At 38.9% G+C, this 576,716-nt stretch overlaps 3 protein-coding genes across 11 annotated transcripts; all 3 read left to right on the top strand.

The window, feature by feature from the left end:
* Positions 1 to 94,605: 94,605 nt before the first annotated feature.
* On the top strand, positions 94,606 to 95,706 carry LOC110934585 (cytochrome b5). Of its 2 annotated transcripts, none has more exons than XM_022177529.2 (4): positions 94,606 to 94,694; positions 94,794 to 94,897; positions 95,198 to 95,264; positions 95,339 to 95,706. In XM_022177529.2, the coding sequence occupies exons 2-4, from the start codon at positions 94,811 to 94,813 to the stop codon at positions 95,575 to 95,577; spliced, it is 393 nt and encodes a 130-aa protein (XP_022033221.1). In that variant the 5' UTR covers positions 94,606 to 94,694; positions 94,794 to 94,810; the 3' UTR covers positions 95,578 to 95,706. The 2 variants fall into 2 exon arrangements, with proteins under 2 accessions (XP_022033221.1, XP_022033222.1); XM_022177530.2 differs by having other exon boundaries at positions 94,669 to 94,694; positions 94,800 to 94,897.
* A 277,734-nt stretch (positions 95,707 to 373,440) lies between these two features.
* Positions 373,441 to 376,127, top strand: LOC110936258 (cytochrome b5). Of its 2 annotated transcripts, none has more exons than XM_022178600.2 (4): positions 373,441 to 373,561; positions 373,672 to 373,790; positions 375,484 to 375,550; positions 375,631 to 376,127. In XM_022178600.2, the coding sequence occupies exons 2-4, from the start codon at positions 373,704 to 373,706 to the stop codon at positions 375,885 to 375,887; spliced, it is 411 nt and encodes a 136-aa protein (XP_022034292.1). In that variant the 5' UTR covers positions 373,441 to 373,561; positions 373,672 to 373,703; the 3' UTR covers positions 375,888 to 376,127. The 2 variants fall into 2 exon arrangements, with proteins under 2 accessions (XP_022034292.1, XP_022034291.1); XM_022178599.2 differs by having other exon boundaries at positions 373,473 to 373,561; positions 373,690 to 373,790.
* Positions 376,128 to 388,158: 12,031 nt separating this feature from the next.
* Positions 388,159 to 391,316, top strand: LOC110936260 (cytochrome b5). 7 transcript variants are annotated; one of them, XM_022178601.2, is made up of 4 exons: positions 388,159 to 388,230; positions 388,304 to 388,404; positions 390,710 to 390,776; positions 390,851 to 391,316. In XM_022178601.2, the coding sequence occupies exons 2-4, from the start codon at positions 388,318 to 388,320 to the stop codon at positions 391,171 to 391,173; spliced, it is 477 nt and encodes a 158-aa protein (XP_022034293.1). In that variant the 5' UTR covers positions 388,159 to 388,230; positions 388,304 to 388,317; the 3' UTR covers positions 391,174 to 391,316. The 7 variants fall into 7 exon arrangements, with proteins under 7 accessions (XP_022034293.1, XP_022034297.1, XP_022034298.1 ...); XM_022178605.2 differs by having other exon boundaries at positions 388,174 to 388,230; positions 388,307 to 388,404; XM_022178606.2 differs by having other exon boundaries at positions 388,176 to 388,230; positions 388,310 to 388,404.
* The last annotated feature ends 185,400 nt before the right edge of the window (positions 391,317 to 576,716 follow it).

Below are 576,716 nucleotides of genomic sequence, written 5' to 3'. Positions count from 1 at the left end.
CTTGTGAAGATCGACGCCCGTTGCGCCATCGTGCCTAACACTTTCTGTCAGGACATACCCGCGCCTCGTAGAGATGCTCCAGGCCGCACCGCTTGCTACATTCACCTCTACAACGCTCGATAATCTGATTTGATGGTCCCTATTAACGCACTATGCTAACTATAAACCCTTACCATTCCTCGCATTATGAAAGCCACACACAGGATAAGTTTCTTCTGTAACATCAACTGCAGTTGAGGATATGAGTCGCGGAACGTTGAAGCTTGAGCTGACACCACAAAGGGGAGCTTCAAATGCAAAACGTTACATAACCAAAAACATGAGTTAAGTGTCTACATCACAAGACAACATATTGTCTGAAAATTTTAAGTAAAACACCACGTCCTCCACCAGCATGCCTCGATCCGCCACGTACATCAGGATCTCTTTTATGCCCTTGACCTCTGATACTTCACCGTCCCCAGGATTTTTGATGCTCGTTCCTTTTACCATTGAGCGGCAAATCAGTTGACTACTTCGAGGAATATACGAGCTCGCAGAGAAATTCAAACATGTTGACAGTATACTTTTCTTTCCTCCCCCACCTTAGTCACCAGAAATGTCGGTGTCTGGATAACGCAGATTGCGTTACGATTGGGTAGAGACCCCAAGATTGTGGAGATTTGTGAGGACCACGTCTGACTACGTAATTTAGATATGCGGATATACTTGTTGGGCAAGGGTAGGGAGACCCGGTGACCCTGATAATGTGATACATTTTGTAAGACAATGAAGTTGTAGCCGGAAAACGATGGGAACCAATTGTCATTAAGCATGCACCAAAACATTGTGGCCAATAACCAACGAAAGCACAGTCGCCATGTCATTGCTAAATGCGATCAGTAACGCTTATGTGCGTACTAAAATTTTTATACTACATGTTTACTTGCTATACTCTCATTAAACGAAACCCTCAAATTACGTACGAATGTTATGATTTTGATGCAATGTGCTTACCCGTTTAATGAAAACCTAATCATAAGACGTGATACCAATATAACAGGAATGTGCTATGACTGAGAAACACGTGTTTGTTTGTTATACTTTCGGTAAACATGATTCCAATACTTGCTTGATGAATTGCGTGAGGTGTAATATGATGACTTAAATATGTGCGATACATGTGTTCCAAACGACTATTTACGTTCCCTGAATAGAAGAGACCTAACTAACATGAACTTCTTCCTAGAAGATGTCGCATCAAGAGATCACCCGACTGACCGAGGCAGAATGGTTAGCGCACGCCTCTCAAGTTAGAGCTCGGCACGAGGTTCTTCGCTACAAACATGGCAAAGGTGCCTCAGGGAGAAACCTACCTAACGGTAATGTTTAAGTCATCTAAGACACATTACGAGACGTTTGGAAAGTCCCCAAAGTGCCTTGCTAATACCTTTTGTGATGATGAATTCTTGAATACAGGCTGTACCTACCAGCATTTTCTAGAATGCAAACCCCTGAATTTCGGTGGCACGGAGGTGCCATAGCTTTTGTAAAATGGGCTGAGAATGTGGATGTCGTTGTGCGAATGAGTGGTCGCACGCCAGAGCAGCAAGTCCCATACGTTTCTGGATTGCTACAAGATGGAGCTCTGTTATGGTGGGACCGTAAGGTTCGAGAAGGGGGCGAGGCTGTAGCATATGCGTTGTCATGGAGCGAGCTGAAATAAATAATGCGGAAGGTGTATTGTTCACAGATTGATATCCAAAGGCTGGAATTAGAATTCTGGGAACTACAGAAGGAAGGTCCAGATGTGGTGAAGCATGTACGAAGGCTTTACGATTTGTCGCGAGTCGTTCCGTACCTAGTGGAACCCGAGTTGAAGAGAATGGAGCAATCCATTTGGGAACTGACACCTCAAGCCTTGAGCTTGATGATGGTATCAACACCACCATCACTAATGATTGCCCATGTGATAGGACTGGAGCTCACTAAGGAAGCACTTAGATTGGTGAAACTTTCAATCCCGGACGAGAAGAAGGAAACATTAGTGGAGACGTCTGAGAAGAACAAAAGGAAGCTCAGTAAATTCCAAGGAGGTGATCAGGCAAATAACAAGAACAAGGCCAAAAAGGAAAGGGGGTACAGGGGAAAACTACCTAAGTGCGAAGAATGCCCGCGCCATCATATCGGGGCATGCAAAAATGGAAAGTGTGATAACTGTGGCAGGGTGGGACACTACAAGGAGGAGTGTTACCGCCGGAAGAAACGTGGAAATCAAGGTCAAGATGGTAGCAGAAAACACGAAGTAAACAAAGACCACAGTAACTATCAGGACGGAAATGGAGATATGGGGCATCTTGGGAAGGATTGCCCAAGGGAGGTTAACCAAGACCATGAAGGAGCATCCAACACCGAGCTAGTGAAGCATGCCAGGATCCAGATATGGTCGTTGGTACATTCTTTATCAACCCAAAATTTTGCATCCACGTTATTTGATAACAGTGCCGACCATAGCCCCGCATCTCACGAATTTAGGAATCTACTTAGTTTAGTAAAGAGTAAGTTAGACGACCCACTCTTAATGAGGCTGGTTAATAAACGACCTCGACGTAGTAACTAGGATGAACCTGCGCTCGAGCAACCAAGCGGAGAATCGTTATCCGCATCCCGGAGTCAAACGACGAAGCAATCATGACTCATGAGGCAAGATATGCCTCTACAAACTACAAATTGCTTGAAGGCATGAAGGATGTTGTATAGAGAATATGTTGTTTCTTGGCCCATGTCGGGGACAGGAGGAGCCGAAGAACTAAGCATGAAGATCTTCTTATTACATGAAATGCCCTAAGGTCTTCCCCGAGGATTTGCCAGAATATTTTCTCCCACGGCTAATCCCGTTCACATTAGATAAATTCTCGGCGTCGCACCTGCAGTCAATACCCCTCAATGACTTAAAACTTCGGGAATGCAAGGATTGACAGTGAAGTTTCAGAAGTTGATGGAGAAGGAAGATAACATACCAAAAAAAAAAAAAAAGAAAAAAATCCCTGTTGGGTAACCCCATATCTGCTCGCCAAAAAGAGGGATGATGATTTTCAAGTAAACGTCAGCTACCAGGAGCCGAACGAGCTATCCCACTAGAGTCAGTGACTCTTGCTAAAAATTTGCGGAACTCTTACACAACTGGCTATGATGACCCAACTACTACTACACGACTGATCGACGATCGAACATCGTTAGCGGAGAAATTCAGGGAATATACCAGGATGAAATTGTGGGACAATGATTGTGATTAGGCATAAACAAAATGTTGCTTCCTACACAATGTATAAACCAGATCCACACGAGATGCGGAATCCAGAGAAACTAGAAGCCTTACATCTAGGAACCATATCTGTCAACTCAATCAAACATCATTAACTTGACCAACTTGTCATTACAGTTAACGAACCCGAAAGTACTTAAATTTTCTTCCGTTGAAGTCTTCACTTTCACTTCTAACAAGTAGAAATTTGCATTTCTACTCCCCTCAAGTAGTTGCATCACGTTGTTTTCCTTCGCTGAGAGCGAACACACGTTTGCTTCGTATATTTGGTCACTTCTTCGTTTTGGTAAGAACGCATCGCTTCATTACTTGAAAACCTATATATAACCCATGCACCATTTGCTACGCATGCGGTTTCATTTCGAATAAACGCTTCAGGAATGTTCAGATATTACGTTGTCAAATCTAATTACCGGTTTGTGATTCGAATGACCTACAGTTTTTTTGTCATTGTTGACTCTTTTGTTATCAAGTCAACACACTTTTTGAAGCTACCTTCTTTCAAGTTACATGTTTGCTATCATGTCAAGATTTCCTTGTTGATATGTACGTTTATTGGTTGGTTACGTTGAAACTAGGTTCAACTGCTTGAACTTATCCAGTTCACATGTTTGATTTGAGACGCCATATGATGTATTGAGAGCATCATATTCTAATACTTTGGCACAGATTCTTTTGTCTCGAGTCGTAGTAGACTTATTTGGTCTATGACTCCACTAAAACGTTGATAGATTTCGATGCCTTACAGTGATACTTTCACAGAATTGAAGCTTGCGCTTATCTGACTACTCACTTCGTACACGGATTTAATTGATTATTTGACAACTTGCCCTAAATCCTTTTCCTTTATCACAATTAAATCACTCTCAACACACTTGCGTGCTGAGTCAAAGGTACATAAATTCATTTCATATCATGGTGTACCTCCTAACGATTCTTTCGTTATCAATCAAACGCCTTGCAGTATTTAGTTTCATCTTCCGGCTTGTTTCGGTACACCTTCATCTGGTCTCAAACTCGGTGAATTTGTTCAGTCACCGCTATTATGGAATCATGTCGTTGTAATACCTTGTGACGTCATTATAAACTTGCAGCTTGTGCTAATCATGGTCAACCGTTTTACACCAAACTGCATATCTTCTCGTTTGACCTGCCATTTAAACATTTCCGATGCAACTACAAATCAAAGCAAGGATACCCCAGATTCGTTTGTATTCATTCGGCGTATTCTCGCAGTTCAAAATGTTCAACGCACTGAACCTTGCCACTCGTCTACTTGGGAGTTGACAGATCTTTTTACCATTTCATTTGAGTTGAAAATTTTTGAATTTTTATAGCGGGCGATCTGTTTCGTGAAAACTCGCTTGGATACTGCGATCGATTGTTTGAGGATCTTATTAGTTGAAACTCCTCTCTTGTGGACCCCCTGCTAGCTGGAATACATTAGGCTATACGTAAAGTACGTTTTGTACTTCTAACATCAACTGCTATGAGCACACACCTTCTTAACCCTAGGGTACGGATTGTTAAATATTCTTGGACCCACCAAGTGTGAGTAAGGTTTGATTCGGTTTGATGACTATCTACCTCGATGTTATTTATATATATACATGTGTGACGTGACCATAAGGAGTTAAGGTAGTACAAATTTCGGGGATGAAATTTCTTTAACGGGGGGAGAATGTGACAACCCTCACCAAACCAGGTATCCGTATGAATTAATTAGTATTTAATTACTGCTCAATTACTGTGCTTGCTTACAATGGTAAATAAACTTCTACATGATTTCTGAAATATATATAACCATGTCTCATATTCTATTTGCTGTTACTCTATTATTTACATACAGAACTTTAGTGACAACCTTGATGCACAAAAGCACAGTAGCACAATGAACGGATAACCCATTTAACACGCTGATATAGCCAGCACCAGGCGGACACTGCCTCTAAGGCCTGCATGAGCCAGAGATAGTTTACTACACCCATAAAGAGTGTAGGGAAGTGAGGATTGTAGAACTGCGTCACTAGGTGATAATTACAGTGACCGGATGTGCCTAAAACGTACTTTAAGTACAAAATTCAACACTTTAAATAAAAATTCAGCATTAAGCTAACTAATAAAGTGCCAAAACATGAGAAAAATACTACTAGTCACTTTCCAAAGTGTCGGAAATTCTTCGTGTCATTAAAAATAATAATAACGACACTTTAAAGCTTTGTTAAGTACTTTAACGGATCACTATCCAACCGAACAACCGGACTATACCCGGAACATAAAAATTTTGCCATTAACATTGTTTTTCTTTTTCTGAGCCAGTTAGGGTCTCCGAATACCCTAACACCTGTCACAACTCACTACATGCTAGTAACCGGGATAACCTCCTAATTATCTAACTACATCTGAACTATATAGTTGAAATGGAACCGAATACCCCCCCCTCCAACGAAATCGTCCCCAAGGGGACACCCCTTGTCCTTTATTTGATTATAATAATCATCTATGTCTAATATCAAGTGAACATGAAATCCATTGGTTAAACTTGAAGGAATTGTCTATATGTATCAAGTAAAGTCCACCGTAACCTTCACCACATTTATCAAATTCACTCTACTCTCTCCTCTCTTGCTCACTTTCGGCCGAAACCCCAAGCATCACCACCACCATTTTTCAATTTCCATCTTCCCATTCCAAGCACATACAAGGGTTAAGGATTGCGAATAAGGAGCCTCGATGCACTCGGATTGCGAAGAACCTCGCTACATTGCTTTTATCCACTCGATTTCCGACTAGTTTCTTCCCTAGCCTCGAGCTAGTAGTAAGTGACTCTAAACGCCATCTTGATCTATTCTAAAGTGGTTAAAATGAACTTTGTCGGTTAAAAATCATGAACATACAAGACGACATGCAAAAGTTTCCAAAAATGATAAACATGTTGGATAAAAACAATAGAGTTGTGTAAAACTTGTAAGACTTGTTTTATGGTGATTATTTAGTGTTGATCTATGTTAGTAGTAGCTCGGATCGTCATCTAACCCGGATTAGTCATGTTCATGAAACATGACTTAGAATATGTTAAAGTGTGAAAGGGTTAAATGATGAACACTACTACATACTAAGCATGAACTTGTGTAAAATCAATTTTTCTTATGAAATGGTGTTCTAAACTAGTAGATCTACGGATCTACAAGTGCTATTTTCAAAGGACCAAGCGTCAAAAGAAATCATGTTTTCTAAAACCGGATCTTTACTAAATAAAGGTGATTTTTGTGAACACACGAGTGTGTAGACACTTGTGAAACAAGAAGTTTTGACAAAGAACTATTTTTGTAAATGTTGACAAGAAGTTGTGGAAATTTATTTTCTTTAAAAACGAGACTTTCAAGAAACCAGATAGATTTATACAAAGATCCACTAAAAGTAATGGGAAAATTTCCACACATTTTGGATAAACCACAAGTTCATGTATTTTTGCGATTTATATCTATTTTGACTAGTTTGATGGTTTGAATATTGTTTATTGTTGATTGAGAAATTGTTGATTTGAATTTTAAAAGAAAATGATACGCTTGAAAGCATGGCCACCTCCAGTTACAGGGGAAACTCTGGCGAAATTTTTCCAAAAACCTACACTTGGAAATATTTTCACTACAAGTGTTATAAATATATTTTTAACTTGTTTTCAAAAAATGTAAATTTCACCACGATTTTATTTACAACATTTCCAAGTGTCGGAGGTGGGATTTTCACAAAATAAAACTTGATAAATATATATTTAGCATATATATTTTCATAACAACACTTGTGAGATTTTTGGTGATTATTTTGTGAACTATACAAATATTATTTTTAGGGTAAAAATAATATTACCAAATATTAACGACTCCAAAATAATACGAACGCCTTCACCATAAATAATAAGTTACAACGGTATTATTAATACCACCCGAAACCTTACAACGTAACTTACGCGTTTTCAGAAAATACTAGTGAACGCGTATTTTGACAACGGTATTATTTTTGGGAAAATTATATGGAATAAAATATAATATTTTTGGGAAAAATATTTATATTTTGGAAGTAAAGTATTTTTGATAAATGAAATAAAATATATTTTATTAAGTGAGACTTAATAATATATTCCGAAGATACAGAAGCGCACATGTATTTAAGCCCCCATCCTTGGGAAGGAAAATATTTACCAAATATTTACAAAGTGTAAACACGAAATAGTTGTCTAACTATTTCCCCAAAAACTTAAACCTTAAACTAAGGCACGACCGTCCGTCTAATAAAGTTAGTACGTGTAGGTCGTCGCACAGCAGATTGATCAGGAGATTTTCTTGATAGAGACGCACCACTGTGAGTTCATGTCCCCCTTTTCTTTTAACTGTTTTCAGTTTTCTAAACTGCGGGGGTGAAATACATGTTACTATGATTACGAATACTTTTTACATGGTATGGATAGCGTAAGGAGGGTTATTATTTAGATCATGTGAGTGGGTAGGCGCAACTTGAGGCCATTAATCCTCATTGTAGGACCAAGGGACAGTAGCGGTAGATCTATCTGGGTGTAGCGAGCCCAGCCCCAGGCCCAGCGTAACGGACCTCGGGGTGACTTTGTACCCAACGCCAAATATGCTAGGTTTGAGTCTTCCTACTTGCACTTCACACATATCAATGGCCTTGCAAACCATTGGTGATCTCTTTTTCGTTATTTGCTACATACCAGGATTTTATACTTACAAAGGTTTTACTTACTCACTATACATGAACTTGCTCAACAATTTTTGTTGATTTTTCCAACTTACATGTATTTCAGGTAATTAAGGATCTGGCATGGTATGCTACGTTTTTCACGCTGCATAAGAGAAATAAGGTCATCCAAGTTTAGGGGTCAAGCTCTTGCCTGGACGAGCCACAGTTCTTAAACTACGTCTGCTTTATGTTTGTGGTTATAAATTCTGAACAATGTTTTTATGTTATTAGGTCGCAATCTCCGTTGCATGTGTCAGCACTTTAAAACAATGTTGTGGTACTTTTGTTTTAAAACTTAAATCAATGGATGATCTTGCATGGTTTTATTTTCATATAGCTTTGTTATGATTAAGTTATGGTATTAAGAAGTCACACCAAATTAACCACGCTTCCGCAAAGCCAGGGTGTGACATAGGGTTTCATGCTAGTGATGTTTATTGATGATATTATGTATTCGGAACATGTGCTTAGATGATATACAAGCAACTTTGATTCGGGTGTTGCATGATGATTTAGAACTGATTTCTTGTACTGGGTTGATAAATCTCGAACATATGGTTTGGTTGTGGTACATATGACTTAGGGTTGCATGATAGTCTTTAAACTCATTAATCATATGATCCGATTGTATGTCCATTATGATATTGATTTACTGTTCTTGAATTGTTGATGATTGCGGTAATATGAACGTGTTTGAATGTTGAATAATTGTGATTTGATCTGATTGTGAAACTGCCAAATCTGTTTGCAATTGTTACGGAAATCATGAGCTGCAAATAAGGAAATCTGTTACACATGCATAGTCACGACACGAGTTGCTAGTCGAGAACTCATAGTCTCGACTCGAGACCACAACACCGACACAAACAGCACAACTCGAGACGACGGTTGTGGGTCCGGTTGCGACTCGAGACTGTGTAGTCTCTACTAGTACATGACGACTCGAGACCTCTTTGGTTTCGACTCGAGACCTTGAGGCCAGTACAACTCGAAACCACACTGTCTCGACCCGAGATCTCTAGTCTCGACTCGAGACCACATACACGTGCACACTGTTGGACTTGCACACTGTTACGAGCCCAACCATTTGGGCCGCATACTTGGACTTTGTTTGTTTACGTGATTCTACTGTTGAACTGCCATGCCATGATCATGTAACTTGTTAATTATACGTGTATACTATGATCACTACTCGTGTACAATACGTGTAGAATATACGTGCACTACTTGAATATGAACCTGACTTGTATGGTAACCATGTTAGGACGTGGTTGACCACTTATAGCTTGACGGACTTTCTGTGTATCTGCCGAGCAAACCAAAGTGAGTTCACACTCTTACCAAGGCATGGGATTCCCAGGGTCGGGAATGGGTTGAAAGATTTCTTGTACTTAAGTTATTATCGGGATTACGTACTATGGGCCTCGGGAGAGGAAGGGATATTGATAGATACTACTAGACTAGTGATACGAATACTTCTCTTCGCACACACGCCGGGAATGGCTGCGATAATAGAACTAATCTTCACACACATGCCTGGAATGGCTGCGAACCATACACTAAACTTCGCACACATGCCGGGTGGGCTGCGATACAAATATACCTAGTCTAGAATACTTGGGAGACCCCCACTAATCTTCGCACACATGCCTAGAGGGCTGCGATACAAAAGCATACGATACATGGTTTACTAAACGAACACACACTTTACTATTTTATCGCGAACACTGAATAACCAACTGTGAACTCGCTCAACTAGTTGTTGACTCTCTGTTACATGCCTTGCAGGACCTTAGGTACTCATGGAGATTGCACAGGAGGCGCAGTCGTTGTGGGCACGGATTGTGGATGTTATGATAAACACTTTTATGACATATCAACTTAATACTTATGTTGGGTTTTTACATTAATGCTTCCGCTACACACTTGTTTATGTTTGGTATTGAAAACACCTTTCGTATTGAAGAATGACATTTACTAATTACATATACGTTCAATATGATTGGTGGCTTGATCCTGGTCATGTCACGCCTGTTGGGTTTTTCACATGTTTATCAAAGTAATTTTTATCCGAATAAAATTAAAACGCAGCGGAATAAGGATTTAAAACATGTTACTTTGCAAGATTTAAAACCATTTTTAAATGCAAAAACCCAAAATCGGATCCATATATGATATGCATGCTATCAAAATACAACCATAGGGTGTTTGAGAATTCAACCTTTCTTTGGAGCAAGGAGATGGAAGATGATGATGAATCTTGAATGGTAGCTTCCAAACGAGAAAGCCTCAAGCTAGTATACCCCCAAGCCTCCAACAAACACCTTGAGTTGCTAGGATTTCTACACTTGAAAACTCACTTGAAAATCCCTTTTGACAACCTACTCTTGGCCGAAATTTAGAGAGGAGTTTTGAGAGTTTTCTTGTTCTTGCACTTTTAAAACTTTATTTCTTATGAATATATAAAATGAGAGAAGGTTTTATTTATTAATGATGAGGGAAGTTCACCTCCCAATTCACCCAATCAAGAGGGAGCCTTCTTGGAAGATTGCATGTAATTTTATTGGTGAAAACCACCTTGGAACCACCCAAAGTGGACGGCCCACATGGGGTTTTCCCACCCAAAATTTTCAATTTTTTATTAAATCAAGTCTTGTATTTTAATTTTATAACTTTTATAAAATTAGACATCCCATGTTTACAAGACTTATGCAATCTTTTAAAATTGTTATTTAACCCATTAAATAACAAAAATAAAATATTCTCTCAAAAATAAATTATCCATATAATTTATTAGTTTGTCAAGTGCAATTATTTAGAAAATCAATTTCTAAATATTCCAAGTGTTAATATTTATTTGTTTGATCATATCATAAATAAATATTGTAGGTGTTTGTCTAGCTTGTTATTGGGTATGACCCGACTTGGATCATAACGTACTAGCCACATCAATTTACTATGTGTCTTGGGCATACAGAGTCCAACAATCTCCCACTTGCACAAGATATATAGAAGATTGATGCAAGCAGTAAATGACGCCTAACAACGGTCTACTACCCCTAATACGTATGACGAAGTGCCATTCAATAACATCATTCCCTTCAAGTCCCTTACTTGAACATGATTTAGGTGAATCTATCATTTATCCTTTCGTTACAGATGTCATGTCAAATCCAGAGACACAGTGTGATCATTCTCTGTTGATTTAACTTAAGCAGGCCTTAGACATCTTACTCTCAACGAATAAGAGGAACAAATCCCTTCTTGACTACATACGTCTCTCACAATCACCTTGTACCACACCTGAGCTTAGCCTTGTGTACTGTCTTATTACAGACAGCGAAGAACTAAGTCAAGGTACAATATTTAGTGAATATCAAGACCCAATATGTATCTCAGGTCAGAGGATACTATGATATTCGCCTTTGCTCAAATTTACTTATGATCAATCATAAATGATTCCATGCAGTAACATTTGAGAGCGGGTCAGTCCAATATTTGTATCCCACAAATATCTATGAACATTGGCAGCAACACTTTGCTCTATATTCATACCTAATGAATATCCACCAATCCAAGTTCATAATAGTCTTACATTCATATTTGTTCCCACAAGTATGATCGACTACGGACATTTAGAATAATTAATTTATTCACGGATTTAAACATGCTAAAATGGAACATAACTCAAAATACCATAAAGAGTTAAAATAACAATTGTTCCAATATCCAAATACAAAATAGATCAAATCCAGTCACTAGAATATCGAAGTCCTAAGGCACAAGTATGACCCTCATGTTTTGGCCGTTCAAGGAGCTTCGTGAGTGGATCCGCAATGTTTTGATCGGTGTGAACTTTGCGAATACATATCTTTCCCTTTTCAACTTCATCCCTTATGTAGTTGAATCTCCGCTCAATGTGCCTAGTCTTTTGATGTGCACGAGGTTCCTTGATTTGAGCAATTGCACCCTCGTTATCACAAAAGATCTCTAGGGGGTCTTGAATGGTAGGGACTACCCCTAGGTCGACAATGAACTTCTTTAACCACGCAGCTTCTTGTGCTGCCAATGAGGCGGCGATGTATTCTGATTCTGTAGTGGACAATGCTACAACATCCTGCTTCGAGCTCTTCCAAGAGACTGCAGCTCCATTCAAAATGAAGACATACCCAGATTGTGATCGTGAACCATCTCGATCAGTTTGGAAACTCGCATCCGTGTAACCTTTTACAACGAGTTCCTCTTCACCAGATCCATAAATTAGAAACATATCCTTAGTCCTTCTAAGGTATTTCAATATGCTCTTAACAGCCATCCAATGACTGTTACCTGGATTTTGCTGGTATCTGCTTGTCATGCTTAAAGCGCATGACACGTCCGGTCTAGTACATATCATTGCATACATTATGGATCCAATAGCAGATGCATATGGGATTCCTTTCATTCTTTCTTGCTCATCCTTTGAGCTTGGACATTGAGTTACATTCAATATTGTCCCCTTTTGAATAGGTACCAAACCTTTCTTAGAGTTCTCCATCTTGAACCTTTTCAAGACTTTGTCAATGTATGCACTTTGGTTTAAACCTATCAAGCGCCTTGATCTATCCCTATAGATCTTTATTCCCAAAATATAGGCAGCTTCTCCAAGATCTTTAATGGAAAAACATCTTCCAAGCCAGGCTTTTACACCTTCCATGGTTGGAATGTCATTTCCAAATAGTAGAATGTCATCGACATACAATACTAAGAAAGTGACGGTGCTCCCACTAGCTTTCTTATACACACAAGCTTCATCGCCGTTCTTGATGAACCCAAAATTCCTAATTTCTTCATCAAAACGGTGATTCCAACTTCTCGATGCTTGTTTCAATCCATAGATTGATTTCTTTAACTTGCACACTTTGTTAGGATGTTTTGGATCGACAAAACCTTCAGGCTGAACCATATAGACATCTTCATCAAGATATCCATTGAGGAAAGCCGTTTTGACATCCATTTGCCAAATCTCATAGTCATAATATGCAGCTATGGCAAATAATATCCTAATTGACTTTAGCATTGCCACTGGCGAGAAGGTCTCATCATAATCAACCCCTTGAGTTTGAGTGAAACCTTTTGCTACAAGTCTCGCTTTATAAGTATCCAAGTTACCATGCATATCTGTTTTCTTCTTGAAAACCCACTTACTTCCAACTACTTTGGAGTTAAGAGGTGGCACTACCAATTCCCAAACTTGGTTGTCATACATGGATTGCATCTCTACGTTCATGGCTTCAAGCCATTTGTCGCAATCAGATTTTGACATTGCATCATGGTATGTGGTTGGTTCATCTGAATCTACCACATAACATCCATCCATGAAAAATCCATATCTTTCAGGTGGATTACTAATTCTACCAGATCTGCGAACGTTTTGTGTATGTTGATCAACCATTTGATCATTTTCAACAACCTCTTGTTCAGTGCTAGTATCAACCAAACGTGTATCGGGTTATGGTTCTTGATCCTCATCAAGTTCCACTGTTCTACTAGTTCCTTCCATAAGGAACTTATCCTCCAAGAACTTACCCTTCCGAGCAACAAATACCTTTTGCTCTGTTGGATCGTAGAAATAATATCCTATATCATCTTTAGGATATCCTACGAAGATACACTTAATGGATCGTACTTCTAACTTGTTTGGGGTGTATTGCTTCACATAAGCATCACAACCCCATACCTTCAAATATGATAATGATGGAACTGTTCCATGCCATTTTTCAAAAGGTGTCTTATCCACTTTCTTGGTTGGGGCCATATTTAATATACGAGCCGCAGAGAGCAAAGCGTAACCCCAAAATGATAGAGGCAATGTGCTTCTAACCATCATAGATCGAACCATATCCAATAAAGTTCGATTCCTCCTCTCAGACACACCATTATGTTGTGGTGTTCCAGGTGGAGTAAGTTGTGAGATGATCCCACAACTCTGAAGATGATCTTGAAAAGCATCACTAAGGTATTCACCTCCTCTATCGGAACGAAGAACTTTGACTGTCTTGGTGAGTTGATTCTCTACTTCGTTTTGGAAGACTTTGAACGTTTCAAAAACTTCATCTTTGTGTGTTAGCAAGTACACATAACCATAACGACTAAAGTCGTCGGTAAAAGTTACGAAGTATCTTTCACCATTCCTAGTCATTGGCTTAAAAGGACCACATACATCTGAATGTATGATGCCTAATAAATCTTTTGCCCTTTGGTTTGTGCCACTAAAGGGTTTCTTGGTCATTTTTCCTTGTAAACAAGATTCGCATGTATCAAATGAACCAATTTCATTTGTTTCCAAAAGACCATCCTTTTGAAGTGTTTGCATGCGATTTCTGTTTATATGACCAAGACGACAATGCCAAAGATAGGTCTCACTCAAATCCATTTTGAGTTTCTTGGTGTTTGCTTGGTACATCGATTTATCAAATGATGTATTATCATGAACCAATTCATAAATACCATTTGAAGGCGTAGCTTTAAAGTAGAACATGTCATTCATCAAAGCATAAATTTCATTGTTCACAAACTTCAAATCAAATCCATATTGTTTTAAAAGGGAAACAGAAATGATGTTCCTAGTCAAACTAGGAGCATACAAAACATTTTTCAAACATATTTCCAAACCACTTGGAAGTTTTAAAACATAGTCTCCTTGGGCTTCAACTTGAACCTTCGCTCCATTGCCCATGAAGAGACTAGTGTCTCCCTTCTTGTAATGCTTATTTCTTTTGAACCCCTGCAACGAATTGCAAATATGAGTTCCACATCCGGTATCTAATACCCATGTGTTAGAAGAAATAACATTTAGATCAATATGTATCATAAAGATTGTACCTGAGGTTTGCCCTGCATCCCTCTTGTTTTTCAACTCTTTGAGATAGGTTGGACAATTCCTTTTCCAATGTCCTATCTCTCCACACTCAAAGCATGGATCGGTTGTGGCAACTTTTGCCTTCTTCTCTTTTGGTTTTGGTGGTTCTGCTTTTGCCTTTCTTTTTCCCTTCCCTTTGACGTGTCCCTTTCCCTTGGCAACATTTGCTTTGGTGTCGGGGTGATGCCCTTTCTTGCCTCCCTCATTGATCATTAGAACGTGTAAAGCCTTTTTACCCATTCCTGCTTCGGCCGTTTTGAGCATTGCATTAAGTTCACCAATGCTCTTGTCCCATCCGTTCATGTTATAGTTCATAACAAAGCTCTCAAATTTCTTTGTTAAAGAGTTGAGGATCAAATCCGTAGCCAACTCTTTAGAGACGGGACAATTGAGCCTCTCGAGGCGATCAATGTGGCTTTTCATTTTAAGGACGTAAGATGAGACCGATTGGGTTTCCTCCATCCGACATGCATGAAGCGCTCGAACCGTTTCGAAGCGTTCTACCCTTGCTTGTTGTAGGAACATTTCCTTCAATTGGGTAATCATGTCATATGCCCCATGATGTTCAAAGTCCTTTTGAATCTCGGGAATCATAGTTCCCAACATGAGGCAAGAGGCTTGCATGGAGTCCTCGGTATACTTAACCCAATCATTGTAGGCTTCTACATCTTCCTCGTCAGGTTGGTCGGGAATAGGATCGTCCAACACATAGGATATCTTCTCTTGCTTGAGAACAATTCTCAAGTTTCGAAACCAATCCATGAAGTTGTTATGGTTGAGACGATCCTTTTCAAGGATGGTTCTTAGTGATAGGTTACGGACGGTTTGGGTTATCGGGTTTGCATTGTTAGCGGCCATCTACAAAATTTAACAAAGTTCAATTTTAGTATTTTCGATATTATTAAAATTTTAATCATTAATACCCTTTTGATGTCTCATAGACAATTAATAATTAAAATCTAGAATCCAACGTTACATTTAAATATTGGTTAGGTGACCTTTATCCCATTATTTAAATTAACAAGGTAGTCAACGTTTGACGATTGCAACCCTTTGCAACTTCTAGCTATATGGGATCGGTTAAACATCTTTATGTTTAGTTGGCATGTTTAATCCCATCAACACCTTTGTTCCCCATGCTTCGGTGACCCTAAGTTCATGGTTTCCAAATCAAGTCGTCCAACTTATACACACATGTGAGTTTACACACATAAGTGGTTAGGTGACCTTTATCCCACAAACATGGTGAACCCACCTCAAATATACAAGTTTCCTCAAATGTGGTTAGGTGACCTTTATCCCACAAAGAGTTCCCAAGTAATTCGAGTGTTGTATAAAAGGATGGTGTTTGACTTGTTTTATAAAAGGGATTTTTATTTTTCAAAGTTCTAGTTTAGAAAAATTTTATGTACCATATATTTGCATGCATTCAAATCAATGGTACTTTAGTGAAAACCAATTTTCAAGGTTCTTTTAATAAAACTCATTTTATTATAAAATCATTAATTTTTAATAAAACCTTTTATTAATCGTTTTAATGATTTTGTAAGAACCAATTTTAAGCTTGTTCCGAATTATTTGTTGTTAAGCATGCATATCCAAATATCATCCAAACAACCATAAAAAATAACCATACAAGCACACAACACATATGATAATAGGTGCATAACCATAGCCAACTATTTTGACCACACTTGTTAGCCGAAACAAGTGTGTCAAAAGGTCCTTCCTAAAGGGTGAAGATAGACATAAGAGGGGTGTAGGTGAACTCCCACTTGATCCCGCATCCAAATGCTCCAAGTCTTCATCTTGTGTTGTGATTTCTTCACATTCTTTGAGCTTCCAAATGTCTTTTAAATTCAGCTCCAAACTCCTTTGGACTTCAAAAATGTGTTTTGGTTATCGGGCTAAAATCCCGTTAAGAACTATGAAGTCCTTTATGCCCGAAAATGGCAAAATCCAAAACCGCATTTTTGTGTGCATCTTCTTTTACATAAAAGTATCCTAATACATTTTTCTAGTAAAATAAAATGCATCTAATCTATTTACTTACATACCAAATGAAAATAAATAGATTACATATTTTTACAAATGGAAGACAAAAATAATAATTATTACAACCCATTGAATAATAAAATCACAAACACAAATATTATCACACAAGGTCATGGCTAGGTTATGAACACCAAAATATATATCCAAGTATATATAAAACTCAAGAGCAAAATGGTTTCCTTTCACAACCTATATTTTTCGGCCAAGAATGAAAACCGAAAAATGTGGGTTTTGTCCAAACAAAACAAATCATCCATATGACATAATTTTTTCAAGATTCCTTTAAGCATGTAGGAAGTAAATCTTGGAAAAACAAAAGGAAATCCATGGATAAAATTTCGGCTATTGGGTTTCTCCAAACCCAAAAACCCGAAAATTTTTAAATCTGATGAAGCAAGCACTCATATAAGCGGCTCTAGATGCCATTTGTTGGGTTTTTCACATGTTTATCAAAGTAATTTTTATCCGAATAAAATTAAAACGCAGCGGAATAAGGATTTAAAACATGTTACTTTGCAAGATTTAAAACCATTTTTAAATGCAAAAACCCAAAATCGGATCCATATATGATATGCATGCTATCAAAATACAACCATAGGGTGTTTGAGAATTCAACCTTTCTTTGGAGCAAGGAGATGGAAGATGATGATGAATCTTGAATGGTAGCTTTCAAACGAGAAAGCCTCAAGCTAGTATACCCCCAAGCCTCCAACAAACACCTTGAGTTGCTAGGATTTCTACACTTGAAAACTCACTTGAAAATCCCTTTTGACAACCTACTCTTGGCCGAAATTTAGAGAGGAGTTTTGAGAGTTTTCTTGTTCTTGCACTTTTAAAACTTTATTTCTTATGAATATATAAAATGAGAGAAGGTTTTATTTATTAATGATGAGAGAAGTTCACCTCCCAATTCACCCAATCAAGAGGGAGCCTTCTTGGAAGATTGCGTGTAATTTTATTGGTGAAAACCACCTTGGAACCACCCAAAGTGGACGGCCCACATGGGGTTTTCCCACCCAAAATTTTCAATTTTTTATTAAATCAAGTCTTGTATTTTAATTTTATAACTTTTATAAAATTAGACATCCCATGTTTACAAGACTTATGCAATCTTTTAAAATTGTTATTTAACCCATTAAATAACAAAAATAAAATATTCTCTCAAAAATAAATTATCCATATAATTTATTAGTTTGTCAAGTGCAATTATTTAGAAAACCAATTTCTAAATATTCTAAGTGTTAATATTTATTTGTTTGATCATATCATAAATAAATATTGTAGGTGTTTGTCTAGCTTGTTATTGGGTATGACCCGACTTGGATCATAACGTACTAGCCACATCAATTTACTATGTGTCTTGGGCATACAGAGTCCAACAACGCCTCCAAGCGGTGGTACTCCGCGTGTGGATTTTGGGGGTGTGACACCTTCAATCCATCAACCACTGTGAGTATACTCGATCCCTTTTTGCTTTACGCACTTTTGGGTGTTACATATGTTACTTATACGAAATCACGATCGAACAAACTACGCAATACTTTAAACGCTAACCGTTACCGCATGTTATACGTGACTTAATGAATGCTTGTTTGTTATGTTTACACATGGAATGTTGTCTACCTGCCTTAACGATGATAGTACTATAGTTTGGACTCAGCACCCGTTCACACGGGGGTTGTTAAGGACAATTATTTGCATGGATTACAGTGGTGATCATGTATTACCAACTGCCTTAGGCAGTCAACCCACAGTCATTGGTATCGATAGGTTCATGTCGATAACTAACATGCTTCGTTTTCCTCTGTGTACGTGCTGGTTATGCGTAAACTATTTCGAACTCTATATGCTATATCAAACTTGTATACTCGCCGTTACACTATGTGTATTGACTTTATTTTAACGTATGTGACAGATGTTTAGGATGCTTATCTGCTAGGAAAGCGAGGCTAGAATAAGGTCCTAGAGGCCAACAAATAGTTGTCTGTACAAATGAAATCTGAGTTGTCAGAACAGAATTATTTGCCTAGATTTTGGTCTGTAATAATTGTACTATCTTTTATGACGTGGTATGGGACATGTTGTTTTAAGTAATTGATAAATATAATTGTTATGGAAACTTCTGGACAATCTGTTTCGCTCAGTGCCACACCCCAATGTTTCCGCCATCGGTTGGGGTGTGTCAGATTGGTATCAGAGCCATAACTATAGGGAATTAGGCAAGACTCGACCTAGTCTGGGCCGATGTCTTAGAGACCTAGTCTATAGTTAGGACCCAATAGACTGACTCATGCATGTCCAGTAGGGATTATGTATGAGCTTACCTGTTATCTCTCGCTATTCTCGCCTACGCTACACTATCACTGCACTCGAAATTTCAATTTTTGGATAGGCGATTAAGTCGAGATTAGGTGTGAAAACCGCAAACTCTCGATCAAATTGCTTGTTTGATCTGTATTTATCTCTAAAACGCGAGAATTCGCGTTGAACCAGGAGTGAAATCCATACTTTAGCGCGAATTTTTGCCCCTATTTTATTAAAATAGGAATGAAGTTGTTAAGCCAGGGGTGAAACCCTAACTTTGACGACTTGTTCCGACTTTTATTTTGTTTTCCAAAACTCTCACCAAAGTCTCGACGGACTCCAACGACCTGAAGTCACTAAATGACCAAAGGAATGCATGCCAAACGCCCAAGAATCGAGGCAGAGACACGATCCTGAAAGTCAAAAGGTGTACGACAAGCCCTTGAGAATAGTCGAACCGCTTTGGTTAGTCAATGTCTAATAGCCGCAGACAATCCATTTCTCGATTTTTATGTGTTTCGATTCTGAGCCCGCAACTGCTGACTCTGATGACTCGTTGATTTTATGTGTTTGTGTGTATTTACCTGTTTATGTGTTCAAATTTTGAGACTTAATTCGATTTTTGCCTCCACTTCGATCGACACACACGACTCGCATTGCTTATCTATCTCAAAACGTTAACAAGTCGCTGCAACTATAAGGAACCACTGTACGAAGCTCGCTATACTATACTAACCGCTATGCTAAACGCGATCGCTATATTTGAACGCCCCCAAACTTTGAATAATAGGTTTCTGTATTCTGACTGCCTCTGTGATTACATGCGTACGTGCTTCTGTGCTAATATACCCTACGTGTCTATGTGCTTACGTGCTTATGTGCTTATACGCCTCTACGTGAATCTGTGATATCGTGCCTATGTGTTTATATGATTATGCGTGTTCCTGAGCTTTAGTAAGTGTTAGACGTGTGAGGTGAGATTCGCTTATCACGTGTCTGAGACCTATGACGATGTCTGTTGCAGACAATGTCAACCGGACCATCATCAGGACCTCGTCACCCACGACTCACTCGCCAAGAACAATGGGACAAACGCCTTGCTGCCATCCTCGCTAAACAAGTGGCCAAGGTCGTGCCCCAGATCGTGAGTGAAATTTACGAGAATGTTAGCAAATCATCTGAGGAGTCTAGAACTGACGCTCCCAAAGTTTCTCCCAAGACTGCTTTCAGCTTCAAGCAATTCAAGGCATGCGGTCCAAAGGAATTCACCGGAGAAGATTGCCCAACGGCTATGTTTCAATGGTTCGATTCCATCGAAGTCACTCAGCGCCAAAGCGGCTGTCCTGAAAATCTCCATACCCTAAACGCTACCGGTGTCTTCCAGTCCTGCGCACTAGACTGGTGGACTGCCGAACGAAACAAACACGGGAATGATGCAGCTTATGAGCTGACCTGGAAAGAGTTAAAGGCCATCATGATGGACGAATTCTGCCCTCCCCATGAACGCCAAAAGCTGGAAGACGAGTTTTGGAACATAAAGCAGAAGGATGGAGACAACGCTGCCCTGACTGCTCGCTTTAAGCATCTCAGTATCATCTGCCCCGATCAAGTGAAGACGTCTGATATGGCAATCAAGAAGTACATCCGAGCTCTACCCGACTGTGTTGCTGATTTTGTTCATGCCGCAAAAACAGCAACGATCGAAGAAACTTATCTGCTTGCCACCGAGATCAACGACAAGCGGGTAAAAGCTGGTTTTTGGGATAAAGCTTCAAAGTCTCTGCATCAAGCTACCGCCGCATCAGCCTCCGAAACCGCCACTGCTCAACCGTCAAAGTCCTCACGCCGCAAGAAGAAGAACAACAACAGTATCTCCAACAACAAGAACTGTGCTGTCACTACCACTGCTGCTCCTCTGCAAGCCGTACCGGCTCAGCAACAGTCTCATCACCGTCCAGCACCAGTCACTTATGCACCGCCAGCAAAACGTGCATACACAGGCCCCCACCCGGCTTGCCCGACATGCTCATATCATCATCCGGTGGGTCTCGCCTGTCGTTTCTGTGCTCATTGCAACATGTACGATCACTTTACTGCCAACTGCCGTACTGGTCCCCGCAACACTGCAACTCCTGCCACTGCTCATCAAGCTCTGCTCCCAGGCCCGCAAGGCCATCAAGCGGCTCAGGTATCCTCGATCAACGCCAGAGTCTGCTTCGCATGTGGTGATCCTGACCACTTTGCGAACATGTGCCCGAACAGGGTTGTGAAACAGCAGCCCCAGCAATAGCAGCCTCATCAGCAGCAACAGCCTCAGTAGCAGCAACAAGCCGCACGCGCCAGAACATTCAACATCAATGCGCGCCAAGCCCAGGCTGACAACAACGTGGTCAATGGTACGTTCCTTGTGAATGGTATTTATGCATCGTGTTTGTTTGATACTGGAGCCGATAACTGCTTTGTATCGTTTGAATTCGAGAAGCTCCTTAGTCGTAAGTGCTCCCAACTCTCCTCGGCGTTCGATATTGAAGTCGCCACCGGAAGAACTGTCGCCGTTAATTCTGTTCTCCGTGATTATACTCTTGAGCTCAACAATCACATCTTCCCAATCAACCTTATTCCAATGCAACTCGGAAGTTTTGACGTCATAGTAGGCATGGACTTTCTTCGCGAAAACCATGCTGAAGTTGTGTGCTTCGATAAGATGATTCGATTCTCGCTCGCGAATGGTGATTTATTGTGTGTCTATGGTGAAACTGCTTCGAAGGGTCTCAAGCTCATGTCGTGTGTCCAAGCTAGCAAGTATCTCCGCAAGGAATACAGAGCTTTCTTGGCTAACATTATAGTAGCGGAGAAGGAAAAGAAAGGAAAGATAGAAGTGAAAGACGTTCCTATGGTTCGTGAGTTTCCTAATGTGTTTCCTGATGATCTCCCCGGTTTACCACCAAGTCGTGATATCGACTTCCGTATCGACCTCATTCCTGGAGCCAACCCTGTTGCCAAAGCCCCTTAACGACTCACACCGTCCGAAATGCATGAACTCTCGAATCAACTCCAGGAATTACTTGAGAAAGGCATCATTCGCCTGAGTACCTCTCCTTGGGGCACGCCAGTCCTCTTCGTTAAAAAGAAGGATGGGTCGTTCATCATGTGCATCGACTATCGGGAATTGAATAAGCTAACCATCAAGAACCGCTATCCTCTGCCTCACATTGACGATTTGTTTGATCAGCTACAAGGTGCTACGTGTTTCTCGAAGATCGATCTACGCTCAGGCTATCATCAACTACGTATTCAGGAGGAAGATATACACAAAACTGCTTTTCGCACTAGTTACGGCCACTATGAGTTCCTTGTTATGCCTTTTGGTTTAACCAACGCACCCGCGGTTTTCATGGATCTGATGAATCGCGTGTGTAAGCCATTTCTAGACCGTTTCTTCATCGACGATGTCTTGATCTATTCCAAATCAAAAGCCGAACACGTGCAACATCTACGTTTGGTTCTAGAACTACTCCAGGGGAATCAACTCTATGCTAAGTTCTCCAAGTGTGAATTTTGGCTAGAGGAGGTTCAGTTTCTCGGTCACATTGTCAATAGACATGGTATTCATGTCGACCCCGCGAAGATTGAAGCAGTCAAGAGTTGGATTACGCCAAAGAACCCGTCTGAGGTCCGTTCTTTTCTCGGACTAGTAGGCTATTATCGACGATTTATCGAAGGATTCTCAAAGATCGTTGTACTGCTTACCGCTCTTACGCATAAAGACAAGCCTTTTGTTTGGGGAACCGAACAAGTGTCTGCTTTCCAAACCCTCAAGCACATGCTTTGGAATGCTCTTATTCTCACATTGCCCGACGGAAACGACGACTTCATTGTCTATTGTGATGCTTCTAACCTTGGTCTGGGTTGTGTTCTTATGCAACGGGACAAGGTTATAGCTTACGCATCTCGTCAGCTCAAAATCCACGAGAAGAACTATACAACCCATGATCTCGAGCTAGGCGCGGTTGTTTTTACATTAAAGATTTGGCGACACTACCTATATGGTACCAAGTGTACGATCTTCACCGATCATAGGAGCCTACAACATATCATTGATCAGAAGGAACTTAATATGCGTCGACGTCGATGGGTAGAACTTCTCAACGATTACGACTGCGAGATTCGTTATCACCCAGGCAAAGCAAATGTCGTTGCCGACGCGCTCAGCAGTCGGAGTTATTTGTTTAATATCCGTAATACCCAAGCCCAACGATCTCGAAACCCTCATCCGTGAAGCCCAACATGCCTGTTTTAACGAACGCACATTAAAGAAGGAGAGAATCTATCAAGATGGAGCTCAACTGGTGAGTAAATCAAATGGGATTTTCCATTTTCTGGACCGAATTTGGATACCTAAGCGGACCGAATTGCGAAAGATCTTGATGGACGAAGCCCACAAATCCTGGTACACTATTCATCCCGGTGCCGATAAAATGTACCAGGACCTTCGCTACAAGTACTGGTGGCCGGGCATGAAAAGGGATATTGCTCTCTACGTTGGGAAGCGCCTGACTTGTGCAAGAGTCAAGGCTAAACATCAAAGGCCCTCTGGCTTACTCGAACAACCCCCAATCCCTATATGGAAGTAGGAGAGTTTAGCCATGGACTTCATAACTAAACTTCCGCACACGTCATCAGGTCAAGACAGCATTTGGGTTGTTGTTGATCGTTTGACCAAATCCGCCCACTTTTTGCCAATACGAGAAGACTACAAGGTAGAACGATTAGCCCGAATCTACACCGATGAGATCAATTGTAATCATGGGACGCCTCGCGACATCATCTCTGTCCGTGATGCTTGGTTTACCTCACGACTATGGGAAACGTTTCAAGCTGCTCTTGGTACTACGCTTAATCTGAGTGCCGCATTCCACCCTCAAACTGACGGTCAGACTGAGAGAACGATCTGTACTCTTGAAGACATGCTCTGTTCGTGTGTCATAGACTTCGGTGGTAATTGGGATAAATACCTGCCGTTAGTTGAATTCTCGTATAACAATAATTATCATTCCAGCATTCAGATGGCACCATTCGAGGCTTTATATGGAAGAAGATGTCGATCGCCTATTGTATGGCACGAGATCGGTCACTCATAATTAACCGGTCCTGAGCTATTGCAAGAAACGACTGACAAAGTCCTCCAGATTCGAGACAACTTGTTGAAAGCTCGAAGTCGATAGAAAAGTTACGCCGATAGACGACGCAAGCCCCTTGAATTTGACGTTGGCGACTACGTACTCCTAAAGTATCACCTTGGAAGGGTGTGGTCTCATTCGGCAAGAAAGGGAAACTAGCACCTCGATATGTTGGACCTTTTAAGATTCTGGAAAGGATCGGAAAAGTCGCCTACAGACTAGAACTACCGGAGGAGCTTAGTAATTTCCACCCGACTTTCCACGTGTCAAACCTTCGAAAGTGCCTGGCTGAGCATGATTTATGTAACACCCCGTGTTTTCGAATGCCAAAGTCAAAGTCAAAGTCCAAGTCAAGTTTGACTTCTTTGACTGTAAATAGTCTATTTTATGTTTTTATTGTTCGTATTATGTGGAGTAAGTGTTGTTTATCAAGGAATCGAAGTAATCGAATATTTAGTCGACGCGAAACGATTTACGACTGTGAATAGTAGGAAGTAACAATGCGATAAAGTTAATCAATCAATGATCAAGCTAATCGAATCATCAATCGAACTCGAGACTCGAATTATGTAGCTTTGGTGTTATTATACGTGTGTGTGTGCCTTATGTGTTACCTGTGCATGTTTACTTTATGTTATATGTGGTGACTAATCGAATCAATCAAATCGAAACTCGAAACTCAATCAAACTCAATCGAAATCGAAATCGAATATGGAATGTAGATGCTTGAATGTAGATATAGAGGTTAAGATTAAAAGTAATTTGAATAAGAAACTCTATCGTACTCGTATCGTCTTCAATCGAAATCGAAATATCAAAAAAATCGTCGCCCCGAACACTCAAAACAGGCTGCGGATCGATCAGGCTCTTAGCCGATCGAACAGCCCAGCCGATCGGACAGACTGTCCGATCGAGCAGGCTGTCTGATCGGGATGCCTGGCCGATCGGCCAGCCCTTTCCTCTTTGGGAAGCCTATAAATAGGCCTGTCATTGTCATTCTTTCCACTTTTGGAAACCCTCTGACCGACCAGCTCGTGCTCCCCTTCTTTTCTCAGATTTCTTCCGATTTCGGTAAGTTTTCATCCTAAATCTTGTACTTTCTTGATCAATACATGCCCATACACCTTTCTATCTTCCAAATCTTGATTTCTAGCCGTGAAATCATCAAGATCTAAGCATTCTAGGATGATGTCATCATGGTGTTCTTCAAGAACATCATGTTTTGGCCTCAATCCACCAAGAATCACTTGGATCTAGCCGATTTCCACATAAACAAACTAAGATCCATCACAAATCTAAACATCTACATGATGTGAAGGATTGAAAGAATGAATTTCAACTTTCTTTCAACTCTTTTACACTCAATGCTTTCAAACCGGTAGAAACGGAGCTTGAGCCAACTCACTAATCATTCTCATGGTTATGTGGTTCAAGATTCGGATTCTATCTACGAGGTTCGGCGATTTTGGGTTAAACGTTAAACTACCGTTCCGAACCGTTCGCCGGCCGGACTTGGGTGATTCCTGTCCGAGCAGGGGAAACAAGTAAAAACGAAAGTTCATGGTTCATCTCGTTGTCAACATACCTCGATATAACGTCAAACAATTAGAACAGCCAAGTGTTAGATGAACAGGCCGACCAGGTCAGGATGCTGACCGATCGGACAGGATGTTCGAACGAACAGCCCAACCGATCAGACATGTCAGCCGATCAACCAGTCCAGCCGATCGGCTAGCACATGGCCCCACACTTTGACAATTTCAGGAAGTATAGTATTGAACGAGGTGATGTTCGATCGAACGAGCTGTTTGATAACATTACTCATCGGATCATGAGATACTATGCTTCAACCCTTAATCGATTTTTAACTCGTTCGACGTATTGGAGTGCCACCCGACCGAACATGCTGTCCGATCAGGTGACATTCCACTGAGGACCCATTTCTGAAGTTCCTAACCAATCGGTTAAGACGGCCGATCGAACAGACCGTTCGATCGATCGACCTGAAAGGTAAGGACAGTTCAGTGTTCTCAAATACTACAACGAAAACTTCAAAAGGCCAAGCCATCATACACAAACGCATCCTACTCAAAGGTAGAAACAATCCACTAGAACAATCCAGCCAATCGAGCCTACCGGCCGATCGAACAGACTGTCTGACGAACTGTCTAACCGAACGAACAACCCATTCGATCGAACCTACTGTTCGATCGATCAGGCTGTTCGACCCATCATCACTTGTTTCCATCTTACGCATTGCTCATCGTTATGCTATCCAACTATTCAGGCTAACCCTGCTCTCAAGCGCTCCCTTCAATCCATCAATCAATCGCTGTGAGTATACCCGAACCCTTTTTGCTTTAACACTTTTGGGTGTTACATACGTAACTTATCTAAAACACAATCGAACACACTACTCAATTACTTTATACGCTAACCGATATGCATGTATTACGTGACTAAATGAATGCTTGTTGATTGTGTTTACACGTGGAATGCTATCTACGTGCCTTAACGATGTAGTACTATAGTTTGGACTCAGCACCCGTTCACACGGGGGTTGTTAAGGACAATTACTTGCATGGATAACGGTGGTAATCATGTATTGCGAACTGTCTCGGACAGTCAACCCGCAGTCATTGGTATCGATAGATCCATGTCGATAATTAACATGCTTCGTTTTCCTCTGTGTACGTGCTGGTTATGCGTAAACAATTTCGAACTCTATATGCTATTATCAAACTTGTATGCTCACCTTTACATTTCATGTATTGACTTTATTTTAACGTATGTGACAGGCAATTAGGATGCTTATCTGCTAGGAAGGCGAGCTAGAAATAAGCGTCTAGAGCATAGTTGTCTGTAGATCTTGCAGATCGAGTCTCTAGAAGCATTTGAACAATATTAATATTTTTATTTAAATCTGAGTTGTCGGAACAGTATATTTGACTAGATGCTTATCTGTAATAACTTGTTTTATTATTTGGGATACGGTATGGGACGTATCACTTAAACTAAGTAGTAATGATAGTTGTTGTGGAAACTTCTGGACAATATGTTTCGCTCAGTGCCATGCCCCGATGATTCCGCCATCGGTTGGGGTGTGACAGATTGGTATCAGAGCCATAACTATAGGGAATTAGGCTAGACACGACCTAGTCCGGGTCGCTGTCTTAGAGACCTAGACTATATTTAGGAACCAACAGACCAAGCGTATGTGCTATATCCTGTTACTCTTCGCTATCACTGCACTCCAAATTTCAAATAGAATCAAGCGCTTTAGTCAGGATTAGTTGTGAAAACCGCAAACTCTCGACTTAATTGCTTGATCAATGCTGACTTTATCAATTCGTCAATGGTTTTCTTCATTAAATTTTCAGAACTATCGAGGAGAATTATACCAAATCAGGAGTGAAATCCATATTTTGATGAATAATCTCCTCAAATTTTACTAAAACAAGGAAGAAGTTGCTAAGCTAGGGGTGAAACCCTAACCTTGACAACTTGTTACGGATTCTTATTTGACGGACCCCAACGACCTGAACTCACGAGTATGACCTAAGGAATGCGTGTTGAATGCCCAAGAATCGAGGCAGAAGCACGAACCTGAAAGTCAAAAATGTGACGACAAGTCTATTGTGAATAGTCGAATCGCTTTGGGTAGTCGACGTCTAATAGCCGTAGACAATCTATCTCTCGATTTTATGTGTTTCGATCTTGAGCCCGCAATTGCCTACTCTGATCATTCGTCGATTTTTATATGTTTTATGTGTATATATCTGTTTATGTGTTTAAATTTTTGGAGAATTATTCGATTTTTGCCACCGCTTCGATCGATACACACGACTCGCATTGCTATTCTACCTCAATACGCTAACAAGTCGCTGCAATTCTAGATGATATCATTCTACGAAATACGATTATACTATGCCAATCGACATGTTATACGATTATACTATACTACTCGACACACTATACGACTATACGATGCTACTCGATATACTATACGCGATCACTATGCACGAACGACACGCGAGCTTTGAATAGTAGGTTTCTGTATTCTGACAGCCTCTGTGACTGAATGCGTATGTGCTTCTATGTTTCTATGTTTCTATGTTTATGTGTTTCTGTGCTCTACGTGCTTATGTGCTTCTGTGATTACGTGAATCGGTGATTATGTGCTTATGTGTTTAGGTGATATGTGTTTCGACGTGTTCCTAAGCTTTAGTGAATAGTAACCGTGTGAGGTGAGATTCGATTTGTTGTGTTTGAGAGCTACGACGATGTCTGTTGCAGACTATGTCGTCATCTGGACACCGAACCCCACTTACCCGTCAAGAGAAGATTGACAAGCGTCTCGCTGCTATCATCGCCAAACAAGTGGCAAAAGCTGTGAGCGAGGTGTATGAAAACGTCAGCAAATCGTCTAAGGAGTCGCGAACTGATGCTCCTAAAGATGCCAACAAGACCGTTTTCAGTTTCAAACTGTTAAGGTATGCGGACCAAAAGAGTTTACCGGAGAAGATGGCCCTACCGCCATGTTTCAATGGTTTGATTCGGTTGAAGTCACTCTGCGCCAAAGCGGCTGTCCTGAAAATCTCCGTACCCTAAATGCAACCGGCGTTTTCCAGTCTCGAGCTCTAGACTGGTGGATGGCCGAACGAAACAAACGCGGGAATGATGCAGCTTATGAGCTGACTTGGGAAGAGCTGAAGGCCATCATGATGGACGAATTCTGCCCTCCCCATGAACGCCAGAAGTTGGAGGACGAGTTTTGGAACATCAAGCAGAAGGATGGAGACAACGCTGCTTTAACTGCTCGCTTCAAGCAGCTTAGCATTATCTGTCCCGATCAAGTCAAGACACCAGACATGGCCATCAAGAAGTACATTCGAGCTCTACCTGATTGTGTAGCCGAATTTGTTCACGCCGCCAAGACATCATCAATTGAGGAGACCTACTTGCTTGCCGCCAAGATCAATGACAAGCGGGTAAAGTCTGGTTTCTGGGATAAGCCATCCAAGTCTCTGCATCAAGCTACTACTGCACCAACTACCGACTCCACTGCTCAACCCTCCAAGTCATCACGCCGAAAGAAGAAGCACAACAACAGTAGCTCCAGCAAGAACTGTGCTATCACAACAACTGTTGCTCCACTACAAGCCGTACCGGCTCAGCAACAGTCTTATCACCGACCAGCTCCAGTGACCAATGCACCGCCAGCAAAGCGTGCTTACACAGGTCCCCACCCGCTCTGCCCGATATGCTCATATCATCATCCGGTGGGAATCGCCTGTCGTTTTTGCGCTCACTGCAATCTCTACGGTCATTTCACTCCGAACTGTCGCTATAGTCCCCGTCAAGCCCCAGTTCAAGCCGCCGCTCATCAAGCTCTACTCCCAGCTCCTCAAGGCCAACCTGCAGCTCGAGCACTCGCAGTCAATGCTCGAGTCTGCTTTGCATGTGGTGATCCTAACCATTTTGCAAACATGTGTCCGAACAGGGTAGTGAAACAAGAGCCCCAACAGCAGCAGCAGCCTCAGCAGCAGCAACAAGCAGCCCGTGCCAGAACCTTCAACATCAACGCCCATCAAGCCCAGACTGACAACAACGTGGTTAATGGTACGTTCCTTGTGAATGGTGTAACGCTCCGCTTTTTCGTAACCTTCCTTAATTAGAAAATGTGTCTGGTATTTCTATTTTTGGAAGCTTGTTCCTTTCGTATTTCGTATTTCTTTTCAAACCGTCGTAAAACCGAGACTTCGATCGTAATGAAATTCTATTTTTATACATGCCTATATGTGTTGCAATACTCAGGGTATGCGTTACCAATCTCGAATGCATACGCGCGACCGATACTCAACATACTGGTACTCATAACTTATACATGCTTGTTAACTATTAAATACGTGGTTAATAATAATAATAATAATAATAATAATAATAATAAAATATAATATAATATAATATAATATAATATAATATAATATAATATAATATAATATAATATAATATAATATAATATAATATAATATAATATAATATAATATAATATAATATAATATAATATAATATAATATAATATAATATAACAATAATATAACTAAACATCAACTTCACGTTGATATTAGTATGTTGAAACATAATATTTGAAAAAAAAAATATAAAGAACATGGTAGCTACATGTTCCACCAGAAGCCTTTAAATGGTTGAATTTAATTTTTGGTTTACTTATTTAACCTCCATACATGTAATATGTAATACCTATAATGTTCCACTAATATGATATACACCATTATCTAACCTACATGTTATATTGGTAAAAAATAAATAAATAAGATAAGGCTGTTAAACAGCCATGTCCAATCGCAAGCCTGTTGGCTGATTTAACTTTTTTTTTAATGTTTAAATCACCTAGACTTTTGTTATTTCAATAGTTACTACTATAAGTTGACTTAATATAATATGTGTAATATGTAGAACACCTATTAATTGTCACACACAAAAAAATTTAAAGCATTTAAGGGTGTTAAACAGCCATTCCAGCCATATCTCGAGACAACCACCACATTTAGACTCCTTTTCTTTTTTTTTAATTGTTTACTTATATTAATTGCCAACTAACCCAACCCTAATCCATCTCCTATATAACCCAAGCCTCCTCCAAACATTTTCACTTTCTAAACACTCTCTAATCACTCCCAAACACTCTAAAAACGTAGCTGATTACCAGAACAAGACAGATTCATCGAGCTTTACGAAAATGGGCATAACTTCTTCATTTCTCATCCGTTTTAGCTCATTCTTTTTCCAGAACGCTTGGCTTGACCTTATCTTCGATTCCAAGGGTGTTTCTCAATGAATAAACCCCTGGAACTCCGGCAAATAGGCTTCAAAGTCCACTGTTCAAATTTACTTTCATTAATAATTATCAACACTTACTTAAACTTGAGTTTAACTCACTCAAACCTATGTCCTAATGCTTAAAACCTATCTTATGGTTGGTTAGGCTTAAAAACAAGGTGAGACATGTGAAATCAGAGGTGTAAACCTCACATACTTTCTGTTTTGTTTGGGTTTTAACCCACAAGTAATGAACCAGCCTAATGCTTGATGTTTGTGTGATTATAGGACTAGCTTGGGCTATCCTACTTGTAAATCCACACATTACTTGATGTTTGCCTTAGATTAGTTGTATTTATTCATTCTTTATTGTATGTTCATGACCCTCCTTGGTTGTTTTTACATCAAGTGTAGTGGTGAACACTTAGAGGTACCTAAAGGGAAGCTTGTTCTTCCTACCTCCTACATGATTTCCATGATATTTAGAGGTACCTAAATGAAGATTTTCTCTTCTACCTCATGCATGACTAATGGACTAAATATTACCTATAATACTTATACATATATATACTATTCGAACCCTTGATGATGGACTTGTGTTCATTTGTCAAGATATTAGAATAACATCATCTAAGACATAAGACTTGTTACGATTCTAATGAGTATATTACTCATGAAAACATTAACCCTTGAGGTTTCATAGTGTCAAGAACAAGTATTTGGTGTTGAAGATGATTACTTTCGAATACCTATATTCTTGTGTTTTAACTTCCTAAATCCCTACGCGAACATATTCAACTTTCTAACCTCATCAACTTCGTCACATTGGATAATCGGAAAGCATATGCAAATTTTGTGCGTATATTCGCAACCCCCTTTTTATGTTTACCACTTTTTGGGGTGTAACATGTTACATTATAAAAAACACACTTAAACTTATTCTTTATGCAATGCACAAAACAATCCTTATACATGAATACTATGTTGTGATACTTGATGCTTATGTGGACCATACTTATGTGATATGTTTTAGTCATTAGCTTTCACGAGCCTCCATTTGACATGTATAGCGCTATAGGAGTAACGCACCGCCCCCCTTAAACTTGGGTCATGTTGAATTAATTAAACTTTCTTGCGTAAACTGAGGTTGGCTAGAAATATTGCATGCCACGTTAGGTTGATATCGTATAGACTAAGTTGCCATGTGGATTCGTTTTAAACTTTTATACTTATACTTATACTTATGCTTAAACTTGTATACTCGCCTTTGCTTTTGCATTGAATTGTATTTTAAACATGTTACAGGTTGATGATTGATGACACTATGAAAATGGATAGCGAAGATGCCTAGATACTCATTTAGACGCCTTAAGTTTAAATCGTTGTATCAATTTTGTTATGTTATATTTGAACAATGATGTCATTTGAATTTCCTTGTATGTTTTGACAATTTATTTATGAAATGAAATCGGTTGAATTAAATATTGTCACTAATAGTGTTATGAAGTCTCTAGCAATCTCCACACTTCGTCTCATCCCGATGTTTCTGCCATTGGTTGGGGTGTGACAGATTGGTATCAGAGCCATAACTATAGGGAATTAGGAAAAGTAGGAATGCTTTAACATAGTCTATAGTTCTAGAGCCTTATTCTTATGTTTTGCTTGAACCACTTGCATGATACATTATTTACTCCTTATTTACTTGCTTTTGGCCTTTTAAACATATATGCCACTTTAGTGTTAATACTTGCTTTGTTTGTTAATACTTGTTGCATTATTTCATCCTTATGTGCTATCCTTGAAATGCCTTTTTGTATTATTTCTTGCAATACTTATTATGCTTATACTTGTTATTACTATTTTGAGCTTACGTCTTTTACTCATTTATACTAAGATCAAAACCACTCGTACTACACAAACGAGACGACTTCACCAAAATAGGCGTGAAACCCACAATTTGGTGAAAGACCCTCAATCCATCTACTTTTTCTTTTACATGAAATCCACCATCAAGTTAGGAGTGCAATCCTCACCTTGATGGAGAATTTCAAATTTTTAATTCTAGCGGACCCTCGTCAAGGTGTTGAATTCGAATTTTGACTCGACGAGTACCAACCACACTTAGGATACTAAATCGCCAAGTTAGGGGTGAAACCCGCACCTTGTCGACTAGTTCCACTACTTGATTTTCATAAATCTCGCCAAGTCTTGAAATTTCAATTGAAGTGGGGTCATGTAGTAACCGGAAGGGTAAATGTCGTTAACCGACTTGTCGGCGAGAGTATTTCACCTATTAGGCCAAAGCATGCTCCTCAAATTCGAAAGACTTTTCGACCACTTTGGTTAGTCAACGTTCCGTTTTGGAACCATCCCAAATTTTAATCGAACATGTGTTTTTTTACTATTTATTTTATACGATGCAATATTTCAAATTCGAATTTACTTTCGATATTTTCTTCTCGCACACACATACATTTATACATATGCATGATTTCATATAATTTAAATTCATTTTTCCTTGTAACGACAAGTGGAGAAATATCATCGAGATAGGAGTGACTTCCTTACCTTGACGATTAACCCCACTCCCTTTTTTTTCTTAAAATGGCCTCACCAACGAGTTAGAGCTGATTCCCTTACCTAGGTGATCGTTACCAAAACGTCTCTTCCAAATATCTTATTATGCAAACTCGATCATGTTTTATACCTAAGTCATTTATCATTTATCGAAATGCCTATCTATATTAAATTCAAAATACATTGTTTTATCAAACGTGTTTCTTATCCTACAACCTATTTTCACTTAACTCGTATACGCGAGATTATTAATCGCATCGTAAACGTTTCACTTCACAAATTTCCAAACCTTACGAAATGCTACCTATCAATTTAATCGGCCCAATGAATCTCTTGCCCATGAACTTCATATTCGATTTAATAACAAAAGCACGTTCACATTATACCATCATACTAGGGACTTCTACTCTTAATCAAAATCAAATCTACCTTTCTCAAACACTTATAAAATCTTACAGGTATTGTAAGATCATTTTACCAAAGATTTTTTTTTAAATCTTTTGTTTTTCTCTCTAAGGGTCAACGTTTCACAAGAACCCCCAAAATACAAAAAAAATCTTGTTTAATGAAACACATTTACTTTTTATCGAAAACCTTTTCCTACACTAATTTACCAACACATGGGCAAGAAGACTTCATGGGGACCGACCATAATCGGATTACGTAAACTCTATTAAAACAAAAGTAGCATTACTATTCATTACAAAATACATTATGCTTAACCAATGAGTACTTTATATACTCTTACATATGCAAACTATATTCTACCTTTCAAACCAAGCTCAATCTAACTTTGGCTCGATACGCTCAACGTTTCGTTTAAACAACTATACATACAATTCATCATACACGTTTTAGTCATTGCATCGCGACAATTTCATTTATATCATTCGCATTTACATTCTCAACCTTTTGAGCACTTTTACATGCTTAAATTTGTTATGTTTTCCATTAAATATGATATACGAAATCATTTAGTGTTCGTACTCACACTCACACTCATATTCATAACATTATGTTTTATGTTTATACTTATACTCATACGTTTTATGCTTATACTTATATTTTTATACGTTTCGTGCTTATACATATACTCATACTACTCGTACGTTTTATGTTGATACTCATACTTACGTGCATATTCATACGATTCATGCTTTACTTATGCTCATACTTTCATTCATAATTCATACATTCGTACCCGTACGTGGGCGTAATCCGAGGGATTCCCCTACGTGGGTCCCAAACATGCTTAAGCATGGACTTGCTTATATACTATATACTTATACGTACACATTCATGTTTTTAGATTATGTATACCCTGATTCATATTCAACTAGTACAAGCTATGCGGATCATGCGACGATCAAAATAATCGCGGGTGCACACGGGATTATAGTGATAGGCGTATGAGAACCATAGAGTGTACTACTGTGTATGGTAAGACACGGAACGTAACATGACACCGAATCCAAAACGGACATAATGTGGTCAAAACATGGTGGATACGCCGTTGGTACTTCCTATATATAAGTGTTTTCACCACGTTACCAAACTTTCGTAAAACGTGTCATGAGAAATTCAGTGTTTTACAGACCTATTTAGACCTGATACAACTTTAGACAACTCACAAACGCATTATATTCGATTATCCACGATGAGACTTCATTCTTAACACACTACGTACATCAATCCAACACTTATGCCATTCTTATGCTTGCATTCGTTAAGGGTCAATCGATCACTTCAATACTCCTATTATTCTCCATTATCCTTTCTTTCATACGAACCTCGTTCACAATCAAGCTTGTTTAAACATTTGAATCCTAACTTATCTTATTACCTTTAGAACCGTTTTTCTATTCTTTATTCTTGTGTAAACGTATTTAGTAGGTCATTAATACTTTATCTTACCAAACTTTCTCGTTCCACTCGAGAAGCAATTTTTATGAATATGTGGCCTTATACTACCTTTAAAACTTGCTATGCAACCTACCTCACTTTTATTGATTTCAAACCATAATATAAAGACCTCATTCGTAAATACAATACATTTGTAAAGCAACTCCTAATTTAGCTATTCAAAATCGTTTTACCTATGCACGTTTCATTCATGCTTATGCCTCTAAACCATTTTAGCCAAACAAATCATTTTACAAACCTATTATGACTATTCTCCCAAGATTTCGTACTTTTCAAAACGTTTTGAATTTTCCAAGTCTCAATTCTTAATAATCACCTTATTGCCAAAACTCTTTCAAGCCTTCCTCTTGAATAAATTTCGAGACGAAATTTCCTAACGAAGGGGAGACTGTAACTCTCCGCTTTTTCGTAACCTTCCTTAATTAGAAAATGTGTCTGGTATTTCTATTTTTGGAAGCTTGTTCCTTTCGTATTTCGTATTTCGTTTCAAACCGTCGTAAAACCGAGACTTCGATCGTAATGAAATTCTATTTTTATACATGCCTATATGTGTTGCAATACTCAGGTTATGCGTTACCAATCTCGAATGCATACGCGCGACCGATACTCGACATACTGGTACTCATAACTTATACATGCTTGTTAACTATTAAATAGGTGGTTAATTCTAATAATAATAATAATAATAATAATAATAATAATAATAATAATAATAATAATAATAATAATAATAATAATAATAATAATAATAATAATAATAATAATAATAATAATAATAATAATAATAATAATAATAATAATAATAATAATAATAATAATAATAATAATAATAATAATAATAATAATAATAATAATAATAATAATAATATAACTCAACATCAACTTCACATTGATATTAGTATGTTGAAACATAATATTTGGAAAAAAAATATAAAGAACATGGTAGCTACATGTTCCACCAGAAGCCTTTAAGTGGTTGAATTTAATTTGTGGTTTACTTATTTAACCTCCATACATGTAATATGTAATACCTATAATGTTCCACTAATATGATATACACCATTATCTAACCTACATGTTATATTGGTAAAAAAAAAACTAAATAAGATAAGGCTGTTAAACAGCCATGTCCAATCGCAAGCCTGTTGGCTGATTTAACTTTTTTATTTTTTAATGTTTAAATCACCTAGACTTTTGTTAATTCAATAGTTACTACTATAAGTTGACTTAATATAATATGTGTAATATGTAGAACACCTATTAATTGTCACACACAAAAAAATTTAAGGCATTTAAGGGCTTTTAAACAACCATTCCAGCCATATCTCGAGACAACCACCACATTTAGACTCCTTTTCTTGTTTTTTTAATTGTTTACTTATATTAATTGCCAACTAACCCAACCCTAATCCATCTCCTATATAACCCAAGCCTCCTCCAAACATTTTCACTTTCTAAACACTCTCTAATCACTCCCAAATACTCTAAAAACGTAGCTGATTACCAGAACAAGACAGATTCATCGAGCTTTACGAAAATGGGCATAACTTCTTCATTTCTCATCCGTTTTAGCTCATTCTTTTTCCAGAACGCTTGGCTTGACCTTATCTTCGATTCCAATATAAACCCCTGGAACTCCGGCAAATAGGCTTCAAAGTCCACTATTCAAATTTGTTTTCATTAATAATTATCAATACTTACTTAAACTTGAGTTTAACTCACTCAAACCTATGTCCTAATGCTTACAACCTATCTTATGGTTGGTTAGGCTTAAAAACAAGGTTGAGACATGTGAAATTAGAGGTGTAAACCTCACATACTTTCTGTTTTGTTTGGGTTTTAACCCACAAGTAATGAACAAGCCTAATGCTTGATGTTTGTGTGATTATAGGACTAGCTTGGGCTATCCTACTTGTAAATCCGCACATTACTTGATGTTTGCCTTAGATTAGTTGTATTTATTCATTCTTTATTGTATTTTCATGACCCTCCTTGGTTGTTTTTACATCAAGTGTAGTGGTGAACACTTAGAGGTACCTAAAGGGAAGCTTGTTCTTCCTACCTCCTACATGATTTCCATGATATTTAGAGGTACCTAAATGAAGATTTTCTCTTCTACCTCATGCATGACTAATGGACTAAATATTACCTATAATACTTATACATATATATACTATTCGAACCCTTGATGATGGACTTGTGTTCATTCGTCAAGATATTAGAATAACATCATCTAAGACATAAGACTTGTTACGATTCTAATGAGTATATTACTCATAAAAACATTAACCCTTGAGGTTTCATAGTGTCAAGAACAAGTATTTGGTGTTAAAGATGATTATTTTCGAATACCTATATTCTTGTGTTTTAACTTCCTAAATCCCTACGCGAACATATTCAACTTTCTAACCTCATCAACTTCGTCACATTGGATAATCGGAAAGCATATGCAAATTTTGAGAGTATATTCGCAACCCCCTTTTTATGTTTACCACTTTTTGGGGTGTAACATGTTACATTATTAAAAACACACTTAAACTTATTCTTCATGCAATGCACAAAACAATCCTTATACATGAATACTATGTTGTGATACTTGATGCTTACGTGGACCATACTTATGTGATATGTTTTAGTCATTAGCTTTCACGAGCGTCCATTTGACATGTATAGCGCTTTAGGAGTAACGCACCGCCCCCCTTAAACTTGGGTCATGTTGAATTAATTAAACTTTCTTGCGTAAACTGAGGTTGGCTAGAAATATTGCATGCCACGTTAGGTTGATCTCGTATAGATATACTTATGCTTAAACTTGTATACTCGCCTTTGCTTTTGCATTGAATTGTATTTTAAACATGTTACAGGTTGATGATTGATGACACTATGAAAATGGATAGCGAAGATGCCTAGATACTCATTTAGACGCCTTAAGTTTAAATCGTTGTATCAATTTTGTTATGTTATGTTTGAACAATGATGTCATTTGAATTTCCTTGTATGTTTTGACAATTTATTTATGAAATGAAATCGGTTGAATTAAATATTGTCACTAATAGTGTTATGAAGTCTCTAGCAATCTCCACACTTCATCTCATCCCGATGTTTCCGCCATTGGTTGGGGTGTGACAAATGGTATTTATGCATCATGTTTGTTTGATACTGGAGCCGATAACTGCTTTGTGTCGTTTGAATTCGAGAAGCTCCTTAGTCGTAAGCGCTCTTATCTCCCCTCGTCATTCGAAGTTGAAGTCGCTACTGGAAGAATTGTCGCCGTTAATTCTGTTCTCCGTGATTGTACTCTCGAGCTCAACAATCACATCTTCCCAATCGACCTTATTCCCATGCAACTCGGAAGTTTCGACATCATAGTAGGCATGGAATTTCTTCGCGAAAACCATGCTGAAGTTGTGTGTTTTGATAAGATGATTCGATTCTCGCTCGCGAATGGTGATCTTTTATGTGTGTACGGTGAAACAGCTTCGAAAGGTCTCAAGCTCATGTCATGCATCCAAGCTAGCAAGTACCTCCGCAAGGAATACAGAGCTTTCTTGGCCAACATTGTAGTAGCGGAGAAGGAAAAGAAAACGAAGGCAGAAGTCAAAGACGTTCCAGTGGTTCGTGAATTTCCTCAGGTGTTCCCTGATGATCTTCCCGGACTACCGCCAAGTCGTGATATCGACTTTCGTATCGACCTCATTCCTGGAGCTAATCCCGTAGCCAAAGCTCCTTTTCGACTCGCGCCATTCGAAATGCGGGAACTTTCGAACCAACTCAAGGAGTTACTTGAAAAAGGCTTTATTCGCCCGAGCACCTCTCCTTGGGGCGCACCAGTCCTTTTCGTTAAAAAGAAGGATGGGTCGTTCAGGATGTGCATCGACTATCGGGAATTGAATAAGTTAACCATCAAGAACCGTTACCCTTTGCCTCGAATCGATGACTTATTTGATCAGCTGCAAGGTGCTAAGTGTTTCTCGAAGATCGATCTACGTTCAGGCTATCATCAATTGCGCATTCAAGAGGAAGACATCCCCAAAACCGCTTTTCGAACTCGATACGGCCATTATGAATTCGTTGTTATGCCTTTTGGTTTAACCAACGCACCCGCGGTTTTCATGGATCTGATGAATCGTGTGTGTAAGCTATTTCTAGACCGTTTCGTCATCGTGTTCATCGACGATGTCTTTATCTATTCTAAGTCAAAAGCCGAACACGCGCAACATCTACGTTTGGTTCTCGAGCTACTCCAGGGGAATCAACTCTACGCCAAGTTCTCCAAGTGCGAATTCTGGCTGGAGGAGGTTCAGGTTCTGGGTCACATCGTTAATAGTCAAGGTATTCATGTCGATCCCCCGAAGATTGAAGCAGTTAAGAGTTGGATTACGCCTAAGAACCCGTCTGAAGTTCGCTCTTTTCTCGGACTAGCGGGCTATTATCGACGATTTATCGAAGGATTCTCTAAGATCGCTGTGCCGCTTACCGCCCTTACTCATAAAGACAAGTCTTTTGTTTGGGGAACTGAACAAGAGTCTGCTTTTCAAGTCCTCAAGCATATGCTCTGCAATGCTCCTGTCCTCACATTGCCCGACGGAAACAACGATTTCATTGTCTATTGTGATGCTTCTAACCTTGGTCTTGGCTGTGTCCTCATGCAACGGGACAAGGTTATAGCTTACGCATCTCTTCAGCTCAAAATCCACGAGAAGAACTATACAACCCATGATCTCGAGCTAGGCGCAGTTGTTTTTGCATTGAAGATTTGGCGACACTACCTGTATGGTACCAAGTGTACGATCTTCACCGATCACAGGAGTTTACAACACATCTTTAATCAGAAAGAACTTAACATGCGTCAACGCAGATGGGTAGAACTTCTTAGCGATTACGACTCTGAGATTCGTTATCACCCAGGTAAGGCAAATGTTGTTGCAGACGCGCTCAGCAGGCGGAGTTATTTGCTCAGTATTCGCAACACCCAAGCCCAGCATGATCTCGAAACCCTCATCCGCGAAGCCTAGCATGCTTGTTTTAACGAACGCACTCTGAAGAAAGAGAGGATCTACCACGATGGGACTCAGCTTGTAAGCAAAGCAGATGGGATTTTCTATTATCTGGACCGAATTTGGATCCCTAAGCGGACCGATTTGTGAAAGATCATAGTGAACGAAGCCCACAAATCCCGATATTCCATTCACCCCGGTGCCGATAAAATGTACTAGGACCTTCGTTACAAGTACTGGTGGTCGGGAATGAAAAGAGATATCGCTCTCTATGTTGGAAGTTGCCTGACTTGTGCAAGAGTCAAGGCGGAACATCAACGACCTTCTGGCTTACCCGAACAACCTCCAATCCCTATATGGAAGTGGGAGACTATAGCTATGGACTTCATAACCAAACTTCCGCCCACACCATCAGGTCATGACAACATTTGGGTTATAGTTGATCGTCTGACCAAATCAGCCCACTTTTTGCCAATACGGGAAGACTACAAGGTAGAACGACTAGCCCGAATCTACACCGACGAGATCATTTGTAATCATGGTACGCCTCGTGATATCATTTCAGACCGTGACGCTCGGTTTACCTCGCGTTTGTGGGAAACGTTTCAAGCAGCTCTTGGTACGACGCTTAACCTGAGTACCGCATTTCATCCTCAAACCGACGGACAAACTGAAAGAATGATCCGTACTCTTGAGGACATGCTCCGTGCGTGTGTCATAGACTTCGGTGGTAGTTGGAACAAATACCTACCATTAGTCGAATTCTCGTATAACAACAGCTATCATGCCAGCATACAAATGGCACCATTCGAGGCCTTATATGGAAGAAGATGTCGTTCGCTTATTGTGTGGCACGAGATCGGTCACTCGCAATTAACCGGTCCCGAGCTACTACAAGAAACGACTGACAAAATCCTCCAGATTCGAGACAACTTGTCGAAAGCCAGGGATAGACAGAAAAGTTACGCCGATAAAAGACACAAGCCCCTTGAATTTGACGTTGGTGACTACGTACTACTAAAGGTATCACCTTGGAAGGGTGTGGTCAGATTCGGCAAGAAAGGGAAACTAGCGCCTCGATATGTTGGACCTTTTAAGATTCTGGAAAGGATCGGCAAAGTCTCCTACAAACTCGAACTACCGGAGGAGCTTAGTAATGTCCACCCGACTTTCCACGTGTCAAACCTCCGAAAGTGCCTGGCTGAGCATGATTTATGTAACACCCCGTGTTTTCGAATGCCAAAGTCAAAGTCCAAGTCAAGTTTGACTTCTTTGACTGTAAATAGTCTATTTTATGTTTTTATTGTTCGTATTATGTGGAGTAAGTGTTGTTTATCAAGGAATCGAAGTAATCGAATATTTAGTCGACGCGAAACGATTTACGACTGTGAATAGTAGGAAGTAACAATGCGATAAAGTTAATAAATCAATGATCAAGCTAATCGAATCATCAATCGAACTTGAGACTCAAATTATGCACCTTTGGTGTTATTATACGTGTGTATGTGCCTTATGTGTTACCTGTGCGTGTTTACTTTATGTTATATGTGGTGACCAATCGAATCAATCAAATCGAAACTCGAAACTCAATCAAACTCAATCGAAATCGAATATGGAATGTAGATGCTTGTTTGTAGATATAGAGGTTAGGATTAAAAGTAATTTGAATAAGAAACTCTATCGTACTCGTATCGTCTTCAGTCGTACTCGAAATATCAAAAAAATCGTCGCCCCGAACACTCGAAACAGGCTGCGGATCGATCAGGCTCTTAGTCGATCAAACAACCCAGCCGATCGGACAGGCTGTCCGATCGAGCAGGCTGTCCGATCGGGATGCCTGGCCGATCGGCCAACCCTTTCCTCTTTGGGAAGCCTATAAATAGGCCTGTCATTGTCATTCTTTCCACTTTTGGAAACCCTCTGATCGACCAGCTCGTGCTCCCCTTCTTTTCTTAGATTTCTTCCGATTTCGGTAAGTTTTCATCCTAAATCTTGTACTTTCTTGATCAATACATGCCCCTACACCTTTCTATCTTTCAAATCTTGATTTCTAGCCGTGAAATCATCAAGATCTAAGCATTCTAGGATGATGTCATCATGGTGTTCTTCAAGAACATCATGTTTTGGCCTCAATCCACCAAGAATCACTTGGATGTAGCCAATTTCCACATAAACAAACTAAGATCCATCACAAATCTAAACATCTACATGATGTGAAGGATTGAAAGAATGAATTTCAACTTTCTTTCAACTCTTTTACACTCAATGCTTTCAAACCGGTAGAAACGGAGCTTGAGCAAACTCACTAATCATTCTCATGGTTGTGTGGTTCAAGATTCGGATTCTATCTACGAGGTTCGCCGATTTCGGGTTAAACGTTAAACTACCGTTCCGAACCGTTCGCCGGCCGGACTTGGGTGATTCATGTCCGAGCAGGGGAAACAAGTAAGAACGAAAGTTCCATGGTTCATCTCGTTGTCAACATACCTCGATATAACGTCAAACAATCAGAACATCCAAGTGTTAGACGAACAGGCCGACCAGGTCAGGATGCTGACCGATCGGACAGGATGTTCGAACGAACAGCCCAACCGATTCGACATGTCAGCCGATCAACCAGGCCAGCCGATCGGCTAGCACATGGCCCCACACTTTGACAATTTCAGGAAGTATAGTATTGAACGAGGTGATGTTCGATCGAACGAGCTGTTTGATAACATTACTCAACGGATCATGAGATACTATGCTTCAACCCTTAATCGATTTTTAACTCGTTCGACGTATTGGAGTGCCAGCCGATCGAACATGCTGTCCGATCAGGTGACATTCCACTGAGGACCCATTTCTGAAGTTCCTAACCGATCGGTTAAGCCGGCCGATCGAACAGACCGTTCGATCGATCGATCTGAAAGGTAAGGACACTTCAGTGTTCTCAAATACTACAACAAAAACTTCAAAAGGCCAAGCCATCATACACAAACGCATCCTACTCAAAAGAAAAAACAATCCACTCGAACAATCCAGCCGATCGAGCCTACCAGCCGATCGAACAGACTGTCCGACGAACTGTCTAACCGAACGAACAACCCGTTCGATCGAACCTACTGTTCGATCGATCAGGCTGTTCGACCCATCATCACTTGTTTCCATCTTACGCATTGCCTACCGACCGGTGTTTCGAAAGTCAAAGTCAAAGTCAAGATTGAAGTCAAAGGAAGAAAAGATTGCTAATTGCGATCTGTCTCTCCTTGCTCAATTCCTGTTTTGACTTCTTTGACCTATAGTTAGTCTATCTTATGTTTTACGTTAGTTGTATTATGTGGAGTAATTAATTATAATCTTAGTAATCGATGAATATTTATCACTACGAATCGTTTTACGACTGTGAACAATAGGAAGTAACAATGCGATAAAGTTATTTAAACGTTAATCGAACTAATCTAATCAACATCGCGCTCGCAACTCGAATTTCGCATTTTGGTGGTTGTTATAAGTGTGTGTGTGCTTTATGTGTTACTTGTGAATGTTTATTTATGTTATGTTTGATGATCAATCGAATCGCAATCGAACTCAATCGCAATCGAATCGCAATCGCAAAACGAATACGAAATAAGGATGATTGCATGTTGATATAGTATGATAATTAGTGGAGAAGAGATAGCACGAGATATGAGTAGTTGGGATTAAAAGTAATTTGACTAGGAAACTCCATCGCATCGCATCGCTCACAATCGAAATCGAAACAGCAAAACTCGTCGCACCGAACACTCGAACCAGGCGACCGATCGATCAGGCAACCAGCCGATTGACCAGCCGTCCGCCCGGACTGCCGTCCGATCGGACAGGCTGTCCGATCGAGCTGCCTGGCCGATCGGCCAGCCCTTTCCTCTTTTGGAACTCTATAAATACCCATGTCACTTTCATTCTTTCTACTTTTGGAAACTCTCTGACCGACCAACTCATGCTCTCCACCTTTTCTCAGATTTCTCTCGATTCCGGTAAGATCTCGACCTAAATCTTGTACTTTCTTAATCTACACGCACTCCTACACCTTTCTATCTTTTAAATCTTAACTTTTAACCGTGAAATCACCAAGATTCAAGGTGTTCTAGGATGACGTCATCATGTGTTCTTGAAGAACTTCATGTTTTGACCTCAATCCACCAAGAACAACTTAGATCTAACCGATTTCCACATAAACTAACAAAGATCTTTCATAGATCTAAACATATTCACAAAGAAAAGGGATTGAAAGACGGTTTTCTAACTTTCTTTCAATTCTTTTACACTCAATGCACTCAAAACCGATAGAATAAGAACTTGTGCCGACTTACTACTCGGTCTGTGGTCGTGTTGACTCAAGATCTGGATTCTATCCACGAGGTTTACCGATTCCAGGTTAAACGTGAACCCCGTCTCGAATAGTTCACTAATCGGATTTGGGTGATTCCTGTCCGATTAGGAGAACCAAGTATTGATGAAGTTCCTGTTGTTGGCTCGTTATCAAAAACGCCTCAATAAAAGGGCAAACAATCAAAACAACCAAGTGTGAGACGAACAGGACGACCAGGACGAGGTGCCGTCCGATCGGACTGTTGTCCGAACGGACAGTCACCCGAATGACCGGTCAGCCAAACGGCTAGCACCTTGGGTCCCACACTTAACCACTTTATCTGAAGTTTTAGTATTGAACGAATTGTTATCCGATTGGACTACCATCCAACCGGATTGCCCTTCGGATCATGAGATACTTGGACTTTAACACTTAAATCGATTTTTCAAACATGTTCAATGCAGTAAGGACGCCACCCGACCGGGCTGCTGTCCGATCGAGTGACATCCTGCTGAGAACTTGTTCTCGCTGAAGTGCCAGCCGAACGGGTTGCCGGCCGATCGAACGACCGTTCGATCGACCGACCTGAAAGGCAGAGGTACATCAATGTTTTCAAAATACTACAACAAAAACTTTAAAAGTCAAACCATCATACACAAACACATCCTTCCCAAAGGAAGAAACAATCCACTCGAACGGCCATCCGAGCGGACAGCCGTCCGAACAGACTATCAACCCCACGATCAGCTGTCCGATCGGACTACCATCCGATCGACCAGCTGTTCGAACCACCAACACTTGCTCTCGTTTTACGCATTACTTATCGTTATGCTATCGAACTATGCAGGCTAACCCTACTCTCAAACGCTCCCTTCAATCCATCAACCACTGTGAGTATACTCGATCCCTTTTTGCTTTACGCACTTTTGGGTGTTACATACGTTACTTATACGAAATCACGATCGAATACACTACGTAATACTTTAAACGCTAACCGTTACCGCATGTTATACGTGACTTAATGAATGCTTGTTTGTTATGTTTACACATGGAATGCTGTCTACCTGCCTTAACGACGATAGTCCTATAGTTTGGACTCAGCACCCGTTCACATGGGGGTTGTTAAGGACAATTATTTGCATGGATTACAGTGATGATCATGTATTACGAACTGCCTTGGGCAATCAACCCGCAGTCATTGGTATCGATAGGTTCATGTCGATAACTAACATGCTTTGTTTTCCTCTGTGTACGTGCTGGTTATACGTAAACTATTTCGAACTCTATATGCTATATCAAACTTGTATACTCGCCTTTACACTATGTGTATTGACTGTATTTTAACGGATGTGACGGGTGTTTAGGATGCTTATCTGCTAGGAAAGCGAGGCTAGAATAAGGTCCTAGAGGCCAACAAATAGTTGTCTGTACAAATGAAATCTGAGTTGTCGGAACATAACTATTTGCCTAGATTTTGGTCTGTAATAATTGTACTATCTTTTATGACATGGTATGGGACATGTTGTTTTAAGTAATTGATAAATATAATTGTTATGGAAACTTCTGGACAATCTGTTTCGCTCAGTGCCACGCACCGATGTTTCCGCCATCGGTTGGGGTGTGACACTAAGTGCTTACCACCCGTTTAGGTAGCTTACGCTACTTTAACGCGTCGTTCGAGTAAAACGCGTTTGGACCGCCTAACTAGTCCTATGACAAGTATTATATGCCTTCACATGTCTAATAATACTACCTAGTCAGTTTAGATGTAAAAATTTAGGTTACATATGCTTAAAATGAATTTATGCGCAAAAAGGGCATTTTGGTCATTTTCCTAAGGCATATAAACTACCTATCATACAACTAACTAAACGAAGTGACCATAAGGTATAACCTCGGAAGGTTATTCCCTATACAACTATGGTCACAAAATATGTTTGGTCGGATCCTAATGATCGACCAAACGGGTCGGGTTCGACAGTCTAAGCGGTTGGTTAGACCGCTTATCTTACGACCCTATATAAGCACAAAACTAAAAGTGACGAGTTAAACATGTTAAAACATGTTTAACTAAGTTAGAAAACAGGTTTGATATCAAAACAAAGGGTTTTGATACCCAAGAATAGTTTGGTTACAAAATACGCATAAATACGCATTTTGACCAAAACTATGACTCGTCACTATGCCGAAATAACGTGCTAATCAGTAGGTATAGTCACAAGGGACTATAACCATCGTGATTACGCTCACGTTGCAAAGTTCAAACGAACTTTGTGTTGACCAAAGACTGGTCAAAGCAGAAAGTCAAACACTGTTTGACTTTCATGCTTAAAAACGCATAAAAGCATGAAAGAAACTTACAAGAGGTCCAAGCTAGGAAGTTTTGATTCAAAACTACTCAGGTATGAAGTATACACTTCAACTTAGAGCAGAATGCATCAAATTGTGAGCTGAATGAATGAAACATGATGGGTATATATAGATTTCGGAGAACTGTTAGGATAGTTTCTCGTAATTCGTGCCTTGATTTTGACCCTCCATGTGTAGCCCATGGTTTATAATACAATGGGACAATCAAAAACCATCCATAGATGAAGAAACCATGTCCAAAAAGCCTGAAACCAGCTGCTGGAGCAAATTCAATGAATCTGATCTGCTACTCTGTCACGCCCCGCGTAGAAATACTCTCATCTTACGCGGCCCGCGAGGGCATGTTTGGCAGATTGGCAGAAATGGTCCCTGAATGTGTAAAACTTGATTTTTGATGCATTTTTGACATGTTTAAGCCCCGTTAACCCCATTTCAAGGCTCTACAACGAAGTTAAAGTATAGGGAACTTAAAATATGCTCAAAATATCTTGGATGTCGGTTCGTTTGGTCGTACGGTTGCGTTGTTCGGTTAATTACGACGAAACACGAACGGACGCGAAAAACGATCCAAATTACGCGACGAATGGAATTTTAGCATGCCAATCACTAAAATAAAATGTTTCAACGATTAAAAATTTTTTTGGATGTCCGGATATAATCTGAATGTAAGATTTGCGCGAAAATGCAAACTTATGCACTTTTTGACGCCTTTAGTCCCTGTTTGACCAAAAAGTTTATTTCTTGCACACCGAACCCCTCAAAGTCTATTTCTAAGCTATGTAAGGGATATTTATGGTGTGTTTAACTTATGATCAAGTTCCGAAATGTTCGTTACTATTCGATTCGGTATACTTTTGCAGTTTGACACAAATAGTCCCTGCAATTGAATAAACTTGATTTCGACACACCAAACCCTCCAAAACTTATTTCTAAGTTATGTAAAAGTTTTTTAAGGTATGTAAGCCTATATCACTATTTCGGAGTGTTTGTCGCCTTAAACTGATTACGTTTACGCATCACTTCGCGTATAACCTTCCAGAAAACGATTTAAAGCTCGAAATCGAACAAGAATTGATATCTGCAAATGATACTCATATTTATACAAATCCCAAATAGGAAACACAATATTTCATTGATTTGGTATTTTTTTATGGTCGAAGAGGCACAGATGTCACGTCATGTTTACGGTGATCGTTTAACGAAACCGGGCCTAACGGAGTTTGGTTATACTCCCATGATCCTCTACAAACTAACTAAAAGGGCCTTTTGTGCTTAAAATGAAGTTAAATCAAGTTACAAAGGACCAGGGACTAAAACTGCCAAAGCTGAAACAAGTTTAACTTGAAAACAAGGTTGTCGCGGCCCGCGTAGACTCCCCTTGAGTCCTACGCGGCCCGCGAGAGATGCCCAGTTCTGCAAAATGTTGACAGTTGCTGGTTGCAGCCTGTTCCACCGCCTTACACACCTGAATTTCGACCGTAGGAGCTTGTTGACGGTTTTAATTTACCACTAGGACACATGTAAACATCTGGGATCATTCCATAACACCTGTGATGATCTTAGATTGTGTTCTTCAATTATAAATAGGCATTGTATGGAACCATTTCATTTGCACAAACATTCAAATCTTCTTTATACTCTCATCTGGTGGTTCCTGATCAAAAAGGGAGCTTGTTCTTGTAGAAAAGATTGCTAGGACCCTTTTGCAAGTGTCTTAGCCCCCTCTTTAGTTCAGTTTTTATTTTAAAAACTGAAAAGTCAAAGTTATCGTAATCTAACTTTGACCTTCGGCTTAAAAACCGAGATGAATGTGGTTATGTGACCATAATTAGGTAGGTGATTAACCCTTAAAAGGGCACCTCCTAATTATTTCGTTTGCTTAGTTAATTGTCGGGTCAAACTATTTAGTTAAAAAGTCAAACTGGACAGAATTATAAAGAATAATTAAAACTAATAATACAGAGGTTATAAATTATATTTTAACACTCTAATAACTTAGTAAGTATTATTAAAAGCATGTTCAAACAGGTTCAACCCGACAATTCTGAGTTTAGGGTTGGTTCGCAACCGAAAGTCGCAAAAGCTTGACTTTTGCTTTGACTTCCAGTTCTGACCCGATTAAGCTTAATTCTTCTATGTTTTAAGCTTCCATTAGGACCACATATGTTGTAGTATAACCCTCTAGAGTTATATTGCCTGGTCATTTATATATTGGATTATATGCTTGTTTCCGTTAATATGCTTATAAATGCCCGTTATGCCCTTATGTCATATAAACGAGATTTTTGAAAATGTGAGAGGACAAAAAGGTTTATTACGGATATATAAGTATGTCTCGAAAATTTGACATCAGTTTCTGGTCTCAAAATAAAGTTATGCAAGATATCGTAAATTGAAACTCTTTATTAATTAAATTACGCTATCATGCATAAGGCATGTTTAAACACGGATTATGACCCAAAACTCATTACCTACTGTTAAGATATTATTTTTGGGGATTTTTAGGATTTTTGGTCAGATTATAAACTGACCATATCATTGAGTTCTTGTATAATTCGGTAAATGACGATAATACCCTTTTCATGCACAAAATGAGATTAGCATATGATTTGAATGCCAAACCTTTTCCTACTGATATTATACATTAAGTAAAATATTTTGAACACTTGAGACTGATCAAAATCTCATATTTCCATAAACATCTTAATTATCGTCAATTAGCGATTTTTACGCTAATTAGGTGCATAGTAAGGTTTAAAACCATATTTAATGTGACAACCCGAACTCTCGAAGTAAAAACCATTAGTTGCGTATCTGTATTTCAATTTATATAACGATCTTATTCGACGAATTTATTTTATACTGATCTAACTTGTAATGTACAAGCAAATATTCGAACAAAATCAATTTCAGGTTGAAACAACCCGAACCATTTGAACCGTGGCTTAACTCGCGTAACTCGAACTTTTGAGGCTGAACCATAACTTGATTATTACATGTTACATTAGTTGATTGATTACTTACATTTTTATACTTAGTTGATTTATTGATTATATTGTTATAATCAAATTAATATAAAAAAAAAGTTGCCAACCAAATACTCTTCTAAGTTATGACCGACCCAACCCCAAGCCCAAATCCCACCTTTAAGTTTAGCCAAGATGCCTTGTTTAGGTGTGGCCCATGTGCACTTCTCCAAACTGTCCCATCCTTATTCCATTTACTACATATACGTAAGATGCATGTTGTTATGCAATGCTATCAAACCAAACACCAAAAACCCTACCTACAACCTCTGCCTCTCTTTCAGTCAACGCAAGTAAGGGTTCCAAGAAGCCCTTCTTGACCCTTGATTCAAGTTTCAATTGGATCTTTCACCGCATCTTTCGGTAACCTTCTTAGCTATAGTCTTAATTCTTGGTTCTTTTAGTTAAACTCTGGTGTTTATATGTATGGTTGTCGGTTGTTTAGTCGAGCTTTGTGAATGTGTTGGTATACATCCATTAAAATCTCGATGATGCGGGTATGGTAGAGGAATGACAGGAGTCGTTTTGATGGGTTATATGCGTTTTCGGTTAGAAGTTCTTTGTCACGCTGCTGCGTTTTTTTGTTATCTCTCAGATTCTTGTTGAGTATTATGTTCTATGAAGATGTTAGTTGTATTGCGTTGCTAGGTACGATTGTTGTTGATGTTATACTTGACTAAGGGTTCGGTTAACCGTTAAGGATATGGGCATAGGATGGATCTTGATTGTTCGGTTGATCATTGATTAATTAAATTCTTGATGTTCAGCATGCTACGCCTCATATAAATAACCTAAAACCTGTTTTGATTAATGTTACAACTGATCGGGTTTGTTACTAAAGCGGTTACGGGGTTTGGGAAGCGAAATCAGAATCTGATCGATAGTTACAACCGAATTTAATCGGCTGTAACAGGATCATAACTTAACGAAAATTAGCGTTTTATAAGTCCATAACGTGCTATTTCAAAGTACGCTTCTAATGGCACTGGAATCATGATTTTTGGACGTTGTTTACTATTTTGAATAAATTATTTCGTTTCAGCAATTAAAGCTTCGTTTTTCTGTAGAAAACACAGCTCACTTTTCATGTCATAACTTGGTATGTGTTTACTGTTTAGACTTGAAATTTTTACTGTAGATGCTCCTAAGTGTCCGTCCAAACTCCAATTGTAATTTCGTCAATCGGACTTACGATGAATTTTAAATGAATTTTTCCGTGGACTGCAGTCAGAAAGTGACGAATCTGATTGCAGCCCGGTAAATGAATTTTATAAAATAATTGGTGATAAATTGGATCTCGATATCTTAGAAAAATAATATTTTGATCGTTTAAAACATTCTTTAAATTTTTGGGAATTTTATTGTACACGAACTATTTCGGATAACAAACCGAAAACTGCCGAAAATGCACTATATTGCTGAAATTTTTATTTAAGAGTATTTTAAGTCTTTCGTGACATTTGTGTTGTCGCTATGCTATGTCGTGATAAATGCATGCATGATATTTAGTATTGTATGATATAATGTGCTACGTGTTAGATACGTGTAGGATTCGTGTTTCCGCATGAGCACACTCACTAACCCTTAAACGATAATAATGTTAAGACGTGATTGACCAGTTCCACCTCACATATTTCTTTCCATAACTTAATATGTCGAGCTAATCTAAGGTGATTTCACACTTTCTACAAGGCATGGGATTCCCGATGGTTTGGGAATGGGTTAAAGTCTTATAATGAAACCTGAATATTCTCCTTGGGTAGGATATGTACCTCCATCCTCCATGGGAAGGATGACAACATTAAACCTGCGTATTCTCCTTGGGTAGAATGCGTACCTCCATCCTCCGTAGGAAGGATGACAACATATAGCTTACTAGACAAAACTCTATCATGAAGTCCCTCATTGTTATATCGACTTACTCGTCGGGCCATTGGCGAACGGGTCATTAGTTAAATAGCGCTATTAGGTCTGACAAGCCTCACATCGTGCCGCAGAGGACGGGAGTGGACTAATGTACTTGGGCACTTAGTCAATGATGATAGACATTGACGCAGGGCACAAAAACATGACTCCAGTCAGTAGTTGATATGGTAACAGGTCTAGTGGTTTACAACATGGGGTAGCCCCCCACGGTATATGGTTTGGGAAACAAGGAACTGGGTAACTTATGGTTTTCGAAATATCTTATGGTTTTTGGAACAACTTTAAAACAGACAACCAACTGTGAACTCGCTCAACATTTTTGTTGATTCGTTACTACATGCTTTGTAAGTCGTTAGGTACTTAGCTGGAGCTTGCATAGGGAAGGAGTTGATGTGTGTAAAATGCAACATATAAATTACATCAAATGAGGCATAAAACTAACCATTTTTTTAGTACTAATGTTGGAAAAGGTGTGCTTTTGTCTTCCTTTTGTATTTTCAGGATTAAATGAGTGCAAATGAACAAAAGAAGCAAAAATACAGCTAAAGCTAACATAAATACAAGAAAAAGAATAAACGTGGCATGCCCGACCCCTCGACAGCATCTTCCCAAGTAAAAACAAGAGATCAGAAGGCTGAACACGCCTCGTGCCCAGCGGACACGGGGGCGTGCTCAAGTGTCTGCAGAAAAGACAAAGTTGTAGAAGCTTCTATTTCCCAACACGAGGGCGTGCCCAGCTCAACACGGCCGTGGTCAACGCTTAGATTCGCAGAATCCAAGCAAATCTTGATAGTACAGATACGCTTCTGCACACGGGGCCGTGCCCAGCGGACACGGGGGCGTGGTCAACTAATGCAGACAAACTGCAATTAATGAAGAAAGAAAAAGTGGATGGACACGGGGCCGTGTCCGGGCTTCTGTGCAGGCTATAAATAGAGGTGCTTGGTTTACTTCAAAAGCATCCCTTGGCAAACCACCTCTCTCCCACTTCACCCACACTCCACCACCATCACAGCACCCTCATCCACCACCATCATCCATCATCCATCATAGAGTGTGTGTAGTAGTCTCGGGATCCAAGATTGAAAGTAAGAGTTCTTGACAATCAAAGGCCATGTTTGCCTAAGTCTCTTACATCACTTGGTGAAGACAAGCATTTAGTGTAATACTTTTGTTTTTTTTAATCTTTTCGCACTTTTTATTTGGTTTTGTATTAATGACTTTAATAACTAGTTTCTTATGTTGAAGGTGAAACTTCCTTATCATTTGTCCGTGGTGTCTTGGCGTTATTTTACTGTCTATATAAAATAAAAGATTTACACCATTCATATCTCTGCGGTCTATTTAGAGATATGTTGGCTACCTGGTCGGGGGTTAATAAAATTGTTTGGTAAGGTTCTTGTCTTGTTCAGTGTATAGATCCTGCAAGGACCTGGGTCAAGCTTACTAGGACCTTCTTCAATACCCACTGGTATTGGATGGCGGGGGTGCGAATGGCTTGATCCCCTCATATGTAACTACTATTAATACATTAACCCGGCTACTTGGGATTGTATCCCTACTGACTCAAATCACTTAGCCGAGGGTAACGTCACCTTCAAAAGAGGGGCTTACCACATTTCGCATTAATAACTTAATTCATTATCTTTCAATAATCCAACCCTTTAGGATTGTATCCTTGCTGACTCAAACTACTGGGTTGAGGGCAACGTCACCTTCAAAAGAGGGGCCTACTACTATAACTAAGATAATCTCTTAAAAAGTGCAAAAGTGCCGAAGATATCAAAGGTTACACTAAAGGCGAGTCGGATCCAAGTGATTCATCTTGTCTATCTGTTTTTACTTTATTTTTATTTTCAGCATTTTTAGCTTTTATTTTCATGTTTAAAACCTTTTTTCTAAAATTTTGATTTGATTAGACGTTGAGGATAAACCGGTATTAAAAGCTCTTGTGTCCTTGGACGACCTCGGTATCTTACCAACGCTATACTACGCTCACGATGGGTGCACTTATCCATATGTGTGTTTAGTGTTAGTAGAATATCGTGTTTTATAAATTTAAAGCTTGACTAAAGTGTTAAAAGGGCTAAAAATATACATAAAAACCTATCACACTCGACATGCATCAGAGTCGTTGTGGAGCATGGACCGCTGTGTGTTCATGATAAACTTATAAACTTTAAATTTATAATTTTGGGTTTTGAACTTAATGATTCCGCTGATAACTTAGACTTTGTTAAGTTGTTTTAACACCAATTTTATTGTATGGGTTGGATTTTATTTATTTATTTATATTGTTCAATATGATTGGTGGCTTGATCCTGGTCAGTCACGCTCCCTGCGGTGATACTCCGCTTGTGGATTTTGGGGGTGTGACAGATTGGTATCAGAGCCATTGGTTATAGTGAACATGGTTTTATAGAATGGGAAAAAGCTTTTTGATAAAAAGCAGGCTATAACCTGTTCAGTGCTGAACGATCCACAACGACGCTTCGCTCCACGTGCAAGACTCAACACTATAGGTGATATGGTTTATGTTTGTATTGCCTGCCTGTTAGCTTAAATAATGCATTGTTCATGGTATGCTTACTTAGTGTAGCAACTGTTGCTTGAAACCTTGTGTCTTTACTCTCTTCTGTCATCTCATACTTTCCACACCTCTACGTCACTGTTCTTACTTGTGCTTTTTTTCGATGTGAAGATCATGAGTGGACGTCTCAACTTGACCCAGGCCCAACTGACGGCTCTAATCAACGAACGAGTTGCTGAGGCTTTCGCAGTAGCTCAAGCAGGAGGTACGACCTACCATTTCGACCTATCCTAGGATGTTTAGATCCTACTTTTGTGATCCTACTCTCGTGCTTAACCTTATCCTATCTTTTTCGCGCGTCAAGTCAAAATGCTTAGCCTCGAGTGTGTACGTTCAAGACCTTCATGGATTGTCGCCCTAGTACTTTCAGTGGCACAGAAGGAGCTGTAGGTCTTCTCCACTGGTTCCAGAAGATCGAATCTGTTTTCAAGATGTGTGAATGCCCTGTAGCCAGTAGGGTGAAGTTTGCAACTGGAACGCTTGAAGGTGGTGTGCTCTCTTGGTGGAACGCACAAGTGCAGATGTTAGGGTTAGCAGCTGCGAATGCCACCCCATGGAACGACTTTAAAGAGTTGATCAAAGAAGAATATTGTCATCGTGATGACATTACTAAGTTGGAGGTGGAGTACTACGACCTTAAGATGGTAGGGTCAGAAATTGAAGCCTACACGAAGCGTTCGAACGAGTTAGCTGCTTGTGTCCCAACATGTCAAATCCTCCTTACAAGCGTATCGAGCTCTACATCAAGGGTTTAGTGCCAGAGATTCAAAGCATGGTGACTTCAGCTAATCTTCCTACGATCCAGCAGATTATACGACTGTCCCACCGCCTCAATGATCAGGCAGTCGAGCAAAATAAGTTGCCAAAGCGTATTAGCGCCACTACTTCTGATGCTCCTAGTGACAACAAATGCAAATGGGATGGAAGTTCTAGCAAGGGTTCAAGTTCTGTTCAGTCTCAGTCTCAGCAGCGAAGGGCTGATGACTACAAAAGCCCCAGTCAGCAGTCTACTAGTAATCAAGGTAAGGGTGGATACAGGGGAAACCACACTAAATGCAACCATTGTAACTTGCACCACAGTGGGCGGTGCAGCAAGGGTCGCTGTCATAGATGCAACAAACCTGGTCACGCAGCAAAGATTATAGGAGCCCACATCCTGCAAATCAGAATCGCCAGCAGCAACAGCAGCAAGCTCCTTAGAACCAGCAGCAGCAGCAGCAACAACAACAACAACAACGGGGTAACAACAGGGGATGTTTTCAATGTGGAGCTGAAGACCACTTCAAGAGGAACTGCCCCCAGCTGAATCAGAATCAAAACAACAATAACAACAATCAGGGCAATGGAAACAACAACAGGGACAACAATGATGTTAATGGTGCCAGGGGACGTGCATTTGTGATTGGTTAGGGTGAAGCAAGAAACGATCCCAATGTTGTGACGGATAAATTTCTACTGGATGATTTCTTTGTTTCTGTTTTATTCGATTCGGGATCCGATACTAGTTACGTGTCCTTAAGGGTTAGTCAGATGCTTAAGCATACCCCAATCCCTCTAGATTCTAAGCATGTTGTAGAATTAGCGAACGGTAAAAATCTTGAAGCCACACACATAGTTAAGGGTTGTAATCTCGCTTTAGTTGGTCAGACCTTCTCTATCGATGTTATTCCCATCGTTCTTGGTAGCTTTGACGTTGTCATTGGGATGGACTGGTTATCCCAACATCGAGCGGAAATACTCTGCAAGGAGAAGATAGTTCGCATCCCTCGTTATGGCGAAGAACCCCTCATTATTCGTGGTGTTAAGAGTGGTGCTGTTGTGGGCATCATCTCTTTCCTTAAGGCTCAGAAGTGTTTGCGAAAGGGCCACACTGCTATTCTAGCCCTCGTTACCCACACCTCAGCGAATGAGAAGAAGATCGAAGACATTCCTATCGTACGTGACTTTCCTGAGGTATTCCCTGAGGAATTACCTGGTCTTCCGCCCCATCGTCAGGTCGAGTTTCAAATCGAGCTAGCTCCTAGAGCAGCACCAATAGCTCGTGCACCTTACCGCTTAGCCCCATCTGAACTAGAAGAATTGTCCACGCAACTGCAGGAACTCTTGGACAAGGGTTTCATTCGTCCTAGCTCTTCGCCCTGGGGAGCTCTAGTTTTATTTGTTAAGAAGAAGGACGGTACTTTTCGAATCTGCATAGACTATCATGAACTCAACAAGGTGACTGTGAAGAATCGTTATCCCCTTCCTCGTATCGATGACCTGTTCGACCAGTTGCAAGGGTCGAGTTTCTATTCTAAGATAGATCTGAGATCAGGTTATCATCAGCTGAGAGTCTGAGACGAGGACATTTCCAAGACAGCATTCAGGACTCGTTACGGACACTACGAGTTTCTGGTTATGCCTTTCGGGTTGACAAATGCACTTGCAGTCTTCATGGACCTCATGAACCGAGTGTGCAAACCATACTTGGATAAGTTCGTCATTGTTTTCATTAATGACATCTTGATCTATTCTAAAAGTCAGGAGGAGCATGAGCACCATCTGCGACTTATTCTGGAACTTCTTCGATCAGAATAGCTCTACGCTAAGTTTTCGAAGTGTGACTTTTGGCTTCGTGAAGTCCACTTCCTAGGCCACGTAGTCAATAAAGATGGGATTCACGTCAATCCATTCAAGATTGACTCGATCAAGAACTGGCCTGCACCCCGTACTCCAACTGAAGTCCATCAATTCTTCGGTTTGGCGGGTTACTACCGAAGGTTTATCCAAGATTTTTTGAAGATTGCGCAGCCTCTCACTACCTTAACGTAGAAGGGTGTCACCAATCGATGGGGTGATGCTCAGGAATCCGCGTTTTAACTACTGAAGGAGAAACTTTGTAGCGCACCTATTCTTTCGTTACCTGAAGGCACAGAAGATTTCGTGGTTTATTGTGACGCGTCAATCCAAGGACTTGGTTGTGTGTTGATGCAACGTGAGAAAGTTATTGCTTACGCATCACGCCAGCTCAAGGTCCACGAAAAGAACTACACTACCCATGATTTGGAGCTGGGAGCAGTAGTGTTTGCACTCAAGATATGAAGACATTACCTGTACGGTACCAGATGCACCATTTACACCGATCACATGAGTCTCCAACACATCTTTGATCAGAAGGAGTTGAGCAAGCGACAGCGTCGGTGGGTCGAACTTCTGAATGATTATGAGTGCACGATCAAATATCATCCCGGCAAGGCCAACGTTGTGGCTGATGCCCTCAGTCGTAAGGAAACCAAGCCTAAGCGTGTACGCGCATTACAGCTTACTATTCACTCCAGTCTTCCCGCCCAAATTCGTGATGCTCAGGTCGAAGCATTGAAGGAAGAGAACCTCAAAGCAGAGTCCCTGCAGGACATGGAAAAGAAACTCGAACGTAAGGAAGACGGCACTTACTATTTCATGGAACATGTCTTGGTTCCATTCTTTGGAAACTTACGAGAACTTGTGATGGACGAAGCACACAAGTCTCGCTACTCGGTGCATCCTGGTTCTGACAAGATGTACCAGGACCTCAGAACTCTCTACTGGTGGCCTAGTATGAAGGCTAACATAGCGACCTATGTTAGTAAATGCTTGACATGCGCCAGAGTTAAGGTTGAATACCAGAAGCCATCTGGACTACTCCAACAACCTGAGATCCCAACATGGAAATGGGAGAAAATTTCCATGGATTTCGTCACTGGCTTGCCTAGATCTCAGCGGGGAAACGACACCATCTGGGTGATCATGGATCGACTAACTAAGTCTGCACACTTTCTGGCAATCAAGGAAACTGACAAGTTTTCTAGCTCGCAGACATCTATATGAAGGAAGTAGTCTCTAGGCACGGAGTGTCGACTTCTATTATCTCAGATCGAGACTCACGCTTTACATCTGAGTTGTGGCAGGCGATGCACAAATCTTTCGACTCACATATAGACATGAGCACAGCGTATCACCCTTAGACGGATGGACAGACTGAACGCACCATCCAGACACTAGAAGACATGCTTCGAGCATGTGTTATCGATTTTGGCAACGGCTGGGAAAGACACCTACCTTTAGTAGAGTTCTCATACAACAATAGTTACCACACCAACATCAAAGCTGCTCCATTAGAGGCTTTGTATGGATGAAAATGCCGATCACCTCTATGCTGGGCAGAAGTGGGTGATAGCTAAATCACTGGTCCAGACCTCGTTGTCGACACAACGGAAAAGATTGCCCAAATACGACAACGAATGGCGGCAGCTCGTGACCGTCAGAAAAGCTACGCTAATAAGCGCAGGAAACCGCTCGAGTTCCAGGTTGGGGATCGAGTGCTACTTAAAGTCTCACCTTGGAAAGGTGTGGTTCTCTTTGGCAAGCGGGGCAAGCTAAATCCGCGTTATGCCAGAACTTTCCAAATCACTGAGAAAATCGGCAAGGTGGCGTACAGACTGAACTTGCCCGAAGAACTCAGTGGTGTTCACAACGTCTTCCACGTGTCGAATCTGAAGAAGTGTTTATCAGATGAGACCCTCATTGTTCCTTTCAAGGAACTCACGATCGATGATTAGCTACGTTTTGTTGAGGAACCGGTGGAGATCATGGACCGGGAAATCAAAACACTTAAGCGTAGCAAGATAGCTATAGTTCGAGTTCGTTGGAACTCACTTCGTGGCCCAGAGTTTACCTGGGAACGAGAAGACCAAATGAAGCGCAAATATCCTCAGTTGTTTAAGAAAAATGAGTCCAGTACTGAAGCTACTACTGAATTTCGGGATGAAATTCCAAACCAACACGGGGATGATGTGACACCCCATGAAAACGCTCAACCGCATTAGCTTCTTCAGTGACTGTTTGCAAATTTCGGGGCGAAAATTCTTTCAACTTGGGGATGATGTGACAACCCGAATTCTCGAGGTAAAAACCATTAGTTCCATATCTATATTTCAATTTATATAACGATCTTATTCGACGAAATTATTTTATACTGATCTAACTTGTAATGTACAAGCAAATATTCGAACCAAATCCATTTCGGGTTGAACCAACCCGAACCATTTGAACCGTGGCTTAACTCGCGTAACTCGAACTTTTGAGGCTGAACCATAATTTGATTATTACACATTACATTAGTTGATTGATTAGTTACATTTTTATACTTAGTTGATTTATTGATTATATTGTTATAATCAAATTAATATAAAAAAAAGTTGCCAACCAAATACTCTTCTAACTTATGACCGACGCAACCCCAAGCCCAAGCCCAAATCCCACCTTTAAGTTTAGCCAAGATGCCTTGTTTAGGTGCGGCCCATGTGCACTTCTCCAAACCGTCCCACCCTTATGCTATGCTATCAAACCAAAAACCCTACCTACAACCTCTGCCTCTCTTTCAGTCGACGCAAGTAAGGGTTCCAAGAAGCCCTTCTTGACCCTTGATTCGAGTTTCAATTGGATCTTTCACCGCATCTTTCGGTAACCTTCTTAGCTACATTCTTAATTCTTGGTTCTTTTAGTTAAACTCTGGTGTTTATATGTATGGTTGTCGGTTGTTTAGTCGAGCTTTATGAATGTGTTGGTATACATCTATTAAAATCTCGATGATGCGGGTATGGTAGAGGAATGATAGGAGTCGTTTTGATGGGTTATATGTGTTTTCGGTTTGAAGTTCTTTGTCACGCGGCTGCGTTTTTTTGTTCTCTCTCAGATTCTTGTTGAGTGTTATGTTCTTTGAAGATGTTAGTTGTATTGGGCTGCTAGGTATGATTTTTGTTGATGTTATACTTGACTAAGGGTTCGGTTAATCGTTAAGGATATGGGCATAGGATGGATCTTGATAGTTCGGTTGATTATTGATTAATTAAATTCATGATGTTCAGCATGCTACACCTGATATAAATAACCTAAAACCTGCTGTGATTAATGTTACAACTGATCGGGTTCGTTACTGAAGCGGTTACGGGGTTTGGGAAGCGAAATCAGAATCTGATCGACAGTTACAGCCGACTTTAATCGGCTGTAAACGGGTCATAACTTTACGAAAATTAGCGTTTCTTGAGTCCATAACGTGCTATTTCAAAATACGCTTCTAATGGCACTAGAATCATGATTTTTGGACGTTGTTTACTATTTTAAATAAATTATTTCGTTTCAGCAATTAAAGCTGCGTTTTTCTGCAGAAAACGCAGCTCACTTTTCATGTCATAACTTGGTATGTGTTTACTGTTTAGACTTGAAATTTTTACTGTAGATGCTCTTAAGTGTCCGTGCAAACTCAACTAGAATTTCATCAATCGAACTTACGATGAATTTTAAATGAATTTTTCCGTGGACTGCAGTCAGAAAGTGACGAATCTGATTGCAGCCTGGTAAATGAATTTTATAAAATAATTGGTGATGAATTGGATCCCGAGATTTTGATACAATAATATTTGGATCGTTTAAAACATTCTTTAAATTTTTTGGGAATTTTGTTGTACATGAACTATTCCGGATAACAAACCGAAAAATGCCGAAAATGCACTATATTGCTGAAATTTTTGTTGAAGAGTATTTTAAGTCTTTCGTGACACTTGTGTTGTTGCTATGCTATGTCGTGATAAATGTATGCATGATATTTAGTATTGTATGATATAATGTGCTACGTGTTAGATACGTGTCGTGTTTCCGCGTGAGCACACCCACTAACCCTTAAACGGTAATCATGTTAGGACATGATTGACCAGTTCCACTTCACATATTTCTTTCCATAACTTATTATGCCGAGCTAATCTAAGGTGTGTTCACACTTTCTACAAGGCATGGGATTCCCGGTGGTTTGGGAATGGGTTAAGGTATTATAATGAAACTTGCATATTCTCCTTGGGTATGATATGTACCTCCATCCTCCATGGGAAGGATGACACCATTAAACCTGCGTATTCTCCTTGGGTAGAATGCATACCTCCATCCTCCATAGGAAGGATGACAACATATAGCTTACTAGACAAAACTCTATCATGAAGTCCCTCATTTTTATATCCACTTAATCGCCGGGCCATTGGCGAACGGGTCATTAGTTAAATAGTGCTATTAGGTCTGACAAGCCTCACACCATGTCGCAGAGGACGGGAGTGGACTAATGTACTTGAGCACTTAGTCAATGATGATAGACATTGACGCAGGGCACATAAACATGACTCCAGTCAGTAGTCGATATGGTAACGGGTCTAGTGGTTTACAACATGGGGTAGCCCCCCACGGTATATGGTTTGGGAAACAAGGAACTGGGTAACTTGTGGTTTTCGAAACATCTTATGGTTTTTGGAACAACTTTAAAACAGACAACCAACTGTGAACCCGCTCAACATTTTTGTTGATTCGTTACTACATGCTTTGCAGGTCGTTAGGTACTTAGCTAGAGCTTGCATAGGGAAGGAGTCGTTGTGGAACATGGACCGTTGTGTGTTCATGATAAACTTATGAACTTTAAATTTATAATTTTGGGTTTTGAACTTAATGCTTCCGCTGATAACTTAGACTTTGTTAAGTTGTTTTGACACCAATTATATTGTTTGGGTTGGATTTTATTTATTTATTTATATTGTTCAATATATGAATGGTGGCTTGATCCTGGTCAGTCACGCTCCCTGCGGTGATACTCCGCTTGTGGATTTTGGGGGTGTGACATTTAACACCTAAGACTTGTTACCTACTGAATTTTTTAATAAATTTTAATATTATTACAGTAGGTATAAGTCATGAACTCAGACTTTCAAAAATGTCCTTAAAAGCATATGTGAAATGACCAAAATACCCTTTCGGTGCATAGTTTGGTCATAAATGGTAAACCACGCATATGTATGATATCTTACTGATGTAACTTGATAAAATAAATATCTTCACTGAATTTTTTAGACCAGAACCTCAGTTTACTATTAAATCTCTTTTATAAATATTAAAATGACCAAAATGCCCCTACGGGACTTAAATTGGTTTTAAATATTTTTTGGGCATATATGTTAACACCCTACTAATGTATTAACATATTTTAAGCATAATAGCATTTGAGACCTGTATATAATTCATTTGGTTACCCGTTAGGCATTTATGCGTTCGGTTCGGTTTATGTAACTAGTTTACATAAATTAGCCGAAATAGGTTAAACCTTATCATTAAATCTTCAAAATCCAGAATGTGTTTAGTTTACCCATATTATACAAGTATCCAAACTTGTCAGGTCTAAATCACATTCCATTCCGGTCTCCGCTTAATCTAGCATTTAGAACCGTATAGTATCTTTCAAACTAACCGGTCTAAGTCTTTGACTTAAATAAAACCCATTAGTATCCTAATAGGTTATTAAACCTTCCATACAGATTGAGTAGCTTCGGTAGAAGATATTTTCATGAGGCTTTAGGAAATATACGGCTGAGTTACATCCTTACACATCTAGCTCAGGTAAATACTTTTAACTTATTTTCCGTTATACGGGCCTGGGATACGGTATTATAATAATACCGCTTGGTTGGGTATGAAATCATTTAATCGGATTGTGATTAATAAATTTACATAACACGTTTTAATCTGTCTTGTTTGATAACATAAACATTGGGGGTTAATACGACCTTGTCCTGGATATCCTTGGCTCATTTCATTTGTAAATGACCACGACTTATACATGGGGAGTAGGCATACACCTGACAAATGCAAAATGCTAAATAACCCACATGTTGGGGATAACTCCTTTGTGGGTTTTATAATGGTGAGTCGGTTAATCATGACCGGCTTCCAAACCGGCCCCATATGTATGACAAACATATAAAATTGTATACAAGATTATCTTAAATAATTGTTCCAGGTTATAAATGGTTTGTGCCTTATGCGCCTAAATCAATTTTCATAAACTCTTTTCAAATGAGTCGGTTAATTGTATTTACCAGTGTAAACTGACGTATTTTCCAAAGACTAAGTGACAGGTACCGCACGTAATTAGGCTGGAGCTACTTGGTGTCAAATAAGAGGATCTTGCAAATCCTTAGATGCCTGGAGTCTGTTATTTCAGTTTCTTGTATTTTGTTTTATGATCCGCCTGTGGATCTCTATTACAACCAAGTCTGTATATTCTTTTGTTTGGACACTTGGACACTATGGTTTGTAATAGTATTTAATTACCAAGCCTTCCGTTGTGCTATTATATTGTGTATATTGACTATGATGATATCAACTACGGCACGATACTCCCCACCAACCCACCGGTAATATGTGGAATTATGGGGGTATGACATTAATCTCTTCCAAATCTTCATTCTAATCTTGTGCAAAGTTGTAAGCTCTCATTTACCATTTTCTAAGCTTGTTATTAAGTATAGATTATGAAAGTACATGTTGATCATCTTGAAAATCAAGAAAAATCAAACTTAAAACCCTAATCACAACTTAACAACTTACTAATATGAAGTATTATGTGATTATTATGTGTATTAGTGTTAAATAATTTGTATGATCATGTTGATTTTGGTCAAAGTAGGTTGTTTAACTTATGGTTTTGATGATCATGTTGTATGTTTAGTGTAGTAATCTACATTAGTGATGATCTTGTTATATTAGGCCTAATAATGTGATTTAAACAACTAGAGGTTTAAATCAAGAAAGATCATCACCATTATTTCTTGAGCTTTATATATATATATATATATAGGGCGGGGTTCTAGAGTGAACACTAGTGTATTTGCGAACTGAGTGAACAAATCCTGGCCATTGATCTACACACGTGTATGGCCAGGATCTCATCATCAAATCGTAAAATACACTAGTGTATTTCAACATCAAATCCTGGCCATTGATCTACACACGTGTATGGCCAGGATTAGTTCACTCAGTTCACAAGCTACACTAGTGTTCACTCTTGAACCTAATCCTATATATAAGTTGTATAACTTGAAAGATTAAGGATTTTAATGGTCTAAACTTGATGTTTATGAACTAATAAGTGTGATTTTTTAGATAAAACAAATGGTTATAAAAAGCTCCCATAAAAAGTCTTAACTTATAACACATAAAAGTCTAGAAATTGTTTTTAGAAAGTTAATGTATGAAAGCTCATGATATAATGAAGTAAAGTTGTAGGAATTAGCTACTTGAAAAGTTGTATTTTGATGAGATTAGTAGGTTGATGATGATTGTAAATTGAAAATTGATTTAAACGCGTTTTGAAAACATGGGAAAACGCCATAGTTTAGGGGAAACTATGACGAAATTTTCTAAAAATCTAATCGCGATTAAATTAAGGTTAATGGGGTGATTAAGTGGGTTAAACACGATTAGAAATGTTAATCATCATTAAGGAAGTTTTAATGAAAATGGTTAAGCCTTAATCATCCAAGAGTTTTGTAAACCCACATGTATCTTATTACTAAATAATAGGTAAAAATAATGTGTATGTTAATATAATTTTTGGAAAAATTATATAGTTTGTATATTTTATTTTGTGTATAATGTTTGTATAATATGTGTATGTATTAGTGCTAGGAATACATACTAAAATATTAAGTACAATACACATGAAAAATATACACTTACACCATAACCGGAAACTTCACAAATATTCGCAAGTATGACAACGGTCGCGAACCTTCGCATACACTTAAAACATTCACTTATGAGGTAGCATAAAACAAGACGCGGACAACGGACGACGAACATCGGACGACACCTTTCATAACCATATATGTATCGACAAAATAACAATGTATGTTTCAGCGACGAAACGGACGTGTCGGCACCTCGAAAGGTTACTACGACGTTTAGACAACTTCGACACAAAATTTATATATTAACCGATTACGACGATAAGTCTAAAAATAAAATATTTTTAGACACTTAATTTATATATATTAACGACAACGAAAACCGGAAAGTTTAATATGGAAAAACAACACTAAGGATAATTATACAAGTTACTAGAATGTTTAATTAAGTAATCTATACTTGGTAAAGGTTACTAAAAATTCAAGAACATAAAATTTGGGCTAAAATATCAAATATTGGGCTTAAATAAAAGATGTTGGGCTAAACCCAATCTTCTAAATACATGGGCATGGCCCATTACAATAAACACTTATGAAAAAGCCCACTTATAATAAAGAACATGGGCTAGGCCCAAATGCAATAATAATACGTGCAGGCCCAATAACTAAAAGACATGGGCTAGGCCCAATGATCTAAATACATGGATTAAGCCCAAAACACGAAGATGTGGGCTAGGCCCAGTGAAAATACATGTATAAATATATAAATATATGTATTGTAAAAATACATTATAAATACGGTATACCTACACGTATAATATGTTGTACCTACACGTATAAATACGTTGTACCTACACGTATAGATACAGTATATGTATACGTATAAAAGACTCAAGTACATGATGACGTACTCACATACACTTGGAAAACCAACCCCAATTTTACAATCATACCAAAACTCATGTTGAATCATATAAGCCCAAATTGTTTTATTTGTAAATTGCAAGGCTTCTAAAGGCCCAACCTATCCTTGTTTTGCACAACCTAAATTAGAGTGCCTTCAAGCACCGAAGACCCATCTTTCTTCCCCATTTCTTCTTCCTCAACATCTGCAAACACAAAATGTTCCAAACAAGAAGTATCACGTGACGATTTATATATGCAAGTGTCTTCTTATCCATGGGTCGATTTTTGCAAATATCTTCCCAACTAGTCCTTATATTGTTTAAACGTGTTTAAAATTAAAAATATACATTGAAAAAGTGCCAATAGTTAGAGTGAAACCCGTGGGCTATTGTTTAGAATAGAATGTCTTTCACCACTGAACCCCTTCTTCATTCTTGTATATGGGTCATCCCATAGTTTATTTATGGGTTCATTCCAAACCATTTATATATAAACCTTTTTAATTTGGAAAGTCAGTGGGTTCCGATGAACCCATCCCAGGAAATGTAGGTTCACCTATGTTTTTAGAGGTGTTTGAATGAAGAATTCTAAAAATCTGACTATGAGTATATGCTCATTTTAGGGTGATAGTAGAGTCGTCCTTGAGGATTTAAGTGCCTCGGCGGAACCGAAAAAAGGACCCTTTAGCCTAATGATGTGTTGCAAAACACATCTATTTATCCATTGTATTTTGTATAGTATTTAGATAGTTTTTAAGTCATTTTTGGTCTTTATTAACTTGTACTTAGATGATGTTGTATTTTGTAGGTGAACGTGCGCAAAGGGAACTTAAACGAACAAGAATGAAGAAGAAACGAGCACATAGGGGAATCGAGAAGAAGACAACAACATTATGATGAAACAGGATGTTGGCGCGTCATGAGAGAAGAGGGCCTTTGCCTCGTGACGTGCCAAGATTGAAAATATCAGCAAAATTACTAAAATGTCCACCAAAGTCCAGCTAATCATCACATGTGCCACCGCATTAGTTTTGTCACTTTGTGAGTTGTTGGCGTGTCGCAAGCCATATACAGGGCTCTCTCACAACACGCCATGGAGCAGTTCGACAAGAATCATGATTTCTTCACCTATTTAAGCTTGTTATCAACCCTAGTCAGCCTTACTTTTCAAATTCCAAACTGCAGAGCTTCCATAGGACGAATTGAGGTGATTTTGCAAGAAGAAAGCTAAGAGTTGAAGCGGGTTAACTAATTGCAAGTATTTTCGGTTGAATTAACATTTATTGTTTTCAGTTTGTTAAGACTTGGATACTATGAACATGTTTACTGGATTTACTTGTTTTGAACTAGCTTTTACTAATGTGTTGAACACAGGTAACTAAATTTTTCATGTTGATGGAGAGTGTGAAACCCGAGTGTTAACGTGCTTATCTTGTGTGGTTTATTGCCGTTTACGTGATTATATACTTCGAATATGTTCACTACGAGCTTTCGTGAATTTACAGGTTTATCGCGTAATTTGGTGAATTTAAAGAGGTTAGAGATGATGCGGAATGTTTGTGGATGGAAATCAAGATGTATAACATCATTGGGAATGTGTTTGGGTCGAGTGATAGCTTGAATGTGAAAGAAACGCGAAACCATGAAGTCCAGGGCTGGTGTGTGAGTTAATATGTAGCTTATGGTATATGTAACGTAACATACGGCCAAGAATCAAAAGAAAGAAACAGAATATTAAAAACGTAACCTACGGTATTAAACCGTAGGCTACGACTAAATGAAAAGAGGAGCCGACATCATTAGGGGACTACGTGGAGGAGATTTATTAAAAAGTCAAGGGAATACATCACTTGGCGGCTGACTTCTTTTAAGGATGGTGATTCACAAAGGCAAAGATAATCATCATACATACATATCATCACGTGAGAAGGGTTTGAGGTGGACATACGTTATTGGCGGAATATTATTGATTCACAAATTGAAAGGCCAACAACAACAATATCATCTATCATCACCTGGGCTTGTTGACTTCTTGGGGCGGCACATGCAAGGTACAAATGGATTGGGTCGCTAACATAACACACGCACATGTGGGCTGACTTGAAGATGGACGCAGACTTTGACAACCCATGTGCACATGAGACGACTAAACAGTCTTTGCTTGGCGGTTGTTGACTTCTTGGGCGAAGACAATTGTTTTTGAGGTTTTCAAAGAAGCCATCAAATCATCATCATCATTAATTCATCACATCAACTATACATACATACATCATCGCAGACATATCTTGAAAAGGTGTACCACACATGTGAACTTGGCAGTAGTGGGGTAGGACACAAAAGCCAACATTATTTTGGCAGGAAGTCGACAATACACACATAATTGGGCCAACATATTGGGTGGACTTCTAAGACTCATGTGGGCTCGCAGACATGTGGGCTTGTGGATTCCTTTTTTACGACAAACATAAAAAGAAAATAAAAAACGTCATATCAGGAGACATCTCGACGGCAGTAGACGGTAAGAGGGGGTTTTTCAACCGGGTATCAAGCCACAGTCAACCGAGATGAGCGGCTAAATCTCTCGTGGACACTTCGGGTGAATGATTCTTGTGAGACACTTTTAATTCTAGTTTCTGTTTTTTTATTGAGATTTGGATTTGTAGTCGGGTGACAGCCGACTATTTGCGTGATTATATAATTTGTGTGACAGACAAATCCTGAGTGACAGTCAGAGTTATAATTATGTGTGGAATCCAATTATGCTTTTGTTGATTGAATGATTCCTATGTATGCTTGTTTTAATATTTATCTGATCAATTAATATTAAGATTTTGAACTGCATAGGTAATTGGTAGATGTGACAGATTTACTATTCAATCAATAGCATCCAATAAAATCAGAACTAGGTTATTAGTAATTACAGAATCTGAATCCCGGAGTGATCACATTTTCTCATCATTGTTTATTACAACTCAATCTTTTTCTTAATTTTTATTCGTTAATTTAGATAATTCTTATAATCAATCACACCGATTTTCCAATTCAGTAATAGTTAATCGATCCTTTTCATTACGACACTTTCCACAGTCCTCCCTTGGTTCGATACCCTGCTTATTCTATACTAATAGTTTAAATAGGTTTTTGCATGACCCTTACGACAGTCATCAAAATGGAGCCGTTGCCGGGGAGGCGTGCACAAAGTGTTTAGTGTTAACTTTTAGTTAAAAAAAATCCAAAAATAGTGTCAGTTTTGTTTTGTTCAGATTTATGTGTGGTGCTTGTGTTTTTTTTTTTTTTTTGTTTGTGCAGGATGACAGATCTTACAATATTTTGCAGCTCTCTTACATGCATTTTGTGCAGGGAACCACTTCACCCGTGTATCGGTTGCCACGAGGCCCGATTTAGACGGGAAAAAGCGAAATTGGAAGAACCACTGATGCCTTGCTATGATATTCCTTCCCCTCCACCATATTTCTATGATTCTGATACAACGGTGGAGGATGGTTATTACTCTGACGGATGGGATCAGGACGAGGATGCTTATTATGAACCAAGGACGGATGGACGATGTTTCTGTTGCGGTCGTGACCATATTTCTTATTATGATGATGTGTGCACGGTGCATTTGGAAAATCCAGAGTATTGGAATAAAAAAATGATGGATGCGTACATCTCAACACCGTATCAGGGATACCGACAGTATCATCCCGAGGAATATCCTGAGCCCGAGGGTGTTTATGCTTATCAGACCGAGGAGGAGAAAAAGCTTGCTATGTTGGAAGCGAGTTTGTCCAAACTCGAGCAGTATTTATCAGCACCCAACCTTTCCGATGAAGATCGAATCAGCTGTCTAGCTTCCAAGTGTCAAAAGTTAAAAATGAAGATAGAAATAGAAGAGCGTCTCTCACCATTACCTGATGACATTAGAGATTATTCTCACATGAAGGAGGAGGTTGTGGAGGATAATACCACACCAATGAATCCTTTATCTGATGAAGAGTCACTGGTGGATCAGATGGTGTGTGAGGATGAGGAGGCAGAGCAGTCTGATGAGATGAATGTGTGTACTGAATCTCTCCCCATATCAATCATTCAAATTAATAAGTGTGGGGAAGAAGGTTCGAGTAAGAAGATGAGAAGGGTGAAACAACAAGACATCAAGGTATATCTCGTGAAGTGGATTAGCGAAACTCGTAGGTGGAGTCTGAACATGCCAATTATATTGACGAATTTATGGAGATGGCATGTAAATTTCCGCGCATTCGTTGGAAATGTTTTGGGTAAGTGTGCATTGAGACCACCGTAGCGCATAGTAGGTACGGTCTGGCTGAAGACCTTTAAACTTAGCGCTCTCGGGAGGCAGCCCGAGGATGTAGAGTTTGTACTTTGTTTTGGTCTCGTTTTGGTGTGTTTGTGTTTTGACAGGTTTCTACGTTCCATCTTCACGGATGCAATGAATCAAGTGTGGGGATGTTTGGCACATCCCCGGTGAGATCTCAACAAATCCATGAGGGGCGTATGTTCCGGTTAGATCACAGCAGTTACACCGCTACAGACACTCACTTGTTTTCTGATTAGGTGCATGTGTTTATCTATCTTATGTTTATTTGTTTTCGTATATTTGGTGGTGTGAAATTTTTGTGTTGGGAGTGGTTTCTTTGTGTTGAGTCGTCTAGGTTGTTAGCCGTTCATGGTTTGCGGGTGGTATCTCTCGGGTTGTGACTATAAATTGCACCATACATTGGGGACAATGTATCCCAAGTGTGGGGATGCGGTAACTCAAGAAATGGTTGGTAAGATTGTTGATCTTAAATGCTTGAATTGGTTGAAATTGGAAAAAATTGAAAATTTTTGAAAATTTTTGTCTCGAGTATGCTTGAACTACATGAAAACCGACATTTTCAATCGCTAAAGGGTTCCTACTGATATTAAACTAACTTAGATCCCTAGTCATGGTTGTCCCTTTAAGTTTCATGAGAGTATTTCTGACAAGTTTAGAAAATAGTTGAGAAGAGATGCCTAACAAGGGGTAACATGCTTTAGGAATTACACATGCTACGTGTCGGTAACCCAATTTCCTTTTGTTCGGTAAGATATTTGAGCCTACTACATTGATAGTTGAAATTGCAATAAATGTTCATTTGCTGAGAGTAGGCCATATGTTGCTTTGTGTTAGAACTTGTGTGGTTTGATACGTGCCGAGACTGTGCTTTAGCGTTTACATATAGATGACAAAGGCATTAGGATCAGTTCATTGTTCTATATGTTGATTGTTTATCCACCCACCTTAGTTAACCATGTTGAGCCTTATACCCTTCGTTTGTTACACCTTGTTTGACCCATTTGACTACCAACCATGAATGACAAGTATGTGGTAGATGTTTATTAAAAAAAAAAGAAAAGAAAAAAAAGAGAGAAAAGAAAGAAAAAGAAAAAAAATCAGTGTTATGATCGTGTTAAACAAATGGGTCGAAAATAACCCAAAGTATTAGTAGTTATTGTGAATAAAGTTGTCATGGTTTGGTATGCTCATTTGTGTTCGCCATATAATATGTTGATTGTTTATCCACCCACCTTAGTTAACCATGTTGAGCCTTATACCCTTCGTTTGTTACACCTCGTTTGACCCGTTTGACTACCAACCATGAATGACAAGTATGTGGTAGATGTTTATTGAAAAAAAAAGAAAAGAAAAAAAAAAGAGAAAAGAAAGAAAAAGAAAAAAAAATCAGTGTTATGATCGTGTTAAACAAATGGGTCGAAAATAACCCAAAGTATTAGTAGTTATTGTGAATAAAGTTGTCATGGTTTGGTATGTTCATTTGTGTTCGCCATATAAATATAAAAATACAACCCAAAACCCGTAAGTCCTTTTGATATGTGTTACGTTATTTGATACAGTGAAGGTATGATTGCTATACAAGCTTATGATTGCAAAGTAGCATATTTGGTTTTGAGTGTAATATATACTAGCACATTACACGCTAGTCTTGATTAAACCGAGAGGAGTGATTATTGTGAGGGGCGTGTGGCATGTGTGTAGTAATATAAGCATGTTAGTTTTAGTTAGGCAAGTCTTAAATTGTTTTAAATGCGTATCACTTATTTGTCAGATTGTCAATCTCGATTGTGTCAGTCTATGGGACGGGTATGACTTGGGACCTTAAATTGTTAATTCGGTAAGGGATTCAATGGTGATTTGTTAATAAGGTGAGTATTGTTTGTGACGGTTGCTTGAGGACAATCAATGTTAAGTGTGGGGATGTGATGGAGAGTGTGAAACCCGAGCGTTAACGTGCTTATTTTGTGTGGTTTATTGCCGTTTACGTGATTATATACTTCTAATATGTTCACTACGAGCTTTCGTGAATTTACAGGTTTATCGCGTAATTTGGTGAATTTAAAGAGGTTAGAGATGGTGCGGAATGTTTGTGGATGGAAATCAAGATGTATTACATCATTGGGAATGTGTTTGGGTCGAGTGATAGCTTGAATGTGAAAGAAACGCGAAACCATGAAGTCCAGGGCTGGTGTGTGAGTTAATATGTAGCTTATGGTATATGTAACGTAACATACGGCCAAGAATCAAAAGAAACAAACAGAATATTAAAAACATAACCTACGGTATTAAACCGTAGGCTACGACTAAATGAAAAGAGGAGCCGACATCATTAGGGGACTACGTGGAGGAGATTTATTAAAAAGTCAAGGGAATACATCACTTGGCGGCTGACTTCTTTTAAGGATGGTGATTCACAAAGTCAAAGATAATCATCATACATACATATCATCACGTGAGAAGGGTTTGAGGTGGACATACGTTATTGGCGGCATATTATTGATTCAGAAATTGAAAGGCCAACAACAACAATATCATCTATCATCACCTGGGCTTGTTGACTTCTTGGGGCGGCACATGCAAGGTACAAATGGATTGGGCCGCTAACATAACACACGCACATGTGGGCTGACTTGAAGATGGACGCAGACTTTGACAACCCATGTGCACGTGAGACGACTAAACAGTCTTTGCTTGGCGGTTGTTGACTTCTTGGGCGAAGACAATTGTTTTTGAGGTTTTCAAAGAAGCCATCAAATCATCATCATCATTAATTCATCACATCATCTATACATACATACATCATCGCAGACATATCTTGAAAAGGTGTACCACACATGTGAACTTGGCAGTAGTGGGGTAGGACACAAAAGCCAACATTATTTTGGCAGGAAGTCGACAATACACACATAATTGGGCCAACATATTGGGTGGACTTCTAAGACTCATGTGGGCTCGCAGACATGTGGGCTTGTGGATTCCTTTTTTACGGCAAACATAAAAAGAAAATAAAAAACGTCATATCAGGAGACATCTCGACGGCAGTAGACGGCAAGAGGGGGTTTTTCAACCGGGTATCAAGCCACAGTCAACCGAGATGAGCGGCTAAATCTCTCGTGGACACTTCGGGTGAATGATTCTTGTGAGACACTTTTAATTCTAGTTTCTGTTTTTTTATTGAGATTTGGATTTGTAGTCGGGTGACAGCCGACTATTTGCGTGATTATATAATTTGTGTGACAGACAAATCCTGAGTGACAGTCAGAGTTATAATTATGTGTGGAATCCAATTATGCTTTTGTTAATTGAATGATTCCTATGTATGCTTGTTTTAATATTTATCTGATCAATTAATATTAAGATTTTGAACTGCATAGGTAATTGGTAGATGTGACAGATTTACTATTCAATCAATAGCATCCAATAAAATCAGAACTAGGTTATTAGTAATTACAGAATCTGAATCCCGGAGTGATCACCTTTTCTCATCATTGTTTATTACAACTCAATCTTTTTCTTAATTTTTATTCGTTAATTTAGATAATTCTTATAATCAATCACACCGATTTTCCAATTCAGTAATAGTTAATCGATCCTTTTCATTACGACACTTTCCACAGTCCTCCCTTGGTTCGATACCCTGCTTATTCTATACTAATAGTTTAAATAGGTTTTTGCATGACCCTTACGACAGTCATCACATATTATCTAATGTTTTATAATGATTGTTAGCTTATAAACTATTTTCAGCTTAGATAATCAATGATTTTGCTAATGTTTTGGTAAAAAGTGTTTTAATCAGGTTTTTAATGCATATGCGTATTTGATATTTGATGCTAATGCATGTTCACTTGATTCAAGTTAATTGATTGTGTATTAATTGATATAGGGTTTAGTGATTTTCATAGACATTGTGTTTTCGATACAATCTTGTGGTTACTAGATGTGGTAAACCATAAGAACAAGTAATTTAACTATTCGGTAATTTAGCATTCTACCATCTTAGATGTCGGGGTGTCTAGGTTTATAGATATTCGGGACCATAGTCTGCATGAGAGTGAGCCACCCCTACCATGTCTATATAGCTATCATGTTGTGCTAGAAACCTCTTAGAACTACTACCCTTGGCATCCCTTACACATCCTTGATGTACTGTTTTTGGTGTGACCAAGTGGATATCCAGTTTTAGGGTGCCTTAGCATTTGTTTAGCAAGACTGAGAGGTTATCTAAATCCGAGACCGGTGAGTTCACAGAGTTCCCCACATACCATATTGCGTCATGTTTGGAGAGTGATTTGACATCTAGTTTAGGTCTAGATAGTGTATTTTAAGATCACGGTAGCCAAATCCTAATTATCCAATCCCGTAAGGTGTAAGCAAGTTAACATGATTTTTGCCTAGGTACCGGCTTTCTCACCATTTGATTTCACTTATAATCGTTGTTTGATTACTTTTTTATGTGATTTGCATTCTTAGTTAGTTTTAGTAGTTAATAAAATCAATCATTCACTAAACATCATTAGACTAGGACTCGATAGAGGTTCTGTATCAAGAGTTGCTACATTGTGTCCATGGATCGATCCAGGTCTTACTGACTCGACAACATAACGACCGGTACACTTGACGATTGGGTGTAATTGAGTCGCTACATTGTGTCCTTGGATTAAACATTCTACACATCACCTAACGATTTATATAAACTATTCTTTTTTAAATGACGATTAACTTTATAGCAATAAACGTAACAAAAATATAGTATTAAAATAATAGAATTACATGCCGTAATAGCTAACCTATGGTTGTTTAGGAGGCATCGGATGATTTTCTCTTTTTATGTTTTTGAGCACCGGATGATTGTTTAGGGTGCACAATTTCTAAAAATCAATTCAAATTTGAAAGTCAAAACCATTACTCAGATATATATTATTGTCTAACAATTACTTAATTCTATGTTTAACAAATAACAAATACTCAATTCTAATTTCAAAGGCTGACAATCAACAAAACACCGAATTTAAGGCTCAACAATTAAAAAAAGTAAAACACATGCACCCAATTTAAAGCTCAACATTTAATAAAACATCAAATTTAAGGCAAAAATAACGATTATAAATAAGGAAAAATTTATGTGAATCAAGAAAGTGGAACAATAAAAAATTACCTTGATTGGGGTTTGGTGGTTGCCAACGTCAATTCCGGAATCAAACAACAACAACAACAACGTCGAGTTCCTTTTTTGTTTTTAGTTTTTTATTCTTTTTACTTTTTATAATTAGTTAGATTAGATATAGATAGATCAAAAGAGATTATTAGGCCCAATAAATTATAAGATATTAGATATGGATCAGATAAGATTATTTGTGTCCAATAAATTATTAGACTAAAATTTTATATAGAGGGTCCAATAAATTTCTCTATTTTACTTTTTAAAAAACTATATATATATATATATATATATATATATATATATATATATATATATATATATATATATATATATATATAAATTTAGGCACTCGGAATTTTCGGGCCTTGGCCGGGGTGCGGCTCGTTCACCCTATAGACAGACTCTGAGTGATACAGTTTATCAAGAGTATCACCTGATTAAAAATCTCTATTTAAAATTTTGGAAAACGAAAGTGGATTATATTGGCGCAAAGCGGGAGCCACAAAAAAAGAAAGAGTAACTCTTAAATAAAACTTGGTAAATTTCGAAACTACAAAAGTGAAATACAAATCCTGAAGTTAAGTACATATATAATTTGACATGTAAATTGCTCCAATTAAAAATTTACACATTTTAGGTTAAAAAAGGCAAGAGTGTCTTAGATCAAGCAGTTTGGGTTTGACAGCTAAGCCAAACCACTAGAGGCGTTTGCCACATGATTTGGCTCATCGAGACCGTTTAACCAGCTGGTTGTGGAGCCTATAACTCTAATCATAGCCTAAGTTACTTCTGTTTAAATTTTAGGTTTTTTTTGTTTTTTTTTGTTTTTTTTTTTTTTTTGCCCATGTTTCCTCTTATCTAGCTTGTCCAGATTAGAGTGTGCCAGCTCCTTGATCAACTCCTCATCAAATATAGAAATCGAAAACTGCCATTATTGTTGTTTTGGGAAGTAACCAATACAAAAACAGAAACCTAAGAAGAAATCATGGGTGGCTATTCCTAATTTACACACCCTTCAAGTTTTACTCCTAAACAAAGAAAATCCTTATCTTCACATCCAGCTAGGCAACAAGCCATCTAATAACGAGTTTAGATTAATTGTAGGGTGTGGGGGTCATGGTTGAACCATGATTTACCACCTAGGAACATGAATGGAAGGTTACATTACCCCCTTGATTGATCCATAATGGTTTACATAGATTAAGCCATGGCAACTATGGACCTCCTTTCTATTTTTCAACAAATCATTTCATTTTTCTTTAGACAAAGATAAATTAAAATAAATAAGTGGCTAGTGGTTTGGGTCATGACCACACCCTTAGGTAGTGTTTGGTATGCAGGAATGAGAGGTGGAATGGAATGGATGATTACGAGGGAATGAAGGAAAGGGTGTTTGGTTGGTCAATGGAATGGAATCACCCATTCCAAAATGCATTCCATTCCCTCAAAATCATTCCTTCCACCCCCCATGTTTTTTTTCCATTCCATCCCCTCTTGCATCATTCATCAACACCACAATCCACCACCTTCGCCACAACCCACCACCACCACCACCACCACCACCCACCACCGACGCCATCGCCGCCACCCGCCACCCCCTCACACCGACAGCCACCGCCGCCGCCGCCACCCATTCGCCACCGTTATCACCCACAGCTGCGACCAACCGCTAACGACACTCGCCGCCGCCACCCACCACCATCGTTGACGCCACCATCACCGCCACCACCAACCGCCGTTGCCGCCACCAACCGCCACCCCTGCTGCCACCCACCACCAACGACCACCTTGCCACCACCACCACTCGTCGTCGTCGCCGCACCGCCACTCTCCGCCACCACCACCACCCATCGCCGCCGCCGACACCCACCACCGCCACTTATAACCACCCACAATCACTCCCACCGACCACCACCACCACCACTACCACCACTCACCGCTGATTTTATTACTCCGTTTTTCTTGCCTACCGAACAATACACAATAATAACTCATTCCATTCACACATGGTAACCAAACAAGACATGAAATGGTAATGATCCATTGCATTTCGTCGTCCATTCCATTACCTCGTCCATTCCATTCCTTCGTCCATTCCATTACCTCATACCAAACAGACCCTTAGGGTAGTGGTTTTGGATAGTAGATTAGAGGTGGGTTACATGACAGTAACATGGAGGGTCATAGTGGTCATGAGTATCATAACCACACCTTATAGCCTAATAATTAACTAGATGCGTATAATAATTAACTAGATGCATATTTCATACAGATGTACACATGCGCATATCCATGTTTTAGTTTCTTTTCTTTAATATTGTAATTTGAAAGAGTCAATTGATTGAGTGTAGTGAGAGAAATAAACCAATCTTCTAATTACATCCTTCTATTTAATATAGATTTATTAATTTGTGAATTACAGTATTCGAAAAATTAGTTCTTTGGTGAAAGTAACCATATATAAATATAGATTCTCGATCATGTATGTGACAAATATTTCGAAAGAAGCCTAAACAACATGAAGAGGAAGATAAGTGGCATTGGTTTGAAGGGTGATATAGTTCTTTCTCACTTGATATTGTTTTAAAAAAATTACACCGGATTAACGAACATTTCATTCTCTTTAATTAGAACAGCCTATTGCTATAGTTTTCTTAAAAAAATTACAGAATTTTGAATACCCATTAGTCCATTACGTGATTTTGAATATTCATTACATAATTACACATTCAATATAAACCATTACGTGATTACACATTCAATATAAACCATTACGTGATTACACATTCAATATAAATCCATTACGTGATTACACATTCAATATTAAGAACTTGATTGTTTAAACTTCATTAAGTGGTTAAATCTCTAATATACTGCATTATGTGGTTATTATAGGTTGGTTTGGCTAGTGTTTTATATATAATTTATCCTTAATACGTGATTAGACCAGAAATATTAGGTATTCTATATGAAATATTATGTATTACATGTTTTGTATTTACATAATTACGTAATCACTCAGTGTTGTTTCACATAAAATACTATAATGAAATCACGTAATCATGAAATGGGTATTCAAAATTACGTAATCACAATAATACATAGTCAACTATTGTTACATAATTACGTAATCACTTAGTGTGGTTTCACATAGTATAATGAAATCACGTAATAGGTATTCAAAATCACGTAATCACGTAGTCATATGTGCTGGGTATTCAAAATCACGTAATGGGTATTTAAAATAATGTATTTTTTAGAAAACTATAGCAATAGGCTGCTCGAATTAAAGAGAACGAAACGCTATTTAATACGATGTACTTTTTTTTTTAAAAAGTTAACGTATGAAAAAGTTATAGCCGTTTAAAAATCAAGAGGGGAAGAAGTTCAAGTTAGAAAGGACCTGAATATCCTTTCTCTATTTATTTCTTCAATTGTTTGACCCTGAGATTTAAGAAAATGCTACCATTTAGTTTTGATCCAAGATCAATGACTGATCTTCTCGCCTATTCTTCGTACAAGAGGGCTCTTGTACACGAGCCTTTCTTTATAAATATATTATTAATAACTAACATTAATCTTGAATCATGGACTAAATAAAGGAAGCAATGAATTTAATTTGGGCGAGAAGATGAAGATTTGGTTGTTGGTACAACTAGGTATAAAATTTTTGATTTTTCGTCTAAAAATTTTAAATTATAAAGGATTCCCCTATATAATATATAAATTGGGCAAAATGACTCCCCCACTCTCACGAAACTTCTGATCAAACTCCGCCATTAGATAAACAACCGTGAATATGTGAAAACGAAGCCAGAAAGCTATAATTTACATACTTAAAAGGCATAAAAAGATTCAGATTAGTTTAATTGTCTTGAAGCTAAAGATTTATAACAAACTATATATAAAAATGGTAAGCCATAAAATAATTATACATATTAATACAAACTGGTGATGAATAGTAGTTCAATATTTTTTAATATTATAGTTTTTTAAGTTTTTATTATTTTATTACTTTAATTTATTTTTTTATTATTTCTTTATCTTATTATTTTAAGAAATCGGTGATGAACAATAGTTCAAGATTTTTTAATATTATAGTTTTTTAAGTTTTTATTATTTTATTACAAGGTTATAACCCCGTGTATTGTACGGGTTAAGTAAATAAAAAATCAAATAGTTAATAACAAAGATTTAACAATTAGAAAACGATATTTTTAAAACGCGTTTCTATATCCAAACAAAATTTTGTGTCATGTATCATCAAAGCGTTTCTGATATCCAAACAAAATTTTGTGTCATGTATTATAAAAACGTGTGATATTTGTCAAGTTTACAAATATGAAATCATTTGAACCATCGATTAAAAGACCACCTTTATCATCGACTTTCTCTTGAGTTTTAACAGTCATGTGAACATACATTTCATAACCTAAGTTTTATTTAAATAATAGTGGTCTTAAATTATTCGTTCTAAAAATGTTGAAATGTCCAGATTATGCTAGGAATTAGCCAAATAGATAAACTTATTGCTACAAAATAATATTTAAATTTAAATTAATCAGATAAGTATAAATTATCGCTAAATATTAAATTATTTAACTTTAAAATTTAATATTTTATGAAACTCTATCCGAAATTTCTTAAATGTTTGAAACATATATTAAATTTAATAATTTAAATTAAATAATAATTATCTACAATTAATGATGGTCTAGAATAATGACAAGTTCTTTTATGGAAAAATTGCATATATCCCCCTCTATGGCTTCCATATTGCATATTTACCCAACCCAAACAAACAATTGCATATATCCCCTTCCTTAAATATATTTCAAATAATACCAAACTTGCCCTTTCAAAAAAGAAAAACCTGTCAAATACACGGTGCAAGGAGACACGCAAACAATGGGAGACGATTGTTTGTAAGTCCCGTAACGCATGCGGATCGTAACAGAATCGTCGATCTAACCTAGAGTGCGGAATCCCCTAGATTAGATTTCACAGAAAAGTGTAGAAAACAGAAATTCCTTCAAACCCGATCTTTATTGATTATCTTCGTAACGATTACAATCAATCAAGATCCTAATTCGTCCAAGCCTTTCTCTTTCACGAATTCTCTCCAAGTGATTAAGGTGATTAGAAGATTAACCTAAACCCTAATGCTAAGCTTTGTTTATATAGGACAAAGCTTTGGATATGGGCTAGGACTTGGGCAAGGCCCATTTCGCAAACCCTCCCCCGTATGTGGGTTTGGTTTGGCCCAATCACTCTTAATTCACTATTACAAACTATTACAAAGCTAAACCCGCTAACTGTTTATCGTTTTACTAATTACAAGATATCCAAAGACCAAATCTAAGCTGTTGTCACAAAACATGCACCAACAAACTCCCCCTTGACAATAGCTCGCAAAGGTAACTTCAGTCTTCAGAATCTCCAAGTCTTTTGGTCTTCGGATAGCTTCAGCTTTAACAGCTTCTGTCAGCAACAGACTCCCCCTAAGCTGATGCATCCAATCACCAAATCTTCAAAACAGTAGCATTTGAGTAAACTCCAGTTCAGCATTTTAATAGCAATCTTCAACTCTTTAACTTTGTCTGCAATGTAGAAAGGAGGTTCTACCATGCATCCAAGCAAACTCTCATCTTCACAGCAACTCTTCAGCAACACACAGCTTCAATCTGTATACTATAAAACAAACATCTCGAGAAACCATAAGAATTTTTCAACAAAAGTTAAACAAATTATTATTATTCAAGAGAATGTTAAACTGTATCACAGATTAAGCACTCTCCATTCAGCACCAACACGCACAAATTCTAAACAAACACTTTATAACCTGCTTGATTTGAAAGTTTTGAACCCACTTTCTAACACTGTCTCCCCCTATCGGTAACAACTCCTCCAAGAAATAACAGTTTTCCGTACGTAAAGAATTTTAAACAGAAAAAGACACTATTTTTGTATTTTCTGAAAGCAAATAAATACGAAAAGCAATACACACTCTATTTTTGTGAGAATCACCGGTAAGAAGATCATATCAGCAAAATCAAACTGTTTCACACATTTAGATAATTCTTTTGGTAATTTTCGTGAAAAGCAGTTCAAGACGATTACCAGTATGTTTGCCCACTTAAACAAAATGCATGAACATTTCAAGAACCATTACCGTATGATACGTTAAGGTAATTTTAGAATACCGAAATACAAGCGTGTCCCACTTCAGGATGTACCCCCACGATCAAGGTATGCACAAAGATTCATCGTAGTAGGTGAGTATACTGAATTCATCCGTTTTGTTTTTCAACGATAGATAATTGGTGAACAGGTCAGTACTTCCGTACAGCAGAGAGACCAAAATATCTTATCGAGGGCTAAGACAGATACCATTTTTGGTACGAATTGTGCATTTTGCACTTATTGAAAGACTCTCTTTGAGAGCTTTTTCATTTTCAGGGTTTTGGCAATTTTAGCTCTTTTAAGATATCCTGGGTGTGTCTAGGTTAGCATGTATCTGGATGCAGCAGAAGGACACCCATGATATCCCCGGATGAAATAACAGTATAAAGACCCAAAACTTCAGATTTTGGCAATCTATCAACGCAAGAATTAAGGTCATTAAACCATACACCACTGATGTGTTCCCCACTCATACTCAGTGCATTTAAGTTTATATCACTTTGGTAAGTTGATTATTTCATGCTTTTTGCCTACTGGTACATCATATGATGAAGCTGCTATCACACTTAAGCAATTTTGGTTCAATTTCAGTGTGACAGTCTAACTTGCTGATGTACTATCATTTCTTCTTTTTCACACAGTGATAACTCATTTTTTATTTTCTATTTTTTATGTTTTTGATTTTTCAATGTTTTTGTATTTTTGATTTTTGAGAAAGCAGTAAACTATTTACAAAATTCTTATGAAAAACCAGTTATTCAGGATTCCTCATCCCGTTGAGTTCGACTAAGTGTTCAAAGCGAGCTCGATCAAAAGCTTTTGTGTAAAGATCTGCTAGGTTATCTTCTGTGTCGACTCGATGTAATTCAATTAGTCGTTTTTCAGCACAATCCCGTATAAAGTGATGACGTATATCAATATGTTTAGTTCTACTGTGCTTTACGGGATTGTTTGTGATTGATATAGTGGCATTATTATCTATCATAATAGGAGGACGAGTGAAATCTAAACCGTAATCGCGCATCTGCTGTTGAATCCAGAGAACCTGAGAGCAACAGCTACCCGCAGCAATATATTCAGCTTCACACGTAGAGGTAGACACACAGGATTGCTTCTTGCATTGCCAAGACACGATCCTGCCTCCTAAGAACTGACAACCACCTGTTGTAGACTTTCTGTTTGATTTGCATCCTCCAAAGTCTGAATCAGTGTAAGCAACGAACCTTAGATCACTATCAGCTGGATACCACAACCCAAGTTTAGGTTTCCCCTTCAAGTAACGAAGAATACGCTTCACTGCTTTCATATGTGACTCTTTCGGATTCGCCTGATATCTGGCACACAAGCATACGGCAAACATGATGTCAGGTCTTGAAGCAGTCAAGTACATTAGAGAACCAATCATCACCCTGTAATGAGTAGGATCAACATCTTTAGTGCTTTCATGATCTGGGCCGAGATTGTGGTTTTCACTAATGGGTGTGTTGGAAGTAGAGCAATCATTCATTTTGAACCGATCCAAAATGTCATACACATACTTCGTTTGATGAATAAACATCCCATCCTCCTTCTGTTCAACTTGTAATCCCAGAAAGTAAGACAGCTCACCCATAGCACTCATTTCAAACTTGCTCTTCATCACCTGTTCAAACTCCTTACACATGTTCTCATCAGATGACCCAAAGATGATGTCATCTACGTATACCTGTACCCGCCGAAAATCTTCCTTCTTTCTCTTAATGAACAGTGTACTGTCAATCTGACCTCTTTCAAAACCATTCTTGAGCAGATGTGTAGACAGTGTCTCGTACCACGCCCTGGGAGCTTGATGTAACCCATACAAAGCCTTATCAAGTTTGTATACTCGATCTGGATAGTCTGGATCAACGAACCCTTCTGGTTGTGAGACATACACCACTTCTTGGACTTTTCTGTAAAGAAATGCACTCTTCACGTCAAGTTGGTAAACTTTGAAGCCCTTGAATGAAGCGAAAGCCAGAAACAAACGAATTGCCTCCAACCTTGCCACTGGTGCAAACACTTCATTGTAATCAATCCCTTCTTGCTGATTAAACCCTTTAACAACTAACCGAGCCTTGTTGCGCGTGACAATACCTCTTTCATCTTTCTTGCACCTAAATACCCATTTAGTGCCAATCTCTCTTTCACCTTTAGGAAGGTCCACTAACTCCCAGACCTTCAACTTTGCAAACTGAGCCAATTCCTCTTGCATAGCTTCAACCCATGAATTGTCTTTAAGAGCCATATGAATGTTCTTCGGCTCCTCTTGGGAAATAAAGCAACTATACAAGCATTCATTCACTATCCCAGTCTTCTCAATCGAAACAAATAACCCAGAATTCGCTGCAATGCTTCTTCTTGTCTGAACACCTGCAGTAGGATCTCCAAGAATCATGTCGACTGGATGATCTCTATTTGCTCGTGTAGTAGCAACAGCATCGACTTCCAGATTGTCACCCAGGTTTGATCCAACCTCCCCCTGAATATTCTGATTTGCAAATGGATTAATGAAATCCTCCCCATGATTGGGTTTAGGTTCACTATCACTTGAATCAGGATCAGCAGCACCATGGGAAGTTTCCGGAGCATCTGACATATCAACATTCGATCTAGGCATGAACTCGCCTTCATCGTCTTCACCAATCACTGTTTAAATCAGCTGAGAATCATCTGCATCAGAAACCTCAGGAATATTAAATGATTTAAAAACACTTTCATAATCATATAATATAGCAGGACCACTCGTTGATTGTTGAGGCTTGTAGGAAGTAATTTCCACATTAAAAACAACCTCAATTTTACCAGTTTTTAGATTAAAAACCCTTTTATTCGGTGTGCCAGGCACGTAGCCTAGAAAGTAGCCTTCGTCTGCCACCTCACCAAATTTTTGTTTATCTTTGTTTCGCACAATAGTGCAGGGTAATCCAAATGCTTCAAAGCCTATTAAGTTTGGTTTTTCGTTAAACATCAACTCATGACAAGTTTTGTTAAAACGTTTAACGGTTAAAACTTTGTTTAGGACGTAGCTTTGAATCTGAAAGCATCGTCCTAGCGGCTTCAATCAACGTCCTGTTTTTCCTCTCAGCGACTCCATTTTGTTGAGGAGTATAAGGAGCTGAGTATTGATGTTCTATTCCCTTTCGAAGACAGTAGAGATCCAGAATCCGATTCTTGAACTCCGTGCCATTATCACTCCTTATCCTCTTGATCCTTGCATCATGAACGTTTTCCAATTTCGTAAAAAGATCAATAAGCATCTCTGTTGTCTCATCTTTTGTACCTAAAAAGAAAACCCATGAATAACGTGAGTAATCATCAGTGACAACAAGACAGTAATACTTTCCACCTATGCTCCTTACGTTCAATGGACCGGAAAGATCCATGTGAAGTAATTCATAAGGGGCATTAATGGAATTTTCTGTTTTAGACTTATGAGGTTTCTTGTGTTGTTTTCCCTTTTGACATGGAAGACATTTATCTTCCACTTGAAACCTCAGCAATGGAACTCCTTTCACTAGCTCATTTTTGATAATGTAATTCATCTTGCGGTAGTGAATGTGAGCCATGCGTCTGTGCTACAGCATAGATTCAGTTTCAGATGCTTTTGACAGTAAACACGCCACCGCAGCAGTTGGATCCTTGGCACCCATGTCCATGACATAAGTATCATTTTTCCTTGGTGCACGCATCACTATCCAATCGTCCGGAATGACCAAACCCGGTTTCAACACCAATGCCTCAGTATTTGTAAAATGGACCGAGTGACCCTTGTCGCAGACTTGCGACACGCTCATCAGATTGTGTTTAAGCTGCTCAACATAGTTCACTTTGTCCAATATGATCTTCCCATTCGTCACTTTTCCTCTTCCAGTAATCCTACCACCTTTAGCACCAGCAAAATTAACATGTCCACCATCATATTCTTCAAATTCAGAAAACAACCTCGCATCCCCCGTCATGTGCCTGGAGCAGCCACTATCAACATACCATAAGTTGATAATCCTCCTTAGCAGCTCCTGCACACACCAACCAAAAGATTAGTTAGAGTGGGGGACCCAAGCATTGATGGTCTTGGGTCGTCCAGATTCATCAACTACAGGAACATCCATCCAATGTCCATCACTCCTAACTGGAGTCTTGGATCTTGGACCTGTTGATGGGAATGGGGCAGGATTTCCATAAGGTCTCTGGTCCTGTGGGTTCCTATATGTGTTTGGACTATGTGACCTTTGAAATCTTGAGTTTTGATTCCAAGAAGCTTGATTGTTATAATTTCTAAAGCCATTGTTATAAAAAGTTCGACCACCATTATTATGGTATCGATTTTGATATTGACCTTGACTTCTGAAATTATTTGAATTTTGGTTGTTCATTCTTGGTGAACTACTTCTAGGTCTCTCATATCTGCCTGATGTAGATTCAGGCTGAAATCTTGGTTGATTTCTTTGAAAATGAGGAACTTGAGGAGTTCCTTTTTCAGCCTTATCTGCACCACTAGCAACACCCTATTGTTGCTTTGGAGCAGATTTCTTTAGAGAGTTGGACTCTCTTTCCTTTTTATCACCGTTCTTTTCTGGTGACTTCCCTCTTTGTTTCTCACTAACTTGTGCTTCAACCTTTTTATTGGGACAGCAGCTGGCTACATATCCCTTTGTGTGACATTTGAAGCATGATCTCTTTTTCGAAGACTTCTCACCTGAAGCCTTTGAACTAGATTCTGGTTTTGATGATGATGCCTTGGAAGGATTTTGTTCAGTTTGCTTAATTTCAGATTTTTCTATGTTTTTGTTTTTAGCAAACTCTACATTTGATTCCTTTTCGATAACAGCTGTTTCGGTTTTCATATCACTTCCTTGAACAAAATTAACCTTTTTAACAAAAGTTTGATTATTGTTTTTAGAAGATGTATTTTTCTTTTTCAAAACAGGTTTGCTGTTATTTTCCTTCTTAGCATCATTATCTTCAAACACATCATCTTGACTGGATGTGAAACTACCTGGTGATGTTGACAGAAAGTCTGTGAACTCATCTTCATCAGGTAAGAAAGAATAGTCATGACTAAGAGGAGGTGGGACTTCATTAAAGCCCTGGAATCCCACAGTCTTCTTGTCATTACTCTTCTTTAACCCGCCCATCATATGTTTCATAACAAAAGTAGAATCCCTGAATTGACCTAATTTCTTTTCAAGTTCAACAATTTTAAGGTGTGCATCTGACAACTCTTTGTTTTTATCAGAAATCTCTTTTGTTTTCTCAGCCATCATGTCATGAGCTAAGTCAATGACTTGAAGTTTTTCATTCAGTTTGCAGGTTAAAGCTTCAATTTCAGCTTCATAGCCTTTTATCTTTTTCAAATATGATGACTCATTTCTTTTAGCAAAGAAATTTGATTCTTTTACGTTAGACATTTCGCTCACAAGACTTTTGTTTTGAGTTGACAATTTGTCAACTTCACCCTGTAGTTCACGACACTTTAAACAAACAGAAGTAGTAGAGTTACTTACCTCTCCTGTCGATTTTTCTGAGTTGGCCATAAGAGCAGCAAGTTGAGCTCCCAGTCTTTTGATGATTTCATCTTTCTCGTCATCTTCCATTTCATGCTCAGACTTTGGCTTTTCTTTATCAGCATCAGTTGTCTGATCAGCCTTATCTTCCTCAGCTTCAGTCTTTTTCTCAACTTTAGCATCATCTACTGTAGCTTCACTCTCATCAACTGGCACGATCTCTACCATAAATGCTTGTGTAACATTTTCATCATTTTCCAAGTGAATGCTCCAGTCATATGAACCCTCTCTTGCAGTAGAGATCAACGCCCTTGAGTTAGAGTTGTTTGATGAATTTCTATTGTTTGAACTCTGGCTTGAAGTCTCATGCTTTTGTTTCTGACATTCCCTTGCAAAGTGACCATAACTCTGACAGTTAAAGCACCTGACTTTGGCCTTGTCAAAACCTACATTCTTCCCCACAAACTTCCTTCCAGTTCTGTTCATGAACCTCTTCACACGTCTCGAAATCATGGCCATCTGCCATAGTAAATCCATCTCTTCTAGATCATCAGGGTCAATCTGATCATAGTCTTCATCTAAGGTAGCAGGATCAGATATCTTCCCCTGAATGTAGTTCTCATAAGAGGCAACAAATGAAGCAAGTAGTGCAAGGTGTTCTTCAGCAGACTTCACACTCATAGGCATTGACTTTGCACTGCTTGTTTGCTTAGAAGCTGATGGTCTCTTAACTCCTGTTGATCCTCCTGGAGCAGCTACAAAGCACACATCACCATCTTCATTAACTGTAACCTGCTCATTATCACACGAAAGAAATGCAGTAGCAGAGTCGCTAGAAGCATCATGTGATGAAGAAGATGTAAGCCCATTGTAGATCCCTGGATCTTGAACCTGATCATATCCAGTGTCCTTCTTCTTCATACTGAGCTCATAAGCTCTTAGCTTTTCAACAACTTCTTCTAGTTCCTTTGTGTCATAATCTGCTTCTCCTTTGATCATTAGGGTGTAGATATCCCACTTAGCAGGAAGAGCATCAAGCAGCTTATCATTTTTCTCTATGTCAGTATAGCAATCTATATCATAATTATCCAGTTCTGACATCAGATGGTAGTATCGAGTGATGATGTCCTCAAGTGACTCATTCTTCATGTACTTAAACACTGCAAACTGCTTCTTTAGAAGATCAACTTTGTTCTTCTTGACATCAGGATTTCCTTTATATCTCTTCTCTAGAGCATCCCACATTTCCTTTGAAGTAGTGTACTTCTTAAAGGTATGTTTGATACTATCAGGTAGGGACATCTTGATGGCAGCCAAGGCTCTCTTTTCTGCCTCATACATCTTTTTATCATTCTCATGCATGTTCACATAGGCTGTGACACGAGGTCTGCCTTCAAAGTCATGTGTAGGGTTTGTGTACCAATCAGCAATACAGATCCACATGCGAGTGTCCTGATATTCAATGAAGGATTGAAATCTATCCTTCCATGTCAAGTAGTTTTCCACCTTCATCATCTTAGGTGGTTTGTTGGTTGTGCCAACCTCATGCTCCATCCTTAAGAGTTCGTTCAATTTAGTCATGCTCGACATTTTAACGTAAGCAGACTGGTAAAACCGTACAAATTGTGTCCGAAATCTGTTTTTATCAAATTATACCGTTAGACTCGTCTCGACAATACGATTCCAATGATATATAATGTCGAAGACCTTTTTCCGGATTTTCCAGAGTTTTTTTTTGGTCCTAAAAATCCAAGGATCCCAACGGTGCAAACGGTTTGTCCAAATGAGTTACGGATAGTTTTCTAAACGCGAAACAGTGAAATTTTTCTTACGCAAGCCAAGAAAAATTCCACCCCTTCCGAAATGATCAGAAAAGGTCCGAAATGGTCAGGAATGATGATGCTTATCCGGAATGGTCCGAAATGGAGATGATTTTCCGAAATGAACACCTTTCTGTCCGAAATGCACTAGTCAGATCCGTAATGTAACACTCTGATCCGAAATCAATCACTTTCTGATCCGAAATGAAACAGATCTGGTCCGAAATTCAACAGTTTTGTCCGAAATGGTTGAATTCTGGTCCGAAATGCAACCCTTCAGTCCGAAATGCAAGTTTTTGATCTGGAATGCAAGCCTTCAAATCCGAAATGGTCCGAAATTGATTGTTTCTGGTCCGAAATTGATGCTGATAATCTGAAATGACTGATTTTTGGTCCGAAATCCAAGTATTTTGATCAGTAATGATCCGAAATGCTTGAATCTTATCCGAAATCAGTAGCAGAACACGAACTCAGCCTCCGAAAACGTCCAAAAACACCGATTTTTCTGTAGAAACGATTCTGAACCAAGCCAATCAAGAGCCGAATGCTCTGATACCGAATGAATACCCGCCGCAACGTGCGGGAGATTTAACTAGTTATATATGGATCTAAAGTAAGAGTTTTTTTATTTATAGTCAATTTTTATAAACAAGTTTGATGAGTTGTGTTTTAGCGTTGTAAAGAAAGAGAAATGTGATAGATGTGAAAACGGCTGGAAAAGATGAGTTGTGTTTTAGCGTTGTAAAGAAAGAGAAACGTGATAGATGTGAAAACGGCTGGAAAAAAATAATAATACAAGTGTTACTAATATTTGTGATGTGTCAAATAGCCGATTTCCTAGCTTTTAATGCCCATTATAATTGACTAAAAACTATTATTATAAGGCCTTTAGTTAAACAAACATATTTTCAGAGATGGCCCGCTACCACCTCTATATGACTTATAATATTTTTATTCGTTTAAGCTTCTGTGCGATTTCCCAATTATCATTTATTTAATTTTTAAACTTACGAAGATAAATTTAATTATATTAGTAATAATGCAAAAATTCTTTGTATGTCTTAACTAAATTATTTTGTTTTACTCTATTAGACCATGCGTAATGGGAGTTAAAACCATCATTCACGCCACACAACGTCTGTGTACACCGTGTGATTGCAAAAAAAAAAAAAAATATATATATAAAAAAAAAATCCTTGCCTACGTGGTTTAAATCACGAGCCAATTTCACTAAAATCCATACTAATAGCACTTACCCACTCTCAATCTCTACTATTGGCTTTTTTCTAAATAATAATTAGGTAACAATTAACTAATGGAGCTTGAATTGTTACATCTTTTGTGGTTAAATATGGTCATACTGACGTAGCGTCCTCACAGTGAAAATGCCTAAAAAAGTCTTAAACCATTACTCATAGTCTTAAACGAGTGTATAAAAGGCTGAGTTATCGATTATTATCTAGCTAAGGGGATCACTAAGACTTGAAATTAGAAAGAATAAAAGATGGTATTTGAGAAAATTGATATTGGGTCTGCTATTATAAGGCAAGACAAATCATATATGAATTTGTTTTTCACTATAATATTTAACATACATTAACTTTTTTTTATTACTGTGTACAAACTTTTATATGACAAGTTAAATGACGACCCGACATATGGTTTTGATAAACATGTGTGGGTTACATGTAACATTTTTAAGGTTATTTACGTACAATGATAATTTCTTTATTAAAGTATATATAAGGGGTAAGAATCAAATAGGAAGTTTATTTTGACTAGAAAGGATAGAAAGCAATAGAATTATGACATGTGATAAAATTTAAAATAAAGAGCAAGGGTATTTCAGTCAATCACGTCATTTCTTCTTCCTTCTTCTCCCCAGTAACTTCAAAACCCACCATCTTCAACCATTTCTTCACTTTCTATCTTAATAATCACTACATTATAGTGCGATTTGCGTCACCAATCAATGATTCAAACACCTTATCAACGTGTTCTTCAGCTTTTTTGAAGAAACCCAGTTGAATTTCATATAAAATCTCGTTTTTTCCCTGTGATTTCACTCGATTCGTTCGATTCGATCGCTGATAAGTGTTTCTAACATTCAAATTTCGTCAATCGGTGAAGAAATCGGCTTTGATCTATGTAAGATTTTTTGAATTGCATTTTTACGATCTGTGTTTTTGAATTGAGTTATTGCATTTTACGATCTTGGCGGGGATCCGGGGGCAGCGCCCCTGGTAGCAGGGTCCAAGGGGCGGTAGCCCCTGGCTGTGTCCAAGGGGCAAGGCCCCTGGCTGGGGTTGAGCTGCCAGAAAATTCAATGAAAATTTTTATTTAAGCAATTTAATCAAGATTTTTTTTGATTAAATTGCTTTAATAAAAATGAATTAGAAATTTTAATTTTCCAAAAATTGCCTCATTTCGAAGACAGTAATTCGTAGACAGTTTTTGTTTTGCTACTCTCTGGTTCAGACAAATTCACAGACAGGTCAGCTTGTGTTCATTGCGTTTTAGAAATAAGAGAGTTTTATGTGTTTTCTAGCCATTGCGTTTTAGAAAAAAACACATTTTTGAAGTGTTTTTAGTTCATTGCGTTTTAGGTAAACACATTTTTATTTGTTTTCAGTTCATTGCGTTTTAGAAAATACACTTTCTTTTGTGTTTTTAGGCCACTGCATTTTAGAAATAAGACATTTTTATGTGTTTTTTGGCTATTGCGTTTTAGATAAACACATTTTTGAAGTGTTTTTAGTTATTGCGTTTTAGGCAAAACACATTTTTATGCTTTTTCAGTCCATTGCGTTTTAGAAAAATGACATTTTTAAGTGTTTTCTGGCCATTGCGTTTTAGAAATAAGACATTTGGCATTTCTTTGTGTTTTTGATGCATTGCGTTTTAGGTAAAACACATTTTTATGTGTTTTCAGTCAATTGCGTTTTAGAAAGTACACTTTCTTTTGTGTTTTTAGTCTATTGTGTTTTACAAATAAGACATTTCTTTGTGTTTTCTTGGTATTGCGTTTTACAAATAAGACATTTCTTTGTGTTTTTTGTGCATTACGTTTTAGAAAAATGTCATTTTTAGGTTTTTTTCCATTGCGTTTTACGCAACTGGGTTTTTTCCATTGCGTTTTACGCAACTGGGTTTTATAACAAAATTTTCGAAAATATAGCAATTTTTATAAAAAAATAATGTCGTATGAAAGAATTATTAATGTTTAAAAAATGAGGGGGAATTGGAGGAGAGATAAACTATTGACTTGGATTGACTAGAATGCCTCTAAACAAACTCACGCGCCTCTTTTCTTCCTTCAATTTTCCTTATTTAATCTTAGCCCTTGATTAAATAAATGGATGACCAAGATTACTTCTTAGCCTTCTTAGCCAAATAAACTTTCTATTATATCCTAACCCTTGAATATATTAAATAAAATTTAGAGAAAAATGCCCGGATAGTCCCTGTGGTTTCGCCTTTTTTCACCTATAGTCCCCAACTTTCTAAAACTACCTGAATAGTCCCCAAGTTTTCATTTTTTGTTCCCGGATAGTCCCTGGGTCTAACTTCAGTTACTTTTCTCTGTTAAAATGATGTGAAATGACAAAAATACCCTTTTCTTAAAAGGCCAAACCACAGGGACTATCCGGGCATTTTTCTCTTTTTATTTATAAAACCCCACCACCACACTTCATCTTCAACCTCCACCCACCATCACCCTCCTCCACCCTCCACCATCACCCTCTCTCTCTCCCTCTCCAATTCCGGCGAAAGTCCGGCGACTCACGGTGGAACCAGGGTTTTCCGGCCGTTTTTCATGGTGGAACCAGGGTGTACCCCCCTTAAACCGCACCTCCCGAGACCTTTTCCAGCGTCGGTTTTCCGATTCGAGCTGCGGGGATGACACTTTCAGCTCCGGCAGCCGCGTTTCAACAGGTTCACTCCGGTAACATCTGAACTCGTCATCTTCTTCATCTCGTTTTTCATTAGATCCTTTTGGATCCACCCCTTTTCTGGTTCCTTACGTGATTTACAGGTGGTGTCGATAGTGGTGGTCGATGGAGACGACGATGGTAGACGGTGGTGGCGTTCCGGCAACAGCAGCGCCGCTCGCGGCGGCTTTGGTTCATACGGGCTTCAAGTTTTGGTTTCATCTAGTTCAACTCAGGGTCTCGTCGGTCCAGGTTTGGAGTCTCGGCTCGTGTCTCGGTTTGATACTAGGTTCAGTTTCTACTCGGATCAGATTCAATGTTCGGTTCCAGTTCGAGTCTCGGTTCAGTTTCTGACAAGTGATTCCGGTGCAGGTTAGTCTTGGTTCAGGTTTTAGTTTTGAGTTTACTCGGTTCAGTCTCCGGTCAGTTTCATTTTAGTCATTTTTGTTCGATTCGTTGCAGTGGTGGTGACTCCGGCTCGACTGGTGATTCGGTTCAGTTTAGGTCTTGGTGCAACTCGGTTCGGTTCCGGCTCGGGTTGATGGTGGAGGGTGGAGGAGGGTGATGGTGGGTGGAGGTTGAAGATGAAGTGTGGTGGTGGGGTTTTATAAATAAAAATGAATAAGATGCCCAGATAGTCCCTGTGGTTTGGCCTTTTAAGAAAAGGGCATTTTTGTCATTTCACATCATTTTAACAGAGAAAAGTAACTGAAGTTAGACCCAGGGACTATCCGGGAACAAAAAATGAAAACTTGGGGACTATTTAGGTAGTTTTAGAAAGTTGGGGACTATAGGTGAAAAAAGACGAAACCACAGGGATTATCCGGGCATTTTTCTCTAAAATTTACAACATTTATAAAAAAAAAAATAATGACTCTAAGATTGATATATGTCAAGGTCAAAGTAGTGAGCTCAAATACAGGCTCACAAACTCTAACTCGTTTAAGCTTGACCCGAATCAAACATTTAGCAAGTAAATTTCAAGTAGTTTACGAGCGAATCGGCTTGTTTATACCATGCATTAAACCAACTATTTATCAATATATCAATAAATATGCTAATAATAAAGACAAAAATAACTACATAAATTTTGAAATTGTGAAATAATTTCAATGTTATTTGGGTTAGGGAGAGGTCCCCGTCTTCTCCAATATGTTTCGGTATAAATAGCCAAACTCCTTCATGACATTGTAATCTAACTTCCTTCGTCCCTCCATCATCGGTAAGTAGATTCATATCTGATAGTTCTACTATATCTTGTTTGATCAATATTTTTTTGATTTGTTATTACATAACATTTAATCTGGTTTTTTGTATGCAGAAGCAGATATATAATTAATGGCTTCAGAACAGAAAACTTACCGGTTTGACGAGGTATCAAAGCACAACGAATACGATGATATATGGTTGATCGTTTCCGGAAAGGTTAGTTGTTTCCCTATTTGAGGTTCAAACGCTGTTTAACGAGATACCAATATGTTTCTCTCTCCCACTATACCTTTAAAGCACTACGTATAAATGCTTATATGGTTTTTGCATTTCTCTATTTTAAATTTGTTTTGTAATGAACTCATCCCTAACTAACCAGATTCACAAGTGTGCTTAGGGAAACTGCTTATCTATGTAATAATAAAATAAGAAGTTTGAAACTGTTAGTTCCAAACTGCTTATTGTAAAAAACGAAGAGTGAATAAACATATGCATTAAGTACATAAAGTGTATCAGGTTTATGATGTAAGCATGTTTTTGCTCGAACACCCCGGAGGTGCTGAAGCTATGATAGCAGCAACTAGTACGTTTTGTCCATGACTCCAACTTGATCGACGATTCAAAATCACAATTTGGGCTAAACTTTTATTATTGCAGATAAAGATGCGACGAGTGATTTTGAGGAGGCTGGACATAAAGATGAAACTAGAGAAATGATGCAGAAATTTTGTATCGGTAAGATCGATGAATCAACTCTTCCATCAAGACGCCGACACAATGTATCTACAACTAATAAGATCTCTAGTTTAGACCCGACTCAAGAACTCATGGTCAAGATACTAAAGTTTCTTGTGCCATTCTTGGTACTGGGCTTGACTTTCACAGTCCTACAATAAAGAGAAATGCTAGATTTTATGTTGTTTACTTAATAAAAATGTGTGCTTGATTTAACGTACTTTTTATTTGTAATTTATGTGCATTGTAATTGAAGAGTTGAAGAAATGCTTGATTCCCTTCTTTCTTTCTTTCTTTTTATTTGATTTGTGTTTTCATTTTTGACACTTGACTATATACACGTAATTTGGTAAATTAGAATTTAGCTTTTAGCATTTAGCTAGAGGGGTTAGTTTTTTCTTTTTTCTTTTTTTTTTTTTTTGGATGGGGGGTTAGGTTTTTGATGGTGTAGTGGGTTTATTTTGTTGTATTCACATTGGTTCTTGCACTAAAGGTGTTTCTCGCTTAAACCCTACCCTATATACACATTATTAAACTAGGGATTGGGTAAAATGAGAATCACCTTGAGTTGTTAGAACTGTACCAACATAAGTCATTGATCAAAAATGTTTTAATGTATGAGATTAGAGAATAAAGTAGTGTAATCATTGTGCTTTAATTAATGGGTTTTTTGTTTTTAGTGGGATAAGGGCAAATTGGCCTTTTTACTATGGCCTGCAATGATTGGTATCATTATTGGTTGTTAATTTAATTAATGAGATTGTTTTTTTATAAAAAAATTTATAAACATGCAGTAAAGTCTCAGATAATTTTTTACGCCCCGGTTTTAAACCTTTTTTACGCCCCGATTTTAAAATTTTTTTACGTCCCGATTTTAATTTTTTTACACCCCGATTTTAAACTTTTTTACGCCCTGGTTTAAAACTTTTTTTACGCGCCGGTTTAAAACTTTCTTTACGCGCGGGAACTTTTTTTACGCCCCAATTTTGAAATTTTTTTATGCCCCAGTTTTAAACATTTTTTACGCCCCGGTTTGAAACTTTTTTTACGCACCGGTTTTAAACTTTTATTACGCCCCGGTTTTAACTTTTTTTACGCACCAGTTTTAAACTTTTTTTACGCCCCGGTTTTAAACTTTTTTACTCTCTGGTTTTAAACTTTTTTACGTCCAGGTTTTTAACTTTTTTACGCCTCGGTTTTAAACTTATCCTGAAAGACATCAGAATCAACAAACATCAGTATCAAACTCCAACCCGACCCGATTTCGGATTTACGAAATTTCAGAATCTTAACAAACAAACTCAACCAAAATCACAAACAAGAAATTTCAGAATCATGCTCAAACCAGCTCCTCGAACCTCAAAGAATCCAAGTGTCGAATACTTGTTCACACATATGCCGAGCAAATGAAGACTGCAAAAGGTAATTCGATTTTAGAACGTAATTTATTTGTGAGTCGGGCAAATAAAGAATTCACATTCGATAATCATATGAGCATATACAGTTTTTACGGGTGGCGTAAAAGGTTTGCAACAAAGTTTTTACGCACAGTGTCGCGTGTGAACTTTTTACGGATATAAACTTTTTACACCCCCGTTGTAAAAAAAGGTTTGCAACAAAGTTTTTACGGGTGGCGTAAAAGGTTTGAAACAAACTTTTACACACCCCGTGTAAATTTTTTACGCATGTGAAAATTTTTGACCCAGAAGTACGCGAGGCACCGCCTCAACCCCTGAGGCGTTTTGAAGCTTGCCTCGCGTCTCAAGCACAATTTTCTAAACAAAAGAACATAAATATGAAGAGAATACCATCCCAAGGTCCCAAGGAAGAAACTGTACACTGCTACATATCTAAATATAAGTTAAGACGACTAAGTAAAAAAATACATGGACACTATGTCATGAGAAAGGTATTTCAAGAAATCCAGAAAAGGATACACTTTCATGGGCAGCTCCTAATGTCTTATAAGCAACCAAAATCTGACAATGTCGAACCAATGAAGATTACCATATGTGTCACACCCCAACCGATGACGGAAATATCGGGGTGCGACACTGAGCGAAACAGATTGTCCAAGAGAAATTCCATAACAACTAAATTACCGGATAGTTAATATTATGTCCCATACCATAACCCATCAAGTAAAATCAATTATTACAGACATAGATATCTCTAGGCAAACCATGTTCCGACAACTCAAAATAAATAAATTGTTCGTTTGTTTCTAGACTCCCCTAAGCTCGATTCCATGAAAGCAAGCAAGAGCACAACATCCTAAGCATTCAAACACCTGTCACATACGTTAAAATAGAGGTCAATACACATAGTGTAAAGGTGAGCATACAAGTTTGATACTATAATAGAGTTCGAAATCGTTTACGCATAACCAACATGTAACATGTAGCAAAGTGAAGCTTGTAGGTTATCGACAATGAAATATGCACAGACGTGACTGCGAGTTGTAGAATGCGCAACACATATCCCCACTGGGACACGTGAAGTAAAGCCCTTAACAACCACTGTCCACGACAGGTGCTGAGTCCAAACTATAGTATTATCGTTGCTAAGGTGTCAGGCAATAATCACTGTGTAAACATAACATACAAGCATTCATCGAATAACACGTAACATGCAATAACGGTCAGCGTATAAATAGTGTTTGCGTTGTGTGTCTATTGTGATTTGAATAAGTAACGTATGTAACACCCAAAAGTGCGTAAAGCAAAAAGGGTTCGACTATGCTCACAGATAGCGTTTAACAAGTAAACAATCTCTTGGATTGAAGGGAGCGCTGAGAGATTAGCCTGAACAGTTAACGATAACATAAGCGATGGAATGGCGCGATAAACGGTGCGAAGAGTACCAAGTGTCGAAGGTAATCCAATCGGATGGCAATCCGGTCGGGTGGTCATTCGATCGGATGTCAATCCGTTGGGATGGTCATCCAATCGGATGGCCATTCGGTCGGATTGACATTCGTTTAGTAAGGATGTGTTTGTGTATGATGGCTTTGAAGTTTTCATTGTAGCATTTTGAAAACAGAGAAGTATCTCTACCTTTCGGGTCGTTCGATCGAACGGCAGTTTGATCGGATGGCGATCCGTCCGGCGAGACCTTTCTTTGGAGAACAAGCTCACAGCAGGATTGTCACTCGATAGAATGGTCTACCGATCGGATGGCAAATCTTCAGAACTAATGATCTTTGAAAATTGTAAAAAGTTTAAGTGTTGAAGTCTTGGTGCAATCCGATCGGATAGCGGTTCGATCGGATGGCAATCCGATCGGACGGCGATCCGTCCCATGTTCTGATCGTTTTACAACTTGAAAATTTGTTAAGTGTTGAAAGTTTTGCGGTTTAATCGATACGGTATGACAACGTTTTAAACAACGGAAACCTCCATCAGACCCAGGTTATCCGATCGAACGGGAATCACCCCAATCTGATCAGTTGACTGTTAGTGACGGTGTTCATGTTCAACCCAAAATCGGTTATCTTGTTGGTAGGATTAAGATCTCAAACCGACACATCACTAGAGAAGAGTAGAAGGTCTGAATGAGCTCCGATTCTATCGGTTTTGAGTGCACTGAGTGTAAAAGAGTTGAAAGAAAGTTGGAAAAGTATCTTTCAATCCTTTTAACTTTGAAAATGTTTAGATCTATGCGAAAACATTGTTTAATCAAGTGGAAATCCTTCAGATCTAAGTTGTTCTTGGTGGAATGAAGCTAAATCTTGAAGTTCATAAGAACTCCATGATGACATCATCCTAGAACACCTCAAATCCGCTGATTTCACGGTTAAAAGTTAAGATTCAAAAGAGAAAATGATGAAGAAATGCGTGTAGATCATAGAAGTACAAGATTTGAGTTGGAAACTTACAAGAATCGCGAGAAATCGAGAGAAATCGAGAGAAAGAAGGTCTGGAGCGTGCTGGTCGAATGAGAGAGAGCTATCACATCACTTGTGATGTGACAAGGGGTATTTATAGGTTGCCAAAAAGGGAAAGGGGGAGCAAGTGTCGGATGGCGTGCCCATCGGATGACACTTCGATCGGATGGCAATCCGATCGGATGTCCATTCGATCGAAAGGTCATTCGATCGAGTGGCTCTGACGAGTTGCGTTTCAACGTTTCGTTTCACGTTTTAGACGTTGTGATGCGTTTAAACGAGTATCGATTGAGCGATGCGATAGATTAATAATAACCACACAAATACTATATCTAACATACAATTACCCTAAATAACTTGCGTTTAGCGTTTGCGATTAGATTGCGATTACGATAGAGTTGCGATAGCATTTCGATTAATCACCATAAACATAAAGTAAACGTGCACAAGTAACATATAAATAGCACATACACGTAAAACAATATCCAGAACGCATAATTCTAGTTGCGAATGCGATTGCGATGCGATTAGCGATTAAACATATTAGCGATTAAACATGCGATTAAACCTCGATTATTCACAGATACTCCACATAATACAACTAAAGTCAATAAAAATAAAATAAAGATTCGATTACAAGTCAATGAAGTAAAGTCAATAGTTAAGCAAGGAGTGAGAGATCGCAATTAGCAATCTTTTCTTCCTTTGACTTTGACTTTGACTTGTGCTTTGACTTTCGTAACATGGGGTGTTACAGCCTCCCCCACTTAGGGAATTTCATCCCGAAATTAGGCCTTAGCTGTAACAAACAACTGCGGGGACTTCGCCTTCATGTCACTTTCGAGTTCCCAGGTGAACTTTGTGCCGTGTTTGCCTTCCCAGCGAACCTTCACAATGGGAATGCGTGAGCGCCTGAGCTTCTTGGTTTCTCAGTCCATGATCTTGACAGGCTTCTCCACGAAGTGTAATGTTTCGTCCACTTGTAGATCCTCGAGTGGCACTTATAAATCATGCTCAGCCAGACACTTTCTGAGGTTCGAAACGTGGAAAGTCGGGTGGACGTTGCTAAGTTCCTCCGGTAGTTCGAGTCTGTGGGCCACTTTGCCGATCCTTTCCAGAATCTTAAAGGGTCCAACATATCGAGGCACGAGCTTTACTTTATTGCCGAATCTGACCACACCCTTCCAAGTTGATACCTTTAGGAATACGTGATCGCCAACGTCAAATTTAAGGGGCTTGCGGCGTCTATCGGCGTAAGTTTTCTGACGACTCCGAGCTTTCAGCAGATTGTCTCGAATTTGGAGGATTTTCTCAGTTGTTTCTTGCAACAGATCAGGACCGGTTATTTGCGAGTCTCCGATCTCGTGCCATAAAATAGGCGATCGACATTTTCTTCCGTATCATGCCTCAAATGGTGTCATTTGGATGCTAGAATGATAACTGTTATTGTACGAGAATTCGACTAAAGGTAAGTGCGCGTCCCAATTACCACCGAAATCTATGACACACGAGCGAAACATGTCTTCAAGGGTACGAATCGTTCTTTCAGTCTGACCGTCGGTTTGGGGATGGAAAGCGGTACTTAGATTAAAAGTAGCACCGAGAGCAGATTGAAATGTTTCCCAAAGACGCGAGGTAAACCGACCATCGCGGTCAGAGATGATGTCGCGAGGCATAACATGTCGACAAATGAACTCGTCGGTGTAGATTCGGGCTAATTTTTCTGCCTTAAATTCTTCTCGTATCGGAAGAAAGTGAGCAGATTTAGTCAAACGGTCAACGACAACCCAGATGTTGTCGTGGCCTGATGGCGTACGCGGGAGTTTCATTATGAAGTCCATAGCTATACTGTCCCATTTCCACATAGGGATTTCGGGTTGGACGAGTAAGCCAGAGGGTCTTTGGTGGTCGGCCTTGACTTTCGAGCAAGTCAGGCACTTTGAAACATAGAGAGCGATATCTTTCTTCATGCCCAACCACCAGTACTTGTAGCAAAGGTCCTGGTACATTTTATCGGCACCGGGATGAATAGAATATCGAGATTTGTGGGCTTCATCTAGAAGAATTTTTCATAGATTGGTGCGCTTGGGGATCCAAATTCGGCCTAGATAATGGAATATCCCATTCGATTTATTCACTAGCTGGGCGCAATCGTTAAGAATCCTTTCCTTCTTCAAAGTGCGTTCGGTAAAACAAGCTTGCTGAGCGTCACAGATAAGAGTTTCAAGATGGTGTTGGGCTTGGATATTACGAACGCTATGCAAATAGCTTCGTCTGCTGAGAGCGTCGGCAACGACTTTTGCTTTGCCAGGATGATGACGAATCTCACAATCATAATCATTGAGAAGTTCTACCCATCGGCGTTGGCACATATTCAGTTCTTTTTGGCTGAGGATGTGTTGTAGGCTCTTATGGTCGGTGAAGACCGTACACTTTGTACCATACAGGTAGTGTCGCCAAATTTTCAACGCAAAAACAACTGCGCCTAACTCGAGGTCGGGGGTTGTATAGTACTTCTCGTGGATTTTGAGCTGACGAGACGCGTAAGCGATAACCTTGTCCCTTTGCATAAGAACACAACCAAGACCAAGGTTCGAGGCATCACAATAGACAACGAAGTCATCGTTTCCGTCGGGTAAAGCAAGAACGGGAGCATTGCAGAGCATATGCTTGAGAGTTTGAAAGGCTGTCTCTTGTTCAGTTCCCCAAACAAAAGTCTTGTCTTTGTGCATGAGAAAAGTCAGCGGAACAACGATTTTAGAGAATCCATCGATGAATCGGTGATAATAGCCCGCTAGTCCGAGAAAAGAACAGACTTCAGACGGGTTCTTAGGTGTAACCCAACTCTTAACAGCTTCGATCTTTGCGGGGTCGACGTGAATATCTTGACTATTGATAATGTGACCGAGGAATTGAACCTCCTCCAGCCAAAATTCACACTTGGAGAACTTGGCATAGAGTCGATTCCCCTGGAGTAGTTCGAGAACCAAACGTAGATGTTGCGCCTGTTCGGCTTTCGACTTGGAATAGATCAGGATATCATCGATGAACACGATGACGAAGCGGTTGAGAAAGGGTTTACACACGCAATTCATCAGATCCATGAAAACCGCAGGTGCGTTGGTCAACCCAAAGGGCATAACAACGAACTCATAGTGGCCGTATCAGGTGCGAAAAGCGGTTTTGGGTATGTCCTCCTCTTGAATGCGTAACTGGTGATAGCCTGAGCGTAAATCAATCTTCGAGAAACACGTAGCACCTTGTAACTGATCGAACAAATCATCGATTCGAAGCAGGGGATAGCGATTCTTGATAGTCAGCTTATTAAATTCCCTGTAGTTGATGCACATCCGGAACGACCCATCCTTCTTTTTGACAAAAAGAACTGGCGCGCCCCAAGGAGAGGTGCTAGGGCGAATAAAGCCTTTGTCAAGCAATTCCTGGAGTTGACTCGAGAGTTCGCGCATTTCAGACGGAGCAAGTCGATAAGGAACTGTAGCAACAGGATTTGCTCCAGGAATGAGATCGATACGGAAGTCGATATCATGAATCGGAGGTAAACCAGGTAAGTCATCAGGAAAGACAAGAGAAAAATCACGATCCACAGGCACCTTGTCTATCTCCTTAACTTCCTTTTTCTCCGCTACTACAATGTACGCCAAGAAAGCTTGGTATTCCTTGCGGAGATACTTGCTAGACTGGACACACGACATGAGTTGGAGTTTCTTCGACGCGACTTCACCGTAAACACACAATTGATCACTATTGGCGAGCGAGAAACGAATCATCTTATTAAAACAAACAACTTCAGCATGGTTTTCACGAAGAAAGTCCATGCCTACTATGACGTCAAAACTACTGAGCTGCATCGGAATAAGGTCAATAGGGAAAACATGATTGTTGAGTTCGTGGGTACAATCATGAAGAATAGAATTGACAGCAACGATTCTTCTGGTGGCAACTTCAACATCAAATGTCGAGGGGAGATGGGCGCGCTTACGATTAAAGAGCTTTTCGAATTCAAACGATACAAAACAATTATCGGCTCTAGTATCAAATAAACATGAAGCATATATACCATTCACAAGGAACGTACCATTAACCACATTGTTGTCTGCTTGAGTTTAGCGGGCGTTGATGTTGAAAGCACGTCCGCAGGCTGCTGCTGCTGCTGCTGCTGCTGCAGAGGCTGCTACTGGGGCTGCTGCTGTTGTGGCTCTTGCTTCACCACTCGATTGGGGCACATGTTTGAGAAGTGGTTGGGATCACCACACGCAAAGCAAGCTCTAGTGTGGATCGCGGGTGCAGGAGCCGCTTGTTGGCCTTGAGTAGCAGGAAGTAGAGCTTGTGGAGAAGTAGCTTAACCTTGAGCTGGAGCTGGAGCTTGATGTGGAGCAGTACGACAGTTGGCGGTGAAGTGGCCGTACATGTTACAGTGCACACAGTATCTGCAAGTAATCCCCACGGGATGGTGATAAGTACAGGTAGGGCAAGCCGGTTGACGCCCAGTATACGCACGCTTAGCCAGCGGTGCGTTAGTGACCGGGGCCGCTACTTGGCGGTGTTGGGGTTGCTGTTGAGCAGGTACTGCTTGGTGCGGAGCGGTAGTTACCGCACAGTTCTTGTTGCTGGATTTGCTGTTCTTTCTCATGCGGCGGGAGGAACTTGAGGATTGTGGTGCGGTGGCGGTTTCAGCGGTGGGAGCAGCGGTAACTTGGTGGAGATTCTTGGAGGCCTTATCAAAGTAACCAGCCTTAACCCGCTTGTCGTTGATCTCGGCAGCGAGCAGGAAGGTCTCTTCAATAGTTTTCATCTTCGCAGTTTGGACGAAATCAGCCACGCAATCCGGTAGAGCACGGATATACTTCTTGATGGTGATTTCGGGGGTAGTAACTTGACCTGGATAGATTATACTCAGCTGCTTGAAGTGAGCAGTTAAACCAGCGTTGTCGCCATCCTTTTGTTTGATGTGCCAGAACTCGTCCTCCAACTTTTGGCGCTCGTGGGGAGGGCAGAACTCTTGCATCATGATGTCCTTCAACTCATCCCATGTCAGCCCATAAGCTGCATCATTTCCGCGCTTGTTTCTTTCGACCGTCCACCAATCTAGAGCTCGGATTGGAAGACGCCGGTGGCGTTAAGAGTGCGAAGGTTTTCCAGACAGCCGTTCTGGCGTAGGGTAACTTCGATTGAATCAAACCATTGAAAAATGGCTGTAGGCCCATCTTCGCCGGTAAATGCTTTCGGTCTGCAGATTTTGAACTGCTTGAAGCTGAAAGTAGCTTTAGGAGAATCACTCCTGGACTCTTCCGAAGACTTGCTAGTGTTTTCGTTCAACTCGCTAACAATTTGCGGTATGACTTTCGCCATTTGCTTAGAGACAAGAGCAGCGATACGCTTGTCTTCATGATTGCGTCGAGCAGAGCGGGAGTGAAATGATCCAAATGACGACATTGTCTGCAACAGACATCGCGACAGGACTCAGACACTATTTTGATTAAGTTAAGCATAACCTAATGGATTTCTCCCAAGTCTACTTTATATAAAGCACAGGAACACATCAACACATTATCACATAGGCACGTAATCCACAGAAGCACTTAGGCACAGAAGCACGTAGTCCACGTAAGCACCGAAGCAAGCAGTCCACTATATTTTGCACGTATTCATCTACATATATCGTAGATTTTCACCTATCATTCAAAGTCCATGAGTTCGAGAATAGCGATTGCGATTAGCGAGTACACAACGAGTAGCATAGCGAGCAGTATAGCATAAACGAGCATCAAGCGATTTGTTAACGTGTTGAGATAGATGTGCAGTGCGAGTCGTGTGTGTTGATCGAAGCGAAAAGCGAATAAATCACCAAAAAACGAAACACATAAACAGGTAAAATCACATAAACACATAAAAATCCCCATTAAAGCGACAAATATCAGAGTCAGCAGCGGCGAGATCCAGAATCGAAAACACATGAAATCGAGAATAAATTGCCTTGGGTGTGTAGACATCGACTACCCAAAGCGGTTTAACTATTCACGAGGACTTCAGGTACACACTTTGGCTTTCGGGACTGTGCTCTCACCTCAATTTCGAGCGAATGGCACGCATCCTTCCAGTTACTGTGTGTCTTCAAGTCGTTGGAATCCGTCAAGACTTTGGTGAGAGTTTTTGTAAAACCAAAATAAAGCGGAATAAGTCATCAAGGTTCCGGTTTCACCCCTGACTTAACAACTTCTTTCCTGTTTTGATGAGATAGCAATGGAAATTTGCGTCGAAGTATGGATTTCACTCCCGATTCAATGCAAATTCTCTTGTTTATAGTAAAAATGCGGGTCAAACAAGCGATCTGATCGAGAGTTTGCGGTTTTCACATCTAGTCTCGATCAAGTCACTCGTTCATTTTCGAAAATAGTGTAGTGATAGTGTTCAGCGAGTGCGAGCGAGAATAGCAAGTAAGCTCGTACAAAACCCCTATAGGGTATGCACAAGTCGGTCTGTTGGTACTTAGACTATAGACTAAGGCGTTTCTAAGAGATCGACCCGGACTAGGTTGAGTCTAGCCTAATTCCCTATAGTTATGGCTCTAATACGAATCTTTAACACCCCAACCGATGACGGAAACATTGGGGTGCGGCACTGAGCGAAACAGATTGTCCAAGAGAAATTCCATAACAACTAAATTACCGGATAGTTAATATTATGTTCCATACCATAACCCATCAACTAAAATCAACTAAATTACCCGATAGTTAATTTTTACGCATGTGAAAATTTTTGACCCAGAAGTACGCGAGGCACCGCCTCAACCCCTGAGGCGTTTTGAAGCTTGCCTTGCGTCTCAAGCACACTTTTCTAAACAAAAGAACATAAATATGAAGAGAATACCTTTGCAAGGTCCCCAAGGAAGAAACTGCACACTGCTACATATCTAAATATAAGTTAAGACGACTAAGTAAAAAATACATGGAAACTATGTCATGAGAAAGATATTTCAAGAAATCTAGAAAATGATACACTTTCACGGGCAGTTCTTAATGTCTTATAAGCAACCAAAATCTGACAATGTCGAACCAATGAAGATTACCATATGTGTCACACCCCAACCGATGACGGAAACATCGGGGTGCGACGCTGAGCGAAACAGATTGTCCAAGAGAAATTCCATAACAACTAAATTACCGGATAGTTAATATTATGTCCCATGCCATAACCCATCAAGTAAAATCAATTATTACAGACATAGATATCTCTAGGCAAATCATGTTTCGACAACTCAAAATAAATAAATTGTTCGTTTGTTTCTAGTCTTTCCTAAGCTCGATTACATGAAAGCAAGCAAGAGCACAACATCCTTAGCATTCAAACACCTGTCACATACGTTAAAGTAGAGGTCAATACACATAGTGTAAAGGTGAGCATACAAGTTTGATACTATAATAGAGTTCGAAATTGTTTAAGCATAACCAGCATGTAACATGTAGCAAAGTGAAGCTGGTAGGTTATCGACAATGAAATATGTACAGACGTGACTGCGAGTTGTAGAATTCGCCACACATATCCCCACTGGGACACGTGAAGTAAAGCCCTTAATAACCCCTATCCACAACAGGTACTGAGTCCAAACTATAGTACTATCATTGCTAAGGTGTCAGGCAACAATCACTGTGTAAACATAACATACAAGTATTCATCGAATAACAAGTAAAATGCAATAACGGTCAGCGTATAAATAGTGTTTGCGTTGTGTGTCAATTGTGATTTGAATAAGTAACGTATGTAACACCCAAAAGTGCGTAAAGCAAAAAGGGTTCGAGTATACTTACAGATAGCATTTAACAAGTAAATGCTCTCTTGGATTGAAGGGAGTGCTGAGAGATTAGCCTGAACAGTTAACGATAGCATAAGCGATGGAACGGCGCGAAAAACGGTGCGAAGAGTACCAAGTGTCGAACGGTAATCCGATCGAATGGCAATCCGATCGGGTGGTCATTCGATTGGATGTCAATCCATTCGGATGGTCATCCGATCGGATGGCCATTCGGTCGGATTGATATTCGTTTGGTAAGGATGTGTTTGTGTATATTGGCTTTGAAGCTTTCGTTGTATCGTTTTGAAAACAGAGAAGTATCTCTACCTTTCAGGTCGTTCGATCGAACGGCAGTTCGATTGGATGGCGATCCGTCCGGCGAGACCTTTCTTTGGAGAACAAGCTCACAGCAGGATTGTCACTCGATCGGATGGCAATCCGTTAAAAACTAATGATCTTTGAAAATTGTAAAAAGTTTAAGTGTTGAAGTCTTGGTGCAATCCGATCGGATTGAGGTTCGATCGGTTGGCAATCCGATCGGACGGTGATCCGTCCCACGTTCTGATTGTTTTGCAACTTGAAAATTTGTTAAGTGTTGAAAGTCGTGTGGTTTAATCGTGACAGTATGACAACGTTTTAAACAACGAAAACCTCCATCAGACCCAGGTTATCCGATCGAACGGGAATCACCCCAATCCGATCAGTTGACTGTTAGTGATGGTGTTTATGTTCAACCCGAAATCGGTTATCTCGTTGGTACTCAAACCGATACATCACTAGAGAAGAGTAGAAGGCCTGAATGAGCTCCGATTCTATCGGTTTTGAGTGCACTGAGTGTAAAAGAGTTGAAAGAAAGTTGGAAAAGTATCTTTCAATCCTTTTAACTTTGAAAATGTTTAGATCTATGCGAAAACATTGTTTAATCATGTGGAAATCCTTCAGATCTAAGTTGTTCTTGGTGGAATGAAGCCAAATTTTGAAGTTCATAAGAACTCCATGATGACATCATCCTAGAACACCTCAAATCCGCTGATTTCACGGTTAAAAGTTAAGATTAAAAAGAGAAAATGATGAAGAAGTGCATTTAGATCATAGAAGTACAAGATTTGTTAGTGCATATGTCTGTTGACTTCATGTTATGTCTTGTATCAAGTCATGTAACTAGAATAGATAGACCAGGACACGTTGTACGAGAGAATCGGGAAACAGGCCTGAACCAGCCACCTCACACGAGGTGACCAAGTTCATGCGACCTGGCAGGTTCATGTGACCTGGCCAGTTCGTGCGACCTGGCAAGTTCATGGGGTCTGGTCAGAAAGCATGAAATGGTTCGTGGGGTCTGGCATTCCTATAAATAGGTGGTCTTGGATCTTCATTTGTAACTTTGTGATTCCAGAGACGAAGTGCTGCCGAAGTGTCGAACGATCTGTAAACACTATCAAATCAATACAATTGAAAGTTAAAGTGATTCTAAGTGTGAATCTAGCTGATATAACATCAATACGTCTGATTCCGCTTTTCGTATTGATTGAGAAATCTTCTGAACGACTCATTTGATCGAATCCCCGATCCTGCAAGTGGTACCAGAGCTTAGGAGGAAGAGTTCTTACCATTTCAGCTTGATTTCATCAAAAACAACTTCTTTCTACTCATTCTCTACACGTTTTTTTCAAAATTAACCATGACTTCGTGGTTAATATGACCTGATTTTGTGATATAACACGTAAAACCGAGTTTTAATCAATCCGTGAACAAATCAGAACCAAATTCAACCTAAAACTTGATAAAAATTGACAAAATGATGAACTATTGGACTTGAAATCATTTGAATATTGACTCAGATCGTTTGAAACATCTCCAAGTCGCTTGAAAATCTCACCAGATCGTTCGAAATTTAATCAGGTCATTTGACAAATTCCAAATCGTTTGATTTGTTCAAACGAGGTGACCAGGTCTTTTGAAAAGTCTGACCAAACCGTGTGAAACAATCATCAGATCGTGTAAACTTATCAGGTCGTTTGTCAACCGTTCTTTGTTTCATTAATAAACTACAACAGATGTCACGAGTTACACTTGATTTGATCTGATCAATATATATCTCGGTCCAATCAAATTACTTTGTTCTCTGAACAATCACGTGGCCCATGTGACTTTATCATATTAATCGGCCCAATTAATATCGAATTCAAAGATTGTTGTCGGCTACATAATGTCAGTTTGCATATGATTTTATATTGAAAGTCAAGATTCATTGTTGAAGTATGATCCAGGTCGTTTGAAGTGGCCAAGTCGTTTGGAAATTCAATCAGGTCGCTCGGTTTGAAATCAAGTCATCACGCACGGTTTGAACTCAGGACATGTCGCATGGTTTGAAATAGGACCAGGTCGCGTGAAATTTTGGTCGTACGGTGTGGTTTAAAGGTCTTCAGATCATTTGAAAGTTTTTCAGGCCGCTTGAAATTGAACCAGGTCGTTTGGTTCAAATCTCAGGTCGTACGGATTTGTACAATTTGAAGATTTCCAGGACGCGTGACTTTCCAGCTCGCTTGAACATTGTGTTTTTGTAAATCTTTTCACCAAAACATGGAAAACGAATTTTACAATGCATTTGCTACCCCGATCACTATGGCTTAGAACGTGAACTTAGAGAATGAAATGGGCACCATGCAAAAGCCACCTAAGCTCAAGAATATCGAGGAGTATAGTGGATGGGAGGAACGTTTCGAAAATTGGGTTCAAGCGAATCACTTAGAGGCGTGGGAATGTGTTTAAGAACGATATGTTAGACCGATTGATGAATACGGAGAGATTGTTGCTATTAAAGATTTAGATGAAAAAGAGAAAAAGAAATACAAAAGTGAAAAGATGATGATCAGTATATTGCAACAAGCCATTAAGGAAGATATCTTGATCTTATTGCAACACAATGGAAGTGCACACTCAATGTGGAAAGCACTAAAAACGAAGTTTGTTGGAAGTTTAGACATGATCAAGAACAAAAAATCGCTTTTGAAGAAGTAATTTGATCTATTTCATGGATTGAAAACTGTAAACACCAAAATGATTATAGAAAGATATTGCAATTTGGTGGTTAACATGAAGCGATTGGATATCAAGAAAGATAGAGAAGAATAGGTGGAAAAGTTGGCCGATGCGTTGCCACAAGATGTTTGGGGCACGCATCTTATGATTTTGAAGAATAATGGTGAATTTGCAAATCTATCGCTGAGCAAGTTTTTTGAAAAACTCGAAGTTCAAGAGATGGAACAACGAAAGATGGCGAAAATGAAGAATTCTAATGGTGAACAGGACATTGGTCTGTACTACAAAGGAAGTACGATTAATAAGACCAACATTGCACCAAAGATCGAAACTGCATTTAACGCAAACAGTTCTTCTGGAGGGTCATCTCAAGGATGAAACAACAATAATGGATTCTCTTCATATCCATCATTTGATCCACTTTCTGGCGATGAGTTTGTTTCTTTGGAAGCAAAGGAGCCACTTTCTGGCGATGAATCTGACTCGTCAAAGTCAGAGGAGCCACAAGTTGAGCTAAAAAGAGAAAAGTCAGTACCGCCAATGGATGATGTCAACTTTCCACCATTGCGGGCTGCAAATTTAAAATCAAAATTTAGAAAAGTAGAGATTTCGAATCAATTCTATTCTAAAAAGAAAGAATTTGATGTCGAAAAAGCGTTTAATTGCAAAGTGAAACATATCTTTGGTAAGATGGTTGATGGAAGGGCCAAAGGGGTAAAGGAATTTTATGAATCAAAGAGGAGAACTTACACACCGAGTGAATATAACTTGGATGCACCTAAGGCTGGTCAGGCTTGGGTGTCAGCATTCTTTGTTTGAAATCCTGACTTGCCGAAGCTCCCAATGTTGGTAATCGTGGAGCATGAATCGGCATCATTCTTGGAAAATGTTTTTGTGAAAAACTTACAAGTGATATTTTTTTACAAAGTGGTTGAAAGAACAAAGTGATGAATGAATCACCATGATGTGTGAAATCAACAAAACTAATTTTTCCGGAAAAACCATTTTGATTAAAACAAACTTAAGTGTTTTGAAATCATAATGGGAAAATAGTTTGTTGCCAGGGGGAGTTCTGATTGTTTAAGCCAAGAGAATGGAGAATTGAAGCAATTCACATCAGTTTGTCATTTTATTTGTACAGTTTCCTTTTACTTTCAAATTTTCCCAGAAAATCAAAAATTGAAACATATTTTTGATTTTAGGAGGAGTAAAAAATTAAAAATTTGAAAATTTGAAAAATCCAAAAACATGATAAAATAAAAAACACAAAAACATCGAAAAATCAAAAATGAGTTTTGTTGTGAAAAAGAGGAAATGATATTACATCAGTAGACAATCACAACATGCTAAAGAATTGGAAAGTTAAATATGTGATAAACGGTCTCACTGATGATATGTCAGTAGGTTTTTACACATTCAGTAGATTGACTTCGAGATATAAACCTAAATATTAATAGCTTTCTTATCTCGTGGGGAACATCTCTTGTCTATATGGGTAACCCCCGAAATCTTGTTTGAGAGATTGCCTGATTCTGAGATACTAGGTCTTTATGCTGTTTAATATCTGGGGTATTATACCTGATCTTCTGATATTGCGGAAGCAATGGACTAGACCTCGTATAATACTTTACGTGCTTTAAAAGCTTACCCTCTGCACAAAGATTGAAAAATATCGAAAGATATGAATCAATTGCAGTTGAAGAAAAGATTTCCTAAAGGAAACACACCTAAAGTCGAGCCTTCATCTCTTTGACTGAACGGAAGTTCATACCTGAGCTCTCAAGGTCTTGCACTAACCCAAAGAACATATATCAAATTGGTAAACTCACCTGTAAGACTGAATCTAGGGAATCTTGATACGGGAGTATATTCTGAGGTGGGACACGCGAATAAGTTAAGTGCTTAAAACACCAATTCTCGTATCTCAAAACAATTAAACTTTGTGTGAAAATTTAAATGGCTCAGTATACTGACAATCTAAGTGAATCATTTAGAAGTTAAAGTGTTTAAAGCTCAACGGTGCTAGTGATTTGTCAAAAACTGATATGATCCTCTTACACAAACTCACAAAAATATGTCTGTAAATATTTCTTTACTGCTTTTCATTATAAAGAAAAAAATTTAAAAAGATTTTCAGTGTGTTTTAGCATAAAATTTTGAAAAATAAAAAAAAAATTTATTTCATCTTATTTTCAACAACTGATGTTAAAAACTGATTTTCAAAATTCCGAGTGCTAAATATGATGAACAACAGTGGATTGGGAAAGTGTGTTTGAAATGAAAAATGAAGTTAAAAGTTTGAGATAATTTGAGAAATGTTGTAAGATATCTACAAGTGGTTTCTAAATCTGTTAAATTTTAACAATTGTGAAATTTACTTTTGGGTAGAGAATTGTGCAGGTTACCAGGTTCTTGATCCTGTTGCTACGGAGAACCAGGAGACGTTTCTGAACCTGTGAAAGTTGTAGAGTCAGATCCTCGTGTCTAAGCCTGAGCAGAGGTTAAGCTAAGACACAATATTAGAACGAGTGCTATGACAGATTGCGATCCCAGAACAACTTAAGGGGGAGTCTGTTAGCAAAGGGGAGTTTGAAGTTTAAAAGAGCCAGACTCAGATTATGGAACATTGCTCGAGAAAGAAGCTGCTGATGCTAATGAGCTTAAGGAATCAAGAGATCTAAGAAAGAAGAAGATAGAGACAAGAAGAAGATAGGGATTGAATGATGCTTACAGAGAAAGATACTTTGGAAAGAGCGAGAAGACCGATCACGACTGAAGACTCAATACACTGAAGACTCGTCATCATGCAAGGGGGAGTTTGTTAGTGTATATGTCTGTTGACTCGTCTTATGTCTTGTATCGAGTCATGTAACTAGAATAGATAGACCAGGACACGTTGTACGAGAGAATCGGGAAATAGGCCTGAACCAGCCACCTCACACGAGGTGACCAAGTTCATGCGACCTGGCAGGTTCATGCGACCTGGCCAGTTCGTGCGACCTGGCAAGTTCATGGGGTCTGGCCAGAAAGCATGAAATGGTTCGTGTAGTCTGGCATTCCTATAAATAGGTGGTCTTGGATCTTCATTTGTAACTTTGTGATTCCAGAGACGAAGTGCTGCCGAAGTGTCGAACGATCTGTAAACACTATCAAATCAATACAATCGACAGTTAAAGTGATTCTAAGTGTGAATCTAGCTGATATAACATCAATACGTATAATTCCGCCTTTCGTATTGATCGAGAACTCTTTTGAACGACTCCTTTGATCGAATCCCCGATCCTACAAGATTTGAGTTGGAAACTTACAAGAATCGTGAGAAATTGAGAGAAAGAAGGTCTGGAGCGTGCTGGTCGAATGAGAGAGAGCTGTCACATCACTTGTGATGTGACAGGGGGTATTTATAGGTTGCCAAAAAAGGAAAGGGGGAGCAAGTGTAGGATGGCAATCCGATCAGATGGCCATTCGATCGAACGGTCATTCGATCGAGTGGCTCCGACGAGTTCCGTTTTGACGTTTCGTTTTGCGTTTTGGACGTTGCGATGCATTTAAGCGAGTATCGATTGAGAGATGCGATAGATTAATAATAACCACACAAATACTATATCTAACATACAATCACCCTAAATACCCTAAATAACTTGAGTTTAGCGTTTGCGATTAGATTGCGATTGCGATATAGTTGCGATTGCGTTTCGATTAACCACCACAAACATAAAGTAAACATGCACAAGTAACACATAAATAGCACACACACGTAAAACAATATCCAGAACGCATAATTCGAGTCGCAATGCGATTGCGATTCGATTAGGGATTAAACAGATTAGCGATTAAACATGCGATTAAACCTCGATTATTCACAGATACTCCACATAATACAACTAAAGTCAATAAAAATAAAATAAAGAATCGATTACAAGTCAATGAAGTAAAGTCAATAGTTAAGCAAGGAGTGATAGATCGCAATTAGCAATCTTTTCTTTCTTTGACTTTGACTTTGACTTGTACTTTGACTTTCCTAACACGGGGTGTTACAATATGGACGTCAAAAACCTTCACTTCATTTTCAGAGGATACGTAAACGATATTCTCATTCCCTGCATCGAAACATGCAATTGAATGAGATCAAGTATGTGACAAACACCTAATGCACGAAACTAGGGCTGTTGACGAGCCGATCCAAACCGAGAGGACCTTTGCTCATGCTTGGCTTGTTTACAAACCGAACTGAGCGGAGTGGCTCATTTAAAACCGGGTCTCAAATCAAGCGAGCATTTTTTGAGCAGTAAATATTTTGAGCAAGCATCGAGCGAAGTTCAAGTGATTTGGACAACCATGTCGCCCGATTTAAATTTGCTAAGAAAGATAGTGACAATGTTAGGTCTCAAGTTTTCATGTCTTTAAATACAGGCACATTTCATGGCATAATATTTTCTTATGAATAACAATGTTGTGGCAGACGAGGGGATGATCATATGCACGAACAATGATGTCGAGAGCAGGAGACGACCGACTTAGGATAACAGCATGAAACATTGAGATGATGAGCAGACTGTCCTTTATCGGTTTAGGGTTTAACTTTTAGATTTGATATTAATTTTTTTATTGGCTTGATTGAGCTAGTACTTAAAGATATAGTCGTAAATTTGTATATAGTAGACCAAAATCTAATAGAGTGGATATATAAAACTATAAATTTAATTTATATTGAAGTATATATGTATGTGTGTGTGTGTGTGTGTATATATATATAAGGCTGGCAAATCGTGTCTTAGCAGGTTTAACAGGTATCTGATAACGCGAACAACAAAAGTTTTAAGCATGAATACGACTCGTTTAACTACTCTATATCTAATGTCTATAAGACAGATGTATATTTTATGTACCTAGAAGGAGAAATAATGGATCTTAACTTTCAATCCACAAAACTAACTCTTTGTCACATACTTCTTGATGAGAAAAAGGGTAATTTGGATGATATTCAATTATCATGTAGAATCAATCATAATAATTATCAGATTCTCAACAACAGCTCAGATTATGAGATTCATCATGCAAATTGAAACCATTTTCAACTTTGCAACCAATATTTCTTCCCAAAACAATTCCAACTAAATTCAAAAAACCAAACAACAATTAAGTGTTTATAAGTTGAGGGTTAAAGAACACATACAACTTAAGAAATTGGCTATGGCAAACAAGAGAATCCCAACCAAAAGATGAATAAAGATCAATATAGTACTTCAAATGTTTATCTTGACTCGACATCCATGCGAAAACAACCATAATTCCTTTGTTTGTTCGATCTTTTTCTTGTTTCTTCAAATTCCCCTAGTAGAATCCGCCCCCAAATCCCCACATTTTGTGTTTAAAACACTTTTTTACGCCCCCACCGCTGCAGCCGTCCTCTCACCACATCCAACCGCCGCTTCTTCTACGAGATTCAAGATCCGCCGCCACCACGCCGTCATTCAAGCCACCGTCCCCCTGCTGTCGCCCCAATGACCAAACCCCCTACCACCGTCACCCACCTCTGCCCCACACCACCACCATCACCGAACTCTACCAACCACCACCAACTAGGGTTCTGGTGGTGAGCAAGGAGAGAGACAAAGATCTGATTTCGTGATATGAGAGAGAGAGAAACAGATCTTTTGTGTGATAGAGAGAGAGAAACAGATCTGATTTCGTGTTTATAATTCCCCACCTACCGTCAACACCACCATCCACCACGATCGTCCGGTGGCCGGGCATTATCTCCGCCCCCACCTACCGTCAACACCACCATCCACCACGATAGCTTCGTGTAGAGCCCGATCGTTCATCCTTAACCTGACCCCCAACATAATTGAGCCAAGAACCACCCGTTATCTGTAACCATCTTCGATTGGATCTTGAAAAAAACATCCGGGGTTCTTGATTTTTGAATAAGAGAGAGAGAGAGAGATTGTGATATGAGAGAGAAAGAAGGAGATCTGGTTTTTATTTATGAATGAGAGAGAGAAGGCTGCTTATTGAAAAGGTATCAGGTCGGTAATTTATAAAATTACCCTTGAAATAACACATGTGTAGATATGAGGTGGCATCCTCTCATTCGTCCAAAATTGTTCCTGTTAAACTATGTTCATAACACTTATATATATAATCAAAAAATGTTCAGAATGACCAGCTTCTTCAAATGTACATATATGTACTATATCAAACCCTTTTCAAAACAAAATTAGATTTCTTCAATGTGTGTATAGTTAGGTCTAAATTTGAGAATGATGTTATCAATATTAAGCGACCTTAGTGAAGACATTTGACGACTTTGTTGATTTTGTGGATTGTCGACTTTAGCTATTATATTCATGTGTGTTAGCGACTTTAATGGTTTTCCTATAAGGGGCCACTTGACTTGGAGAACAAGGCTAGAAGGCTATAAATAGAAGACTAGATATCATTTGTAGGTGTGCACTACTAGAAAACTGTCAAGTTTGTGACAACCAAATTAGTAGCAAATTTGTCTGAAATTGGACTAACCCACAAACTTCCTCAAAAAAATTCATAGAAAATAAAATTGTCGGTAACCGGATTAGCTACAAAAATACGACAAAATCTGCTACAAAATTCTGACAAAATCTTTCCTCGCAAATTTTGCTACAAAATACTGAGAAAACGCTCTCCTCGCAAAATTCCGACAATTCTTCCACATTTTTTCCTTTTTTGTATATTATTTTATGATATTTTATTTTTAAAATTAATAAAATTATTAAGAAAATATTCATAATTTTGAATTTTTCTGACAAAATTCCTACAATTTTAAAACTTTCCTACGACAAAATTCCTACAAACTATAAAACTTTCCTGCCACAAGTTTCCTATAAATTTATAAATTTTCCCTAAACAATTTGCGACAAATTATCTACAAAATTCTAAACTTTCTAAACGATTTCCAACAAATTTCCTAAAAAGTTATTAAACTTTCTCTAAACAGTTTGCGACAAATTTCCTACAAATAAAAATATATTTTTAATGTACCTACAAATTTCCTACAACTTAGAAATTAAGGTTTGCGACAAAATTTCTAAAATTTTTTGCGACAGATTTACAACAAAATATAACAATCAAAGGATTTTAAAAAACCATTTTTTGTATAAAAAATGCAGCAAAATATAAAGCATTCCAAAAAAATTGCAGAAAGCAAAATTATAAGACATTCCAAAACAACTGCAACAAGCAAAATTCTAAAACATTCCAAAAGTTCAAAAACATTCCAAAACACACAAAAAATCCTAATTAAAAGCAAGTTTTTTTTTTTGATTCAAAACTAATCCAACATTCCAATCTTAACAAAACGAGAGCTTTGTTTACTTCTTTCTGATGTTTTTCACCGTTTCTTCCATATTTTTTCGCCATGCCTCTTGGTCGGCCCGCTCTTTTTCACGCTCTTGTTGAAATTGTTCGAAATGGGCTTCTATGTTTTGTCGGGCCTCTCTTTCTGTTTCTAATTCCTCTTGAACTTTTTGAAGCTAAAAATTATAAAATCGTAATCATCACATATCAACCCAGCAGGTCGATCAACACGACCCTACAAAAACCTAACTAACAACGTAAAAATCCCTTATCACAAATACAAACACACATACATATTAAAAATGAATAGCATATTAAAATGTTGTTATTTATTTGTACTTAATTATTTTAATAAATTATTAAAAAGTATTAATAAGTACGTAATTCCTTAGATTTCTTGCAATTTTACTTTTATTAAACATATTTATACATGAGTGGTCTTATGCTTATTCATACATGAGTAGTCTTTAATTAATTTTAACAAAAACTCATCTCGACTCGTGCTTATTTTGTAAAAACTCCTAACACAAACCAAATAAAACTTGAAAATGAACCCTTCTGACCCAAATCAAAATTGACGTGAACCTGTTCTAACCCGAATCAAATTAACCCTGTTTAAAAATAACTTATTCTCACTCGATCCATTTTGACCCGCACGGCTGAACCCATTCTGACCCGTGACCCAAACCCGCCCATATCAACAAACCTATTCAACCAGCAATGTACTCAATCGATCACAAACAAGCTACCTTCAATACCACCGTCATATGGAACCCATATCAGTAAACTCATTCTTCCCATTTAAAGACAAAACTATTACCTTCACTAATGGGACAATCTTAAAAATGTTTACGCTATCTAAATAACAAGAATATCAGATTCATATCAAAACCCTAGTTCCTTATGTTCAAAAACTAAACATGCAATTCATAGTAAGATTGTAAAATAGACATGTCGTGATGAACGAAAGGCACAAAACACACTTACGAATTGCGAAGTTCTAAATGGATTCGAGAGTTCCAGCGAATAGTGATACGATTGTGAGTCTAGGAACAAAGAACAGTGAAATTAATGATGTATTCATCGATCGAACGAACATAGGGGAACATGGGGTAGGGGTTTGGGTTGTTTTGTTTAAAAAATTTTTGTGTTGTGACAGCTTTAATCCCAGGAGTCCTGAGTATTTACAATTTAATTAAAACCTTTAAGGTCTATTAGAATAGTATTTAGGAAAGCTTACCATAATGCCCCATGCAATTTGTGAGTCTTATAAAAATATATTAATAATATAAATAAAACCTATAAAATAAACTCTTTATCCATATTATTTAGGTGCAATTTGGTTTAAGAGGTAAAATGTTTGTAGTCTGTAAACCACATCTGCAGACATCTGTAGAAGAAGACTGTTTGTTTTTTAACGTATGTAAACTTCTAAAATAAACAGGTGGTAGTGGTGGACGGTGGTGTTGGACGATGGTGGTGGGTGGTAGTGGTGGACGGTGGTCGTAAACGGTTGTGGCGAGTGGTGGACGGTGGCGGTGGTGATGGATGGTGGTGGTGGTGGACGATGATGGTGGGCGGTGGTGGTTGGTGGTGTGGTGGTGGGCGGTGGTGGTGGGTGGTGGTAGTGGTGGACGGTGGTGGAGGTGGGTGGTGGTAGTGGTGGACGGTGGTGGTGGTACTTAACCCTCTGTAGACCTTAGAAGATCTTAGAAGTGATTGGGTCAAGTCTACACCAAGAAGAGCTCGCTCAGACGTTTTTTAATGAAAAGTCTTTGGAGAAACAAACAATCTGCAAATGGTAATGTCTGCGCGTGGTTTGTGCGGCGCAAACAAAAGAGTCTACACAGATATATTTTAGAAAAACAAACACCATCTTAGAAATTTAGTAAAACTTTTTCTAATTTAAGAATCTTTTATATCACATAAGTTAATTAATTGTTTTAAATATTGAATCCTTTTAGAAAAGTCAAACGTATTTCAAAACATACATATATAATTTTTCCTTTTCTATTAAAAAAACACTAAACTACAAGTATTAGAAGTTTGGGTTATAATTAATTATCTAAGTGAATAATTAAATAAATAAATATATAAATTTTATTATTATATTTCGCGAAAATTTTCGTTTACAAATGATTCGGATCCGAGTTTCAAAAGGGTCGAATTTCGGAGCTCCGTTTTTTACGGATGTTATAAATAAAGGGCCCTTTAGGATAAACAAAACTTACATTTTGGCTTCATGAGGACTTATTTTGACACTCAATATGAGGAAATCATGATAGCTATCAAAGATGAAAGAGCTCAGCTTGCACATTCATATCATGTGTTGCTCCACCTGCTCCCTGGTTTCATCCCAAAGATGACGATGCCAAGATAAAAGGGAGAATGTTATGTATGCTGCTTAGAAAAGAGAAGAGTAAAAGCCTAACACCTCAGAATAGGAGGTTGCTACTGAGAAGGCTTAAGTAAAAGATATTTTGAAAAAATAGACAAGCCAAAGATGCAGCAGTGGCTTGAGAAAGGATTGAAAGGCAAAGAGAAGAATAGTTGGCAACAAGAACTAATTTACTTCCAAAGCCTACTAACATAAGATAGGAAATAACAGCTACAAGGCAAATGCCAGGAGAAGCTAAAATGGCAAGTAAAACGACTGCTCACAAAAAGTCTGATGCACTAGTAGCTGATGAGCAAACAACTACTAAGCTGCTAGAGCAGGAAAACACTAACACCTAATACCGCAACTATTTCCAACTAGGAAGGGCATACATTAGCTGTTTCCAAACCCATAGTTGTTAGTTATCAAAAAATGGTTTCTACAACAACTTCAAAGCCATCGTTGTTTCAACAACAACTTCAGAGTATGCTACACGCAACTTCCCAAAACTTTATAAAGAACCAAAAGGAAGAGTAAATTTGTGGTTCATAAAGATGAAGAAAATGAGAAGGCCCTTTCACCAATAAAGAAACATATCCTAAATGTAAGACCCAATTTATAATACTAGATTTAATAACATAGAACCTTGCATTTAACGCCAAAATGACGACTTAACAAAAACTTTCAATAGTTTAAACCATAACTAGACACAACAACATGTATTATCCTTACGAAACCGTAATAAAAAAAGATAACTACGATTGTTTACATAGTTTTTAAAACAAAAGATCATGTGCGGAAGCGTTTGTAAGTGTGTTCGGTTCAGATGCATGCGCTTGATCATCACCCTTCTGTTAGTTTACCTGAAAACCGAGCATTTTAATCCAATGTTAGTATTATGGTCCTTGACCAATAATATAAGAGGAAAGGTGTGTTAAAACCCCTTTAGAGAAATCACAAACTATGAAATTCAGCATTTGGAACTGGGGACCACCGTAATTTACGGTAGTCACCGTAAATTACGGTGGCACCTGGAAGTTTATTGCCTGCCGTAAAGCAGGAGATTCTTACCGTAGCCTTTTATTGGCCACCGTAAGTTACGGTGTCACCGTAACTTACGATGGACCCTGCACTTGTTGTCTTGCTTTGTGATCTTGGGCATCCTAGTTCCGTTTTGCAGGGAAATGACCTTGAACAGGTTTATCACCCACCCAAGGCTCTTTACCTATGTTTGGAACTATTACTCGTTATCATGACTCGCTTTCCATAAGGGATCGCTTACGTATTAATCTACATAATTAATTCCAAGACTTCATGTTTGTCATCTATACTACTAGTCATGTTTACCAAATCAAGATCATAACTCCTATACTAGGAGTTTAAACTTCGCAACTAACATAGCATGTCAAATTTACAACTTACGCAATGAGTATAACCATGCTTTAGGTAGTGAGGTCTAACTTTACATTATTCACAATCTTGTTTCGACCCGTTTGGGTGCTGAAATTAAGCACCTTACGAACGTTCAAATTCATGTTTATTACTTGTTTAAGGCAATAGTCAAATTCATGACATAATGGTAATTCTCGATCATCATGTTTTCTTTCTTTTTAAATAATGGCATAAAGCTAACAATATATATAATGTAAAGAAACGACAAATTTCATACCTTTAGAGCGCGCCTTTTCCTCGTGAATTCCCTCCGGCTTGTCCGCTAGATGAACCGGACTCTTTGACTCTTTATCCTTATGATGGGGTGATCACTAATTTGTGTTTAGAACTCGATTTGAAACAGATTTGGGGCTTCAATTTAAGGGATTTTGGTGTAAAGCTAGGGTTTGGAGAACCCCTGTCGCCCCTCTTCTCTTGATCGACCAGACACACCAATTTTTGGTGTGTTTGGTTGGTTTTTGTTACAATTAGTAAACCAGCTTTTCAATTTTAACAAGTTTAGTCCCCCAACTTTGTTTTGTTCTTGACTTTATGTGTTTTAACCATGTGTAGGTTATTTTCAAGACTTGTAATTTTATCTAGGTTAAAATTTCTACATGGTTATCTCTTGTTTAAGAAATTCTTAAATTTCTAATATAAAAGTTATATTTTCGGGGTGTTACACGTCCACCCCCCTTAAAAGGGTTTCGTCCCCGAAACCGAATTACGTACCAAATAAAGTAGGGTATAGCCGTTGCATTTCTTCTTCGGATTCCCATGTGGTATCAGCACCCTTCTTGTGTACTCATTTGACTCTCACTTGATTGATCTCTTTATTTCTTAGGGTTTTCACCTTGCGATCTAAAATCGCGATAGGTTTTACTGCATAGTTGAGGCTGTTATCCACCTCGATATCATCATAGTGGATATGAGTAGTTTCATCGGCCAAACATTTTCGGAGATGTGACACGTGGAATGTGCTATGAATTCCACTCAACTCTTCGGGTAACTCAAGTCGATAAGCTACTTTACCAACCCGTTCAGTGATTCTAAATGGCCCAATAAATCTTGGGCTTAGTTTCCCCCTTTTTCTGAACCTAATAATACCCTTCCATGGGGAAACTTTTAGCATAACCATATCGCCAACCTGAAATTCAATTGGCCTATTTCTTTTATCCGCATATGCCTTTTGCCGGTCTTGAGCCGCTTTCAAGTGTGCCCGAACTATGTCGATTTTCGCATTTGTAGTTCGGATTATATCAGCAGGTGCTAGCCCCCGCGGACCCACTTCTCCCCAACATATCGGAGTCCGACATTTTCTGCCATATAATAGCTCATACGGGGCCATTTTAATACTCGCGTGATAGCTATTGTTATATGCAAATTCGACCAAGGGTAAATGGACATCCCAACTACCTCCAAAGTCAATAATACAAGCATGCAGCATATCTCCCAACGTTTGTATTGTTCTTTCGCTCTGCCCATCCGTTTGTGGATGGTAAGCAGTGCTAAGGAACAATTTAGTTCCCATTTGTTCTTGGAATTCATGCCAGAATTTCGAAGTAAACCGTGTATCTCTGTCTGACACAATAGATATCGGTACCCCATGCCTTGCTATGATTTCATTGGTGTATACTTCCGACATTTTCTCAGACATATAAGTCTCACGAATCGGTATGAAGTGAGCACTTTTAGTTAACCTATCCACGAATACCCATATAGCATCAAAACCACGGCTTGTTTTAGGCAGTTTGGTCAATAGGTCCATCGTAATTTGCTCCCATTTCCAAACCGGGATTTCTAACGGTTGGAGTTTACCATATGGCTTTTGGTGTTCCGCCTTAACTTGTAGGCAAGTCAAACACTTTTCCACGTATTTCACGGTGTCCCGCTTCATTCCGGGCCACCAATAGTTTTGCTTTAAGTCATTATACATCTTGGTCGCTCCCGGATGAATGGAGTAGCGGGATTTATGAGCTTCATCAAGTAGAAGCTTCTTAACCTCACATGTGTTAGGGACCCAGATTCTATTAAAACGAGTCTTTAGGCCGTGACTGCCTATCTCTAGGTCTTTAACTTGGCCGATAATTCTTTCCTTTTTCCAGTTTTCCGCCTTTACAGCTTCATCCTGCGCTTCTCGAATCCGTTCTAGTAAGCTTGAAGTCACAACAGGTTGCATTGATCTTACCCGTATCGGGGTATAATCTGTCTTGCGACTCAGCGCATCGGCCACTACATTGGCCTTCCCAGGGTGGTAATGTATTTCACAATCAAAATCTTTGACTGTTTCCAACCACCGCCTTTGTCTCATGTTTAATTCCTTCTGGTCGAAGAAATATTTCAAGCTTTTATGGTCGGTAAAGATTGTAAATTTTACCCCGTACAAGTAATGCCTCCATATCTTTAAGGCAAACACCACCGCCGCTAATTCTAAGTCGTGAACCGGATATTTGTTTTCATGAATCTTCAGTTGCCTCGAGGCATAGGCAATGATCTTGCCTCGTTGCATTAACACACACCCGAGCCCCAATTGAGAAGCGTCCGAGTAAACCACCATATCGTCAGTCCCTTCCGGTAATGCTAGCACCGGAGCGTGGGTCAACTTTTCCTTGAGCGTTTGGAAAGCTTCCTCTTGCTTTACGCCCCACACGAACTTTTCCTCCTTACGAGTTAATTTGGTCAATGGCAAGGCAATTTTGGAGAAATCCTGTATGAATCTCCGATAATATCCCGCGAGCCCTAAAAAGCTTTAGATTTCCGAGGGATTTCTTGGAGGGCTCCATTTCGACACAACTTCTATCTTTGAAGGATCTACTAGTACTCCATCAGCACTAATGAGATGCCCAAGAAACTGTACCTCTCGTAACCAGAAAGCACACTTTGTGAATTTTGCATATAGCTTTTCTCGTCTGAGTGTGTCTAATACTTCCCGCAAATGACACACGTGCTCGGCTTCACTTTTCGAATATACCAAAATGTCGTCGATAAATACAATTACCGACTTATCTAGCATGGATTTGCAAACCCGGTTCATGAGGTCCATAAAAGCCGCGGGTGCATTGGTCAATCCGAAGGGCATTACAAGGAATTCATAATGCCCGTACCTCGTACGAAAAGCCGTCTTTGGTACGTCCTCCTCCTTGACTTTCAATTGGTGATAACCGGATCGGAGATCAATTTTGGAGAACTAACTTGCTCCTTGTAGTTGGTCAAACAAATCATCAATTCTTGGGAGCGGGTATCGATTCTTCGCCGTGAGTTTGTTTAACTCTCGGTAATCAATACACATGCGCATACTGCCATCCTTCTTTTTCACGAATAAGACTGGTGCGCCCCACGGAGACACACTCGGTCGAATAAATCCCTTGTCAAGAAATTCCTGAATTTGAGACATCAATTCTTGTAACTCCGACGGTGCAAGTCGGTATGGCGCCTTGGCCATGGGTTTCGTGTCACACCCTGGCTTTGCGGAAGCGTGGTTTATTTGTGTGACTTCTTAATACCATAGCTTAATCATAACAAAGCTATATGAATTTAAAAACCATGCAAGTCATCCATTAAGTTTTTGAAAACATCATACAATACCAGTGTTTTTAACATGCAACCATAACCTTGTTCAGTAACATTACAACTTATAACAAAACATAAACGTGATTTAGGGATTGTGTCTTGTCCAGGTAAGAGACACAACCCTAAACCCTGATGACTTCATGACCAGTGCAGCGGAAAACGTTCCATACCGTGCCAGATCCGTTTAATTTCCTGAAATACATGTGAGTTGAAAAATCAACAATAATGTTGAGCGAGTTCACGTGTAGGTGAGTATGTAAAACATTTGTGAGTATAAAAATAGTTGTGGTATGTAGCAGTGTAAGAGGACTTGTGATCATCAATGGTTTGCAAGGCCACTGACATATGTGAAGTGCAAATAGGGAGACTCAAACCTAGCAGATTTCGCCACGGCAAAGTATGTGGACAAAGTCACCCCACGGTCCGTTTCTAGTTTGGCCGGGGGCTGGGCTCGCTACACCCAGATAGATCTACCGCTCCTGTCCCTCGGTCCCTCCATGAGGACTAATGGCCCCATGTTGTTCCTATCCACCCACATGATCGTATAACACCTCCTTACGTTAAACATACCGTTGTAAAGTACTTGTAAATCATAGTAACATGTATTTCACCCCCGCAGTTAAGTAAACTGAAAACAGTTAGAGAAAAGGGGGACATGAACTCACAGTGAGTGCGTATCTCTACCAAGTAATCCGAATATCCGAAGCTGTGCAACGACCTACAGGTGCTAATTCTATTAGACGGATGGCCGTGCCTTAGCTTTATAACTTACATTTTTAGGAGACGGTTAGACAACCGTTTCGTGTACATACTTGGTATTTTACTTTCCTTCCCAAGGATGGGGGATTTAAATACATGTGTATTTATACTATCTCATTAAGTCCCACTTAATATATTTTTATTTCTCTTTCCAAAATATAATTATTTTTCTCAAAAATAATATATTTTCTTTTTACATATTACTTTCCAAAATAATACGTTGACAACATACGCGTTTGTGAATATCTCCGTAATAAGCGTAAGTTACGTTTTAATGATTAGATGGTAATAGTAATCACCGTTGTAACTTTTATGCTTGTCGTATAAGCGTTGGTATTATTTTGGGTTTGACAAGTTAGTAAATATCATTTTTACTCTAAAAATAATATTTATACATTTTCACAAAATAATCATAAACAGTGTTGTGACAAAATATATTTACCGAATATATATTTATCACGTTTAGTTTTGTGAAAATCCCACCTCCGATTATTTAATAAATAAAGTCATGGCGTAATATAGTTTGAAAACATGTCAAAAGTAGTCTAACACTTGTAAATAATTCTAAGTGTTAGATTTTAGGAAAATTTCGCCAGAGTTTCCCCTGTAACTGGAGGTGGCCACGCTTTCAAGCGTATCATTTTCTTTTACAAAAATCACTTCTATTATTTCAAACAATCAATTTTCAACATAATAAACAAGTTTCAACACTTCAAATTTGTAGACTAGTATGTATAATTGCATTGTTTCATGAACTTGTAGTTTTTCCAAAAACTACGGTGTAGATCTCGTTATAATTGATGGATCTATGTGTAAAGTGATTTAGTATTATAAAAACCCAGTTGTTATAACAGTTCTTTCTTTACAACTTCCCGACGACTTTTGTAAAAATGGTTATTTTGTCGGATCTTTCGTTTCACAAGTGTTTATACACTTGTAGACTATAAAAATCATATTTGTTAACATGTTAACCAACTTTTATAAAACATGATTTTCTCAACATCCGGTCCTACGAATATACCTCTTGTACATACGTAGATCGGCTCGTTTTAAATACTATTTTTCATGTTAAAACACTTTTACACAAGTTCATGTTTCCCGTGTGGTGGAGTTTCACCTTTTAACCCTCGGACTGCTAGAAACAAGCTTATGTTAAGATACGGGATCTTAACAAAGTCGGGTTAAACGATGATAAGAGCCACCACATCATAGATCGGGCCTTATTAACCAACATACTTGAATACTACGACATTTACACGCGTTATGTGCTTTTAACCAACGATATTCACATTTTAGTAGACTTTAATGATTCAAGAAGTGGGTTACCGACTTTCAACCGTCAAAATTTCTTTTAACCACTTTAGACACGATTAAAAATGAGTTTTAAATGATATACCTCTAGCTCGGGGCTAGGGAAGAATCTAGTCGAAAACGGCGTGGATAAAAGCAAATGCACGAGGTCCTTTAGCTTCCGTTTGCTCCAAGCCCCGTTGTATGTGATCCCCGACACTAGAGTATGCTTGGAATGGAGAGGCACGAACCGAAAAATGGATGGGTGGTGGTGAGTATGTTCGGCCGAGAGGGAGGAGCAAGGAGGGAGGGAGAGTTGTGATCTTGTGTGTGTTTGTGTGTGTGAGAGAGTGCTCCATTTATAGAGATTTCCAAGCGTTATCGACCATCGGATCTTGAGGCTTCTAGATAACCACGAAATGAATTAAATAATCAAAGGGATGTACCCTCTAGTTCCATCCCAATGGAACCGGCCCAAGGGGGGTGGGGTCGCCCGGTTGGGTCTCGATCGTTCAGTTATAGTTCAGTTAAGTTAAAGTCGGTTACTTTAAGGTCTAACCCCGTTAGTTGTTTAATGTGTTATATTGCGGGTGTTAGGGTAATCAGGGACCCTAACTGGCTCAGAAAAATACCAATAATAATCCTGGCAATATTTTTATGTTCCGGGTATTGTCCGGTTGTTCGGTCGGATAGGAATCCGTTAAAGTGCTTAAGATATCCTTTAAGCGTCGTAAGTAATATTTTTAGCGACACAATTTATTCAGCAAAGTGTTGGGAATAATTCTTTGTATTTTGGCACTTTATTAATTAGCTAGAAGCTAGTGTGTAAATAAAAGTGCTGGGTTCCGTGCTTAAGGTACGTTTTAGGCACATCCAATCTCTGTATCTTATTCCTAGAGACGCAATTATACAACCCTTGTATCTCTACACACACTATGGGTGTAGTAAAATAATTCTGGCTCATTCAGGCCTTTAGAGGCAGTGTCTGCCTGATGCTGGTTATATCAGCATGTTCACTGTGTATCCGTTTAGTGCTACTGTGAGCCAAAAGCTTCTTGGAAGGATTGCCATATCCTCGACACAAACCTTCCGTCTCTATCAGAGATGATCGAGAGGGGTACTCCATGTCGTGCTACGATCTCTCTCAAGTAAATTTCCGCAAGTTTACTAGTACTGTCTTTCTCCTTGATTGGCAGAAAGTGTGCGGACTTTGTTAGGCGGTCAACAATCACCCAAATCATATCATGACCTCTTGGCGTTCTTGGCAGTTTTGTAACAAAATCCATTGAGATTTGTTCCCATTTCCACTTGGGAATCTCAGGTTGTTGCAGAAGTCCCGAGGGCTTCTGGTATTCCGCCTTGACCTTAGCGCACGTTAAACATTTGCTCACGTAAATAGCAACGTCGCCTTTCATCCTAGGCCACCAATAGTAATTTTTGAGATCTTGGTACATCTTATCCGATCCCGGGTGGATAGAGTACCGTGACTTGTGCGCTTCATCAAAAATAACTTCCCTTAACTCACCAAATAGAGGAACCCAAATCCTTTTCCCAAAACATAACGTTCCTTCCTCGTTTGGCACCAATATCTTCTCCATCCCACGGAGATACTCTTTCTCAAGGTTCTCCTCCTTGAGAGCTTCTTTCTGCGCTGCACGAACGCGCGAGGAGAGATCGGTTTGGATTATCATTTCCATAGCCCTAACCCTTAGGGGCTTGATCCTTTCCTTACGACTTAAGGCATCAGCGACTACATTCGCCTTCCCTGGATGATACTTGATCTCGCAGTCGTAATCGTTCAATAATTCAACCCATCGTCTTTGCCTCATATTCAACTCCTTCTGGTTGAATATATGCTGTAGGCTTTTGTGATATGTGAAGATTGTGCACTTCGTACCATACAGGTAGTGTCTCCAAATCTTTAAGGCAAAAACCACTGCGCCTAGCTCCAAATCATGCGTGGTATAGTTCTTTTCGTGCACCTTCAGTTGGCGTGATGCGTAAGCGATGACCTTTTGACGTTGCATCAACACACAACCCAATCCTTGACGCGATGCGTCACAGTATACCACAAAATCGTCGGTACCTTCCGGTAGAGCTAAGATCGGCGCGTTACAAAGCTTATCCTTTAATATCTGAAATGCTTCATCCTGTTTGATTCCCCAATCAAACGTCTTGTCCTTCTGTGTGAGGAGCGTCAAAGGTTGAGCGATTTTCGAGAAGTCCTCGATGAACCTTCGATAGTAGCCGGCCAAACCCAAGAATTGTCGAATCTCGGTTGGCGTTGTAGGCGTTTCCCAATTCTTGATTACCTCGATCTTGGTGGGATCAACATGAATTCCATCCCCATTAACCACATGTCCAAGAAACTGGACTTCGCGTAGCCAAAACTCGCACTTAGAGAACTTGGCGTACAACTGTTCCTTCTTTAGCAGCTCCAGAATGGCTCTAAGATGCTGCTCGTGTTCAGCCTTTGACTTAGAATAAATTAGGATGTCATCGATGAATACGATCACGAATTTATCCAGGTATGGCTTACAAACTCGGTTCATCAAATCCATGAACACTGCAGGTGCGTTTGTTAAACCAAACGGCATAACTAGAAATTCGTAGTGTCCATATCGAGTTCTGAAGGCTGTCTTCGGAATACTCTCCTCTTGTATCCGTAGCTGATGGTATCCGGATCGAAGATCGATCTTTGAATAGAAGCTTGAACCTTGAAGCTGGTCGAACAGATCATCGATTCTTGGCAGGGGATACCTATTCTTGATTGTCAGTTTGTTCAACTCTCTGTAGTCAATGCACATCCGAAAACTACCATCCTTCTTCTTGACAAACAAAACTGGAGCTCCCCAAGGCGAGAAGCTTGGTCGGATAAAACCCTTGTCTAACAACTCTTGCAGTTGTGTCGACAATTCCTGCATCTCAGACGGAGCAAGTCTGTATGGTGCCTTAGCCACAGGCGCGGCGCCTGGAACTAAGTCAATGTGAAACTCCACTTGCCTCTGAGGTGGCAAGCCAGGCAAGTCTTCTGGAAAGACTTCTGGGTACTTCCTCACGACAGGGATGTCTTCGATCTTCGGCTCAGCAGCCTTCTTATCCACAATGTGTGCTAGAAAAGCAACACATCCTTTCTTCAGACACTTCCTTGCTTTCAGGCAGCTAATCATCTTTAACGGCGTCTCACGCTTTTCTCCATGAACAACAATGGTCTCACCATCGTCGGTCGGAATACGAATAACCTTCTCGTGACATACTATCTCTGCCTTGTTCCCGGATAACCAATCCATTCCTACCACCACGTCGAAGCTTCCCAACTGGACGGGTAGTAGATCTAGAGTAAACTCGCGTTCTCCTAATTCAATCACACAGCCTCTGATCACATCATTGGCTTCTACAAATTTTCCATTAGCCAATTCGATTGCGTAGGGAATGTCTAACTTATTAGCGGCTAGCCCAAGTATATTCTTAAATTCTAGTGATATGAAGCTATAATCGGCACCAGTATCAAACAGAACAGATGCATAGCGTTGATTTACAGGGAACGTACCAGTGACAACGTTGGGATCCTGGCGTGCTTCCCGTGCACCGATCTGGAACACCCTTCCACGGGCTTGGTTCAATCCCGGGAAATCCTTCTTGAAGTGCCCAATGTCACCGCAATGAAAACATCCTAATCTTTTTCCACTTCCCGCACCGTCCCCAACTGGCGGGTTGTTTTGATTGGCAGTTCCGGCTTGATTTGCATTGTAGCCTCGGTTATTCCCTTGTGGGCGATTTCCCAAACCACCACGATTATCGTTTCTATTCATATATCCTCCCTGGCCTCCCCGGCCTGCACTAGCCCAACATGATTCCTTTGAGTGGCCCGGTTTTCCACAAGATTCACAAACTTTCACGTTACAATTGCCAGTATGGTGGCGTTGGCAGTTGTTGCATTTGGGCTGGGTGCCCTGGTACCCTTTCCCTTTCTTGGTACTACCAGCTGATCTTCCTTTCTTTACTGCCATACTGACGCCTTGTTTGAAGTTTGAAAACTTCCTTTTGTTACCTCCTGAGGACTCAACGTGAGTCTCTGTCTTCTTCTCCTTGACTTCATCAAACTTGTTTAAACGAATTGCCTCCTCAGTGAGAGCCACGCTCAAATCAATGGCTTCCGTAATAGTTGCCGGTTTGGAGGAGGTCACCATGCTAATGATTTGGGGAGCTAATCCCCAAATGAAGCGCTCGATTCGCTTGTATTCAGGCGTGACCATATAAGGAACCACTTGAGATAGGTCATGAAACCTCTGGACGTATTCTGCAATCTTTGGTCCATCCATCTTTAGGTGCCAAAATTCAGTCTCCAACCTTTGAATTTCTGCGCGGGAACAGTACTTCTTGCGCATAAGCTCTTTCAATTCGGCCCAAGTCAGGGCGTAGGCGGCAGCTTCGCCTAGTGTTTGCACTTGTAAGTTCCACCAAGATAGGGCTCCGTCTAGAAACAGCCCTGAGATGTAAGTGACCTGCTGGTCGAGCGCACATTTGCTCATGCGGATGGTGGAATCAGTCTTCTCTGCCCAGCGAACGAAAGCAACAGCACCACCTGTGCCGTCGAAGTTGATGGGCTTACAGTCCAAAAAGTGCTTGTAGGTGCACCCATGAGGAGGATTTTGGTTGCCGTTGATGTTCGAGCTACTTCCGCTTGGTCCTCCTTGCGAGGCAGCATACTGCGCAATAGCGGCAGCAATAACTTGCTGTAGTTCTTCAGGAGTAGTGGGCATCGGCTGCGGTTGACGTCTGGGTGCCATCTTCTACAGATGCGTACGTTGATTAGGTCATTTTAACATACGTATAAAGTAATAGTATATAACATCTCATGTTATCAATATATCACACACAACATCCCATGTCCCAACATCCCATGTCACAAATATCATATACACAACATCCCATGTCCCAACATCCCATGTTGCAAATATCATACATATAACATCCCATGTCCCAAATCATAAATAAGCAATCATGTGAATCAGATATGGTGAGAATACAGCGATTGTTATATATCGAGACCATAAAGTGTAGCAAGTGTGTCAGCACGTCACTGTATCATACAATCACAAATCAAATAGGGGCTACATCACCCCTGTCAAAAACAACATCACATCAGTGTCACATACAACCAGTACATCAACAAATATCAACAAAAATCTGTATCGTCAGATGGTCTCCAAAAGGCTGTGCAGTCACAATCGCGGTCGTCTCACCATCGCCTACCACTACGGTACCAATGAGCCCTATGCGGATAGGGGTGGAGGAGGGGGAAAGTGAGCGAAAAGTAAGCGGCGTAAGTGATACCAGTCCTCCTCCATCGCCTGCTGAGTACGGATCACGGACGCAACCTGCTGCTCCAAGGTCGAAAGTCGGGCAGCAATGTCAGGAGGAAATGATCGAAAAGGCTGAAAAGATGAAGATGTCTGACCAAGATATGGACCAAAAGACAACTGAGCTCTCTCGAGCTCCTGGAGTCGCTGTGAATGAGACTCGTGCTGGTGTACAAACGACATCAAAAGATCCTCAATAGTATGGCCCAAATGAAATGGGTGGTATGGATCTGTAGGTGGCATGGCAGATGGGGTCGACCAAAGTAATGGCGTGCTGGTAAGATCGATAGGTGCAACAGAAGATGGGATAGATGCTATCTGAGGCATGAATGGCATGGTCATCGGTACATGACCGAAAGGGTGGGCTGAAGAGCCCTCTCCAGGCCCCGCTGGAGGAATAAATGATGGGATCTGAAATGAGAAATCAGTATGATGTGTGCCAGTGTGATGTGGGGGAAACGGTGGAACATCCTCGTCCGCCGGTATCCACCCGTGCTGTGCCTCCTCATCTGGAGGATCCATGTGCTCAGCAAAAAGAGCGTGCTCGGGCTCGATGGGTAAAGGATCGATAGGAGCAATAACGGGGTCAACAGGTGCAATATCAGGATCGACAGGATCAATAACAGGATCAGCAGGTATGTCACCAACGGGTAAAGGAACAATGGGATCAGCAGCAACATGATCGCCCTCGATCACAGGAACGTCTACAGGGGGATCAGCATCAACAGGCTCAAGAGGAAAATCAGCATGAACAGGGTCATGCTCAGGTAAAGGGTCAAAAGCAGCTGCCTGCTCTGGGGCTATGGCAGGCTCAGGGTCGTCGAATGCCATGTCAAAGTCAAAATCTAGATCAATGGGACCGATAGGATCATCAGGGTCCTCCATATGCTCATCCATAGGAATATACTCGATATCATGGTCAGGATCAAATCCTGGAGGGAAAACAGGGTCAGAATCCTCGATATCATCATGCTCAAACGCGTAGCTCGGAATGGGGGCAGCTGAAGACGCCTGATCAGGGTCTGAGTCGTGAATAAACTGCTGCGCGCTCGCCCCGCGAGGTGGTACAGATGCCACAGACTCAAAAGAGTCTGGGACTGGTGAGTGAATGGGCGAGTCTCCAGCTGGAACGTCAGCTATCATCAAGAGACCGCCAGCAGGTAGAGGAGCTACGTCAGGATCCTCGTCCTCAAATGGCTCGTCCTCGTAAAGCTCGATGTCGCCGTCGGCATCGGCGTCTGGTAAAAGCTCATACGCAGGGTAAGAAGCAAGAGGAATCGGTGCCGGAATCGCAACAATAGGGAGGTACTCAGCAGGATCGCCATCAATAGGCTCATAGGCACCCTCGGGTAAAGCGAAGGGCAAGGAGTCATCAATGTGCTCATCGGCGCCGTCGGGTAACGCGAACGGCTGGAAGTCGTCATCGTCGATGCTAGTATAGTCTGAGGTGTGCACCTCATGCTCCGAAGACATAACATCGTCTGACACTAACGGTAGAGGTCCAGTGGTATCTGATCCACCTGTAGCTGGTGAATCCATGGGTCTGTAACATAACACAGAATAAGCACAAAATCAGTGAATCAAATAGTCACATAAGTTACCAGATAATAATCACATAATCCACCTAGTCCCACTAGCCTCCCAGCCTCCCAGACTGTCCTTCCTAGTCTCACTAGCCAACACTCCTAGTCCCACTAGCCTCCCAGCCTCCCAGACTGTCCTTCCTAGTCCCACTAGTCAACACTCCTAGTCCCACTAGCCAACACTCCTAGTCCCACTAGCCTCCCAGCCTCCCAGACTGTCCTTCCTAGTCCCACTAGTCAACACTCCTAGTCCCACTAGCCAACACTCCTAGTCCCACTAGTCCGAACCTCAGCCTCCCAGACTGAGCCTAGAATAATGAATAAGATGTGCTCAACATTTGTTTGTAAAAAGTTTGTGGATCTGGACTTAAGTGGTATGCAGAAAAATGTTTTCGTGAGAGCCCTAGTGATCATAGTCTAGACTCGAGAAGGAATCCTAGTTCGCTATGATCAGAGCTCTGATACCAAGCTGTCACACCCTGGCTTTGCGGAAGCGTGGTTTATTTGTGTGACTTCTTAATACCATAGCTTAATCATAACAAAGCTATATGAATTTAAAAACCATGCAAGTCATCCATTAAGTTTTTGAAAACATCATACAATACCAGTGTTTTTAACATGCAACCATAACCTTGTTCAGTAACATTACAACTTATAACAAAACATAAACGTGATTTAGGGATTGTGTCTTGTCCAGGTAAGAGACACAACCCTAAACCCTGATGACTTCATGACCAGTGCAGCGGAAAACGTTCCATACCGTGCCAGATCCGTTTAATTTCCTGAAATACATGTGAGTTGAAAAATCAACAATAATGTTGAGCGAGTTCACGTGTAGGTGAGTATGTAAAACATTTGTGAGTATAAAAATAGTTGTGGTATGTAGCAGTGTAAGAGGACTTGTGATCATCAATGGTTTGCAAGGCCACTGACATATGTGAAGTGCAAATAGGGAGACTCAAACCTAGCAGATTTCGCCACGGCAAAGTATGTGGACAAAGTCACCCCACGGTCCGTTTCTAGTTTGGCCGGGGGCTGGGCTCGCTACACCCAGATAGATCTACCGCTCCTGTCCCTCGGTCCCTCCATGAGGACTAATGGCCCCATGTTGTTCCTATCCACCCACATGATCGTATAACACCTCCTTACGTTAAACATACCGTTGTAAAGTACTTGTAAATCATAGTAACATGTATTTCACCCCCGCAGTTAAGTAAACTGAAAACAGTTAGAGAAAAGGGGGACATGAACTCACAGTGAGTGCGTATCTCTACCAAGTAATCCGAATATCCGAAGCTGTGCAACGACCTACAGGTGCTAATTCTATTAGACGGATGGCCGTGCCTTAGCTTTATAACTTACATTTTTAGGAGACGGTTAGACAACCGTTTCGTGTACATACTTGGTATTTTACTTTCCTTCCCAAGGATGGGGGATTTAAATACATGTGTATTTATACTATCTCATTAAGTCCCACTTAATATATTTTTATTTCTCTTTCCAAAATATAATTATTTTTCTCAAAAATAATATATTTTCTTTTTACATATTACTTTCCAAAATAATACGTTGACAACATACGCGTTTGTGAATATCTCCGTAATAAGCGTAAGTTACGTTTTAATGATTAGATGGTAATAGTAATCACCGTTGTAACTTTTATGCTTGTCGTATAAGCGTTGGTATTATTTTGGGTTTGACAAGTTAGTAAATATCATTTTTACTCTAAAAATAATATTTATACATTTTCACAAAATAATCATAAACAGTGTTGTGACAAAATATATTTACCGAATATATATTTATCACGTTTAGTTTTGTGAAAATCCCACCTCCGATTATTTAATAAATAAAGTCATGGCGTAATATAGTTTGAAAACATGTCAAAAGTAGTCTAACACTTGTAAATAATTCTAAGTGTTAGATTTTAGGAAAATTTCGCCAGAGTTTCCCCTGTAACTGGAGGTGGCCACGCTTTCAAGCGTATCATTTTCTTTTACAAAAATCACTTCTATTATTTCAAACAATCAATTTTCAACATAATAAACAAGTTTCAACACTTCAAATTTGTAGACTAGTATGTATAATTGCATTGTTTCATGAACTTGTAGTTTTTCCAAAAACTACGGTGTAGATCTCGTTATAATTGATGGATCTATGTGTAAAGTGATTTAGTATTATAAAAACCCAGTTGTTATAACAGTTCTTTCTTTACAACTTCCCGACGACTTTTGTAAAAATGGTTATTTTGTCGGATCTTTCGTTTCACAAGTGTTTATACACTTGTAGACTATAAAAATCATATTTGTTAACATGTTAACCAACTTTTATAAAACATGATTTTCTCAACATCCGGTCCTACGAATATACCACTTGTACATACGTAGATCGGCTAGTTTTAAATACTATTTTTCATGTTAAAACACTTTTAAACAAGTTCATGTTTCCCGTGTGGTGGAGTTTCACCTTTTAACCCTCGGACTGCTAGAAACAAGCTTATGTTAAGATACGGGATCTTAACAAAGTCGGGTTAAACGATGATAAGAGCCACCACATCATAGATCGGGCCTTATTAACCAACATACTTGAATACTACGACATTTACACGCGTTATGTGCTTTTAACCAACGATATTCACATTTTAGTAGACTTTAATGATTCAAGAAGTGGGTTACCGACTTTCAACCGTCAAAATTTCTTTTAACCACTTTAGACACGATTAAAAATGAGTTTTAAATGATATACCTCTAGCTCGGGGCTAGGGAAGCATCTAGTCGAAAACGGCGTGGATAAAAGCAAATGCACGAGGTCCTTTAGCTTCCGTTTGCTCCAAGCCCCGTTGTATGTGATCCCCGACACTAGAGTATGCTTGGAATGGAGAGGCACGAACCGAAAAATGGATGGGTGGTGGTGATTATGTTCGGCCGAGAGGGAGGAGCAAGGAGGGAGGGAGAGTTGTGATCTTGTGTGTGTTTGTGTGTGTGAGAGAGTGCTCCATTTATAGAGATTTCCAAGCGTTATCGACCATCGGATCTTGAGGCTTCTAGATAACCACGAAATGAATTAAATAATCAAAGGGATGTACCCTCTAGTTTCATCCCAATGGAACCGGCCCAAGGGGGTGGGGTCGCCCGGTTGGGTCTCGATCGTTCAGTTATAGTTCAGTTAAGTTAAAGTCGGTTACTTTAAGGTCTAACCCCGTTAGTTGTTTAATGTGTTATATTGCGGGTGTTAGGGTAATCAGGGACCCTAACTGGCTCAGAAAAATACCAATAATAATCCTGGCAATATTTTTATGTTCTGGGTATTGTCCGGTTGTTCGGTCGGATAGGAATCCGTTAAAGTGCTTAAGATATCCTTTAAGCGTCGTAAGTAATATTTTTAGCGACACAATTTATTCAGCAAAGTGTCGGGAATAATTCTTTGTATTTTGGCACTTTATTAATTAGCTAGAAGCTAGTGTGTAAATAAAAGTGCTGTGTTCCGTGCTTAAGGTACGTTTTAGGCACATCCAATCTCTGTATCTTATTCCTAGAGACGCAATTATACAACCCTTGTATCTCTACAAACACTATGGGTGTAGTAAAATAATTCTGGCTCATTCAGGCCTTTAGAGGCAGTATCTGCCTGATGCTGGTTATATCAGCATGTTCACTGTGTATCCGTTTAGTGCTACTGTGCTTCTTGTGCATCAAGTTTGTCAGTAGGGTTCAGCATGTAAATAGTGTAGTGACAGCAAGCAAGTATGACGCAAGTAAGTTCATGTATCAGTATTCAAGTAGCAGTTTATCAGAAATCTCAGTTAAGCACAGTAATTAGGCAACAGTTAATAGCTAATTAAGTCGTACGGATACCTGGTTTTGTGAGGGTTGTCACATTTCGCGCCCGGAATCAACTCGATTCCGAACTCTACCTCCCGTTCTGGTGGTATCCCCGGTAGTTCTTCCGGGAACACGTCTTCATAATCCCGCACGACCGGTACATCCCCAAATTTGGGGAGCTTTCTTTCCGTTTCGCTTGCGTATACCATAAAGGCCTTGCATCCATGTTTCATGAGTTTATGGGCTTCTAGCATCGTGCATATCGCCGGGTTACCTCCCTTTTCTCCATATATCATAACTTGTTTTCCGCTAGGAGACGTTAGTTTTATTTCCTTTCGGAAACAAACCACTTTCGCGTGGTAACGGGATAGCCAATCCATTCCCACTATCACTTGAAATTCTCCCATCGCCATCGGGATCAAGTCTATTGCGTATTCCTCGTCATCAATGTTCATTGTACAGTTTTCACATACATCACAAACAATAAAGCTTTTGTTATTACCTACCTCTACTTCTAAGGGCATAGGTAGTTTTGTTAGAACAAATGAAGGGTGCCGAATAAACCCATATGAAACAAAGGATTTATTCGCACCAGTATCAAATAACACACGTGTGGGAATCGAGTTTACAATAAATATACCTGAGACCACGTCAGGTTCGACCTTTGCTTCAGCAGCGGTCATTTGGAAAGATCTTGCTTTGGCTTTCGAGGCTTCACCTTTTGAGTCTTGCCCTTCTTTCTTCCCAACCAATTCCGGGCATTCCGATCTTTTGTGACCCGTTCGGTAACAGTTGTAACAAACGGTCACTTTCTCCGGGCATGATATGGCCATATGTCCCGTTTTTCGACATATGGGACAAGGCTTATCTTTGAAGCGACATTCGCCCTTATGATTCTTGCCACAGATTTTGCAACTTGGTGTACCGCCCTTTGTATCTGATTTCTTCGCTGTTTCATTCGTTCTTGCTTTCTTGGTAGGGCTTGGATTTACGTCTTGTGCCCTTCGTTCACCCCGTTCTATACTCTTTTTCAGCTCGATCTCCCTTTCCCGAGCGGCATTGACAATCTCGGTAAGGGTCTCGTACTTTGAAGGGGTTATGAATTCCCTATACTCTGTGCTTAGCATGTTATGGTAGTAATAAACCTTTTGCTCTTCATTTGTTATCAGATCGTCACAGAACTTCATCTTGTCCATAAACATCCCCGTGATCTTGTCTATGGATTCACCTTTGTGTCTGAGTTGCATGAACTCTTCCTTGATCTTGTTTATAACCGCTTTGGGACTATGGTGTTTAAGAAACGGCGTCTTAAACTCCTCCCATGTCATGGCCTTGGCCGCTTCGCTTCCAATCTCCTTCTTTTTATTATCCCACCAGTCTTTCGCTTGACCTCTTAATTGACCCGTACCATAAGCTACGTAGTCATTCTCATCGCAATGAGTTCTCTCGAATACTCCCTCGATATCGCCTATCCATCGTTGACACACGATTGGATCAACCTCCCCATTATATATAGGTGGTTTACAAGCTATGAATTCCTTGTACGAACAAGGCTTTCGTTCCCCAAATTTTTCCTTTGCTAGATTCGAATTATCTTCTAGCTTCTTGATTCTCTCTTCTACTACTGATAAAACCGTATTTTGGATTTTATCAATGAAGTTCGATAAACTGTTTTCGATCGCCTTCCCAACCTCCTCGGCAATCACTATTCTCATTTGTTCGGTGACTCTTGGCACCGCATCACTATCACCTCCGCCCGCCATCTTTGATACTGAAATGTTTACATACATTGTTAAACATTTCATTTGTAACACATGTTTTAATTGTTTTGATTTGATCAAGTTCGTGACTTGACTCAATCATTCTTGTTTCATGCCTTTCTTGTGTTTGAGTGTGTTTACACACTCTTGATTCTATCGTTCTTGTTTCATGCTTTTCTTGTGTTTGAGTGTGTTTACACACTCTTTTCCATGCATATTTGTTCGTGAATTATTTCTATACTTCTTTAAATTTTACTTAAGCAATTACTCTTACCAGATGTTGATCAAGCTTGAACCGAACACTTATTGGCAACCTTAAGCTCTGATTACCAACTTGTAAGACCCAATTTATAATACTAGATTTAATAACATAGAACCTTGCATTTAACGCCAAAATGACGACTTAACAAAAACTTTCAATAGTTTAAACCATAACTAGACACAACAACATGTATTTTCCTTACGAAACCGTAATAAAAAAAGATAACACGATTGTTTACATAGTTTTTAAAACAAAAGATCATGTGCGGAAGCGTTCGTAAGTGTGTTCGGTTCAGATGCATGCGCTTGATCATCACCCTTCTGTTAGTTTACCTGAAAACCGAGCATTTTAATCCAATGTTAGTATTATGGTCCTTGACCAATAATATAAGAGGAAAGGTGTGTTAAAACCCCTTTAGAGAAATCACAAACTATGAAATTCAGCATTTGGAACTGGGGACCACCGTAATTTACGGTAGTCACCGTAAATTACGGTGGCACCTGGAAGTTTATTGCCTGCCGTAAAGCAGGAGATTCTCACCGTAGCCTTTTATTGGCCACCGTAAGTTACGGTGTCACCGTAACTTACGGTGGACCCTCCACTTGTTTTCTTGCTTTGTGATCTTGGGCATCCTAGTTCCGTTTTGCAGGGAAATGACCTTGAACAGGTTTATCACCCACCCAAGGCTCTTTACCCATGTTTGGAACTATTACTCGTTATCATGACTCGCTTTCCATAAGGGATCGCTTACGTATTAATCTACATAATTAATTCCAAGACTTCATGTTTGTCATCTATACTACTAGTCATGTTTACCAAATCAAGATCATAACTCCTATACTAGGAGTTTAAACTTCGCAACTAACATAGCATGTCAAATTTACAACTTACGCAATGAGTATAACCATGCTTTAGGTAGTGAGGTCTAACTTTACATTATTCACAATCTTGTTTCGACCCGTTTGGGTGCTGAAATTAAGCACCTTACGAATGTTCAAATTCATGTTTATTACTTGTTTAAGGCAATAGTCAAATTCATGACATAATGGTAATTCTCGATCATCATGTTTTCTTTCTTTTTAAATAATGGCATAAAGCTAACAATATATATAATGTAATGAAACGACAAATTTCATACCTTTAGAGCGCGCCTTTTCCTCGTGAATTCCCTCCGGCTTGTCCGCTTGATGAACCGGACTCTTTGCCTCTTTATCCTTATGATGGGGTGATCACTAATTTGTGTTTAGAACTCGATTTGAAACAGATTTGGGGCTTCAATTTAAGGGATTTTGGTGTAAAGCTAGGGTTTGGAGAACCCCTGTCGCCCCTCTTCTCTTGATCGACCAGACACACCAATTTTTGGTGTGTTTGGTTGGTTTTTGTTACAATTAGTAAACCAGCTTTTCAATTTTAACAAGTTTAGTCCCCAACTTTGTTTTGTTCTTGACTTTATGTGTTTTAACCATGTGTAGGTTATTTTCAAGACTTGTTATTTTAACTAGGTTAAAATTTCTACATGGTTATCTCTTGTTTAAGAAATTCTTAAATTTCTAATATAAAAGTTATATTTTCGGGGTGTTACACTAAAAGGCCTACATCATCTCCAAAGCCATAAAAAATAAAAAGAGCATGAAATTATGAAGAGTTGATAAAACTAGAAGTAGTTGATGCACATGCAAGGGCATCAAATAAAATCTGACAAGGAAGCTACACAAATCTTGCTTAAGTGAAAACCTTTGAACAATTTTTTCTTGACAAATGTCAAAAACTTTGAAAAGATACTACAATAAGTGATCCATAATTGAGAAATAGTCTAAGGGTAGACTATCTTGATATGATATGGGCCACAACTAAGTATAAATACAATATTAAACAATTTCAAGGTTGGACCTTAGAAGCTCTTCAAACTTCGAAAGGATTGCCGCAATGAATGAATACCCCTCTGTAACACCTACACCTCCTAACTGGTAAACAAGTGGAAGAAGGGTGTTATGTACAGAAGAGGTGTGTAAACTGGCAAGGATGAGGGAACTCATTGAAGCTAATATTAGGTCTAGTAAAGCCATCAATAGATGGACTGGGTCACAGGTAGTTGAGAACTCTAAGAAGCTTGAGGAATTAAAGGTGAAATGTCGAAAAAATACCACCTCCAAAAAATTACTCAAAGTCTATTATTCCTACAAATTATGCTATAAAGGCTCCCACACAACCAATACTCAACATCAATTTATTAGTTGCAAGAGTCTATATAGACATCGTGAACAAGAAAAACTTAACCTCTGCACAAGAAACAACAAATGAGAAGTTGATTCCATTTAAAGTTGTTAGGGGCTTAATGTTTGATCAACCAGATAATATGCAATCTTCAAGGACCCCTTCACCTCATTCAAATGTAATGGTCATGCCCCTGATATAAGTAAAGTTTGAATAATTAGTTTTGGCACCATTAGTTTAAGAGAGACTGTTGAACCTTGAAAAGAACCGACCGACCAAAACTAAACAACTGGTTAAGATAAGAACTGTTGGATCAAACAATTGTTGAAAATAAAGAAAAGTCTTGATATGAAGAGTTGCTACTAAAAGAAAAATTGTTTGTCAAAGGTAACCATTGTTTTATAGGACAACTGTTTTAGTTAATTGTAATAGTCTTTTATATAAACAATTGTTTGTAAGATTACCTGTATTTTATAACAACCAGTAATCATTCAATTAATTTGATTGTTAGAGGTCTCTTTCCAGATGATGTCAAATGATGTTATTTGTCGTTACTCTCTATATATAAATAGATCATGACATAATCATGGTCTAGTGATCAGTTGGTGTTAGATTGGCAGTACAATTGTGAGATCATTAGTGGAGGGGGATGAGTATGTAAACACTTGATTTGATGAAATGAGAATATGTGATGACTAATTTTTAATTGTTTAGTGTATTTCATTGATTATTATTCCGTGGCATTAATTTTGATAAACATGAATAATTAGTGTTTCATTAGTCAAAACACACCCATTGATCCCAATAAACCCACTAAAACATCTCCAATAGAAATTTTATCATTATACAATAAAATTGTATATTACATCGAAACTTAGAATGTTATGAATACACACCCCCATGCATCCCACAAATTTAGGATTTCGTCCTCAAATTCACATTATTTCTAAATATGTATAGGCAATACTATAGCATCTCTTTGTTCGAAATCCGTCCAAGTATTTTTGGATCCCATATGGTGTTTCCATGGGACTTTAACTTGATCAATAGTTTTGTTTCGAAGTTACTTGATGTTTTGGTTAAGGTAGAGCTGGCAAACCAAGCCTAAATATGTTAAACGGGTATGACACGACATGACATGATATGATTAACACATGTACTAAACACTAACACGAAAATCGTTCCATTTGCTCAAACATGAACAGAAACTTGCATAAATAAATGTTACATGACATGATCTGTTTAACATGATTAACATAACTTAGTTAGGATCACGAAATGACATGACACGACCCAATCCAACACGCTGCAAAACGACACATTTAAAACAATTAGGCAAAAGAAACAAAACCCTAAAATATATGTGGTTTAGCAAATTCAAAAGCAATATATGGTTTGCTTACCGAAAGTATTGTTCTGCCTTAAATTCAAAAGTCAAATATACTATTCATTATATGTATATGATTTTTTTTGGGTCTATGTGGATTTTATGAATCACAGGTTATCCCATGCCAAATGAACATGAAGGTTCTATGTTAGTATATGATTCATTGATCATAGGTTGTCAATGTGAATGATGGAATATGCCAACTTGATTCAAAAACTGAGAACTATAAATGGACCATGATTTGTACAGCGTTTATGATTTTAAAATTTTTGCTTCAAAATATTGATACATATAAGAAAATTAGAACATATGTAGTTTATTGGAATTAGAAACAAAATCCTAAAACATATGAAGTAGAAGACTAGAACATATGTGGTTTAGTGGAATTAGAAACAAAACCCTAAAATATATGAAATAGAAGTCGACAATAACGATGGAAGAAGCAAATAAAAATCAACATTAAATACTTTAGTTTCGAATACAAAATGAAGCAAATTGAATTGGACGAGTTGCATTCGAAATCGACGAAGAACAATGGACAAAGAAAAAGAATGATGGTCAAATGGACGATTGCGGCGATGGACGGAGATGAAGATGAAGAAACCACGGTCGATGGTTGTGCTACGAAGTGCAATTGAGCGAATCTGATTATCAGAGAAGTGGCTGCTACGCTAGGGTTTTATTTTTAAATATGTATTTATGTAATACATTTAATGAAAAAGGTTATTGTTCTATAGGAAAGAAATGTACGAAGTGTAGGGGAGAAGTTTGGCCCTTGCTTTGCAAGATCAATCGTTGAGATTAAGTGGTCCCTAAATATAGAATTCCACATAACTAAAAACAAGGTAACAAGTGGGAAACGGGTAAAACAGGAAAATCCAATATTGTTGATTCATAAACCCACTTCCCCTTTGATTTTCAAACGGTTATAACTTTTTCATACGTTAATATTTTTTTAATAAAAAATATACCGTATTAACGAGCATTTCATTCTCGTTAGTTCGATTAGTCTATTGCTATATTTTTCTTGAAAAAAATTGAAGCATTCTGGATACCCATTACGTGATTACTAATTTTGAATACCCAGTAAGTGACTACGTAATTTTGAATACCCATTACATGATTACTTGATTTCATTATAGAATTTTATTTGAAACCCCACTAAGTGATTACGTAATTACGTAACAATAGTTGACTATGTATTATTACATGACTATATGAGTTTAAATACCCATTTCGTGATTACGTGATTTCATTATAGTATTTATATGAAACCCTACTGAGTTATTACGTAATTAAGTAAAAACAAAACATGTAATACATAATATTTCGTATGGAATATCTAATATTCAGGTACAATCACGTATTAAGGATAAATTATATACAAAACATGTCACACCCCGACCACGAAGAACATACAAAACGTGGCGGAAACGTCGGGGAGTGTTGTAACAGAATTAATTGTTTCAAATCCATGGCAATTGAAGTTTCGTTTTATTAATCAAACATGAAAGTTTACATTGTTTTAAACAAGAACCAAAGAGTACATAACATAAATTAACTAGTTCTTGTCTCGTTTTAAGTCACTAAGGCACATGTCCGCCTAAGTATGTCTTGATAAGTCCTATGCATCATCTCCTGAAAACACATGTGAAAATAGGTACGTCAGCATAAAAATGCCTGTGATATACATAGGTTTTGTGAAAACAGAATTCATGACTTATATTTGAGAAAATGTTTAGTCATGAACCTTGTAATTTGCTTTGTCTTGTAAATCATTTGAAAAACGATAAGATCAGATGATATGTTTAAATAAGAGAATAATGTATGGTTAAATGAATAACCATGTAAAATGAGTTTGTATAAGATAAGTTGTTTGTAAATCAATGTCTTGTGAAAAGTATGTTATTTGTATAAAATGTTATATGACTCAAATTGAAATGATTCAAAAAACGATATGATATGTAATACCATACAAACACTTATATATAAGAAGTACCAGCGGCGTATCCACCGTGCTTGTATCATATTGCATACGCCTCGTTACTTAAATCACTTGGTCAAACCAAACCATCAAGATGAAATGTTTAACAATCGTAGAAATGGTTATGTATAGTCAAATGTCTATTGTCAAATGTAAATTATGTCAACAGATACGACTGGTTCACACGGTTCAATAGTTACAAACGGTTCATATAATCAAAGGGTTAAGACAGTTCACATAGTCAAATGGTTACAGCGGTTCAAAATGTAGTATAATGTGTTCATATGCTGGATGAGCATATGCAACAAAAATGCAATGTAAAACAATGTACTAAGTATGCACACAATGGGCGTACATAACATAAATGTAATGTAAAGTGATGTACTAAGTATGCACACAATGGACATACATAGCATAAAATGTATTGAAATCATGTACTGTAAATGTACTAATAAACATAGCAAGTATATGATATGAAAACATGGAAACATGAAAGTAACAAGTAGGCACATGTGTTTCACCCCAAAATGTTTGAAAAACAGTAAAAGAGGGGTCTATGTACTCACCTGAGATTGCTTTGAAGTCCTTGTATAACAACCAAACAATGCTAGAGATCACGGATATCAAACGGCACCTAATATAGGTAACTATGTTAATATACCGGACCTAAATCGGAGGATTGGATAGGATGAGGGTTCGTAAACCAAACGAGTATGGAGACTCGTGTAATATGGTTTATCAAAGCCCACACACTAAAATGAAACCTAACCTAAGTGCTTACGACCCATTACGACCCGTTTAGGTAGCTTATGCTACTTTAGCGCGTCGTTCGCGTGAAACGCGTTTGGAATGCCTAACTAGTCCTATGATAAGTAAAATATGCCTTAACATGTCTAATATTATTTCCAAATCAGTTTAGATACCAAAAGTTATGTTACATATGCTTAAAATGAAATTTGGCGTAAAAAAGGCATTTTGGTAATTTACCTAAGGCATTTAAACTACCTATCATACAACTATCTAAACGCCGTGACCATAAGGTATAACCTTGGAAGGTTATTCCCTATATACTATGGTCACCTAATGTGTTTGGTCGGATCCTAACGATCGACCAAATGGGTCGGGTTCGAAAGTATAGGCGATTGTTTAGATCGCTTACCTTATGACCCTATATAAGCACTAAACTAAAAGTGACGAGCTAAGCAAGTTAGAACATGCTTAACTAAGTTTAGAAAGCAGGTTTGGTATCAAAACAAACGGTTTTGATACCTATGAGTAGTTTGGTTACAAAATACACAAGAATGGGCATTTTGGCCGAAACTACGACTCGTCACTGAGCCTAGATAACGTGGTAATCAGTAGGTATAGTCACTAGGGACTATAACCATCGTGATCACGCTCACGTTATGAAGTTCAAACGAACCTCGCATTGACCATAAACTGGTCAATGCAGAAAGTCAAACGGAGTTTGACTTTAGGACTCGAAAAGCGATAAAAGAACGAAAGAACACCTACGAAGGGTCCCCGAAAGCTAATCTTGATCCAGGAGCTCAGGTATGAAGCAATGGCCTCAACTTAGAGCTTTTAGATCAGATTTGTGGGTTTTAAACAAGAATGGGGGGGGGGTATTTATAGGATATGAAAGACCGTTAGGATCGTTTCTTGAATATCGTGCCTCAATCTCACCCGTACACCTGTCGCAATGTTGTGGTGGCTTATTTTGCCCCCACCATAGGGATTTGACAAGTGGCGTTGCCCTTTGGGTGATCGAAAGGGTGTTGCAAGTTGATTAAAAACATTGAATCTGGTCTAGGAGGCTGACGCAGGCCGTGTAAAGGATCATACTAGGCTTACGCGGGTCGCCTGGATGTTCTGATCTGCAACCAACTTTCACAAATGACAGTTTAGGTCCCTGTTGTGGTTTGGGGCCATTTCCGACATGTTTAAGGCCTGTTAAGCCATCTTTAAGGCCCTAAAATGATGCTTAAACATTGTGGACATGAAACATGCTCAAAAATATGCAGGATGTCGGTTCATTTGGTCGTACGATCGCGATGTTCGGTTAATTATGACGGAATGCGCATAAGCGCGAAAAACGATCCAAATGACGCGACGAATGGATTTTTCTCATGCCAAACACTAAGGCATAATATTATGATGCTTACATAAATTTTTGGATGTCCGGATGTATTCAGAACTTAAGTTATGCGCGAAAGTGCAAACTTATGCACTTTTTGACACTTTTAGTCCCTGAATGATCCAAAAGTTTATTTTAGCACACCGAACCCCTCAAAGCCTATTTCTAAGCTATGTAAAGGATATTTATGGTACATTTAACTTATGGTCACGTTCCGGAATGTTCGTTACAGTTCAAATTGGCATACTTTCGCAGTTTGTCAAGTTTAGTCCCTGTAAGCGATTTAACTTGATTTTTGCCATACCAAAGCCTTCAAAACTTATTTCTAAGTTATGTAAAGGTTATTTAAGGTATGTTAAGCCTATTTCACTATTCCGAAGTGTTTTTTGTATTAAACTGGTTATAATTACGCATCAGCGCGCGTATAACCTTCTAGAAAGCGATTTAGAGCTTGAAATCGAACAAGAGTTGATATGTGCAAAAGATACACATTTTTATACAGATCCCAAGTATGAAATACAATATTTCATTGGCTTGGTATTTGTTTGATGGTCTCAATGAGCCAGGTGTCATAGTCTCCCCTACTTTAGGAAATTTCGTCTCGAAATTTATTCGTAGGAGTCCATCTGTGACTTTGTGTCAAGTAACCACCAGATATACAAGGCATAATCCCGTCATTTCCTTAACGAGTATTCTTCAGAAACGGAAATGAAGGAATAAACAAACGGGGATTCATTTCCTCAACGGACAATCTTCAGAAACGTAAAATGAACTTACGGAGTCATTTTCAACGGGTGCTTCATCAGAAATGGAAATGAAAAGGATAATCAAACGGATATTCATTTCCTCAACGGACAATCTTCAGAAACGAAAATCAACAAACGGAGTTATTTTCAACGGGTGCTTCATCAGAAATGGAAAAGAAAAGGATAATCAAACGGATATTCATTTCCTCAACGGACAATCTTCAGAAACGAAAATCAACAAACGGAGTTATTCTCAACGGGTGCTTCATCAGAAATGGAAAAGAAAAGGATAATCAAACGGATATTCATTTCCTCAACGGACAATCTTCAGAAACGAAAAATCAACAAACGGAGTTATTTTCAACGGGTGCTTCATCATAAATGGAAATGAAAAGGATAACTTCTAGGCACATGACAAAGCTCGCTGTGGTTTCTGTGCACTAAATTCCATAATTATGTATGCATCCATAATTACGTAATTCCTTGCATAGTCCGCACAGTTTGTCTTGTAATGTTTAGGGGAGGAAAATCAAACCTGTGATGAGGGTGAGTAGACTACCATAGGGTCCTTTTAATTAGATCCACAGATGATCTCTTTAATTAGACCACCAAGGAGTCTTTCCAGCTATATCATCACATGATATTCCTAACCAGATTTTTGGATCAATCTGTTTAACTAGACCACTCAAGGGGTCTAATTATGGAGTAGTACTTTATAATCCAAGGGACTTAACTACAACGTAAAAGTCCATTAAGGATTTTATGTAGTACCTTCGGGTATTCTATTATAATCCCTTATTCGTAGATATGGAAGATTCTACGAGGATTTGGATAACAAAAACTTGGATTACACCAAAAACATAAAAAGGAACACATAAGCACATAATCACATAGTTGTTTAACTTGGTTGTTAATTTGTTATCGATTGAGAATGGATATGGAAACCAGTCGATGGGCTACAATGTCCTCTGGGATCTATCTGAAAAGATAGGAAGATCTCCCAAAAATTCGATTTTGTTTTCAAAGAAACGTAATATTCGAATTAAGGAACACTTCAATTTTAGGATTTACGGAAATACCCCTAGGTACCCTATTAAGGATTTACAGTGGTACTTTGGGTATTCGTCTCGTGTTGTAACTTGCGCCTTGTACTTCGTTTCCTTAGAATAAACGGGTACTTAGGAATTTCGTGGGAAACGCAAGAGATCATAAGATGGGAAAATTTTGGGGGTAGTTTGCTTTTCAAGGAATACGATTCCTCGCTTGTCGATATTGTAGGGGATATGTTCTTTATGCATACAACCACATAAATACATTGCAATGTAAATAAAAGATTTATTTATAAACAACGATAACAACTGTTTCTTGGACCTTGACAACAAAAGAAAATAATACATAAGACGTGATTATTTCTAAACGATGTTGTCTTCTAGTCAGTCAGATACTCATCCCTGTGCTGGATTTGCATTAGCAAACTTTGGGCAATTTCTTCGGGAATGACCCATCTCGCCACAGTTGAAACAAGAACCTAGTAGAAAACGACCTTGAGCAAGATTGTTGCCAGCTTGGTTTGGCGCAGCTGCAGCTGGGCAGACTCTTGCTGTATGGCCTATAAGTCCACAAGTCTGGCATTTGCGGCACATTACATTGGCATGATGATGGAGGCTACATTGGTTGCACAAGGGTGCAGTTCCATTGTGTGGTTTCCTAGCAGGGGGTTGAGCTGGTTGGTTGGGGACGGCTTGACCATTGTGAGCGACCACGGCGAAGTTCTGAGAAGTCTTTCGCTTCTCTGACTTCTTAGGGGATCCAGTCTGTTCATCCATGGTCTTTGATTCCTTGATTGGGTTCGATTCCTCGACCGGTTTCTTGTCACCTTTTCGGAAACGTGTACCTTTCCTGATCTTTGATTCAGTCAAGGTTGCAGATAGCTCAATGGCCTGTCTGACTGTAGTAGGGTTGCTACCAGTCACAATGTCTTGTATTGAGTCAGGGAGGCCATCAATGTACTTTTCGATTGCCTTATCCAAAGGCGTAACCATATTCGGGCATAACAAACTTAACTCCTCATAACGATCCGTGTAGGCTCGATGCTCACCGCTAACTTGCTTAAGATCGTCGAACTCCGTTTCCAAGGCCCTGATCTTGTGACGAGGATAGAATTCCTTCATCATCAGATCTCGAAGCTCTTGCCATGTTTGAGCCAGTGCCACATCGGCACCCCTATCTCTCATCACACCATTCCACCATGTCAAAGCTCGTTTCTCAAAGACGCTAGATGCGAATTCTACCTTTCGCTCATTTGGACATTGAACATGTCTGAAGGTGCTCTCTAAACTCTCGAACCATTGTAGAAGTGTAGTTGCTCCTTGAGACCCAGAAAACTTTGATGGCTTAGCCGAGTTGAACGTCTTGAAGTTGCAGGGGGCATTTTTGTTGTTGGCTTGGTTCCATTGAGCAAAGAGGTTTCGGAATTGAGCAGCCATTTGCTGCGCAATGATTTCTGCCAGTTCGGCAGTCGCTATCTGGTTTTCGCGTCGAGGAGGCATTCTAAAAGAGAAACAAGAAAGAAAACAAATGAAATGGCATTGGGTAAGAATAGGATGTTACAATTACCGACCATAATCATGGTTGATGGTCATTTGTTTGAACCACGAAGCAAACAAACAACACATAGGCTGAATCAAAGCAAATAGATCCTCATAGTGTATCGAGAAGACATGCTCGCCTATAAGTGGACACTCACCCCAAGAGTTCCCAGGTAAGAGTGACTGGTCCGATTATGTGGATTTGTACGAACACTCTAGCCTTAGACAGAAAACCCAGGGTACAGGCATTCACTCTTCCAGTTTGCACGTGTTCACACTATTTAGGACCCAAAATTTTGACGAGAGTTTTGAAAATTCAAAGGGGTTCAAAACCTTATAACAGAGGGTTCAAAACCTAGTAATCAATCATCCTAGAACAGGTGATTAGTTTTCAAAGTGGTTTTGAAATTTATGTTCTTGTTGTGGTCGTCGCCTAAGGATAGTTGACGAAATTGTTTTATGACTAAACGCAAGTAAACTCGCGTTAGGGTCCTAGGAAGGTTATAGACTAGGTCAAAGCATTACTAATAACCTAATTCCCTATAACCATGGGCTTTGATACCATCTTTTCTGTCACACCCCGACCACGAAGAACACACAAAACGTGGCGAAAACGTCGGGGAGTGTTGTAACAGAATTAATTGTTTCAAATCCATGGCAATTGAAGTTTCGTTTTATTAATCAAACATGTAAGTTTACATTGTTTTAAACAAGAACCAAAGAGTACATAACATAAATTAACTAGTTCTTGTCTCGTTTTAAGTCACTAAGGCACAGGTCCGCCTAAGTATGTCTTGATAAGTCCTATGCATCATCTCCTGAAAACACATGTGAAAATAGGTACGTCAGCATAAAAATGCCTGTGAGATACATAGGTTTTGTGAAAACAGAATTCATGACTTATGTTTGAGAAAATGTTTAGTCATGAACCTTGTAATTTGCTTTGTCTTGTAAATCATTTGAAAAACGATAAGATCAGATGATATGTTTAAATAAGAGAATAATGTATGGTTAAATGAATAACCATGTAAAATGAGTTTGTATAAGATAAGTTGTTTGTAAATCAATGTCTTGTGAAAAGTATGTTATTTGTATAAAATGTTATATGTCTCAAATTGAAATGATTCAAATAAAGCTACGATATGTAATACCATACAAACACTTATATATTGGAAGTACCAGCGGCGTATCCACCGTGCTTGTATCATATTGCATACGCCTCGTTACTTAAATCACTTGGTCAAACCAAACCATCAAGATGAAATGTTTAACAATCGTAGAAATGGTTATGTATAGTCAAATGTCTATTGTCAAATGTAAATCATGTCAACAGATACGACTGGTTCACACGGTTCCATAGTTACAAACAGTTCATATAATCAAAGGGTTAAGACGGTTCACATAGTCAAATGGTTACAACGGTTCAAAATGTAGTATAATGTGTTCATATGCTGGATGAGCATATGCAACAAAAATGCAATGTAAAACAATGTACTAAGTATGCACACAATGGGCGTACATAGCATAAGTGTAATGTAAAGTGATGTACTAAGTATGCACACAATGGGCATACATAGCATAAAATGTATTGAAATCATGTACTATAAATGTACTAACAAACATAGCAAGTATATGATATGAAAACATGGAAACATGAAAATAACAAGTAGGCACATGTGTTTCACCCCAAAATGTTTGAAAAACAGTAAAAGAGGGGTCTATGTACTCACCTGAGATTGCTTTGAAGTCCTTGTATAACAACCAAACAATGCTAGAGATCACGGATATCAAACGGCACCTAATATAGGTAACTATGTTAATATACCGGACCTAAATCGGAGGATTGGATAGGATGAGGGATCGTAAACCAAATGAGTATGGAGACTCGTGTAATATGGTTTATCAAAGCCCACATACTAAAATGAAACCTAACCTAAGTTCTTACGACCCATTACGACCCGTTTAGGTAGCTTATGCTACTTTAGCGCGTCGTTCGCGTGAAACGCGTTTGGAATGCCTAACTAGTCCTATGATAAGTAAAATATGCCTTAACATGTCTAATATTATTGCCAAATCAGTTTAGATACCAAAAGTTATGTTACATATGCTTAAAATGAAATTTGGCGTAAAAAAGGCATTTTGGTAATTTACCTAAGGCATTTAAACTACCTATCATACAACTATCTAAACGCCGTGACCATAAGGTATAACCTCGGAAGGTTATTCCCTATATACTATGGTCACCTAATGTGTTTGGTCAGATCCTAACGATCGACCAAATGGGTCGGGTTCGAAAGTATAGGCGATTGTTTAGATCGCTTACCTTACGACCCTATATAAGCACTAAACTAAAAGTGACGAGCTAAGCATGTTAGAACATGCTTAACTAAGTTTAGAAAACAGGTTTGGTATCTAAACAAACGGTTTTGATACCTATGAGTAGTTTGGTTACAAAATACACAAGAATGCGCATTTTGGCCGAAACTACGACTCGTCACTGAGCCTAGATAACGTGGTAATCAGTAGGTATAGTCACTAGGGACTATAACCATCGTGATCACGCTCACGTTATGAAGTTCAAACGAACCTCGCATTGACCATAAACTGGTCAATGCAGAAAGTCAAATGGAGTTTGACTTTAGGACTCGAAAAGCGATAAAAGAATGAAAGAACACTTACGAAGGGTCCCCGAAAGCTAATCTTGATCCAGGAGCTCAGGTATGAAGCAATGGCCTCAACTTAGAGCTTTTAGATCAGATTTGTGGGTTTTAAACAAGAATGGGGGGGGTATTTATAGGATATGCAAGACCGTTAGGATCATTTCTTGAATATCGTGCCTCGATCTCACCCGTACACTTGTCACAATGTTGTGGTGGCTTATTTTGCCCCCACCATAGGGATTTGACAAGTGGCGTTGCCCTTTGGGTGATCGAAAGGGTGTTGCAAGTTGATTAAAAACATTGAATCTGGTCTGGGAGGCTGACGCGGGCCGTGTAAAGGATCATACTAGGCTTACACGGGCCGCCTGGATGTTCTGATCTGCAACCAACTTTCAGAAATGACAGTTTAGGTCCCTGTTGTGGTTTGGGGCCATTTCTGACATGTTTAAGGCCTGTTAAGCCATCTTTAAGGCCCTAAAATGATGCTTAAACATTGTGGACATGAAACATGCTCAAAAATATGCCGGATGTCGGTTCATTTGGTCGTACGATCGCGATGTTCGGTTAATTACGACGGAATGCGCATAAGCGAGAAAAACGATCCAAGTGACGCGACGAATGGATTTTTCTCATGCCAAACACTAAGGCATAATATGATGATGCTTACATAAATTTTTGGATGTCCGTATGTATTCAGAACGTAAGTTATGCGCGAAAGTGCAAACTTATGCACTTTTTGACACTTTTAGTCCCTGAATGATCCAAAAGTTTATTTTAGCACACCGAACCCCTCAAAGCCTATTTCTAAGCTATGTAAAGGATATTTATGGTACGTTTAACTTATGGTCACGTTCCAGAATGTTTGTTACAGTTCAAATTGGCATACTTTCGCAGTTTGTCAAGTTTAGTCCCTGTAAGCGATTTAACTTGATTTTGCCATACCAAAGCCTTCAAAACTTATTTCTAAGTTATGTAAAGGTTATTTAAGGTATGTTAATCCTATTTCACTATTCCGGAGTGTTTGTTGTATTAAACTGGTTATATTTACGCATCAGCGCGCGTATAACCTTCTAGAAAGCGATTTAGAGCTTGAAATCGAACAAGAGTTGATATGTGCAAAAGATACACATTTTTATACAGATCCCAAGTATGAAATACAATATTTCATTGGCTTGGTATTTGTTTGATGGTCTCAGTGACCCAGGTGTCACAAAACATTTGTCAAACCAACCTATAATAACAACATAATGTCATATATTTGAGATTTAACCATGTAATAAAGTATAAACAATCAAGTTCTTATAATTGAACATGTAATCACATAATAAGCATAATTGTATTAACATTAGTCATAACAAATCATATTGAATGTGTAATCACGTTATGAATTTACATTGAATTCTTAATGATTTATGTTGAATGTCTAATCACGTAATAGGTATGCAAATATCACATAGTCATGTATTGGGTATTCAAAATCACGTAACGAGTACTGGGTATTTAAAATCACGTAATCACGTAATGGGTATTCAAAGTCCTGTAAATTATTTTTAAGAACACTATAGCAATAGGTTGATCGAATTAAAGAGAATAAAATACTCGTTAATACGGTGTACTTTTTTTTAGATATTAACGTATGAAAAAGTTATAGCAATTTGAAAATTAAGGAGGAAACTAGTTAAAAGGAGAAAAAACCATCATACCCTTCCCTCCTTAAATTGAGAAAAACAAATGTGTGGTCATGATTCTCTCCTACACTTCATATAAAATTCCTCAATCTCTTATCTACATTTAATTATTATAAAGGTTATAAGATTAGATAACTTAATGGGTTTAATAATGTCATAGACAAGTAAGGCGGGTTGAACTTTTTTTGACATGAATTTAATCATGTCACAAACATGCTGATTTGTTTATGACATGAATTATGTATAACCCATACTCAAATATATTTAACCTCTTGTCGTGTTTTGTAATGTCCATAGGTAAATATTTAACCTCTTGTCGTGTTTTGTAATGTCCATAGGTAACTGTCATCCCTAAAATAAAGTACTCTACATGATCCTAACGTTTCATTAACCGAAATATCGTTCAATATGGAAATAACATTTAGAAAGGATAATGTTTCACTTAGTTTATTAGACAACTCTAAATTGTATACCACATTTGAATCAATAAAATGTGGGTTCAGCTTGCCCTAGTTATGAAATCAATCACACCTTATATGATCTCCACCTTGAAACTAAGTAGTCCGTCTACTTTTGTTTGTCAATCTTGAGCTGGCTTTTAGATGATCACAAATTTAGTTGATCTTTACTACCGAGTTCACCTTGACCACTGTCACCTCAACAAGTCGGAGTTCAACCCTTATGACAATTTATAAAATTTATATCCATATATAAATTTTCATAGATAGTCATTGTAGGACATGAGTCACAATTATAATAAAAATTATATTTTTACATATAAAAAATAATAAAGATACTGTCTTTACATATTTGGGAAATTGTAGTAACCGTATCATGTGCAAATCCAAATGAATATAACTTATAATACATCATATGTAATCAAATTGATTCAAACTATAGTCTTCAACGAACTCTTGAATTACGTCTTCTTGTACAATCCATTGTGTCATCATCAACGAGGTCTTGAACCATATCTTCTTGTACAATAATTTTCTACAAAAAGAACAAACATATGTTGATAGTTGTGGCTGAGGCACGTGTTCAACACGCTTCCCTTAAAACAGATTTCGCGCCTCTGCTAAAGATGATACGTCTGTCTCGCAGGGTACAACAGCTGAAGCAGTCTGTACTGCTGGAAATGGTCACGCGCCCGAGGTTACATTGGATAAAATTGTAGTTTAGAACTTGTGGAAAATTATGATATGAAGGTGATGAAATCGTATAGAGAAAACATATCTCTCTAAGCACCCAACACAGGTCTTCAAGTATTTCTTCTTTCCAAGAACTCTCCATATATTCATGTATTTTTCTTGTATTCCTTCTCTTGTATTTTTCTAGCATTTTCTCTATCTCAAAATGAGGCACATAGCCTACTATTTTTACAAGAGTTGAGGATGAGTGAAAAATTTCACTTAATTAACCACTTAATTATAGACTTAATTTGAGACATAAAGACTCAAATTAAAAGACATAAAAACTCTATTCAACAGTTTAGTCTTTAATTCACCATATGAAGAGTGTAGTAATATAATTTCATTAAGTTATAATTCACTAAATATTCATTCACCAAATTATCAACAATCCCCCATATGAATGGAGATCGTTCAAAACACACAAAGTTTCCAGTGGAACCTTGATAGTTTAATATTGCCGGATAAGTAGGTATTCCCTTTGAACTTTCCGTTGTGAAGCATACTTAGCCTCCTAGCGTTTGTAGACATGATGTCCTTGAACAAACCCCCATTTGTGTAGACGACAATACACTTCACACAATAATCTTCTTAGCTGGGTCATCCCCTCATAGTCGTGTCCAATAATGGTCATGGAACACTTTCCTTGTTATGTGAGAGCTCTAGGAATTGTGCCCAATTCCATTCAAAGCGACCCCACTTCTCTCTAACATAGGTGATTCTCCTTAAATCCTTAAAAGCATCGTGGTTACCATGATTACGCAAAATCATTTACCACATAATATGCTTAGCCTCACAATTTGTCACTGAATTTCATAGGAATGAACTAGGACGTATTTAAACACTCTTTATCCTTTAGAGCGTATATATAACCACAGATACCAACTTATGCTTTCCTCCTTCCAAGAGTTGTTGGATCTAATTCAGATTCAGATTGAGTTTCTTCATAATCATCTTCACTTGAACTCCCCAGATCTTCAATCTCTGGTTCAACACTTGTAATCTTCTCAACATGAGCACTTGATCCTTGAACTTGTTGTGTTGCAGCTTCCTCATTCTTTTTCATATAACATTCAAATGATTGGTTTAGAAGATCAGCTCCTTGTTTAATGACCACAGATGGCTCCAAGACAGTTTCATCAATCAGTCTTTGCTGTGGCTCCCCAGAAGACCCTACAAAACAAACATTAACAAAGACTTTTAGAAACATTTAATAAACATAAATTCTAACTGTCTTAAGGCTCCCCCTTTCACTATACCCTTATCTCCATCCTTAGGAATGGTAACTGTAAGGGATGACTTAGGTGTTCTCTTTCTTTTTCCATCTCTAACACACCACCATCTAGTCTTCTTCTCAGCGAACTCGCTCCTCTTTTTTCATTATCTGAATCACTGTTTTCATGCCTCCACTTGTCATTCTCAGGAGCAACATAGTCTTTATCTTTGATTCTACATATCATTTGCTTTGTCTTTGCATCCTTTTCCTTGGTGATTCTTCCAATTGTAATAAAGTTTACACTGCTCTGCTCCATGACATCCTCATTGTCCTTCGGAAGATCCTTGATCTTATCATTGATTAACATCATTATGAATCTAGGGTACATGATGTATCTGTCTCCTTTAGCCTGACAGTTCTCCTTCATATATTCAAATATACTTGAGAAATGTTGTACTTTCTGTTCAATACTAGGCTGGCTATGATGTTCATGATGTAATCTGGTACTTCATCATATGCTCCCTTTCTATGTGACAATGAATGCACAATGCAATGCATCAAGTACCGATAAGCCTTAGAGAAATTCCTTTTAAGCATTTTACCATTTATATGTCCAGTGAATCCCATTCTACACCACAATCCTTTGACAAGACGTTCTGACATGATTGTTGGATCATCATCAGAATCCTGCAAATCAAGAACTCTCCTGACATCTTCAACACCAAACTCAAATACCACATCTATATCCTTTCCAGCTTGGTCCTTCTTTCTCAACACTGCATGTATCATTTTATCTGATTTATCAAATTCTGCTGTATCCCAAAATGTTCTAACATGTGACTCATAAACCATAGTTCTATTTGATATAGCTTTTGCAACTCTGCTTTCTCTCAGGAATTTTGCCATCTTGTCTACCACCGTACTCTTTGTGGTGTCAGCATCAATTGCGCAATGAACATTATGGCCTTTGTCTGTATCCTTTCCTCTTCCCTGCAAGTTTATACATTATCAATCATTGATACAGATATAGAGGCATAAGGATGAAACTTTTGAAAATTTTTCTAACACTGAAATTCTCTATGTGATAGTACTAGAGAATCGACTGGCCTGTTCGATCGAAGAGCATTGCTATTCGATCGACTAGAATGTGCAAAGAGACAGATGATGTTCGACCGACTAGCAGATGTTGTTCGATCGACTAGCAGATGCTGTTCGATCGACTAGCAAATGCTGTTCGATCGACTAGTAGATGCTATTCGATCGACTAGCAAATGCTGTTCGATCGACTAGTAGATGCTATTCGATCGGCTAGCAAATGTTGTTCGATCGGCTAGCAAATGCTGTTCGATTGACTAGCAAAAACTTTTCAATCGGTTATCAATATGCACAGAAATCTATGTAATGATGTGGATGCTGTTCGATCGACTAGAAATACTGGCCGAGGGCTAGCACTTTGTTCAAATATAAGATATACTTATATGCTGTTTGATCGACTAGCAATGTTGTTCGATCGACTAGCATACATCTGAACATTCTAACACAAAGATTTCACAGCATTTGCTTGGCACAATTTTCAAGGCATGAATACTGAACTACCCTATTCATCAACATAAGCAAAATATCATCATTGCTGTTCGATCGGCTAGTCTAGCCGATCGACTAGTCTAGCCGATCGGCTAGCATCTGACACAAAAACGGCTAAGAACACAAAGATGATTCAAAAAAAAATTTTATGCACAAAATCACAAATTAAGCACAGATCTAGATTCATAATGTTGTCGTGATCAAAACCCTATGTTCATCTTTGTCTAAAATCATTCTAAACAGTGTCTAATTTCACAAAGATGTCACCGACAGCCGAACATATGTAATCCTAGATCTACCAATTTAAAACAAGATTTTACACAAATTGAACCGGTAAACTTGTAGATCTCAACATTCCGAACAAAACCCTATGATCAAAATTCATCACAACCTCCTAAATCTTCCTAGATCTAAGATTAAAGTGCCGACAGTGACGAACATGAAGAACAGAGATGAAATTGATGAGATTTGAAAGTGAAATCTTACCTTTGCCATTAAGAATGATGAGCAAACCAACAATCCAATGTAATAATGCAAAGAGAATCAAGAAATGAGTGAAAATCAGTGAAAAATTTTGAGAGAGAAAGTTAGCCGATCGAACAAGTGAACCGTTTGACTGAACTCTGACCGGCTATTTATAGGCTCACTTGACTCAGCTAGGCTGTTCGATCGGCTAGCAATGTTGGCCAATCGGCTAGCATGTTCGAACCAAGTAACCTTTGACTTTTAAATAGTTTGACTTTTTGACTTTTTGACTTTATCAGTGTTTAAGAAATCCACTTAAGTATCTAGGTCCAAGTTAATGACCCTAGGTACTTAATTTGCCTACCAAGTTCAACTTAATGACCTTGGTTGATCCGAGACAAAAATAAGCTGATATTTTGAACAATCTTTTTCTGAAAATTTACAAGTTTCAAATTAATGAACTTGCATGAACTTTTCATTTTCTCTGTTTCTATCAAGATTAGCTCCCAACTCATTTTCCAGTTCAGAACAACTTCCTGCATCTGCATCAGACTGCGAATCTGAAGATCAACTCTTTGCTTTGGTTTGTCATAAAATAAAGCAGAACAGAAAAATCTTTTTGGATTTTCAAATGCACAATCTAAACTAGAAATGAATGATCAGAAACTAAAGCACAGAATGTAATGAAAGTAAACTATATACAAACATATTTTTTGAGCGTGCTAGGGAATCATATAAGCTACCGACACGTTACAAGTACCGTTAAGCTTAATTCATACTCAGAATTAAACAATTCACATAGATTGTCGATATACTAGTCCACTTTAAATTTTCACACAGATTTCAATTTAATTAGGATACGATTTAGATGTCTTATGAACTTAACTTATTCATGTGTCCCACCTCTTGAATATACTCCCGTATCCAGTTCCCAGTATTCAGTCTTACAGGTGAGTATACCACAGATAATATCTGTAAGGGGTTAAATGCGAGGGCTGTGAGAGCTCAGGTCGATACTTCCGTATACGCAAAGAGATGACGGCTTCGACTTTTCGGTGTGTCCCCTTTAGAGGATCTTTTGTTACAACAGCAATGACTATCAATTTTATTGTTTCATCAATTTGCTAAGGGCGATGCTATGTCTCAAACATTTTGCGGAAAGTATTATTCGGGGACTAGGTCAGAACTTCCATTCAGCAGAAGTCCCGGAATAATACCCCAGATATCACGGAGTATAAAGACCTAGTATTTCAGAATAAGGGACCTATCAAACGAGATTTCAGGGGTTACCTATATATCCAAGTAGTGTTCCCCACGAGATAAGTTCCGTTATGAAATTTTAGCTTTATATCCCGAACAAATCTACTAACTGTGTAAAAACCTATCGACACATCATCAATGAGAGTGTTTAATCCTTTTAAGACTTTACAAATCTTTAGCATACCGTAACAGTCTAGCTGATGTACTATCATTTTCCCTACAAGCTCTTTTTCATTTTTATACTGTTTTTGGATTTTGGAATTTTCTCATGTTTTTGGGTTTTTCAATTTTTTATTGTTTTTGGATTTTGTGAAAGTATATACAAATATACCTTATCTCCCCCTAAAGAAACAGGTAAAAATTCGACAAACCATTGCAGATTGTTTTTCAACATCATCTACAGTGGTATCCTCATCAACGCCAACGATTCCATCCGACACCGATAAAAGCATTATATCATTCAGTTTTAAAAGATATTTAAAACGTGTTTTATCAAATGCTTTGGTATGTAAATCAGATTTTTGCTCCTCAGTGTAGATTTTCTCAATTCGTATCAACTTTTTCTCAAAACAAACGCGAATAAAGTGATGACGAATTTCTATATGTTTAGTTTTAGCGTGATGAACTGGATTCTTTGTTATATTAATAGCGGCCTCATTATCAACAAAAAGAGGTGTGTTAAGAAACTGCAAACCGTAGTCGCGCATCTGTTGCTGTATCCACAGGAGTTGAGAGCAGCAACTGCTGGCAGACACGTACTCCGCTTCACATGTGGATAGCGCCACAGACGTTTGTTTCTTACACTGCCAGGTAACCAAGCGAGGTCTAAAGAACTGGCATCCTGCAGTTGTTGATTTTGCATTGACTTTGCAGCATCCGAAATCCGAGTCGGAATACCCTTCGAGCATAAAGTCGCCTTTTCTAGGATACCACAACCCCAACGATGGAGTTCCCTTCAGGTAGCGTAATATCCTCTTCACAATGATCATGTGCGAAGCTCTAGGGTTAGATTGAAATCTTGCTGCGAGGCACGTTGGATACATAATGTCGGGTCTTGAAGCAGTTAAGTACATCAATGAACCGATCATGGAACGATAGAGTGTTTCATCTGCCCTGTCTCTGGTGAGATCTGGGTGAATCCCATGATTTGTTGCTAAAGGGGTTGCAGCAGGAGTAGAACTTGACATTCCAAATTTCTCTAGAATATCATGAACGTACTTCGTTTGGTGAATGAAAATTCCATCAGGTAGTTGTTCAACTTGGAGCCCTAAGAAGAACTTCATTTCCCCCATCGATGACATTTCGAATTTTTGCTTCATAACTTGTTCAAAATCTTTGCACAAGTTCTCGTTCGTTGACCCAAAAATTATGTCATCCACATATATTTGAACTATCAAAAGATGTCTGTCGACCTCTTTCGTGAAGAGAGTGGCATCCACTGTTCCACGAGTGAACCTGTTGGCTAGAAGGTGTTGAGACAAAGTCTCGTACCAAGCTCTCGGGGCCTGGTGTTAGCCATACAGTGCTTTGTCCAGCAAGTAAACCTTGTTCTTATGGATTGGGTTGGTAAAGCCCGGTGGCTGTCCGACATAAACCTCCTCTTTGACCTTCCCATAAAGAAACGCCGATTTAACATCCAGTTGATATACTTTGAAGTTTTTCCAAGATGAAAATGCCAGGAAAATTCTGATTGCTTCTAGTGGTGCCACAGGAGCGTACACTTCAGTAAAATCAATTCCCTCCTGTTGACTAAAGCCCTGGACCACGAGTCGAGCTTTGTTTCGCACAACAACTCCACTGTCGTCTCTCTTACCCTTGAACACCCATTTGGTGTTGATTTTCCTGTGACCGTCAGGCAGATCCACCAGTTTCCAGACACCCAATTTTTCAAACTGGTTAAACTCTTCTTGCATCGCGTTGATCCATGAATCTTCAGTAAGCGCCTCTTTGTAAGTTCGAGGTTCGATCTGTGAAATAAAACAACTCAATGAAAATTCAGTTTGTAAAGGTGCTACTGTAGAATAAAAACTTGTAAGCCCTTGGTCAATTTGATGTCTGGTGCGAACGCCTGTTTGCAGCTCTCCAATGATCAGCTCTTCAGGATGATATGAAAGAGTTCTCGGCCTTACTTCACTCGGAACATCTACATTGCCTTCCAGATTAGTGACATTTTGATTTGCACCTTGTTCGCTGATAGGATTTGTTTGATCTAGAATCTGGATCTCCTCCCCCTCAGACTCTGAATCACCATGATCAAATGTGACCGATATCAGATGTTAAATCATCATTTGTTGCTGTCTGAATATCGGGAGTTTGTGGAGTATCATCATGTTCTCCAGCATTACTAGGACCTGCTTCATCGTCATTTGAGGTTTGCGATCACCTAGAATACTTAGCTGGAAATCTTTCCTCTGATGACTCATAATCTCTAAGAATATCCAACTCGTCAAAGAAATCTTCATCATCTTCAGGTTCTTCCATCACATCAAACGAGTCCCACAGAGTGTCGTAGTGATAACGCCATGAATCTCCAGGGTTCTGTGGCGGCATCGTATGACCTTGACATTCAACATTTGCAGCTTTAATAATTCGCTTTTCACTTGGAACGAAGACACGACGCATAGGACTTGCATAACCAACAAATATACCCTCAATGCACTTCGGACCAAACTTTCCAAAAGGTTCTATTACCGTACAGGGTGACCCGAACGGTTCAAGATACTTCAAATTAGGTTTGCGGTTATTAATCAACTCAGAGCATGTTTTGTTGAATTTATTGACAGTGAGAACTCTGTTGAGCGTATAACATGCGGCGGAAACAGCTTCTGCCCAAAAATTAATCGGAAGCTTAGAATCTGCGAGCATTGTTCTAGCCGTCTCGATTAGTGTCCGGTTTTTGCGTTCTGCGACTCCATTCTGATGCGGAGTGTACGGAGCACTAAACTCATGCAATATACCTTGTTCTTCACAAAATTCTTCCATCATGTTGTTCTTGAATTCAGTACCATTATCACTTCTAATTCTTCTGATACGCCTCTGGTACAGATTCTCAATCTTCTTGAACAACGCCATCAAACTATCAAACGGTTCATCCTTTGTCTTTAGGAAAGATACCCAAGAAAATCTGGAATAATCATCAGTAACGACCAAACAATAGTAATCTCCTGTAATGCTTTTGACATTCACAGGACCAAACAAATCCATGTGAAGTCTTTCTAGTGGTCTTGAGACTGAATTGACTTGCTTTTTGGGGTGTGACTTTTTCTTCTGCTTCCCTTTAATACAGCTAATGCACTCCCCTTCCAGATGAAAACCTTTGATGTGAACTCCTGTAACCAAATCATTGTGCACCAAGTGATTCATTTTTCTTAGATGTATATGCCCCGTCTTGCGGTGCCACAATCTCGATTCATTCTCAGTTGCTCTCGACACAAAACAATGAGCCTGACCCATGGTTGTTATTGCTACACTCATATCCAACACGTACAGATCGTTGACTCTTGGGGCCCTCATGATGATCCATTCCTCGGAGACAACAAATCCTGGCTTTAAGATCAAACACTCTTTGTCAGTGAAGTAAGTGGTATACATCCTGTCACAAATCTGCGAGATACTTAGCAGATTATTCTCCAGCTCAGCAATGTAATTAACTCTTTCAAACGTCACAATCCCATTGGATAGTGTTCCTTCACCAATAATCCTACCACCTTGATTACCCGCGAATCCAACATAACCTCCATTGATATTCTTCACATCGTACAGCAATGCTGTCTTTCCTGTCATGTGTCGAGAAGCTCCACTATCCATAATCCAACGTGAAACGGATCTCGGAAGCCCCTGCACATTTCAAAAATATTTAGTTAGATTTTGATGCTACCCAAGCCTCCTTTGACTCGGGTAACTTGACATTGATGCGAGTTGTTTTTGTGTAGAGTGGTGGAAAATTTTTGTCATTTATCTTCAAGCTCTCCTCAGACCCAATCTCAACCTCTTTGAATAAAGGAGCATCCTTTTTCGGAGGTTGACCAGATGATTGGACTTTCTTCACCACATACTTCTTTTCAGAAGTTGATTTTTGTTTCTGGAGTTTCTCAAACAAATCCAAAGGTACATACATCTTCTTGGTCAAAGATGATGATTTTTCAGTCTTAGAAACCTTTGGTTTTGAAGATCTTGCTTTCTACTCATCACCTTTTGGCTTCCAAGTTTGTTGAGATGAGGCAACTCTTTTGTAAAATCTGTTATTTTTAGTTACCACATTTTTAGTAGGTTCAGTTTTGAATTTAGCGTTTTCATTTTTCAAAACATTTTTCTCAACAAACATTGGTGCTTTCCCTTTCACATCATCTTTCTTTTTCAGACTCTCAACAACTTCAGTCTTAGGCTTCAAATTGGTACACTTTCGTGCAATATGTCCAACTTGATTGCATTTGAAGCATGTTTGGGTGTCAACAACCCTATTTGTGCCTTCAGACTGAGATTGTGAGACCTTCTTTTCCTCAAAGAATTCTTTGTTTGATTTTGAAAAGATTTTAGGTTCTTCTTCAGAAAGTGAACTCGAACTCGAACCTTTCACAAATACTTTCTTCTCAACAGATCGTTTGTTTTGACCATTCTTTCTTGGATAATTCTTACCCCCTGATAACCTTTCGACCATCTGTTTTGATTTTTGTTATGAAAATGCGAAGGTATAACAGGTTTTGTGTAGTAAGATTTATCCTTTTCAAAGATCATTTTCCTCTTTGTTTGTTTCAAGATTTTCACCTCAGACAGATCAATTTCTGTCAGTTTGAACACATTTGTCAATTTATCAACATTTACATTCTCCAGTGGAAACTCGAAATCCGAATACAACTTATCCGATCCCAACATCTTGTACATGACAAGATTAGGTTCGTTATTTAAGTTGTTTTTGGTTTTGAGTTTCGGAATGTAATTGTTCAAGAAACACTCATCATCTTCATTTGAATCAGACACCAAAACACTTTCTGCCATGCTTTTAACAATATCAGTCTGAACACTATCATCAGATGATGATGACGAAAATATGATATCAATTGACTCTGGAAGTTTTATTTCTTTTAAATCTTCTTCATCATTAACCAGCCCAGACTTTTTCTTTGAAAAATTGTTTAAAACTAGTGGTGGAACTTGATGATATCCCACCCCTGTTCCATCCGAAAATACATCTTCGCCTGCTTTGTTTTTCCCGATAGGTTTGGGAACAATGTGCTGCAAAACAAAGCTTGCGGAGTTGTAGCTGGTTAATTTCAATTGGATGCGTTCATTTTCAATTTTTGCTTCTTGAAATTGAAGCTTCAGTTTAGCAATTTCATCCAATTGTTTATTGATTAACTCTTCTTTCACCCTAAGCACACCCGACAGTTGAAGATTTTCTTTTGTTGTTTTACCATTTCGTTCATCAGAATCTTTAACCGTTCGTTTAAGCTTCTCAAAATTTTCAGTGATGTGACGATTTTCATGAATGAGTTTTTTATTTTCTTTCTTAGTTCTTTCTATGTCACTTTTATCACTTTCAATTTTTTCAGTTAACTCTTTTGCACGATCGTTTGGATCTTTCCACATTTTATCCCGGTTTAAGATCTGATTCTCAACCTCTCTGACTCTTTTTGTCAGATCTTCAACTTTTTTGTTGTTAAGGTAAGTAATAGTACTACAATCTTTGCAGTTTTTCATGCAATTCTTGCAGTCACTTTCACTTTTAACTTTCTTACCTGACACTTGATTCGTATCAATCTGACTGACCTGGCCTTTTGACTCAGTTCCAGAACTAGAATCTACCTCCAGTTCTTTTGCAACAAGAACTTTGTCAGCCATCTTCATCAGATTTTCACTTGTGAGCTCCTGTGATGTATCTATCACTTCATCATCAATCTTCTTTCTGCCATCTTCACTTTTTCTTCTTTCTCTTCCACTTTCTTTTCACCGCCTCCCCACCATTCTTTCTGTCTGGCTTCTTCTTCTTCAGCAAATTGCTGAATGAGTGCATCAACGCTGATGGAATCAGGATCAACTGCGATATTTCCTTATGGATCAAGGTAGCATTCTCTGTCTGCATCCCATCTTTTTGCCCTTTTTGCTTCTTTGAAAGTGTTGTAGATTCTGCTTATTCTTGTTTGGGCTTTCATTCTTCTGTTCACAAACTTTTCTTCTTCCGTTCTGTTGTCTTTAAATGGAACAATCTTTGTTGCTGCAAATGCATAACCAACTGCGTCTTCCTCAGGCAATAACTCACTCCAGTCATATCCTTCATCGTCATGAATGACTGCAAGAGCTCTAGACTTCTCTTTGTCTTCAATCTGCTTCAACTTGGGAGGTTCCGATTTTTTCTGATGATAGATTGCTTTCTTGTAGTAATCTTCTCGGAACGGATTAGCAGAGTCGTCAGCATAATCGTTTCTGCACTCGCGTTTAAAGTGACCTTAATGCTTACATTTGAAACATGTCACCTTTGTCTTGTCAAAACCTAACTTGGTGGTTGGTCCACTAATAGACTTTCTCCTGGTTATCTCCATGAATCGTTGAGCCCTTCTAACAGCACTGGCCATACACCACCTTATGTCTATCAATTCCATCTCCTCTGGATCGATTTGATCATAATCTTCTTTCGTAAGGTTGGTGTTGCCTATCTTCCCAGCCACAAGACTCTCATAAGATTCAAGTACTGAAGCTAAGAAGACCATTTGTTGCTTAGCTGAATCCTCACTGAAATTTTGACCATTTTCAAATCCACAGCGATATTGCATTGAAATACATTCTTTAGTGCTGATTGTTGTTGACTTGAAGTACTAGAAGATGATCCTTGGCTTGAAGCATTTGATGACATTCCTCCATGAAAACCACTGTGAGAACTTTCTTGATTCTTTGGTTGTGAACTTTCTGCTGTGAAGGCTGTTTTGAGAGATGCTGTCTTTAGAATCATGCTCTTTGGATAATACAATTCCACATTTTGCTGATAAAAAGAGTGATTAACTTTATTTGTTTTCTTTATTTCCAGCTCATGACTTTCTAGTCTCTCTATCAGCAAATCAACCGTTAGCTCTTCTGACTTGACTGTATTCTTGATCATCAATGCAAAGTATTGCCAGTCCATTTCATCTGGCAAAGAGTCAAACAACTTGTCAACTAGCTCTTCTTGGGAATATATGACTCCATGTCTTGCCAACTCCAGCTTTAGATGCCCAAATCGTTCAATCATTTTAGGAACAGACTCATTCTTTAGACATCCAAACAAATCAAATTCTTTTTTCAGTAATTTCTTTTTGTTTTTGATGATTTCTGCAGTACCAACACATTTAACTTTTAATTTCTCCCAAAGATCTTTTGCGTTTAAGTATTCAATCAATGAGATTATGTCTTCTCTCACTGACTGGTTTATCAATGCTATGCACTTCTGCTCAGCCACAAAATTTTCTATTTCTTCACTTTCTGACAAGTTCTCAAAGTCTACTCTTCCATTGTTGAAACCGTTCTTTAAGCTTTTCCAGCTTGGGTACGCGAAAGCTTTCAGCCATTCATCGAATCTTTTTGCCCATCTGTTATACTCTTCGATTGCCATTAGCTTTGGTGGTTTATTATATGTTCCATACCCACTTTCTACGCTTAAGGCATCGGACAAAGTCTTCTTTGCACTTGGAGAGTTTTCATTCGTTCGGTTTGATGTATCATCTTCAGAATTTCCAGTGGTGCATACATTTCACTAAAAGGATTCATGAATTCCTCCATTTTTAAAGTACCTGAAACAGTTAACAAACACTTAGAAAAATTTTTGTGATTTTCAAAAAATCTAACACAAATGCACTTGGATCGAATGGCTTGTTCGATCGATCATCACACCCTCAATCGGTTAGCTTGTTCGATCGGTTAGCTAGTTCAATCGAATGACAAACAGAAGAAAGTAATCAACAATCAATTACTGTCCGATCGATCGGCTTGTTCGATCGGCTAGCAATATGATGTCAGCAAAGATATCAAATATCAACAAGGCTGTTCGATCAATTTGCTTGTTCGATCGGCTAACACTAATGATATCAGCAACACTTTCTGAATGCAATCTAACTGAAATAGTCCGAACGGTTATACAACCAAGTTGATGACGTCAGCAAGTCTAAGAACAGCTAGGTCGTTCGAACGGCTGACATCAGCAAACAAGAACAGTTTTTCATAGTTTTTGATGAATTTGAACAAGTTTTAGTTTGAATTTTGTTATGAAAACTTGAAGGATTATACTTCTGATGATTGCGAATCGATCTATAGCAGATTTATCAAATTTTAACCGTAAAATCACTCTCAATTTTAAGTTTTTCCGATTTTATGCTGACAAAGTGAAAAATAAGACTAGATCTGAGTAGAAAGTAGAAGAATCTGTCAAATTTCCGGTGAAATTTGAATCGAATCGGCAGAAATGGCAAATCTCCGGTGAAATTTGTCTTCCAATCAACAAACACAGCTCGAATTCCGGTGAATTCGTCTCTAAATCAGCGAATACGGCTCGAATTCCGCCGAATTCGTCTCTAAATCAGCAAATACAGCTTCAAATTCCGGTGAATTCGTCTTCGTAGATCTCGATTCAGCTTCCTGACGCTCTGATACCACCTGTTGGTCCCTCAGATAGGATCCTCTTGTTCGGAAACTTAGTTGAATCGGATATGATTAATGCGCGGAATTCATTGAATCACACAACAGATATACGAGAACAAATTCAACTCTGAATTACTGTCTGATCTTCTATTGATTGAATATGAAAGTGTACAAGCTCCTTAGAGAGTTCAGACGGACATAAGTTTGCCAGAGAGTGAAAGTGTCAAAAGTTACAAATGAGCTGATCGAGCAGCTATATATAGGCACAGTCAGGATAGAGTGAGTGCTGGCCGATCGGCTGGGCTAGCCGATCGGCTGACCTGCTGTTCGATCGAACATGCTGTTCGATCGGTTGGCCTGTTCGATCGGCTAGGCTAGCCGATCGGTTAGCATGGTCAACAAAAGTCAGCACTTAACAAAAGTCGCGCCATATCCTGACTTGCTTTACAAACATACTTAAACTATTCACAAATATACAAAACATGACTACATGCTGACGGAAGCTACAGCCGCTATTGTACTAACAATAAGTTACATTGTTTTCATACAAATCAAGTAGATACAAGTAATTGTCTTTCAAGTTTTGAAGTCACTAAGGTCGGAGTCCGTCCTATGTGTAGCATGCGTCAACAATCATCACATAATAGAACCTGAAAGATATGTGAATATATAACGTCAGCATAAAAATGCATGTGAGTAACATAGGTTTTGTGATTTAGATTCATGGCTTTGGATATTATAAGAAAAAGATTATACGTTTTAAAAAATAGCCATGAATGCTTGATAAAATTTTGGTATAAAAAATACTTTGCTTTTTGATAAAAAGGATTTGTAGTATATACAAAATATACTTTGGTTTTGAAATAATAGAATAGGTAGTATATCAGAATATACTTTGGTCTTCGAAATAATAGGATGGGTAGTATATCAAAATATACTTTAGTTTTGGAATAATAGAATTAGTAGTTTATCAAAATATACTTTGGTTTTTCAGCAACAAAATCGGTAGTATATCAAACTATACTTTGGTAAACAATATCAAAATTGGTAGTATATCAAACTATACTTTGGTAGTATATCAAACTATACTTTGGTTTGTGATTTGGTTGTATATCAAACTATACTTTGGTTTTGGTCATCAATAAAAGATAAATTTTTATGGCTTAATTGGAAAAACTTTGTAACAACACATTGTGGTCGTTTGGTAATACCTTCAAACCTTAGTATATCAAACTATACTTTGGTGACATTATAGATTTATCACGAAGGCAAATCTATTTGGTGTAAACTTAGTTTCTGACATTCCCTAATCAAACTTCCAAACAAACCTAGGAAGCGGGAATGGGGTGTCAAGTCCTATAGCGCTATATCATACTACCAATCGGCTTGATCATTGTTAATGAATGTAATTTACGCATGAATACAAATATGCACCAACAAGGGTCTTACAAATTTTGAAAATCATTATTTAAGCCATAGGTAACGGTTTCAAATTGTTAAAGGATAAAGTATTATGTATGTAGAATTGTATAGTTCGAAATCATGAAAATAGTGAATAGGCACATATGAATCACCCCAAAATATTTGAAAACGTAAAAGAGGGGACTATGTACTCACATAATCACCTCATAACATTTAGAAAGCATAAAAAGAGGGGTCTATGTACTTACTTGGGATTGCATAAGCGTCCTTGAATCAATGGAAATAACAAAGCTCAAACGTGTCCTAATGTGTCGGATAACTTATGTTAGTGTGTCGATACTAAAATCGAAGGATTCGGATAGAATGAAGTTTTATAAACCAAATGAGTGTTGGAACTCATATGGTATGGTTTAACAAACTTAACATTCTGATTTGGAAAGGATCCTAAGTGCTTTTGACCCGTTATGACTCGTTGAAGTAGTCTACGCTACTTTCACGGGTCATTTGCGTAACTATGCGTTCGGATGGTTAAATATGTCCTATGATAAGTCTTATATGTCAATACATGTTTGATAATGTTGCAACATCAGTTTATATGTCAAAAAATTTATTACATATGCTTAAAATGGATTTATGCGCAAAAAGGGTATTTTGGTCATTTTTAGGAACATAGAAACGACTTATCATAACACTGATCGAATGATGTGACCATAAGGTATAACCTCAGTAGGTTATTCCCTATACAACTATAGTCACATACATGTGCTTGGTCAGATCCTAAGATCAACCAAATGGGTCAGATTCGAAAGTCAAAGCGGTGGTCAAGACCGCTCGGCTTACGACCCTAAATAACCACTAAACTAGAAGTGACGAGTTAGACATGTCAAAACATGTCCAACTAAGTTTATAAAACTGATTTGGTATCAAAACTTGGTGTTTTGATACCCGAAAACGGTTTCGTCGTAAAATGCACATAATGTGCATTTTTTTATCGAAACTTTGACTCGTCACTTCGACTAGTAAACGTGGTAATCAGAAGGTGCAATCGCAAGGGATTATAACCTTCGTGATTATGATTACGTTGCAAAGTTCGATTGAACTTTTCTTTGACCAATTAAGGTCAGAACCGAAAGTCAAATAGAAAGTCAAACTGTTTGACTTTTAGCTCAAAACAAGCTAAAATAAAGAACAAGACTAAGGAAGAACACTTACTTGTGTTCTAGGAAGTCTTGAACTCAGTAGGAAGCTTCCATAAGCTGGAAAGAAACTCCAATAGAGTGGGAGATGAAGAATGAAGTGAATGAGCAAAGAAATGGATGAATGGAGGTTGCTATTTAGAGTAATCTTGGTGCCATAGGATCGTTACACATGTCCAAGGAGGTGGCACACATCAAGGGTGATCAAAACAAGTGTCAATTGCAGGTACAAGCTTAGAGAATACGAAATCTTGAGCTCCAAGTATGTAAAAACCAGCTGCTGCAAATAGATCTGTTGCTGGGCACCCCTTTCGGACTGTATGGGGTGCCCTCTTACGGTCCGTAAGGCAGGGGGCAGAGGCAGAAGTTTTGAAAATTGGCAGATTTGGCCCCTGGAGTTGTTTCGTCGCATTTTATCACTTTTAACACCTTTTAACCCTATTTTTAGGCTCTATAAGGGTGTTAAGGCATATGTACTTGAATTATGCCCAAAAATGCCATGGATGCCGGTTTGTTCGGTTGTACGGTTGCGTTTTTCGCTTAATTATGACGAACGCTATAACGAACACGAAAACGACCGAAATTTCGCAACGATTGATATTTTTGCATTCTTATCAATAAAATACAAGATTTTAATGATTAAAAAATTTTTGGATGTGTGTACATGGTCCGTATTTAAAAATACGAGAATCAGCAGACTTTTGCAGTTTGTCGAAAATAGTCCTTGAGCTCGAATAAGCATGTTTTTGCCATATCGAACCCTTCAAAACTTATTTCTAAGTTATGTAAAGGGTATTTAGGGTATGTTTAGCTTATGTCCTTGTTCTGGAGTGTACGTCGCTTTAAACTGATTACGTTTGCGTAACAGTTTACGATTTTACTTTCAGAAAAGGTTTGAGAGTTTGAAATTGTACAAGGACTATAACGTGCAAATGTCACATGTAATTATACAATCCCGGAAATGATACACAAGATTTCACTAGATTCGAAATTGTACGATGATTGAAAGGCACAAATGTCACACATACTTGTTTAGCTTTAATCTCCAACGCTTTACCATTCACTCATAATGACTTAAACATAAGTCTTAAACACATTCATCACTAACAAGATGAATGTTCCTCATCTACAATGTCACACCCTCAAATTCCACATGCGGAGTATCACCGCGAGGCGTGTGACTGCCCAGGATCAAGCCACCAATCACATTGAACATTTATTGTAAGTGGCATAAAACCATCATCAATATGATTAGTGACATAACGATTAAGTTTAAAACATAATAACTTTGAATTAATGTTCAAAACATAGTAAGTTTAAAGTAGAGTTCAAATGTTAAGCGGAAGCATGAAATTCATAAATAGTTTAAAACATATGTTCTAAAGTAGGAATCCGATAACGGATTCTAGACGACCACAACAATGCTCCAAGCAAACTCTAGCGTAGCATCTACGGACCTGCAAGCATGCAGTAGTGTATCAACATAAAGCTGGCGAGTTCACGTTTTTTGAAAAGTTTTTTCTCGTTTTACCCAAAAGCATCACTTAATGAAGTTACCCTGTTTTTATCATGCCATGGGGAGCTACCCCATATATGTATGTATGAACCACTAAACTATGTAGTACCCAAACTTTGACGTAATTGTTATTTCGCCTTTTCGGTCAATGTCTACCGTTATTGACTAGAATTCCTAGATAATAGTTCGCTCCCGTCCTCCTCCAAAGGCATGGTGCGAGGTTGTCAAACCTAATAGCGTTATCAAATAATATCCCGTTTGTCTCGAACGACGATTAATCAGTATAAATGAATAAGGGACTTTCATGGTAGATTTTCGTTTAGTGTATGAAGTTCCCAACCACCGGGAATATATGAAGTTCCCAACCCACCGGGAATGCATGCTTTTAGTTTTAGTGTGAACTCACCTTAGGTTGCTCGGTAGCTAATATATTTATCCTAAGCTTGGTCAACCATGTCCTATTATGGTTACCAACGTTAGGACTGTATTCGAATAGTCACGTATACACATATTAACATGTAGCACTTAAATCCATGTTTCATAAAACACACATATGGGTCGCATAATTGAACAGTAATGGTAACAGTAACACATATAGCCCAAAACATAACACTTAAGTGTGCGGCCCAATAATTAAATCAGTCCACAAAACTGGGTGGCCCAATTAATTAGCAGCCCAATAACTAAATGGACCAGATCAATCGAAACCATGAGGTCTCGACTCGAGATCAAGAGATCCCGAGTCGCAACTAGAAGGATCTCGATTCAGAATCAGAGGGTCTCGAGTTGTATATCATTAGTCGAAACCTCATGGTTTCGAGTCAGGCTTTGAGTCAGAACCGAACAGGTCTCGACTCGCAAATATGGTGGTCTCGAGTCCCTTTGTATATGATGTCCTGTTTCGAGTGGTAATCCAAATGGTCTCGTGTCGCAACCACGAGGTTTCGACTCGCAACCATTGTCGGAACCCCTAAAACCTTATCTGATTTAGTATCAACCAATCAAAATCCAATAACATGTATTTTATTCCGTACAAGTCCTAATTCAGATTAAAACAAAACATTTTGAATATTTTTAGAACATTCAAATATTTCATCAGGTTTCATCATTCGTCAAACAGGAACATATATAACCATTTTATTATCCTAATCATTCTCTAAACTGTTACATCGTGCATCAATCATTCAGACACTAATTCAACCATCAATCCATACACAGATACACACATTTACTTCCTTCAAAATTAGATCTAGATTTCTATTCTTATCATGAACATTTATGCATTCACTATATACAAACACACCTTCATCATGTATACTATTTTATTGAAAACACTCTTGGCACATTCGGTGTAGTATCTAAGCACAACCATATTTTTTTTTCTCAAATCTTTTCACAGTGCATCACCTTGTGAACATTAGATCAAATCGAGTCAACAAGCATTAGAAACGAATTTGTAATCAACGTCATCATTATCAAAACCCCTAATCCCTACATCAATATTTATATTTTAGCATCAACAACATTTATCATCATATCAATCATGTTGCACAGAAACAGTCATTTTGTATTGTATAAATTACTAACCAACATGCATTTTAAGCTTGTATTAACATTTAACAATCAAGTATACTAACCGGATATTGTGTGACACAAGACTGTGTAAAGATGATGATGAAGCAGCTTATAAAACCACACTTTCCAGCTATCTTCGGTGATGTGGCTGTTGTCGGAAACCCGATAGGAGGAGAAAGGAGAGAACTTGGTATGATTTTAAGGTTTTTAGAGTGAAAAAGTAAGAGTGAGAGAAGTAATGTTTTTAGGGATTGGTGATTGATGTGTGTAAAATGTAACATATAAATTACATCAAATGAGGCATAAAACTAACCCTTTTTTAGTACTAATGTTGGAAAAAGTGTGCTTTTGTCTTCCTTTTGTATTTTCAGGATTAAATGAGCGCAAATGAACAAAAGAAGCAAAAATGCAGCTAAATCTAACACAAATACAAGAAAAGGAATAAACGTGGCATGCCCGACCCCTCGACAGCATCTTCCCAAGCAAAAATAAGATATCTGAAGGCTGAACATGCCCCGTGTCCAGCGGACATGGGGGCGTGCTCAAGTGTCTGCAGAAAAGACAAAGTTGTAGAAGCTTCTATTTCCCAACATGGGGGCGTGCCCAGCTCAACACGGCAGTGGTCAACGCTAAGATTCATAGAATCCAAGAAAATCTTGATAGTACAGATATGCTTCTGCACACGGAGCCGTGCCCAGCGGACACGGGGGCGTGGTCAACTACTACAGATAAACTGCAATTAATGAAGAAAGAGAAAGTGGATGGACATGGGGATGTGCCCAATGGACACGGGGTCGTGTCCGGGCTTCTGTGCAGGCTATAAATAGAGGTGCTTGGTTCACTTCGAAGGCATCCCTTGACAAACCACCTCTCTCCCACTTCACCCACACTCCACCACCATCACAACACCCACATCCACCACCATCATCCATCATCCATCATCCATCATAGAGTGTGTGTAGTAGTCTCGGGATCCAAGATTGATAGTAAGAGTTCCTGATAATCAAAGGCCATGTTTGCCTAAGTCTCTTACATCAATTGGTGAAGACAAGCATTTAGTGTAATACTTTTGTTTTTTAATCTTTTCGCACGTTTTATTTGGTTTTGTATTAATGGCTTTAATAACTAGTTTCTTATGTTAAAGGTGAAACTTCCTTATCATTTGTCCGTGGTGTGTTGGCGTTATTTTACGGTCTATATAAAATAAAATATTTACACCATTTATATCTCTACGGTCTATATAGAGATATGTTGGCTACCTGGTCGGGGGTTAAGGGAATGGTTTGGTAAGGTTCTTGCTTTGTTTAGTGTATAGATCCTGCAAGGACCTGGGTCAAGCTTACTAGGACCTCCTTCAATACCCACTGGTATTGGATGGCGGGGGTGCGAATGGATTGATCCCCTCATATGTAAACTACTATTAATATATTAACCTGGCTACTTGGGATTGTATCCCTGCTGACTCAAACCACTTAGCCGAGGATAACGTCACCTTCAAAAGAGGGGCCTACCACATTACGCATTAATAACTTAATTAATTATCTTTCAAAAATCCAACCCTTTAGGATTGTATCCTTGCTGACTCAAACTACTGGGTTGAGGGTAATGTCACCTTCAAAAGAGGGGCTTACTACTATAACTAAGATAATCTCTTAAAAAGTGCAAAAGTGCAGAAAACACTCACACTAAAGGCGAGTCGGATCCAAGTGATTCATCTTGTCTATCTATTTTATTTTTATTTTTATTTTTATTTTCAACATTTTAGTTTTTATTTTCATACATTAAAACCCTTTTCAAAACTTTTGATTTGATTAGACGTTGAGGATAAACCGACACTAAAAGCTTTTGTGTCCTTGGATGACCTCGGTATCTTACCAACGCTATACTACGCTCACGATGGGTGCACTTGCCCATATGTGTGTTTAGTGTTAGTAGAATATCGTGTTTTATAAATTTAAAACTTGACTAAAGTGTTTAAAAGGGCTAAAATATATATAAAAACATATCACACCTAACGCACATCAAGTTTTTGGCGCCGTTACCAGGGATACAAGGATTTTAAGAAAGTTAGGAATCAACGCCTAATGGTTTTTCTTATTTTTCTGTTTTTTTAGGATTTTTGTTAAATTTTTCAGCTTCTGCAGAGCTCAACACGGGCCGCACCCTTTGAGCACGCCCCGTGCCCAATCTTTGGTACTGGCAATCCTATTTTAAGTTAGACAGTAGCTGAACACGGGGCCGTGCCCAATCAACACACCCCGTGCCCAAGTATCAGATACTGAAAACAGAACCGTAAGATCCCGACGGTTGGTAATTTCTGACACAAACATGAGCGATACTGATTTTTTTTATTACTGCTCCTCTTATGGTACGTGGTGTCAAATATGTGGCGGAACTCATGAAGATTTAAAATGTTATTTTTTAAATTATACTCCCCACTATATAGACCCATCGTTTTCCTGTAGCCTTAAGAGGGGCGAGAGTAAAAATAATCCCTATCTCTCCCTAGAATGCTCTCAATCATCTATCCTAAATGAAATGATTCTTGAAGATTTTTTTCAAATGGAAGACCTAATTCGTAATTGGATAAAAGAGCTTGAGATGGACATAACTAATTCATCTCAAGACAACTCCCAAGAAGAATCATTGAGATTGAATTCTGATAAAAACAACATCGTCGCTCCCGAAATCACCTTTAACTCTTGTGAAGACTTGAGCGATAGTCGTCCTGTGTCGATTGTGCTGTGAAGGACTCCCCATCGACTTCCGTCGATGCATACATAGACCTGAGCGATTCGATATACACCTTCTTTAACGAGAGCCCGGAAAAGGGTTGGACTTGTCCACCTACATTTAGCATAGGAATCACCCTTCGAAAACCTCTTCTTTTCTCGTCTAAAACTAGGGCAACTTAGGTATCTCAGTCACTTCGGTGTTGTTCCGTCCAGTAAGGAACCACCCGATCCGGATAAATTCCTTAAAAATAGATAAAACATCATAAACAGCTTCTAGACACGGGGCCGTGTCCAGGTCAGCACACCCCCGTGTCCACCAAAAGATTCTTGTCTGACTTTCGGTCAGAATACGGACAAAAAGTGTCAGAATCTCGTCTGCACACGGGGCCGTGTCCAGCCGACACGGGGCCGTGTCCAGCGTGCTGTCGTTTTCTATAAATGCAGCAAGATTCACGCACATTTGGACCATTCCAAAGACAGAGATTTGGTGGGATCTTCACATATACCATACTAGGTATATTCTAAAGAAGGTTCTCAATAATCATCTTGTCTTTTCTACTTTTGCCCATTGCCTTCTTCTTCATTTTTTCCTCAACACCTCCAACAGAACTTGAAATCACCCTGATTTCAAGCTTTATTGTGATATTTGTTAGATTTTTCTTCAAGGAAACTTGTTAAAAATAAGTTTTACAACACTGTTTTAAGTTATTTCTACTTAAAAATCCTTCAAAAGTCAGAAAAATAATTTAAAGCTCCAAGATTCCTTGTTCCAAAAATCTACAGAGAGGTGAACACGGGGTCGTGCTCGGTGAGCACGGGGCCGTTTTCGAGGTACTGTTTCACTAAAATGAACTCTTATCGGTTTGTTCTCTTAGAATGTCGAGCAGAAACAGCGGAACGTCCTCGTCACACTCCAGAAACAACCGACAAAGGAGAAGGTCATCGGTAGAAGACTCCCTCGTCAACTATGTCTATGCCTTGAGAGAGGCCATAGACGAGATGACGGGGGTTGAGGAAGCTCTGGTCGACCGTATCAATCATTTATCAGTGGGTCTAGAAGGTGTCTTAGGGAGGTCAACCTTTTGCACCAAAGGTTAAATATCCTCGCTTCTCCTCTTTTTGTATCAATCGTTACACAAAGGGCATGGAATGTGGTACCAGAAGTTATCATACCAGCCGAGTGGTACGCCAGGCACACGTAACCCCCTCGAGATGTACTACATGGGGACCCAGTTGCCGTTGCTCCTCCACCACAAGATGTTGTGGAAAATGAGCCCGCCTTCTACCTCCCGAGAGAAATAGAGGAGCGGCTCAACGACATCTAGGGGACACCTCTCGGTTCCAAGTTCTACAACGCCTTTAAAATACCGGGAAGCTATTTCCGGGCTTTTGTTATTCCTACAATAAGGGTAGAACTCATTAGAATGATTTCATGTATCACTTGACCTAACTATCTTGGGAACTTTTTTTAGCTTTCTATTTGTCTTTATTTTTCTAGGAACTTATTGTAATTCTCTCTATTTAATGAACGATGGTTTTCAAAATTATTTGGTGTTTGGATGATGTTGTAATGGGTAAAACACACTCAGGATGGTGAAGGATACTAAGGGAAGCTTTAACCAACACCCCATGCACAAAAACAGAGCCTCCCGACATTTTTTTCTTCATTACAGCAAGTTCAGCACGGGCCGTGCCCAGCCAACACGCCCCATGCTCAATGATATGCAGAAAAACGCCCAGTTCAGGTAACTGGACACGGGCCATGTTCGTTGAACACCCCCTGTGCCCAACCTTCTGTTACTTTCTGTTACTGGCAATCTGAACACGGGGCCGTGCCCGGACACCACGGCCCGTGTCCAGATGCCCAGTAACATAAATTTTTGTTTTTAACACACCTTTTTACACATTCAATCAACCTAAAAACTTGTTTTTGGGACATATTGAGGACAATGTGTAATTTAAGTGTGGGGGGGGGGGATGCTAAAACCTTGAATTTTGCAAGACCTAATTACAAGCCTTATACAAAACTCTATTGGAACCGCTAAGCACCCCAAATTTTTTTAAAAACTTTTCATTTTTTTTACTTGTCTTGGTTTAAGTTGGGAATAACAAGTTCTAAAAAAGTTTTATTTTTATGAATTTACAACCGATAGCGTCGTGATAAAAAGAACCAACATAAGAAAATTATGAAACAGCATGACAAATCTAGTTAAAATTTGATTATATATACTTGATCACATTAAAAAACCCATCCCCACAAAAAGTGAGTTTTGAGCCTTTAATTGAGCATATAAATACACATCTTTAAACTAAATGCTCATTTTTCGTTTCTTGTGTGAATAGTCGCTTGGTTTCTTATGACTCTAGAACTTTCCACGACGATACATTCCAGGTCCTTACCAACTTAAACCCAAGTAAGTAAATGATGGAGGCATTAGGACTAACCCTTTTTCTTTCAACACCATTATTTTTCTTTTTTTTTACCACCTACCCAAAATCCCCCTAGTTAACCCCTTTGAGCCTAAACCTTTTCATTTCTAAACCCACAAAAAACCCTTTACCCACCAAAACCTTTTTTTTATTTTAAACCCTTTATTTAAATAAAAAGCTCGGTTTTCATGTGACATTCCTTATAAAAAAATGAAGTATAGCAATAAACAAACAAGTTCATCAAAAGAAACTTTGTTTGAAAAATGCTTCGTTTGAATAAAAAGTCACAAAAACAAAACGTTTTACGAAAACCGACGCTTTTTACGCCGTTCGCCCTTTTCTACTAACCACTAACCCAAAACCACCTACCTTTAATCCAAGCCTAACCCTTCCCCAAAGTCCTCTTGATATTTACAAAGGTTTATAGTTAAAAAGGAGGAGGATTGATTGCTTGGCAAGCATATGGTAGAAGTAAGTTCCATGCCGGTCTCGAGTGTTTCACAAAATACATATTCGGCCGAGTGTTGAGTGATCTCCCGTGAGGTATGTGAACTTGTAATAAATAGAATTTTAAAAAGGCATGTTATCCCCAAATAAGTAATTTCTCTTATGTAACGTTCTAAATAAATCATAACGAATAAGATTGTAAATAACATAAAAATAAAGCCTAATAAAGATCTTGTAATCCCGACACTCAAGACAAGCCCAAAACTTCTCTTCTACCCATTCCATTTGGGTGTGTAAGCCACATTATAAAGAGTTTTGCTTGAGGACAAGCAAAGATTCAAGTGTGGGGGTATTTGATGTTTGTAAAATGCAACATATAAATTACATCAAATGAGGCATAAAACTAACCCTTTTTAGTACTAATGTTGGAAAAAGTGTGCTTTTGTCATCCTTTTGTATTTTCAGGATTAAATGAGCGCAAATGAACAAAAGAAGCAAAAATGCAGCTAAAGCTAACACAGATACAAGAAAAGGAATAAACGTGGCATGCCCGACCCCTCGACAGCATCTTCCCAAGCAAAAACAAGATATTAGTAGGCTGAACAAGTCCCGTGTCCAGCAGACACGGGGGCGTGCTCAAGTGTCTGCAGAAAAGACAAAGTTGTAGAAGCTTCTATTTCCCAACACGGGGGCGTGCCTAGCTCAACACGGCCGTGGTCAACGTAAGATTCGCAGAATCCAAGCAAATCTTGATAGTACAGATACACTTCTGCACACGGGGTCGTGCCCAGCGGACACGGGGGCGTGGTCAATGTCACACCCTGACCGTGTTAAAACAACGAAACCGCGGCGGAAACGTCGGGGAGTGGAGCAACAGAATCATTGTTTCACAACCATGGATACAAAAAGTTTTGTTTTATTTATTCATTAGATAATTTACATTGTCTTAAAACCAAACAAACAAGTTACACATCGATTATTATTGTTATTATGTCACTAAGGCCTTGTCCAAATCCTATGTGAACATGCATCCTAGCAATCAACAACAAGCAACAACACCTTAAACATATGTAAAAACAAAGTCAGCAAAGAAATGCTGGCGAGCACATAGGTTTTATGAGAGTGTCGGATTCATGGCTCGTTTATATGTTGCAATACCTTATTGAAAACCTTGTTTTGAAAAGTGTATAGTATTGCAACATAATTAACCAACTCAAATCAAGTGGGTTATAGTTTACAAAATCTCGTAGCCATGATTCTTAACCCTAAAACATTTGTTTTAGTAAACCAATTTGTAAAACATCTCGTAAAAACTCATTAATAAAACTCGTATAGTTTATATCTTTTCGAAAACATCGTTAGGTGACATCGTTTCAAAATCGTTTATCCAAGTGAACTAAATAATGCCACAGAATGTAATATGATAAAAACACTTATATATAAGAGGTACCAGCGGCGTATCTACCATGCTTTTATCATATCACACCCGTCCCATTATCTAATCACAACCCAAAAACCAATCCTTTATCCAAATCATTTAACTCGTTAAAATCGTTTCAATCGTTTAATTGTTCCAAAATCGCTCTCGTTTTAATTTGTGAAACTACTTTTGGTCGTCTCGCTAATAACATCCAAATCTCCGCAACTCGATTCTTGCTTCTCGCATTAACAAACCACCAAAGGGTAAGTTAACAATCACAGATTCAGTCGTTACCCACATAACCCCCACACATAACCATGGGTGCAGTCTGATAACGGGATTTGTCGGACCCTGTGGTACCATAACCTAATACTGGTCGGCTTGATCAATGTTAATGAATTTCATTCGTTATGTAACTACGTCCAACAAGTTTGTTCACATTATCGAAATCGTTATTTGTTTAATATAAACCATTTTAATCGTTTTTGAAACCATTGTTAAAAATATCGAAATCGTTTAACACATATGAATCACCCCAAAACAATCGAAAACAGTAAAATAGGGGAACTATGTACTCACATTGAAGTGCAAAGTATCCTCAATCCAAAGAACTCAACAAACTCAAGCAAAACACGGAAATCAAGCAGCACCTAGAAATCGGATCACTAGAAAAATAATCGACACCTAAATCGGAAGATCAGGTAGAATGAGGTCTTTTAAACCAAATGAGTATTGGGACTCATGTGATATGGTTTAACAAAGTCTACATCCTAAATCGAAACCTAACCTAAGTGCTTGCGACCTGTTACGACCTATTAAGGTAGCTTACGCTACTTTAACGTGTCGTTCGCGCAAAAGCGCGTTCGAGACGTCTAACTAGTCCTATGACAAGTATTATATGCCTAGACATGTTTAAATATGTTGCATAATCAGTTAAGTGACAAAAGTTTAAGTTACATATGCTTAAAATCCAATTATGCATGAAAAAGGCATTTTGGTCATTTACCTAAGGCATATAAACTACCTATCATACAACTAATTAAACCTAAGTGACCATAAGGTATAACCTCGGAAGATTATTCCCTATACAACTATGGTCACTAAACATGCTTGGTCGGATCCTAATGATCGACCAAACGGGTCGAGTTCGAAAGTCTAAGTGGTGGTTTAGACCGCTTGACTTACGACTCTATACAAGCACTAGACTAAAAGTGACGAGCTAAACATGTTGAAACATGTTTAACTAAGTAAGAAAACAGGTTTTCATATAAAAAAAAGGTTTTGATATCCAAGAATAGTTTGGTTGCAAAATACGGATAAATAGGCATTTTGACCGAAGCTACGACTCGTCACTACACCTAATCAACGTGGTAATCAGTAGGTATAGTCACTAGTGACTATAACCATCGTGATTACGCTCACGTTGCGAAGTTCAAACGAACTTCGTGTTGACCAACTCGTGGTAAAAGCAGAAAGTCAAACACTGTTTGACTTTCATGCTTGAAAAACATAAACACGCATGAAAGAGACTTACAACAAAGGGTCCAAGCTAGGATCAAGATCAAGAAAACTCAGGTATGAAGCTTCAACAAGTGAAAACGCCAACTTAGAGCTAATATTGAATGAAATGAGCAAAGAACCCAAATGTAGACCCATGCTATTACTAGGAAGTAAGGACATTGGGATCATTACATGTGTTTAGAAGGATCAATCCTAGCCCTTCATTGATGCACATGGTATTACAATACAATGGGAGTCGAAAACCAGCTCTAGGTATTGAGAAATTTACAAAAAAGACCCTGTAAATCAAGCCGGATGCTGAAACTGAGTTGCTGATTTTGGTCCTCTGTCACGTGGCGCCTGGCGCGTGGCTCGGGGGAGGTCAGTTCTAAGTTTCAGTTTTTTGGCGAAACAGGTCCCTGCATGCTAAAAACTTGATTTTTGGCACGTTTAAGCCCCGTTAACCTCATTTCAAGGCTCTAAAATGAAGTTAAAGTATAGGGAACTTAAAATATGCTCAAAAACATTTCAGATGTCGGTTCGTTTGGTCGTACGGTTGCATTGTTCGGTTAATTACGACGGAAATCGTAACGGACGCAAAAACGATCCAAATTACGCGATGAATGGAATTTTATCAAGCCAATCACTAAAATAAAACATTTTAATGATTAAATAAATTTTTGGATGTCTGGATATGTTCAGAACGTAAGATATGCGCGAAAATGCAAACTTATGCGATTGTTGACGCTCTTAGTCCCTAAATGACCAATAAGTTTATTTTTGCATACCAAACCCTCAAAGCCTATTTCTAAGCTATGTAAAGGATATTTAAGGTATGTTTAACTTATGATCAAGTTCCAGAATGTTCATTACTATAAAAATCAGTATAGTTTTGCAGTTTGACGCAAATAGTCCCTACGATCGAACAAACTTGATTTCAACACACCAAACCATCCAAAACTTTTTTCTAAGTTATGTGGAGGTTATTTAAGGTATGTTAAGCCTATGTACTATTCCGGAGTGTTTGTCGCATTAAACTGATTACGTTTACGCATCAGTTTGCGTATAACTTTCTAGAAAGCGATTTAAAGCTTGAAATCGAACTCGAATCAAATCGAAAAATCATCAAACACAAATACACACACAATAACTTCAAAACACATATAATAACACCAAAACACATATAATAACACCAAAACACATTGTTTTATTGATAAATAACATTGTTTTACATTATACATCGATTACAGAACACAGTTGTCACAGTCTCCCCTACTTTAGGAAATTTCGTCCAGAAATTTTAACTAGCGGAAACTTGTGAAAACAAATGCGGATATTTCACCTTCATTTGGTCCTCACGTTCCCAAGTAAACTCTGGGCCACGTTTGGACTCCCAGCGAACCTTGACCAATCGAATCCGTTTGTTCTTCAACTGTTTGACTGCATGGTTCATTATCTCCACAGGTTTCTTGACAAAGTGCATCGTTTCATCAACTTGAATTTCATCGAGAGGAATGTGAAGATTAGCATCAGCTAAACACTTTTGCAAATTGTACACGTGAAAAGTCGGATGAATTTTTCAAGCTTTGGAGGTAGCTCTAGTCGATAGGCAACCTTTCCAATTCTTTCAACAATCTTAAATGGTCCAACATATCGAGGTGCAAGTGTTCCTTTCTTTCCAAATCTCACCACTCCCTTACAAGGTGACACCTTGAGTAGGACACGGTCTCCGACTTGAAATTCTAAGGGCTTGCGTCGCATATCCGCATAACTCTTTTGATGGATTCTAGCTGTCACAAGATTATCGCAAATTTTCTTGATATTGTCTGTTGTTTCCAGAATGTGCTCAGGTCTAGTAAGCTGAGCTTCACCGATCTCATTCCAACAAATAGGTGAACAACATTTTCGATCGTATAAAGCTTCGAATGGTGCCATATTAATGCTAGCACGAGAACTATTGTTGTAAGAGAACTCGATCAATGGAAGATGAGAATCCCAATTACCACCAAAGTCTATCACGCATGCTCTAAGCATATCCTCCAAAGCTTGAATCGTCCTCTCAGACTGTCCATCTATTTGGGGATGATATGCTGTGCTTAGATTTAGTTGGGTTCCTATAGCAGATTGCATGGTCTTCCAAAAATGAGATGAAAATCGAGTATCACGATCAGAAATGATATCCAAAGGAACACCATGTCGAGATAGAATCTCATCAACATAAATCTTTGCAAGTTTATCAGCAGATAGATCCTCGCGAATCGGAATAAAATGAGCTGACTTCGTTAATCGATCGATAACAACCCAAATAGCATCATGACCCTTAGATGTACGCGGTAACTTAGTGATGAGATCCATAGCAATGTTCTCCCACTTCCAAACCGGTATCTCTGGTTGTACAAGCAAACCAGATGGTCGTTGATGTTCAGCCTTGACTTTGAGACAAGTTAGGCATTTCGATACATACAAGGAAATATCCTTCTTCATACCAGGCCATACGAAGATCCGTGTACATTTTATCAGCAATAGGATGGATAGAATATCGAGACTTATGAGATTCATCCATCACTAAAGTGCGAAGATCATCTTGTTTCGGAATCCACAAATGATCCTTAAAATAGAGTAACCCATCGTCTTTTGTTTCGAGCTTAAGCTCAAGTTGAAGTGGTAATTCCTTATCTATCAAATTTTGTGAAACACAAAATTGCTGAGCTTGAGAGACACGAGTTTGAACATCAGATAGAGTTCAAACAGAATGAAGCTTGACTCGCTCCTTTCGACTAAGCGCATCGGCTACGACATTCGCCTTACCAGGATGGTAGCGAATCTCGCAATCGTAATCGTTCAAAATCTCAACCCATCGTCGTTGCCTCATGTTCAGCTCGTTCTGATTGAGAATATGCTAGAGACTTTTGTGGTCTGTGAAAACCACACACTTCGTGCCATATAGATAGTGTCTCCAGATTTTAAGTGCGAAAACCACATCACCTAACTCAAGATCATGAGGCGTGTAGTTCTTCTCGTGAACTTTCAACTGTCTAGACGCATAAGCTATGACATTACCTCGTTGCATAAGAACGCAACCAAGTCCTAGATTCAACGCGTCACAATAGACAACGAAATCATCATTTCCATCAGGCAAAGATAGAACAGAAGCATCACATAGCTTTCGTTTTAGCGTTTGGAATGCTTCTTCTTGCTTGGGTCCCCACTCAAAAGGCTTATTCTTTTTAGTCAAAGCAGTGAGTGGAACCGCGATCTTTGAGAAATTCGAAATAAAGCGACAAGAATAACCAGCAAGACCAAGAAAAGAACGAATTTCTGTTGGCGTCGTCGGTGTATTCCAATCCTTAATTGCAGCAATTTTGGATGGATCCACATGAATACCCTGCTCGTTGACTATATGACCCAAAAACTGAACTTCTTTAAGGCAAAATTCACACTTGGAGAATTTAGCAAAAAGTTGTTCCTTCTTTAGGAGTTCCAGTGTCAAACGAAGGTGTTGCTCGTGATCGGCTCGAGACGTCGAATAGATGAGAATATCGTCGATGAACACTATGATGAACTTGTCTAAATAAGGTTTACAGAACCTATTCATTAAGTCCATTTAGATGGCTGGGGCATTTGTCAAACCAAAAGGCATGATTGTAAACTCATAATGCCCATATCTCATACGGAAGGCAGTTTTCGGAATATCTTCTTCAAGAACACGAAGTTGATGATACCCAGAACGCAGATCGATCTTGGAAAAACAGGTAGCACCTTGCAACTGATCAAAGAGATCATCGATTCGAGGTAGGGGATATCGATTCTTGATGGTAAGCTTATTAAGCTCACGATAATCAATACACATTCGAAAAGACCCATCTTTCTTCTTCAAAAACAGGACTGGAGCGCCCCAAGGTGAATAACTCGGTCGGATGAATCCTTTATCAGATAACTCTTGAAGCTGCTTTGATAATTCTTGCATCTTAGACGGTGCAAGACGATAAGGTGCTTTCGCAATCGGGTTCGCATTGGGCACGAGATCAATATGAAACTCGACTTGACGAACTGGAGGCAAACCAGGTAGTTCATCAGGAAACACCTTTGGATAATCGCGGACAATTGGGATATCTTGAATACACTTGCTCTTGCCTTTCTCCTCGGTGACATGTGCCAAAAAAGCAACATATCCTTTTCGTAAATAACTTTGGGCTTTCGTACACGACATTAGCTTCAATCCACCAGATGGTTTCTCACCACGAACTGTCACACCTCGACCACGTAAAATATCAAATCGTGGTGGAAACGTCGGGGAGTGTTGTAACAGAATTATTGTTTCACAACCATGGCATACAAAGTTATATTTTATTCATCAAACCAAAGAGTTACATTGTCTTAAAACAAAACGAAACAAAGAGTACATAACATGTTTTAACTAGTCTAGCTTCATTTTATGTCACTAAGGTCCAAGTCCACCCTAGCGTGTCACGAACATCCTATGCATTAGCTCCTGAAACACATGTGAAAATAGGTTCGTCAGCATAAAAATGCCTGTGAGATACATAGGTTTTGTGAAAATAGGATTCATGACTTATAAGTTTTAGGAAAAAAAAAGTTGTTTAAAAAAAGTCAGTCATGAAGCTTGTAAATTGTTTTGTTTTATAAATCATTTGAAAAGCGGTAAAATCAGATGATATGTATAAGTAAAAGAATAATGTCTGGTTAAATGAATAACCAAGTAAAATAACTTGTATTAAATAAACTGTTTTGTAAAACAAAGCCTTGTGAAAAATATGTTATTTGTGTAAAAATGTATAAGTCCAAATTGAATGAATTAAATATGTAATACAATAGAAGCACTTATATATAGGAAGTACCAGCGGTGTATCCACCATGCTTGTATCACATTACACACGTCTCGTTACCTAAATCACTTACCCAAACAAACCACCAATGTAAAATGTCTATGTAAAATCAAATGTCAAAGTGTTTGTGTGAAAAAACCATGTTAAATTGTTTATATCAAAATGTAATCCATGAAATGTGTATATGTCAATATTAAAATGTCTATATCAAATGTCAATCAAGTAATGTGTAAACAAAATGTCATGTATGGCAAGTGAAATATGTATCAACTAAACCATAGGTAAAAATGCACAAAACAATATGTTGAAGTAAAACGTGGTTTAAATCAACGTTATGTTTTGTGGAAATGCATGCTATACTGATACAAACATCTATGCGGTATGTGAAAATGCATACATTCAAGCCTTGCGACTGTGGTGATAACCTTTAAACAAATTAAAGATTTATCTGAGTTATGTATATCGAATTCGGTCATTCCTTCCATCCAAACATACCTAGGATGTCAGGAACGGGAGTTGTCAATCCTATGGTACCAATACCTACTAACGAACGGCGTGATCAATGTTAATGAATGTATATTGTCCCATTTAAACAAACCAAATGTCATACCAAAATGTAAGCATGTGATGTGATGTGATGTGAATGTACAAAGTATGCAACAAATGAACATACATAGCATGTGATGTACAACAATTGTACTAAGTATGATGAACATACATAGCATGAAAAGGTAATGTAAAACAATACACTAGGTATGCACCATTGGACATACATGGCGTGAAATGTAATGAAAACAATGTACTAAGTATGCACATAATGGATATACATAGCAAAAACATAATGAAATCATGTACTAATAGTGTACTAATGAACATAGCAAGTATATGATATGAAAACATGGAAAGCATGAAAGTAACAAGTAGGCACATGTGTTTCACCCCAAAATCTTTGAAAAACAGTAAAAGAGGGGTACTATGTACTCACTTGAGATTGCTCAATAGACATTAGATATCCACCAAGTAAAGCTAGATGATCACGGATTCAAACGGCACCTAATATAGGTATCTACATTAATAAACGGACCTAACGGAGGATCGGGTAGTATGAGGGTTCGTAAACCAAATGAGTGCAAGAACTCATGTAATATTGTTTAACAAAGCCTACATACTAAAACGAAACCTATCCTAAGTGCTTTTGACCCGTTACGACCCGTTTAGGTAGCTTATGCCACTTTAACGCGTCGTTCGCGTAAAACGCGTTCGGAATGTCTAACTAGTCCTATGATAAGCAAGATATGCCTTAACATGTTTAATATTGTTGCCAAATCAGTTTATATGTCAAAAGTTATGTTACATAGGCTTAAAATGAATTTTAGCGCAAAAAGGGTATTTTGGTAATTTACCTAAGGCATAAGAACTACTTATCATACAACTACTTAAACGAAGTGACCATAAGGTATAACCTCGGAAGATTATTCCCTATACAACTATGGCCACCTAAAGTATTTGGTCGGATCCTAAAGATTGACCAAATGGGTTAGGTTTGAAAGTATAAGTGATGGTTTAAATCGCTTACCTTTACGACCCTAGACAAGCACAATTCTAAAAGCGACGAGCTAAACATGCTAGACCATGTTTAGTAAAGTTAGAAAACAGGTTTGGTATTAAAACAAACGGTTTTAATACCCTAGAGTAGTTTGGTTACAAAATACGCGAGAAAACGCATTTTGGCCGAAACTACGACTCGTCACTGAGCCTAGATAACGTGGTAATCAGTAGGTATAGTCACTTGGGACTATAACCATCATGATTACGCTCACGTTATGTAGTTCAAACGAACTTCGCATTGACCATAAACTGGTCAATGCAGAAAGTCAAACACAGTTTGACTTTAACACTAAAATGAACGAAAAACGTGAAAGAATACTTACAGAAGGTCCCCGCAAGATTTGACCTGATTCATTCTCAGGTAGGAAGCATATACTTCCACTTAGAGAGTGTAGATTCAGATTCAAATGTGAGGAAATGAGGTGCAACATGGAGAGGGTATTTATAGGTGTCGTAGAACCGTTAAGATCGTTCCTCATTATCCGAGATTCAATCCTAGCCGTACACATCGAGCCCATAGTTTTAGAAAACCAGGGGAGCCCCTAAACCAGCCCATAGAAACCCAAAAACCATGTGTAAGGGTGGGAACAGCTGGAAATAGCTGGAATGCATTTTTTGTTGTCTGGTGGTTGCCTACGGACTGTAAGCAGGTCCATACGGTCCGTAAGGACCCTGCAGACCAGCATAATTTCAGTTTTGGCAGTTTAGGTCCCTATGCGCGTATGGTCGTGTTTTGGCACTTCTAACACCCGTCAAACCCATTTTTAAGATCTACAAGGATATTAAAGTATAGGGAACATGAAACATGCTCAAAAATATGCCGGATGTCGGTTCGTTTGGCCGTACGATTGCGTTGTTCGGTTAATTACGACGGAAGTCGTAACGGATGCAAAAACGGTCCAAATTGCGCGACGAATGGATTTTTGACAAGCCAATCACTAAAACATAATATTTTTATGATTACATAAACTTTTGGATGTCCGGATGTATTTAGAACGTAAGTTATGCGCGAAAATGCAAACTTATGCACTTTTTGACGCTTTTAGTCCCTGAATGAGCATGTTCATTTTAGCACACCGAACCCCTCAAAGCCTATTTCTAAGCTATATAAAGGATATTTAGGGTGTGTTTAACTTACGGTCATGTTCCGGAATGTTCGTTACAGTTGAAATTGGCATACTTTCACAGTTTGTCAATTTTAGTCCCTGTAAGCGAATAAACTTGATTTTGCCATACCAAAGCCTTCAAAAGTTATTTTTACGTTATGTAAAGGTTATTTAAGGTATGTTAAGCATAAGTTGATGTTCCGGAGTATTTTTCGCGTTAAACTAAATACGTTTACGCACCAGTTTGCGTATAATCCCCCAGAAAGCGATATAGAGTTTGAAATTGAGTAAAAGTCAAAACATGAAAAACATCAAACATAAACAAACAAACATTGGGATCAAATAACTTTATTTCATTGATAACTGAACTGTTTACAATGATTACAAGCACAGATGTCACAGTCTCCCCTTCTTGTGGAAATTTTGTCCCGAAATTTGTTTAGAGGAAACTCGTGAGAATAGATGTGGATACTTCGCCTTCATTTGATCTTCACGTTCCCAAGTAAACTCAGGTCCACGTTTAGATTCCCAACGAACTTTAACCAAAGGAAGGCGCTTGCATTTAAGCCATTTGACTTCACGATTCATAATTTCCACAGGTTTCTCAACAAAATGTAGTGTTTTAACAACACGAATTTCATCAAGTGGTATGTGGAGGTTCTCATCAGCTAGACACTTCTTGAGATTGGATACGTGGAAGGTTGGATGAACATTACCAAGTTCAGGAGGTAATTGAAGTCTGTAGGCTACCTTACAGATTCTTTCGACGATCTTGAATGGTCCAACATATCTAAGTGCAAGTTTTCCTTTCTTTCCAAATTTGATCACACCTTTCCAAGGTGAGACCTTAAGTAATACACGATCACCGACCTGAATTTCCAAGGGCTTGCATCATTGGTCCACGTAACTCTTTTGACGGCTTCTAGCTGTCTGAAGGTTATCACGAACTTTCTTAACTTTGTCAGTTGTCTCTAGAATGAGGTCAGGTCCAGTAAGCCGAGCCTCACCTATCTCATTCTAGCAGACTGGTGAACGACATTTTCGACCATAGCGAGCCTCGAAAGGAGCCATGTTGATGCTGGAGTGATAACTGTTGTTGTAGGAGAATTCAATCAATGGGAGATGTGAATCCCAACTACCACCAAAGTCGATCACACATGCTCTAAGCATATCCTCCAAAGTTTGGAATGTTCTTTCAGTTTGGCCATCTGTTTGTGGATGATAAGCTGTGCTCAGATTAAGTTAGGTCCCTATAGTAGATTGCATGGTTCTCCAAAAATGAGAAGAGAAGCGAGCATCTCTGTCAGAAATAATGTTCAAGGGAACACCATGTCGAGATACGATTTCATCCACATAGATTTTAGCCAGCCTTTCAGCAAAAAAATCCTCACGGATTGGCAAGAAATGCGCTGACTTAGTAAGACGATCAACGACTACCCAGATGGCATCATGACCTTTCTTTATGCGCGGAAGTTTAGTAATGAGATCCATAGCGATGTTTTCCCATTTCCAAACTGGAATCTCTGGTTGCTCCAAAAGACCAGAAGGATGTTGGTGTTCAGCCTTAACCTTGAGACAAGTAAGGCATTTTGAAACGTACAAGGCAATGTCCTTCTTCATACCAGGCCACCAATACCGAGTACGAAGATCCTTATACATTTTGTCTGAGCCAGGATGAATAGAGTAACGAGACTTATGGGCCTCATCCATAAGCAAGGTGTGAAGATCATCTTGGCTTGGAACCCACAAACGGTCCATGAAATAATATGATCCATCATCTTTCAGCACAAGATCAGGCTTAATGTGATAGGGTAATTCCTTACTCATCAAGTCTTGTGAAAAACAAGCATGTTGAGCCTGAGAAATGCGTGCTTGAATATCGGATTGAGCTTGAATATCAGATTGAACACGAACACAATGTAGCTTAGTACGTTCCTTACGACTTAATGCGTCAGCCACAACATTCGCTTTACCAGGATGGTAGCGAATCTCGCAATCATAGTCGTTTAGGAGTTCGACCCAACGTCTTTGCTTCATGTTGAGTTCTTTCTGATTGAAGATATGCTGAAGACTTTTGTAGTCAGTGAAAACCACACATTTTGTGCCATACAAACAGTGTCTCCAGATTTTGAGAGCGAAAACAACTTCACCTAACTCAAGATCATGAGTGGTGTAGTTTCTCTCATGCACCTTTAACTGCCTTGATGCGTAGGCTATGACTTTGTTCCTTTGCATCAGAACACAGCCAAGACCCAATTTCGATGCATCACAATAAACGACAAAATCATCATTGCCCTCAGGCAAAGTCAGAATAGGTGCGTCACAAAGCTTTTGCTTCAAGGTCTGAAATGCTTCCTCTTGCTTAAAACCCCATTCAAAGGATTTATTCTTCCGAGTTAGAGCAGTTAGAGGAACTGCAATCTTCGAGAAGTTCTCAATGAAGCGGCGGTAATAACCCGCAAGACCAAGAAAAGAACGAACCTCAGTAGGAGTAGTAGGCGTATCCCAATCCTTAATCGCACTGATCTTGGAGGGATCTACATGAATACCTTGTTCGTTGACAATATGTCCCAAAAATTGAACTTCCTTAGGCCAGAATTCGCACTTGGAGAATTTGGCAAAAAGTTGCTCTTTCTTCAGGAGTTCCAGAGTAAGACGAAGATGTTGCTCGTGATCAGCTTGCGTCTTAGAATAAATCAAGATGTCATCAATAAAAACGATGATGAACTTATCTAAATAAGGCTTGCAGACCCTATTCATTAAGTCCATGAAAACAGCAGGAGCGTTGGTCAAACCAAATGGCATGACTGTGAACTCATAATGCCCATAACGAGTGTAGAATGCTGTCTTGGGAACATCCTCTTCATGCACATGAAGTTGATGATACACAGAACGAAGATCGATCTTCAAAAAGCAAGTAGCACCCTGTAACTGGTAAAAGAGATCATCAATGCGAGGTTGGGGATATCGATTCTTGATGGTAAGCTTGTTCAGCTCACGATAACCGATACACATTCTGAAGGATCCATCCTTTTTCTTGACAAAAAGAACGGGAGCACCCCAAGGTGAAAAGCTAGGACGGATAAAACCTTTGTCAGAAAGCTCTTGAAGCTGCTTAGACAGTTCTTGTATCTTAGACGGTGCAAGACGATGTGGAGCTCTGGCAATAGGATTTGCACCAGGTACGAGATCAATATGGAACTCGACTTGGCGTGCTGGAGGTAGACCAGGTAACTCTTCAGGAAACAGCTCCGGATAATTCCGAACAACTGGGATATCTTGAACAGATCTACCTTTGCCTTTATCTGCTGTAACATGTGCCAAGAAGGCCACATAGTTCTTTCGCAGATACTTCCGAGCTTGGAAACAAGAAATAAGCTTGAGGCTACTAGCAGGTTTCTTACCACGAACCTGTAGGATCTCACCTGACGAAAGCGGTACATGAACGGTCTTCTCAAAACAAACTACCTCTGCGCGATGCTTGGCTAACCAATCCATACCCACAATAATGTCGAAGCTTCCAAGTTGCATAGGTGTGAGGTCAATGGGAAAAAGATGGTTGTTAAGGTTTAACTGGCAGTTGCGAAGAACAGAATCAAGAACAACGGGTTCACCACTAGCAACTTCTACTGTCAAAGGCTTACCTAGTTTCGTTCTAGACACGCGAAGCAATAGCTCGAAAGATAAAGACACAAAACTTTTATCGGCCCCTGAATCAAAAAGAATATATGCGGGTTGATTATTAACAAAGAACGTACCGTTCACCACTTCATTGTCTGCTTCCGCCTCTTGTGCATTCATGTTAAAAGCTCGCCCACGAGCCTGAGCCTGAACTGGATTCACATTAACCAGCCTTGGACACTGGTTTCGATAATGGGTCAGGTCTACACAATTAAAGCACGAACCAGGAGGAATGTGGGGTCGTGCAGCTTGTGCTTGCTGTTGAATAGGCGGTTGAGCAGCCTGCTAAGCTGGGTTTCGTGCAGCTAGATTCTGAGCAAAACGACAGACCTCAGAAAGATGACCCGACTTCCCACAGTTGGTACAGAAACGACATTGAACTTGTGGCTGATGGTGGCTGTTGCATCTGTTGCACAAAGGTGCATTCCCTGCATACTGTTTCTTAGCTGGCGGTTGTGCAGGCTGATTGGGAGCTGCCTGGTTAGCTTGGGCAGTGAGAGCAAAATTTTGGGAAGCCTTACGCTTCCTAGAACCCTTTGCAGAACCCAAATCCTTACCCTGCTTGTTTTTACCTTTCTTGCTATCCTTCTTGTCAGACTCCTGCTTCTTACCCTTCTTGTCACCCTTCCTGTGTAACTTACCCTTTCGAATCTGCAACTCAGTCAACGTCGCAGATAGCTCGATTGCCTGACGGACTGTGGTAGGATTACTACCAGTAACGATGTCTTGCACGGAGTCAGGTAGACCATCGATGTACCTCTCGATAGCCTTTTTGAGTGGGGTAACCATTGTTGGGCATAATCAACTCAGCTCCTCATACCTGTCAGTATACGCCCTGTGCTCACCACTTTCTTGCTTTAAATCATCATATTCCCTCTCCAATACTCGCAGTTCATGACGAGGACAAAACTCCCTCATCATAAGAGTCCTCAGTTCAGCCCATGTTTGTGCACCACGGTCTCTCATAACCCCATTCCACCATGTCAAAGCCCTCTTCTGAAATACGCTAGAAGCAAACTCGACCTTCCAATTCCCAGGACATAGAACGTGGCAGAAAGTACTCTCAATGCTCTCGAACCATTGAAGGAGCCCAGTTGCCCCATCGGTACCATTGAACTTGAGTGGTTTAGCCGAATTGAAACTCTTGAAGTTACAAGGAGCATTCTGATTGTTGTTGGCTTGGTTCACCTGAGCGATAATGTTTGGGAGTGCGGCAGCCATGTGTTGTGCCAGAATATCTGCCATTTCGGCATTGGTTAACGGGTTTTCACGTCGAGGAGGCATGCTAAAAAGAGGAAAACATGAGAGGAAACGAGTGAGATGATTAGATGAAAAGAACGAGATGAAACAAAATCAACAAAAGCAAGGATGGTGGTCATTCGTCCGTATCACAAAGCAAACAAATGACACACAGTGACTAATCAAAGTAAATGGGTCCAAAAATAATGCTTAGCGAAGACATGCTCGCCTATACGTGAACACTCACCCCAAGAGTTCTCAGGAAAGAGTGACTGGTCCGATTATGTGGATTTGTACGAACACTCTAGCCTTAGACAGAAAACCCAGGGTACAGGCATTCACCCTTCCAGTTTGTACGTGTTCACTCTATTTAGAACCCAAACTTTGACGAGATTTTGAAAACTTGGAAGGCACAAGGCCCAAAAAAATCATTCAAAAACAAATGATAAATTTTCAAAATCAATTTGAAAAATCAAAAGGGTTCAAAACCATATAATAAATTATTTGAAAACAGAAGATTGTTTTTTTTTAAATCGTTTCAGAAAATTGGGTTCTTGTTTTGGTGATCACCTAAGGATAGGTGAAGTGCATGTTTTAAGATCTAAACACAAGACAACTTGTGTTGGGGTCCTAGAAAGGTTATAGTCTAGGTCAAAGCATTACTAATAACCTAATTCCCTATAACCATTGGCTCCGATACCAACTCTTCTGTCACACCCTGACCACGTAAAACATCAAATCGTGGCGGAAACGTCGGGGAGTGTTGTAACGGAATTATTGTTTCACAACCATGGCATACAAAGTTATATTTTATTCATCAAACCAAAGAGTTACATTGTCTTAAAACAAAATGAAACAAAGAATACATAACATGTTTTAACTAGTCTAGCTTCATTTTGTGTCACTAAGGTCCAAGTCCACCCTAGCCTGTCACGAACATCCTATGCATTAGCTCCTGAAACACATGTGAAAATAGGTACGTCAGCATAAAACTGCTTGTGAGATACATAGGTTTTGTGAAAATAGGATTCATGACTTATAAGTTTTAGGGAAAAAAAGTTGTTTAACAAAAGTCAGTCATGAACCTTGTAAACTGTTTTGTTTTGTAAATCATTTGAAAGGCGGTAAAATCAGATGATATGTATAAGTAAAAGAATAATATATGGTTAAATGAATAACCAAGTAAAATAAGTTGTATAAAATAAACTGTTTTGTAAAACAAAGTCTTGTGAAAAATATGTTATTTGTGTAAAAATGTATAAGTCCAAATTGAATGAATTAAATAACACTACGATATGTAATACAATACAAGCACTTATATATAGGAAGTACCAGCGGCGTATCCACCATACTTGTATCACATTACACACGTCTCGTTACTTAAATCACTTACCCAAACAAACCACCAATGTAAAATGTCTATGTGAAATCAAATCTCAAAGTGTTTGTGAGAAAAACCATGTTAAAATGTTTATATCAAAATGTAATCCATGAAATGTGTATATGTCAATATTAAAATGTCTATGTAAAATGTCAATCAAGTAATGTGTAAACAAAATGTCATGTATGGTAAGTGAAATATGTATCAACTAAACCATAGGTAAAAATGCACAAAACAATATGTTGAAGTAAAACGTGGTTTAAATCAACGTTATGTTTTGTGGAAATGCATGCTATACTGATACAAACATCTACGCGGTATGTGAAAATGCATATATTCAAGCCTTGCGACTGTGGTGATAACCTTTAAACAAATTAAAGATTTATCTGAGCTATGTATATCGAATTCGCTCATTCCTTCCATCCAAACATACCTAGGATATCAGGAACGGGAGTTGTCAATTCCTATGGTACCACTACCTACTAACGAACGGCGTGATCAATGTTAATGAATGCATATTGTCCCATTTAAACAAACCAAATGTCATACCAAAATGTAAGCATGTGATGTGATGTGAGTGTACTAAGTATGCAACAAATGAACATACATAGCATGTGATGTACAACAATTGTACTTAGTATGATGAACATACATAGCATGAAAAGGTAATGTAAAACAATGCACTAGGTATGCACCAATGGACATACATAGTGTGAAATGTAATGAAAACAATGTACTAAGTATGCATATAATGAACATACATAGCAAAAACATAATGAAATCATGTACTAATAGTGTACTAATGAACATAGCAAGTATATGATTTGAAAACATGGAAAGCATGAAAGTAACAAGTAGGCACGTGTGTTTCACCCCAAAATGTTTGAAAAACAGTAAAAGAGGGGTACCATGTACTCACTTGAGATTGCTCAATAGACTTTAGATATCCACCAAGTAAAGCTAGATGATAACGGATTCAAACGGCACCTAATATAGGTATCTACATTAATAAACGGACCTAACGGAGGACCGGGTAGTATGGGGTTCGTAAACCAAATGAGTGCGAGAACTCATGTAATATGGTTTAACAAAGCCTACATACTAAAACGAAACCTATCCTAAGTGCTTTTGACCCGTTACGACCCGTTTAGGTAGCTTATGCCACTTTAACGCGTCGTTCACGTAAAACGCGTTCGGAATGCCTAACAAGTCCTATGACAAGCAAGATATGCCTTAACATGTTTAGTATTGTTTCCAAATCAGTTTATATGTCAAAAGTTATGTTATATAGGCTTAAAATGAATTTTAGCGCAAAAAGGGTATTTTGGTAATTTACCTAAGGCATAAGAACTACTTATCATACAACTACTTAAACGACGTGACCATAAGGTATAACTTCGGAAGATTATTCCCTATACAACTATGGTCACCTAAAGTATTTGGTCGGATCCTAAAGATCGACCAAATGGGTCGGGTTCGAAAGTATAAGCGATGGTTTAGATCGATTACCTTTACGACCCTAGACAAGCACAATTCTAAAAGCGACGAGCTAAACATGCTAGAACATGTTTAGTAAAGTTAGAAAACAGGTTTGGTATTAAAACAAACGGTTTTAATACCCTAGAGTAGTTTGGTTACAAAATACGCGAGAAAACGCATTTTGGCCGTAACTACGACTCGTCACTGAGCCTAGATAACGTGATAATCAGTAGGTATAGTCACTAGGGACTATAACCATCATGATTACGCTCACGTTATGAAGTTCAAATGAACTTCGCGTTGACCATAAACTGATCAATGCAGAAAGTCAAACGCAGTTTGACTTTAACGCTAAAATGAACGAAAAACGCGAAAGAATACTTACAGAAGGTCCCCGCAAGATTTGACCCGATTCACTTTCAGGTAGGAAGCATATACTTCCACTTAGAGAGTGTAGAATCAGATTCAAATGTGAGGAAATGAGGTGCAACATGGAGGGGGTATTTATAGGTGTAGTAGAACCGTTAAGATCGTTCCTCGTTATCCGAGATTCAATCCTAGCCGTACATATCGAGCCCATAGTTTTAGAAAACCAGGGGAGCCCCTAAACCAACCCATAGAAACCCAAAAACCATGTGCAAGGGTGGGTAACAGCTGGAAATAGCTGGAATGCATTTTTTGCTGTCTGGGGGTTGTTTACGGACCATAAGCAGGTCAATACGGTCCGTAAGGACCCTGCAGACCAGCATAATTTCAGTTTTGACAGTTTAGGTCCCTATGCGCGTATGGTCGTGTTTTGGCACTTCTAACACCCGTCAAACCCATTTTTAAGCTCTACAAGGATATTAAAGTATAGGGAACATAAAACATGCTCAAAAATATGCTGGATGTCGGTTCGTTTGGCCATACGATTGCGTTGTTCGGTTAATTACGACGGAAGTCGTAACGGATGCAAAAACCGTCCAAATTGCGCGACGAATGGATTTTTGACAAGCCAATCACTTAACCATAATATTTTGATGATTACATAAATTTTTGGATGTCCGGATGTATTCAGAACGTAAGTTATGCGCAAAAATGCAAACTTATGCACTTTTTGACGCTTTTAGTCCCTGAATGAGCATAAAGTTTATTTTAGCACACCGAACCCCTCAAAGCCTATTTCTAAGCTATGTAAAGGATGTTTAGGGTGTATTTAACTTATGGTCATGTTCCGGAATGTTCGTTACAGTTTAAATTGGCATACTTTTGCAGTTTGTCAATTTTAGTCCCTGTAAGCGAATAAACTTGATTTTGCCATACCAAAGCCTTCAAAACTTATTTCTAAGTTATGTAAAGGTTATTTAAGGTATGTTAAGCATAAGTTGATGTTCTGGAGTATTTTTCGCGTTAAACTGAGTACGTTTACGCACCAGTTTGCGTATAATCCCCTAGAAAGCGATATAGAGTTTGAAATTGCGTAAAAGTCAAAACATGAAAAACATCAAACATAAACAAACAAACATTGGGATCAAATAACTTTATTTCATTGATAACTGAACTGTTTACAATGATTACAAGCACAGATGTCACACGAACCTCTAAAACTTCACCAGACGAAAGAGGAATACGAACAATCTTATCGAAACAAACCACCTCAGCATGGTGTTTGGTTAACCAATCCATCCCTACGATTATATCGTAACTCCCAAGTTGCATTGGTGTGAGGTCAATAGGAAAAAGTTGGTTATCAAGGTTCAACTGACAATTACGAATAAAAGAATCGAGTACAAGAGGTTTACTAGTAGCAACTTCGACAGATAAGGGTTTCCTCAGTTTAGTTCTAGGTATCGCAAGCAAAGGCTCAAATGATAATGAAACAAAACTTCTATCGGCACCAGAATCGAAAAGAATAGATGCAGGCCGATTGTTAACAAGGAACGTACCATTGACAACCTCGTTGTCAGCTCGAGCCTCATTTGCATTCAGATTGTACGCTCGTCCACGAGCGGGATTCACATTCGCGTTTGCATTCGCAATTGCATTCGCGTTCACCAACCTCGGACAGTTGTTGCCGAAGTGACCCATTTCACCGCAGTTGTAACACGAACCTGGTGGGAATCTAGCAGCATTCCCTTAAGCTTGAACCTAAGCAGCTTGATTCTGACCCAAACGACAGATATTGGCCAGATGCCCAAGTTTACCACACGTAGTGCACTGCTTACAGGCCTGTTGGGCAACATGATGACCATTGCACCGAGTGCAGTGAGGTGCGGTACCATGATACTGTTTCTTCGCAGGAGGTTGAGCTGGTGGGTTTCGAGCAGTAACAGCGAAATTCTGGGAAGCCTTGCGCATCCTTGACTTCTTAGAAGACTCACCCTTCTTCTTACTCATACCCTTTTCTTGTGTGGAATCAGCTGACTTCTTCTTATCACCCTTACGGGTTAATTTACCTTTTCTGACCTGAGACTCGATCAGAGTAGCAGCTAATTCAATCGCTTGACGTACAGTGGTAGGATTACTACTGGTGACAATATCTTGCACAGAATCGGGCGAACCATCGACATACCTTTCAATGGCCTTTTCCAACGGGGTAACCATAGTAGGACACAACAAACTGAGCTCCTCATAATGATCCGTGTACGCACGGTGTTCTCCCCCATCTTGTTTCAAATCATCTAATTCTCGTTCCAAAGCTCGAATCTCGTGATGGGGACAGAAGTCCTCATCATGAGAGCTCGAAGCTCTTCCCACGTTTGTGCCATCGCCACATCGGCACCCCTATCACGCATCACACCGTTCCGCCATGTAAGAGCACGCTTCTCGAACACATTGGATGCAAACTCAACCTTACTCTCATTCGGACACTGAACATGTCTGAATGTACTTTCGAGGCTCTCGAACCATTGCAGGAGCGCGGTTGCTCCTTGAGACCCAGAAAACTTTAACGGTTTAGCAGAATTGAAATTCTTGAAACTACACTGTTCATTATTGTTGTTATTGTTGTTGTATAACTGATGGATCTGGGTTACTACGTTCAGAAGCACTGCAACCATTTGTTGAGCGATAAGGGCTGCGACTTCTTCGTTGGTTAAAGGTTGTGCATCACGTCGAGGAGGCATTGTCTAAAAAGAACAAGGAGACATGAGAAATGAGTGAGGTCGGCAATTGGGAAAAACAAAAGAGGTATTGAAAACATCGACAAAACACAAGGAAGGCGGTCATTCGTTCGTTACCTCGAACAAACAAACGACACGCGGTGACTAATCAAAGTAAATGGGTCAATATAATGTATCGCGAAGACCTGCTTTAGCCTATAAGGGGACACTCACCCCAAGAGTTCCCAGGTAAGAGTGACTGGTCCGATTATGTGGATTTGTACGAACACTCTAGCCATAGACAGAAAACTCAGGATACAGGCATCCACCCTTCCAGATTGCACGTGTTCACATTATAAGACCCAAACTTTGACGAGATTTTGAAAACCCAAAGGGTTCAAAACCTTATAACAAATCATTTACAAAGAAATGATTAGTTTTCAAAGCGGATTCGAAATTTGTGTTCTCATTGTGGTTATCACCTAAGGATAGGTGACGGTTTTGTTTTAAAATCTAAACGCAAGAAGACTCGCGTTGGGGTCCTAGGAAATTGTAGTCTAGGTCAAAGCATTGCCAATAACCTAATTCCCTATAACCATTGGCTCTGATACCAACTCTTCTATCACACCCTGACCGCGTTAAAACAACGAAACCGCGGCGGAAACGTCGGGGAGTGGAGCAACAGAATCATTGTTTCACAACCATGGATACAAAAAGTTTCATTTTATTGATTCATTAGATAATTTGCATTGTCTTAAAACCAAACAAACAAGTTACACATCGATTATTATTGTGACACCCCAGGAAAACCAGTGAACGATGTAACTTACCTAGCTTCCTCAGTGAGTGCGTACCAAATTTCGGGACGAAATTTCTTTTAAGTTGGGGATAATGTGACAACTCGATTTTCTGACTTTCACTTTCGCATTAAATGCGCGTTGACTTTGACTGTTTAGTTGTTTGGATTGTGGACTTGTAATTGTACGCGTTGTGTTTTAATGAAACGTATTGTCGTTTTGCCTATATGTGATTACTTGCTGTGGTAGAAAATAATATTAGAATTATTATTTAAAACACTTAGTCTAGATCACGAAACATGACATACAGTTCGAAGGATCTCGAAACATATCCTTCGATTCGAAGGATCAACTTCCGGTTCGAAGGATCTCGAAACATATCCTTCGACCAAGGACTCTATCCTTCGACATCTTTCGGCCCAGTCTTTCTGATGGGCTTGGCCCATTCCTGTGATACGTTTAAATACGTGAATGCATGTAAGTCAACAGTTAGTTTCAAAAACCCTAGTTCTATTGTGTGTGTGTGTGACGGCAGCCTGGTGACTTCGTGACCCTCAAAGATCGATCGGAATTACTTCCTTGTTCATTGTGGTTAGTACAAATCATTATCCGATTATGTGTTTTAAAACATTTATTTGAATGTTGTTCTTGCGTGTCGTTTGTGATGATTATTGGTATTTGATAATTATTGACATCATAGTATTCGGCCATTGTATTCTTTTTGGTTCAATGACATCGTGTGCAATATTTCTTGATATTATGCTTGCAATATGTTGTTTGTATGTTAATCGGATATGGATGTTAAATCGGATTGTTCATATTGTAATCGGTTGGTATGTATGTCTTGGAAAATATTTATGTTAATCGGATTGTTACGCCATGGGTTCGAGTATTGATCTTGATTAGTTATGAACTTGTCGTGTTTTAAAGTTAACCTGATTGAATGTAAATAGGTTGTGTTCATGTATGGTTCGATTAGGGTTCTTGAGAAACAATTGAAATCTGCCTGTTTGATCGATGACGTACTGAAACTGTTAGGAATTGATAGTTGACCGAAAGATAGTGTGTTGACCGAAACATAATCTGTGTCGAAGGATAACTATGTCGAAACATAGTTGTTGAGACCGAAAGATACTTGTCCTTCGAACCATAGTAGTGTTGACCGAAGGATAACTTTGACCGAACCATAGTAGTGTTGACCGAAGGATAACTTTGACCGAACCATAGTAGTGTTGACCGAAGGATAGCATTGACCGAAAGATGACATTGGTTCGAAACATAGCATTCGGTCCGAATGACAACTGTGATAACTATGTCGAAACATAGCTGATGTGTCGAAAGATAACCATGAATCGTAAGATGATAACTGTGTATTGAAAGATGTGTCGAAACATAATTGTGATAATTGAGATAATTGTGATAATTGTTAGACCGAAGGATGAGCAATGCATCGAAGGATGGGTAATGTGAATCGAATGATAGTTGATGATTAAATGTGAAATGATACGTGTTGTGCCGATATGCAAACTGACTGTTATGTGAACATTAAATTGCATGCGTATCATTGTGAACATGAACTGATTTGTTATACGTGCATACAATAGGACGTGATTAATTACTTGTGAGTGCATAACCTAGCATACCGAGCAAACCAAGGTGAGTTCACACTCTTACCAAGGCATGGGATTCCCGGGGTGTTGGGAATGGGATTGAAAGGATAAGGTTGAATAGATACACTACTGACACTATGACTAGACTACCATATTACTATCCTCGGATGTGAAGGATACTTATACTGATCACTATCCTCGGTTGTGAAGGATACTTATACTGATCACTATCCTCGGTTGTGAAGGATACTTAAACTGATCACTATCCTCGGTTGTGAAGGATACTTATACTGATCACTATCCTCGGATGTGCAGGATACCTATACTGATCACTATCCTCGGTTGTGAAGGATACTTATAGATACGATAGTCTAGTGGTTATACAACATGGGAAGCCCCCACCAATAGAACGTACTAACGGCCCAGTAGAGCCACCTGTTACATACGAACTTACTATTACGCATTTACTTTCTGTGAACTCGCTCAACTAGTTTGTTGATCATTCTGTTACATGCCTTGCAGATCGTTAGGTACTTGGAGCTTGCACTGGAGAAGCGGGTCGTTGTGGGCAAGGATCGTGGTTTCTACGATGAAACTATTATGACATTTAAAACTATTAATTATTGTTGGTTTATTTACTATGCTTCCGCTACACTTTAAAACTATGGTTATGTTTTGAACACCTATCATAATGAATGGATGGTTTACATTTATTTTACTTAATACTAATTACATGTTCAATATGATTGGTGGCTTGATCCTGGTCAGTCACGCTCCCAAGCGGTGATACTCCACGTGTGGATTTTGGGGGTGTGACAGATTAATGTGACAACTCGAGTTTCTGACTTTCACTTTCGCATTAAATGCGCGTTGACTTTGACTGTTTAGTTGTTTGGATTGTGGACTTGTAATTGTACGCGTTGTGTTTTAATGAAACGTATTGTCGTTTTGCCTATATGTGATTACTTGCTGTGGTAGAAAATAATATTAGAATTATTATTTAAAACACTTAGTCTAGATCACGAAACATGACATACAGTTCGAAGGATCTCGAAACATATCCTTCGATTCGAAGGATCAACTTCCGGTTCGAAGGATCTCGAAACATATCCTTCGACCAAGGACTCTATCCTTCGACATCTTTCGGCCCAGTCTTTCTGATGGGCTTGGCCCATTCCTGTGATACGTTTAAATACGTGAATGCATGTAAGTCAACAGTTAGTTTCAAAAACCCTAGTTCTATTGTGTGTGTGTGACGGCAGCCTGGTGACTTCGTGACCCTCAAAGATCGATCGGAATTACTTCCTTGTTCATTGTGGTTAGTACAAATCATTATCCGATTATGTGTTTTAAAACATTTATTTGAATGTTGTTCTTGCGTGTCGTTTGTGATGATTATTGGTATTTGATAATTATTGACATCATAGTATTCGGCCATTGTATTCTTTTTGGTTCAATGACATCGTGTGCAATATTTCTTGATATTATGCTTGCAATATGTTGTTTGTATGTTAATCGGATATGGATGTTAAATCGGATTGTTCATATTGTAATCGGTTGGTATGTATGTCTTGGAAAATATTTATGTTAATCGGATTGTTACGCCATGGGTTCGAGTATTGATCTTGATTAGTTATGAACTTGTCGTGTTTTAAAGTTAACCTGATTGAATGTAAATAGGTTGTGTTCATGTATGGTTCGATTAGGGTTCTTGAGAAACAATTGAAATCTGCCTGTTTGATCGATGACGTACTGAAACTGTTAGGAATTGATAGTTGACCGAAAGATAGTGTGTTGACCGAAACATAATCTGTGTCGAAGGATAACTATGTCGAAACATAGTTGTTGAGACCGAAAGATACTTGTCCTTCGAACCATAGTAGTGTTGACCGAAGGATAACTTTGACCGAACCATAGTAGTGTTGACCGAAGGATAACTTTGACCGAACCATAGTAGTGTTGACCGAAGGATAGCATTGACCGAAAGATGACATTGGTTCGAAACATAGCATTCGGTCCGAATGATAACTGTGATAACTATGTCGAAACATAGCTGATGTGTCGAAAGATAACCATGAATCGTAAGATGATAACTGTGTATTGAAAGACGTGTCGAAACATAATTGTGATAATTGAGATAATTGTGATAATTGTTAGACCGAAGGATGAGCAATGCATCGAAGGATGGGTAATGTGAATTGAATGATAGTTGATGATTAAATGTGAAATGATACGTGTTGTGCCGATATGCAAACTGACTGTTATGTGAACATTAAATTGCATGCGTATCATTGTGAACATGAACTGATTTGTTATACGTGCATACAATAGGACGTGATTAATTACTTGTGAGTGCATAACCTAGCATACCGAGCAAACCAAGGTGAGTTCACACTCTTACCAAGGCATGGGATTCCCGGGGTGTTGGGAATGGGATTGAAAGGATAAGGTTGAATAGATACACTACTGACACTATGACTAGACTACCATATTACTATCCTCGGATGTGAAGGATACTTATACTGATCACTATCCTCGGTTGTGAAGGATACTTATACTGATCACTATCCTCGGTTGTGAAGGATACTTAAACTGATCACTATCCTCGGTTGTGAAGGATACTTATACTGATCACTATCCTCGGATGTGCAGGATACCTATACTGATCACTATCCTCGGTTGTGAAGGATACTTATAGATACGATAGTCTAGTGGTTATACAACATGGGAAGCCCCCACCAATAGAACGTACTAACGGCCCAGTAGAGCCACCTGTTACATACGAACTTACTATTACGCATTTACTTTCTGTGAACTCGCTCAACTAGTTTGTTGATCATTCTGTTACATGCCTTGCAGATCGTTAGGTACTTGGAGCTTGCACTGGAGAAGCGGGTCGTTGTGGGCAAGGATCGTGGTTTCTACGATGAAACTATTATGACATTTAAAACTATTAATTATTGTTGGTTTATTTACTATGCTTCCGCTACACTTTAAAACTATGGTTATGTTTTGAACACCTATCATAATGAATGGATGGTTTACATTTATTTTACTTAATACTAATTACATGTTCAATATGATTGGTGGCTTGATCCTGGTCAGTCACGCTCCCAAGCGGTGATACTCCGCGTGTGGATTTTGGGGGTGTGACAGATTGGTATCAGAGCCATTGGTTATAGAGAACTTGGTTTTAATATTGAAAAACGTTTTTATTAAAACCAGACTATAACCAGAACAGTGCTCTCAACGATCCACAACGACGCTTCGCTCCACGTGCAAGACTCAACTTCCTAGGTAATAAGGTTTATGTTTATTGCCTACATGCTAGAATTTGCATAGAACTTTGCTCGTAGTATGCTTACATTACCTTGCTCACAACTTGTCATTGCATGAGAATACTTATGTGCTTACACTCTTCTGTCATCGCACTATTCGCGAACCTTTCTCACTTATGTTGCCTTTGATGTGAAGATCAATGGCCGCACGAATTACCATGACTCAAGCCCAGCTAGAGGCTCTCGTTGCTGCGGCAGTTGCAGCCGCCCAAGCAGGTCAACCCGCTCAGCAACAACCTGGGTGCACCTTCAAGAATTTCATGGATTGTCGTCCTAGCTCGTTCAGTGGCACGGAGGGAGCAGTTGGACTCCTCCACTGGTTTGAAAAGCTCGAGTCGGTTTTCGAAATGTGTGAATGCCCTGAGGCTCGCAGGGTGAAGTTCGCCACTGGCACACTTGAAGGGATTGCGCTCACTTGGTGGAACGCACAAGTGCAGATCTTAGGGTTGGCAGCTGCTAACGCCACACCCTGGAATGATTTCAAAGAACTGATCAAGAGGGAATACTGCACTAGAGAAGACATTCACAAGTTGGAGGACGAGTTGTATAACTTGAAAATGGTTGGTTCGGAAATCGAAGCTTACACCAAGAGATCGAATGAGTTGGCTGTGTTATGTCCAACTATGGTGGACCCTCCATACAAGCGTATTGAGTTGTATCTCAAAGGTTTGGCACCAGAAATACAGAGCCACGTTACCTCGGCTAACCTCAACAACATCCAGGAAATCCAGCGTCTCGCTCATCGCATCACCGATCAGGCAGTGGAACAGAATAAACTGCCTAAGCGTATCAGTGCTACTGCTACCGCTACTGCTTCTACTACACTTGCTACTTCCAGTGAAAGTAAGAGAAAATGGGATGGGGATTCTAGCAAGGGATCAGCTTCAGTGCAGTCATATGCTCAACAGCGAAAGACAGACAGTTACCAGAGTCCAAGTCAGCACTCCTCAGGCAGCCACAGACAGGGAGGGTATCGAGGAAATCTCCCAAAGTGTAACACCTGCAACAAGCATCACAGTGGCCAGTGTAACAAGGTTCGTTGTCAAAGATGCCTCAAGATGGGTCATGAGGCCAAAGATTGTAGAAGCGCTCGACCTGCGAACCAGAATCAGCAGCAGCCACCAGCACAGCAGAATCAACAACAGGGTAACAAAGGGTGTTTTCAGTGCGGTGCAGAGGGTCACTTCAAAAGGCATTGCCCTCAGCTGAACAGAAACCAGAACAACAACAACCGTAACAACAATCAGGGTAATGGTAACAACAACAACGGGGGAAACAACAACAACAACGGCAATGAAGCTCGTGGTCGTGCTTTTGTGTTGGGTCGAGGAGACGCAGTGAATGATCCCAATGTGGTTATGGGTAAGTTTCTTCTCGACGATATTTATGTTACTGTCTTATTTGATTCGGGTGCTGATACAAGCTATATGTCATTGAAACTGAGTAAATTATTAAAACGTACACCAACACCCCTAGACACCAAACACGTCGTAGAACTAGCCAATGGTAAAAGTGTAGAAGCCGCACAGGTAGTCAAGGGTTGTAGTATTGTTCTAGCGGGTCAGACTTTCTCGATTGATCTCATACCCATAGTTTTGGGTAGTTTCGACGTCGTCATCGGTATGGATTGGTTATCCCAACATCACGTGGAGATCTTATGCAAAGAAAAAGTTATTCGTATTCCTCGCTCCAGTCAAGAACCTCTCGAAGTACAAGGTGACAAGAGTGGTGCTGTGGTTGGCATCATCTCTTTCTTAAAGGCGCAGAAATGTTTACGAAAGGGGCATACTGCCATTCTGGCACTTGTCACTGACGCATCAGCAAAGGAAAAGAAGCTGGAGGATATACCAGTTGTGCGTGATTTTCCTCAAGTGTTTCCTGAAGATTTACCTGGTTTACCTCCTCATCGTCAAGTCGAGTTTCAGATTGAGTTAGCTCCTGGAGCAGCACCAATAGCCCGCGCACCGTATCGTTTAGCTCCAACCGAACTGGAAGAACTGTCAAAGCAGCTACAAGAGCTCTTGGAAAAGGGCTTTATTCGTCCAAGCTCTTCGCCTTGGGGAGCTCCAGTGTTATTTGTGAAGAAGAAAGACGGTACGTTCAGGATGTGCATCGACTACCGCGAACTCAATAAGGTGACGGTGAAGAACCGTTATCCTCTTCCGCGCATAGATGACCTATTCGACCAGTTGCAAGGGTCGTGTTACTATTCCAAGATTGATCTAAGGTCAGGGTATCATCAGCTGAGAGTCCGGGATGAGGACGTCTCCAAAACCGCTTTCAGAACTCGCTACGGTCATTACGAGTTTCTTGTCATGCCATTCGGGCTTACGAACGCGCCTGCAGTCTTCATGGATCTTATGAACAGGGTGTGCAAACCTTATCTTGATAAGTTTGTTATCGTTTTCATCGACGACATTTTGATTTACTCCAAGAGTCAGGAGGAGCACGAGCAGCACTTACGTCTTATCTTGGAACTTCTTCGAAAAGAGCAATTGTACGCAAAGTTTTCAAAATGCGACTTCTGGCTTCGTGAAGTCCACTTCTTAGGCCATGTGGTGAACAAGGATGGGATTCATGTCGATCCATCCAAGGTTGATTCGATCAGAAACTGGCCAGCACCGCGTACACCGACTGAAATATGCCAATTCTTGGGTTTGGCGGGTTACTACAGGCGATTTATTAAAGACTTCTCCAAGATCGCGCAACCACTTACTATGCTAACACAGAAAGGTGTCGTTTACAGATGGGGTAATACGCAAGAGACCGCTTTTCAGTACTTAAAGGATAGGCTTTGCAGCGCACCTATTCTTTCATTGCCAGAGGGCACAGATGACTTCGTGGTATACTGTGATGCATCCATCCAGGGTCTTGGATGTGTGTTGATGCAACGTGATAAAGTGATAGCCTACGCTTCTCGGCAACTCAAGGTTCATGAACGAAACTACACGACGCACGATCTAGAGCTGGGAGCTGTTGTTTTCGCGCTTAAGATATGGCGACACTACCTGTACGGTACCAGGTGCACGATTTACACCGATCACAGGAGTCTCGAGCATATTCTTAAGCAAAAGGATTTGAATATGCGTCAACGAAGATGGGTTGAACTTCTAAACGACTATGAATGCGCCATCAAGTATCATCCAGGCAAGGCCAATGTTGTGGCTGATGCCCTCAGTCGGAAAGACACTCTACCTAAGCGCGTGCGAGCGCTACAGCTTACTATTCAGTCCAGTCTTCCTGCACAGATACGAGCTGCTCAGTTAGAAGCACTGAAACCCGAAAACGTCAAAGCTGAAGCCTTACGCGGCTCAAGGCAACGCATGGAACAAAAGGAAGACGGCGCCTACTATGTAACGGGGCGTATTTGGGTCCCACTTTATGGCGGTTTACGCGAACTTGTAATGGATGAAGCTCACAAGTCTCGCTATTCGGTACATCCAGGGTCGGATAAAATGTACCACGACATCAGCACTACTTATTGGTGGCCTAGTATGAAGGCTCACATCGCTTCGTACGTTGGAAAATGCTTAACCTGTGCGAGAGTCAAGGTTGAATATCAGAAACCATCAGGCCTACTTCAACAGCCCAAGATACCTCAATGGAAATGGGAAGAAATTTCCATGGATTTTGTTACAGGCCTACCTAGATCCCAGCGTGGGAATGACACTATTTGGGTGATCGTTGATCGACTCACCAAGTCTGCACACTTCCTGCCGATTAAGGAAACGGACAAGTTCTCCACTCTCGCAGACGTCTACTTGAAAGAAGTTGTTTCGAGGCACGGAGTGCCCACTTCCATTATTTCGGATCGCGATGCACGATTCACATCAGAGCTTTGGCAAGCGATGCACAAATCCTTCGGCTCACGATTAGACATGAGCACAGCATATCATCCTCAGACGGATGGGCAGTCTGAGCGAACTATCCAAACTCTAGAAGACATGCTTCGAGCGTGTGTCATTGATTTCGGCAACGGCTGGGAAAAGCACCTCCCTTTAGTGGAGTTTTCATACAATAACAGTTACCATACCAGCATTCAAGCCGCTCCATTTGAGGCATTGTACGGACGTAAATGCCGGTCACCTCTCTGTTGGGCAGAGGTGGGGGATAGTCAAATTACGGGTCCAGAGATTGTAGTGGACGCCACAGAAAAGATTGCGCAGATACGACAACGCATGGCGGCAGCACGCGACCGTCAGAAAGCCTACGCGGACAAGCGTAGAAAACCATTGGAATTTGAGGTCGGGGACCGGGTTTTATTGAAAGTTTCACCCTGGAAGGGTGTGGTTCGATTTGGTAAACGAGGCAAACTGAATCCGCGGTACGTCGGACCATTCGAAATCTTAGAAAAGATTGGCAAAGTAGCCTACAGATTAAACCTACCAGCTGAACTCGGTGCAGTTCACAATGTATTTCACGTGTCGAATCTGAAGAAGTGCCTATCAGATGAGACCCTTATAGTTCCTTTTAAGGAACTCACTATCGACGAGCGGTTGCAGTTCGTCGAGGAACCAGTTGAAATCACGGACCGGGATGTTAAGGTCCTCAAACACAAGAGAATCCCTCTTGTTCGAGTTCGTTGGAACTCCCAGCGTGGCCCAGAGTATACCTGGGAACGCGAAGATCAGATGAAAGAAAAGTATCCCCAGTTATTCGAAACCAATGCATCCACTTCTGAGGCTGAAGCTACTACTACTGAATTTCGGGACGAAATTCCAAATCAACGGGGGGATGATGTGACACCCCAGGAAAACCAGTGAACGATGTAACTTACCTAGCTTCCTCAGTGAGTGCGTACCAAATTTCGGGACGAAATTTCTTTTAAGTTGGGGATAATGTGACAACTCGAGTTTCTGACTTTCACTTTCGCATTAAATGCGCGTTGACTTTGACTGTTTAGTTGTTTGGATTGTGGACTTGTAATTGTACGCGTTGTGTTTTAATGAAACGTATTGTCGTTTTGCCTATATGTGATTACTTGCTGTGGTAGAAAATAATATTAGAATTATTATTTAAAACACTTAGTCTAGATCACGAAACATGACATACAGTTCGAAGGATCTCGAAACATATCCTTCGATTCGAAGGATCAACTTCCGGTTCGAAGGATCTCGAAACATATCCTTCGACCAAGGACTCTATCCTTCGACATCTTTCGGCCCAGTCTTTCTGATGGGCTTGGCCCATTCCTGTGATACGTTTAAATACGTGAATGCATGTAAGTCAACAGTTAGTTTCAAAAACCCTAGTTCTATTGTGTGTGTGTGACGGCAGCCTGGTGACTTCGTGACCCTCAAAGATCGATCGGAATTACTTCCTTGTTCATTGTGGTTAGTACAAATCATTATCCGATTATGTGTTTTAAAACATTTATTTGAATGTTGTTCTTGCGTGTCGTTTGTGATGATTATTGGTATTTGATAATTATTGACATCATAGTATTCGGCCATTGTATTCTTTTTGGTTCAATGACATCGTGTGCAATATTTCTTGATATTATGCTTGCAATATGTTGTTTGTATGTTAATCGGATATGGATGTTAAATCGGATTGTTCATATTGTAATCGGTTGGTATGTATGTCTTGGAAAATATTTATGTTAATCGGATTGTTACGCCATGGGTTCGAGTATTGATCTTGATTAGTTATGAACTTGTCGTGTTTTAAAGTTAACCTGATTGAATGTAAATAGGTTGTGTTCATGTATGGTTCGATTAGGGTTCTTGAGAAACAATTGAAATCTGCCTGTTTGATCGATGACGTACTGAAACTGTTAGGAATTGATAGTTGACCGAAAGATAGTGTGTTGACCGAAACATAATCTGTGTCGAAGGATAACTATGTCGAAACATAGTTGTTGAGACCGAAAGATACTTGTCCTTCGAACCATAGTAGTGTTGACCGAAGGATAACTTTGACCGAACCATAGTAGTGTTGACCGAAGGATAACTTTGACCGAACCATAGTAGTGTTGACCGAAGGATAGCATTGACCGAAAGATGACATTGGTTCGAAACATAGCATTCGGTCCGAATGATAACTGTGATAACTATGTCGAAACATAGCTGATGTGTCGAAAGATAACCATGAATCGTAAGATGATAACTGTGTATTGAAAGACGTGTCGAAACATAATTGTGATAATTGAGATAATTGTGATAATTGTTAGACCGAAGGATGAGCAATGCATCGAAGGATGGGTAATGTGAATCGAATGATAGTTGATGATTAAATGTGAAATGATACGTGTTGTGCCGATATGCAAACTGACTGTTATGTGAACATTAAATTGCATGCGTATCATTGTGAACATGAACTGATTTGTTATACGTGCATACAATAGGACGTGATTAATTACTTGTGAGTGCATAACCTAGCATACCGAGCAAACCAAGGTGAGTTCACACTCTTACCAAGGCATGGGATTCCCGGGGTGTTGGGAATGGGATTGAAAGGATAAGGTTGAATAGATACACTACTGACACTATGACTAGACTACCATATTACTATCCTCGGATGTGAAGGATACTTATACTGATCACTATCCTCGGTTGTGAAGGATACTTATACTGATCACTATCCTCGGTTGTGAAGGATACTTAAACTGATCACTATCCTCGGTTGTGAAGGATACTTATACTGATCACTATCCTCGGATGTGCAGGATACCTATACTGATCACTATCCTCGGTTGTGAAGGATACTTATAGATACGATAGTCTAGTGGTTATACAACATGGGAAGCCCCCACCAATAGAACGTACTAACGGCCCAGTAGAGCCACCTGTTACATACGAACTTACTATTACGCATTTACTTTCTGTGAACTCGCTCAACTAGTTTGTTGATCATTCTGTTACATGCCTTGCAGATCGTTAGGTACTTGGAGCTTGCACTGGAGAAGCGGGTCGTTGTGGGCAAGGATCGTGGTTTCTACGATGAAACTATTATGACATTTAAAACTATTAATTATTGTTGGTTTATTTACTATGCTTCCGCTACACTTTAAAACTATGGTTATGTTTTGAACACCTATCATAATGAATGGATGGTTTACATTTATTTTACTTAATACTAATTACATGTTCAATATGATTGGTGGCTTGATCCTGGTCAGTCACGCTCCCAAGCGGTGATACTCCGCGTGTGGATTTTGGGGGTGTGACAATTATTGTTATTATGTCATTAAGGCCTCGTCCAGATCCTATGTGAACATGCATCCTAGCAATCAACATCAAGCAACAACACCTGAAACATATGTAAAAACAAAGTCAGCAAAGAAATGCTGGCAAGCATATAGGTTTTATGAGAGTGTCGGATTTATGGCTCGTTTATATGTTGCAATACCTTATTAAAAACCTTGTTTTGAAAAGTGTATAGTATTGCAACATAATTAACCAACTCAAATCAAGTGGGTTATAGTTTACAAAATCTCGTAGCCATGATTCTTAACCCCAAAACATTTGTTTTAGTAAACCAATTTGTAAAACATCTCGTAAAAACTCGTTAATAAAACTCGTATGGTTTATATCTTTTCGAAAACATCGTTAGGAGACATCGTTTCAAAATCGTTTATCCAAGTGAACTAAATAATGCCACGGAATGTAATATGATAAAAACACTTATATATAATACCATGCTTTTATCATATCACACCCGTCCCATTATCTAATCACAACCCAAAAACCAATCGTTTATCCGAATCGTTTAACTCGTTAAAATCGTTTCAATCGTTTAATTGTTCCAAAATCGCTCTCGTTTTAATTTGTGAAACTACTTTTGGTCGTCTCGCTAATAACATCCAAACCTTCACAACTCGCTTCTCACTTATCGCATTAACAAACCACCAAAGGGTAAGTTAACAATCATAAATTCAGTCGTTACCCACATAACACCCACACATAACCATGGGTGTAGTCTGATAACGGGATTTGTCAGATCCTGTGGTACCATAAGCTAATACTGGTCGGCATGATCAATGTTAATGAATGTCATTCGTTACGTAACTATGTCCAACAAGTTTGTTCACATTATCGAAATTGTTATTTGTTTAATATAAACCATTTTAATCGTTTTTGAAACCATCGTTAAAAATATCGAAATCGTTTAACACGTATGAATCACCCCAAAACAATCGAAAACAGTAAAATAGGGGAACTATGTACTCACATTGAAGTACAAAGTATCCTCAATCCAAAGAACTCAACAAACTCAAGCAAAACACGGAAATCAAGCAGCACCTAGAAATCGGATCACTAGAAAAATAATCGACACCTAAATCGGAAGATCGGGTAGAATGAGGTCTTTTAAACCAAATGAGTATTGGGACTCATGTGATATGGTTTAACAAAGTCTACATCCTAAATCGAAACCTAACCTAAGTGCTTTCGACCCGTTACGACCCATTAAGGTAGCTTACGCTACTTTAACGTGTCGTTCGCGCAAAAGCGCGTTCGAGATGTCTAACTAGTCCTATGACAAGTATTATATGCCTAGACATGTTTAAATGTGTTGCATAATGTGACACCCCGTTGAAACGCTTTCACTTACGCTAGCTTGACAGTGGCTGCCTTAACTTTCGGGACGAAAGTTCCTAAAACTTGGGGATAATGTGACACTTCGGGTTTTCCCGGACAACCATTTCTGTAATTGATCAACTTGTATTTATATTTATATATTATTAAATGAAAATCGGTGATTTATCGTTACGTGTTCATTGTTGAGAAGGTGTACGTATATATGTATTTATAAATATATATATGTATAAGTGTGTATGTGAGACGAGCCGAGACCCGACTCGAGACCGCTTGGTCTCGAGTGAACAGCAAGTGTTGGGCCGGTTAGGGCCTTGCGACCGAGAACCCAACCCGGAAACCCTAAGCCCACTCGTGACATTATATAAACCGACCCTCCCCTCCCTTAACCATTTTTACAACACTCTCCCTCACTCACTCCTTCTTCCCCACTAAAACCCTAAAACCCTAGCACAACACCCTCATTTCCTCTCCTTTCCTTCTTCCTCGGATCAACCGGTAACAAGATCACTCTCGGATTCTAGCTCGAGAACATCATTTGGAGCTTGGTTCATTGATTCCTTGTACCCCTACTTCCAACCGGTTAGCATGAATATCTTCATAGTTGTTTTGCTTGTTTGTCTTGTTACTAAAATGCTTGATAGTGCTTGATTGTCGATGTTCGTTGCTATAAAATGCTTGTTTGATGATAAAGGTGGTTGCTTGAAATGATTTAGTGTCTTAATGAAAATGATCCGGTTATGTGTTAAATGGTTTTGTTATTTGGTTAGTGCTAGAAGCTTGTTTGGATGGTTTTGACCGAATGATATGAATGATTTGCTTAATCCTATGAGTTTTGATTAATGATGAAACATGCTAGACTAGGAACCGAAAATAATGATACCGATTATGCTCATTTATGTTAAAACAGATTGTGTTAAATATGTGTTCTTTGATCTTAGTTTTTCCTTACAAAGAACTTATGGTTTTGTTCTTAAAAGATGAATATTATGAATATTATGATGAACAATTTGAATGCCATGAAATATTTTGAATATGCTTGTTTAATCTGTTTTGATTGCAAGATAGACAAGAAAACATGTTTAGTGGGCATGGTACACAAATTACATGAAAATGCAATATCATTGGATAGTACACTGCACAGGTTCTAGAAGGTTTCAGGTGCACGCAACGACGGTTGCGAGTCGGAACCCTCGGTTGCGACTCGAGACCACAACGTGATTTGTCGAGACCTCCCGGTTGCGACTCGCAAAGCAGCTCATGATCAACCGCAACAACGGTTGCGAGTCGGAAATCCCTGGTTGCGACTCGGAACCAAAGCATGATGAGCCGAAACCGCGGTTGCGAGTCGGAATCCTTAGTTGCGACTCGTAACCATGCATTCTCGAGTCGAAACCATGAACCCTTGTCTCGACTGGGCTGTTTTTGGGCCAAAGAGTTTGTTGGATTATCTGTTAACTGGACTGCTTGTGTATCTGTTACTGTTTAGGCCCAATACCCCCAACTGTTTGATTGTATGCATGATTAAGTGTGCCTATATGTGTTCGCTATGTGTTGACTTGTACCCGACTTGACCCATATTTGGTAACCATGTTAGGACGTGGTGGCCAACATACTTGACCGGGTAAAATAATCTACCGAGCAACCCAAGGTGAGTTCACAACTTAAAAGCATGCGTCCCGGTGGTTTGGGACACGAGACTAAAACAACCCTATCCCCTTGTAAAGGGGATACCATTTACATTCCTTCCCTAGTTACTGGGAACAAACTTACTTTTCTCTCCCTTGTCATTGGGAAACCTTTTAGTTAATTACTGTTTATACGGAATGCAACCAAACGGCACTAAACGCAACTCTATCACTCAAGTCCCTACTACATAATACCGATTAGTCGCCGGGGCCAGGCGAACGGGTTATTAGTTGATAGCGCTATTTAGGTTTTACCAACCTCACACCGTGCCATGGTATGGGATCGGTCGTGAACTAATGTACTCAGACATCCGTCAATGACGATAGAACATTGACATCGGGGCATCCTGCGGAAACGCAAACGGTTACCTAGTGTTCGGTATTTGAAAAACAGTTTAGTCGCTAACTTTTGGGGTAGCTCCCCATGGCATGTATAAACGGATAAATTAACCGGTGAAACAAGTTTTTGGTAATTAAAACTGGACAACTAGTGAACTCACTCAGCATTATTGTTGACCCCTTACTGCATGCTTTGCAGGTAACCAGTGACTGAGGAGCGGCTGCTTGGGAATGTGTAGTGTTTGTCAAAACCCGTGTGTTGGGTTTAATTATCATGAACTATGAACTTTGTTAAACTATTATACTTCTGCTTCCGCTATTTAAGTTTTAAACTCTGAACTCGATAATTGCTAATCTCATGGTTAGTGAGTATTACTTTGATTATCAACTTAATTATTCAGTATAATTGGTGGCTGGATCCTGGTCAGTCACGCCCTCGAAGCGGGTGTTATCCGCAGGTGGAATTTGGGGGTGTGACAGATTGGTATCAGAGCCATTGGTTATAGTGAACTTGGTTTTAAAAAGGGGAAAATCTTTTTGAGAAAAACCAGACTATAACCCGTGACTCGTGACGACACTACACTCCAAGTGCAAGGCTCGACTTATCTGACCTCCTAGCTCGGACCTATATTTACTTGCTTATTGTCTTATGCTTTCTTCCTTACTATGCGTACTAGTTTGCCTGATTAGATAGATACGCCTCCCCTCTTTTATCTCATTCTCGCTATGTTACGACACCACACTCATACTATGTTTTCTGGTTATGAAGACAATGAGTGGACGCGGACGAGGAAACGTCAACATGACTCAGGCTCAGTTCACTAACCTGCTCAACACGGTGGCTGCAGCTTTCGCAGCTCACCCTATAGGTTAGCCTGCACCTGTGCAACCACGTGTCTGTACCTTCAAGACCTTCATGGATTGCAAGCCTCTTCCATTCAGTGGCACTGAGGGTGCCATAGGTCTTCTGCACTGGATCGAGAAGGTCGAAGCTGTCTTTGCTGTCTGCGAGTGTCCCCCTGCTAATTGGGTGAAATTTGCTACTGGTACTCTTGAGGGAAGCGCACTTTCGTGGTGGAAGGCGCAAATTCAAATGCTCGGTTTGGAGACTGCTAACGCTACTGCATGGGAAGATTTCAAGGATATGATCAAGGAAGAGTACTGTCACAGGGATGACATCCACAAACTCGAGGACGAGTACTATGAACTCAAGATGGTTGGGTCAGAGATTGAGACCTACACCAAGCTGTCCAACGACTATGCTGCTCTTTGCCCAAACATGTCCCGACCCATGTACCGAAGGATCGAATTGTACATCAAAGGCTTAGTCCCAGAGATCAGGAGCCATGTAACCTCGGCCAACCTCACTACCATACAGCCTGTGGTCCGTCTTGCCCACAAACTCACTAACCAGGCTGTGGAAGAGGGCAGGCTGCCCAAAAGGATCAGTGCTGCGGAAGGAACTTCCAGTGATGGCAAACGAAAGTGGGATGGAAATCAGGGCAAGGATGCTAACTCTACTCAGGCCCCAGCCCAGCAAAGGAAAACTGACAACAACAAAGGCACTCAGCAACAGGGTGGCTACCGGGGAAGCTACCCTAAGTGCAACAAGTGTAACAGGCACCACAATGGGGCATGTAACAAGGGTCAGTGTCAGCGATGCCACAAGATGGGGCACGAAGCCAAGGATTGTAGGAGTCAGTTCCCAGCAAGGCAGAATCAGCAACAACCCCAACAGCAACAGCAGCAGGGAAACAACCGGGCATGTTTTAAATGCGGGGCAACAGGGCACATGCGAAAGGATTGCCCTGAACTGAATCAGAATCGCAACAACAATCAGGGAGCTGGGAACAATGAGCAAAACAACAACGCTGGGAATGGTGCAAGGGGGAGAGCTTTCGTGATTGGAGCTGGAGAAGCAAGGAACGACCCCAACGTCGTGGCGGGTAAGTTCCTACTCGATGATCGTTATGTTTCTGTGTTATTTGATTCCGGTGCCGATGCCAGTTATGTATCCCTTCGCATTAGTAAGAAACTTAAGCACCCGCCTGCATTATTAAGTTCTAAGCACATCGTCGAGATAGCTAATGGTAAGAATATCGAGGCCACGCACATGATCCACGACTGTACCCTAGAATTGTCTGGCCACACGTTTAGTATCGATCTTTTCCCTGTCAAACTTGGAAGCTTCGACGTCGTCATCGGTATGGATTGGTTATCCAAGCATCGCGCTGAGATCCTCTGTCAAGAGAAAGCAGTTCGTATACCTCGTCGTTCTGGCCAACCCCTCATCGTTCAAGGCAACAAAGGTGGAGAAGTCACGGGCATTATCTCGCTTTTAAAAGCCCAGAAGTGTTTACAAAAAGGACACACCGCTATCCTAGCACTCGTCACCGACACCCACGAAAAGGAAAAGAGGATTGAAGATTTTCCCGTAGTACGAGACTATCCCGAGGTATTTCCTGAGGAACTACCTGGACTCCTTCCCCACCGTCAGGTCGAATTTCAAATCGAGCTAGCTCCCGGAGCAGCACCCATAGCTCGTGCACCGTACCGTCTAGCCCCTGCAGAACTGAAGGAACTCTCTACGCAACTACAGGAACTTTTGGATAAAGGATTTATCCGTCCTAGTTCATCACCCTGGGGAGCCCCAGTACTCTTTGTCAAGAAGAAGGATGGCACGTTCTGAATGTGCATCGACTATCGTGAGCTGAACAAGGTTACAATCAAGAATCGTTACCCTCTCCCGCGCATCGACGACCTATTCGATCAGTTGCAAGGATCGAGCTACTATTCTAAGATTGACCTGTGATCAGGCTATCATCAGCTGAGAGTTCGTAATGAAGACATCTCTAAGACTGCGTTTAGGACTCGTTATGGTCATTACGAGTTCCTCGTTATGCCTTTTGGAATGACTAACGCACCTGCGGTTTTCATGGACCTCATGAACCGAGTGTGCAAGCCGTACCTCGACAGATTCGTGATTGTGTTTATCGACGACATCCAGATTTATTCGAAAAGTCAAGAGGAGCATGAACAACACCTACGCCTTATTCTGGAACTCCTTCGCAACGAGCAGCTGTACGCCAAATTCTCTAAATGTGACTTCTAGCTTCGAGAAGTCCATTTCCTCGGCCATGTAGTTAATAAGAACGGGATTCATGTTGACCCAGCTAAGATCGAATCAATAAAGAACTGGCCTACGCCTAAGACTCCCACTGAAGTTCGCCAATTCTTGGGTTTGGCAGGCTACTACCGCAGATTCATTCAGGGATTCTCAAAGATTGCACAACCCCTCACTATACTCACTCAGAAAGGCATCGCCTACAAGTGGAATGAAGCACAGGAATCTGCCTTTCAGAGGCTTAAGGATAACCTCTGTAGCGCTCCTATTCTCTCGTTGCCTGAAGGCACTGACGACTTTGTGGTTTACTGCGATGCGTCCATCCATGGGCTCGGTTGCGTGTTAATGCAACGCGAGAAAGTTATTGCCTACGCCTCACGACAACTCAAGACACACGAAAGGAACTACACTACGCATGATTTGGAACTGGGAGCAGTAATCTTTGCTCTTAAGATATGGAGACATTATCTGTACGGTACCAAGTGCACTATTTACACCGATCACAGGAGTCTCGAGCATATCTTTAGGCAAAAGGAATTGAACATGCGACAGCGCCGCTGGGTCGAACTCTTGAATGACTACGAATGCGCCATCAAATACCATCCGGGCAAGGCCAATGTCGTGGCAGACGCCCTCAGCCGAAAGGACACTATACCAAAGCGCGTGCGAGCATTGCAACTTACCATCCAGTCTAACCTCCCTACCCAGATCCGACATGCTCAAGTCGAAGCATTGAAACCGGAAAACATCAGGGCTGAATCTTTGCGAGGGTCGAGACAGCGACTAGAACAGAAAGAGGATGGCGCTTACTATGTAACAGGGCGCATTTGGGTTCCACTATATGGAGATTTACGTGAACTCGTGATGGACGAAGCCCACAAGTCCCGCTACTCAGTACATCCTGGTTCGGACAAGATGTACCACGACTTGAAGACTACATATTGGTGGCCTGGTATGAAGGCCCACATAGCAACATACGTCAGCAAATGTTTGACTTGCACAAGAGTCAAGACAGAATACCAGAAGCCAGCAGGTCTACTTCAACAACCAGAAATCCCGAAATGGAAATGGGAGCAAATTTCCATGGATTTCGTCACAGGGCTACCTAGGTCCCAACGCGGAAATGATACTATTTGGGTAATCGTAGATCGATTGACCAAGTCCGCGCACTTTCTGGCTATTAAGGAAACAGACAAGTTTTCTACCTTGGCGGAGATTTACTTAAAGGAAGTAGTTTCGAGGCACGGGGTGCCAACCTCAATTATTTCCGACCGAGACGCTCGTTTTACTTCGGAATTGTGGCAAGCTATGCACAAATCCTTTGGCTCACGTTTGGACATGAGCACTGCTTATCACCCGCAAACGGATGGACAGTCCGAACGCACCATCCAGACTCTAGAAGACATGCTTAGAGCATGTGTGATCGATTTTGGCAAGAACTAGGAGAAGCATCTACCGCTAGTAGAGTTCTCCTACAACAACAGCTACCACACTAGTATTCAGGCAGCACCTTTTGAGGCATTGTACGGTCGTAAATGCCGGTCACCTCTCTGCTGGGCAGAAATTGGTGATAGTCAAATCACGGGCCCAGAGATGGTGGTTGACACAACGGAAAAGATTGCCCAGATCAGACAACGCATGGCGGCAGCTCGTGACCGTCAGAAGAGTTACGCTGATAAGCGTAGGAAACCATTGGAATTCCAGGTCGGTGACCGGGTTCTACTTAAAGTCTCACCCTGGAAGGGTGTGGTTCACTTTGGTAAACGGGGCAAGCTTAATCCGCGATATATCGGACCATTCGAAATTACCGAGAAAGTCGGTAAAGTTGCTTATAGATTGAACCTACCTGAAGAGCTAAGTGCGGTACACAACGTTTTCCACATATCTAACCTGAAGAAGTGTTTGTCGGATGAAACACTTGTGATTCCTTATAAGGAATTGACTATTGATGAACGGCTACACTTTACTGAGGAACCGATTGAAATCACTGATCGAGAGATCAAAACCCTCAAACGTAGCCAGATACCTCTTGTACGAGTCCGTTGGAACTCGCGACGCGGCCCAGAGTTTACTTGGGAGCGGGAAGACCAGATGAAGCACAAGTATCCCCGGCTATTCCCTAACGAAAACCCCAGCACTGAAGCTACAACCGAATTTCGGGACGAAATTCCCAACTAACGGGGGAATGATGTGACACCCCGTTGAAACGCTTTCACATACGCTAGCTTGACAGTGGCTGCCTTAACTTTCGGGACGAAAGTTCCTAAAACTTGGGGATAATGTGACACTTCGGGTTTTCCCGGACAACCATTTCTGTAATTGATCAACTTGTATTTATATTTATATATTATTAAATGAAAATCGGTGATTTATCGTTACGTGTTCATTGTTGAGAAGGTGTACGTATATATGTATTTATAAATATATATATATGTATAAGTGTGTATGTGAGACGAGCCGAGACCCGACTCGAGACCGCTTGGTCTCGAGTGAACAGCAAGTGTTGGGCCGGTTAGGGCCTTGCGACCGAGAACCCAACCCGGAAACCCCAAAGCCCACTCGTGACATTATATAAACCGACCCTCCCCTCCCTTAACCATTTTTACAACACTCTCCCTCACTCACTCCTTCTTCCCCACTAAAACCCTAAAACCCTAGCACAACACCCTCATTTCCTCTCCTTTCCTTCTTCCTCGGATCAACCGGTAACAAGATCACTCTCGGATTCTAGCTCGAGAACATCATTTGGAGCTTGGTTCATTGATTCCTTGTACCCCTACTTCCAACCGGTTAGCATGAATATCTTCATAGTTGTTTTGCTTGTTTGTCTTGTTACTAAAATGCTTGATAGTGCTTGATTGTCGATGTTCGTTGCTATAAAATGCTTGTTTGATGATAAAGGTGGTTGCTTGAAATGATTTAGTGTCTTAATGAAAATGATCCGGTTATGTGTTAAATGGTTTTGTTATTTGGTTAGTGCTAGAAGCTTGTTTGGATGGTTTTGACCGAATGATATGCATGATTTGCTTGATCCTATGAGTTTTGATTAATGATGAAACATGCTAGACTAGGAACCGAAAATAATGATACCGATTATGCTCATTTATGTTAAAACAGATTGTGTTAAATATGTGTTCTTTGATCTTAGTTTTTCCTTACAAAGAACTTATGGTTTTGTGCTTAAAAGATGAATATTATGAATATTATGATGAACAATTTGAATGCCATGAAATATTTTGAATATGCTTGTTTAATCTGTTTTGATTGCAAGATAGACAAGAAAACATGTTTAGTGGGCATGGTACACAAATTACATGAAAATGCAATATCATTGGATAGTACACTGCACAGGTTCTAGAAGGTTTCAGGTGCACACAACGACGGTTGCGAGTCGGAACCCTCGGTTGCGACTCGAGACCACAACGTGATTTGTCGAGACCTCCCGGTTGCGACTCGCAAAGCAGCTCATGATCAACCGCAACAACGGTTGCGAGTCGGAAATCCCTGGTTGCGACTCGGAACCAAAGCATGATGAGCCGAAACCGCGGTTGCGAGTCGGAATCCTTAGTTGCGACTCGTAACCATGCATTCTCGAGTCGAAACCATGAACCCTTGTCTCGACTGGGCTGTTTTTGGGCCAAAGAGTTTGTTGGATTATCTGTTAACTGGACTGCTTATGTATCTGTTACTGTTTAGGCCCAATACCCCCAACTGTTTGATTGTATGCATGATTAAGTGTGCCTATATGTGTTCGCTATGTGTTGACTTGTACCCGACTTGACCCATATTTGGTAACCATGTTAGGACGTGGTGACCAACATACTTGACCGGGTAAAATAATCTACCGAGCAACCCAAGGTGAGTTCACAACTTAAAAGCATGCGTCCCGGTGGTTTGGGACACGAGACTAAAACAACCCTATCCCCTTGTAAAGGGGATACCATTTACATTCCTTCCCTAGTTACTGGGAACAAACTTACTTTTCTCTCCCTTGTCATTGGGAAACCTTTTACTTAATTACTGTTTATACGGAATGCAACCAAACGGCACTAAACGCAACTCTATCACTCAAGTCCCTACTACATAATACCGATTAGTCGCCGGGGCCAGGCGAACGGGTTATTAGTTGATAGCGCTATTTAGGTTTTACCAACCTCACACCGTGCCATGGTATGGGATCGGTCGTGAACTAATGTACTCAGGCATCCGTCAATGACGATAGAACATTGACATCGGGGCATCCTGCGGAAACGCAAACGGTTACCTAGTGTTCGGTATTGGAAAAACAGTTTAGTCGCTAACTTTTGGGGTAGCTCCCCATGGCATGTATAAACGGATAAATTAACTGGTGAAACAAGTTTTTGGTAATTAAAACTGGACAACTAGTGAACTCACTCAGCATTATTGTTGACCCCTTACTGCATGCTTTGCAGGTAACCAGTGACTGAGGAGCGGCTGCTTGGGAATGTGTAGTGTTTGTCAAAACCCGTGTGTTGGGTTTAATTATCATGAACTATGAACTTTGTTAAACTATTATACTTCTGCTTCCGCTATTTAAGTTTTAAACTCTGAACTCGATAATTGCTAATCTCATGGTTAGTGAGTATTACTTTGATTATCAACTTAATTATTCAGTATAATTGGTGGCTGGATCCTGGTCAGTCACGCCCTCGAAGCGGGTGTTATCCGCATGTGGAATTTGGGGGTGTGACACATAATCAGTTAAGTGACAAAAGTTTAAGTTACATATGCTTAAAATCCAATAATGCATGAAAAGGGCATTTTGGTCATTTACCTAAGGCATATAAACTACCTATCATATAGCTAATTAAACCTAAGTGACCATAAGGTATAACCTCGGAAGGTTATTCCCTATAAAACTATGGTCACTAAACATGCTTGGTCGGATCCTGATGATCGACCAAACGGGTCGAGTTCGAAATTCGAAGCGATGGTTTAGACCGCTTGACTTACGACTCTATACAAGCACTAGACTAAAAGTGACGAGCTAAACATGTTGAAACATGTTTAACTAAGTTAGAAAATAGGTTTTGATACCAAAACAAAAGGTTTTGATACCCAAGAATAGTTTGGTTGCAAAATACGCATAAATACGCACCTTGACCGAAACTACGACTCGTCACTACACCTAATCAACGTGGTAATCAGAAGGTATAGTCATTAGTGACTATAAGTTGAGAAGTTCAAACGAACTTCGTGTTGAACAACTCGTGGTCAAAGCAGAAAGTCAAATACTGTTTGACTTTCATGATTGAAAAACATAAACAAGCATGAAAGAGACTTACAAAGGGTCCAAGCTAGGATCAAGATCAAGAAAATTCAGGTATGAAGCTTCAACAAGTGAAAACCCCAACTTAGAGCTGATCTTGAATGAAATGAGCAAAGAACGCAAATGAAGACCCATGCTATTTATAGGAAGTAAGGATCATTGAGATCATTACATGTGTTTAGAAGGATCAATCCTAGCCCTTCATTGATGCACATGGTATTACAATACAATGGGAGTCGAAAACCAGCTCAAGGTATTGAGAATTTTACACAAAAGACCCTCGAAATCAAGCCAGATGCTGAAACTGAGTTGCTGATTTTGATCCTCTGTCATGTGGCGCGCCAGGGAGTCCTTGGGCTGGCACGTGGCTCGGGGGAGGTTAGTTCTAAGTTTCAGTTTTTGGCGAAACAGGTCCCTGCATGCTAGAAACTTGATTTTTGACACGTTTAAGCCCCGTTAACCCCATTTCAAGGCTCTAAAATGAAGTTAAAGTATAGGGAACTTAAAATATGCTAAAAAACATTTCGGATATCGGTTCTTTTGGTCGTACGGTTGCGTTGTTTGGTTAATTACGACGGAAATCGTAACAGACGCAAAAACGATCCAAATTACGCGACGAATGGAAATTTATCATGCCAATCACTAAAATAAAACATTTTAATGATTATATAAATTTTTGGATGTCCGGATATGTATTGAACGTAAGATATGCGCGAAAATGCAAACTTATGCGATTTTTGACTCTTTTAGTCCCTGAATGACCAATAAGTTTATTTTCGCATACCAAACCCTCAAAGCCTATTTCTAAGCTATGTAAAGGATATTTAAGGTATGTTTAACTTATGATCAAGTTCCAGAATGTTCGTTACTATACAAATCGGTATAGTTTCGTAGTTTGACGCAAATAGTCCCTGCGATCGAACAAACTTGATTTCAACACACCAAACCATCCAAAACTTATTTCTAAGTTATGTGGAGGTTATTTAAGGTATTTTAAGCCTATGTCACTATTCCGGAGTGTTTGTCGCATTAAACTGATTACGTTTACGCATCAGTTTGCGTATAACTTTCTAGAAAGCAATTTTTGTCACACCCCGACCGCGTAAAACAACAAATCGTGGCGGAATCGTGGGGAATTTTGTAACAGAATCATTGTTTCATAACACATGGAAATTGAAGTTTTGTTTTATTAAGTTACAAGAGGTTACATTGTCTTAAAAATAAGGAAACATAACATAATTAACTAGTCTTGCATCTTTTAATGTCACTAAGGCCCTCGTCCAATCCTATGTTTGCATCATAATTGTTTTGGTCAAAAATTACCGAAGCAATTAAGTGATCAAATTAGTTAAGTGAGGTAGTGTGCTAAAGAGTGTATTGAAAATATGCTTGTTAAGTTGTTTGGAAAAACAGTGTTCAGGATACGGCTCAGGATATTGAGCTGTATCTACGATCAAACAATGAGCAAAAAGTAAAGGGATTGACACGAGATGTACGAGGAAAGGCCTTGATCAATCTAGATCGCCGGCATAAAACCTCGGGAGCTGGCAATCGCAGCTGCCTAGTTCTTCTTATTGCTTCAAACTTCAGGATACAGTGCAGGATATTGACCAGATCGCTAAGTGTTACAATGCTTTGTGTGAGAGTACAAGTTGCGAGAGAACAAGTGTGTAAGTGTAGTGAGTGTAGCTGTGATGTCCTATTCGATCTGGTATACCCATCTATTTATAATAACGAAATGTAAACTAAAACTCCTATAAATATGGGATGCTCGGAATATTCCAATGTGAACGTTGATGACCGAGTAAAGCGGCTTCAACGGCTTCTTGTAAACGACTTGGACCGAGTCTTCAGAAGAAAAGGTCTTCATGAACGTTGCTAGCTTCTAACCCACGTGCCTGCACATAATCCGTTTGTAACCCTGAGGATACCATTCAGGATGTTACCAATATCCTGAATCAGCATCCCGGATGTGAACAGATATCATATAAGCAAAATATAATTCAAGATAATTCTCGGGATATGGGCTCAGGATTTCACCCATGACAATAATCATCTAACAACAGCACCTGAAACACACGTGAAAATAGGTACGTCAGCATAAAAATGCCTGTGAGATACATAGGTTTTATTGATTTAGGATTCATGACTTATAAGTTTAAAGAAAAATATTTTACAAAAGTAAGTCATGATCCTTGTAAAATGTTTTCTTTTATAAATCATACAAAAGTGATAAGAAATCAGATGATATAAAAGAACAATGCATAATGAAATGAATAACCAAGTAAAAATGAGTTTGTATAAAATATGTTGTTTGTAAAACAATATTTCATGAAGATATGATATAAGTGTAAAAATGTATTATGTGTAACTTAAAATGGTTTAAATAATGCTACGATATCTAATACCATAAAAGCACTTATATATAGGAAGTACCAGCGGCGTATCCACCATGCTTTTATCTTATTACACACGCCTCGTTATTTAAATCACTTACCAAACAAACTACCAACGTCAAAATGTTCATGTATTAATCAAATGTAATGTATAGTGAATAAAAGCATTTATTGATTAAAAGTATTTACTCAACCCTATAAGAAAGAAATGTACAAAACAATGCATTTGATAAATCATAATCAAAAGTTATGTTTTGTAAAATTATGCATGCCTTACTAATACAAACATCTATGCGGTAATGTTCTAACTTCTACATTCAAGCCTTGAGACTGTCAGATAGGCCCTAGAACAATGTCAAGGTCTACCGAAAATGTTTTCGGATTCGGTCATTCCTTACGTCCAAACAAACCTAGGATTTCAGGAACGGGAGTTGTCAAGTCCTATGGTACCACGACGTACTACCGAGCGGCATGATCGGTGTTAATGAATGTATTAGTCTCGTTAAACAAACCAAATGTTATACCAAGTGTAAGCATGTTTTATGAAAATAATATACTTAAATATGCTAAATGAACATACAAAGTAGAAATGTAAAACAATGTGTCCATATGCTAAGTAAACATATGCAACAGAAATGCAATGTAAAACAATGTGTCCATATGCTGAGTAAACATATGCAACAGAATGTAAAACAATGAGCTAGCATGATAAGTGAACATACATAGCAAAACATAATGAAATCATGTACTATAATTGTACTAATGTACATAACAAGCATATGATATAACAAGTAGGCACATGTGTTTCACCCCAAAACAGTTGAAAACAGTAAAGGATGGGACTATGTACTCACTTGAGGTTGCTTAGGAGTCTTGAATAATAACCAAGCAAAGCTAGAGGGGTCACGGAAATCAAACGGCACCTAATATAGATAACTACATTAGTAAACGGACCTAAATCGAAAGATCGGATAGAATGAGGTTTCGTAAACCAAATGAGTATAGGAACTCATGTAATATGGTCTAACAAAGCCTACATTCTAAACCGAAACCTATCCTAAGTGCTTACGAGCCATAACAACTCGTTTAGGTAGCTTACGCTACTTTAACGCGTCGTTCGCGTAAAACGCGTTCGGACCGCCTAACTAGTCCTATGACAAGTAATATATTCCTTAACATGTCTAATAATGTTGCCTAATCAGTTTAGATGTCAAAATTTAGGTTACATATGCTTAAAATAAATTTATACGTAAAAAGGGCATTTTGGTCATTTTCCTAAGGCATATAAACTACCTATCATATAACTAACTAAACGAAGTGACCATAAGGGATAACCTCGGAAGGTTATTCCCTCTACAACTATGGTCACAAAATATGTTTGGTCGGATCCTAATGATTGACCAAATGGGTCGGGTTCGAAAGTCTAAGCGGTTGTTTAGACCGCTTACCTTACGACCCTATATAAGCACTAAACCTAAAGTGACGAGCTAAACATGTTAAAACATGTTTAACGAAGTTAGTAAACAAGTTTGGTATCAAAACAAAGGGTCTTGATACCCAAGAGTAGTTTGGTTGCAAAATACGCAAGAATACGCATTCTGACCAAAACTACGACTCGTCACTACACCTAAATAACGTGGTAATCAGTAGGTATAGTCGCAAAGGACTATGACCATCGTGATTACGCTCACGTTTCGAAGTTCAAACGAACTACGTGTTGACCATTGACTGGTCAAAGTAGAAAGTCAAACACTGTTTGACTTTCGTGCTAAAAACGCATAAAAGAACGAAAGAAACTTACAAGAGGTCCAAGCGATGAAGATTTGATTCAAGATTTCTCATGTATGAAGGTTTTGAGTCTCCAACTTAGAGAATCAGAATCAAAGTGTGCTTGGAAATGAAATGAGGTTGGGTATATATAGGTTTTGTAGAACCGTTAAGATCATTTTTCGAAAACCAAGCTTCGATCTAAGCCGTACATGTGCACCCATGGTTTTGGAATACCATGGGCACCTCAAAATAGCCCATAGATTGCGTAAAAATCGTTTGCAACTCATCAAAACCCAGCTGCTGATTTAATCAGCTTATTTTGCTGATCTAGGGAAAGTTTGGCAGAAATGGTAGATTTGGTCCCTATATGTATTTAAGTCCATTTTCGACACTTTTAATGCCTGTTAAGCCATTTTCAAGGCCCTACAATGATGCCTAAGCATAAGGGACATGAAACATGCTCAAAAATATGTCGGATGTCGGTTTGTTTGGACGTACGATCACGTTATTCGGTTAATTACGACGAAACACGAACGTACGCGAAAAACGATCCAAATTACGCGATGAATGGAATTTTATCATGCCAATCACTAGAATAAAATATTTTAATGATTACATAAATTTTTTGATGTCCGGGTGTATTCAGAACGTAAGATATGCGTGAGAATGCAAACTTATGCACTTTTTGACGCTTTTAGTCCCTGAATGACCAAAAAGTTTATTTTAGCACACCGAACCCCTCAAAACTTATTTCTAAGTTATGTAAAGGTTATTTAAGGTATGTTAAGCCCATGTCACTATTCTGGAGTGTTAGTTGTCACACCCCGACCATGTAGAACATACAAAACGTGGCGGAAATGTCGGGGAGTGTTGTAACAAAATCAATTGTTTCAAATCCATGGTAAACGAAGTTTCGTTTTATTAATCAAACATGGAAGTTTACATTGTCTTAAACAAGAACCAAAGAATACATAACATAAATTAACTAGTTCTTGTCTCGTTTTAAGTCACTAAGGCACAGGTCCGCCTAAGTATGTCTTGATAAGTCCTATGCATCATCTCCTGAAAACACATGTGAAAATAGGTACGTCAGCATAAAAATGCCTGTGAGATACATTGGTTTTGTGAAAACGGAATTCATGACTTATGTTTGAGAAAATGTTTAGTCATGAACCTTGTAATTTGCTTTGTCTTGTAAATCATTTGAAAAACGGTAAGATCAGATGATATGTATAAATGAGAGAACAATGCATGGTTAACTGAATAACCATGTAAAAATGAGTTTGTATAAGATATGTTGTTTGTAATTCAGTGTCTTGTGAAAAGCGTGTTATTTGTATAAAATGTTCTATGTATCAAATTGAAATGATTTAAATAACGCTATGATATGTAATACCATACAAACACTTATATATAGGAAGTACCAGCGGCGTATCCACCATGCTTGTATCATATTACACACGCCTCGTTACTTAAATCACTTACTCAAACCAAACCATCAAGATGAAATGTTTAACAATGGTAGAAATGTTTATGTATAGTCAAATGTCTATTGTCAACTGTAAGTCATGTCAACGGATACAACTGGTTTACACGGTTCAATGGTTACAAACGGTTCATATAATCGAAGGGTTAAGACGGTTCACATAGTCAAATGGTTACAACGGTTCAAAATGTAGTAAAATGTGTTCATATGCTGGATGAGCATATGCAACAGAAATGCAATGTGAAACAATGTACTACGTATGCACACAATGGGCGTACGTAGCATGAAATGTATTGTAGAGTACAACGGTTCAAAATGTAGTATAATGTGTTTATATGCTGGATGAGCATATGCAACAGAAATGCAATGTGTAACAATGTACTACGTATGCACACAATGGGCGTACGTAGCATGAAATGTATTGTAGAGTACAACGGTTCAAAATGTAGTATAATGTGTTCATATGTTGGATGAGCATATGCAACAGAAATGCAATGTGTAACAATGTACTACGTATGCACACAATGGGCGTACGTAGCATGAAAGGTATTGTAGAGTACAACGGTTCAAAATGTAGTATAATGTGTTCATATGCTGGATGAGCATATGCAACAGAAATGCAATGTGAAACAATGTACTACGTATGCACACAATGGGCGTACGTAGCATGAAATGTATTGTAAAGCAATGTACTAAGTACGCACACAATGGGCATACATAGCATGAAATGTATTGTAAATCAATGTACTAAGTACGCACACAATGGGCATACATAGCATGAAATGTAGTGAAATCATGTACTAATATGTACTAACGAACGTAGCAAGTATATGATGTGAAAACATGGAAAACATGAAAGTAACACGTAGGCACATGTGTTACACCCCAAAACAGTTTGGAAAACAGTAAAAGAGGGGTTCAATGTACTCACCTGAGATTGCTTTGGAGTTCTTGTGTAATAACCAAACAATGCTAGATCACAGAATATCAAACGGCACCTAATAGGTAGCTATGTTAATATACCGGACCTAAAATCGTAGGAACGGATAGTATGCGGGTTCGTAAACCAAACGAGTATGGAGACTTGTGTAATATGGTTTAACAAAGCCTACATACTAAAATGAAACCTAACCTAAGTGCTTGCGACCCATTACGACCCGTTTAGGTAGCTTATGCTACCTTACGCGTCATTCGCGTAGAACGCGTCTGGAACGCCTAACATCGTGACCACAAGGTATAACCTCGGAAGGTTATAGCTATGGTCACCTAATGTGTTTGGTCAGATCCTAATGATCGACCAAATGGGTCGGGTTCGAAAGTGTAAGCGATGGTTTAGATCGCTTACCTTACGACCCTATATACGCACTATACTAAAAGTGACGAGCTAAGCATGTTAGAACATGCTTAACTAAGTTTAGAAAACAGGTTTGGCATCAAAACAAACGGCTTTGATGCTCACGAGTAGTTTGGTTACAAAATACGAAAGAATGCGTACTTTGGCCGAAACTACGACTCGTCACTGAGCCTAGATAACGTGGTGATCAGTAGGTATAGTCACTACGGACTATAACCATCGTGATCACGCTCACGTTATGAAGTTCTAACGAACTTCGCATCGACCACAAGCTGGTCAATGCAGAAAGTCAAACAATGTTCGACTTTCGGACTCGAAAAGCGAATAAAAGAACGAAAGAATACTTACGGAGGGTCCCCGAATGCTAATCTAGATCAAAATGGCTCAGGTATAAAACAATGGTTCCAACTTAGAGCCTTAAGATCAGATTGTGTGGGTTTTGAGCAAAATGGGGGGGGTATTTATAGGAAAAGTGGAACCGTTAGGATCGTTTATCGAATACCGTGCCACGATCTTGTGCGTACACATGTCAAAATGTTGTGGTCACTGATTAATGGCCCTTGGCCTTTGATTGGGTGAAAAGGCAATTGGACCTTTCGCCATTTGAAGAGCCAATCAGCATTAAATGTGGGTTCTGCTGTACTGGGGACTCCTTACGAACCGTATGGCTTATGGCTTACGGTCCGTAAGCCCCTAGTTTGGCAGAATTGCAGTTTTGGTCCCTGCAGCACCAAAACTTGGTATTTGATGCGTTTTTGGCACGTTTAAGCCCCGTTAACCTCATTTCAAAGCTCTAAAATGATGTTAAAGTATAGGGAACTTAAAATGTGCTCAAAAATATCTCGGATGTCGGTTCGTTTGGCCGTACGGTCGCGATGTTCGGTTAATTACGACGGAATGCGCATAAGCGCGAAAGACGATCCAAATTGTGCGACGAATGGATTTTTCTCATGCCATACCCTAAGGCATAACATAAGGATGCTTACATAAATTTTTGGATGTCCGGATGTTTTCAGAACGTAAGTTATGTGCAAAAGTGCAAACTTGTGCACTTTTTGACACTTTTAGCCCCTGAATGATCCAAAAGTTTGTTTTAGCATACCAAACCCCTCAAAGCCTATTTCTAAGCTATGTAAAGGATATTTATGGTATGTTTAACTTATGGACATGTTCCGGAATGTTGGTTACAGTTCAAATTGGCATACTTTCGCAGTTTGTCAAGTTTAGTCCCTGTAAGCAAATTAACTTGTTTTTGCCATACCGAAGCCTTCAAAACTTATTTCTAAGTTATGTAAGGGCTATTTAAGGTATGTTAAGCATATGTTGATGTTCCGGAGTATTTGTCGCATTAAACTGAGTACGTTTACGCACCAGTTTGCGTATAATTCTCCAGAAAGTGTTGTAGAGTTTGAAATTGAACAAGAATTGATATGTGCAAAAGATACACATATTTATACAAGATCCCAAGTATGAAATACAATATTTCATCGGCTTGGTATTTGTTTGATGGTCGTGGTGACACAGGTGTCACAGTCTCCCCTACTTTAGGAAATTTCGTCCCGAAATTTATTCGTAGGAGTCTATTTGTGACTCTGCCAAATAACCATCATCGATATGCAAGGCAATATCCTGTCATTTCCTTAACGGTCATTCTTCAGAAATAGAAATGAAGGAAAATCAGGGATATTCATTTTCCCTTCGATGGAAAATTTTCAGAAACGAAAAATGCACAGAATGAGTCATTTTCCTTAATGGGTATTCTTTAGAAATGAAAATCCACGGAATGAGTCATTTTCTTTAATGGGTATCCTTTAGAAATGAAAATGCACGGAATGAGTCATTTTCCATCATTTTTTCAGAAACGAAAATGAACGGAATGAGTCATTTTCCACTTTTCTTTAGAAACGAAAATGAACGGAATGAGTCATTTTCCACAGTTTCTTTAGAAACGAAAATGAACGGAATGAGTCATTTTCCACACTTTCTTTAGAAACGAAAATGAACAGAATGAGTCATTTTCCACAATGTCTTTAGAAACGAAAATGAACGGAATGAGTCATTTTCCATAATGTCTTTAGAAACGAAAACGAACGCAATGAGTCATTTTCCCCAATTTCTTCAGAAACGAAAATGAACGTAATGAGTCATTTTCCACAATGTCTTTAGAAACGAAAATGAACGGAATGAGTCATTTTCCACAATTTCTTTAGAAACGAAAATGAACGCAATGAGTCATTTTCCACAATGTCTTTAGAAACGAAAATGAACGGAATGAGTCATTTTCCACAATGTCTTGAGAAACGAAAATGAACGGAATGAGTCATTTTCCACATTTTCTTCAGAAACAAAAATGAATAGGGTTAACTCTAGATACACGACAAAACTTGCTGTGGTTTCTGTGCACTAAATTCCATAATTATGTATGCATCCATAATTACGTAATTCCTTGCACAGTCCGCACAGTTTGTTTTGTAATGTTTTGGGGAAGGATATCAAACTTGTGGTGAGGGTGACTAGACTTCCATCGGTTCCTTTTAATTAGATCGATAGGGGATCTTCTTAATTAGGCCACCAAGGAGTCCTTTCAGCTATATCATCACATGATATCCCTAACCGGGTTTTTGGATCAATCTGTTTAACTAGACCACTCAAGGGGTCTAATTATGAGGTAGTACTTTATAATCCGAGGGACTTAACTATTACATAGAAGTCCATTGAGGATTTTTAAGTAATACCTTTGGGTATCTACTATGACTCTCTTGTACAAGGATGTAGGATTCTACGAGGATTTGGATAGCATAACAACACATAAGGGAACACATAAGCACAAAGTCACATAATTGTTTAACTTGATTATAATTTGTTATTAGCTTGTTATTGATTGAATACGGATATGGAAACCAATCGACGGGTCTCAATGTTCCTTGGAATCTATCTGAGAAGATAGAAAGATCTCCCAAAATTCGATTTTTGATTACAAGGAATCACCACATTCGAATGAAGGTATACAACAATTAAAGACATACGGGAAACCCTTAGGCACCCTATTAAGGACTTATAGTGGTACTTCGGGTATTCGTCTTGTGTTGTAACCTGCGCCTTGTACTTCGTTTCCTTAGAATAAACGGGTACTTAGGAATTTCGTGGAAGACGCAAGCGATTATAGAATGGGAGAATTTTGGGGGTAGTTTGTTCTTCAAGGAATACGGTTCCTTGATTGTCGGTATTGTAAGGGATATGTCGTTTATACATGCAACCACAGAAATACATTGCAATGTAAATAAAAGATTTATTTATAAACAACGATAACAACTGTTTCTTGGATCTTGACAACAAAAGAAAATAATACATAAGACGCGATTATTTCTAAACGATGTTGTCTTCTAGTCAGTCAGGTGCTCATCACTGTGCTGGATTTGCATTAGCAAGCTTTGGGCAATTTCTTCGGAAATGACCCATCTCGCCACAATTGTAGCAAGAACCTGGTGGAAAGCGAGCTTGAGCAGGATTGTTGTCAGCTTGATTGGGTGCAACTGCAGCTCGGCAAACCTTTGCTGTGTGACCTTTAAGTCCACAAATTTGGCATTCGCGGCACTTTACCCTAGCATGATGATGAAGGTTACATTTGTTGCACAAGGGTGAAGTTCCATTGTATGGCTTCCTAGCAGGGGGTTGAGCTGGTTGGTTGGGGACGGCTTGATCATTGTGAGTAACCATGGCGAAGTTCTGAGAAGCCTTTCGCTTTTTTGACTTCTTAGGGGATCCAGCCTGTTCATCCATGGTCTTTGATTCCTCGATTGGTTTCTTGTCACCCATTTGAAAAAGTTTATGCTTTCTGATCTGCGATTCAGTCAAGGTTGCAGATAGCTCAATGGCCTGACGGAGTGTGGTAGGGTTGCTACCAGTAACAATGTCTTGTACCGAGTCAGACAGGCCGTCGATGTACCTTTCGATAGCCTTGTCGAGTGGGGCGACCATAGTCGGGCAAAGTAGACTCGACTCCTCAAACCTATCAGTATATGCCCTGTGTTCGCCACTATCTTGTTTCAAATCATCAAACTCCTTCTCCAACGCTCGTTGTTCATGGCGAGGACAAAACTCTCTCATCATAAGAGCTCTCAGTTCAGCCCATGTTTGTGCTAGAGCAACATCTGCACCACGGTCTCTCATTACCCCGTTCCACCATGTAAGAGCCCTCTTCTGAAACACACTCAAAGAAAACTCGACCTTGCGATTTTCCGGACACTGCACGTGGCGAAAGGTATTCTCGATGCTCTCAAACCATTGGAGAAGCCCAGTTGCTCCCTCAGAACCACTAAACTTGAGTGGTTTAGCCGAGTTAAAGTTCTTGAAATTGCATGTACCATTGTTGTTGTTGGCTTGGTTCCATTGAGCAAAGAGATTTGGAAATTGAGCAGCCATCTGCTACGCAATAATTTCTGCCAGCTCGGCAGTTGCTATCTGGTGTTCGCGTCGAGGAGGCATTCTAAAAGAGGAAAACATGAAAGGAAACAAATAAAATGGTATTGGGTAAGAATAGGATGTTACAATCACCGACCATAATCACGGTTGATGGTCATTTATTTGAATCATGAAGCAAACAAACAACACCAAGGCTGAATCAAAGCAAATAGATCCTCATAGTGTATCGCGAAGACATGCTCGCCTATAAGTGGACACTCACCCCAAGAGTTCCCAGGTAAGAGTGACTGGTCCGATTATGTGGATTTGTACGAACACTCTAACCTTAGACAGAAAACCCAGGGTACAGGCATTCACGCTTCCAGTTCGCACGTGTTCACCCTATTTAGGACCCAAAACTTTGACGGGAGTTTTGAAAATTCAAAGGGGTTCAAAACCTTATAACAGAGGGTTCAAAACCTAGTAATCAATCATCCTAGAACAGATGATTGGTTTTCAAAGCGGTTTTGAAATTTATGTTCTTGTTGTGGTCGTCGCCTAAGGATAGGTGACGGTATTGTTTTATGACTAAACGCAAGTGAACTCGCGTTAGGGTCCTAGGAAGGTTATAGACTAGGTCAAAGCATTACTAATAACCTAATTCCCTATAACCATTGGCTCTGATACCATCTTTTCTGTCACACCCCGACCACGTAGAACATACAAAACGTGGCGGAAATGTCGGGGAGTGTTGTAACAGAATCAATTGTTTCAAATCCATGGTAAACGAAGTTTCGTTTTATTAATCAAACATGGAAGTTTACATTGTCTTAAACAAGAACCAAAGAATACATAACATAAATTAACTAGTTCTTGTCTCGTTTTAAGTCACTAAGGCACAGGTCCGCCTAAGTATGTCTTGATAAGTCCTATGCATCATCTCCTGAAAACACATGTGAAAATAGGTACGTCAGCATAAAAATGCCTGTGAGATACATTGGTTTTGTGAAAACGGAATTCATGACTTATGTTTGAGAAAATGTTTAGTCATGAACCTTGTAATTTGCTTTGTCTTGTAAATCATTTGAAAAACGGTAAGATCAGATGATATGTATAAATGAGAGAACAATGCATGGTTAACTGAATAACCATGTAAAAATGAGTTTGTATAAGATATGTTGTTTGTAATTCAGTGTCTTGTGAAAAGCGTGTTATTTGTATAAAATGTTCTATGTATCAAATTGAAATGATTTAAATAACGCTATGATATGTAATACCATACAAACACTTATATATAGGAAGTACCAGCGGCGTATCCACCATGCTTGTATCATATTACACACGCCTCGTTACTTAAATCACTTACCCAAACCAAACCATCAACATGAAATGTTTAACAATGGTAGAAATGTTTATGTATAGTCAAATGTCTATTGTCAACTGTAAGTCATGTCAACGGATACAACTGGTTTACACGGTTCAATGGTTACAAACGGTTCATATAATCGAAGGGTTAAGACGGTTCACATAGTCAAATGGTTACAACGGTTCAAAATGTAGTATAATGTGTTCATATGCTGGATGAGCATATGCAACAGAAATGCAATGTGAAACAATGTACTACGTATGCACACAATGGGCGTACGTAGCATGAAATGTATTGTAGAGTACAACAGTTCAAAATGTAGTATAATGTGTTCATATGCTGGATGAGCATATGCAACAGAAATGCAATGTGTAACAATGTACTACGTATGCACACAATGGGCGTACGTAGCATGAAATGTATTGTAGAGTACAACGGTTCAAAATGTAGTATAATGTGTTCATATGCTGGATGAGCATATGCAACAGAAATGCAATGTGTAACAATGTACTACGTATGCACACAATGGGCGTACGTAGCATGAAAGGTATTGTAGAGTACAACGGTTCAAAATGTAGTATAATGTGTTCATATGCTGGATGAGCATATGCAACAGAAATGCAATGTGAAACAATGTACTACGTATGCACACAATGGGCGTACGTAGCATGAAATGTATTGTGAAGCAATGTACTAAGTACGCACACAATGGGCATACATAGCATGAAATGTATTGTAAATCAATGTACTAAGTACGCACACAATGGGCATACATAGCATGAAATGTAGTGAAATCATGTACTAATATGTACTAACGAACGTAGCAGGTATATGATGTGAAAACATGGAAAACATGAAAGTAACACGTAGGCACATGTGTTACACCCCAAAACAGTTTGGAAAACAGTAAAAGAGGGGTTCAATGTACTCACCTGAGATTGCTTTGGAGTTCTTGTGTAATAACCAAACAATGCTAGATCACGGAATATCAAACGGCACCTAATAGGTAGCTATGTTAATATACCGGACCTAAAATCGGAGGAACGGATAGTATGCGGGTTCGTAAACCAAACGAGTATGGAGACTCGTGTAATATGGTTTAACAAAGCCTACATACTAAAATGAAACCTAAGCTAAGTGCTTGCGACCCATTACGACCCGTTTAGGTAGCTTATGCTACCTTACGCGTCGTTCGCGTAGAACGCGTCTGGAACGCCTAACATCGTGACCACAAGGTATAACCTCGGAAGGTTATAGCTATGGTCACCTAATGTGTTTGGTCGGATCCTAATGATCGACCAAATGGGTCGGGTTCGAAAGTGTAAGCGATGGTTTAGATCGCTTACCTTACGACCCTATATACGCACTATACTAAAAGTGACGAGCTAAGCATGTTAGAACATGCTTAACTAAGTTTAGAAAACAGGTTTGGCATCAAAACAAACGGCTTTGATGCTCACGAGTAGTTTTGTTACAAAATACGAAAGAATGCGTACTTTGGCTGAAACTACGACTCGTCACTGAGCCTAGATAACGTGGTGATCAGTAGGTATAGTCACTACGGACTATAACCATCGTGATCACGCTCACGTTATGAAGTTCTAACGAACTTCGCATCGACCACAAGCTGGTCAATGCAGAAAGTCAAACAATGTTCGACTTTCGGACTCGAAAAGCGAATAAAAGAACGAAAGAATACTTACGGAGGGTCCCCGAATGCTAATCTAGATCAAAATGGCTCAGGTATAAAACAATGGTTCCAACTTAGAGCCTTAAGATCCGATTGTGTGGGTTTTGAGCAAAATGGGGGGGGGTATTTATAGGAAAAGTGGAACCGTTAGGATCGTTTATCGAATACCGTGCCACGATCTTGTGCGTACACATGTCAAAATGTTGTGGTCACTGATTAATGGCCCTTGGCCTTTGATTGGGTGAAAAGGCAATTGGACCTTTCGCCATTTGAAGAGCCAATCAGCATTAAATGTGGGTTCTGCTGTACTGGGGACTCCTTACGAACCGTATGGCTTATGGCTTACGGTCTGTAAGCCCCTAGTTTGGCAGAATTGCAGTTTTGGTCCCTGCAGCACCAAAACTTGGTATTTGATGCGTTTTTGGCACGTTTAAGCCCCGTTAACCTCATTTCAAAGCTCTAAGATGATGTTAAAGTATAGGGAACTTAAAATGTGCTCAAAAATATCTCGGATATCGGTTCGTTTGGCCGTACGGTCGCGATGTTCGGTTAATTACGACGGAATGCGCATAAGCGCGAAAGACGATCCAAATTGTGCGACGAATGGATTTTTCTCATGCCATACCCTAAGGCATAATATAAGGATGCTTACATAAATTTTTGGATGTCCGGATGTTTTCAGAACGTAAGTTATGTGCGAAAGTGCAAACTTGTGCACTTTTTGACACTTTTAGCCCCTGAATGATCCAAAAGTTTGTTTTAGCATACCAAACCCCTCAAAGCCTATTTCTAAGCTATGTAAAGGATATTTATGGTATGTTTAACTTATGGACATGTTGTGGAATGTTCGTTACAGTTCAAATTGGCATACTTTCGCAGTTTGTCAAGTTTAGTCCCTGTAAGCGAATTAACTTGTTTTTGCCATACCGAAGCCTTCAAAACTTATTTCTAAGTTATGTAAGGGCTATTTAAGGTATGTTAAGCATATGTTGATGTTCCGGAGTATTTGTCGCATTAAACTGAGTACGTTTACGCACCAGTTTGCGTATAATTCTCCAGAAAGCGTTGTAGAGTTTGAAATTGAACAAGAATTGATATGTGCAAAAGATACACATATTTATACAAGATCCCAAGTATGAAATACAATATTTCATCGGCTTGGTATTTGTTTGATGGTCGTGGTGACACAGGTGTCACATTAGTCGCGTTAAACTGATTACGTTTACGCATCAGTTTGCGTATAACTTCCCAGAAAGTGATTTAGAGCTCGAAATCGAACAAGAAAGGATATGTGCAAATGATACACATATTTATACAAATCCCAATTATGAAATACAATATTTCATTGATTTGGTATTTGTTTGATGGCCGTGGAGGCATAGGTGTCATAATTTAAAGCTTGAAATCGAACTCGAATCAAATCGAAAAATCATCAAACACAAATACACACATAATAACATCAAAGCACATATAATAACACCAAAACACATATAATAACACCAAAACACATATAATAACACCAAAACACATTGTTTTATTGATAAATAACATTGTTTTACATTATACATCGATTACAGAACACAGTTGTCACAGTCAACTAATACAGACAAACTGCAATTAATGAAGAAAGAGAAAGTGGATGGACACGGGGCCGTGCCCAATGGGCACGGGGCCGTGTCCGGGTTTCTGTGCAGGCTATAAATAGAGGTGCTTGGTTCACTTCAAAGGCATCCCTTGACAAACCACCTCTCTCCCACTTCACCCACACTCCACCACCATCACAACACCCACATCCACCACCATCATCCTTCATACATCATAGAGTGTGTGTAGTAGTCTCGGGATCCAAGATTGATAGTAAGTGTTAGTGCACTACATCTGTCGACATCGTCTTGTATCGAGTCTTAGTTTTAGATTGTAAGATCAGGGCTTGTTTTATGAGAACATAGGATAGCATATAGGTTTAACCTGGTAGGTCCGCTTATGTGTCACTAGGAGGTCCGCTTATGTGTCAGGTCCGCTTATGTGTCAGGTCCGCTTATGTGTCAGGTCCGCTTATGTGGACATGTACCATGGAGGGAACCTCAACACCTATAAATAGGTGCACATAAGCGAACCATAAAGAGAGAGATCACCTTGTATTCCACGCCGAAGTGCTGCCGGTGTGAAGAACGAGCTGTAAACATTGTCAGATCAATAAAATCAGTAGATTAAGTGAATTGCAAGCTGTCTCTACCTCTGTTTCTTGTTATTCCGCACCTGAAACGAAGTTGAACACCTCTGAACGACTCATTCGGGTCAGATCATGTCACACCCCGACCACGTAAAACAACAAAACGTGGCGGAATTGTCAGGGAGTGTTGTAACAGAATCATTGTTTCATAACACATGGAAAATTGAAATATTGTTTTATTGATTAAAAGAGTTACAATGTCTTAACAAACAATTAAGTATAACAAAATTAACTTGTCTTGCATCTTTTATTATCACTAAGGCCCAAGTCCGCCTATGTGTATCTTGATCAATCCTATGCATCATCTCCTGAAACACATGTGAAAATAGGTACGTCAGCATAAAAATGCCGGCGAGTACATAGGTTTTATTGATTTAGGATTCATGACTTATAGGTTTAGAAAAAGTTGCTTAACAAAAGTCAGTCATGATCCTTGTAGAATGTTTTGTTTTATAAATCATTTGAAAAGCGATGATAGATATGTATATGTACAAGTAAAAGAATAATGTATGGTTAAAAGGATAACCAAGTAAAATAAGATGTATAAAATAAACTGTTTTGTAAAACATTGTCTTGTGAAAATCTGTTATTTGTATAAAATGTATAGGTCCAAATTGAATGATTTAAATAACGCTACGACATGTAATATAATACAAGCACTTATATATAGGAAGTACCAGCGGCGTATCCACCATGCTTGTATCACATTACACACGTCTCGTTACTCAAATCACTTACCCAAACAAACCACCAATGTAAATTGCCCATATCTAAACCATTTGCCAAATGTCTTTGTGAAAACCATGTCAAAATGTTTATGTCGAAATGTTTATGAAATGTATATGTCAATATCAAAATGTTTATGTCAAATGTCAATCATGTAATGTGTAAACAAAATGTCATGCATGGCAAGTGATATATGTATCAACTACACCATAGGTAAAAATGCACAAAACAATGCATTGAAGTAAAACGTGGTTTAAATCAATGTTATGTTTTGTGGAAAATGCATGCTATAATGAATACAGACATTTATGCGGTATTGTGAAAATGCATACATTCAAGCCTTGCAACTGTGGTGACAAACCTTTAAACAAATTAAAGGTCCATCTGTCTAAATGTTTTAATCGAATTCGGTCATTCCTTCCATCCAAACATACCCAGGATGTCGGGAACGGGAGTTGTCAATTCCTATGGTACCATTACCTACTAACGAGCGGCGTGATCAACGTTAATGAATGTATATGGTCCCACTTAAACAAACCAAATGTCATACCCAAAATGTAAGCATGTGAAAACAATGCACTAAGTATGATGAACATACATAGCGTGAAATGTCATGTAAAACAAATGCACTAAGTATGATGAACATACATAGCGTGAAAATGTCATGTAAAATAAATGCACTAAGTATGATGAACATACATAGCGTGAAATGTCATGTAGAACAATTGCACTAAGTATGATGAACATACATAGCGTGAAAATGTCATGTAAAATAAATGCACTAAGTATGATGAACATACATAGCGTGAAATGTCATGTAAATCGATGTATTAATGAACATAGCAAGTATATGATGCGAAAACAAGAAAAGTACGAAAGTAACAAGTAGGCACATGTGTTTCACCCCAAAATGTTTGGAAAACAGTAAAAGAGGGGTACTATGTACTCACAGTAGTGCGTCTTGAATCGAATCTCAAACCCTGTCCGCTACACGACAACCTACAACGTACTAATGTCTATTAGACGAGCGGGTCGTGCCTTGGCTTGGAGTTTAGTGTTTTGATTTGCGTTACTTAGGTATTATTTTGTTAAAACAATAATAATTATTTTAACTTAACTATCGATATTAGAAAAATAGTTAGACAACTATTTCGTACCTACTTTCTCTAATATTTTACTAAGTGTTCGGATTCTCGGAAAATTTCGGTAGGGTATCCTCTGTAAATAGAGGTGTCCATGCTTTAATAGCATATCATTTTCTTTTATATAAAACCAATAGTTCATTTTCAATCACCAAATCGACATATCGACAAACAAAACGTTGCATACTTCATTTCAGCTTTATAACTCGAAACCGGACTGTTTTCGAGGATTTTTATAAAATAGTTAACCTTTTCTAAAAATCTCCAAATTTTTGCAGAATATGACATATGTTCCAAAATTTATTGTGTAAAAATATCAAAGTCCAATTTGTTACCCATATTTTATAAAAAAACATTTTCTCGACTGCAATCAGATTTGTTACCATTCTGATCGCAGTTTACGGAAATATTCATTAAAAATCAACCGTAAGTCCGTTTGACGAAATTCCAGTTTGAGGGTCGTCCTGACAACGGTGTCCATCTACTGTAAAAATTTCATGGGTTGATTTTATTCAGGTTTTAAGTTGTGGCTCCGAAAATGTCATACTTTTTCTGCAATAAAAATGCAGCTTTAGCTGCTGTCCAAAAATAACCTTTTAAAAATAGTAAACGGTCTCGAAAAATTATGATTCCAGTGCCATTTGCTTAGTTATTCCAAAACACTCATTTTAGGCTTTAGAAATTCCGTTTTTCGACTTAAAATGACCCCGTTACAGCCTGTTGAAGTTGGCTGGAAATCCAACTCAGCAAGCTGTTTGAGTTTTTGTGTGTGAAAAACAATCAACAATCGAACAAGAATCGAAGTGAGACAAGAGTATGAATGGACTTACTACTAGCACAAGGCTAGGGTAGAAATTCTAGTGAAGATGATGGTGAGAAAGATGATGAACAAGACTAGAACAAAGCTCCTTTTAATGCCCTTCAACTTGCAACCTCCATGGATCACCTTCAAAGGTTTGAATGAAGAACAAGTCTTGAAGATTTGAAGGTAGAGAGAGAGAGATGGGGGACGATTGAAGGAGGAGAGAGAGAGTTAGGGTTGAGTGATGAATGTGGTTTGAAGGAGGTGGAGTGTTATATTTATTATCCATATAAGATCTAACTCAATCTTCCATATCTTATAATATCTAGACAAAATCAAATTAAATCTAAGTAATATCATTATAGATCTTTGTAGGATTTTTGAAATCTTGGTGGGGCCATCATAGATATGACCGTAAACTTGAGAGGGGGGGGGGTTAAGTGTAATTTTGTTGGTATATTAGATAAAAACAGGTGTTTAATTGGATACCAGGTATTTTATCTAGCGTTTAAATCCCGGTTTATGGCGTTCTAAATTATTTTTATTTTTCTATAAAAATAAACTCGCCAAAAATATTACTGAAATAAATTTCAGTTGCTGAGACTGGCTGCGGTGTCCGCGTTTTGCAGTATAAGCACTGTGTCGCGCGGAAACACGCGTTACGAGCTTACACTTGAAAAATAACGTTTTTAGGCGTTTCAATTTATTTTTCAACACAGACCTGATTAAAATATATTTTTAGTCATAACATAATATTTTTGGGATTTAAATATTATCCGGGCGGTCACCAACGTTCGCTTCGCAGTTTTGTCGAAATTAGTTCTTTAGTTTAAATAAACATGTTTTCGCCATACCGAATCCTTCGAAACTTATTTCTAAGTTATGGAAGGGATATTTAGGGTATGTTTGGCTTTCGTCACAGTTCCGGAATGTACGTCGCGTTAAACTGATTGCGTTTAAGCACCAGTTTGCGTATAACCTTCCAGAAAGCGATTTAAGGCCCGAAATCAAACAAGAGTTGATATGTGCAAACGATACACATATTTTTACAAATCCCAAGTATGAAATGCAAAAATCTCATTGGCTTGGTATTTGTTTGATGGTGGTGGTGACACAGGTGTCACAGTCTCCCCTACTTTAGGAAATTTCGTCCCGAAATTTATTCGTAGGAGTCTATCTATGACTTTGTGTCAAAAAGCCACCAAAGATATGCAAGGCAATATCCTGTTATTTCCTTAACAGAGACTTTTCAGAAATGGACATGAAGGAAAAAAAATCAGGGATATTCATTTCCCTTCGAGGGAAAATTTTCAGAAACGAAAATGCACAGAATGAGTCATTTTCCTTAATGGGTATCCTTTAGAAACGAAAATGCACGGAATGAGTCATTTTCCTTAATGGGTATCCTTTAGAAACGAAAATGCACGGAATGAGTCATTTTCCTTAATGGGTATCCTTTAGAAGCGAAAATGCACGGAATGAGTCATTTTCCTTAATGGGTATCCTTTAGAAACGAAAATGCACGGAATGAGTCATTTTCCTTAATGGGTATCCTTTAGAAACGAAAATGCACGGAATGAGTCATTTTCCTTAATGGGTATCCTTTAGAAACGAAAATGCATGGAATGAGTCATTTTCCTTAACGGGTATCCTTTAGAAACGAAAATGCACGGAATGAGTCATTTTCCTTAATGGGTATCCTTTAGAAAAGAAAATGCACAGGGTTAACTCTAGATACACGACAAAACTTGCTGTGGTTTCTGTGCACTAAATTCCATAATTATGTATGCATCCATAATTACGTAATTCCTTGCACAGTCCGCACAGTTTGTTTTGTAATGTTTTGGGGAAGAATATCAAACTTGTGATGAGGGTGACTAGACTACCATAGGGTCCTTTTAATTAGATCCTTAAATGATCTCCAGACCGCCAAGAGGTCTTTTCAGCTTATATCATCACATGTCATTCTCAACCAGATCTTGAATCAAACCTTTGACTAGACCACTCAAAGGGTCTCTTTTTGAATCATGGAATGGTACTATATAATCCAAGGGTCTTGACTATCACGGAGAAGCCCAATAAGGAATTAAGGTAGTACCTTTTTGAATATCCTACTACGAATCCCTCATATGAAGATATGGAAGGTTCTATGAGGATTTGGATAACGAATATCCAGAGTATTCAAAAACACAAAAATGCATAAAAGAAAACATAAATTACATAAACACATAATCACATAACCACAAAATTGTTTATCTTGATTTTAAATTTGTCATGATTTAATTTGTTCTGTTAACTGAGCACATGCATTTAAGCACACCAGGTATCCAATCAGTGGATTTGATTGGTGCTTTAAACATTATCAAGAATCCAACCATGAAGATAGAAAGATCTTAAATAGGAAATTCGAGTTCGATTGTAAAGAACCGAAATGTTCAAATTAAGGTACACAAGGAATCCAATTAAGGACTCTGATTTGAAAGATAATTAACCGCAAGGGTCTAATTGTAAAGATAAAAAGATCTCATATGGATTTTAGAAGTTGAATATGTTTTGAAACCTTGCACTGGATGTGCTTTAAGTCAAAACATGAAGTAAAAAAAAATGCTTATAAAGATGAGATGCTGGATATGTCAAGGTGACATATGAAGCAAAATTTGAAGGTTGAGTCAATGAATGAAGAAAATATTTTTGAAAACTATGCATGGGGTTCAAAAGAAATGTGTTCAATGTTTATGAAACCTTATATATAATACTTTTGAAATCATAAAGTAGGTGTATTAGGTAGGTATATTTGTAAAAATGTTTAAAAAAAATCATGCGGGATGAATTTTGAAATTATGTATAAGGTCTTTGAAAACATGAGTGATGCTTTTGAAATCATGCACTTGATATAAGTAATTATGTTGTATTAATAATATTTTCAAATCATGAAGGTCGTTTTTGAAAACATAGGCATTGTTTTTGAAATCCTGGAGGTTGTTTTCAAAACTTATGTTATGCATGTTGAAAAATCAGAACGTAATGAGTATGAGATTTGAAAATACCCTTAGTTATCTAACCAAGGATTCAAAGGCACAAATTTGCAGAAGCACGATTACTCATAATTTTGCTTTATTTCTTGTACTTCGTCTCCTAGAAAGAAACGAGTACTTAAAATTTTTAGGAAATCATGAGCGATCACTTGAAAGGGAGAATCACAAGAGTAGTTTGTAAGGAACATAGTTCCTTGATGTAGGTATCATAGGAAAATGCCATACACACATGTAACTACATTTGTACATCAGAATTGCAAATAACAACTTTTATTTATGAACAAGGCAGATTGTTTCACAGTACAAGAAAACAAAAGAAACAAAGGCATCAGACAGCAACATCTTTTACTCAGCCAAATGCTCATCCAAGGGTCAGATTTGCATTAGCATGCTTCGGGAAATCCCTTCGGAAATGGCCCATCTCGCCACAGTTGTAGCAAGAGCGAGCTTGTGTAGGATTGTTGCCAGCTTGATTTGGTGTTGCTGCAGCTGGGCAAACTCTTGCTGTTTGCTCGGACATCTGAACGTTGCGGAGATAAAGAGACATTCCAGAAGAAAATGAAAGACATAGGAAGAAACAAGTGAAAGGTTATCGGGTGATCAAAACAAAATGACAACGCATAGAAATTGCGATCATTTGTTTGTTACCTAAGGCAAACAAATGAGATGGTGAAGAATCAAAGTAAGCGGGTCATAATAATGCATCGCTGAAGACATGCTCGCCTATAAGTGAACACTCACCCCAAGAGTTCCCAGGTAAGAGTGACTGGTCCGATACTGCGGATTTGTACGAACACTCTAGTCTTAGACAGAAAACTCAGAGTACATGCATTCACTCTTCTAGTTTGCACGTGTTCACATCATTTAGACCCAAACTTTGACGGGATTTTTGAAAACTCGAAAGGCACTATGCCAAATATGAGTTAAACTGGAAGAGTTCAAAACCTTATAACAAAGGGTTCAAAACCTAGTAATCCATCATCCTAGAACAGATGATTAGTTTTCAAAGCGGATCAAATTTATGTTCTTGTTATGGTTGTCACCTAAGGATAAGTGACGGTATTGTTTTATGACCAAACGCAAGTAAACTCGCGTTAGGGTCCTAGGAAGGTTATAGACTAGGTCAAAGCATTACTAATAACCTAATTCCCTATAACCATGAGCTCTGATACCAACTTTTCTGTCACACCCCGACCACGTAAAACAACAAAACGTGGCGGAATCGTCGGGGAGTGTTGTAACAGAATCATTGTTTCATAACACATGGAAAATTGAAATATTGTTTTATTGATTAAAAGAGTTACAATGTCTTAACAAACAATTAAGTATAACAAAATTAACTTGTCTTGCATCTTTTATTGTCACTAAGGCCCAAGTCCGCCTATGTGTATCTTGATCAATCCTATGCATCATCTCCTGAAACACATGTGAAAATAGGTACGTCAGCATAAAATGCCGGCGAGTACATAGGTTTTATTGATTTAGGATTCATGACTTATAGGTTTAGAAAAAGTTGCTTAACAAAAGTCAGTCATGATCCTTGTAGAATGTTTTGTTTTATAAATCATTTGAAAAGCGATGATAGATATGTATATGTACAAGTAAAAGAATAATGTATGGTTAAAAGGATAACCAAGTAAAATAAGATGTATAAAATAAACTGTTTTGTAAAACATTGTCTTGTGAAAATCTGTTATTTGTATAAAATGTATAGGTCCAAATTGAATGATTTAAATAACGCTACGACATGTAATATAATACAAGCACTTATATATAGGAAGTACCAGCGGCGTATCCACCATGCTTGTATCACATTACACACGTCTCGTTACTCAAATCACTTACCCAAACAAATCACCAATGTAAATTGCCCATATCTAAACCATTTGCCAAATGTCTTTGTGAAAACCATGTCAAAATGTTTATGTCGAAATGTTTATGAAATGTATATGTCAATATCAAAATGTTTATGTCAAATGTCAATCATGTAATGTGTAAACAAAATGTCATGCATGGCAAGTGATATATGTATCAACTACACCATAGGTAAAAATGCACAAAACAATGCATTGAAGTAAAACGTGGTTTAAATCAATGTTATGTTTTGTGGAAAATGCATGCTATAATGAATACAGACATTTATGTGGTATTGTGAAAATGCATACATTCAAGCCTTGCAACTGTGGTGACAAACCTTTAAACAAATTAAAGGTCCATCTGTCTAAATGTTTTAATCGAATTCGGTCATTCCTTCCATCCAAACATACCCAGGATGTCGGGAACGGGAGTTGTCAATTCCTATGGTACCATTACCTACTAACGAGCGGCGTGATCAATGTTAATGAATGTATATGGTCCCACTTAAACAAACCAAATGTCATACCCAAAATGTAAGCATGTGAAAACAATGCACTAAGTATGATGAACATACATAGCGTGAAATGTCATGTAAAACAAATGCACTAAGTATGATGAACATACATAGCGTGAAAATGTCATGTAAAATAAATGCACTAAGTATGATGAACATACATAGCGTGAAATGTCATGTAAAACAATTGCACTAAGTATGATGAACATACATAGCGTGAAAATGTCATGTAAAATTAATGCACTAAGTATGATGAACATACATAGCGTGAAATGTCATGTAAATCGATGTATTAATGAACATAGCAAGTATATGATGCGAAAACAAGAAAAGTACGAAAGTAACAAGTAGGCACATGTGTTTCACCCCAAAATGTTTGGAAAACAGTAAAAGAGGGGTATTATGTACTCACAGTAGTGCGTCTTGAATCTAATCTCAAACCCTGTCCGCTACACGACAACCTACAACGTACTAATGTCTATTAGACGAGCGGGTCGTGCCTTGGCTTGGAGTTTAGTGTTTTGATTTGCGTTACTTAGGTATTATTTTGTTAAAACAATAATAATTATTTTAACTTAACTATCGATATTAGAAAAATAGTTAGACAACTATTTCGTACCTACTTTCTCTAATATTTTACTAAGTGTTCGGATTCTCGGAAAATTTCGGTAGGGTATCCTCTGTAAATAGAGGTTTCCATGCTTTAATAGCATATCATTTTCTTTTATATAAAACCAATAGTTCATTTTCAATCACCAAATCGACATATCGACAAACAAAACGTTGCATACTTCATTTCAGCTTTATAACTCGAAACCGGACTGTTTTCGAGGATTTTTATAAAATAGTTAACCTCTTCTAAAAATTTCCAAATTTTTACAGAATATGACATATGTTCCAAAATTTATTTTGTAAAAATATCAAAGTCCAATTTGTTACCCATATTTTATAAAAAATCATTTTCTCGACTGCAATCAGATTTGTTACCATTCTGATCGCAGTTTACGGAAATATTCATTAAAAATCAACCGTAAGTCCGTTTGACGAAATTCCAGTTGGGGGGTCGTCCTGACAACGGTGTCCATCTACTGTAAAAATTTCATGGGTTGATTTTATTCAGGTTTTAAGTTGTGACTCCGAAAATGTCATACTTTTTCTGCAATAAAAATGCAGCTTGAGCTGCTGTCCAAAAATAACCTTTTAAAAATAGTAAACGGTCTCGAAAAATTATGATTCCAGTGCCATTTGCTTAGTTATTCCAAAACACTCATTTTAGGCTTTAGAAATTCCGTTTTTCGACTTAAAATGACCCCGTTACAGCCTGTTGAAGTTGGCTGGAAATCCAACTCAGCAAGCTGTTTGAGTTTTTGTGTGTGAAAAACAATCAACAATCGAACAAGAATCGAAGTGAGACAAGAGTATGAATGGACTTACTACTAGCACAAGGCTAGGGTAGAAATTCTAGTGAAGATGATGGTGAGAAAGATGATGAACAAGACTAGAACAAAGCTCCTTTGAATGCCCTTCAACTTGCAACCTCCATGGATCACCTTCAAAGCTTTGAATGAAGAACAAGTCTTGAAGATTTGAAGGTAGAGAGAGAGAGATGGGGGACGATTGAAGGAGGAGAGAGAGAGTTAGGGTTGAGTGATGAATGTGGTTTGAAGGAGGTGGAGTGTTATATTTATTATCCATACAAGATCTAACTCAATCTTCCATATCTTATAATATCTAGACAAAATCAAATTAAATCTAAGTAATATCATTATAGATCTTTGTAGGATTTTAGAAATCTTGGTGGGGCCATCATAGATATGACCGTAAACTTGAGAGGGGGGGGGTTAAGTGTAATTTTGTTGGTATATTAGATAAAAACAGGTGTTTAACTAGATACCGGGTATTTTATCTAGCGTTTAAATCCCGGTTTATGGCATTCTAAATTATTTTTATTTTTCTATAAAAATAAACTCGCCAAAAATATTACTGGAATAAATTTCAGTTGCTGAGACTGGCTGCGTTGTCCGCGTTTTGCAGTATAAGCACTGTGTCGCGCGGAAACACGCGTTACGAGCTTACACTTGAAAAATAACGTTTTTAGGCGTTTCAATTTATTTTTCAACACAAACCTGATTAAAATATATTTTTAGTCATAACATAATATTTTTGGGATTTAAATATTATCCGGGCGGTCACCAACGTTCGCTTCGCAGTTTTGTCGAAATTAGTTCTTTAGTTTAAATAAACATGTTTTCGCCATACCGAATCCTTCGAAACTTATTTCTAAGTTATGGAAGGGATATTTAGGGTATGTTTGGCTTTCGTCACAGTTCCGGAATGTACGTCGCGTTAAACTGATTGCGTTTAAGCACCAGTTTGCGTATAACCTTCCAGAAAGCGATTTAAGGCCCGAAATCGAACAAGAGTTGATATGTGCAAACGATACACATATTTTTAGAAATCCCAAGTATGAAATGCAAAAATTTCATTGGCTTGGTATTTGTTTGATGGTGGTGGTGACACAGGTGTCACAGATCACGATCCTACAAGTGGTATCAGAGCTTCATGAGGAGGAGTTCTATAGAGGTTTGCTGGATTTCATCTAAAATTCTTACTTCTACACCTTCTTTCTTCATCAAAATTTCACAGATTGTAGATAATTGATCATAGATAAACCCTTGAAAATTTGACACTGAAATTTGGACTAAAAATGGGTCAAATTAGTCTCCGAATAGGTTTCGCTTTTTCGAACAAATCGTAGATCCGCTCCAAAGATCAATCAAGTCCGCTCCAAATTGCATGAAAGGTCCGCTCCAAAGACACTTTATCAATAGTTCCACTCATCTGGTCAACCTGGTCCGCTTTTAGTGACAAAATTCAGTAGGTTCGCTTGAAGATACCGACTGCTTGAATTGTATTTCAGGTGATAAAGTGCATCGAGTTGTGTGATTCTTTAATCGAAGTGGTCAGTAGGTTGGGAAAAGATATCACATGTGTTTGTGCCAGTTTGCATTAAAGCATTCACACTTTGTCGGATAAGTGGATTTGTGTCAGTTCATGTGATCAATATTTTTGTTCAAGGTTGCGGCCCAATCAATATCATTTATTAAAAGAGCCCATATTGAACATTTAAAAGTTGTCAGCCATTGGGTTTAAATACCGATATAGTGTACGTGATTGTTTCTGAAATAGTGGGTATATCGGTCCAAGAGTGTTGTCAGTTTTTGTAATGTGATTATCTCGGGCCATGTGACTTTGTTTTTGGAGGCCCAATCATATTATCTTGATACTTTGAAAGGTGTCAGCTTTGTGGGATTGAGATTTGCAATTGCATGTAATCATCATCGGCCAAATCATTGTTTAGTGCAGCCCACTTCATACTCGGAACAATTGAAAGTGTGTTTTGAGTGAAATTTGTCGGGACTATTTGAGGAACGTACTAAGTCGTCATGGATACTGAGTTCTACAACGCATTTGCAACATCATCTGGTCCAGGTGCTATTGCCCAAGCAATGAACTTAGAAAATGAAACGGGAACCACCCAGAAGCCCCCGAAATTGTTGAGTATCAAAGAATACTACGGGTGGAAAGATAGATTCGAGAATTGGGTTCAGGCGAACCATCTTAGGTCGTGGGAATGCATTTTGAAGAAATACGTGTTGCCTAGAACAGATTTGCAGGTTCTCAATGAGTTATCAGAGTTCACATATCAGGAACGGGTGATGTACAAAGCCGAGAAGATGATGATCAGTTTATTGCAGCAAGCAATCAAAGAAGATATATTCATATTGCTTCAGCATGACAAAACTGCAAAGTCAATCTGGGATGCTCTTAAAGTCAAATTTGAGGGTAGTGAGAACATGATAAAGAGCAAGAAAGCGCTGCTAAAGAAAGAGTTTGATCTGTTCAGCAGCTTACCGGGAGAGGATACAAAGAAGCTGATTGAACGTTACTGTCACCTTGTACGATCAATGTCGATGTTGAGTATTACTAAAGATCGTGAAGAGTGGGTAGATAAACTTGCTGATGCGTTACCACAGAAGGAGTGGGGAACATATCTGATGATTCTGAAAAACACGGGTGTTTATGATGGGTTGACAATTTCTCAGTTTATCGAAAAGATCGAGAGTCAGGATTTGGAACCGCAAAAGATCGCGAGGATGAATAGTCCGAGTGGTCAACAGGATGTGAAGATGTACTATAAAGGTAGTATTCCAGTTCCTGAAGCTGAGAGAAGTCCGAAAATTCAAACTGCGTTCAGTGCTGGGGATTCATCAGAAAAGGCTGATCAGGGTTCTGGCAAAAGCAGCAGTGGATTCTCATCATTTCCGAGTGTTAATCCTAAAGAGTCAAATTCAAGTTTTTAGTCACAAAGCATAAAAACGGGAAATGGATATGTGATTCAGTGTAACATCGCGCTAAATCTTCCAGAAGGCCAAAGCTTTTCAGAAGACACTGCTAAAAACCACATGGCTCTACTTGGTTCTGTATTGTTATCTTATGAGGGTCTAGTAGCTGGTCGGATTGGAAATCCGATGCTCACCAAAGAGGATTACGACCAAATAGACGCCGAAGAGATGGAATTAATGGATATCAAATGGTGTCTTGCAAGTGTTCTTCGACGTGCTGAAAAGTTCAAGACAATTACCGGGAGAAATGATTTTCTTGATGCTCATGTATCTACTTTAGGTTTTGATAAATCTAAAGTTACTTGTTTTCGATGCAGGGAGAAAGGCCATTTCAAACGGGAATGCAAGAATAGAGAAGCTAGCGGTGCTCAGAATCCATTTGGTAAAGATGATTACTACCGGAAAGCCATTTATCAGCAGGTTGGTCAATCACAAGATTCATAGACGGCTCATGGTAGAAAGATTGAAGATTCTAAGAGAGCGTGTTTGGTAAACTTCAACTGGAGCAACTACATATCTCCTGATAGCAAAGCGTGTATAGTTTATCAAGATGATGAAAGACTGCCTGAAGGATTCAGCTGGGATATGTTCGCTGATGAAAAGGGAGAATACAAAGCCTTCATCGCCAAGATTGTTAGAGAGCCAGACATGTTTGCTACCTGGATGAAGTCTATTGGAGTGAATGTGAAGAGTGAGGATGAAAAGTCTGTTACTTCTGATGAAAGCTCAGAAAGTTCTGATGAAAAGTCACAGATTTCAGATGAGAGTGAACAAAATGTTGTTAATTCAGAAAAAGAAGTTGTATTTGATCAAACACCGTGAGATTCTTGTTTATCAGATGCTGATTCAGAAAAATCTGTACAGTCTGATCAATCACCAGTTGATAGTAGCAGTGATGATGAGGAAGAAAAACATATCAATGTTGCAAAATCTCATCTTTCTCCTGAAAGTTTTCATTTCTATTTTGCAGAACGCTTGGAGAAACTGAAGGAGAAAAGAGCTGCTAAAGAACAACAAAAGAAATCTGAAGATGATGTTCAAAATGTTGAAAGTGTTGCTGAGAAGATTACTGAAGTTGAGAAAGTAATTGAAGCTGAGAAGGTGAAAGAAGAAGAAAAGGTGATTGAAGTTGTGAAAACAATTGAGGTTGAGAAGATTGTTGAAGTTATCAAGCCTTGCACAAAGTGTTTGGAAGCTTGCAAGGAATGTGCAGCAAAAGATGACATAATAGCTGAGTACGAGAAGAAGAAGGAGCAGTTACTGTTCAATCTAAACTATGTAAAAGAATCATCTGATGTCTTGAACAAAACAGTAACTGGTCTCCAAAAGACAAACTCAGAGAGAGAACAAGCACTAACGATGATGAATGCAGTCATGATGACAAAGCAGAAAGGTATTAACTTTTACATCGAAGAAAGTGCTAAGTGGAAGCAAGAGTTGGAGACAGAAAAGATCGAGAATGAGAGAATTAGACGTTTGTTACAAAGTTATTCTAGTTCTGATTATCTCATTGATCGTATTTACCCAACTATTGCAGGAATGGAAGCTTTTCAAGACGAGAAGCCAAAGAAGAAGAAAGATTGTGGTAAGAAACCGACTGTTAGCTATAACAAGTGTCCGCCTCCAATTTGGGAAGGGTATTCTCCTAGAAAACCAAACGAGGAGCAACTTGAGAAAGCAGTCAATATAAAGCTAAAAACCGACACAACTGATGTTTTACCAGATAACATTGATGTCACGTTTACCTCCTCCGATACTGATCATGAGTCTGAGTTAATTAAAAAGGTGGTCGATCAGGTGTTGGATACTGATGAGGAGTCCGAGTCAAAATCTGAGTCTGGAGGGTCAAATTCGTCAGTCAACAGTCAAAATTCGTCGGTCAAACGGTCTTACAGTAAAGAATTTTTATTATCGAAAGCAAATTTGGATGATGAAACAATTGAAGTTGTATACACTTTAAATGATTCGGACAAATTATACTATGACAACGAATTTCCAATAAGAAGTGTTCGCTTTGACATGATCAAAAAGGTTTTCAAAATGACAGAAATCAATATTTCTGAAATAAAAGATTTAAATATTACTGAAAAACCTAAAAAGTACACTTCAAGAGTTCAACAACGTCTAAACAAGAAAAAGGGTTACAATTCTGGTTCTGGTTTTCAAAAGAAATCTAACTAAAATCGTAGCTACAAAAAGAAAGGTTTAGGCTTTGTTCCACCAGAAAATCATAAAAATGAGAAAAATTCTAAAACAAAAACAGAATTTGTATCAGGTGGAAGCTCAGAAGATGAACAAAAGAAACCATTCTGGAGACAGTCAAATCAAGAGTTTTTTTTGCTGAAATAAAGAAGAATGGAACTGAAGTGTTTTATCAAAGAGAGACTCGAACCTGTTACAAGTGCAATGAAGCTGGTCACATTGCATGGAACTGTTCGACAAATGCAAAAACAAAACAGGAAGTTTCTCAGAAATTAAAAGAAAAAGTTGTTGATGTTGAACCACCAACCAATAGACTTAAAATTTTTGAAAATTCAAAATATGAGGTTGGTGAGTGTTCGAAGAAGAATTTTTACAAAAAGAAAGAAAAAGACAACCAAGTGTGGGTTGTTAAAAAGAATGATGAAAATGTCGGCGATGAATCTGGTTCCACAAAGCCAGAAGAGCCACAGGTTGAGGAGAAAATTTCAGTGAATGATGAAGAATTTCCATCACTGAAGTTTGAAGAAGTTAAAAAGAAAATTGGAAAAGTTGATATTTCAAAACAGTTTAACACTGAGAAAAAAGAATTTGATGTCGAGAAAACATTTAATGGAAGTGTAAAGAAAATATTTGGGAAAATGTTGAATGGGAAAGCAAAGGGGGTTAAAGATTTTTATGTGACTAAAAAGGCAACATACAACCCCACCGCGCAAGAGTTGAAAGCCATCAAGTCTGAAAAGACTTGGATGGAAGTTTGTTTTCCATGAAGTCTTAGGACTACGCCGGAGATCCCAAGTTTATATCGTGGATCAGGAATCGGCATCAATCTAATGTTTAAAAGTTTGTTTGAAAAATGTTTAAATAAAATTTGAATGTTTGCAGGTTGAAAGACTACGCCGGAGCTTCCAGGTTGGTAATTGAGAAGCAGGAATCGACATCTTTCTGAATAATCTTACAAGTGGTAAAGAGGTTTTTGTAGATGTCTCATCCCTACAGAAAAACCTACAAGTGGTATTCTTTGGGTTTACTTACAAGTGGTATTTGATTGTTATACTTTGAAGAGATTATGTTTACAAGTGATACAGAGGTTTCTGAACTGCAAATGGTAAATCAGGGACATTAAGTTGTACTTGATTTACTATACATATGAGATTGATAAACAAGATGATGAACCATATCCCCATGCTTCACAAGTGGTAAACTTAAAAGTGGTAAAAACAAACTCATTTTCCGGAAAAATCATTTCGATTAAAACAAACTTAAGTGTTTTGAGATCTAAATGAGAAAATGGTTTGTTGAAAGGGAGAGTTCAGATTGTTTATGCCGAATGAATGGCGATTTGATGTGATTCGATGTCGATTGTCAAGTTTCTGTACAGTTTGTTTTACTTTTTATTTTTCAAATGGGTCAAGAATCTAGTAGTTTTCAAATTTCTTTAATGTGTTTGCATTTTAGGGGGAGTAGAAAATTTCAGAAAATCCAAAAACATTAGAAAATTTGAAAAAGACAAAAACATGATAAAATCAAAAATGAGTTTTGTTGTGAAAAGAGGAAATGATAGTACATCAGTAGGATGTCACAACATGCTAAAGAATTTGAAAGATAAAATGTGATAAACAATCTTACTGCGGATATGTCAGTAGGTTTTTACACGTTTAGTAAATTGTGACGAGATATAAACATAAAATTCAAACTTGCTTGTTCTGTGGGTTAACAAAAACTTGAATATATAGGTAACCCCTGAAATCTTGTTTGAAAGGTCCCTTATTCTGAGATACTAGGTCTTTATGCTCAGGGATATCTGGGATATTATCCCGGGACTTCTGCTGTATGGAAGTACTGACCTAGTCCCCGGATAATGCTTTCCGCAAAAAGCTTGAAACATAGCTTCACCCTCAGTATGCTGATGAAACAATAAAATTGATAGTCGCTGCTGTTGAAATCTAAAAGATCCTCTAAAGGGGACACACCAAAAGTCGAAGCCGTCATCTCTCTGTGTATACGGAAGTATCGACCTGAGCTCTCACGGCCCTCGCATCTAACCCCTAAACAGATATCAGCTGTGGTATACTCACCTGTAAGACTGAATATTGGGATCTGGATACGGGAGTATATTCAAGTAGTGGGACATACGAATAAGTTAGTATCTAAGACATTAATATCGTATCTCGGATCAATTGAACTTTGTGTGAAAATTTCAGTGGACCGATATACTGACAATCTAGGTAAATTGTTTAGAACTGAAAATGTAATACAACTTAACGGTGTTAGTGACATGTATCATAAACTGATATGATCCTCTTACACGAACTCACAAAAATATGTTTGTAAATATTTCATTTTCTGCATTTTCTTTCCAAAGTAGTGTTAGTTTCTTTCATTCAGAAAATTCAAAAAGATTTTCGACAACTGATGTTGGAAAGCTGATTATCAAAATTCCAAGTGCTAAACATGGTGACATTGTTGTGAGGGGGAGTGCTTCTAATTGTCAAAATATAGTTTTTAAATCAAGAAGTGGTTCATCATATGTGAATGATCTGAGAGGGAGTGTCTGAGGAAGAGTTGTAGTTGATGCACATGTTTATGAAAGAGAGTTAGTGTTGGTGCATGCAAATTGTTAAAATTAGAAAATTTATTTCCGGGTTAAGAATGTGTAGGAATTGCCAGGTTTCGATCTTGGATCTAAAGACAGAATGCCAGGTTACGATACCTGAGGACTATGATTGTAGAAAGCCAAGTTTCGATCCTGGAAATTGAAGTCTCTATAGTTTGAGCCAGGTTTCGGATTCAGTGGACATAGCTAAAGCCAGCCATCAAGCTTGATCCTGTGAAGGCCAGACAACGATCCTGAAGATGTTGCTGAAGAACAAAGGAATACCAGCAAATCGAGAGGGGGAGTCTGAAGACAGAGGGAGAGAAAAGCCCAGAGACGGATCAAGACTGAAGATGTGAAGACATGACATTGTCAAAGACTCGACACTGCGACTCGTCAACATCTGAGGGGGAGTCTGTTAGTGCACTACATCTGTCGACTTCGTCTTGTATCGAGTCTTAGTTTTAGATTGTTAGATCAGGGCTTGTTTTATGAGAAAATAGGATAGCATATAGGTTTAACCTGGTAGGTCCGCTTATGTCTCACTAGGAGGTCCGCTTATGTGTCAGGTCCGCTTATGTGTCAGGTCTGCTTATGTGTCAGGTCCACTTATGTGTCAGGTCCGCTTATGTGGACATGTACCTTGGAGGGAACCTCAACACCTATAAATAGGTGCACATAAGCGAACCATAAAGAGAGAGATCACCTTATATTCCACGCCGAAGTGCTGCCGGTGTGAAGAACGAGCTGTAAACATTGTCAGATCAATAAAATCAGTAGATTAAGTGAATTGCAAGCTGTCTCTACCTCTGTTTCTTGTTATTCCGCACCTGAAACGAAGTTGAACACCTCTGAACGACTCATTCGGGTCAGATCACGATCCTACAGTAAGAGTTCTTGACAATCAAAGGCCATGTTTGCCTAAGTTTCTTACATCACTTAGTGAAGACAAGCATTTAGTGTAATACTTTTTTATATCTTTTCGCACTTTTTATTTGGTTTTGTATTAATGACTTTAATAACTAGTTTCTTATGTTGAAGGTGAAACTTCCTTATCATTTGTCTGTGGTGTCTTGGCGTTATTTTACTGTCTATATAAAATAAAATATTTACACCATTCATATCTCTACGGTCTATATAGAGATATGTTGGCTACCTGGTAGGGGGTTAAGGGAATGGTTTGGTAAGGTTCTTTCCTTGTTCAGTGTATATATCCTGCAAGGACCTGGGTCAAGCTTACTAGGACCTCCTTCAATACCCACTGGTATTGGATGGCGGGGGTGCGAATGGCTTGATTCCCTCATATGTAAACTACTATTAATACATTAACCCGGCTACTTAGGATTGTATCCCTGCTGACTCCAACCACTTAGCCGAGGGTAACGTCACCTTTAAAAAAGGGGCGTACCACATTACGCATTAATAACTTAATTAATTATATTTCAATAATCCAACCCTTTAGGATTGTATCCTTGCTGACTCAAACTACTGGGTTGATGGTAACGTCACCTTCAAAAGAGGGGCCTACTACTATAACTAAGATAATCTTTTAAAAAGTGCAAAAGGGCGAAAAACATCAAAGGTTACACTAAAGGTAAGTCAGATCCAAATGATTCATCTTGTCTATCTGTTTTATTTTTATTTTTATTTTCAGCATTTTTAGTTTTTATTTTCATACATTAAAACCCTTTTATAAACTTTTGATTTGATTAGACGTTGAGGATAAACCGGTACTAAAAGCTCTTGTGTCCTTGGATGACCTCGGTATCTTACCAACGCTATACTACGCTCACGATGGATGCACTTGCCCATATGTGTGTTTAGTGTTAGTAGAATATCGTGTTTTATAAATTTAAAACTTGACTAAAGTGTTAAAAAGGGCTAAAAATATATATAAAAACATATGACACCAAACACACATCAGTGATGAATGACTGCTGCCAAAAATGCTCCCAATGTCGGCTGAAAAGGAGGGTTTTATACCCTTCCTAATGTGCCGCACCCTTCTAGGGTTTAAGTGGTTTCGAGTGGGCTTATCATTCGGGCCTGGGTTCATTGCAACCCAAATAATGTAGACTAAAGCTGTGTGCGGTGGCCCAAAGGAGTCGAGAGGGGTGTCGGAACCAGGGAGTTTCCGAGTTGGAATTACCAGAGGTCTAGAGTCAGAACTGCGAGATCTCGACTCACCTCCATATACACTTTTGCTCATAATAATATACATTCATATTACATGTTTTCAAAAAATACACGTAATACACAATAGTTACAACATAAGGTTTCATTAAATAACTTCACCTAATTATATTATACAATAAAGTTTGTGCGGGAAAAACCGAAGTGTCACATTATCCCCATGTTAACGAAAATTTCGTCCTGAAATTTAGCCTAGCGTACTGATAGTGGACAACTGAATGTCTTTATAAGTGTCACATCATCCCCCACTTAATTATGAATTTCGTCCCGAAATTCTACAGTATCTTCATTATTGGACTCCTAGTCTTTGAACAGGTGAGGACATTTGCGCATCATTTGGTCTTCTCTTTCCCAGGTAAGCTCTGGGCCACGACGAGAGTTCCCATGAACGCGAATAATCGGCATCTTGCTATGCTTCAGTATCTTGATTTGTCGGTCCTTAATCTCAACTGGTTCCTCAACGAAACGCAGTTGATCATCGATAGTGAGTTCCTTGAAAGGAATGATAAGATTTTCGTCTGATAGGCACCTCTTCAGATTTGATACGTGGAAGATGTTGTGTACCACACTCAGTGTCACACCCCGATATTTCCACATATTACCGGTGGGCCCGGTGGGGAGAATCGTGACGTAGTTGATATCATCATAGTCAATAATCACACTTTAATGCACAGCAGAAGTCTAAAGTAAAAAATATAACAAACCGAATTGAAAGTAACATAAGTATTACAAACGGAATGTACAAGGATCCACAGGCGGATCAAAACAAAGGAAATATTGTTCAACAGATTTTAAGTGACATAGCTTGCAAGAATCTAATTTATTCACTCCGGAGTAGCCAACCTATTCCGTTTAGTACCTGCAATTTATCCTTTTTGGAAAATACGTTAGTTTACACTGGTAAATACAATTAACTGACTCTTTTGAAAATCTTTTAAGAAAATTTTTTAAATGCACAAGGCACAAATAATCTTTTATAACTTGGGACAATTATTTTAAAATAATCTTGTATACAGATTTATATGTTTGCCATCCGTCAGGGCTGGTTAGAAGAGTCGAACAAGATTAACTGACACACCACAGGTATAATACCCACAAGGAATTTTCCTTATTGTGGAGTACCTTTTATACATACGCAACTGTCAGGTGTATGCCTACACCCCGTGCTTAAGTTCTGCCCATTTCAAAGAATGAGCCGAGGATATCCAAGACATGGTCATTAACCCCCCACAGGCCATATACCAAACAAAACAGATTAAAACATGTTATGTAATTATATTAATCACAATCCGATTTAAATAATTACACACCCGACCAAGCGGTATTATTATAATACCGTATCCCAAGCCCGTATAACGGAAAATAAGTTAAAACTATTTACCTGAGCAAATTATATAAATTTATCCCAGTCGTATACAATCAGCAAGTGCAAAAATCTTTTAATGGGCTCCTATATCTGGAACAAAGGTTTTATTAACCTATTAGATTCGTAACGGGTCTTTTTTAAGTTTAAACTTAGACCGGTTAGTTTTAACGAAAGGTTTACGGTTCAAAACGCAAGATTAAGCGAAGACCGGATTAGAGTGTGATTTAGCCCCGACAACTATGGAAACTTATATAATATGGGTAAACTAAACACATTTTGAATTTTGAGGTAAAAATGATAAGGTTTGACCCGTTTCGGTCAATTTATGTAAACTAGACCGTACCGAACGCGTAAAATGCATAACGGTTAACCAAATGAGTCATGGACATGTTTCACAAGTTAATATGCCTTAAATATGTTATGATATCAGTAGGATACCTTCCATTATGACCAAAACGAATTTAAACCAAATTAAGCCCCGTAGGGGTATTTTGGTAATTTTAAAGATTATGAAAGAGGTTAAATGACAATCTGAGGTTTTGATCTAAAATGATCAGTAAAAATATTTATTTTAATAAGTTATATCAGTAAGATATCATATATATGTGAAAATTTTCTTTTATGACCATACTATGCACCGTAGAGGCATTTTGGTCATTTCACATATGCTTTAAGGGTCAAATTTGGAAATATGAGTTCAAAACTTTTACTTACTGTAAAGTATAAAAATTTTATTCATAACATCAGTAGGTAACAAGCTCTAGGTGCCGAATATGGTTTTAAACCATACTATGCGCCTAAATCGCATAAAAGTCGGTATTTGACAGTATTCGGGATAAATAAGTAAATCTGAGATTTTGAATAGCCTTTATTGTTTAAAATAATCTATTTAATCTATAAAGTCAGTAGAAAAAGGTTTGATATGTAAAGGATGTGTAAAACTCATTTTATTAGCAAAAAGGGCATAACCGTCAATTACCGAATCAATGCAAGAACCCTATGTTATGATCGGTTTAAAATTCAATAAAAATCTTCAAAAATCCCTAAATATTATATTACATCAGTGGATAAAAGGTTTGGTGTCAAAATTTGGGTTTAAATATGTTTTATGCCAAAAAGCCGTTTAATTAATAAAAAGGCTTCAATTTACGATATCGAGCATATCTCCTAATTTAGACCTCAAACTGATGTCAAATTTTTAGGACATGTTTATAAATTAGTAATAAAGGTTTTTGTCCTCTCACATTTTCAAAAATCTCGTTTTAATATCAAAAGGGCATTATGGTCAACATTTAAGCATTTAACGGAAACATGTAATGAACTAGGATTTCTATGGAACCATGTTGTATAACCTTTGAAGGTTATACTAACATATAATATGGCCCTAAAGGAATCCTAAGGCATATCTAAACTAAGCTTAATCGGGTCAGAACTGAAAGTCAAAGCAAAAGTCTACTTTTGCGACTTTTGGTTCCGAACCGAGCCTAAGCTCAGAATTGTCGGGTTGAACATGCCTAGATATGTTCAATTAATACTTACCAAGTTACTAAAGTGACAAAACTGATTTTATTGACTTTATATCATCAGTTATGAATTTTGTTTACAAACCGACTCGTTTGACTTTTATTTTAATTACTTTGACCCGATAATTAACTAAGCAAACATGGTAATTAGGAGGTGCCCTTTTGAGGGTTTAATACCTACCTAATTACGATCACGTAGCCATGTTTGTTACGAACAATGGCTCGATCGCTTAAAAGTCAAAGCGTTTATCGCAAACACTTGACTTTTTGGCTTTAATCGCCAAACAATATTAACTAGTCACGAAAGGACACTTACGAAGGGTCCAGTGGACTAAAGGAGGTTCTCAAGTGTCACACCTCGACCGCGTATAATATGCAACCGCGGCGGAAACACCGGGGAGTGTTGTAACAGAATTTATTGTTTCAAATCCACGGCAAATGAAGTTTCGTTTTATTAATCAAATATGAAAGTATGCATTGTTTAAACAAGAACCAAAGAGTACATAACATAAATTAACAAGTTCTTGTCTCGTTTTAAGTCACTAAGGCACAGGTCCGCCTAAGTATGTCTTGATAAGTCCTATCCATCATCTCCTGAAAATACATGTGAAAATAGGTACGTCAGCATAAAAATGCCTATGAGATACATAGGTTTTGTGAAAACAGAATTCATGACTTATGTTTGAGAAAATGTTTAGTCATGAACCTTGTAATTTGCTTTGTCTTGTAAATCATTTGAAGAACGGTAAGATCAGATGATAAGTATAAATAAGAGAATAATGTATGCTTAACTGAATAACCATGTAAAATGAGTTTGTATAAGATAAGTTGTTGTAAATCAAGGTCTTGTGAAAAGTGTGTTATTTGTATAAAATGTTATATGTCTTAAATTTAAATGATTCAAATAACGCTACGATATGTAATACCACACAAACACTTATATATAGGAAGTACCAGCGGCGTATCCACCATGCTTGTATCATATTACACACTCCTCGTTACTTAGATCACTTACTCAAACCAAACCATCAAGATAAAATGTTTAACAATTGTAGAAATGTTTATGTATAGTCAAATGTCTATTGTCAAATGTAAGTCATGTCAACTGATACAACTAGTTCACACGGTTCAAAGGTTACGAACGGTTCATATAATCAAAGGGATAAGACGGTTCACATAGTCAAATGGTTACAACGGTTCAAAATGTAGTATAATGTGTTCATATGCTGGATGAGCATATGCAACAGAAATGCAATGTGAAACAATTTACTAAGTATGCACACAATGGGCGTACGTAGCATGAAATGTATTGTAAAGTGATGTACTAAGTATGCACACAATGGGCGTACATAGCATGAAATGTATTGTAGAGTGATGTACTAAGTATGCACACAATGGGCGTACATAGCATGAGATGTATTGTAAATTAATTGTACTAAGTATGCACACAATGGACATACATAGCATAAACACAATGAAATCATGTACTATATATGTACTAACGAACATAATAAGCATATGATATGAAAACATTGAAAGCATAAAAGTAACAAGTAGGCACATGTGTTCCACCCCAAAACAGTTTGGAAAACAGTAAAAGAGGGGTCTATGTACTCACATAGACACCTTGAAAGCATTTGAAAGATGGGGTTCTATGTACTCACCTGAGATTGCTTTGTAGTTCTTGTATAACAACCAAATAATGCTAGAGATCACGGATATCAAACGGCACCTAATAGGTAGCTATATTAATATACCGGACCAAAATCGGAAGGACCGGATAGTATGCGGGTTCGTAAACCAAACGAGTATGGAGACTCGTGTAATATGGTTTAACAAAGCCTTTATACTAAAATGAAACTTAACCTAAGTGCTTACGACCCATTACGACCCGTTTAGGTAGTTTATGCTACCTTAATGCGTCGTTCGCGTAGAACGCGTTTGGAATGCCTAACATCGTGACCATAAGGTATAACCTCGGAAGGTTACAGCTATGGTCACCTAATGTGTTTGGTCGGATCCTAATGATCGACCAAATGGGTCGGGTTCGAAAGTATAAGCGATTGTTTAGATCGCTTACCTTACGACCCTATATAAGCACTAAACTAAAAGTGACGAGCTAAGCATGATAGAACATGCTTAACTAAGTTTAGAAAATAGGTTTGGTATCAAAACAAACGGTTTTGATACCCATGAGTAGTTTGGTTACAAAATACGCAAGAATGCGCATTTTGGTCGAAACTGCGACTCGTCACAAAGCCTAGATAACGTGGTAATCAGTAGGTATAGTCACTACGGACTATGACCATCGTGATCACGCTCACATTATGAAGTTCCAACGAACTTCGTGTTGACCATAAGCTGGTCAACGCAGAAAGTCAAACAAAGTTTGACTTTAGCACTAGAAAGCGATTAAAAGAACGAACGAACACTTACGAAAGGTCCCCGAAAGCTAAACTTGATCCAGGAGCTCAGGTATGAAGCAATAGCATCAACTTAGAGCTCTTTGATCAGTTTTTGTGGGTTTTACACCAAATGGGGGGGGGGGGTATTATAGGAAAAGCAAAACCGTTAGGATCGTTTCTTGTATACCGTGCCACGATCTAATCCGTACACTTGTCAAGATGATGTGGTATCATACAATGACCCTAACTCCAGAGATTGTGAAAGGGCATTGCCCTTTGGAGTGATTGAAAGGCCAAAATCATAAAAAAAAACGAGTTTCTGCATCTGCAGGGCTCACGCGGCCCGCGTCAGGATATACACAAAACTTAGGCGGGCCGCCTGGCCTTGTCTGATCAGCACAACTTTCAGAAATGACAGTTTTAGTCCCTGTTGCATATTTAAGCCATTTCCAACACTTCTAAGGCCCGTAAAGCCAACTTTAAGGCCCTAAAATGATGTCTAAACATTGTGGACATGAAACATGCTCGAAAATATGTCGGATGTTGGTTCGTTTGGCCGTACGATCGCGATGTTTGGTTAATTACGACGGAATGCGCATAAGCGCGAAAAATGATCCAAATTGCGCGACGAAGGGATTTTTCTCATGCCAAACACTAAGGCATAATATAAGGATGCTTACATAAATTTTTGGATGTCCGGATGTATTCAGAACGTAAGTTATGCGCGAAAGTGCAAACTTGTGCACTTTTTGCCCCTGAATGATCCAAAAGTTTGTTTTAGCATACCAAACCCCTCAAAGCCTATTTCTAAGCTATGTAAAGGATATTTATGGTATTTTTAACTTATGGACATGTTCCGGAATGTTCGTTACAGTTCAAATTGGCATACTTTCGCAGTTTGTCAAGTTTAGTCCCTGTAAGCGAATTAACTTGTTTTTGCCATACCAAAGCCTTCAAAACTTATTTCTAAGTTATGTAAAGGTTATTTAAAGTATGTTAAGTATATGTTGATGTTCTGGAGTATTTGTCGCATTTAAACTGAGTACATTTACGCACCAGTTTGCGTATAATTCTCTAGAAAGCGATATAAAGTTTGAAATTGAACAAGAATTGATATGTGCAAAAGATACACATATTTATACAAGATACCAAGTATGAAATACAATATTTCATCGGCTGAGTATTTGTTTAATGATCGCGGTGACACAGGTGTCACAGTCTCCCCTACTTTAGGAAATTTCGTCCCGAATTTATTCGTAGGAGTCTATTAGTGACTTTGCCAAATACCCACCAGCGATATGCAAGGCAATATCGTGTCATTTCCTTGATGGTCATTCTTCAGAAACGAAAATGAACAGATGGAGTCATTTTCCTCAACGAGTATTCTTCAGAAATGGAAATGAAGGAATTGGCAAACGGATGTTCATTTCCTCAACGGACAAATCTTCAGAAACGAAAAATGAACAGACGGAGTCATTTTCAATGGTTGCTTCATCAGAAATGGAAATGAAGGATTACACAACGGATATTGATTTCCTCAACGGATAAATCTTCAGAAACGAAAATGAACTAACGGAGTCATTTTCAACGGTTGCTTCATCAGAGTTGAAATGAACGATTACACAACGGATATTCATTTCCTCAACGGGTAAATCTTCAGAAACGAAAATGAACTAATGGAGTCATTTTCAATGGTTGCTTCATCAGAAATGGAAATGAAGGATTACACAACGGATATTGTTTTCCTCAACGGATAAATCTTCAGAAACAAAAATGAACTAACGGAGTCATTTTCAACGGTTGCTTCATCAGAGTTGGAAATGAAGGATTACACAACGGATATTCATTTCCTCAACGGGCAAATCTTCAGAAACGAAAATGAACTAACGGAGTCATTTTCAATGTTTGCTTCATCAGAAATGGAAATGAAGGATTACACAACGGATATTGATTTCCTCAACGGATAAATCTTCAGAAACGAAAATGAACTAACGGAGTCATTTTCAACGGTTGCTTCATCAGAGTTGGAAATGAAGGATTACACAACGGATATTCATTTCCTCAACGGGTAAATCTTCAGAAACGAAAATGAACTAACGGAGTCATTTTCAACGGTTGCTTCATTAGAGTTGGAAATGATGGATTACACAACGGATATTCATTTCCTCAACGGGTAAATCTTCAGAAACGAAAATGAGCTAACAGAGTCATTTTCAACGGTTGCTTCCTCAGAGTTGGAAATGAAGGATTACACAACGGATATTCATTTCCTCAACGGGTAAATCTTCAGAAACGAAAATGAACTAACGGAGTCATTTTCAACGGTTGCTTCATCAGAGTTGGAAATGAATAGGGTTAACTCTAGACACATGACAGAACTTACTGTGATTTCTGTGCACTAAATTCCATAATTATGTATGCATCCATAATCACGTAATCCCTTGCATAGTCCGCACAGTTTGTTTTGTAATGTTTTGGGGAAGGATATCAAACTTGTGACGAGGGTGACTAGACTTCCATCGGGTCCTTTTAATTAGATCGACAGGAGATCTTCTTAGTTAGGCCACCAAGGAGTCCTTTCAGCTATATCATCACCTGATATCCCTAACCAGATTTTTGAATGAATCTGTTTAACTAGACCACTCAAGGGGTCTAATTATGAAGTAGTACTTTATAATCCAAGAGACTTAACTATAACGTAGAAGTCCATTGAGGATTTTTTTTTTGTAGTACCTTTGGGTATCCTACTATGAATCCTTTATACGAATGATATGGAAGATTCTACAAGGATTTGGATAACATAATTTGGATCACACAACAACACATAAGGGAACACATAATCACAAAGTCACATAATTGTTTAACTTGATTATAATTTGTTATTAACTTGTTATCGATTGAATACGGATATGGAAACCAGTCGACGGGCCTCAATGTCCACTGGGATCTATCTGAGAAGATAGGAAGATCTCCCAAAATTCGATTTTTGATTACAAGGAATCACCACATTCGAATTAAGGTATACAACAATTAAAGACTTACGGGAAATCCTTAGGTACCCTATTATGGATTTATAGTGGTACCTTGGGTATTCGTCACGTGTTGCAACTCGCGCCTTGTACTTCGTTTTTCTTAGAAGAAACAGGTACTTAGGAATTCGTGGAAGACGCAGGAGATCATAGAATGGGAGAATTTTGGGGGTAGTTTGTTCTTCAAGGAATACGGTTCCTTGATTGTCGGTATTGTAAGGGATATGTCGTTTATACATGCAACCACAGAAATACATTGCAATGTAAATAAAAGATTTATTTATAAACAACGATAACAACTGTTTCTTGGACCTTGACAACAAAAGAAAATAATACATAAGACGTGATTATTTCTAAACGATGTTGTCTTCTAGTCAATCAGATGCTCATCCCTGTGCTGGATTTGCATTAGCAAGCTTTGGGCAATTTCTTCGGAAATGACCCATCTCGCCACAGTTGAAACAAGAGCCTGGTAGAAAATGACCTTGAGCAGGATTGTTGCCAGCTTGGTTTGGCGCAGCTACAGCTGGGCAGACTCTTGTTGTGTGGCCTATAAGCCCACAAGTTTGGCATTTGCGGCACTGTACATTGGCGTGATGATGGAGGCTACATTGGTTGCACAAGGGTGCAGTTCCATTGTATGGTTTTCTAGCAGGGGGTTGAGCTGGTTGGTTGGGGACAGCTTGACCATTGTGAGCGACCATGGCGAAGCTCTGAGAAGCCTTTCGCTTCTTTGACTTCTTAGGGGATTCAGTCTGTTCATCCATGGTCTTTGATTCCTCGATTGGTTCGATTCCCCGACCGGTTTCTTGTCACCTTTTCGGAAAAGTTTACCTTTCCTGATCTTTGATTCAGTCAAGGTTGCATATAGCTCAATGGCCTGTCTAACTGTAGTAGGGTTGTTACCAATCACAATGTCTTGTATGGAGTCAGGGAGGCCATCAATGTACTTTTCGATTGCCTTATCCAAAGGTGTAACCATGTTCGGGCATAACAAACTTAACTCCTCATAACGATCCATGTAGGCTCGATGCTCACCGCTAACTTGCTTAAGATCGTCGAACTCCGTTTCCAAGGCCCTGATCTCGTGACGAGGACAGAATTCCTTCATCATCAGAGCTCGAAGCTCTTGCCATGTTTGAGCCAGTGCCACATCGGCACCCATATCTCTCATCACACCATTCCACCATGTCAAAGCTCGTTTCTCAAAGATGCTAGATGCGAATTCTACCTTTCGCTCGTTTGGACATTGAACATGTCTGAAGGTGCTCTCTAAACTCTCGAACCATTGCAGAAGTGCAGTCACTCCTTGAGACCCAGAAAACTTTGATGGCTTAGCTGAGTTGAACGTCTTGAAGTTGCAGGGGGCATTATTGTTGTTGTTGGCTTGGTTCCATTGAGCAAAGAGGTTTGGGAATTGAGCAGCCATTTGCTGCGCAATGATCTCTGCCAGTTCGGCAGTCGCTATCTGGTTTTCGCGTCGAGGAGGCATTCTAATAGAGAAACAAGAAAGAAAACAAATGAAATGGCATTGGGTAAGAATATGATGTTACAATTACCGACCATAATCATGGTTGATGGTCATTTGTTTGAACCACGAAGCAAACAAACAACACCAAGGCTGAATCAAAGCAAATAGATCCTCATAGTGTATCGGGAAGACATGCTCGCTTATAAGTGGACACTCACCCCAAGAGTTCCCAGGTAAGAGTGACTGGTCCGATTATGTGGATTTGTACGAACACTCTAGCCTTAGACAGAAAACCCAGAGTACAGGCATTCACTCTTCCAGTTTGCACGTGTTCACACTATTTAGGACCCAAAAATTTGACGAGAGTTTTGAAAATTCAAAGGGGTTCAAAACCTTATAACAGAGGGTTCAAAACCTAGTAATCAATCATCCTAGAACAGATGATTAGTTTTCAAAGCGATTTTGAAATTTATGTTCTTGTTGTGGTCGTCGCCTAAGGATAGGTGACGGTATTGTTTTATGACTAAACGCAAGTAAACTCGCGTTAGGGTATTAGGAAGGTTATAGACTAGGTCAAAGCATTACTAATAACCTAATTCCCTATAACCATTGGCTCTGATACCAACTTTTCTGTCACACCCCGACCGCGTATAACATGCAACCGCGGCGGAAACATCGGGGAGTGTTGTAACAAAATTTATTGTTTCAAATCCACGGCAAATGAAGTTTCGTTTTATTAATCAAATATGAAAGCATGCATTGTTTAAACAAGAACCAAAGAGTACATAACATAAATTAACTAGTTCTTGTCTCGTTTTAAGTCACTAAGGCACAGGTCCGCCTAAGTATGTCTTGATAAGTCCTATGCATCATCTCCTGAAAACACATGTGAAAATAGGTACGTCAGCATAAAAATGCCTATGAGATACATAGGTTTTGTGAAAACAGAATTCATAACTTATGTTTGAGAAAGTGTTTAGTCATGAACCTTGTAATTTGCTTTGTCTTGTAAATCATTTGAAGAACGGTAAGATCAGATGATAAGTATAAATAAGAGAATAATGTATGGTTAACTGAATAACCATGTAAAATGAGTTTGTATAAGATAAGTTGTTGTAAATCAAGGTCTTGTGAAAAGTGTGTTATTTGTATAAAATGTTATATGTCTTAAATTTAAATGATTCAAATAACGCTACGATATGTAATACCACACAAACACTTATATATAGGAAGTACCAGCGGCGTATCCACCATGCTTGTATCATATTACACACGCCTCGTTACTTAGATCACTTACTCCAACCAAACCATCAAGATAAAATGTATAACAATTGTAGAAATGTTTATGTATAGTCAAATGTCTATTGTCAAATGTAAGTCATGTCAACTGATACAACTAGTTCACAAGGTTCAAAGGTTACGAACGGTTCATATAATCAAAGGGATAAGACGGTTCACATAGTCAAATGGTTACAACGGTTCAAAATGTAGTATAATGTGTTCATATGCTGGATGAGCATATGCAACAGAAATGCAATGTGAAACAATTTACTAAGTATGCACACAATGGGCGTACGTAGCATGAAATGTATTGTAAAGTGATGTACTAAGTATGCACACAATGGGCGTACATAGCATGAAATGTATTGTAGAGTGATGTACTAAGTATGCACACAATGGGCGTACATAGCATGAGATGTATTGTAAATCAATTGTACTAAGTATGCACACAATGGACATACATAGCATAAACACAATGAAATCATGTACTATATATGTACTAACGAACATAATAAGCATATGATATGAAAACATTGAAAGCATAAAAGTAACAAGTAGGCACATGTGTTCCACCCCAAAATAGTTTGGAAAACAGTAAAAGAGGGGTCTATGTACTCACATAGACACCTTGAAAGCATTTGAAAGATGGGGTTCTATGTACTCACGTGAGATTGCTTTGTAGTTCTTGTATAACAACCAAATAATGCTAGAGATCACGGATATCAAACGGCACCTAATAGGTAGCTATATTAATATACCGGACCAAAATCGGAAGGACCGGATAGTATGCGGGTTCGTAAACCAAACGAGTATGGAGACTCGTGTAATATGGTTTAACAAAGCCTTTATACTAAAATGAAACTTAACCTAAGTGCTTACGACCCATTACGACCCGTTTAGGTAGTTTATGCTACCTTAACGCGTCGTTCGCGTAGAACGCGTTTGGAATGCCTAACATCGTGACCATAAGGTATAACCTCGGAAGGTTACAGCTATGGTCACCTAATGTGTTTGGTCGGATCCTAATGATCGACCAAATGGGTCGGGTTCGAAAGTATAAGCGATTGTTTAGATCGCTTACCTTACGACCCTATATAAGCACTAAACTAAAAGTGACGAGCTAAGCATGATAGAACATGCTTAACTAAGTTTAGAAAATAGGTTTGGTATCAAAACAAACGGTTTTGATACCCATGAGTAGTTTGGTTACAAAATACGCAAGAATGCGCATTTTGGTCGAAACTGCGACTCGTCACAGAGCCTAGATAACGTGGTAATCAGTAGGTATAGTCACAACGGACTATGACCATCGTGATCACGCTCACATTATGAAGTTCCAACGAACTTCGTGTTGACCATAAGCTGGTCAACACAGAAAGTCAAACAAAGTTTGACTTTAGCACTAGAAAGCGATTAAAAGAACGAACGAACACTTACGAAAGGTCCCCGAAAGCTAAACTTGATCCAGGAGCTCAGGTATGAAGCAATAGCATCAACTTAGAGCTCTTTGATCAGTTTTTGTGGGTTTTACACCAAATGGGGGGGGGGGGGTATTTATAGGAAAAGCAAAACCGTTAGGATCGTTTCTTGAGTATCGTGCCACGATCTAATCCGTACACTTGTCAAGATGATGTGGTATCATACAATGACCCTAACTCCAGAGATTGTGAAAGGGCATTGCCCTTTGGAGTGATTGAAAGGCCAAAATCATAAAAAAAAACGAGTTTCTGCATCTGCAGGGCTCACGCGGCCCGCGTCAGGATATACACAAAACTCAGGCGGGCCGCCTGGCCTTGTCTGATCAGCACCACTTTCAGAAATGACAGTTTTAGTCCCTGTTGCATATTTAAGCCATTTCCAACACTTCTAAGGCCCGTAAAGCCAACTTTAAGGCCCTAAAATGATGTCTAAACATTGTGGACATGAAACATGCTCGAAAATATGTCGGATTTTGGTTCGTTTGGCCGTACGATCGCGATGTTCGGTTAATTACGACGGAATGCGCATAAGCGCGAAAAATGATCCAAATTGCGCGATGAAGGGATTTTTCTCATGCCAAACACTAAGGCATAATATAAGGATGCTTACATAAATTTTTGGATGTCCGGATGTATTCAGAACGTAAGTTATGCGCGAAAGTGCAAACTTGTGCACTTTTTGCCCCTGAATGATCCAAAAGTTTGTTTTAGCATACCAAACCCCTCAAAGCCTATTTCTAAGCTATGTAAAGGATATTTATGGTATTTTTAACTTATGGACATGTTCCGAAATGTTCGTTACAGTTCAAATTGGCATACTTTCGCAGTTTGTCAAGTTTAGTCCCTGTAAGCGAATTAACTTGTTTTTGCCATACCAAAGCCTTCAAAACTTATTTCTAAGTTATGTAAAGGTTATTTAAAGTATGTTAAGTATATGTTGATGTTCTGGAGTATTTGTCGCATTTAAACTGAGTACGTTTACGCACCAGTTTGCGTATAATTCTCCAGAAAGCGATATAAAGTTTGAAATTGAACAAGAATTGATATGTGCAAAAGATACACATATTTATACAAGATACCAAGTATGAAATACAATATTTCATCGGCTGGGTATTTGTTTGATGATCGCGGTGACACAGGTGTCACAGTCTCCCCTACTTTAGGAAATTTCGTCCCGAAAATTATTCGTAGGAGTCTATTAGTGACTTTTCCAAATACCCACCAGCGATATGCAAGGCAATATCGTGTCATTTCCTTGATGGTCATTCTTCAGAAACGAAAATGAACAGATGGAGTCATTTTCCTCAACGAGTATTCTTCAGAAATGGAAATGACGGAATAAGCAAACAGATGTTCATTTCCTCAACGGACAAATCTTCAGAAACGAAAAATTAACAGACGGAGTCATATTCAATGGTTGCTTCATCAGAAATGGAAATGAAGGATTACACAACGGATATTGATTTCCTCAACGGATAAATCTTCAGAAACGAAAATGAACTAACGGAGTCATTTTCAACGGTTGCTTCATCAGAGTTGGAAATGAAGGATTACACAACGGATATTCATTTCCTCAACGGGTAAATCTTCAGAAACGAAAATGAACTAACGGAGTCATTTTCAATGGTTGCTTCATCAGAAATGGAAATGAAGGATTACACAACGGATATTGTTTTCCTCAACGGATAAATCTTCAGAAACAAAAATGAACTAACGGAGTCATTTTCAACGGTTGCTTCATCAGAGTTGGAAATGAAGGATTACACAACGGATATTCATTTCCTCAACGGGTAAATCTTCAGAAACGAAAATGAACTAACGGAGTCATTTTCAATGGTTGCTTCATCAGAAATGGAAATGAAGGACTACACAACGATATTGATTTCCTCAACGGATAAATCTTCAGAAACGAAAATGAACTAACGGAGTCATTTTCAACGGTTGCTTCATCAGAGTTGGAAATGAAGGATTACACAACGGATATTCATTTCCTCAACGGGTAAATCTTCAGAAACGAAAATGAACTAACGGAGTCATTTTCAACGGTTGCTTCATCAGAGTTGGAAATGAATATGGTTAACTCTAGACACATGACAGAACTTGCTGTGATTTCTGTGCACTAAATTCCATAATTATGTATGCATCCATAATTACGTAATCCCTTGCATAGTCCACACAGTTTGTTTTGTAATGTTTTGGGGAAGGATATCAAACTTGTGATGAGGGTGACTAGACTTCCATCGGGTCCTTTTAATTAGATCGACAGGAGATCTTCTTAGTTAGGCCACCAAGGAGTCCTTTCAGCTATATCATCACCTGATATCCCTAACCAGATTTTTGAATGAATCTGTTTAACTAGACCACTCAAGGGGTCTAATTATGAAGTAGTACTTTATAATCTAAGAGACTTAACTATAACGTAGAAGTCCATTGAGGATTTTTTTTTGTAGTATGTGACAACACGAACTTTAGACTTACTTTGAGTAACGATACGTGTTTACGAGAACGTTATTAATTGAATGAATACTTGGTATGTTATGTTTATGTGCATTATGTGTGTATGTATGTTATGTGTTGCATGAGCCCAAACCACACACTAAAACCCGATCGCACAAGGCTAACCGGTCACACAAGCCCATTTGGGCCACACTTTGAAATCGGACCCCATTAGATAACCGAGTTGGGCTCGGCCCACTCCCCTTTTACGCAAACAAACACCCTTAGGGACTTGTTCCTCTCATTTTGTTACAAAACACTATCACAACAAGAAACCCTACTTGCTCTCTCTCTCCCTCTCGGCTTGCTTAGCACCCGACGGCAGGAACATCCACAACTCGGATCACCCTCTCCCCTCTCTAATTCGGTTAGTATGTTTTGATTCATGAGCATTCGGATAGTTGTTGATGATAATATTCTTGTAACCGGTTAGTATGTTGATTATGCTAGTAAACCAAATAGGATCTATGTATTGCTTTCGGTAATATGTGTTGATATGCTGGATTATAACCAGATTGTATGATGATGTTTAGTTCTTATTTGCTAATCGGTCCGAGTATATGTTAACCGGCTAGGTTGCATGATAGTCTAATATACGGTTCATGGTTGTAGGATGTTCATAGACTAAATCATTGTCATATGTTCTTGATAATAATGATAGGAATGTGGTATGAAACTGATTAATTTTCTGTGTTTGATCTGATTTCCGAAACTGCCTAAGTTGTTTGCTAGAATCACGGAATGATTGTTGCATGAATTATGGAAACCAGTTACACACACCCGGTTGCGACTCGGTAACACAATTGCGACTCGAAACCTCACACCAGCAACAGCACGAGCCGGAATCATGGTTGCGAGTCCCGTTGCGACTCGTAACCAGACCATGACAAGCCGAAATCACCATTGCGACTCGTAATCTCTTGTTGCGACTCGTAATCTCCGGCTGTGACTCGTAACTCTCGGTTGCGACTCGAGATCGCCGGTTGCGACTCGAGACCACCTTTGCACGTACACTGTTTTGGGCTTTCATTGTTACGGGCCCAATCAATTGGGTCAAATAATTGGATTTGTGCGATTGACTGCCTGTTGGACTTATGATTGTTATACAACTGCTTATCTGGTTGGGCCGACATGATATTTGGGCTGTATGTATTTCGGGCTTAGACATTGGATCGCACATGAATGTTCACATGCACACGTGATTCTTGCCATGATTATATGTGTATACATACGCGTAGCTTATACGTGCAATAGTTGAGTACGAACCTAACTTGCATAAGTAACCATGATAGGACGTGGTTGATCTCTTACTGTATACTTGAGCATTTTATTGTCTGCCGAGCAAACCCAGGTGAGTTCACACTCCTACTAAGGCATGGGATTCCCGGGTCGTGGGAATGGGATAAAGGTTACAATTGACTAAGAACGTACATATGCTTTTCCTAGACTATCACCTACCATGATCCTCGGATGTCAGGACGGTTCCGTAGGTTAGAATAACACCTACGTGGTCATATGCCAATCACTGCCTCGGATGTCAGGCACGCACGTAAAACCTACGTGTACGCATTACTTACTTCTATCCTCGGTACAAAGGATACGTACGTGAAACCCACGTACACCCCCGCGTCTCCTATCCTCGGTTGTGAAGGATACGTGCGTAAAACCTACGTACACCCCATACGCGCTACTGTTCTCGGAAGTAGAACAGGGATGATACGAGTAGTTGATACGAATAGTCTAGTGGTCACATAACATGGGAAGCCCCCACCTATACAACTTACTATCGGCCCAGTAGAGCCACCCATTACTTACTGTTACGCATTTACTTACTGTGAACTCGCTCAACTAGTTTGTTGATCATTCTGTTACATGCCTTGCAGATCGTTAGGTACATGGAGCTTGCACAAAGAGGAGCCGGTCGTTGTGGACAAGGATCGTATTACTTTGTTGGACACTTATGATATTTCAGTATTTTTAACTTGGGTTTACAACAATGCTTCCGCTACTTAAACAATGCTTGGTTTTGAAACATCGATCATGTCATGATGAACTACTTTAATGACTTTTATTATTATTAAATGCTATGTTTGATATGATTGATGGCTTGATCCTGGTCATGTCACGCTCCCAAGCGGTGGTACTCCGCGTGTGGATTTTGGGGGTGTGACAGATTGGTATCAGAGCCATTGGTTATAGAGAACTTGGTTTTAATACGGGAAAAAGTTTTTATTAAAACCAGGCTATAACCCGAACAGTGCTCTCAACGATCCACAACGACGCTTCGCTCCACGTGCAAGACTCGACATTTTAGGTAATAAGGTTTATGTTTATTGCCTACTTGCTAGAATTACTTAGAACTTTGCTCGTGGTATGCTTAGACTACAATGCTCACTATTTACTATTGCTTAAGAACCCTTACGTGCTTACACTTTTCTGTCATCGCACTATTCGCGAACTTTTCTCACCTATTTCGCCTTTGACATGAAGATCAATGGCTGGAAGAATTAACATGACACAAGCCCAGTTAGAGGCTCTTGTTCAAGCCCAAGTTGCTGCGGCAGTTGCAGCAGCTCAAGCAGGTCAACACGCGCAGCAACCTGTCTGCACATTCAAGAACTTTATGGATTGCCGTCCCGGCACGTTCAGCGGCACAGAAGGAGCGGTTGGACTCCTCGACTGGTTCGAGAAGCTAGAATCAGTATTCGAAATGTGTGAATGCCCTGAGGCACGCAGGGTGAAATACGCCACCGGCACTTTAGAAGGAATCGCGCTAACCTGGTGGAACGCGCAGGTGCAAATTCTGGGGTTGGCAGCTGCTAACGCCACACCCTGGAACGATTTTAAGGAACTTATCAAGAGAGAGTATTGTACGCGTGAAGATATTCACAAGCTAGAATACGAGCTGTATAATCTGAAAATGGTTGGGTCGGAGATTGAAGCGTATACCAAGCGGTCAAACGAGCTGGCCGTGCTGTGTCCAACTATGGTAGACCCTCCATACAAGCGTATCGAGATGTATCTCAAGGGGTTGGCACCAGAAATCCAGAGCCACGTTACCTCGGCTAACCTCGACAACATCCAGGAAATCCAGCGTCTCGCTCATCGCATCACCGATCAGGCAGTGGATCAGAATAAACTGCCTAAGCGTGTCAGCGCTACTGCTACAGTCACTCCTTCAGCTACTCTCGTTACCCTCAGTGACAACAAGAGGAAATGGGAGGGGGATTCAAGCAAAGCATCAGTTTCGGTTCAGTCCCAGAATCAGCAGCGAAAGACTGACAACTATCAAAGCCCTAACCAGCAGTCGTCAGGTAGCCACAGGCAGGGTGGATATCGCGGAAATCTTCCAAAGTGCAACAACTGCAACAGGCACCACAACGGCCAGTGTACCAAGGGTCGTTGTCAAAGATGCCTCAAGATGGGTCACGAGGCCAAAGACTGTAGAAGCCTTCGTCCTGCGAACCAAAATCAGCAGCAGCCTCACGCTCAGCCTAACCAACAACAGGGCAACAAGGGATGCTACAATTGTGGTGCTGAAGGCCACATCAAGAGACACTGCCCACAGCTCAACAGGAACCAGAACAACAACAACAACAACAACCAGGGCAACGGCAACAACAACAACGGAGGAAATAACAACGGCAACGAAGCTCGGGGTCGTGCTTTTGTGCTAGGTCGAGGTGACGCAGTGAACGATCCCAACGTTGTTATGGGTAAGTTTCTCCTCGACAATATTTACGTTACTGTTTTGTTTGATTCGGGTGCGGATACAAGCTATATGTCTGTGAAAATGTGTCAACTGCTAAAACGTGCACCAACACTTTTACCCATCAAACATGTAGTAGAGTTAGCTAACGGTAAAAGTCTAGAAGCCACGCACGTAGTTCAGGGTTGTAATCTTATCCTAGCTGGTCAAGCCTTCTCTATTGATCTCATTCCCATAGTTTTGGGAAGTTTCGACGTCGTGATTGGGATGGATTGGTTATCCCAACACCAGGCAGAAATCTTATGCAGTGAGAAGATCATTCGTATTCCACGTTCTGGTCAAGAACCTCTCGAAGTCCAAGGCGACAAGCGTGGTGCTGTGGTTGGCATCATCTCATTCTTGAAGGCTCAGAAGTGCTTACGTAAAGGTCACACAGCCATTTTGGCTCTTGTTTCAGACGCATCAGTAAAGGAAGAGAAATTGGAGGATATACCAGTCGTACGTGACTTCCCTCAGGTGTTTCCTGAAGATTTACCTGGCTTACCGCCTCATCGTCAGGTTGAATTTCAGATCGAGCTCGCTCCAGGAGCAGCACCCATAGCTCGCGCACCATATCGTCTAGCTCCATCAGAATTGGAAGAATTGTCAAAGCAGCTACAAGAGCTCTTGGAAAAGGGCTTCATTCGTCCAAGCTCTTCGCCTTGGGGAGCTCCAGTGCTTTTCGTGAAAAAGAAAGACGGTACGTTCAGGATGTGTATAGACTACAGGGAACTGAACAAGGTGACGGTGAAGAACCGTTATCCTCTTCCACGCATAGACGACTTATTCGACCAGTTGCAAGGGTCGTGTTACTATTCCAAGATCGACCTACGGTCAGGATATCATCAACTGAGAGTCCGCGAGGAGGACGTCTCTAAGACAGCATTCAGAACTCGCTATGGTCACTACGAGTTCTTGGTTATGCCGTTCGGACTTACGAACGCACCTGCAGTATTCATGGATCTTATGAACAGGGTGTGCAAACCCTATCTCGACAAGTTCGTCATTGTTTTCATCGACGACATCCTGATTTACTCCAAGAGTCAGGAGGAGCACGAGCAGCATCTTCGCCTTATTTTGGAACTCCTTCGAAAGGAACAGTTGTACGCCAAGCTTTCAAAATGCGACTTCTGGCTTCGTGAAGTCCACTTCTTAGGCCACGTGGTAAACAAGGATGGGATTCACGTCGATCCATCTAAGGTAGATTCGATCAGAAATTGGCCTGCACCGCGTACACCGACAGAAATACGCCAATTCTTGGGTTTGGCAGGCTACTACAGACGGTTTATTAAATACTTTTCAAAGATCGCGCAACCACTTACGCTACTGACACAGAAGGGTGTCACCTACCGTTGGGGCAAAACGCAGGAAACTGCTTTTCAGTATCTAAAGGATAGGCTTTGCAGCGCACCTATTCTCTCATTGCCAGAAGGCACAGAAGACTTCGTAGTATATTGTGATGCATCCATCCAGGGTCTTGGATGTGTGTTGATGCAACGTGATAAAGTGATAGCCTACGCTTCTCGGCAACTCAAGGTTCACGAACGAAACTACACGACGCACGATCTAGAGCTGGGAGCTGTTGTTTTCGCGCTTAAGATATGGCGACACTACCTGTACGGTACCAGGTGCACGATTTACACCGATCACAGGAGTCTCGAGCATATCCTTAAGCAGAAGGATTTGAACATGCGTCAACGACGATGGGTCGAGTTACTTAACGACTACGAATGCGCCATCAAGTACCATCCAGGCAAAGCCAATGTTGTGGCTGACGCTCTAAGTCGAAAGGACACCTTACCGAAGCGCGTGCGAGCGCTACAGCTTACGATTCAGTCTAATCCCAGCACAGATACGAAATGCTCAGGTAGAAGCATTGAAGCCCGAAAACGTCAAGGCCGAAGCCTTACGCGGCTCACGACAACAAATGGAACAAAAGGAAGACGGCGCCTACTATGTAACGGGCCGGATTTGGGTCCCTCTCTATGGCGGTTTACGCGAACTTGTAATGGATGAAGCTCACAAGTCTCGCTACTCGGTACATCCAGGGTCAGATAAAATGTACCACGACATCAGCACTACTTATTGGTGGCCTAGCATGAAGGCCCACATCGCTACGTACGTTGGAAAATGTTTGACCTGTGCGAGAGTCAAGGTTGAATATCAGAAGCCAGCTGGTCTACTTCAGCAGCCTAAGATACCGCAATGGAAATGGGAAGAAATTTCCATGGATTTTGTTACAGGCTTACCTAGATCTCAGCGTGGGAACGATACAATATGGGTTATAGTTGATCGACTCACCAAGTCTGCACACTTCCTGCCGATTAAGGAAACGGACAAGTTCTCCACTCTCGCAGACGTCTATCTTAAAGAAGTTGTTTCGAGGCACGGAGTGCCCACCTCTATTATTTCGGATCGCGATACACGATTCACGTCAGAGCTATGGCAAGCAATGCATAAATCTTTCGGCTCACGATTAGACATGAGCACAGCATATCATCCTCAGACGGATGGGCAGTCTGAGCGAACGATTCAAACACTTGAAGACATGCTTAGGGCATGCGTTATCGATTTCGGCAACGGCTGGGAAAAGCACCTCCCATTGGTGGAGTTTTCGTACAATAACAGTTACCATACCAGCATTCAAGCCGCTCCATTCGAGGCATTGTACGGACGCAAATGCCGGTCACCTCTCTGTTGGGCAGAGGTGGGGGATAGTCAAATTACGGGTCCAGAGATTGTAGTGGACGCCACAGAAAAGATAGCACAGATACGACAACGCATGGCGGCAGCACGCGACCGTCAGAAAGCCTACGCGGACAAGCGTAGAAAGCCTTTGGAATTTCAGGTCGGGGATCGGGTATTATTGAAAGTCTCACCCTGGAAGGGTGTGGTACGTTTTGGAAAAAGGGGCAAACTGAATCCGCGGTACGTCGGACCATTCGAAATCATCGAAAAGATTGGCAAAGTAGCCTACAAGTTGAACCTACCAGCTGAACTCGGAGCAGTTCACAATGTCTTTCATGTGTCGAACCTAAAGAAGTGCTTATCAGATGAAACCCTCATCATTCCTTTTAAGGAACTCACTATCGACGAGCGGTTGCAGTTCGTCGAGGAGCTAGTAGAAATCACGGACCGGGATGTGAAGGTCCTCAAACACAAGAGAATCCCTCTTGTTCGAGTTCGTTGGAACTCCAAACGTGGTCCAGAGTACACCTGGGAACGCGAAGACAGGATGACAGAAAAGTACCCCCAGTTATTCGAAACCAATGCAACCACTGCTGAGGCTGAAGCTACTACTTCGGAATTTCGGGACGAAATTCCAGATCAACGGGGGGAGGATGTGACACCCCAGGAAAACCAGTGAACGCTATAACTTACCTAGCTTCCTCAGTGAGTGCATACCAAATTTCGGGACGAAATTTCCAATTAGTTGGGGATAATGTGACAACTCGAACTTTAGACTTACTTTGAGTAACGATACGTGTTTACGAGAACGTTATTAATTGAATGAATACTTGGTATGTTATGTTTATGTGCATTATGTGTGTATGTATGTTATGTGTTGCACGAGCCCAAACCACACACTAAAACCCGATCGCACAAGGCTAACCGGTCACACAAGCCCATTTGGGCCACACTTTGAAATCGGACCCCATTAGATAACCGAGTTGGGCTCGGCCCACTCCCCTTTTACGCAAACAAACACCCTTAGGGACTTGTTCCTCTCATTTTGTTACAAAACACTATCACAACAAGAAACCCTACTTGCTCTCTCTCTCCCTCTCGGCTTGCTTAGCACCCGACGGCAGGAACATCCACAACTCGGATCACCCTCTCCCCTCTCTAATTCGGTTAGTATGTTTTGATTCATGAGCATTCGGATAGTTGTTGATGATAATATTCTTGTAACCGGTTAGTATGTTGATTATGCTAGTAAACCAAATAGGATCTATGTATTGCTTTCGGTAATATGTGTTGATATGCTGGATTATAACCAGATTGTATGATGATGTTTAGTTCTTATTTGCTAATCGGTCCGAGTATATGTTAACCGGCTAGGTTGCATGATAGTCTAATATACGGTTCATGGTTGTAGGATGTTCATAGACTAAATCATTGTCATATGTTCTTGATAATAATGATAGGAATGTGGTATGAAACTGATTAATTTTCTGTGTTTGATCTGATTTCCGAAACTGCCTAAGTTGTTTGCTAGAATCACGGAATGATTGTTGCATGAATTATGGAAACCAGTTACACACACCCGGTTGCGACTCGGTAACACAATTGCGACTCGAAACCTCACACCAGCAACAGCACGAACCGGAATCATGGTTGCGAGTCCCGTTGCGACTCGTAACCAGACCATGACAAGCCGAAATCACCATTGCGACTCGTAATCTCTTGTTGCGACTCGTAATCTCCGGCTGTGACTCATAACTCTCGGTTGCGACTCGAGATCGCCGGTTGCGACTCGAGACCACCTTTGCACGTACACTGTTTTGGGCTTTCATTGTTACGGGCCCAATCAATTGGGTCAAATAATTGGATTTGTGCGATTGACTGCCTGTTGGACTTATGATTGTTATACGACTGCTTATCTGGTTGGGCCGACATGATATTTGGGCTGTATGTATTTCGGGCTTAGACATTGGATCGCACATGAATGTTCACATGCATACGTGATTCTTGCCATGATTATATGTGTATACATACGCGTAGCTTATACGTGCAATAGTTGAGTACGAACCTAACTTGCATAAGTAACCATGATAGGACGTGGTTGATCTCTTACTGTATACTTGAGCATTTTATTGTCTGCCGAGCAAACCCAGGTGAGTTCACACTCCTACTAAGGCATGGGATTCCCGGGTCGTGGGAATGGGATAAAGGTTACAATTGACTAAGAACGTACATATGCTTTTCCTAGACTATCACCTACCATGATCCTCGGATGTCAGGACGGTTCCGTAGGTTAGAATAACACCTACGTGGTCATATGCCAATCACTGCCTCGGATGTCAGGCACGCACGTAAAACCTACGTGTACGCATTACTTACTTCTATCCTCGGTACAAAGGATACGTACGTGAAACCCACGTACACCCCCGCGTCTCCTATCCTCGGTTGTGAAGGATACGTGCGTAAAACCTACGTACACCCCATACGCGCTACTGTTCTCGGAAGTAGAACAGGGATGATACGAGTAGTTGATACGAATAGTCTAGTGGTCACATAACATGGGAAGCCCCCACCTATACAACTTACTATCGGCCCAGTAGAGCCACCCATTACTTACTGTTACGCACTTACTTACTGTGAACTCGCTCAACTAGTTTGTTGATCATTCTGTTACATGCCTTGCAGATCGTTAGGTACATGGAGCTTGCACAAAGAGGAGCCGGTCGTTGTGGACAAGGATCGTATTACTTTGTTGGACACTTATGATATTTCAGTATTTTTAACTTGGGTTTACAACAATGCTTCCGCTACTTAAACAATGCTTGGTTTTGAAACATCGATCATGTCATGATGAACTACTTTAATGACTTTTATTATTATTAAATGCTATGTTTGATATGATTGATGGCTTGATCCTGGTCATGTCACGCTCCCAAGCGGTGGTACTCCGCGTGTGGATTTTGGGGGTGTGACATCTTTCATGTGTCGAACCTAAAGAAGTGCTTATCAGATGAAACCCTCATCATTCCTTTTAAGGAACTCACTATCGACGAGCGGTTGCAGTTCGTCGAGGAGCCAGTAGAAATCACGGACCGGGATGTGAAGGTCCTCAAACACAAGAGAATCCCTCTTGTTCGAGTTCGTTGGAACTCCAAACGTGGTCCAGAGTACACCTGGGAACGCGAAGACAGGATGACAGAAAAGTACCCCCAGTTATTCGAAACCAATGCAACCACTGCTGAGGCTGAAGCTACTACTTCGGAATTTCGGGACGAAATTCCAGATCAACGGGGGGAGGATGTGACACCCCAGGAAAACCAGTGAACGCTATAACTTACCTAGCTTCCTCAGTGAGTGCATACCAAATTTCGGGACGAAATTTCCAATTAGTTGGGGATAATGTGACAACTCGAACTTTAGACTTACTTTGAGTAACGATACGTGTTTACGAGAACGTTATTAATTGAATGAATACTTGGTATGTTATGTTTATGTGCATTATGTGTGTATGTATGTTATGTGTTGCACGAGCCCAAACCACACACTAAAACCCGATCGCACAAGGCTAACCGGTCACACAAGCCCATTTGGGCCACACTTTGAAATCGGACCCCATTAGATAACCGAGTTGGGCTCGGCCCACTCCCCTTTTACGCAAACAAACACCCTTAGGGAATTGTTCCTCTCATTTTGTTACAAAACACTATCACAACAAGAAACCCTACTTGCTCTCTCTCTCCCTCTCGGCTTGCTTAGCACCCGACGGCAGGAACATCCACAACTCGGATCACCCTCTCCCCTCTCTAATTCGGTTAGTATGTTTTGATTCATGAGCATTCGGATAGTTGTTGATGATAATATTCTTGTAACCGGTTAGTATGTTGATTATGCTAGTAAACCAAATAGGATCTATGTATTGCTTTCGGTAATATGTGTTGATATGCTGGATTATAACCAGATTGTATGATGATGTTTAGTTCTTATTTGCTAATCGGTCCGAGTATATGTTAACCGGCTAGGTTGCATGATAGTCTAATATACGGTTCATTGTTGTAGGATGTTCATAGACTAAATCATTGTCATATGTTCTTGATAATAATGATAGGAATGTGGTATGAAACTGATTAATTTTCTGTGTTTGATCTGATTTCCGAAACTGCCTAAGTTGTTTGCTAGAATCACGGAATGATTGTTGCATGAATTATGGAAACCAGTTACACACACCCGGTTGCGACTCGGTAACACAATTGCGACTCGAAACCTCACACCAGCAACAGCACGAGCCGGAATCATGGTTGCGAGTCCCGTTGAGACTCGTAACCAGACCATGACAAGCCGAAATCACCATTGCGACTCGTAATCTCTTGTTGCGACTCGTAATCTCCGGCTGTGACTCGTAACTCTCGGTTGCGACTCGAGATCGCCGGTTGCGACTCGAGACCACCTTTGCACGTACACTGTTTTGGGCTTTCATTGTTACGGGCCCAATCAATTGGGTCAAATAATTGGATTTGTGCGATTGACTGCCTGTTGGACTTATGATTGTTATACGACTGCTTATCTGGTTGGGCCGACATGATATTTGGGCTGTATGTATTTCGGGCTTAGACATTGGATCGCACATGAATGTTCACATGCATACGTGATTCTTGCCATGATTATATGTGTATACATACGCGTAGCTTATACGTGCAATAGTTGAGTACGAACCTAACTTGCATAAGTAACCATGATAGGACGTGGTTGATCTCTTACTGTATACTTGAGCATTTTATTGTCTGCCGAGCAAACCCAGGTGAGTTCACACTCCTACTAAGGCATGGGATTCCCGGGTCGTGGGAATGGGATAAAGGTTACAATTGACTAAGAACGTACGTATGCTTTTCCTAGACTATTACCTACCATGATCCTCGGATGTCAGGACGGTTCCGTAGGTTAGAATAACACCTACGTGGTCATATGCCAATCACTGCCTCAGATGTCAGGCACGCACGTAAAACCTACGTGTACGCATTACTTACTTCTATCCTCGGTACAAAGGATACGTACGTGAAACCCACGTACACCCCCGCGTCTCCTATCCTCGGTTGTGAAGGATACGTGCGTAAAACCTACGTACACCCCATACGCGCTACTGTTCTCGGAAGAAGAACAGGGATGATACGAGTAGTTGATACGAATAGTCTAGTGGTCACATAACATGGGAAGCCCCCACCTATACAACTTACTATCGGCCCAGTAGAGCCACCCATTACTTACTGTTACGCACTTACTTACTGTGAACTCGCTCAACTAGTTTGTTGATCATTCTGTTACATGCCTTGCAGATCGTTAGGTACATGGAGCTTGCACAAAGAGGAGCCGGTCGTTGTGGACAAGGATCGTATTACTTTGTTGGACACTTATGATATTTCAGTATTTTTAACTTGGGTTTACAACAATGCTTCCGCTACTTAAACAATGCTTGGTTTTGAAACATCGATCATGTCATGATGAACTACTTTAATGACTTTTATTATTATTAAATGCTATGTTTGATATGATTGATGGCTTGATCCTGGTCATGTCACGCTCCCAAGCGGTGGTACTCCGCGTGTGGATTTTGGGGGTGTGACATAGTACCTTTGGGTATCCTACTATGAATCCTTTATACGAATGATATGGAAGATTCTACAAGGATTTGGATAATATAATTTGGATCACACAACAACACATAAGGGAACACATAATCACAAAGTCACATAATTGTTTAACTTGATTATAATTTGTTATTAACTTGTTATCGATTGAATACGGATATGGAAACCAGTCGACGGGCCTCAATGTCCACTGGGATCTATCTGAGAAGATAGGAAGATCTCCCAAAATTCGATTTTTGATTACAAGGAATCACCACATTCGAATTAAGGTATACAACAATTAAAGACTTACGGGAAATCCTTAGGTACCCTATTATGGATTTATAGTGGTACCTTGGGTATTCGTCACGTGTTGCAACTCGCGCCTTGTACTTCGTTTTTCTTAGAAGAAACAGGTTCTTAGGAATTCGTGGAAGACGCAAGAGATCATAGAATGGGAGAATTTTGGGGGTAGTTTGTTCTTCAAGGAATACGGTTCCTTGATTGTCGGTATTGTAAGGGATATGTCGTTTATACATGCAACCACAGATATACATTGCAATGTAAATAAAAGATTTATTTATAAACAACGATAACAACTGTTTCTTGGACCTTGACAACAAAAGAAAATAATACATAAGACGTGATTATTTCTAAACGATGTTGTCTTCTAGTCAGTTAGATGCTCATCCCTGTGCTGGATTTGCATTAGCAAGCTTTGGGCAATTTCTTCGGAAATGACCCATCTCGCCACAGTTGAAACAAGAGCCTGGTAGAAAACGACCTTGAGCAGGATTGTTGCCAGCTTGGTTTGGCGCAGCTACAGCTGGGCAGACTCTTGTTGTGTGGCCTATAAGCCCACAAGTTTGGCATTTGCGGCACTGTACATTGGCGTGATGATGGAGGCTACATTGGTTGCACAGGGGTGCAGTTCCATTGTATGGTTTTCTAGCAGGGGGTTGAGCTGGTTGGTTGGGGACGGCTTGACCATTGTGAGCGACCACGGTGAAGCTCTGAGAAGCCTTTCGCTTCTTTGACTTCTTAGGGGATTCAGTCTGTTCATCCATGGTCTTTGATTCCTCGATTGGGTTCAATTCCCCGACCGGTTTCTTGTCACCTTTTCGGAAAAGTTTACCTTTCCTGATCTTTGATTCAGTCAAGGTTGCAGATAGCTCAATGGCCTGTCTAACTATAGTAGGGTTGTTACCAGTCACAATGTCTTGTATGGAGTCAGGGAGGCCATCAATGTACTTTTCGATTGCCTTATCCAAAGGTGTAACCATGTTCGGGCATAACAAACTTAACTCCTCATAACGATCCATGTAGGCTCGATGCTCACCGCTAACTTGCTTAAGATCGTCGAACTCCGTTTCCAAGGCCCTGATCTCGTGACGAGGACAGAATTCCTTCATCATCAGAGCTCGAAGCTCTTGCCATGTTTGAGCCAGTGCCACATCGGCACCCATATCTCTCATCACACCATTCCACCATGTCAAAGCTCGTTTCTCAAAGATGCTAGATGCGAATTCTACCTTTCGCTCGTTTGGACATTGAACATGTCTGAAGGTGCTCTCTAAACTCTCGAACCATTGCAGAAGTGCAGTCACTCCTTGAGACCCAGAAAACTTTGATGGCTTAGCTGAGTTGAACGTCTTGAAGTTGCAGGGGGCATTATTATTGTTGTTGGCTTGGTTCCATTGAGCAAAGAGGTTTGGGAATTGAACCACGAAGAGAAACAAGAAAGAAAACAAATGAAATGGCATTGGGTAAGAATATGATGTTACAATTACCGACCATAATCAAGGTTGATGGTCATTTGTTTGAACCACGAAGCAAACAAACAACACCAAGGCTGAATCAAAGCAAATAGATCCTCATAGTGTATCGGGAAGACATGCTCGCCTATAAGTGGACACTCACCCCAAGAGTTCCCAGGTAAGAGTGACTGGTCCGATTATGTGGATTTGTACGAACACTCTAGCCTTAGACAGAAAACCCAGAGTACAGGCATTCACTCTTCCAGTTTGCACGTGTTCACACTATTTAGGACCCAAAACTTTGACGAGAGTTTTGAAACTTCAAAGGGGTTCAAAACCTTATAACAGAGGGTTCAAAACCTAGTAATCAATCATCCTAGAACAGATGATTAGTTTTCAAAGCGATTTTGAAATTTATGTTCTTGTTGTGGTCGTCGCCTAAGGATAGGTGACGGTATTGTTTTATGACTAAACGCAAGTAAACTCGCGTTAGGGTCCTAGGAAGGTTATAGACTAGGTCAAAGCATTACTAATAACCTAATTCCCTATACCATTGGCTCTGATACCAACTTTTCTGTCACACCCCGACCGCGTATAACATGCAACCGCGGCGGAAACATCGGGGAGTGTTGTAACAGAATTTATTGTTTCAAATCCACGGCAAATGAAGTTTCGTTTTATTAATCAAATATGAAAATATACATTGTTTAAACAAGAACCAAAGAGTACATAACATAAATTAACTAGTTCTTGTCTCGTTTTAAGTCACTAAGGCACAGGTCCGCCTAAGTATGTCTTGATAAGTCCTATGCATCATCTCCTGAAAACACATGTGAAAATAGGTACGTCAGCATAAAAATGCCTATGAGATACATAGGTTTTGTGAAAACAGAATTCATGACTTATGTTTGAGAAAATGTTTAGTCATAAACCTTGTAATTTGCTTTGTCTTGTAAATCATTTGAAGAACGGTAAGATCAGATGATAAGTATAAATAAGAGAATAATGTATGGTTAACTGAATAACCATGTAAAATGAGTTTGTATAAGATAAGTTGTTGTAAATCAAGGTCTTGTGCAAAGTGTGTTATTTGTATAAAATGTTATATGTCTTAAATTTAAATGATTCAAATAACGCTACGATATGTAATACCACACAAACACTTATATATAGGAAGTACCAGCGGCGTATCCACCATGCTTGTATCATATTACACACGCCTCGTTACTTAGATCACTTACTCAAACCAAACCATCAAGATAAAATGTTTAACAATTGTAGAAATGTTTATGTATAGTCAAATGTCTATTATCAAATGTAAGTCATGTCAACAGATACAACTAGTTCACACAGTTCAAAGGTTACGAACGGTTCATATAATCAAAGGGTTAAGACGGTTCACATAGTCAAATGGTTACAACGGTTCAAAATGTAGTATAATGTGTTCATATGCTGGATGAGCATATGCAACAGAAATGCAATGTGAAACAATGTACTAAGTATGCACACAATGGGCGTACGTAGCATGAAATGTATTGTAAAGTGATGTACTAAGTATGCACACAATGGGCGTACGTAGCATGAAATGTATTGAAAGTATAAGCGATTGTTTAAATCGCTTACCTTACGACCCTATATAAGCACTAAACTAAAAGTGACGAGCTAAGCATGATAGAACATGCTTAACTAAGTTTAGAAAACAGGTTTGGTATCAAAACAAACGGTTTTGATACCCACGAGTAGTTTGGTTACAAAATACGCAAGAATGCGCATTTTGGCCGAAACTACGACTCGTCACAGAGCCTAGATAACGTGGTAATCAGTAGGTATAGTCACTACGGACTATAACCATCGTGATCACGCTCACGTTATGAAGTTCCAACGAACTTCGTGTTGACCATAAGCTGGTCAACGTAGAAAGTCAAACAAAGTTTGACTTTAGCACTAGAAAGCGATTAAAAGAACGAAAGAACACTTACGAAAGGTCCCCGAAAGCTAAACTTGATCTAGGAGCTCAGGTATGAAGCAATAGCATCAACTTTGAGCTCTTTGATCAGTTTTTGTGGGTTTTACACCAAATGGGGGGGGGGTATTTATAGGAAAAGCAAAACCGTTAGGATCGTTTCTTGAATGTTAGGATCGTTTCTTGAATATCGGCCACGATCTAATCCGTACACTTGTCAAGATGCTGTGGTATTATACAATGACCCTAACTCCAGAGATTGTGAAAGGGCATTGCCCTTTGGAGTGATTGAAAGGCCAAAATCATCAAAAAAACAAGTTTCTGCATCTGCAGGGCTCACGCGGCCCGCGTCAGGATATACACAAAACTCAGGCGGGCCGCCTGGCCTTGTCTGATCAGCACAACTTTCAGAAATGACAATTTTAGTCCCTGTTGCATATTTAAGCCATTTCCAACACTTCTAAGGCCCGTAAAGCCAACTTTAAGGCCCTAAAATGATGTGTAAACATTGTGGACATGAAACATGCTCGAAAATATGTCGGATGTTGGTTCGTTTGGCCGTACGATCGCGATGTTCGGTTAATTACGACGGAATGCGCATAAGCATGAAAAATGATCCAAATTGCGCGACGAAGGGATTTTTCTCATGCCAAACACTAAGGCATAATATAAGGATGCTTACATAAATTTTTGGATGTCCGGATGTATTCAGAACGTAAGTTATGCGCGAAAGTGCAAACTTGTGCACTTGTAGCCCCTGAATGATCCAAAAGTTTGTTTTAGCATACCAAACCCCTCAAAGCCTATTTCTAAGCTATGTAAAGGATATTTATGGTATTTTTAACTTATGGACATGTTCCGGAATGTTCGTTACAGATCAAATTGGCATACTTTCGCAGTTTGTCAAGTTTAGTCCCTGTAAGCGAATTAACTTGTTTTTGCCATACCAAAGCCTTCAAAACTTATTTATAAGTTTTGTAAAGGTTATTTAAAGTATGTTAAGTATATGTTGATGTTCCGGAGTATTTGTCGCATTTAAACTGAGTACGTTTACACACCAGTTTGCGTATAATTCTCCAGAAAGCGATATAAAGTTTGAAATTGAACAAAAATTGATATGTGCAAAAGATACACATATTTATACAAGATCCCAAGTATGAAATACAATATTTCATCGGCTGGGTATTTGTTTGATGGTCGCGGTGACACAGGTGTCACATCAAGAAGTTCAAGACCCTCTTAGAATCAGAGACATAGCAGCCTCTTGGAAAAATGGTGTAAATTGAACAAGTGAAACCCACCTCTATATATAGTTTTCCGGATCACATAGGATCGTGACAAGTGTCGGGAGGTATAACCAGATTAATTCATGTGTATTCTGGTTTTATGAATCTGGTAGCAGCCCCTAGAATGCAAAGAAAATGGTTTTGGTCTCTCAAACAATCGAAAACCATTAGCAGAATCAGGCTGCTGTTGATGTGCATGGGACGCGGCCCGCGTATTAGGCCCAAGGGGCTTACGCGGCCCGTCTAGATGTCTGGCCTAGCGAAACAAATTTGCTGAATTGTTGTTTTCGGTCCCTGTCCTTATATAGCTGCATATTAACAGCCTTTTTAAACCCGTATATCTTATAAAAAGACATATTTAGTCCCTCTGACTTCTGAATCAGATGGGTACAGGTTTAAAACAACTTTTGAAAGTTGTCAAGATCAGAAACAAGTTTGATGAATTACAGATTCAGCCCCTGTACATGTTAAATGCTATTTCTGACACATTTATGGCCCGTTAAGCCATGTTTAAGGCTCTACAATGATGCCTAAACATAGGGAACATAAAACATGCTCAAACATATGCCGAATGTCTGTTCGTTTGGTCGTACGGTTGCGTCGTTCGGCTAATTACGACGAAACACGAACGGACGCGAAAAAAGATCCAAATTACGCGACAAATGGAATTTTATCATGCCAAACACTAAAATAAAATATTTTAGTGATTACATAAATTTTTGGATGTCCGGATATATTCAGAATGTAAGATATGCGTGAAAATGCAAACTTATGAACTTTTTGACGCTTTTAGTCCCTGTTTGACTTAAAAGTTTATTTTTGCACGCCGGACCCCTCAAAGCCTATTTTTAAGCTATGTAAAGGATATTTATGGTATTTTAGCTTATAGTCAAGTTCCAGAATGTTCGCTACCATCTGATTCGATATACTTTTGCAGTTTGACGCAAATAGTCCTTTAATATCACAAGGTAGCGCGAAATGACGTTTAATGCTATCCAAGCCTTCCATGGCCCATAATGGGTATTCCCGAGCATATACTTAAATATTAATATGCTCCCGTTCGCATAAATGGTCACCAAAAGGCGTAGATTCAAAAGTTGACGCTTTTGGTCCCTCTAATGCGCAAACTTGCGCATATCATCGTTTAATAGCATCGAAGCCTTATCTAATCCATATTAGGAATTCTTGAGAGTATTATTAAACATCACGATGCTTCAGGTTCGTAAAAAGGTCATTCAGAGGTATAGTTAAACATATTGACGCTTTTAGTCCCTTTAACTTGCAAAGTTGCGCGTAACTTCACTTATAGGTATAAAAGCCCTTAATGGCCAACATTAGGCATTCCCAAGAGTGTAATCAATTATCATGAAGCTTTCGATTTGTTAAAAGGTCACTTAGAGGTAATAATTAACATGTTGGCGCTTTTAACCCTTCGACGCGCAAACTTTCAATTAATTATGCAAACGGCTATTCTCGATCATTAAGTGGCTCATTTGTGAATATGATTGCCGTGTAACGTTATTCAGAGGCTTATGTTAAGCATGTTAACGTTCCCAGTCCTTCTATAATCAAAGTTTTTTGATCTTTCGCAAAATTAGTCCCTCAAATTCAACGTTTGACTTTATTAGGGTTTAGCACACGTGTCGATATATCATTGGACGTGCTTTTACGAGGTGTTACATCCTCACCCCCTTAAAATAAATCTCGACCTTTAGATTTGATAAAAAGATAGGAGTTCTTTTGTTACAAAGTAATTACGACCTCTCGTATATATTCGGGATCCCAACGGTATCCCGTTTAACCTTTACCTTTGGTATATGCTATGTTTTGGAGCTTTTAATCCTGCCGATCCTTAATCGATACTGGTTTCTTAACAACCCATCGGTTTTCATTATTCTGCACACCTTAAGGCTATCGATTTAACGGCTAGACATATCCTTAAATCACTAGTGTAGAGCACCATGTGATTACCATCCAGCTTCTTAGGTAAGTTTCAGCTTACCGGCTATCGATCTTGACATACTCGATCTTTCTCGAATGGTTCAATATATCCAGAGCTTAACTAGCCCGTTAAACTTAAAATTCAGCACACTCTTCAAGGGTGATACTTTCTTTGGAATCTGATTCCTTAACAAGAACTTAAGAGGTTTGCGACTTTCATCAGTTATTGGCTTTCCGCCGATTACTGGCAGTTTCCAGATGATCATAATTTATATGGTCTTATCCGCCGTCTCCAGGGTGGCTTTCAGATCCTGATAATTGGATTTACCACTATTATGTCCATCAAATGGACGTTCAACAATCCATCTATACAAGGTCTCTAAAGGAGCAGCCTTGATATTTATCTAACAACTATTATAGAAAAGCTTATTTAAGGCGAGATAGTTATCCCAACTACTGCTTGAACCAATCTTAAGGAATAGCTAATCTTTACAGTTAGTCGAACAAGTCGACTATCCTGGGCAGCTGATGGTGATACCTAATTGTTGCCTAAATAGGGTTGCGGTAAACAATGCGTAAGCATAACGAACCGTCTTTCTGAAATAGTAACGTCGGAGCTCTCACAATTATGAATTAGGTTTCATGAAGCTTTATCTTGCAACTCATATGATTAGGGTTTCAATCCTTCCATTATGGTTGATACTAACCGATATGGAGATGTCATAATGATACAGCCCTAAGCGGGATGTAAATCTTAACTCTACTTGTCTTCGAAGATGAACAGGGTACTTCTTTGGAGAGAATAACAAAGACACACGAAGATCACACAGATATTCTAAATCTCAAGCTCCGGTTCATCCTTGCCTGTGTCGGATAAATGACACATTTTCTTTATGAAGCATGGATACCCTAATTAGAGACACTTACATGGACATTTTTATACTGGATATCTTCATTGAATACCATTAGCTGACTTTAGTACAATATGACCATTAGGATATATCAGTGGTTCCATGCATTAAACCTCCATACTGGTCAGGCATGGAAGCAATCTATGGAACACATTAAGATACACCAATCCTCATATGGCCCTTTTATCATACAGTCTGGTACTCGCAGTTGATAGAAATCAATGAGATAATAAAATAAAATCACATATATCGACGTACTCCATCTAGAGAAAGAGTACTCTAGAATTTTACGAATGAAGATTCTTGACAGGAAAAGAAGAAATGGTTCCTATGATTTCGCTTGTAAGTTTTACCTTACACTTAATATCTGGGGTTCTTATAGGAAGATTCTAAAAGTTTGCCAAGCTTGTGGTCTTATGAGAGACTCAGCAGCACCTGAATCCAAACGTAACTCTTAGCAATAAAATCACAATAAGGGATTTATCTTGTGTCATTATTGATACAAACTGCCTCTAACATTCATCAGGAGGGTTTAGGCGCCTCCATTCTTAATCCTTCTATACTTAGCTATAAAATCTTTGAGAGTTTTAGGGCAATCTCAGCTTCGACTGGTTCATTTCTTAATCTATATAACGTAAGTAGCTGAGATAGATCCATAATGGATTTATAAGAAGCAGGCTTTGAAACCTAATATGCCCTTTTATTACCGATGTTAATCAACCCATAATTAATGCATTAACCTTAGGTTTTGGGTTAACTGGATAGGGCACAATCTCAGATAATAAGCTAAAGTCAGTAACATTCTGTCGACAGTCTATATCCTTCACGGTGAGAGTTAGAAAATTCTTATTCCACATTTTCCATTCCGTGTCGCAGTCAATTGGTTTTTCTGATTAGTCCATGAACTTGGACCATCCCAAATATTGTGAGAGCATTCTTCCTGTAACTTCATTAAAGTCTTCCACCAATTAAAGGCACTGCCCTAGAATGACCGTGATACATATCTCACAACGTCTTTCTCAGCACAACCGCTGATGTCCATAATTGTTTCCGTTTCATCCATAATTTTACGAAATCAATGGCTCCCTTTTTCGCCATTGAAGTCTCTTTGTCTTGCAAAAGACAAGGTACTTTTAAGTACGTCCTTTAGAGGAACGGGGCTCCTCTCTATATGTCATCTTATTTGGTTTGTTCTTCGTATTCGAAGTGTGAGCAAAACTCTCTTCATGATCAAGGAATTATGATTTGGAGCAAGTAGCATTCGGCTTTTCAAACCTTTTCATGACCCTTCTCATAACCCTTCTACAGCTGCGTCAGATACAGCTTGGAGATTAACTCTATTAACCTTGAGGTTCACATTTGTCGCATTATTAGCATTTATCGCATTATCAGTATCGCGACTGTTATTTGTCTCATTCAAGTTTGCCATACTTGAAGGTTGGCACTAAACACCAAAATTAAATAATTGCTTATTTACATTACTATAGCGAGTTATCACCCTGACTACCTAATATACATTATCCATGGTATTTTTAAACCATATAAGCTGGTAGGGTATGAACATTCCTAATGAATGTTATTTGTATGTACATTAATCACATTCAGCCTAGGTCATAAAAGGACCATCTATGGTCTTAAGAGTTTGGACCGAGTCCATTTCCTTTTGGACAGGGGACCACAATGTCACAACTGCCTTTGTTATACTGACAATTTTTGATGGCTCGAAGGCTTGCCACAATGACTTTTAAATATGAAATATGAATCCGTCAGGAAGGACTTAATAATCATATGGCACAAAGGCCTAGTCGCAAAGGACAATATAAGATATAGCAAAAAGCATGTCACAGAGGCCATTAATTTATGAGCCGCAGTCTTATTAGATCAGGGGCTTTAAGATTTGAACCTAGTTCTCCACCGTTGGACAGGGAGTCATAGACTACAACTGTTATCGTCTTAAAAGACGATCCATTTTGGCACATAGGAAAATCATAAGACATCACTAATGGATGTTTACATATATACACATATATATATATATATATATATATATATATATATATATATATATATATATATATATATATATATATATATTCAGTTATTGCAATCGAGTATTTTAGTCATGATCTTATCGATCTTATAGATTATAAGGCTTGGGCATTGCCCATCACCTTTTGACGATGAACCATAACGGCCACTCTTGACAATGTCTCTAATGGACAGTATAGTATATAACCCGTAGGCGACATAAATTCTACTAGTGATTGAGATAACGCCATGAAGGGTAATACAATAAACACACTTATATATAGGAAGTACCGGCGGCGTATCCACCACGTGTTTATTGTATTACTCTAGTTTCGTTATCTAAATCATCAGAAATTTATGCATAAGCCATAACTATCGAGTCCCAAAGTACTTCTTAATAATCTTATTATGAAGTTAGGAAGGCCTAAGCCTATACTTCAAATATCCTATAAAATAATACGATCATCGTATCGGTTGATATTAGTCATGATCGCATTGATCATATAGACTATTATGCTTGGACATAGTCCAATATCTTTAGACAGGGGGTCATAGACCACAACTGTCGTTGTCTTAATGGACAACAAGTTTAGCCCGTAGGCACTTCATTACTAACGGATGTTTATATTTTGATCATCACATTGATGATACTTTCCATGATCTAATTCGATCATATAGGCTTTAAGGCTTGGACATAGTCCAAATACTTTGACGGCTGGTGTGGTTTCTCAAGTCACACTGCCAGGAGTGTTAACATGTTCATAGATGTTAACAAGGATTAATTTGTCTTAATGGTTACACGATAATACCATGATCGCATTGATCATATGGGTTTGGAGGCTTGAACATAGTTCACTACCTCTGGACAGAAGGGTTATCTCCCTTAACTATCATGGTAGAAGAAATAATTATCCTTAACTATCGAAGGTTTTGGCCAATTTATGTGGACTTGCCACTTGGCAGTGGTAAACCATTAAGAAGATCTTTTGAATTTATCTAGAAGATCGATAAAGTTTGAATCAATTCATACTAATGGATGATAAAGGACGATATGAGTACCTATACAAAATTTTTCAAAACTTTCAATAAATCATTAAGAAATTACCATAGTGCCTAAAACAGGACTTTTAGTATCATACTTGTCCATAGAGGACCTTAAAAAGAAATTATATGTCCGTATAGGGACTATAAAAATATCATAAGTCCGTATAGGGTCTTTATTAAAACAGACTGCCCATGAAAGGACTATTTAGAATTAACATATCCCCATAGGGATTTAATGAAACAATACGTCCATAGAAGGACTTAAAACAAAAGATAAGCTCATTAGAGAATTATAATAAATAAACGTCCACATATGGACTACACAGGAAGATAAGTCCTTATTGGGACTTTGAGGTAATACTAGTCCATTGATGTGCGTTAGGTGTAATATAATTTAGGTATATATTTTAAGCCATTTTTATACTTTTTAGCCAAGTTTTAAATTTATAAAACACAATATTTACTAACACTAAACACACATATGGGCAAGTGCACCCATCGTGGACGTAGTATAGTGTTGGTAAGATACCGAGGTCGTCCAAGGACACAAGTGCTTTTAGTACCGGTTTATCCTCAACGTCTAATCAAATCAAAATGTTAGAAAAAGGTTTTAAACTAAGAAAATAAAACTAACTAAAATGCTGAAAAATAAAATAAAAGTAAAAACAGATAGACAAGATGCATCACTTCGATCCGACTCGTGTGTAGTGTAACCTCTGATTATTTTTGAACTTTTGCACTTGTTTAAGAGATTATCTTAGTTATTGTAGTAGGCCCCTCTTTTGAAGGCGATGTTACCCTCAACCCAGTAGTTTGAGTCAGCAAGGATACAATCCTAAAGGGTCGGATTATTGAAAGATATCTAATTAAGTTATTAATGCATAATGTGGTAGCCCCCTCGTTTGAAAGCGACGTTACCCTCGGCTAAGTAGTCTGAGTCAGCAGGGATACAGTCCTAAGTAGTCGGGTTAAAGTTTTAATAGTAGTTTAACTTATGAGGGGATCAAAGAGTTTGGACCCCCGCCATCCAATACCTTTTGGGCATTGAAGGAGGTCCTAATAAATTTGACCCAGGTCCTTTGCAGGATCTATACACTGAACAATGGCAAGACTCTTACCAAACCATTCCCTTAACCCCCGACCAGGTAGCCAACATACCTCCATATAGACCGTGGAGATATGAATGGTGAAAATCTTTTATTTTATATAGACAGTAAAATAATGCCAAGACACCACGGACAAACGATAAGGAAGAATCACCTTCAACATAAGAAACTAGTAATTAAAGTCATTAATACAAAACCAATTAAAAAGTGCAAAAGATTAAAAATAAAAAGTATTACACTAAACACTTGTCTTCACCAAGTGATGTAAGAGACTTAGGCAAACATGGCCTTTGATTGTCAAGAACTCTTACGATCAATCTTGGATCCCGAGATGAGTCACACACTCTATGATGGACAATGGTGGTGGGTGGTGGGTGAAGTGTGAGAGAGGTGGTGTGCCAAGGGATGAGTTGCAAGAGCTCGAAATACTCATATTTATAGGCTGAACAGAAGCTCGGGCACGGCCCCGTGTCTGTCACACCCCCAAAATCCACCATGCAGAGTACCACCGCTTGGAGGCGTGACATGACCAGGATCGAGCCACCAATCGTATTGAACAATGTAATTTAGTAAATGAAATCAACCACAATATGATTGATGACCAAAGCTAGTTAACTAAGTTTAGTTTAAACAGCGGAAGCATAAACGTAAATCCAAAAACATAAGTCCATAGTTTATAAGTTAAAGTTCAAAACGCAAGTTTAAATAGTTCATAAGGATTTAAATACTAAGCACGGAACATAACAGTCCGTACACCACAACGACTCCCTCCTCGTGCAAGCTCCAAGCATTTAGCGACCTGTAAGGCATGTAACAACGAGTCAACAACAAAGTTGAGTGAGTTCACGATTGGTTGTTTGGTTTTAAGTTGTTTCTGAAAACGTGGTTTGTCTTTCGTTGGCGTAATTGCCGTGGGGGTTACCCCGTAGTTGAAAGAAAAATTAACCAGTTCATTCCTTATTACCCAAACCATATCCATGATCAGTGGGGGCTTCCCCATGTGAACCACTAGACTGTACCATATCGACTACTAATGAAAATAAGTTGTGCCCTACATCATTGTCTATCATCACTGACGGTTTTCCATAGTCCATTAGCACACGCCCGTCCGACTGGCACGGTGTGAGAATGACCCGCTCGCCATTGGCCTCGGCGATTAAGTCGATATAAAATGAGGGACTTAATGATAGAGTTTTGTCTAGTAAGTTTTAAGGTTGTTGTCCTACCCAAGGAGGACGAACGTACGTAGTTCTACCCAAGGATAATACGCAGGAATAATATTGGCATCCTACCCAAGGAGGATGGCCGTACATATCCTACCCAAGGAGGATATATAGATCCCGTTTTAAATTCTTTAACCCATTCCCAACCACCGGGAATCCCATGCCTTAGAAAGTGTGTGAACTCACCTCCGTTTGCTCGGTTAGATTCTCAAATATAGCTAACAGTCAGAGTCGGTCAATCACGTCCTAATATGATTACCAGTTAGTCATTTAGTGATTTTCAAATAGAGCACAAAGTTCCTACACGTATCTATCACATAACATGCATTACTTTAACGGTTTATGCCCATATAAACTCCCCATCCATTCCCGTTCACAAATAAACATACGAGATTGCACATAACACTTTTATTGACACCTAACATGTTAGATCATTCACAGATAACATACTCGACATTTAGACACGCAAATTACTACTTATGTCATTTCAACTTAAATATCCAAAACTGGGCTGTTTTCGGGGATTTTAATAAAATAGTTATCTTATTTCAAAAATTCCCAACTTTTTACAGAAGGTGCTAAACGATCCAATATTATTGTGTAAAAATCTTGGGATCCAATTCATCACCAATATTTTATAAAAATTCATTTTCCGGACTGCAATCAGATTCATTACTTTCTGACTGCAGTCCACGGAATAATTCATTAAAAATTCATTGTAAGTCGGATTGACGAAATTCCAGTGGCAAAATTACTACGACATCAGTATCCATCTACAGTACCAATTTCATGATCTAATTCTACCCAGGTTTCAAGTTATGACTGAAAATATAACACCCATTTACTACTGTAAAAACTCAGCTTTAGCTGCTGTTACAAATCGGGTCTTTAAAAATAGTAAACGAAGTCCAAAAATTATGATTCAAGTGCCACTAGAACCGTATTTCATAATACATAAATCTAGACTTCAGAAAATACATTTTTCGTTAAGTTACGGTCTGGTTACAGCCAACTGAAGTTGGCTATAAACACCAACCAGCTTTCTGTTTTAGTTCCCTACCTTCTAACGCATGTTCGATTGATTCTGTTAACATGTTTAGTGATCACAACAACCTCAAACATCAATATTAACCAGCAAATTATCAGGAAATCAACAAGAATAATAACAACATCATATTGCCATCACTTCATCACTAGACTAGTTTATGTTCAAGACTTGTTTAAGGTTCTTTAGAGTTTCTTATCATTTTGATCACTACACATCTTTAACCACCTAAACAAGATGCAAGAAGCAAAGATCTAAGTTCTTACCACTAGTTCAAGACTAGGGAAGTTCGAGTGAAGAAATGTGGTGGTTAATAGCGCTTGCAAGAGGTCCTTCAACTTCCGAGAACACTAAGCTTCGTTGTGCACCTTCTAACACCTTTGTATGCTTGTAGAATGCTTGGAAGTGATCAAGTGGTGGTGGTGGTGGTGCTGCTACTAGGGGCGGCCGAATAAGGGGGAAGAAGGGAGTTTTTGTGGTGTGTTGTTGAAGTGATGGACTCATGGTGTATATAGAAGTCTTCCAACATTTCTAAATCTAATGGGTAATGTGTTTGGTATCTAGACTACAAACCAACTTATTTAATCAAAAGAAATCACCATGTGGGTCCTTGTGTTGGTAACCGTAAGTGGGGGGGGGGTTGCTTGGTTGGGTTGTAATGGATGATTAGTGATCTTGGTTGGAAATCAAAGGTTTAGTTAGTGTCTTATGGTGTGTTATGTAATGTATAGTGTGTTAGGGTGTTCGGGGACGCTAACTAGCTTCGAAAAATAAAAACAATGCTTCTAGCATTATTTTGGTGTTCCAGGTAAAGTCCGGTTGTTCGGTTCGGTGTTGTTCCGTTAAAGTGCTTAATTAATCCGTAAAGTGTCCTACATATATATTTTTGTAACGTTTTTACTTTTCAACACTCAGGAAAGCACACAGGACTATTTAGTAACTTTTCTGTATACTACTAGTATGTTACCATGCACATGTAAGTATAACAGAGATATCAGAAAGCAATTAAATGATTCAGCACAATCATCAAGCACTTTAATTTTCATTAATAAGTTGTACGGAATACATGGAATTTTGAGGGTTACCACAGTGTCCGCTGGGCACGGCCCCGTGTCCATCTGACTCTCTCTCTTCATTAATTGTAATTCGTAATTACAATAAATGCGCCTGCAGGAAGTTGACCACGCCCCCGTGTCCGCTGGGCACGGCCCCGTGGTGGGCAACAGAAGCTTCTATGAGTTTGTCTTTTCTGCTGGCACTTGGGCACGGCCCCGTGCTCACTGAGCACGGGGCGTGTTCAGTCTTCTGTCTTCTTTGTTTTGCTTGGGAAGATGCTGTCGGGGGGGGTCGGGCATATCACTTTTGTTCCTTTTCTTGTATTTATGTTAGATTTTGCTGTCTTTTTGCTTCTTTTGTTATTTTGAGCTCATTTAATCCTGAAAATACAAAAAGAATACAAAAGCACACTTTTTCCAACATTAGTACTAAAAAAGGGTTACTTTTAAGCCACAATTGATGTAATTTATATGTTGCATTTTGTGCACATCAAATACCCCCACACTTGAATCTGTCCTCAAGCAAAACTCTTTATAATGTGGCTTTATTCACTCCCAAATGGAATGGGTAGAAGAGAAGGTTTTTTGGGCTTGTCATAGAGTATCGGGATTTCCAAGATCATTTAGGTTTTATTTTTATTTATTTACAACCCTATTCGTCATGATTTATTAAAAACATTTCATAAGATAAATTGTTTATTAGGGCATAACATACCACTTTAAAATTCCATTTATATACAAGTTCACATACCTCACGGGGAATCACTCAGCACTCGGCCGAAGGTGTATTTTTAGTGAATCTCTCGAGAGCGGCATGGAACTTATTTCTACCATAAGCTTGCCAAGCAATCAATCCTCCTCCTTTTTAACTATATACCTTTGTAAATATCAAGAGGACTTTTTGGGTGAAGGGTTAGGCTTGGGCTAAAGGTGGGTGGTTGGGTTAGTGGTTAGTAAAAGGGCGAAAAGCAAAACAAACGTCGGTTTTTGAAAGACTTTTTATTTTTCACATTTTTATTTTATTTTGATGAACCAATTGTTTCAAACAAAGTTATTTTTGATGAACTTGTTTGTTTGTTTGGTTTCATCAAAATATTTATTATTTTTTTTTTGCAAGAGTCATTAGAAAACCGAACGTTGTTACTAAAAGAAAGGTTTTAAAAATAAAAAGGTTTAGGTGGGTAAAAAGGGTGATTGTTTTGGGTTAAGAAATGAAAAGGTTTAGGCTCAAAGGGGTTAACTAGGGGGATTTTGGGTAGGTGGTAAAAAAATGAAAAATAATGGTGTAGAAAGAAAAAGGTTAGTCCTAATGCCTCCATCATTTACTTACTCGGGTTTAAGTTGGTAAGGACCGGGAATGTATTGTTGTGGCAAGTTCTAGAGTCGTACGAACCAAGCGGCTATTCACACAAGAAACGAAAAATGAGCATTTAGTGTAAAGATATGTATTTGTATGCTCGATAAAGGCTCAAAACTCACTTTTGTGTGAAAGGGTTTTTTTTTTATGTGATCAAGTATATATAATCAAATTTTAACTAAGTTTTTCATGCCTTTTCGTAATTTTCTTATGTTGGTTCTTTTTATCACGATGCTATCGGTTGTAAATTTAAAAAAAAAATATAACCTTATTAGAACTTGAATTTCCAACTTAAACTTAGACAAGTAAAAAAATGAAAATTTTTGAAAAAAATTTGGGGTGATTAGCGGTTTCAATAGACTTTTGTGTAAGGCTTGTTATTAGGACTTGCAAGATTCAAGGTTTTGGCATCCCCCCACACTTAAATTACACATTGTCCTCAATGTGTCCCAAAAATAAGTTTTTAGGTTGATTGAATGTGTAAAATGGTGTTAAAATCAAGATTTTATGTTACTGGGTAGCTGAACAGGGGGTGGTGTTGGCTGAGCACGGCCCTGTGTCCAGACTGCCAGTACCAAAAGTAAACAGAAGGCTGGGCACGGGGGCGTGTTCAATGAGCACGGCCCCGTGTCCAGGTACCTGAACTGGGCATTTCTGCAGATTTTTGGGCACGGGGGCGTGTTGGGTTGAGCACGACCCCATGTTGAACTTGCTGTAATGAAGAAAAATTGTCGAGAGGCTCTGTTTTTTGTGCATGGGGTGTTGGTTCAAGCTTCCCTTAGTATCCTTCACCATCCCGAGTGTGTTTTATTCCTGCAAATTAAAACTAAACTAGAAAGCATAAAAGTTAAACTAATCTAAACCTAAGGATAGTTCCGCGGAATGCCTCCGTGGTGCACCACATTTATAAGGGTCCTTGGCTAGACCCTCCTTATCGGGTGGTTTTGGCTCATCTTCAATTAGGGGGTCATTATTGCCAAAAGGATATTTCATTGAGCGCTCAAGATCTATGCTCCTTTTGAATGCCCCTAATTGAAGAGGTAGATTGTTGAACTTCCGGTTTTTCAAAGCTTCATGAGTTTTTACAAAAGGTCGTCCCAACAATAGAGGTGCGTCATCGAGGATGACAAAGTCGGTTGGGATTACCATTTGATTTGTTTGAACCAAGACATCCTCCACTACACCGATTGATTTTATTACTTGCCGATCGGATAGAAAAATGGGTATTTGAAGTGGAGAAAAATCACTAATACTTAATTTTTCGAAAATGTAGTTAGGCATTATGTTAACACAAAGATCTTTATCAATGGTGATATTACAAATAAAGGAATTTTGAAAGAAACATGGAACCGGTGTAATGTTAATTTCAAAAGGGTCTTCTTTTATTAGCGAAGTTTGATCATTAGTTAACTTAACACTTACCATTTCTTCAATTTTAGTGTTAGTGTTTAACTCTTTTAAAAACTTAGCATGAGTGGGTACTAAACAATGATTTTCAAAAGAAGGTGACAAGAGATTAATTTCTTCAAAATTAGACTCTTCTTGAATTTTAACGCTATTGTCCTCACTTTTTTCGTTGTTTAGCTCATGTGTCGGTTTTTCACTTATTTGTTCTTACATTTTTAACTCTTCAACTATCGTTTCTTTATTTAATTCTTCTCTTGCGCGGGACTCCTCTTCCCTTGCGCGAGATTCTTTTATGTACCGTTCGATAGTTTTAATGTGTTCTAATATCCTATCGGTCACTTCAGTGATAGAGAAAGGATCGAGATCCTCAAAGCTTGAATCCGGTTGTTCGATCCTTGGTTCCTCATAGTACTCATATGAAGTAGATGGTTCATACCATTGTTCTTCATTGTAAGTATATGATGGATAAGGGTCGTAATTTTGTTCTTCATAGTACTCATATGAGGTGGATTGTTCACGCCATGGTTCCTCATAATAAGTGTATGAAGGTGGTGGTTCATAACTTGACTCCTCAAAGTATGAGTATGAAGGCTCATACCTTGGTTCATCAAAATATGAGTATGAGGGAGAAGGTTCATACCTTTGGTCTTCATAGGATGTGTATGAAGTCGATGGCTCGTACCTGGGCTCCTCATAATAGTTGTATGAATTGGATGGTAGAAATAAGTTACAATATTGTACCGAGTGCGGGTTTCCACAATTAGTGCAATTGTCTCTCATATAATCATCCTCCTCATAGGTGTAGTTGTAGCCTCTTGAGTCTTGATCCATTAGAATCACTCAACAGACCACAACAGAGTCTCGAGACCAGAAAATAAAAATAAAGACGGAAACAAAAGCTGGACACGGCCCCGTGTTCAATGGACACGGTCCCGTGTTCAGGGTCTGTATCTAGGCGTTTTAATTAAAGTTACTAGTCTTTGTTGAGCACGGGGGCGTTTTCAGTGAGCACGACCCCATGTTCAGACTCTGTATCTGGGTGTTTTATGAAAAAAATTGCAGCACGGCCCCGTGTTCAGGCTACTGTAAATGCAAACTAAACTAAAATGCAGAAAAATGTGCGCGCGTTTTGAAAAAGTTTTGAAAAACAGATTAGGCCGTCGATTTTAAGCTTTCTTAAAATCCTTGTGTCCCCGGCAACTGCGCCAAAAACTTGATGTATGTTAGGTGTAATACAAATTAGGTATATATTTTAAGCCCTTTTTACACTTTTTAGCCAAGTTTTAAATTTATAAAACACGATATTTACTAACATTAAACACACATATGGGCAAGTGCACCCATCATGGACGTAGTATAGTGTTGGTAAGATACCGAGGTAGTCCAAGGACACAAGAGCTTTTAGTACCGGTTTATCCTCAACGACTAATCAAATCAAAATGTTAGAAAAAGGTTTTAAACTAAGAAAATTAAACTAACTAAAATGCTGAAAAATAAAATAAAAGTAAAAACAGATAGACAAGATGAATCACTTGGATCCGACTCGTGTGTAGTGTAACCTTTGATTATTTTTGAACTTTTGCACTTGTTTAAGAGATTATCTTAGTTATTGTAGTAGGCCCCTCTTTTGAAGGCGACGTTACCCTCAACCCAGTAGTTTGAGTCAGCAAGGATACAATCCTAAAGGGTCGGATTATTGAAAGATATCTAATTAAGTTATTAATGCATAATGTGGTAGCCCCCTCGTTTGAAAGCGACGTTACCCTCGGCTAAGTAGTCTGAGTCAGCAGGGATACAGTCCTAAGTAGTCGGGTTAAAGTTTTAATAGTAGTTTAACTTATGAGGGGATCAAAGAGTTTGGACCCCCGCCATCCAATACCTTTTGGGCATTGAAGGAGGTCCTAATAAATTTGACCCAAGTCCTTTGCAGGATCTATACACTGAACAATGGCAAGACTCTTACCAAACCATTCCCTTAACCCCCGACCAGGTAGCCAACATACCTCCATATAGACCGTGGAGATATGAATGGTGAAAATCTTTTATTTTATATAGACAGTAAAATAATGCCAAGACACCACGGACAAACGATAAGGAAGAATCACCTTCAACATAAGAAACTAGTAATTAAAGTCATTAATACAAAACCAATTAAAAAGTGCAAAAGATTAAAAATAAAAAGTATTAAACACTTGTCTTCACCAAGTGATGTAAGAGACTTAGGCAAACATGGCCTTTGATTGTCAAGAACTCTTACGATCAATCTTGGATCCCGAGACGACTCACACACTCTATGATGGACAATGGATGATGGTGGTGGATGATGGTGTTATGATGGTGGTGGGTGGTGGGTGAAGTGTGAGAGAGGTGGTGTGCCAAGGGATGAGTTGGAAGAGCTCCAAACACTCCTATTTATAGGCTGAACAGAAGCTCGGGCACGGCCCCGTATCCATCTGACTCTCTCTCTTCATTAATTGTAATTCGCAATTACAATAAATGCGCCTGCTGGAAGTTGACCACGCCCCCGTGTCCGCTGGGCACGGCCCCGTGGTGGGCAACAGAAGCTTCTATGAGTTTGTCTTTTCTGCTGGCACTTGGGCATGGCCCCGTGCTCACTGAGCACGGGGCGTGTTCAGTCTTCTGTCTTCTTTGTTTTGCTTGGGAAGATGCTGTCGAGGGGGTCGGGCATATCACTTTTGTTCCTTTTCTTGTATTTATGTTAGATTTTGCTGTCTTTTTGCTTCTTTTGTTATTTTGAGCTCATTTAATCTTGAAAATACAAAAAGAAGACAAAAGCACACTTTTTCCAACATTAGTACTAAAAAAGGGTTAGTTTTAAGCCACAATTGATGTAATTTATATGTTGCATTTTATGCACATCATCCATGCAGGGACTGAAATGAAAATATAAGTCCATGTAAGGACTATAAGATATGTCAATATGGGGATTTCAGTGAAATGATATGTCCTTGGAAAGACTATGGTGAATTATTATGTCCGCCCAGGGACTTTTAATAGATAGACGTATATATTTATGGGGTCTTATCAAAAGGGGTAAGTCTACAAGGACTATGTTGAAATAATATGTCCACAAAGAACTAAAACAATCAAATGCCCAACAGGGACTTAAATAAAAAGAAGTATGAGGGAAGGAGGGTCTTCTTATGTCTTCTTTTCCTTATTCTGATTGTTTCTTCATCTTTATTCATCGTACGCAGCAGCGACTCTGAAGATTTTAGTGAATAAAGGAATATTTCAAATCAGGATCCATTGTCGAAGTAGAATCCAAGGATTTAATGATTAAAGAAATGACATGGATCACGGATTAGGTTTGACTGGTATAGTCTAAGTCTGAAGTTTCAAAACTCAGGGGTAAGAAATAGGGATTAAATAACATCCACATGTATCATCTTCAATATGGGAGCCTCAAGGACCTTCTGGTATGGACTCTGTAGTCTGGATAAGGTTTTAAACAAGTTTAGTTTTGGGAACAGGTCCATAAAGTTCTTTTCTCCAACTGGTTGCACGCTTATCCTTGCCGTGATATGAAGCTTGGCATTTCTAGGCTTCGGATGTGGAGAATTTCCATTGATAGCTTCTGTACTTGGCGACATATTCAAAATACATAACATCGAAAGCAATATTTACTTAATAGGGATGAGAGCATTCCTATGTAAGGTCTAGACTCAGAAGGTCTAAGGAACGTGCTGCCGTGTCATTTGAGATTAAACACCAAAGGCTAGTGTTTAATTCACTCAAACGTTGGCTCTGATACCAACCTGTCACACCCCGTTATTTCCACGTATTACCGATAGGCCCGGTGGGGAGTATCGTGACGTAGTTGATATCAACATAGTCAATAATCACAGCGGAAGTCTAAAGTAAAAATATTACAAACCGAATTGAAAGTAACATAAGTATTACAAACGGAATGTACAAGGATCCACAGGCGGATAAAAAAGAAGGAAATATTGTTCAACAGATTTTAAGTGACAAAGCTTGCAAGACTCTTATTTATTCACTCAGGAATAGCCAGCCTATTCCGTTTAGTACCTGCACTTTATCCTTTTTGGAAAATACGTCAGTTTACACTAGTAAATACAATTAACTGACTCTTTTGAAAATGTTTTAAGAAAATTTATTTAAATGCACAAGGCACAAATAATCTTTTATAAATTGGGACAATTATTTTAAATAATCTTGTATACAGATTTATATGTTTGACGTCCGTCAGGGCCGGTTAGAAGAGCGGGACAAGATTAACTGACACACCACAGGTATAATACCCACAAGGATTTTTCCTTATTGTGGAGTACCTTTTATACATACGCAACTGTCAGCTGTATGCCTACACCTCGTGCTTAAGTCATGCCCATTTCAAAGAATGAGCCAAGGATATCCAGGACATGGTCATTAACCCCCCAAAGGCCATATACCAAACAAAACAGATTGAAACAGGTTATGTAATTATATTAATCACAATCCGATTTAAATAATTACACACCCGACCAAGCGGTATTATTATAATACCGTATCCCAAGCCCGTATAACGGAAAATAAGTTAAAAGTATTTACCTGAGCAAATTATATAAATTTATCCCAGCCATATACAATTAGCAAATGCAAATATCTTTTACTAGGCTCCTATATCTGGAACGAAGGTTTTATTAACCTATTAGATTCCTAACGGGTCTTTCTTAAGTTTAAACTTAGACCGGTTAGTTTTAACGAAAGGATTACGGTTTAAAACGCAAGATTAAGCGAAGACCGGATTATAGTGTGATTTAGACCCGACAAGTATGGAGACTTGTATAATATGGATAAACTAAACACATTCTGAATTTTGAGGTAAAAATGATAAGGTTTGACCCGTTTCGGTCAATTTATGTAAACTAGTTACATAAACCGTACCGAACACGTAAAATGCATAACGGGTAACCAAATGAGTCATGGACATGTTTCACAAGTTAATATGCCTTAAATATGTTGTGATATCAGTAGGATACCTTCCATTATGCCCAAAACGAATTTAAACCAATTTAAGCCCCGTAGGCGTATTTTGGTCATTTTAAAGATTATGAAAGAGGTTAAATGACAATCTGAGGTTTTGATCTAAAATGATCAGTAAAAATATTTATTTTAATAAGTTATATCAGTAAGATATCATATATATGTGAAAATTTTCTTTTATGACCATACTATGCACCGTATGGGCATTTTGGTCATTTCACATAGGCTTTAAGGGTCAAATTTGGAAATCTGTGTTCAAAACTTTTACTTACTATTAAAGTATAAAACATTTATTCATAACATCAGTTGGTAACAAGCTTTAGGTGCCGAATATGGTTTTAAACCATACTATGCGCCTAAATCGCATAAAAGTCGGTATTTGATGGTATTCGGGATAAATATGTAAATCTGAGATTTTGAACAGCCTTTGTTGTTTAAAATAATATATTTAATATATAAAGTCAGTAGAAAAAGGATTGATATGTAAAGGATGTGTAAAACTTATTTTATTAGCAAAAAACGGCATAACCGTCAATTACCGAATCAATGCAAGAACCCTATGTTATGATCGGTTTAAAATTCAATAAAAATCTTCAAAAATCCCTAAATATTATATTACATCAGTGGGTAAAAGGTTTGGTGTAAAAATTTGGGTTTAAATAGGTTTTATGCCAAAAATGCTGTTTAATTAATAAAAAGGCTTCAATTTACGATATCGAGCATATCTCCTAATTTAGACCTCAAACGGATGTCAAATTTTTAGGACATGTTTATAAATCAGTAATAAAGGTTTTCGTCCTCTCACATTTTCAAAAATCTTGTTTTAATATCAAAAGGGCATTATGGTCAACATTTAAGCATTTAACGGAAACATGTAATAAACTAGGATTTCTATGGAACCATGTTGTATAACCTTGGAAGGTTATACTAACATATAATATGGTCCTAAAGGAATCCTAAGGCATATCTAAACTAAGCTAAATCGGGTCAGAACTGAAAGTCGAAGCAAAAGTCTACTTTTGCGACTTTGAGTTCCGAACCGAGCCTAAACTCAGAATTGTCGGGTTGAACATGCCTAGACATGTTCAATTAATACTTAACAAGTTATAAAAGTGACAAAACTGATTTTATTGCCTTTATATCATCAATTATGAATTTTGTTCACAAACCAACTCGTTTTACTTTTATTTTAATTACTTTGACCCGAACATTAACTAAGCAAACATGGTAATTAGGAGGTGACCTTTTGAGGGTTTAATACCTACCTAATTATGATCACGTAGCCATGTTTGTTATGAACAATGGCTCGATCGCTTAAAAGTCAAAGCGTTTATCGCAAACGCTTGACTTTTTGGCTCTAATCGCCAAACAATATTAACTAGTCACGAAAGGACACTTACGAAGGATCCAGTGGACTGAAGGAGGTTCTCACGAAGTTCAAGACCCTCTTAGAATCAGAGACATAGCAGCCTCTTGGAACAATGGTGTGAATTGAACAAGTGAAACCCACCTCTATATATAGTTTTCGGGATCACATAGGATCGTGACAAGTGTCGGGAGGTATAACCAGGTTAAAACATGTGTATTCTGGTTTTATGAATCTGGTAGCAGCCCCTAGAATGCAAAGAAAATGGTTTTGGTCTCTCAAACAATCGAAAACCATTAGCAGAATCAGGCTGCTGTTGCTGTGCATGGGACGCGGCCCGCGTACAAGGCCCAAGGGGCTTACGCGGCCCGTCTAGATGTCTGGCCCAGCGAAACAAAGTTGCTGAATTGTTGTTTTCGGTCCCTGTCCTTATATAGCTGCATATTAACAGCCTTTTTAAACCCGTATATCTTGTAAAAAGACATATTTAGTCCCTCTGACTTCTAAATCAGATGGGTACAGGTTTAAAACAACTTTTGAAAGTTGTCAAGATTAGAAACAAGTTTGCTGAATTACAGATTCAGCCCCTGTACATGTTAAATGCTATTTACAACACATTTAAGGCCCGTTAAGCCATGTTTAAGGCTCTACAATGATGCCTAAACATAGGGAACATAAACCATGCTCAAACATATGCCGGATGTCGGTTCGTTTGGTCGTACGGCTGCGTCGTTCGGCTAATTACGACGAAACACGAACGGACGCGAAAAACGATCCAAATTACGCGACGAATGGAATTTTATCATGCCAAACACTAAAATATAATATTTTAGTGATTACAAAAATTTTTGGATGTCCGGATATATTCAGAATGTAAGATATGCGCGAAATGCAAACTTATGCACTTTTTGACGCTTTTAGTCCCTGTTTGACTTAAAAGTTTATTTTTGCACGCCAGACCCCTCAAAGCCTATTTTTAAGCTATGTAAAGGATATTTATGGTATTTTAACTTATAGTCAAGTTCCGGAATGTTCGCTACCATCTGATTCGATATACTTTTCCAGTTTGACGCAAATAATCCTTTAATCGCACAAGGTAGCGCGAAATGTCGTTTAATGCTATCCATGCCTTCCGTGGCCTATAATGGGTATTCCTGAGCATATACATAAATATTACTACGCTCCCGTTCGCTTAAATGGTCACCAAAAAGGCGTAGATTCCAAAGTTGACGCTTTTGGTCCCTCTAATGCGTAAACTTACGCATATCATCGTTCAATAGCATCGAAGCCTTATCTAATCCATATTAGGCATTCTTGAGAGTATTGTTAAACATCATGATGCTTTGGGTTCGTAAAAAGGTCATTCAGAGGTATAATTAAACATATTGACGCTTTTAGTCCCTTTAACTTGCAAAGTTGCGCGTAACTTCACTTATAGGCATAAAACCCCTTAATGGCCAACATTAGGCATTCCCGAGAGTGTAATCAATTATCATGAAGCTCTCGGTTTGTTAAAAGGTCACTCAGAGGTAAGAATTAACATGTTGGTGCTTTTAACCCTTCGACGCGCAAACCTTCAATTAATTATGCAAACAGCTACTCTCGATCATTAAGTGGCTCATTTGTGAATATGATTGCCATGTAACGTTATTCAGAGGCTTATATTAAGCATGTTAACGTTCCCACTGCTTCTATAATCAAAGTTTGTTGATCTTTCGCAAAATTATTCCCTCAAATTCAACATTTGACTTTATTAGGGTTTAGCACACATGTCGATATATCATTGGACGTGTTTTTGCGAGGTGTTACACTCAGCTCTTCAGGCAAGTTCAGTTTATAAGCTACCTTACCGATTCTCTCGGTGATTTTGAAAGGTCCGACATATCACAGATTAAGCTTGCCCCTTTTGCCAAAACGTACCACACCTTTCCAAGGTGAAACTTTTAGTAGAACCCAGTCCCCAACCTGGAACTCCAAGGGTTTCCTACGCTTATCTGTGTAGCTTTTCTGACGGTCTCGAGTCAGCGCCATGCATTGTCTGATCAAGGCAATCTTTTCCGTCATGTCGAGTACGAGTTCCAGGCCGGTAATTTGGCTTTTGCCAACTTCTGCCCAACAAAGAGGAGAACGACATTTACGTCCACACAATGCCTCAGATGGAGCTGCCTGAATGCTAGTGTGGTAAATGTTATTGTAAGATAATTCTACCAGTGATAAGTGTCTTTTCCATCCGTTACCAAAATCAATAACACATGCTCGTAGCACGTCTTCGAGTGTTTGGATGGTACATTCAGTTTGGCCATCAGTCTGCGGGTGATAGGCAGTGCTCATGTCTAAACATGAGCCAAAGGATCTATGTATAGCTTGCCATAATTCGGATGTAAAACGTGGGTCACGATCAGAGACGATAGAGGTTGGCACTCTGTGCCTAGCAACTATTTCTTTCAAGTAAATGGCAGCAAGTTTCGAATACTTGCCTATTTCTTTGATCACGAGGAAGTGTGTAGACTTGGTTAAGCAATCTACGATCACCCAAATGGCATCGTTCCCGTTTTGGGACCTTGGTAAGCCGGTAACAAAATCCATGGAAATTTGTTCCCATTTCCACGTTGGCAACTCTGGTTGTTACCATAGTCTTGACGGCTTCTGGTATTCGACCTTAACCCTGGCACAGGTTAAGCACCTACTAACGTACTTTGCGATCATGTTCGGCCACCAATACAAGGTCTTAAGGTCGTGATACATTTTATCGGATCCAGGATGTATCGAGTAGCGAGACTTATGACCTTCATCCATTACAAGCTCTCGGAGATTTCCATAGAGTGGAACCCAGATATGCTCCATGATGTAGTAGGCGTTGTCGTCCTTACGTTCAAGTTGCTTCTCCATGCCATGAAGTGATTCTGCTAGCAGGTTCTCTTCTTTCTGAGCGCCGACTTAAGCGTTGCAAATCTGTTCGGGAAGGTTAGAGTGAATAGTGAGCTGAAGCGCACGCACACACTTTGGCTTAGTGTCCTTACGACTGAGAGCATCGGCCACGACGTTTGCCTTTCCTGGATGATACTTGATAGCGCATTCGTAGTCGTTCAAGAGTTTGATCCATCGACGTTGTCGCATGTTTAACTCCTTCTGGTCCAGGATATGCTGGAGACTCTTGTGATCGGTGTAAATCGTACATTTGGTACCGTACAAGTAGTGTCTCCATATCTTGAGCACGAACACTATGACTCCCAGTTCCAGATCATGGGTAGTGTAGTTCTTCAGGGAATATTTCGGGATAATTATGAATAATAGGAATATCTTCAACCTTCCTTTCCTTTGCTTGAGTATTGGCATCAAGAGTTAGAATAGCGGTATGCCCCTTACGTAGAAATTTCTAGGCTTTCAAGAATGAGATGATGCCCGCAACGGCACCACTCCTTACGCCTTGGATAACAAGAGGTTCACCGATAGAACAAGGAGTGCAGACTATTTTCTCTTGGCAGAGTATTTCCGCTCGATGCTGGGATAACCAGTCCATCCCGATAACGACGTCGAAACTTCCAAGAATAATAGGAAAGAGATTGATGGAAAAGTTTGGTTGGACAATACAAGTTTACAATCGTTGACGATGTGAGTAGCCTCGATGTTTCTATCATTGACCAACTCGACGACGTGTGTAGAGTTTAAAAGAAGTTAGAATAGGTTTTAAGTGCTCTATCAAGACTTAAGGGAACCTAACTATCATCAGTTTTAGGATCAAAAGGTACGGAATATAAAGTAGTCATCAAGTAGGAACTTACTCATCGCACTGCTGGAAGTTGTTTCTTACTTTATATGAGCTGCTCGCCAGGGCTCATCCTTTGCTCCATTGTTGCTGTTGTTTTGGTTCGAGTGCGGGCAATCCTTCTTGATGTGCCCCTCATCTCCGCACTAAAAGCATCCCCTAACATTTCCCCAAGGTTGTTGCGGTTACTGCTGCTGCTAGGACTTCTGGTTTTGTCTGACTGGGTGTTTCCTCCTACATTCTTTAGCCTCGTGCCACAGCTTATTGCAAAATTAACACCATTTCCTTTTACAAGGTCCGTTGTGGTGCTGCTAGCACTTGTTGCACTAGGGTCACTTTCCTTGATAGCCACTCTGGTTTTGGTTGGCCGGCACATGCTGTTTGAAGCCCTCATTGCCCTCGAACTCTAACTACTGAACATGAGGTTGCGTGGAGCTAGAACCCTCGCTTTGGTAACCATCCCACTTGCGCTTGTTGTAACCAAGAGTATTAGTAGTAGCATGGTTACGCTTGGGTAGCTTACCCTCTTCAACTGCCTGATTGGTGAGATGGTGCGCCAGTCGGATAACTTGCTGGATTATGGAGAGATTGGCTGAGATCACTAAGCCTTGAATTTCTAGGGCTAAACCTCTGAGGTAGAGCCCGATACGCTTGTAAGCAGGCTCGGACATGTTTGGACAAAGGGCAGCCAAGTTGTTGGACCTTTTCGTGTATGCCTCGATCTCAGATCCAACCATTCTCAGATTGCAGTATTCCATTTCGAGCTTTTGAATGTCATCTTTATGACAGTATTCTTCCTTGATCAAGTCTTTAAAGTCATTCCAGGGGGTGGCATTAGCATATGCCAATCCGAGCATCTGAACTTGCGTGTTCCACCACGAAAACGCTTTTCCTTCCAGTGTGCTAGTAGCTACTCTACACATTTGTTGGTCGGGCATTCACATTCTTCGAACACAGGCTCGACCTCCTTTATCCAGTGTAGAAGACCAACCATTCCTTCGGTGCCGTTGAACGAGGGAAGCCTGCAGTTCATGAAAGTCCCGAATGTGCAAGCTGAAGGTTGAGTGTGTGCGGGTTGACCTCCTGGGTTAGCTGCCAGTGCCCCAGTAACCAGAGTGTTAATCAGGGTCGTCAGTTGGTCCTGAGTCATGATTACACTGCCTGTACTGTGTCTTGTGACAATTGGCATTTTTCATGTAATTTCCGTACAATGTGAACAATATTTTATATGTTATGGTTGTGTATTTTGAACATATGATGTGCATGAATCCATGGACTACGTTTAAAGAACTCACAAAAACATTTCAGGATGCATGATGATTATTATTATTGAATGCGACTCGAAACAGTTTAAACAGTGCACATAAGTAACTAGCACACTTATTAGATAAACTAGTAGTACTGACAGAAGTTCAGTACTTAGACAGACAGCATGTTTAGGACACAGATTGAGTCCTAGAACAAAAATTATACTAGAACCTTATGTGAGAAAGTAAGGGTTTACAATACTTCCTTCCGAGTGACAAGTGAACACTAGAAACTTGCCGAAACTAGCACTAAACAGTAAAATTCAGCAAATTCAGCAAAAAATCAGCATCTTTCAGCTTATGTAGTAGTCTGAAATAACGCCAAAACGCTCAGAATAACTTAAAAGATGTTGAAAACTTTATCATGACATAATTACACAATATTCCATACAAGACACTAATGTTAACTTTTTAAGCGATCTGATAACCAGATGAACACCCGAACACAACTAGAAACATCCTATGAACTAGTTAACAATATTTTGACATCATAATACTAGTTTACGACATCAAACACTTTCCTACACATAAGAATCACTAACACACATAACACCGTAAACTAAATAACCTTACTTCACACCTTATTACACTTAACACTTTTTAACAAAACCATACACCCCCCCCCCCTCTCTAACAGTCCCCTAAGGGACCCCACATACTAATCATCTTGACTAAACATTGTTTAGTCAAAGATGCCATTTCTTGAAATCCTATGGTTAATCTTATGGAGGGAAAGTTTTATCCATTGTGTTAAGAACCTTATCAACATCTTAAGACCAACATTTTCTACATAACACAAAACTCAAAACGCTCTCCTTCCCCTCTCCTTGCCTTTGGCCGAAACCACACACCCACCATCTCCTCTCTTTCAATCAATTCCTAGTAATTTCAAGGCTCATCTAAGGTGTATCAAGGCAATCAAAGAAGGTGTCAAGTGTTAGATCTTGAAGGACCACTCTTTGGAGCTTTTAACCATTAACTTTGTGCCATTTTTCTTCATCATCATCTTCTAGTTCTACCCTAGCCTTGTGCTAGTAGTAAGTGTCTTGTGAACCTATTTTTACATCTTGATTTAGTAGTTAAAGTATATGTATAACGAAAAATCTCAAGTTCTTACAAAACCAAGAAGATGAACATATGAATAAAACTAAAAATCACAAGAACATAAGTTGTTTATGATATATGATGAAGTTGTTTGATGTTTTCTTGTGTGTATGGTGTTAATCACCACATAAGTGCTTGCTAGATGATGATTTAACACATGATCTAGAAAGTATGATGTTGGATCTTGAAAGATCCATGTTGAGCATACTTTATGTGAAGCATGAACTTGAAAAGTAAGCTTGTTTTTGTGATGAATATGGTTCTTACAAAGTGTAGAACATAAAAATGAAGGATTTCAAGTAGTAAAGTTTCCAAGAAACAAAGTTTACTTCATGTTTAGCATGATTTGGTTTTTGAAAGTAAGTGAACTTATTACATGTGTAAAAGTGAAACACTTGAAGTGTTTAAAACATAAAAAGTTGTAGAAAATGAATTTCTACAAAAATGGTTTACAAGTTGTAAAGATGAAATTTTTACAAAGATGGTTCTTAAGAAATAAAAATCATGTTTTTGAAGCTTATGAGACTTGTTAATTACTATATTAAAAGACTACAAGTTTTTATAAAAGTTTAAGTTCATAACTTCATCAAAGAGATGCATTTTATGCATATGTTAGGATGTAATGTTGTTGTGAATGATTGTTGAGGATTTTTGAAAAGAAAAAGATATGCTTAAAGCATGGAAACCTCCATTGTTCAAAGGAATCTATGGCAAATTTTTTGTAGAAATTAAACACTTAGAAAAATATATTTTTAACAAGTGTTTACAAGTAATCTTGGACTATGGTTTTGAACATAAAACTTTCCATAAATTTTGGTATAAAAATTACAAGTATTGGAGGTTGATCTTCAAAAGTAAAAATAACTAAGTATATATTTAGGAAAATATATATTTAGAGATCACACAAATTATGTGCTATGTGTATATTATTTGTATTAGTTATACTAGAATTAAGAACTTGAAATTAATATACCACACAAAAATACCAAAAATTGTAATTAAAGAATTGCAAAAATTACAAGAATACAAAAATATATATATCTTGGACAAATAATGGATTTTGGACTTATCGGACATAATGAACTCTATATATATACAAATATCCCGGAGTGAAAATAATATATCAAGGCTTGGTAAAAATATATTTTCTAAAAACCGAACAAGTGACAAAATATATTTTTACAAATAATATACTACATTTTGCCAACATACACTACCAACACTTGGTAAAATACCCATATACAAGTATTATACATAAGTATGAGAATACAAAGTGACATACTTAACATACTCATAATACAAGTATACCTATACTTGGGAATACGTATAAATGTATGAAACTCAATAAAAGGTATGTTGGTTATGGAATCTACAAACATGCGTATATAAGAACCATATGAGACAACGAGATAAAAATATATTATTTTTAACAAAACCCCCGAATAATTGCATGAAAATAATATGAGTTAAAATATAATTATTTTAACTAATATATTAAATTTGGAATTATATAACTATGAAAATTATATACACATCATACACCGAAAGTGTAACTCAAAGTAAACACAATTCCAAAACAAGTCCTAATAAATAATGAAGACTAAGAGTCGTTACATGACCGAGGAGTCTAATAAAACATAGTACGTTTGTAGGTAGCGACACGAACCGCGGACATCGACTCTGAGTGTAGACGAGTACGGATGCAAACTTGTGAGTTCATGTCCCCCTTTTATCTTAATTGTTAAAGGATAACTCTCGGGGGTGAAATACATGTTTCAATGGTATCGTTTAGCTAGGGAATGAACTGTTAGATCATGTGGATGGGTAGTATCTCTCTTAAGTGCCATTAATCTTGTTTAAGACCGAGGGGCAGAAGTGGTAGATCTATCGGGTGTAGCGAGCCCCACTCATGGGTCCTTGTGTGGCCGCATGTAGTGCTTTTGTTGTTCCAGCCAGATGGACCGGAGGAAATCCGCTAGGTTTGAGTGCTTCCTACGTCACTACACATATAAATGTCCTTGCAAAACATTAATGATCTGTTCATAGACGCTTTACATACATATTATCAAAAGAATCTCTCAAATGTTTACAAGTTTATTTGGAACTCATACAAAACATATGAACTCGCTCAACTTTTGTTGATTGTTTTCAAACTTACATGTATTTCAGGAAACTAGATGGATCTTTGGCGTTGGTGTTGTTTTCAAGAAGTGAATTTCAAGTTTAGATGTCATCCACTTTTGGAGGGTTTGATTCGTATATTTCATCTTTGATGAGATATATGGTGCAAAGCCTCGTGAATCTAGTCTTTTGTTAAACAAGTCCTATATGGAACTTTATATCTTTTGCTGGTTTGTAACTTAAACTTAATACTTGTGTTGGTTGAAAACTTAAACAACTTATGTTTTGTAGTGATTTAAACTTATGAATGGATGAACATCGCTATTTTAGACATATAGTTGTTTATTATGATAGAATGCAATGAAAACTGATCAAGTCACACGTATACGCTTCCGCAAAAGTCAGGGTGTGACAGGTTGGTATCAGAGCTTCGATTGTAGTGAACTAGGATTCCTTCTCGAGTCTTGACTACAATCAATAGGATTCTCTCACGAAAACATTTTTGGTTGTTACAAAAGAAAAATGTTTTTCATTGCAATTACGGAAACGCCAAGATCCATGATATTCGCTAATTTACACATATTTTAGTCCCCCCATTTTATCCCCATTTTATGCGTTTTCGGCCGTAAAACCGTCATTCGGATACTTTACTTTTGTTTACTGGCCTAAAACAGCATACCAGACAAGATGATAATGAAAACGAGGACTTTCCGGACGAAACGACAAAGCTGCGAACATTCTGTGAAGTTTCTGACCTGGGCAAATCGAACGGTCGTGCGACATGATGAACGACCGTGTGGTTCCGACAAGTGCAGCACAGCCCGGCAGTGAACGAGGGTGCGACTCGGCATTCAAGATAATCCCGGTGACGCACGGTCGTGCCATACCTTGCACCCCGTGCGGATCCGATGTTCAGCCAAATCCCGGTGATGAACGACCAGTGCAACAGTCCGTGCAACAAGATCCTGGAAACGCACGGTTGTGCGGCCCATGGCACGCCCGTGCGACCTCGAAGACCAGTCAACTCTGCTGATGTCACAAAAGTATGGTGCAACGTAATTTAAAAGTGAACGGTCGTGCACTTTATTGGCACGACCGTGCGATCGCAAAATGTTATAAAAAACAGATAGTAGCATTCTGTTCGTAACTCTGGAATTTTGGAGAGCTTCACAGGCGATTTTCAGGCTCCGGAGGCATTAGCTTTCGCCCGGATTCAAGCCACATTGTCTCGTTTAGCTCGATTACTATCCGGATTCTCATTCTTATGCTTGTTTATGGTTTGAATTCTTAAGTCTTTCCATAATTTTGTTGTGTTTCAAGCATTAAGATTGATTATTATGTATTATTGTAGCCTTTGGGCAAAAACACAACAATCCCTTGCTTGATTATAGCCATTAGTATGTTAATCTTTGTTTGTAATGACATTTGGAAGTATTTTCTATGATTATCTTTGATGATTAACTTGCAACCTTGTTATTGATATTGATTTCTTGATTATAAGTAATTGTGTTGGATGATTGGTATTTGGTTAGTTAGTTGAAAAATGAAGCTTAATTAATCTTGTATTAGTAAACTTTAAACTTGGTTAACTAGTTTAGCTTGGTTAAAATGTGTGCACCATGATACTAGAAATGGTTAGTGGTTTAATAAAATGTAATTATTGTTAATCAAGAAAGCTTTCCGTCACGTAAGGACCTTAACGGGTTAAATGGTGTCGTTATAAATTCTTGTCATGATTTGTTAGCTTAGTTAGTAGTTTAGTCCAAAATAGCTATCTTGGTGAATTTATGTGCAAGATTTGTAAAATGAACTCAGTTGTGATTTAATCTAGTTTATGCTTGTCTCGGTGGTTGCATTGTGTTTATCGGTGTCACTTTCCTTGATTAAGTGAGGTTAGAAAACTCCTAACGGATGACTAACTTATTTTTAAGAGATTTTCATAGACATTTATCAGTTGCGTGTTAAAGAACAATTTTAGGTGGTTAAAGTGTGTTTATCGTTTTAGCTTTCCGAATGATTGTCATGTTAGGATTCCCGAAAGGGATACTAATTGTCTTAAAATTGAAAATTGACCGAATGCTTCTAATGCCAAAACCGACTTAGTTGACATGCTTTGGTTGTGTATTAAGCAAGGCTATTTATCTATTTTAGTATTTGAAATCTATTATGTTTTATAAGTATTTGTTTATGCTTACCTTAGTTTAATTAAAATCAAACAACTTATGTTTTTACCGGTAGTTTAGTGACAAAGGTCTAGTATTATTTCTCCGCCCATTTCCGTGGATCGATACTTGGTTCTTACCGATACTTTACTACATATATGACGGGGTACACTTGCCCTTTCATGTGTGTTTTAATGTTGAAGTATAAATCACTTTTATAAATTTAAAACCAAATCGTGTGTAATTTCATTGTAAAAATATGTGTGGTCGCGCACACGTCAATCCATGAACCAAACATTTTTCAAAGGAAAGAAACAAAGCAAGGACATTAGTAGATGGTATGGTCTATATAGGATAGACTTGCGGAACTAGAAATGACCCGCATAAGAACAAACGTGAATTATATGTGATATGTTGCCTTTATTTTTTGGTATATACTAAGTAACATTATTATTCATTAATATATATGCATATATGGGTACGGATTATTTTGACTGGATACCATGTCATCCTCTGCCAGTAGCGGAGTATACAACGACTATGGCTATATGGACATATCTTCCGATGACGAGCCCTTTGTAGAGATTGTTTCATCCGATGACGAGGATCTAGATGACTTCAAGCCCTTTGCGCTGCCCGACCCTGTCCATGATGGAGAGCCCGTAGAGGATGACGTCCTAGCTGTGGGACCACAGCTGAACCAGTTTGTCATTATTGGTCACCCAGACGGAGCCCATATTGTTGATTACAAACCTTTAGATGTCGTTCCCTTAGACGCAGTCCTAGGAGACATTGTCGTCTCCGATGACGAGGATGACGTTCCCGTCATTCATGTCGACCATCCTGATGACGAGATCGATGAAGGAGAGGTTCTTGACATAACTATTCTAGAGGTGTGTTCACCTATTTTTTTCATTCATAGACATTTCTTCCTCAGATGTTAGCGATGACGCATCTTCCACTGACATCCGCCAAGCTGGGTTACATGCAGATGCGATTGATAGCAGTTTCGATACCATACCTATTGCTACCCAGTCACTCGATCATACACTTGCTACTATTTCAGCTCCTATTGATTCACCTACAGTTGCTCCACTTGATGCACAGACTCCTCACACTACCCCCGTCACTCCTATTCCAGGATATCCACTTACACCGCCCACTGCTAATCCCCACCATGTTGATCTACCCGCTATATTTCCTCATGAGATCCCAGCACCCCGTCCTGGGGAGGGTACGTCCCGACAGCCCCCTTGTTCTGACACTCGAGCACCCTTTGGTCACAGGTCCGCACCCTACCTTTCTCCACCCAAGTCGAGTCCATGTCATCAATCACCTCGATTGTTTCCTCCATACTCTATGCCATTGTCTAATCCGTAGCATCCTTCTCATCACTCTAGTTACACCAGAGATGATCTTTTGTTAACACTCCAGCTGCAGGTAGAGATCCTCTGCCGCAGAGTCTACGAGTTAAAGAGCGAGGCCGACGCTAGGCGACCTCCGCCACCAGCTTATCCCCCACCGGACACACCACCACCAACATCTTCACCTACACCAGTGTCTCCACCATCACCTGTCCATGCAGCAGTTGATTGTCATGCTGCTCGATTTCTCACTCTAGAGCAGCAAGTTAGCTTTCTGATCCGTCGAGTCCACAAGCTCGAGGATGAGGTAGCTCATCTTCGTAGCTTGGTTTTTCCTACACCCCCGTCCCCTCCAGCACCCTAGACCTTTTTGTTTGCAGGTACATTTTGTGTGGGAGTTCCAGACCCACTTGTATGAATACCAGGATTGAGCTAGAGACACTTGAAGACTATGAACACCAATGTAGGAGGAAAGAATTACTACTTTTGTATTATGAAACTTGTATGACCGAGGCGATGTAACCTCGAGTCCCTTTTTGTTTTTCTTCTACAAAAACAATGTATCAAGTTGTCCGATATATAAAAGCTTAGTAGTTGCTTTTTTTATCATACATGCACACATAAGCAACGAAGGGGATGTAATAGTGAGTGCATATGTTATTTATGTGATTGTTTGTTTGGATGATGTGATGATCATTTATGTTATATATATATTCACCTCATAGACATTTAATTGGTGAATATTGTCTAACCTACCCGATACTTCTTGATAGAAGAAAATGCCGCCCAGACGGAACACAAACACAAACCCGTTACTAAGAAATGAGGCAGAACTTAACGAGCGCATATCTCTGGCAATAGCGCAGCATGAAGCCCTCCGCTTCGAACAAAGCGGTGGCACTTCAGGAAACAATCCTCCAACTGGTAATGTTAAGTTACCTAAGACACATTACAAATCTTTTGGATATTTCCATTTGTGCTTTGTCAATGCTCACTCGTGATTTGTTGTTGCATATGTTTCAGGCTGCACATACAAACAGTTCCTAGACTGTAAGCCCTTGAACTTTCATGGCACAGGAGGTGTCGTTGCATTCGTTCGATGGATTGAGAAAACCGATTCAGTTTTGAGGATGAGTAAATGTTTGCCCGAGCAGAGAGTTACCTACATTTCGGGATTGTTCTTGGATAGGGCACTCTCTTGGTGGAACCTTCAATTTCATACCAAGGGTGAAGCTGCTTCTTACGAAATGAGCTGGGACGAGCTCAAATAACTGATGCGAAAGAAATACTGCTCCAGGGCCGAAATTCAGAAGCTTGAAACTGAATTCTGGAACTTAAAGATGGATGGACCGAAGTTTGCTAAGTACATCCAACGTTTTCACGACATATCAAGGGTTGTTCCCTATTTGGTTGAGCCTGAATTTAAGAGGATTGAGATTCATTTGGGGTCTTGCTCCCGAGATCCTGAGCATGGTTACTGCCTCAAAGTCTTCGACTGATGCGTGTCGAGTGTGATATGATTTTAACTATATTTTTTAGACCTTTTTAACACTTTAGTCAAGTTTTAAATTTATAAAACACGATATTCTACTAACACTAAACACACATATGGGCAAGTGCACCCATCGTGAGCGTAGTATAGTGTTGGTAACATACCGAGGTCGTCCAAGGACACAAGAGCTTTTAATACCGGTTTATCCTCAGTGTCTAATCAAATCAATAGTTTAGAAAAAGGTATAAACATGAAAATAAAAATTAAAATGCTGAAAATAAAAATAAAAATAAAAATAAAATAGATAGACAAGATGAATCACTTGGATCCGACTCACCTTTAATGTAACCTTTGATTATTTCCGCACTTTAGCACTTTTTAAGAGATTATCTTAGTTATTGTAGTAGGCCCCTCTTTTGAAGGTGACGTTACCCTCAACCCAGTAGTTTGAGTCAACAAGGATACAATCCTAAAGGGTTGGATTATTGAAAGATAATTAATTAAGTTATTAATGCGTAATGTGGTAGGCCCCTCTTTTGAAGGTGACGTTACCCTCGACTAAGTAGTTTGAGTCAGCTGGGATACAATCCTAAGTAGCCGGGTTAATATATTAATAGCAGTTTACAAATGAGGGGATCAAGAAATTTGAACCCCTACCATCCAATACCAGTGGGTATTGAAGGAGGTCCTACTAAGCTTGACCCAGGTCCTTGTAGGATCTATACACTGAACAAGGCAAGACGCTTACCAAACCATTCCCTTAACCCCCGACCAGGTAGCCAACATATCTCCATATAGACCGTGGAGATATGAATGGTGTAAATCTTTTATTTTATATAGACAGTAAAATAACGCCAAGACACCACGGACAAATGATAAGGAAGTTTCACCTTCAACATAAGAAACTAGTTATTAAAGTCATTAATACATAACCAAATAAAAAGTGCGAAAAGATTAAAAATAAAAAGTATTACACTAAATGCTTGTCTTCCCCAAGTGATGTAAGAGACTTAGGCAAACATGGCCTTGATTGTCAAGAACTCTTACTATCAATCTTGGATCCCGAGACTACTACACACACTCTATGATGGATGATGGATTATGGTGGTGGATGATGGTGTTGTGGTGGTGGTGGAGTGTAGGTGAAGTGGGAGAGAGGTGGTTTGCCAAGGGATGATTTGCAAGTGAACCAAGCACCCCTATTTATAGCCTGCACAGAAGCCCAGACACGGCCCCTTGTCCATTGGGCACGGCCCCGTGTCCATCCATCTTCTCTTTCTTCATTAAATGCAGTTTGTCTGCATTAGTTGACCACGCCCCCGTGTCCGCTGGGCAAGGCCCCGTGTGCAGAAGCTTATCTGTACTATCAAGATTTGCTTGGATTCTGTGAATCTTTGCGTTGACCACGGCCCCGTGTCCGGTGGACACGCCCCCATGTTGGGTGATAGAAGCTTCTACAACTTTGTCTTTCCTGCAGACACTTGGGCACGTCCCCGTGCTCATTGAGCACGGGGCGTGTTCAGCCTCCTGTTCTCTTGTTTTTGCTTGGGAAGATGCTGTCGAGGGATCAGGCATGTCACTTTTATTCCTTTTCTTGTATTATTGTTAGATTTGGCTGCATTTTTGCTTCTTTTGTTCATTTGAGCTCATTTAATCCTGAAAATACAAAAGGAAGACAAAAGCATACTTTTTCCAACATTAATACTAAAAAAGGGTTAGTTTTATGCCTCATTTGATGTAATCTATATGTTGCATTTTACACACATCAAATACCCCCACACTTGAATCTGTGCTTGTCCTCAAGCAAAACTCTTTACAATGTGGCTTAGATTGCCAAATGGAATGGGTAGAAGAGAAGGTTTTAGGCTTGTCTTGAGTGTCGGGATTCCAAGATATTTATTAGGCTTTATTTTTATGTTATTTACAATCCTATTCGTTATGATTTATTTAGAACAATTACATAAGAGAAATTACGTATTTGGGCTTAACATGCCTTTTTAAAATTCCATTTATATACAAGTTCACATACCTCACGGGAGATCACTCAACACTCGGCCGAAGATGTATTTTTGTGAAACACTCGAGAGCGGCATGGAACTTACTTCTACCATATGTTTGCCAAGCAATCAATCATCTTCCTTTTTAACTATAAACCTTTGTAGATATCAAGAGGACTTTTGGGGAAGGGTTAGGCTTGGGTTAAAGGTAGGTGGTTTTGGGTTAGTGGTTAGTAGAAAAGGGCGAAAAGCGTAAAAAGCGTCGGTTTTCGTAAGACTTATTTTTTTGACTTTTTATTCTAATGAAGCATTTTTCAAACAATGTCCTTTTTTGATGAACTTGTTTGTTTATTGCTAGGCTTCATGAAATTATATAAAAATTTTTTTTGATAAGGAAGTCACAAGAAAACCGAGCTTGTTACAAAAATAAAGGGTTTAAAATAAAAAAGGTTTTGGTGGGTAAAGGGTGTTTGTTTGTGGGTTTAGAAATGAAAAGGTTTAGGCTCAAAGGGGTTAACTAGGGGGATTTTGGGTAGGTGGTAAAAAAAATAATGGTGTTGAAAGAAAAAGGGTTAGTCCTAATGCCTCCATCATTTACTTACTTGGGTTTAAGTTGGTAAGGACTGGGAATGTATCGTCATAGCAAGTTCTAGAGTTGTAAGAAACCAAGCGGCTATTCACACAAGAAACGAAAAATGAGCAATTAGTTTAAAGATGTGTATTTGTATGCTCAATAAAGGCTCAAAACTCACTTTTTGTAGGAATGGGTTTTTATGTGATCAAGTATATATAATCAAATTTTAACTAGATTTGTTATGCCGTTTCATAATTTTCTTATGCTGGTTCTTTTTATCACGACGCTATTGGTTGTAAATTTATAAAGATAAAACCTTTTTAGAACTTGTTATTCCCAATTTAAACCAAGACAAGTAAAAAAACGAAAAATTTTTGAAAAAATTTCGGGTGTTTAGCGGTCCAATAGAGTTTTGTGTAAGGCTTGTAATTAGGACTTGCAAAATTCAAGGTTTTAGCATCCCCCCCACACTTAGATTACACATTGTCCTCAATGTGTCCCAAAATAAGTTTTTGGGTTGATTGGATGTGTAAAAAGGTGTGTAAAAGCAAAAATTTATGTTACTGGTTGTCTGGACACGACCCCGTGCTTGCTGAGCACGACCCCGTTGTCAGATTGCTAGTATCGAAAACTTACAGAAGGTGGACACGGGGGCGTGTCTGGTGAACACGACCCCATGTTTGGCGAAAGTCTGCATAATTTAAACAAATAGCAGGTCTGGGCAATGGGCACGAGGGCATTTCGGTTGAGCACAACACCATGTGGACAAACTGCAAAAGTGTAAAACAGGTTTCTAGCTTCGGTTTTGCTGTCCCGGCTTTAGTGGCAGTAATGTTTAGTGCACTAAGCCTCGTATGTACCTTCTTAACCAATAAATGCGACACCAAACAATAGCCAACATCCTAAATTACCATCGTTCAACCATCCACATCACAAAGTTAAAATAAAAGAAATGCAGAAAATTAAAAGTGTAAAGGGAAATAAAATTGTTCAACAAATGGCACGCAGGCCAAGTAATTGTTCATGAGAATAAGGGGTTAACCTGATAGACCTCCAACCGGCTGATCTTACCTCCACTCCTCCCGCTCAATCCATGTCCTCGTCTTCATCATCATCGTCCCCTCCATGCCCCGCCGTGTACTCCCGTATGTTCCCGATGTCATCCTGTATGTAGGAGATGTTTCTCTCTATTGCTCTGACCCGGGCATACGTGTTGCTGGCCATGTTGTAGGTGTTCCTGGTGCACATGAGGTTTTCCTATAATAAATCATGTAAACTTTGAAAGTTATGAAAACCGCCTCCTTGAGAGGAGGATTGACCCGGATCACCCTGGGGCTGGTAGTGGTACTGAGGAGGAGGACGGGTGTGTGGTGCGCGTAAGACGAGTGCCTCTTGCGGGTTCCATGCATGCCCTTGAACTCTTTGAAAACTGACTGTCCCGTCATCCGCTTCATAGATCAACTTCATGGAGCGGCAAATGACCATGTCTACCCTCCCCGACCATGGGCTCTTTTGGAAAGACCTTGGGATCCTATCAACAAAGTGTTTGAAGAGGCGGTAAATGCACCCTCCAAAGAAGATAGGAGTTGGGGGAGTAGAAGTTGGTTCTAGTGCATGTTTCGGAGTAGTAGGTATGGAACATCAAGGTTGGTGCGGGTGTGAATGCAATGGAGGACCACCAGATCTCGTAACCCTACAACATCGTGCCTCTGGCTAAGAGAGTAGGTGAGGACCCTATGGATGTAGCGGCAAAAGAGGGTTTCTCAGCTGTGTGCTCTTAGTTCGGCTCGGATTATAGTTGCCATCTCCTATTTGCGCCCAAGCAGCTTGGCGTTGATTTTCTGGAATTTCACGTAGACCGCTGGTGTTCTCTTCATCCCCAGAATCGTCCTCCGCGTACAGCCCAACTATTGCCCCAAACTGTGCTATCGAGATTGAGTACACAGTCCCCCTACAATGGAATTCTACTCCATCATTATCAAATTGATCGGCTCTCGTCTTGAAAGCGAACGTGCTGTAGAATTCCATGTTGTGTTCATGGACTGAGCGAAGACGAGTGCACAGGGCGGCTCTTAGTGGGCCGGTAACAATGTTGTTAAATCGGTCTAGCTGGTTCACTGCTCCAAGAAGATCCATGCATACTTGTCGTGGGTACTCCTCCGGCCTAGTTCTTAGCACATCGTATCTTGCTTTAGCATCCAACTCATTTGGATTGAATCGGGTGAACTTCTTGGCCATCTGAAAGAAAACACCAAACAATTAGCAAGAAACAGTGAAATCTTCGGAGAAAACCGAAAACATTCGGCTGAACACGGCCGTGTGTTCAGCGGACACGCCCCGAGTTCGCCTGATTTTCGCTGGACACACCCCCGTGCTCAGTGAGCACGACCCCGTGTCCAGAAGTCTGTTTCCCAAAAATCCCATTTTTGGTCCGGTAGGGGCGGTTTTCCCCTCAAATGAAACCCCAAATGCCGTTTTTCCCAAGACAAACCGTTTACCCCTTCAATTTTATCTTTTTCGTTTCAAAAACAAGGGTTTGAGGTTTTTGTGAGAAATCGGCGAATCTACAAACAATACAAGTTGATTTACTTCCTATAACATGCATCTACACTAATGCTAACAGATTTATGCAAAAATTTGAGGTTCGATCCGATTCAAGTTCAAGAACCCTAGATTTTTCCCCAAATTTTTGATGTTAAACTACATGCAAGTGCTTAATCTAACTACTAATGATGATAGAATCATACCTTGATGTTGTTAGAAGTAGAGGAGATGTCAAAATCTTGCAGAAAAATCGCCTGAACCAGAGAGTTTTCGGGGAAACGGGGCGTGTTAAATGAAGAAACTGTTTTGAAAAGGGGGTTTTATCCCGACAGTTGCGCGGACATGGCCCCGTGTCCAGCGGACATGGCCCCGTGGGCGGGCAAAAATAAATAAATTTTTTTTCAGTGCTCTTGTGAGTGCCCTGTTTCCCAAAAACTTGGTTAGAAGACTTACCGATTTAGATGTCAACCCGCTTGTTCATAACTTACCAGGTATGATGTCGATGCTTTCATTCTTCAACCGTTTGAAGCGAGATTTCTTCCTCCGCATCCTCCATGAATCCTTGATAGAGCTTCAGCCGTTGGCCATTGACCTTGAATGGAATTCTATTCCGAGATTTAATTTCGACTGCACCGTGTGGGAAAATATGGGTGATGGAAAAAGGTCCCGACCACCTAGACTTTGATATACCAGGAAACAATCGAAGTCGTGAATTAAACAATCGGAGTTAGAGTAGGCATAATTCCTTAATTCGTCTAATTCATTTAACTGACAAAATCCATTCTTACCGGCAAATTTTAAATCCAAGTTTACATTTTTAATCGCCCAGTAGGCTTTGTGTGCTATTTCTTCTGGCAGATGACACCTTTTTCAATAGACAAACTTATATGGGGTTGTGCCTATAGTTGTTTTATAAGCAGTTCGAAAAGCCCATAAAGCATCATCTAATTTGTCGGCCCATTATTTTTTATTTAATCCTACGGTTTTTTCGAGAATTCTCTTTAAACCTCTATTAGTCACTTTGGCTTGTCCATTTGTTTGAGGGTGATATGCCATTAAGACCCGGTGATAGACACCATACCTTGTTAAAAAATTTTCGAGTTGATGGTTACAAAAATGGGTACCTCTATCACTTTTTAGTGCTTTTGGTGTCCCAAAATGAGAGAATAAATGTTTCAGAAATCTTACCACGACTCTTCCATTGTTTGTTGGAAGTGCCTCGGCCTCGGCCCATTTAGACAAGTAATCGACCGCCACAAGTATATATTTGTTTCCTTTTGATGGTGGGAAATGTCCCATAAAGTCGAGCCCCCAGACATCAAAAATTTCACAAACAAGAATGCCATTTTGTGGCATTTCGTTTTCGGAAGAAATATTACCTGATCTTTGGCAAGCGTCACATGTCTTTATAAGACTTTGTGCGTCATTGTAAATGGTTGGCCAATAAAATCCTGAATCAAATACCTTTCGTGCGGTACTAGCGGCACCATGATGTCCTCCGTATGGACCTTCATGACAATGGTGGAGAATTCTTCTTGCTTCACTACCATGTACGCACCGGCGGATGAGTTGATCAGCACACATTTTGAAAAGATAAGGATCCTCCCAAAAATAATGCTTCACATCGGCAAAGAATTTCTTTCTTTGATGATGTGGCCATCCTTTGGCGACTATACCGCTAGCTAGCTAGGTAGTTAGCATAGTCGGCGTACCATGGCTCTTCTCTGTACTCCACCATTTCCAGGGACTCCGTTGGAAATTTTTCATTTATTTGCTCGTCCCTGGTTGCCTCCAAAGCTAGGTCTTCCAAGCGTGAAAGATGATATGCTGCGGTGTTTTCTGCTCCTCTTTTGTCTTTGATTTCAATATCAAATTATTGGAGGAGTAGAATCCACCGAATCAAACGCGATTTAGCATCCTGTTTCTTGAAGAGATATCGAATGGCTGCATAATCTGTATGGACTATTGTTTTAGAAAGAACAAGATAAGAACGAAATTTATCAAAAGCAAATACCACTTCTAGTAATTCCTTTTCTGTTGTTGTATAATTTTCTTGTGCATCGTTAAGTGTTTTACTAGCGTAATAAATTGGGTGAAAATGCTTTTCTTTTCTTTGTCCCAAGACGGCTCCAACTGCAAAGTCACTTGCATCACACATGATTTCGAAAGGTAATTTCCAATCGGGTGCTATCATGATAGGTGCATTGACTAGCATTTCCTTTAGTATTAGAAATGCTTGATTGCAATCCTTGTCAAAGATGAAAGGGGCGTCTTTTTCAAGTAATTTTGTCAGAGGTCTTGAAATTTTTGAAAAGTCTTTGATAAATCGCCTATAAAATCCGGCATGCCCTAAGAAACTTCTGATAGCTCTAACGGAGGATGGGGATGGTAATCGAGAAATAGTGTCTATTTTTGCTCGATCAACCTCCATTCCCTCGCTTGAGATTTTGTGACCGAGTACTATTCCCTCCGTTACCATGAAATGGTATTTTTCCCAGTTAAGGGCGAGGTTAGTTTCCTCACATCAGGATAGCATTCGTTCAAGGTTATCGAGGCATTGGTCGTATGAATCTCCAAAGATAGAAAAGTCGTCCATGAAGACTTCCATAGTCTTTTCTATCATGTCATGGAAGATTGCCACCATGCAACGTTGGAAGGTTGCGGGGGCATTGCATAGACCTAATGGCATGCGTCGATAGGCAAAAGTTCCATAGGGACATGTAAACGTTGTCTTTTCTTGGTCTTCGAGTGCTATCGGTATTTGAAAGTAACCTGAAAAACCATCCAAGAAACAATAAAATTTACGACCGGATAATCTTTCTAACATTTGATCAATGAAAGGTAAAGGGAAGTGATCTTTCCTTGTTGCTTCATTTAATCGATGATAATCTATACACACTCTCCATCCTGTGACGGTTCTCATTGGTATTAATTCATTTTTCTCGTTAGTTATTACCGTCATACCTCCTTTCTTTGGAACTACTTGTACGGGACTTACCCAAGGACTATCGGAGATTGGGTAAATGAGTCTGGCGTCAAGTAGTTTGATGACCTCATTTTTAACCACTTCTTGGACATTTGTATTTACTCTACGTTGTGGTTGTATCACTGATTTGTAGTCATCATTCATTTAAATTTCGTGCATGCACATGGAAGGACTTATTCCCTTGATATCTACAAGCTTCCATGCGATCGCATTTTTGTGTTTTTTCAAAAGTGTAATTAATTTTTCTTTTTCAAAGCTAGATAGTTTAGATGAAATAATTACAGGTAATTCACCATCTTTGTCTAGAAAAGCATATTCCAAACCTTTCGGAAGTTCTTTTAGCTCAAGATGTGGGTCTTTTGGAGACTCCTTATTTGGTTGCTCATTTTTATCAAGAACCATAAAGTTTGTTCAATGGCGACCTCTTCTTCAACAAAGTGGTCAATCTCTTCACTTTTATCGGGTGGTTCATCTTCATCTTCAATTAGGGGGTCATTATTGTCGAATGGATATTTCATTGAACGCTCAAGATTGACACTCTTTTTAAATGCCCCTAATTGAATAGATAGATTGTTGTGCTTCCGATTTTTCAAAGCTTCGTGACTTTTTACAAAAGGTCGTCCCAGCACTAGAGGAGCGTCATCGAGGATGACAAAGTCGGTTGGGATTACCATTTGGTTTGTTTGGACCAAGACATCCTCAACTACCCCTATTGACTTTATTATGTTCCGATTAGATAGAAAATGGGTATTTGAAGTGGAGAAAAATCACCAATACTTAATTTTTTGAAAATGTAGTTGGGCATTATGTTAACACAAAGATCTTTATCAATTGTTATATTACTAATAAAGGAGTTTTGAAAAAAACATGGAACCAGTGTGATGTTAATTTCAAACGTGTCTTCTTTTATTAGAGCAGTTTGATCACTTGTTAACCTAATGCTTACTGTTTCGTCAATTTTAGTGTTAGTGTTTAACTCTTTTAAAAACTTAGCATGAGTGGGTACTAAACAATGGTTTTCGAAAGAAGGTGACAAGAGATTAATTTCTTTAAGATTAGACTCTTCTTGAATTTTAACGTTATCGGACTCACCTTTTTCGTTGTTTAACTCATGTGTCGGCTTTTCACTTATTTGTTCTTCCATTTTCACATTTTCAACTATCTCTTCTTTATTAAAAGTTAATTCTTCCCTTGCGCGGGACTCCTCTTCCCTTGCGCGGGATTCTTTTATGCAACGTTCGATAGTTTTAATGTGTTCTATTATCTTATCGGCTATGTGGGTGATAGAATAAGGATCAGGATCCTCAAAGCTTGAATTCGGAAGTTCGATCCTTGGTTCCTCATAATACTCATATGAAGTAGATGGTTCACATCATTATTCCTCATTGTAAGTATATGATGGATAAGGGTCGTAACTTTGTTCTTCATAATACTCATATGAGGTGGGTTGTTCACGCCATGGTTCCTCATAATAAGTATATGAAGGTGGAGGCTCATATCTTGATTCCTCAAAGTATGAAGGTGAAGGTTCAAACCTTGGTTCATCAAAATATGAGTATGAGGAAGAAGGTTCATACCTTTGGTCTTCATAGGGTGTATATGAAGTTGATGGCTCGTACCTGGGCTCCTCATAATAGGTATATGAAGTGGATGGCTCGAAAAGGTCACAATACTGTACCGAGTGAGGGTTACCACAAATGGTGCAATAGTCTTCCCTATAATCATCCTCCTCATAGGTGTAATTGTAATCTCCTGAGTATTGATCCATAAGAATCACTCAGCAGACCGCAACAGAATCTCGGGACCAAAAAACAAAAACTAAATGGAAACAGAGGCTGGACACGACCTCGCGTTCAGTGAGCATGGCCCGTGTTCAGATTCTGTATCTGGGCGTTTTAATAAAAGTTACTGGTTTTGTGCAGCACGGGGGCGTGTTCAGTGAGCACGACCCCATGTTCAGACTCTGTATCTGGGCGTTTTGAAAAAAATATGCAGCACGGCCCCGTGTTCAGTGAACACGGCCCATGTTCAACCTACTGTAAATGCAAAACTAACTATAATGCAGAAAAATGTGCGCGCGTTTTGAAAAGGTTTTGGAAAGCTGATTAGGCCGTCGATTTTAAACTTTCTTAAAATCTTTGTGTCCCCGGCAGCGGCGCCAAAAACTTGATGCGTGTCGAGTGTGATATGATTTTAACTATATTTTTTAGCCCTTTTTAACACTTTAGTCAAGTTTTAAATTTATAAAACATGATATTATACTAACACTAAACACACATATGGGCAAGTGCACCCATCGTGAGCGTAGTATATTGTTGGTAAGATACTGAGGTCGTCCAAGGACACAAGAGCTTTTAATACCGGTTTATCCTCAACGTCTAATCAATTCAAAAGTTTAGAAAAAGGTTTAAACATGAAAATAAAAACTAAAAATGCTGAAAATAAAAATAAAACAGATAGACAAGATGAATCACTTGGATCCGACTCGCCTTTAGTGTAACCTTTGATTATTTCCGCACTTTTGCACTTTTTAAGAGATTATCTTAGTTATTGTAGTAGGCCCCTCTTTTGAAGGTGACGTTACCCTCAACCCAGTAGTTTGAGTCAGCAAGGATACAATCCTAAAGGGTTGGATTATTGAAAGATAATTAATTAAGTTATTAATGCGTAATGTGGTAGGCCCCTCTTTTGAAGGTGACGTTACCCTCGGCTAAGTAGTTTGAGTCAGCAGGGATACAATCCTAAGTAGCCAGGTTAATATATTAATAGTAGTTTACATATGAGGGGATCAAGATATTCGAACCCCCGCCATCCAATACCAGTGGGTATTGAAGGAGGTCCTACTAAGCTTGACCCAGGTCCTTGCAAGATCTATACACTGAACAAAGCAAGACTCTTACCAAACCATTCCCTTAACCCCCGACCAGGTAGCCAACATATATCCATATAGACCTTGGAGATATGAATGGTGTAAATCTTTTATTTTATATAGACAGTAAAATAACGCCAAGACACCACGGACAAATGATAAGGAAGTTTCACCTTCAACATAAGAAACTAGTTATTAAAGTCATTAATACATAACCAAATAAAACGTGCGAAATGATTAAAAATAAAAAGTATTACAGTAAATGCTTGTCTTCACCAAGTGATGTAAGAGACTTAGGCAAACATGGCCTTTGATTGTCAAGAACTCTTACTATGAATCTTGGATCCCGATACTACTACACACACTCTATGATGGATGATGAATGATGGTGGTGGATGATGGTGTTGTGGTGGTGGTGGAGTGTGGGTGAAGTGGAACAGAGGTGGTTTGCCAAGGGATGATTTGCAACTAGCCAAGCACCCCTATTTATAGCCTGCACAGAAGCCCAGACATGGCCCCGTGTCCATTGGGCACAGACCCATGTCCATCCATCTTCTCTTTCTTCATTAAATGCAGTTTGTCTGCATTAGTTGACCACGCCCCCGTGCCCGCTGGGCACGGCCCCATGTGCAAAAGCGTATCTGTACTATCAAGATTTGCTTGGATTCTGCGAATCTTTGCATTGACCACGGCCCCGTGTTCGGTGGACACGCCCCAGTGTTGGGTGATAGAATCTTCTATAACTTTGTCTTTTCTGTAGACACTTTGGCATGCCCCCATGCTCATTGAGTACGGGGTGTGTTCAGCCTCCTGTTCTCTTGATTTTGCTTGGGAAGATGCTGTTAAGGGATCGGGCATGTCACGTTTATTCCATTTCTTGTATTATTGTTAGATTTGGCTGCATTTTCGCTTCTTTTGTTCATTTGAGCTCATTTAATCTTGAAAATACAAAAGGAAGACAAAAGCATACTTTTCCAACATTAGTACTAAAAAAGGGTTAGTTTTATGCCTCATTTGATGTAATTTATATGTTGCATTTTACACACATCACCGACCATCGCTGAGGCCATTGACTTGAGTTTCGCACTCACTAAAGAGGCACTCCGTTTGGGAAAATTCTCGAAATCTGGTACAAACAAGAAAGAAACTCATGTGGAGTCCTTGAATGACAATAAGAGAAAGTTCTCGAACTTCAAAAAAAGCACATGAGCGAACAATGATTCCAATAAGCGTAGGGACGCTAACCCGCCAGCAGAGGTTAAGACTAGCGCAACGAACACTGAGGCTAGTGGAAAAGGGTATGCGGGTTTCCTACCCAAGTGTGATAAATGTCGATTCCATCATACGGGTCCGTGCAGGACCAGTAAGTGTGAAAACTGTGGTAGGATTGGCCATGCCAAGGATACGTGTTGGTTTGGTGCGGCACGCGGTAATAGGAATCAAGGAGGAAATGGTAACCAGGGTGGTAACGGTAATCAGAATGGTAATAGGAACCAAGGTGGGAATGGTAATCAGGGAGGAAATGGAAACAGAGGCAGAAATGGTAATCAAGCTGGCAATGGGAATCGGGGAGGAAACAACAATAAAAAAGGTGGGAATGGTAATAGTCGTGGCCAAGGCTGTTATGGCTGCGGAAACATGTGGCATTTCAAGAGAGGCTGCCCTAAAGACAATCAAGCCCGTGGAAGAGTGTTCACTATTAGAGCACGAGAAGCATGCCAAGATCCGAATGTGGTTGAAGAAACACTAGTTTAATTGACCGGAATCAATTGAACCATGGGGTTTGAATCTGCATAAAAAGGTTTATCTCCTCTCGTTCGGTTCGTGGGTGACAGATCTTCTTCTCTTCACAACTGCAAAACAACCACCGTTAGACTCGCCACGGGGAGAATGGGGGTTCTCTCCGTGACCACCCTCCGGCGTGAGAATAAGTACAGGGTTTATGAAGAAGAAGAAGAAGAAGAAGAAATGAAGTGAATTGAATGTAACTTGAGGGTTATACCTGAATTATCCTTCTATTTATAGCCGAAGTTTTGGCGGGAAAACCTGTTGGTGAAATATTGACGGAAAGTGCTATTTCCGTCAGCGGTTATTTTTCCCTCCATTAATCACTTAACGAGTGTGAGAGCACACAGATCGCGATCTTTGATCAACGGTTGGGGTATTGCCACGTGGAAAGTGGGCTAGTGAAGATCTCTCTTCAATTTCGTGCCATCATCGTGACTTCAAGGGAGCCTGGGATGATGACACATGGCCATTCAGTTATAACCTTCTGGTGGTGCACGATGAAGTCTTCTAGAAGAACACAGCTGTAATCTTGTGTGGTTCTTCTTCATATTAACTCTGTGGTAGCAGAGAAGTAAATAATATCCAAGTCTGGATATTTATTAATGCGGGAGTGTGTGTTAGGATTTTTATCCTTATCTGCTTATGCAGATTGGCGCAAGGATTTGCTGGTTTCCTTTTGGTGCGTAGGTGTAGGATATTGTTTTCTTTCTAAGTTCTCTTTGTAGGACCAGTGCGCAGCCACGCAAGGTCTAAAGAGAGTTAGAAGGATGAGGTTGTTGTATGGTCCCAAGTACTTGAAGCAAGGTTTTTGGGACCTTACCCCTTCAAGTCCCCCTAGTCTAGTGTTGCTCTTATGCAAATAAGTGGAGCACTGGACTATGAGAGAGAGGTGCTTTTTGCTGTAGAGTTTTTGGCGCGAAAGTGGAGAATCTTTTGGGAGAAGATACTCTTGCTCATTATTCTGATTTTGAAAATCTTGACTTTGGGCAAGAAAATGGGAATCTTCGTGGAGAAGATGTTTATATTTTTTTTATCTTTTGCTCTGAACTGTTTACTTGAGGAGCTTATCTAATCATGAGCTGACTGCTGTTTACGTCATCCTAAAAATGGCTTAACAATTTTAAATTACCCTTCTGTCCTCTTATTGAACTGTGGCTTCTTGGAATGTGTGCAGAAGCTGTCAGAATGCATTTAATGGATATGACACTTGCAGCAGTAGTGCCATTTCAAAGGGGGATGATTTGACACTTAATCATCACAATTTTTACCATCTTTGACGTCATTTTCCTTGTACTATATATATGCATATAGAAGTTATGGAACTTTACCAATTTTTCCAATATGAGGGTTAGGCGTCGGTTCCACTCCTTGAGAGTTTCAGAGGTCTTGAATGTTTTTGAAGATGCCGATGGGTTATTTCTGCTTGCTGGTTTATCATCGGAAGACGATGCCGGAGACGAAAACGTTCGTGGAGTTGGTCGATCGGAGCTCGTGAGGAATCCTGCCCATTCTCACTTTGCCGAGGGAGTCACAGGACTATCAGCATATGCTGTAACTCGGGTTTTTCCGGCTGGTCGGAGGGGAAGTTGCTCTATTGTATACCAATGGCATCGTCGTGCTCCTTGTGTGGCTCCTCCGGCCGAGATTCCGGCTGGTGATCAAGCGGTTGCTCCTGTTGTGCCTGGTGGAGGGGGTGTAAACCCTGTTGATCCTCATCCTGTTTCCGACTATGGTGAAGTATTGCACACCTCTTTGGGTGTTTTGGATATGTTTCCTGGTGTGTAACTGGTTTATTTTGTAGCTGATGTTTTGATACACTGTCGTGTTTTTGTAGAGTTTGTTAATGTGCTTTGTTGCACAAGTAACTTTTTGATACATTGTTATGCATATATGTTTTTTGCTAGTTGATATAAATTGTGTTTGAATTACAATATGTTGCATGTGTATAATTACTTTGTTTAGGTAAAGCAAATGAGAATGGTATTGTGCTCATGTGTGAACGTAGGTCTGGACTGTGCGCGGGACATGTGTCCGTTAGACCGTTCATGAGGCTTACAATGTTTTACCATATTGTTTTCACGTTTACCAAAAGGAATTACATGCAATTTGTAATAAACAGTAAATGTGTAAGGATAATCTTTGTATTAACAAGGCGCGGGGCCGATGGATACAAAGTGAAATAATTAGAATAAATACATTGCCTGTATAAGTCTGGCATTCTGTGGCGAATAGCTTGGCTTGGTCATATGTAGCACCTTCGCAGGTGCTGCGCATTCCAGGTGAGGGGAACGTTTGTTCCATCGATTCTCTTTAATGTGTACGCCCCTTTGCCCAGGACTTCATCAATAATGTACGGTCCTTCCCATTTAGGTGCTAATTTGTCTGGCTTTTCCGTGTTGGACGCTTCGTTGTCGCGTAGAACGAAATCCCCCGGGACGAAGGTGCACACGCGTACGCGTGCATTGTAGTACTTTTCTAATTTGGATTTATACCTTGCTTCTGCAATGGTTGCGTTCTCGCGCCTTTCCTTGAGAAGGTCTAGATCCATTCTTCATTCTTTTTTATTATCTTGTTTTTCCATGGAAAGCATGTGCGGTGATGGAAGGCCGATTTCTGCTGGGATTACTGCCTCCGAACCATATACGAGGCTAAATGGGGTTTCTCCTGTACTTGTTTTTGGCATGGTGCGATGAGCCCATAAGATGCTAGGGAGCTCATCCACCCATCCTCTTAGCGCAGTGCCCAACCTTGCCTTGATGCCATCAACTATTTGTTTATTTATGGTTTCAACCCGCCCATTTGCTTGTGGGTGCGCCACAGAAGCGAAGCTGTGTTCGATTTTCATTTCTTTGAACCACTTCTGGAGGTCTTCCGAGGCAAAGTTTGTGCCGTTATCTGAAATGATGCGTAATGGCAACCCGAATCGACAGATAATATGCTCCCATATGAACTTGCAGATGACCATTGTTGTGGTTGACGCTAATGCCTTAGCTTCTACCCACTTGGTGAAGTAGTCAACTGCCACAACGATGAATTTAACTATGCCTGGCGCGTCGGGAAAAGGACCAACGAGGTCGATCCCCCATTGTTGGAAAGGCCAGGCCAAGGTAACTGGGACTAGAGGATTTTTCGGATGGAGAGTTTTTGGCGCATGGCGCTGGCATGCTGCGCATTTGCGCAATAATTCCACTGCGTCCACATGCATCCCTGGCCAATAGTAACCTGCGCTCATTATCTTGGCCACTACCATGCGTGGTCTGGCGTGAATCCCACATAATCCTTCGTGAATTTCTCTAACCAAGTACTGCGCATCTGTTTTGTCGACACAGCGTAGAAGTGGACCCATAAATGATTTCCGGTATAAGATATCGTCTGCCATTTCGTAGTTCAGCGCTTTTTTCTGGATCTTCCTAGCTTCCGCTTTTCCTTCTAGAAGTTTGCCATGCTGCAAGTACATGATGATCGGGGACATCCAGGATGGATTGCCGACCTCGACGATGTTCACTTGTTTTAGAGGGACGGATGGATTGGATAATACCTCGATGCGTACTTCTTTTGCTAGATGTTTGAAACTGGTGGCGGCCAGTTTGCTTAGTGCGTCCGCATGTTTATTTTCACTTCTGTTTATATGAATTATATTGAATGTTTGGAACTGGCTGATAAGCATTCGTGCTTGCTCCAGATATATAGCCATGGCCTCGCCCTTAGCGTCGTAATGACCATTAACTTGTTCAGCCACTAGCTTTGAATCGACGTGAGCTTCAAGGTTTTTTGCTCCCATTTTAAGTGCCAAACGGAGGCCCGCAAGGAATGCTTCGTATTCTGCCTTGTTGTTTGTACTTTTGAAATCTAGGCGTATTGCGTATGTGATCTCGTGATCGTCTGGGCTAACCAATCGAAGACTTGCGCCTGCACCGTCATCGTTGGAAGCTCCGTCTGTGTGTAACGTCTAAACCCTATCGTCGAAGACTGGAATAGGGTTTTGGATTGCCTCGCATTCTTGTATTTTGCCTACGGGAACTTCGGTAGCGAAGTCCGCTAATACTTGTCCTTTGATTGCCGGTCAAGGTTTGTATAGGATATTGTATCCTCCAAGCTCGACGGCCCATTTGGCTAATCGCCTCGCGACGTCGAGTTTAGACAGGATTTGACCCAAGTGATAATTAGTGAGTACTGTAATAACATGGCCAGATAAATACCGGTGTAGCCTTCGTGATGCATATACCAGTGTGAGGACGAGCTTTTCTATCATAGAGTAGCGTGTCTCTGGGCCAGTTAACATCTTGCTAATGTAGTATATCGGAGTCTGAACGCCCTCTCTTTCTACCATTAACACTGCGTCAACCGCTACTTCCGCTGCGGACAGATATAAGATTAGCGGGACTTCCTCCCGTGGCGCTGTTTAAGTTGGTAAATGGATCAGACATTCCTTCATTTGTTTGAAGGCCTTCTCCGCTTCTAGTGTCCATTGAAAATGGCTCTTCTTGGCACAATTGCGCAACGTGCTAATAAACGGATAAGACTTTGCTGCGTGATTTGCTAACAATCTGTTTAGTGCCGCTAATCATCCGGCGAGACGCTGCATTTCTTTAACTGTTGTTGGTGACGACCTTAGCTGGATGGCTTGTAACTTCTCTGGGTTGACCTTAAAACCATCTCTGGTTACTATGATCCCTAGAAATTTGCCCTCCTCCATTCCGAAGGAGCATTTCGTTGGGTTTAGTTTTAAATTGACGCTTCGCAAAGAATCAAACGTACGCTGAATGTTCGTGAGCATGGTCTCTTCTTCTTGGCTCATGATGACAAGGTCATCCATATAAACTTCCACAGTTTTACCAATGTCTTCCCCGAAGACTCTATCCCTCAAGTGCTGGTAAGTAGCCCCGGCGTTGCGTAAACCGAAAGGCTGTTTTGTCTTCATCTTCCTCTTACATCTGTACTTGATGGTAGCCTTTATAACAATCTAGAAAACACTTCCAGCGGAAGGATGCTAGAGAGTCGACTTTCTTATCTATTTCCGGGAGCGCATAGCACTCTTTCGGGCAGGCTTTGTTGAGGTCTTTGAAGTCGATGCACATGTGCCACCCGCCATTGTGTTTTTGTACCATTACTGGGTTGGCTACCCAGGTTTGGTATTGTACCTCGCGCAAAATCCCCGCATTAAGCAATCCTATCACTTGCTCGTTCATTGCTTCTGCCTTTTCTCCGCTGAGACTGCGCCTTCCTTGCGCGACAGGTTCTGCTGATGGGCGGACATTTAAACAGTGTTGTTATGTCTCGTGGTACTCCAGTCATGTCCGTTGGGGACCAGGCAAAAATGTCCATGTTGTTGGAGAGTAGTTCCTTCAACTGTATCTGTATTTCTGGCGAAATGGCGTGCCCTAACAAGATGGTTTGTTCTGGATACTGCTCATTGAGAACCCATTTTTCCGGTTCGTTTGATGTTGAGGGTTTGGCAACCTTTGCTGGTGGTTCATCGTCCACGAACATGACTTCCTTGCTAGAATACAAAATTGCTACCCCACTTTCCGTTGGAAAGCCGCAAGCAGCGTGCGGTATGGAGGTAATCATGCTGAATTCTCTCTGGGATCGTCTTCCCAGCAATACGTCATGGCGCGATGTTGCTGGCATAACCATGAAATTCACTGTGACAGTGCGCGAGTGTTCGCCATCTAAGAGAGTCACAGGAAAAGCGATTTGACCCAGCGGAAAAACAGCTTCGTTGCAGAAACCAGTGAGAGGGAAATTAACTGGTTCTAAGCGTGCTTTATCTTCTAGACCAAGTTGTTTGAAACATTGCTCGTAGATTATATCCATCGAGCTTCCTGGATCTATGAACATGTAATCAGTTCTGTAGTGGCCGAAGATACCAGTGATAATTACTGGACGTTCTTCCTGAGGACCTCCGGGAACGACAGGGAATACAACTTGTTGCTCTCTCCAATGCTGACTATGGCTTCGTTTGTTCGTCCTTCGTGAGGGACCTCCCTGTACCATATTTATCAGCTTTGGTTTGGCTTCCTAGTGATTGGTATCTTCTAATTTACGTATCTCTTTGTGACTGCTGGATTGGATGTCCCACTGACAAGCTAACTGTGGGTCCAATACTGTAGTGCCAAATTTTCTTTTACTTTGAGTATCAGATCAGTTGTTTAACAACTCGGATCTGACGTTTTGTGTGAAAATTTGGTTCATGGCGATCTGGAACCTGTTGAACCAGTGTTCTGGAGTTTTCTCCATGAGTAGATCTGAGCGGTTATGAACTCCCGTTTGTATCAGGGAGTCATTTCCTTCCAAATGACTTTCATTGCTTTCTTCATTGCCCATGATTCCGTCGATCTGAATATTTCGAGCTATAGTACCCTCAACTTTAGATCGAGGACTTGATGGGTGAATTGGCAAGTTCTCTACCATATGAAACAGAGAATGAAGAAAAAATGAATTGAAATGAGAAGAAATGAATAAAACTGAGAAATCGGTGGGCGCCAATGAAGAAACACTAGTTTAATTAACGGGAATCAACTGAACCAGGGGGTTTGAATCTGCATAAAAAGTTTTATCTCCTCTCGTTCGGTTCGTGGGTGACAGATCTTCTTCTCTTCACAACTGCAAAACAACCACCGTTAGACTCGCCACGGGGAGAATGGGGGTTCTCTCCGTGACCACCATCCGGTGTGAGAATAAGTACAGGGTTTACGAAGAAGAAGAAGAAGAAGAAGAAGAAGAAGAAGAAGAAGTGAAAGTGAAGTGAAGGTAACTTGAGGGTTATACCTGAATTATTCTTCTATTTATAGCCGAAGTTTGGGCGGGAAAACCTGTTGGTGAAATATTGACGGAAAGTGCTATTTCCGTCAGCGGTTATTTTTCCCTCCGTTAATCATTTAACAAGTGTGAGAGCACACGGATCGCGATCTTTGATCAACGGTTGGGGTATTGCCACGTGGAAAGTGGGCAAGTGAAGATCTCTCTTCAATTTCGTGCCATCATCATGACTTCAAGGGAGCCTGGGATGATGACACATGGCCATTTGGTTATAACCGTCTGGTGGTGCATGATGAAGTCTTCTAGAAGAACACAGCTATAATCTTGTGTGATTCTTCTTCATATGAACTCTGTGGTAGCAGAGAAGTAAATAATATCCAAGTCTGGATATTTATTTATGCGGGAGTGTGTGTTAGGATTTTTATCCTTATCTGCTTATGGAGATTGGCGCAAGGATTTGTTGGTTTCCTTTTGGCGCGCAGGTGTAGGATATTGTTTTCTTTCTAAGTTCTCCTTGTAGGACCAGTGCGTAGCCGTGCAAGGTCTAAAGAGAGTTAGAAGGATGAGGTTGTGGTATGGTCCCAAGTACTTGAAGCAAGGTTTTTGGGACCTTAACCCTTCAGTGGTTATGGGTACGTTCCCTATTATCCAACACTATGCATCTGTTTTGTTTGATACTGGCGCCGACTTTAGTTTCGTATCTATAGAATTTAAGAATACACTTAGCCTAGTTGCAAGTAAGCTAGACGTCCCATATTCTATAGAACTGGCAAACGGAAAGTTAGTTGAAGCAAGTGAGGTGATTAAGGGTTGTACTCTTGAACTTGGAGAGCGAAAATTTTCTATTGATCTTTTACATGTTGATTTGGGAAGCTTTGACGTTGTTGTTGGGATGGATTGTTTGTCTGACAAACGTGCGGAAGTGGTTTGCCACAAGAAAATAATTCATATCCCACTTTTGAATGGAGAAACGCTTGTGATTTAAGGGGAGAAGCACGAGACGCCCCTACGAATTATCAACTGCATGAATGCGCAGAAGTGCCTCCGAAAAGGCTGCATAGCCTTCCTCGCTCATTTCATCGACAAGGAGACCAAGGAGCCAAAGATTGAAGACATCCCCATTGTGCGAGAATTTCCAGAAGTCTTGTCACACCCCGACCACGTAAAACAACAAAACGTGGCGGAAACGTCGGGGAGTGTTGTAACAGAATCATTGTTTCACAACCATGGATTAAGTAATTTCGTTTTATTGAATTAAATGTATTACAACGTCTTAACAACAAATAAAAATATAACATAGTTAACTAGTCTTGCATCTTTTAATGTCACTAAGGCCTCGTCCAAATCCTACATGAGCATGCATCAATATCATCATCAAATATCATCAACTATTGTACCTGAAACACATGTGAAAATACATCAGCATAAAAATGCCGGCGAGTACATAGGTTTTGTGAAAACAGGATTCATGACTTATGTTTAAGAAAATGTTTAATGAAAACTTGTCATGAATCCAGTTTAAGTGTTTGCTTTTATAAAACGTTCGAAAAGTGATAATAAGGTAGATGATATGTAAAAGAGTAATGAAAGGTTAAATGAATAACCAAGTAAAATGAATTTGTATAAAATAAGTTGTTTGTAAAACAATGTCTTGTGAAAAATATGTTATATGTCTAAACTAAAATGATTTAAACAATGTTGCGATGTGTAATACCATTCAAACACTTATATATAGGAAGTACCAGCGGCGTATCCACCATGCTTGTATCATATTACACATGCCTCGTTACTTAAATCACTTACCCAAACAAACCACCAATGTAAAATATCTATGATTAAACCAATTGCCAAATGTATTGAATAATATGTCAAATGTTTATGTCAAAATGTAAATCATGTATTGTATAACCAATGTCAAAAATATTTATGTGTCAAATGTAAATCATGTAATGTGTAACCAAAATGATATGTATGGCTAGTGAAATGCATCAACTAAACCATACGTGAAAATGCACAAAACAAAGTATTGAAGTAAAACTTGGTTTAAATCAAAGTTATGTTTTGTGGAAATGCATGCTATACTGATACAGACATCTATGCGGTGCTGTGAAAATTCATACATTCAAGCCTTGCGACTGTGGCGATAAGCCCCTAAACGAATTTAAAGGTCTATCTGTGAAAATGAATGTCGAATTCGGTCATTCCTTCCATCCAAACATACCTAGGATGTCAGGAACGGGAGTTGTCAATTCCTGTGGTACCATTACCTACTAACGAGCGGTGTGATCAAAGTTAATGAATGTACATTGTCTCATTTAAACAAACCAAATGTCATACCAAAATGTAAGCATGTGATGTGATGTGAATGCACTAAGTATGAACTAAATGAACATACATAGCATGTGATGTGATGTAAAACAATGTACTAGTATGACGAACATACATAGCATGAAAAGGTAATGTAAATCAAATGTACTAAGTATGCAACAAAGGACATACATAGCAAAGACATAATGAAATCATGTACTAATAGCGTACTAGTGAACATAGCAAGTATATGATATGAAAACATGAAAAGCATGAAAGTAACAAATAGGCACATGTGTTTCACCCCCAAAATGTTTGAAAACAGTAAAAGAGGGGTCTATGTACTCACTTGAGGTTGCTCAATAGACTTTAGGTATCCACCAAGCAAGCTAGAAGATCACGGATTCAAACGGCACCTAATATAGGTATCTACATTAATAAACGGACCTATCGGAGGATCGGGTAGTACGAGGGTTCGTAAACCAAATAAGTGTGGGAACTTATGTAATATGGCTTAACAAAGCCTACATACTAAAACGAAACTTATCCTAAGTGCTTTTGACCCGTTACGACCCGTTTAGGTAGCTTATGCTACTTTAACGCGTCGTTCGCGTAAAACGCGTTCGGAATGCCTAACTAGCCTTATGACAAGCAAGACATGCCTTATCATGTTTAATATTGTTGCCAAAATAGTTTAGATGTCAAAAATTACGTTACATAGGCTTAAAATGAATTTTGGCGCAAAAAGGGTATTTTGGTAATTTTCCTAAGGCATAAGAACTACTTATCATACAACTACTTAAACGACGTGACCATATGGTATAACCTCGGAAGGTTATTCCCTATACAACTATGGTCACCTAAAGTGTTTGGTCGAATCCTAAAGATCGACCAAATGGGTCGGGTTCGAAAGCATAAGCGATTGTTTAGATCGCTTACCCTTACGACCCTAGACAAGCACAAAACTAAAAGCGACGAGCTAAACATGCTAGAACATGTTTAGTAAAGTTAGAAAACAGGTTTGGTATTAAAATAAACAGTTTTAATACCCTAGAGTAGTTTGGTTACAAAATACGCGAGAAAACGCATTTTGGCCGAAACTACGACTCGTCACTGAGCCTAGATAACGTGGTAATCAGTAGGTATAGTCACTAGGGACTATAACCATCGTGATTACGCTCACGTTATGAAGTTCAAACGAACTTTGCATTGACCATAAACTGGTCAATGCAGAAAGTCAAACACAATTTGACTTTAACGCTAAAATGAATGAAAAACGCGAAAGAATACTTACAGAAGGTCCCCGCAAGATTTGACCCCGATTCTCTCTCAGGTAGGAAGCATATACTTCCACTTAGAGAGCTTGAATCAGATCAAATGTGAGGAGTTGAGTGAAATGGGTTGGGTTTATATAGGCCTGGCACAACCGTTAGGATCATTCGTCGAGAAACGTGCTTCGACCTAGGCCGTACACATGGGCCCATTGTTTTAAAAAAAACCACTAGAGCCCATAGACTCAGTCCATGGTTTGAGAAATACCATTTGCAAGTGGTTTTTGGGTGTTTAACAGTTGTAAACAGCTGTTTGCAACAATTCTGCACATCTGGGAGGCCCTCGCACCCCGCGTAAACATGTGCAAGGCCTTACACGGGCCGCCTGGGAAACACAGTTCAGCAACAAGTTTGCAGTTTGACAGTTTCAGTCCCTGAATGTGTTTAAAGCCATTTCCGACATGTTTAAGGCCCGTCAAGCCAACTTTAAGGCCCTAAAATGATGCTTAAACATTGTGGACATGAAACATGCTCAAAAATATGCCGGATGTCGGTTCGTTTGGTTGTACGATCGCGATGTTTGCTTAATTACGACGAAATGCGCGTAAGTGCGAAAAACGATCCAAATTGCGCGACGAATGGATTTTTCTTATGCCAAACACTAAAATAAAATATTTTAATGCTTACATAAATTTTTGGATGTCCGGATGTATTTAGAACGTAAGTTATGCGCGAAAATGCAAACTTATGCACTTTTTGACGCTTTTAGTACCTGAATGAGTATAAAGTTTATTTTAGCAAACCGAACCCCTCAAAGCCTATTTCTAATCTATGTAAAGGATATTTAGGGTGTGTTTAACTTATGGTCAAGTTCCAGAATGCTCGTTACAGTTCAAATTGGCATACTTTCGCAGTTTGTCATATTTAATCCCTGTAAGCGAATAGACTTGATTTCGGCACACCAAACCTTCCAAAACTTATTTCTAAGTTATGTAAAGGTTATTTAAGGTATGTTAAGCCTATGTCACTATTCCGGAGTGTTTGTTAACTGGTTATATTTACGCATTACTGCGCGTGTAACCTTCCAGAAAGCGATTTAGAGCCCGAAATCGAACAAGAGTTGATATGTGCAAATGATACACATCTTTATACAAATCCCAAGTATGAAACACAATATTTCATTGGTTTGGTATTTGTTTGATGGTTGAAGTGACACAGATGTCATAGTCTCCCCTACTTCAGGAAATTTCGTCCCGAAATTTATCTTAGAGGAAACTTGTGAGAGCTTGAAATATGAAGTTGAAAAGATCGAACAATAATGGTTAGAGTCCTGAACTTCTAGTAACTTTAAATAACATCATGCTTGAAATGTGAGAGGGACACTTATATACAAGTATATAAAGTGTTATTGGTGCGTCCACCGTACCTCTATTACATTGTTCACATTTTGTTACGGTTGCCACTATTGGTTCTTACACATAATAAGTCTTACTATGGTTTCCGTGCACTGAACTTCGTAATTATGTATGCATCCATAATTACGTAATTCCTTGCATAGTCACGTAGTGCATCTTATAATGTGTAGGGGAAGGAAACAATGAACGAGCCGGTGATGATTGTGCTTAGACCACCATAGGGTCTTTTAATTAAATCAATGAATGATTTAAATAGACTACCAAGGAGTCTGTTCAGCTATATCACCACATGTCATTCTTAACCAGATTCTGAATTAATCTTTAGACTTAGATCCCTCAAAGGGTCTCTTTGAATCATGGAATGGTACTATATAATCCAAGGGTCTTTAACGATTACGTAGAAGCCCATTAAGGATTTATGGTAGTACCTTTGAATATCCTACTATGAATCACTCATATGAAGATATGGAAGATTCTACAAGGATTTGGATAACGAATATCCAGAGTATTCAAAAACACAAAATGCATAAAAGAAAACACAAAGTGCATAAACACATAATCACATAATCGTTTAACTTGATTTTAAATTTTCTATCATTTTGTTAACTTGTTCTGCTAACTGAGCACATGTATTTAAAGCACACTAGGAATCCATTCCGTGGATTTCATTTGACACTTTAAACATTATCAAGAATCTAACTATGAAGATAGAAAGATCTTAAAGAGAAAATTCGATTTCGGTTATAAGGAACTGAAATGTTCGAATTAAGGTACACAAGGAATCCAATTAAGGACTCTGATTTGAATGATAATTATCCACAAGGGTCTAATTGTGAAGATAAAAAGATCCCATATGGATTTTAGAAGTTGAAGATGTTTTGAAACCTTGCACTGGATGTGCTTAAGACAAAATATGAAGTAAAAAAAATGCTTATGAAGTTGAGATGCTAGATATGCCAAGGCGACATATGAAGCGGATTTTGAAGGTTAGGTCAATGTATGAAGAAAACTATGCATGGGGTTCTAAAATGTGTTCAATGTTTTTGGAAACCTTATATATATAATACTTTTGAAATCATAAAGTAGGTGTATTAGGTAGGTATATTTATAAAAATGTTTTAAAATCATGCGAGATGAATTTTGAAATTATGTATAAGGTTTTTGAAAACATGTATTATGCTTTTGAAATCATGCACTTGATATAAGTAATTATACTGTATTAATAACATTTTGAAATCATGAAGGTTGTTTTTGAAAACTTATGCTATGCATGTTGAAAAATCAGAACGTAATGGGTATGAGATTTGAAAATACCCTTAGTTATCTAATCAAGGACTCAAAGGCACAGATGTGCAAAAAGCACGATTACTCACAATTTTGCTTTATTTCTTGTACTTCGTCTCCTAGAATGAAACGAGTACTTAAAATTTTGAGGAAATTATGAGCGATCACTTGAAAGGGAGAATCACAAGAGTAGTTTGTAAAGAGCATAGCTCCTTGATGTAGGTATCATAGGGAAATGCCATACACACATGTAACTACATTTGTATATCGGAATTGCGAACAACGACTTTTATTTATGAACAAATCAGATTGTTTCACAATATAAGAAAACAAAAGAAACAAAGGCATAAGACAGCAACATCCTTTGCCCGTCCAAATGCTCATCCAAGGGTTGGATTTGCATTGACAATCTTTGGGCATTTGTTCCTGAAATGGCTCGTTTCGCCACAGTTGTAGCACGATCCACGTGGAAAACGAGCTTGGATAGGGTTGGCTTGTGGTTGACTTGGACCACCTTGGCTTGGGCTGATTCGACAAGTACTTGCCAGGTGACTAATTCACCTACATGATACACACACGACACTGCAGGTGAGCTTGGTGATGCCCGTTACATTTGTCGCATAGTGGTGCCATTCCCTTGTATTGCTTCTTAGCTGGTGGTGCTTCCACCTGGCTAGGTCCGCTCTGACTTGATGCAATGACTGGAGAATTCTTTGAAGCTTTACGCTTCTTTGACCTTTTCGAAGGCTTGGCTTCTACTTTCCTTAGTGACTCTTGAGTGGCTCCATTTTTGAGGCGAGACATGGCAATACCTAAATCCACGGACTTCAGAATTACTTCACCTATTTGTTGGGCAAGTTTGGCTGCTTGCTCGGACATTTGACCGTTGCTGAGGTAGAGAGACATTCTAGAAGAAAACGAAAGACATAGGAAGCAATAAATGAAATGTTATCGGATAAGCAAAACAGAAGGGCAATGCATACGAATTGCGATCATTTGTTTGTTACCTAAGGCAAACAAATGAGACGGTGACAAATCAAAGCAAGCGGGTCATAATAATGTATCGCTGAAGACATACTTGCCTATAAGTGAACACTCACCCCAAGAGTTCCCAGGTAAGAGTGGCTGGTCCGATACTGCGGATTTGTATGAACACTCTAGCCTTAGACAGAAAACTCAGAGTACAGGCGTTCACCCTTCCAGTTTGCATGCATTCACATCATAAGACCCAAACTTTGACGAGATTTGAAGACTTAGAGGGTTCAAAACCTAGTAATTAATCATCCTAGAACAGATGATTGCTTTTCAAAGTGGTTTTGAAATTTATGTTCTTGTTATGGTTGTCGCCTAAGGATAGGTGACGGTATTGTTTTATGACTAAACGCAAGTAAACTTGCGTTGGGGTCCTAGGAAGGTTATAGACTAGGTCAAAGCATTACTAATAACCTAATTCCCTATAACCATGAGCTCTGATACCAACGTTTCTGTCACACACCGACCACGTAAAACAACAAAACGTGGCGGAAACGTCGGGGAGTGTTGTAACAGAATCATTGTTTTACAACCATGGATTAAGCAATTTCGTTTTATTGAATTAAATGTATTACAACGTCTTAACAACAAAGAAAAATATAACATAGTTAACTAGTCTTGCATCTTTTAATGTCACTAAGGCCTCGTCCAAATCCTACGTGAGCATGCATCAATATCATCATCAAATATCATCAACTATTGTACCTGAAACATATGTGAAAATACATCAGCATAAAAATGCCGGCGAGTACATAGGTTTTGTGAAAATAGGATTCATGACTTAGCTTTAAGAAAATGTTTAATGAAAACTTGTCATGAATCCAGTTTAAGTGTTCGCTTTTATAAAACGTTCGAAAAGTGATAATAAGGTAGATGATATGTAAAAGAGTAATGAAAGGTTAAATGAATAATCAAGTAAAATGAATTTGTATAAAATAAGTTGTTTGTAAAACAATGTCTTGTGAAAAATATGTTATATGTCTAAACTGAAATGATTTAAACAATGCTGCGATGTGTAATACCATTCAAACACTTATATATAGGAAGTACCAGCGGCGTATCCACCATGCTTGTATCATATTACACATGTCTCGTTACTTAAATCACTTACCCAAACAAACCACCAATGTAAAATATCAATGATTAAATCAATTGCCAAATGTATTGAATAATATGTCAAATGTTTATGTCAAATTTTAAATCATGTAATGTATAACCAATGTCAAAAATGTTTATGTGTCAAATGTAAATCATGTAATGTGTAACCAAAATGATATGTATGGCTAGTGAAATGCATCAACTAAACCATAGGTGAAAATGCATAAAACAAAGTATTGAAGTAAAACTTGGTTTAAATCAAAGTTATGTTTTGTGGAAATGCATGCTATACTGATACAGACATCTATGCATCTAATATAGGTATCTACGTTAATAAACGGACCTATCGGAGGATCGGGTAGTACGAGGGTTCGTAAACCAAATAAGTGTGGGAACTTATGTAATATGGTTTAACAAAGCCTACATACTAAAACGAAACTTATCCTAAGTGCTTTTGACCCATTACGACCCGTTTAGGTAGCTTATGCTACTTTAACGCGTCGTTCGCGTAAAACGCGTTCGGAATGCCTAACTAGCCTTATGACAAGCAAGATATGCCTTATCATGTTTAATATTGTTGCCAAAACAGTTTAGATGTCAAAAATTACGTTACATAGGCTTAAAATGAATTTTGGCGCAAAAAGGGTATTTTGGTAATTTTCCTAAGGCATAAGAACTTCTTATCATACAACTACTTAAACGACGTGACCATATGGTATAACCTCGGAAGGTTATTCCCTATACAACTATGGTCACCTAAAGTGTTTGGTCGAATCCTAAAGATCGACCAAATGGGTCGGGTTCAAAAGCATAAGCGATTGTTTAGATCGCTTACCCTTACGACCCTAGACAAGCACAAAACTAAAAGCGACGAGCTAAACATGCTAGAACATGTTTAGTAAAGTTAGAAAACAGGTTTGGTATTAAAACAAACGGTTTTAATACCCTAGAGTAGTTTGGTTACAAAATATGCGAGAAAACGCATTTTGGCCGAAACTACGACTCGTCACTGAGCCTAGATAACGTGGTAATCAGTAGGTATATTCACTAGGGACTATAACCATCGTGATTACGCTCACGTTATGAAGTTCAAACGAACTTTGCATTGACCATAAACTGGTCAATGCAGAAAGTCAAATACAGTTTGACTTTAACGCTAAAATGAATGAAAAACGCGAAAGAATACTTACAGAAGGTCCCCGCAAGATTTGACCCCGATTCTCTCTCAGGTAGGAAGCATATACTTCCACTTAGAGAGCTTGAATCAGATCAAATGTGAGGAGATGAGTGAAATGGGTTGGGTTTATATAGGCATGGTACAACCATTAGGATCGTTCGTCAAGAAACGTGCTTCGATCTAGGCCGTACACATGGGCCCATTGTTTTACAAAACCATTAGAGCCCATAGACTCAGTCCATGGTTTGAGAAATACCATTTGCAAGTGGTTTTTGGGTGTTTAACAGCTGTAAACAGCTGTTTGCAACAATTCTGCACATCTGGGAGGCTCTCGCGCCCCGCGTAAACATGTGCAAGGCCTTACACGGTCCGCCTGGGAATCACAGTTCAGCAACAAGTTTGCAGTTTGACAGTTTCAGTCCCTGAATGTGTTTAAAGCCATTTTCGACATGTTTAAGGCCCGTCAAGCCAACTTTAAGGCCCTAATGATTTTTGAAATTGACGGATTTTATGATGCTTAAAGATTGTGGACATGAAGCATGCTCAAAAATATGCCGGATGTCGGTTCGTTTGGTCGTACGATCGCAATGTTTCCTTAATTACGACGAAATGCGCATAAGTGCGAAAAACGATCCAAATTGCGCGACGAATGGATTTTTCTTATGCCAAACACTAAAATAAAATATCTTAATGCTTACAAAAATTTTTGGATGTCCGGATGTATTCAGAACGTAAGTTATGCGCGAAAATGCAAACTTATGCACTTTTTGACGCTTTTAGTCCCTGAATGAGTATAAAGTTTATTTTAGCACACCGAACCCCTCAAAGCCTATTTCTAAGCTATGTAAAGGATATTTAGGGTGTGTTTAACTTATGGTCAAGTTCTGGAATGCTCATTACAGTTCAAATTGGCATACTTTCGCAGTTTGTCATATTTAGTCCCTGTAAGCGAATAGACTTGATTTCGGCACACCAAACCTTCCAAAACTTATTTATAAGTTATGTATAGGTTATTTAAGGTATGTTAAGCCTATGTAACTATTCCGGAGTGTTTGTTGCATTAAACTGGTTATATTTACGCATTAGTGCGCGTGTAACCTTCCAAAAAGCGATTTAGAGCCCGAAATCGAACAAGAGTTGATATGTGCAAATGATACACATATTTATACAAATCCCAAGTATGAAACACAATATTTCATTGATTTGGTATTTGTTTGATGGTTGAAGTGACACAGATGTCACAAGTATTTCCCAAAGACTTGCCTGGGCTACCTCCACAGCGACAAGTGGAGTTTCGGATAAATTTGGTGCTAGGAGCGGCACCAGTGGCAAAGGCACCATACCGGCTAGCTCCGTCAGAAATGCAGGAGCTTTCGACTCAACTGCAGCTAGACAAGGAATTTATCAGGCCAAGCTTCTCACCCTGGGGAGCTCTAGTGTTGTTTGTAAAAAAGAAAACTGGCAGTTTCCGTATGTGCATTGATTATAGGGAGTTGAATAAGCTGACCATCAAGAATCGGTATCCCTTACCGAGAATTGATGTCTTATTTGATCAACTCCAAGGTTCCAGCTACTACTCTAAGATTGATCTTAGATCGGGATATCATCAGCTGCGAATACAAGAAGAAAGCATTCCCAAAACAGCCTTTAGGACTCGCTATGGGCATTACGAGTTCCTTGTCATGCTGTTTGGCTTAACGAACGCACCGACGATATTCATGGATCTCATGAATTGGGTGTGTAAGCCGTATCTGGATAACTTTGTGATTGTGTTTATTGATGACATCCTTGTATACTCGCGAACCAAGGAGGAGCATGAGCAACATCTGCGAGCCATCTTGGAACTCTTAAAGAAGGAACAGTTGTATGCGAAGCTGTCGAAGTGTGAATTTTGGATTCACGAGGTGCAATCCTAGGTCATGTGGTGAATGAGAATGGAATTCATGTCGACCTGGCCAAGATTGAGGCAATTAAAAATTGGGAAGCACCTAGGACCCCAATTGAGATATGACAATTTCTAGGATTGGCGGGCTATTACAGATGATTCATTGAGAACTTTTCAAAGATTACTCAGCCGCTAACGTCCCTAACCCAGAAAGATAGAAATTTGATTGGGGTGAGAAACAAGAAACGGCTTTCCAACTCTTGCAAGATAAGCTTTGTGATGCGCCAATTTTATCCTTACCCGACGGTACCGATGGTTTTGTCGTTTATTGTGATGTGTCTCGACAAGGTCTTGGTTGCGTGCTGATGCAACGAGACAAAGTCATCGCGTACGCGCCTCGCCAATTGAAGGTGCATGAGAAGAACTATACCGCGCACGACCTTGAGCTAGGTGTGGTGATATTCGCTTTGAAAATTTGGCGTCACTATTTGTATGGTACTCGTTGCACAATCTTTACAGACCATAAGAGTTTGCAACACATTTTCGATCAGAAAGACTTAAACATGTGGCAACGAAGGTGGGTCGAGCTATTGAATGATTACGATTGTGAGATAAAGTATCACCCGGGAAAGGCGAACGTGGTAGCGGACGCCTTGAGCCGCAAAGAGCGTGCAAAGCGTCTAAGGGTGCGATCCTTAGAGATGACCATACAAGCTGATCTCACTACTTGGATTCATGAAGCTCAACAAGAAGCGCTTAAAGCGGATAATCTGCAGGCCGAATCATTACGTGGAATGGAGGCGTAATTGTTGCCAAAGGAAGATGGAACATTGTACTTCATGGAGCGAATTTGGGTTCCAGTCTTCGGGGATCTACGCCCACTTATTCTGGGTGAAGCTCATAAGTCAAGGTACTCTATACATCCGGGATCCGACAAAATGTACCAAGACTTGAAGGATTTTTATTGGTGGCCTAAGATGAAAGCCGATATTGCTACATATGTGGGTAATTGCCTTACTTGTTCCAAAGTTAAGGCGGAATACTAGAAACCATCAGGGTTGCTGCAACAACCTGAGATTCTCGTATGGAAATAGGAACAAATCTCGATGGATTTCATTACTAAGTTACCGAGAACTCAAAGAGGCCATGATATGATTTGGGTAATTGTTGATCGACTCACAAAGTCCCCGCATTTCCTACCGATCAGCGAGAATGATAGCACCAAGAAGTTGGAGGAAATATATCTCAAGGAGATCGTGGCACGTCATGGAGTGCCTGTTTCTATCATATCCGACCGAGATGGTCGTTTTGTGTCAAGGATTTGGCAAACGTTTCAGAAGGCATTTGGATCTCAATTGAACCTTAGCACGGCCTTTCACCCTCAGACGGACTGCCAGAGTGAACGAACGATACAAACTTTTGAGGACATGTTGCGTGCTTGTGTGATGGACTTTGGTGGAAGTTGGGATACTCACTTGCCTTTAGTGGAGTTTTCCTACAATAATAGCTATCACACTAGCATCCAGGCCGCCCCATTTGAAGCTTTGTATGGGCGAAAGTGTCGGTCCCCGTTGTGTTAGGCAGAGACCGGAGAGAAACAGCTTATCGGTCCAGAGTTGGTTCAGGAAACCACAAATAAGATTGCTCAGATACGTGATCGTATCAAGACAGCTCGTGATAGACAGAAGAGTTACAGCGACAAACGACGCAATCCATTGGAATTTGAGGTTGGGGACATGGTTTTGTTGAAAGTCTCGCCTTGGAAAGGCGTAGTGCGATTTGGGAAACGTGGAAAGTTAAACCCGCGTTACATTGGACCTTTCGAAATTCTGGAGAAAATCGGAACCGTTTCATATAAGCTAAAGCTTCCAGAAGAACTCAGCAGTGTACACAACACGTTCCACGTGTCAAATCTCAAGAAAAGTCCCACTCAGGAAACAGTCGTCATTCCAGCAGATGAGATTCAGGTCAACGACAAACTCCAATTCACTAAAGAACCTGTTGAGGTTACGCACTGGAAGGTCCACAAAAGACAGAGAAGTCGTATTAAACTCGTCAAAGTTTGTTGGAATTCACGTCACGGCCCAGAGTTTACATGGGAACGTGAAGAGCAAATCAAATCTAAGTACCCACACTTGTTTCAAAACCCCCCTGCGACCGATAACGCAACTTGAATTTCGTGAAGAAATTCTTTTAACAGGGGGAGAATGTGACAATTGGCATTTTTCATGTAATTTCCGTACAATGTGAACAGTATTTTATATGTCATGGTTGTGTATTTTGAACATATGATGTGCATGAATCCATGGATTACGTTTAAAGAACTCACAAAAACATTTCATGATGCATGATGATTATTATTATTGAATGCGACTCGAAACAGTTTAAACAGCGCACAGAAGTAACTAGCACACTTATCAAATAAACTAGTAGTACTGACAGGAGTTCAGTACTCAGACAGACAGCATGTTTAGGACACAGATTGAGTCCCAGAACCAAAATTATACTAGAACCTTATGTGAGAAAGTAAAGGTTTATAATACTGCCTTCCGAGTGACAAGTGAACACTAGAAACTGACCGAAACTAGCACTAAATAGTAAAATTCAGCAAATTCAGCAAAAATTCAGCATCTTTCAGCTTATGTAGTAGTCTGAAATAACGCCAGAACGCTCAGAATAACTTAAAAGATGTTGAAAATTTTATCATGACATAATTACACAATATTCCATACAAGACACTAATGTTAACTTTCTAAGCGATCCGATAACCAAATGAACACCCGAACACAACTAGAAACATCCTATGAACTAGTTAACAATATTATGACATCATAATACTAGTTTACGACATCAAACACTTTCCTACACATAAGAATCACTAACACACATAGCACCCTATACTAAATGACCTTACTTCACACCTTATTACACTTAACACTTTTTAACAAAACCATACCCCCCCCCTTCTAACCGTCCCCTAAGGGACCTCAGACACCAATCATCTTGACTAAACATTGTTTAGTCAAAGATGCCATTTCTTGAAACCCTATGGTTAATCTTATGGAGGGAAAGTTTTATCCATTGTGTTAAGAACCGTATCAACATCTTAAGACCAACATTTGTTACATAACACAAAACTCAAAACACTCTCCTTCCCCTCTCCTTGCCTTCGGCCGAAATCACACAGCCACCATCTCCTCTCTTTCAATCAATTCCTAGTAATTTCAAGGCTCATCTAAGGTGTATCAAGGCAATCAAAAAGGGTGTCAAGTGTTAGATCTTGAAGGACCACTCTTTGGAGCTTTTAAGCATCAACTTTGTGCCATTTTTCTTCATCATCATCTTCTAGTTCTACCCTAGCCTTGTGCTAGTAGTAAGTGTCTTGTGAACCTATTTTTACATCTTGATTTAGTAGTTAAAGTATTTGTATAACTAAAATTCTCAAGATCTTACAAAACCAAGAAGATGAACATATGAAAAAAACTAAAAATCACAAGAACATAAGTTGTTTATGATATGTGATGAAGTTGTTTGATGATTTCTTGTGTGTATGGTGTTAATCACCAACCACATAAGTGCTTGCTAGATGATGATTTAACACATGATCTAGCAAGTATGATGTTGGATCTTGAAAGATACATGTTGAGCATACTTTATGTGAATCATGAACTTGAAAAGAGATGCATTTTATGCATATGTTAGGATGTAATGTTGTTGTGAATGATTGTTGAGGATTTTTGAAAACAAAAAGATATGCTTAAAGCATGGAAATTATATGCACATCATACACCGAAAGTGTAACTCAAAGTAAACACAATTCCAAAACAAGTCCTAATAAATAATTAGGACTAAGGGTCGTTACACGACCGAGGAGTCTAATAAAACATAGTACGTTTGTAGGTAGAGAGACGAACCGCGGACATCGACTTTGAGTGTACACTAGTACGGACGCAAACTTGTGAGTTCATGTCCCCCTTTTCTCTTAATTGTTTTCGGATTGATAACTCTCGGGGGTGAAATACATGTTTCAATGGTATAGTTTAGCTAGGGAATGAACTGTTAGATCATGTGGATGGGTAGTATCTCTCCTAAGTGCCATTAATCTTGTTTAATACCGAGGGGTAGAAGTGGTAGATCTATCGGGTGTAGCGAGCCCCACTCATGGGTCCTTGTGTGGACGCATGTAGTGCTTTTGTTGTTCCAGCCGGATGGACCGAAGGAAATCTGCTAGGTTTGAGTGCTTCCTACGTCACCACACATGTTAATGTCCTTGCAAAACATTAATGATCTGTTCATAGATGCTTTACATACCTATTATCAAAAGAATCTCTCAAATGTTAACAAGTTTATTTGGATCTCATATAAAACGCATGAGCTCGCTCAACTTTTGTTGATTGTTTTCAAACTTACATGTATTTCAGAAAAGTAGATGGATCTTTGGCGCTAGTGTTGTTTTCAAGAAGTGAATTTCAGGTTTAGATGTCATCCACTTTTGGAGGGTTTGATTCGTATATTTCATCTTTGATGAGATATATGGTGCAAAGCCTCGTGAATCTAGTCTTTTGTTAAACAAGTCCTTTGTGGAACTTTATATCTTTCGCTGCTTTGTAACTTAAATTTAATACTTGTGTAGGTTGAAAACTTAAACAACTTATGTTTTATAGTGATTTAAACTTATGAATGGATGAACATCGCTATTTTAGTCATATAGTTGTTTATTATGATCGAATGCAATGAAAACTGATCAAGTCACACGTATACGCTTCCGTAAAAGTCAGGGTGTGACATGTCCACTCATTGTCTTCACATCTAGAAAACACGACATGAGAATGACGTCGGGAAGATAGAGAGAAGTGAGATAGAAAGATGTCTAACTATGATATGTAAGCCTCTAAGCACCGCTTAGAATAGAACCAAATAAGTAGTATAATGTATTACTAAGTATACTATCACATAATACATTAAGCAAGTAGTAAGTAGGCATATACTTATGCTGAGTAGTCTTAACACGCTGAGTCTTGCACTTGGAGTGTGGTGTCGTCAAGGATCGTTTAGTACAGAACAAGTTATGTTTGGTTTTTCTCAAAAAGACTTTTTCTTTTAAAACTAAGTTCACTATAACCGATGGCTCTGATACCAATCTAACACACCCTCAAATTCCACATGCGGAGCATCACCGCGAGGCGTGTGACTGCCAGGATCAAGCCACCAATCACATTGAACATTTATTGTAAGTAGCATAAACCATCATCAATATGATTAGTGACATAACGATTAAGTTTAAAACATAATAAGTTTGAATTAATGTTCAAAACGTAGTAAGATTTAAGGTATAGTTCAAATGTTTAGCGGAAGCATGAAATTTATAAATAGTTTAAAACATAAGTTCAGAAGTAGGAATCCGATAACGGATTCAAGACGACCACCACAACGCTCTAAGCAAACTCCAACGCAGCATCTATGGACCTGCAAGCATGCAGTAGTGTGTCAACATAAAGTTGACGAGTTCACGGTTTTCGAAAAGTTTTTTCTCATTTTATCCAAAAACATCATTTAATGAAGTTACCATGTTTTTATCATGCCATGAGGAGCTACACCATATATGTATGTATGAACCACTAAACTGTGTAGTACCGAAACTTCGACGTAATTGTTATTTCGCCCTTTTGGTCAATGCCTACCGTCATTGACCAGAATTCCTAGATAATAGTTCGCTCTTGTCCTCCTCCAAAGGCATGGTGCGAGGTTGTCAAACCTAATAGCACTATCGACTATTATCCTGTTATTCTCGAACGATGATTAATCGGTATAAATGAATAAGGGACTTTCATGGTAGATTTTCGTTTAGTGTATGAAGTTCCCAACCACCGGGAATATATGAAGTTCCCATCCCACCGGGAATATATGAAGTTCCCAATCCACCAAGAATGCATGCTTTTAGTTTTAGTGTGAACTCACCTTAGGTTGCTCGGTAGATAATATATTTATCCTAAGCTTGGTCAACAACGTCCTATTATGGTCACCAACGTTAGGACTATATTCAAGTAGTCACGTATACACATATTCACATGTAGCACTTAAATCCATGTTTCATAAAACACACATATGCGTCGCATAATTGAATAGTAATGGTAACAGTAACACATATAGCCCAAAACATAACACTTAAGTGTGCGGCCCAATAATTAAATCAGTCCACAAAACTGGGTGGCCCAATTAATTAGCAGCCCAATAACTAAATGGACCAGATCAGTCAAAACCATAAGGTCTCGACTCGAGATCAAGAGATCCCGAGTCGCAACCAGAATGACCTCGAGTCGGAATCAGAAGGTCTCCAATTGTATATCATTAGTCGAAACCTCGTGGTTTCGAGTCAGGTTTTGAGTCGGAATCGGACAGGTCTCGACTCGCAACTATGTTGGTCTCGAGTCCCTTCGTATATGATGTCCTGTTTCGAGTTGTAATCCAAATGCTCTCGAGTCGCAACCACGAGGTTTCGACTCACAACCATTGTCGGAACCCCTAAAACCTTATCTGATTCAGTATCAACCAATCAAAATCCATTAACATGTATTTTATTCCGTACAAGTCCTAATTCAAATTAAAACACAACATTTTGAATATTTTAGAACATTCAAATATTTCATCAGGTTTTATCATTCATCAAACAAGAACATATATAACCATTTTATTATCCTAATCATTCTCTAAGCTGTTACATCGTGCATCAATCAATCAAACACTAATTCAACCATCAATCCATACACAGATACACACATTTACTTCCTTCTAAATTAGATCTAGATTTCTATTCTTATCATGAACATTTATGCATTCACTATATACCAACACACCTTCATCATGTATATTATTTTATTAAAAACACTCTTGGCACATTCGGTGTAATATCTAAGCACAATCTTAATTTATTTTCTCAAATCTTTTCATAGAGCATGACCTTGTGAACATTAGATCGAACCGAGTCAACAAGCATTACAAACGAATTTGTAAACAAGCTCATCATTATCAAAACCCCTAATCCCTACATCAATCTTTATATTTTAGCATCAACAACATTTATCATCATATCAATCATGTTACACAGAAACAGTCATTTTGTACTATATGAATCACTAACCAACATGCATTTTAGGCTTGTATTAACATTAAACAATCAAGTATACTAACCGGATATTGTGTGACACAAGACTGTGTAAAGATGACGATGAAGCAGCTTATAAACCCACACTTTCTAGCTATCTTCGGTGATGTGGCTGCTGTTGGAAACCCGATAGGAGGAGAAAGGAGAGAACTTGGTAGGCTTTTAAGGTTTTTAGAGTGAGAAAGTAAGAGAGAGAGAGAGAGAGAGAATGAATGTTTTTAGGGATTGTGATGAATGATTGCTGCCAAAAATGCTCCAAATGTCGGCTGAAAAGGAGGGTTTTATACCCTTCCTAATGTGCCACACCCTTATAGGGTTTAAGTGGTTTTGAGTGGGCTTATCATTCGGGCATGGGTTCATTGCAGCCCAAATAATGTAGACTAAAGATGTGTGCGGTGGCCCAAAGGAGTCAAGAGGGGAGTCGGAACCAGGGAGTTTCCGAGTTGGAATTACCAGAGGTCTCGAGTCGGGACTGAGAGGTCTCGACTCACCTCCATGTACACTTTTGCTCATAATAATATACATTCATATTACACGTTTCACAAAATACATGTAATACACAATAGTTATAACATAGGCTTTCATTAAATAACTTCACCTAATTACATACAATAAAGTTTGTGCGGGAAAACCCGAAGTGTCACATTATCCCCATGTTAACGGAAATTTCATCTTGAAATTTAGCGTAGCGTACGTATAGTGGACAACTGAATGTCTTTACGGGGTGTCACATACAGTCACTATTATGTGTGAGATAGAGTCAACTAGATTGACACTCAACAACATGGCATTCATAATTTTGCCATAAGTGATTTGCATACATCTATTGTTATTCATTAGGATACATGTACATTTAGGATGCTCTCCCAAACGAAGGTAAAATCTCCATATAGTTCTAACAATAATCAAATGGTAGACGCATCTACGTATAGATCACTTAGAACAAATCTCAAAAGATTTATTAAAGGTATACAATAACATATAGTACTTTCTCTTTCACATGTTAGAATTCACACTTGGGCCACACACCACCTTGTTGGGCCGCACACTCAATTAGGCTTCAACCAAACAGTAACCCGATAACTAACTGAGTGACTACACAGTTGAAACTTAACCGCACACCACTTAGCTGGACCGCACACTAATATAATTTGGGCTACACATTGTGTTAATGGACCTGTACACCAACAGTGAGTCCACAATCCACAATTAATCCGCACACTAGTCCGCACAGTCAAGCTCGCACACTATATCTCACACAATGCCAATTCTTTGTCCCGTACACTTCCAAAAACTAATTTTGGAAAATAAATCACTTCAATGTAACAGAATTCTGAAGTTATAGGAGATTGAAATCAAAATCTTTGACTGATTTCTTTCCACCAGTAAACTCGAAAAACCTGCAAACACTTTTGAATTTGTTCCAAAACAGATCGAAACACAGTTTTTAACCAGATTTATATGAGCTGATCTTGCAAAATTCTGGGTTTTATATGAACATCAATTTCTTAATGAAAACTACAAGAATTTCATGAACTGTTCTTTGAAAAAAATCTGATGTTTAATGTTTTATTAACCAACTTTTCAAAAATTAACCTGCTAACACACTTAAAAACAGAAAATCAGTCGAACAAAAATATATTAAACGAATGAATAGAATGAAAATCAACCTTTTTCTGTTTCTACTTCGAATCAGCAAACTGCCAACAACCTTCGTTCTTCAAGTTCTATCCCATGAAACCGAGCTTTCGAAAGACTTTAGGCTCTGATACCAAATGTAAGTCCAAGAACCCCAATCGGATATCACAATACACTAAACAAGTTGCGGAATAACAAGAAAAGTGTAGAAGAAGAAGGATTATATTGATTGAATATCAAAAGTGCACACGATCACAAGGGATCGTCTGGTACACGATTACAGAGGTTTGCAAGACAATCAACAACAACTAATGACCTAGGTGCATCCTATTTATAACAAATAGGATGACCTATTACAACTGGGCCAAGCCCAAACCCCAATCGCACACCTTGAGTTTGATCAAGCCCATAAACCCCTAAACCAAACCAAAACTAGTAAATACAAGACAAACGTAAACCTATAAGTACATGCCCTTACAAAACTTGAATAATTAAATTTGTTCACAACAACACCAAGTTGTTTTCAACCAAATAATATCCACGAGATTGTTACTTTGTTCAACAAATGCTACTTCTAGCAAGAGTAACAAACCATTCGAATTCTCAAAACTATGCAAAACTTTGTTTTAAAAATCATTTTAAAATATTTCCTTAGTTTTGCCATGTACAATATTAATAATATCAATTAGAGTATATAACGACATAGATCAAAACCCAAAATATGAAACAGTATTATATTGTTTAGTCTTACTACGCATGTACTAAACCTTTTCTGACACGCATGTTAGAAAAAATGTTATAACGGGCACATTATAGAATCGAACGTTTACATAAAACGTTTTCCAAGGATAAAGTTTATAAAATAATCAATTTCTCATTGTTTTTAATGCACACATAGGCAATTATATGTTTACATAAAACATTTCCGTTCATTATGGCTTATAAAATGAACAATTTCTAACCTTGTATTCGTAATACACATTTTCTAACACATGTGTTAGAAAATTTAAGTCATTTTATATATTCAAAACATGACCATTTGGATTTAGAAATCATAAATTAAAGTTGGTGATAAATCCCACATAACTACACCATCACTTTATGAAGATTTAATTCTTCAAGCCAATCAAACATCAACTTCAATGTATCACCTTTATTCTAATCCATACAAAGCATAATATAAAGTGTTTATATTCATTAAAACTAATGCTACAACAAATTACTGATATGAAATGTTTACATAAAATATTTCAAAGCATTTATAATTTAACCATGTTTAACAATCATGTTAAAATGAAAGAAATTCTAACGTGTACGCCAGAAATATTAACATTTCCACAAAATGTTACTTCGACTTGATATGAACACATATATGATTCAAATAAGTAAGTCATTTCTAATATACACGTTAGAAAATAAACAATTAAAAATTGTTTTGAAACTAACGCTTTTTATGAACCGTTTCTAACACGCATGTTAGAAGATAAATGATTACAAAAATCAATAGTTAATGGTTTCAAAAACATTTCTAACACTTTTGTTAGAAGTAAACAATTACAAAAATTGTTATAAAACTTATCAATAAATGTGTTTTAACAAACTCGTTAGAAATAAACAATTACATAAATCGTTATAAAACATATCAGTTTGTATTAAGCGATTCTAACATGTTCTTTAAAATAAATGTTACAAAAATCATTATAAGACTTATTTGTTCATATTAATCCATGGGTGGATGAAGAGTCTACTTTAGATAGAGACTTAATTAGAAACATAAAACTCTAATCAAGTAACATAAAACTCTCATTTAAAGACATAAAAAACTCCACTTAAGTGAATTTAACATTTACAAAAAAAAAAAAAAAAAAAACAAAACAAAAAAAAACGTATGGTTTACACCAATAATTCCGGTCTAGTACACATGTTAGAGAACTTAACGTTTACAAAAAAACACATGGTTTACACTAATAAACCCGATCTAACACAAAAGTTAGAAAAATTTACGATTCCAAAATCGTTTCAAAACCAAACATTTGAACCATAAGTCATTCGTTTTTGTATCACGGTATAGGATTTAAGATTGCACCACAGTCTCAATAACTCTATATACAACAAGTTATACTACATATATATTTCCCAAAACAATATTTATAAGATCATAACCTTTAAAATCTTTTTTTTTATTATAAATCCTTTCGTGAACCCAAATTCCTTATAAAGTTTTAAGATTGTAGCAACAATCTCATGAAATATGTTTTAAGTTTGCAGGACATGGATCACAATTATAATAAAAATTATATAAATAAATATAAAAATAGTAAAGAAACTCTCTTTACATATTTTGGAAATTGTAGTAATCGTACCGTGTATAAATCCTAACGAATATGACTTATAATACAACATATGTAATCAAATTGATTTAAACTATAGTCTTCAACAAGAGCTTTAACCGCATCTTCGTGTATGGTCCATTGTGTAGTCTTCAACGAACTCTTGAATCACGTCTTCTTTTACAATCCGCTGTGCAATCTTCAACGAGGTCTTGAATCACGTATTCTTGTACAATAATTTCCTAACAAAAGAACAAACATATGTTGACGGTTGTGGCTGAGGCACGTGTTCAACACGCTTCCCTTAAAACAGATTTTGCGCCTCTACTAAAGACGACACGTCTGTCTCTCAGGGTACAACAGCCGAAACAGTCTGTACTGCCGGAAATGGCCACGAGCCCAAGGTTACACCGGATAAAATTATAGTATTAGAACTTGTGGAAAAATATGATACGAAGGTGATGAAATCGTATAGAGAAAACATATCTCTCTAGGTACCCAACACATGAGTTTTCAAGTATTTCTTCTCTCCAAGAACTCTCCATATATTCATGTATTTTTCTTGTATTCCTTCTCTTGTTTTTTTCTAGCATTTTCTCTATCTCAAAATGAGGCACATAGCCTACTATTTTTACAAAAGTTGAGGATTAATGAAAAGTCTAACTTAATTAGCCACTTAATTATAGACTTACTTTGAAACAAAAAAACTCAAATTAAAAAACATAAAAACTTTATTCAAGAATTTTATAAAAAAAGTTTATTAATAATTATAGTTATAATTTTATTAAATTATAATTCACTAAATATTCATTCACCAAATTTCAAACACTCATCTCTATAGGTTCAAAATATAGTTATTATATATTTATGACGTTCTTCTACTTTTCTTTCAAGTCAGAAATGGATTGCAAACCAAGAAAACTGACTTTAATTTAAATTGAAATATACGTACTTCCATAGTTACAAATCAAACAATTATCAATATATCACCAGGCTGCCGTTTATTTTCAAAGATGGCGTTCCCGTTGTTACCACCTGTTTACGACTTCTAATATGTTTATTTATTTTTAAACATCTCTATAAACTAGCTTATTAATCAAACTGTATTAATGAGTAGATAACTTTTTATACTCTACTAACATATATAAAAAAGGGGTTAGAGAAGGTACATTCTAGTGGTAAGGTATCTCTCTTCTATTCAAATGGTGAAAATTTCCAATTTTATTAACTGCATATATAAGTGATTAATAGAAGTAGATTAGTATTGAGAGTCGTTCTAATACAAAAAAACTAACTAAAACACTGATTATTATACGGGGAAGATAAAAATGGATAAAAGTAGCTTTTTTAAAGCCTCAAAGTTTTTTTTTTAATTTTATTATATATTGCTGTTTCTGGTCATTTCACTGGCCGCTTTTACTTTAGTATTAAGTAATATGTTAATTAAATATATTTTTGAGTAAAGTACATTTAGAATATTACATTTGAGGCATTTTTTTAGTCAAGTATGCTATTTGATATAAGATTCATCACTTATGGTTATTTTTCGTGATTCTCTTATTATCATCGAAATATTTATGTATATATATAGTTATTTATTTAATAAAGTTGATTTTTTTCTTTTTTCATTTTACCGACCTTTTAAATTTAATTTTAGATGCCCATTTTTTGCATATAAGTTTATAGGGGGAGGGGGGGTTTTTAGGGCTTTTCAAACACCCCCTGTTTTTAATAGTTTTATTTTTTTATGATTAAAATGCACGGATAGTCCCTGTGGTTTGGTGAAATTTCACCTTTAGTCCCCAATTTTTTAAAATTACACTCTTAGTCCCCGTGGTTTGACGATTTGTTACTCGGATAGTCCCTGGAGTGGATGGGGGTTAGTTTTTTTCCGTTAAGCTCATGTGAAATTACAAAATTACCCCTTAATTTTATTCATGTCCACAACAATACTCAAACAAAAGGCAGTACAATCCAATAAACGTAGGCCCAAAGTAACTGTATGGTATAACCGTTTGTACCCTATGCATGAAAACTTATACTGTAACAAAAACCTCATTTATCAACACAAGTATTCAAAGAGGGTGAATAAATGTCACTTACCAGTTACCAATGGCGTCAATCGCCATGGATTCTTCATCATCGGCGTCGCTGCTGCATCCTCCTCCGGTGGTTCCGATGAAGCTTTATGCAGAAAACCATGAAAAACTGTTGAAACATCTCCGTGAATACCTGAATTAAGGATTTGTACTTTTTCAGGTAACTTAATCTCATTGAGTTTAGTTAATTGATTTCAGTTTTATGAAATTTTGAATAATCTGGTTGTTTTGTTAGGGATGAGAGGAGCAAACTCGTTACTGTACTGATCACAGTGTGTTTGTTTATATATATGTGTGTATGATTTTTTTCTTATATTTTAATAAAATCAAGGGGTAATTGTGTAATTTCACATGGACTTAACAGAGAAAACTAACACACATCCACTCCAGGGACTATCCGAGTAACAAATCGTCAAACCACAAGGACTAAGAGTGTAATTTTGAAAAACTGGGGACTAATGGTGAAATTTCACCAAACCACAGGGACTATCCATGCATTTTACTCTTTTATTATTTACATTATATGAATGTACAGTATAAAAATATTTAGGATACCCTTAATTTGTTCTTCTAGATCCAATGCTGCGACTTTACGAGTAAAACATTGGTATAAAAAAATTTAAGATACCCTTATTTTTTTCTTCTAGATCGACTGTACGAGTAAAACATTAGGCTCCACGGTATGAGGGTCCGTCCCCCTTCGTCCCGGTGCGGCGCCCATCCTCCGCCCATTTCTTCCCCCTCCGTCCCCTGCTGCGGCGTCCTCTCCGGCTCCATCAGGACGTTCAAGCCGGTCCACTAGAGGACAAAACCTCCTCACACACACATATATACATACAACATATATATATATTTTAGGATCATCCCCCATTTCCATATATCCATCCTCTTTGCCCTATCCTTATGCCCATCCTACGTGGCGCTTACGTGATGGCAGTGGCGAAGCTTGAAATTTTTTACGAGGGGGTCGAAAACGTATATACCAAAAAAATTTTATTGAACCGGGGGGTCGAAAACATATATACCCAAAAATTTCTATACAAAACCTACATATATAACACTACTAGCCGAAAAGTTCGGGGGGTCGGACGCCCCTCCTGGCCCCTTCAAAGCATCGCCTCTGCGTGATGGATCATCCTCCAAGAGAGGACTATCACCATACCGTGTAGCCTGTACTATTATCATAGTTCTCACTCAAAACTTTATTTGTATCTACTTTATAAGTATTATTTGTATTTTTCCTGCCCAACATAAAAGTATAAAACAACTATTTATCATTCATTCTGAATTATTTAAATTAAATAATAGTAATAATAATTTAAATGTTATTTGTTTTTTCTTTAGTTAAATTAAGGGGAGGGCCTCCTCTTCTTCAATCTATCTAGGTATAAATACCCAAACCCCTTTCATGACCTTGCACCTGCTTTTGTGGAATCAACTCCATCGTTGGTATGCAGATTAATTCCTCTTAAATCTCCTATATCTTGTTAGATCGATACCTTTTTTTCTAATTTGTTAATTTATTATTTTCAAACTGATTATCTTATATTATTTTCAAGCTGATTATCTTTATGCAGTAGCAAATATATTAATGGCGCCCGAACAGAAAACTTTCGTGTTTGGTGATGTCTCTAAGCACAACAAAACCAACGACTGTTGGGTGATCATATCTGGAAAGGTCAGCTGATTTTATACTTCAACATATTAAAGGCTCGCGAGCCTGAAGTGTCTTAATGTATAAAGCTTGAGCCCGGGCTAGTTAAATAAATGGGCATGTGTCATGTGAGGCAAAAATTCAGACTCGAGCTTGTTTAATTTTTAAGCTTCGATGTTTTGAGCTTTTACTAATCTGACTTCGAGTAACTAATAAACTATTTACACCACTATTAATTTGATGTTACTTCATGAACTTATGTTATAGAAGGTTACATAGTTTAAAACAAACGTTAGTTATTTATACTTATGCTAAAACCATTTGTCATATGACCTCAAGTCTAAGTGGGTGTATGAATTTCTTACTAAACAAATTTTTTAGGGGTGTTTAAAATTCGTTTCGAATTCGAAAGATTCGAAATTCGTTTAAATTCGATCCGATTATCAAGAATCCTTTTCGATTATAAGAATTCGAATTTGATTCAATTCGAGTCAAGTAAATCGAATACGACTTTACAATTTCAAATTCGATTTGATTCGAAATTCGAATAAAAACTATACATTTTTATTTAGGAGAATTGGTATTTAATAAACCAACATTTAACCAATTGGTAAATAATAATCTAACCTTCAAAATTGGTAAATAATAATCCTACCTATCAACATATTGGTACTCAATGAACTTCCGTTAATTTTTTTTTAACTGAAGTTAGTTTTTAAGTTTTATTTATTACACAAACAGTCCCTCTAGTTGTAATTTACTAGTTTTAACTATTTTATGAAACAAAAAAACCACTCGAAAATCCTCCTTTTCCTCGATTTGAGGTTTATAAAATAGTTAAAACTAGTAAATTACAACTACATGGACTGTTTGTATAATAAATAAAACTTAAAAACTAACTTCAGTTAAAAAAAATTAACGGAAGTTCATTGAGTACCAACATGTTGATAGATAGGATTATTATATACCAATTCTGTAGGTTGGATTATTATTTACCAACTGGTTAAAGGTTGGTTTATTAAATACCAATTTTCCTTTTAGTTATTATTTTTTATATATGATACATATATAACTTTTATTAGCCTATGCTACAAATTATTTTCAAAATTTATTCCAAATATTAAAATTACCCATTACCAAACCAACTACATGGCCCATAACTAAAACCTAAGTAACAAATCTATCAATAGATTTCTAACCCTAAAAATATTAAATTGTAATGTGAAGTGGTTATTCCCGACTTCTCGTTTTGAATTTTAGATTTGTGATACTTTATTTTGAACTGTTTTAATATGATATCGTGCTTTATGGTTGCTTTAAAATTTATGTTTCATTTAGATAGTTTTTTACATGTTTTTAAAGAATCTAAATCAAATCGAATTTATTCGAATTCGAATTTAATCGAATACGAATTGGGTTTTTTATTCGAATACGAATTCGAATCGAATTTTGTAGATTTTAGTCGAATTCGAATCAAATACGAATTCAAGAGAAAATAAAAATTATTCTAATAATTCAAAAATTTGATATTCGATTCGATGAACACCCCTACAATTTTGTAAACGACTGGAAGTGCTTACAAAAATTGATGAGATAAACAGTTTGAAGTTGTTAATTTGAAACTGTTTATTAAAAAAAAACAAGCACATAAGCTAGCAACAACTACTAGTTTATGTGTTTTTCATAATTATCTTTTGATAAACACAAATTGTATCAGGTTTATAACGTAACCCAGTTTATGGAAGAGCACCCTGGAGGGTCAGAAGTTATTCTAGCAGCAACTGGTACGTTTTGCCCATACCTCCAACTTTGTCGGTGAATCAAAGTCACATTTTGAGCTAAGTTTTTATTATTGCAAATGCAGGCAAAGACGCGACAGAAGACTTTGAAGACACCGGACACAGTGATGAAGCTAAAGAACTGATGGGTAAATATTACATTGGTAAGATCGACGAAACAACTATTCCAAAGAAACGCTCGTATGATCTATCCACAACTGAGAAGACCTATAGTTCATCTACAACTAGTTCTTCAGACCCGACTCGAGAACTCATAATCAAGATATTAAAGTTTCTTGTGCCGTTCATGATATTGGGCTTGGCTTTCACCGTTAGAGGCTAAAGAGAAATCGGCTTTATTCTATGATGTGTGATTAATAAAAATGTCTGGTCCTTAGAATTAAATCATGCATTTTCAAGTTAATAATGGTGTATAAATTTGTATATAAAGTCTGGCTCATCGATAATAACTTAATGGGCCAAACTTATCTATATACAGTTTTGCACGTTATTAGTTAATTAGTTTTGTAAGTCTTGTTTTTGGAAATTTTCTTGCAATGAAACTCGCAATTTTCTTTGTTTATATCCTGTGCAGTGGCGAAGTATAGAAGAGGCGGGGAACCAATGAGGTGGTGGTTCATTGGCAAAGGCAAAGCCTTTAAACACCTTGGGAGAGGGAGGTCTTGGGTTCAAGTCCCATAGACGACATGGAAAAAAAGAAATTTGTTGTTCAAAAAAAAAAAAAAAAGAAGGGGCGGGGAGGGGCGCCCGACCCTCCGAACTTTTCGCTCAGTAGTGTCATATATGTAGTTTTCGTATAAATTTTTTTGGGTATATACGTTTTCGACCCCCCGGTTCTATAGAATTTTTTTGGTATATACGTTTTCGACCCCCCCCCCCTCCCCTGTTCATTCGGGTCAAGCTTCGCCACTGATCCTGTGCATTATAATTCAAGAAGTTAAAATATATTCTCGGTTCCCTTCTTTCTTTCTTGCACTTTCACTTTATAGATGTGTGTTTTCAAAGTGATTATTGAATCGAAACTATTACTAGTCATATGTGCAATTACACATTTACCATAACATTCAGCTTCAAAGTGATTGTTACCCATAAAATTTGAAATAACAAAACTATAACCAACTTGTAAAGTACCAAACAAAATTGGAACCGGAAATGTTGTTCTCAATACAACTGTATAACAAATCATATGGCTTTTATGCCATTAATATTTTTCTTTAACGACCAGCAAAATTTCATTAAAAAAAAAGTAACCTAGCAAGAAGCTAGACTAACACCAACAGAGTACAAGTCAAAATACAGGAACACCTAAAAAAGAAACCAAAACAAAGGAAATAAAAAAAAACATCAAATGTCTTCACAATTGATACCTCTTTTGACCTCCTTTTAACACCCCCCCCCCCCCCCCCCACCCACACACACACAAAAAAAAAAAAAACAACCCTCATTATTTTAGTCTTTTCCACAATTCCAGCCAAAAGCAATCGGGCTTGTGGTTAAAAACCATACCATTTCGCAGCTTCCACAGACACCACAAACTAATAATCATATAATTGTTATGAGATTCTCTTTAATTACATCGAAATAGAAGGTAAACGAGCAAAAAGCTGTGCCACCACCCCTTTTTATATAGCAAAACTAAGTTTTTTAAAAACTACATTTATAAATCTCAGTGTTATAACATTAATATACATTGTTTTTCACTTTTGGACCCACTAATAAACTTGTGTAGCCCCACCAAATCTCTGCCAAACTAAACGCATAAAATGGAGGGTATTTACACCACTGTGAAATAACGGCCCAGAAAGTATGAGAGAATTGACACGACACAAGTAAATGATCACACGATCTAGGATACTCTCCACAAAAAGTAGACATAGTCAAGGGAACCGTAATGTTTATGGCGTGCAAGCCCAAGAGAGTGGGTAACTGGTCCCTTGTAGCTCACGATACCATTATACCCACTTTCTTAAGAACTCAATTATTTTAGCAAACCGCATGAACATGCTGATTATTATTGGCGGCTCTCAAACAAGTTGTAAGGCTGTAAACAGATAAAGCCCCAGAATCATTAATCTCCCAAACCCACCTATCTTTATTCGCTCCAAGAATGGAGCCAGCCGCTTCCAACATAGAAATTAAACTCCCCAATTCCGTGAATTCAGCCCCACTAGTGATCGGTCTCTTCCATTGCCAAACCGAAGTTAGTATTAGCCACACCCAAGGACAAGCAATCTGCCACTAGACAATCTTTCTTAGATTCCAAAGCAAAAAGAACCGGAAAACTATGTGCTAAAGGTTCCGACCCAATCCACACATCAAGCAAAAAATAAATATCCGTGCCTCGCCCTAGAACCCCTTTTTAGCAGCATTTAAATTCACCCCGAGTAGAGAAAATCTGCTAGGATGCTATTTATATGCTTCCACAAGCCCGGGTTAGAAACTTTGGCCGGGATGGCTTGCCAAGATCTAGCATTGTGATGAAAGGCCCAAATAATACTTCTCCCTAAACTATTCCTATCCACTTTAAATCTTCACCATCACTTTGCAAGCATAACTAAATTCACATCCCACAAAGACCCAAAACCAACCCTCTATGATCAATAGGAACAATCACATTTTCCCAAGCAATCCAATTAACCTTTTCCTTCTCCTCCGAACCCCCACAAAAAAACTATCCTCAACTTGTCAAGCGTTTGGATCACTTGGACCGGAGCTTTGTACAAAGAGAAAAAAATAAGTCTGGAGCACATTGAGAACATATTTAATCAAAGTGACCCCCCCCCCAAAAAAAAAAAAAAAAAAGTTTTTTTACCTTCCAAATCTACATGCAATCTCTAAAAATATCCAACACCAGTTTCCAATTTTTAACTAGATTCATGTTTCCCCAACAATTAGCCCCAAATATTTAAACGGAAAACACCCACCTTTCAATGCAAGATCCCCACCATATTAGCCAAGTCATTATCCTACAAAGCATAAGAGCATTCATACGAGACCAATCACATAAGAAGACCACATCATCCACATACATAAGGTGAGAAATAACCTGACCATTAGAAGCACATTTAATATCGTGGATTAAACCAACCAAGGGTGTTTTTTTTTCATGAACATTGAAAGAGCTTCCATAGCAATAATGGAGAAAAAAGAGATAGTGGGTCACCTTTCCTAATACCTCAAGAGCAATCAAATTCTTGAGTCGGAGACCCGTTTATAAGAATCAAGGCTCTCGCGAAAGACACTACAACCATGATCTATTTTCTCCAAAGCAAGGGGAACCACATTTGCTTCATTATAGATTCAAGAACCACATCAAACAAAACAAAAATAATTCCCCCTCGCATCTATTTTCTTGTGACGTAAGGATCCGACATAATACAATGAGTTTGAAAAGCCCGCCACAAAAGGGAATTTGAGACCCTCTCTAGAAAATTTGCAACAAAAAAGGTGGTCTCACGTTTGTTCTTGCCTCTTCTCTTGGATTTCCGGTACCAGATTTCGGTACAACTATTGTCCTCCCCCATCTTCAATAGGTTGCAGCAGAGTGTGTGATTTAATTAATAGATTCCCCAACAATTTCTCTGCATTAATATTAATATGCATATTATAAGGTATATTATAATATACATGACACGGTATAAATATGCTCTTAGATGTCTGAAGATGGAGATATTACTTTAGAGATATACATACATATCATCTTCTTAAAAAAACATTCTCACACATATTTAAAATAGCTTTGATATGCCTCATTAAGACAACTAACATAGAAGCTCAGAATTGAACTGCTTAACGGTATTTGGTAATGAGTTTTGGAATCAAGTATTCTTCAACTTCATTAACTAGACACTTTGGCTATCATGTATGATGTTAGGACCCGGAACGGTGTTTAGACAGAAGTTTGGATAGAGATAATACTAATTTGGTTGAAATTTTGGCAGCATAACATTTAGTTAACCCGATTTTGTTAGCTTCTAAATCATACCGAAAGAGTATACATCAGCTTAGCCCTGGGAGAGAACACGCAGTTAGATCCCCTCAAATCCAAAATTTCCAAACTTATGAACCTAAGCGCATGACACTACTATTTATAGGACATGCTCCTACGCATCAATACATACGTAGGACTCCTTCGCACGTAGGACTCCTGTTCACATAGGAAACCTCCTCAGGTTCATGTCATGCACTACTAAACACTCTTAATCACACGTACATTTATACAATATTCAACACATGCTCTATCTAACCTATTCGCATAGTAACGGACAAAAAAAATGCATCAACAGATTCCCCCTTCTATGTTACTGTCGAATCTTGATCTTCAAATACGAGAGTCGTGCTTGGATATTCTACAACTTCAATTAAGCATTTAGTGATGTCGTAGACTACACGTCAACAAATTCCTCGTCGATTGATTCTTCGGGCTTGCATTTGTACCAACAAATTCCATCTGAATTTATGCTTCAAGTCTCTATTTGCACGGTTCCTGATCCAATCCTCTAATTTGCTAAACCGTAATCTTCATAAATATTAACGAATTTGAAACTAAGCAATGCAAATTCTCTATTTCGAAATTAACCACATCCGCGTTTAGTTTTAACGCACTCCTTACTCGATCCCTCGATCTTCAAAAAACCCAACCGATAATTGATAGAAACTTCAAGTACCACACTGGTCATCTTCACCAACCTCAATGACTGATCAGTGTAAATGATAATCTCCACAATCAACAAACTTCATCGGATAAAAAATTATCTGGGAACACACTGTGATCTTCAATGTATAATGATAAAAGTTCTTCAAAGATCAATTATGTAGTCTTATCCGTTAGTCCTGGTGCAACGTTCTTCAAAGATCAATTATGTAGTCCTGAAGAATACGAGATACTATGGATTACCACATGAAATTAGAACCACCCGAATACTGTTGCATATCATCTCAGTCATGTGACTTTCCGCCTGAATCTCCAAAAATGCTCGAATTTCAATATTTGACATGAAATTTTTATTCCCCTCATATTTGGCAAATTCAGACCACTGTAACATCATCTCTGAATTTCCAAGAATTTCCCCCTCAATCTTGACAACTTCTGATCTCTACTATCTCTTACTCAACTTTGCGGAATATTTGACTATTTGTTCCACAAAATTCGGTTTCTCATCAATGTGGAATTTTACGTTTTGGCCCGTTAATAGTCATTTCACTAATTGTAAAAACGTTATAAACTAATTTCCATGACTACCCCGCTATCTTAAACACTCTGTAATTTCATTACTATATCACGTTCTTTTAATCCTCCGACGTGTCCTCGCCCACTCGTATTTAACGTTAAAATCTCAAAAAAAAATTCTATTACCAATTTTTTCTGGACACTCGTCTCATCAACACGTACAAAAAAGGCCTCCCCCTGAGAGTATGGCTCCTACGCGCGCATAACTTCTCCTTAGCGTATGACTTCTGCGTTTGTTCTCTTGCGTGCATATGGCTAATGCGCTTCAGGTGGTGCACGCGTAGGACTCCTGCGTTCCAGCATGTTGTTTGCAATTTGTCGACTCAAAATCTTCATTTTTTGAATTTGACGATGAAACCACCATAAACTTGTGCAAAAATCAATTATGAATGTAATGATATCTTCAATTTGACATTTTAACCATGAATTGATCTCCAACTTTTAATTTTACATCTAAAACACACTAATCAAGAGGGTAGGTGATTCAATCAACAGTTAGATCGATTGAATCAGCACCGTAACTCTGTTACCACTGTTGGGACACGGAACGATGTTTAGAAAAAAGTTTGGATATAGATAATACTAATCCGGTAGAAATTTCAACAGCATAATTTTTAGTTAACCCGGTTTTATTAGCTTCCAAATCAAACCGAAAGAGCATACATCATTTTAGCCTTGGGAGAGAACACGCAGTTCGATCTCTTCTCAAATCCAAAATTTCCAAACTTATGAACCTAAGCGCATGATACTACTATTTATGAACATGCTCTTGAGCATCACTACATGCGTAGGACTCCTGCGCATGTAGACTTATGTTCAAGTTCATGTCATGCGCTCCTAAACACTTTTAATGACACGTACATTTATACAATATTCAACAGACGCTCTACCTAGCCTATTCGCACAGTAACGGACCCATAAAATGCATTCTATCTTTCGAAGATGAGTCTTAATAGACGTTTCTTCAACTATTTAGAAAGTGTATAAAGGGATCTTGATTTTCACTTTCATGTAACTTTTTATGTTTAAATTTTCATTTCTATGACATCAGAATGTCATAAGATTCCTTAGAACACAAAATTAACACAAAGACTTGTTTCCGGTGATCTGTTTTCAAAATTGTTGCTTCGGCTAACTCATCATGATTACTTGAGTGTGTCAAATGGTTCTTGAAGGTATAGGACCAGAAAGATGTACAATCTCATCTTGTGTTTTAAAAACATTTCTTATAGTATGGTACTAGTTAAGAAAATTTGTATTTAATGGTTTAATCTTTCAAAGGAGAGATCGCAATGAAAAGTAATTAACAGTTTGATTATGCATCAGTATTTTTAAAATATATCTTTTTTATAACTATTAACCCTTTTTATTTATATAAAAAAATCAAGTATTCGAAGATTAAGATCAATATTTTACTTTCACTCATGGGTGGCCTCTGGCCAAGCATTCTCCACAGGTGACAACTATTTAAAGTTTTTACATCTATCTTAGGCTTATCATAAAGGCCCTACGTTGAACGTGTTCTCCCTCTTTATAACATGCAACATTGCTCTCCTTATGTAGCTTTATTAGTTAAGGGAGATGTCTTTTGTTTCTTTCAATGTTCGAAAACAAATGGAGCAAATGAGAATGATACCTTATGTGTCAGTATTGGGATCCTTATGTATGCTTAACACTATACTCGTCCAGATATAACTTATATTGCTGGAATGCTAGGTCGTTATCAGACAAATCCTGGCTAGATCACTGGAAAGCAGCTAAAAAAGTACTTCGATATCTACAAGAGACGAAAGACTATACACTGACTTATAGAAGAAGTGATATTTTGGAAATGGAGAGTTATTCTGATTCTGATTTTGGTAAATGCAAAGATGATAAGAAATCCACTTCGGGGTATATCTTTATGTTAGTTGGCGGACCTATCTCATGGAAGAGCCATAAACAACAGCTGACTACAACATCCACTATGATGGCATAATACATTGCTATTAATAACACAGGACCATTGAAGCTTTATTGTGATTAGTTAGTTGTCTTTAGTTTCTCAAATAGTTACAGTTCAACTAGAGCTGAATATGTCTTGATACAAAGTAATTATTCGTTCGTGAGCGAGTTGAGGAAAATAATCTTTGTGTTGAGTCTATAAGTACTAAGAATAGGGGTCTTGAGTTGAATACTGATTCAATGACTATATTTCTCTGCTACGGTTTCGGTTTAGAACTAAAATGAGTATTAAACCCTGATCAGACTTACCTTGCTCATAATAAGTGATAACGGCCAAGTGGGAGAATACAAGAATATATTTTTATTAGAATATTTTAAATGGCCATTATTATCATTTATCTAATAAGTTAAATGATCATTGAACTTATTACCCCTATATCATTAGTTGATAGTTATTTGATGGACGTAATTACACTTAGTAGATAAACATTGAGTTTCCCCTTGGATCTATAAATAGAGATTACTAGAGAGGTTAAAAGGTTAATCACTAATCACAATACATACAATTACCCACCCTCCCCCCCCCCCCTCAAAATATCTAAGTCATCCTAACAGTACACCCTAACACAAGAACTCGATCAATCAAGAACATATCTACCTCCATCTTTGCGATTTGTAGATTATCAAATACACATGCTATCTTCTGGTTTTACAAAATAATTGAGCAACAATAACATATGAATTTTTTGACACTATTAATTTACTATCAGTATAATTTAATTTAATTAATGTATAATTCATAAAATTATCACATCATAAATTTTTTACCACCGTCACAAATGTGTGTCCCGCCTCCCTCTACTAGGCTTCCATGATTATAAAAATTAAACAATTATTATACATAATGATCTTACTAGACTACCATTATTTTCATAGATGGCGTTCCCGTTGTCACCACCTCTTTATGACTTCTAATAGTTTGGTTTATAATTATTCTTGAAAGCTTTTAAATCATTTCCCTTTTATCATTTATTTAAGATATATAAATAAACAAATGCTTTGTATGGTTCTAAATAATTACAATAACGTATGCAGTCTACTAAACGAATTGAATGCATAGAAGACCAAGTTATAGACCAATGATATTTGATTTTTTAATGATAATAAATCATGGTATTAGACAATTTATTTTGAGTTTGATATTACAAATACAAGACAACTAATATATATCATATATGAAAGAAAATTTTATCTGTATAACATTTAGCATGCATCTAATTATGTTATTATATATAAGCAACTTTCTATAAGTGATGAACTGGGTACGCGAAGTTTCCAGTTACCAAAACCAAGGTCAATAACAATCGCAAAAAAACAACAAAGAATGACAAACATAAACCGAAAGTAAGGAGCTGGGAGTTGGAAGCTGAAGGCTCCTGACGGGAAGCTAATACACCAACGGCTTGTGACAGGGAGCTAAAGTTACTATACAACCTTGGAACTTAAACCCAACAAGTCAAACTGATTAGACTTCTCACTAAAGCACATAAAAGGTGTCCTCAAGACACACAAACCTGAAACATACCCAAAGAGGCAAGGCTAACCCTGCAAGCAACGTCTAAGGGAGGATAAGCTTATCAGGACTAGAAGGTACCAGCTGGCACAAGCCTCCATTGGGTAGAGCAATCTGCTTATAAAAGGAAAGTCTTGTTCAGCCCAAAGTTAGTTCACTTCTCTCGTTCTCACTCTAAACTCTTATCCTTTCACTTCGCTTATTCTCTTAAGAACTATTTGCTGATTCTCACGCTAGAGTCCAAACGCGGGAGGCCACCTCTCGCGTTAAGACTAACGGTGTTCTTTGATTGCAGATTCTAAACAAGGAACTACCTTTTGGAGTTGATCCTGGACCTTCCCCCTGCCATACTCTTGTTGCTTTAACAATAAGTTATTAGAGTTAAATGTCTGGTTGGTCCTTGTGGTTTGCAGATATTGTAGAGTTGGTCATAAGGCTTCAATAATTACAGAGTTGGTTCCAGTGATTGTAATTTTTGCATTTGCGTGGTCCTTATCATTATCATATGTTTGATTTCTCAGTTAAGTCTATTTAAAATTACCAAACTACCATGACTATTAAAAAATAAAACAAACAAATTAATAAAATAAAATAAAATATTAATATGTAAATATATATAAACAAATTCCACCGAACACCACCAGAATGACCCTAAACTCACTGCCCAAATCTCCAATCACCTCCGCTTACTCGACTCCTGGAGACAACCTTCTACACCTCTGGTTGTGTTCCACGATGGCCACCAAGCAGATTCAAGAATCAATCTTTAACCATCAATCACACCAAATCAAGACCAATTAAAGAAAAGGTTTATTGTAACAAACCTTGGATTTAAGACTCCTAAGTTGAACCTGTGTAAACCAGCTTTGAAGACAATGATCAGAAACAAGAACCCTTTCAAATTTAGGCATTTTAAGAACTTAACAATCAAGAAACTCAAAATCTACAAAACCCATTAGGATAAATGCAAATCAATATAGGATTAACTATCAAGAACTGTAATAAAACAAAACCCATCAATTAGAATACAAGATTAAAGCAATACATGCGAATATTCGCCTAAGAAGACGATGAAATCAAACCGATTATTTCGGAAATTTTCTTGAAGACGATGAAGATTTAAACCCAACAATTTGGAAAACGAGATTAACCCATCAATTCGGACTTATAAAGATTAAGGGGGTGTTTGGCTTAGCTTTTTGAAACAACTTATTGATTTATTGCCTTTTTGAAAAAGCCAATAAGTCAAAATAATGTTTGGATAAGTGAAAAGGAATTTTTGAAACAACTTTTTGTATAAGGTGGAAAAGTCATTTTGAAAAGCTAGGAAAACTTGGCTTTTTGAAACTCCTTTTAACTTTTCATGAAATATTACCTTGTCTCACCTCATAAATTCATCCAAACACTTTTATAAAACAACTTATTGACTTATTGACTTTTCCCACCTCATAAGCTCATCCAAACACTTTTTTGAAAACTCCTTTTGGATAAGTCATAAGGCAATAAGTCATTTTGCCAAAAAGTCCTTTTTGAGTTAAATAAGCAATCCCAAACACCCCCTAAACCCATCAATTTAGGGTATATCAATGAAGTGTCCTTGTGACTAACTGCATAGGAAGTTACAAACCATGTCGCCGGAGAATGTGGTAATGGTAGAAATGTTAGGGAGGACGATGGTGGTGGTTGGGGATGGGGTAGGTTACCTGGTCTCGTGGGGGTGGTGACCAACTGTGGTTTTTGTATAGGATGTGGATAATAAAAAGATGGTTGCTGAAAATGAGAGAAGGGTAGGTTGGTAATTATTTTTTTTCTTTTTTGAGTAAACTGTCAAAATGGTCCCTGAGGTTTGGTCACTTTTGACACTTTAGTTCAAAACTCAAACCTTTTGAATCTGGTTCCATATTGTTTCAATTTTGTTGCCATTTTCATTCGAAATCAAAATCTAGTCAGATTCTTCAGTTAACATCCAACTTTTTTGTATTTTTTCTCCCTTCTAATGAAGGGCAAAATGGTCTTTTAATGTTTTATTATAACAAATTAAAAAATCTGACCATTTTGCCCTTCATTAAAAGGGAGGAAAAAGACAAACAAATTGGATATTAACTGAAAAACCTAACCAAATTTTGCTTTTGCAATAAAATTGAAACCATAGGGATCCAAATTCAAAAGATTTGAGTTTTGGACTAAAGTGGCAAAAGTGACAAAACCTCAGGGACCATTTTGGCAGTTTACTCTTCTTTTTTTAAAATTGTTTTATCTTTAACCTGAGGAGTAAGTCAACATTTTACATGGACTTAACTGAGAATTCTAATATAGGCTATTGCTAAGGAGTATACAAGTGCAAAAATAAAAACCACTAGCCCAACTCTATAATTACTAAAAACTTATGACCAACTTTACAATATCTGTAAACCATAAGGACCAAGTAGGCATTTAACTCAAGTTATTATATATAAGCAATTTCTGTTATTAGGTTCGTTTTGAGGTTGTGGACTTGTGGAGTATCAGATCAAATTTTTAATATTATTTACATATAGACAAAAAATTAAATACAAATACTTATGTCATACAAAACGTATGAGTAGGGTGAAAAGCTAAAAAAACGCGGTGGCATTTTCGTAATTATTTACTCGTAGAGTAATTATCATAATTATTCTATAAATGATCTTTTAGGGTAATTTTTTAAAAAAAAATCTTTTAAGGTAATTTTGATGTTGTAGAGTAATTTTGTAGAGTATCATAATTACTCTACAAATGATCTTGTATGGTAATTTTAATCTTGTAAGGTAATTTTGATCTTATAGGGTAATTTTGTATAGAGTATCATAATTACTCTACAAATGATCTTGTAGAGTAATTTTGAATTGTATGTTGTTTAATAAACTTGCAGAGTAATTTTGATACATTTGTAGAGTAATTTTGATAATTACCTTACAAGATAATTTTACAAAATTACCCTACAAGATCATTTGTAGAGTAATTTTCATAATTACCTTACGAGTAAATAATTACGAAAAATGTCACCGCGCCTTTTTTTTGCTTTTTCATGCCTTTTATACGTTTTGTACGATAAGACTCTTTGTATGTGAACTTAACTCTTTAGATGTAAATAATGAAAAGAACAATAAAAAACATGTTCGATACACCAAACATAAATATATAATTTAAAAAAGAGTAAATTATTTTTTGAGTCCATGTGCTTTAGGGGCTGTTTGGCAACATCTGAATGGTTAAGTGCTGAACCAGTAAGAGGTCTGAACCATTAAGTGCTGAACCAGTAAGAGGTCTGAACCATTAAGAGCCTGTATAATGCTTAACCGTTCAGAGGCAAATATCTGACAAATTCAGATTACAGGCCTTAACCATTTAGACTTTGTATATATCTTAACCATTCAGAGCCAAATGTCTGAACCATTCAGACATCTGCTCGGGAAACAAACAGTCTGAACCATTAAGTGCTGAACCAATAAGAGGTCTGAACCATTAAGAGCCTCATTATGAGGTAAACAAACAACCCCTTAGTGGTTTTAATCACTTGAGTGCAAAATTAAAAAGTTTAACGTCCAGAGCCCCTAACCATTCACTTTATAACATCTTGAGTCCAACTTTTAACACTTGTACTTTTGATTTTGGACTTAAGTGATTAAAACCACAAAAACTCAAAACGTTATAAAATGAAAGGTTAAGGACTCAGAGTATTAAACTTTTTGATTTTGAACTTAAGTAGTTAAAACCACTAGAACAGGGACTCAAAAAATAATTTATGCTTTAAAAAAATTAAAAGTAATTTATATTTTTGTGTAATAAATAAGGGGGTGGTGGTCACATTCTCCACTGTTCAGGTATAAATGCCTAAACTACTTTCATGGCCTTGAGCCTGCTTTGGTGGAATCAACTCCATTCGTCTGTCCATCATTAGTAGTATTTTGCTAGATCTATATTTTTTTTTATCTAATTGTTATTATATTATTAATAGATATTGTTTATGTAGTAGCAGATACATTAATGGAGTCGGAAGATAAAACTTTCATATTTGATGATGTATCTGAGCACAACAAAATCGAAGATTGTTGGGTGATCATCTACGGAAAGGTCCGTTGTTTTCGTTTTCGAATTTTAGTTTTGACTGATTTTACATGGTTTTCTGGTTCAAGTCTTGTTATTACTAGTGTTGCATTTGATCTATCTTTGCTAGGTGCAAAATACTAGTTGGGTTAAAAAGGGCAGGCTCAAATAAATGATGATGATAGGAAATTACTTAGATACTCATTATTAAATACAATAAAATAAACCAATCTTATAGTCACTTACATCTTCATTAAAAGATGATGATAAGAAATGATTTAAGATACTCATTAAATACAATGGAATAAACCAATCTTATAGTCACTTACATCTTCATTAGTAACATTGTACACATACATGTTTTTCTACGACATAAAATATCCTTTTTTATTTAGAGAAAGCTCATTGCTCTTAAGAATAATAACATATACATAATTAACATAAACAAACTAGTTATTTTAGAAATAAGTATTATTTAGCTAGATAAATAAACAAATAAAACTGGATACAAGAAAATAATTACCTAAAAAAATATATGATTTTTATCTCTGTGATTATATTACTTTTACCATTTTAGCCCCCATGGTTGTAAAACAAGGTTTCCAAGGCCGAGTACTCCCCGAGTAGTCGCTACAAGGTAGGCTGCCGAGGCGACTTTCTCTAACTCCGCCTAATTACTTGGAATCGATCAAACGCGGTCAAACTCGGCCAAAATCGGATCTAGTAGGTCAATTCGGGCCGAGTTTGACGTAAAAAAATAATAAAACATAACTTATATGATTATCATATTAAATAATGAATATCATTTTCACGTATTTTGTTATAAATATTAATAAATTTATGTTATTAGACATATATTTAATTTCCGAAAACTAATTTCTTTATAATTTAACATGTCCGAGTACTCCCCGAGTACTCTCCGCCTATGCCGAGTACTCTTAACTCCCTGGTCGACCGACTAGGGAGCGCCTAGCGACTTTTGCAACCATGTTAGCCCCAAAAAGAATTTTTTAACATCTGAGCCCTCAACGCCTTTTTTCTAACCCTTTTGGCCCATACGTTTTTTTTTCTAACTCTTTTGGCCCCTAACATTTAATGGATGGGGTTAGTGTTAGGGCCAAAAGCGTTAGAAAAAAGACGTTAGGGCTCAGATGTTAAAATATTTTTTTTGACCTAAAAGGGTAAAAGTAATATAATCACAGGGGCCAAAATCATAATTTACTCAAGAAATTAAATCAAAGTAAAATATACTTGCAAAATAATTAAATCAAAAGTAAAATATACTTGCAAAAATGTGCTGATGGACTGATGGAGAGATTAATGTTGGACAGGAGTAGGAGTAGGACCATGTGGTGGGCCCCCAGAACAGAAAACTATGCTGTCAATTTGTGCTTAAAAGTATACTCTAATCAATGTGGGCTTTATAAATAAAAATAGGGCTATCAATATGAGCTTTAATGTATATTCGGATCAATTTGGGCCTCCAATAATAACCGAACCATTTAGGCATCATGTGGGCCTTAACCGTCTATGCGTATGAAGCTTGAGCTTGGGCTCAATAAATATATAAAGTTTAGCTTGGTTGGTCCCTGTTGTTTGCAAAAATTGAAAAATTGGTCCTAGTGGTTTACTAATTACATGCGTGATACCAAAACTTTTCAAAAATGAACTCCCTTGGTCCCCAGCCCTAATATCAGTTAAATATCTCTGTTAAAACACCCCATGTGCTCGGCAAGCGAGTTCATAATGGGTTGGACTGAAAGGACCAAATTACCCTCATGCGCCAAGCACATGGGGTGTTTTAACAGAGATATTTAATTGATGTTAGGGTTGGGGACCAAGCGAGTTTATTTTTGACAACTTTTGGTACCACGCGTGTAATTAGTAAACCGCTAGGACCAAGTCTGCAATTTTTACAAACCACAGGGACCAACCAAGCATTTAACTCTAAAGTTTATGTGAGGGTTGAGCATGTTTAAACTTTGTTTGTTTCGAGTTTTGGTAACTCAGGAGTAGCCTAGCTATTTACACTCCTATCCTATTGATTTGGTGCTACTTGATAAATTTTTGTTAAACAAGGTTGGTTAGTCTTTTAAAACTTCAGTTGGTTAAATTTTTACGTGACATGCTAAAATCAGTTGTCATATGACCTCGAGTTTAAGGGTGTATTGGCATTGCTTATTAAAATTGTTCATATGCTTGTTAGGTTTATAAACATAATAAGTTTTGTAAATGTACTAAAATGGTTAAATAAGCACATATGCAAACATCAACGACAAATTTATGTGCTTATTTATTAGGTTTATATATTGATGAAAATAAATTTTATCAGGTTTATAATGTAACACCGTTTATGGAAAGTCATCCTGGAGGTGCTGACACTATCTTAGCCGCAACTCGTACGTTTTGTCCACAGTTCCTACTTGATAGGTGAATTAAAATCACATTTTGGGCTAAATTTTTGTTATTGTAGGCAAAGATGCAACAACTGCTTTCGAGGAAATTGGGCATAGCGAAGAAGCTAAGGAAATGATGGGCAAATATTATGTCGGTAAGATTGACCAATCAACTCTTCCATCGAAACACTCGAACGTAGAATCAATGGCTAATAAGATCGCCCCGGCTCCGGACCTTACTCCAAACCCGAGTCCAAACCCAACTTCGAACCTGACTTCATACAAGACTAAAAACCATACTTCAACGATTTCAGACCCGACTCAAGTATTCTTGGTCAAGATATTGAAGTTTCTCGTGCCATTCATGATATTAGGCTTGGCTTACACAGCCTTACAGTAAAGAGAAATCATGTTTGCCTTTTATGTTTTGCAACCAATAAAAATAAAAATGTTTGTCACAGCATAACTGGTACGTAAAAACCATGCAGAATTATGCATGCATTTACAACTTAATTTTAGTGTATAATAAAATACTATATAAAACTATATGTCTGGCCCATTGATTACTTACTAACCTAAATCCACAAGGTCCATTACATTTGTATTTAGTAGGATAGCCGAAATGAAAATATTACATTAATGGGCAAAGCTTATCTTACATATACAGTTTAATATGAAACTAGTATTAAGACCCGTCGCATTGCAGCCAGGTCAATTCAGCCTGCGTATCACGGGCAGTCGACACTCTTGCTGTTAAATGTGCTATTTTTACAACTAGGTGTTGCTGGGATTCAATGAAATTGTCAAACATTTTGCGTAATTTCCTACTCTATCTCTAGGTATTAAGTGGTAATTATGAAGCCCAAATGTCAAAAAGTCCATTCTCAACCAAATCTCCAACCACAAAGCATAGTCCATGAAGCTTAACAATCTTGATATTTAGCATATAGATGATTATTCATTAGGCTCAGAAGTCATGGCTGCAAGAAATCCGGTTGCTTGTCTTAAGCCATTGCAGTTATCATGCCAAGACCGAGACGTCATCATTGCCTAATGTAGTGTACTTAACCAACAACACTACAGCTGTTTATGAATCAAGTATTGCATGTTAGGCTCCCACACAAAAAGGCAAACCACTAACTAAACATTAAACCCAAAGAAGCAAAATGTTTCAACCAAAGAGAAAGACAACAATCAGTTTACTTGTCCCATAGAAACAACTAACATAATGAAGGCATTGAAATCATCATAGCCTTTCAAGGTGATGTTGTGCCTTCGATGACTTGCATAAAAACTTCCTATCTAATTTCACTACACAGAGAAGGTGCACAAGAGACACTTTAGTCATGCACCAAATCCAACAAAAAGAACATGAAGATCTGCGAAGTTTCATTGAACGGTTTAAAAAAGCGGGGCTGACTTACAGTGGGGCAACCGAAAAGAAGCGAGCTTTTGCCTTCATGAACACAATCAAGATTAAGAAGCTCCTTAGAAGGTTCCATGAAAACAACTCTAAGACAATAGAAGAAGCCTTCGATAGGTTAGAGTCCTTCTTCAGGGGTAAAGAAGCTCTAAAAAAACGGGGCTTCAAGAAGCAAGAACAAGGAAACTGGAGGGAGAATTCCTCCCCTAGAAAGAAGCTAAGATTTCAATCCTTTGTGGACAAAAGATTCTATCGACCCTATGAAGGAAGAAGGTCACCCGTCCCAACATGCATCATGAAAAAGACATGCACGTCTTCACCATCCTTACCAAGACACCCCATGTCACACCCTCAAATTCCAATCATATTGAACATTAATTATAAGTAGAATAAAACCATCATCAATATGATTAGTGACATAATGTTTAGAGTAAACTGCAATTTTACCCCTGGAGATATAGCCCATTGGCACCCTTACACCCTACCACGAAATTTTTGCTGTCTAACCCCCCCCCCCCCCCAACGAATATGAAAAGCTGCAGTCTTACCCCCTGCTGTTAAATGCTGTTTAAAGTCAACGTAAGTTTTTAACGGTCAGAGGGTATAATCGTCTTTTCCACTTGAGTAACATATCTTCCGCAACACAACACCCTACACATATGACCATCACTTCAACCTTACCCCCACCTTTTCTCCGTTTCTTCTCTCCGGCGACACCGACACGACCAAAGGTTTCTCTTCTCCGATCAACACAATGCTGGTACTCTGTTGGGTTATCAGATATCTGATCAGGCACACCTCAGGTATAATCGTAGTTCCAGTGTATGTCACTCTTAGTTAAATCAGGGTTCCACATTTAAAGGGTTAGAGATCACAGATTGGGTGAAACACAGTTTGATATGTATGTCATTCTTAGTTAATCAGGGTTCCAGACATGTATGAACCCCATTAGGGTCGGATTTGTATGATGTAAATGGAGGGTTCGATTAGGGTCGGATTTGTATGATGTTATAAACAGATTATTAATAAATAGTCGGATTTGTATGTTAATTTTGTATTGTTTGGTGTTTTTTTACAGTTGACCTGACGATGAGCCTATCAAGCTCATCGATGGTGGTCCACTTGGTGGTCTCCTTGTTTGGTCGCCCTGTCATCAACTTCCATTATCCACCGGAGAGTTAACCTAACGATAAGTTAGTAGTTATGTAGGAATAGTAATGTGTATTTTGTAGGTTAACTTAACTTTGAAGTAGGATAACATTTGCAGCAGTTTAGCAGGTTAGACAATCTGTATTTTGTATGTTGATGTTTTGATGTTTAATCCATCATTTGCTGCATCTTTGATGTTTTAATGTTTAATCCCAGAAGTTTGACTAAGGTAAAAGGTCAAAATGACCATTTACAGAAGCTTAGACATTTGCAGCATGCCATTTTACACTGGAACTACGATTTGCAACATGTTTGATGTTTTGATGTTTAATCCCGGAAGTAGTGTTGTCCATAGGTTGTTGAATGTGCAGTTAGGATTAGGTTTGGATGTGCAGTTATGTTGTCCATAGGTCGTTGAATATGTTGCAATTAGGATTAGGATTACAGTTATGTGCAGTTATAGGTTGTTGAATCTGTGCTGTTGAATGTGCAGTTAGGCTTAGGATTTGGATGTGCAGTTTTAGGTTGTTGAATCTGTGTAGTTAGGATTAGGATTTGGATGTGCAGTTATGTTGTCCTAGTTATGATGTTCCTTATGTTTTGATATTATGTGTATTATAACTGTATGGACTCTAATCTATAATGTATTAGTTTGAAATTGTTAACTGATCAGAGGTTCCTGTGAGTAATTTAGGGCATGCAATTAGGTACATTAAGAATATATGTCTTTGTTTACTCAAACTAATCATGCTGTTTGTGTTAATTTAGTTGATACTCAAACTAATATGTCTTTGACCAGGCAAAGGCATGCAACTGTGTTAAATTTAGATGATCACAGTGGATCATAGGCAAAGGCATGCAATTGTTTGAAGAATCACAGTGGAATTAGGATTAGATGATCACTGTGGATTACAGGCAAAGGCATGTAATTGTTTGAAGAATCACAGTGGAATTAGGATTAGGATCACAGTGGAATTAGGATTAGGATTTGAGGTTCATTTGCTTGAAGAATCACAGAAGAATCACAATGGATTCATTTCTGCAGGCCTTGACTTTGCATGGTCAAACAATTTAGGCGGGAATGGTTTCGTTTTTTGCAGGGGTAAGGAAGCAAAGAAATATTTAACACTGGGGGGTAATATGTTTTCTTACAAGAAAGCATAGAGGGTAACAAGAAAGAATACTATAGTCATTTAACACCGGGGGTAATACGTTTTCTTACAACAAAGCATAGGGGGTAATAAGAAAGGGTAATATAGTCATTTAACGTCTCATTTAACAGATATGTTAAGTTTTTTTTACACCAGGGGGTAATATTGTAGAGTTTTTCAATAGTTGAAGGGTAAGACAGCAAGATTTTCACGGTAGGGGGTAAGGCTGCCAATCTCATCTAACCCCAGGGGGTAAAATTAAGTTTACTCTAATGTTTAAATCTAAAGCATAACAAGTTTGAAATAAAATTCAAAACATAGCAAGTTTAAAGTAGAGTTCAAATGTATAGCGGAAGCATTAAGTTCATAACTAGTTTAAAATATAAGTTCCAAGGTAAGAATCCAACAACGGATTTAGACGACCACCACAACGCTCCAAGCAAACTCCAGCGCAGCATCTACGGACCTGCAAGCATGCGGTAGTGTGTGAACATAAAGTTGGCGAGTTCACGGTTTTCGAAAGGGTTCTTCTCATTTTATCCCAAAAACATTATGAAGTTACCATGTTATCAACTCATGCCATGGAGAGCAACCCCATATATATATATATATATATATATATATATATATATCTATATATATATATATGAACCACTAAACTGTGTAGTACCGAAACTTTGACGTAATTGTTATTTGCCCTTTTGGTCAATGTCTATCATCATTGACCAGATTCCCAGATAATAGTTCGCTCACGTCCTCCTCCAAAGGCACGGTGCGAGGTTGTCAAACCTAATAGCGCTATCAAGTAGTATCTCGTTCGCCTCGAACGGCGATTAATCGGTATAAATGAAAAAGGGACTTTTATGGTAGAATTTCGTTTAGTATATGAAGTTCCCAAACCACCAGGAATGTAGGAAGTTCCCAAACCACTGGGAATAAATGAAGTTCCCAATCCACCGGGAATGCATGCTTTTAGTTTTAGTGTGAACTCACCTTAGGTTGCTCGATAGATAGTATATTTATCCTAAGCTTGGTCAACCACGTCCTATTATGCTCCATAAACCCTATAAAATCCCTCTCTCAACAGAGTTTTACGTTACCAAAAATTCATCAAATAAAAAGCATTTCACAACGAGATAAACTCCAAAATTGAAATTAACAATCATCGCTTTTAAATCAATAGATCATTTGTTAAAAAGATTTCTTCATGACCTTTATCCATGACTCTCATTCTCAAATCACCCCATAACTACCTACCATATCTTGTCATACATGACAAAAATACAGACTTCCATTCCATCATCGACATTCTTACATCATCCGAATACCATACCATACTCACTCTCAATGCACCAGTTTATCTAGATACCCTACGTGAATTTTGGGCAAATGCAGATGTCATGCTAAGAAACAAAAAGTCCTTCACAATCACCTCAAAGGTTAAAAGGGAACATATCTGGATAACCCCACGACCCATTTCCACAATCTTCAACCTGAACGACATGGCAGGTATGGAAACTATCCCTAAAAATGACTTACAAAATGAGTTCATAGAAGGGGATATGATGCTCAACTGGTGGGAGCCACAATTTTCAAACCACACTTCCCACTAGAAATGAAATTCTTTTTCCATACACTTTTGGTTTGCTTGTCTGCCAAGACCATATCTTTTAATGAAATACCCATAAAAACTCAGAAGTATCCCAAACACTGTTTATGGATATGGTGGAAAACATAAAAGCAATCAAAAAGGTAAACTGGCAACCCTTTCCTTTTATATCCAAGGCTGATAAGTTTTTACTTTCAAAAGGTTTTAAAACAAGAAAATTTTGAACATGGTGAAGCCCTTGAAATGAATAGCCTATCAAATGAAACATTTACACGCATGATGGCCTCAAAAGGTCAAGAAAATGCCCATGAAGAAAATGTTATAGAAAACCAAGCAACAGATGTTACAAGATCTGTTGCTGAGCCCACTACTCCTGATGCCCACAGTGATCAACCCACCACTGTGGTACCCACATCAAAATTTCCACACAAACCATCTCTATTCCCATCCCCAAATCCAAAAGAAAGCCCCAAAAGAAGGTATCTCTAGAAGTTGAGATGACAAAGATCCCTGTTGTAACACAAAAGTAGCAAACATCTAATGTTATTTCCTCACAACAGATGCAAACATCTCTACCCACCCAAGCTCCCCACATATCCTCACAAAAGGGTAGTGTTGTAAACACAGGGGAACTAAATCAAGAGGGAGATGATTCATTTGAATATTTCTTCCTAAGCCCATCTCCTAGGGTTACTTCTCTTTTTACTCCATCACCCACAAAAAGCCATACACCCCACATTCCAATCATTGCTTGATGAAATTGGCAAAACTGACTTGTGTTTACCTAATTCCTCACAATAACAAATCATTGAGAGTATGCCACAACAAATGACTAGGGCGAGTTTAGAAGTCATTGCTAGCCCACAAGCAGAGGAGGCTACACCTATTGTGTCTCAAGAGACACTTGAAGGTTTTTCAAGTGAGGCAGCCATTACAATTGTAGAGACAACAGTCTCATAGCTGGACCGTGGTTTCATGGCTAAGACCTCCTTGAAGGTAACAACTGTTGAGTCTACAATAGTACACTTAGTATCAGTTGGAAGTCCCAAGTACCAAGAAAAAGGGGTACTTAGTTCAAAATCAAGTATAACCACCTCTGGTGGGAGCTCAGATGATCCTTTTAACTTAGGTGATGGGTTAAGATACTAGGAATTGATGGAGAGAGTAACCAAGATAGAGTTTTCAGTTGATGAAATTAAAGACATGTTTAAGACATTGGTACAAAACTCAATAGCTCCACCAAACAATGCAAATATAGCAAAAGAAATGTGGGTGCAGCACAGATGTACTTCTATCTTCAAAAGCAATTTGCAGAGTCAACAAACAACATGCAAATGGAGCTGATAGATAACATAGTGGATGCTAGGAACAAAGATACTCAAGCAGAGATTAAGGCCATCAAAGACCATATTCTTCAAACCACTGGTACAACTCCTACTCTCCCCAAATATGTAGATGATGCCAAAAGGGGGAGAGTGATAGCATGAGAAAGCTCCATCCTCTTGTAAAGAAAGCCTAAAAGAGGCCTGATACTTCTGAAGCAAAAAAGGCCAGACAAGAAAAAATTAAAAAGAAAAGTGGAAAGATACAAGGGAAACAAAGATGATGTTGACAGTACAAGAGATTATTAAAGGAAAAAAGAATTCAAGACAATCAAGGCTCCTTAACAGAGGTTTCCCAAAGTACTGCTTCAACAAAAGCACCATCAACTATCCAAACCATTGCTTCCATTGCCCAAACATCTATCGGCACTACAAAAGTGGCAACATATGTTACACCTACACCTTCATAATCTCAGAAGTCTCCTAAAGGGCTACTCAGTAATAGAAAACCATCTACAAAAATCTCTCTACCACTAACAAAAACAACCACACATCAAACCAGATCTAAAAGAGCCAAATTCATTATCCAATATGATGATGAAGAAACACCTGATTCATCACCCATCAAAATCACTACTACTACAACACTTCCCATCATAGTTCCACCATCAACCACCACTGCCATAACCGTCTATTCTCATCCATTGGAATTAGAATCTGTATCAATAGAAATACAACCTTTCTATTCCTCATCTAACCCTAGCTAGCTCTCATTCTCATCTTTGCATGATCTACCAAAGCCTTCCAATGTCAACGAATATTTGGAATTAAAGTTTAAACAGACAGAAATGATTGCAACAGAAAGAAGGAGAGGGGAAAGGAGACAAAGAGGCACAAAAGATCTTATCAGAAGAATTCACCAAAGTGAATAGACTTGAAAATTATGCTATGAATGTTAGCAAAATGGATTCACAAGGACCTGTAAGCAACCCTAACCTCAAAAGAGAATTTATGGAAGATTACATGGATTATGTAATGAAGAACAAGCCTTACCAAGCTATAAGAGCTCAATTCTCTGGATGGTCTACATAAGGCATGCTTAAAGAAATCATAATGATTGAGAAGTTAAGACTAAATCCTAATGTCATACCCACTCCTCCCGATTGGAGAGCAGGCAAAAAGCTTGTTGGCCAAAAAGCACTCCAAATAATAAGAATGAAGGAGGAGATGGTAGCAGCCAAATTTGGCTCTATGTAGTGAATGGCCTGATGGGATGAGCCAAAAATCAAAGAAAACTACAAGAAACTTGAAGCTTTAAGAGCAAAAGATCCCTCAGTCCCTAAAAGGCCAAACTATGAAGGCATAGACTTAATAATATCTTTGGTTGATCCCTCAGAGCTTCCCACTGTGTAGGATCGTATCGCGACCCAAACGAGTCGTTCAGAGGCTTTCTCCTTGGTTTCAGGTGCGGAATAACAAGAAACTAAGATAGAAATAGCACGCAGATCACTTTACCTACTTGTTTTATTGATTTTACACTGATTACACTTCAAATCTCGCACCGGCAGCACTTCGGCACGATTTCTCCAACTGTTTTAACTGAAATCGCTCATCAGGTATTTATAGTAGTCTGAAACCGCTTATTGGACAGGCCCAATAAGCGGCCCAACATGACATTGGAGCGATCCAACTATGTTGTCACTCGAGCGGTCCACAATGTTTGTCACTCGAGCGGTTCAGCCCATTTGCCATTTGAGCGATCCAGGTTGTTGTCGTTCGAGCGGTCCAACATATGACCGTTCGAGCGACCCAAACACCAAATGAACCATATGAGCGATCCAACATCTAAAACCTATACAATTTCACTATTTCTAGTATTACGTGCCCAGATCTATCATTCTAAGACTATGACTCGATACAAGACAGAATCAGCAGATGTCGTGCACCAACAGACTCCCCCTCAGATGTTGATGGAGTCGACTATCGAGTCACAACAATGATGTGTCTTCAGATCTTCAGTCTTGATCAGTCTTCGGGCTACTCTCTCTTTATCATTCTAACACTCTAAAACTCGAACGAAGATGTAGTCGACAGACAACTGCACCAACAGACTCCCCCTTGAATGTTGATGGAATCTTCAGTGAGAGTCTTCAACATGACATTCTCGGATATTGTTCGGTCTTCTTCAAGAATTCTGCCTGGATCTTTCTTTCTTTGGCTATAACTTTCGTCAGACTCCCCCTATCATCCTGCTAGGATAGTCGTCTGGGATTTGTTACCACCATAGAAATCATCTCCTGGCTTTCTCTGTTTAAGCTCTTCTCTGGTTCTGATATGTCTCCTGGCTATCTGTAGCAACAGGATCAGAAACCTGCAAGACTCAGACACACTATCACAATACAAAAACAATTATGATTCAACTTAATGAATCAACTAATCATCTGATACTTTTTACAATTAAACACTGATTACAAATTTGAAACATTCCAATTTCTGATTCAACCTAATGAATCATTTTAAACATTTCAAACTACTTAACCAACCTGTCTGTTCCTCAAGTTTAGCCTTTAAGATTTTGAAAATCAGCTCTTTAACATCAGTTGTCGAAAATCTTTTTGTATTTTTGACATAAGAGAAATAAAATGCAATAAAGAAATATTTACAATCAATATTTTTGTGAGTTTGTGCAAGAGGATCATATCAGATTTTGAGACACATCACAAGCATCGTTAAGCTTCTAATCGTTTTAAGTTCTAAACGATTCACGTAGATTGACGATATAATTGTCCTCTTAAATTTTCATACAATTTTCAATCTATTCAGGATACTATTTAGGTGTTTTATGAACTTAGTTCAATTCATGTGTTCCACCTCTTGAATATACTCTCGTATCCAGAATCCCAATATTCAGTCTTACAGGTATGAACACTACAATGATGTCTGTACATAAATTAGGGGAAAGATGCGAGAACTGAGGGATCTCAGGTCAGAACTTCCGTTCAGCAGAGAGATATCAGCTTCGACTTAGCAGTGTGTCCCCTTTAGAGGATCTTTTCAGCTACAACAGATGATTATCAATTTTATTGTCTAATCAACTGAGGGCTTTATGCTATGTTTCAAGCATTTTGTAGAAAGTATTAGCCAAGGACTAGGTCAGAACTACCGTTCAGCAGAAGTCCCGGAATAATACCCCAGACATCATAGAGTATAAATACCTAGTATATCAGAATACGAGACCTTTCAAACGAGATTTCAGGGGTTACCTATATATCCAAGTAGTGTTCCCCACGAATTTCACAAGTTTGAAATTTTAGGTTTATATCCCGAATAAATCTACTAAATGTACAAAAACCTATCGTCACATCATCAGTGAGACCGTTTTATCACATTTGACATTACATTTCTTTAGCATGCTGTGATAGTCCATTGATTTACTATCATTTCCTCTTTTTCACAACAAAACTCATTTTTAAATTTTTAATGTTTTTTTACATTTTCAAATTTTCTAATTTTTAAAATTTTTCTCCCCCTAAAATCAAAATATGTTTTAATTTTGATTTTCTTGGGAAAATTTGAAACAAACTGTACAAACTTGACAACTTGATGAGAATCACTTCAATTCTCCATCCACTTGGCGTAAACAATCAGAACTCCCCCTCACAACAAACTATTTTCCCATTATGATTTCAAAACACTTAAGTTTGTTTTAATCAAAATGGTTTTTCCGGAAAAATTAGTTTGTTTACCAAACAGTTTAGGTATGGGTACTTCATCATCTTGTTTTCTACACAAAAATAGGAAAATCCAAGTACAAGTTAATGTCCTTGATTTACCATATGCAGTTCAGAATCCTCTGTACCACTTGCAAAAATATAAACTCGTCTAATACCACTTGAAAGAAAAACACAAACAAACCTTTTTACCGTTTGTTTGATTGACGTTACCGATTAGAATTTTAGACAGATGCCGATTCATGATCCACGATACCATCTTGGGATCTCCGGCAATTCCTGCAAAATCCTTCAAACACATATTTTTTAAAAGATGCCGATTCATGCTCCACGCTTACAAACCTGGGAGCTCCGGCAAGTCAGGTTTTTCTATTTGAATAGTTTCACCCAAGCCTGACCAGCCTTGGGTGATTTTGAATTCTTATTCAACAATGGTGGAAAGTTTTTCTCATCCATTGTTAAACTAGAATTCTCGACCTTTACCTCAACACATGACTCTTCTGGTTTTACCATACCAGAATCATTGCCTGACTGTGGCTTGTCTGACTTTGATGAGCCAGATTCATCGCCTGAAGGTGGCTTGTCTGACTTTGGCACGTCAGATTCATCGCCGACCTTTTCCTTCTTCTTCTCCTCTTTTGTCCCCAGATTTGTATCTAATGAATTCTTTTTGATTGTCTTTGCAGCTGAGGGAGTAGATTCATCAGAACTATTATTCTGTTTATCCCGTGAACCCGAGGACAAAATCTTTTCGAGATATTCTCTCGCTTTCTTTCTCTTTTTCCTCAGTCGATCTTTCTGCCCATGAGAAAGCTTCACTTTTGTTTCTTGAACTTTAGGTTCTTTGACCTTCTGTTCTCTGACGTTTTGGCCCGAAGCTTTCAATTCTATGGGCTTGACAACGACTGGTATCTTCTTTGCCATTTTCTGAGAATTGGCCCTCAATCTTTCATGCGATCTCCTTGGGCAATCTCGGGCAATGTGACCTTTGATGTTGCAGTTAAAGCACCTCCTGGTCTCATAACTCCAGTATTGGTAGTTAACAGCAATGTGTCCGTGATATCCGCAGCTGTAACACACTCTGTTATCGTACCGTATACCACCTTCACACCAAACGCTCAAATCATAGCATTGTCTGGCTTGGTGATATTCCTTCCTCAAGTTTGCTGGATTTGGCTTTGAAGCACTGTGGTCTGTCCTGCACCCAACAATTTTTGAATTTTCATTTTCTACTTTTTGTAATTTTTTCTTTTGATTGGATGATCGTACTGATGAGTTTTTTTCTTCATTTTTAAATTTTTGTTTCTGTTCTACAATCTTCTTCACAGGTTTTTGCTTAGAGCATTCTCCCTTTTCAGTCGAGTGCCAAACAATTTTCTGAAATTTTCCTCTTAATTTTGAAATTGTTTTCTTTTTCTTAATTTCAGCATCAGACTCTGTCTCAGACTCATCTGCTGAATAAAATTTCTCATTTTCATCATCAGTTTTCTCATCACAATCTTCAACTTTGACTTTGTCAAAGTTTGTAACATTTTCACTTATCGGAACTGAATTGATTGGTTTTGGACAGGGAAAATTCAAACTGTCTGATTTAGTCACAAAACCTATCAATTTCTTCTCAAGTTCATCAATTTTGTTCCTCGAATTCTCAGCTTCTCTTTCAAGCTGAGATATTCTCCCAAAATGAGACCTGATTGTTTTCTCATTATCATTCTTCAAATTTTCAAGAACAGATTTTTCATTTATCAAAACTTTTATCTGTTCCTGAAATTTTGATTCATTCGCTTTCAGATTCTTGTTTTCAAGCTTAATCCAGAAATCTAAATCTTCTGAAGATTTCTGTTTGCTTTCAAGTTCTTTTACCAACTCTTTGATTTTCTTTTGAGCGCGTTCACCTTCTTTTTCAAGTTCGATAATTTTTTGAAGATGGGAATTTATCATCTTCTGTTTTTCAATGTTGTTTTTACTGAACACATTTCTCCCATCTTCAAGAATTTTCACTTGCCCTTCAAATTCTTGATTTTTCAAAGTCAAACTGTTAAAACCAACCAACAGTTTGTCATTTTCAGCTTTCAACTTCTCACAATTTTCTTTCAGAATAAGAATCTGATTTTCAGCAACGTGCTTCTCGTCTTTCAACTTTTTGACTTCAGATGCCAAACTTGCCATGTCTTTCACAAGTTTATCATTATCAGTCTTGACGTTATCGCATGTTGAGCACATTGTTTCATTCTTCACCGATTCTTCAGCTTTTGAAGTTTCTTCTTCCTTTGCTATGAATGTACCTGCACAGAACATTTTAACGAAATCAAGAGGATTTCCATTATTATCAATATAACAACCTCTCTTAAAATCGTATTTCATCACATGTTTTGCCCTGATACATTTAGTAACCCTCTTGTGCATATCCTCAATCACATCTGAACTCAGATATAGTACATTATTTTCCAAAACCTTGATCATTTCTTTCTTTTTCTTTCTGGTTTCAAGTTCATGAGCTTTAAGTTTGCTGATGAATTGATTTAGAGGTAGTTTTGAAAAATTTGAGTCCTCTCTTAAATTTTTCAAACATTCACCCCATTCAATCGGTAATGCATCTGCAAATTTCTCCAATTTCTCAAAATTTGACGGATATATCTCATGATCTTTCAAATAATTCAGTAAAACACTATATCGGTCTTTAAGATCATCCAACGTTTCGTCTTTCAGACACACAAAATATTTGAACCTTTTTGCCCATCCATCTTTGCTCACTTTTCCATACCCCTCATCTAGAAATCCGTGATGCCAATCATTAAATCTTTCGAAATAATAGTTCTCCTGTTCATCAAACATTAACGCCATGTTTCGCAAAAATTCTGATACGTATTTGTTGAGAAATAAGCGAGCTAAGTGTGATGAAAAGTGGACCAATCAGCAATTGGATACAAAAACAAACTAATCGGGTCAAATAAGCGAACTAGAATGAATCAAATAAGCGGTTCAGACTAACTGTCCAAATAAGCGGTCCAGAACTAGTCCAAATAAGCGATCCACAATCAGTCGTATAAGCGGTCCAAAGCAGTTCGAAAAAGCGGTCCAGACTAGTCCTTCGAGCGGACCAAGAGTTGTCCGTTCGAGCGATTCAAAAGCTGTCCGAATGAGCGGTTTAAACGCTGTTCGATCGAGCGGTCCACATTCAATTTCAATTTAGACCCACTTAAACTTCGAATTTTGATCTGAAACTTTCTAGGGTTTGTCTCTGTGTAATTGCGCACACTCCCTGAGATTTTGAGACGATTCCGAATGAAGAAAAGAAGGTGTAGAAGTAAGGAAAAGTGACAAAATCCGGCTAATTTCTGCAGAGAACCTCCTCCTGAGCTCTGATACCACTTGTAGGATCGTATCGCGACCCGAACGAGTCGTTCAAAGGCTTTCTCCTTGGTTTCAGGTGCGGAATAACAAGAAACTAAGATAGAAATAGCACGCAGATCACTTTAACTACTTGTTTTATTGATTTTACACTGATTACACTTCAAATCTCGCACCGGCAGCACTTCAGCACGATTTCTCCAACTGTTTTAACTGAAATCGCTCATCAGGTATTTATAGTAGTCTGGAACCGCTTATTGGACAGGCCCAATAAGCGGCCCAACATGACATTGGAGCGATCCAACTATGTTGTCACTCGAGCGGTCCACAATGTTTGTCACTCGAGCGGTTCAGCCCATTTGCCATTTGAGCGATCCAGGTTGTTGTCGTTCGAGCGGTCCAACATATGACCGTTTGTAGGTCCCCCGGAGGTCGAGGTTAAACCTTATCCTTGTTATGTTTAACACACTAGCAAGTGCGGAATCCAAGCTAGAACGCAAACCGGTAGTTTATATGAGAACACAAGCTACAAAGAGAAAGGTAGACACACGAGATATCAAAGTTTTCTCTTGTATTTCAGTGGACACGGTTACAGCCCTTGACCAAACTGAAAATACGCTCTCTACAAGACTAAGTTCACTCACACAATGAGGTGAACACATTACATGACTATATATACCCATAACAGTTAGTCTGGCCGAAGGATCAGATTGACTGCTCGAAAGATGATCTGTCGATCATACAGCTATCGAAGGATCCACATATACCTCGAAGGATGGTATATCCTTCGAGGTCCAACTGCATCCATCGAAGGTTATCTTTCGAGCTCATCGAAGGATATAAACAATCCTTCGATGACATCCTTCGACACAACAAACTTACAATCTATGTGTTAACTGTGTGGCCAAGTCAAACCAGGAGGATGGTTGACTTGGTTAAACTTACATTGAAACACATACACAAACCAACAAAAAACGTAAACAAGACTAACAAAAGACATCGTTTTATATCATTACAAAATACAGACAAAGTACAGACACAAGTGCACCAACAAACTCCCCCTTGGCTGTAGCTTTGTCTCGATCTTTGTGTCTTCACGTCTCTGACGTCCTTTCAACCGTTAAGTGATGCGTTGACCATGCACTTCCCGCATTCACAAGTAGGTTGAAGCAATACAAGGCCATCTTCTGAAACTTCATTGCTTGTTCCCGATCCCTAACCAAGTAGTTGATCTCGTGATCCTTAAGAACAATAATATCTGACCTGGACATGTTAGTAGTCCACATCGGATCTATTATTCGAAAGTTCTCCTGACTGTCTTGGAATAGGATCACCGCTTCTCCAGTATCTGCATCATAAACCCAGCAACGAAAGTTACCCAGAAAATCTGTCTTCATTTTCAACAACGGTATCTTCTTCATCAACTTCGGAGGATCATAAACCAAACGATAACGAGCAGTATTTGTGTCTGGATCAAGCGTAAACCTGATCTGCTCGTATCGAGGAAACTGCGGCTTGTATAGCGGATCCTTCCAACCCCTTCTTCGTTCCAACCTGATCTTCTTGGCGAACAGATCCACCATCTTGTCTTCGACTCGATTAATAACATTCAGCTGAGCCAAAACAGCAACATCATAATAAGGAAGTGAAAGAATGCTGAGAAGAGTCCTGAAGTACTGAAGGCCGCATTCTCGCTTCACAACCATGCAGTGAAGCTCCTTGATGAACATCCAGCTAATAATACGACCCCGAGCCGAATTCTTTTCTAGATTCATGTAGTTGACTTGATCTAACGGAGGGAGCAGAGGAGGATTCCTAGCTAGGAAATCCGCTCGCCATTCGTTCACGGTCTTCTCACGGTTTTCTTGAGCTGTAGGAGAGTCTGAAGAAAGATTAGCAAATTCTGCTGTCTTTGCTGCCACAAACTCATCATCAAGAGCATTAAACTCCGCATTATCTTGACCAACATAAACAGGACGTTCCGGATCCGAACCGATGAAGATTTCATCAATCGTAGAGAAATCGGTTTCGTCCGGAACTAACGGAGTAGCATCGATCATCTTCAAATCAACTTCATCCAATTCCTTCAGAGCTAATACACGTTCATCAGACATCTCTGTAACATGTTCTCCCTCTTCTAATAGTTCACCCGTGACTGGATGATACTGTTGAACAGTTGAGGATTCAGGGAGATCGGCAAACGCTTCCGGTTCAAGACTAACATGTTCAAACCCTGCCGAAGCTTCCAACGTTTCAGTCTGCTCAGACGGACCAGTAGTAGCTGTTGGAGGAGCAGTAGGAGCATCTTGAGATGTACCAGACCCACCTGCAGCACCGAATGCAGTTGCACCGGAACCTGAGGCAGCTGGTTGATCAGGATTTGCTGCATCATCGTCTTTGTCATCGCTACGCTTTGAGGGAACGATGCCCAATGCTTTGCACCTTTCATTCCAAAGCGTACCTACTTTGTGTTCCATCTTCTTGAAATTTGCCTGAACAGGCTTGAAGCCTTCTATTAATCGATCATCACGAACGTTCCGACAGCTCTTCATGCTTATGCTTTAACACTTTCGCCTCATGCTCTAACACAGTGCTATGCCCCTTCATTATCTCAACTTCCTTATCACGAGCCCTGTTTGCTTCTTTCAGCCTTTCAATCTCTAGAGCTTGTTCTTTTATCTTAAGATTCTGTGCACTAACAATTGCGACTAACTTGTTGTGTGTCTCCACATCCTGAGTTCGCTGTACACGATACTCTTCAATCTTTCTAGTATTCCGAACGACTATGCTACCCAATTCACTGATTTGTTCGATCAGGAAGTGAATTTTCTCAGCTTCAGACAAACTAGACAATGTTTCTGCTAGAGACGGCCGTGAAGGCTCAGGTCCTGAGGAACCAGACTGAACAGATGGACCGGAAGTACCTGTTGGACCAGTAATAACAAGAGGAGGACGTACGTGTGTACCTGAGACGGGAGTTGCAGGCGGCTGTTGATCAACAGTCGCCGTGCGTGTCCCAGAAGACGTCTGAGGAGAAGAGACCAGCTCCAGCATCTCTGATGAAGTCAATTGATCACTGACAGGTGGTAGCTGATGCTCTGGAGGCGTTGAATGCTGGATAGAAACAGGTATAGGGGCATCACCAGCAGTTTCCTTTGATTTCTTTGAAGTACGAGTACCCTGTCTTCTTGCTTTCCTCTTTCTAATCAAACCAGGAGCAGCAGGAATATAATCATCATCTTTGTCAGATTCTGCAGTTCTAACCGGTTTCTTTATACGTTCAAAACCACAAAAATTCCCGCGCTGATCATAAGCCTTTCGCATCCCTGGAGGAGGAGGATTATCATCCTCAGAAGACGAGTCAGCATCACCAGAACCTCCTTCATCGTCAGAAGACGGACTGCTTTCATTCACCAACTTCCTCGGCTCGTCCGCCTTACCTTTACCTTTGTCGGTCGTATCATCGCCTGACCGACTTGCAGTACCACCATCACCACCTGCACTACCACCTGTATCTCCAACTACAGTACCACCAATATCACTACGGACATCAGATTCGATGAACACTCCTTGGACTTCTTCTGCAGCAACATTCACATCAACTTCAACATGTGCTGCCGCACTGGAACTTCCAGCAGACTTCCTGCTCGATGCTTTAATTCCGTGCTTAGCCCCGAGTTGTGTGTTAGCTAACGCAATTAACCTTGGCTCTTCATCATCAGAATCACTTGCATCTCGACGCCACTTGTTGTTCTGTGGTGCCTCGTAGGTCGGAACATCGAGGTGACCAATAAGCTTTCTCACTGGATCGGATTCCTTGTACTTAGACATAGACTTGAAGATCAGCAGTGTACGCTCGTTCATCGGATTAACTGGAAGAACATCTGCTTCAACTTTGGGAAGATCCGGAATCTGATCATCGATCATCATTTGCAAGAATCTTGGATATAACCAAAACTTGGTTGACGTCCGTTGATTTGCTGATGGAAGTGGCCGGCGAGCATTCTCTTTCAGATTGTCGAAGATGTAACGTTATATGTTGAACGGCTTGTTCAGAATTAAAGCCGTAAACAATCCCGTCAATTCGATCGGCGACAGATCGTATCCAGACCGTTTGTTGCTCAGGCAGTGAATAAGAATATGCAATAAGAACTTGTATCGTAACGGCATAGACCCTTTGTTTATTTGATTTGCTAGCACATTATCAGAGTAGCATAGCCTCATCAATAAACCACGCTGACACTGTAAATCAACAGAAGTCGAATCTTCTGGTTGATCTCCCAATTGCAAACGCGCTCTAATGGTGTTCTCGGTGATCACCACGGGTTTCTCAGTAACAAATCCTCTTATCACTTCTTGATTATCCACTGTTTCAACCACAGCAGAATTCCAGAATTCCTTGATCTGAGACTGGTAAGCGGTGTGTTGAGTAGTAATGGCGTAGTTGATTCGTGCCCGGTAAGATACTCCATTATCCCATTGAATTCCGGACTAACTTTGCCTTCCGGTTGCAGATATGCGGCCATGTTATATCTTGGCTCGGACATTAATTCAACTTCGGATTTTTCTCTCTTAGTTGGTTTTGCCCGTTCCTTCTTCACTTTCGGTGCCATTTCTGTTCAAGAAAAACAAAGACACGTAATGAGAAAATTGTCAAACAGTCATCAAGGATTTCATACTTAGAAAAATTTCAATTTCTTGAAAAATTTCTAAGTGTTGTTTCCTCGAAAGATGCCATTTAGACATCGAAGGATTGACACTTGGCTCGAAGGATGACAATTTGATCGAAGGATGAAACTTTGATCGAAGGATGAGATGCCTTATCGAAGGATCATCTTACGAAAGATCATGAATTTTAAAAGATATTTGATCAATCGAAAGATTTGATCAATCGAAGGATGAATCCTTCGAAAGACTTAGTATCCTTCGAGTCTCAGTTTGAAAGATATTTTGCAGTCATCAATCGAGGTTAAGAAATATCATCTTTCGAGGTCGGAAGATGTTTTCCGGTGACACTGTTCATCGGAGGTTTTCCGGTGATAGTTTTTTGTCACACCCCCAAAATCCACACGCGGAATACCACCGCTTGGAGGCGTGACATGACTAGGATCAAGCCATCAATCATATCAAACATAGCATTTAATAATAATAAAGGTAATTAATGTAATTCATCATGACATGATTGATGTTTCAAAACCAAGCATTGATTAAGTAGCGGAAGCATAGTAATGTAAACTCAAAATAGTTATAAGTCAATATCGTTCATGACCCGTATCCCACAACGACCTGCTCCTCTCTGTGCAAGCTCCATAATGTACCTAGGGTCCTGCAAGGCATACAGCAAATAATCAACAACTAGTTGAGCGAGTTCACAGAAAGTAAGTTCATAACAGTAATGCGTAAGTTCATCTAGTGGGGGCTTCCCATACATGATATACTACTGGTGAGGGATTCTCACGTTTATTCTTTATAATGGGGGATTCCCATTATAGTACTTACTAGACTATCTGCAACCATGTGTTCTTCTTAATCCGAGAACAGGAATACGTACAAGGTCACGCAGGATTTACGTGAGTGCCCTTCCCCGAGGACAGTGGTACGCGTGGGGGGGGGGGCTACGTAGGCTTTACGCAGCGTGTCCTTCCGACCCGGAAGACAGTAGAAGGTATTGGGTCACGCAGGATTTACGTGAGTGTCCTCCCGACCCGGGAGACAATGGTAGATACTAGTTTACGTAGGTTTTACGTAAGTGTCCTGACTATCCTGAGGACGATGGTCTATAGTCTAGTGATTGCGTAAGTACGAGTAATCATTCCATATCCAACATATCCAACATATCCAACCCAATTCCCAACCCGGGAATCCCATGCCTTGGCTGTGTGAACTCACCTTGGATTGCTCGGCAGATACACAAAGAGTACAGGTAAGCTAGTAAATGGTCAACCACGTCCTATCATGGTTATTATTCAAGTCAGGTTTTGACTAAGGCAATACACGTATACATCATAGCAAACACGTATGCACGTAAACAGACAAGAGCATAGCATTAACATTCTTGTGCGTTTCAAGATATAAGCCCAATATACTCGGTCCAAATATCAAAGCCCAATCTAAAGAAATTCAAGTATAAAACACTCAGCCCAATTAACCTAAGCAGTCCAATTAGCAGATATGTAAACAAGTCCAATTACTTGGCCCAATCAATTGGGCCCGTGATAGTGTAGGCCCAAAACAGTGTACGTGCATAACTGGTCTCGAGTCGCAACCGGCGATCTCGAGTCGCAACAGGGGGTTACGAGTCGCAACAGGAGGTTACGAGTCGCAACAGCTGGTCTCGGCTCGTCATGGTCCGGTTACGAGTCGCAACATGACTCGCAACCGTGGTTGCGGCTCGTGCTGCTGTGGTCTCGAGTCGGGATGGTGAGGTATCGACTCGCAATCCGTGTCGCAACAAGGCATCTAACAACTTTCCATGATTTTAGACAATTTACTTCCGTGATTTCAGCTAACACATTGGCAGTTTCACAAATCGGATCAAATGGCAATTATTCACAATCATGCACATCTTAACATTATCATCAAGAACAATTAACAGTTAATCAATTCCAAATCATGTTCATACACGATCAAATAAGAGTTTTAACCTTCTAATTCTCATGAATCCTAATCTAAACATAGTACAAACAACATCTTAACAATACATAACATTCTGACATGGATCTCGATTACCAACTATATCCGATTATGACAATACATAACAGCCGATCACATCCTTTCCATCCTAATCATGGTGCAATAACATAATCAATCATAGTAATCATGCATGAGAGCCGATTAACAACCACTATTAACTATTAACATAAGCAACATGTTAACAAGAATCCTTCGGGCATCAAACAAACATCTCCGGCAACAACATGCAAACAATAACATACAACCAACAACAAACACTTAATCATACTAACCGAATTGGAGGAGGAACAAGGATGATCCGAATGAGAATGATCTTCGGTTGTAAGGTGTGTGTGCCGTCGGGTTCCAAGCAACCAAGAGAGAGAGCAAAAGTTGTCTAGGGTTTTGTGTGTTTTTGATGTGTTGTAACTAGAATGAGAGAACAACCCCTAGGTGGGTGTTTGTTCGCGTGAAAGTGGAGTGGGCCGAGCCCAACTCGGTGTTTACTAATCCGAATGCAAGGTGTAGAGCCCAATAGGCTTGTGCGGTCCGAAAGGTGTTGTGCGATTCGGGTTGTCTAGTGTTGTGCGGTTCAATACATACATGCACACATAATACACATAAAACAAAACATTCATTAAATCATATAATTCAGTTCTCGTAAGCACGTAACGTTACATCAAAGCAAGTCTAAAGTCCGAGTTGTCACATTATCCCCAACCAATTGGAAATTTCGTCCCGAAATTTGGTATGCACTCACTGAGGAAGCTAGGTAAGTTATAACGTTCACTAGTTTTCCTGGGGGTCACATCCTCCCCCCGTTGATCTGGAATTTCGTCCCGAAATTCCGAAGTAGTAGCTTCAGTCTCAGCGGTGGTTGCATTGGTTCCGAATAATTGAGGGTACTTTTCAGTCATCCTGTCTTCGCGTTCCCAGGTGTACTCTGGGCCACGTCTGGAGTTCCAACGAACTCGAACAAGAGGGATTCTCTTGTGTTTGAGGACCTTCACATCCCGGTCCGTGATTTCTACAGGCTCCTCGACGAACTGTAACCGCTCGTCGATAGTGAGTTCCTTAAAAGGAATGATGAGGGTTTCATCTGATAGGCACTTCTTTAGGTTCGATACATGAAAGACATTGTGAACTGCACCGAGTTCAGCTGGTAGGTTCAACTTGTAGGCTACCTTGCCAATCTTTTCTATGATTTCGAATGGTCCGACGTATCGCGGATTCAGTTTGCCCCGTTTGCCAAAACGAACCACACCCTTCCAGGGTGAGACTTTTAGTAAAACCCGGTCCCCGACCTGAAATTCCAATGGCTTTCTACGCTTGTCCGCGTAGGCTTTCTGACGGTCGCATGCTGCCGCCATGCGTTGTCGTATCTGTGCAATCTTTTCTGTGGCGTCCACTACAATCTCTGGACCCGTGATCTGACTATCCCCCACCTCTGCCCAACAGAGAGGTGACCGGCATTTACGCCCGTACAATGCCTCGAATGGAGCGGCTTGAATACTGGTGTGATAACTGTTATTGTATGATAACTCCACCAAAGGGAGATGCTTTTCCCCGCCATTGCCGAAATCGATGACGCATGCCCGAAGCATGTCTTCTAGAGTTTGGATCGTTCGCTCAGACTGCCCATCCGTCTGAGGATGATATGCTGTGCTCATGTCTAATCGTGAGCCGAAAGATTTGTGCATTGCTTGCCAAAGTTCTGACGTGAATCGTGCATCACGATCCGAAATGATGGATGTGGGCACCCCGTGCCTCGAAACAACTTCTTTAAGATAGACGTCTGCGAGAGTGGAGAACTTATCCGTTTCCTTTATGGGTAGGAAGTGTGCAGACTTGGTGAGTCGATCCACGATCACCCATATGGTATCATTCCCACGCTGGGATCTGGGTAGGCCTGTAACGAAATCCATGGAAATTTCTTCCCATTTCCATTGAGGTATCTAAGGCTGCTGAAGTAGGCCCGCTGGTTTCTGGTATTCAACCTTGACTCTCGCACAGGTCAAACACTTGCCAACATAAGTAGCGATGTGGGCCTTCATGCTAGGCCACCAATAAGTGGTTCTGATGTCGTGGTACATTTTGTCCGACCCTGGATGTACCGAATAGCGAGACTTGTGAGCTTCATCCATTACAAGTTCGCGTAGACCGCCATAAAGTGGGACCCAAATACGCCCCGTTACATAGTAGGCGCCGTCTGCCTTCTGTTCTAATCGTTGTCGTGAGCCGCGTAGGGCTTCAGCCTTGACGTTTTCGGGTTTCAATGCTTCCACCTGAGCATCTCGTATCTGTGCAGGAAGGCTAGACAGAATCGTAAGCTGTAGCGCTCGCACGCGCCGTGGTAGAGTGTCTTTCCGGCTGAGGGCATCAGCCACAACATTGGCCTTGCCTGGATGATACTTGATAGCGCATTCGTAGTCGTTCAGTAACTCGACCCATCGTCGTTGACGCATGTTCAAATCCTTCTGCTTAAGGATATGCTCGAGACTCCTGTGATCGGTGTAAATCGTGCACCTGGTACCGTACAGGTAGTGTCGCCATATCTTAAGCGCGAAAACAACAGCTCCCAACTCTAAATCGTGCGTCGTGTAGTTCCGTTCGTGAACCTTGAGTTGACGTGAAGCGTAAGCAATAACCTTGTCGCGCTGCATTAACACACATCCAAGTCCCCAAATGGATGCATCACAATAAACCACGAAGTCATCTGTGCCCTCTGGCAAAGAAAGGATAGGTGCACTGCAAAGTCTATCCTTTAGGTGCTGAAAAGCAGTTTCCTGGGGGTCTCCCCAACGGTAGGTGACACCCTTCTGCGTCAGTATCGTAAGCGGCTGAGCAATCTTTGAAAAATCCTTGATAAACCGTCTGTAGTAACCCGCCAAACCCAAGAATTGGCGTATTTCCGTTGGCGTTCGTGGTGCAGGCCAGTTCCTGATCGAGTCTACCTTGGATGGATCGACATGGATCCCATCCTTGTTTACTACGTGGCCTAAGAAATGGACTTCATGAAGCCAGAAGTCGCATTTCGAAAACTTAGCGTATAGCTGTTCCTTCCGAAGGAGTTCCAAAATAAGGCGAAGATGCTGCTCGTGTTCCTCCTGACTCTTGGAGTAGATCAGAATGTCGTCGATGAAAACAATGACGAACTTGTCAAGATAGGGTTTGCACACCCTGTTCATAAGATCCATAAATACGGCAGGCGCGTTCGTTAACCCGAACGGCATGACAAGAAACTCGTAGTGGCCGTAGCGAGTTCTGAATGCAGTCTTGGAGACGTCCTCATCCCGGACTCTCAGCTGATGATAACCTGACCTCAAGTCTATTTTCGAATAGTAACACGACCCTTGCAACTGGTCGAATAAGTCGTCTATGCGTGGAAGAGGATAACGGTTCTTCACCGTCACCTTGTTGAGTTCACGGTAGTCTATGCACATTCTGAACGTACCGTCTTTCTTTTTCACAAATAGTACTGGAGCTCCCCAAGGCGAAGAGCTTGGACGAATGAAGCCCTTTTCCAAGAGCTCTTGTAGCTGCTTTGACAGTTCCTCCAATTCTGATGGAGCTAGACGATATGGTGCGCGAGCTATGGGTGCTGCTCCTGGAGCGAGCTCGATTTGAAATTCGACCTGACGATGAGGCGGTAAGCCAGGTAAGTCTTCAGGAAACACCTGAGGGTAATCGCGTACAATTGGAATATCCTCCAATTTCTTTTCTTTTGCTGATGCGTCTGTAACGAGTGCCAAGATTGCGGTGTGACCCTTCCGCAGGCACTTCTGAGCCTTCAAGAAAGAGATGATGCCAACCACTGCACCACTCTTATCGCCTTGAACTTCAAGAGGTTCTTGACCAGAACGAGAAATGCGAATTATCTTCTCACTGCATAAGATTTCTGCCTGGTGTTGGGATAACCAATCCATCCCAATCACGACGTCGAAGCTACCCAAAACTATGGGAATGAGATCGATAGAGAAAGCTTGACCAGCTAGGATAAGATTACAACCCTGAACTACGTGCGTGGCTTCTAGACTTTTACCATTAGCTAATTCTACTACATGCTTGGTGGGTAAAAGTGTTGGTGCACGTTTTAACAGTTGACTCATTTTCACAGACATATAGCTTGTATCCACACCCGAATCAAATAAAACAGTAACGTAAATATTGTCGAGGAGAAACTTACCCATAACTACGTTGGGATCGTTCACCGCGTCACCTCGACCTAGCACAAAAGCGCGTCCCCTAGCCTCGTTGCCATTATTGTTGTTGTTCCCACCGTTGTTGTTCCCGTTGCCCTGGTTATTGTTGTTGCGATTCTGGTTCAACTGAGGGCAGTCGCGTTTGAAATGACCTTCAGCCCCACACTGGAAACATCCCCGGTTTCCACGCTGTGGCTGCTGTTGCTGATTCTGGTTCTGGTTCTGCGGAGCTGGTAGTTGAGGTTGCTGGTTTTGATTTGCAGGACGTGGGCTCCTATAGTCTTTGGCCTCATGCCCCATCTTGAGACACCTTTGGCAACGACCCTTGCTGCATGGGCCGCTATGGTGCCTGTTGCAATTGTGACACTTGGGGTGAAATCCCTGATATCTTCCCCGTCTATGACCACCAGAGGATTGCTGACTGGGACTCTGGTAGTGGTCAGTCTTCTGTTGCTGAGCTTGAGACTGAACGGATGCTGAACCTTTACTAGAATCTCCATCCCACTTTCTTTTGCTGTCACTAGTAGTAGCAGGAGTAGCTGAAGGAGTGACTGTAGCAGTAGCGCTGACACGTTTAGGCAGTTTATTCTGATCCACTGCCTGGTCGGTGATACGATGAGCGAGGCGTTGAATTTCCTGGATGTTGTCAAGATTAGCCGAGGTAACATGGCTCTGGATTTCTGGTGCCAACCCCTTGAGATACATCTCGATGCGCTTGTATGGAGGGTCCACCATAGTTGGACATAGCACGGCTAGCTCATTTGACCGTTTAGTATACGCTTCGATCTCTGACCCAACCATTTTCAAATTATACAGCTCGTCTTCCAACTTGTGAATATCTTCACGCGTACAATACTCCCTCTTGAAAAGTTCCTTAAAATCGTTCCAGGGTGTGGCGTTAGCAGCTGCCAACCCAAGAATTTGCACCTGCGCATTCCACCAGGTTAGCGCGATTCCTTCCAAGGTGCCAGTTGCATACTTGACCTTGCGAGCCTCAGGGCACTCGCACATTTCGAATACTGATTCTAGTTTCTCAAACCAATGGAGGAGTCCCACTGCCCCCTCGGTGCCACTGAAAGAATTTGGACGACAGTCCATGAAGTTCTTGAATGTGCAGACAGGCTGCTGCGCGTGTTGACCTATTGTGTACGAATAGGACGAAGTTAAATACGAGAGTTAATGTAGGATCTAGAGATCCTAGTGTGTGCCTATACTGCAGGATATACTACCTGCTTGAGCAGCTGCAAGTGCCGCAGCGACTTGAGCTTGAACGAGAGCCTCTAACTGGGCTTGTGTCATGTTAATTCGTCCAGACATGATCTTCATAATAGAAGTAGCGTAAGTGAGAATGGTTCGCGAGTAGGGCGATGACAGAAAAGCGTAAGCACGTAGATGTTCTCATGAAATAAAGTCATGTGTATCTAAGAGTAATGCGAGCAATGTTCTAAGCAGTTCTAACAAATAGGCAATAAACATAAACCTTATTACCTAGGATGTCGAGTCTTGCACGTGGAGCGAAGCGTCGTTGTGGATCGTTGGGAGCACTGTTCTGGTTATAGTCTGGTTTTAATAAAAATGTTTTCCCATATTAAAACCAAGTTCTCTATAACCAATGGCTCTGATACCAATATGTCACACCCCCAAAATCCACACGCGGAATACCACCGCTTGGAGGCGTGACATGACCAGGATCAAGCCATCAATCATATCAAACATAGCATTTAATAATAATAAAGGTAATTAATGTAATTCATCATGACATGATTGATGTTTCAAAACCAAGCATTGATTAAGTAGCGGAAGCATAGTAATCTAAACTCAAAATAGTTATAAGTTCAATATCGTTCATGACCCGTATCCCACAACGACCTGCTCCTCTCTGTGCAAGCTCCATAATGTACCTAGGGTCCTGCAAGGCATACAGCAAATAATCAACAACTAGTTGAGCGAGTTCACAGAAAGTAAGTTCATAACAGTAATGCGTAAGTTCATCTAGTGGGGGCTTCCCATACATGTATATACTACTGGTGAGGGATTCTCACGTTTATTCTTTATAATGGGGGATTCCCATTATAGTACTTACTAGACTATCTGCAACCATGTGTTCTTCTTAATCCGAGAACAGGAATACATACAAGGTCACGCAGGATTTACGTGAGTGCCCTTCCCCGAGGACAGTGGTACGCGTGGGGGGGGGGGCTACGTAGGCTTTACGCAGCGTGTCCTTCCGACCCGGAAGACAGTAGAAGGTATTGGGTCACGCAGGATTTACGTGAGTGTCCTCCCGACCCGGGAGACAATGGTAGATACTAGTTTACGTAGGTTTTACGTAAGTGTCCTGACTATCCTGAGGACGATGGTCTATAGTCTAGTGATTGCGTAAGTACGGGTAATCATTCCATATCCAACATATCCAACATATCCAACCCAATTCCCAACCCGGGAATCCCATGCCTTGGCTGTGTGAACTCACCTTGGATTGCTCGGCAGATACACAAAGAGTACAGGTAAGCTAGTAAATGGTCAACCACGTCCTATCATGGTTATTATTCAAGTCAGGTTTTGACTAAGGCAATACACGTATACATCATAGCAAACACGTATGCACGTAAACAGACAAGAGCATAGCATTAACATTCTTGTGCGTTTCAAGATATAAGCCCAATGTACTCGGTCCAAATATCAAAGCCCAATCTAAAGAAATTCAAGTATAAAACACTCAGCCCAATTAACCTAAGCAGTCCAATTAGCAGATATGTAAACAAGTCCAATTACTTGGCCCAATCAATTGGGCCCGTGATAGTGTAGGCCCAAAACAGTGTACGTGCATAACTGGTCTCGAGTCGCAACCGGCGATCTCGAGTCGCAACAGGGGGTTACGAGTCGCAACAGGAGGTTACGAGTCGCAACAGCTGGTCTCGGCTCGTCATGGTCTGGTTACGAGTCGCAACATGACTCGCAACCGTGGTTGCGGCTCGTGCTGCTGTGGTCTCGACTCGGGATGGTGAGGTATCGACTCGCAATCCGTGTCGCAACAAGGCATCTAACAACTTTCCATGATTTTAGACAATTTACTTCCGTGATTTCAGCTAACACATTGGCAGTTTCACAAATCGGATCAAATGGCAATTATTCACAATCATGCACATCTTAACATTATCATCAAGAACAATTAACAGTTAATCAATTCCAAATCATGTTCATACACGATCAAATAAGAGTTTTAACCTTCTAATTCTCATGAATCCTAATCTAAACATAGTACAAACAACATCTTAACAATACATAACATTCTGACAAGGATCTCGATTACCAACTATATCCGATTATGACAATACATAACAGCCGATCACATCCTTTCCATCCTAATCATGGTGCAATAACATAATCAATCATAGTAATCATGCATGAGAGCCGATTAACAACCACTATTAACTATTAACATAAGCAACATGTTAACAAGAATCCTTCGGGCATCAAACAAACATCTCCGGCAACAACATGCAAACAATAACATACAACCAACAACAAACACTTAATCATACTAACCGAATTGGAGGAGGAACAAGGATGATCCGAATGAGAATGATCTTCGGTTGTAAGGTGTGTGTGCCGTCGGGTTCCAAGCAACCAAGAGAGAGAGCAAAAGTTGTCTAGGGTTTTGTGTGTTTTTGATGTGTTGTAACTAGAATGAGAGAACAACCCCTAGGTGGGTGTTTGTTCGCGTGAAAGTGGAGTGGGCCGAGCCCAACTCGGTGTTTACTAATCCGAATGCAAGGTGTAGAGCCCAATAGGCTTGTGCGGTCCGAAAGGTGTTGTGCGATTCGGGTTGTCTAGTGTTGTGCGGTTCAATACATACATGCACACATAATACACATAAAACAAAACATTCATTAAATCATATAATTCAGTTCTCATAAGCACGTAACGTTACATCAAAGCAAGTCTAAAGTCCGAGTTGTCACATTTTTCCTTTTAAGTGAGTTTTTAAGTATGTTCCATAACAGTTAAAAACAATCAACATTAAACCATTGAACACCATCGACATCAAATCCAACTCCGGACCCTAATCCTAACCCGGATACTAACACACACACATGTGCCGATTAAACCCCAAGAACACACAAGACCATTAAAACTCAACCCAAACCTCTGTAACACAAACATCAGTCAAGATACAGCCTTATGATCATAAAAAAACCTACCACTAACCATTTTACAACACATTCACATTTCACATTTCATCCTATCATTTTAATAGAAATGAAAGAAATAAAAATAAAAACACATGATCATGTTGTTGTTTGTGTTGTTGTTTGTTAAGAGAAATAGGATTATCCTACCGTGATTGTTATAGAAATCCTGATATCTTAACTTTGTTTTGATTTTGGCAGAGTTTTGGTATGAACAGAGGGTTTTGAAATTTGAACAGATATGATGAAATGAAGAAGATGACCACTTTTATACTCTGACCTCGAACCTTGAACCGCCTCGAAGGATCAATAACCCTCCGAAAGATGAAAAGGTTCTTCGAAAGATGTGATTTTGGGTCGAAGGATCCAGATCTGGATCGAAAGATACCAGATATTTGTGGAGATCCTCTTCGAAGGATATCTTTCGACCTGATTCATCTTTCGAAAAGTCTGATCAGCTTGAAAGATCAAATTGGTCAAATCCTTCGTTGACCAATTCATCTTTCGACCATGAGGATTGACTTTCATTGACCATCTGATCTTTCGAGGGCCATTGCTTCCTCGAAGGATCTGATTTTCACCAACACTTTGGATTTTGGGAATTTCCAATTCAAACCCTTCAAATTTTAGAAGTTTATCAGAAACGACCGTTTTGAAAAATTGTCCGTTATGAAGTTCTGCAAAGATCAGTTTTATGAAGTATTTCGGCTTGCCAGGTATCGGATCGAGCACCAACATCAGTTAATCAAAAATAAGATTAAATTGAAAATCTTTTTGGATTTTGATAAAATAAAAGACAACAATTTTAATATCCTTTGAATGTTATCAAACGACATCACCGCTAATGTCGTGCTGATATGCACCAAACGACAAAACTGTTTAAAATAAGACAATAAAAGTTAAGCAGTAAATAAATATGTACAAACACAACAATATTTTTGCGAGTTTCTGGCGAAGAGAATCATATCAGTTCGCGGTCTTTTGTCAAAATACATTTCCTTTTAAGATTCTTTTACAGAAGCGGATAAGTATTCTACCACAATTACCGATATTGTTATCCACTTAAACTCAGCGATCAAGTGTAATCATAATACATTGAGATACATTTAAGGTATGATTTATACTTACCGACCGGTGTTCATCCACTCACGACACATTCCCGTATCAAGGTATGCACGAGAGTTCATCTTACTGGGGAGTATACCATTTATCATCCGTTTTTAACGTATATAAAATGTGAACAAGTCACTTATTTGATTTGAAAACAAGCCCTATGTGATAGAATCACTTATTGATGAGGAACTTGATTTTCATATGCATGAGGGCACAGGAGCAAGTCCGTGAACAGGTCAGTACTTTCGTACAGCAGAGAGACGAACTTGACTCCCGGAAAAATGTGATATATTATCACTTATTTGATTGGACATGTGATTGTTTATCACTTATTGAGGTCGAATGCAATATGAGATATGTACACGTATGTATGGTATCATGGAAGAACTAGACTTTGTCTTTTATAGAAACAACCATGATACCCAGATGATAAACAGCATAAACCCCGAATATCTCAGAACCTCGGCAATCTATCAAACGAAATTTCGGTACCAAGACCATATGCCAATGAGTGGTTCCCACGCGGTTTTCAGTTCGTTATGTTTATATCTCCTGCATACTTTAAAATGATCGTGAGTCTACCGGTACATCATTAGTAGAGCTACTTATGATTTTCTTTTCTTTTGATTTCTAGAAACATGTTTCGACCGACCTCTGATGTAATATCATTTTCTCTTATATTACCAAGAAACTCATTTTTGTTTTTCTATTGTTTTTGTATATTTCTGAATTTTCTCCCCCTTAAATGCAGAAAGTAAATAAATTAAAGACATATTTTTGTATTTTTGTGGTTTTTCAATGTTTTTGTATTTTTCTTGAAACTTTCTCCCCCTAAAATTCAAAAATAAAATAAAGTAAAAACATATTTTTGGATTTTTGGTTTTAGAAAAATATTTACAAAAACGATTTCCCGATGTCGGTTACTCTTGCTTCACCTTTATGCCGTTTACCAAAAGTAAATAATCGAATCTTGATTTATCAAATGCTTTGGTAAAAAGGTCGGCACGTTGGTGATCGGTATGAATGTGAACCACATCGATAAGTCTCTTTTCAAAGCAATCACGTATGAAGTGATATTTAATATCGTTGTGCTTCGTTTTTGAGTGCTGTACAGGATTTCTAGTGATCTGTAAAGCAGCTTCATTATCAACATAAATAGGAGTAGTTAGGAATTCAAAACCGTAATCCCGCATCTGTTGTTGGATCCATAGAACCTGGGAGCAGCAACTAGACGCAGCAATGTATTCCGCTTCACATGTAGACGTAGCCACACATGTCTGCTTCTTGCACTGCCAAGTGACTAGGCGATTGCCTAAGAACTGACATCCTGCTGTAGTTGATTTTCCATCTTTCTTGCAGCCGCCGAAATCAGAATCACTGTAAGCCTTGAGATCGAAGTTATCATCCTTAGGGTACCATAACCCGGTGTCAGGGCAACCCTTCAGATAACGAAAAATCCTTTTGACAGCAGCATAGTGAGAGACCTTCGGATTCGCTTGGTATCTGGCGAGAAGGCACGTTGGATACATAATGTCGGGTCTTGATGCGGTGAGATACATTAAAGATCCAATCATAGCATGATAAAGTGAAGAGTCTACAGCTTCCCCTTTTTCATCCGGAGTAATCCCGTGATTCTGCGGAAGAGGAGTAGAAATTGGCTTCGAATCGGACATCTGGAACCGGCTTAAGATGTCTCCGACGTACTTGGTTTGATGGATAAAAATTCCAGATTCGGACTGATTAACTTGCAAACCCAAGAAGAACGTCATTTCACCCATCGCACTCATCTCAAATCGATCTTGCATCACCTTCTCAAATTCCTTACATAACTTATCATCAGTAGAACCAAAGATAATGTCATCGACATACACTTGTACCAACAGAAGATCTTCACCTTTTTCTTTGATGAAGAGGGTACAATCGATCAAACCCCGTCTAAACCCGTTGTTCAGCAGGTAGGTAGACAGTGTCTCATACCAGGCTCAAGGCGCTTGATGAAGACTATATAGCGCCTTGTTAAGTAGTAAAACTCTGTCAGGATGTAATGGATCTTCAAACCCCGGTGGTTGCTCGACATATACTTCCTCTTCGACTACTTCGTGAAGAAAAGCACTTTTAACATCCATCTGGTACACCTTGAATTTCTTGAAGGATGCGTAGGCTAGAAAGATTCTAATAGCCTCCAGACGTGCAACAGGTGCATACACTTCATTGTAGTCAATACCTTCTATCTGACTGAAGCCTTGAACAACTAACCTTGCTTTGTTTCGGACAACAATCCCACGGTCGTCCTTTTTGCACTTAAACACCCAACGAGTTCCGATCTTCTTGTAGTTGTCGGGCCTATCAACCAATTTCCATACGCCCAACTTCTCGAACTGCTGAAGTTCTTCTTGCATGGCTTCCACCCAGGAATCATCTTTCAATGCCTCCTTCCAAGATCTAGGCTCTTCTTGGCTAACATAGCAGGCGAAAGACCAATCATTTTGTTGTCCCGATTCTCGTATCTCAGCATACAAGCCAGCATTTTCGTTATTTCTGATTTGATTCCTTGTCCTTACACCACTGAGAACATCACCTATAATATTCTGCTGAGGATGAATGTTATGAATTCGGGTTTCAGAAACAGGAGGAATTTCAACATTGGTCCTCAAGTTATTGATATTTAAATTCCCGATATCATTCTGAAGCTGTTGAGTTGTAGAAGATGATGCATTTTCTTCTTGGACAATTGGCGCAGGCACTGGATCCGTTGCTTTTGAAGTACCTTGAACCGGACGCGGTGCTTCACCATCATTTGCATCAACATACTCCTCATCTTCCGATGACAAATTGTAGTCAACAACATCATTAAACACCTCATTTGAAACGAGATTGTTGACAGAAGAAGCTGCTTGTGAGTTAACAATGATTGGACGAGCTAACTGAGAGCCAGTCGCATTCTCGCTTTCAGACAACATTTGAGCAATTGCATTGTCATCATCAAATGTCGGCAGATTGAATGAGTCGAAAAGACCATCATAATCAAACATCCATGGATCTCTAGAAGGCTTCGGTGGATTAGAATATCTTTGAACTCTTACTTCACCCCATTCTTCAATCTTCTTGGTAGTCAGGTTCCATACTCGCAGATTAGGAGTAGCATACCCAAGGAAGTAACCTTCAATAGCTTTGGCACCAAACTTCCCGTCAGGCTCAATCATGGTACATGGTGCACCAAAAGGTTCTAGATATTCCAAGTCAGGAGTCTTCTTGTGTAGGAGTTCGAAGCATGTTTTGCCATGTCTTTTCACTGTGAGAACCCTGTTTAACGTGTAGCAAGCCGAGGCAACAGCTTCAGTCCAGAATCGAACTGGAAGCTGAGACTCAACCAACATGGTTCTTGCAGTCTCAATTAATGTTCTGTTCTTTCTTTCAGCGACTCCGTTTTGTTGTGGCGTGTACCGAGAGCTGTATTCATGAAGGATTCCTTTTGCAGTGCAAAATTCATCCATAACCCTGTTTTTGAACTCGGTTCCGTTGTCGCTTCGAATTCGCCTCACCTTTAGATTATAAAGATTTTCCAACAAGGTGATCAAATTCTTTAGAATTTCTGGAGTCTCGCTCTTGTGGACCATGAAGTCAACCCATGAAAATCTTGAATAGTCATCAGTGACTACCAAGCAGAAAACCTCCCCATGCACACTCTTGTGTTTGACTGGGCCGAAAAGGTCCATATGCAGACGTTCGAGTGGCATGTTTACAGTGTTAACCTTCTTCAATGGATGTGATTTCTTGATCTGCTTCCCTTTCTGACACGACACATAGACATCTTGAAGTTGAAAATTCTTCACATTGACACCTCTCACCAGATTGTTTTTGACTAGGTGATTCATTTTTCTGAGGTGAATATGACCCATCCGTCTGTGCCAAGAGATCGTCTCCTTTTCAGTGGCTTTTGAAATAAAGCAAGTAACTTGTTTGGACTTAGTTATTGCTTGGCTCATATCGAGGACATACAAATCATTAACTCTTGGTGCTGATAAGAGAATCCATTCTTCGGGAATCTTGAATCCTGGCTTCAGCACATAACAACCGGCATCATCAAAATGCACGGTGAACTTCTTGTCGCAGATCTGAGAAACACTTAGGAGATTGTGATCCAACTGCTGCACATAATTGATTTTGTCGAAACTCACAACTCCATTTGAGATCATTCCCTCGCCGGTGATATACCCTCCTTTGTCTCCAGCAAACGCAACATATCCTCCTCTTATACTTCGCACATCAAAAAGAAGATGATAGTCGCCTGTCATGTGCCTGGAAGCCCCACTATCAACAATCCAAAGACTATTAATAGTTCCTCCTGGAGCCGCCTGCACATGCAACTAACTTATCAGTTTGAGAGGGGGACCCAAGACTTTGTGGACTTGGGTCGTCCTTGATCATCAAGGAAGGTGATTTCAATCACTTGATGATTAGGAAAAAGAACCTGTGGTGCTCCCCCTGATTGAATTACCTGCTTTTGCTTCCAAGCTGTTTGTCTTTTATCAGTATTTGAATTTATTGTTTTAGCATTTACTGGTTTTACAGTTTCAGGTTTTGCTTGTACAGGTTTTTCTTCTTTGACCTTTGATTTTAAGGCCTTTTCAATTACCTTTTGATTCTTTTGCTTTAACTTCTTTTCCCTTTCTTTCAAGATACGTGGGTCTTGTTTCGGGGAAACTGGTCGTTTTTGGTAATTGATTTCTTGGGGAGCACTCGTTTTTGACTTCAGCTTTTGCAGGTATGGGCAATATCTTACAATATGCCCAACTGTGCCACATTCAAAGCACGTTCTCCGCTCTACAAACCTCGGAGAAACATGTTGATGACCAGACGGAGAACCAGACAATGAACTTTGTGATCTAGACGTACTAGGACCTAAATCACATCCGTTGGTGTGTTGGGTGTAATTATTCTGATCATTTCGTTTTAAAATTCTAACTTGTTTTACAAAATCAACGTTAGATTTATCCTGAAATGTTTCTAGTTTGTCTGAACCAGTGGATCCAACAAAGTTCATTTTTGGTTCTTGTTTCTTAACAGGAGCTCTTTTGTTTTGCACCTTTTGTTGTTGAACCTTAGGTTGCTCAACCCTTGATTGTTGAATTTTAGGTTGTGCAGCCTTAGGTTGAGTAGCCTTAGACTGTTCAACTTTAGGTTGTTGAACCTTTGGTTGTTCAGTCTTAGGCTGCTGAACTTTAGGTGCTTGAACATTCTTGTTTTGAGCCTTCTTTCCCTGTACCTTACCCTTTCCGGAGTTGACTTGTTGTTTTCGCTCAATTGGTAGTTTTTGGTTTCCGTATTGTTTTCTAATTTGTTCACACGGAATTGGATCACATTGAGTGACTGTAACTTTGCCACTTTTGTTCCCCAAAAACTTATCAGTGCATCCTTCAAAAATTTGCTCAATTAAATCTTGATTTACATTTTTAATTGGAAAATCTTTGTTAGAGTAGATTTTGCTATCTCCTTTGAGCGTGTACAACAAGTTATTCCCTTCAGGGCTAACTACAGGGGAATCCATTGCTTTTGACATTTCAGTCTTACTCGGTTTCACTGGTGGATCACACAAGATGTGATTCTCGATTGGAATATCTGTTGTAACCGAGTTAGACTGTTGTTTCACAGTTTCTTCAGATTCATCGTCCGAAGAATCAGCATCCTCAATAATGGGAGGACTCTGTTCCTTAACACACGATGTATCTGTCACGTTCTCAGATTCTGATTGACCCGAGGATGATGTACCAGTTGTGAACCCGAGGCCTGCTGCAAAGTCATCTAGACCGAGTGGCACAGTAGGTTCAAAACAGGGCATGTCCTCGTCATCAGGCAATTTGGAGTAATTGTGATTCATTGGGGGAGGGCATGATTTGAATCCAATACATTTTGCATCCCCCTTTTTCCTTTGAACGTCAATGATGTGATCCAATACATAGCGGGAATTGGAATAGCTTTCCAATTTCTGCTTAATTGTCTCACATTCACATCGAGCTGTTGCTAACTCTACCATTTGCTTTTCAATTGTGTCAATAAGATTATTGTTAGCATGTTGTTTTCGCAAAACAGCCTTTTGTAATTCTGAAACATCATGTCTTAATGATGCAATTGTTGCTTTAAATTCCTTTTCATTTCTGGTTAAAAACAAGTTAGCTTCGGTTGCTTTAGAAAGATCTACAATCAATTCTTGATTGTGTTTGTGTGTGATTTCAAACTGACTTTCCTTTTCTGCATATTTTAAACACTTTGCACATTCAATAGGAACAGAAATAGAGTCAGAATTAGTATCACATACCTGAGAAGTCTGACCTTCTACGTGAGTCATAAAGGCTGTATGAAAAGAAAAAGATCCATCTTCAGAGAAAATCTGAGCAAGCTTCTCGGAAGTTCCAGCAGATTTCTGGCAGAGAATAGATCTCCTCTTGCATAATGCTTCAGCTTCAGCCAAAAGCTCATCAACCTCCAAATCTAAAGCATCACTTGATAAATCACCAGCATCAAGTGATTCCCCATCCATGCTCCCACTATAACCCGAACTATCTTCATCTTTTGAAGATTCACCAGCAGACACGGGTTCCACTACCTTCTCAATCACTTTAGCATAACATGCTGTTCCACCATTTCCTCCTTCTCCAAGCTGAAGGTTCCAGTTACAGATTTCATCAGCTTGAACAACCAATCCTCTGTGGGGATTAGTGTTTGTGGATCCAGATGCATTTCCTCCAACAGGAACTATTGATCTGACAGAATTGTTGTTCTGTTGCTGTTGTGGCTGTCCTTGATTCCTGAAAGGATTCTGATTTCCTTGCTTAGGTGGCTTCTGACACTCCCGCTTGAAGTGACCCTTTTCACCACAATTAAAGCAAGTGACAGCATTCTTGTCAAAACCATACTTGGTGTTGTGTTGCTTTCCAAGTTGGTTCTCCCCGTCCTTTCCATAAACTCCTTTGCTCTTCGAATTGCACTAGCAAGAGCCCATTTGATATCCATCATTTCAAACTCTTCTTTATCCACTTGCTGATAATCTTCATTGGTTAGATTGATATTCCCAATCTGACCTGCGACTAATCCACAATAAGCACTAACCAAGGTATTCAACATCTCCATATGCTCCTTGGCTATTTCAACAGTGACTTTGGAAAAGTTGGAAGTGTCTAATCTGACTGTGTTCGGATTGGAAGTGGCTTGAAAGTTTGAAGAGCTTCCATAAAATCCTTGCTGTTGCGGTTGTTGCTGCTGAGCTCTGCTTGGGTCTAAGAAAGGCGGTGGTGTGAATTGCTGAGCTGTCTGTTGTTGAGAAGAAGAATCTGGTCTTGAATACTTCATCGTGTATGCTGAAGGATCAAACTGATTTGTTGTGGAAGGTCCGGTGTTTGAGATGAAAGCTGTTTGAAGCTTCGCGTGTTGAGAGGCTGGTTTTTCTCCACTGATACCTCCTGCAATCCCATAGTACATCTCTGGATTTTGAGGAGTTAGTGTTCTTTTTGCTTTAAGCTTTTCTTCTACATCCTTGTTCTCCAATCTTTGAATTAACTCATAAACGGTGATTGTGTCTAGAACACCATTTTCTTTGAGAATTTCAAGAAAACTGCTCCACTTTGATGGTAAGCTATCAGCAAATCTCTTCACCATTTCTTGTGGAGTGGCAGTGACTCTAAAAGCAAACATCTCGCTCAACAAGTGATGGAACCTTGTAGATAACTCTGCCAAAGTCTCATTCTCCATACACGTGAATCCTTCAAACTCTTTCTTCAGTAATTCTTGCTTGATCTTTCTAGATTGAGCATTTCCTTCACATCGTAACGTGAGCATATCCCACAAGCTTTTAGTAGTCGTGCAGTAAACAAACTGGTGGTAAATGTCTCTGTGAAGAGCTTGTGTGAGAATCATGAATGCTTTCTTTTCTAACTCAAATTTCTTCTTATCATCATCAGACATAGTGCTGTAAGTTTCTGGATTAGATCCTGCAACTTCCAAATCATTTTCAAATGGGGTGAAGAAGCACATCCATAGATCTTGACCTTGCCCCTGAACATAAGTTCTCAGCCTTTCTTTCCACCATCCCCAATCATTGATGTGATTTAGTTTTGGCGGTTTTGTGCTTGTACCAGTTTCACTGTCGTTCTGCATCATTGCTTGAATGCTGCTGCTTTGATTTGTGACCAATGCCCATTGATTTGCAGTTATCATTGCAGCTTGAGGTGGGGCAATAGCCTGCATCCATGCAGTTTTGTTGAAATCTGACGCAGATTGTGTAGCTGATGATTGCGTAGCTGATGATTGTGGAGTCAAAGTTGTTGTAGTCCACGCGGTTGGATCCCACTGACCGTTTGTTCCCATTTTATGAAAATTAATATATTAAGTGAAAATTGATTTAAAATTTGAAAAATTAATTTTCACAAACTATGTTAAAATCTCGAATGATAACAAACAGCCGAAAGATCCTTGATCGAAAGACCTGAAAAACACAAACTTGTTAAACTTAAACAGACTGGGATCGAAAGATACTACTTGTTCGAAGGATCAACAGTGTTCGAAAGATCACTGTTGAATTTCGAACAATGTTTTCGAAAGATTCTCCAAACGAAGGATCCTTATCTTTCGAATAAGAAACTGTAGATTGAAAGATATATCCTTCAAAAAGATTCCTTGGATCGAAAGATAAGTCACAGACTTCGAAGGATGTTCGAAGGATGAATATCTGTCGAACCTCCTTTGATCGAAAGATGATCTTTCGACTTCGAAGGATATCCTTCGATCTGAACTGACACAACAGACAAATAGTGACAGGTTGGTGAAAAGGTGATTGGTTGGTAGACAACTTTCGGCAGAAAGGTATGTTCAGACCATGCTTTCTACCAACTCAGATTTGACCAATAAAATATTGCCTAAAATAGAAGGTTCTTATCCAGAAAACCGGTCACCGGAGTAAGCCGGAATTTTGGCCGGAACTTACCAAACTTCTTAAAAACAAGTTTTTAAGTTACCCAACCCGTCCTTTAACACACCCGGTTAGTTTAGAACACGTTTTTACGTCAAGAAATCCAAGAAAAACACTAAAAACGGGTGCTAAACCATGTGAGTTTTGTCCAAACACTCCAAAGTCTTGTATAAACTCGGTTTTTAACAAGGAAAAGAGCCACGGCTCTGATACCACTTGTAGGTCCCCCGGAGGTCGAGGTTAAACCTTATCCTTGTTATGTTTAACACACTAGCAAGTGCGGAATCCAAGCTAGAACGCAAACGGGTAGTTTATATGAGAACACAAGCTACAAAGAGAAAGGTAGACACACGAGATATCAAAGTTTTCTCTTGTATTTCGGTGGACACGGTTACAGCCCTTGACCAAACTGAAAATACGCTCTCTACAAGACTAAGTTCACTCACACAATGAGGTGAACACATTACATGACTATATATACCCATAACAGTTAGTCTGGCCGAAGGATCAGATTGACTGCTCGAAAGATGATCTGTCGATCATACAGCTATCGGAGGATCCACATATACCTCGAAGGATGGTATATCCTTCGAGGTCCAACTGCATCCATCGAAGGTTATCTTTCGAGCTCATCGAAGGATATAAACAATCCTTCGATGACATCCTTCGACACAACAAACTTACAATCTATGTGTTAACTGTTTGGCCAAGTCAAACCAGGAGGATGGTTGACTTGGTCAAACTTACATTGAAACACATACACAAACCAACAAAAGACGTAAACAAGACTAACAAAAGACATCGTTTTATATCATTACAAAATACAGACAAAGTACAGACACAAGTGCACCAACACCGTTCGAGCGACCCAAACACCAAATGAACCATATGAGCGATCCAACATCTAAAACCTATACAATTTCACTATTTCTAGTATTACGTGCCCAGATCTATCATTCTAAGACTATGACTCGATACAAGACAGAATCAGCAGATGTAGTGCACCAACAGACTCCCCCTCAGATGTTGATGGAGTCGACTATCGAGTCACAACAATGCTGTGTCTTCAGATCTTCAGTCTTGATCAGTCTTCGGGCTACTCTCTCTTTATCATTCTAACACTCTAAAACTCGAACGAAGATGTAGTCGACAGACAACTGCACCAACACACTTCAAAGAATACCTCTTTAGCTTTCAAAAGCCATCTTAAAAGGTAAAAAGATATGTCTGCAGAAGACTTGGAGAAGTATGAAGACGAAATAAGGAAGGAAGGGATCAGAAACAAACTCAAATATGAGCATCCAGAGGCAAAACCAGAAGAACTACTTGGGTAAGTCTTGGGAAAACAATTTCCTTCAACTCATCAAATAACATCTGCCCCAAGAAATCCATCTACCTTAAAAATTCTAAAATGGGCGTCTGATAGGACAAGCCATGAATTAACAATAGTCAAAGCTAACGGAGAAATGAAAAGATCTCAATGAATAGTGCCCTTGGACTGAAAATTGAAGATCTGCAAGACTTATTGAATCTTCCACTTGAAAGAGATCCAGTTTACTCTCACTCTATAAAATTTGAGAAGCAATTTAAAGCCCAAATCAGAGAGAAGTTGATGTGTCACACCCCAACCGATGGCGGAATCATCGGGGCGCGACACTGAGCGAAACAAATTGTCCATGAGTATCCATAACAACTATTAATTACCAGATATTTTAAACGTCATGTCCCATACCATAACATATCAAATAAAACAGTTATTACAAATAATTGTCTCATAAACAAATACTGATCCGACAACTCAGATTTCAAAATAGACAATTGTTTATTCGTTTCTAGACCTTTCCTAGCCTCGATTTCACAGCAAGCCAAGCATTTAAACATCTTAAGCACCTGCCACATACGTTAAAGTAAAAGTCAATACACATAGTGTAAAGGTGAGCATACAAGTTTGATTGATATAATAGAGTTCGAAATCGTTTACGCATAACCAGCACGTACACAGTGTGAAATGAAGCACGTAAGTTATCGATATGATCCTATCAATACCAATGACTGCGGGTTGACTGCGCAAGGCAGTTCGTAATACATGTTCACCACTGTGAACCATGTGATTAATTGCCCTTAACAACCCCTGAGTGAACAGGTGCTGAGTCCAAACTATAGTACTATCGTTGCTAAGGCAGGTAGACAGCAATCCATGTGTAAACATAACAAACAAGCATTCATTAAGTCACGTATAACATGCGGTAACAGTTAGCGTTAAAGTATTGCGTAGTGTGTTTGATGTGATTTAGAATAAGTAACGTACGTAACACCCAAAAGTGCATAAAGTAAAAAGGGTTCGAGTATACTCATAGCAATAATGGATTGAAGGGAGCGCTTAGAGCAAGATTAGTCTGATCAGAACGATAGCACAACGATAAGCGGCACGTAAAATGGTGTAGAGTGTCAATGGATCAGATGGTAATCCGATCGGATGACAATCCGATCGGATGGCCAGTCGATCGGGTGACAATCCGTTCGGATGGTCATCCGATCGGGTGACCATTCGATTGGATTGTTACCTCGTTTGGGATGGATGTGTTTGTATATGATGGCTTGACTTTTGAAGTTTTCATTGTAGCATTTAGAAAACAGAGAAGTATCTCTACCTTTTAGGCCGATCAATCGGACGGAGGTCCGATCGGGTGACGATCCCATTAGTAGGACACTTTAGTGAGAACAAGTTCACAGTAGTTTTTCGCTCGATCGGATTGCAATCCGACCGGGTGGTAATCCATTTGGAACTTATTATGCATTGAACATGTTGAAAATTGTTTAAGTGTTGAAGTCCTAACATCACATGGTCGGGTGGTAGTCCGATTCGATGGCAATCCGATCGGACGGCAATCCGTTCGATGTTCAAAACCTCAAAGTTTGAAAATAAAAGTTAAGTGTGGGGCCAAGGTGCAAGCCAATCGGGTGGCAACCCGATCAGGTGGCAATCCGATCGAACGGCTGTCCGATCGGACGACAATCCATCCTAGTAGCCTGATCGTCTTGATACTTGGTCGTTTTGACAGTTTGTGGATTTCTCGGGATGATTTGATAACATGCTGAACAACAGAAACCTCGTCAAGACTTAGTGACCCGATCGGACAGGAACCACCCTAGTTCGACCAGTTAACTGTTCGAGACAGTGTTTCATGTTTAACCCGAAATCAGTAATCTCTTGGATAGAATCCAGATCTTGAACCAACACATCAACAAGAAGGAGTAGAAGATCAGAACAAGCTCCGATTCTATCGGTTTTGATTGCATTGAGTGTAAAAGAGTTTAAAGAAAGTTTGAAAACCATCTTTCAATCCTTTTCACCATGAATATGTTCAGATCTATGCAAGATCTTTGTTTATTTATGTTGAAATCGTCCAGGTCTAAGTTGTTCTTGTTGGTTTGAAGACAAAACGTGAAGTTCATCAGAACTCCATGATAACATCATCCTAGAACACCTCGAATCTAGTGTTTTCACAGTTAAAAGTTAAGATTCAAAAGATAGGAAGGTGTAGGAGTGCGTGTAGATGTTGGTGCATCTAGTGTCTATTAACTACGTCTATATCGAGTCTTATGTCTAGATAGGAAAGATCAGTGCACGAAAACCAAGAAAATGTAATTTAGTGGGTGATTCCGCTTGAAATGACAATAGGTCATTTTCAAGCGAAATCAGATAGTTAGTAATTCTGCTTGAACACACACATGGTGATTTTGCTTGAAATCACTTGGAGCGAAATCAGGTAATTCCGCTTGAGCAGTTTCAAGCGGAATCAGTCCTGCTATATATATGTGTGTGCTGTGTTCATTTGGAGCGGAATTAGGTGAGTGTTTCTGAGCTGAGGTGCTGCCGAATTGTAATCAAAATGTGTAAAAGCTCAGGATTAATCAGTAAAGTAAAAGATTGAAAGGAAACAAGCTGTTTGACATTGTTTGCATTGATTCCGCCTTTGTAAATGATGATGAACTACTCAACTTGACTGTTTAGGGTCATGAAACCGGTCCGACAAGTGGTATCAGAGCTCAGGACGAGGAGTTCATACCAATTCAGCTTGATTTCACCGGATTCTCTCACTTCTACACCTTCTTTTCTGATTTGAACATGTTTTAATGGTTGAAATGGCCTAATTTTCACATATATGACGTAAAACATAGTTTTAACAAACCCTACAAAGAATCATAACAAAATTCGAATTAAAACTGGTAAAAATGGCCCAAAAACCATATTCCGCTTGAACAAGCAAACATCATATTCCGCTTGAAAATCAGTGTAATTCCAAGCGGAATTACATACATTGGCACATTCCGCTTGAAAGACATAATCTGATTCCGCTTGAATCAGATTTCGCTCGAGATTATTGTGTGATTTCACTTGAAGTTAAGATTTCGCTTGAAATTCCAAGCGAAATAAGAGATCTCGCTTGAACAGTGTTATTCCGCTTCAAAGAGCTTATTCCGCTTAAGAAGCTATTTCGCTTAAAAGCTGATTCCGCTTGAATTGGCAGTTTTTCAAAATTTTGAAAATTTTCTAAGTGTTTGTTGATTGTTTCAGGAACTTGGAAATGGATGATTTGTTCATGAATCCATTCTGTGATGTGTTTGCTTATACCGGTGGTTCGGGAGATGGCACAACGAACAACACAAATGAAACTACACCAACCCCGAATGCGAAGAAGATTCTTTCTGATGCGATGAGCGTGGAAAGTGCCTATGGTACATACAACAAGCCTCCTAAACTGATGGCGATCAAAGATTATAATCGGTGGGCTACGAGATTTGAGGAATGGCTTAAAGCATTCGCATTTCCAAGCTGGAAAAGTTTAAAGAATGGTTATACTTCAGGAGAACGTGTTGGTGAAAGTTTAACAGATACTGATGATGTTGAAAGATACGTTGCTGAACAAAAATGCATAGAGTTGATTCATCAGTCAGTTAGAGATGATATAATTTCATTGATTGAATATGAAAATTCAAAAGATCTTTGGGAAAAGTTGAAAGTTAAGTGTGTAGGTAGTGCTGAGATTGTGAAAAACAAAAAGAAATTGTTGCGTAAAGTGTTTGATTTATTTGGTTGTATGAAGAATGAATCTGTTTGTAAAATGATCGAGAGATTTGGGCATCTGAAGATGGAGCTGGCTAGGCATGGAATCACTTATACTCAGGAGGAGTTGGTCGACAAATTGTTTGATTCGTTGCCGAATGATCAAGAGTGGCAATACTTTGCCTTAATGTTGAAGAACACCATCAAGCCGCCAGAAGTGTTGACTGTGGATCTGGTTATCGAGAGACTAGAGAGCCACGAGTGGGAGATCAAGAAATCTAAAGTCAACAACACAGCTTATCAACAGAATGTGGATCTGTACTACAGAGTAAATCTACCAAAGAATGGGTCTCCAAGAACAGCATTTTCTGTAGAAAGTTCAAATACTGTGAATCATGAAACACCTCATAGTGGTTTCCACAGTGGATCTTCTTCAACACCTTCAAGCCAATCTGCATCAAAGAACTTATTTCAATGCAACATCGCTGTAGATTTGAAGAATAGTCAAAATTTTAGCGAAGAATCTGCAAAGCAGCAAATGGTTTTCTTAGCATCTGTGCTTGAATCATATGAGAGCCTTGTGGCAGGCAAGATAGGCAACACCAACCTAACAAAGGAAGACTATGATCAAATAGATCTTGAGGAGATGGAATTGATCGACATAAGGTGGTGTATGGCCAGTGCAGTTCGAAGGGCACAGTGTTTCATGGAGATTACAGGAAGGAAGTCTATTGGTGGACCTTCTACCAAGTTAGGCTTTGACAAATCAAAAGTGACATGTTTCAAGTGTAAACAGAAAGGTCATTTTAAATGTAAGACCCCAAAATCCGGGTGTCTCACAGTTGGGACATCATTGCATAAATAATCCAAACACTTGAAAATTTTAATTATTATAATTTCCTTCATTTAAAAAAACTACGCAGCAGAAAACGTTTAAGTCAAATTGCCAAAACATAGGAAGCATCCAAACTAAAAATACAAAACTTTAATGTTAAAGATTTATTAAAGCGGCGTCTTCAACTAGAGATGCCAATGTCAATGCCGGGTAGCTTCATGCAACATCTAAGTGGTCTCGCGCTCATATGTCTAACCTGAAATCAAACTAACGTGCATGCAAAAGTCAGCTACGCTGAATGAGTTCAAGTTTATAATTTAACAAATAAAAAACTGTAAAACATCTTCATCATCGAAATAAATAAATATCTTTATTTTATCCTCAAAATTTAAAATTCATCTTTTAATGAGTCAAGCACACAACACAGATCTCCTCACCTTAAATCCCAAACAAAAAGTAGGGGATAAAGGAATTTTTCTTCTCATCTTGCCCCAAGGGCAGATAAACTGCTAGGGGACTTCCTCTTGCCCCAAGGACAGATAAACTAATAGGGGACTTCCTCTGTTCGACCTGGTTGTGGCAAGCACATAAAAGGGCAAGCAAATAATCCTCATGTATAGTTGGTATGTAAGTACAAATAAACTATACAACTTCATAAAAAATCTTCATCCAAGTAATACATCTAACATGACAACATGTGTGTTAGCCCTAAACATTGAAAAAGTTTAAAGAGGGCATCATCAGCTCACACATAAATACATACGTTTATGTGTGTGTGTGTATATTTGTATATATAAAGATATAGATATAGATATATAGATATGCTTAAGTCATCGTATGTCTTTGGTATATATCTTCCCTTCATAGACTCAGACTCGAGTACATAAATATATATACATATATATACACATAAATATACGTATATATAAGTATAATCAATGCTCGCCTTCACACAAATAGGTATATAGAAATATATAAATCTACTTATTTTTCATTCTTAAAAACCATACAAGTATACATGAATTTCATACGTACGTAACAAGCTTCACAACTTCCTTCATAAAAATAATCATACGAGTTTAGCATGTACATTAGCCCAAAATATTTAAAAACATTTAAAAGAGTGGGCTCAAAAACTCACCTTATTATACTATTGTTTCCTTCACAACCAGGTGGACGATTCTAAGAGTATGCAACAAAACAGGAAGTAACCTGGTTCATGGAAATAAAGATGCTGCAATTCAGCCTCCGAGTTAAGAGTGCTGATGATTACCGAACTCTAATGAACCACACACACAACATTCAGTCGATCCCCAAAAACAACTATAGAGTTGTTTGATTTAATTTATTATTAACAGACAAGAAACAACTCCATAATCATGCAAGGCCGATTCCCATCCTGCTCCGCACATCGCTCGGTCACAGCCTCCACAATATCAAGCTTGTAATTCACTCCAATGTATCAGTTGAGTTTGAAGAAGAGGATCGCCATCAATCACATTGTAATTCACACCAATGTATCAGTTGAGTTTGAAGAAGAGGATCGCCATCAATCACAGTGCCGCTATCACCCCTCGGTACACCACTGCTACCATCATCGTTCTGCTCCGTGACCACCTACATCGACACTATGCACTATGCTCACACATCGTTACTACCATACTCCAAACACCGCCTCGAAAATCGCCTTTGCTGTCCGAATCCACCATCACCCGTACGCAACCATCACAACGCCATCATCGTAACCGTCACCGTCACTAGCCACCCCCATCGCACACCCTAACCTTGTCGTTACCACCGCAACACATATGTCACCACACTGCCTTCATCATCACCATCCACCCTCGTCACCCACAAACATTTAACAAAGTAATAACAATCAGAACCAAGAACCAGTAGTGGCGATTACCTGAATCGAGTTTGGAGACCAAGATCACGAACCCTGGTTCGTTTGGTTGAGATGCTTTAATCTGAGATCAAAACGAAATGGGAACCGAATATCTCTTAGGCTAATTGGAGATCATGAAGCAACCAAGAATCGTTTGCGTGATTGATCGGGCACATGAAGTCGAGATGTGGAGGTTTAGCGGCATTCGGGTTTTGAAATAGAAACAAAGGTTTTCTATGCAGGCTAGGCGTTAAAGAGGTTTTAAAGGAAATACACAATGCATACTTTGCACTCAAGTCCCTAAGGTTTCTACGAATAGTAACTTATGTCCAAAGTTTAAAGATTTTTTTTTATTTACATAGTGCCCCCTTCAAGTCCAGCACAAATCAAAACCGATGCGTTTAAGATTAAACCTCATCCCGTAGCTTACACGTCCCTTTGTTTCTCGCCTAAAAAATTAAACGAGTTAAGAAAAATCCTGGATGTTACATTAAAAGAGAGTGCCGAAATGCTTATGCTGATGATTCTGAAAATCCGTTCAGAGAAGATTACTACAAGAAGCAATTTATCATCAGAACAAGGCTGAACCCCCCAGGATGAAGCAGATTGAAGACAAAGAAAAATCCAGAGCTCTTGCCGTCATTCATGACGATGAAGGTTTTGACTGAAGCGAGCTGCTACCTGAGGAAGACGCAGTAGGTTATGCGTTTGTTGTAAAAGAAGAAGTCAAACCGTTTAGAGACACCAAAACAGAAGCAAATAAAGCAAATGATAGACGACAGAGAGCTGAATGGAAAATGATGAGACTTTCTCGTGTACACACTGAAGCAAAGAGAGCAAAAAGATGGGATGCAGATAGAGAATGTTACCTTGATCCTGAAGGAAACATTGCTATTGATCTAAAGACTCTTAGTCTTGAAGCTATGACTGCGGAATTTGCTGAACTTGAAGAGTCTCAACAGAGAAAATGGTGGGGAGGTGGTGAAGAGAAAGAGAAAGAGAAAGAGAAAGAAAAAGAGCAGGAGCAAAAGCCAAAGAAGATAGATGAAGGAATCATTGATACTTCACTGGAGTTGAACGCTGAGAACTTTGGAAAGATGGCTGACAAGGTGCTGGCTGCTAAAGCACTTGAGGTAGACCTAAGTCTGTATCTGAGTCTAAAAGTCAGGTCAGTTCAAATGCGTCATCAAGTGAGACAGGTAAAAAGGTCAAAGGTGACAGTGACTGCAAACATTGCATGAAAAACTGCAAAGTTTGTAGTACACAAGATTACCTCAAAGATACGAAGGTTAATGATCTAACAAAATGAGTCAGAAAGGTTGAAGATCAGATTCTTGATCGTGACAAAATGCTCAAATTTTCAAATGATCAAGTTAAAAAGTTGACTGAGAAAATTGACAATGATAAAATTGAAGTAGAAAGAATTAGGAAAGAAAATGAGAAACTAATTCATGAAAATCGTCAACTCACAGAAAATTTTAACAAGCTAAAACAAACAATTCATGATTCTAATGAACGAAATGGTAAAACAAGAAAAGAAAATGAGCATTTAACTGTGATTCTTAGACACAAAGAAGAACAAATCAACAAGCAATTGGATGAGATTGCTAAGTTGAAGCTTCAATTTGAAGAAGCTAAGATTGAAAATGAGCGCATCAATCTGAAATTGACCAGTTACAACTCCGCAAGCTTTGTTTTGCAACACATTGTTCCCAAACCTATCGGGAAAAACAAAGCAGGTGAAGATGTATTTTCTGATGGAACAGGGGTGGGGTATCATCAAGTTCCACCACCAGTTTTGAACAATTATTCAAAGAAAAAATCAGGGTTGGTTAATGATGATGATGAAAATGAGGTGAAACTTCTTGACACGATAGATGTCATGTTCACTTCATCTTCCGATGAGGATAGTGTCCAAACTGATGTTGTAAAAAGTGTTGTTGAGAATGTTCTAAAATCTGAAAGTGACACTACTGAGGAAGATGAATGTTTCTTGGACAAGTACATTCCGAAACAAAAGTCCAAGAACAACTTAAATGAAGGACCAAATCTTGTCATGTACAAGATGTTGGGTTTGGATAAGTTGTTTTCGGATTATGAGTTTCCATTAGAGAATGTAAATGTTGCTAAATTGACAAATGTGTTCAAATTGACTGAAGTTGATCTGTCAGAAGTGAACAGTTTAAATCAAACATAAAGACAAATGAATTTTGAAAAAGATAAAGCTTACTACAAGAAGCCAGTTATTCCACCACGTTTTTATAACAACAATCGAAACAAATGGTTGGGTGGATATCAGGGTCGTAAGTCTTATCAGAAAATGAATGTTCAAAACAGAAGGTTTGTTGAGAAGAAAGTGTTTGTGAACAGTTCGAGTTCACTTTCTGATGAAGAATCTAAAATCTTTTCGAAATCAAACAAAGAGTTCTCTGAGAAGAAGGCCTCACAGCCTCCGTCCGAAGGCACAAGTCGAGTAGTTAACACTCGAACATGCTTCAAATGCAATCAAGTTGGACATATTGCACGAAAGTGTACCAACATGAAGCCTAAGACTGAAGTTGTGAAGATTCAGAAAAATAAAGTTGATGGGAAAGGAAAAGCTCCATTGGTTGTTGAGAAAAAAGTTTTGAAAAATGAAAACATTAAAGTCAAAACTGAACCCGTAAAGAATGTGGTAACTAAAAATGACAAGTTTTACAAACGGGTTGCATCGTCTCAACAAATTTGGAAGCCTAAAACAGAGAAACAAACTTCAACTCCACAAGTAAAAAAGGTGGTGAATTCAGTTCCAATTGTGGATGATGCAAACTTTCCACCACTTCAGGCTAAAAATTTTAAGAAACAAAATGGGAAAGTTGAAGATAACACAGTATCACCCAAGGCTGGTCAGGCTTGGGTGGATATTTTATTCATTTGAAGACCTGACTTGCCGGAGCTTCCTTGTTGGTAATTGCGAAGCATGAATCAGCATCTTTATTGAAATATGTTTTTAAACCAATTTGTGATATGTGTAGGAACTTCCAAGATCCGTTTCGCGATGGATTATGGATAGTGGAGCTTCTCGGCACATGACAGGGAAGACAGCGTTGCTGTACGATGTTAGGAATTTCAATGGAGGTTATGTAGGATTCGCAGGAAATCAAGGTGGTAGGATTATTGGTGAAGGAACATTATCCAATGGGATTGTGACGTTTGAAAGAGTTAATTACATTGCTGAGCTGGAGAATAATCTGTTGAGTATCTCGCAGATTTGTAACAGGATGTATACCACTCACTTCACTGTCAAAGAATGTTTGATCTTGAAGCCAGGATTTGTTATCCCTGAGGAATGGATTATCATGAGGGCACCAAGAGTCAATGGTCTGTACGTGTTGGACATGAGCGTAGCTACTACAACCACGGGCCAGGCTCATTGTTTTGTGTCTAAAGCAACTGAGAAGGAATCAAAATTATGGCACCGAAAGATGGGCCATATTCACCTACGAAAAATGAATCACCCGGCGCATAACGATTTAGTTTTGGGTGTTCATGTGAAAGGTTTTCATCTGGAAGGGGAGTGCATTAGCTGTGTCAAAGGCAAGCAGAAGAAAAAGTCACACCCTAAGAAGCAAGTCAATTCAGTCTCAAGACCTCTGGAGAGACTTCACATGGATTTGTTTGGTCCTGTGAATGTCAAAAGTATTACAGGAGATTACTACTGTCTTGTGGTTTCTGATGATTATTCCAGATTTTCGTGGGTATCATTCTTGAAGTTGAAAGATGAAACGTATGACAGTTTGATGGCGTTGTTCAAGAAAATTGAAAATCTGTACCAAAGGCGTATAAAAAGAATCAGAAGTGATAATGGTACTGAATTCAAGAACAACAAGATGGAAGAATTTTGTAATGAAAGAGGTATATTGCATGAGTTTAGTGCTCCGTACACTCCACAGCAGAATAGAGTTGCAGAACGCAAAAACAGGACACTAATCGAAACGGCTAGAAGCATCCGATAAATTTTTGGGCAGAAGCTGTTTCCGCCGCATGCTATACGCTCAACAGAGTTCTCACTGTCAAGAAATTCAACAAAACGTGCTTTGAGTTGATCAATAACCGCAAACCTAATCTGAAGTATCTTGAACCGTTTGGGTCACCCTGTACTGTTCTAGAGCCTTTTGGAAAGTTTGGTCCGAAGAGTGTTGAGGGAATATTCATTGGTTATGCAAGTCCTCTACGATGTGTCTTCATTCCAAGTGAAAAGCGGATTATTGAAGCTCCAAATGTTGAATGTCAAGGTAATACAATGCCGCCGCAGAATCCTGGAGATTCATGGCGTTATCATTACGACACTTTGTGGGATTCGTTTGACGTGATGGAAGAACCAGAAGAAGAAGAAGATTTCTTTGATGAGTTGGATATTCTGAGGGAGTATGAGTCTTCGCAGGAAAGGTTCCCAGCTGAGTATTCTATACGACCACGACAAACTTCAAATGATAATGAAGCCGGTCCAAGCAATGCTGGTGAACATGATGATGTCCAACAAAATGAAGTTGCTCATGATAATTATCCAGAACAGAATGATAATCAAGAATCTGAGAATATATATTTGATCGTGGTGATTCAGATTCTGAGGGGGAGCAAATTCAGAGTTCAAGTCAAACAGATCCTGTTAGTGTACAAGGTGCAAATCAGAATGTTACTAATCTGGAAGGCGATATAGATGTTCCTAGCGAAGTAATGCCAAGAACTCTTTTACCATCCAGAGGAGCTGATCATTGGAGAACTACAATCAGGCGTTCGCACTAGACGTCAAATTGACCAAGGCCTTACATGTTTTTATTCTACAGTAGCACCTTTACAAACTGAATTTTCATTGAGTTGTTTTATTTCGCAGATCGAACCGCAAACTTACAAAGAGGCGCTTACTGAAGATTCTTGGGTCAATGCGATGCAAGAAGAGTTGAGTCAGTTTGAAAAGTTGGGAGTGTGGAAGTTAGTGGATTTGCCTGATGGTCACAGGAAGATCAACACAAAATGGGTGTTTAAGTGTAAAAGAGATGACAGAGGAGTTGTCGTGCAAAATAAAGCACGACTCGTTGTCCAGGGCTTTAGTCAACAGGAGGGGATTGATTTTACTAAAGTGTACGCTCCTGTGGCTCGACTAAAAGCAATCAGAATTTTCCTGGCATTTGCATCTTGGAAGAACTTTAAAGTATATCAGCTAGATGTAAAATCGGCGTTTCTTTATGGGAAGGTTAAAGAGGAGGTATATGTCGGACAGCCACCAGGCTTTACCGATCCAATCCACAAAAACAAGGTCTACTTGCTGGACAAAGCGCTGTATGGTTTACACCAGGCCCCGAGAGCTTGGTACGAGACTTTTTCTCAACACCTACTAGCCAACAGCTTTATTCATGGAAAAGTGGATGCCACTCTCTTCATTAAAGAGGTCAACGGACATCTTCTGATAGTTCAGATATATGTGGACGACATAATATTTGGGTCAACAAATGAGAATTTGTGCAAAGATTTTGAACAAGTGATGAAGCAAAAATTTGAAATGTCATCAATGGGGGAGATGAAATTCTTTTTGGGTCTTCAAGTTGATCAACTACCTGAGGGAATTTTCATTCACCAGACGAAGTACGTTCATGATATTCTAGAGAAATTTGGGATGTTAGGTTCTACTCCAGTGTCAACCCCATTAGCAACAAATCATGGGATACACCCAAATCACACCGGAGACAGGGCAGATGAGACGTTTTATCATTCCATGATCTGTTCATTGATGTACTTAACTGCTTCAAGACCCGATATCATGTACCCAACGTGCCTCGCAGCAAGATTTTAATCTAACCCGAGAGCTTCGCATATGGTTATTGTGAAGAGGATATTACGCTACCTGAAAGGAACTCCATCATTGGGGTTGTGGTATCCTAGAAAAGGCGACTTTACGCTCGAAAGGTATTCCAACTCAGATTTTGGATGCTGCAAAGTCAATGCAAAATCAACAACAGCAGGATGCCAGTTCTTTGGACCTCGTTTGGTCACCTGGCAATGTAAGAAGCAAACTTCTGTGGCTTTATCCACATGTGAAGCGGAGTACGTATCTGCTAGCAGTTGCTGCTCTCAGATCTTGTGGATCCAGCAATAGATGCGCGATTACGGTTTGCAGTTTCTTAACACACCTCTCTTTGTTGATAACGAGGCCGCTATTAATATAACAAAAAATCCAGTACATCGCGCTAAAACTAAACACATAGAAATTCGACATCACTTCATCTGAGATTGCTTCGAGAAGAAGTTGAAACGAATTGAGAAAATCCACAATGACGAACAGAAAGCTGATTTACATACCAAAGCTTTTGATAAAACACGTTTTAAATATCTTTTAAACTGAATGGTATGATGCTTTTCTCGGTGTTGGATGGAATTATTGGCGTTGATGAAAGTACTGTTGTAGATGACGATGAGAAACAATCTGCAATGGTTTGTCGATTTTTTACTTGTTTTGGTATTTAGGGGGAGTAAATATTTTTAGAAAATACAAAAACAGTAAAAAATTCATAAATACAAAAACATGAGAAAATTTCAAAATCCAAAAACAATAGAAAACTGAAAAAGAGCTTGTGTAAAAAGGGAAAATGATAGTACATCGGCTAGATTGTTACAGTACGCTAAAGATTTGAAAAGTTTAAATGCGTTAAACAGTCTCGCTGATGATGTGTCGATAGGTTTTTACACATTTAGTAGGTTTGTTCGGTATATAAACATAAAATTTAAACTTGCTTATTTTGTGGGGAACACTACTTGGATATATAGGTAACCCCTGAAATCTTGTTTGAAAGGTCCCTCTTTCTGAAATACTAGGTCTTTATACTCAGTGATATCTGGGGTATTATTTCAGGACTTCTACTGAATGGAAGTTCTGACCTAGTCCTCGAATAATACTTCCGCATTGCTTGAAACATAGCACCACCCTCAGCATAAAAAACGATTAAACATTGCAAAATGATAATCGTGTGATGTTGAAACAAAAGATCCTCTAAAGGGGACACACCTAAAGTCAAACCGTCATCTCTCTGCTGAATGGAAGTTCTGACCTGAGCTCTCACGGTATCGCATCTAACCCCTTACAGATATCATCTGTGGTATACTCACCTGTAAGACTGAATATTGGGATCTGGATACGGGAGTATATTCAAGAGGTGGGACACATGAATGAGTTTAAGTTCTTAATACACCTAATTCGTATCCTGAATAGATTGAAAATTGTGTGAGAATTTAAAGTGGACCAGCATATCGACAATCTAAGTGAATTGTTTAATTCTGAGTATGAAATTAAAGCTTAACGGTACTAGTGACTTGTCTGATAGCTGATATGATTTCCTAACACGCTCATCAAAAATATGTTTGTAAATAGTTTACTTTCATTACATTTTGTATTTGAAGTTTCTGTATTTCATTTCTAGTTTATAAACTTTATTAAAAATTCAAAAAGATTTCTCATTTCTGCTTTATTTTCCGACAAACCAAAGTGGAGAGTTGATCGTTAGATTCTCAAAAGTTGAAGCAGATGCAGGAAGTTTCTGGACTGGAGGATGAGGAGAGCTTAGCTTGTAAAAAACTGATTGATGAAAAGTCAAAAACAAGTTCATTAATTTGAAACTTGTTATTTTCTAAAATTGTTTGATAACTCTTGAACAAAAATCAGTGTGTTTTGTCAAAAATCAACCAATGTCATTAAGTTGGACTTAGTAGATAAAATTGAGTAATCAGGGTCATTAACTTGGACCTGAATACTTGAGTGGATTTCTAAAACTGATAAATAATGAGATTTATTGTTGAAAATCAATAGATTGTAATGTTATATGTTTGAGAAACAGGTTGTGGATTTCAAAATCCCCATGGCAACAAAATGATGAAGTTTGAACCAGAAATTCGAGTCCCAGCATACCGAGAGGGGGAGTCTGTGAAAGGGGGAGTCAGAATTCTGGATCAACATTCAAAGGGGAGTTTGTAGATTAAGGATAGAGCCAGGATGAGATCCTGAACCTGTGAAGAGAGAGCTTTTACGAGAAGACAATTTGGAAAGAGACAAAGACTGTAGACTCGACGCCGAAGACTTCGTCAAAATCCAAGGGGGAGTCTGTTGGTGCATCTAGTGTCTCTTAACTACGTCTATATCGAGTCTTATGTCTAGATAGGAAAGATCAGTGCATGGAAACCAAGAAAATGTAATTTAGTGGGTGATTCCGCTTGAAATGACAATAGGTCATTTTCAAGCGAAATCAGATAGTTAGTAATTCCGCTTGAACACACACATGGTGATTTCGCTTGAAATCACTTGGAACGAAATCAGGTAATTCCGATTGAGCAGTTTCAAGCGGAATCAGTCCTGCTATATAAATGTGTGTGCTGTGTTCATTTGGAGCGGAATTAGGTGAGTGTTTCTGAGCTGAGGTGCTACCGAATTGTAATCAAAATGTGTAAAAGCTCAGGATTAATCAGTAAAGTAAAAGATTGAAAGGAAACAAGTTGTTTGACATTGTTTGCATTGATTCCGCCTGTGTAAATGATGATGAACTTCTCAACTTGACTGTTTAGGGTCACGAAACCGGTCCGACGATAGATCAAGAAAGTACAAGATTTAGGTTGAAAACTTACAAGAATCGCGAGAAATCGGAATAAATAGAGGCCGGAGCGAGCTGGTCGAGTGAGAGGCTGTCAACATCAACTGATGTGACATATGAGGGGTATTTATAGGGTTTCCATAAAAGGAAAGTGGGGAAAGTGGCTGGTCGATCGGGTGGCAGCCCGATCGGGTGGCAACTCGATCGGGTGGCAACTTGATCGGGTGGCAACTCGATCGGTTGGCCACTCGATTGGAGTGTTTGGCGCGACGAGTTTTGCTATTTCGATTCACGTGTAGAGCGTTACGATGCGATAGGGTTTCCCATTCGGATTACTTTTAATCCTAACTACTATATCTAACATACAATCATCCTAATTTAACTTGCGTTTAGCGTCTGCGATTCAATTGCGTTTCGATTGATCACCACAAAATATATATATAAATAAACATGCACAAGTAACACATAAAGGCACACACACACGTAAAACAATATCCAGAACGCATAGTTCGAGTTGCGAATGCAATTGTGGTGCGATAAGCGATAAAACATGCGATTATTAACAAGTACTCCACATAATACAACTAACGTAACAAAGTAAATAGACTATGTACAAGTCAAAGAAGTCAAAACAGGAGTTGAGCAAGGAGTGACAGATCGCAATTAGCAATCTTTTCTTCCTTTAACTTCAATCTTGACTTTGACTTTGACTTTCAAAACACGGGGTGTTACATGATGAGATATAAAAGTTGATCTAATAAACATCATATAACAACCCTCCAAAATATTTTTCGACACCCCTAATATATTTTAAAGTGTCCCTATACGTCCTAAAACATACCCCGTATGCGAAAACCGAGCCCAAATACCTTACATATTTAAAAATTAATTAAAAACAAGAAAATAGGGTCGTACGCGGGCCGCGAAGGCTAAGCCTTCGGCTTACGCGGGCCGCGACAGATGGAGGATCAAGCTACACCCGGTGCTGCCACGTGGTGTACAAGTGTCGAGCCTATAGTGGTGATCCGGCCAAGCTAGGCCCTACGACCCCTACGTCACGGGCCGCGAAGGATTGACCTTCGGGCTACACGGCCGCGAGGAACCCCAAATCTGCTCCTACAAATTGGGAGCTTCGGCAGTCATTGTCCGTCGCTCATTTCTTTTCTCTCTCTCGAAGTTCTGAAGAGTAAACATAATTTCCGGGTATAATACCCCCCTAAATAATGAAGTTCTACTCCATTGTAAGTATCATAACCCCGGTTACGTATTAGATACGCTACCCGATTGATCTAGGGTTCTGTAACGGCTGTCGAGGTTCTGCCCGATGTAGTCGTTGGAATGCCGTCTCGGGGAGGGTATTACTAATGTAAATATTGGGTTATTATACTAACACGTGTGCATTTGTGTAATTTATAGATAATCACCAGGAAACCCTAAAGGAAAACCTAAGACAGCAATGTGAGTAATCTCCTTTTTGCAAACTGTATTTACAAAACCTCACACAATTAATATTATATCAAACAGTTATTGAGTATTTGTATTCTACAATTATCGTCGGTATGTTGGGGTTTCGTATACAAAATTTGTTACTACCTTGCGAGGAGTAACATGACCACAAGTCGGGTTGACAGTATCGTGGGTGGTAATTAAAGTAGATGGAAACAAATGTAATTGCGCGACCGCCCTCAATATTGTACAATGGTTTTACTTAACTTGATTAAACTAAGATTCACTCACCAGTATTTCCCACTGACAAAATGTTTTTAAACACGTTTCAGGTAACAAAATGTGAAAGCCAAATAGAAGCCATCTGGACAGCACTGAAGGCTTGGAAAAGTTGCTATAAAGTTACCTAAAATAAAGAGATGTTTTTATTAAATGAAATAGGGTTTATCCCTATGAAAATGTGTGTACTTAAAACTTGGGATTATTCCCACGTGTTTAATATTATAAAAGTGTGGTATTTTACTCTGATAAATATTTCCTAACTACGGTCCTGATGTAAATTCCGCTGCCAAAATGATAAACACAGATACCACCGAAACTGGCCGCGACCGCCCGTTCCCGTGTAGTTAAGGGACGGGGGTTGCGACAGAAGGTGGTATCAGAGCTAAGCCACTGATTCATCCACAGAAGTGTTCTGTTGATACCAAGATATTATTCAATATGTTAGGAAATTTTCTACGAAAGTACGTGCATATTTGTATTTTATTGTTGTGTGTTATTTGACTATTTGTTAGTTTACAGTATGAGCGATCAAGGACCTTCCGACGCCTACCGTCAGTTGTCCAGCTCACCTAGGAGCGAAGGCACCTCTTCACAGCCTGCCCTCTCATGGTATTCAGCTAACAATGAAGATGGGATATTTGTGTTTAAGGCTCAGTCTGAAGAGCCATTCCCTCCTAAAAAGAGAGGATGGTTCAGTAGAGGAGCGCATGAACGTAGGAAAAGAATGAAAAGTTACAACAACAGCGAGCCCTAGCAGCCGCTAAAAGAGAGACAGATGCCCACACCTAAGATATGCTCAATAGGAGTCTAGCAACTTCCATATCATAGCAACCACAGCTGCAGACCCTAACCTGGAGCAACTCATAGCACCCCAACCATTACCACTATTCCCTACCCAGCCAATGGAAATAGAAAATAACCCAGAAAATCAAATCCAAATGCATGATTTTAACCCAGAAGAGATACCTAGAGTACCAACACCCAATCCCTTAAACCCAAACTACGACCCATGGTTAGATGAGCATAGGGATTACCAGCAATGATACCCAATACCAGAATATGAACCCATGCCGAATCTAGCAGCCTACCCAGGTTTGGACCCTCTAGATCCATTCTATGATAGCGATCAATACATTAGGGAAATTTTAGAGAATCCATACCCGTACCAGGAACCCATGCCCCAGTTCCCAAACCCAGTTCCAGCACCTGCACCCCCAATGAGTGCAGAAAATGTGCAAGAACTCCGAACCTTCAGTGAGGAGATTTTAGAAAGTAGCGAGAGGATGAGGCAGGTTGGAGAACGACTCATCTAGAAGTACGACGAGCGTAATATGGAGTTCTGGATGAACGCATATCAGTGATGGTGGAGGTGGTAATAATAATAATAATAATAATAATAATAATAATAATAATAATAATAATAATAATAATATATATAGGGGACCGCTAAAATGAGAACCACCTCGAGTTGTAAGAACCGTGAGAACTACACCGTACGGGGCGAGGTGGACCAAATTTTTTTTCATAAACGTAGATGCGTGTATTATAAACACATTTGTAAAAAAAATTCCAAAAATAAATGTCGTGTGTGTAGTTTTGAGCACCACAAGTTTGTGTTTACGGGTACCGTAAATCGTACCGGAAAATTTACCGTACCCGTAAACATACACTTTTTTTTTGAATTTTTTTTTTACAAATATGTTTATAATACACGAATCTACGTTTGTGAAAAAAAAATTTGGTCCACCTCGCCCCGTACGGTGTAGTTCTCACGGTTCTTACAACTCGAGGTGGTTCTCATTTTAGCGGACCCCTATATATATATATATATATATATATATATATATATATATATATATATATATATATATATATATATATATATATAATATGTGTGTATGTTTGAAAAAAAAATCTAGACAATAGTTATGGATGCATAACAGTATTGTAATTTTAAATTTCAGTATCGGTTTGTATTAGATGCATATTATATATAAGAAAGAGTAAGTCACAATGTTCGACGTTTTTTTATCAACATGCGTGTTATGTGATTGGTTGTATTAAATATTATTTTGTGATATTAATAATTGATAAATGTTATTCAGATGGACAACGAAGTGAACCAGGAAAACCAGAATGATAATAACCAGAATGACAATAACCCGAATAATGACAACCCGAACAATGATAACAATGGAAACCAAGTGGATAACAGTGCTATCCAACACATAGTGGCACAAGGGATAATAGATGCAATGCCATATATTATCAAAACAGTTAGGGAAGCCGATAATAAAAGTAACAATGGCAGTAAGCGACCAACTGAACCTGAACACAGCGTAAACAATGGACCCATACTGCAAGTGCCCATTCCAAAATGAAGAAGAACCATATCCTATGGTTGTTCTTATAAAGAATTCTGGTCTTGTAAACCAATGGAATTCTCGGGCAATGAAGGGGCTGTTGCAGCTCTACGCTGGATAGAAAAGACTGAGGGCGTCTTAAAAATAAGCAAGTGTGCGGAAAAGGATAAGATAATGTTTGCTTCCAATCTGTTTAAGAACTCAGCCTTAGAATGGTGGAACACTATCCTCCAGTCTAGAGGAAGTGACATGGTTTATAATATGGAATGGGAGGAATTTAAAAACATGGTAGAAAGGAAATTATGCCCTCCCAATGAGAAAGAACAGATAGCAAATAAGTTCTTAAACCTTAGAATGACTGGAGTAGATAGTAAGGGGTACACTACATTATTCTTTGAATATGCTAGAATAGTACCAACCCTTGCATCACCTGAACCCATATTAATCTCCCGTTACATCTGGGGATTAATCAGTGAGATTCGGCATGTAGTCAAGGCAGCTAGACCCAGACTATAGAAGAAGCTGTAGAACTAGCAAATACCTTGACAGATGAGTTAGTGCGTACACGAGAAGAGGACCAGAAGAGAAACCTAGCTCAAAGGCTTACCCAAGAATTTCGTTATGGAAATTCCAGTCGTGGGAAAAATGTAGGTTCTACCTCTGCACCCTACTGCAAGGCCTGCAAGAAGAAGCATTCGGGAAAATGCTCCACTTACTGCAATTTCTGCAAGATACCAGGGCACAAGGAAGAAGATTGTAAGAGGAAACCTAATAATGGGATGTGCTTCAACTATGGAGAAAAAGGTCACATCAAGCCAAACTGTCCGAAACTGGTTCCAGCCATGGGCAATGAGACTACCAAAAATGCTAGAGCATTTGTTCTGACTACAGAAGAAGCCAAAATGATTCCAGACGTGATAGTCGGTACGTTTTTAGTTAATGATGCTTTTGCTAAAGTATTGTTTGACTCTGGTGCGAACCAAAGTTTTATTAATACTTCATTTTACAAACTTCTCAACCAACCATTAACTAAACTCCCACAAGAATGTCTAGTAGAGACAACAAATGGGGAAACCGTTAGGATTTCTGAAATCTTGCAGGGAGCAAGAATAGAATTTTTAAATCAAAGTTTATTGCAAACCTTTATCCAGTGAATCTGGCAGGCTTTGATGTTGTATTAGGAATGGATTGGTTAATAGCCAATAAAGCCAGTATTTTATGTGATCAAAAGTCAATTCAAGTAAATTCACCCATGGGTGAAAAGATCACAATAAAAGGAGATAAGCCCTCTAGATCCAAAAAATTCATCTCTGTGATGAAAACAGCAAGTTATATAAGAAAAGAATTACAAGATATTCCAGTAGTATCTCAGTTTCCAGATGTATTTCCAGAAGAATTACCAGGACTACCGCCAAATAGAGAAGTCGAATTCTGAATCCATCTACTACCAGGAACAGCACCAATTGCCAAAGCACCTTACCGTTTAGCACCCGCAGAAATGCAGGAACTGAAGAAGCAATTAGATGAATTGTTGGAGAAAGGATTCATATAGCCAAGTTCATCGCCATGGGGAGCAACGATTTTATTCGTTAAAAAGAAAGACGGATCTATGTGTATGTGCATTGACTATCGCAAATTGAACAAGGTCATGATTAAGAATCGGTATCCATTACCAAGGATCGATGATCTGTTCGATCAGTTGCAAGGAGATTGATTTTTCTCTAAAATCGATTTACGGTCAGGATATCATCAATTAAAGGTACAGGAAGAGGACATTCCTAAGACCGCGTTTAGAACAAGGTACGACCATTATGAATTTACTGTCGTGCCATTTGGTTTAACCAATGCCCCAGCTGCATTTATGGACATGATGAACCGAATATGTAAGCCATATTTGGATAAATTCATAATTGTCTTTATAGATGATATTCTCATTTACTCTAAGAGTAAAGAGGAGCATGCAAAGCATTTGCACGCACTTCTAAGTTTACTGAGAAAAGAAAAGATTTATGCAAAGTTTTCAAAGTGTGAATTTTGGTAAGAACAGGTACAATTTCTTGGACATTTAGTCAATCAAGAAGGAATTCATGTGGATCCCACCAAGATCAAGGAGATTACCAAATGGAAAACCCATGAGTCACCAACCGAGGCTAGAAGTTTCTTAGGATTGGCCGGTTATTGTAGAAGATTTATTCGAGATTTTCCTAGAATAGCCATTCCCTTAACTAAGCAAACCTGTAAATATGTCAAGTTTGAATGGGGATCAAAACAAGAAGAAGTCTTTAGAATTCTTAAGCTAAGATTAACCAACGCACCCATATTAGCGTTACCAGAAGGAACCGAAGACTTTGTAGTCTATTGTGACGCTTCTAAGTTAGGTTATGGATGTGTATTGATGCAACGTCAAAAGTTTATAGCTTACGCCTCTAGACAACTTAAGAATCATGAAGAGAATTATTCAACCCATGATTTAGAATTAGGAGCTATAATTTTTGCCCTTAAGATTTGGAGACATTACCTTTACGGTAGTAAGTTTACCATTTTCACTGATCATAAGAGTTTAAGGTATGTTTTTGGGCAAAAGGAACTGAATATGAGGCAAAGACGTTGGATGGAGATTCTTAGTGATTATTGTAGGATCGTGTAGTGACCCGAACGAGTCGTTCAGAGGAAATTCTATCAAATACAGATGCGGAAATAAGTATTTGACTTAGGAACAGCTAGCAAATCACTTTAAACACCTCTTTGTATTGATTTCTGACAGTTTACATTCAAATCTTGATCCGGCAGCACTTCGGTACGAGTTACAAGATTGTTACAAATGTTTCGCTTTAACTACTATTTATATGTGTTGAGGTTTCGCTTGAACATACATGTCGTTCAAGCGGAACCTTCAACTGACATTGAAGCTAACCTATCAAAGTCACTACAAGCGAAACCTTCTTATAAGACCATACAAGTGAAACCTAATACTAGCACTTATACAATCTCCTGTTTTCTCGTATAACGTGCCCTGATCTAACACTCTAAGACTAAGACTCGATCCAAGACGAAGTCAACAGAGGTAGTGCACCAACAGACTCCCCCTCAGATGTTGACGGAGTCGTCCATCGAGTCACAACAATGCTGCATCTTCGCATCTTCAGTCTTTGGGCTTCTCTCTTTCTATCTTCACTTCTCTCTCTTTTAACATCAACAGACTCTCTCACTTTGATGTTGACATCTTTTGAGTTTCTCAGCTCCAACATGTGCTCCCCCTCAAATCTTGACCTTTCCTGCATACAATTCTATCACACACATAAGATTTATGACAATCATTTACTCAAATAAAATATCACTAATACATCAATCAACAAGATTCTGATGAACCACTTGGAACAGTAACCTGTTTCTTATCAAAATAAACACACTCTCCCAAACCACATGTTCATCATGTTCAGCACTAGGAATTTTGAAAATCTGTTTTTCAATATTAGCCGTCAAAAATCTTTTTGACTTTTTCAAAATTTATGCTAAAACACACCACAAATCTTTTTGGATTTTCTGAAAGAAAGTAAATGCAAAAATGAACTATTTACAGACAATATTTTTGTGAGTTCGTGTAAGAGGATCATATCAGTTATATGAGACATATCACTAACACCGTTAAGCTTTAAACATTCTAAGCTCTAAACAATTTACCTAGATTGTCAGTATATTGGTCCACTGAAATTTTCACACAAATTTCAATCGATTCGAGATACGATATTTAATGTTTTAGAAACTAAAACTTAATTGTGTATCACTCCACTTGAATATACTCCCGTATCCAGATCCCAAATATTCAGTCTTACAGGTGAGTATACCACAGATGATATCTGTAAAGGGGTTATGTGCGAGGGCCGTGAGAGCTCAGGTCGATACTTCCGTATACGCAGAGAGATGACGACTTCGACTTTTGGTGGGTCCCCTTTAGAGGATCTTTTGTTACAACAGCACATATTATCAATTTTATTGTTTAATCAAATTGCTGAGGGCGAGCTTATATTTCAAAGCTTCTTGCAGAAAGTATTATTCGGGGACTAGGTCAGTACTTCCATACAGCAGAAGTCCTGGAATAATACCCCAGATATCACTGAGCATAATGTGACACCTGTGTCACTGCAACCATCAAACAGATTCCAAAATAATGAAATATTGTATCTCATACTTGGGATTCGTAAAAATATGTGTATCATTTGCACACATCAACTCTTGTTCGATTTTAAGCTTTAAATCGCTCTCTGGAGGGTTATACGCGCTCTGATGCGTAAAAATAACCAATTTAATCCAACGAATACTCCGGAATAGTGACATAGGCTTAACATACCTTAAATAACTTTTACATAACTTAGAAATAAGTTTTGAAGGCTTTGGTATGGCAAAAACAAGTTAATTCGCTTACAGGGACTAAACTTGACAAACTGCGAAAGTATGCCAATTTGAACTGTAACGAACATTCCGGAACATATCCATAAGTTAAACATACCATAAATATCCTTTACATGGCTTAGAAATAGGCTTTGAGGTGTTTGGTATGCTAAAACAAACTTTTGGATCATTCAGGGACTAAAAGTGTCAAAAAGTGCACAAGTTTGCACTTTCGCGCATAACTTACGTTCTGAGTACATCCGGAGATCCAAAAATTTATGTAAGCATCCTCATATTATGCCTTAGTGTTTGGCATGAGAAAAATCCATTCATCGCGTCATTTGGATCGTTTTTCGCGCTTATGCGCATTCCGTCATAATTAAGCGAACATCGCGTTCGTACGACCAAACGAACCAACATCCGGAACATTTTTGAGCATGTTTCATGTCCACAATGTTTAGGCATCATTTTAGGGCCTTAAAGTTGGCTTTACGGGCCTTAGAAGTGTCGGAAATGGCTTAAATACGCAACAGGGACCAAAACTGCCAATTTTGAAAGTATGTGCAGATCAGAAGCTTCAGGCGGCCCGCGTGAGTTTTGCCTAAATGTTGAGGCGGGCCGCGTCAGACTGTCAGACCAGATTCAATGTTTCTAATCAATGCAGTTGGCCTTTCGTTCGATCAAGGGGCAATGCCCTTTCACCCAATCAAAGGCCAACGGCCATTTTTAGTAACCACCACATTTTTGACAAGTGTACGCACGAGATCGCGGCACGATATTCGATAAACGATCCTAACGGTTCCACTTTTCCTATAAATACCCCCCCCCCTTTTGTGTAAAAATCACAAGAATCAGATCTAAAAGCTCTAAGTTGAAGTATTGCTTCATACCTGAGTTTCTCTGATCTAGATTAGCATTCGGGGACCCTCCGTAAGTATTCTTTCGTTGTTTTATCGCTTTTCGAGTCCGAAAGTCAACGTTTTGTTGACTTTCTGCATTGACCAGCTTATGGTCGATGCGAAGTTCATGGAACTTCATAACGTGAGCGTGATCACGATGGTTATAGTCCGTAGTGACTATACCTACTGGTCACCACGTTATCTAGGCTCAGTGACGAGTCGTAGTTTCGGCCAAAATGCGCATTCTTGCGTATTTTGTAACCAAACTACTCGTGAGCATCAAAGCCGTTTGTTTTGATGCCAAACCTGTTTTCTAAACTTAGTTAAGCATGTTCTAACATGCTTAGCTCGTCACTTTTAGTTTAGTGCTTATATAGGGTCGTAAGGTAAGCGATCTAAACCATCGCTTATACTTTCGAACCCGACCCATTTGGTCGATCATTAGGATCCGACCAAACACATTAGGTGACCATAGCTATAACCTTCCGAGGTTATACCTTGTAGTCGCAATGTTAGGCGTTCCGAACGCGTTCTACGCGAACGACGCGTTAGGGTAGCATAAGCTACCTAAACGGGTCGTGATGGACCGTAAGCACTTAGGTTAAGTTTCATTTTAGTATGTAGGCTTTGTTAAACCATATTACGCGAGTCTCCATACTCGTTTGGTTTACGAACCCGCGTACTATCCGATCCTTCTGATTTGGTCCAGTATATTAACATAGCTACCTATTAGGTGCCGTTTGATATCCCGTGATCTTTAGCATTATCTGGTTATTATACAAGAACTCCAAAGCAATCTCAGGTGAGTACATAGTTCCCCTCTTTTACTGTTTTCAACTATTTTGGGGTGAAGCATGTGTACCTATCTGTTATTTTCATGATTTCAAAGTATAATTGATTATACATGTTAGTATTTATCTTTTGACAAACTAAATGACTATCTATGGTTTAAACACTGATTTCTCAAAGATTACAAAAGTAATTATTGGAATAGTACTTATTTTGTTCACCAGACCGATTGGTAGTATGATATAGCGCTATAGGACTAGACACCCCATTCCTGTTGTCATGGAATGTCTGAAACCAATTTGTTTCTCCATCCAAATAGGGATTTCCTTTGTGGTATCCTTATAGTCTCAAAGGTGTAGTTTGATGCACTAGGTCTGAATGAATTCTTAAATCGCACCTTTAAAGTATATTTTGATATACTCCCAAAAGGGATAGTTTGATATACTCTCATGTGTGGTATTGTACAGAACCAACATAAGCATTTTATCAACAAACCGAAACATATTTTTAATATGTTATTTACAAATCCAAAGTATACTGTTAATATGCTGCTATAAGGTTATTGGATTAACCTTACATCATTTCACTTACCATACATAGCTTTTGTTTATACATTACGTGGTTTACATTTAACTTGAGTTATACAATAACCTTGGACTATTGGTTTAAACATGAACATTCTATATTGGTGGTTTGGTTTGCGTAAGTGACTTAAGTAACGAGGCGTGTGTAATATGATACAAGCATGGTGGATACGCCGCTGGTACTTCCTATATATAATTGTTTGTATGGTATTACATATCGTAGCGTTATTTGAATCATTTCAATTTGAGACATATGACCTTTTATACAAATAACACACTTTTCACGAGACATTGTTTTACAAACGACTTATCTTATACAAACACATTTTACATGGTTATCCGTTTAACAATACAGTGTTCTCTTATTTATACATAACATCCAATCTTATCGTTTTTCAAATGATTTACAAGACAAAGCAAATTACAAGGTTCATGACTGACTGTTATTAAACGTTTTCTTTAAACTCAAGTCATGAATCCCATTTTCACAAAACCTATGTATCTCACAAGCATTTTTATGCTGACATACCTATTTTTACACATGTTTCAGGTGTTGTCTTGAGATGATTGTTGATACATGCTACATTTAGGATGGACTCGTGCCTTAGCAACTTTAAAACTTGGAAGATCATAGTTGTACTTATGTGATTGTAGTAGAACAATGAGTTCATTTAATCAATAAAACAATATTTAAATTTCCATGTGCTATGAAACAATGATTCTGTTACAACACTCCCCGACGTTTCCGCCACGTTTTGTTGTTCCACGTGGTCGGGGTGTGACAGAAAAGTTGGTATCAGAACTCATGGTTATAGGGAATTAGGTTATTAGTAATGCTTTGACCTAGTCTATAACCTTCCTAGGACCCTAACGCGAGTTTACTTGCGTTTAGTCATAAAACAATATTGTCACCTATCCTTAGGCGACGACCCCAACAAGAACATAAATTTCAAAACCGCTTTGAAAACTAATCATCTGTTCTAGGATGATTGATTTCTAGGTTTTGAACCCTCTGTTATAAGGTTTTGAACCCCTTTGAATTTTCAAAATCCCGTCAAAGTTGGTCTAAATAATGTGAACACATGCAAACTGGAAGGGTGGATGCCTGTACCCTGAGTTTTCTGTCTAAGGCTAGAGTGTTCGTACAAATCCACATAATCGGACCAGTCACTCTTACCTGGGAACTCTTGGGGTGAGTGTCCACTTATAGGCGAGCATGTCTTCGCGATACATTATTTTTTGGCCTATTTACTTTGATTAATCACCGAGGTCGTTTGTTGCTTTGTAGTAACAAACAAATGACCACTATCCTTGTTTTCATCAGATATGTTTCATCTCATTCTTTTCGTCTAATTCTCTCACTCGTTTCCTCTCATGTTTCCTCTTTTAGAATGCCTCCTCGACGCGACAATCAAATGGCGAACGCCGAACTGGCGGAAATTATCGCGCAGCAAATGGCTGCTGCCTTCCCAAATCTTTATGCTCAAATAACCCAAGCCATCAACAACAACAACAACAATGCTCCATGCAATTTCAAGATTTTTAACTCGGCTAAACCACTCAAGTTTAGTGGTTCTGAGGGAGAAACTGGGCTTCTTCAATGGTTCGAGAGCATTGAGAATACTTTCCGTCACGTTCAGTGTCCTGAAAATCGCAAGGTCGAGTTTTCTTCGAGTGTGTTTCAGAAGAGGGCTCTTACATGGTGGAACGGGGTTATGAGAGACCGCGGTGCAGAGGTTGCATTAGCACAGACTTGGGCCGAGCTTAGGGCTCTTATGATGAAGGAATTCTGTCCTCGTCATGAGCTTAGGGCTCTAGAAAGGGAATTTGATGATTTAAAGCAAGACAGTGGGGAACACCGAGCCTATACTGATCGCTATGAGGAATTGAGCTTGTTATGCCCTACTATGGTTTCGCCTCTGGATAAGGCGATTGAGAAATACATTGATGGGCTTCCTGACGTAGTTCAGGATATCGTTACTGGCAGCAACCCTACTACTGTCAGACAAGCCATTGAATTGGCTGCCACTCTGACTGAATCCCAAATCAGGAAGCGCAAGCTGTTTCGGAAGGGCGACTTAAGACCATCTAACAAGACTGCTCATGTGGAACCAAAGGAAGAAAGTGCTGAGGTGTCCAAGAAGAAAAAGCGCAAAGCCTCTCAAAGTTACGCTATAACTGCTCAAGACAAACAAGTTGCACCAAACCAACCAGCACAACCTCGTAAAAGACAAAACTATGTTGGTACCGCACCTTTGTGCAACAGGTGCAACCGTCATCATCTAGAGCAAGAGTAGTGTCACAAATGTACCCACTATGGACGGTTGGGACATTTGATCAATGTTTGTCGTTATGCAAATCAAGCTGCTGCAAACCCTGCTGCTGTTCAAGCACGGTTCCCTCCAGGGTCATGTTATAACTGTGGTGACCTTACCCACTACAGGAACAATTGCCCAAGGCTTGTTAACATACCTCCAGCGCGTGGACGAGTGTTTCGGAAGGGCGACTTAAGACCATCTAACAAGACTGCTCATGTGGAACCAAAGGAAGAAAGTGCTGAGGTGTCCAAGAAGAAAAAGCGCAAAGCCTCTTAAAGTTACGCTATAACTGCTCAAGACAAACAAGTTGCACCAAACCAACCAGCACAACCTCGTAAAAGACAAAACTATGTTGGTACCGCACCTTTGTGCAACAGGTGCAACCGTCATCATCTAGAGCAAGAGTAGTGTCACAAATGTACCCACTGTGGACGGTTGGGACATTTGATCAATGTTTGTCGTTATGCAAATCAAGCTGCTGCAAACCCTGCTGCTGTTCAAGCACGGTTCCCTCCAGGGTCATGTTATAACTGTGGTGACCTTACCCACTACAGGAACAATTGCCCAAGGCTTGTTAACATACCTCCAGCGCGTGGACGAGTGTTCAACATCAATAAGGCAAATATGAACAATGATGCAGCGGTGAACAATTAGTGTTTTGTGTTTCCTTGGTTGTTATCTTTTGACACTTCAAGACAATTTCGTTGTTACATAAATAAAGATTTGTTGTTTTTATTTCTGCAAAATTTATGCGTTTGTATGAATGCTTGATGAAACCTTATGATGTCAACCCAAAGACAAACTACTCGTATGGTTCTGTCATATTATGATCACTTGTGATCTCCCCAAGAACCTTAAACTCTCGTTTCTTTTAAGAATCAAAGTTAAACTCTTATTGAGAAACCCTCTATCTTTATAGATAGATCTTTATAAATCATTAAAGTGCCAAATGAAATCCATAGATTGGATTCCTAGTGTGCTTTAATATCCATACCTAAGGATAACAAAATAAAGAATCAAGTTAACTAATTTTGTGCTTATATGTTTTCTTACATGTTTTGTGGTTGTATGTGATCCATCCAAATCCTCATAGACTCTTTCATATCTCATACGAGAGATTCGCAATAGGATATCCAAAGATACTATCTTAAACCCTTAATGGATTTCAACATTGTAGTTAAGTCCCTCTGGTTATAAAGTATTATTCTATAATTGGACCTCTTGAATGGTCTGCTTAAACAGATTGATTTTGAAAATCTGATTAGAAATATCATGTGATGATATAACTAAAAATGATCCCTTAAGTGGTCTATTTAAAGAGATCGTTCGTTGATCTAATTAAAAGGATCCTTTGGTGGTCTAGCCGAATCGCTTCATGTTTATTCAGGTAATTTTTCCTACACATTATGAAATGGACTGTGCGGACTGTGCAAGGAATTACGTAATTATGGAGGCCTACATAATTATGGAATTCAGTGCACAGGAGCCACATGAAGCTTCATCTTGCGTTAAGACCTAGTGACAAGAATAATGATACGGGAGAAGTCTCGGACCTCGACCAATGTCATTAGTTCTCACGCTCCCCCAATTCTGATCTCAATCACACACCAAGTTTCCTATGATAAGTCTTCATAAGAAACATTCTACTGTTCGTAGCTCAAAATTCCATGTTTTATTATTACTAGGAATTCGCTTGAGGGTTAACAAATTCGCTAAGAGTCCTAACATGGCCCCGAGTTTTACTTGAGGGTTCAAGGGATCTATTAGAAGGTGAAACCGTCACAGCTGTCTTCACAAGTTTCCTCTAGAATTAAATTTCGAGACGAAATTTCCTAAAGTAGGGGAGACTGTGACACCTGTGTCACTGCAACCATCAAACAGATTCCAAAACAATGAAATATTGTATCTCATACTTGGGATTCGTAAAAATATGTGTATCATTTGCACACATCAACTCTTGTTCGATTTTAAGCTTTAAATCGCTCTCTGGAGGGTTATACGCGCTCTGATGCGTAAAAATAACCAGTTTAATCCAACGAATACTCCGGAATAGTGACAAAGGCTTAACATACCTTAAATAACTTTTACATAACTTAGAAATAAGTTTTGAAGGCTTTGGTATGGCAAAAACAAGTTAATTCGCTTACAGGGACTAAACTTGACAAACTGCGAAAGTATGCCAATTTGAACTGTAACGAACATTCCGGAACATATCCATAAGTTAAACATACCATAAATATCCTTTACATGGCTTAGAAATAGGCTTTGAGGTGTTTGGTATGCTAAAACAAACTTTTGGATCATTCAGGGACTAAAAGTGTCAAAAAGTGCACAAGTTTGCACTTTCGCGCATAACTTACGTTCTGAATACATCCGGACATCCAAAAATTTATGTAAGCATCCTCATATTATGCCTTAGTGTTTGGCATGAGATAAATCCATTCATCGCGTCATTTGGATCGTTTTTCGCGCTTATGCGCATTCCGTCGTAATTAAGCGAACATCGCGTTCGTACGACCAAACGAACCAACATCCGAAACATTTTTGAGCATGTTTCAAGTCCACAATGTTTAGGCATCATTTTAGGGCCTTAAAGTTGGCTTTACGGGCCTTAGAAGTGTCGGAAATGGCTTAAATACGCAACAGGGACCAAAACTGCCAATTTTGAAAGTATGTGCAGATCAGAAGCTTCAGGCGGCCCGCGTGAGTTTTGCCTAAATGTTGAGGCGGGCCGCGTCAGACTGTCAGACCAGATTCAATGTTTCTAATCAATGCAGTTGGCCTTTCGTTCGATCAAGGGGCAATGCCCTTTCACCCAATCAAAGGCCAAAGGCCATTTTCAGTAACCACCACATTTTTGACAAGTGTACGCACGAGATCGCGGCACGATATTCGATAAACGATCCTAACGGTTCCACTTTTCCTATAAATACCCCCCCCCTTTTGTGTAAAAATCACAAGAATCAGATCTAAAAGCTCTAAGTTGAAGTATTGCTTCATACCTGAGTTTCTCTAATCTAGATTAGCATTCGGGGACCCTCCGTAAGTATTCTTTCGTTGTTTTATCGCTTTTCGAGTCCGAAAGTCAACGTTTTGTTAACTTTCTGCATTGACCAGCTTATGGTCGATGCGAAGTTCATGGAACTTCATAACGTGAGCGTGATCACGATGGTTATAGTCCGTAGTGACTATACCTACTTGTCACCACGTTATCTAGGCTCAGTGATGAGTCGTAGTTTCGGCCAAAATGCGCATTCTTGCGTATTTTGTAACCAAACTACTCGTGAGCATCAAAGCCGTTTGTTTTGGTGCCAAACCTGTTTTCTAAACTTAGTTAAGCATGTTCTAACATGCTTAGCTCGTCACTTTTAGTTTAGTGCTTATATAGGGTCGTAAGGTAAGCGATCTAAACCATCGCTTATACTTTCGAACCCGACCCATTTGGTCGATCATTAGGATCCGACCAAACACATTAGGTGACCATAGCTATAACCTTCCGAGGTTATACCTTGTAGTCGCGATGTTAGGCGTTCTGAACGCGTTCTACGCGAACGACGCGTTAGGGTAGCATAAGCTACCTAAACGGGTCGTGATGGACCGTAAGCACTTAGGTTAAGTTTCATTTTAGTATGTAGGCTTTGTTAAACCATATTACGCGAGTCTCCATACTCGTTTGGTTTACGAACCCGCGTACTATCTGATCCTTCCGATTTGGTCCGGTATATTAACATAGCTACCTATTAGGTGTCGTTTGATATCCCGTGATCTTTAGCATTATCTGGTTATTATACAAGAACTCCAAAGCAATCTCAGGTGAGTACATAGTTCCCCTCTTTTACTGTTTTCAACTGTTTTGGGGTGAAGCATGTGTACCTATCTGTTATTTTCATGATTTTAAAGTATAATTGATTATACATGTTAGTATTTATCTTTTGACAAACTAAATGACTATCTATGGTTTAAACACTGATTTCTCAAAGATTACAAAAGTAATTGTTGGAATAGTACTTATTTTGTTCACCAGACCGATTGGTAGTATGATATAGCGCTATAGGACTAGACGCCCCTTTCCTGTTGTCATGGAATGTCTGAAACCAATTTGTTTCTCCATCCAAATAGGGATTTCCTTTGTGGTATCCTTATAGTCTCAAAGGTGTAGTTTGATGCACTAGGTCTGAATGAATTCTTAAATCGCACCTTTAAAGTATATTTTGATATACTCCCAAAAGGTATAGTTTGATATACTCTCATGTGTGGTATTGTACAGAACCAACATAAGCATTTTATCAACAAACCAAAACATATTTTTAATATGTTATTTACAAATCCAAAGTATACTGTTAATATGCTGCTATAAGGTTATTCGATTAACCTTACATCATTTCACTTACCATACATAGCTTTTGTTTATACATTACGTGGTTTACATTTAACTTGAGTTATACAATAACCTTGGACTATTGGTTTAAACATGAACATTCTATATTGGTGGTTTGGTTTGCATAAGTGACTTAAGTAACGAGGCGTGTGTAATATGATACAAGCATGGTGGATACGCCGCTGGTACTTCCTATATATAAGTGTTTGTATGGTATTACATATCGTAGCGTTATTTGAATCATTTCAATTTGAGACATATGACCTTTTATACAAATAACACATTTTTCACGAGACATTGTTTTACAAACGACTTATCTTATACAAACACATTTTACATGGTTATCCGTTTAACAATACAGTGTTCTCTTATTTATACATAACATCCAATCTTATCGTTTTTCAAATGATTTACAAGACAAAGCAAATTACAAGGTTCATGACTGACTGTTATTAAACGTTTTCTTTAAACTCAAGTCATGAATCCCATTTTCACAAAACCTATGTATCTCATAGGCATTTTTATGCTGACGTACCTATTTTTACACATGTTACAGGTGTTGTCTTGAGATGATTTTTGATACATGCTACATTTAGGATGGACTCGTGCCTTAGCAACTTTAAAACTTGGAAGATCATAGTTGTACTTATGTGATTGTAATAGAACAATGAGTTCATTTAATCAATAAAACAATATTTAAATTTCCATGTGTTATGAAACAATGATTCTGTTACAACACTCCCCGACGTTTCCGCCACGTTTTGCTGTTCCACGTGGTCGGGGTGTGACACATAAAGACCTAGTATCTCAGAATACGGGACCTTTCAAACAAGATTTCGGGGGTTACCCATATATCCAAGAATAGTTACCCTCGAATCAAGCAAGTTTGAATAAGGTTTATATCTCGTTTCAATTTACTAAGTGTGCGAAAACCTACTGACACATCCGCAGTAAGATTGTTTATCACTTTTAAACATTACATATCTTTAGCATGTTGTGTTAGTCCACTGATGTACTATCATTTCCTCTTTTACGCAACAAAACTCATTTTGATTTTATCATGTTTTTGGCTTTTTCAAATTTTCTGATGTTTTTGGATTTTTTGAAAATTCTTACTCCCCCTAAAATTCAAACACATCTAAAGAAAATTTTAAAGAATATCTGAAGTAAATTCAAAACACAAACTGTACAGAAATATGACAACTGATATCAAATCACATCAATTCACCATTCTTTTGGCGTAAACAATCAAAACTCCCCCTATCAACAAACTATTTCCCATTTAGATTTCAAAACACTTAAGTTTATTTTAATCAAATTGGTTTTTCCGGAAAACAAGTTTGATTGATTTTACCACTTGTAGGTTTATCAAGCATAGGTTCGGGGATGTGGTTCATCATCTTGTCTCTCAACAATCTGTAGGAAAATACAAGTACAACTTAATGTCCTTGATTTACCATGCGCAGTTAAAATATCTAACCACTTGTACAACAAACATAAACAAACCTCTTTACCATTTGTATGAATGACATTACCAAATAAAACCTCAAGAAAGATGCCGATTCATGCTCCACGCTTACCAACCTGGGAGCTCCGGCAAGTCCTGAGACTTACTGTTCACAATATGTACCATCCCAGTCACAAACTAGGGATGGTTCAACCTTTTCTTTCTTTGTTTTCTTCTCATAAAATTCTTTTACCCCTTTGATTTTTCGATCAATCATCTTTCCAAAGATATGTTTTACCTTGGGGTTAAAGACCTTCTCAGCATCAAATTCCTGTTCATCATTATAAAATTGGTTAGAAATTTCTGTTTTACCAATTTTCTTTTTATAATTCTCAGCCCGAAGTGATGGAAACTCCTCATCATTCACAATCGGAACTGATTTTTCATCTTTTACATCAGCTTCACATTTTGAAATAACTTATGGCTCAACTGACTTTGTGGAATCAGTTTTATCGCTAGAAGATAGCTCCTCCGATTTTGACCTATCAGAATCATCGCTAGAACCTTCACCAGCTTTCTTAACAACCCATTTCTGGTTGTCAGATTTAGCTCTCTTCTTGTAGAACTTGTTTGAACACTCACCAATTTCAAATATAGAATCTTGAAACAATTTTGTTCTATCAATTGGTGGTTCAAACTCAACTACTCTCTCCTTGAGTTTACGAGATACTCCCTGTTTTGATTGTATTGCATCAGAACAATCTTTTGCAATATGTCCAACAGTGTTGCATCGGAAACAGATTCTTGTATCTCTCTTCTGTTCGTCTTGCTTCTTTGCAAGAAACTCACTATTAGATTCCCTCCAGAAACTTGTCTTTTCTTCTTCATCAATTGATGTACCTGAAACAAGTGACATTTTGGATTTAAAATCACGAACATATTTTTCATTTTTCTGTTTTTCTGTAAGAATAAAACCTAAACCTTTATTTTTGAAATTATCGTTATGGTTTGATTTCTTTTGGAAACCTGAACCAGAACTGTAATTCTTTTTCTTGTTTAATCTTTGTTGTACTCTTGAGGTGTAAGGTCTTGGGTTTTCATTAAGACATAAGTCTTTTATTTCAGAAATATTAATTTATGTGAGTTTGAAAACCTTGTTTATTAATTCAGTTTTGACACCTCTTATTGGAAATTCCTCATCAGAATATAATTTGTCAGAATCATTCAAAGTGTAGGCAACTTTAAACAACCCATCATCCAAATTAGATTTTGATAACAGGAATTCTTTGTCATAGACTATTTTTCCCTGTTTTTCTGTATAACCCCGAGTGCTTGACTCAGACTTTGACTCTGACGCGGACTCCGACTTTGACTCCTCTATCTCATCGTTTTCTAACACATGATCCATGACTTTCTTCATCAATTGAGATTGTTGATCAATGTCAGACGATGTAAACACAACATCAATACTATCTAGTAGATTGACTGATGACTCCGACTCCCACTGTAAGTTTGTTGCCTTTTTGACTCTTTCGTCGTTTGGATATCTTGGCAAATATCCATTTTCCAGCGGGGGTGGACACTTGTTATAACTGACACCTTGTTTCTTACCAGAATCTTTCTTGTCAGTCTTTTTCTTCGTGTCATTCTTCTTCTTTTCAGAAATCTTTTCATCAGCAATTTTTCCATCTGCCTTCTCTTCAGGTACCTCATCATCTTCCCATGCCTTCATACTTTCAACCGTCGGATAAATCCTGTCAATCACATACAAAGTACATGAGTAACTTTTTAACAAACGGTTAACTCTTTCAGTATTGATTCTTTGCAACTCAAGCTTTTGTTCCAAAGCAGCACACTTCTCAATGTAGTTATTCACAACTTTCTGTTTGATCATGAAAGCTCCTTGAAGTGTCTTCATTGTTGTTGCTTGTTCTTCACTCGTTTGGTTGTATTGGTTCATCGCTTTGTTCAGCACATCGTAAGATTCCTTCAAACTGTTCAAGTTGTAAATCAGTGTGTTGTTCTGCTTCTTTATAGCTTCACAGTTTTCACACTTCACTGGAATCTTTTTCGCATCAACTTCTTCCTCAACCTTGAATTTAGGAACTTCTTTCACCTTTTGTATTCTTATCACTGGAACATCTTCATCATCACTGTTGACTGGTGTTTTTATCTTTTTCTTTTTCTTCTTGGCTTTCTCATCCTCACTGTCACTTTCTGTCAGCAACTTCATATCAGCTTTGAATTTTCTTGCCCAATACTCAGTATCATCATCACTATCATCTTCAACCTTTGCCATGAAAGCTGTGTGAGCTGTAGCTTGATAAGGAATGTAGTTATCCCAAGAGAAATTCTCCCAGCTAAAACCCTCTGGTAGCTTTTCATCTTCTTGATCAATCAAACAAGCTTTTGCATTATCTGGAATATATTTATCCCAATTGAATGACTTCTTTTCATCTTGATTGACCACACATGCTCTTTTTTCAGTATTTTCAATCACATCTCTTCCATGTGCAGTTTGAGCTTGATGTTGATGTTGTTGTGATGGTGATTGAGCAACTTAATGGTAGATGGCTTTTCTGTAGTAATCATTGTTGTTGTTAAACGGATTCTGAGCCCCACTTGCTTGGCGATTAGTGCACTCCCTCTTGAAGTGTCCTTTTTTCCTGCACCGAAAACAAGTGACTTTAGATTTGTCGAAACCTAAAGTAGAAACATTAGCCTCACGAAGATCATCTCTCCCCGTGATCTACTTGAATTTCTCAGCTCTCCGTAGCACACTAGCCAGACACCACTTTATGTCTATCAGCTCCATCTCTTCAGCATCTATTTGGTCGTAGTCTTCCTTGGTTAGCATTGGGTTCCCGATACGACCTGCAACAAAACAACTGTAAGATTCCAAAACCATTCCTAATAAAGACATTTGGTTTTTAGCAACTTCCTCAGAATAATCTTGATCATTTTCAAGATTTAATACAATATTGCACTGAAGTTTCTTTCCATTTTTTGTTGCTGAAATATTGGGATCAAAGAACAGAAATGATGTGAAACTTGTTTTCCCGCTTGATCCTTTAGATGAGCTATCAGATGAACTTTTGACACTATAAGCAGTTTCAACTTTCGGAGATAGATTTGATGATTTTTCATTCACTCCTGCTTTATAGTATAACCCGATATCCTGTTCACCATCAAAATCTTTCATTCGAATGACTTTTCGTTGTTCCATTTCTTGTGCTTCGATCTTTTCAATGAACTTGCTGAGTGTCAAGTTGCTAAAACCTTTCTTGTTTCTGAGCATCATAAGATATGTGCCCCAAGTCTCATAAGGCAAAGCATCAGCAAGTTTTTCGATCAACTCTTCATTGTCTTTCTCAATACTCAATCTCTTCATGTTAGCAAGCAAATTGCAGTATCTTTCAATAATCTCTCTTGTACTCTCATTCTTTAACTGTCGAAACAGATCGAATTCTTTCTTGAGAAGCGATTTCTTGCTTTTAACCATTTCTTCACTACCACGAAACTTTGACCTCAAAGCTTTCCAAATCGAGTATAACGTTCCATTGTGTTGCAAAAGCACCATAATATCCTCTTTCACTGCTTGTTGAAGAAGACTTAACATCATTTTCTCATCTTTGTACTTCTTTCTAGCATCAGCACTTAGATCTTTTATCGGAACAGGCTCTTCATCATCATTCAACGGTCGAATGTATTTTGTCTCGACACATTCCCAAGCATCTAGGTAATTAGCTTGTACCCAATTCTCAAAACGACCTTCCCAACCTTTAAATTCTTCTATGTTCATGAGTTTGGGTGGTTTTTGCATTGTACCCGTTTCATTTTCTAGCATTGTATTTTGTGCAATACTCATTGGGGTAACTGGTGTAGCGAATGCATTGAAAAATTCCTCATCCATTTTCAAAATTTTTACAAAAATTCTCACATCAGCCTTTCAAGCGAAACCACTAAAACAGATGTACACTGAAGCGAAACTACAAGATTCAAACAAGCGAAACCAATGTTCACTGAAGCGAAACAACTTTGTTCACTTGAAGCAGAAACTTATAAGCGAAACCTCCAAGAATGACAATTTAAGCGAAATCTCTTGAACTTTGAAGCGAAACCACTTGAACTGATGTAACAATAAGCGAAACTACCTTGTACTTTCAAGCGAAACTATGAAGTGCTCGTTCAAGCGGAACCAATTCGGACATTCAATTGACCCATTTTTAATGCGAATTTTGACACCAAACTTTCCAGGGTTTATCTATACACTATTTCGTACAATCCGTGAAATTTTTTAACTGATTTTGACCGGTGAAAATGTCTGGACTAAAGAAAGAAAGTGTAGAAGAAAGAAATCTTGACAAATTCCAGCTATTCTCTGCAGAACTCCTCTTCCTGAAGCTCTGATACCAATTGTAGGATCGTGTAGTGACCCGAACGAGGCGTTCAGAGGAAATTCTATCAAATACAGATGCGGAAAATAAGTATTTGACTTAGGAACAGCTAGCAAATCACTTTAAACACCTCTTTGTATTGATTTCTGACAGTTTACATTCAAATCTCGATCCGGCAGCACTTCGGTACGAGTTACAAGACTGTTACAAATGTTTCGCTTTAACTGCTATTTATATGTGTTGAGGTTTCGCTTGAACATACATGTCGTTCAAGCGGAACCTTCAACTGACATTGAAGCGAACCTATCAAAGTCACTACAAGCGAAACCTTCTTATAAGACCATACAAGCGAAACCTAATACTAGCACTTATACAATCTCATGTTTTCTCGTATAACGTGCCCTGATCTAACACTCTAAGTGTCACGACCCCCGATCCCATCCTGGCCGGAATCGGAAGCCGCGAGCAGTCTAGTGGTACCGGTGATTATTTTGAAAAACATTGCAGCGGAAATTTCATTAGGACCGTGAGTTAGGAAAAATATCAGAGTTTAGAAACACCGGATTTTATTTAAATGGATGGAATAAATTCCAAGTTTTTCAAAGGTAGCTTTTAATAAAAACAATATTTCTTAATTTGATTTAATTAATAAAATAAGCCACTTCTTGAAGTCTTTTAGTGCTGGATCCAATCCTTACTCCAATCTACTGTAATTACCTGAAACGCGTTTTAAAAAGGTTTTGTCAGCGGGAAATACTAAGTGAATCATTCAGTTTACTAAAAACGACACATTTGTTATAATTCACAGTATTAAGGGTTTTTACATATGTTTATTATCAACCAACTTTCAAGAATAGGTATTTGTCACAGACCAGCTCTGTGACTGTGGTCATATCACCATTGGCTGTCCCAATGAGTGACGTATATCACTTTAGGCTCGCCCACCTAATGTGAAGGAAACAATAATAATAATAATATTGTGCACAATACCCCACATACCGGCTGTAATTTGGTGATTACATAAACTTAATCACTGTAATTATAACTCTGAAAAATGTTTTGGAGTATTGTAAAACAGTTAATAAAAAGAAGAATGACTCACAAACTGTGAGAAAAGAGTTTATAAAAGGGGAATGACTCACAAATCAGCATGCAGGATTGAGTTAACAAACTTCTTGATTCTATTTCTTCCGATAATTAAGCATGCACTTTATTATTCTGGATCTTCTGATGATTTAATAGTTTGTTTGATTGTAAGGGTGTAGTTGGGAGTATTCTTGGTAATTAAATATATAGTTTAACAGAATGGAATACGTATTGGTGTAAAACCCAAATCAAACCTTAACGGTAGTCATGAGATTCGAACCTTAACGAATTTCACAAAAACCGGGTTAATGATCAATACAGCTTTTACGATAACTCACGAGATCAAATTCTCACAACGAACGACAAAGTGCGATACTTAAACTCATTCATCGAATTAACGACGAACGACAAAGTATCACCCTAATATGGGCGGCACTTAAACATCCATTGGATATATTGATCGCTCGGAAAATGAATCGTAATAGCGATTGAGTGATTATTGGTTAGAACACCAACGTATAGAGAGAAGAAGAAAAGAAATGAGCAAAGAAAAATGAATCCTAAGCTTCTTATTTATAGCAAGCAGGCAAGCACCTCAAATCATACTTCTGGTCGATGTGGGATAAGTTGACGTGCCTACCTACCTGCTTGACATGCTAGCTAGCTTGCTTATATATATTAATTCAGCTGCTTCACTCGTTTTTCTTGCATAACTTTTAAAATATAACGTTTTATAAAACGACGAATATGTCTTTAGAACGAGCATATTTTTATCTATGTTTTAACCTAAGTTTCATTAAAAACGGAGTAAGGAAAAAAAATAATATATTTTATTATTATTATTAAACGTTCTTATATGACCCCATATATATCTATTTTTAATAAACCTTACTTAGCTTAATTAATCTTGTTAGCTTAATTAATATTGATTAACTGATTAATTAATCATACTAAACTTAATTAGGGTTTCCTTATTGCGTAATTATCATACTAAATATTAATTTTAGTGAGGGTTGTTACATCCTCCCCACCTTAATAAAAATCTCGTCCTCGAGATTTGGACTATGATATTTTCTTTATGTTTCTTCTTTTAATTTAAGAGAAATAATGTATCGTGGAATGGAATCAAAAGATATTTCGAGGGGTACGAATTTTGAAAATAAAAAAATGATTTATAGAAACAATTGGATTCAATATTTGAAATGAACTTACTTTGGTCAACTGAGGGAGATTCCGAATTGATAAATATCTATTTGTGAATGGAAGTATGGAAAATGATTTGTTAATGGTTATCTGAAAATCAACATCGTTTACTTAAATGGTACTGGACAACAGGATTTAGTGTATCGTAATCTGAGTACATAATTGTACCAAGAATATGACAAATTAAACGAATGACTCATGAATAGGGTTTAACACAGGCTACAACTCTATTCGGATGCTACAAAGCGTTTGTAATGATTGAAAGAATTTCAATAATTATGATGACCGAATAAATTCACCGTTTTCGAAATTGAGAGTTTCAAGGAAACGGATCTAGATATTTCAAAAGATGAAATGTTCAAACTAATGAGATGAAATGGTATAGTTTTTCAAGGTGATTGGGTTCAAGCCAAAAGATATATGATCTATAGATTCTTAAAATGAATGTGAAGAACTTTTTGGAATTAGTAAAATTCTTTGTTAGAAGAAAACATACCTTGATTGGTACCTAAGGAAGACTTAAGAGTGACCGGTTCAAAATGAAATGAAAACATGAAAATGATTCGTCAAATATTGAATTATGATATGAGAAAATCAATGTGCTGCGATGGGTGATTTGTAAAAATACATGAATAGACAATAAAGTTAGAGTATTTTTGTTTTAATACACAATTGTATTCAGATGATTTTAATCAAAATGTTTGATTAAAGATAGGTGATACTTTGATTTATTAAATTCCTTTTCCTTTTATGTTATCATAAAGTAGAATAATACATAAATATAGATAGGTTTAAAATATCAAAACCCGTAGTAGTTTTGATAAAATCATGATATATGTTTTATAAATAGGTTTACCCAATATTCTAGAATTCATGATTATCATTTTTAAAATCAAGTATGTTTAACTATAAGATTTTATAATAGGGTATTTTAAATCATAAAAGTAAAATAATAAATGTTTATTCTAATATCAAGCATACTTAAATATTGGGTTGCGTAAATGACATTTGATATTTTAATATGTATATATTATAAAAGAATATTTCTATAAGTATTTAATAGTTGTGAAATATTAACCAAGATAAAATTTATTTATAACATGTCTTGTTTATGAATATTTAGACGATTATTTAGATAATTTATTCGTCCCTTTATTTGTTTTATGAAAATATGTTTTCTCTTTACAGTATGAAGTATATATATATATATATATATATATATATATATACATTTCTATATATAGAAAATATTTTTACATATAATTGAAATTTATTAAATAAGTATGATGACTTAATTTATATATATTAAATAATTATTATCATGGTTGGATATTGGTTAGTGCTGCCTTGTTTAAGCATAGGTGGCCAGTCCATGCCTAACTAAGGCTAGGCTATTTAATACATGCCCCTGATAATAACTCTAGTATTTAAAAATAATACTAACACTATTACTATTAATATATTATTACTAATAATAAAACTAATATTAATTACCAATAATAAATGCATAAACTTAAATGAGAATATACTTTAAACAAATTTTTATACGTAAAAATATAATTTCTTTATCTTAATGGTTTTAACAAAAATTTTAATTACAGAAATACTATATTGTAAGTTTCTATATATAATCAATTAAGTTTATACAATGTTTTTCGATTAATGAAAGGTAAGAAATATCACGAAAGGCTCGATTGGTTGTAAGGACTACGGAATTTAGGACATGAAATGGTGGATCATTATCTTAGCACATAATTGTGTTAAGATTGCTTTTATAAAATAAATCAATAAAGCGGATTCAATATAAATAAATAATTAAATCTTAGATTAGCGCAATCTTTAATTTTGTGAAAATGTCATTTACAAAGTGATCGTGATTAAAGAAATAATTCAGTGAAGTCGAAGGCCAAGAAAGCATGTTATGGTTCAAGAGAATCGAAGTGCTTGTTGGGATTATTTCGAATTTGAATATGATGGCTTAAAATATCATATGGGACTTTGAATTGAATACGAAATGTGAGCAAGTTAACTGGGTTTGGATAAAAACGAGTTTTAATAAGGAAGTTCGGACATGATCACAACAGAAATCATGTGTACTTTTCAAAAGAAAATCGAGTTTTTCAAGAAATTCATTGATTCGATATCAAAGAGTAATCATTTTGCAAAACGCGGTTTACAATGCAAAGATCAAGTATAGAGAAATGATATTTGAGGTTGGATAAAATAATAATTTGGAATGAAGCCTTCTTATGGTCTTCATAACTCTAAGGAACCACATGTACAACAAACAGTGCATGTGTACCGTGTAGATTTACCAAGAAATAATATAGATCAATATTCGCCATTATGAAAGAAATTCTCATTGTATGATGATCATTAGGGGAAGTAGCAAAAGTTTATTCATAGAGGTCAGAATTGCAACGAAGGAACTTCTTATCTGGAATTTCGTGTGATAACTATTTGTTAAATGACATTATCAGAGAATGTCAAATGAAGTGAAATGAAATAGGGGATTTGCAAAAATATATGACTTCTTTTGTAGTGCTAATAATTATGACTCAGGTTAGTCTATGCACCGATGTTTGTGAAATATTGTTCCAATGTACCTTAACGAGATTTTGATCGTTTGTAAGATCATGTGGCAAAATACCGCTTTTTGATTAGTAGTACTTTTACTGACGGAATTAATATTGGTGTCATCGTGCCTAATTTATGTTTTTCAAAGGTCTTGCCTTGGAAGTTGTGTGTGATAAACTTTGACGTCTGTGGACGTATAATTTAAGTTTTATGTGTTTTCTTTAGCACAACTTTACATGCTTCTTACTTGCGTTCATAATTTATGGCGTTAATAATTTATGGTAACGTATTGGTAATTCTTATATTTTTGATGGTGTCCCAACTTAATGGGTTTCCATTTATTATTGTTGCTCGAGTTACGAGGTAGATGATCAAACAAAATAATGTTTGATATCGATATAGGTAATAGATTCTTGATAAAGGAATCTAGATTTATTATTAACACATATACTTGTGCTTTATCCTTAATTATCAATTGTTATAGCTTTTGAAATTTCTTATAGATATACATATCTATATAATCATATATTTCACATGCTGTAATATACATACCCTTTATAAGGTTAATGTATTAAACAGATTCTTATTTTCAAAAACAAGTCTGATATCAGGCCATGATACTTATTTTAGGGAAATCTTGTCACTTGTTTGACATTTTATATACCCCATCTTACCCGGTTCGCGCCGGAGAGGTAACCTCAGTATATCCGGACAAGCTGGAGAGTCTGCTACTCTATACCCAGTTTTGCCGGAGAAAATTTTCTATTTCCCATAAATAGTATCTTTTCAAGATTTTAAAAGTGTCTCTTTTATTAGGACTTTTATCCAGAATCAAGGAAATTTGTATTCCCATAACATATCTTATTCTAGACCAAATAATATCAATAAGCAAGAATAAATAGCAATTAAGTGCTATTGCCTGCTAACCGTCATTCTTATGACATACCAGTATCCATTACATTATACTTATATAAGTAATTTACCTTAAAGTTTATTTTAAGGCAAAATTCTTAAGTTCATGTCTAAATATCATTCGAAGTGCTATCAGATAACATTAAGTTTCTAATTCTCCGTTTCACTTAGGTATTATTATAACACCTAATTGCGTAAACCAGTGGATTAGCTTATAGTAAGGCATCTTTTCTTATGTTAGAGTCTAACTGTTATCAGCTGTGCTACCATTTAATAGTAATCTCCTAACTCTTTTATTTAAGCGTAAGTATTATTATCACAACACTTATAAGCTTAAAGCAGTGGCTTAGCTCTGATACCACCTTCTGTCACGACCCCCGATCCCATCCTGGCCGGAATCAGAAGCCGCGAGCAGTCCAGTGGTACCGGTGATTATTTTGAAAAACATTGCAGTGGAAATTTCATTGGGACCGTGAGTTAGGAAAAATATCAGAGTTTAGAAACACCGGATTTTATTTAAATGGATGGAATAAATTCCAAGTTTTTCAAAGGTAGCTTTTAATAAAAACAATATTTCTTAACTTGATTTAATTAATAAAATAAGCCACTTCTTGAAGTCTTTTAGTGCTGGATCCAATCCTTACTCCAATCTACTGTAATTACCTGAAACGCGTTTTAAAAAGGTTTTGTCAGCGGGAAATACTAAGTGAATCATTCAGTTTACTAAAAACGACACATTTGTTATAATTCACAGTATTAAGGGTTTTTACATATGTTTATTATCAACCAACTTTCAAGAATAGGTATTTGTCACAGACCAGCTCTGTGACTGTGGTCATATCACCATTGGCTGTCCCAATGAGTGACGTATATCACTTTAGGCTCGCCCACCTAATGTGAAGGAAACAATAATAATAATAATAATAATAATAATAATAATAATAATAATAATAATAATAATAATAATAATAATAATATTGTGCACAATACCCCACATACCGCCTGTAATTTGGTGATTACATAAACTTAATCACTGTAATTATAACTCTGAAAAATGTTTTGGAGTATTGTAAAACAGTTAATAAAAAGAAGAATGACTCACAAACTGTGAGAAAAGAGTTTATAAAAGGGGAATGACTCACAAATCAGCATGCAGGATTGAGTTAACAAACTTCTTGATTCTATTTCTTCCGATAATTAAGCATGCACTTTATTATTCTGGATCTTCTGATGATTTAATAGTTTGTTTGATTGTAAGGGTGTAGTTGGGAGTATTCTTGGTAATTAAATATATAGTTTAACAGAATGGAATACGTATTGGTGTAAAACCCAAATCAAACCTTAACGGTAGTCATGAGATTCGAACCTTAACGAATTTCACAAAAACCGGGTTAATGATCAATACAGCTTTTACGATAACTCACGAGATCAAATTCTCACAACGAACGACAAAGTGCGATACTTAAACTCATTCATCAAATTAACGACGAACGACAAAGTATCACCCTAATATGGGCGGCACTTAAACATCCATTGGATATATTGATCGCTCGGAAAATGAATCGTAATAGCGATTGAGTGATTATTGGTTAGAACACCAACGTATAGAGAGAAGAAGAAAAGAAATGAGCAAAGAAAAATGAATCCTAAGCTTCTTATTTATAGCAAGCAGGCAAGCACCTCAAATCATACTTCTGGTCGATGTGGGATAAGTTGACGTGCCTACCTACCTGCTTGACATGCTAGCTAGCTTGCTTATATATATTAATTCAGCTGCTTCACTTGTTTTTCTTGCATAACTTTTAAAATATAACGTTTTATAAAACGACGAATATGTCTTTAGTACGAGCATATTTTTATCTACGTTTTAACCTAAGTTTCATTAAAAACGGAGTAAGGAAAACAAATATATTTTATTATTAATATTAAACGTTCTTATATGACCCTATATATATCTATTTTTAATAAACCTTACTTAGCTTAATTAATCTTGTTAGCTTAATTAATATTGATTAACTGATTAATTAGTCATACTAAACTTAATTAGGGTTTCCGTATTGCGTAATTATCATACTAAATATTAATTTTAGTGAGGGTTGTTACACTAAGACTAAGACTCGATCCAAGACGAAGTCAACAGATGTAGTGCACCAACAATTATGATTGTAATATCCAGTATCATGCAGGAAAGGTAAATGTAATGGCTGATGCTTTAAGTCGAAAGTATCATGAAAAGCCAAAAAGAATGCGTTCTCTTAAATTAAACTTACAAATAGATTTAAATGAACAGATTAAAGAAGCACAAGAATCAGTAATCAAGGAGGATACTGAAAAATTGAAAGGAATGATTAAGGAATTAGAGCAAGGAACGGATGGAATTTGGAGATTCCATAAGAAAAGAATGTGGATACCTAAATTAGGAAACCTACGCCACCGCATATTAGAAGAAGCCCATAAGTCTAATTATACAATGCACCCTAGAAGTGATAAAATGTATCAGGACTAAAGAAGAATTTTTGGTGGATAGGAATGAAAAAGGATATAGCAGCCTATGTTTCTAAATGTTTAACCTGTTCACAAGTCAAAGCTGAACACCAGAAACCCTCAGGTTTATTGCACCAGTTAGAACTGCCAGTGTGGAATTGGGAATTGATAACAATGGATTTTGTTACCAGATTACCCAAAACAAGAAAAGGTAATGATACAATCTGGGTGATTGTAGACAGGCTAACTAAGTCAGCTCATTTCCTACCAATGAAGGAAACTTTCAGTATGGAACAGTTAGCTAAGTTGTATGTAAATGAAATAGTTTCATTACATGTGAAGAAACACTAGATAATTGACCGGAATCGAATTATCTAGGGGGTTTGGTTCTGCATAAAAGGGGTTGTTCTCTCTCATTTGATTCGACACAGTTGACCTTCTTCTCCGGTAAACTCTGCAAAACAAAGTACTGTTAGCCTCGTCAAGGGGAGAAGCGGGGTTCTCTCCTTGACCCGACTCCGGCGTGAGAATAAGTATGTTTTTATGAAGAAGAAGAGGTATTGACGAAATGTGTATAACTTGAATTTCATACCTGGATTGTTCTCATATTTATAGCCGAGAGTTTTGGGCGGGAAAACTCATTGGTGAAATGCAGACGGAAGATGCTAACTCCATAAGCGGGTACATTTCCTTCCGTTAAGCTTCTCGATCCGACGTGAGTGCACACGGATCACGGTTTAGATCTATGGCTGGGGGTTTGCCACGTGGAAAGTGATCAAGTGGAGGTTTCTCTCCAATTTCATGCCATCATCGTGATTTCAGGGGTGCCTGAGGTGATGACACGTGAAGAAACACTAGATAAATGGTCGGAACCGAGATATCTAGGGGGTTTGAATCCGCATAGAAAGGTTGGTTTCCACTCGATTGATTCAGATCCGACTGATCTTCTTCTCCCATAACTCTGCAAAAAAGAGCACCGTTAGCCTCGCCAAGGGGAGAAAGGGGGTTCTCTCCTTGACCCGACTCCGGTGTGAGAATAAGTATCGGTAATGAAGAAGAAGATGCATTTGTATAAGTGTGAGTAACTTGGATTCATACCTGGGTTCTTTCTCATATTTATAGCCGGGAGTCGTTTTAGGCGGGAAAACCTGTTAGTGAAAAGTTGACGGAAGATGCTAACCCTGTAAGCGGTTACACTCCCTTCCGTCAAGCTTCTTGATCCGGTGTTAGAGCACACGGATCGTGACTTAGATCGAAGGTTGGGGATTTGCCACATGTAAAGTGATCAATTGGAGATTACACTCCAATTGCATGCTTCCGTTGTTAATTCAGGGATGCATGAGATGGTGACACGTGTCCAGACGGTTGTAACCGTCTTGGTGGTGCACGATTGTATTTCTTCTAGAAGATTACTGCTGTAATCTAGTGTGGCACCTTATCGTATGGAGACAGGTGAATAAATAAATCCCAAGTCTGGGTAAATAATATCCAAGTCTGGATATAAAGGCGGGAGTATTCATCTTAGGATTTCCATCCTTCGTTTATGGGAGGAAGCGCAAGGGTTTATGATTTCTTTTGGGCGCGCAAGTGTTTGACAGTTTGACTGCCCTTTAAATCTCTGTTTGTGAGACCCCTTTGCGGCCGTGCAAGGTATAAGGTTGATCAGTAAGGTTTTGGTATTGTTCCCAGCGCCTTTTATGGGGTTTTTGGGACCTTACCCCTTCAAGTCCCCCCAGTCTAGTGTTGTACTTATGCAAGTAAGTGGAGCACTGGACTTTTGAGAGGGAAATGCTTTTTGTTACGAGAATTGAGGGGACCTCTTCTGGAGGAAGATTCATTCTGATTTTTTGTAAAGGTTTCTATAAAATTTTTGGCTTTGGATAAGACTTGGCATAGTAAACCTGAATGACAGTCTGTCATTGTCAGTTGTTTTTTACTGTGCGTGTTCCATACGCGCGTGTGTAGGCACGTTTGTGTCAGTTACTATTCTCTCTGCTGCCTGGAAAACTGTGGTTTTCGAAAAAGTTGCTGTGGCGGTTACCTATGCTATTTATTGCGATGAGTATATATAACGATTGAGTGACTCCTCCTTTTGTATAATCATTATTTTGTTGAAAACTTCTTCTGTTCCGTTCTTTTGAGAAAAGGTTTATTAGTGCCTCCTCTTATGTCAACCGGAGAACATCAAGCGATCTTGCTGAAGAAATGTCAACTGCTCTTCCACCGTTAAAGTGGTCCAGAGCGGCCTTTGATGGTTTGATTCGGAATCTTAGATTTCCGGAAAGCTGGGGTGCTCTGTATCCTGAAGAGGGGCAGACTGCAGCGGATACTCCGGCTGGGTATATTACCCTTTTTTGGGATTTCTTTTGTGAAGGTAACTTTCGTTTGCCTGTCACTAAGTTTTTTCTCGAAATCCTTGGATTTTACAACCTGTATATCTCCCAACTTCATCCCATCGGTATGGTTAGAGTTTGACATTTCGAATTTGTGTGTCGAACGATGTATGTTGAGCCAACTGTTTCCCAATTTAGGGTTTTTCACCAGATGCATTGTACCCAAGGGTTCTATTCGTTTGTTCAGAGGGCTTCTGCAAAGAAGATTCTACAGCAACCCCCAAAATCTTTTCATGACTGGAAACAAAAATTCTTTTTTATCAAGGCCGGAATAATTCCGGTGAAAATGGTTCTAAGGGGGAAAGAAGACGTTCCGATCGAGACGCTTCAGACCCCTGTTGATGAAAATTGGTATCAAGATTTGAAGGATGTGCCTAATATTGCTTTACCAGAGAAAGCTCTTGTTGGGGCCGGTATGAGTTTGAATTGGAAGATGGAGCGTGATGACAAACCGGTATACACCGAGGATGGTCGTGGTAAGATTGGGGTTTTCCCCGTTTCCATATATTTTTTTTTACTTGGTATTCTTTTGCTTGCAGTTGTTTCCTTATATGTTGTTGCCTTTAAGAGGGAAGGCGGGAGGATGGGTACCATCAAGAAGAAACCTGACGAGGAACTTTGGTACCATCGTATTGTAGGAAATTTTGTTCGTCCGCGGGATGCGGATCTGTCTGTCCAACCAACTGCTGGTGCTGGTAAGCTATATCTCTTTTTGTTTTCCTTTTTTGCGCTTTGTGGGTGAATTTTGTGTGCGCCTTTGTAGGTGAGTTGTTGAATTTGGGCATAGGCCCTGAAAGGAAAAAACGTGCGGTATCTTCTATTTCTGCGCCGAAGAAAGGTGGCGCTGATAAAGCTCATGTTTCGAAGACGAAGAATGTTGGTGAGAAGAAAGGTATGCGCCGTTCCTCTGACTCCAGGTGTGATTATGTGGTGGTTTCTGATTCTTTGGAGGGTCTTACCCCTGCAGTATCTGTACGAGAGCCGAAACCTGAACCGAGGAATTCTGCTGACATTCCCCCATCCAACCCAAGTGATCCTATTGATTTGGATTCTAGTCCCGAACACTTGGTGCACAGGAAAGCTGGTAAAAGGAAACAAGCTGATACTGATACGGAGGGTCAACCTCCTAAGAAAATTCAGAGGAAGAAAATTACCAGAAAGGGGAATCTTGACTCTTTTATTTCAGAATCTGTTGGTAAGTGTTGTCCTTTCATGTTTCCTTTATGCGCGTTAAATCTTTTAAAGATTTTTGTTGTTTTTTCAGAGGTTCCTGCTTCCCCTGTTCCCACAGAACTGCAATCTGTGGTAAATGAAGAGCTTCCATCCACCCCTCCGCGTTCTCCTGAGGCTGATCAGTTAGAGCCTACAGGGGTTGCTGATGATGGCGCGGAGAATATTGTTGAGGCTTGGGAGCCTGTTGATGCTGTTAAAGAGGCTGAAAAAGTTGTCGATCCAGATGTGGCGGATGATGCTGGTAAGCCACATACTCCTGAAACTGTTACCGAGGATCTGGGGAAAGAAACGTCTGCTGAAAAAATTTCGACTTCTTCCCCTAACCCTTCTGATGCTATGCCTGAGCGTGTTGAGAAGGTGACGGTTGAGGGGCAAAGCTCGTCCGCTGATGTTGGTAAACAGTCACCAATTCATCCGGAAGAAACTCTAGGAGATTATTGCTACCGGACTTATGTAGAGAAAGAGGCCTCTGATCCTCATACCCCTGTTTGGAATTTAAAGAAAGGTGACACCTTTTCTAATTGGCGCGTTTGCCAGGACTGGATGCAGGGGATACTTCCGCCTGGAGAAGTCAAGTTTCAAGAAAGCCGTTCTTATGAACAAACTTACCAATCTTATTTTGAAGAGACTGCTTCTCACGTCTCTACCACTCATCGCATAGTGCGTGAGTGGTATAGTATGCATAAGGACCAGGAATCTTTTATGGCATCTCAAAAGAAATTTGCCAAAGATGAGAAACGCTTGGCTCAGCTGAAGGCTAAACTGGAAGCTGATCAGGCCAAGTTTGAAGCTGAGCGCAAGACTGAGGAATGGTCTGTAGCTGGTTGGAAGAGAAAAGCAGAAGCTGAAGCTGCTCTCCTTTCTGAGGAACGCAAAAACTGGAGAAGAATTTGTGAAAAAGATAATGCTGAGAAGTCAAACCTTCGTGATATCATTAATAACCTTAAAGCTAAGGTTGGAAAATTGAAAGATCAAGATGCGGAGGTAGACAAGTTGAAGAAGGAGAAAGCTGATGCAGAAGTTGCGCTAGCGGAGGCGCGTTCTTATAGGGAGCGCAGTGAACAACGAGAGGTACAAGTTTTAGCTACTCTTGCCCTTAGAGATAAAGAGTTAGAAGAACTTACTGTTTTGGTTGCTGATCAGGAACAACTTAGAAAGGATCTGGAACTTGCGCATTCCGAGAATATTGAAACCTCCCACCGCTTATCTGAAGCTACAGAGAAGTTGGAGAATTCAGAAATGGCGCGGGTTACAGCGGAAAGCGAGCTTGAACCTTTGAAGGACGATATGGCTTGGTTAAAAGATCGCGGTATTGCCTGTGTAAGTTTCTTTCCTTCTTTTTATTGTGAAACTTGTTAACGCGCTTTTTGTTCATTTATCTTTTCTCTCTCTTTATAGGTTGCTGAATTTGTGTTGAACTCTGAAGAGTTGGATAAAACCGTTGCTCGTTTGGTGGTTGCTGCACGAAGAGATGGGTATGCGCAAGGATATGCTGAATGTTCCCATCATGTGAACATTGTTTTAAAGGTTGACTGGGACAACAGTAAGTCTGCAACCTTTGGCGTGGATACCGGTGCCGCGCTTGCTGCCTTGAAGACAGAGTTCAACAACTTGCAACTGCCTGTTATGGATTTGATAAATGTTGCGTTGCAATCTGATGATCACGTAGCGCAACTAAGGGAAATCTTTCCGGATGAGGGTGAAGATTTGTCATAGGTTGAAAAATGTTTTGAACAATTTTTCTTGTAATATTTGGGATGTAAATCCCTACTTCTGCTGGTGCGTTGCTGCGCAAGTAACTTAAACACTGTCGTGTTTGAAAGTTTTATTATATTTTTTTGTGTTTAAGGCGTATCTGTACGCTAAGAATAGGATGACGTTTTCTATTTGTTTGTTTACAATATCTTGCATGAGTACGATTGCTTTCGTCGAGTAAGGCGAATGATGTTGGTATTAAAGCTTTTGTTTAAACTTGTGGCCGTTTGTGATGTTATCACTGACCGTTCATGAAGCTTATTTTAGAACTACCATAATGTTTTGCGCTTACTAAAAGGAATTGCATGCACTTTGTAAACATAGAAATAATAGAAACTTTGCAATTTTATTTACGGATAGAGCACAGAGGCTTTTACAAAGTTCTAAAATAATTATGTGAAACTTAACTTACTCTCTAACATTTCCGCTTTGCTAAATGAATCATGTCTTTCCGCAGGAAACTTATAGAGTTGGTTCTTAGGTTTTCGCCCGTTTGCTTAGGCCTTCTTCACCCCGGGTTATCTTCTTAATCTCTTTACGCACATTTTGGAGTAAATGTGTGAGTTCGCCGCTCTTGAGGGCTTTCTCTATTTCTGTGCGCAGAGAGATGCAGTTGTTAGTGGTATGCCCGTTATCTTTGTGATATTCGCAGTATTGTGCCGGGTCTTGTCCACGCTTGCTTTTCATTGGGATTGGGGGTTTGAATTGATAGTCTTCAGTACTTAAGACCTCCGCCGGGGTTTTTGTTAGGGGAGTCCATTGTCTCTCCCTATTTTCATGTTTGTTTTCCCTCTGCACGGTGAGTTTGTTGATTGTTGTGCGGGCATCTTCAGACGAATGACTTCCTGGTCCAGACTCACGCCATGATTTCTTTGACCTTCTTTCGCTGGTTGAGCTTAAGTCCGCAGGCCTGTTGTGTGGTGGTGGTGGCCTATTTTTAGTAAGATTCTTCTCAGTTTGCGCGTAAACCTTGGCTGCCGCCATTATCTTCTCCTAGCGTTTTAGAAGGCCTTCTGTTCCAGATAAGACCTTAATCATGTCGTCACATCTAACCGCATACTTGAATTGTGCGCGGATTAGTTGTTCATGAACTCCGCCAATCTCCAATACTTCTTTATTGTATCTGGTGATGAAATCCTCCAAACTCTCGTCATCGCGACGCCAAATGTTCATGACGTCAGATGTATCGCGAATGGAACGCCGTTGCTGGCTAAAGTGTGTCAAAAACTTTTCACGCAGATCCTTCCAGGATTCGATATGTCCGATTGGTAGGTTATCAAACCAAATTCGTGCTAGTCCGGTCAGGGTCTGAACGAACAAATGACACCATAGTAGGAGGGTCCAACCCTCAACCAGACCTGCGCTGGTAAATACTCTTAAGTGGTCATCGAGATCTGTCAGCCCATTAAATTTTCCCACATTGGATGGTAATTTGGCTTTCTCAAGTGGAGCCAAAGCTATTTCCATGATGAACTTTGAATTTTCCGCTGCTTCCGCAGGGCGGTAAATCAAATCATAGTTGTGTTCGGCCTCAGGGTTATAAACCGCTCGAGGCCTGCATTTATTATAATTTGGCTGCAATCGATTGAACACACTGGTATTTGTACTTAAACGATATGTTGGATCAGACTCGTCAGTGTGGGTGTCTCGTTGGGAACCTAACCTATCATGGACCGATCGTCTTCGGTGAGGATGTGATCTACCTTGACTTTCTGTTTGAGTGTATTCACGTTGTGATGTGGATCTGGCGTAAACTTTTGTACCCAGTAAGTTGAATTTTCCCGTTGAGAAGCGTTTGCCCGAGATCCTGGTCTTTGTGACAGAGTTAAGGGAGCAGTCTGAGCACACAGCTGTGTGTATACTGCGTTTAGTGCCCCTTGAGACCTGACATACCAGGATATTGGAGTTTCTCCTGGTGGTAAAATTGATTGAGCAGGGTTTGCTGGTGACATTTCTGGAGGATCGTTTGCCCGGTTGGATTGAACCTCGTTATCATCCGAGGCATCCTCCGGAATCCCTTCTATTTGAACATTATTCTCGACGTTCGGTCGAAGACCGGTTTGTCGATGAGATGATGAATTTGCTGCCATAATAGGGGATGAAAAGAACTGAATCGGAACGAGATGAAAACTGAAAAAAACAGAGGAATCGGTGGGCGCCAATGAAGAAACACTAGATAAATGGTCGGAACCGAGATATCTAGGGGGTTTGAATCCGCATAAAAAGGTTGGTTTCCACTCGATTGATTCAGATCCGACTGATCCTCTTCTCCGATAACTCTGCAAAAAAGAGCCCCCGTTAGCCTCGCCAAGGGGAGAAAGGGGGTTCTCTCCTTGACCCGACTCCGGTGTGAGAATAAGTATCGATAATGAAGAAGAAGATGTATTTGTATAAGTGTGAGTAACTTGGATTCATACCTGGGTTCTTTCTCATATTTATAGCCGGGAGTCGTTTTAGGCGGGAAAACCTGTTAGTGAAAAGTTGACGGAAGATGCTAACCCCGTAAGCGGTTACACTCCCTTCCGTCAAGCTTCTTGATCTGGTGTTAGAGCACACGGATCGTGACTTAGATCGAAGGCTGGGGATTTGCCACGTGTAAAGTGATTAATTGGAGATTACACTCCAATTGCATGCTTCCGTTGTGAATTCAGGGATGCATGAGATGGTGACACGTGTCCAGACGGTTGTAACCGTCTTGGTGGTGCACGATCGTATTTCTTCTAGAAGATTACTGCTGTAATCTAGTGTGGCACCTTATCGTGTGGAGACAGGTGAATAAATAAATCCCAAGTCTGGGTAAATAATATCCAAGTCTGGATATAAAGGCGGGAGTATTCATCTTAGGATTTCCATCCTTCGTTTATGGGAGGAAGCGCAAGGGTTTATGATTTCTTTTGGGCGCGCAAGTGTTTGACAGTTTGACTGCCCTTTAAATCTCTGTTTGTGAGACCCGTGCGCGGCCGTGCAAGGTATAAGGTTGATTAGTAAGGTTTTGGTATGGTTCCCAGCGCCTTTTATGGGGTTTTTGGGACCTTACCCCTTCAACACGTGTCCAGACGGTTTTAGTGGTGCACGATTGGGTCTTTCTAGAAGGTTATTGCCATAATCCTGTGTGACTCTTTATCGTGTGGCACCAGTTGGGTAAATAATATCCAAGTCTGGATATCATTAGGCGGAAGTGCTTAACTGAGGATTTTTATCCTTTGTTAATGTAGGAAAGCGCAAGGATTTATGATTTCCTTTTGGCGCGCAAGTGTTGTCTGTTATCTGCTTCTTAAGCCTTCTTTGTAGGACCAGTGCGCGGCTGCGCAAGGTCAACAAGGACTGAGAGACAAGGTTGCTGTATGGTCCTAAATACTTGTTACAAGGTTTTTTGGGACCTTACCCCTTCAACATGGAATTCCTTTATCAATTGTTTCTGATCGGGATAGCCGTTTACCTCTCATTTTTGGGCAAGTTTCCAAAAAGCAATGAGAACCAAGTTGAATCTAAGCACAGCCTATCATCCTCAAACGGACGGACAAAGCGAAAGGACAATCCAGACAATGGAGGACATGCTTAGAGCTTGTGTAATTGATTTCGGATGTAATTAGGATGACCACTTACCATTAATAGAATTTTCTTATAATAACAGTTATCACACAAGTATCAATGCTGCACCCTTCGAAGCACTTTATGGATGAAAGTGCCGAACCACAGTCTGTTGGGCAGAAATTGGAGAAAAACAACTATCCGGACCTGAGATAGTACAGGAAACAACTGACAAAATTATTCAAGTCAAGGAACGACTGAAAGCAGCACGTGATCGACAAAAGAGTTATGCTGATAACAGACGAAAGCCATTGGAATTTCAAATAGGAGACAAAGTGTTATTGAAAGTCTCTCCTTGGAAAGGAGTGGTAAGAATCATCAAAAGGGGAAAGCTAAGCCCCAGGTATGTTGGACCTTTTGAGATTATTAGAAGATTAGGACCCGTAGCGTATCAGCTACAACTGCCAGAGGAAATAGTAGGAATACATGATGTATTTCATGTATCTAATTTCAAGAAATGCTTAGCTGATGAATCGCTGATGGTACCTCTTAAGGATATAGAGGTAAATGAGCAACTTAAATTTGTAGAAAAGCCTCTACAGATTGAAGACAGAAAGATCAAAAATCTGAAACACAAGAGATTAGTTCTGGTCAAAGTGAAATGGGACTCCAAAAGAAGACTAGAATACACATGGGAGCTTGAATCAGAAATGCAAACGAAATATCCACACCTATTCAAGTAGATCTCGAGGACGAGCACTAAAACAAGGTGGGGATGATATAACAACCCTCCAAAATATTTTTTGACACCCCTAATATATTTTAAAGTGTCCCTATACGTCCTAAACATACCCCGTATGCGAAAACCGAGCCCAAGTACCTTACATATTTAAAAATTAATTAAAAACAAGAAAATAGGGTCGTGCCGCGAAGGCTAAGCTTTTGACTTACGCGGGCCGCGACAGATGGAGGATCAGGCTGCACCCGGTGGTGCCACGTGGTGTACAAGTGTCGAGCCTATAGTGGTGATCCGGCCAAGCTAGGCCCTATGACCCCTACGTTGTGGGCCGCAAAGGATTGACCTTCGGGCTACGCGGGCCGCGAGGAACCCCAAATCTGCTCCTATAAATTGGGAGCTTCGACAGTCATTGTCCGTCGCTCATTTCTTTTCTCTCTCTCGAATTTCTGAAGAGTAAACATAATTTTCGTGCATAATACCCCCCTAAATAACGAAGTTCTGCTCCGTTGTAAGTATCATAACCCCGGTTACGTATTAGATAAGCTGCCCGATTGATCCAGGGTTCCATAACGGCTGTCGAGGTTCTGCCCGACGTAGTCGTTGGAATGTCGTCTCGGGGAGGGTATTACTAATGTAAATATTGGGTTATTATACTAACACGTGTCCATTTGTGTAATTTATAGATAATCACCAGGAAACCCTAAAGGAAAACCTAAGACAACAATGTGAGTAATCTCCTTTTTGCAGACTGTTTTTACAAAACCTCACACAATTAATATTATATCAAACAGTTATTGAGTATTTGTATTCTACAATTATCGTCGGTATGTTGGGTTTTTGTATACAAAATTTGTCACTACCTTGTGAGTAGTAACATGACCACAAGTAGGGTTGACAGTACCGTGGGTGGTAATTAAAGTAGATGGAAACAAATGTAATTGCGCGACCGCCCTCAATACTGTACAATGGTTTTACTTAACTTGATTAAACTGAGATTCACTCACCAGTATTTCCCACTGACAAAATGTTTTTAAACGTGTTTCAGGTAACAAAATGTGAAAACCAAATAGAAGCCAGCTGGACAGCACTGAAGGCTTGGAAAAGTGGCTATAAAGTTACCTAAAATAATGAGATGTTTTTATTAAATGAAATAGGGTTTATCCCTATGAAAATGTGTGTACTTAAAACTTGGGATTATTCCCACGTGTTTAATATTATAAAAGTGTGGTATTTTACTCTGATAAATATTTCCTAACTACGGTCCTGATGTAAATTCCGCTGCCAAAATGATAAACACAGATACCATCGAAACTGGCCGCGACCGCCCGTTCCTGGGTAGTTAAGGGACGGGGTTGCGACACATCAGTTTTGTCATCATCAGTTCTAGGGGAGATTGTTGGACCTACAAAAGAGTAGATGATATTCAAAAGCCAAAACTTGACCAAATGATCAAAAAATAAACAATAGATGAAGCATTCTCCTCCTAAAGATAGTGAATCTTGAATACTAATCAGAACATCTGTTGAAGACATGCTAGCATCTGTTTAAGCCATTGAAACCACTGTTGAAGAAGAACCAAACATTGCTCAAGGTCAAAGCACTGTTTAAGCAAAGACTTGTCCAAGAAGACCAAACAGATGTTTGGAACAGAGCAACATCGGTTTGAAGATCAACGGTCTCATCAATGTAACAGTATTTTGCTTGTAATAGAGTTTTAGTGTTTTAGATCAGATGTTAGATTCCAACAGATGTTTGCAAACATCTGTGGAATCTATCCTGTTAGAAATGTTAGATGTCACTATCAGGGTGATGTCAGCTGATTTAAAACTGACCTCTTGTACTTAGTATAAATAGATCTCACGTTTTAGAGATCTATTTATCACATCACACAGACATTCTTTTTTGTACGAACATATCTGCGAGTGATCAGGCTGAGGGAGAGATTATAAAATCATTAGACTATAGTTGTAATAATTGGATTTCAATACAATGCAGTTTTGATATATCTTCCTACTTATGTGTTTGCATTATATGTCTTTCAATTTATAAATTGTTTGTTCTTGTTTTCCTTAAAAACCACAAATATCAAAATCAGATCCTAACATATGGTATCAGAGCTTGGTCACGTTAAACCTGATTTCACAATCAGTTTAATTATTAAAAATCAGTTTACAAAGATCCTATCTGTTCGTAACAGTTTCTCACATCAATTTTTGAGCATCATATCTCGTTCATCTTTGCTTCGTTTTGGACACGGTTTGATTCATTACAAAGCTCTCACATCATAGAACACAAACTCAAAAAAATATGTAATTTAACCACAGTTAGATATAAACATTTTTGTCCAATATTTACGAAAACTCTTTTCCGATTTCACCAAATTTCCAACGTTAGTCACAACACTTTACGTCGGTCTAGCCCATATGCACCAATAAAAAGGGCAACGTGCAAAGAGGCAGTCATACATAACATCCCACCAGGGAATTACCGATGAAAAATTTATAAAATATGTTATTTTGTTTAACCTATAGGTCGTTAATCACCCATGAATTATCCATGGATATTGTAAAATGTAATTTTCTTTTGCTTGAACTATTTTCTCGGTAATCTACAATGGATTTTCTTTTTGTCAACGAAAAACCCAGTGTTCTGATAGTTTGTTTGTACTCTATATATTTGTAGACCTTTACTTTGATACAATGTATGTTTCATTTTGAAAATTGCCATATAAATTATCCACTTTATTGCATCATATTCTTGTTTTAGAAAAAAAAAACACTGTAAATTGTCCACCTGGTTCGGTTCCGTGACCAGTTAACAGCCGTCCCTTTTCCTCATTTAGTCTTCTCCTTAGCGTATAATAATAAACAAAGTCAAATACCACAATACAATCACCGATTCACCGCCCCCCAATCCACTGTAAATTTACACTTTTAACCTTACTCCCCAAATATATATACACACACACACTCCATCTGTCAAATCAAGAGAAAACGAGACAAACCAAGTATTGTCTGTGATCACATATGGTGCTGATCAATAAATCCCTTAACGTCTTCTTTGTAACCTTTTTCCCATTTGCAGTTTCATATATATATTCTTGAATCTTAATCTTCATCATATGATGAAGGAAGAAGATGGTAAGTTGAAGATACCAAGAGGGTGCATGGCAGTGATGGTGGGACATGAAGATGAAGAAAAGAAAAGGTTCATAATACCAGTTATGTACATCAACCATCCATTGTTCATTGAGCTCTTGAAGGATGCCGAACTTGAGTACGGGTTTCATAATCAAGGTCCCATTAATATCCCTTGCCATGTACAAGACTTCTGCAATATTCAAACCATGATTCATCAGGACTATCAACATCACCATGTTTTCTGCTTCAAATATTGATCATGGTTCGCTTTACATGTGATCGTATAATTGAGAATGTGAGTTTCCCAGTCGCAATCAGTTGTCGAGAGAATGTGTACATATCTACATTATCATATAATATGAAATTGATGTTTTTGTATAGTCGGCATTTGAAAAATAAAGTGTTTTTAAGTGTAACAAACATCATTTACGTATACACGCGAACTACATGTGAGATTAAATATATAAATGTAATATTTAATCTTGTAGCCTATATAATCATTTATATTATATTAGATCAAAATATATTTATTAACCTATTAATAATTAGTTGGTAATTGTTGATGGACCATATTACCCTTATTAACTAATTGGGTTTCCTCTTGGGTGTATAAATAAGGGGCTTATTAGAGAGTTAAAGGGTTACACACATTACACAATCACAACCCTCATAACATCAAAGAATTCGGCTCTCTCCCCATAACCGATTCTCACCCTAGTTTCGGTTTCATCACCATCATAACTTACACCCTAAGGAGGAACCAGATCATCCTAACAATCATGACTAACTCGATGGCTGCATCCCTGACTGGATTCTCTGCTGGGTTATCTGCTGTAACAGGTATTATTCATGTTTTCCATTATGTTTAAACAGAACTGATCCAACATGTGGTATCAGAGCATATGTTGATTAATCAGTTCTAGTTTTGTATCCATTATTCTGGGATCAAAAAAAATCTGGAAAACTGTTTTTTTGAAAGTTCATAAAAATCAAAACTGTTTTCGAGTTCTAATGAGCCGAAATCCCTGTGTTCGGAAAATATGTTTGATAATTTGACTCGAAACCATAAGTGGGATAATAATATCCGAAATCTGTTAACTAAAATCATAAAATTTAGATTTCGGATCCCATATTATGTTCTTATTTTTTGTTAGGGTTCATCATAATGTTCTAAGAAAACTCGAAAATTCCCTAAGATTTGGAATATAATTTAGATTAGTGGGTGTTTTTCCTGTTTTTGATCTTTATTTTATCTATTAAAATTTCGAAAACTGTTAAAAGATAATCAGTTATTATTACGAAATCTTTTGATAAGTTTAGATCAGCATTAAAACAGGAAACATTATCCCACAATCCCTTAAATTTCGAGTTTTCAGTTATTATCACAAAACAGCTGTTAACGAGGTTGCTACTCGCAACCATGAGGTTGCTACTCGCAACCATGAGGTTGCTACTCGCAACCATGAGGTTGCTACTCGAGACCATGGGGTTGCGACTCGCAACCATAACGTGATTGATCGAAACCATGAGGTTGCGACTCGCAACCATAACGTGATTGATCGAAACCATGAGGTTGCGACTCGCAACCATAACGTGATTAGTCGAGACTAAGGTTGCGACTCGAAACCATAACAGCATAACTCGAGACTAAGGTTGCGACTCGAAACCATAACAGCATAACTCGAGACTAAGGTTGCGACTCGAAACCATAACAGCACAACTCGAGACTAAGGTTGCGACTCGAGACCATGACTCGAAATCTCAAAACTTAAGCTGTTTTTCCTGTTTTTGATCTTTATTTTATCTATTAAAATTTCGAAAACTGTTAAAAGATAATCAGTTATTATTACGAAATCTTTTGATAAGTTTAGATCAGCATTAAAACAGGAAACATTATCCCACAATCCCTTAAATTTCGAGTTTTCAGTTATTATCACAAAACAGCTGTTAACGAGGTTGCTACTCGCAACCATGAGGTTGCTACTCGCAACCATGAGGTTGCTACTCGAGACCATGGGGTTGCGACTCGCAACCATAACGTGATTGATCGAAACCATGAGGTTGCGACTCGCAACCATAACGTGATTGATCGAAACCATGAGGTTGCGACTCGCAACCATAACGTGATTAGTCGAGACTAAGGTTGCGACTCGAAACCATAACAGCATAACTCGAGACTAAGGTTGCGACTCGAAACCATAACAGCATAACTCGAGACTAAGGTTGCGACTCGAAACCATAACAGCACAACTCGAGACTAAGGTTGCGACTCGAAACCATAACAGCATAACTCGAGACTAAGTTCGATCCGCGCTAACAGGTGGTTTGCTATTAAATACTTGGTTTTGTTAATACTTAATTCATTAATCAGAATCAGATAACTTTTTTACAAAACCAAAATAGCTTAACTTGGATGAGCTTCTGATGTATTAATTCTGGCCAAAGCTGATTTAATACATCTATTTATTGTTCAAGTATTATAAAAGGCTATGTTAAGTATGCATTACAAACGTGAAATGTCTTAATTCTGGCCAAAGCTGATTTAATTCATTTATGTTTAGCATGCTTGACAAGTGCATAACTAAAGTGATTATCTCATTTCTGGCCAAAGCTGATTTGTCATGATTGCTTTGCACACATACTTAAATGATTACACTTCTGGCCAAAGCTGATTTGTCTTCGTTTAAGTAGAATTTTACTAAGTCCATTATTTTGATGTTAGTAATGGACATTATCACAGCTTCATAATTAAAATGGTCATTATTTATGCCTGCCTTAGTATAACATGCCCATTAGATCACATTAGGACTTCTTCTTTTGTATCATAACTTGCTCATCTTATTTCCACTACCAGCACCCAATTGCGGGATTCCACCTTTGACTGGTGATAACTTTGCTGAATGGAAGGATGCCCTCATGCTTACTCTAGGATTGCTAGACTTTGATTATGCTCTAAGAGAGAATAAGCCAGCGGACCTTACCGCTACAAGTACTGCTGCTGAGCAGATAGTCCATGATAAATGGACTAGGTGTAACCGCATGTCTCTCATGTTCATGAAGCAATCCATTCATAACTCAATCAGAGGGGCCATTCCTGATTCTGAAAATGCTAAAACCTATCTGGCTTCTGTGGAGGATCAATTCAAGGGAACATCAAAAGCACACGCTAGCACTCTTATCCTCAAGCTGGTGACAACTAAGTATGATGGGAGGAGCGGCATTCGCGAACACATCATGATGATGCATGATATGGCCAATAAGCTGAAGGGCTTAGAGATGGAAATCAGTGATGGTTTTCTTGTTCACTTCATCATCACTTCGCTTCCTTCGTCCTATGAAGCATTCAAGATCAATTACAACACTCAGAAGGACAAATGGACGATGAGTGAGCTGATCGCTATGTGCGTGCAGGAGGAAGAGCGTATGAAGATGGATCGCACTACTGATGTTGCTAACTTCACCACTTCCAGCTCAAAGAAGAGGAAGAACTCTTATCAAAGAAAGGATGCTTCTAAGGTTCAAAAGCCAAATCCAAATCCTAATACAAGTGCACCTTCCAGCTCTAAGAACTCCTTAGGCAAACCCTATTGCAAGTTCTGTAAGAAAACAGGACATAAGCAAAAGGAATGCCCTGACTTTAAGGAGTGGCTGGCTAAGAAAGGTAACGATTTTTTCATGATACTTGAGTCCTTTAATTTAAATGTTCCTGCTAATTCTTGGTGGTTTGATTCTGGTTCTATGGTTCATGTAACCAATTCACTTCAGGGATTCCTTACAATCCGGAAGCTGGGAAGAAACCAAAGAACACTTAAAGTTGGGGATGATCGGGAATTAGAAGTGAAGGCCATAGGAACATTACAATTATTTTTGAAAACTGGTTTATGTATTAAACTTTATGATACCTTATATGTTCCTGAGGTAACTCGGAACCTTGTATCAGGACCAAAGTTAGACATGGACGGTTTTGTCGTTTCTCATGGTCATCGCAAACTCTCTATTCTCTATGATTCCGTTGTTTATGGTACTGGCATTCTGGATGGTGGTCTCTATAGATTAGAACTAGATGATAATTTTTCCAAATCTTTGTTGTCATATAATATTAATGAATCACTCACAAAGATGGAAAAGAAACAAATTCGAGACTTAGAGACTTCATCTATGTTGTGGCATCAACGTTTAGGCCACATCTCAAGAGAACGATTAAATCGTCTCGTAAAGGATGAAGTCTTACCTCCTCTCGATTTCACCGATTTTGGAACATGTGTCAAATGTCTTAAAGGCAAAATGACATCAGCAAATAAGAAAGGTGCCACTAGGAGCTCTAATTTATTAGAACTCATTCACACTGACATTAGTGGTCCCTATCAAATCGCTGGCATCACAGGACATACTTCATTTATCACTTTCATTGATGATTATTCTCGTTACATGTACTTGTATCTTATAAAGGAAAAGTCTGAATCTCTTACAACTTTTAAAGATTATAAAGCTGAAGTTGAAAAGCAATTAGATCGTCAGATTAAAGTTGTGAGATCAGACAGAGGCGGTGAATATTATGGAAGACATACTGATGTGGGTCAAGCTCCTGGTCCATTTTATGAGTTTTGTAAGGGCCAGGGGATTGTGAACCAATACACCATGCCTGGTACACCTCAGCAGAATGGTGTCGCTGAACGAAGAAATCGTACCCTTATGAACATGGTGCGCAGTATGTTAGCCAACACTAATTTACCATTATTCCTCTGGACTGAAGCGTTAAAAGCAGCTGTTCATATACTCAATAGAGTTCCTTCTAAGTCTGTCCCTAAAACTCCTTATGAACTTTGGACAGGAAGGAAACCGAGTCTTAAATATATGAAAGTATGGGGCTGCATTGCTGAAGCAAAATTATATAATCCTTTCCTAAGGAAACTTGACCCTAAAACAGTTACCTGTTTCTTTATCGGGTATCCTGATCATTCAAAGGGTTATCGTTTCTATTGTCCTTCCCATGTCACCCGTATTGTTGAAACCAAGCGTGCTGCGTTCCTGGAGGATTTCAAGGTCAGTGGGAGCAGTACCAACCCTTATGAAGAATTGCAAGAAGTACAAGACGCGGGGGGGAGAGACTCGTCGCTTACCATTACTCCGTTTACTCCTCTTGTACCACATGCCACTGCACCTGAAGCCACTGCACAAACTCAAACTCCACAACCAGAACCCATTATACCTCATAACGAAGGCACATCAAACGCTCAAAACCAAGACAACGCTCAACCCGAAAATCAGCTCAGGAGGTCATCTAGGCAAAAACGGCCTACTAATTGGGATGATTATATTACCTACCTGACTGAAATGGATGCTGGAAAGCTCAATGATCCTATCTCTTATAATGAAGCCATTAGCAGTGATCAGTCTTCTGAATGGAACAAAGCAATGATTGATGAGCTTGAATCCATGAAGAAAAATGACGTTTGGGATTTGGTAGAATTACCCAACGGTGTCAAACCTGTAGGTTGTAAATGGGTGTTCAAAACAAAACTAGATCCGAATGGGAACGTTGAACGCTACAAAGCGAGATTGGTTGCAAAGGGCTACACTCAGAAAGAGGGAATTGATTATCAAGAGACGTTTTCACCTGTCTCTCGTAAAGATTCATTAAGGATCGTTATGGCCCTAGTAGCTCATTTTGATTTAGAGCTGCATCAGATGGACGTCAAAACTGCTTTCCTTAACGGAGACTTAGACGAAGATGTTTACATGAAACAACCTGAAGGCTTCAAACCTGAAGGTCAGGAGCATCTAGTCTGTAAGTTGAAGAAATCCATTTATGGGTTAAAACAAGCATCACGTCAATGGTATCTCAAGTTTGATGAAGTCATGAAGAGGCAAGGTTTTATGAAGAATCAAGTGGATCAATGCACCTACCTCAAGATGAGTGGGAGTAACTTTACTATACTTGTCCTTTACGTAGATGACATTCTATTGGCAAGTAATAGTTTAGACATGTTGCATGAGTCGAAGCGGTTACTCTCGCATAACTTCGACATGAAGGATCTCGGAGATGCTTCTTACGTCATTGGCATCGAAATTCACCGAGATAGACACAAAGGGATCTTAGGATTGTCTCAAAAGACTTACATAGATCGTGTCCTTACACGTTACAACATGCAACAGTGCAAACCCTCCGTCGCTCCAGTAGTTAAGGGAGATCTTTTCGGTTCATTCCAGTGTCCGACAACAGAGGTTGAAAAGGAGCAAATGAGCCAGATACCTTACGCGTCAGTAGTCGGGAGCCTGATGTATGCTCAAGTCTGTACTCGCCCAGATATCGCTTATATTGCTGGAATGCTAGGCCGTTATCAGACTAATCCTGGCCTAGATCACTGGAAAGCAGCTAAGAAGGTCCTCAGATATCTGCAAGGGACGAAAGACTATAAACTGACTTATAGAAGAAGTGATCACTTAGAAGTGGTAGGTTATTCTGATTCTGATTTTGCCAAATGCAAAGATGACAAGAAATCCACTTCGGGCTACATCTTTATGTTAGCAGGCGGACCTATCTCATGGAAGAGTCATAAACAACAGTTAACTACAACTTCCACAATGATGGCAGAATACATTGCTGTTTACAACGCAACCTGTCATGGAATGTTGCTTAGAAATCTGATCACTGGACTCAAAATTGTTAATTCCATTTCTAGACCATTGAAGCTTTACTGTGATAATTCAGCTGCCGTTAGTTTCTCGAACAGTAACAGTTCGACTGGAGCTGGTTTATATCTCGATACAAAGTACTTGTTCGTACGTGAACGAGTTGAGGAAAATAATCTTTGTATAGAGTATATTAGTACTAAAGATATGCTAGCGGATCCGATGACTAAAGGTCTTCCACCTAAAGTTTTCGAAGAACATGTATCGAATATGGGACTTACTAAAGACCTTGTTTAATGGCATATTGTACTAGCTTATGTTTTAATTAATAAAATTTCCTCAGTTTGATTTTGTATGTCTCTAACATATGTTCTGCCGGTGTAATGACATATAGACAAATATAAATACAAATCAGATGCTAAAGGGCTTATACATATTTTGATCGTAACTATTAGGTTTTAAATTGAGGCTATAGTATGACTAATGGGGGTCCTGAGTCGAATGATGATTCAACGGCTGTATTTCTCTGCTATAGTTCTTGGTTTAAAGCTAAAATGAGTGTTAACTCCTGGCCAGGCTTACCTAATACTCATGATAAATGATTACTTGGCTAAGTGGGAGAATGTGAGATTAAATATATAAATGTAATATTTAATCTTGTAGCCTATATAATCATTTATATTATATTAGATCAAAATATATTTATTAACCTATTAATAATTAGTTGGTAATTGTTGATGGACCATATTACCCTTATTAACTAATTGGGTTTCCTCTTGGGTGTATAAATAAGGGGCTTATTAGAGAGTTAAAGGGTTACACACATTACACAATCACAACCCTCATAACATCAAAGAATTCGGCTCTCTCCCCATAACCGATTCTCACCCTAGTTTCGGTTTCATCACCATCATAACTTACACCCTAAGGAGGAACCAGATCATCCTAACAATCATGACTAACTCGATGGCTGCATCCCTGACTGGATTCTCTGCTGGGTTATCTGCTGTAACAGGTATTATTCATGTTTTCCATTATGTTTAAACAGAACTGATCCAACACTACATTAATGACAACGTGTTTCATGTGAAAAGACCACTAGTATCAAACCGTTCATACCTCTATTCAGCTTTTAACAAATTTCTGTATATGATTATGAACGCTATGATATTAAGTTAGACCACATTTAGCTGTTTTGGACCCCGTTGTTAAAAAGAAAAAAACTTGTATTTATATAAACTAGAATTACGACCCGCCGCAATGCGGCGGAGATTCTTTAGTTATAACTAAGTTGATTTAGGACCCCGCACGTTATGTTCAACCTGTCAAACGGGAAAAAAAAATAGACGATGTAAAAACATTCATCCACACACGCACGTTGCGTCGTGTTAACTCGCAAAATTTAGAACGAAACGTAAAAACGTTAAACCAAAGACGCACGTTGCGATGTGTTAAGTCACAAAATTTAGAACGAAGTATAAAGCAAAAAAAAAATTGCGGAAAATGAAAACTATAAAGGACCAAAGTTGAAAGTAAAAAAAGTTGTGAGTATAAATTGCAAAAGATAAAAAGTTTCGGTTTAAAAGTAAAAAAACAAATAGTTTTGGGTTAAAAGTAATTTATGAAATACTTTTGTGTGAAAAGTAAAAAAAAAATCAATTTTTTTTTTTTAAAAACCACCAAAGCCAAGGTTACAACAACCATATGCATAAGGGACCAAAGTTGCAAAAAATGAAAAGATTTGGGTTAAAAGTAAAAAAACATCAAAGTGGTTAAATCACAAAAGATGGAAACTTTTGAATTAGAAGTGAAAAATCAAATTAATCAAAGTGGTTAAATTGTATAAGATGGAAACTTTTGAATTAGAAGTGAAAAATCAAATTCATCAAAGGGGTTAAATTATCAAATATTAAAACTTTAAACTTAAATTGTCAAAGATTAAAACTTTAGGGTTAAAAAGAAAAATTCCATTTTTTTTTGAAAAGCTCCCAAATCTATAAGTACAACAACCTAAGGGAGGCGCGGTGTTGATGCCGGCATACGCGCGGTGGATGACGCGTGTTGTGTGGAGAAAGGGGTGTGTAGTGGTGTCCGGTGGCCGAATTTGGTGGTGCCTGAGATGGATGGTGGAGGGGTGACGGTGGAGGGGTGATGGTGGGTTGGAGTGAGGGTTTTGAGATGAAAAAGTAATGATGATGTGTACGTGTGTATGATGGTGACACGTTTAGATGAAAGAAGGCAATAGGTAATTGTTGATGGACCATATTACCCTTATTAACTAATTGGGTTTCCTCTTGGGTGTATAAATAAGGGGCTTATTAGAGAGTTAAAGGGTTACACACATTACACAATCACAACCCTCATAACATCAAAGAATTCGGCTCTCTCCCCATAACCGATTCTCACCCTAGTTTCGGTTTCATCACCATCATAACTTACACCCTAAGGAGGAACCAGATCATCCTAACAATCATGACTAACTCGATGGCTGCATCCCTGACTGGATTCTCTGCTGGGTTATCTGCTGTAACAGGTATTATTCATGTTTTCCATTATGTTTAAACAGAACTGATCCAACACTACATTAATGACAACGTGTTTCATGTGAAAAGACCACTAGTATCAAACCGTTCATACCTCTATTCAGCTTTTAACAAATTTCTGTATATGATTATGAACGCTATGATATTAAGTTAGACCACATTTAGCTGTTTTGGACCCCGTTGTTAAAAAGAAAAAAACTTGTATTTATATAAACTAGAATTACGACCCGCCGCAATGCGGCGGAGATTCTTTAGTTATAACTAAGTTGATTTAGGACCCCGCACGTTATGTTCAACCTGTCGAACGGGAAAAAAAAAATAGACGATGTAAAAACATTCATCCACACACGCACGTTGCGTCGTGTTAACTCGCAAAATTTAGAACGAAACGTAAAAACGTTAAACCAAAGACGCACGTTGCGATGTGTTAAGTCACAAAATTTAGAACGAAGTATAAAGCAAAAAAAAAAATTGCGGAAAATGAAAACTATAAAGGACCAAAGTTGAAAGTAAAAAAAGTTGTGAGTATAAATTGCAAAAGATAAAAAGTTTCGGTTTAAAAGTAAAAAAACAAATAGTTTTGGGTTAAAAGTAATTTATGAAATACTTTTGTGTGAAAAGTAAAAAAAAAATCAATTTTTTTTTTTTAAAAACCACCAAAGCCAAGGTTACAACAACCATATGCATAAAGGAACAAAGTTGCAAAAAATGAAAAGATTTGGGTTAAAAGTAAAAAAACATCAAAGTGGTTAAATCACAAAAGATGGAAACTTTTGAATTAGAAGTGAAAAATCAAATTAATCAAAGTGGTTAAATTGTATAAGATGGAAACTTTTGAATTAGAAGTGAAAAATCAAATTCATCAAAGGGGTTAAATTATCAAATATTAAAACTTTAAACTTAAATTGTCAAAGATTAAAACTTTAGGGTTAAAAAGAAAAATTCCATTTTTTTTTGAAAAGCTCCCAAATCTATAAGTACAACAACCTTAAGCATAACTATGTTACTAATTTATAGGATTTTAATTTAATTTAATTTAATTTAATATGAGTTTGACCCCTCACTACACAATCATCACATATTTCACAATTCAATATTCAAGATTATCTAACAACACTCTTAACTCTGTAAGATAATCTTAATGACAGGGGCCGGAAGTCATCGGCAGAGCCGTTCCCGAAAATTCTTGAAAAAATTTAGACCTCGGGTGACGAAAAGAATTGGGCCCAAAATTATGGTTAAGGGTAAATGAATTACAAAAATAAAAACTTAGTAATGGAGCAAAGACTTGAACTTGAGGCCTTTATTACAATATTTTGAGATGGTTTTTGCCACTACACTACCAATACTTTTTTGTATAATAAACGGATAAATATACTAAATATATAATTTAATAAATATATATACAAGCTTATAAAGACTTTTCGGGCCCTTTGAAATTTTGGGCCTCGGGCGTCGGCACGGGTTTGCCGGGCCCAGACCCTGGTAATCGGACCTAAAAATTTCTATAAAACTGCGGGTCGAAAACGTATATACTCAAAAAATTCTATATGAAAACTACATACTCTCCATTACTGAGCGAAAAGTTTGGAGGGTTGACTACCCCCTCCCGCCCTTTAAAAGCTTCGCACATGGTTATTTGTATTTTTTGTCGTCACATTCTCCTTAATTTGTTTCGTGAAATTAAAAAGGTGATCAATTTTGTCTTATAGATCTTATAAGTCGTTACAATATTCATTCACGGTAAATTGTAATAATTAAGTTACCATCACACTTATTATAAAACCACGTTTTGATTTTGGAATCAACAGAACGTAATTAAATCTACATCATCGCTAGTTGGTTTTGAATTGCGTGACCAAAAACTTTGGCCCTCTTACAAAGACTAAGAAAATAGGACTATCATTTTTTTTTCTTTTTTTGCACCATTACTCAAAAGTTTAGGGCCAGACGATTGAAATTTGAATGTAGGAGAATGTGAAAAAGTGCTAGCGGAAGCGACAATAGGACTAGAAGCATGTAGCTCAGATACGAGCAAATAAACGTTATTTGAACTAGCAAAGGTGTGATACATTTTTGTTGGTTGAGCGGTGAGTCCGTCTTACTCGGTAAAAAAAAAAAGCCAATATTTGTTTTTGATTGCTAAAGTGAACAATTCTCATAATCTTACACATTCTACTACTACTGCTATCACTTGAGCATACTTAACTTTGTAGTTATCCTCTCATTCACAGCTATCAGACCAAAATGCATTGGTGATGTTTGAAACAAGGGTCGGCCCAATGGGCTTTCCAGCCTAGGCACGGTCCTAGGGCCACCAAAATATAAGAGCATCCATAATTTTAGAAAGTTTTTATGTATAATATATGTATTAGATCCAAATAAATAAGTTAAATGTAAAACTAAATCTGTTTTTCATTAAAGAAAACCAAAACAAATACTTTTTAGGAAAAAAAGTTCAGTCTCAAAGCCCATTTCACATTTAAAACTCCCCAAATAATGATGAGATTGAACTCAAAAAACTGAAATAGTAAAAGCTATTAATGTATTATTGTAATTTGTATCGGTTAAATATCTTGAAATGAGAATGGAGTCATGAAAGACATCAATGCCATTAACGTTGCAATGGTTAAACATCCATTAAATGGATGGAAAACTTTCAGTTCCAAGAAAAATAAACATGGCCAAAAACATTCTAGTTCCAAGTAAAAGTTCAATGGCTATCAATGCAACTCTTAACAATATTAGATTATTTTTCTTAATAGTTTTTGACCTTGGATTGAACGTGTCCGAAACTGATTTAATTGAAAAACTAGACCAAAAGAGTGAACTGATTATATATTTTAAATTTAGTGGTTTAATCTTTTTATTACGCGATCTGATCTGAACCCGACCCAACATGAACCAGACCGAACAAATTTTGTAAAGGGCCTCCACTTTATAGTTCGCTTAGGGTCTACAAAAACGTTGAAACAGCCTGATACCCAAAATTTCTTATGAACCCATCATTTTTCTTGTGTATGACCGATATGTAATTTTTTCAAAGACATCAACTTTAGAAATCACTTTACACGATCAAAAAAGTTCCCTAACTCTTAAAATCTTATCCCTATGAGTTGTAGTATAATGTTGTTATTATCTTTAAACTTTAAGCATTTTATAAACTTATAAGACAAAAAGTTAATATATATATATATAGGTAGAGGATCCTGTAAAAAGTGCTCAAAGTGTGAGAAGTGTAAGAAGTGTATTATAACACTATATATAATACTATATAACACCATATAAACACCGTATAACAATATGTAACAACATATAATACTATATAACACTATGTAACACTATATATCATTATATAACAAATATAACACTATACATCTATCATAGACATGTTATCAGACAACCTATAGTGTTATATTTGTTATATAATGATATATAGTGTTACATAGTGTTATATGGTATTATATGGTGTTACATATTGTTGTACGGTGTTTATATGGTGTTATATAGTATTATATATAGTGTTATAATACACTTCTTACACTTCTCACACTTTAGGCCCTTTTTACACTATCCTTACCCTATATATATATACACACACACATTAGTATTATGCCTCTGCGTTGCAGCGATTGTCATAAAACTGTGTTAAGTAGTAGCAATATTGTACCATTGTCAGCGACCACCAACACCGGAAAAGTTCGTAAAAACAAAATAAATAAAAACGGGAAGAAAATAACGTCGAGTGAAAAGCAGACATAAAATCTTTGAATCACGCACGCTCGTTGTTGAGAAATTAAACCGAAACGTAAAACATAGAAAAAAATAACTAAGTCCATCCAGGACCCGCGTGTTGAACGAACTTGTCAAACGCAGAAAAATAGATGTGACGCGACGGGTCAGTCAAATGGGAAAAAATATACGAGAAAATGTTGAACCCCACACGCACATTGCGGTGCGTTAACTCACAAAATTTAGAACGAAACAAAAAACTTGGGAAAAATGAAAAGTATGGTTGACCAAAATTGAAAATAAAAAGGAGTTGGGATTATATTGCAAAAAAAGAAAAACTTTGGGTTAAAAGTAAAAAAAATAAAGGGTTTAAATTGCAAAATTGAAGTTACAGACATATATGGAACAAGTATAAAAAAACTCTTTTGGGGATCTTTTATATGTATCGAAATATCCACAACTCAATAAAAAAATAATAATAAACAAATCGAAATATCTCATAATCAACCATTTCGAAATAAGGAATCCCCCCTTTTTCATTGTTGGAATTGAGACTTTAGATTCAGATAGAGTATATCTTGTCATTTTTTCGACGCTTCTTTTTGTGCTCCTTAATGACCAAAAAATTGGATCTCTTATAATGATAACTAGTCAATTTCTGTCGTTTTTTGCCACTCATTTTTCACAATATTTTTCAGAAAATTCCCTCAATTATTCTATCCCTGACTATTCATAGTAAGTTAAAATTTTTCGAAATATTAGAGAGTTTTATATAATGATAGAAAAGGAGTTCTTTCGTATCAAAACTGAATAATATTCATATTCATTATTTAAAGTGGTTTTCGGGGCATTCATCGAAAGGAGATATGTGCTTCAAATTTGACTATAGGGAAACAATATTTTTTGATTATTTATTCATTCGAGATTAATTTTAAATAAAGATAAAGATAAAAATAAGTGATATCTATATATTAGTTATTAATTAATATTAATATTAAAAGAAATTTTTTTTTTTTTTGAGTAAAGGTTTACCCCGGTGATTCTATTAATTAATATTAATATTAATTAATATTAATATTAATAAAAGAAATTTATTAATATTGCTTATTAATAATATTAATATTAAAAGAAATTTATTAAATAAATATAAATAAAATTTTTAAGATTGAAGGAGAGAATGACATATGTAATTATCCGGGGTTATTTTATTATAAGTTAGATTAGATATATAAAAACAGAACACAACAATTTAATTGGATATTTTAATAATGGTTTGACCAGATCTTAAAATGTCTCTTCACTTTAGTTGTCAAAGGAATAATAAGGGTATCATGAAGTAGTAAACCTTTTGAAGTAGTCGAAGAATAAAATGTGACCGATAACACGTGAGTAAGATTTTTTTTAAACGACAATTATTTTATTATCTCATAAAATAGAACAAAGGGGCCAGCAAGCGACTAACGGGACTCCCGAAACAAACAAACGTTACATAATAATATTATGCATATTAAAATCAACACACCTCCCCCAATCAATCCCACTGAACATGAGCAAGATGATTACATCGGTTTCTCTATTCTCCTTTCCATCCTTTCATATCAAACCATCCTTCATTGACTTATATAGAGGTTAAGGCACATACGAAAGTATTAGTAGCAGGACATACATGAGGTCAAAGAAAAGTGGGAAAGGTTATGCATGTGAACACAAAAAATAAACCATTTACCTATAAATGAAACCGGTTATAGGTAGAGGATCCTGTAAAAAGTGCTTAAAGTGTGAGAAGTGTATTATAACACTATATATAATACTATATAACACCATATAAACACTGTATAACAATATGTAACACCATATACTACCATATAACACTATATATCATTATATAACACTATAGGTTGTCTGATAGCATGTCTATGATAGATGTATACTGTTATATTTGTTATATAATGTTATATAGTGTTACATAGTGTTATATGGTATTATATGGTGTTACATATTGTTATACGGTGTTTATATGGTGTTATATAGTATTATATATAGTGTTATAATACATTTCTCATGCCCTTTTTACACTATCCTTACCCACCGGTTATATATATATATATATATATATATATATATATATATAGGGAGCCGCTAAAATAAGAACCACCTCCAGTTGTAAGAACCGCGAGAACCACTTTCAACCAATAACATTGTGCTAACTAAAAGGGCTTTTTGGTCTTTTTACCCCAAATGTCAATTTCACACCCTCTCTCCTCTATTAAAATTGTCAGACCCCCTTTATTTCTCTCCTTATTAAATCAACATCTCTCTCTCTCCTGATGTTCATCTCTCCAAATCAAAAACCCAGCCCCGGTGAAACCCAGAGCCCCTCCGCCACACTCCCTACTCCGGCGGTTACAGTCGATGTTGAAGCCCCTCATCCGCCGCCACACCCCCACTTCGAATCTCTCTTTCTCTCTCTTCTGCGGCACTCTCTCCTACTTTTCTCCATTTTTCTGTGTTTGTAGGGGAAATCGGGATGGAAGGAGTGTGCAGATGTAGGATCAGTGGGTGTTTATGGTTTTTCTAAGAAAGAATGAAGGAGCAGGGGGCGGAAGGCGGTGGTGGGGGAGGCGGAAGGCGGTGGTGGGGGCGGTGGTTTTGGTGGGAGTTGTGCAGAGGCGGAGGCGGTGGTGGTTTAGTTGGTTCAAGGCTGGCCGTGGCGGTTCGATGGCTGGGTGGTGGGCCGGCGGCAGCGCCGCCGTGAGCGGCGGAGGTCTCGGTCTCCTCCTGTGTTGTTGATTCTTGATGATTTGCCCAAAGGTTTGATTTGTTTCTGTTTTGATTGGTGTTCTTTGATTCAAAAAGTTTGGGTTTTTCTATGAACCAAAAAGTTTGGGTACATTCTATGAACCAAAAAGTTTGTTTCTGTCAAGTGTACACGAGTAAAAGTTTGATTCACCATGTATCTTTGAACCAAAAACTCCTCCTGGGTTTTTCTTTTAAGGACTATTGTACATTCAAAAAGTTTGATTCAAAAAGTTTGGGTTTTTCTTTTAAGGACTATGGTAAATTATGCTTGAAATTTGGTGGGTTTTGATTATTTTGGTGGGTTTCTAAAAAACAGTGGTCTGTTCATTTTGGTGGGTTTGATTCTTTTGAATGATGTTCATTATTGTTGCTGGGGTTTCATTTGATTTGATTTTTGGGTATGTACATCATGTATGGTTGTTATTGTTGCTGGGTTTTCTTTGATTCTGTTGAATATGGTGCTTTATGAATCTGTTGAATCTGTTTGAATATGTTGAATATGTTTTGAATGATGTTCATCAGGTGCTTTTGAATGTTTGAATATGTGGGTTTTGACCCGTTTTGGGTTTGGGGGCGATGATGATGCAAAAAAAAAAAAAAAAACTCGCATATTTTGATGACGAAGGCGCGGCAAAGATGGTGGAGGGTAGGTTTTTGAACCCGCAACCCCACTTTGCAGCCTCTGATGTTCGGAAAATCTGAGCCAAAACTTCTTTTTTTTTCCAGAATCCACGCTTTCTTTTTGTTTTTTTGTTTGTTGGGTTTTTTTTTAATTTATTTTTTAGGCGTCGATGATGATAACAATATATCTGAGACGCTTCACCGAGTGTGCGATTTTCTGGGTGCGTTCGGTTTTGCGTAATTTTTACGTAAAACGTAAAAAGTTTACGTAAAACGTAAAACGTAAAAAGTTTTACGTAAAATGTAAAATTTTTTTTCGTAAAACGTAAAAAGTTTTTCGTAAAACGTAAAAAGTTTTAGGTAAAAAGTAAAACATAAAGTTTTTTTTAGTAAAACGTAAAAAGTTTTACGTAAATGTCATTTAAAAACCGTAAAAAGTTTACGTTTTACGTAAACCGTAAAAAGTTTTACGTAAAACGTAAAACGTAAAAAGTTTTTCGTAAACGAAAAACGTAAAAAGTTTTACGTTTTACGTTTTACGTAAAACGTAAAAAGTTTTACGTAAAACGTAATTTTTTTTCCGTAAAACGTAAAAAGTTTTTCGTACGTAAAAAGTTTTAGGTGAAAAGTAAAACATAAAGTTTTTTTTTAGTAAAACGTAAAAAGTTTTACGTAAATGTCATTTAAAAACCGGCGCGTAAAACATAAAAACGTAAAAACGTAAAAAACGTTAACGTAGAAAACCGGCGTGTAAAACGTAAAAAAACATTAACGTAAAAAACCGGCGCGCAAAACGTAAAAAAACGTTAACGTAAAAAGCCGGCACGTAAAACGTAAACAACGTTAACGTAAAAAAACGGCGCATGAAAAAAACGGCGCGTAAAAAAAAACTTGAAAACAGTGCGATAAAAAACCGCGTTAAAAACGGCGCGTCAAAAAAACCGACGCGTAAAACGTAAAAAACCGACGCGTAAAACGTAAAAAACCGACGCGTAAAACGTAAAAAAAACGGGGCGTAAAACATAAAAAACCGACACGTAAAACGTAAAAACCGACGCGTAAAACGTAAAAAACCGACGCGTAAAACGTAAAAAACCGACACGTAAAACGTAAACCGACACGTAAAACGAAAAAACCCGACGCGTAAAACGTAAAAAAACCGGGCCGTAAAACGTAAACAACCGACGCGTAAAATGTAAAAAAAACGGGGCGTAAACGTAAAAGACCGACACGTAAAACGTAAAAACCGACGCGTAAAACGTAAAAAACCGAGCCGTAAAACGTAAAAAACCGACGTGTAAAACGTAAAATAACATTAACGTAAAAAACGGCGCGTCAAAAAACGGCGCGTCAAAAAACGGCGCGTTAAAAACGGCGTTAAAAACGGCGCGTTAAAAAAACGGCGCGTTAAAAAAACGGCGCGTTAAAAAAACGGCGCGTTAAAAAAACGCGCGTTAAAAAAACGGCGCGTTAAAAAAACGGCGCGTTAAAAAAACGGCGTGTTAAAAAAACGCGCGTTAAAAAAACGGCGCGTTAAAAAAACGGCGCGTTAAAAAACGGCGCGTCAAAAAACGGCGCGTTAAAAACGGCGCGTCAAAAAACGGCGCGTTAAAAACGGCGTTAAAAACGGCGCGTCAAAAAAACGTAAAAAGTATAAAAATCTTTAAAAAAATCTGAATTTAAAAATGTTTTTAATAAAGAAAATATGTTTAAAAAATAAAAGTAATAAAATGTAATTAATGAATATAACAAAAAGGTAATTTAAAATTAATATATATAAAAAGACAAAATAGTGTTATTTTACTTTATTACCCTTTTGGATTATAATATTAAAGACATAATAAGACAAAAAACTTTTAATATTAATATTAACTACTTTTAATCACATCCATCCATTTAGTTGATCTAAGGGCCATAAAGTGGTTCTCATGGTTCTTACAACTGGGAGTGGTTCTTATTTTAGCGATCCCCTATATATATATATATATATATATATATATAGAAACCGATTATGAAGTAGTTTTGATGTATCCATAACTTTTAAAATATAATGATTTACGGAATTCAAAAAAAATGTGGCATACATGAGATTAAAGAAATGTGGGCAAGGTTAGGCATGTGAACACAAAAAATAAACGATTTACCTATAAACAGAATCGATTAAAAAATGATGATGACATTGGTAACCCTACGAATATGATTCCTACAAAATACTCCGTGTGTTCTAATTTTGTAGTCCACAAACAAAAAAGGTCACTGTCAAAACATTTCTATACTCCATGTGTTCTAATTTCTATACGTTTTATTATGAATAAATTTTCATTTTAGTCCTTAACGTTTGGTCTAAATTATCATTTTAGTCTAAATAGTTTTTTTTTCCTCTGGTTTCCTGACTTTTCCATTTTCTTGTCATTTTAATCACATTGCCTAACTCAGCCTAAAAATCTGGTTATAACAAGGGGTATTTTTGGTATAACTGTTGTGTAGTGATAACCAGGGGTAGTTTACAACATAATTTATAAACCTCATAATAATTTAATGCCAAAAATACATCCGATTATAACCTGGTTTTTAGACTAAGTTAGGCAATGTGATCAAAATGACAAGAAAAAGGAAAAGTCAGGGACCCAGAGAAGAAAAAAAAACTATTTGGACTAAAATGTCAATTTAGACGAAAACTCAGGGACTAAAATGGCAATTTACTCTTTTATTATAACGCCAGATTTCAAAGAAACTTTCAAAAATAATAGAGAACAGTAAGAGAACGATTAGCAACTTGCACACTTTGCAACATTCGAAATCTCTCTCTCAAACACACACTAGCATTTACTTTATTGAGCTCGATCATCATCCGAAGTTGTATTGATTTTTACATTATTTGTTCAATATAGTTAGTGATCGGTAGTTTCCATCACCCTAGTTTTTTTGTGCCGTAGATCTTCTAAAGATCCAGGGCTTTTTTTCTCGTACAAATCATGATGTTCATTGTCATTTCCATTTCGTATTCATATACGTTGTTGTTCAACACTTAAGCACTCTACCTCACAAATCAAATTTGGTTACATTATCCTTTATTTAATTTTTGACCAAAACAGGTATATAAATAAATTTTTGAATGACTCCATATACAAAATTCAAGGTGTATCCTAGTAGTAAATCCATGGTTATTGCAGTCTAATGTCATGAGTTTGAGCCTTTTAAAGGCTGATTTTATAGTTTTATTTTTTAAATTTTTTAAAAGCATGATTAACTGAAGCTAGGTACTTGTTTATGTTACATGAAGATAACCTAGATGCACACATCCCTCATCTACATTTTAATATCGACCTCGATTGACGTTTTATTTTTAAATTTTTTTAAAAGTATAATTAACCCAAGTTAAGGTTTACTTGTTTTTGCTACACCTGGACAACCCAAATGCACGCATCCTTCATCTACATTTCAACATCGAACTTGATTTCATGCCTTCATCTAGATTCAAAAAGACATCTCACGCCTCCATCTCAATTTCAAGTAGACACCTTCACGAGTCAGGAAAATCATGTTTCATTGAAAAAATCAAGCTAATGGAAAATCATGTTTCATAGAAAAATCAAGCTCATGGATAATTATGTTTCATAGAGAAATCAAGCTCATGGAAAATCAAGATCACAGAAAAATCAAATTCATGGAAAATCATGTTTCATATAAAAATCAAGTTCTTAAAAAATCATGTTTCAAGTTTATGGATAACCAAGTTTCATAGGAAGGTCAAGTTTCATAGATAATTAAATTTACAGAAAATCAAATTTCATAGATAATCATAGATAACCAAGTTCGTAGAAAATCAAGTACACATAAGAAACAAGTTTATAGGCAATCAAGTTCATAGATTCTAGCAAAGAGTATAATAAGATTCTCAGAACCTTATGTTTAAGGTTATGAGGTATAACGTTGCTAAGACAAGGTCTCGAAAGGACAATAAGGGCGCATGAGTAATTGAAATGTTTAATCCTCCCATAGATAGTAGGGTTCTGTTTCAAATAAGTCTTCGAGTAGTATGAGGGCGATTGTTTGCTGAAGATGGATGATGTAGTCTAAGTTGGATTAGGCTGGAAGGTTCGATGGTTTTGGAAAAATAAAAGTAGTGTATTGGTTAGTAATGTAGCCAAAGGATACGTAATATTTAAGTGTTAAAAGGCCCATTTTTATAGGTGATTATCTCAAATCTGGTAAGAAATGTAATTATTAATGCTTTGTTGAGATTTGCAGGTAATTACTAAAAAGTGAGTAATTTGGACATGAAATATAAGATTAGACCAGAAGGAGGAAAGCGGAAAAAAATTGTGAAGGTTGAAGAGCGTATAATTCGTACCATGTTTAGACGGTACGATTCGTAACAGCCGTCAGGCAAGAATGCCAAAATCAATATTGTGATTTGGGCCAGACTGGGCCCTGTCAGAAATTTATGGCACGTACCCATTTACAAGGGGACGACCTGTATGGTATTCAAAGCCCAAACAGAGTCGATTGTAGAAAGGAATGCGAAAGCTATTATTGGTAAACGTCTATAAAGAATCGTCCTACGCAAAAGCTACAAACATGATTCGCGTATAAGGACTATGATAAATGAATTGATAAGCATAGTTAAGATTGGTAAACGATTCTCACACTTAAAGGTTCAAGTTATTATTAATGTTAGATGGCGTTAACCATACTTTTTCATCATATAAACATCATAATAGGTTAATTTGAAGCAAGTTATAATGATAACAAAACATTCCAGCAGCTTAAGTTTGGATATGATTTTTAGACTAGTTTTGTGGATTTTTGTTAAAATACTAAATGATTAAATTAAATTATGAAAATTTTACGAGACATTCATATATGTCCTAGTATCTTTGTGAAATTTTATTTAGACCTAAATGTTTACAGAAAATTCATGAAAAACACTAGATCACCACAAGAGCAAAACAATAATTTTTCTATGACAGTCTACACCAAAATTCATAAAGAAAATCTGTGTTTACTTAACTGATGCAAGGCCGGTGGGAAAAGTTTGGGGCTCTAATGGAGTACCTTCTATAAATATTTCATATCCTTTTAACTAATATTGATCAAGTTATGAGTCTCGTAATTGACTCAAATTTTGTTAGAAAAACTCAATTTGACCCTAAGTAATCTAAAAATCATAAACAAGTTTAGGCTTTTCTAAAATTTACAAAACTTTTGTACATCATGTACACATCCAATAGAATATTTTAGACTCAAGAATCAAGTGATTTGGTGTTTATTTGGACCAATTACATTCAAAACAAAATCAGATGCATAAGATGTTACGAAAACTGATATTGTTGTTTGAGTGTTTTACAAGCTTTAACGCATTAAACGTGTAACACCTCGAAAAATTTCGTCCAATAATGTCTTGACACGTGTCATAAGGTTCCGGTATGTGAAAATATACTTTAGAGGGACTAAAAGTGACAAACAGTGAAAACTATGGAACGTAAGGGGCCAAAGTGTCAACAATGGATAAATAGACTCTATGATAACCCTACATAATGTTTATAACCTTAAACGGATGGATCATGGATCATACGAAGCGGAAAATGCACAAAAGTGAGGAATTGCAAACTATAAGGGCCAAAAGTGTCAACATGTTGAATTTATACCTCTGAGTGAACTTTTGGCAGACCCAAAGCATTGTAATGCTAAAATATACTCACTAGAATGTGTGGTAAAAATTTCGTGAAGTTTCAATAACGTATGAGAAAGTTATGGCCAAAACCGTACTTGAGGGGTTAAAAGCGTCAACGTCGAATTTCATGGCTTTTCGGTTGAGCGCAAAGTTATCCGAGGACATTACCATGTTGGTAAATGTCCCAAGGTTCTTAAAAACCAAGTTTGGGGGTTTACGAGTCGAAATAAGTAGCCGAAACATCGCGTGCATGGACAGGGACCAAAACTGCCAAATATGAAAGTTGTTTGACAGCAGCAGAGGCCAGGCGACCCGCCTGGACAGACCCAAGCGGGCCGCGTGACCCTATCAGATACAGAAATTCGCGAATATTGCAATTTGGGTCCGAATTTGAAGTGGTAAACAGCTCATATCACCTCCTTTTGCACCAATAAACTCCCTTGCATGCCTAGGACAACAGTAAGCTATCCCCAACCTCTGAATTCCTCCATAAATTGATCAAAAGGCTCATTTCTTTGGCATTTGCATTGTGATCAAGAAACACAAACCTTCAAGAACTCTCAAGGCACTTCTGGAGCAATTCTGAACGACAAGGCTGACTCTAAGTGTTAACTAAGCTTCATTAGGACCTTTGTAAGCTTCTATATCAGTCTCTAATTCGTTCTAGCATAGATTAATTGCTAAAAGTCAAACCGTTGTTCTTATGCTTTGACTTTCTATTAAACGAGTTTTACTCCGTCATTTCTCAAATTGAAACCACTGATATGTTGGTATTTATGTGGGAAACAAACCCTCAAAAGGGTATTCTCCGATTCCCACTTATTGCATGCTAATTGTCGAGTCAAAGACGTTCTTAAAAAGTCAACAGAAATCGTTTTTGCGAAAAATAGCTTAAATGGTAATGTAGAGGACATGCAATCTGTTTGATCATCATAAATGACTTATAATATATGTAAGAATGTGTTTTATCATAATCAACTCGACAATCTTTAGTATAAATACGAATCGGAACCGAAAGTCTTGTAAAACGACTTTTTCGTAGACTATCGATTTGGATCCGTACATGCATGTTTGAGATCTGTATTGGAGAGTATTTTTGACTATTCTTATTTTAGTGTAACTTTCTGGAATTTTTATATCTCGAGTCTATACTTAGCCGATTCATTTGCATGTTTCCGATTTATGCTTAAAAGTTGACTATTTTGCCCTTTTTGATATAAAACGTGATTTTTGGAAAAGTGAAAGAGTAGAAATCTTTATTTCTAATATATAAACTTGCACCGAAAATTTGAGATCAGTTAGTGGTCCAGATTTTGAGTTATGGCCGATATCGTAAAACTATATCTTAAAGTTACATAAACGGCGCATTTAGCGTATAACCCATTTCAGGCCACGTTTTGATATAAAACTTTCTACCCACTGATGTTATATAATATTTTGGGATTTTTGATGATTTTTATTTAATTTTTGGCTGATCGGATCATACGTCGCTAAGTCGATTCGGTTAATGCCGGTTTTGACCGTTTAAGCCATAAAATGAGTTTTATACATTCTTTTGACCCGAAACCTTTTTCTACAGATTTTATATGTTAAATAAATTATTTTGTGCATTCTGGAAATATAAAAATCTCAGCTTTCTTTTAAAAACCCGGAAACGGCTCTAAATCGCATTTTAAGCGTTTTTAGCGCATAGTAAGCGTTATACCCGTTTTAAACATATAAGACTCATACCTACTGATGTACTTAGTATATTTTCATATAATAACAGTAAGTATAAATATTTTAACTCATATTTACAGTTTTGACATTTTTAGCCCTTGTGAAATTACTAAAATACCCCTACGGTGCATAGTTTGATTTTAAATGATAAGTTTGGTATATGGGTCATACCCTACTGTTATAATATGTTAAATGAAGTATATTTACTGTATAAACCAGACCCGAAACTCAGATTTCTAATATGACTCTTTTATAATCTTTTAATTGACCAAAATGCCCTTCTAAGGCATGAATTGAGTTTAAAATCATTCGGGGCATAATAGAACATAACCTACTGAGGTTATACCATATTTAAAGCATATTATCTCAGGGAACTTGCATTTGACTCTTTTGGCTACCCGTAACGCCCTTTTAGCGTTCGGTACGGTTTACGTAACTAGTTTGCGTAAATTGACCGAAACGGGTCAAACGTTATCATTTTTATCTCAAAATCCAGAATGTATTTAGTATACCCATATTATACAAGTATTCAAACTTGTCGGGTCTAAATCACATTCTATCCGGTCTTTCGCTTAATCGTGCGCTTGTACCGTATCGTCCTTAAAACTAACCGGTCAAAGCTTAGGCTTAAATAAAAGACCCGTTAGGAATCTAATAGGTTATTATAAACCTTTGTTCCAGATTAGGAGGCCCAGTAAAAGCTATCCACACTTACCAATTGTGATTCATACTTGCTCAGGTAAATACATTTTGACTTATTTTCCCTATACGGGCTTGGGGTACGGTATTTAAAATATCGCTTGATCGAGCGCACAAATCCTGCACCCTATGGGTGTACAGTCTTGAATAGTTTGTGCGACTCGTTTAAACAGTCTTATTCTTACTTTAGGCTTTGGGGGTTTTTGACCGTGTCCCGGATATCCTTGGCATTATCTTACGAGATGGCCACGACCAGAGCACGGGGTGTAGGCGTACACCCGGCGTGTATAACTCTTTAATGTGGTGTGTCATTTAATCTTTAGCCCGGACAGCAGATCCCGGGCCACCAAATGTACGAGTAACATGTAATTCGTTCACAAGTTTATATTGCATAATTATCCCAAGTTAATAAAATATTTATGCCTTGTGCATTTAAATCAATTTTCAATCATTTTCAAAATGAGTCAGTCGATTTGTATTTACCAGTGTAAACTGACGTATTTTCCCAAAAAGGTTAAGTGCAGGTACTAAACGAACTAGGCTGGCTGTTTCCTAAGAGCGTCCACTATAGTCTCGCAAGCTCGGACGACAAAAACTGTTGAACAATTTATCTTATTTTATTGATCCGCCTGTGGATCCGTTTCAACTACTTATGATGTTATTATTACATTTAATTAAAGTTGAAATGTATCTATTCTGCTTCCGCTGTGCATTATTATATTGTGTTGTTTGTCTATGACGATGCCAACCACGTCACTGTACCCCACACCGGGCCCACCGGTGACACGTGGAGATCGGGGTGTGACAGGTTGGTATCAGAGCCAACGCTGAGTGAATTAAACACTAGTCTTTTGTGTTTGATCTCAGTTACACAATTGCACATTCCTCGATTTTCGAGTCTAGACAAAGAACTTAGGAAATGTTCAAAATTTCGTTTATTTATTTTTATTTATTATTAGCTTTGTCTTATATATTTTGTTGTGCAACTTGTTTGATTTTTTACAGGTTCATCATGCCGCCACGTGTACGAGGAAGAGGACGAGGAGCATTCGCCACATCACATGACCACGAGGCAGGGCCTTCGCACAGGCGAGCCCCATCAGCATCGCACAACACTGCTGCCCACGATCTTTGGAGATCATTTGCTGAACCAGCCAGGCACTCGGTATCACTGAGTACCTCACCATCCCTACCCCACTCATTTGGGCCCCATTCTGAAAATGGGCCCCACGACTCCCATGGATCTTTTATTCCATTACACCAGTCACCTCACCACTACCCAGCACCAGTTTATCAGGGCCTGTATAACCCTGATGCTTTCTTGGATGAACCAGTGGGTTATAACCCACTAGGACCTGAAGACCACTTCTCTGGTGGTAACGAGATGGAGGTCGACGAGGACACTGACCCTTCCCTGCCACCGTCCGGCACGCCTAACCATCCCAATGAGATATCGGATGGGTCACCATACAGGGGATCACCATTCAATGGTGTTGACAGCTACGAGGAGAGGTTTAAGCAGCACGATTGGTTTTATACCCCCAGCCACCACAACTCTCCCATGCACCAGTCTTACCACGGTTCTCCCGTGCATTCGCAACACCACTCTTAGCAGCAGCAGTTTCAGCAGCCGCCTTTGCAGCAGGACCCATCTGAGGCCTTTTGGCGCGACGTGGTCACTCAGTCGCCACCACCACCACCGGTTTTGCCTCCTCCGCCTCAGAGGCCAAGGAGGAACGCGCGTATGTCTACGCGAGGAGGGATTCGCATTGCCACCCCTCGACATTCAGGTAGCGGCCGCTACTCGCCGCTCCACGAGGAGTCAGAGATGGGAGAATCTCAGCATCCCGTCTCAGAGGTTACTTCTGCGACTATTGCGCCACTACCGCCGCAGAACTTTGGAGAGCCCATCCCTGCGTATGCTAGCGCAGCACAGTTCAACCCTTTCGAGCCGACTTTTCCTCCCGGTTATGATTATACGGGAGATCCCTACTGGTTAGCTTCAGGCTACAACCCTCTCAACCAGGAGAGTGCTTTTGGAGGTCCCTGGGCTACGGGACAATCAGCTTTTGGATTCCCACCGCAGGGATACCAGCAGCCGCAGCCTCCACAGCCACCGCAGTATCAGCCACCGCCGCCGGCGCCGATGATGTCGCTACCGCAAGTCCAAGAAATCCTGCAAGGGATACACGACGTGCGACGAGAATTGCAAAATGATCGCCGACACAACCGCAGTATGTTCAAGAAGATGGTTGACTTGATTAAGGGTAAGAGTAAGAAGGATTATTAAATCCTGTGTTGTTAACTCTTTTACTCATGTCCCTGCGTGGACATTTATTCCTGTATTCTACCCCTGCGTGGGTATATTTCTCCTATTCTACCCCTGCGTGGGTATGTTATTTCTGTTTAACCCCTGCGTGGGTTTGTTTTGTTTGTTTTGTCAGTTATTTGGTTTAGCCCCTGCGTGGGCATGTTATTTGAGAAAAGTCCCGTTTAGGGCAAAAGTTGTACTAGTTTACTTTAATTTAAATGGTTAATTTAAAGTTTTCATTTTATCTATGTGCATGAATTTAATATTCAAATAAATGGAAAATATCAATTTTTATTTGATTTGCCATTTTAATAAGAATCTTAGTAAGGTAGAACCTAGCTTGAATGTCTTATTAACAGGCCTGGCCAATATGGTAAAACCTGGTTGAAAAGATTCAAATCTCTGTTAACATCTGTAAACATGTTAACATTCTTGACTAAGCGTGATTCGTAAAATCACACATGTCACCCTTTTTAATAAATTATCTACAGATTATATCTGTATACAAGTCTGATTGTGACTTGATACCTACGGGTTATGACTATGTCATATAAAGCAAAAAGGCAGTTGTGGTTTATGACTCCCTGCCAAGTAAAGGATTATTTGTTTAATTATACAATGCTAATCCTATAAAAATCTAAATTTATAATTTAGAAGTTGTCCGAAGTGACTAGGCCTATTGTGCCAATATATATATTTCATTCCATAATATAGTTGCTAATAAAAGCCCTGAATGAAATTAAATAAATTAGCTATTATGGTTATTAATACCATGGTTAATAAATCGTCTAGAACGATAATACTGTTAGGTTTCTAAATAAGACCTTGTCCTTTTATGTAGCTTAAAGCTACATGGCCAAATCGAAGGAGACCAACAGTCATTCTGGAGAACACCCAGATGATACAAAGATTCACGTCACTGGTACGGAACTGCAAGCACTGGTTGAAAACGCTGTTGCCAAAGCTATGGATAGGCAATTCAGGGAATCTAGCGGGACTCGGAGTAGGACCCGAACCGTATCGCACGTCAAGCCCAAGACTCATTCAGAGACTCATAGTAAGCCACCTTCTAAGAAGAAGGAGCCAAAGAAGGATGAGGGGGATAATCACTCCTCCAACCACAGCAGTATTCCTAAGCAAGAAATCAAGCTGAAGCATGATACGCACAGCAAGTCCTGTACGTACAAGTATTTCGTTTCATGCAAACCCAGGGATTTTACTGGGGAAAAAGGGGCAGTAGACTGCATGACATGGATTGATGAGATGGATACAGTTGTTGACATCAGCGGGTGTGCTGATAGGGACGTTGTGAAGTACGTGTCCCAGTCATTCAAGGGAGATGCTCTAGCATGGTGGAAGTCTCTTCTACAAGCTGCCGGTAAGGCCGCTCTGTACAGCTTGACATGGGACCAGTTTGTAGCCCTAATCAAAGAGAATTTCTGCCCGCAGCACGAGGTCGAAAGGATTGAGTCGGATTTCGTATCCCTGGTAATGAAGAACCTCGATTGTCAGGCATATCTCACCACGTTCAACACCTTATCTCGATTAGTGCCGTATTTGGTGACCCCGGAGCCGCGAAGGATTGCTCGATTTATTGGGGGTCTGGCACCAGAGATCAAAGCGAGCGTTAAGGCATCAAGGCCTACGACATTCAGATCCGTAGCTGATCTATCCCTCTCCCTCACTCAAGATGTAGTCAGATTGAGAGCTATGAAGAGCTCAGAGGAAAACAAGAGGAAACGTGAGGATGACACCTCACGAAGATCGGAGAAACGACACAGAGGGAACAACGACCATAAGAAAGGGTCGGGATTTAAGAAAGGAGATCATCAATCGGGTGAGAAACCCAGATGCAAGACCTGCAAGAGACACCATTTTGGGAAATGTCGTTTGGAAACGAAATCCCAGTCTCACGAAAAACGATGTGGAATCTGTAAGTCCACAGACCATAAAGCCTTGGATTGCAAGAAGATTAAGGACGCAACTTGTTTTGGTTGCAACGAGAAAGGGCACATCCGGCCAAATTGCCCAAAGAATGCGAAGAAAGCCGATGAAGGAAAGAAGACTAATGCGAGAGTCTTCAGAATGGACGCCAAGGAAGCAGTCCTTGATGACAACGTCATTACAGGTACGTTTCTTGTAAATGATGTTTTTGCTAGAGTCTTATTTGATTCAGGAGTTGATAAGTCATTTGTAGATGATAAGTTTTGTAAATTGTTAAACCTTCCTGTTAAAACCTTAAGTGTGAAATATGAGGTGGAATTAGCCGATGGAACCATAGAAACCGCCTCGACTGTTCTAGATGGATGTGTTATATCCGTTAGGAATCATTCTTTCCCGTTATCCTTGCTTCCCTTTAAGCTAGCTGGATTCGATATAGTGATAGGCATGGATTGGTTAGCGCAAAACCAAGCCCAGATTGTGTGCAACAGAAAGCAGGTAGTAGTGAAGACTCCGTCTGGTGAGTCACTCACTATTCAAGGAGATACCCAGCATGGATTGCCTGAGCAAGTGTCCATGCTCAAGGCATCCAGATGCATGCAGAAGGGATGTGTCATTTATATGGCACAAGTTACCATTGATGAGCCGAAGCCGAAGATTGAAGATATCCCTGTTATCTCAGAATACCCTGAAGTATTCCCTGAAGAACTACCCGGTTTACCACCGGATAGGCAAGTGGAGTTTCGGATAGACATCATTCCAGGCGCTGCGCCTGTAGCAAGAGCACCATATAGATTGGCACCAACGGAGATGAAGGAGTTGAGGACGCAGTTGGATGATTTGTTAGCTAAAGGATTTATTAGACCTAGCTCGTCTCCTTGGGGAGCGCCAATCTTGTTCGTTAAAAAGAAGGATGGATCGATGCGTCTGTGCATCGATTACCGTGAGCTTAACAAGGTCACTATCAAGAATAGGTATCCGTTACCCAGGATCGACGATCTGTTCGATCAGTTGCAAGGAGCAAGCTATTTCTCCAAGATCGACCTGAGGTCCGGTTATCATCAGTTGAAGGTTAAGGAGGAAGACGTACACAAGACAGCGTTTAGGACTCGTTATGGACATTACGAGTTCCTAGTGATGCCGTTTGGGCTCACTAACGCACCAGCCGCATTCATGGATCTCATGAATCGTGTCTGCAAGCCCTATCTAGATAAATTCGTTATCGTCTTTATTGACGACATCCTTGTCTACTCGAAGAGCCAAGCTGACCATGAGAAACACCTTCGTTGTATTCTCAAACTTCTGCATCAAGAGAAGCTTTATGCCAAATTTTCGAAGTGTGAATTTTGGCTTCGAGAAGTCCAATTCCTTGGACATGAAGTGAGCGTGGTATTCAAGTAGATCCCGCTAAAGTAGAAGCAGTCATGAACTGGCAGGAGCCGAAGACTCCTACCGAGATTCGCAGTTTCCTCGGATTGGCAGGATATTATAGGCGATTTATCGAGAACTTTTCAAGAATTGCTGCGCCCCTAACTTCGTTGACTCGTAAGAAGATTAAGTTCGATTGGGGCCCTAAGCAGCAGGAATCCTTCGATATTTTGAAGAAGAAGTTGAGCAATGCTCCAGTGTTGACATTGCCCGATGGCGTAGAAGAATTTGTGGTGTACTGTGATGCGTCACACACTGGCATGGGCTGTGTACTCATGCAGAAAGGCAAAGTCATTGCCTACGCTTCTCGACAGCTCAAGGTGCATGAGAAGAACTACACCACCCACGATTTGGAATTGGGTGCTGTTGTGTTTGCTTTGAAGCTATGGAGACATTACTTGTATGGAACCAAGTGTATAATATATTCAGATCACAAGAGTCTTCAGCATCTGTTCAATCAGAAGGAATTGAACATGCGTCAAAGGCAATGGATGGAAACTTTAAATGATTATGACTGCGAGATAAGATACCATCCAGGCAAGGCAAATGTAGTTGCCGACGCCTTAAGCAGAAAGGAAAGGGTGAAACCAATCAGAATCAATGCCAAGCGCATTGAAATAAGAAATAATTTGAATGAAAGGGTGTTAGCTGCACAGAAGGAAGCTGTGTTGGAAGCTAACTATCCTGTAGAGAAGTTAGGAGTAACTGAGGAGCAGTTATCCTACGACAAAGATGGAATGCTACGACTAAACGGACGAATATGGGTTCCAGTTTATGGAGGACTTCGGGATGTTATCCTCTAGGAAGCCCACAGCTCTAAATATTCCGTTCATCCTGGAGCTGATAAGATGTACCAGGATTTGAAAGCAAACTACTGGTGGATTGGTTTGAAAAAGTCAGTAGCTGAGCATGTAGCTAAATGTTTGACTTGTGCGCAAGTCAAGGCTGAGCATCAGAAGCCGTCAGGTTTGCTTCAACAACCTGAAATTCCCAAGTGGAAATGGGAAATGGTGACAATGGATTTCATCACCAAGTTGCCAAAGACGAAAAAGGGAAATGATACCATATGGGTCATAGTAGATAGACTGACTAAGTCAGCTCATTTTCTACCCATCAAGGAGACGTATAGCTCCGATATGTTAGCTCAATTATACGTCGATAAGATTGTAGCGTTGCATGGTATACCTGTAGCTATTATCTCCGATAGAGATACTAGATATACATCGCATTTTTGGAAGAGTTTCCAACACTCGTTGGGCACTCGTTTGAATTTTAGTACGGCTTATCATCCTCAGACTGATGGTCAGAGTGAGCGTACTATTCAAACTTTGGAAGACATGCTTCGTGCATGTGCGATCGATTTGGGTGGTAGTTGGGATAAGAACCTACCACTGATTGAATTCTCCTACAACAATAGCTACCATTCCAGCATAAAGGCTGCGCCTTTTGAGGCCTTATATGGTAGAAAGTGTAGATCGCCCATCTGTTGGGCAGAAGTTGGAGATGTCCAGTTGTCAGGACCAGATATCGGTTTTGAGACGACGGACAAGATCGTGCAGATACGCGATCGTTTGAAAGCTGCCAGGGATAGGCAGAAAATTTATGCGGATCCTAAGCGCAAAGATTTTCACTTTGATATAGGTGATAAAGTATTGCTTAAAGTATCGCCCTGGAAGGGTGTGATGCGATTTGGAAAGAAAGGCAAGCTAAGCCCGAGGTACATAGGACCTTTCGAGATTATCGAACGTGTCGGGTCAGTCGCTTACAAGTTAAACTTGCCTGAAGAACTTAGCGCTATTCATAATGTGTTCCACATCTGTAATTTGAAGAAGTGTTTCGCTGACGATTCACTTGTTATACCGCATACGGATATACACATAGATGAGAGTTTGAAATTCGTAGAAAAACCTTTGTCGATTGAGGATCGACAGGTGAAGAAGCTTCGAAGAAAGCACGTGCCTATTGTAAAGGTCAAATGGGATGCCCGTAGAGGTCCCGAATACACGTGGGAAGTGGAATCCACGATGCAAGAGAAATATCCTCATTTGTTTCAGTAAATCTCGAGGTCGAGATTTCTTTTAAGGGGGTGAGGATGTAACACCTCGAAAAATTTCGTCCAATAATGTCTTGACACGTGTCATAAGGTTCCGGTATGTGAAAATATACTTTAGAGGGACTAAAAGTGACAAACAGAGAAAACTATGGAACGTAAGGGTCCAAATTGTCAACAATGGATAAATAGACTCTATGATAACCCTACATAATGTTTATAACCTTAAACGGATGGATCATGGATCATACGAAGCGGAAAATGCACAAAAGTGAGGAATTGCAAACTATAGGGGCCAAAAGTGTCAACATGTTGAATTTATACCTCTGAGTGAACTTTTGGCAGACCCGAAGCATTGTAATGCTAAAATATACTCACTAGAATGTGTGGTAAAAATTTCGTGAAGTTTCGATAACGTATGAGAAAGTTATGGCCAAAACCGTACTTGAGGGGTTAAAAGCTTCAACGTCGAATTTCATGGCTTTTCGGTTGAGCGCAAAGTTATCCGAGGACATTACCATGTTGGTAAATGTCCCAAGGTTCTTAAAAACCAAGTTTGGGGGTTTACGAGTCGAAATAAGTAGCCGAAACATCGCGTGCATGGACAGGGACCAAAACTGCCAAATATGAAAGTTGTTTGACAGCAGCAGAGGCCAGGCGACCCGCCTGGACAGACCCAAGCGGGCCGCGTGACCCTATCAGATACAGAAATTCGCGAATATTGCAATTTGGGTCCGAATTTGAAGTGGTAAACAGCTCATATCACCTCCTTTTACACCAATAAACTCCCTTGCATGCCTAGGACAACAGTAAGCTATCCCCAACCTCTGAATTCCTCCATAAATTGATCAAAAGGCTCATTTCTTTGGCATTTGCATTGTGATCAAGAAACACCAAACCTTCAAGAACTCTCAAGGCACTTCTGGAGCAATTCTGAACGATAAGGCTGACTCTAAGTGTTAACTAAGCTTCATTAGGACCTTTGTAAGCTTCTATATCAGTCTCTAATTCGTTCTAGCATAGATTAATTGCTAAAAGTCAAACCGTTGTTCTTATGCTTTGACTTTTCTATTAAACGAGTTTTACTCCGTCATTTCTCAAATTGAAACCACTGATATGTTGGTATTTATGTGGGAAACAAACCCTCAAAAGGGTATTCTCTGATTCCCACTTATTGCATGCTAATTGTCGAGTCAAAGACGTTCTTAAAAAGTCAACAGAAATCGTTTTTGCGAAAAATAGCTTAAATGGTAATGTAGAGGACATGCAATCTGTTTGATCATCATAAATGACTTATAATATATGTAAGAATGTGTTTTATCATAATCAACTCGACAATCTTTAGTATAAATACGAATCGGAACCGAAAGTCTTGTAAAACGACTTTTTCGTAGACTATCGATTCGGATCCGTACATGCATGTTTGAGATCTGTATTGGAGAGTATTTTTGACTATTCTTATTTTAGTGTAACTTTCTGGAATTTTTATATCTCGAGTCTATACTTAGCCGATTCATTTGCATGTTTCCGATTTATGCTTAAAAGTTGAATATTTTGCCCTTTTCGATATAAAACGTGATTTTTGGAAAAGTGAAAGAGTAGAAATCTTTATTTCTAATATATAAACTTGCACCGAAAATTTGAGATCAGTTAGTGGTCCAGATTTTGAGTTATGGCCGATATCGTAAAACTATATCTTAAAGTTACATAAACGGCGCATTTAGCGTATAACCCATTTCAGGCCACGTTTTGATATAAAACTTTTTACCCACTGATGTTATATAATATTTTGGGATTTTTGATGATTTTTATTTAATTTTTGGCTGATCGGATCATACGTCGCTAAGTCGATTCGGTTAATGCCGGTTTTGACCGTTTAAGCCATAAAATGAGTTTTATACATTCTTTTGACCCGAAACCTTTTTCTACAGATTTTATATGTTAAATAAATTATTTTGAGAATTCTGGAAATATAAAAATCTCAGCTTTCTTTTAAAAACCCAGAAACGGCTCTAAATCGCATTTTAAGCGTTTTTAGCGCATAGTAAGCGTTATACCCGTTTTAAACATATAAGACTCATACCTACTGATGTACTTAGTATATTTTCATATAATAACAGTAAGTATAAATATTTTAACTCAGATTTACAGTTTTGGCATTTTTAGCCCTTGTGAAATTACTAAAATACCCCTACGGTGCATAGTTTGATTTTAAATGATAAGTTTGGTATATGGGTCATACCCTACTGTTATAATATGTTAAATGAAGTATATTTACTGTATAAACCAGACCCGAAACTCAGATTTCTAATATGACTCTTTTATAATCTTTTAATTGACCAAAATGCCCTTCTAAGGCATGAATTGAGTTTAAAATCATTCGGGGCATAATAGAACATAACTTACTGATGTTATATCATATTTAAAGCATATTATCTCAGGGAACTTGCATTTGACTCTTTTGGCTACCCGTAACGCCCTTTTAGCGTTCGGTACGGTTTACGTAACTAGTTTGCGTAAATTGACCGAAACGGGTCAAACGTTATCATTTTTATCTCAAAATCCAGAATGTATTTAGTATACCCATATTATACAAGTATTCAAACTTGTCGGGTCTAAATCACATTCTATCCGGTCTTTCGCTTAATCGTGCGCTTGTACCGTATCGTCCTTAAAACTAACCGGTCAAAGCTTAGGCTTAAATAAAAGACCCGTTAGGAATCTAATAGGTTATTATAAACCTTTGTTCCAGATTAGGAGGCCCAGTAAAAGCTATCCACACTTACCAGTTGTGATTCATACTTGCTCAGGTAAATACATTTTGACTTATTTTCCCTATACGGTCTTGGGGTACGGTATTTAAAATATCGCTTGATCGAGCGCACAAATCCTGCACCCTATGGGTGTACAGTCTTGAATAGTTTGTGCGACTCGTTTAAACAGTCTTGTTCTTACTTTAGGCTTTGGGGGGTTATTGACCGTGTCCCGGATATCCTTGGCATTATCTTACGAGATGGCCATGACCAGAGCACGGGGTGTAGGCGTACACCCGGCGTGTATAACTCTTTAATGTGGTGTGTCATTTAATCTTTAGCCCGGACAGCAGATCCCGGGCCACCAAATGTACGAGTAACATGTAATTCGTTCACAAGTTTATATTGCATAATTATCCCAAGTTAATAATATATTTATGCCTTGTGCATTTAAATCAATTTTCAATCATTTTCAAAATGAGTCAGTCGATTTGTATTTACCAGTGTAAACTGACGTATTTTCCCAAAAAGGTTAAGTGCAGGTACTAAACGAACTAGGCTGGCTGTTTCCTAAGAGCGTCCACTATAGTCTCGCAAGCTCGGACGACAAAAACTGTTGAACAATTTATCTTATTTTATTGATCCGCCTGTGGATCCGTTTCAACTACTTATGATGTTATTATTACATTTAATTATAGTTGAAATGTATCTATTCTGCTTCCGCTGTGCATTATTATATTGTGTTGTTTGTCTATGACGATGCCAACCACGTCACTGTACCCCACACCGGGCCCACCGGTGACACGTGGAGATCGGGGTGTGGCAAAACGAGTATGATTCCTATTATGAACGACCAATACATCATAGATTCATGTTGTAACATGATTATTAAATCAAACTTGAAGTGTTTAGTGTTTGGTGTTGCTTATACAATCTAGAAACAAATAGACAATGAAAACCTTGTTGATGATTGGTGTAGCTTGCTCACCTCCATACAATGCCTAAGACTTCAATTAATGAATTTGTGAGTATTAAATAGAGGGAGGACAAAATTGAAGGTTATAAAGAGGTAGGAATGGTTATAAGGGTGTAGGAGTGAAGAGGTTTTGATAAATGTTAATCTATATGACTTACACCACAACTATAACTTATTTGAAATTTGAATTTGAAGTTTACCAAATTTAAAAGGAATGTAGGCTGATTTTATGTATATGGGGGAATAGGATTTCAAATTTGTTAACTTTAGGAGGATTAGGAATTGTTTAATTTGTTTAAATTTAAACACAAAGATAGGTTTAAATATATTTTGGAGATAAATATGGGTTTTAATTTAAATAAAAAAGGATTTTAATATATATAAAATATTATTTTTAAAAATAATGATAATATTAATAATTATTTTTATTTTTTTCTAAATTTATTAAATTTATAATTTAATTAACTAGGCTTAAAGTTACTAAAAGTGTTGTTTCTGTTCCACACGTAACATTTTCCTCGGTTTTGCAACAAAAACTTCCATTGAAGGAAACTTTTTGCATAATTGAGTTTAATTTAGCTATAACTAACAAATTTTGCTATGTTTGAAATTATAAGTAGTTGCGATAATTAGACCATGGGGTATGGTGGGGCTTGGGTTGGGCATTTGGTGACACGTGGATCTTGAATATTACAAACCCAAAGCCAAGTTTTTTAGGGTTATGGTGGGGCTTGGTTTGGGCGTGGCTGGGCGGCGTGGCCTAGCCATATCAACATTTTTTTATATATATTTTTATTTATAACTAAATAAAAAATAAACATACATATTTTTTTAAAATACATAAACATACATAATAATTATCAAAATAAAAAACAGTCATTCTTCGTCGTCTTCGTCGGTTTCGAACCCAGGAATCGTTGAAACATGTTCCACCAAATCAGCTCGAAGGTTCTGATGTATATCCCTTGACTTTATTAAAAATTCATTTGCCGCTTTATCTTCGTCTGTTACGTTACCTGGTTGGGGGTCATCGTCATCATAGTAGGTAACGACCGCTCTACCTTCATCCTCCAAAATCATGTTGTGAAGAATGATACATGTGCACATCACGTTTCCAATCTGATCCTTGTCCCATAGTTGACAAGGCATTGCCAATATTCACCACCTTTTCTTCAAAACACCGAATGCTCGCTCGACGTCTTTACGTGCAGCCATCTGGACCCTGTTAAACTTTAATCTCTTTGGATCTGTGGTACCGTGTCATGTGAACGATTTTACGAAAACCCCCCACTCTGGGTAAATCCCATCAACTAGGTAGTACCCGTACACGTACTCAACTCCGTTTACAAAGAAACTTCCTTTGGGTCCTATACCATTTACCCGATCATTGAAAAGAGGAGAGTGGTTTATGATGGTAATATCATCATTCACTATAATTTGAAGAACTCATGGCAATATTGTGTTTTATGTGTTTGATATTGTGTGAGAAAAATGTTAAATGTGGTAAGTGTTTATAAAGGAATTTTTTTTAAAGTAGCCCCCAACGGCTACCCCAACGGCTACTTTTAATGGGCCAATCACAATCCGCCAACTCACCTTGCTCCCCCGCCCCACGCCCGGCTTGAAAGCCAAGCCCCAAGGGGTCACGCCCCAACCCAAGCCCACCCGGGGTGGTGGCTTGGGCGTTTTACCCCAACCCAAGCCCCATACCCCCGGCCTTAGACAATTACTGGACGTTTACCAATACTTATCGAGTTTAGAACATTTCTATATTTGGCATGTGCATTTAGGGTCCAATTTGAACTTCCTATTAGAAGTAGTAAGTTTTCCTAGTTTTAAGGCTATGTTTACCTGATGACGGGGGTAGCCCAAGACTAAATAAAGTGACTAAACATGCAAGTGCTTAAAGGGTTAAACGGTTCAATGGTTGAAAAGCTGTGAAATGGGAAAAGCGAGGAGGGAACAATAATCAATCACATCCGAGCTCGCTTCACCAACCCACGCTCGCAAAAGCAAAGAAGGCCTGCACAATACATGCTATTATCCAGGGGACAAAAGCCTTCAACCCCAAAAGGGGAAACCCTCCACTGCAAACAGGTTTTACTAGTCTTATACATACTATTTGAGGAGATGTCTTCCCCTATAAGAAGACAGCTCATTCACCCCAAAAGACATTCTTCGATCAGTTGAGATTCCCTCATTTCTGGTCATTTGTGGAGTACTTGCTCACTCTCAAGTTACTCCTTATCACATCCACCACACACATTCTGTTTGCTTTCACTTCTGGATTCGAGCACGTCTCGGAGAAAGAACTCTCAGCAAACAACAATTACATACTAGTGAACCTCCTTCCACGTTTTGCAAACGTGGGGGGACCCCGCGACCTGCGTTAGGCAAGGTTGAACCCTTCAACCTCTTTGCCTAACCAACTCAGCTACCATCTTTGGTCTCGTGTTTGTTGCATCAACAAGTTGGCGCCCCCCGTGGGGCTACGCCACTATTTCTTCTCAAAAAAGACCTAGTAGTGTAGCTCTCTTCACTCAAAGTCACCATGTCTGAAAGTGGATCTCCGGGAGAAGTGAACCAGATCCCTAACACTTCCACCCCGGGTAGTGGCCAAACTCATACGACTATAACAACACCTTTCTCGACTCCGGGGAGCACACCCGAGTTCCTTACCTTCAACACCCCAACCCCATCCAGATCCGGGGCTCCATCCCCCAATGTCGGTGTGTCTGACACCCTGGCGCGTGTTGAACTTACCCCCGAGGGGGTCGCTAATAATTTCCTCGAGTTAAGGTCACTTCTTAACCAACATGTGAGTAAAGAAAGGGAAAAGGGTATAAGGATTCGTTTAGATTATGACGAACCTGAGCCAACGCTGTCTCCCGGGCCACCCCTACCTCCTTTTACCACAAGAAGTGAGGCTGGTCCCAGCAACCCTCCAAACCCTCACCCTTATCTGTCCACTGTGACAAATCCTACGGTACATCCTATCCTCTCTTCCCAACCAATTACTAGTGGTACTCCTCTGGGACATGAGCTAACACTTGACCAGCTCCTACAGTCCCCGGTGACAAGCTATCCAGCTTCTTTAACAACCACATGGGAGCAAGCTCTGTCCGTGCTTCCTTTAGCACGAAGTGCTGTTACTAGCACCCCTCTTGGAATAAACTGCTCGGGTGGTCCAGGAAGCCTTCAAGTCTTCAACCTCATACCCAATATGATGTCCCAGATGATGGCCAACTTCCCGTGGCAACACTTCATTAATCAAGTGCTAGCCACTCAGGGGAATCACGGCAATAGTAACAACGTGGATACAAGGCCTGAAGAGGACTTGGCTAAACCCTATAAGCCAAGCAACCTCTCATGCTTCTCAAGGCAGATAGCCGATTATGATTTTCAATCAAAGATCAAGATGCCAACCCACATCAGGACGTATGATGGGACTGAAGATCCCGAGGACCATCTCCAGATCTTCACCGGTGCAGCTCGAATAGAAAAATGGTCAAACGCTGAATGTTGCCTAATGTTCATGCAGACTCTTGTTGGATCCGCCAGAATCTGGTTCAACGACCTACCTGCTCAAAGCATTCGAAGCTTTGATGATCTCAGCAGGGGTTTTCTGGCAAACTTCTCCCAGCAAAGACGATATGTCAAAGACGCAACAGTAATCTTCCAGATAAAACAACGTGATGATGAAAGTCTTCGAGCCTTCATTGAACGATATAAGAAGGAAGGTCTGACCTATGTAGGGGCAGATGAGAAAATGAGAGTGGCTGGCTTTATGAATGCCATAACCTCTAAGTACCTCACACGAGATTTCAACAAATCTCTGCCCAAAACCCTGGAAGAAGCCCTTGAAAGGGCCGAAGCTCACATTCGGGGAGAGGAAGCTGTAGACATCAAGGAACAAAGGAAAAGAGGGTCCGACTGGCGAAGCAATAGCTCGGTTAGAAAAAGGGGAAACTTCAACTCCTACGACAGGCGCCTAAAGGGTTCAGACTCACGAAGGACTGAAGGTCGAAACCTTCCAAGCAGAGACAAAGGCACAAGTTTCACTCCCCTCACCAAGACCCCTCAGGAAATCCTGGCAACAGAAGAAGTTAAACAAAACTTTAGACCTCCCAGGCCTCTCCCCAAAAGCAGAAAAAATGAGAACTCCACACAATTCTGCGAGTTTCATGAAGAAAAGGGACACCACACCAACGATTGCTTCCAACTAAAAAAGAGAATTGAAGAGGCTGTTAAGTCAGGAGAACTCGCCCATTTGGTAAAAGGAGTTCGAGACAAGATGGCTGAAAGCAAAGGGAAGGAAGTCAATATGGTGTACTCTGATGAGAAGGTTCCTCACAAAAGGCAGCGGTTGGAAGCTTGGGAGCTTCAGTGTGTTTGCTTCCCCCCTACGAAGAAGAACCCGCTTCCCAGTCCCCTTGTGGTAGAAGCCACAGTGGGAACACTGCAAACATGTAAAACATACATAGATACAGGGGCAGCCACTGAAATCATGTTCGAAAAGTTCTTCAACCGTTTAAGCAATGAAGAACGTTCAAGGCTTCAACCTTCCGGAGCCTCCATAAAAGGTATCGCCGATATACCCCTCAAGCCTCTGGGCAGCTAACCCTTGATGTTCGTTTCAGCGAAGGATCGAAAGAGAGAACCCAATCATTAACCTTTGTGGTTATCAACATCCCCTCAAGTTATGACGTAATCATAGGGAGGCCCGGACAATGTGCATTTTACATGGCAGTGTCTGTTGGCCATGGCACAGTCAAATTCCCTACTGAAAGGGGGATAGCAACCCTTCAACCCTCGCAGGAAGCTTACATAATTGAGGGTGAAAGCTCGAACAGTGAGGAAGACAGGCAAGGGTTGGTCATAAACCCTAAATACCCTGAGCAACGAATAAGGGTCAACCCAAACCTTTCCCAGGAGACCCTTTCATACCTTGAAAAGCTGCTAACACATCACAGTGATGTATTCGCTTGGTGTCCTGAAGATATGACTGGGATCCCTCGGAACATTGCCGAGCACGAGTTTAGAATACCACCGGATGTCAAACCGGTGGTCCAAAAGAAAAGAAGCCTGACACCCGAAAGAAGCCTGCAGCTTGCCAAGAAGTTGAAAAACTTGTGTCGGCCGGCATTCTCCGAGAAGTCAAGTACCAATCATGGGTTGCAAACCCGGTTATGGTCAAGAAACCCGACAACTCTTGGAGAATGTGCATAGATTTTAAAGATCTTAACAAAGCTTGTCCCAAAGATTGTTACCCGCTACCGGAAATTGATCTCAAGGTCGATTCCCTCACAGGATATTCGTTTAAATACTTTCTTGATGCATACAAAGGGTATCACCAAATCCTCATGAAGAAGGAGGATGAAGAAAAGACAGCCTTTCACACAGACAAAGGTATATTTTCTTATCAAAAGATGCCTTTTGGCCTCAAAAATGCAGGTGCCACCTATCAACGACTCGTCGACAAGGCCTTCGAAAACCAAATCGGCAAAAACATGGAGGCATACGTTGATGACTTGGTTATTAAAAGCAAGACGGAACACCAAATGCTTGACGATATTCAAGAAACTTTCAATAACCTCAGAAAGGTAAACATGAAGCTCAATCTGGAGAAATGCTCGTTTGGATTTGAGGAAGGAAAATTCTTGGGTCACATCGTCGGAAAGCAAAGCATCAAGGCCAACCCTAACAAGGTAAAAGCTGTCCTCGAAGCTAAACCACCAAGAACCAAGAAAGAGGTTGAAAGCTTAAATGGGAAGCTTGCAGCCTTGAAGCGTTTTACCTCAAAATTGGCCGAAAGATCTCTGCCCTTCTACAAAACGCTCAAGAACTGCTCAGACAAGAAGGATTTCAAATGGACTGATGAAGCTGAAGAAGCTTTCAATCAAATGAAGCAGCACTTGGCCTCCCTACCAGATACTGCAGCACCAGAAACCGGGGAGGTAATATCGGTGTACCTTTCAATTGCTGACGAAGCCATCAGCGCAGTCCTCACCATTGAAAGAGACAAGGCTCAGGTACCCGTTTATTTTTTCAGCAAAACTCTAAAATTAGCTGAAACCAAATACCCTCCCCTCGAAAAACTTGCCCTAGCTCTGGTTCAAACAGCTAGAAGGCTTAGGAGGTACTTCCAAGCACATCCTATACAAGTGGTCACTGACCAACCTGTCAAGAATGTGCTTGAAGAACCTGAAAACTCAGGAAGGCTAGCAAAATGGGCAGTGGAACTAGGTGAACACAACATCACCTATGTCCCACGAAAAGCCATTAAAGCTCAGGTTCTGGCTGATTTCCTGGTAGAAGTCCCAAGCCAAACAGTTGACGAAGTAAACACCACAACCACTGAACCCTCCAACCCTGAAGCCTGGAAATTATTCACTGATGGGGCTTCAAGCATTGAAGGGTCAGGAGCCGGTTTAGTTCTAATCAACCCTGAAGGGTTAGAATTTACATATGCCCTCCGTTTTAATTTTCAGACCACCAATAACGAGGCTGAATACGAGGCATTGATCGCTGGTTTAAGACTGGCCAACGAAATGAAAGTTCAGAAGCTTGAAGTGTTCACAGATTCATTGCTAGTCTCAAGCCAAGTTAACGACAGCTATATTGCTAAAGAACCCAACATGAGGAGATATAAAGAGAAGTCCAAGGAGTTAATAAACACCTTCCAAACATGCAGCATCAAGCAAATTCCAAGGTCTCAAAATAAAAAGGCCGATGCCTTGAGTAAATTAGCATCCCTCACCTTCGCCCACCTCACTAAAAAGGTGTTGGTTGAAGTGTTGAAGGCCCCATCGATCGATGAATTGGAAGTACAAGATGTGGTCACCGAGAAAGATCCAAATTGGATGACTCCCATCAAAAAATTCCTCCAAAGTAATGAACTACCCAATGATCAAATAGAAGCCGAAAGGGTTAAAATCAAAGCAAGACAATATGTGTTGCAAGGAGAAACCCTCTACAAAAAAGGTTACCTTGCCCCCTTGCTAAGATGTGTTGGTCCCGAACAAAGCAAGTATTTGATCAAGGAAATACATGAAGGAATATGCGGAGCTCATTTTGGAGCTAGGTCGGTGGTCGCAAAGCTCATGAACCTTGGATATTTCTGGCCGTCGATGCATCGTGACACCGTTGAACAATTAAAGAAATGTGATGCCTGTCAAATCCATGCCCCAATTCCAAGAAGTCCCAAACATGATCTTGTTCCAATAACCTCGGCATGGCCATTCCATAAATGGGGAATGGACATTGTTGGGCCATTCCCTCCAAGCAAAGGTGGGGTAAAATTCTTGTTAGTAGCAATCGACTACTTTAGCAAGTGGCCAGAGGTTAAACCCCTTGCCAAGATCACAGGAAAACAAGTCATAGACTTCGTTTGGGAAAACATCATCTGCCGCTATGGGTTGCCGGGGGTAATTGTCACCGACAATGGAAAGCAATTTGCTGAGAAACCTTTCAGCCTTTGGTGCAAGGAATACAGAATCAACCAGATCTTTAGCTCAGTGGCTTACCTCTAGCGTTCTATGGGCAACTATAACAACCGAAAAAACAAGTCACAAGAAAACACCTTATAGTTTGGTATTTGGATCCGAGGCCGTAATCCCTGCTGAAATAGGAGTTGTAACCCAACGAATTGTCAACATGGATCCCGAAACAAATCAACATGAGACCATGTTGAACTTACAACTCCTAGAGGAAGCCCGAGATCAAGCGGCAATACAAGAAGCCAAATACAAACAAAAGATGGAAGCCTACTACAACAAGAGGGTTAAGAATGAACGATTCAAACCAGGGGATCTAGTCCTCAGAAACAATGAAGCTAGCAAAAAGGAAAATCAAGGGAAGCTAGGCCCAAAATGGGAAGGTCCATATACCATCCTCGAAGCACACAAGGGCGGATCCTACAAGCTAGCAGACTCAGAAGGCAAAAGGCTTCCAAGGCATTGGAACGGAAAAACCCTGAGAAAATTCTATGTGTAGACAGAAAGTTTAGTTTGTATCAAAATGAAAACCTTTTGTAAAAAGCAGGTACTGCTTGAATGAATGAAGTTGATTTATCAAACTTGTCTTTCTATCCTAATATCAGGTTGAGAACCTAGCAAAAAACTCCATGGCAAGGGCCATGTAACCGATGAGCTCCCAGGCCATATCGCTCAATAGGTTCAAGGGTTGAATGAACCTATATAAGGGGTGAGTTCCTAAATCAATACAACTCCATGAGACTTATTAAGCGAAAATAACAATGTCTCATAGACAGGTTTGAACAGCCTACACCAATCGTTCCTTAAGTCTTAGAAATACAATCAACAAATAGGCTTACGAAATCAAGTAAATCACAAAGAAATAATGAAAAGGATAGATACTACGTCTTCTTGTTCATAAACACTAAGGCTAAGTGTCTACAGCACTGAACCCTTTAAAGTGTAAAAAACAAAAGACAAAGTAAACTCAACAAAAGACAAGGCTAAGAAAGAATGATAATTGACAAAGGGAAAATAAGCAGGCCCATCAATAAAACATGCAAACCAAACCAAAAGCTATCAAGGCTTCAAGCCACCCAGATAATAAGCTCGAAACGTTGAAGGCTTCAACCCAAAAGCAGCTAACCAAAAGGCTTGAGGGGTTAAGAGCCTACTGAACAAATCAAGCAAAGCAAGTAAACAAACATAACACAAGTAACATAATAACCATCATACCATAACTAGGAAGGTCATAAGAGACCTTCAGAAAAGAGTTAAAGCAAGTTCTAGTAACTTGCAAGAGAAACTATTGTTCAAATGGCCATACAGGCCCAACAAACCACCAACAGGAACCTTAAGGGTTCCTGAAAACCTAATATTGTTTAAAACATTACAGACATAAAGTGTTTTGCTAAGAAAGCTATGAATAAATGTCAGATGGCAGAAGGCTTGGAACCTTCAGCTTTGGACTTCTTGGCTTTCTTAGACTTCTTGGCCTTAGCGCCATCACCACCACCAACCGCGGAGGCCTCTAAACCAACATCCTTTGAAGCATCAGGCAGACTGGAAAGGGTATCATCACTATCTCCGGAATAAGATCTCTTCTTTGAAAGGGAGCCCAAAACCTCAGCACACACCTTTTCATTCAGACCCTCAGGTTTCATATCCTATAAAACAGATAAAGGCTTACCAAAGCAAGAGGAAACCTGATGAACATAGGGATAGGTTAGCCTCTCCATTTGTTCAACTGAGCTCTTGAATACATCAGAAGAATCCGGGCGAAATAAGGGAGACTTTTCCAGAGCATGCCCAGCTTCATGCAGTTTATAACCAGCAACAAGACCTTGGTGTTTTCCCAAGTTGAGCAATTTTGTATACACTTCACCAAGAGCAGAATTAAACTCAGTAGAGTGAAGTAGGTAAGTGACAACCTGTTGAAAGCCCTGCTCAATCAACCACTGGTTATCGCTAGTGGCACGAGACACTGAAGCCTTCAAACTCTTTTTCTCCTCATCAAAGGCTTTCTGGGCAACAGACAAAGCCTCCCTGTCCGCCTTTAGCTTCAACCGATCAGCCTCGAAGTTCTTCTTAAAATCAGTCATTTCAATTTCATGCTGCCTGGATAAGCCTTCAACCTTCTTAGACCAAGTCTCCTCCTTCTCAGCAAAGCTGCTTATCTCCTTTCTCATTGACGCCATTGAAGACTTCATTTTATCTTTCTTTTTGGAAAAGTCTTCATACTCTCGCATCCTTTGGCAAAAACGAGCAACCCCCTGAGGAAGCATGGCCGCAAGGTTGCAAGTACTAAGAATCATCCGGGATAGCATCACATCATCGTCCATCTCAGAGATAGTCTTATGAACCGAAGGAGGAGCAATATGGCCTCTTCACAGACAGAAGCATCTTTAAAGCTATCATCAACCTTCACCGACCAGCTTGGCACATAAACGGCATCAGGATTCAACCCTTCAACGTCCACACTCGAAGAACCTTGAACAGGTGTAGTAGCAACCTTTCTGGCCGAATCCTTTTTGTCACGAACAACTAACTTCCCTTCCCTTTCGGAACCCGCCTCAACACCTTGGTCCTCAGACTCTTCAATATCTCCATCACTCAAATGCACCGGTTCAGTAGAGGTGGATTGAGGAGCAGCTTTCAAACGACGAGTAGATCGTCGAGTTGAAGCCTTGGGAGCAAGAGGCTTAGAGAAACCTTTCACAGTCGACACACTAACATACCCACCACCCTCAAACCTTTGCTCAGCAGTCCTAACAACAACATTCTCACCCGGAACAGATGGAGCATCCTCAAACACAACGTCCGAAGTGTCATCACTCTTGATGAAATCCAAGGCAGACATAACTGCAAAGAACAAACGGACAAAACATGAGACAAAAATTTCAAAGATAAAAGAAAAAAGAAAACAAAAATGCATACCCGTGCCATCTCTCATCAGAACCGGATCCCGGTCAGCTTTTTCCCACAACTTACTAATCCCTAATAGAACCAGCAAATGCTCAGGAAAGGGACGAACCCTCGCAGGGCATTTACGAATACATTGCAGAAAAGCATCGTTTAAATCAGACTCAAGGGGTTCCGGTTCATTGAGAACAGCATCCGGGTGACGCCACACAGTTTTAAACGGAACAATAGTGTCTGAAACCCAGAAAAAACGATTCTTCCAAGTTCCAAGCGTGGTAACCATCGATGAAATAAGGCCAGAATCAACCTTAGATGCTTCAAAAGTAAACCAATCACCATTCTTGGCGAGTCGGAAAAAACGACGGAATAACAATAAAGAGGGATCATATCCGAGGGCACGGCACAAAACCTCGAAGTGTAAAACCCTAGCCATGCCCTTCGGATGAATCTGACCAAAGGAAACCCGATAATACTCTAACAAATTCAAAACAAATAGAGAAAACGGATAGCGAAGGTTTGAAAATTCAAAGTGACGGCAATAAAGGGCGATGAAACCAGCCGGACATTTATCAATCGAAGCATCACACGCAGGAGCAATAGGTGTAAATTCAGTCCCAATGCCATAATCTTTACAAAACAACTCTACTTCCTCTTGGGTTAACCGGGAAAAGGATCTTGCTAAATCCTTAAGGGCACCCATTTTTGAAAGAAAATTATGAAGCAAAAGTAAAGCAAAGGATGAACAAACACTAACCTTGAAAGAAAGGGGAGAGATTTGGAGAAAACACTTGATGCAAAATGAAACGGCAGTAAAGGAAAATATAAAACGAGTTAATATAGGGGCAAAAAGTAATTAATGTCTTCTGCAAAACCGCCACCCTATCTACTGCCATACATCAATCAAATCAACTGTCAATCATTTAAAATACAAATTCAAATATTAACTGCCTTCAGCCTTTCAACCCATCAAGCAACGAGCCATTGAAACCTTCAAGCAATAACACACATGCATAAAAGTCAGAAGCCTCTGACTTGGGGGCTGATGACGGGGGTAGCCCAAGACTAAATAAAGTGACTAAACATGCAAGTGCTTAAAGGGTTAAACGGTTCAATGGTTGAAAAGCTGTGAAATGGGAAAAGCGAGGAGGGAACAATAATCAATCACATCCGAGCTCGCTTCACCAACCCACGCTCGCAAAAGCAAAGCAGGTCTGCACAATACATGCTATTATCCAGGGGACAAAAGCCTTCAACCCCAAAAGGGGAAACCCTCCACTGCAAACAGGTTTTACTAGTCTTGTACATACTATTTGAGGAGATGTCTTCCCCTATAAGAAGACAGCTCATTCACCCCAAAAGACATTCTTCGATCAGTTGAGATTCCCTCATTTCTGGTCATTCGTGGAGTACTTGCTCACTCTCAAGTTACTCCTTATCACATCCACCACACATATTCTGTTTGCTTTCACTTCTGGATTCGAGCACGTCTCGGAGAAAGAACTCTCAGCAAACAACAATTACATACTAGTGAACCTCCTTCCACATTTTGCAAACGTGGGGGGATCCCGCGACCTGCGTTAGGCAAGGTTGAACCCTTCAACCTCTTTGCCTAACCAACTCAGCTACCATCTTTGGTCTCGTGTTTGTTGCATCAACATTACCCAATCAAAGGCCCGTTCAAGGTATCAATCTAACATTAAGGTTATAGTTAACGTGGTTAAGTGACGAATGTCACAAAATTGAAAATTATAGAAAATGCCAAAAAAAAACGACGACATTCAAAGGCCCCTTTTTAGCGACGACACCAATAACCTTTGAACGGCCACATGTCACCAATAATGATCAAGAAGCATTTGCGTCACTTTTTGACCATTAGCGGCAAAGATTTAAGGTCGTTGTGAAAAAAACAGTTTCCATGTAGTGAAAAGTGTAATTTTTAGAATTTTTGTTCTTATTTTTTGTTTTATGATTTTCTCGCTTTTACTTTGTATCTTTTTTAAAAATAAAAATTAATAAGAAAACAGGTAGAGGTTCCTGTAAAAAAAAAAGGTTTTTGTGAGAAAGGTAAGAAAGAATCTATACCATTAGATCTTTGATCTAATGGTTGAGATCATAATGGCAAAAATGTAAATAATGTTTACTATTAAACATATTAATTTTCTAGATTAAGGGTATATAGATAAATTTAACATTATTAAATTAAGAAACTAACATTAATGCACATGTAACTTCCCTCCGTCTTTTTTAAACGTCGGTAACTTTTTATACGTAACTTTTAAAAAAAAAAATTACACTATAATAACGAGCGTTTTTTTATCTTTAATATGAGTACCATATTGCTATATTTATATAGAGAAAAAAATATGTTTCGATCAAATGTTTAGTCCATGAATGGTGTTATATACTTACTGAATTGTGTTATATACTTATTGAATAGTGTTATATACTTACTGAATTATGTTATATATAGTTACTGAATGGTATTATATACTTGTTGAATGGTGTTATAGACTTACTGAATGGTGTTTTATACTTGCTGAATGGTGTTATAGACTTACTGAATGGTGTTATATACTTGCTGAATGGTGTTTATAGAGATCTTTTAAAAAAATCCAGTTCCTATAATTAAAGCGTCGGTTATGGGAAGTTTTTAATTAATTGAATTAATGATAAAATTACTTGTTTGCCATTTTGAATTAATTTAAATTTAGAACACATGTCATCTTCACAATATTTTTCACACTTTTAACCTTTTTTACAATAAGCTTATCTAAGAAAATATTCAACTTCTTTATTTTACAAAAATATATTTATCCATTTAGCATGCGGATGCGGTAGTGAAAGTCAAAGTTGTACAAGATTTAATAAAGACAAAATATACCAAATTGCTCACTCGGTTTTCCCACGATCTGGTTCGGTTATAAGTTACAAAAACAGATAATACCCGCCCCTTTTCGCCATTTCCTTCGCGTATAATTAAAGTCAAACGCCTTCCTAGAATCACCCTCCTCAAGAGTAATTTACATATTTGCCCTCAAGTCTTTCCCTATATATACCCTACCTACCTCTATTCTTGAATGTTGCACTCATTCACAAGATTATTGTTTCACTATCTTTTCGTTTGCAGTCTTCTGATCTTGAACTCTTTGGTTTCTTGAATCTTGATCATGGGTGTAGGAGAACATTTCTTGATCTTCCATCATCAACATGATCATGGGATGAAAAAAGAGGACCATAAGATGAAGATTCCAAAAGGGTGTATGACAGTGATGGTGGGACAAGAAGATGAAGAACAAAAGAGGTTCATAATCCCGGTGACGTATGTAAACCATCCATTGTTCATGGAGCTCTTGAATAAGGAAACTGATCAAGATGAGTATGAGTTTCACCATCAAGGTCCCATTAACATCCATTGTCATGTTCAAGACTTCTGTAATATTCAAGGCATGATTCATCAAGATCACCATAATCATCATCATCATCATCATCATCATCATCGTCATATTTGCTGCTTATAATATTGATCCTTATAGTTCGATCCTCAATTCTGTAACTTTGGCAATTGTGGGTATGATTCTTTATTAGTTTTGAGAGATGGTCTTTACTTAGAGAGATGGGTCTGTATATGTTTGTTTATAAACATATTTAAAATATGTTTTGAATAAATAAATAGTTCTTTTTGTTAAGTTGTCATATTTTATAGTTATTGTGTAAATAATTGACCTAAAATTTAGGGAATATTTTAATGTTAGGTGGAATCTAGAGAAGGTATTTAATTTAAATAAAGTTTTATTTATCTTATCTCCCATTTGGGTGGAAACTTACAGAAAATTCATGAAGCCAGTATTCTTTTCCATGTATATTCAAGTGGTTTGTCACTATTGAACATATCCCATAGATGATGTAGCTGGCCGGCTGCTTGCTTTAAAAATCAAGTCTTTGAAATAATCTAAGTGACTAACAGGATTGAATATTGCAACAAGGCAGTTCTTTAATTTCTAACTTTAAAGTTCTAGTACAAAAATGATTTTTATTTACTACTTTACATACAAATGATTACAATAACAATTAACAAAACAATAACAACCGTAACCATATCTCACCTATAGCAAACACATAGAATCAAAGGATTATGGAATGTAGGCAAACATTAATCCTACGCCTCCATCCACTCCTATCCTGATTCATGTTCTCAGTGAGGTGCAACTCTAACAAATCTTGTCTAATCCTATCATCCCAAGTCAATTAAGGCCTACCTCTACTCCTCATTCCTTCAACAATGAGGGTTTCAACTGTTCTAAAAGACGCCGTCATTCGCGCTCAAACCATCTCAATTTCCCCTCCTTTATCTTTTGTGATATACCAACCACTCCTAACCTCTCCCTAAAACCTCATTTCTTATCCCATCTACCCTAGTGACATCCACCTCAGCATCCGCATCTCTCCACCTCAGCATCCGCATATCTCCTTCCTCCATCTTGCTATGATCCCACACAACAAAGAAAGTTTAACTACAACCCAATAAAATTTTCTCTTTAATTTAGTTAGGAACTTTTTGGCGCACAATACTCCGGTGGTTGCTCTTCACTTACACCAACCCGCCTGAATACGGTGGATTACGTTACTATCCATCTCAATCCCCATCCCTCTAACAAACAATCCTAAGTATTTGAACAAGTCAACTTTGATCGAGTCACCCTAATTTTCTTATCGCCCTAATTTTTTTTATCAATGTTACTTCTGATCATAGTTCACAAAACCAGCTCAAAATATATTATATTATATCCCAAGAGTCATAAATAATAATTTTACTTTTATAAGTATATGTTTTAGTTTTGTAAAATATTATATTCATGGTTTAATTTGACATTTTTTAATAACTTGTGTATGTTCAATTTTAAAAACCGGTGTTTATTATTTTTTTTTCAAAATGGCAATATAAATTTTACTGAAAATAGAGTTTGTGCCGTTGTCATATCAAACCGAATCAAAACTGACGTTGAATAGTAATTTATAATTTTTTAGTATTTATTATTTTAAGTAATTTTTTAATAATATTTTATTCATCATTTAATTTGATTTTTCCAATAATTTGCATTTGTTATTTTTTTTCAACACTATGATATAATTTTTGTTGAGAATTGATAATGTGTTACTCTAGTACCAAACCGAATCAAGACCGACTGAACAGCATTTGTACCGGTACTGGTATTTATTTTTATTGCTTTTACTTTTGATAAACTCACATTATATCACTATCGTACCGTTCCGATAAACTTACAAACGTAGACTGGCCGTCCGAATGGCCATCCGCCCGGATGACCATCCGGACACTGCCACTCGCCACCAACTTAACTCTTAGCCATCCGAACGTAACCAGTCGAATGGGCCTGTCGCTATCACCTATAAATAGTGGACTTAGACTTTCATTTTCATTTTCACCTTTCACCTCTGCCCATTCGCTCTCAAGTTCCCGACGTTATTCAAGGCTATTCTGTAAGCTTCTTCACCCGAACCTTCTCCAATCTTCATCATTATTCACTTCTACTTCATCTTCTTCATCAAAATCACACACACCTTAACTTTTTCTCAAAAACACTGATTTTAGACCTTCCGAAGGTGGTTTTCACTCGTTTTGCGTAGGCAAACTGTTGTGGAGCACCATTAAATCGAGATTGATCTAAGATCTAAAGGATTTCCACATTTTTATACAAAATCTAAAGGATTTTCAAATGTTTCGGCTCAGATCTAATGGACTTTCACGTTTTACAACTTATTTCTGAACTTCTTTTCAGTTTTTACACAAAACACTGGTGAAATCGGACTCAATCAGGCTCTCGACTCGTTCCTTAGTCAAGAGTCGGTTTGAAAGTTATTTTCCACCGAAGAGATGGACTGATTTACGGGTCAAACATGAATCTTCATCAAGCACAACGCATCTGTCCAATTGGGCTGAGACCATCCGGCCGAATGAACTGGACTTGGTATATTCCGTTGTTTGACACGTCGTCACGCCGTCTACGTTAACTTAGAAACTTTTACTTAGAAAATTTTACAAAAACTTCAACTACAAGCCACAGTCTGCTCGAATGGCCATCCGTCCGGATGACCATCCGCTCGGATGACCTGACTCTTATAATTTTCCATTAAACGCTTTTAACTAAACTCCAAATTTTAAAAACAATCACATCTTATTCGAATGGTCATCTGTTCGAATGGCCATCCGCTCGGATGACCATCCGTCCGAATGTTCATCCGTTCAGATGGAACCCATCCGCTCGGATAGCCTGTTGAACACTTAACTCATTTTTCGCACTGTTCGACACTCTGTTCCTGACCGGGTCAGCACTTAGAGGACTTATGCTCTGTTCCCGCATGCAGGCTGATCCAACGCTCCCTTCAATCCAACCAGACGGTGTCTAGGTTCTAAGCACTCACTGCGAGTATACTCGGTCCCCTTTTGTTTTAAACACTTTGGGATGAAACATGTATTCTATATAAATGCACCACACTTGAAACTTGTTTATATCATACTCTATCCACTGTTAAACATGAAAACATAATACTTGTGATACTTGTGAGTTTTATGTGTTACGTGAACGTTGAATCTTATGTTTAGGCACCTTGACAATTATAGCGCTATAGGGTTAATGCACCGCCCTTGAGACTTAAGGTATTGTTAAGTTTGAATCTTTTACCTCTTCTTCGTGGCGACGATGTAGGAAACGCACAGTTAACGCGTTGGAAACTTAGGTTAATATATTGATTACGTTAGCTTAGCATGTTGAAACTTGTAATATGTTATTCATGATGGATATGAGGAAGTCACAGTTTAAACTATTTATGTTATGTATTAAACTTGTATACTCGCCAACATTATTGTTGATTTTATTTTAATACATGTTGAAGGTTGATAGATGCAGTGATTCAAGAATCAAGCTAGGGTGACTTTAGATACACACCTTAGAAAACAATTTTTGAAAAATGTTTGAAATTTGTGATGTTTGATACAATTTTGACAATGTTTTGGATTGTATGACAATTTAGTTATCATTATGAAATTTTGATTAATCTATATTGAAACAAGTAGCGTTATGAAGCTTTGAGCGATTTGTTTGTCCCGCCCCGATGCTTCTGCCATCGGTTGGTGTAACACCTCGAAAATTCATGTCTAAAAATATATCAACACGTGTCATGGACTTTAAACGTGTAAAGAAATGATTTAGAGGGACTAAAGTTGACAAACGAAGAATCTACGTGTGTAAAAGGATTCAAAGTGTCAACAATGGATAGATATATCTTTCAACAACCCTACACGATGTTTATACCCTTAAACGAATGAATCATGGATCATACGAAGCTAATTGTGGAAGAAAGTGAGAGATTACAAACTACAGGGGTTAAATGTGTCAACATGTTTAAAGTATACCTCTAAGTGACCTTTTAGCAAACCCAAAGCTTTGTAACGATTAATTATGCTCACTAGAATAAGTGACAAAAATTTCACAAGGTTTCGATAAAGTATGAGAAAGTTATGACAATATTCGTATACGAGGTGTTAAAAGCGTCAACGTTGAAACCTAGGGCCCTACGGGTGATCACAAAGATAACCGAGGACTTAACAAAGTTGGGTTAAGTCTTGGAGCCCTTAAAAATCAAGTTAGAGGGTTAAAAGTGCAAAAATATAAGTTAAAAACCATGTTTAAAAAGACCAGGGGCTGAAATGTAAACTTTGAAACTTGTTTAACTTGTTCTGCGCATTGATATCAGCCGCGTAAGCCCCTACGGGCTCTTATGCGGGCCGCGTGACCCACTGCAGCAACTGAAATGCGGACAGATGCCTGTAAAGGCTGTGTAACCTACTTAAAACCTTGTTTTTACATACCAGGGGCTGCACCAACCAGTTTTCATGCAATAGGGGCACCTGTAATGATCCCATAACACCTGTAGACTTATTTGGAGTGATCTTGTTGCATCAAAACTCCTGTATAAGAGCTCCAAACTTGCAACCTTGGACACTTGCATTTCAAAAACTTCCCAACTCACTTTATGGAGATTCCTGGAGCTCAAGACCTGTTCCTAGAAGTCACTAGTCGTACGTAGGACCTCTGCAAGTGTCCTTAACCTTCCTTAATTCAGTTTTACTTAATTAATTAGCTTAAAGTCAAACCGTCGTAATTAAGGTTTGACTTCGTGATTATTCACAATTTGTCCAGTCAAATCTCGAATTGAAAGTACCTATGAGTTGGTAATTATGTGGGTAATAAACCCTTAAAAGAGTACTCTCTGATTCCCACTTTAAGTAGGTCAATTGTCGGGTCAAAGCTAATTATAAAAAGTCAACAGAAAGCTTATTTTCAAATAAATGCATAATTAACAATGTAGAAGCCATGCAACCTGTTTTATCATTAATATAACTTGGTAATTAATGTAAGAACATGTCTAAACATGTTCAACCCGACAATTTTCAGTTTAGGCTCGGTTCGGAACCGAAAGTTGCATAATTTGACTTTTGCTTTGACTTTCAGTTCTGACCCATTGTAGCATGATTTAGAAATGCCTTAGAGCTTTATTAGGACCAGGTTTCATGTTAGTATAACCCTCTGTGATTATACAACTTGGTTCATTAGTTATCCGATTCATTTGCATGTTTCCGTTAAATGCTTAAATGTTGACTATTATGTCCTTTTCACCTTAAAACGTGATTTTTGAAAAAGTAAAAGAGTAGAAACCTTCATTACTGATTTATAGAGTTGTCCCTAAAATTTGACATCAGTTTGAGGTCTAGATTAGGAGTTATGCTCATTAGCGTAAATGAAAAGCTTTTTATTAATTAAACGGCGTAATTAACATATAGCCTATCTAAACCCAATTTTTGATACCAAACTTTTTACCCACTGATGTAATACAGTATTTTGGGATTTTTAAAGATTTTTATTTATTTTTAGGTTGAGCATAACATAGGGTTCTAAGCTTGATTCGGTTATTGTCGGTTTTGCCCTTTTGGCCTATAAAATGAGTTTTACAAATCATTTTGATACCAAACCTTTTGCTAATTATTTTATATGATAAATAAAGTATTTTAAGCTTTCTGAAATAATAAAAATATCAGCTTTTCTTATAAAACCTGGAAATAGCTCAAAATCGCCTTTTTAAGCGTGTTTAACGCATAGTATGTATTAAAACTATTTTAAACATATAAGGTTTGATGCTTACTGATATTTTCAGTAACTTTTTATATTTTAACAGTATGCAAAAGTTTTAAACTCAGATTTCCAGAATTTACCTTTTTAGCTTATGTGAAATTACCAAAATACCCCTAAAGTGCAAAGTTTGGTTATAAATGATAAATTTCACACATATGTTATACCCTACTGTTATAACTTATTAAATTAAGTATTTTTACTGATTATATCAGACCTGTAACTCAGATTATTATTTAAACTCTTTTATAACCTTTAAAATGTCCAAAATGCCCCTACGGGGCATAGTTTGAGTTTAAAATCATTTTGGGCATAATAGAAGATATCTTACTGATGTCACAACATATTTAAGGCATATTAACTTAGGAAACCTGTATATGACTCTTATGGTTACCCGTTACGCATTTTTCGCGTTCGGTTCGGTTTATGTAACTAGTTTGCATAAATTGATCGAAACGGGTGAAACCTTATCATTTTTGTCTCAAAATCCAGAATGTGTTTAGTTTACCCATATTATACAAGTCTTCAAACTTGTCGGGTCTAAATCACATTCTATTCCGGTCTTCGCTTATTCATGCGTTTTGAACCGTATCTTCCTTTAAAACTAACCGGTCTAAGTTTAGGCTTAATTAAAGACTCGTTAGGAATCTAATAGGTTATTATAAACCTTCGTTCCAGAATAGGAGACCCGGTAAAAGCTACATGCACTTGCTGTTTGTGATTATTACTTGCAAAGGTAAATACTTTTAACTTAATTTCCCTTATACGGGCTTGGGGTACGGTATATAAAATACCGCTTGGTCGGGCATTGAATTTTTGATCGTATGAAGGTTAATTTATTGACATGACCCGTTTAAATTGTTTTGTTTGCTTAAAGCCTTTGGGGGGTTAATGACCATGTCCCGGATATCCTTGGCGTCGTTCATAGAAATGGCCACCACCTTAGCACGGGGTGTAGTCGTACACCCGCCAGTGCATTTATAAATAACAAGATATAACCGCCGGTTTCGAGAATAACTCGCCGCGGGACTATATCATGTGGTGTGTCAATTAATCTTTAACCCGGTGTTCAGCCCGGGCTACTGAACGTATAAGAAACATGTAATTCTTTTACAAGTTTATATATAAATAATTGTCCCAAGTTATAAAATCTTTTGTGCCATGTGCATCCAAATCAATTTCTTAAACATTTTCAAAATGAGTCAGTTAAATTGTATTTACCAGTGTAAACTGACGTATTTTCCCAAAAAGGCTAAGTGCAGGTACTAATCGGAATAGGCTGGCCTCTCCTAGCATCAAATAAAAGTCTCACAAGCTTAGATGCCTATAAAGTCTGTTGAACAAAGTTTCCTTTTTCATTTGATCCGCCTGTGGATCTTTTTCAGCCATTTTGTGATACTTGGTATTACATTTTATTCGGTTGAAATAAATCTATCTTTTGCTTCCGCTTGCATTTTAAATTGTGCTGTTTGACTATGATGATATCAACTACGTCACGATACTCCCTACCAGGCCCACCGGTAATACGTGGAAATATCGGGGTGTGACAGGTTGGTATCAGAGCCAACACTGAGTGAATTAAACACTAGCCTTTTGTGTTTAATCTCAGTTACACAATTGCACATTCCTCGATTTTCGAGTCTAGACAAAGAACATAGGACAAATTTTGTTTTGTTTTATTTTTGTCTTTTATTTTATATATTCTTGTTGTTATCTTTGTTTAAGTTGACAGGTTTAATCATGCCGCCAAGGTTTAGAAGGGGAAGAGGCAAGGCTCCCGTCACTGGGCATGACCACGAAGCCGGTCCATCACATAGAAGAACCCCGTCAATTACAATGAGCACTAGTCCTCAGGAGCATTGGAGGACGTACATTGAGCCAGCGAGGCGATCTGTCTCGCTCAGTTCTTCACCCTCGTATCACCATTCATTTGGGCCTCAATCCAAAAACGAGCCCTATAACCCGCAGCCTTCCTTTATACCTCTCCAGCAGTACAATTCGCACCATTACTTTGGCGACCCCACTCCTGTCTTCCAGAGCCGGTTCAACCCGGCAAACTATATTGAAGAACCGGTGGGTTTTAACCCACTAGGACCCGAAGACCACTTCTCGGGAGACCATGCAATGGACATGGACGAGGACACGGATCCCACCGAGCCTGCAACCGGGACCCCTAACCACCCCATCAAGATCTCTGATGGGTCCTCTTTTCATGGATCACCTTACCGTGGTCCAGATAGTTACCAGGAAAGATTCGCCCAGTATGATTGGGTGTTTACACCTTCATACCGCTCCTCGCCCCACCAGCAGCAGCATGATCCTTCTGAGGATTCTTGTTTTGTGGCAGTCACTCCACCGCCACCACCACCAGTTCAGCAACCGCCTCCGGAGCCACCGAGGCGGAGAAGATCGAACGCACGGATGTCTGTGCGAGGAGGAGTGCGTATCAACACCCCTCAACCTTCAAGTGGCAGCCATTACCCGCCACTCCACGAAGACCCGCAGATGGGGGGACCTTCAAACCCCGTCTCGGAAGTAGACTCTGCGCCTGTCGCGCCACCGTTGGGTTTTGGTAACCCAATTCCTGCATACGCCGGTTCAGCGGCGTACATTTGAGCAGCCGGCCCACACCAACTACAACTATGCTGAGGTCGACCCATACCAGGCAGCGTGGGACTACAACGCTCTTCATCCTGAAGGGCCCTATGGTGGTCCTTGGACCACTGGGTACCCACCTTATGGGTACCAGCACCCGCCACCTCCTCAACCTCTACATCAGCAGCCGCCGCAGCCGCAACTGATCCCGCCAGAACGCCAATAAGAGGTTCTCGATAGATTGGACCAAGTTGAGCGGGAAGTTCAAGCAGAGCGCAAAAAAAACCGAGGCTTCTTCAAAGGGTTGTCAGACCTGATCAAGGGGAAGACCAAGAAGAGGGATTTTTGAAAATCCTTATTTATTTTAATTTGTTGTAATCAAGTCCCTGCGTGGACTTTTGTTTCTCTATTCAGCCCCTGCGTGGGCATGTCTTTTTGTATTCTACCCCTGCGTGGGCATGTCTTTCTGTTGACCCCTGCGTGGGTATGTTTGTTTGTTTAGCCCCTGCGTGGGCGTGTTATTTCTTTAGAAGTCCCGTTTAGGGCAGAATTGTACTTGTTTAATTTTAATGGAATGGTTGATTCAAATTTTCATTTTATTAATTATATGCATAAACATAAAATGTGAAATAAATAAAATAACATTCCTATTATAAGATCTACCATTATAATAAAATGGCAAAATCTAAAAAAGGACAAGACCTAGCCATGTGTCACCTTAAGACAGGGCCAAGATGGTAGTTCTACAATTAGATTCAGATCCATAATTAACATCTCAATTTAGGATTATTCTGCGTTAAATATTAAAAAGAATCTTAAAGGTAAAACCTAGTCTATATGTCGTTGCAGACATGGCCAAGATGGTAAAACCTATTCAAAATATTCAATTCCTTGTTAACATCTAAAAACATGTTAACCTTCTTGGAAAACTGTGATTCGATAAAATCACATAAGTCATCTTTAATTTGGATTATTCCAATTTCCCTTATTTATATAATCATCCCTTAAGGATGAAGTGCCTACGGGCTATAATTAACGTCCTTTGGGACTAAAGACAGTAGTGGCCTACAACTCCCTGTTAAGAAAAGGTAATGAACTTTGATTCAAACCTTAATACCTCGATTCTGTAAAATCCTGGTTTATAAATTAAATCTGTCTGTGTGACTAGACTTTTGTGCTAATTATTAAATTATAATTAAGGATTGTAATAAAGATCCTGAATATATAAATACTTAATAAATTAACCAGAATGGTTATTAAAACCATGGTTAATAAATCATAAAATACTGTAAAAAGCTTCTAAATAAACCTTGTCAATTATTTTCTTTTATGTAGCAATTAAAGCTATATGACTAGGTCAGAAGAGGTAAACAATCATCCAGTGGAAAACCACGAAAATACTAAAATACATGTGACCGGTGCGGAACTGCAAGCATTAATAGATAATGTTGATACAAAAGCTATGGAGCGGCAGTTTAATGAATCTAGCGGGACTCGAAGCAGGACCCTATCCGCACCGCACTCTAAACCTAGAACTCAATCTGAGGCACACAGTAAGCCACCCTCTTCACAGCATGGGCCCAAGAAAGAGGATGTTCAACATTCCTCAAACCAACACAGTGTTCCATCCAAAAGGATAATATTTAATAATGAACCACGTGCCAAGTCCTGTACTTATAAATACTTTGTTTCTTGCAAACCCCGGATTTCACTGGGGAAAAAGGGACGGTTGATTGCATGACATGGTTGGATGAGATGGACACTGTGGTAGATATCAGTGGTTGCGCTGATAAGGATGTTGTAAAGTTTGTATCTCAGTCATTCAAGGGTGAGGCACTAGCTTGGTGGAGGTCGTTGATCCAAGCTACCGGAAAAATCCCATTGTACAATCTGTCATGGGATCAGTTTGTGACGTTGATTAAGGAAAACTACTGCCCTCAGCATGAGGTTGAAAAGATTGAGTCTGATTTCCTGTCTTTGGTTATGAAAAACCTGGATTGCCAAGCCTACCTTACAAGCTTCAACACAATGTCAAGGTTGCTTCCTTACCTTGTGACACCAAAAGCCAAGCGGATAGCTCTGTTCATTGGGGGTCTAGCCCCCGAAATCAAGGCGAGTGTGAAGGCCTCAAGACCAGCTACATTTCGGTCTGCAGCTGATATATCATTATCCCTTACTCTGGATGCGGTCAGGCAGACATCGCTGAGAAACACCGATGCTGAAAAGAGGAAGCGTGAGGATGATAACTCACGGCGTTCGGATAAGAAACATAAGGGAAACAATGACCACAAAAAGAATTCTGGATCTAAGAAAGATGGTCATCAGTCAGGTGATAAGCCCAAGTGTAAAATCTGTAGAAGCACCATTTCGGGAAGTTCAGATATGAGTCGAAATCCCAGTCACAGCCGAGAGCATGTGGGATTTGTAAATCTTCTGAGCACAAGACTCTATACTGCAAAAAGACAAAGGACGCAACATGCTACAACTGCAACGAGAAAGGGCACATTAAGTCAAATTGACCAAAGTTTGCGAAGAAGGCTGAGGAGGGGAAGAAGACTAACGATAGGGTCTTCCAGATGAACGCACAGGAGGCGATTCAGAACGACAATGTGATAACAGGTACCTTCCTCATAAATGATGTTTATACAAGAGTGTTATTTGATTCAGGTGCTGATAAGTCATTCGTAGACAATAAGTTTTGTGAATTGTTGAAATTGCCTGTTAAAACCATAAGTGTGAAATACGAGGTAGAATTAGCTGATGGTACCTTAGAAACAGCCTCAACTATGTTAGATGGATGTGTTATATCCATTAGGAACCACTCCTTCCCGTTATCCTTACTTCCTTTGAAGTTAGCCGATTTTGACATAGTTATAGGCATGGACTGGTTATCTCGTAACCAGGCCCAGATTGTTTGCAACAAGAAGCAAGTGGTGATCAAGACTCCATCTGGTGAGCCACTTACCATTTAGGGAGATACCCAGTATGGACTGCCTGAGCAAGTGGCTATGCTCAAGGCATCTAGATGTCTGAAGAAGGGTTGTGTCATCTATATGGCACATGTAACTATTGATGAACAGAAGCCTAAGATTGAAGATTTTCCCGTCATTTCTGAGTACCCAGAAGTTTTCCCTGAAGAACTACCTAGTTTACCACCAGATAGGCAAGTAGAATTCAGAATTGACATCATCCCTAGAGCAGCACCTGTTGCGAGAGCGCCTTATAGGTTAGCAGCAACAGAGATGAAGGAATTGAGGACACAACTAGATGATTTGCTAGCCAAAGGTTTTATTAGACCTAGTTTGTCTCCTTGGGAAGCGCCAATCTTGTTTGTGAAAAAGAAGGATGGATCAATGCATCTATGCATCGATTATCGTGAACTTAACAAAGTTACTATCAAGAATAGGTATCCATTGCCCAGGATCGACGATCTGTTCGATTAATTACAGGGGGCAAGTTACTTCTCAAAGATCGACTTGAGGTCAGGCTATCATCAATTGAAGGTTAAACATGAAGATGTGCACAAGACTGCATTTAGGACTCGCTATGGTCATTACGAGTTCCTAGTGATGCCTTTTGTGCTTACTAATGCACCTGCAGCATTCATGGATCTCATGAATCGCGTCTGCAAGCCTTACTTGGATAAATTTATCATCGTCTTCATCGATGACATTCTCATTTACTCGAAGAGTCAAGCTGACCATGAGAAGCATCTCCGTTGCATTCTTAAGTTGCTTCAACAGGAAAAGCTCTATGCCAAGTTTTCAAAGTGTGAATTTTGGCTTCGAGAAGTCCAATTTCTTGGACATTTTGTTAGTGAGCATGGTATCCAAGTAGATCCCGCTAAGATTGAAGCCATTATGAACTGGAAAGAGCCGAAGACGCCTACGGAGATTCGCAGCTTTCTAGGACTAGCAGGATACTACAGGCGATTTATTGAAAACTTCTCAAGAATTGCAGCACCCGTGACTTTACTCACCCGCAAGAATAGCAAGTTTGACTGGGGCCTAAGCAGCAAGAATCTTTTGATATCCTGAAGCAGAAGTTGAGTAATGCTCCTGTACTAACATTGCCTGATGGAATCGAAGAGTTTGTGGTATATTGTGATGCATCACACACCGGTATGGGATGTGTGCTTATGTATAAAGGCAAGGTCATTGCCTATGCTTCACGTCAGTTAAAGGTGCACGAGAAGAATTACACCACCCATGATTTGGAGTTGGGTGTCGTTGTATTTGCACTAAAACTGTGGAGGCATTATTTGTATGGAACCAAGTGTGTGATCTATTCTGATCACAAAAGCCTTCAACATCTGTTCAATCAGTAGGAGTTGAACATGAGGCAGCGACGGTGGATGGAAACTTTGAATGATTATGACTGTGAGATAAGATACCATCCTGGCAAGGCAAATGTAGTCGCCGATGCCTTAAGCAGAAAGGAAAGAGTAAAGCCTATAAGAATCAATGCCAAGAGCATTGAGTTAAAGAATAGTCTGAATGAAAGGTTGTTAGCTGCGCAGAAGGAAGCTGTATTAGAAGCTAACTATCCTAATGAAAAACTAGGAGTAACTGAAGAGCAGTTATCCTATTGTAAGGACGGAATCCTGAGATTAAATGGACGAATATGGGTTCCAATTTATAGAGGACTTCGGGATGTTATCCTCCAGGATGCCCACAGTTCTAAATACCCCGTTCATCCTAGAGCTGATAAGATGTACCAGGATCTGAAGGCAAACTATTGGTGGATAGGCTTGAAGAAGTATATAGCTGCCTATGTAGCCAAATGTTTGACGTGCGCACAAGTTAAAGCTGAACATCAAAAGCCGTCAGGTTTGCTACAACAGCCTGAACTTCCCACCTGAAAGTGGGAAATGGTGACAATGGACTTTATCACCAAATTGCCAAAGACAAAGAAAAGAAATGATACTATTTGGGTGATAGTAGATAGACTGACTAAGTCAGCACATTTCCTACCTATCAAGGAGACTCATAGCTCCGACATACTAGCCCAGTTGTACATAGATAAGATTGTATCTCTTCATGGCGTACCAGTGTCTATTATCTCTGACAGAGATACCAGATACACATCACATTTTTGGAAAAGGTTCCAACAATCTTTGGGCACACGCTTGAATTTTAGTACAACTTACCATCCTCAGACGGACGGACAGAGTGAGCGAACAATCTAAACTTTGGAAGACATGCTTCATGCATGTGTGATTGACTTAGGTGGTAGTTGGGATAACCACCTGCCATTGATCGAGTTCTCCTATAACAATAGCTACCATACAAGCATTCAGGCTGCGCCTTTTGAGGCATTATATGGTAGGAAATGCAGAACGCCTATTTGTTGGGCAGAAATAGGAGAAGCTCAGCCATCAGGACCTGACCTAGTCCTTGAAACAATGGACAAGATTGTCCAAATTCGTGACCGCCTGAAAGCTGCCAGGGATAGGCAGAAAAGTTATGCTGATAAAAGGCGGAAACCTCTAAAGTTTGAGGTTGGAGATAAGGTTTTACTTAAAGTATCACTCTGGAAGGGAGTAATGCGATTTGGAAAGAAAGGTAAGTTAAGCCCGAGGTATATATGACCATTCGAGATCATCGAATGTGTAGGAACAGTGGCTTATAAGGTAAACTTACCTGAAGAGCTCAGTGGTATTCACAATGTATTCCACATCTGCAATCTGAAGAAATGTCTAGCCGATGAATCGCTAGTCATACCACATACAGATGTGCACATAGACGAGAGCTTGAAATTTGTGGAAAAACCTTTGTCGATCGAGGATCGATAGCTTAAGAAGCTTCAAAGGAAGCATGTGCCAATTGTCAAGGTTAAATGGGATGCCCGCAGAGGTCCCGAGTACACGTGGGAGGTAGAGTCCACAATGAAAGAAAAGTACCCTCATTTATTTCAGTAAATCTCGAGGTCGAGATTTCTTTTAAGGGGATGAGGATGTAACACCTCGAAAAATCATGTTCAATAATATATCAACACGTGTCATGGACTTTAAACGTGTAAAGAATTGATTTAGAGGGACTAAATTTGACAAACGAAGAATCTACGTGTGTAAAAGGATTCAAAGTGTCAACAATGGATAAATATATCTTTCAACAACCCTACACGATGTTTATACCCTTAAACGAATGAATCATGGATCATACGAAGCTAATTGTGGAAGAAAGTGAGAGATTACAAACTACAGGGGTTAAATGTGTCAACATGTTTAAAGTATACCTCTAAGTGACCTTTTAGCAAACCCAAAGCTTTGTAACGATTAATTATGCTCACTAGAATAAGTGATAAAAATTTCACAAGGTTTCGATAAAGTATGAGAAAGTTATGACTATATTCGTATACGAGGGGTTAAAAGCGTCAACGTTGAAACCTAGGGCCTTACGGGTGATCACAAAGATAACCGAGGACTTAACGAAGTTGGGTTAAGTCTTGGAGCCCTTAAAAATCAAGTTAGAGGGTTAAAAGTGCAAAAATATAAGTTAAAAACCATGTTTAAAAGGACCAGGGGCTGAAATGTAAACTTTGAAACTTGTTTAACTTGTTCTGCGCATTGATACCTGCCGTGTAAGCCCCTATGGGCTCTTACGCGGGCCGCGTGACCCACTGCAGCAACAGAAATGCGGACAGATGCCTGTAAAGGCTGTGTAACCGACTTAAAACCTTGTTTTTACATACCAGGGGCCCACCATCAAAGATCTTACTTGATCTTAATAAGATACCATTGGATTTTATTAGATTTGTTTTGAGATCTTAACAGATCACGTTTGGTACTTAGAGGACACATTACACAACGGGTATTCTTTAAACTTGAATATAAGAGAGACATGGAAGATCATAATTTCACACACCAACACACACTAACCCTTCTTCTTCTTCCCAAAACTCACGTCCACACCACACCTTCACACCACCTTCATTTTCAACCTCCTTCCATGCATTCCAAGGTGATCTAGAGGTGTAAGGAGCTAAGTTAGGAAGCTTGGAGCTTTCGGAAGTTGAAGGACCTTCACCATTTGCTTTTATCCACTTCATTTCTCCACTTGTTCATCCCTAGCCTTGAGCTAGTAGTAAGATCTTCTACACACCCTTTTACATCTTGTTTAGATGGTTTTAAGATGATATATGTTGTAAATCATAAGAACACTAAAGAACATAATCTTAAATCTTGAACATAAGCCTAACATATGATGAAATAGTGATGAAACTATGTTGTTTAGTGTGTGAATGATGTTTGCTTGTTATTTACTTGAGATTATGATGTTGATCATCATAAGGAGCTTGCTAGATTGTGATTAAACACATGATCTAGCAAGTTAGAGGATGGATTATGTGTTAACACAAGAAGATCATCCTCATATATAAGCATGAACTTGAATAATAAGATGATTTCTTGAAAAATAATAAACAAAGTGAGCTAGTAATCTTATGAATCTAAGATTTATGAGTGGTTTTCCAAAAGAACCAAGTTCAAAATGTGATTTTTAGAAGATCTTGATGCTTACTTAAATATACACTATTTTTGGTGATGAAATAAGAGTAAGAGCACTTTGTTTACAAGAAAAGTTCAAAAGAATGATTTTTCGGAAAAATCATCTAACAAGTTGTAAACACACAAATCTTTCAAGAATGAGATTTTTAAGGTAATAAACACACTTTAAAGGGGTAACTAAGTCTACTAAACATGCTACCGAGTTAGTACCAGTTTTTGTGAAAGATCAAGTTCATGATTATTATGAATTTTGGCACTTGGTAAGTATAAGTTGTTTAAGATTGAATGTTGATTGTTTGTGATGATTTTGAAAAGAAAATGATATGCTTTGATAGCATGGACACCTCCATTTTTAGGGGAAACTATGGTAAAATTTTCTAAAAATATAAACACTTAGAAAAATATTTTCTAATAAATGTTTACAAGTGTATTTTGATCATAAGTCTTCAATATAAACTTTGCCATAATTTTTGTAACAAGAATACAAATATTGGAGGTTGGTTTTTATAAATAAAAATGGATAAAAATGTATCTAGAATATATATTTACATTAAAGACACTTGTGTGAATATTTGTATACTTGGTGAAATAGTTATATTATTTTAGGGTAAAATAATATAACTTAACAAAATACCATCCAAAATAATACCAAGAATATCAAGGAATAAACATATAAGTTACACACATAGTATTGTGGAACCGAATGATAGAACGTAACTTACAAAACATTCCGGAAAATACGTTATGAGTATATTTTTGGTAAATACTATTTTGGATACGAAAGAAATGAGAATACGATTTTTTGTTATTACAAAGTATATCATATTTTTGACAAAGAGAACATATATTATTTTCGGAAGTAAAAATATATTTTCCTAGAGTACTTAGAAGATATATGATTTTTGGGAAAAATATATATTTTCTGAAAATACAGTATTTTTGAACAAAATAAGTTTATATATATTTTCTAAGTGAGACTTGAAAATATATTGTTTTGGGAATATATTGGATATTTATTAAGAAAATACGTACACACCGGAATACGACGCCAACACATGGCAAGATATACCAATACAAGAATACGGACATACATGTATAAGATACCCCCATCCTTGGGAAGGAAATACTTGAGAAGTATTATTACGAAGATACTGTTTCAACAATTATTCCAAAATTAAACATAATTTAAAGTTAAAATAATCACTATTTTAACAAATAATTATAACTTGGAATAATATTGAAACATAAAGTAAACGTAACTAAAAAAACGTAAATACTAAGACAAGGCACGACCCGTTCGTCTAATAGACGTTAGAACATTGTAGGTAGTCGTGTTTGCTGAGGAGATTTGAGTTACGAGTACCGAAGACGCAATACTGTGAGTTTATGCTCCCCCTTTTCTTTTAACTGTTTTCAGTTTTATACTTCGGGGGTGAAATACATGTTACATACTGCTTACAAACAATTACCATGGTATGATTAGCTAAGGAAAGGTACTGCTAGATCACGTGAATGGGTAGGCCATTAGCTTAAGACCATTAATCCTTGTATAAGGACCGAGGCGCATGAGTGATAGATCTATTGGGTGTTGCGAGCCCCACTCATGGGCCTGCGAGTTGGCCGCATGTGGTGACTATGTCGTTCCGCCGGAGGGGCCGGTACGAAATACGCATACAGGTTTGAGTGCTTCCTATACCATGTCACTTATATTAATGTATTAGCTACATATTAATTGATCTGTTTTCCTTATTGCTTCATACCAGTTTACAAGTACATACATACATACAAAGGTTTTCAAGAATGATTCGTGCACACATACTAAACACATGAACTCACTCAACTTTTGTTGATGTTTTTCAAACTACATGTATTTCAGGGAACTAATAAGTGGATCTGGCGGGCGTTGAAAGTTTTTATGCTGTGTTTGATATAAAGATGTCATCCATGGTCTTTGGGTTTGGTTGGTGTGTTTTATTCCTGGACGAGACACGTCTCCCAATCCTTGGTGCAATTTAATATCTTTCGATGAGTCCTTTATGAACTCATAAACAATTTGGTATGATTGTAAAACTTAAATTTGAAGTCTACGTTTTAAACAATGTTGTTATGTTTTAAACTTATTCAATGGATGACAAACCAATGGTTTTACCATATAGTTGTTGTTATGATTGAATGCAATGATATTAAGAAAGTCACACCATAATCATGCTTCCGCAAAAGTCAGGGTGTGACAACAATCCATTAAGGTTCTCTCATCAGTGCACGGCCCAGCTGGTTCCGGCCCAATCAACGTGTGTGACTCGGTTCCCTCGGTGCGACCCGTGTTCTATCCGCGGCCCATAATTAGTGAGCGGTTTCTAAAATGTGCAGCCCAACACAAATGCAGGGCCCAAGGTAGTGTGCGACACATAGATGGGTGTGCGAGTCCAACAGTGCAAAGCCCGCTGGTCTCTGGCCCACACTCTAGGGTGTGTGAGCCCACTCCAAGTGTGCGATTAGTTTGGTTTAGCCTTAGTTCTCGGAATCAGTTACGTCACCATGTTCACCCGACCAATCAATCATTTACCAACCCATTACCCTATTCAGTTATCAATCATCCACGTAACTTTAATTATTAGCGAAATATAATAACATGATTAACACAATTATCGAGCAGTTTCTTAACATCATACAACCTAAATCACAGCCGAACATCGTATGAGTTTTTATTGATTCACAAAAGTCCTAATCATCATTCTAGAATTCACTTTAACATGCAAAAGTTCTCATGTTCCTATTTAGATTAGCTCAAAACAAATCTTGAACACATATCATCAAACATTTAGATTAGCTCAAAACAAGTCTTGAATACATATCATCAAACAATCAAGCAATCCTATCTAATAACATACAAAACAGTCAAGCCCTTAATACGTGCAATGATCATCAGCCAAACATCGAGCCCTTAACATCGAGCTGCACCAATCACTTTGTGACAACTCGAATTTCCAAGATTTCTATTTCGCATTTATTGCACGTTCTTGTATTGCTTAGTTGATTGATTGCACAATTAATTGCTACGAAACTGTATGCGTTTTAAATACAATGAAATGTATTGTGTGATTATGCATGGTTATGTATTACTTGTGAATGATTTGACAAATACTTGTGGTGGTGAAACTGTAAATTGTATATATTGTGCATGAAATATGTGATAGATAATTCCTTAGGGTGTTTTGTGCGAATAGTGAAACTTTAACAACTTAAAACCCTAATCTCCTTCCCTAATCATTCACTAATCATTGGCAAAGAATCAAAACACGTACACCCACATTCCCTAATCCTCTCTACAACCACCTTCTTATCATTTTTGGATTCACAAGTTCTTTTGTATCAAGTCTGATTGCCAATCCATCTAGAATCGAATCAAGGTAATTACTTAATCATTGTTTGTGATTGTTTGATTGTTATTAATCTTTGATTCTTGTAATTCTTGTAAACCCTAGTTCTTTTCATGCTAGTTCTGTAGTTGTTGATTTGATTATGTCTATTGTGATAATGTTGTTGATTGGTTGTATAATCGATTGCCTGATGATTGGATTTGTGATGTGCTAAAATCATTGATTTTGATTAGGATTATTGTACTGTAAAGATATGAGAAAAGGATGAATCACGATCGAATAAATTCTGAAACATAACTGATGGAATGATGGAACGTAACTGCTTCAATTGTGATTGCTAGTTGGTCTGAGTTTTTGAAATGATGAATAGGTCCGAGTTTCACACCCTAGTCCGACTTTGATAAGGAAATTTAGGTCCGAACTTAATTATATTATTTTGTCCGAGATTCATGTGAAAACAATAAAAGGCTCCGACTTTTAAAAACCCTCACAAGGTCCGAGTTTGTTGAGTTCCTTGTCCGACCTTTAAAGGACAAGGTAAGGGGTCCGACTTTATGTAATGTATAAGTGATCCGAGTTTGTAATGAATGCATGTCCGAGATTTAGTGTATGGTAGTGATGTCCGAGTTTAGAATGATGCATCAAAGGGTCCGAGTTTGATCATGCTTTAGTGGTCCGACCTTGTGAAAGGATCCCCCAGGTCCGAGTTTAACATGGCAGCCCTCACCCTTGTTCTTGTCCGAGTTTAAACAGGGGAAACCCCCCCCCCCACACTGTCCGAGTTTCTAAGTAGGGCAAGCCCCGTCCGACGTTGTGTGATGTTTAATGTGAAGCCATGAGTTGCTTGTTAATTAATGTGGAATCTGTTCAGGTTGCATGATTAGAATGAAGCCACAAATTCCGTTAAACTTGTTATGTCAATAACGCCGATGAATGTACGGAGTATGTTAATACTGACAAATACGTTAACCTCCATGTTAGACTGAAATGTGGAAGCAAAGACATCACACATGAATTATGTGAATGCGATGAACTGACTACGTGATATATGATTTTATGTATATGATTGTATGATATTGAACGCAATCGTATGATCGTGCATGTGTGACCATTCTATGTGATATCATCATGTACACAATACACACACAAGACATAGTTGCTTGGTTACCAGTCACTCGCAAACCCTAATTTGATGCAAACACTCACATCGTATTATGTGCAACATATCCTAGGTCGTGTGTAACGGACTTAGACGTTTGATAAACCCTAGAGCATAGCATACCGAGCAAACCAAGGTGAGTTCACACCCTTACTAAGGCATGGGATTCCCAGGGCACGGGAATTGGGATTGAAGGATTGTGATTGAATAGAACTGTACTTACACTATTACTAGACTACCATACCATCGTCCTCGGTTGTGCAGGACACGTACGTGCAATCTACGTACACATATACCTATTACTATCCTCGGTTGTGAAGGATACTTATACATATTACTATCCTCGGTTGTGAAGGATACTTATACATATTACTATCCTCGGTTGTGAAGGATACTTATACATATTACTATCCTCGGTTGTGAAGGATACTTATACATATTACTATCCTCGGTTGTGAAGGATACTTATACATATTACTATCCTCGGTTGTGAAGGATACTTATACTAAATTACTATCCTCGGATGTGAAGGATACTCACGTAAGACCTACGTGAACTTATACTTACTACTGTTCTCGGATTGTGAAGAACACATATGGTTACGAATAGTCTAGTGGTTATACAACATGGGAAGCCCCCACCAATAGAACGTACTAACGGCCCAGTAGAGCCACCTGTTTCAAACGAACTTACTATTACGCATTTACTTTCTGTGAACTCGCTCAACTAGTTGTTGATCCTCTGTTACATGCCTTGCAGGTCGTAAGATACATGGAGCTTGCACAGGGAGGAGCTGGTCGTTGTGGGCTTGGATCGTGATTATCTTGTTAAACACTTATGATACTTGATACTTTATTACGATGGGTTTTATCTATGCGCTTCCGCTAAACAACGATAACTTACTTATGTTTTGGAACACCATTCATATGGATTTGGTTTGGTTTAATGGCAATTACTTTTATTATATATATTGTTCTATATGATTGGTGGCTTGATCCTGGTCAGTCACGCTCCCAAGCGGTGATACTCCGCAGGTGGATTTTGGGGGTGTGACAGATTGGTATCAGAGCCATTGGTTATAGAGAACTTGGTTTTAATATGGGGAAAACGTTTTTATTAAAACCAGACTATAACCAGAACAGTGCTCTCAACGATCCACAACGACGCTTCGCTCCACGTGCAAGACTCGACATCCTAGGTAATAAGGTTTATGTTTATTGCCTACATGCTAGAATTGCATAGAACTTTGCTCGTAGTATGCTTACATTACTTTGCTCACTACTTGATACTGCTTGGAAACACCTATGTGCCTACACTTTTCTGTCATCGCACTACTCGCGAACCATTCATACTTATGCTACCTTTACTGTTCGGTCATGTCTGGACGTGTTAACCTGACTCAAGCCAGTTGACGGCTCTCATTAACGAACAAGTTGCTGCGGCGCTTGCAGCCGCACAAGCAGGAGGTATAACCTGCTATTCCAGACCTATCCTAGGACGTTAGATCCTACTCTCGTGACCCAACCCTCGCGCTTAACCTTACCCATCTTTCTCGCGCAACGGGTCAGAACGCACAGCAACCTGTCTGCACACTCAAGAACTTCATGGACTGTCGTCCAAGCACATTCAGTGGCACAGAAGGAGCAGTGGGACGACTCCATTGGTTTGGGAAGCTCGAGTCGGTATTCGAGATGTGTGAATGCCCTGAGGCTCGCAGGGTCAAGTACGCCACTGGTACTTTGGAAGGAATCGCGCTAACCAGGTGGAACGCGCAAGTACAGATACTAGGGTTGGCAGTTGCTAACGCCACCCCCTGGAACGAATTCAAAGAACGCATTAAAAGGGAATACTGCACGCGTGATGACATCCACAAGTTGGAAGTGGAGCCTTACCATTTGATGACATCCACAAGTTGGAAGTGGAGCCTTACCATTTGATGACATCCACAAGTTGGAAGTGGAGCCTTACAATGTGTAACTGATGCAACAGACACCACGGAGGTTAGTGCAACGAGGGACGTTGCCAGAGGTGTCTCAAGATGGGCCATGAAACTAAGGATTCAGGAGTCCACGGCCTGCAAATCGGAATCGCCAGCAGCAACAGCAAGCAGAAATCCTATGCAAAGAAAAGATTGTTCGCATTCCTCGTTCTGGTCAAGAACCTCTCGAAGTTCAAGGCGACAAGAGTGGTGCTGTGGTTGGTATCACCTCTTTCTTGAAGGCTTAGAAATGTTTACGGAAGGGCCACACCGCAATTTTGGCTCTCGCTACTGACACATCAGCAAAAGAAAAGAAGTTGGAAGACCATCCAGTTGTACGCGACTTTCCTCAGGTGTTTCCTAAAGATTTACCTGGTCTACCGCCTCATCGTCAGGTCGAATTTCAAATCGAGCTCGCTCCAGGAGCAGCACCCATAGCTCGAGCACCGTATCGCTTAGCTCCACCAGAATCGGAAGAACTATCGGCGCAGCTACAAGAAATCTTGGATAAGGGATCTATCCGACCTATCTCTTCGCCTTGGGGAACTACAAGAACTATTGGATACCAATTATCTGTGAAAAAGAAGGATGGCACCTTCAGGATGTGAAATTGATTACCGTGAACTGAACAAGGTTAAAGTGAAGAACCGTTATCCTCTTCCACGCATTGACGATTTATTCGACCAGTTTCAAGGGTCGTGTCACTATTCCAAGGTTGATCTAAGGTCTGTTATCATCAGCTGAGAGTCCAGGATGAGGACGTCTCCAAGACAGCATTCAGAACTCGCTGCGGCCACTACGAGTTCCTAGTCATGCCATTCGGGCTTACGAACGCGCCTGCAGTTTTCATGGATCTTATGAACAGGGTGTGCAAACCCTATTTTGACAAGTTCGTCATTGTCTTATCGACGACATTCTGATCTACTCCAAGAGTCAGGAGGAACACGAGCAGCACTTACGTCTTATCTTGGAACTTCTTCGAAAGGAGCAACTGTACGCAAAGTTTCCAAAATGCGACTTCTGGCTTCATGAAGTCCACTTCTTAGGCCATGTGGTAAACAAGGATGGGATTCATGTCGATCCATTCAAGGTAAATTCGATCAGGAATTGGCCAGCACCGCGTACACCAACGGAAATACGCCAATTCTTGGGTTTGGCGGGATACTACAGGCGGGTTATCAAAGACTTCTCCAAGATCGCGCAGCCGCTTACTATGCTGACACAGAAAGGTGTCGTTTACAGATGGGGTAATACGCAGGAAACTGCTTTCCGGTACCTAAAAGATAGGCTTTGCAGCGCACCTATTCTCTCATTGCCAGGGGGCACCGACGATTTCGTGGTCTATTGTGACGCATCGATACAAGGGCTTGGTTGTGTATTGATGCAGCGTGACAAAGTTATTGCCTACGCTTCGCGGCAACTCAAGATACATGAACGGAACTACACGACGCACGATTTAGAGCTGGGAGCTGTTGTTTTCGCGCTTAAGATATAGCGACACTACCTGTACGGTACCAGGTGCACGATTTACACCGATCACAGGGGTCTCGAGCATATTCTTAAGCAAAAGGATTTGAACATGCGTCAACGGAGATGGGTTGAACTACTGAACGACTACGAATGCGCCATCAAATATCATCCAGGCAAGGCCAATGTTGAGGCCGACGCCCTCAGTCGAAAGGACACCCTACCTAAGCGCGTGCGAGCGCTACAGCTTACTAATCAGTGCAGTCTTCCTGCACAGATACGAACTGCTCAGATAGAAGCATTGGAACCCGAAAACGTCATGGCTGAAGCCTTACGCGGTTCAAGACAACGAATGGAACAAAAGGAAGACGGCGCCTACTATGTAACGGGGCGTATTTGGGTCCCACTTTATGGCGGTTTACGAGAACTTGTGATGGATGAAACACACAAGTCTCGCTACTCGGTACATCCAGGGTCGGATAAAATGTACCATGACATTAGAACTACATATTGGTGGCCTAGCATGAAGGCCACATTGCAACTTACGTCGGCAAATGCTTGACCTGTGCAAGAGTCAAGGTTGAATATTAGAAACCGGCGGGCCTACTTCAGCAACCCAGGATACCACCGTGGAAATGGGAAGAGATTTCCATGGATTTCGTTACAGGCCTACCCAGATCCCAGCGTGGGAATGATACTATATGGGTGATCGTGGATCGACTCACCAAGTCTGCACACTTCCTGGCTATAAAGGAAACGGATAAGTTCTCCACTCCCGCAGACATTTATCTTAAAGAGGTTGTTTCGAGGAACGGGGTGCCCACCTCCATCAATTCGGATCGGGATGCATGATTCACGTCAGAACTATGGCAAGCGATGCACAAATCTTTCGGCTCACGATTAGACATGAGCACAGCGTATCATCCTCAGACGGATGGTCGGTCTGAGCGCACGATTCAAACTCTAGAAGACATGCTTCGGGCGTGTGTTATCGATTTCGGCAACAGCTTGGAAAAGCACCTCCCTTTAGTGGAGTTCTCGTACAATAACAGTTACCACACCAGCATTCAAGCCGCTCCATTCGAGGCATTGTACGGACGTAAATGCCGGTCACCTCTCGGTTGGGCAGAGGTGGGAGATAGATAGATTACAGGCCCAGAAATGGTAGTTGACACTATTGAACGAATTGCACAGATACGACAACGCATGGCGGCAGCTCGCGATCGCCAGAAAAGCTACGCAGATAAGCGTAGGAAGCCATTGGAATTTCAGGTCGGGTACCGGGTTTTACTCAAAGTTTCACCCTGGAAGGGTGTGGTTAGTTTTGGTAAAAGAGGCAAACTCAATCCACGGTATGTTGGACCGTTCGAAATCACTGAAAGAATAGGCCCAGTAGCCTACAGACTGAACCTACCAACTGAACTCGATGCAGTTCACAATGTATTTCACGTGTCGAATCTGAAGAAGTGCCTGTCAGATGAGACCCTCATAGTTCCTTTTAAGGAACTCACTATCGACGAGCGGTTGTAGTTCGTCAAGGAACCAGTTGAAATCACGGACCGGGATGTTAAGGTCCTCAAACACAAGAGAATCCCTCTTGTCCGAGTTCGTTGGAACTCCAAACGTGGCCCAGAGTACACCTGGGAACGCGAAGACCAGATGACAGAAAAGTACCCCCAGTTATTCGAAACCAATGCAACCACTACTGAGGCTGAAGCTACTACTACTGAATTTCGGGACGAAATTCCAAATCAACGGGGGGATGATGTGACACCTAGGAAAACTAGTAAACGATGCAACTTACCTAGCTTCCTCAGTGAGTGTGTACCAAATTTCGGGACGAAATTTCTTTCAAGTTGGGGATAATGTGACAACTCGAATTTCCAAGATTTCTATTTCGCATTTATTGCACGTTCTTGTATTGCTTAGTTGATTGATTGCACAATTAATTGCTACGAAACTGTATGCGTTTTAAATACAATGAAATGTATTGTGTGATTATGCATGGTTATGTATTACTTGTGAATGATTTGACAAATACTTGTGGTGGTGAAACAGTAAATTGTATATATTGTGCATGAAATATGTGATAGATAATTCCTTAGGGTGTTTTGTGCGAATAGTGAAACTTTAACAACTTAAAACCCTAATCTCCTTCCCTAATCATTCACTAATCATTGGCAAAGAATCAAAACACGTACACCCACATTCCCTAATCCTCTCTACAACCACCTTCTTATCATTTTTGGATTCACAAGTTCTTTTGTATCAAGTCTGATTGCCAATCCATCTAGAATCGAATCAAGGTAATTACTTAATCATTGTTTGTGATTGTTTGATTGTTATTAATCTTTGATTCTTGTAATTCTTGTAAACCCTAGTTCTTCTCATGCTAGTTCTGTAGTTGTTGATTTGATTATGTCTATTGTGATAATGTTGTTGATTGGTTGTATAATCGATTGCCTGATTATTGGATTTGTGATGTGCTAAAATCATTGATTTTGATTAGGATTATTGTACTGTAAAGATATGAGAAAAGGATGAATCACGATCGAATAAATTCTGAAACGTAACTGATGGAATGATGGAACGTAACTGCTTCAATTGTGATTGCTAGTTGGTCTGAGTTTTTGAAATGATGAATAGGTCCGAGTTTCACACCCTAGTCCGACTTTGATAAGGAAATTTAGGTCCGACCTTAATTATATTATTTTGTCCGAGATTCATGTGAAAACAATAAAAGGCTCCGACTTTTAAAAACCCTCACAAGGTCCGAGTTTGTTGAGTTCCTTGTCCGACCTTTAAAGGACAAGGTAAGGGGTCCGACTTTATGTAATGTATAAGTGATCCGAGTTTGTAATGAGTGCATGTCCGAGATTTAGTGTATGGTAGTGATGTCCGAGTTTAGAATGATGCATCAAAGGGTCCGAGTTTGATCATGCTTTAGTGGTCCGACCTTGTGAAAGGATCCCCCAGGTCCGAGTTTAACATGGCAGCCCTCACCCTTGTTCTTGTCCGAGTTTAAACAGGGGAAACCCCCCCCCCCCACACTGTCCGAGTTTCTAAGTAGGGCAAGCCCCGTCCGACGTTGTGTGATGTTTAATGTGAAGCCATGAGTTGCTTGTTAATTAATGTGGAATCTGTTTAGGTTGCATGATTAGAATGAAGCCACAAATTCCGTTAAACTTGTTATGTCAATAACGCCGATGAATGTACGAAGTATGTTAATACTGACAAATACGTTAACCTCCATGTTAGACTGAAATGTGGAAGCAAAGACATCACGCATGAATTATGTGAATGCGATGAACTGACTACGTGATATATGATTTTATGTATATGATTGTATGATATTGAACGCAATCGTATGATCGTGCATGTGTGACCATTCTATGTGATATCATCATGTACACAATACACACACAAGACATAGTTGCTTGGTTACCAATCACTCGCAAACCCTAATTTGATGCAAACACTCACATCGTATTATGTGCAACATATCCTAGGTCGTGTGTAACGGACTTAGACGTTTGATAAACCCTAGAGCATAGCATACCGAGCAAACCAAGGTGAGTTCACACCCTTACTAAGGCATGGGATTCCCAGGGCACGGGAATTGGGATTGAAGGATTGTGATTGAATAGAACTGTACTTACACTATTACTAGACTACCATACCATCGTCCTCGGTTGTGCAGGACACGTACGTGCAATCTACGTACACATATACCTATTACTATCCTCGGTTGTGAAGGATACTTATACATATTACTATCCTCGGTTGTGAAGGATACTTATACATATTACTATCCTCGGTTGTGAAGGATACTTATACATATTACTATCCTCGGTTGTGAAGGATACTTATACATATTACTATCCTCGGTTGTGAAGGATACTTATACATATTACTATCCTCGGTTGTGAAGGATACTTATACTAAATTACTATCCTCGGATGTGAAGGATACTCACGTAAGACCTACGTGAACTTATACTTACTACTGTTCTCGGATTGTGAAGAACACATATGGTTACGAATAGTCTAGTGGTTATACAACATGGGAAGCCCCCACCAATAGAACGTACTAACGGCCCAGTAGAGCCACCTGTTTCAAACGAACTTACTATTACGCATTTACTTTCTGTGAACTCGCTCAACTAGTTGTTGATCCTCTGTTACATGCCTTGCAGGTCGTAAGATACATGGAGCTTGCACAGGGAGGAGCTGGTCGTTGTGGGCTTGGATCGTGATTATCTTGTTAAACACTTATGATACTTGATACTTTATTACGATGGGTTTTATCTATGCGCTTCCGCTAAACAACGATAACTTACTTATGTTTTGGAACACCATTCATATGGATTTGGTTTGGTTTAATGGCAATTACTTTTATTATATATATTGTTCTATATGATTGGTGGCTTGATCCTGGTCAGTCACGCTCCCAAGCGGTGATACTCCGCAGGTGGATTTTGGGGGTGTGACACACTTCATGTTAATTCAGATTATAATTCAGTTTGCAAAGAAAGCTCTCAATCACTCCTACATCTCATTTATACTAACACTAAGGAAACATCAAAGAACTAGTTCATTCCATCTTCTAGAACAACAAGGAATGCAGATTAACAAGAGTGATTAATATACTAACCGGAAAATAGAGTGTCTAGATCGAGAGATAGGAGTGCTTCAAATGTGAGAATGGCAGCCGTCGATCACAAGGGGAAGGATAGGATATTAGGGTTTGTTATATTTGGTGTTTGCAAGATTATGGAAAACCACTCCCAACCATATATGTTATGCGATTACAATAGAATCTGGGCCCCACATTGGGCTACACTTAGGCCCGGTATCATTACACTATCTCTTTGAGTTCTGACCGAGGGTATAAGCGAGAAGTGTGCGACTGCGAATGAGTGTGTGGTCCGAGGGTTTTGTGCGATTGGTCAAGATACAACATTCACATACCATAGTTATACTCATAATCAAACAATTGCAATTAACAACTTTAACTAAACATATAACGTATTCGTAAGTTACAACGTAACATGTAATGTGAAAAGGAATCCGTACAGAGAAAAGGCTTGAAATTACGAGTTGTCACACTAATGGTTCAGGTGGAGGTACGGGTTCCTCGTAGGGGTCTCCACTATTCATTTCGAAAAACGTTCTATCGATTTCCTTCCACGGATCAGGTTCTAAAGGTTTTAATTCTTCTTATGGAGGGTATAAGGCCGAATATGACCTATTGTCATCAAACCATTGATCATATCCTAGAGGATGTGGAGTTGGGATTCTAGGTGATTCATCTTGGTTAAATGCCGGTATCAGGAATTGGTTCTCGGAGTAGGATTTTAGCGTCGATTAGTCTGGAGGTTCGGCTACTTGGTTTTGGTCATTGTCTACAGCTGTAGTGGCTAACATATGGAAATTGGCCAACTGTCTATCTAATTCTTCCTCCCAAGGTGGTCTACTAGTTATTTCCTAGATCTGCGCATCCGCCTCCCTATTGGCCCTTGCTATCGCTCTCTGTTGCTGTAACTTTTTTAATTCTCTTTCTCCTTTCATGAGTTCCTCTATTAAACCAACCTCTTTGTTGACTGGTATAGAGAACAGTCTCTGTAATGGGGTTGAATTGTATTGGGAATTGTATTGGAAAACTTCATTTAGGGTTACAAAGAAGGGTGTTTATATAGAACACCATGTTACATATTTACCCATATACTACGACACATTGCTCACTTTCCGACACTCCCCCTCAAGTTGAGTTGTGGGGTCACCAATACTTGACTTGCTCAAACAGTTACTAAAGGCGTTTCCGTTGACGGATTTTGTGAGAATATCTGCGAGTTGATCTTTTGACGAAACCTACGGGAGTTCTATGATTCTCTCTTCCAATTTCTCCTTGATGAAATGTCGATCTACCTCCACATGTTTTGTTCGTTCATGTTGAACTGGGTTTTCTGAGATTTGTATTGCAGTTGTATTGTCAAACATATCTTTACTGGGAGTCTTTTGGGAAAAACCAATGTCTTCTAGTAGCTTCTTAATCCACAGAACATCGCTTAGCTCTCGAGTTATCCCTCTAAATTCCGCTTCTGTACTCGACAGAGCGACCACCTTCTGTTTCTTACTTCTCCAGGTAACAAGATTTCCACCAACCAAGGAAAAATACCCTAATGTTGACCTTCGTTTTCCCTTGTCTCCTGCTCAGTCTGCGTCACTGTAGAGCTCAATATTTAAATGTCCATTTGTTTTAAACAACACTCCATGGCTTGCGGTTCCCTTGAGATATCTTAAAATTCTCTGAGCAGCTTCCATATGGGCAACTTGTGGTTGATGCATGAACTGGCTCACCACTCCAACAGCATAAGCTATATTAGGGCGAGTGTGAGAGAGATAAATTAACTTGCCCACGAGCCGTTGATACCTTTCTTTGTCTGCAAGCTCTCCATTGAGTTCCATGTGAAGGTTATGGTTCACCACCATAGGAGTATCTGCTGGTTTATAATCAATCAACCCAGTTTCTGCCAGGAGATCAAGGACATACTTCTTTCGGCAGATAAAAATCCTCCGTTTAGACCTGAGAACTTCTATCCCGAGGAAATACTTGAGGTTCCCAAGGTCTTTTATTTCAAACTTTGAAAACAGATTCTCTTTCAGCCGTCCGGTAATAATCATGTCATCTACATAAATGATCAAGCAAGTTACCAGGCTATTTCTTCTCTTGAGGAACAGATTATTATCAACGTTACTTTGGTGATACCCATATTCTTTCATGGCTAAAGTGAACTTTCCAAACCATGCCCGAGGAGACTATTTTAGCCCGTATAGGGACTTTTTCAACTGACAAACTTCCCCTTCTTTAAAACCCCTTGAAAAACCTGGGGGTGCTTCCATATAGACTTCTTCCGTTAGGTCTCCATGGAGAAAAGCATTTGTAACATCAAACTGGTGAAGAGGTAACTCCTTATTGGATGCCACGGAGAAGAGGACTCTGATAGTGTCCTTTTTTGCAACTAGGGAAAATGTCTCAGAGTAATCGATCCCATACGTTTGAGTGTACCCCTTGGCTACAAGTTGAGCTTTGTATCGTCCAATGGAACCATCTGGTTTATTTTTGATTGAATATACCCACCGGCATCCAACTGTTTTCTTTCCTTTAGGAAGAGTGCACTTCTCCCATGTGTTGTTTTTCATAAGAGCATGCATCTCCACTTCCATTTCTTCTTCCCAGTTCTTCTTACCTTGAGCTTCTTCTACGGAACTAGGTATTTGTTCAGAGTATAGTGAGGTAACAAATGCTTTCGTACTGTTCGATAAGTTCCCGTTGACCATATTTGCTACAGGATACCTTGAATTTCTGGTTTCCCTCTCTGGGGAATACCGTTTAGGAGGAACCCCTCTATTGGCTCTAGGAGGGAGAGAGTATCTTCCGGTTGTCTCTGCTGCAACTGGTTCACCCTCTTCAACATCTGGTTCAACCCGTTCAACATCTGGTTCGACATGTTCTGTAGGTTCTGTTGTTGTCGGTTCTATGTGTTCCCCTGTTGTTTCGTAGTTATAAGACGGCGTAGGACATTCAGGGTTCTCAATATTTCTTATCTCTGGTATCATGTTGGATGGACTTTCTTCAGTGGTACTGTGCTCCGCAGATTGTGTGGTCGTGTTTGAAGGTGACTGACTTGAAGTACTGTGATAGTCTCCCATTGTTACTTCTCCAGACGACGGAAGTTGAGTTAGCCAACTCAGAGTGTCTATAGATTCATTCTCCCCTGACCACTGAGTTGGGTGTTATAAAAGTATTTTGTTTCAAGAAAATCACAATTCATTGTGGTTAACATTTGACGAGTTTTTGGATTATAACACCAATAACCTATTTGATCGATCCCATAGCCGACAAATACACATTTCTCAGCACATGGGCCATGCTTGTGTCTGTTGGTTTTTGGTATGTGAACAAATGTTGTACACCCGAAGATTTGAGGTTCAAGTGTAAGAGGATGGGGAATACTGGCAGACTTAGACAGACAATCTAGGGGAGTTTTAAACTTAAGAGCTTTGGTGGGAAGCCGATTTAGCAGATACACAGAGGTTGCGACCGCCTCCGGCCAGAAAGATGTAGGAACATGAGATTCAATTAGAAGAGATCGAGTCATTTCAAGAATAATACGGTTTTTTCGTTCAGAAACACCGTTTTATTTGGGGGTATGAGAACAAGAGGTTTGATGAACTAATCCTTTGGTTTTAAAGAATTGTTTCATGGATGTATTAACAAACTCCCCCCACCCCCCATTATCGAATTGGAGGTTTTTGGATTTCCCTTTTGAACTGAGTGCGAATCATAGCATTAAACGTGGTAAATTTCTCATAAACTTCGGTTTTGTTTTTTAAAAATATATACCCAAGTCATGCGAGTGCAGTCATCCACAAATAGAAGAAAGTACCGAAACCCCTGCCCCCCCCCCCCATAACAGGAGCAGGACCCCACACATCAGAATGGATTAGTGAAAAGGGTAAATCAACTTTTGTATTGCTAGGTTTAAATGGTTGTTGATGGCTTTTGGCACGAAAACAGGTTTCGCAATCTATTTTTCCACTTGAAGGAAAGAGTTTTGGAAACAAAAGATGTGAGTAACCAGTGGATGGGTATCCCAAACGTCTATACCATAGCCAGGCCTCTTGGTTTTCAGTTCCATGTGCCAACATCACAGTACCTTGTTGAGCCAATTCATCCACGTAGTACAATCCTTGGCGCTCAGTACCACGTCTAATAATCACACCCGTCCTGATATCCTGTAAGAGACAGAAGGTAGGGTGCATTAGTACCGTGCAATTTAGTTCTTTGGTAATGTTTTGTACAAAAATTACCTAAGCAATTTAGTGATCAAATTAGTTTTGTGAGGTAGTGTGCTAACAATGTGTATTGAAAATTGTTTTGGTCAAAAATCAAGCAAAGATAATGCAACCAAATCTTTATGTGTGAGGTGTGATGCTTGAATCAATGAATAGTATTAAGGATCACTCTGAAATGTATTGAACAAGTGACATAGAGGTTTATACAGGGAAAAAGCCCTTGATCAAGAGTTGATCTCCGGCATAAAAAACCTCGGGTGATGGAAACTACCGATCACCAACTCAGATTAATCAAGAGAATGTATTACAACTTTGGATGATAGCGAGCTAATTACAAGGATCACTATAGTGTAATGTGCAAAAAAGTATGTAATCGCCAAGTGAGTTGTTAAGAGCTGGTGAGAGCAGTTGCGAGTGTGTGTGTTAAGCTAAAAATAGCCAAGTGTTTCTATTTAGCTCGCTATCCCCTTTAAAAATGGAAATATCTAAGCTAACAAACATTCCGCATTTTGTACAAGTCCTCCACGAACTCCATAACGTCCACTTTAGTTAAGCACGTGCGGAATAAGTATGGAATATACTCATATCGCCAAGACCAAGTCCAAGCTCGTACTCCTGCAAAACAAGATCATATACAAAGCAGGCAATCGTTAGTGTAAGGATCACTTTGATGATCCATGACCCTGATCCCACAATAACCTATGAGGATCACTAATTCAATAGAATTGAGGATCACTAAGCCTGACAGTAGTTGAGGATCACTGATCATTGGAAAATCTTCCCCTAACAATTGCCCCCAAAATATAAGGAGTAAAATGTAAAATAACGAGTTATATTTTCTCGTTCTTATCCGTAACCAACCAACGGATATATAGCCGTTGAATCCTGACTAGCCGTTGCTAACATGACGTCATTGAGGTGACTATCCTGCAAAATCATCATTATAAATTGAAGTTAGAGATAAGGGTTGGAGGGCATTTAAATTCGTGCGTTTCATCCTTTAAATCTTCATTCAGAGACTTGATAAGGTATTTCCCTTTCCTTTCTCTCTTTATCTTCTCACTCTGTCTCTTCTTCTTCACCACCGTCATAATCAAGATGATGCTCAGATCTTCGCCGACTAAGGATCATCGTAAGGATAGTCCTCTAAAAATCCAGGAAATCATCAAAGATTCTGTGAAGGAATGGTGCTGCTTTACTGATCCACAAATAGACAGAATCCGACATCGCTTTCTGGCAAACACCGATTTCAAACCATTTGATCCCACCATTCTAAGTGATTCTGTTTCTGAAACCTGGGTAGCTTTTTCGGTCACCCCATTCACAATAGGATACACATACCCTTTTCCAGATTTCACCCAATCCTTCTTCTCTCTCACTGGCATCTCCTACATCCAAGCAATGCCTATGGTCTGGAGGGTCTTGTATACCCTCGAAAGAATCATTGAGCAGCAAGGTATTGATCTGGGAATGTCGGAGCTTGGAGAGATGTACGACCTCGTAAGCCATGGGTCTCACCGGTATCTACTCAAACATAAACCTGGTGAAGAACACCCCATCTTCAAAGCCACTAAGAATGACACCAACTGGAAACGGCGATTCTTCTTTGTCAGAAGGGATTCTATCCCTGATGGAAAGGATCTGCCTAGAAAATGGACCACTCATGGTAGGATAGAGGATCCTAAAAAGGATCACAGGATAACCTTTTTTCTGTTTGAGGATCTCTAACATCCTTTTGTCTCTATTTTGCAGCTATTACTGTCGCACACCTCATCACAACACCTGCAACAAAGGAAAGGCTTGCTGCTTTCCGAAGACTTGATCCTGCAATAAGATCATTTAAAGCAAACACCCAGGATTCTCAAGAAGCATCCTCAGGTTCTGTCACTATGTCGAGTAAGTATCCATGTTTATATGTAATTAAATGCTTAAATTAAAATGAAATAACGATACTTATCTTTTTTGGATGTGTAGGTGTTGGAAAATCTTCAAGATCTGCCTCCAAATTCAGTGTCACTGACCTTGACATTATCCGATCCTCAAAGAAGAAGCTTGTTGCCAGTCCAATTGTCACGATCCCCAAGGCAACAACTTCTAAAGGCAAGGGCTGTAAGAAAAGGAAGACATCTGAGGCTGACAATCTAGAAGGCTTGCCTCTGATCCGTCATCAGTTCCTTGAGTACTTTGCTGAGGTAAGGATCACTGACTTAGCTTAATTATACTGCCCACTTGAGGATCATGTTATCCTAAGCTTTATATCGTCTTTTTGCAGAAATTTGCTGAAATCGAGGACTACGTAGGCAATGTTGAAGAAGTTGAGCTAAAGTACTCGGACCTCCAGAAAGTGGCACTGCTCAAGGATCACAAGATTGCTTCTCTTGAAAAGGACCTCAATGATGCCAAAACCCAGACGGCTAAAGTTCTGATCAACGCTGACTATGAGAAGCACGAGCTCTTGGAGGGTGCTAAAGTCTCCGCTGCCATTGCGATGTACAAGACCAAGCTGCAGATGGCCCAAGAAGCTCAGGATCCTGATTTTGACAGGAGCAACTGGGACATGGAGGGCTGGAAGGCTAGGCTGGCTGAGTTGGAGGATGAAGAGGAGGCTGATGAGGTTCTAGCAATTAAGGCAACCGAGAGTGGCAAGGATCAGGCCGGTGGAGAGGCAAGTGGAGCTGGTGATGGTGATGTAGCGAAGGTGTAAGCTGCAAGGATGGGCGATGATGGACACTTCTAGACATAGCCGGAGCCCATTTTTTAAGTTTGGTAGTGGTTTTTTTGGTTATGATGTTGTTGTTGAACAATGGTTGGTCTGTAATAACTTTAGACAATAGTTTCTAGGGTGAAGGATCATGGATCCTTGAACAATAGGCAGGATAATGGGTGGTGGATGGATCCTCTGTTTGGGGGATGAAGCCACTCGTTATCCTTCCGTCTTTTATTTCCTGCACTACAAAGACCCATAAACAATGGACACCCTTTGCCAACCCATGTGGACGGGCCACGTTTTGCTGGTAGAAACGTGGGTTGGCAATTTTGACAACCTTAAAGGGTTTAATGTTTTGTGAATAAAATAACTTTAACTTTTTGGCTATCTCCCGTGTTGCTATCCTTGTTAGTACTTTACTTTTCAATTGTTGCGATATTCATTTTGTTTAAACTTATCAAGTAAAGAAAAAAAACTTAATAAATATCCTCAAAAAGTTTAGGATATGATCAAGGATCACATATCCTATAGTCGACAAGTTCCGAAAAGTAGTATATTTTAAGGATCATAAGTTCAGTTGTCAAAGTATAAGGGTTACTCAAATGAATAATGAATAAAATCAAAATAGTTAAGGATCATACCTGAGAATCCAAGTTAGGATCCTAACCTTTAACATTATAATCAGGATAACCAAAAGACAAACCTTAGTAGAAGGGGTAAGGATCAAGGATCCTTGGTCGTTTGTCTCCAAAAACCTGAAATAGGATACAACTTGGGACTAAGCCAATATAAGACAAGAGTTAGTAATTGGGGACAAGCACAACAATTCTGGGGACAAGCCCAATATACTGGGGACAAGCCCAAAGGAAAACTGGGGTCAAGCCCAAAGGATAACTGGGGACAAGCCCAAAGGATAACTGGGGTCAAGCCCAAAGGATAACTGGGGACAAGCCCAAAGGATCGTGTGTAAACTGGAGTATGGCCCTCACTGGCGACTATCCAAACTTAGTGACATGAAAATGCCAAAACCTTAGCTAACGTGAAAACGTTAGAAACCTTAGGAACGGATGTATGGTACGTTTACCATTATACGTGTTAGGATCGTGATCTGACCCGAATGAGTCGTTCAGAGGAGTTTTACTCTGTTTCAGCTGCGGAAAACAAGAAACAAAGCTAGAAACAGC

Source organism: Helianthus annuus, chromosome 4 (genome assembly GCF_002127325.2).
Source record: "Helianthus annuus cultivar XRQ/B chromosome 4, HanXRQr2.0-SUNRISE, whole genome shotgun sequence".
NCBI lineage: Eukaryota > Viridiplantae > Streptophyta > Magnoliopsida > Asterales > Asteraceae > Helianthus > Helianthus annuus.
Note: the sequence above shows the minus strand (reverse complement) of the source record. Positions and strands in the feature narration are given on the sequence as shown.

Coding starts and splice junctions, on each gene's coding strand:
- LOC110936258 (XM_022178600.2), top strand. CDS start 373,704: ATGGCGCCCGAACAGAAAACTTTCGTGTTTGGTGATGTCTCTAAGCAC. Junction 373,791..375,483: donor GGGTGATCATATCTGGAAAG/GTCAGCTGATTT, acceptor AAATTGTATCAG/GTTTATAACGTAACCCAGTT. Junction 375,551..375,630: donor AGTTATTCTAGCAGCAACTG/GTACGTTTTGCC, acceptor TTGCAAATGCAG/GCAAAGACGCGACAGAAGAC.
- LOC110936260 (XM_022178601.2), top strand. CDS start 388,318: ATGGAGTCGGAAGATAAAACTTTCATATTTGATGATGTATCTGAGCAC. Junction 388,405..390,709: donor GGGTGATCATCTACGGAAAG/GTCCGTTGTTTT, acceptor AAATTTTATCAG/GTTTATAATGTAACACCGTT. Junction 390,777..390,850: donor CACTATCTTAGCCGCAACTC/GTACGTTTTGTC, acceptor TTGTTATTGTAG/GCAAAGATGCAACAACTGCT.
- LOC110934585 (XM_022177529.2), top strand. CDS start 94,811: ATGGCTTCAGAACAGAAAACTTACCGGTTTGACGAGGTATCAAAGCAC. Junction 94,898..95,197: donor GGTTGATCGTTTCCGGAAAG/GTTAGTTGTTTC, acceptor AAAGTGTATCAG/GTTTATGATGTAAGCATGTT. Junction 95,265..95,338: donor AGCTATGATAGCAGCAACTA/GTACGTTTTGTC, acceptor TTATTATTGCAG/ATAAAGATGCGACGAGTGAT.